We start from the raw sequence: 560,748 nt of genomic DNA, 5'->3' as shown, positions 1-560,748 counted from the left end.
TGAAGACTTTCACATTGCCTCTTTCAATCTCCTCCCTAATGAAGTGCAACCTCACGTCTATGTGCTTACTCCTCTCGTGATATACTTGATGCTTAGCCAAGCTCAATGCACTGTTGTTGTCACAACCAATGCTCACACTACATTGCTTTACACCAAAATCCTCCAAAATCCCCTTTAGCCACTTGCTTTCTTTCACAGCAGATGTCATAGCCATGAACTCAGCCTCTGTGGTTGATAATGCAACCACTCCCTGCAAGCTGCTTTTCCAGCTGATAACGGATCCATACAAAGTAAATAGGAACCCAGACTGAGATCTCCTGGTGTCTAAGTTACCAGCAAAATCAGAGTCACACCAGCCAACCAAAGCATCCCCTTCATGGTCTTCTCCTCCCTTGAACAGAATACCAACATCCGATGCTCCTTTCAAGTATCTCATCAACCACTTCAGTGCAGCCCAATGCTCCTTACCATGGTTGGACATATATCTACTTGTTACTGAAATAGCTTGTGCCACATCCGGCCTTGTGCTAATCATAGCATACATGATGCTACCAATGATGCTAGCATAAGGGATCTGTCTCATCTCATCTTCCTCAGCCTTACATTTTGGCTTCTGGTCTGCAGACAATTTATATTGTTGGCTCATAGGAACTGAGACTTCCTTGATGTTACTCATCTGGAACCTCTTGAGTATTCTCTGCACATAATCAGTTTGAGACAACACAATCTCTCTCTTCTTTCTATCTCTGAAAATAGACATACCCAGAATTCGTTTTGCAGAGCCTAAATCCTTCATCTCAAAAGCATTACTGAGATCAGCCTTAACTTTCTGAATTTCTTTCAAACTTGCTCCAGCCAAGAGCATATCATCCACATATAAGAGTAAGTATGCCACAGCAGCTCCACCTACACTCTTAATGTAGACACACTCATCATAGCTTGATTTCAGAAAACCACTCTTAACCATGTGATCATCAAACTTCTTATGCCACTGCCTACTTGCTTGTTTCAGACCATATATGCTCCTTTTCAACAAGCACACCTTTCCCTCATCACCTGGCCTCTCAAAGCCTTTTGGTTGTGCCATATAGATGGTTTCTTTCAAGTCTCCATGCAAGAAGGCTGTCTTGACATCAAGTTGTTCAAGCTCCCAATCTCTTCTTGCAACAATAGCCAACAAGATTCTGATACTAGTGTGTTTCACAACAGGTGAAAACACTTCATCATAGTCAATACCATGTTCTTGTGTGAAACCCCTAGCAACCAACCTTGCTTTAAATCTGACACTTTTACCATCAGCTCCTTCCAGCTTCTGTTTGAAAATCCATTTGCAACTCACTACCCTTCTACCATTGGGCCTTTCCACCAGCACCCAAGTCCCATTTCTAAGCAGTGAATCAATCTCCTCAATCATGGCTTGCATCCATTTTTCTGCATCTTTACTGTCCATAGCCTCTTCATAAGTGCTTGGCTCTGAGAACTCTATTTCCTCAGCTACTAGTAATGCATAAAACAGGAACTCAGCATCAGAGTATCTCTCTGGTGGCTTTCTGATCCTTTTACCTCGGTCTCTAACCAGCTTATAGCTTCCTGGCTCATTTGGTGTTGCTGCCGTCTGAGTTGGTTGTCCAAGATCAGAGGCATCAGGAAACTCAGATTCTCTTTCATCTTCATCCTGCTGCTCCTGTTGAACTCCCCCAATCTCCACCTCAAATCCAGAACTATCTACTGCAGTCTCTGAATTTTTCTTAAAAGGCAGCTCACCTTCCCAGAAAGTTACATCCCTACTTATCACAACTCTTTCATTTCCTGGCTCCACACACCACAACCGATAGCCCTTCACACCCGATTGGTATCCAATCATAACACATTTTAGGGCCCTTGCTTCCAATTTACCTTGCTTCACATGAGCAAAAGCTTTACAACCGAAAGTCCTCAAGCCATCATAGCCACTATGCTTCCCATACCATCTGAAATCTGGTGTGTCCCCTCCAATGCTGGAAGAAGGACATTTATTGATCAGTTTAACAGCTGTGGATGCAGCCTCTGCCCAGAACCGCTTCTTCATCCCAGCAGCCAAGATCATGCATCTAACTCTCTCAAGGATAGTGCGGTTTACCCTCTCGGCCACTCCATTTTGTTGCGGATTTAATGGAACTGTTTTGTGTCTTTTGATGCCTTTTGATTTGCAAAACTCATCAAACTCTTTGGACAGAAACTCCAACCCGTTATCTGTCCTCAAGCATTTCAAACTCAGCCTTTTCTCTGCCTCAACCTCACTGCACCATGTTTTGAAACAGCTGAAAGCCTCTGACTTCTGCTTCAATATGTAAATCCAGACCTTTCTACTGAAATCATCTATGATGCTCATGTAGTATCTGCCACCTCCAATTGAATTCTCCTGTGCAGGCCCCCAAAGATCACTATGGGCATAATCTAGAGGCATTGTTGAAGAATGTGTGCTGTTGGGATATGGCAACTTCTTGGCTTTCCCTAACACACACTCCTCACATTGAGTTGTATCAGTCTGATCTGAGCATTGCAATACACCCTTCTTGACCAGTTCCTTTATACTACCAATTGCTGGGTGCCCCAATCTGGTATGCCACAGACTCAAAGAATCACCAACCACATTGTGTGCATGCCCTGAGTCTCTTCTCTGAACAGCAGCCATCATGTAATATAGACTGCCTTTTCTAGTTGCCTTCAAGATAGATCTTCCTGCCTTACTAACAACCATCTGCCCACCTTCAGAGACAAATCTGCATCCCTTTCTTTCAAGAGAGCCTAAGGATATTAGATTCCTTTTAACATCAGGAATATACCTAACATCACTCAGAGTCACCATACACCCATTCTCCATCTTCAACTTGATGGTACCTATGCCTTTTATCAAGCACACTTGGTTGTTGCCTAGAATGACAGTTCCTGTTGACTCTTTAATGTCTTCGAACCAGTCCAGATTCGGGCTCATGTGGAAGCTACACCCTGAATCCATTATCCAAGATTCCTTTCCCTTTTCCTCCATCACATTCAAAGCAACAGAAACTTCATCCTCTTCGCAATATTCTGCTGTGTTGACAGCTTTTCCTCCCTCAGCCGCTTGCTTTTTCTTCCACACGAAGCAGTCCTTTTTGAGGTGCCCTGGTTTCTTGCACCAGTGGCAGGACCGAGTTTCTCTCCCCTCCGAGCTTGAAGGCTTAAACTCATTATATTGGTTTTTCTTGAAACTCTTATTCTTGAATTTCTTGACATTGAGACTCTCAGCCTGTGTCTCCAATGCCTTCCCACCTGTCAATCGCAGCATCTCTTTCGCCATCAACGCAGCATGAACCTCGGCATATGTGATTGGCTTATCTCTGCCGTAGATTATTGCATCGCTTAGCTGATCATACGAACTTGGCAACGCATTCAAGACCAGTATAGCCTTGTCTTCATCCGTGATCTTCACATCCACGGACCCAAGATCATCAATGATCTTATTAAAATCTTCCAATTGTTCGACGATCGATTTTTCGGCTACAAAATTGTACGAATACAGTCTCTTCTTCATATAGAGCCTATTGGCCAGGGATTTTGCCAAATAGACCTCATCTAACTTCGCTAGCACCTCAACCGCCGTGGTCGCTTCTTGAACCTCCCTCAGAACTTTATCACTGAGACAAAGAATAACCGCACTGTGAGCTCGCTGTATCATTTCATCGAACTTCGCCTGTGCTTTCTCATCAAGAACTGGCGCATTCTCCTTATCTACCGGAGCCAAAACCGCCGCCAAACCACGATCGATCAGAATCGCTTTCATTTTCATCTTCCACAGACCGTAATCATTCTTGCCTGTGAATTTCTCAGCCTCAAGCCTTGTCGCCATCGAGATCGTTTGAATCGTCCGCAAACCAACCTCCTTTCACCTCTTTCCCACAGACGGCGCCAATTGTTAATCCTAGCTACAGATTATCGAATGTTGGGAGAGGAAAAAATCAAGACTTGGAAATCGAAAGAGAATTTTTATTCACCAGAAACGGAAGATGAAAAATTACTGAATAAAGCAGAATAACAAACTATTAAAAGGTCAAAACTAACTGACGGCTATTTTCCATCTAACGGTCAGGATTAAACATGACTAACTAAGTACATCCAACGGCTGTTGAAACGAGTTGTTATAACAGCCGAACTCTTCTTCATGTTTTGATCGTTCTCTCCAGACCACGGAGCTGCCGAGCTACCGAACTTGGTGCCGAACTACCGAACTCTAACACCGAACTCGATTAAGCTCGTAACACCGAGCTCTGACACCGAACACCATCACCGAGCTCAAAAACCGAACTCAACAGCCTAGCTCAAAACCGAAGCTATCACAATCTACCAACACTGCCAAAAACATTACCTTACATATATTTTTCTATTTATTTAATTTATTTCTTATAATTGTAGTATAAAAAATTACTATAAAATTTTGAGTAATAATATATTTATTGACCAAAACATTTTTATTAAAATCACTGCACACATCATCATAGAAATATGATGAACCGCCTAAAGGTACAAATGAAACTTCACTGTACGTACCTCAATCAAAGAATGGGATTTAATGTCAAATATTCATGTTTTCATAATTGAAATCTTGATTTGCTCTTTGAATTATTAATTCTAACACACCAGTAGTAATATACTTGCAGTTATATACCAGTGATCGTTTTTATGATAAATAATTTAATAGTCAATTAGTAAAATTTGAGTTAAGATGTTATTATGCACTAGTATGACTGTATGGTACAGGACCGATAATAATTAATACTAATGATATTATTAGTAATAGTGTAACAATGATTTCAAGTTTCAGTTGTGATAAAAATAAAAGAAATTGAAAATCAAACATATAAAAAACCAAATTTTAAGCAAAGACTTATCTACACGTCATTAGATATTTTTTTATTATATATATTCTGACTTGGAGACAAACCACGATTCACAAATTCATATTATAATTTGTTCGAAAATGGCATAGTAAAACAAATTAATACGGTGATGAATAAAGTTTCACTGCAATAGTTACATTTTGAATTCATAATTAATAAAATTTATAGAGTATATACTACTAGTACTTAATAAAAATAATATTTTATTTTTTAAAGTATAGGTAATGTACATTTTAATATCCCTAAATCCTAAAGTATTTAATTTTCCTCAACAAGGAAGAAACGTCATGATTTATGACTTCAGATAGTATTTCATTTAAAGGGTTTATAGTTTAGTATTTAGGATTTAAGGTTATTAGAGCATCCGTATCGCGTCTCAATGCGGGCTCTATCTCGTCTCGGAGAGACGAGACTGCATCGAGAGACAGCGATGCGGGCTCCGTCTCGTCCCCAACCCGTCCCTTGTCTCGCCGCGGAGAGGCAGCGCGCGAGACAGCTCGCCACGCGCGTTGGCCACGTGGTGAGCGTTGGTTCGTCCGTGACGCTCACTCGTCGGCCCGCGAGTGGGTGTCTTTAATTTCCGTTGAAAATGTTTTTTTTTATTTTTTAAAAAAATTCAGGAAAAATTCAAAAAAAATCCCAAAAATATGCTAGCCGTTTATAGCCGTTTTTTACAATTTTTTTTATTTTTTTTATTTTTATGCCCCCAATCACTTCTATAAATATCAAATCATTCCCACAAATTAATTCCACCATAAAAAAAAACTTTCTATTCTCACTCAAACAATCTACATTCTTCATCTCAAAATATTATTCTTCTCCCAAATTTAATCCATTCATGGATCCATTTGAGCAAATGCGTCGAATAATGAAAGAATCGCTAGAAGAAGATCGACGTAGGGAGGAAGAGGAAGCCGCGGCGCCTCAAAGGCGATCCCGGATTTACATCCATCGTAACCGGGAGGAAGCCGCCGCAAGGTTGGTACGCGATTACTTTTGTGAGAACCTGGTATGGGGAGAGACCTACTTCTGTCCCCGTTTCCGCATGCGGAAACCGCTATTTATGCATATCGCAAATACATTGGCAGCCCGGGAAGAGGCCTTCACCGACGAATTTCTCCGGAAGCCAAGCACCGCAGATTGTCAGTTTCTGCTCCGACTTCACGAACAAGTGCACAGATTCCCCGGGATGCTTGGCAGCGTTGAGTGCATGCATTGGCAATGGAAGAATTGCCCTGTGGCGTGGAGGGGGTCATACACGAGCGGCCACAAAGGCACCCACCCCACCGTTATACTCGAGGTCGTTGCCGACTACCGGCTATTGATTTGACATGCGTATTTTGGGGTCCCCAGATCGAACAACGACGTCAACGTGCTCAACCAATCCGACCTCTTCAGCGAAGTTTTGAATAGGGTTGGAACGGTACGACATACCGCGCCGAAATGGCCATACTACATACAGTACCGTACCGTGCGGTATTACCAAAAACCATACATTTACCGTACCGCTTTTGTCGGTATACCAAAATTTAGATATCGTTAGCGTACCGCTTTTGTCGGTATACCGTACCGTGATTTCGGCATACCGCAATATGCGGTATACCGCGGTATACCGTGATTTCCGGTATATACCTTAAATTTGCGGTATATACCGCAATTGCGGTATGATGAGCTATAACGCGGTATACCGCGGTATATACAAAATGCATACCTTTACCGTACCGAAAAGTATGGTATACCAAAAATTCGGTATTTTTGATATTTTTTCGGTACAGTAAGTGCGGTATTTCGGTATATTTTCTCAGCCCTAGTTTTAAATGGTAAAGCGTCGGCCATCAACTTCATCCCTAACAACCGGCAGTATAAAATGGGGTACTATCTTGCCGACGACATCTATCCGAAGTGGTCAACCTTCGTGAAGACGTTCAACAGGCCGATGAACGAAAAACAGGTTCTTTTTGCGCAGAAGCAAGAGGCTGCTCACAAGGATGTGGAGATAGCGTTCGGGGTTCTCCAAGCTCGATTCAATATTATCAAAGTCCTGGTTCGTACGTGGTTTATGTAGAATATGGTCAACATCATGTATATGTGCATAATCTTACACAATATGATTGTCGTTGACGAAGGACCTGAGGCGGGAAATTGGTTCGACCCTGAAACCCCGAGAAGCTCTACCGCAAGTAGTCCGCCTCGCAGTGGAGTGCATCCGTCTTTGTAAGAGCGGTTGTCTGTTCGGGCAAGGACACGTGATTCTACCACCCACGCCCAACTCCAGGAGGATCTAATGGAGCACATTTGGGCAAAATTTGGCAACCAGTAGACGCACATGATCGTCATTAGATAACTCTTTCTTCTGCTTCTTTGAGTTTTGAGATTTTGAATTTAGAGAGAGTGAGTAGAAGATTTTAAATTATGTATTTTTAATTTTTTTAGGAATTTAATTATGTGTTTTTTTTAGAATTTTAAGTTGTAATTTTATTTTATTTAATTAAATATGTTTTTATTAATTGAATTTGTTGGAAATAAAAATAAAAAATGAAATTGAATGAATAGTTAAGGGATGAGATGGTTAAGAGATGGAGGGATGTATGTGCTGTCTCTTAGTTAAGAGATGGGGTGAAAAGTACATTGGGGCTCATGAATAGTGAAAAGATGAGACGGATAAGAGATATGGATGCAGATGGGCTTAGATGTTTGATGTGGATTAATCTGGTCCCTTGCTTTTTAAATTTAAATTATGTGAGTAGCATTATACTCCCCCCGTCCCGGATAATTCGTCTCATTTTGACTTAGCACGAGTTTTAAGAAATGTAATGAAAAGTGAGTTGAAAAAGTTAGTGGAATATGAGTCATACTTTTATATATTAGTTTTATAGTAAAATGTGGAAATGCGTTAGTGGAATATGAGGTCCACTACCAACATGGTAAAAGTGAAATGAGACAAATTATGTGAGACGAATCGAAATAGAAAAATGAGACAAATTGAGACGGGGTACAATGTACTTAGAGTTCCCATATACCTGCGAGGTTCGAAAATTGAGAGTGAACTGTGGATTCGTGTTGTTCATCGTGTTTGATGTTCCTTCATTTAATAATCATGGTTGTCTCCCTACTAAAACTACAAATATTTTATAATTTTAATGCTGCTGGTAAATTTTTCTTAACGATAAAGTTACTCCCACACTAATAGTCATATTTTCTATCCATTTTGGTCCTCCAACTTAAAGAGTTACTTTTCACTCATATTTTATTATAAAATTAATATTAAAAATGGGTCTCATGTTCCATTAACTTTTTTAACTCATTATTTTTTATATTTCTTAAAATTTGTGCTCACACCTAATATGACTCCTATTGTAAGACGTATTGTAAGACGAAAGAAGTTACTTTTTTATGTTCCGTTTCCTAGAGATATTCTCTAAGAAATTAGCAACAAAATGAGTACAAATTCGGATGGCGAGTTTGATATATTTTTATGAGCACCTAAATTGTTATTGCACTATTTTTATTGTTTTGAAGGAAAAATTATGAGTAAAAGTATTATAAACTAAGAATTTATTGTTAGTATTTTTATTGTTAGTAATATTGAATTTATAATACTTAGTCACTAAGTAATACACGTCTTGCAGTCACGTCCAATTCTCTATCCCATATTTTTCGAATCCATTTTTTGTATTTTAGTTTAATTTATTACTAGGAATTATATGAAAACTAAACGCATAAGATAACGAAGTCCTAGAAATAAGATTACAAATATCCGAGTATCTATTTTTATCGATCATAAAAACTAAAAGCATAAAAAAATTATTACCAAGCGTATTTTTTTTCAATAAGTAATACATGTAGGGGTTATTCGATTTACAATATTACATCTCTAGATTAAAATATATGGAGTATTGTGTTTGGTTCATAAGATTAAATCTTACAATTCAATCTATAATCATGTGATAACTAGTTATAATCAATTATTTAATTAAAATAATCTCTTAAGTCAATATTAGACTACCTCTCATTATTATTTTATCTAACAAATCGAATTATGTATACTACTACATGGTTAGCGAAAAATACACTCGAATACGTGTAAATTAATATGCTGAATCATTAAATCGTTATATTGGTGTAAATATAAATTATCTCCTTATTAGAAGTTAAATTGTCAAGTATCGAATAGTTTAAAAGATAATGTTTTAGACCAAAATTATAAAATCTTTAGTAATAATAAAAAAAAAATTACAGAACGATAGATTGAGCGACAAAAGAAAACCTCATTGATTACAAATATTGCAGAAAATTTGATTATCTGAACTTATGAAATTAAACAAACAAGTAAATTTATAGCTTATTGGAAATATTTGGGATTCATCCCACGCCCCATGATCAAAGCAATTTGCTAATCTCACCCGCCCTACCCACACATCGCGTCACAGTAAAACTCTGGGTGCACAGAAATGTATGTGCACAGTAATGTGAAGTTCTTAGAGCACGTCCGTGCTAACAATAAGAGCACGAGCAGCCGACGTGGCATGCTCTGATTGGTCGTTGGTTTATCATTTATTATTGTTATTTTTTAAAAAAAATTCAGATTTAATAAAAAAATATTTTTCATCCTAATAAAATATATCCTTTTTCCACACTTTAATTTATTTTTTCATTATTTTTACCCTAAAATTCATACTTTCATCTATAAATACTCACATTTCAAACATGAAAAAATGACACTATACCAAACAACTCGCTCAATCTCAATTTTTAGGATTTTAATTATGTAATTTTTAATTTTTTAGTAATTTGTAATGGTATCGGATATTTTTAATGCATTTTAATATCGTGGAAATGTTTTTAGTAATTGAAAATTTTAAGTTGAATAATGGAATGGTGGGACCCTTGAGCATGCTCTTGCGGAAGAGCATGAATGCGGGTATTGTACTCTTGCGCAAGAGCAGAGAGTAAAAAATTAATAAATATGGGTCCGAGCCAAAGAGCATGGACGGGGATGCTCTTAAATTCAATGGCGGAGCCACTATACACTCGCATGGTGGAGCCACTATACACTCGCTAACGGGGGCGGACGCAGAAAAAAATACGATGAGGGATGTGATTTCGAATTTTGTTCTAAAGTTATATTTTTAGTGTTTTAGATCATTTATAATGGCTTTTATATAATAATTTACATTAAATTTAAATAAATTTTAAAAATTTATAAAAGAAAATAGTTTAAAAAATATTTTTATTAAGGCTACCCTATTTCTACATGGGTTCGCCCATGTCGCTAAATCTCTGGACAGTGGAAACCCTCTCTCTCTCCTCCTCTCTCACCAATCACCACTAGAGTGAAGCTATGGAAAACTATGCCTACAATTCCTCCTACCCTGAGTCCGGCGGTTCATCGCCGCGATCCAGAGAAATCGAGTTCGAAAATTCCGCGCCGTGGGAGGATCAGCAGTCGCAGAATTACAGCAAGGTCAAGTTTATGTGCAGTTACGGCGGAAAAGTCAACCCGCGGCCGCACGATAACCATCTCTCCTACATAGGCGGCGAGACGAAGATCCTCTCCGTCGATCGGAACATCAAATTCGCCGCCCTGCTCTCCAAGCTGGCCGCGCTCTGCGATTCCGGCGATATCTCGTTTAAGTATCAGTTACCAGGCGAGGAACTGGATGCCTTGATTTCGGTGACGAATGACGATGATTTGGAGCACATGATGCACGAGTACGATCGGTTGTTCAGGGTTTCGCCGAAGCCGGCGAGGCTGCGTGTTTTCGTGTTTTCGAACCAGACTCCGAGCCTGAACTCCTCGGCTCGGAGTTTCGGCTCAGAAGAGGCGAAGACGGAGAAAGAGCGGTTCGTGGAAGCGCTGAATTCCGCGCCGCAGCCTTCGGTGCCCGCGGCCGCCCCGCAGCTGCAGCCGCCGCAGAATAGCGTTGATTTTCTGTTAGGATTTGAGAAGGTGAATGCGAATCAGCCAGTGGCGGGGAGAGTTCATGAGTTTGAGGATCCGGTTATGATCGGGTCGGATCCGATCCAAAAGCACATTCAGGATCTACAGAGGCTGCAAATTGAGGAACAGCAAGGAATGTACAGAAGGAAGAGCGACGACAACGTCTCCGTTGGATCCGGAGGCGTCGAGTACAATAAACATCCGGAGAAGCTACCTCAGGCGCTGATCCCCGGCGGCGTTCCTTATTGGACGGAGAAGCAGGCTCCTACAGGAGTCTATCCTAATCCGGCGAGCAACATTGGTAAAGAGCAACAGCAAGTTTACATGATTACGGCGCCAGCGAACGCATACCCGGCGCAGATGATGAGGCCAGCCACCGCACCCCCAAATCAAGGCTACTACGCGGTTCAGAGGAAGCCGGCAGAGGGATACCGAGAGCAGCAGCAGCCGATGTACAACATGATTCAGCAAGGCGCCGTGCCTCCTCCGGTAATTCAAACCATGCCGCCGCCGCCGCAGCAGCAGAATGTAGGGGGATACTCCGAGGGTTACAGGATGGTGGGGCAGGGGACAACTGGCGGTGTTGGAATGGTGGCGGAAGGAGGATACGCGCCGGTGGCATACGACGGGAGGCAAATGGTCTACTCTGCGCCCGGCGGTGTGATGGCGCAGCCGCCGCAGTATCAAGGTGTGGCGACTAATATGAGAGCGGCGGCGGAAGCAGGGGGCAAAGCTGCTGCCAAGGCTACGCAAGCATCTGTGTGATTGAATTTGAGGGTAAGCGCATCAATAACTTGAGTCTACTAATGCAATTACGTCGTCTTTTCTCGTGATTTAGTTATTGAGTTTATGTCACTTGAACTGAATTACTAGTATTTGTTGAACTGCGAATTTTCGCCTTGTTCTCTTTGTTGATTTTCGCAACGTTTCTGTTTTAGATCTTCTTTTTGTGACCAAGATATTTTGATTTTGGTATATTAGCTCCCAAATTTTTAGTTAAGCACAAAGTGGGAAATATAAATAAAGTTTGTTAAATACTCCCTCCATCCCATAAAAGATTGTTTCCCTTTGATCCGACACGAATTTTAAGAAATGTGATGAAAAGTGAATTGAAAAGTTTAGTAGAATGTGAGTCCTATTTTTATATATTAATTTTATAATAAAATGTGAGTATAAATGAGTTAGTGGAATATGAGATTCACTACTAAAAATGGTCACAAGTGAAATGAGACAAATTTTGTGGGACGAACGGAAATGGAAAAATGAGACAATCTTTATGGGACGGAGGGATTATCAAATAAGGAAACAATTCAAATATTTTAAGACTATTCGAAAATGAATAAAACTCAATTTGATTACAGATTTTATTCGCAAGTTTGTAAATATAATTCACTAATTTACAAGGAGACAATATTATTAGCCGCAATTGCGGTAGAATGCCACTTTCTTTCTCAGTTCTTATAATTTCTCATCAATCGCATTCCAAACATGCAGCCCTCCAATTTCTAAACAGATTAAAAGTGAAAGTAAAATATTATTGCATATTAAAGGGTTTCTTTCTTTTACTCCATTTTTCAAAATCAATAAAACGTTTCTTTCCCTGTACTTGAAATATATTAGTGGCTCTTTGCCAGAAATTTTATAAGAACAAAATTACAAAGTTCACAAATTGTGAGAAAAAATACAAATGGAGTAAAAGTATTTCACTTTGTATATTATTTTTATTTTTTACCATATAAACACTAGAGTTTTGTCAAATTAATAAATACGATACTCACAAAATTGAAGTTAAATTGTTATACAAACAAGGTGTTGGAAATTAGGAGTATATAATATTAGGGAATAGGGAGAGTTTCCTCACAAAAACAAAATACTCCGTATTTAATAGTATATTGTATTTTATTCTATCTCTTTTTTAGTTTCTCTTCAAATTATTCTCAATTTGATAGTAAAAAATATTTTTATTTGAATATCATCTTCAATATATATGGAGAGAGAGGCCATGGGATTGGAAGATATGGCCATTGACGAAGATCCTACCATTAAATTAATCAACCTTCTGGTTCAAGTTTCCTTCTATCTGGACCCACTTTGTGAGACTTGCATATCATACGATGAATTAAAACTCAAGACTTGGGTATCTTTGAAAGAAAAAAACATAAGAATTATGGATGTTTTTCATTGATTACAAATGACTAATTAGAATGGACTTCGTTGGTAGGGTCCTCCTAACATAATAACACTAAAATTAGGATATCATGTACTCTCCATTTGTTGGCAATTGAAACTAAAAATATAACATATAACTGTCCCACATCGGTGTCAAGATAAAACTGAAACTAGTATATAAGTCTCATGGGCCCCTCCTCCTATGACCAATTGGTTTTAGGATGGAACCCATGGATTTCTATCATGGCATCAGAGCAGGCGATTCTGAGAGCTCAGAATCAGAATCATCATCGCTCGTAAACCCTTTCTCGAACCCTCGGCCAAACACAATCATGTCAGATAACGAAGAAGAAATCACTGGCGGCCATAACACATCCGAAGCGGATGAGTTTGCACGCCTCTTCTCAAACTTTATGCGCAACAGTTTTGCGCATAATCAAATAACCGAAACCAAGCCAAAAACAACCACATACAAAACCGATTCTCAACCCTTGACGATAGGGTTCAAGCTCAACGGAGATAATTATCCGGTATGGTCCATCGTTATGTACAATTCAATCAGCGGCCGGGGGATGATTTCTCACATCACTGGAGTCCCATCCCCACCGCCGAGGATAGATCCATCGTTTCCACAGTGGCAGGAAGCCGACCACTGTGTGTTTACATGGCTGGTCCTGAATATCGAAACCAAGCTGGTTAGTCGGGTGGCTCAACAGCCCACCGCAAAGCACATATGGGATAGCTTGGCGGTAACTTATGCGAGCGGCGGAGATAGGTTACAAGTGTACGATCTCCACCGTAGGGCGAGCACATTGAAGCAGGGGAGCAGCACGCTAGAGGAGGAAATTCCATACTCGGCAGATGAAGCCACGAAACACAAACATTGGAGGGAAGCTATGCAAAAAGAGATTGATGCTTTACTCCGAAATCAAACTTGGGAGAAGTGTATGCTACCTGAAGGGAAGAAACCAGTTGGGTGCAGATGGGTATTCACAATCAAAAGGAGACCTGATGGATCGATTGAGCGATATAAAGCCCGACTAGTGGCAAAAGGATATACCCAGACATATGGGGTAGACTACTCAGAGACATTCTCCCCAGTAGCCAAGATGGATACTGTTCGAGTTCTTCTGTCGATTGCAGCCAACCGAGACTGGCCACTATATCAATTCGACGTCACAAATGCCTTCCTTCACGGTGAACTGAAAAAGGAGATTTACATGGAGGCACCGCCTGGTTTTTCAAGTGAGTTTAAGATAGGAGAAGGATGTAGATTGAAGAAGACCTTGTATGGTCTAAAACAGTCTCCAAGAGTCTGGTTTGGAAGGTTTTCCGATGCAATGAAGAGTTATGGATACCAACAGAGTAACTCAGATCATACCTTGTTCTTAAAGAAGCGAGGAGGGAAGATTACTTGTCTTATAGTGTATGTTGACGACATGATTATTACAGGCGATGATGGAGAGGAAATCAAGAACTTGAAGGAGAATCTCTTCAAGGAATTCGAAATGAAGGACTTGGGCAATCTTAAGTATTTTCTGGGTATTGAAGTTCTTCGATCACCACGAGGAATATTTTTGAGGCAGAAAAAGTACATCTTAGACATTCTGGCAGAGACGGGTCTACTTGAGTGCAAACCAGCTGATACACCGATCATGGTGAACCATGGATTGCAAATACGAGAAGGAGCTGAGCCAGCAGACCGTGAACGATATCAACGTCTAGTTGGGAAACTCATCTATCTTTCCCACACGAGACCTGATATTGCCTATGCTGTAGGAGTTGTAAGTCAATTCATGCACCAACCTCAGACTGAGCATTTGGAAGCAGCGCTGCGGATAGTCAGATATCTGAAGGGGACAGTTGGACATGGAGTAGTGTTCAAGAAAAATGGAAACTTAGAGGTACATGGATATACGGATGCTGACTGGGCAGGCAATCCAGTGGATAGAAGGTCCACTTCAGGGTACTTCACATTTGTTGGAGGAAATCTGGTAACATGGAAGAGCAAGAAACAGAAAGTGGTTGCATTGTCAAGTGCAGAAGCAGAGTTCAGAGGAATCAAAAGTGGTTTGACCGAGATTTTGTGGTTGAGAAAACTACTAACGGAGATCAATCTCCCTCCAGGAAGATGCCAACTATACTGTGATAACAAAGCTGCGATAAGTATTTCAGAAAATCCAGTTCAGCATGACAGAACAAAGCATGTGGAGGTAGATAGGCATTTTATCAAGGAGAAGATTGAAACTGGCATTGTTGAGTTGCCGTTTGTACGCTCGGAAGATCAGTTGGCTGATATATTGACAAAGGCAGTTAGCTCACGAAGCTTCGAAGGAGTTCTCGGCAAATTGAGTATCGGCGATCCCATTACTCAATTTGAAGGGGAGTGTTAAAGAAGGAAGAAATCAATTAGTCAAGAAATCAGCAATTCCCTAAATTAGGGATTGTGGCAATATTCTATGTAGAGTGATTTATTCTCATTTATTCCTTACCATGTAAACAATGTAGAAACCCTATTTAAAGGGGACGTATGACAGTAATGAATATCATCAAGCACTACACCAAAAACCTTCTTTACTAGCCATTTAACATGGTATCAGAGCGGGTCGCCGATTGTGGGTCATATTTAACTGATCCAGCAGTATATCTGGGCTGAAACTGAAAAAAATGACTGACCCAGCAGTATAACTGGGCTGAAAATTTGGGCCAAGTGGTCCCAACCGATCGAAAAAAATTGGACCGATTGTCCAATCGATTAGGAAAAAAAAGTCCAACCCCTCCAAGGTGAACCTTGAAGGGTTTGAGGGAGGGTGTTGGCAATTGAAACTAAAAATATAACATATAACTGTCCCACATCGGTGTCAAGATAAAACTGAAACTAGTATATAAGTCTCATGGGCCCCTCCTCCTATGACCAATTGGTTTTAGGATGGAACCCATGGATTTCTATCACCATTAACAAATAATTCTATTTCATTAATAACACTAAAACTAAGCTAAACTTACAGATTTCAAAACTAGAGACAAAAATGAATCAAGCGAACCAACATCACAAAAACAATAGTCTTTTTCATCTAAAATGTAACTTAAATCTTTTTTACAAGAGAAACAAGTCAAATACTCCATATGAGTTTTAACAAGAAAAGCCTCTATACAACTGAGTCAGGCATCAGTCTAAACTTTGCATGGCTAAATACGGGTGTACCCTTTTCTCTGTATTGGTTCGCCTCCCACCCCGGTCCGCCTAATGTAGGACTTATGATTAATGGAAAGGCATCTCCTCAAGGTCCGCGTCCTCTGCCACCCCATGATGTGGCTGTAGATCCCCGGGAAGAGGAAGCAGAGGAGGACCATCAGCAACATCATCACGCATATCACCACCACGTTGTAGAATCCATCCTTCAGCTCGGGGTCATCCTGGCCCGTCCATGGCACCCCGCCCACGTTCATCCCAAACACTAGAAAACAAATCCAATCAACAACACCATATGAATTCGTTCTCAACCAACTTCAGTGGTGGATTAAAATCTATCATACCTCCAGTTATTATTGAGAGAGGCAGGAATATAATGGAGAGGAAGGACAGGTAGTATAGTTTCTTGTTTATCTGCTCTGACTGCCAACTGTCGAGTCCAGCCTGCAACGCTGAGACCCGGTTAGCTATGAACCTCACGTTCTCCTTGAGGCTCCTTATGAGGGCAATAAGCTCCTCCAACGCGATAATGTCCTCATACGTGAACCAGTCCTTTGATGAGCACTTCTCCTTCACCCGAGGGAACACTTGCTCACTATGCGCGATCACCTGCAGCCCCACTCCACGCCATCAGAATTCATTGTTAGAAGACTTACAACATCAACTCATCAAGAAAAGAGTCAAGTTTCCCAAAATGGTTATTACTAAGGCTTATGTAACTAGCCTTGCACTTAACAAGACAATATGCCTTTTCATTACACGATAGCATTCTCCTTTAAACGAAAGACAATACAATGTAGTCTTTCAAGTTTCGCGAAATGGTTATTGCTTAGGCTTGCACTTAATGAGACAATATGCGTTCTCATTACACGATAGATGGCAATTTGCATCCTCCTATAAATGAAAGGCTAAATAATGTTCCTGAATCGATCAAGCCAATACAATGTAGTCTTTCACGTTTCATCGTTCTTTCAATACAATATCCATATTTTCCAACATTTATCACTCAAGCATTGCTTCAAAACACACTTGTTTTTACCTGCAACAGCCTCTGCAGATCAAGATGCATTTTTGGGAACTTCTTGTCATCAATCATCTGTTGCTTCGAGTCGAATCCACCTAAACCAAACCAAACCAAACCAAACCAAATCAAACCAAACAACGAACCTAGCATAACTTATCACAACAACACACACCTACCTCTGTCTAGCTCAAACTCTACAGAGTCAAGCTCGATCTCGAGCTTGGTCACTGTGTCCTGAAGATGATCAACATGCGTGTCGATTATATGCACAACAAGATTAGACACAGATCTAGGAACCGGATTGTCAGCCTCCTCCGAGTGATTCATAGTGAGCAAGAAATCCAGAACATGCTCCCTAATCACCATAGCCCCCTTACTACTAACACCATCACCACCATAATCAGAGCTCTCCACAGCAGGAATCTCATACAGCAGAGACTCATTAGCAGGGGAGAATCCCAATCTAGGCACCCTCCCTAACGAGACCGTGATCACCGAGTGCTCAGTAACCCTAGCTGCGATCCTGAATGTGAAATTGCTCGAAGGGGGGCCGGGGGAGTTGACGCGGAAGACGAGGGCGCCGTCGACGTGGCCGCAGAAGGGGCCGTTGCTGGCGAGGGAGAGGATGTCTTGGAGCTTCAATGGAGGGCAAAGGACGTCAATTAGGTATTGGGCTAATTGGGAGAGCTTTTGCTTGCCTTTGGGGAGCTCGACGTGGTACCAGCAGAATTCCCTGCCTTTGCCCTCTTTGAGGCTCCATTCCTGATTGTAGTAGTTGCCGTCTCCGTCGAAGATGTAGGCCTTGCGCCGCACAGGGTGCTGGGAGGAGTAGAGGTGGTTATCTCGGTAGCTTCGTGGCTGTGAGGATTCGCTGTCGACGTCCTCTGCGGAAGCTGCGCCGGCGTCGTTTTGTTCGATTTCGTTCATCTCCATTTTTGTGTTCCGATCAAATCAACCCCATTTTGTCAATTTCTGTACCGAAATGGTGATGAAATTATTGTAATTTCGTCGCCGCACATTGTCAAAATCAATATCAACGTGATTTTTGTTTACAATATTCTTTCAATCTGTTGAATGCGAAGGGAGAATGCACATGTGACTCACCGTAAAAAATTAGCCGGGAATGAGGAAAAATTCAATCTTGAAAAGTTTTAGCGTCGTCAAATGGCAAAAGGAAGGGAAAAAATGAGGGGAGGTTGAAGATAATCGTTAGACGGTTTTAAAATAATAAAATTGAAATGATGCCATAGTAGAATCATTGTGGAGAATAGTGACATGAGATGCTTGTGAGGAATTTTCTAACAGAATCTTCCTAAAAATCTGCAGAATTAAATCTGTGCTGCAAACAAATTAAATTGTTCCCTTGCATGCACCATGCAGGGATATCAATCTTATTGTAAATTTTATTTTGTCATTTAAAAATGGAGTCATGAGTTTGAGTACTTCCGCATTTGACACAAATTTAATGCTTTAGGTAACATGTAAGTATAAAATTTACGAATTATTTAAATTTAAGTTTTTTCAGAAAATTTTCATTATGAGTTTCATGGAATATCGTTGGATAAAAAAATTAAAATTTTAAGAAAGAAACAAAATAGTACAGTAGTACTAATGAATAATGATTGAAAACTATTGTTATTGTTGAAATAATTACGGACAAAACAGTTGGAAGTATTTGTACTACTCTTATAAAGTGGAGTACTATTATGAGTTATTTTCTGCTTGTTTTAATTAAAAAAATAAATTATCGAAGATCAAGTATGCGTATTTGAGTGATATTTCTATTCTCTCAATCTTAAACTAATTGTGTCATTTTTTTTCATAAAAATAACATTAATATTTAATAAATTAAATAAAGAAAGATTAAAGTAAAAAAAAAGAGTTAATTATAAAATCTCCAAGTGGTTGACTCCGGAGGCTCACAAAAACACCGGAAGCACTGAATCCAAAACCGCTTGTTACAGCTATTTAAATAAAAAAAAAACTCGGTACGTAGTTCATGGGGCTAGATATTTTCTTCTCTCTCTTCATCTTTATATGTCTCCTGCCCACAGCATCAATCATTTCTGCCTAAAAGCTTTCTTCTCGATACTTCTCCTTTTATCTGGAAACCGCGATTGCGCATCGAGATCTCCGTATCGCCATCGCCAACAGCAGGTGATTCTCTTTTCCTTTCTTCTTTCGCAGCTTCAAAGGTCTTTTATTCTCTCTTCGGTTGCCTCTACTTTGCCTTTCGCGATTTTGTGTTGTTCATATGATTCTGGCGATTTGATCGGATGACATACTTGCCTTTGTACTGTTCTGGCTTTCTTCCTTCTGTCTGGCTTATGTTGGACGCACATGCATTACATTATGTTGTTTTCAGCTAGTTTTTGTTGTGAGAAGTTAATCGCACGTTTTCTTCTATTTTTGTGTAGTGGAGTAATATCTATGTGATGTTCTCGTCATAGCAAATGATCCTTTGTTTTTCGTTTTGGTTTCTCTTTAATTAGGTGTTTTTGATTTGTTTGAGTATTGTTTCTGGTGTTAATTTAATCTACTTTGTATTTGATATCCAGCTGATTATGAGGTTTTTGAAGCCAAAGTCTACTGTTCCAGAATCTATCAGGTGAAGAGAGTACAATATTGATTCTCTAGATTCGTAGTTTTAATTGATGGTTGATTTTTTAATTTCAGTTCTGGTATTGTTCCTTCCTTGATACCAAGCTGGATATATAATTATTGAAGCTATGTTGACTGTTTCCACTATACATAAGGTACAATTTACAAAGCATTTTTCTTGTGCTTCGTGTTTTTGTGAATCATAGTTTTGATCATCAAGTTCACAAGAAACGTTTGTTTTCAACTTTTCCACATGTCTTCAGCTTCTCGTGGTTATGCGTAGTTCAATTACTATGAAATTTTTATGTGTCATCTGCATATCTTTGTCTTCTGATCGAACTTTGCTTGTTTTCAGTTTTCACCTAGGATTATGTTGCTGGCACTTGATGATTCTAATAACATAAATGGCTAGTTTAAAGGTGTTAAAACTATTTCTATAATTATTTATGTTAGACTTGCTAATCTTATTCTTTATGTTTGAAGAAGGAAGCCTAGAGTTTTTCTTAGCTTGTTACTTGATAAACCTTATAGATAGATATGGAGTAAGAAAAGTAATATCTGTTAGCATTGATGTTGGCCTCTTTCCTTTGTGTTTGTTGGAGTACTAAATTTATATAATTTGCTTGATGTCCGTTGTTAACTTGTTGTAACAGTATTCGATTCTAACAACCTGTTAAAGTAAGCTCAGAAGTGTGGTATTTGCATCTACATTTCGTAGTTATCTGCATCCTTCAATATGAGGGAGGTCCTGATATTTGTCCATATCATTGTGGTGCTAGTAGACAATGGAGACAAAATTGCCTCGAGGGTGGAATAGAATATTGGTGTCTTGGTGATCCATAATGAAACTCATTCATCGCTTATAAATCCTCTTGTTATTGCTTTGGAATATGCACTTGCCCAAGGTTGATTTTGGATGGTAGCCAAAAAAATTATAATTAAAGTCGTATAGATTTAACCCAAATCATTGAAAAACTAGCTTGAAATGAGTGTTTTGAGTTCAAAGCCATATACATCCGTAACAACTACCAGTGGATCTCCTACTTTGGAGTTAAAAATATTATCCTTGTGTCATTTGTTTCAGTCACAACCTTGTTATATTTATCAATGACTTGCAACATGTCAACTTCTGCTCTTTTTTGCACTTTTATTAGACTAAATTGGTGAACAGATGAACTGGTAATAGATATATAGTATGTAATCACCGGCTTCTGGTTCTTTACCTATAATGAGCTTTATGTGCACTTGCTAAGTGCAAGAGTTTTGATGTTTTACTTTATTGGTTTCCGTAGTAGGTAATGGTCAACTGTCAAGGTCACGAGCAACATAGTGTAGCTTGTCTGTTTACATTTTTTGAAGGTTTGGTGATGAATCTACTATTTGCCTCTGTAGTGAAGTGATATGCTGATTTGGAAATGAGGTTGATACCACCTGACACTCGGTCTTAGTGACACAAGCTAGAAGAAAGGACCTCATATACTTCATGTCATGAAAAGCATCCACACATTGCAGTGTATAAGTAAGAAATGAAATTTCATGGTAAGTTGTTAAGTTTGTGCAGGATCTGTGGTTTTAGTTTGTTGCTTGCCATTAATGGAAAATAAATTACTTCTAGAAACATGGTTTGATGAACTTGTCCTTTTCTTTATCTTCCCCAGCCCCAATAAATGGCGATTTTAATATTCACGTTTACTGAAGTATCAATTTTGGACATTGTCTCCAGTGAGCATTAGTAGGGACTACAGCTGGCGACATCAATTACCACAATATTAGCTTGAGCTAACCTTAAACACTCATTGCTTCTGCCTTCAGCCATCATTACAATAATCATGAGACTATGTACATAAAAATCTCTAGTCTTCACACATTTAACGAACATGATGACCATCCGTTTCAGACGCTTATTGTCAACCACAAAGTTTCTAGTTCATCGGAGCCATTCACTCTAGGGATTGTAGGATAACTTGACATAGAACTGCTAAACACATTTTCTGTGCTACCAACGTGTTATTGCTGCAGTTGAAGCCTGTGAATTTTATGGTCATTTGATAAGATTGACAAGTGCTGAAACCATTCTTAGTGGTTGATATATGCATATGTGGATTAGGGATAAATAGAGCTAACCCCAAATTCATCGCATCTTTTGGTGCACCATCTGTTTGCTTTTGTGGCTGGCTCAGCTCAAGATTTATTATAGGTAAAAAAGAATATCCATCACTGATGCCATGTATATTGTGGGATACCCCGTTTTCTTCACTTGTTCCTCCCGGCCCATGAACCTGTATCAGAATGTGCTTTAATTGTGACTCATTATACTTCTACAGTTGACTGTTGGGTGTAGTTTTTGTTCATCATACAATTTAGAGTCTTAGTCTTAGTTGTTGTCTGCCAAAAATACCTTTTTCCGCAATTCCTCATTCTCCTTGACAACAAGATTCATCTTCTTGTGAAGTTCCATATTCTCTTGATGAATGACATTTCCCTGTAACCAAGATTAATGATGCTATCCCCAATTCTAAACATGAACATATAATAGACACTCTAGCTTGTTAATTATCTAAAAGTGGACCTTCTGATTCAAGTCGTTGATCTGAGTAGTCAGAGTTTGCTCCTGCTTGAGATGAATTTATGAAAACAGAAACTTATTTGAGAATTTGTCCATATAGTTACACTAGACATGATTTTCACTTGCCTTTTTCACACGTACACCTTTCAAGCTCGTTTCTAGTTGATTTTCCAGATTTTGGAGGTCTCTGATGTTCATTCCAGCAAGTTCCTCTCCCAAAAGCTTCCTGCAACCACAACAGAAGAGGCAACTCATTTGAGATGAAAGATGAGAGGTATAACAATTTTTTAGGAGCACATGTGCCTATTTTAGTCCTACTAACTGAATTTCATTGTACATACGCCTCTTCTACGTACTCCCTCTGACCCATGTTACTTGCACTTTTCTATTTCGGCTCGTCCCAGACTACTTACACTATTTATATTTTAAGTAAGAATTTTGGTATTTAATTAATATATTATAGTCAATTGAGTATTCTATTGTTAAGTGATTTCTCATTACACTTAAAATACTAATTTAATTTCACTAAAAAATCAATCTTAAATTAACGACCTAAAATGAATAAGTGTGAGTAATATGGGCCAGGGGGAGTATCTTTTATATCACGGTGCATTTCATGTATACACATTTGTAATGTATTTTCTGTGTCTCAAGTTCCTATAACAATATGTGCATATGCGTATTCATCTTCCACGCGTTTACTGCATTTTCTGTCTTGAGTTTATATAACAGGACGCACTTTGCAGAATTATTACTGCATCATACACGCCATGTACAAGGCAATTGCTAAGAATAAACTGCAGATACTTTAAACCCCTGTGCATGGAGCAGTATATATAATATATGTTCTACAATATCATCTGCCTTTCCGTTACCAATAATTTCTTTTTATTATCTCTTTAGTCTTTTATAGCTCTCCACCAGCAATAACTTAGTTTCAATCAAATTACTATGCTGAACTTTGATTGGCAGAGAATACCAATCAAATTACTACTATGCATAACACATCTAGTGGGAATACCTATGGCTTTCTTGCAAATACTGTAGTTGTTGCCTCAAGTTTTCCGCTTCCCTTTGCCATACCTATCCAAAATTGACAAAGCAAAAAATTAGGCCATACTTACCTCCAAGATATCACGGTCTACCAATCAAAATGCTACAAAAATTCAACTACCCTATCATGAATATCACATTAGTTGGAGCTATCTTGTTCTGTCATCATAATTTGTGCTAGATGCATTTACTGTACTGTTTGGTTGTTAATATAACAGAGATTATCATTGTTTATATTTATCTTGCTTTTCCTATTGAATTCTATAATCTTTACATTGTCACTCCTCTAAGAAAGAGGAGTGCAACCTAGCAGGTTTTGGAATGTGGAACATTGGGAAAAACTTTTTCATCCCCTTACATTTTCCAATTTAAAATCTTTAACACCACTACATGGATTTTGGAAACCTGTGTTTTATGTGGATCGTGGTGAATTGTGATGTCTGCAGCTAGGAATGGTCTTTCAATGGTGCAGGGGGAAGAAGTAGAAGCCTAGACACTCAATATAGTAAAGCTTCTTCTGGAAGGGGGTAGTAACATCTGAAGATGGCCATTCATTAATCATGAGAATGTGCTTCCTAATGCTCGAATAGGGAAATAACTGCAGGTAAATCGTCATATAACCTGAGAGCTAGGATCTGATAACGACTTGGCTTAATAGTAGAGCTTGTCTAGTGAATCCAGGTAGGCAGGTGGGATGAATGCAAGTCTGTAGAAGGAGAAACTGATGACTAGCTTCGGTGATGCAGTCTCAGATTCTCATTATATCTAATTACCACCAGGTTAGGTCAGATTCTCATATTATGTTTTCCCTCCTCAAACTCGAGATCTCAGTGTTCGCTAAAGCATGTTAAACATTTATACTGAAATACGGAGTATAAACTTTAAACATAATGCACCCCTTTGATCTATAGAATTTAGCATATCCCAAATTCTAATCAACAAATTAAGTAGAACTATGTAGTAACTACGTCTGAAGTATTGATCAAAACTTCTCTCATCTAGCCAGTAAAAAGAGTGTGCATAAAGTTGATAAAATATAAACAAAATCACTTATGATAGTTTTTTTGATGGTCAGGGACTCAGGGTCCATATAATATTATCTGAGTCTCTACATCTAGTGGCATATTTGTTGTTTTGGTGGTGTTGCTTGTGTTTGAATTCAAATTGAGACATGGTACAAGACTCCACAGGTTAAAAAAAATATGATAAAACTATATAGTAGCTGGTTGTTTTATATGACGACATATGAAAAATTATATAAATGTGGTTTTCAGTAATGAACTATGCTCCTTTTTGTCTTCTCATTCCAGTGAGTGTTAATGTAAAACATTAGCAAGAAACAATGATTAAAAAAAACAATCTATTGAATCACGAAGAATGTGTCGTTTTTGGTCTTTCTAGTAGTATATTGCAAAATTTAAATGACAAATCATCTAGTTTCAAGAAAACTTGGTTTTTCTAGTATATTGCAAAATTCAAATGACAATTCATTTAGTTTCAAGAAAACTTAATGGCCGTTGGTAGGATGACATGCAAGTTAAAGAGAGATGAATAAGTAGAGTGGAGAGGAATTTATTATTTAGTTTCTTAGGATCAAAACATAATTTGTTTAATCATCATCCACGTTTGACACATTAATGTGTGTGCTACTATTCATTCACAACGTCAACATTTTACATGCATGCGCTAACTCTGCATTGCATTTGTTATTTGAAACTTCATGATTTGTTGTTTAAATGTTGAAAGATATGGGATAGACCATAAGTTCATCTAATTTTGTGATTTTTAAAAATAATTAACTTAAAATATTGCAAAATGGTGTGTTTTTTTAGTTTAGCTTATTATCAGATTTTCAGGATCTAAAAAAATACAGGTAGGCACATATACACAAATGTAAGTACTACTACAGTTTATAATCAAATTCTAAAGATGTTATGTGAGATAAGAAGTACATTGATATATGTAAGTACTGCTACAGTTTATAATCAAATTCTAAAGATGTTATGTGAGATAAGAAGTACATTGATATATGAGTTACTTGCATTAAACTTTACTACTACAATAAATCTAACAAATTTGAGATACAAGTCCCCTATCCCATACAAGCGACTTGACGGAGAACTTTAGGTGGTATTCAGTTTCCTAGATAAATAATATCATGATATAATCTATGAGTAAGTTGTGAAATTATTTTAGTTATAGAGATTAGCTATGACTGATTATTTCATGATTATTCATCTAGGATTGAATTGTGTGATTGAATCTCATGAACCAAACATTAGTTTACTGGTAAGATGTGTTTGTCCATCAGAGTGACGAAGATAAATGGGAATTATTATTATTCCTTTTTTTTAAATGCAAGGATTTTTCTATTTTTCACAAGTTTTGGATTTTTATTATAGCTCACTCATGTATATTCTTTTTCCTAAGAATTCAGTTCTAGTTTGGTTATGAGGATCAGTGCGTGGATAAATATGAATGTATTATGTATGTGTGCTTATATATCATCTAAACAAGGATTACTTTCTGTTTTGTTTCTATTTAATCAACTAAACTTGATTACAAAATTTTGCCTAATAAATTTTGCCTCTAATGTGACTCTAAGTTTGCTTTCTTCGCTTAACTATCTTTGATTTGTCGATCTTCTCTCACTGTTTCCGGGAAACTCATTAAAACTAGATTAAATGATCATTCTAAAGTATTAAATAAATAAGCTATTGAAATTGGATACACATTTTAATACATTTGGCAATAATATTTACACATCCAGAATTTGATAGGGTAATTGTTAAAGATTACCTTTATCTCTGAAGTAGGATTCATCAGATTGTAATTCTCCTCCTTGACTTTGTTGTATCGGCCAATTACAGATTTCATGCTGCTCGAATTTTGAAAATATCTTGATTATCAGTGTCCATTATGTTATCAATGCGTACATATGCATGTATACAAAGATAGAGTTGATCACATTTTAAATCGTACACGATTGACATTTGACTAAAACTGGTTTCAACCATTCATAATGCACAAAGTATCACAAAATTTTTAAAAAACATATCTTGAAGATCAACTTCTGGTGTCCAAAATATGACTCCGTTTGTCGGGTGAGAGTTTGTGGATTTCAATAAGTAATGTTTCATCTCTCTATAAAAATATTTGCTTCAATATCACAAATTTCAAGTGTGATCGTTGTTTTATTCACACAAAACTATTCATTTTACTTTGCATCTATTAATTTTAAAACATTTATTTGTAAATGAGAGGGTATTAAAATTGTGATGGAAACGGAGCAATTTCATAGAGGTGATTCATGCATTTAGTTTTATTATCAACAGTCCTGACTCCTGGTCATGTTTATTCAAATATTATTGATTTAACATATAGAATTCAATTTATTGTTTAAGATGAGAATTCAATGAGTTGCAAAACAATTTCATTATTATCAATTCGACACAAGATGTTTATGAACTTAACTGAGAGAATCATTGCAAACGTTGTGAATAAAGGCTCTATATAGAGCCATGCAATTAGTTTAGGGATAAATTATACAGTGACGACCTAGCATGGGCAAAAACTATCAAGTATTGAATATTAATTAAGAAACAAATCATCTTGTCACTTTTATAGTAGAATTTTCCTTCTAATATTGCACTTATTTCTTAAAAGTGGCTAGATGATTTTTTATGTACATCAAGTTTAATTAGGTTTTTCATCTTTCTCTCACCAACCAAATATGGGGGCACAAGACCGTGGGTTGAATCGACCTGACCGTCTGATTCACCATTGTTTTAATGTATCAGTAATATTATGTGCACGAAACTTTTGCTTCAAAGGAAATGAGATTGTGCGCATAAAGCATAAGTTATGTAGTAGTATTAATTTCATAAATGTCACATTTTTAAAAGAAAATAATGTAAAACTTGATAGTATAGATGAAACCTTTTTTTTATAGAAAAATGACGTTGATAAAGCATGAGTAATATAAGTGATACTCCTTTTGTGCCCCGTTAAGTGTCCACATTTGAATCGGGACGAGTTTTAAAAAATATAAAGAAAAGTGGATTGAAAAAATTAGTGAAATATGAATCTCATTTATATATACTCTGAATTAGTTTTATGGAGTATTAAAATGTTAGTGAATTGAGATAGTGAAATGCGAAGTCTACTTATCATTTATGGTAAAAAGTAAAAGTAGACTCTTGATGGAGAATTAAATGATAGAAATGGCAAAATTAGACACTTAATGGGGATGAAGAGAGTAGTATAAAAAAGGGTGTGTTTCAAAACAAATAAGACTTTTCTTCAAAACAAATGAGACATTTCTTAAAAAGTAAATAAGATTTTGACTAGGTCAAACCAGGCGTGAGTTTGGGGAACGAGTAAGGTCGGGTTTCGAGGTGTGAGCCCCAACTGCCACATATATGTGACTGCCGCACGCAAGTTTTTGCAATCAAATAATATTCTCTAGCTTGATTAAAATTAGGGTTAATAATCGAATTTATTTCCGATCTTCATTAATTTTATGAATTTTATTGTAAACCTTGGAAATTAAGTACTACTGTATTAATTTTATCATCAATCCATAGTGATTTAATCAATTTTATCCCATGTTCTTTAACATACCAACTATATCAAAATATTTTCAATTTGTATCATGTAAAAGTAAATTGTTTTAATAATTCAAAATAGAAATAAAAACAAAATAATAATATTCACATATAAAATAAGTCATCTTGTGACACGTCATGTCACAATCCCACGGTTAGAGTGAGATTTCAATAATAGAAACTGAAACTGATACACTACAAGTTAAAAAGTGTGTGATAAAATTGGCGAGTTGAAAAAATTGGGATAAATTGTTACAATTATTACAGGTTAGAGACAAATTTGATAAATTAAGGTTAGAATTAAATTGATAAAAGCACTAATTGTCAGTATAGATTCAATCCCTAACCTTTAAGTCAGTAGTAAATTTTTTTCTATTATTTTGCATTTTAAACATAAACCTTTAATATCATACACCTATCTCATTCATTAAACCAAACATCCAAAATATAGTACAGACGTCTAATTTGAAGTATATTTGGACACCCTAAGGCATTTACTGGAGTAAGCACTATTATTATCACATTGTTTCTAAACCACTATAAATTGTTACAAAATATATGTACTTGTATGATTAATGATATTTTATATTTTTAACAATATTATATCTAACATGTACATTGATTAACTCTGGCGCATTATTGTATACAGATGTCCATACTTGTTTATGGTCAGATTTTTTGGACCGAGTTTAAAATATTGCATGAACTTCAAAAGCATCAAAAATACAGCAGCAGTTTCGATGTTTGGTAAGAAAAGTTAAAACGAATAAAAAATGCAAAAAAAAATATGACTATCATCTTCTTGTCATTCTCAGCTCCTCATTCCCAAATTTCACCCTCCTCCAAGCCCTAATAATTCTCTAATTGCATCACAGTTTTACGAGCACTCAAATAATTTAGATTATTTTTTTCTGATTCATCAGATCATTCAAAAATAATTGTGCCCTAGTATGTCTTTACGTGGTTATAGTTGCCAAATGTAAGAAAACTCGTTTTTATTATATACTACTACTGTATGATTGTAGAAAATAGTGAGAACAGTATAGTGATATTATACAAAACCAAATTTGAACAAGTAAATGCAATTACTATAGTATTATACAAGTAGGGGTGTATTAGGGTCCTCACAGCTCTTTAGTATCAAACATAGCACAAATCACAGCTCTTAGATTCTTGGATTGGATGGTTGTGATAAGCTACATTATCAGCCTAAGATGGTACATTATTAGTCGAGCTACATTATTATATTGAAATGATACATTATTTTACTAAAATAGTACATTATTAGCTAAGTTACATTATTAGACTAATAATCTATATTACTAGATGACACGTGGCATTAATCTAACCGTTAGATCACAAGATCAAATGGACTGCAAGTGTTTTAATTTTGAACACTATTTAGCTTATGAATCTGAATTCATCCCTATACTAGTATAACTTAAGCAAATAACACCAATTTCGGTATATGTGTTGGATATACAAAAATAAAAGTTTAATATGAGTATGAATTAGAAGACCAAATTATCGAATTATCACAACACACATACACGCACATATATAAGTAGTACTACTATAGTACTATACAACTAAAAGATTTTCTCCTTTTTGAACGTACAAGGTTTTTCTGAAAAATGGAGTAATTAGTTTTACTAGTACTATTTTTTTCTTCTAAAAACTGCCATTAGAGTCATATCATGCAGCATCCGCTATTTTCGAGATTAATATGTTAATTAAGGGGCGTAGCCACATGGGCCTTTGGTGGGGCATTTGCCCCTCCTCAAAAATTTGTACTCCCTCCGTCCCATGTTACTTGTCTTGTTCTATTTCGGCACGTCACAAACTATTTACACTATTTCTAGTTTAAGTTAGAATTAATGTATTTAATTAATATATTAGTTTAAGTTAAGAGCTCATTTATTAAGTGGTGTCTCATTTCACTTAAAATTCTAATTTAATTACACTAAAAAAGCAATTTCAAATTTACAGCCTAAAATGAAAAGTGCTAGTAACATGGGCCAGAGGGAGTATATATACTAATATTTCTTCAAATTTGTATATCTGTTTGAATTCCTTCTTAAATGCCCCTGCTCAATTATTTAATTATTTGCTTATACATAATTTTCCCGCTCTTGATTTTAATTCTTGCCTTCGCCCATGTGTTAATTATGTATTCCAACGCATTATACATTGCAAACACATAGTACTATTTGTATAATGTATATGTGTGTGTGTGTGTCTATTTTATGAATTCCTCAATCGTTGATAAAAAGAATGATTCACAGAAATTCTAAAACATGAAAGATTACTGTAATCTGCAATCTGCATGCATGATATACTGCACCTGATGTCTCAAGAGTACTACTATAGTCTATAAGTTATAAAATCCTTCTTTTCCTCTAATTAATCTATATATTGAAAAGTACTTTAATTTATTTAATCTCACTTTATAGTTCATATGGACACACACACACACACACACACATGTATATATACGCACATCATAATATACATTCCAGATTCAGTTTTGTCATCGAAGAAAACAAGCTCACATAATCGTTTCCACGATCATCTAAAAAATAATGTATCCTGCCTAATGTTTCAGCCACAGAGTTTTGGTAGGTATAATATATAGTAAAAATAAATCGAGACATATATAATTAAAAAGGTGGAAAATATGTTTAAAATATGCAATTAATTAAAGGAGGAAAATAGTAAAACCTGGTGCTTGCAAAATCATGGAGCTTTCCGGTGCTGGAGAAGATAATCAACCCAATCTCCGCATCACAAAGGACCGATAACTCTTTTGCTTTCTTAAGCAATCCGTTCCTTCTCTTCGAGAAAGTCACTTGCCTATTCGTCGAATTATCGATCCTACGAATCACAATCTTCCCTCTCCCCATTTTCTCCTCCTCTCTGCAACCCAGAAAACCAGATACATACGAATCAGAAATTTTCCATCAAATTCGCTAATCTCTACCTTCTCAATCTGAGATTAATCGGCGATCTGAGCCTACAACCAGCCGAGATCGGAACGATCGCGGACAATCGGCCATTGATTTCTCCAACACAACAACATTTTATCAAAAAAAGTAGAGAGGGAAAAGGAAAAGAAGAGCGATAGAGAGAGAGAGAGAGAGAAAGTTGAATATAGTATATGACTTACTAATTGGAGCTTGGAGTGAAGAGGAGTAACGAAACGAAAGTGAGGGTTGTGATTTGGAGGAAGCTGGTATTGTAAGGCGTGAGGAAAGCGGTTTTGCGAAACCAAAACCGGTGTTGGAAAACAAGGAGCTGCTTAATTTAATTCGCCTATAATGTTGGGGTGGTTTTGGATAGAGAAATGAGTAATTATTAGATTAATTATCCCCAATTATGGACCAGCTTATTATAGAAAGCATAAAATTGTAATACTCGCGAAAGTGGAGGCAGTGGTTTCCTCGTACAATGAGTAGTTTTGTGAATGGTTGGGGTTGTTTAGAAATGAGTAGTTATAAATTCATCTGACTGTGTCTAGCCTATAGATCTCCGACAGGTGGCCAACCGAGATTGGGTTTTGGTGCCCCAACTTAGGTTTACTTTACTTCTTCCTATAGATATTTTTAAACGGTTAAATTGTCAAATAAATTACGAAAATAGTAAAATTTTAGTCTATCTAAGTATATTTTAAATTTAAGAGTAAACTACATAAATGATACCTCAATTTCGCACGCAAATGGTACCTGATCTTTATTTTATATCGTTTTTAGTACTCCATGACAAAAATAACCCTAGATACCAAACATGTGATTATTTTGTTATGAAGGATATTTTTGAAAATTTCAATTAAATAGGAGTACCAAACATGTGATTTTTTTTTCTTTCTTTCTTATTTTTTTTCTTCTTTAGTTTCTTCTTCTTTTTTTTCTTCATTTTCTTCTTTCTTTTTAGTATTTTATCTTCATTTCTTCTTTATTTTTTCTCCTTAGTATATGTTTCTCTATTTTTCTTTTATCTTCTTTTTCTTCTTTCTTTTTAGTGTTTTATACATACATCTAATTGTATTAATAATATAAATCAAGAATAAAACACCTAATTAAATTAACTATTTAAAATAATTAAATATATTTTATTAAATTAGTTTATAATCATTTTAGGGTTGAAACACCTAACTAAAAATATTCAACTCTTAATATCATTATGAATACAATTCACAATTTTAAATTTTTATTAAGACTATATTGATTAGTTATTAATTTAATATAAAATAATAATAATAATTTTTATATAATATTGTGTGATTTATAATTTAAATAATTATAATATAATTATTTATTAATTACAACTAGTTTTTAGTATTATAACAATAATATTATTACAGTAATTAAATATAATTATAACTATAATTATAATTAAGTATATTTGAATGATATTAAAAAATAAATTAATTGTTAATTTATAATATCACTTTTGGTACTTAGTTTTGTATATGACTAAAATAACATCAATGACACAAATGGAAAAATGTATATGTTTAGAGGGCATTTTGGGATGAAAATTGCATCAGGTACCAAAAATGATATAAAATAAAGATCAGGTATCATTTATGAGCGAAAGTGAAAGATCATGTACCATTTATGTAGTTCACTCTAAATTTAAAAATAAAATTATGAAAGATGAAAATTTCGCAATTATCATATCCGTCTTATTTTTCTGCAAAATATGTGATAGTGCAGCAACTAATTGATGATTTATCATTATATATTTCGTTAGAAAGGAAACAAAATTTCATAATATCTAATTTTCATCTCTCGTGATTCAATTCTCAGATTTTGAAAACTACGAGACTTAGCAACAATTAACCAACTTTTCGTGATTTGTTTGGATATTTTCCCCTTTTAATTTGAATTCTAACTCATTCAAAATAAAACATTTTTTTCATCACGAGATTATATAAAAATATATTGAAGGGGATGGGGAGTGAGCTGCCTCCAATAACGTACCTTACCTAAATTTTGAAGCTACAATGATCGCTGATATACTATTCCCTTGGTCCGATAAAAATATGCAGTCTTTCTTTTTTAATTTGTCCTATAAGAATGTGCACTTTTCAATTTTAAAATTATTTTTATCAATAAAGAAATGAGATTCATCCCCCACTAACAATACTTTAATTATTTTTTATTTATACCTTTGTCTTATTTTAATTACTTTTTATTTCTAAGACCATCTTCAGTCGTACACTAAAACCTAAAATTAGATAGGTAACTAGCTCCAATATAATGGTACTCCAAAACCAATCTCATTTTTTTTTATTTTTGAGTAAAAAAGCACCTATTTTTAGGTTTACACTAAACCAAAATCATTTTTTTTTTCAAATTTTGTAAGTATAAAAGAGACATAATATAGAAAATATTCTTTTAAGTTTGAATTTTGTGTAAATTGATGGAGTAGATGTGACATTTACACTAAAATAGATTTGACTTTAATGTAAGTGATTGGATATCTTTAACGGTTGACTAATTTAGACTACAGTGGAGTGCACCAAATGACCCTAACTTTTGTACTTGTTACACTGATGACCCCTAACAAAAAAAAACAGCACCAGAGGGGCCTAACGTTAAATATAATCACGAATGGAGTTTTTTAGCCACTTTTCAGACGAAAATGCCCAAATAGCTTGAAGGGCATTTTTGGCAATCCCTAAATTCGCTTACATATGAATTCTGTCACATTTCTGTCAGCAGCTTCTTAAGTGATTTCCTAATAAGTTCTAGTACGTCATACGTGATTAAAGTTTTGTCAGTATCTGTACAAAAAAAAATTCTTATGTCCCTCTAGTTATATCATGTAGAAAATTCATTGAGAAACAAGAATATGGAAAAGTGAAGTTATTTATGCAATAAAATCTGAATCAATAATACACAGAATAAAAAATATTTCACATTTAATTAAATGATAAATAATTATTTTATTGAAAATATTGACATTTAAAATATTATTTTATTATATATCATCGAACTAATTTGTTACTTTAAGCCTAACTTTAAGACGATTTTTATGATTGATATTTTATTGATGTAATTTTAATTTAGCTCAAACTGAAATTTTTAATATCATATGAACATTCAATCTTTAGATATAAATTTGCATAGTTTCTTGCCATTCATGATAAAATTGAAACGTGAGTAATATTTTGAAAAAATTCAAGCATGTGATATTAGCTATTTAATCCTTCAAGATTTATAAATTAATAACAGTATTTGAAATAAGACAATGTAAATTTATAGATTATTATTGCAAAATTATGATATTTTCATAATAAATTAAATTGATCCATAAATCAATGTAAATAAAATAAATTATGGGAAATAAAAACACGGAAAAATACCAGAAAATGAGTTTTATAAGGAAGAAATTGTCTCATTTTATTATGTTCATATTAAGTAATGCAAATAATGATAAATATGTATATTATAAAAAAATTAGAAAGTGTAAATAATGATAAAATTTTAATTACGTATGAAGTACAAAAACTTATTACAAAATTACATAAGAAGTTGCTGACTGAAATGTGGCAAAAATCACATGTCAACAATATAATGGAGTGATAAAAATGCCCTTTTAGGGCCTAAGGGTGTTTTGGTCTGAAAAAACTTCATGCGTGATTATATTTAACGTTAGGCCCCTCTGGTGCTATTTTTTTTGTTAGGGGTCACTGGTGTAACAAGTGCAAAAGTTAGGGTCATTTGGTGCAGTTAACTCTTTAGACTAACCCTTTCTTAATCAGCGTTATCTCCACTTACCAAGCACAAGTTAAAGTAAATGAGAAATAATTAAATTTATGATACTTCCTCTGTTCGTGAATAGGAGCTTCGTTTTTTCATTTTGATCCGTCCGCGGATAGGAGTCCCGATTTATAATTACCACAATGGTAAAAAGGCTACACATTCCACCATCTAATTTCACTCATATATCATGTAAAACTAATATATACAAGTGGAACATGTATTTGACTAACTTTTCTCCATCCATTTTTCTTAATATTTTTTAAAACTCGTGTAAAAAAGAAATGAACGGATGAAGGAAGTAAATGTCATGTGATGAGACCATCTTATATAGACATGTACTCCATATCTTTTCTATATATGCCTAGGGGATCCAAATGTGAATTATTTTATTTTGTTGCAGTTTCTTAATCCAGTAATTACAAGTAGGTACCAAATTAAACAATCCAAATAGAGCCGACGAAGCTGTCTAAATGTTTCTTAAATGGGCTTTTACATATACTGAGCTGTACAGCATTATTTTAAGATGGGAAACTTGTAGTACTTAATTTTTTTTAATTTAATCCCACCATTAAGCTGTCCCTGTAGATATTTAAAAAAATAAATTGTTGTCTCACTGCAAAGAATCTTTCAACATAGTTCTTCATGGATGATAGTGATTTTCCTCTTCGAATTAAAAAACGAAATTACTTAACTGTCATAATAACATAACTATATACTACATATAGTTCATATGAGTACGATTTGTAAACACCATTTTTATTTAAGTCATGTTAGTACTATTTAATTTGAGTTTAATACTTTAAAAAATTATTATTAATGTCGATAGTTTTATAAATTTAAAAAATTATACCAATTTATTTTATAGCCAAAGTGGAAAAATCGAATTCCATTAATAGGCTTCCTTGTAAGGTCGAGGTACGAACTCAAGCAACCATTCTAAGTTTCTAACTATTTAGTGCAGCCCAATATTTAAATAGAAATATATTAGTACTACAAACTCTTAAGTTAATCACAAATATAGATTAAACTCCCTCCCGAGGTGAGAAACCTGTAGATTAGATGCTAGAATTGAAGTCCCTTCTAATCCTAAAACCCCTAACTCCCAAACGAACGATAAGATCAAAGACCTCACTCAAAACCTCAACTCTCCCGAGTTCTACTGTATTAAGGTGTGAATTATTCTTCTTTCAGATTAGTTATTTCATGTCCCGATTAATCTAATTAATCCTACACAATTAAGTGGTGATCAAGCAATTGAAAGGAATAAACCTAAGAATAATCAAATAACTACAAGAGCAAGGTAAGAACACAAATCAATTGGATAAAAACTATGAATTAATGCATCATCACCAAGAATTCTACAAAAAGGGTTTAGCTACTCATGTTCTTCGTAAAAACCATGTTTGAAACAAAAGATTCTACGAAATACATGAAGAAAAGATTAAGATACTCCTGTGAGAATGAATCTACGGAATGACAACTTCAATCTTCCGATTGGAAGTCTTCAATCTTCAATTCTCTCTCTCCAAGTGTTCTTGGAGGTGTGTGTGAGTGTTGGAGGCGGTAGGTGTAGAATGAATTTCGTATCTGCAACCCTAGCCTTTTTCTTTTTCTCAAAAATCGTGTTTTCTGCAAAATAATTCGCCAAAACACAGTACCCAGCCGGGTGTATTGATACACTGTAAATTCATCCGGCCGGGTGGTCATTTTTTACCATTTTCTGACTCTTTCAGCGCAGAATTACCGTACCCGGCCGGGTGAATTTACATGGTAATAATTCACCCGGTCGCGTGAAACATTCTAGACAGCGCAGTGTTCTTATAACGGCCATAACTTCTTCTACGAACTCCGATTGAGGCGTACAAGATACCCACACGAAGCTCTTTCAAAAACTAAGAGATTGATATGCATTAGGGGATGATTGGACTTTAAAATCTCCAGTAAAAATTGTCTCAAATCAAGGCTGCTGCACATCCACATATTTTGTACATTTTTCTACACATTCTTAATAAAATAGTCAACATACCAACATAATAGAGAAGTAGATATAAACACGCCCAATAATAGACAAAATATGATCAAATTCATATAAAACCACCCTCTAAAACCATGTAAAATCCAAGTATGTCAGCTAGCGCAAGCTACTTTGTGTGCTTCCTTATTTTTACTATTGTAGTATTAATCTTAATATAATAAAAACAATATGGAGATTATTTTCATCTTACCTACATAAAAAGGGAACATAGTAATAATTGGAATAAGGTATATTCCAGTTCCAAACTGAAGATTCTCGTATACTGGTGAAAAAGAGGGGTCAGGGATGTCACTACCTCCATGCTGTAGCCTTTCGTTGAGATTATTAGTCATTATTCATAAAGATAAATACAGCCTTAACTTTTATTTGTATTGAATTGCCCTAACTTCTATTTATTCATTAAGAAGTGCAAACCGTAGTTTCGCCCTTAACTATTTTGTAGTATTATTATCATCATTGTTTAGAAATCACAAATGCTTATGCAAGTGCTCATCAAGTCGTAGGAACTTATATATGATGTTGTGTATTTGTGCTTGACGATCAAGTTTTTTAGTGTTTGTGCATCGTCATTTTTGTTCTTGTTACTCTTTCATAACTTTTTTAGAGTCTGATAGCTAGTTCGTATGTTCTTGTTTTTTTTTTTCATGACTATGCTATAGGTAGGCTAAGCTCTGTTGTTTTGGAACTATTTAGAACTTAGATGCATCTTATTAGGAGTATATGTTAGTTTATGCTCTTTATGTTTTGTGTGGATCATGAATTCTTACCCATCGTCCTTGAGTCCGAGCATTTTTATTTAATGAAAAAGATAAAATATAAGTATACAAACAGCAAACTAGACTTATTCTTAATTTCTAATGATAATTCGGTAATTTGATACAAGTATACATATTTTTTTGATTGAATCGTACTACATTTTTAAAACATAAAACCAAATATTTATATTGTTGATATACATTTACTTTTTAAAACATAAAACCAAATATTTATATTGTTGATATACATTTACTTTTTTAACATTACTAATTTGTTAGTTTATTTATATTACTGTTAGTGTGTTATTTGATCATTCTTGGTTTGTTAGGTGTTAGGTTGTCACTTGTCAGTATATTAAAGTTCGAAAGTGAACCATTAAAACCTAATTACCGTTCAAAACATAAATGGGATTTCGGAAGTTTTACACTTTTACTCCTTAACTTGATACCACAATCAATTACATCAGGATTTTCAATTAAATGCAAAATTTCAAGGTGTAAATCTCAAAAAAAGGAAAACTTAATTAACGTTTTTGAGTTTTTTTTTTTACCTTTTTCTATTTTTTAAAGATAAAACATTAAGCTCCCTTCATTGCCGTTGTTACTTGAGCCCGATTTATTGGAGAGAGAATAAGTCTTAACAAGCCGTGACAAATAAATTTGAGACTCTAGTTTAAGGTTTTACTTTTATCATTTTGACAGATCACATGACGGGTCAAGTCACAGTAAATAGACTAAAGGCTTATTTTGGTCCTTAACATATTGCGATTTTTTGATTTTGGTCCAAAATATTATCTTTTGAATTATTCAGTCCCTCACAAATAAAAACGGGTCGCATTTGGTCCATTTTGGATGGTTTCGTCAAAAATTTGACGGAAACCCTAAGGTGGAAACCAAATTCTCAAAATATGTTTGTGGAGAGCAAAGAGGAGTACCTCGTGACGTCCTTCTTCACCGTCCAGATAATGCATGTGGCGGATGGCTCGGCGGTGCAGCAGCAGAGGCCTTCGGCGCCGCTGATCCAGACGCTGAAGATGCGGTCGAATTGCCTGCCCTTGCACGTCGCCGTCCACTCGAGGACGATTTTGGCGGAGCTTGGGGAGGGGCAGTGCGGCGGCGGTGTGTAGGCGGCGAGGACCGGCAGCTGGCCGTAGGTGAAGGAGAAATCGTGCTGGAGAAGGAGGTAGGAGCATGGTGCGGTGGCAGGGAGCTGGATTGGTTTGGTGAGGGAGGAGGAGGACAGAAGGTGATGGTACAGCGGAGCTTGGCAGCGGAGATGCTGGAGGGGGAATTCCGTCAAATTTTTGACGGAACCGTCCAAAATGGACCAAATGTGACCCGTTTTTATTGTGAGGGACCGAATAATTCAAAAGATAATGTTTTGGACCAAAATAAAAAAATCACAATATGTTAAGGACCAAAATGAGCCTTTAGTCTAATAAATATATTCATATGTTATTGGTCTATGAAATTATAATTTTTTATCTAAATTATGTCATTTTTACGAACTAGTATTATAATTTTGGTAGCAAAAATCATGAACTCCTATAGTGCAGTGAATTTCCAACGTTTTGGAATTTCGCCCAAATTTGATAAAGATTTTTTTAGGTAGAAAGAGCGGGCCTAGCATGGAAAAAGAACTAAGCATAATGAACGTCGTTGTGGACCATATAAGCATAATGTGATAAGTAATCAACAATAAAGTTCTCTTCCCTGTGCACATGCCACAACATGACCGAGTTAAAATCTTGAAACATTTTGCTGATTCTCAACACTATGACTCGACAATCAGTAGAGATTTCTAAGTATCCCTAGTCATAGCAACAACCACATAGCTATCCCTCTCTAATTCCAAAACTTGCACCCTCAATCTTCTTAGCCAACTCTAATCCATAAAAAACACACCAAATCCCAGCAAGCAAAATAGAACAAACCTCGATATTAGCCACAAATTCATTCCAATTACGTGCATCATCTCTAATCAATCCTTTGCCATAATAAAACTCAAGTAACACACAAAAAAACGTCGTTTAAACCATTAAAAGTGACATCGTTTTCTTATGTTGACTGCTTTATTCAATTACATAATCCAACACTCCACACCCAATTTAATTTAGGAAAATTTTCAAACTCGTGGAAATTCACTACAAAGCTTGAGCTTACAATATTAGCGACCAACTATCTAATTCACAGAAAAGATTGAATGTCAAGCAAAGTTTATGATTTTAAGCACAATACCTTTTTATTATTAGAGTAAAGTTTCATTAATATAATTTGTTATTCATTTGAAATTAAAAGTCTCGATAAACTTAGTCAGCATACCTTATTCGACGAGAATTTATGACTCTTAAAATGGACTGAATCACATAAAATCTAGGCAACTTAATTATACCCCAATTTGTAATTAACCCTTTACCATAATTAAATTATCAGGTTCAACATTATTTTATTTGCTTTTTTTTACCGTTTATATAATCATTTTGTTATAGACCGTTGCTCTATCTCTATCTCTATCTCTATCTCTATATCTCTCATTCATGTTGTAGTAGACTTCTCTTCTGCAGACCTTTTTTAGAATCCATTCCAATGGATTCTGTAATATGTTTGGATCATCTATCCTCTGTTTATTATCATTTCGGATTCGGATTTTTTGCGTTGTGGAATTTCAAAGAAATATCCGAGATTTTCGCCCTCTTTTTGCTGATTTCCTTCGGCTTCAAAACCTTCTCTTCTCTCTGGTTTCCAATTGATATTTCTAGTGTTGATAGATCAAAAAAGGTCATTGATGCGAAATTGAAGCGAAAATCAGATGGAAAGCATGCCTCTGTATCGGAAAGGAGGCGAAATTGCGATTCGGAGGTGTCGGCATTGAGGAAATTGGTGAAGATGGAGCGGCGGAGAGCGGATGCAGCTCTTGCGGAGGTGGAGAGAGAGAGGGCGGCCTCTGCCACGGCGGCGGAGGAAGCGATGGCGATGATTCAGCGGCTGCAGCGCGAGAAGAACTCGATCGAGATGGCAGCCAATCAGCAGCGCCGATTGTCGGAGGCGAAACACGTCCACGATGAGGAGGTGATTCAGTCGTTGGAGTCGCTGGTGTGGAGTTACGAGGCGGAGCTCGGCTTGCTGCGGCAGCAGCTCGGCGGCGGAGTGAAGGAATCGCTTTTCTGTTTGTCACCTTAGTTTTTTTTAATCATTTGTTTTAGTCTAATTTGATTTTTTTTTGGATTGGATTCCTCTTGTTTTATTTAAACAATGTGTATTGACATTAATTTTTTAGGACAACTAGTAGAAATATAAATGGAGATATCTCGTTATAAATTGTCAGGACATTTTTGACGTCGTCTTCTAGGTGTATTTTCATCTGTTTTATGTTATCTCTAGTATTGATAATATTTCATATAGTTAGCAGAGAAATAAATGGGCAAATAGTAGTACTCCACTATATTGTAAGAGTATATTTTTGTTCATAAGATTTCATCCCTTCATAAAATTTCATCCCTGGATGAATTATTTATCCTACTAAATATGCACTAAGGTGTGTTCAGATGTTGTAATTCACTATCATTTGATGATAAATTATAGTAGAATTATATTAGTTAGAGGGGTAATATGACTAATTATTACACTAACTATCCACACCTAGAATTAAATTGTGGTATTTAATTTAGTGAGTCAACCATGATACATATTCAATTATGAAATGTAATATTATTGACCAATTAGGCTATATACCATTACTCCCCATATGTATTTCCAATTTTATAAAACCAGCGTTAAAAGTGTTGGATCACCACTAACATGGGCTGCAAGCCTGGAAGACCTGAATTCACATGATTTTCAAACTCCATAATTCAATATTTGAATTCATCAAATTCAAATATTGCTGAGATTTAAAACCTCTATTTAGTTGTAAATTCATCTGGTCTACCTTTGAACTATTCCAGTGTAGTGGGTTTATTGTTTCCAAAATCACAATAATTAAATTATCGCAATTCATGAATTACACAACACATCTAGTTTTACGATAATTCAATCACAACACACTTCAATAATTTTGAAAGCTTTATTTGATGTGTCTACAAATTACTTATACTGCAAGAGAATATCTCTATGTGCGACATTGTCTATTTGCTCTGCCTACAAACTCACGTTACAAACATAGCATATACACACAGATTAAATTGACTAAAAATCTCTCATTTGAGTAAGTGATATGATGCTTTCAATTTCACCCCTTAAAAGAGGATTTACTGGCGAAAAAACACGACATCTATTACTTAACCTTCAAGACAACATTTGGCAATTATTTAAAAATTGGGATAACGGCCAATTAAATCTAAGAAATTTTAACCTGTCTCGTGATGTTTGAGAAAGAAATTATAATTACTAAGTTTCAATTTTTCTTAATTTTCCTATTAATATATACCAAATGATGTATTTGATGATGTTAGAAATAACGTTAACAGAATCGAATAAATACTAGTAGTATTTTTTTCTTTTATTTTCCTTTTTTATTCTAATTAAACAATACCATATGTCATTTATACACGAATGAAAAAAAGTCAAAAATATAAAATTTACTGATATTTTTTTTTCCAAATTTTATGTTACTAGTAATAATTTCACTAATTTTTGCAATTTGAATATCTATTATCCATTTCAAATTTTATATTTGGACTCATTAATTGTGAATTGGCTAGAGAGTGGTGTGCCATCACCACCTATACGGCTCCACAGATGTCCGCTTCATTAGCCTGCACCACAGATGGACTCACATTCAATTTCAATTATCCTTTCTCCATTTTTTTTTTCAAAAAACCACAATGATGAAAAATTGTAAACCTTCAAAATCAATACCCCATTAATTAATAAATATATAAAAGTGTTTTGAGATATTTTTTATAATTGTGAATTTGAGATAGCAATCCAAATTTTTAATATCACTATGTTTTTATAAAAATGAAAAGAATCTCACTACATGATTCATACTCTGTTTCCCGTTATGATTACATTCTTATAATAAAATTTTTAAAAAATATTAAAAGTTAATATTTACAGATAAAAAGTTTACACCATATAATTAACAAAAAACTATGCGACCTCTGTATCGCAAGCGGTAGAGAACGTTCGCATATATACACACGATTTCATTTCTGCTATTCTTCTCTCTCTAAACCAAAATTCAAACGCTCTCTCTCTCATCCACCTCCAATCACACACACCACCATGCCTATCTAGGGTTTTCAGCTAATCACTCTCGCGATCTCCCAATTCAGATCTTAATAATCCAGTAATTTTGACAATTCACGCAATTATTAAACTCTGTATTTCACCTTTTCACCACTGAAATCAGCCGACTCCATGGCGGAAGAGCAATCGTCGTCGGCAGCGGCAGCGAGTAACGGTACTGATACGACGGCGCCGCTAGGGCACTCGGTCATACCGATAGTGAATAAGCTGCAAGACATCTTCTCGCAGCTTGGAAGCCAGTCGACCATCGAGCTGCCGCAGGTGGCGGTGGTGGGAAGCCAGAGCAGCGGCAAATCCAGTGTGTTGGAAGCGCTGGTTGGTCGCGATTTCCTTCCGCGCGGAAATGACATCTGCACGCGCCGACCGCTCGTGCTGCAGCTGGTGCAGACCAAAAGCAAGGGAGACGGGACTGAAGACGAGTGGGGGGAGTTTTTGCATCTGAACGGGAAGAAGTTCTTTGATTTCAACGAGATTCGGAGGGAGATTCAGGTAATTTTCTTATATGTTGTGTTTTATCAAGCGCTGCGAAATGCCTTTGCATATATATTGAAAATTGTTAAGCATAGAGTTAATCCTATTATTTTAAGCTACTTTGGTGAAGAAGCCACCTGTATGATTTATGGACGAGATGTGTTTCTGTAAAGTGACAAATTTCTAAGTTATTGAAAATAAAAATAGTTTATTGGTACTTGGCTTAAACTTGAAACTTAAAGCACTTAGATTATTAGGAGACGGGTGCTGGGGGTCTGATCACACTATTTTTCATAAAGTGTGTTGGCAAGTTGATTTGAAATTGAGATACGGAGATCTTGAAAACATTTAGGAACATAATATGGCCCAAACATTCATTCAGTGGAGTGATTGTCATGCACAAATATGTTTGTAAAATTTATACCGGTCAGGACTGAACTCAACTTACAATAACTAGAATACATTTGTGAACACTACTAAAAATTAAGCACATTATGATTGCCATTATACTGATATTTAGGGGTGGTGAGTTGTTTTGTTTATGTACTTTTGAAGGGTTCAGGGGATACAGTTAAACTCATGTGAAAAGATGGAAAATCTGAACAGATTTTAAAACTTACAAAATACTTTTAGTGATATTCCTTTCTCTTTTGAATTGCAAGCACTAATATTAGTTCTTGTGTGTCAGTAATGCATATCTGTAGATACTGCTAGGCATAATGCAATGCTGGTATGTTTTACAAAATTACAAGTTCACTATTTCACTGGGACTTGTTACTATTTGAATTTCTTACATTATTTCATAATTTCACCTAAGTAAGGACAACTTCTGGTAGAAATAGTAACCATGAATATGAAAGATTAGCTTCTGATGGATTCTATTTAGTTAACGATTCCGGTATATTTGTGTCACTGTGTCACGTTGAGGGTAGGGCCTTCACAGCTTTGAATGTGATGCATAGCTTTTTTCCAGTATTTGATCAGCTTAATTATTGTTTAGGCTGAAACTGAGAGAGAAGCTGGGGCAAACAAAGGTGTATCGGACAAACAAATCCGTTTAAAGATTTTCTCCCCCAATGTTCTAGACATTGCACTTGTGGATCTACCAGGCTTAACTAAAGTTCCTGTTGGCGATCAGCCATCAGATATTGAGGCTCGCATTAGAACAATGATAATGTCATATATCAAGCGTCCAAGTTGCTTAATTCTGGCTGTAACACCAGCAAATTCTGATCTAGCAAACTCAGATGCACTTCAAATGGCTGGAATGGCTGACCCCGATGGTACCTTCTTTATTTACTCATCGTTTTTAATGACCTCTATAGAGTCGATATCTTGCTTCTACTCTAGTGTTATTATCTGGATTCTGGATTTCATGTTTTCAAGTTTGTACCTGCAGGGTATAGAACAATTGGTGTAATTACTAAGGTGAGGTTCACCAGCATAATTTGATTTAATGAACCTGGTTATTATGTGCTTTTATTTTTATCTTGGTGGTGCTTTGTTGTTTCAGTTGGACATTATGGACAGGGGTACTGATGCTTGCAACTTTTTGCTTGGAAAAGTTATCCCACTTCGCCTAGGTTATGTAGGTGTTGTTAATCGCAGTCAAGAGGTGATTTTCCTTGTTCTTACTCTTACCCACCAGTTGTTACCTGTTTCTACACAATATGTTCATTTAATTCCTTATGCTAAACCTTCAGAATTTTTTATAGAGTATTGATGATACTTTAATACAATGCAGATGCACTATTTTTTGTTGATGTATTGCTTAGAGTTGGTCTAAGAATATTAACTTTTAGTGTCAAGTCCGAAGATTCCCAATGTATAGTGATTAGAGAACAATTAACAGAACTATATATAGTAGGGGGAGAGAGGAGCAGTGTTGTATGTAACTTGCAAGATGGATTTTGCAAGTGCAGCTTATGCCCTTGATGATTATTAATTATGCAGGATATTATGTCTAGGCGGACCATCAAGGATGCACTTGTAGCAGAAGAGAAATTCTTCCGCAGTCGCCACGTATGACCATGATCTTTTCTTTTAAGAACTGATTTCTGGATCTCTTTCTCATTTTAGATGATTTAAGTATATGTTCTGCAGGTGTACAATGATCTTGCTGATCGTTGTGGAGTGCCTCAGTTGGCCAAGAAGTTGAACCAGGTATATGATGTTAGACTGTGTTCTATTTAAATATTATGTGATTTCTTATAGGTATCCTTGACAGTACATCTATTTTCAACATGTAGTTTCTGGATAACTGCTTATTCTATTCTGGTCTTCATAGTTGGATTTCTTTCTTCATCCTTGCATTGTTTTGTTACATGCTTACATACTTGTCAACTTGCATGCGTGTTACCTGGGTTCCTAACTGATGAGCATAAATGTGCCATTGAAATGACTCAGAGCATTCCCTTCGGTGTGCAATTTAGTTTGCTGGTTGAAACGTGGATGCTCAAATGCTGTCTGTCTTATGTAAAAAGGGAAATTAAGATCTACTAGTACTATACTTTAGAGCATGAGATATTGATGCTTTATGAAAACTAACAGATATTTTTTGAGTTTCGGTTTGCTTGATATTGCCTTTGTTCTTGTTACAGATTCTTGTTCGGCATATTAAGACTGTTCTTCCAGGATTGAAAACCCGCATTAGTGCCGCCCTTGTCACTGTTGCAAAAGAGCATGCTAGCTATGGAGAAATTACTGAATCAAAGGTTTGTTTGTATTCTTAATGAATGTAAAATGATCATATATTCATATGTATGGCTGTTGGTGCTATCCTACCTATTATCTTGATCCTAATATTTGACCTTCTTGCGATGAACAGGCTGGCCAGGGAGCACTGCTGCTGAACATTCTTTCAAAATATTCGGAGGGTAAAGACTTAAATTGTATTAACTTATTAGATAATTAGGTCATTTAAAAGTTAGACCTTTATCACAGTCACTTCTCATCACCAATCATCCCCATCAAGGGATTTTGCACGAGCACTGCTTTAAAACTTCAATGTCCCTGTATACAAGGATGTGAGCTATAGTTATTAAATACTCCCTGCGTTCCGCGGTAGTTGGGTCATTTCATTTTCTGCACTCATTTTAGAAAAATGATAATAAATAGTTAAAGTGGAGATAAAAAAAAGTAAGAGAGAGAATAATGTAGATAAGACTCTTATCTACCTTATTCTGCCACCTATCTGGACATATTACTCTTCTAGACAAGCTTTGTCATTCAACATTTGACAATATCATTTACTCAAATGTTCCTTCTTCTGTCCGAGGTCATGCTAAAATTTTAGATATTTACCTCTACTCGTTACATATTCCATATTCCATAAACACATCAACCACTCATGACAAGTACTGAAGTACATGCATGCTCATTTATCTTGTACTACTGTTTTACTAATGCATAGTAAACTGATTCATATATTCTTTGTATGCACTGTGCTGTTAATAATTAAATTAACTTACTCCATATATCATATAAAAGTCTGACCTATGGTAGCTGTACTGTAAGCATCTAGGGCCACTTTCCCCAATTATCACTTATAGTCATTCTTATGTTTGTCTAAGACTGGAAAAATGTGAAACTGTCCCACCATTGATGATCACATCTGTCCATTTGCTGCATTCCTGATATTCTCCCCTCAAAAAGATTTATGTAAATGCTGCTTACTTGAGGAGTTTATTTTGTTTAAAACAGCATTCTCCTCCATGATAGAAGGGAAAAATGAAGAGATGTCAACTTCTGAGCTGTCTGGTGGAGCAAGAATCCATTACATTTTCCAACATATATTTGTTAAAAGCTTGGAGGTTTGTGATTCCTGTTTGATTGAATTTGTAAATTAGTTGTGTTCGAGTTTGATTTTATCTTGAATTTTGTTTCCGAGATGAAGGAAATATGAATATGATTATTCGTTTGTTTTGTCAACTAGTCAAAACTGGAAGCTAATAATGCTGTGTATTAATTAGTTCAGACAAACAACACAATAAAATGATTAAGCCATGCTCGCTAAAAACGAAACATGTTTAAATGCGTCGTAGTCATGGCTTTATTAATCCCCCATCCACCAATCCATCAAAGATACTAAAAAAATAGTTTGGATTATGTTGCTCCACTGTTGAGATCGATGAACGTATGTATTTTGCTGCAATTTGCTACTACCTTATCTAAGATTCAGTTTTTCTTGAGCTTCATACTTATGGATGTTTTATCTACTCAATTCCTTTGTATCCAGCTTCTATTTGCTTAGTGCAATTGTTTCTCTTTGTGCAGGAAGTAGATCCTTGTGAAGATTTAACTGATGATGACATCCGTACTGCCATTCAAAATGCAACTGGCCCGAGATCTGCATTGTTTGTACCGGATGTAGGTTTTTGCTCCTACTTTCCTTTCTATTTGTGTTTTGTTATACTTCTAGGTCAGGGAAAGCTGCAAGCGCCTTCATTTTGTGTTTTCTCTTTCCATGTAACATTTTCATGCCAAATAATTTCAAACACGTAGGTTCCATTTGAGGTTCTTGTTAGAAGACAAATAGCTCGCTTGTTGGATCCAAGTCTTCAATGTGCCAGATTTATATATGATGAGTTAATGAAGGTATATTTATAGAAATTACCTTTTGAATCGGCCCATTGTTACCTTTTGTCTTTTTAACTGGACATGTTCTCTGGGTGTTGTTTATAGATGAGCCATCGTTGTATGGTTAATGAATTGCAACGGTTTCCGGTCCTACGGAAGCGCATGGATGAGGTTATTGGTAATTTTCTGCGAGAAGGACTTGAGCCGTCAGAGACAATGATTGGTCATATAATTGAAATGGAGGTATTGTGCATATGGACGTATACCTTTTTTTCACACCTTGTCATACTTTTTATTTGGCCTCATAAAAATACTGGTTATTCATCTTTTATCTCACCTAAGGATTTGATACAGAATATACTTTATTGTGCTACTTAACAGTCAACTGACTTTTTTTTGTGATGAACCTGTCTTATGGATTCAGTATAGTTATTCTGTTTTCTACAGTAAACAATCTAATATAGTAGTGGATATTATGAAAGAAATGATTTCCAATGTATTGTGATATTTGAATCTATTTAGTACTATAAGGAGATAGTTAACCTTTTCCAGCCTAAGGTGATTTGGGATATGAATGGACTAAATCTTTTTAATATAAGGGGATAATTAAACTTTTGCCTATTATATAGTCTTTTTCATGAAAAATTTGCTTCATTTACTTCTGGAATTAGCTGAAACTTAACTACTCTATATATAGATGGATTATATAAATACTTCCCATCCAAATTTTATTGGTGGGAGTAAAGCTGTTGAGACAGCAGTGCAACAGACCAAGTTATCCAGGATTGCCACACCTGTTTCAAGGCAGAAGGTCCACAATTTTTGTACTGATGAGTTACAGTCTTCTCCAATTCCGAACAATGTCATGTTAGCTAATAAATGGTTGGCATTTATCAATCAGGATGCTGGAGATTCAGATAAAGTAATAAACTCAGAGAAAAGTCTAAAGTCTCGTGCTATTCTTGGTCGGCAAGTGAATGGAATTGTTCCAGAGCAGGTGAGTTTTGTACTGATGCCCAAAGTTCCTGTGGAGCCAAATACTTTATTTAATTTCAAAGTGATTAATTACTTTCTTTTTTTGCTGCTCTTTCCTTTGCAAAAAGGGTGCTCGGCCTGTTGCAGAATTAGAGAAAAGTTCCTCATCAGGTACATCTGCTATTTTATTTCAGGAACAATTTCTGTGTGAATAAACCCTTAAAATCTGATGACACCATCTCCTTGGAGGAGTAAGAACAATACTGCTGGAATTTTTGTTGCATAGACTGTTATCCCACATCAAGTTAGTAAGAATCCTGCCTTCAATATATGAGTTTGGATAACTCTCTCCCTTTACAAGGCCTTTTGAGGGGATGATAGGCCCAATTCTAATAGACTGCAAACAAAATTTGTTAGAATTTGATTAGTTGCCAAATCCATTGTAAAATGCATATCATGTGCCTTTGCAAATGGTTAGTTGTATGTAACCAATTTTTCCTTCTATTTTTGAAAAAAAGTCCATGAAGTTCATTAGTTGCACTCTGTCTTCCATCACTGAAATGAAAGTACGAGATTGTGGGACTTAAGCACGACTTTCAATTTGAGGAGCTGGGAAATGATGTTGAACTTCTTATCGTAAGAAGTGGTTTTTATGATAAGAACCAAATTATTTTAAAAAGTTTCAAGCTGGAGGCTTGCATTCTGTTTCGAGATCCAAGTTCCACTATCTTGAGAATATTTTACCTGCTTTCTAGATAGAAATTGATCAACCGTTTGCCATGCAATTTTTGTGAATGATTGTCATTATTAGATGTGACATTGTTACATATTCAAACAGGTAACAATGTTGGTTCATCTTGGGGAATATCTTCAATTTTTGGCAGCAATGATAATCGTGCAACCACAAAAGAACATTCAACCAGCAAACAATTCATTGAACCTGTTCAGACCATGGAACAGAGTATCTCAATGATTCATTTGAGAGAGGTATATCCTCTTTGGTAATCAATATATTTAGGGAGATATTTTATTCCATGCCATCTAACCGACTTCTTCATTATTAAGCCCCCTAGTGTATTGAGGCCCTTGGAAACCCACTCAGAACAAGAGGCTGTTGAGATTGTTATAACAAAGCTGTTGCTGAGATCATATTATGATATTGTACGGAAGAACATTGAGGATTCTGTACCAAAGGCTATTATGCATTTTTTGGTATTCTAATTTCTTTTTCTCAAGTTTTTTGTTCAGCTTATACTATTCTAGTATTCTGTTATTTCTGTTACAATTTATCTGTGATTTATTACTAGTGACCTATGTTTCATTCTGAGCATGGCGTGTGTTTGTATCTGAATATTGATTCCTTTTCAGTCACTCAATCTCAGTCTTATGTCCATTTTGACTGAAACCCCGTGTTAATTCCTTGAATATCTGGTCAGGGATGCAGCTGCCGTATATGCACTAAGTCTCATCTGTTCCATTATCCTTTTCTTTTTTAATCACTGCATTACTTATGTAACCTGTTTAATCTATGCATCTTAAGTTGTTCTTCTTTGATCATAACTGTATACACATGAATATTTCTTCTTGCAGGTTCACCATACAAAAAGAGAGCTCCATAATGTTTTCATCAAAAAGCTTTACAGGTATGTTATGTTTCCAAGTTATGGTAATTTTGGATGATGGGGAAGCAAAAGTAGGATGAGAAATATAAGGTGGAAGTATGGCTTATTGGAATCAAGAAATTGTAAATCAGCATGTTTAGAAAATGCCATGCAATGATACAACGCAGGCTAGATTACCTTCCCAATCGAACAATGTTTTATTTTGATTAATACTTTCTTCCACCCTATACAAAAAAAAAACTGAATGAGAAATTCAACGACACTCTAGTACCCTTTCCTTTGGTTGTTTGCCTCTAGCAGCAATTTAGCATGGATGTCCACTGCTATGTAACATTTGAATATAATGGCCGTGTTAGTTGCAATTTCCTACTCTCATTCCCCCATGTTTAAAGTACTTTTGAACTTTCCCGAAGACAAATAGCTGATGCATGTTCTCGGCTGTGTTTGAGCAGAGACAACTTGTTTGAAGAAATGTTACAGGAACCAGACGAGGTGGCTACTAAGAGGAAGCGTACCCGAGAGACACTTCGGGTCCTGCAGCAAGCATTCCGCGTAAGTCTTTGTATTTGTGGTTTAGTCAATACCTTGGGTTAGACACGAGAAAAAGTTTCAGTTACATGTTAGTGACACCATCCTAGCCTTATTCAAATGGATGTTCCTATCTTTATGCATGATCAGCAATTTCTCATTTGACGCTTTTCCATGCTCCCCCACGGCCCCACCCCCAGTCCCCCCACCCACTGATCCCTTTTCACCTTTTCCACTAGCTGACAAAAATTCAAGCTTTGAAGTTGATTAGGCCCTTGAACATAAATTTGGGATGATGCATATCCCTGTTTCTCGAGGCTACATAGTAAAACCTTATGACTCTGGACTTGTAATCAACTTTTTGTAGTTGCCTAGTTAGTTGCACGAGGAAGTAGTGATACATTTGGTGTGACAGATTTTCCTCATTTTTTTCCACGGGCACTGTAATTTCTGAACAAAGGCGTGTTGCTGGTAAATAATACCCGCGTTTTTGTTTTTTGTGTGTTGTAGACATTGGATGAACTGCCACTTGAAGCCGAGACAATTGAGAGGGGCTACAGCTTGAGTAATGATACAACAGGTCTTCCAAAGATCCATGGGCTTCCGACCTCATCTGTATACAACACCAGCAGTGGTTCCACCGATTTATATGGTGCATCACCTAAACACTCCAAGTCACGGAAGTCATCGCATTCTGGTGAGCTGCACTCTCCTTATTATCCAGAAACCAATGGCAGTGGACGCAGTTCAGTGTCTGGTCTTTATCCAACACTCGATTTTTAGGTCCTTGAAGAATGCTGCAAAACCAACATCTGCAATTAAACGACTTCCTACGCAGTGTTCTTTATGTTAAATCAAGATTTTTGCCTTTTACAGAAAGCTTCTAATAATAAAAGGAGCTGCTGCTATAGCGAGTGGGTAACCTTTCTTTCTAGAAATAAGGGTTGGTTGCGAAGTGCATTTTTTCTGACAAGCTTCAAACTACACTCTCTGTATAGTGTGCATTTATACTATTACTGAGTCCCTGTAATTTCATACTATATCGATATTCGTTTTTTTTGTAATTTTTTGATTGGCAGATGAACTCATTTTGTCACTTTTTTCTCTATTATCGGCGTCTGAAGAATCCACGGCAAACCGATCAAACCGATCGGTTTTCGGTTCAGTTTGGTCTGTCACCGAATCAACCATATATTTGTGTATTATAATATAGTCCTCTTCTAATGCTTATAATACCATAATCTAAAATTAGGACTAAATGTACACCCTTAGATTTTAAAATGAGTGGATGAGATTAAAGCTTATAAATTTCAATAAATAGTAGACAAAATATCAACAAAAGAGTAATATCGTTATTATGATATCATATGATTATTTTCGTGGGTTTTTTTTATATCAACATAGTGTATTACAAATATCAATAATACTGCATGTGGATATCAACACAAGTACAAGAAAATATCAACACAGTTTTATTGATATTTTACATACACTATACACTATATTGATATTTCTTTGTGTATTTGTTGATAAAATCTACTTACAATATGTACGAAAATAGAAATATAAATTATCAAATTTCATCACCCGAACATCGTCGGAACATATGCAATTGAGATCTCGTTATAATCCTTATAAAATTATCTTTAATTTGATATATTTTTTGCGAAAAATAATTTAAATCGAGAGAGTTAAGTTAATTTAAAGTTTTGAGATGATTTTGATAAGAGAGAATTGACATTAATACCTTTTAAATTTATTTATTAATTATTTAAATTTAAAATATAATACACTTGTCATTATTTTAACCATTGGATCTCTTAATCTAATGGCTAAGAATTGATTTTATTTTTGGATTGTTAATTAGTTAACAATTGATCATAACCCTTATAATATATATTTAATTATATATATGCTACCGTATTCCGGCTCGACCTGTGATTCGACCGGTCGAACCAGTTGAACCGATAGCAACACCGGTCCGGTTTTTAAAACATTGCTATTTTGTTTTTTTTTTCAGTTATTCTACTCCTAAATCCTTATTATCATCCTCTAAATCAGCCCTCATGGTTGAGAGAAGAGTGCAAGCGGGAGCTTAACCAGATCTGAAAATATAGATTTAAAAAAAATGGAAAAATGGTACAACGGGCCAGCAGTTTCGGGCGCACCGCCCAGTATTGCCGGTCCAGAATGGCTCAATAGCTAGGCGGTTTTAATGAGCAAATCGGACCGGAGAGCTTGCCGGTTCGTGGCCCAACCGATCGGACCGGCCAGTTCGATCCGGTTTTTAAAATACTGGCACAAACCAAAAAAACTTACTTTATAGCAAAAGCATAAAGTAGTAGTAACAAATATCCTTTTCGTTCATTACAACTGACATGTTTATTCGTTGTGATTGATATCATTACATCATAAATTGATACAGTGAAAGCATAAAACAACAACAACCGTCCTTTTCGTTTTCGTCACTTGTGCGATGAATGTATCATAAAGTTACAACAACACTGTTCTGCAAAAGTACAAATAAAGAGGCGTGGGGTACAAATTCCATGCCTCAATAATTGAAAAACCAGCTACTTGTATCATATAGCCGGCCATGGCAATACTTAAATAAAAAATCTTGATTCTTGTGAATATAAAATTCCAAACATCTTGACTATGTTAACTTGAACAACACAAATAAACTGAAGGGTGTCAACATCTCTACATAAGATCTGCAAAGCACAAATTTGCTGAGAAAAATGGAAGCAAAAACTCACCGCATAATGATGTTTCCATGGCTGGCCTTCGGCCACATGATACCCTTCTTCGAGTTATCGAAGCGATTGGCAGCGAAAGGGATGTTTGTTTCATACGTTTCTGTAAAAAAATCATGGATTAAATATGCCCGGTCAATGGATTTTGACCAAATAATAAATGTGACGAGACATTTAATTTTGTGAAATTAAATGACATAGCGTCGATCTACATTTTACGTAGGTAAATGTAGTATATTCACTTTCTCAAATCCGATTTCCGGTGAGTGAGAAATAGTGGATTAAAGTTGGGCATAATTAGCTTTTAATTAAAGCTTGGAGATGGAGCTTAGGGAATAATTAACTAGTGTTAATTATCCCACATTGGAGGATTAACACATCTTTAATGTGTATAAATTAAGTGACTTTATGTTACTTAATAATTATAGTGGACCAAGATGGGTGAAAGAGCCCACACGCGCGCGCCGCCGCCGCCCGCCCGCCCGAGCCCGAGCCCGTGCCCGTGCCCGTGCACGTGCACGTGCACGTGCTCGTGGTCGCGGGCCGCGGGCCTCGGGCCTCGGGCCCGATCTCGATCTCGATCTTGGACTTGGACTTGGACTTGGATCTTGGATCTTGGCAATTGGTCTTTGGGTGGTCTTTGGGCTTGGTGCTTGGCCCAAACTATTCTTTTTGGACCACCGCCGAGTCAGCAATCCAAGTGGCTTGACACGTCGTCAAGCGAGGCACAGTCACGGTTGCCACGTGAGAAATCCACACGCTCCACACACGGATGGCACACTCCTGCCACACGTCTGTAACCGACGTCGGTTACGAATTGCCATGATGACAGCCATCATGGCTGTTGACCCCCTGCAGTGGACTGAGCCTATAAATAGGCCAGCCATTCCATGCATCACTACACAATTTAAAAAAGCATTCTGCATCATAAGCTCTCTCCCTCTCCCTGCATAGTTTTTTCTGTCGAAGCTCTGCCCTCTCCTCCATCCAGTTCGCCGGAGCTCTGTTGATTGCGGTGCTGCATCAATAGAGACGTAGCCGTTTTACCTTTGGGGACGACACGCCAAACCGAAGAGCACTACCGGGGCGTATCTCGTCTTGCGGGAAGAGGCCTCCTCGACTCGGCTAATCACACTGGTTTAGTAGTTTCGATTATACGTTGTATTTTTAAGTTCAGTTCTTCCTTTCCTTTCTTTTGGGTTGTATTACGCCCGGTAGTTATCTTTGTAATCCCAGAAACCAACAATCGCAAGACGAGATAACTTGCCTTTGAAGGAATTTGGACTTCTAAACTGAACTAAAACTTTCGAAATATTAAACACCTTTGCTGGAGATGTCTACCGACTCCAACACCGCCGCTGCCACCACCGCCGCCGCCATTCCCTCCACCATGGCGACCACTGGACCGGTCAACACTTCATCGATTCCCTCGATGATGCCAACTCCTGGCTTCCCAGCCGCTTCATCCACCGTCCCTTGGGTTTGGGACAACCCCTTCGGGGCGTCCACTGGTTCCACCTTTGGTGGTTCGGTTGGTTCCACTTTTAGTGGTTCCTTCGGATCCTTTAATGGATCGAGTGTTGGTGCCTTCGGGCTCAATACTAGTGTTGGATCTTTCGGGATCAACACGAATGCTGGGGCCTTCGGGTCTCATGCGGGTGCTAGTCCCTTCGGGGCTGGTACGACCATGGCGGGCTCTATGCCCAACATGAATGGTGGGGGCTCTATGCCCAACCAAGTTGTTGGCTCCTTCGGGGGCAACGGAATTGGTTCCTTCCAAGGACCAACTGCGGCACCTTTGGCACCAAGAATGATGCCACCTGCCGAGAAACCACCAAAGTTTGGAGGATCTGACTTCAAGCGGTGGTACCAGAAGATGTTGTTCTACTTGACAACATTGGGCGTCGCCAACTTCCTCACGGAGAACGAGCCGCCCGCACCAAGCGACCAAGAGACTAGGCTCGAAGTCATGGCAGATTATGAAGCTTGGAGGAAAGGAGATTATCTTTGTAAAAATTTCATTCTAAGTGCTTTAGATGATAGTTTGTACAATGTATACTCCAATGTAACCACATCTAAACAAATGTGGGAAAACCTAGAAAAGAAGTATAGCATAGATAATGCTGCTGGGACGGAACAAGTTGTAGCATCCAAGTTTATGGACTACAAAATGGTCGACTCTCGACCCGTCATGGAGCAAGTCCAAGAGCTCCAAATGATCATCCACTCATTAGTGGCTGAAGGGATGACCTTGCCCGATAAATTCCTAAGGTGCACGATCATTGACAAGCTCCCTCCAAGTTGGAAGGACTTCAAGAGTTATCTCAAGCACAAGCGAAAGCAGATGACCCTTGAAGACTTGATCGTGAAGTTGCGCATTGAGGCCGACGTGCGCAAAAGTGATCAGAAGGCTAAAGGCTTCACCCCAAATGAAGCCAAAGCCAACCTGTTGGAGCGGGGCGGTCCCTCCAACAAACGCCCTCGCCCAAACCGTCCAAATGACAAAGGGAAGGGAAAGCAGCCTTCAAGGAAGTTTGAAGGCGACTGCTACAAATGTGGCAAATCGGGCCACTTTGCCAAAGACTGCCGCAGCAAGAAGAAGAAGCCGGCAGCCCACGTCGTTGAGAAGGAGTTCAAGGACTGGGATGAGAACGACCTCATTGCAGTGGTCACTGAAGAGGTTAACCTTGTTGATAACAAGGGAGGCTGGTACATCGACACCGGCGCTACTGCTCATGTTTGCTCCGACAGGAGCAAGTTTGCCTCCTACACTGCTGTTGAAGGGAGGAAGATCAACATGGGGAATCAAGCATCGTCAGAAGTCCTCGGCGTTGGCAACGTGATTCTCATGATGACGTCTGGCCTAACTATCACTTTGAAGGATGTGCTGCATGTCCCGGACATCCGCAAGAACCTAGTGTCAGGATCAATACTAGTTAATAAAGGGTTTAAACTTGTATTTGAGTCCGATAGGTTTGTCTTGTATAAGTTTGGAAAATCCATCGGAAAAGGTTATGTAACCGATGGGCTTTTCAAGCTTAGTGTAGCAACTCGAAGTGTTGCGAAGCCATTGGCCAATAAGAATAAAGCATCTACTTCCTCTTATTTGATTGAGTCTTCAAATTTGTGGCATTGTAGATTGGGACATGTAAATTCAAAAGCCATTAAAAGATTAGTAAATTTAGATTTACTAAAGGCTAATGAATTGGATATCCAAGATAAATGTGAAATTTGTCTTGAAGCAAAAATGACTAAGTTGCCGTTTCACTCGGTTGAACGAAGCACAAAACCCCTTGAATTAATTCACACGGATGTATGTGATTTAAAGATGTTGCAAACTAGAGGTGGTAAAAAGTACTTTATCACTTTCATAGATGATTGCACAAGATATTGCTACATTTATCTTTTAAGAAGCAAAGATGAAGCAATAGAGGCGTTCAAAAATTATAAGAACGAAGTTGAGAATCAACTTGGTTGTAAAATCAAAATGATTCGAAGCGATAGAGGAGGCGAATATGTAGCCCCGTTTGAGGAGTTATGCAACGCAAGTGGTATAATTCATCAAACAACTGCTCCATATTCACCACAATCTAATGGTGTTGCAGAACGCAAGAATCGAACTCTAAAAGAGATGATGAATGCACTGCTACTCAGTTCAGGATTACCACATAACATGTGGGGGGAAGCTGTTTTGACAGCAAACTATATCTTGAATAAAATCCCTCTCAAAGGAAAAGATGTTACTCCTTATGAGTTGTGGAAGGGAAGGAAGCCATCCTACAAATACCTCAAAGTGTGGGGGTGTTTGGCAAAGGTGATGGTTCCTCCGCCCAAAGAAGTTACAATCGGACCTAAGACGGTTGATTGCATCTTCATTGGATATGCACTTAACAGTAGTGCATATCGATTTGTTGTTCACAAGTCTGAAATATCGACTATCACAGTAGGAACAACAATTGAGTCGAGGAATGCTGTATTTCTCGAAAATACTTTTCCTTGCAAAGATAAGGAAAAAGTATCAACCAATTCTGAGACAAGAATTGAAGAAGCCACTAGTTCTAAACAAGTGGAAGAAGAAGCCACTAGTTCTAAATCAACAGATGCGGAACCTGAATCGCGCAAGCGTGCAAGGCCCGATCCAAAAGATACAGTACTAAGACGTGGTAATAGAGTCAGAACACCAAAAACTTTTGGTCCTGACTACATTGCTTTCATGTTGGATGAAGAACCAACATCGATAAAAGTAGCCTTTGCTGGCCCAGACGGGCTGCATTGGAGAGAAGCTGTTCAAAGCGAAATTGATTCAATTTTGCTAAACCACACATGGGTGTTGGTTGATTTGCCCGAAGGTGCTAAACCTTTAGGATGCAAATGGGTTCTTAAAAGAAAGTTTAAGGCCGATGGAACAGTTGATAAGTATAAAGCCCGATTAGTAGTAAAGGGTTTTAAACAAAAAGAAGGACATGACTTCTTCGATACCTATTCACCTGTAACAAGGATTACATCTATCCGGGTGCTTCTCGCTATTGCTGCATTGCACAATCTCGAGATTCATCAAATGGATGTAAAGACCGCGTTTCTGAATGGTGAACTAGAAGACGAAATCTACATGGAACAACCCGAAGGGTTTGTAGTACCTGGACAAGAGAAAAAGGTATGCAAGCTCGTGAAATCCCTATATGGATTGAAACAAGCGCCATTGCAATGGCACTTGAAGTTTGATAATGTGATGTTATCAAATGGGTTTAAAATCAACGAGTGCGACAAATGTGTCTACATCAAGAGCACTAATAACGGTCATGTTATAGTGTGTCTCTACGTTGATGATATGTTAATCTTGGGTAGCAACACTCAAGTAATTAACGATACAAAGGCCATGTTAAAGAGAAACTTTGACATGAAAGACATGGGTCTAGCCGATGTAATTCTTGGAATGAAGATTCTAAGAACGAATGATGGAATCATCTTAACACAATCACATTATGTTGAGAAGATATTGAATAAATTCAAAGCCTATGATGGCGCGCCGGTTAAGACTCCAATTGAACTCGACGTTCACTTGAGCAAAAACAAAGGCGAGCCCGTTGCACAAGAAGAGTATGCACGGGTCATCGGGTGCATTATGTACTTGACTAATTGCACTCGACCTGACATTGCTTGTGTCGTGAACAAGTTAAGTCGTTACACGAGCAATCCAAGCAAAGAGCATTGGAGAGCTCTTGTGAGGGTTTTGAGATATTTAAAACACACTCAAAATCTTGGGCTACACTTCTCGAGATACCCCCCGGTGCTTGAAGGGTACTGTGATGCCAATTGGATATCCGATAATAGAGACTCACTTTCAACAAGTGGATATGTCTTTACTATTGGGGGTGGTGCTGTATCGTAGAAATCCACAAAACAGACCTGTATAGCCCGATCAACAATGGAATCGGAGTTCATTGCCTTGGATAAGGCTGGTGAGGAAGCCGAGTGGCTTAAGAACTTCCTTGAAGACATTCCATGTTGGTCTAAGCCAGTGCCACCAGTGCTGATTCACTGCGATAGCCAAGCGGCTATTGGAAGGGCAAACAATGGTTTCTATAACGGTAAGTCTCGACATATACGTCGACGACATAACACCGTGAGACATTTGATCACAACAGGGGTGATTACAATTGACTATGTGAAGTCAATAGATAATCTAGCGGATCCGCTAACCAAAGGGTTAAACCGTGATCAAATGAATAAGTTGCTAGAGGGAATGGGTTTGAAATCCACAAACTAAAGAATTGTCATAGTGGTAACCCAACCATGATGACTGGAGATCCCAAGAACTTGGTTCAAAGGGACAACTAAGCTATGAGAGTTCATGGAAAAACACTCAAACTATATCTATTCCCTAGAGAGCAATAGAGTGTTGGAGAACTTGCCTCGTGGTAAAGGCTAAGTCTATGACTTTTAATGGTTCTTAAGGATCTCAAAGAGATGGAATTCTCAAAGAGACCAAGTATGGCAAGGTACTTGACTAAGAATCACCTACGTAAGTGCGAAGTGTGGTCGCTTCATAAAAAACGCACTTATGAATCCAAAGTGGTGTCCAAGACCGCAATGGACACAAAACGTGAGAACGGATGAGGTTGAGGTGTTTAAGTGTTAACACCATTGTCTCGGTGCACGCCGTGGGGGATTAGTTCAAAGCATCGCGCTACTAAGCCGCCTGTGTATCCGATGGTGTCGACTATGGAGGGTTCAAAGTCAACAACTACCTATCCTTATGCTTATATACCTCGCGAGGGTTGAGCTTGTGTCTGCATGCATATGCATTCGGCTATTTCCACTCATGTGGGGGATTGTAAAAAAATCATGGATTAAATATGCCCGGTCAATGGATTTTGACCAAATAATAAATGTGACGAGACATTTAATTTTGTGAAATTAAATGACATAGCGTCGATCTACATTTTACGTAGGTAAATGTAGTATATTCACTTTCTCAAATCCGATTTCCGGTGAGTGAGAAATAGTGGATTAAAGTTGGGCATAATTAGCTTTTAATTAAAGCTTGGAGATGGAGCTTAGGGAATAATTAACTAGTGTTAATTATCCCACATTGGAGGATTAACACATCTTTAATGTGTATAAATTAAGTGACTTTATGTTACTTAATAATTATAGTGGACCAAGATGGGTGAAAGAGCCCACACGCGCGCACACGCGCGCGCCGCCGCCGCCCGCCCGCCCGAGCCCGAGCCCGTGCCCGTGCACGTGCTCGTGCTCGTGCTCGTGCTCGTGGTCGCGGGCCGCGGGCCTCGGGCCTCGGGCCCGAGCCCGATCCCGAGCCCGATCCCGATCTCGATCTCGATCTTGATCTTGGACTTGGACTTGGACTTGGACTTGGACTTGGATCTTGGCAATTGGTCTTTGGGTGGTCTTTGGGCTTGGTGCTTGGCCCAAACTATTCTTTTTGGACCACCGCCGAGTCAGCAATCCAAGTGGCTTGACACGTCGTCAAGCGAGGCACAGTCACGGTTGCCACGTGAGAAATCCACACGCTCCACACACGGATGGCACACTCCTGCCACACGTCTGTAACCGACGTCGGTTACGAATTGCCATGATGACAGCCATCATGGCTGTTGACCCCCTGCAGTGGACTGAGCCTATAAATAGGCCAGCCATTCCATGCATCACTACACAATTTAAAAAAGCATTCTGCATCATAAGCTCTCTCCCTCTCCCTGCATAGTTTTTTCTGTCGAAGCTCTGCCCTCTCCTCCATCCAGTTCGCCGGAGCTCTGTTGATTGCGGTGCTGCATCAATAGAGACGTAGCCGTTTTACCTTTGGGGACGACACGCCAAACCGAAGAGCACTACCGGGGCGTATCTCGTCTTGCGGGAAGAGGCCTCCTCGACTCGGCTAATCACACTGGTTTAGTAGTTTCGATTATACGTTGTATTTTTAAGTTCAGTTCTTCCTTTCCTTTCTTTTGGGTTGTATTACGCCCGGTAGTTATCTTTGTAATCCCAGAAACCAACAGTTTCCACCCCAAGAAACCTGCAGAGACTACCTCCCATCCCATCATCTATAGCAGCCAAGATGGAGCTTCTCGAGCTCCCAATGCAGCCGGTTGAGGGACTACCGGAGAATTGCGAGGCCACCATGGATATCCAGAAAGCGCAGACGCCGTTCCTCAAGAAAGCGCACGACATGCTAGCCGAGCCATTCGAGCATCTGCTCCAGATGGCAGTGCCAATGCCGGATTTGATAATTGTTGACTTTGCTGCATACCGGATTTCGGAAGTTGCGGCCAAGTATGGCGTGAGCACCGCGTTTTTCAGCGTGTACACGGCTTCCACGCTGGATTACTTGGGGTCAACGGCTGAGCTCAAGGATGGGAAGCAACGCCCAAGTCCTGAACGCCACACCAAGCCACCGGATCGGATGATGCGCAACACGCATGTACCTGATGTATCGGGCGTGTCCAGCGGCCAACGTTTGGCGAAGGTTGTTGAGGAAAGCAGCTTTGTTTTGGTGAGGAGCTGCGAAGAGTTCGAGGGAAATTACTTAAATCTAATACGAGAACTATATCAGAAGCCGGTTTTACCTATTGGATTACTCCCTCCGTTGACAGAAGAGAGCGAACACGTATCCATTGACTCTAGCTGGGCCAGCACCTGCAAATGGCTAGATGGGAAAGAACCCAAGTCAGTATTGTTCGTAGGGTTCGGGAGCGAGTACAAGATGGCCCTCGAGGAAATACACGAACTGGCATTTTCAATTGAGCTTTCAAGGTTACCTTTCCTCTGGATTCTGAGGAAGCCACAAGGTGTGGATAGTTCAGATTTACTGCCTCCTGGTTTTGCCCACCGTACGCAGAGCCAGGGTCTCGTTGTTCTCGGTTGGTCACCTCAACAAAGAATACTCGCCCATCCAGCAATCGGGGGATGTTTCTTCCATTCGGGCTGGGGAACTTGTGTCGAATCTCTTGCTCATGGGCACCCACTAATTCTTCTCCCCTTCGTATCAGACCAAGGACTCACTGCTAAGCTGATAGCAGAAAACCAAGCTGGATACGAGGTCCCCAGGAACGAAGATGGTTCGTTTAGTAGGGACGTGGTTGCTGAATCCATAAGACGAGTTCTTGTTGAAGAAGAAGGCGAGCAGTTGAGGCTGAAGGCTGCAGAGCTGCAAAGTATCTTTGGCAATCATCAGAGTCAAGATAATTATATAAACAAATTCATCGACCATCTGAAAAACACCGTGATAAAGAAGCAAGTGTAAAATCCAGTGAAACACGAAGATCTGCAATCACCGTCAACCAAGAAGAACAGTCAGGTCAAGTGCCAATAGTAGTTATGATGCTATTTATGTCTTTCCTTTATCTTTCTTTTATTTCAGGTTCTGTATCACCAACTACAACATATTAATGTCACACTGGTCTCTCTTGGAATTATCAAGGAATACCGGAAACTAGAAACTAAATCGAACCTGATAATGCATTATGTTAACTTTCTGTCTAGTTTACTGTCATACAAGATAGTTTCGAAAATTAAAAAACAATGTACCTGAAGTCCAAGCTTGCTTCCACCTCTTCATTAGGAGGGTATCGTTCTATGAAAATTCCGAACATATAAACTTGGGCTGCATTTTCGACTGAAACATGTTTAAGAATAGCTAAAAATAATTCAAATTCTACTTATATTACAACAACACGGGATTTCAGAAAATCCATTAGCACGGAGAAGAAAAGTGGGTTTTATACAGAACGTAAGGTTGAGATGATGAGCAAACCAAGTAAACAAAAAGACTCAACAGACGAGACAAAAGTACATTTTCTATACATCATATCCGGGGTTTACTTTTTGTTGCACATCTCCATAACTCTCCAGCTCATCTATATCATCCGGGCTTCCGAAAAACAGAGGAAGTCTCTGGTGTAACTTCACAGGCTGGAGAGACAGTATTCTAACTTTACCATCAGATCCTTTACCTCCTGCTTGCTCGGCTAGGAAACTGAGTGGATTAGCTTCGTATACGAGCCGAAGGTGATCCCTCGGGTTCATCGCAATACCACCATATAAGAGTGTCCGGTGAAAATCAGCAACAAGAGAACATATATATCTCGCTGAATATTTCTTAGGATGCTTGCCCTTGCCTTGTCTTACAGTATCTATATACCGCCTTAAACCTTCTGGCCAGTCAAAATATCGAGCATCATTTACCGAGTATATTTGCCCTGACATTACAAAGAAACATAATGAAATTATTAGATCGAAAATGCAGTGATTCTCTTTCATAAAAGTTGATTACAATATCAGAAATTCCATACCTCGTGGAGGAATTTTAATGTCTGGGTGGGTCAGGATGAAGTCTCCTGTCGAGTGATCCAAGGTGAAGCCATGTGTTCCTGAGCCGAAGCTGGCACACAGAAGCATAGCTGACGAGTAAAGGACATAGCCAGAGGCAATAAGCTTAGTTCCACTCTGGAGAGAATTCAACAACGCCTTCTCTTCTAATGGCAGATGATCGAGTTCCTCCAGTTTCTTATAAATCCCAAATATCGTTCCAGTAGGAATAGATGCATCAATGTTCCGGGAACCATCAAGAGGATCCAACACAACAACAACGGACCATCATCAGCAAGCCAAACAGGAGCCTCATCTTCCTCCGAGGCCATCACTGCAACCTTTCCCGAATTCTTCAAAGACGACAACACAATCTCATTCTGCAATAAAAAAGTGCATGCTTTGATAACTCAACCCCTCACTACTGAATGTCCAACAATGAAAAACTGGAGAAGATGGAACAAGAGCCGAGCTGCGACACAATTGAATGTTATTTCGAAACGAAACAAGAGGCTTTCTCCAACTAAACACAGCCTAATAAGTAATCAATGATATCAACTATCTCAACACCAAACACTATGTCTATATCATAATTTCACAAACCCTTCTTTTAATCTAATCTGCAACAATTCATTATCCACAATTTCGAAGAGATAATCACTTAAAATAGCAAGCTAGTAATCAACATTTCATAGAGACATAAATCTCCTAAGCAACCTCATGATAAGAAACAACAAAAGGGACATTAAACAATCAAAATCAACAAGAAAACGCACCGCCACGATATCCAGCGGCTTCGGCTCATCTCTCTCAGCACTGCCAGCTCCTGCGTCGGAGCTTTTGCCGAGATTTGAGCTGAGAGGTGAAGCCACAAGAGCAGCAATCTTCTTGCAAGCATATGCCAAATGAGTGAACAGCACCACCAGCTCATCGCCGACGTTTGCGCCGCCTTTCCCCATATACTCCGCCAGGGTCTGAGATCCGGCGCCGCTGTGATCGCCAACCGCGCTTATTTTGGAGGCTAATCCACCGAGAAACGCTATTTTTCTTGAGGGTTGAGCTGCAGCGATAAATTGTGGCGGGGAAATTTGAATTTTTTGGGGGAAAAGGTGAGTTCTTGGAGGATAATTTGAGATGGGGGTGACGATTATGGTTGCTGAATGCATTTCTGAGAAGTGGGGAAGCTGGAGTATAGTGTGGGAAGGCTCATTTGAGATGGGCTAAGGTTTGATTTCTTGTTTGAGGATTCTATCTGGGGATTTATGGATGACGTATTTGGGAATTTGGTTGGCCAAGAAAGTGGGAAGTAGTAGAGTGAGAGTTGCAGCAGGTGGTTGAAAACTTGAAATTCAATAAAAAATGAACAATAGTCATCATTAATTTTTTATCAAATTCCATTCAACCCAGTTTTAAAATATAATACTTTTATATTATCAAAATTACAGAATAGTAGTACTACTATTAACTATATTTTAATAATATTTACAATGACAAATTTTCATTTAAATAAGAATTTTGTTTCTCCTCTTTTTCACCTTTTTCTTATTTTAATAAAACAATGTCATTTGAGTATCATTAATATCACTAAAATACGTTGTTTTATTTACAAAGTTGAAACTTTATTTTGTTTTCAGACATAATGAGACCAATATCATAATTTAAATATCTACTATTATTTCAAAGAAATATATCTCTGCCATGTTTTGTCATTTTGAATTGGTTGTATTAAATGGTTGAGTTTTTTTTTTTATCAGAAGCTTCAACTTGTTCATAATTCTTATGCAGATTACAAATTCTCAAAATCATCAAGATTTTGTTTCGTCGCATTCAAGATCTTCGTATAAATGGTGATAAAAAAAATGTTACTTATATCAATTAGTTGCATAAAAAGTTTTCAAACATTAGTTTGAAAGGTTCAAATATAATTGATCATATACGTATGGTACTTGACTGGCATTGAAGCCTTGCTTGGTTAATCTACACTCTAATATCACTAAATAATCACCTTCATCCAAATTAAAAATAAGTGAGGATACAGAGTCAAGTTCTACACAACTTTCTGATGGCTGCTGTTAATACTAATCAGCCTTCAAATGATTAAACACAATTAATTATGAGATTAGCACAAATGTCAGAAATTAGGACCACTAATGTCATTGTAACTAAGCAGTCCTCTAAAAATGGATGGAGATATATCACTGTTGATTTTCTGAAGAAGTCAGTTTTTGTAAAAAAATCCCGCCTCAAAGCATACGACACGTTAGCTGAGCCATTCGAGCATCTGCTTCAGAAGGCAATTCCAGATCTGATAGTTGTTGACTTTGCTGCATACAGAATTTCAGAAGTTGCTGCCAAGTACGGCGTAAGCACTGCGTTTTTCAGCGTGTCTTCAGCTTACATGTTGGCCAGCAGAGCTCAAGGGTGGGAAGCAACTTCCCAGTCCAAAAAGCGACACCAAACCACACACGAAGGAGAATGCAGAGGGAGTGTATAGGAAAGGTTATCGAGGAAAGCAGCTTTATTTTGGTGAGAAGCTGTGAGGAGTTTGAGGGCAACTACTTGAATATAATTCGAGAACTATATAAGAAGCCAGTTTTACCTGTTGGCTTACTTCCTCCGATTACTGAAGAGAGCGAGCATGTATCAACCGACTCAAGCTGGCCTGAAACCTGCAAATGGCTGGATGGGAAAGAACCAAGTCAGTATTATTCGTAGGGTTCGGGAGCGAGTACAAGATGCCGCTAGAGGAAATACACAAATTGGCATTTTCACTTGAGCTTTCGAGATTACCTTTCCTCTGGATTCTGAGGAAGCCACAAGGTGTGGATAGCTCAGATTTACTGCCTCCTGGTTTTGCCAGCCGTACTCAGAGCCAGGGTCTCGTTGTTCTCGGTTGGGCGCCTCAACAAAAAATTCTCGCCCATCCAGCAATTGGAGGATTTTTTTCCACTCAGGCTGGGGAACATGTATTGAATCTCTTGCTCATGGTCACCCACTAATTCTTCTCCCCTTTATATCAGACCAAGGACTCACTGCTAAGCTGATAGTGGAAAACCAAGCTGGATATGAAGTTCCCAGGAACAAAGATAGTTCTTTTAGCCGGGACGTCGTTGCTGAATCCATAAGACGAGTTCTTGTAGAAGATGAAGGTGAGCAGTTGAGGCTGAAGGCTGCAGAGCTGCAAAGTGTCTTTGGCAATCATGAGAGTCAAGATAATTATATAAACAAATTCATCGACCATCTGAAAGACAACATGATAAAGAAGCAAGTGTAAAATCCAGTGAAACACGAAGATCTGCAATCACCATCAACCAGGAAGAACAGTCAGGTCAAGTGCCCATAGTAGTCATGTCCTGTATCGAGTTGAGCATTTAATAAGTTCCAAGTTGGGTTTTCTTTTCGGTTCTTTCCCAACTTGTATTAAGAGTCAAACCGCATAGGTTAGTATTATAAATAGGTCTTTGTCGTTTCTGTATTTCTTTTAAGAGTGAATAAAGTTATATCTTATCTTTCATCTCCTACAAACCCTAATCTCTTGTTCAATAAAAACCTAGTTTTCCATCTCTTGTGGAGAACGTTGTCAATCTTCTCTCGTTCCACACACTATACATAGTTGCAATGCGTCATCCGGTGCTCTTGAGTGTTGTTCTCATGGACCTAACCATGCCTGCTGCTGATGATCCACCAATCCCCGACGCCATTGTTGAATGTCTTGACAGTATCATAGCCGTGATCAACAGCCTATGACATGCCAACTACACCCAACTATAGTGGGACAACTCAAAAAGAAATACAACTCAACTAGAGTGGGACGGAGGGAGTATTATAATAGCAAATGATCAACATAAAACCATAGATTAAGAGACTATAAAATTATCAAATACAGAGTCAAGTTCTACACAACTTTCTGATGGCTGTTGTTAATACTAAGCAGACTTTGAATCACTAAACACAACAAAATTAGCACAAATCTCTGTAATTAGGACCACTAATCCAACCTGGAAAATGTCATTGCAGGTACGCAGTTCTTTAAATCATTGCTGATTTTCTGAAGAGGTCGTTTTTTTGAAAAATTCTGCCATCTTTGCTTGTTCTTTTCCAATGCCGACCTATTTTGAGAGAACTTAGTGAGCCCCTGCCTCAAAGCTCCGAGATCGACACCATCGTCCACCAAAATACTCGTAACACTCATTTTCGATACCTAGAAGCAAAGATCACAGGTTATGTGGTGATTCACAGCCAAAAAGATTGTCATCCACGTGGTTCAGAAAAAGAAGAAGCATGGGATGAGATCTTACTGCCTGTATGTTGCGATCTTCATCATCAAAAAAGAGCATCTCATTGTATGGAACACCAGTCCTCTGCTTCAGTTTCTGAAAATGAACAGTCTTGTGGGTCCAACTTGAGAATATCTCCTGAAACGTTACAAATGTCAGGCAAGTCCCAGTTCCCGAATGTATCTAAAGCATTCGGCAGTAGAATGTCAAGAAGTGCTCAAGTAGAAAATAGCACCTATGTCTTCATACAGAACCCTTTTCCACCACCACCGCGAATGAAAGATGGTCCGGATTGTGCCATACCAAGTACGATAAAATAAACAATTTTTTTGCTACAGATACATAAGCATTTGTATTGCATGGTATGTACAAAAAAGAGGATTGAACAAAAAGCTTTTGTAATAACTATCCAATGTAAATCCACCACAATGGCCAATGCCTCAAAATGTAACAAAAATGAGGTTTCAAGGATTTGTAATTGATTAGGAATCCTTTATTCAAACGAAAAACTAGTAGCTCTTCTAGTCCTAAGCATATATATGAATTCAGATAATTTCACAAAACAACATACTTTCACCTGAGCAACAAAAAATGATTTTATTCCCAACTTCTCAAGAAAAGTGTTGGCTTTATCCGGAGTTGGTGATCTCGAGGCAACAGCGATATCAATACCTTTGTCCTTAAGAGCATGCAGTATGCCTTTGACATGCGGATATAGTGATGGCATTTCACACTTGGAGAGATATTCACTGCAGAAACACACAGCCAGATTCCCCATGAATACAAATAAGCAATCCAATGAACATACCACTGCAATAAGAATAACTCAACAGATAAACTGATTAAAATGGTCAATACACACAAAAATCGTCCAGTTTCTTACCCTGTTATTACGGAACTCATCAATCATCATTGTCTAAGCTATGGTAAAAGTTGGTCATTAAATTACTAACAGATTCTGATAACCATCTTACTAAATCAAGTCAAATCCTCAAAAATATACTCCTATCTACAAAGAGTTTAATCTTCCAGAGGAGCAAATCACCCAGCCACTCGTTCACAATGACTGTATCCTACAAATCGATTAATATTTGCATCCACATGTTTCTGGTTCAAGAAATAATAATGTCAAAATCTAATGAAGATGACCAGAAAAATTGCTACTTCCACATCTAACCCTATGTTGAATAATCTTGCCTTCAACAAATTTTACTACTCAACATCGATAGTTGAATACATATATTCTACAATTTCCATTCCACATCTTAATACCATCCATGTAAATTACTCTAGTCCTGAGTCCTAACATAAACTTCAAAGTCCAAATAAGAAATGATGCCGGACAATTTAACTGGATAGCTATACTATGCTTGCAGCTTAAAATCAAATCAAATTACCAATAGAACACCCGAATTCTCCCAAACCAAGCTTATCTATCAATCTTTCTTCCGCTAATCAAAGATCACTTCTTTTGGGTTCATTTCCATGATCAAGCAAATTGGGAAAATAATAGCAAAAAAACATATAGAAAATATTACCAGTAAAAGGGCCAGAGTGTATAATCAAGGTCAAAGACGACGAGACGAGGCAGCACCTCGAATTCAGCTATGATCTCCATAGCCTCTTTCTTCACCCTCTCGTCGCTCATTTCTCTCTCGATTCTTCGATTCTATGAACTGAATATCCACGCCCTACTGAAAATTTTTTAAAAAAATCCAAAAAATAAAAATAAAAGGGGCATTCCGAGAATCGAACTCGGGACCTCTCGCACCCAAAGCGAGAATCATACCACTAGACCAAATGCCCGCTTATGAGTGGGTCTCAACGGTTAATTAGGATTTACTTCTCGTTTCATAAGTAAATTACTCCATTTCATTGATTGTTTTTTCCTATCAACCTCTGATTACAATTACATGATTAGATCAAGGAGGTTAAACAGTGAAAACAAGTAGTACCATTACACCAAATTGGTTGGATACAAGATAGAGTTCCAATGAAAAGCATTAGCACAAACATAAAAAATTGGTAAGGTTAGTTGCAACCAACATCAATATCCATGGCTATAATGCAGATGGCTTGTCCCATTACACTTGGCAGAAAATTATATCCTTATTTTTAGCTACTAGAAAATGCAAAACCCAAAAAAAAAAACTTGAGTAATCTGGTAAACTTGTATGAAGCTGAGGAGCATGCATGTACTAGTTTCATCTTCTCTGGTGTTGGGATTTGATCCTCTGCTGTGAACTACACAACTCATATAATGAGAGAATACAAGGGTAGAATCTGATGCAGCTCATTGTTCACCAGCACTTGCTGCACTAAGGTCCACTGACAAATCAATAACCTAAACCAAATCATAAACATGTTAGAATTGGTTATACTATTTTGATAAGTTGTACAATATTCTATTCACATTCACCTTTCCAGTTATCTTGTTATACATAGCCAAAACATCTTCCACAGTGGACTCGAAGTGTGTGGACGGGTCATAACTCTGCAATGCAATAACACAAAGTAATGTGAAGATATGATGACAAGCGAAGCAGTGAGAAGAACGCGATGTGTACCATAGAAATATAACAATGGTCAGAATCGCAGTCGTTGGTGGGCTTATATCTGTCATAGGTTTCGTAGAATATCTCATCAACCGGTCCAAGAAGGTCCACCCCGGGCTTCAGCTCTGCCTCCGGGTCATCAGTCTCAGCCTCTGTCAAAACGAAAGCTATGTATTTTCCTTTTGGCGCCACGTTGTGATAGTACGAGCAGCAGAAGAGATACCTAAGTGAAATCAAAGATACACAAGTAAAAGCTCTCCTACATAAGTAAAACAGAAAGGTATGAGTTGGTGAGAACTGAGAAGCATATATACATGTCTGATTTACGGCCAAGCTGCTTCTGTGGGATGATGACTTGAGCTGAGTGCGACTCGTGAGTGTCTGGGATCGGGTGGCTCATTATAATGACAGCACGCGCAACTTTCCCTACCTTCTCAGCCTGAAACCAAAATTGGTCTGAAAACTATCTCCAAACTATATGTGTGCATAAACGCGGGAAAAGTAACCTTATCGGGTAAATATGAGGGGTCGCAGACAACTTTCTTGCATTTAGCCGTTTCTCCTTCGGATGTTACTCCAACCACTACTCCATCCTCATATTCCACCTGTAGATTGAAAAACAATTAACACATCTCTTCACTGAAGGTTTCCACGAACGAAGCTAGGATGTAACAGATTATTATCACCTTACAGTCTGGCTTGTTTAGCATGTAAGTCCCACCATACACTGCGCTCAGACGAGCAAACGCCTGTTGATCAGACGTTATAGCAAGTCAAAACTATGCTATCAGTATATTCGTCTGAAATTATGATACTCAGAAGGGAGCAAACCTGAGGCAACTCTCCAAGTCCATACATAGGATAGATGTAAGGAGATCCGGATTGGAATCGCGCCAAAGATTCTGCATACAGCTGTTTGACAGACGAAAGTTTAGAAAAGCTGTGCTACTTCTTTTTTTCAACTAAACACTATAGATTGCAAGTTAATAGAATCTCTCCACCTTCATTCTCTTAACAAAAGTCAGTGCTGGCTTGTCCAAGTATTCATCGCTGAAATGCAGAGCGAGTGCATGGCCTATAAAATCAATCGTGTGGTCTTCCAATTCATACTTTCTGCATATTAGAGCACACAAGGCTGTCACTCAGAGTTCAACCGCGTTCCATTTACAACATCACTAGAAATTCATAGGCTACGACAACTACACATTGTATAAATTGGCAGTGTAATAGAGTAATGCATAAGTGTGAAAAACTGACGAGATAAGCTGTCTTGCTGTAATCGTGCTCAAGTCCATCCCGTGATGTGTCTTGGGATCACTCTCATTAAAGTCTTGAACAAAGACAAAGAACTTGCGCGCGCGCCTCTTCTCAAAAAGCCCCATTAGTGGGGATTTCAGTGCCTCGACATCAGTTGCTGGGACCTTGTGGATCTGTAGCATGATGTCAAGTCAAGGCTGAGCAAGAAACATAAAAAGGAAAAAAGAGAAAGCTAGCAAAAGTTCATCATCAGTCAGCACACCTTTCCTTTATTGTAGACAAAACTACCATCTACAGCCTTGAAGTTGAGGTACTTGGTGACATTCGCATGAATCAAGACGCGTACTAAAGTTCCATTCGCCATCATGAACTACAACAATCAAATTAACATCTTAGTTCTTACCAATCATAACACAAATGGCTTAGGCATCGCAATTTGTAACACATCAATGTTCACCTATACCTTCGGGATCATATCAACGTTGTACTCTCTGCTTGCGCCTAAATTCTCGGGCGGTTGCTCCTCTCCCCTGAAACGCTTCCAGAGCTAAAGAAAACGAGAGATATCAAATCCAAATCACTTCATTTTGTTACTTTCAACTAGGTAAAATATACATTTGGTCATATAATTGTACAATATATTATACTAGTTAAATGGAATCAGAAATGAAAAATAGTTCTCTAACATTACCTGAATCAAATTGAGAGAGCTGGATTCTCCTCCATAATAGTTATTTTTGTCCATGTGTAGTACCTGTTTGGAAAACAAAAAAAAAATGAAAACAATACGAGAAAGTAACGTAAAACCAACTTTTCCCGCCAAAATACTCGTATTTTTACCCTTCCACGGATACAAACTCAAAAAATTACGAATATAAGAAAGAAATCGATCAGAAGGCCATACCAAATGATTTGTTGATCACTAATCATATTGTCAGTTTTATTTTCTTTTGAATTCTCTCTCGAATTTTCGACACATATATTGAGGAATCTATCTAACTTATCAAACGAATAATCACATTCGCTTGTGGCGTCATTCTACCGCTCTACATTCTTAAATTCATTCAAATCGGATGAACATCCATCCGATCTATCTGATCATCTATCCAGTTCTATCAAGCCTTCCGCAGCGTTTTCACAGCTGATTCGTCGTCGTTCATCAATTAATCGGATCATAATGTAATATTAGTCGTGTAATCGAACAAAAACGACTCTAATTTAGTCAGCAACGGATGATTTTACCAGAGTTAATATTCCTCAAGGCACAAACAGATCAATCAATCCATTTTTTCTCCCCAAAAATGAAACAAAGGAGTGAGATGAACTTACTTTTAAGCCATCGACGGAGAGAAGGCCGCTGAGAATGCATTCTTTCAGACCAGTGCCGAGAACGATGACATCGTACTCTTCATCCATACTTTTTTCAGGCGCGGGAAAGAAAGCAGAAGAGAAGGTGTAAAGGAATTAATGGAAGAATGAATGTAAGAGGAGAAATGTGAATTGTGAGGGAGGAAAGAGTAACATTAACGCGCAAATGAAGATCGAAGAGCGCGGGAGATATAGCAGTGGAGCGAGTCTTCTCCGCAGTTGATGGCGACACTATTCTTCAACCGTTTATATTATTATTACATATACCTTAAATTAGTTTAATCATAAAACAGTTATTATGTTTAAGTGTATTACTAATTGGTTTTGTTAGTATAATATTATTTGTCATTTATGATCTGATCCTCATTACACATAAACAGCATTCACAAATAAGTAGTGGGAATATGTTTGAATCTTTTCGTGGTGTAGTACCAGTCAATATATTTTTCCAAATAATTTACAGGAGTATATGTATTTTAATAGCTAAAATAAATCATGGTCACATTGATCAGAAAATAAAAATAAATTCATTATTATAGTAGTATAAGTTATTTAATTTTTCATTTAACATAAATGTGCAAGAAGATATTTAAATGAGAACTTATATTTAAAATAAAAATGAAAAATATTCGGATCATTCAATGAAGAGGTCTACAATGAATGCATCTTCTTGCTACACGGATGCAATACTTGATTTCGAATTCAAATTTTGCAAGAAATGCTAATTTTAATGTGAATTCATCGACTTTATATATTTAGTGTAATGGTTGTAGTAAGTTTTAATGATCTTCTATCAAGGAAGATGCCGCATGCAATTTTTTCAAATGAAAGAAATATAAATAGTTGTCCTAATAACTAGTAACGGAGTCAAACATTTCACGGATATCCGAGATAACATTTCGATCATAGCTTCCTCGTTGAAATCAAAACAGAACTTAAATTAATAAGCGCAACTAAATTGGTAATTAGGCGCTTTCCCTCCAATTAGTATATTTAGTTTCATATCACCAAGATAGTTAAGGAATTATTATTGATAAAAAGAAATTTAACAAATATCCAATAATATTTACTTATAAATCTCAAAGTATACCAAAAATGGTTTTTACCAACTCATTTTTGTCAAAAGATGACATGAAGTTTTAAGTGTTCAGATTTTGGCAGAAGTTTATATTTCATTGTATCGAAATTTTGTGATTGAGAATTTCTTAACAAAAAGGCACATCGTATACAAATCCAAATTCCTATAATAATTGTATGATCTCAAGGTATCGCGGCGTTGCTTTGTTTTTAGTCCTTAATTTCGCATTTTGGATTCAGAGTTAGTAATACTCAATTTTCAATGTTGTACCTATATATAATTAGGAGCAGCTGAGGCAGTAAAATAAACTTTGTGAAACCAAATTCAATTTCTTTATGATGATAAGAGGGGCTAAAAAGCCTAAAATCATAGTACTACTACAATCCTCGAGGATGCTTCACTTGACCCTACGAAATTAAGATGCAAAATTTGAAAAACTATCATAAGTCTCAAAGAGTAAATGTAAATAGAATCATAGATAGATAGATAGATAGTATACTTCCCATGTGATATGTTATTACATGGCGACAAACCATCCAGAGCTAGAAATCATGCATCCGTTTACATCAAACATTACACAAAATATATCTCATTCATATATAGTTACAAGTTGGATTAGGGCAGCCTGCAATCACAGAGAGGCAATAATAGTTTAATTAAGTTTCATCATATAACATTAATTAAGACTAGGACATTAATAGGGTAATTGGTCGAAAAAACCATGAACTATTGCCGAAATTTGGTATTTTCCACAACCTTTAAAGTTGGGTCAGATAAATCACGAACTTTGATAATTGTGCGAATTTCCCATGGCGATTATTACTTGGAAATTAGAGGCCAAATAATATGGATTGTTACTTGCAAATCATTAAGTCCGCATGAAATTTATTAATGCAAATCTATTTCAGAAATGATAAATATGTTGTCGCCACTAAGATAAAATAATTCACGTTAATTTTAGCCATGACCGAAATTAATCACCATGGAAAATTCACACAATTGTTAAAGTACATGATTTATCTTACCAAGGTTATGAGAAATACTAGTACTAAATTTTGGCAATAATTCATGTTTTTCCAACTAATTATTCATGATTAATTACTATATATTTATAATAATATACTAATCTTACCCTAGCTTGAGGAATGTGTCGGAGCAATTGCTGTCGGAAATAGGCGGAATTCCAAGGTCAAAAGCATTTCTTTTGCTGGATTTCTGCACCTCAAATTCAATTTCATTTAAGTCAAAATATATAAATGTAGTAATAATATATACGAGTATTTGAAATGAGGTATATCAATGCATCTAAATTATTAAAAAAAAAACTAGTAGTAATAAACTAGCTAGCTCGTAAAATGACCTCTATTGGCTGCGTATTCAACCGTGCGTTTTCTTCCATCAATTTAAATTCCTGCATTATCCAATCAATTAAATCATGAAAAATGTGGTCCATCTAAATATATTTGTTAGGTAGAAAAATTTGGGTAGGTAGAAGCACTTGCCCTTGTCTTGAGCTCCCTCATTTCATCCTCTAGCCTCTCATTCTGCCACCAATCAAAATATGTAGACGAAATAGTTCTATATAAATACTATGTGGCTAGTGAAAGTGCAAGGATGGATGCAGAATAAAAGATTGATAGAGGCTATGTTTTCTAAATTTTATTCAAAAATATATTTGTAGGTGACTCGGATCATTAATATAATCGCACATAAAACTTGGTACATGCGCATTTATGTGTATTACATGTGCTTGACCTATAGACTATACGCACATACCTTAGTTTTTCGAATGCGGCTCATTCCTCCCTCGATCAATTTCTCAAGCTTTATGAGACTGGCCAAGCTAAGCCCTTGGAGATGTTCTCCCTCAAGCTGTCTATATATAGAAAAAAAGTTAAACAAGTATATAAATACATATTCATCTCTATGTTAGATATTGTATCATATCATATATAATGGAGTTTGTCATGAATTACTTTAGCTCAATGCTGAGCTCCATAAGATGCCTGCTGAGTTTGCCAAGGCCATCACTTCCCTGAAAAATGGCTCTTTGATTATTTCTAATTTCACAACAATGCATGAGATCATGATAATTTATAGTACTACATCAGTATATATAAAGAAAATGGAATAAGATTGAAAAAATCTAGAAACCTTTTGTATTGGTTTAATAAGGTGAATATATGTGACCATGCATGTATTATCACCATATAAATATGATTTATTGATCACAATATTAATAATGAATTCCCCAGATGCATCCCTACTCAAGCACTAATTGACCAAATCTACTAATTAAGTAAAATATTATCAGTACAAAATTGCACACAACAGCACTGATTTTCATCAGAATTAACTAATTCAATCAAAGCTATAAGAAAATGTAGTGAACATAGAAATGATTGATCATCTAAACATATCCGGATCCTCAAGATTCACTATAAGTCAAGATAAAATCGGTTCAAATTGAAAACTACATGCATCAAATTAAAAGTTTATTTCGATCAAGCCTGGTAAAATAAAATAAAACTTATGAGATTACCTGAATATGGAGGGGAGGTTGCTTAAGTAGTTTGAATTCTGTTTGATGATCATGCCTTTGGATGATTTGCATCATGCTTCAAGAAGCCACAAAACTTAATAAACAAATTATGAAGCTAGTGTATTATAAAATACTTAATAATAATATATAGCTAGAGGTTCAAACAAAAATGTATAATTAAACCAACCATGTATATACATATTTCATCTAATTTTTTGGCTACATATAAAAGTATGCGTTTGAATGATGAAGATGAAAGGAAAGAAACACATCGATTCATATATATGTAAAATTGTAGTAGGAGTGGTAAATAATTTCTCAATCATTAGCTGAAAATGATTCTTGATGCAATTCTCACACTAAAATCAACTAGGGTAAATTCGGATTATATTAATGTAATACCTAAACCTACCTCTTTCAACAGTAAAACATAATCTATATTAATGTGATAGAGAATATTTTGTGTGTGAAAACAATGCTCTCTTTTTGTTTTTATTTTTTTGTGCGATTTTTAGTACTACATTACTGATTCTTTTATGTTAGAGATTTGAACATACTACATTAATGCCACACTCATAAAAAAACAAAGATCAATTTTCTAAATTGTTTTTAATTAGTTTTAATGCGCTAATTTAGAAATCACCTCTTGACAGTATATGTTATAAGCATATACAGTGTGTACAAAATCTTCAATTTGTTTCCACTAATCCTAAATGAATAACCGTCATATAGAGTAATATGTTTTCTAATCATACACGTATAATGGATATTATTGGAATGACATTGGATGAATTCCACCAGACTGCAAGCTTTGGTTGTTAACTTTGTTATTACTTATTTTAGATTCATAATTACATTGCACTGAATCACTTGGATTATAAGTTCATGCCTATTTTAGTACTCAACTTTATTGGTTCTAGCCATTTCCCCCCAATAATCCACCATGAAAAATACAATCTTAGTGTGTCAATATATATATACCTGATTGGTCCTAAATACAAACTTAACTATGTCTATAAATTTGATCATAATATATGGATCTCTAGAGTACTAGCCTCTTGTAAGTAAGTTTAACATAAACATGAATATAAGACTTACAAATCCTCCATTATACACAACATAGTATTATAAATAGATAGATACACACATATACAATCTGACTTGATTAGTTACAAAAGAAGAAGTTATACATGTTATGTAGAAGAAGTTTGCTATATAAGTATGTATGTCTCACTTTCTCTTTTCATCACATGTGTTATGTCTAAAATGCATGAGATTTTTTGTCTATCTCAGTTTAACTGCATCAATTAATTGGTCTTTTTTGTTGCTAGCTCTATGTTTTTGCAACTTGTAAGCTCTAATCTCTTTCTCATATATGTACATGAATCAAATTCAAAAATGATTTTAGAGTACATTAGGAGCTAATATAAGATCATACATATGTTAATAGAAAAACTAAACAGAAAATCAGTTCCTAGCTTTCACATTTTTTTATCACTTTGAAGTACATAATAAAATCACAAAACTAGTTTATTTGACAAAAGATTTAGTTCAACTGTTAAACTGATACCAATAAAAACCCATCTCTCTCTCTGGGTGTGTGTAGCCCCCATATTGTACTTATATTCTTGATGAGTACATTGATAGTAGTAATGAAAAATTATTACCATATACTGTACTGTATTTGGTTATGAGTAAAGCATGTATTGTTTCCATGCCTTTAAAACAAGATCTATGACATATGTAAACTAAATCTTAATTAATTTACACATCATCAAGAACTTCCCTCAATTAGGTCTAAACACACAATTAACCTCCCAAACCACACCAGTCGTACTTCTCTCTGTGTGTGTGTGTGTGTGTGTGAGAGAGAGAGAGAGAGAGAAGGAGAGAGAGAGAGAAAACCTTGAGGAAGAGTAGTCGAAGAGTTTGCCGGAGGCTGAGAAAACAATAAGGGCAATCTCAGCATCGCAGAGAGTGGAGAGCTCTCTAGCTTTCTTGAAAAGCCCTTTTCTCCTCTTGGAGAAGGTCACCTGCCTCGTCGTCAAGTTGTCAATCTTCTTGATCTCAATCTTCTGCCTCACCATTTTTGAACAACCTAAAAACAAACACAAATAGTACTTTATTACATCACACAACTGCGAAAAAGAGGATGTCCGTACACATGAGATGTATATTTAGGCACTAGGTTTTTTATTACATCCTCAGAAACAAACAGTAAAACCCTCACCTCAAATTTTTCTCAAAATATAACTTAATATAGCAATGGATGATAAAGAGAATTTTTTTCTTCTTTTATATTTTTACTTAAAAAAAGAAGAATTTAACATTTAAGGGGTGGGAGAGTAGTACAAGAGATTTGCAGAAAAAGGGGAAATTAACTCATTCAGGGAAGATTTTGACTACCTGGGATGAGAGAGGAAACTGGCTAGAGAGAGAAAGCAAGGCTCTTCGCAAGGGTATCTGTCAATCAACCTTAAAGTTTAATCGGAGTTGCTGCCAAAGCTTCTATGCATAAGAGCATCCACACTGTGGGATAGATGTCCAGACGGACATCCCGACGGACTTCCCAAAAACACCTTCTACCACGTCATAAGGACATCCCACTGCACAATGACGGACATCCCGACGGATATCCTACAATAATAAAAAATCAGAAATTCACCAAATTAAACAATTTACGAAATTTAATAATTTACGGAATTAAAATTTCGACACGAATACGGAGAAAATGCAACTATTTTATTTAAAACAAAAAACATACATAATTATTAAAAAAAATACATAGTTAAAAAAAACAATCTCTAGCTTCGACAAATGCGGCCCCCCGTCTCACTCCTCGTCGTCCCCGCCGCCAGTCCCGTCGTCACAATCGGACAGGGGTGGCATCCCCAAATCGAGCCGCATACTGTCGATGACATCCTTCAGCATCAACTTATATAAAGGGTCAGTCACGACAAGCCACTTCTCCATGGTGATTAAAAGTGAATCGTGCTGCTGTATGCGGGCGAGTGGGGGAGCTCGAAATTGATCTGGGAAGGAGCTGCCAATTGGACCTCGGGTCCGGACCCGCTGGCGCTTCCCCCAGCCATCCGCATCGCGGACTTTTTCCCAACCGGGCGATGGCGGCGGGAATGAGGGGTCGGGAACTCTGCCTCGGCGTCAGGGAGTTCGTGGGAACCGGCACTGCTGTTGTACTCCCCAGAGGCGTTGATCTTCGTCCGCTTCGGCCAGCTAGCTTCAACACCCCAACTAAACTTGGCGGAAGTCTTCACCACAAGATAGACATCCCAATATTTGAATTCCCCGAAACTCAATTCACTGTCGGGGTACTGCTGGTGAGACAGAAGCTTGACATCATCGGCGGGCATGCCGCTGGTTGCCGTGCTAAGGTTGTTTTGGTAGATGCCGACAAATCAGCTGAGCTGCCTCCTCAGCCGCTCCCACTGTTTCCGGCATTGCTATCCAACGTGAGGTTTCCCACCTGGCGGTTTGAATTGGAGGTAGCTTCGGCTAATGCGCCACCACATTCTGTCGATATGCTGATTAGCCCTGACGTAGGGATCCTCGATTACACTGATCCAGGCCTTCGCCAGCGCGACGCACTCCCCTATGCTCCAAATGCTCCTCTTTCTCCGGCCGGCTTCCTCCCCCTCAGCCCCTGCCCCACCCTCGTTCCCCGCACGCGCGGACGAGGTAGTGCCCTTGCCCTTCCCTCTCCCTTGCCTCCGCGTCCTCCCTGCCGCCGATGGCATCTCAGTGGGAGACTCCCTGACCGGATATAGCCCCAACTCCTCAAAAGAGAAAGTCTCGATGTCGGTGAACTGAGTCTCCAGAGGAGTACTCTGGGGGTATCACTTGACAATAAATCCATGTAGGGGCGATAGGCATTGTCCCCAGGTGATTGGGGTCCCCCTGCCTGCTCCCCCCGCAGCGGCAGGCATGCCCTGCATCATCCTGTGCATCAACATCCCGGGCATTTGGGGCATCATCCCGAGCATCGTGGCACTCATTTGGGGCATTTGGGGCATCATCCCGTCATCGCGGCACTCATCCCGGGCATTTGGGGCATCATCCCACACCAAAGGGGTACATATTGTAGTACCCGGACATCATCCCCGCCATTTGGGGTTGGGGCATCATCGGCGCCATTCCGGGCATCATCTCGTACATCGGTGCACTTCCGCCGACATTTCCCCCAACTATAACGGGAAAAGTTGGCGTTTGTGACTCCCTCGTGGCGGGGGAATCACTATCAAAGTGCTTCATTTATCTTCAAAATAAATGAAAGTAGAGAGAGAAACTCGTTAAAACAAGTGGTGTGAATGAAATGAAGTTCAACGAGCTGTATATATAGAGTTTTTTTTTAAAAAATGAAAAATCGGGACGTCCGCCAGGACGTCCGTCGTGTCACCGCAATGGCGGACGTCCGCGGAACTCCAGTGTCCGCAACGTATGTCCGTGTTCGCCTCCCTGCTGCCTAATGGCGACGTCCGCCGGGACGGCCGCCGTTGTGGATGCTCTAAGGGTGGGGTTTGTGGTGGGGTGAGCATATTATAAATATGAAACAAAAAAATTGCTTTCTTGAAATTAACGGTGTGTGGGTATTTATTGGCCATATAAACTTAGCTAAGACACTATTCAATTCCACCAACAAATGTACTTGCAAGGTTAATGTAGATACTACTACCACCATTTATACCAAATAAAGGTGAAGTATGCTAATGCTGTCTAATATTATGGCTTTGATTTAGCATAGTCTTATAGTATTATTCAAGTCCAATTAATTATACTTTCTCCGTTCCGGTAACGATGGTATGTTTATTTTGGGCACGAGTTAGTTAGATAAGTTTGATTTAGCAGTCTTATATTATTCAAGTCTAATTAATTATACTTTCTCCGTTCCGGTAACGATGGTATGTTTATTTTGGGCACGAGTTAGTTAGATAAGTTGGGCGGACGCAGAAAATTATTATAATGGAGGCTATATTATCTAAATTTTATATGGAATAATAATTTTTCTATATTTTCTTGTTTTGATAGGGGTTTTTGCACTTCATTTTACACAAAATACCAATAAAATTATAATGTTATATAACTAAAATAATAATAAAAAAAAATTTGGGAAGGGCTTAATTAAGCCCCTCCTTAAGCACATGTGATGCGTGTCCGGCCATTAATTAGTGAGTGATTGTGACTATATATTTTGTTTGTATTGATTTTCAACACTTTAGAATGCACAATTAGCTTCATAAGTGAATCGTGGTTTATATAAAAAAAGCAAACAAACTAAAAAAAAAAAGAGCGTGAAAAATGCGTTTTAGGCATATGAGCCGCATGCATGTGAGGCTAAAGCTAGTGGCTGAAGTGTAGGGATGTCAATGTAGCCCGTAACTCGTGGGCTGGTTCGAATAGCCCGCCAAATTTATAGGGTTAGGGCTGAAAATTTCTAGCCCGATAAAATTAAAACTCGATTAACCCGCGACCCGTTAGGGCTAGACCCGAAAACCCGATGGGCTGGCCCGAAAACCCGATAAAATTTCTATTATTCTATTTTTTACTCCTAATTCGACACTTCATCGATTAATTTTATAATATAGATAACTAAAAAAAATAGCTTTCAATTTTATATTAAATATACAAATTATATATTGAATTTTTATTAATAGAATAATTGATAAATAAATTAAATACTTCAAATTCACTTAAAAAAATATTTAAATTTCTAAAACATGCATTAAAATTTCACGAAATATCTCAAATATTAGTATTTGATCATGTTTATGATTAAGTTTGACCATATATCTCAAATTTATTATAATTAAATATTTTACATTTTATGAATATAACTAATTTTCATCATTATTTATTGGATTGATCGCATGTTAATCTTATCGGTAACAACCCGATTAACCCGCTGGGCTAGCCCGAACCCCGAGCTTTTAGGGTTAGGGTTGAACTTTTACAACCTGAAAGAATTCACAACCCGATTAGCCCGCAACCCAAGTAGGCCCGGCCCAAAACCCGATGGACCGGCCTGATTGACATCCCTATATAGTGGCACGAGCCGCACAAAAAGCACAATAGCTAAGTGAGAATAGTCGCCGCTACTATTTTCTCTTATTTTTTCTAGAGTCGTGATGGCCCATCTCATTGCACGCCTTACACTGTCTAAGAGGCCTAGTAGCCTCCTTTACAACCTTTTCTCTCTTGGAAATCAGACGACTCGCTGAGCTGCTAGCGTGGCCCTTGGTCTTGACAACATCTGGAGGATGGACCTTAACTACTTCAGGCCTTACCATACCATAAAACTCTTCAATCATTCGCCTATTTTCAGAGGCAGACGTTGTAGGAGTTCCAACTTGAAGAGAATTACCAAGTATAACTACCACCACTGTATAAAATCGCAAAAAAACGGCTCAGCAAACATTTACATTACAGATCATAAATCGTCCATTACTGAAAATAAAAAAATCATTACAGAGTAATATATGTGCATTATGTGTATCAGTAAAAACTACTCCCTAGTCGAGATGATATCTAAACCCTAGGTGAATGACTGAAACTCGTGGACTTTGGCGATGGTTTTGTTACTTAATACATACTACACCCTAGCCCCAAGGATTGCTAAACCCTTGGGGAATACATGAAACGTGCGCCGAACAATCAAACACGGCCAATCTTAAACTAAACTGCTCAGCAAACATTTACATTACAGATCATAAATCGTCCATTACTGAAAATAAAAAAACCATTACAGAGTAATATATGTGCATTATCTGTATCAGTAAAAACTACTCCCTAGTCGAGATGATATCTAAACCCTAGGTGAATGACTGAAACTCGTGGACTTTGGCGATGGTTTTGTTACTGAATACGTACTATACCCTAGCCCCAAGGATTGCTAAACCCTTGGGGAATACATGAAACGTGCACCGAATAATCAAACACGACCAATCTTAAACTACATTGCTCAGCAAAAATTTACATTACATATCATAATTCGTCCATTACTGAAAATAAAAAAATCATTACAGAGTAATATATGTACATTATGTGTATCAGTAAAAACTACTCCCTAGCCGAGATGATATCTAAACCCTAGATGAATGACTGAAACTCGTGGACTTTGCGACGATTTTGTTACTGAATACATAGTACACCCTAGCCCCAAGGATTGCTAAACCCTTGGGGAATACATGAAATGTGCACCGATCAATCAAACATGACCAATCTTAAACTAAACTGCTCAGCAAACATTTACATTACAGATCATAATTCGTCCATTACTGAAAATAAAAAAACCATTACAGAGTAATATATGTACATTATGTGTATCAGTAAAAACTACTCCCTAGCCGAGATGATATCTAAACCCTAAATGAATGACTGAAACTCGTGGACTTTGCGACGGTTTTGTTACTGAATACATACTACACCCTAGCCCCAAGGATTGCTAAACCCTTGGGGAATACATGAAACGTGCGACGAACAATCAAGCACGGTAAATCTTAAACTAAACCATGAAATTGTATAACACATATAAACAAAAAATAATTCGAAAACCTAATTGCAATGAACAATTACTCCACCAATTCGTATTTTAATTGAAGAAATCAGATTAATTATCAACAAAGTAACAAATTAAATTACCTTCTTCCATTGTTGACGAAAACACACACAATCAACGACGGCTCGAACACAAACGATTTTGTAGGACGAAAAACAAAACCAAAATTTTGTAGTGCTTATAACTTCAACGACGTTTGCCTTCAACGACGATTGTCTTCAACGGAGCAGAGAGAATGAAATTCGGAGAGATAAGACAAAATCGTGTAATTGCAGAAGAAAAACCGCTGCAATCTTTTGATGGAGAAAATCAAGCTACTTACCATAACCAACTCAATTGTGTATACCAAAAAGGCCCTTTTCGAATTATTAAATGATTTAAATTAATTACATGTGACATTATTTTCATCCATCAGATCTTGAAATTGAATGACTAAGATTTAGTAGGATAATTGAACAATATATAGAAAAAGGATATGAATACATCCCTACATCTATATCATCAATCTTAGTAAAATATTTTTGCGGATACTTATACTACTACTATTATTTACTTGTGAAGAAAATTTTTATACAAAAAGAAAGGATAATACCCGCAACACCTGAATGGTAACCCTACTATATGCATAAATGCCTTGATATAAATAATAAAGAAACATGATTTACCAGAAATTCGAATTTAGAGATGGACAGATGAACTCGATAGGAGCTAGTGTGGTTTCTATTAAAATACAAGTTTGTATAATTCATTATTTATTGTCCTTTGACGAATGCGATGACACCTCGTGAGCGTCGTGGACTCGTGGGCAACATTTATTTTTATTTTTTCAATACCACATATATATTTATCAATATATATATAAATATAGGTTAGTGATCAAGAAATAACTAATTTTAAGTGTATAACTAGAGAATAAATCTCAGCCACACAAATAAATGAAACAAATATGATTTATTTTAATAATATAAAATAGGCCAAGGGTATTTTTGGAAATTATATTATGAAATTTAAATCAAATTACGCAGCCCAATTCAGCAACGAGCCGGAGAAGTGCGACAAGGCCGCCAGCTCCTCCGCCGACCTCCTCGGCGCCGCCTCCGAGTACGACAAGCTCGACTCCACCCAGGGCGTCGAAAAGTACGTCGACCAAGCCGAGGGCTACCTCCGCCAGACGGCGCCCCGAAATCCACCCCCACCGCTGTCGCTGAAGACAAACCCGCGGCTGAGACAGAAATTCCTTCGGGCGGCGACGTGAAGAAGTCGGAGGAGAGCGGCGAGGTTGGGGACTACGCGAAGAAGGCGGAGGAGCTGCTCGGCGGAACCGGTGAGAAGAGCGGGGCGGAGGTTGGGGACCGAAATTTCAGTGTTGTTGATTTCATTTTTCATGCACTGTGTGTTATTTGCCACAATTTATGGAATTTGATTTTGAGTGTAATGACATTTAATTATAGTTCTATTTTGAGTGAAATGACATTATAGTTCTATTTTGAGTTTGGATGGATGCTATAATTGTGGAGAATTGGATGTGTAGCCATGCATGTTTGTTTTTTGAATAAGCTTAATATTTTGGAAATTTTGAATGATCTTAAATTTGGGATAACTCTATAAAAATATGGATAACTCCAATTTTGTTTATAGTTTTGCTTTAGATTTTACTTCACTATTGTTAATAAAATACATCACTATTAACATGATTTTACTTCACTGTTGTTAACAAAATACATCACCATTAGCATGATTGTACTTCACTGTTGTTAACAAAATATATCACTCTTAGCATTATTTTACTTCACTGTTGTTTACAAAACACATCACTCTTAGCATGATCTTACTTCACTGTTGTTTACAAAACACATCACTCTTAGCATGATCTTACTTCACTGTTGTTTACAAAACACATCATTATTAGCATGATCTTACTTCACTGTTGTTTACAAAATACATCACTCTTAGCATTATTTTACTTCACTGTTGTTTACGAAATACATCGCTCTTAGCATTATGTTACTTCACTGTTGTTTACAAAACACATCACTCTTAGCATTATGTTACTTCACTGTTGTTTACAAAATACATCACTCTTAGCATTATTTTACTTCACTATTGTTAACAAAACACATCACTCTTAGCATGATCTAATTTCACTGTTGTTTACAAAACACATCACTCTTAGCATTATGTTACTTCACTGTTGTTTACAAAATACATCACTCTTAGCATGATTTTACTTCACTGTTGTTTACAAAATACATCACTCTTGGCATGATCTTAATTCACTTTTGTTTACAAAACGCATCACTCTTAGCATTATGTTACTTCACTGTTGTTTACAAAACACATCACTCTTAACATGATCTTACTTCGCTGTTGTTTACAAAACACATCACTCTTAGCATGATCTTACTTCACTGTTGTTTACAAAACACATCACTCTTAGCATTATCTTACTTCACTGTTGTTTACAAAACACATCACTCTTAGCATTATCTTACTTCACTGTTGTTTACAAAACACATCACTCTTAGCATTATGTTACTTCACTGTTGTTTACAAAACACATCACTCTTAGCATTATGTTACTTCACTGTTGTTTACAAAATACACCACTCTTAGCATTATGTTACTACAACAAACAGCATCACACAAGAGACGAAGAAAAAAGCAACAAGGATCACCAAATTTCTCTACATAAATAACTTCAAAGGAGCAATAGCTTATCATCTGCTTAAAATCCAGCTGGTCAATTGATCAAACACCTTCTAGCATCAGCATTTACAAATTTCTCTCTGATCAAATAAATAATTAAGAATGAAAATTTAGCCGAATTAGAAGAGGATGAACTTCAATTACTATTATTACAAGAATTTCTGTAGTTTAATTTCTCCATATTTATAGCTGAAACCGATCGCCGCCTTTGCTCGGGCAAATTCTGCCTTTGATGAACAGAGCTTCGAATTCTTCAATAATTCTTGAACTCCCATACAACATTCAGCAACCTAAGAGTAATTAAACTCAATTTCGAGCAGGAATTCCCATACTGGATGATGATTCCGGCTAGCAGTGACTTGTCGATCACCGTCTCCAGCTTCACATTCTTCGCCCCGGTCAGCTTCTGCACACGCTTCGCGATCTCCGCCAGATGCTGCGGCTCCAGCTCCACCACCGACGCCACTGTCGCCACCTACGTCTCCGACAGCCGGTTTGTGATCAGCTTGAACTCCGCCGCGATCTCCTTAATCAGATCCACTCGCTTCATGTCCGTGAAGTTAACTTTTAAATGAAGTAAAAATTTACATAATATAATTTTTCTGTGCAATGACCATTATACCCCACCTTGTTATTGTGAAGTAAATTTATGATAGAGAGAACTAATTTCTCCTTTAAATTTGAAAATTACATGTATTAATACTAGCCCTTGATTTTCTTGATCTTGTGGCTGTGATTTATTCTCTAGTTAAGTGGTTAATGGGCTCTTGCCCTAGATCACTACTATATATATATATATATATATATATATACTAACTTTTTCCAGTAATAACTAATAACTAAATATCAATTTTGTATGTTAAAAATATCAACACAAAGACATAAATTTATCAATCTTTCTTGTGTTGATAAATTATGTCTTTGTATTGATATTTAAATTTAAATGTTGTATTGATATAATTATGTTTTTGTGTTGATAATTTTAATACACAGAATTGAAAGTTATTAGTTATTACTGTAAATTAGTTAGCACACTAACGCAACCCTTTCTTAATATGCTCATATTACTATGTACATACTGAAAGGATATGGACTAGATTAGATTAATATGGATTAAATAATTGTAGTTGGGCTACAATTATAATTAGTCCATAAGCCCAACAATCATGAAACCCTAATGACTCTTTGTCTATATAATGGTTATTTATTCTCCATTGTGGGGGATGAGAAATATCGTAACATTAGAGAGAAAATACGTAAAGCTTTGTAGAGAGAATTCCTAGCTTTCTTCTACGGAGCAATTGTACCGGGATAGTTCCTGCATCGGATTGGAATACACGTGGACCTCGATAGTAGTGGATTCAACTTGCAGGACACAATCGTAAAAGAAAACACAACAACAAATAAAATTTAGTTTCGTTGTGTTTTACATGCTCAACTTGCAATATGATTATGAATCTAGATCTGTTATTCTTATTTGCAATTTCCGCTGCGCTCATTAGATGAATACAAGAATACATAACACATACATCATACATGTGTGAAGATTGCATATGTATCAAGCAAAAGTAAAATTATAACCGGTATTTTCGTTCAGATGATTTTGTTATTAAGTCAGATAAAATTTGGCAGCTTTCTTTAATTAGAAATACATTTGTACTAGAAGTAAACACTTTGCTAATCGTTTTTAATTATTATATTTATATATACTTGCCTTGTGCAAATTCAAGAGTACCTAATTGTGTGTATTATATAGTTTAATTAAAGGTTTGTAAATATAGTGTGCAGCATTACCTATAGTCGTTATAATTGTGCAAAATGTGCAAAAAATATGTGCATTAACTATTTATTACCAAGAATGGCCTAAATATTTATTTATTAACCTTTATAATTATTTGACTATCTTCCGTTTCTTCTCACCAAAATTTAATTGGCCACTTTATCTCTACCTTGTGTAAATCATATTAAATATGGTTATTTATCATGGCCATGACCATGAATTGTATTCATTGATAAATATGCAAAAAGAATCGAAAACACTTGTATTTTAGATAGGAGGAAAGTATTTATTTTCATATTCACAACCTTTTGAAATATAGTTAATCTTCATCTAAATCATGAATTTTTATCAAAATTTGATCACTCCTATAACATTTGAAATCATAATATCATTAATAAAAAAAATCTTTCTTATCTTTTTTCTATTATTAATTTAATAAAATTGTCGTTTTAATATCACCAAAATATGTCATTTTGTATACTGATGAAATGGTTGAAAAAATTTAAAATTTCGTAATTTAATATTTTATTTTCAAATATTATAGAACTGGCAAGAAGTTGATCAAATTTCATGATCACATTGCATATAATATACGGCATTTAAATCTTCAACCCTAGCTAAATCTATTTAACTTCCACAATTATGTTGATAAATTAACACCACACCTCGATGAGGTACGCTCATTTATTGTGCAACTACTCCTAGGTAAGTGGTCCTGTACCTCCTGGTGCAGTACTAATTAAATACCCAATTAAAAATATATGTAATATATTATACTCCATCGTCCCACAATAATTGTCACTCTTATTATGGACATGAAATTTAAAAAATATAAAGAAAAGTTGGTTGAAAAATTAGTAAATAAAATGTGAGACCCACTTTTTTATATTGATTTTATAATAAAATGTGAGTGAAGTAAGTTAGTGGAATGTGAGACATACTTACTATTTATAGTAAAGAAATAAAGTGTGACAATTATTATGGGACGGATCGAATTGGAAAAGAGTGATAATTATTGTGGGACGGAGGGAGTATTAGTCTAATGATATTTATAGTAGTACTAGTAGAAGCTCACAAATGTAAAAATAATTAATTTAGGAATAAAGCAAGATTGTCCGGCATGCTGTGGATCAATTAAACCTTGTGATGCATATTATTCCCGTACACCATAGCATGGCCATGGAGACATCACCTCTAGTATATGACTCTTTTGCCCTCCCCGATTTCCACCAATATTATTATTCAGTGCCATTTTTTTCATAAGAAAGATATCTCACCAACTTTTATTTGATTTCCGACCTGTTTCAAAAATTTCAGGTAGGTTCTCCTCAGTCAAACTGAACATATGAGATTTTTCTTTTTGGTTTGTCTCAAGCAAAATATTTTACTATTAAAAATAAAAATACTTTTATTTTTATTTTATTCTATCTCGCTTACTTTATTCTCCCCACTCAATACACAATTAATTTACGCAAAATTTTGTACGGTCCAAAGAAGGGTCATTTTCCTTGGGATGGAGGGAGTGGAGTACAAAATATGCAAATTATTTTTGCAAGATTTAGTAAGTCTTAATTAGTTGAAGTTGGACCTACTTAGTATGACTTATATATGAGTTAATTACTAGTACGAAATTTTGTGGTTACTGCTTGTCTTAGTGAAAAATCTTGAAAAACACTTACTCGAGCTTAAACATAGTTGGAATTAAGAAATATTCACCAGATAAGAATGTTTGAAGTTTACGGGAAGACCATGTTGTAAATTGTATGCACATGTTATGTGACAATGGTTCAACAACAAACGAGAGTATTTTTGTTTTTCATTCTGTCTTATAAAAATATCTCATTTTTATTCATTGAAAGTTCTTCCAAACTCATTACCCATATACTGCATCAAATTATTTACAACTTATACCATTAAGGGCCGCCATCAAACAATAATAATAATAATGTTGGTCATACTATTCATTAACACTATTTTAACTTTTCTCATCATCTTTCTTACTTTACCAATTATTATTCATTCTCGTGTCATCCCAAAAGTCCTCATTTTTTGGGGACGAATGGAGTATAATATAAAGAATTCATGTCATGTTGGTTGACGGGAAAGTAAAATTTACAAGGAAAAATATTCCTGAGAATATAATTACTAACAATTTTACTTTCCTATGTTTGGAAAAATATAAAGATTTTAAATTTTGTATTTATTTAAATACTAAACTAAAATATAATAACTAATTTTTACTAATAAAATAATAATATTATTATTTTCAAATTTTCTTAATAAATTATTGATTAAAAATATAATTATAGTTTTTATATTAGTATGGAGTATTTATTATGATGGATGTAAAAATAAATTATCCATCGTAATAATAAATATAATAATATATTTTAACAAAAATTGATATAATAGTAATAAATATAATTATAATTACGGTTAGTTACTAATATTATTATAATTTTAAAATTTAATTATTGATTGATTATTAATTTATAAAATAATAAATATAATAATTATTATTATTATATGATTCATAATTTGAATAATTATATTAATTGTTTTTAATAAATTATTAGTTATTAGTATTATGATGATACTAGCAATTATAAAAAATATAATAATAACACAATTATTAGTATTATATGATTGTAACTATAGTTATTATTTTATTAAAATTAAGTATGATTCATAATTTTATATTATTTAAAAATAATAATTAATTACTAATAATAATAATAATAATAATAATAATAATAATAATTGTTGTATACATAGTACTCCACTCCATTAACTACCTGAAATGTAAGAATCCCAAAAAAAAAATATCTAAGAAAAGTTAGGATTTAGAATACCGAAAAGTTATACTCCCTCCATCCCACAATAAGAGTCTTGTTTTGCCATTTCGATCTGTCCCACAATAAGAGTCGTATTTCACTTTTACCATAAATGTTAAGTAGGCCTCGCATTCAACCAATTTATTCCACTCATATTTTATTCCACTCATATTTTATTATAAAACTTATACATATAAGTGATACCTCTATTCCACTAACTTATTCAATCCACTTTTTTTTACATTTCTTAAAACTCATATCATAATCAAATAGGATTCTTATTGCGGAACGGAGAGAGTACTACCTTCCTTGTTTTCAAGATTTTTATTACTACTTTTCAATTTTATTAAAAATCAATTTAAACACAGAGTTTTAAATTTTAAAAAATAAAATTATTTTTACGGACAGAATTCTGGCAATCAGACCTCAAAATACACTATTTGATCAAGCCTTGTTCCAAGGACTAGGTGTCCAATTACATTTATAAGACAATGACCCAATGCAACATTTTTATTTCAATTTAATTCATCCATCCATCATGTCCAGAGCCTTTGTCCTAGCGGCAAGGAGCTTAAACATTATTGCATGAGGTGCCGAGTTCGAGCCTTCTTGACATCAGTTGTAATTTAATAATCAATTTTATCACAATATGTACAACCACATTTGAAAATGATTATTCACAAGTCCATATATAATTTTATATAAACACGTGCATGAGAGTATCCATCATTTCATAATAAGCAAATAAGCCTTGCTAAGGCCACGTGCAACGGCCCATAATGTTCAAACAAGTAGGCCCAGTATTTCGCCCAATCTATACTCTTCTGATTATTTGCTGCTCCATTTCGTATTTTGTTTACTTCTACGCTTTATTTGATTATTTTTGTGAATCAATAACTATATTGACATTTCAAATGATTGGATATAAAGCTACATTGTTCACTCATATGGTACATTCAAAGAAAAAACAAGTTAAATCTGCAGTAAAATAATTAGAGTTACACATTGCATTTTAGTGGTTTGGATAATGATGTTTGGGAATTCGGTTAATCAAGCACTTTGAGCTTAATTTCTATTAACATCGAAAAAGAGGCTCCATGTATATTAATGAGTGCAATTATTGTGACTATATATTAAAGGAGTTTCATTTATAGAATATTTTTAAATTATTTTTAGTTTAAGATATTATAAATAGAACAATTAAAATGTAATTTTGTGATATTATTATTAGGACAAATGCAAAATTACACGTATTTCCTAAATCGTTTAGGTAATTTTGTCCCATGTGTGTACAAATGAAGTTACCGTTATCTCAAAGAATGATTATAGTATAAGGTATAAATAATTAGGTAGTAGTAGTAGTAAAATATAACACCAATACTTTATACTCCTTCCGTCCCCCAAATATTGTCCCACTTTAACCCGGCACGAGTTTTAAGAAATGTAATGAAAAGTGAGTTGAAAAAGTTAGTGGAACGTGAATCTTACTTTTATATAGTACTTAGTTTTATAATAAATTGTGAGTGAGAATGAGTTGGTGGGATATGAGGTCCACTATCAAATGGTAAAAAGTGAAATGAGACAAATTTTGTAGGTCTGACAAATATAGAAAAATGAGACAAACTTTCAGGGATGAAGTGAATAGATTTTTACAATTTATATGTTAGTTAAGATTAACTGTAAAAAAATCATTAGGTCTAAACTAATTTTAATTTTTAATAGGTTCCACAAAAATTTAAGTAGTGGAGTACCACTATTAATTGTGATGTTACACCTTTTTTTTTAATTTATTCCAAAATTATAGCATTTTTTATTAAAAAATTATCTCTTATATAAAAATATATATTGTCTTTACACTTAATACAAGGAATAGCCTCTTAAAATCTATACTATCATCTATGTGTGACATTTATTATAGGTAGTAAAGAGTAGTTAATTGAACTTCATCCAATATTAAGAGTTCTGATTTTTTTTTATTTTAGTCAATATACCATTAAAAGTTTTGATTCATCACTTTAGTCCTTTGCCATTAGAAATTTCAATTCATTCATTTTACTATAAATAATAGCAGATACACCTCATATTTTATAAATTCATTTCACTCAAAATTTTAACTTTTGTTAATATAAAAATAATACTTTATATAAAAATGATGTGCATATTCTGCAATCAATTAATTTCACTCAAATTTTATTAGTATAAAAATAATACTTTATATAAAAATGATGTGCATATTCTGCAATCGACTAAATTTAGAGAATCCAATCGACTAATTTTAAATTTAACTTTGAGCAAAGGTCTTTTTTGGTCCTAAACATATGACGTTTTTTTTTTTATTTTGCTTCAAAACATTATCTTTTGAATTATTCGTTCCCTCACATTTGAAATCGGATCACATTTAGTCTAAAATGGACGGAACTGTTAAAATTTAACGGTCAACGAAAATCGCGACGACGTAGGCGATCACAATGCCGACAATCGCTCCGGCGGAGAGCTTTTTCTTCTTCGGACTAGCGTTTCCGCCGAATTGAGAGGCTCGCCGCAGAGCGAATTGCCGAGGAAGGAGGATTTAGGGTTTTTTGAAAGGGAATTGAGGATTGAGCCGGTTAGGTTATTGCTGGAAACGTCGAATTGAACAAGGGCAGGCAGATCTAGGGCGGGGATCGGGCCGGAGAAGCGGTTTTTCTGCAAATAGAGAGTTCCTAACCGGGTCAAAATGGCGAAACCCGGCGAAATCGGGCCGGAGAAGTTGTTCTCCGCTAGATTGAGCCGCACCAGCGAGGTGAGGGAGAAGAGGGTTTGGGGAAGCTCGCCGGTGAAGAAATTGTGCTGCAGGTAGAGATTGCGGAGGGAGGTGAAGAGGTCGGGCGGGAGGGGGCCGGAGAGGGCGTTGTAGCGTAGGCTGAGAGTCTGCAGATTGGTCATGTTGGAGAAGGATTTGGGGGGGAGCTCGCCGGAGAGGCCCATTCCGAGGAAGTGGAGCTCGACGACGGAGGAGTTGTCGGGGGAGCAGTTGACGCCGGGCCAGGCGCAGGGGGTGGGGTTGGAGAGGTTCTAGAGGAGGACGCGGCCGCCCACGGCGGCGCGGAGGGCGAGGAGGGCGGCGCGGTCGGAGGCGATGTTAAATTTTAACAGTTCCGTCCATTTCGAACTAAATGTGATCCGATTTCAAATATGAAGGACCGAATAATTTAAAAGATAATGTTTTAAAAAAAAAATCATCATATGTTTAGGAAAAAAAAGGACATTTACTCTAACTTTTATCACTGATGTACACTATATCCAACTGATGACTGACCTTGTGAAACCCCCATTATACCCTCCTCACTACCCACTCAACCTTTGTCCTTTTCCGAAAAGGCCTCATCCTTTCTCGTACTTTCACACAGCACTCTCACTCCTCTAACTCTGATTTCACTCTCATTGTAACAAAAATTCTGCAATTCCCAATCCCTCAATTTTCTGATTCTAACCTAAAAATGGAGCATCCATTTTTCCCGACGACCACCACCCGCGCGGAGGCCCTACGGTGGCTGACAATCGCCGAGAAGCTGCTGTCGGCGCGCGACCTAATGGGAAGCAAGTCGTTCGCCACCCGCGCGCGTGACTCCGACCCCACGCTCACCCCCGCCGACCAAATCCTCGCCGTGGTGGACACCCTCCTCGCCGGAGACCGCCGGATCGGGAACAACCAGCAGGACTGGTACGCGATCCTTCGCCTCACGCCGCAGCAGGGCCGCGAATCGGATGCCGCCGTCGCCTCGCAGTACCGCAACCTCGCCATCGCCCTCAACCCTCAGCAGAACAAATTCCCCTTCGCCGACCAGGCCTTCCGCCTTGTCGTCGATGCCTGGGGCGTGCTCTCCAATCCTACCAGGAGATCCCTCTACGACAAGGAAATCTCCTTCTACTCGCAGCCTCCGCCGCTGCCGCCGCTGCCGATTCAGCAACCCGACCCGTTTACCAATCATCCCCTTCCGTCAATGCACCAGAACTTCATGTTCTTCGGGGGCAGCACCTCGACCGGTCTCGCTCCTCAACAGCACCAAAGCAGCGGCGTTCCTTTTTCACAAGTCCAGGTACATGCAAACCCTCAGCCCGACCCGGTTGTTTCCGTCGGGTTGAACCGAGAGCCGCAGAATTTTATGAATTTTAATTCGGGTACTAATCTCGCATTTGGGGGTGCATCTGGGTCTAAAGTAAGTAGTGCGCAAGAAGGTTTTTCAGCGTTTGCTGGGAATGCTGCTGAACCTGCGCAAAATTACTCTGGTGTTGATGAGAGAGCTAGTCGTAATTTGAATGTAAGTGATAATGTGGGGGAGAAAGCAGATGAGGAGGGTGAGGATGTGGAGGAGGAAGATGAGGTGGAGGAGGTAATGGAGGCGGCCAGAAATGATGATGGATTGCCTTTCTGGACTGCATGCCCTTATTGCTATTATATGTATGAGTATCCTAACTTGTATGCTGATTGCACTCTTCGGTGCCAGAATTGCAAGAAAGCGTTTCAGGCGGTGGCAATTCCGTCCCCTCCACCACTGGTTGATGGACAACAAGGGTACTTTTGCTGTTGGGGCTTTTTGCCCTTGGGTTTTTCTATGGAGAATTGGGAGAAAAACAAGGGTGCTGCCTCAACTTGGACTCCCTTTTCACCTATGTTCACTTGCCCAGGGGATGGGAAGAGTAATACTAGAAAGAAGAACCCGCAACCTAGGATATATATTGATGATGAGGAGGATGAGGATTTTGTTGAGGTTTCGGATTCGAGTGGGTCTGATGATAATTGGAATAGGGGTGCGGGGAAAAGGAGGAAGAAATCAAATATTGTTAAAGGAAAGGGGGCTAGTGTGACGCCCCGTAGAAGTGCTAGAAATGCACAAGTCGATAAAGGTAAGAATCTCCCAGTGCAAGATGATTTGGTACCTCCAAATGGGGTGGAGGCCCCTAATAAAACAGCTGGTGAGTCGAGTAAAAAAGTGCCTGCTACCACTGCTAGAAAACAACCTGCTAGGGTTGTTAAGAATTTCGAGAAGTTGGATTTGAATGTGGAATTCAGCAACGAAGCTGAGGAGCCTGCACCTAGGGTGAACCAAGGGAATGGACCAAGCCGTGGGGAGGATGATAATATTGGGTTTTTTGAGGGTCTTGATGAATTCCTTAGTAGTCTCCCCATTCTTAATGTCGTAGGTGATGACAAGGTTGTCAAGGCCTCGTAATAACGTAAGACCTTTGCTATTGTAATTGTTGGCGATCATGTTTTGTTGTTAGCGCAGCTTAGTGAATCGAGAGCTTATCGTGTTGTAATTTTGATCTGCAGTATGAAATTATGTAGATCAACTTAGAATATCAGTTGCTGCTGTTTTTTGCATCTTCGTTAGTTGTATGTCTTATTTATATCCTTTGAAATAATCTCATAGCTGCCCCTTGATCGTATGGCAGTTGGACTTGGTAGCTTTGTGCAGTGATAATTGTGGTTGTGGATGAGCTCCGGCACTTAACAATGTCAATATTTTCCTGTTTGAGTTATTGTGCTAGTGAAGGTCGTATATAATGTACTTTTGTGTAGTATTCTGCATGGGGACTTGGATAAACATATTGATGCATCAAAATGCTTGAGTTTTCCAGGTGAGTAATTAGTGTTGATGATCACAGGTACGGCATTTCTTCAATTTAAATGATTATCTATGTTGTCTTATGCATGATTGATCTAGGAATAATATGCTATGAAGATCCTCTAATATGTTTGTTGATTGAATTGCTACCAACAATGTGGCATGTTTTATCTATAAAAATATCTCAGTTTTTCTTTGTTTGATTGTCTTGTGTGCTAATCAAATTGGCCTTTCTTTTGCTATTTTTAAAATGATAGTAAAAGCTTTTGTTTTCCTAAACTGTATGTACTTCTGGGTGCTGAGCTGCAACTTTGGAATCTGGTTTTTAAATAACTAGAGTTGTGTCTCTTAAAATTGTGTTGTTTGTGGCTTTTGATTTCATTTTTTATCTTCATTATCAGAGTGAGGTTCTCAAACTATGATGTAAGAAAGGTAAGTGCTTTCTATTTCTTATGATTTCGGAACGTATGATACTTGAGTCCCTCACAAGATGCAGATCATATGCACGTTTCTAACTACCATTATCGATCAGTTTTGGATGAATCTGGAATGTGACTATTCAGAGTATGTTCACTGCATAGAAGAATGGTTTCTTAGTTTTTTTTGCATTTGCTCGTGCTAATCAAACGGTTTGTGTTCTCCTTTTATTTTGAGTAGCTTGTGCTCATGTAGAACTCACTATAGCACTGCTGCTCGTAATCATCAGTCGATAATGTGTTGACTGTGAGATGCGGCAGCTTCTTTCCTCAATAAACTTTAGGTCTATGTCAGGTAAGTATAGTACTTGCTATACAACATTATGATCTGCGTATTGTGAATAAGTCATGTATCAAGATTTCAGTCTGCGTCTTGGGATCTTGCGATCGTTATACAAGATGCTGCAAATGCACCATTAAAATGGAACTGTATGTCCTACCGTGCAGCGGTGCAGGGCCCGTCTAAGGTTGAGGCATTGACATCGATGCATTTATTTTTGAGCTGGGGACGCTGTTTTGGTACTCAAGACACAGATAACATCTCAAGCTTTCCTTCTCTACTTTGGCATCCTTAATTCTTATTTTCCTTCAAATTTTGGACTGGTAAGTTTTTCACAGTAGGATCTTAACCAGGGCTGATTACAATAATGTTTTAAGGATTTGTTTACTTTGGAGTGATCCAATCAACTGAAAGATTTATTGCATATACTCTACAGATGATCTTTATAATTTTAATTTTCAAAAAGATATTCAAAATGATCCTTCAAAGATTAAATAATTTGAGGAAAATCATAAAGACGAATTTCATATTCAAAATGATCATCGAATATTTTTTTATCAACTGGTCAAAAGGGAGATGATCAAAACAAGTATGTATTTAAATCTAGAAATGCAGTCTAAATTTTGATCAATAATTAACCAAAAATATGGAGGGTCATAATTAGACAATTTTAGGTTATATTATAAAATTCGGGTTTAATGTCATGTTAAGATCATTTTATGTCATGCTTTGTTAGAATGGCCTAAAAATAAATTAATAATGACCTAAACATGCCCTACGTATGATATTGTTCTGCGTTTCTGTATTTAAATCTAGTTTTACATAGATCAAAACCCCTGGCCAAAATATTCACTAACGACTAAAAATAAGTAATTATCTGATTAACTTTTATTCCTACTAAAAATTGAAGCAAAGGAAAATCTCAAAATCATATATGTATCCTGTCAGCTATGAACTAATCAAGTAATAAATGAAAGTGAAAATGAAGTGTTTAGACACGATTATGAACCCTAACCAAATATAATGAATTTTTAATTATAAGAATAGATTAAAATACAAACTGAAATTCGAGAAAAAGCGAAAAAAGCTAAACAAGACAGCAGAAAGTGCGCCAAATTATTCCTATTATACAGACCCACAGTCTAAAGCAAGGACACTAATTACAAACACTCCTAAATAATGCAAATGAAAACGAAAATAATATAAACTGGTCCATATAAAAAAATGAATTAGGAGTACTAGTCTCCAACCCATATAAACTCGAGTACATCGATTAAAACTGATTTTTAATAACTATAAAGTAAAGAGCTGAAATGGTAAGTCAATGATCCCAAAATTATGCTAATAAAAAAACTGCAATTTATGTCAATCCTTATTTTACCCTTTCCAAATAGACCCATAATGCTGTTAGATTTTTTTGGGATTGGATACGATCTTATTAATTGAAGCATACATAATAGGAGTATATGCTTGAAGACCAACTCAACCACATGGAAGTTCAGTGCTAAAACCAATCAATATAATTATACACTGTACCTAATTAGCAAATGTGCAATAAATATCTCACCAATAATACATTGATAATTTTGGTCTTGAGCCAATTCTAGGCATTGTAGAATGCAAAAATTGGTTGTAAAGTTCATTATTAAGCACAATCATACACTTTTGTAGCGGAAAGAAGTAAATTCATCACATCAACAACAAACGCCAGCGTTTAAAACCTAATCACCTATGATTAATGATTGACAAACTAGTTGATCAAGAAATCATATTATAAATACTCAAAACGCATTCAACAATTCTCAAATCAAACAAGCATCCATCCAAACATAATTCACTAGTTCAAAATGGCTTATCGTTCCCCCGATGTGCTCGTCCTCGTCCTCGTCCTTTTGTCATTCCCATGCCTGGAAGCGGCCACAGCAGGCGGCAATCGCCGCCTGCTGCAGGGGCCAGGGTCATTTTTTCCTAGATTTCCAGGGATGACAACCCCTTCCCTCCCGATAGTGTTTCCACCTATGTTTCCATCACCGTCGTCGTCGTCTTCGTTCCCGAACATTCCTAGATTCCCGGGAAATCCCTTTTTTCCTAGTACTCCTCAACTCCCCGATAGTCCATCTACACCCAATGCTCCTCAATTCCCCGGAAATAGTCCATTGGTGCCCAATGCTCCTCAGTTCCCCGGAAATAGTCCATTGGTGCCCAATGCTCCTCGGTTCCCCGGGAATCCTTCGTTGCCTAATGCCCCGGCTGCTCCAGCGTTTACTCCTCCGCACGCCCCTTGATGATCGATGGAGGTTAACCAACTCTTGTTCTAGTGATTTATCATCTACTCTAGGAATTTATTTATTTTGTGTGTCTGTGTTTGTGTGTGTTTCATTACTTGTCATTCTAGGTTGTGTTGTTATTGACTTATTGTAATAAAAATGTATTGGTGTTTGTTGGTGTAACCATTATTCGTCAAATATATCTTCCTATTTTATGTGAGGAGTTACATGCATCAATGCATGTTAGTAGCTCAAAATGTTGAACATGTTGGTGTTGTTTGGATAGATTTCATGACTCACTTAAAAAGTCGAGATATAATCGACCATTAAACTTATTAAGGACAAGTGAAGTGAAGTGAAGTGAAGTGAAGTGAAGCGAAGTGTAGAATCGATACACTTCAATAAAAGAAAGTCTTTAAGGACATTTTTTAACAATTAAAGACGCTAATTTGTGTTTCTAAATATACCACAAATGCTTAAAAAACATTTTTATTGTAGGTGTCCCAACTAAAATTAGAGGAAGCAAATAAAAGCATCCTAAAAAAAAGTAAAAGATTAAGTTATTATGTCCCTAATTTATTTAGGAATGCTTTCTATTGCATCCTAAATTATTGTTATTTTTTAAAAAATTTCAACGTAATTAATTACTTCTAAATTTTTTGCCCTTAAAAAGATATTTTTTTTGTAGTGATAGTGAAACGAGATGATTATCATGTCTATTTAAATTAGGGCAAATTGAAATGTACATAAGAGAAAAGTTTAATTAGCTACTTTTATAAATTAGGGGAAAAACAGAAATCAACCAAAAATTATGATTTAAATAACAATTTTTCAAAAAGATATAATGATTTTTGATTAGTTACCACAAAGAGAAAAAGAAAATAATAGTAGAGTTAGTACTATATTTCCAATTTCAACTGCATATGTTCATGGTGAAACTTGTACATATGACTACTAAAATGTAAGGTAAAAACGAGTTGGGCTATAAGTAAATCAATAATAAAAGAAGAAGACTAAATTTTGAAACCCAATTGATAGCTCCATATGGTCGGCGGCCAATGGGGGCGTAGTTTCTCAATCTAACCTAGTTTTACCGTTGTATCCAGTGTTTCTCTTACACTCTCTCTTAAAAAAAAGAAGGCGGCTCAAGTTAGGCATGCCACGATCAGAATAGCAATTGATGCTTCAAATTGCACATTTATTAAATTCCATTGTTTTGATTTCTAAAACTTAAAAACTTGTATTTTTTAAAATGCATTTAAAAAATACATATATATATATATTTATATATACATTTTAAAGTTAAAATATGTTAATATACTTTTGAGGGGATGTATTCATTTCCTTTTTCTATATTTCCTCCTTTTTCCTTCTTAATCTATACCGTCAATTACATCAATCCGATGGATGAAAAAATTCGCAGATCACATTAAATTTTAATCAATTAAATATCTAAAAAGGGCAGATTTGGTATATTATTATGTTGCAGTTACGGAAATTCCATGATTCTCTCCTTGAAGATATTCACGTTCTTTATTCACATCTCACGTTGAAGAAGGAAGGGATTTTACTTAGGCTTTTAGGTTTTTTTAATTCGCAAATTTGCAGCAAGGTTTCAAGAAGAGCAAATTTGAAGAAGGTGAAGCAGTCGATTTCCTCCGGCGGCAAACTCGCCGAATTCCTGAACTCGCTCTTCGCCGGCGGAAACATGAAGAAGAGCAAAATCGGCGGTGACGTGTCGCTGTCGCTGAAATCCACAAACGCATCGACGTGTCGCTGTCGCTGAAATCCATAGGGAAATAATATCTTGGTGGTTATGGAAGTTTCCATGAAATCCTCCCATGAAGATCTTCCGTTTTTTTCATCTTGTTCACGCGTTCCAGACGCTTTTTTTGCAGTTTTCCATCTTTGCAATTCGAAACATAGTATTTGGGTTGTTGCAATTTTCGTCTCTCGCGGCTGCTCGATCCTAGGTTTTTCTATCTTGTTACGCCGGCGTTGTTAGAATCGTTCAAAACAAAGAGGACAATTCAATTTGTTGACTGGTAATTTCATAGATTAAATTTCCAAATGATTATGATTTGTGTTGCACTTAGGGTGATGGGTGATTTTTGCTAAAATGGGTCAAAAAACAACACTCGATGTTTGCAGGTGCCTAACTGGTTTCAAATGCGGCATCAATTACCAGGCACCGACAGTGGTGCCAGGGGGTGATCTTGCACAGCTGAAGCGCGCAGTGTGCATGCTCAGCAACAACACAGCTGTAGCTGAAGTTTTCTCCCAAATCAACCACAGATTCGATCTTATGTATTCCAAGCGAGCATTTGTGCACTGGTATGTAGGTGAAGGTATGGAGGAAGGTGAATTCTCAGAAGCACGAGAGGATCTTGCTGCCCTTGAAAGGGAGTACGAGGAAGTGTAGTGTAAATAATGACCGACCGCGATTATGAAACATTCCTTCAGGGTTTAGCTCTCGGCTTGTCTAGGGCAGTAATTTAAAACGATACGTGTAATGCACAAAATGATGAAGTATAATGGATTTTTTTACTATATAATGCATAATACGTGAGCGGCAATGCATAGGGTATAAGTATTGGGTCGTAGTATTTATGTTTGGCACACGTTTGTTTTGACCCCTAAGGGTTTATTAAGTCTAGAGGCTAGGGTATAGTACGTACACATAATTACAATGTTTAAGAATAGCTTGTATTTGACCTATAAATAAATCACGTAAGCTTCCAATTTACATAGTATACTATTTATAGTTGGTACAAATAATGCACCAAATGAAAATGCGTAATGGATTAAATTGACAGTATAATGCATAATATGTTATTTGCAATGTATACGTATACATAATATGCCTTGTCCCTCTAGGGCTTAAATATCGGTTAGTACTATATAATGATCAAAATCTGAACTGCAATGCATACAAATAAAATTTACCGTGTTTCGTTGTTTGGCACACGGTTCTTGTTTCCCCCAAGGGTTTAATAAGATTAGGGGCTAGGGTATAGTACGTACACATTAATTACAAATTGTAAAACAATTCGAATAATGCACCAAATTGTAGCGAGTAATGCATATTATTAACTGTATAATGCAAATTATGTGAACTGCAATGCATACGAATAAGATTTACCGTGTTTCGTTGTTTGGCACACGGTTCTTGTTTCCCCCAAGGGTTTAATAAGATTAGGGGCTAGGGTATAGTACGTACACATTAATTACAAATTGTAAAACAATTCGAATAATGCACCAAATTGTAGCGAATAATGCATATTATTGACTGTATAATGCAAATTATGTGAACTGCAATGCATACGAATAAGATTTACCGTGTTTCGTTGTTTGGCACACGGTTCTTGTTTCCCCCGAGGGTTTAATAAGATTAGGGGCTAGGGTATAGTACGTACACATTAATTACAAATTGTAAAACAATTCGAATAATGCACCAAATTGTAGCGAGTAATGCATATTATTGACTGTATAATGCAAATTATGTGAACTGCAATGCATACGAATAAGATGTACCGTGATACGATGCTTGGCACACGTTTCTTGTTTCCCCCCAGGGTTTAATAAGATTAGGGGCTAGGGTATAGTACGTACATATAGCAACATCTTGTGTCTTGCACTAGGTCATGTTTTTGTTATTGTTATTCGAACTTTATATCTGTCATAATGCAACGTTTGATTTTTATTTAAACAAGTCAACTTTGTATCAGTTGTGTTCTGATGAATTATTTTGTTTGTTCCCAATTTTTTTTTCTAGGTCATAATGCAACGTTTTAGTAAAATAATGCACTAAAATGTCTATTGCAGAATTGATATCCGATTTTAATATTCCATGGACCCCTGAATTCTGGCAAAACGATTAAATTAGAAAATTCACTTATTGGAATAAATAATGCAGCCCGTTGATACGTCTTATTCAATACAAAATTTTAAATAATGATAATTTCTTGGTAAATAATGCAACGTTTTAATCAAATAATGCACTAATTTATCTAATGTTGAATTTATATCCAGTTGAAATAAACCATGCACCCCTGAACAACGTTTATATCCACTTTAAATTTATCATGCATACTTCTTATAATGCATAATTAACTGTAAATAATGACGATATAATTACACATAATGCTCAGACTTTGCATATACACAATTATTATCGTAACGAACACTACATTGCAAATAATGACAGTCGATAAAGGAGTAATGCACAGATTGTAAAACACAATGCACAATCTATAATGCTGAATACGAACAATTTACCCAAATCTAAATCATTAGCTAATATCCAAACGCACTTATTAAGTTGCGAAAAAGTACAGTTTTAAATTGAAACATCTATCCGAATATCAGTTTACCCATTAACCAAGATCTCCCTATAGCCGAACCAAAACTCACTCCAAACCACAATTCTCGTCAACTGCATCGTCAATGTCTGATCTTAGCCGCTTCTCTGATATGGAACAAACAAAGTAAAACATCAAAACATTATCAATAAATCAGAATAAATAATGCTGCTAGCTTTTTACAGATTAATGCATCTATCATATGAAATAATGCATAATACAACCTCATAATGCATTAAAAATTACTCATAATGCATTGTCTAAACACAAAAATGCACATGTGTTACACAAAAAATGCATTAAACAATATAAATAATACCACTCATATAATGCACACAATACTACAAAAAAATGCACTATTACTGATTCACAATGCAGTACCAACACAACATAATAAAAAAACTTTCATACTAACTGGGCAGCTATTACAACAAACCCAATACCCTTAGTAATGCATAATTTAGTAAACATAATGCATAAATTATGTTCCATAATGCACAGTCTATACTAAAAAATGCATATATGTACTCTTTCCTGAGTTTAGTCACTAAAACACACAACACCCTACATATTGCATAATTTACTGCACATAATGAATACCACTCATCCTGACTGGGTAAATATTAGTACACACCCAATACGCTTAGTAATGCATAATTTAGTAAACATAATGCATACATCATGTTCAATAATGCACAGTACAAACTAAAAAATGCACATATGTACTATTTACTGATTGTAGTCACTAAAACACACAACACCATACATATTGCATACTTTTCTGCACATAATGACGGTTTCAGTATAGACATAATGCACTAATCAAACCATATAATATATAAAAGTAACAAATCATCAATCAGATTCCTCTGTAAAAATCTGAGGCAACAAACCAATACAACCAATGACCAATGTTAAAAGCAACATAATGCATACATAATGATACATAATGCACTGTCGGGCCTAAAAAATGCACACGGAATTCTTCCATAATGCATTCTGCAACACACTACCTACTCTACATAATGCACAATTCAAAACATTCAATGAATATCCAACCATATACATAATGCACTAATCCTAATAAACAATACATGTATATACTCTTGAGCACTGGACATCACAATACCCCTAAAATGCTAGTTGTACAGCACGTAATTAAACTAGACATCTAAATAAGGCTATTCGCATTCATACTACTGAAATGCACAACCAACGAGTGCAATTTACCTGCTTCCTGCGATGCTTGCGCGCGGGGACGACCTCTTTTTGTCATTTTTGATCTGGAATAAACCGAAATAAATAAGATACTTGCACCGAGACGTGGTAAACCCAACACAATGTCGCGGACTCATAATCAGAGAAAACCCTAGACGATTACCTGGGTAAAAACGATATCCTAAAGTCTAGGCATACGCTTAGTTGACTGATTTCATAATGCTTACCTGCTCGATTTGTTGAATATGGCGTGCAAACACGACAACGCCGGTCGATTTTGTGGCAGCGGTAACTGCGGTGGAGTGGAATCGACGCAAATCGATGGCGGAGGCTGTGGAATTCGAAATGTGGCGGATGTAAGTAGGGTTGAGAGAGGGGAAGGAGTGGGAGAGTTGAGGAGTCGGCTGGAGTAAATGGGAGAAAACTGAAGAGTGGAAGATTGCAAATCCCGTGACATCCGCACATCCCAAAACAAAAGGCGGTTCCAATTTAGGGACTTTACTAAATTACCCCCATAATGCACAACGAAAGGAGCTATAATGCAACGCGGAAATAATTAATTAGGATTAACGTGGTCCGTTGATTGGATGGATCTAATGGCTATTATTAAGAAGAGAAAAGGATCTTAGAGTGGAAAAGGAGAATAGTGCAACCCTACTTTTGAGAGTATATTATTTGTAAAAGTAAAAAAAAAGAGAATAAAATTTTTAATGGTTAAGAAATATGACAACACATTCGTTACACTAAACAGTGAAAAGCAAAACCCTAGATAAAGCCAAAAGGGGTCGAAACTGCAGCAATCTTCCTCACCAATCTCAGCTATGGGAATTGACAAGGAATTGATCAGGCAAGGCAATGGCCCCAAGCCCACACCCGGCCAAACCGTCACCGTTCACTGCACCGGTTTTGGCAAAAACCGAGATCTCAACCTAAAGTTCTGGAGGTACCTTTTTTCTTTCTCATGCTTATCGATTAAAGAAGAACCGTGATTGATGTATTTGACCTTACTTTTGCGTGAATTTGGGGGAATAGCACCAAGGATGCAGGGCAGAAGCCTTTCACTTTTCAGATTGGGAAAGGCAATGTTATTAAAGGTATTTTTATTTTTCCTCAACGAATTTTGGTTGAATTTTGGCTTTCATTTTTTTATTTAAGCTGACTGTGTGTGTTTTGGCTGAATTGTGTAATTGATCATGAGATCCAACGGTGAATTAGTTTAGCGCAGTTGAAATCGGCAATGATTGAGTTTGGTGTTTCGGTAATTGAGTTTTGTACTATGTGTGTCGTTGAATAGTCATTTTGCTGTGCCATTATTTTGGTGAAAGTTTTTTTATCATTCATTTGGCTACAGATTTGTTATGGTAGGAAATGTTTACTGTATGCTCATATGAAGAATAAATACTGTACGAGTGGATAAAAGCAAGGAAGAATAGAGTGTTGGAGTTCTTGTACCTGTGAATATCACCAGTTCCTGAAAGATGATGATATGCACAATCTTAATTTATTAGTTACTTGAGTTTGCTTGGGTAATTAGCTGGCAAACATGAGTTGTGGTGAAGTTCCATGTAATCGACACCATGATTTGCTACACGTTCTTCTATATTGTGCTTTTATTCCCATTATTGCCTATGGTTGAAGACTTGTAGCTTCCTTCACCACTATTTTGAATTTTTGATGATCAAAGAACCAAATTTTCACCTTAAGAAATAATCAATCAATATAAACATCTTTTTGATTTGATGAGAGCTACCTGAATATGATTCAGATGGAATATTGAGAAACCTTTGATGTATGATTGCTTATGTCACTTGAATGTGCTGTATCTCATGATTGTGAATGTGTTATGCTGATGTTTTTTTATTGGCTTTTAGTTATTAACGTAACACTTTGCCTCTATTGCAGGATGGGATGAAGGAGTGCTGGGAATGCAGTTGGGAGAAATTGCTAAACTGAAAGTATGGAAACGTTCTATAGTTGTTGTTCTTGCATTATAAGTAGTACTAGTATAATTTTTACTCCATTTAGGTTGTTGTTTAGCCAATCAATTACGTTCAAGAACTGCTGCTTCTGATAGTAATTTCTTGTAGTATTCCAGAAACCAAACTAGAATTATAATTGCTCTTGATGTTTTGTTATCTTTGCTTCAAAGTTAATTATCTTTTTCTCTAGTATTTTGTTAATGATTTTGTGGTTTTAATCCTGCAGTGCTCTCCTGACTACGCGTATGGCAGTGGTGGATTCCCAGCATGGGGCATTCAGCCGAACTCAGTTCTGGTTTTTGAGATCGAAGTTCTCAGCATCGAGTAAATCACACTTCTTAATCTATGTTGTGGAAGAAAACATAGCATATATTAATGCTTATCAAACATGTTCTACTTGGATGCTTTGCTACTTATATTATGCATGAATAAACCTTGAACCATGAGCATTCCTCATCGACATTGGGATTTACAGTTTCACATTTGTCTTATGGCTGGTTTCAGACTTTCACAAAGTGATTCTTGAGTGCGAAAAATATGTCCCATGGTTGCGCTGTGTGTCGATTGTGGTATATGAGTATATGATTATATCTATCTCGGCTATTTCGTAGCCATGATTTTCCCTTCTCTTTCCATCAATTTGTTTAGTTTGAATATATACCAGTAGTAGATTTTTATGACATGACTAACCACTATTTTAAACATTATACTTTTGTTTCCAGATGGATGTTATATCGATACAAGTAATAGCTTTTTTTTTAATGTGCGAGTTTTAGTTATGAGAGTGCCTGCTTTTAAAACTAAAAGTGCTACTCATTTGTCTCACGCGTTTTATGTAATTTCTTTTTCTCAATTATGACGCTTGAGAAACAATTTTTTAAACTATAATGGGCTTCATATAATCCTGTAAGTTCTTTTTACCTTCCCAAGGGAGGTTGGGGTCGATCTATTCCACCTTGGTTTACGAGAGCTGGAGAACTTAATTAAATTTGGTATCTGGAGTTGACGATGATTCTTCTTAGTTTGGGGTTCACTTCCTTTCATCGTACACCATCCATTGTTAGTAACGACTGTCAATTCTGTTCCGTGCACCATCCATTGTTAGTAACGACTGTCAATTCTGTTCCTCAGCCTTTTTCACTGTGTTGGATCTCTTGACTTTCATTTCTTGGATTGACCATTGGTCATGATTAGTTTAATACCTAATTTACTTGGATTAAACATACCAATTAAAAATTGGACAGGTACAAGCAAATGTTTTTGAATATACAAGAATTTTTAATCTAAGTTTTTAATAAACTATATCTCGAATTAAGGTGTAGCCTACTCAAGATTCATGGCTGAAAAATCGCAGAGGTTTTTACATAAGGTGTATGCAATAATATTTATCCGATAATAGAAGTGCACATAAATAAAGACGTTTAAATGAAATACTCCTAGAAAATACAAATATTTCCTTTTCTAATTAGTATTTTGAGCATCAAGACTCCACTGCTGTGAAAAGTGGGCCTAATCCTACGCAATTATGTAGACAAATATTTTGCTTTATGTTTCGTTTTAAACTGACTTAGTGCTAGCATATTAAAAGTTGCACTTGCTTTGCTTCTCACACAACTGAAGTTGTCGAGATTACTTAATTCTTGGGCATTTATTGTATGTGCAATATCAAGATAACTTTATACATTAATATGATACGTCAAATTACCTTGCTACGTGTAACGTGCTAATTGTAAATAGCGTGTCATTATTATCTGTAGCATTAACAATTTTAGTGGTTAATTACGACTAAATAGCCTTAGTTTAGACCTATCTAGTTACTTCAACAAATACGTGTAACTTTATAATTTGGTGGTGTTCTTCACATTTTCTTCCCCAATTCAAATTCTCTCAACTCATGTCGAAAAGTTTCCAAAAAAAAAAAAGTGACTTCCAATTAATTATATTGTGAAGGAATAGCATACTGAGTCAAAACAAGAGAGAGTATTAACCGATTAAAAGGAGAAAACGTTAATCCGACAGTTTTAATTATTAATGCTACTAATTAACATGCTGAGATATAATCCTATATTATAACTAAATTTAATATTTTGTTTAGAGATCATTGAATTTGATTCCTTCAAATGTCCGTGATGACACACACACCGAAAGGGACACTCGGTTTTGGACTTTGGTTAATGGTGACCTCACCTTTTCATTTGATTTGATTAAATTGGTTCTCTCATTATTATGAGATGTTAAGTTACACATCAAGTTAGTCAACTGTATAGGATATTATCTAATTATTATAATTACCTATTAATTTTATTAAAAAATCAATTTGTCATATTGTTTTAACTTTGTTTCCCGAGCCTGTAGTGAGTTGCATACAAAGTTCAAAAATGTCAAATATTCTGTGACTTCATCATTTACGATTGAGTTACAAAAAATTATAAATGGGTATTCTATATATATATATATATATATATCGAATTCTTTTTTTGCTAAAGAATCAATCAATATTCCTTCCAAATTTGATACTAATGGTGCCGATATAGAATGAAATTCTGCTATGATCCATTTCTGACAGGTAATAAAATGCTCACTTAATGACTTAATCCAACCATGAATATTCAGATGATGATGTTTCTCTCGTTTTTTAAGTAATGAACCCACACAATGAGAGGCTCACACGACGAGCTATTAGCTTAGTGATAGAACATATTATGATAATCCCATAAAAACGTTTATGGTTACAGTTAAAAATTTATAACCAATAAAATTTCAACCCAATTAGTCTCTAATCCAAATTGAATTGACCCAAAAATCACCGATTAACGTCCTTATAAATAAGTTATTTCACGCTAATATATACCAAAAAAGCACTTAGTTAATAGTAATAGAAACTTTTTTGTTTGTGTTTGTTTTAAGGAACTTATCATTTTCTTTTTAAAATTTAAGCACGATTAATAAAATAAATTTTAAAAAATCCAACCGTGGCAGGGGCATAACGGTCATTGAACTGTTTATATAATCCAAGCAATCCCTGAATTGGTGGCTACTCTGAGTTTGAGCTGCTATCCAACCACTGTTTACCACTTCCACTTTTCTCTCCCTCTTTCTCACTTCATCACTCTCACTTTCTTGCTCCGGATCTGTAAGTTCTCCCAATTCTCTCCTCCCTCTTTCTACCTCAATTGAGTTTCTTCTGTTTCTGTTTTTATGTTACACTCTTTTTATGTCTTCAAATTCTCCCTCTTTTTTGGCACAGAACAAAATTTGATCCTTTTTTGAGTATTTGGTCCTTTTCTTGCTGAATTATCAACATACTAACTTGGAATTTTATGTTTGAAAATGGTTCTCATCAAGTTAATTATGTTCATACTTATAAAGAGAGCATTTTTATTTGTGGGTTCATTTTTTTGCTGTTGAACAATTAGTATTTGTCACGTTTGTATGAATTTTTTATTCATCAAGCGTGGTGTGAGGGAGGTTTTCAAAAAATGTTTTAGTAATAAGCACGCTCGACAGCCGAATCTTTTGTGATCTGGAGAAGATAAAGAAAAAGATAATCTGTTGGGGGCTTTGGATTCGATCTGATGAGAAAAGTGAAACATGGATTGTTGGACTACAGATTTTCTACTTGCCTTTTCCAGATCCCCTACTTTTCATGATTCTAAAACACACACTAAATTGTGTATTGTTATATTCTGATAGGTCACAGATTTCTTATTCTTTCCAATTTGGATTTTCATTCACTTGTCTTGTCTGAAAAGCTTCGCTCTTGTTTCAGGTGGCAATCTTATTACCTTTGGATATAAGGGGAAAAACCAGTATGCAGTGGTGGATTCACTTTGTTATCTCTTTGAATTTGTATTGCAGGGTTATTCTATAACTTGTTGTTTTGTTCTGAAAACAGTCCTTTTTTACATTCTCATTGTTTGCTTAATCTTATATCCATGATGGGATCAAATCACTTCCCTTTGTCTTCTTGTTTTTTCTACATTCTATAAGATTTGCTTGTGGTTTATTCAATCTTCATAAGCCCCTCATCTTCTTGTTGCTGTTAGATTCTGTTTGAGTTTGGTTTGTTGATCAAGTAGGATTTCTAGTCCAACTTCAGCTTTACTTCCATTTATCTATTGTCCCTCGCTGTTTCTTTGTTTAACCCGTGTGGAATACATTAGCCTACTTTCTTGTCATTAGCTGTTTCGTTGTTTACCCCGATTTGTGAAATACATCAAGAGTCGAGCGTAGTTATGGTGTGCCAAGCAGCGAGCCAGACGAGATTTAGGGCGCTTAAACATGAGAGTGGGATTGCTGGGAGAACAACCATTATAGTTAGAGTAATAGCATGCTTTCAACCTCTACAGAATTGCCAGGTTCGTTATCGAATCCCTGCTTACTTTCGTTGTCTGTGCTGCGAATTCAAGTTTCTTTACTTATAATTGAAGAGCATCTGATTTATGCCCTTAATTGTGTTGTTCAGGCTGAATATTTCCGTCACTTGCTGAAACCTGTCACGTAGACCTGTTCCCGTTTTCCGTTTGTCGAAAATCAATCTAGCAGATATATTTTTGTTTTCATTCTTTTGTTTTGCATTTTGGAAAGTAATCTACTTGCCGGACTAAAGTAGAACTACACTATTCTGGTATGTTTTTCTTTCTTGATTGTTCTTGTGCTTGATTTTCTCGATTTCGTTCGTCTTCTCGTATGTTTATAGGCTTGATGCATTGGCAGGTAGCTCATTTGGCCGGATGGCCGCGGCCAGAGGGTCTCAGCTGCGCCAGCAGTTTGCTGTTCGGAATTCTTCGTATATCGATCATATGGCAACGCCTCATCTCGATAGAAATCTCAGCTTGCCACATTTTCCCTCTTACCAGTGGCCTACTGCCAATGCTGCATTTCCAGGACAGTATGCTCCTGATTTGAATGCATTCGGTGGGTTTCGCCCGCCTCAGTGCAATATTCCGTGTCCAACCGGAGAGCCTTATCCGAAAGGCTCGCAGTGTGCCTTGCCCCGCGGCCTAGGGGTTGTTGATAAGCAGCCGGTTGGTGCTCCTCAGAGGAGATTCCTTATCTTCGACCAGTCCGAGAATCACACCAGACTGTTCTTGGGTCCTTCCTTCTCGCCCCTCGACAAGATGTTCGCCTCCAAGACTCCTGTCCCGCTCGACAAAGCAGCTGCTCATGTCGATCTGCGCATCTTGGCGGATCCCTCGTTCGAAGAAAAATGGGACGAAAACCATTTGTCCGAAGAGGAGGGCGAGACGTATGAAGAAGATAGTGACGACATCGACGCTCTGCTCTACTCCGATACTGACACTGACAGTGACGACGACGATGAAGCGACTAGCACGGAGCACTCTCCGCCACTCAGCCTCGACGAACTAACAGAAGAAATAACGAGCCCCGCGCCGAAAAGACAAAAGCTGCTCGACGGCAAGCACGAGAAATCATCTCTGGAGAGTCACGACAACGACATGGAGTCGAGGTGTGCCAGCAACGACGACAGCGGGAAGAAGGTTAAAATCCGCGAGGTGCTGAAGATGCTCGAGAGCATCATCCCGGGACTAGACGGGAGCAATCCGGTGTCGATAATCGACGGGGCGGTGGCGTACCTGAAGGCTATGAAATCGTCCCTCGGGGGCGCATGATTAATGGTGCGTGTTTGATTATTGAGATGGCTTTTGCTTTTAGGTGGTAATGGTGCAGTCAGCATGAAGATTGTGGGGCAATAAAGAGGGAGGGTTCAGTCGATAAAAGCAGCCATCTTTGCTATAATTGTTGACTTTGAAATGATTAAAAATGTGATTTAAAAGTAAAAAAAAGGGGGGCTATGGCAGATTGAAGAAAGCGTAGTGGTGTGAAACGAGGGCTTCCTTTTTTCTCCGGAATTGTCGAAAAACGCCATGGATGGCGAGCATGCGTGTTTGGTTGGTGTGGGGGGGCACCTCCTTTCTTCGTTTTTATTATGATTATCTTGAAAATCTGTGCGGGGGGGCCAGGGCCCTCAGGGGCTTCCGAGCCATCATCATCAATTTCTTCTTGTTTGTTTCCAGTTGTAATATTTGTGTTTTCTGAGTTTTGAACGACTGTTTGTGAGGTTGTAATAACCATCTGTGGCTGCACTTGTAATGTAATGATGTGTTTGGATTTGATGTTTTTGAGTTTTTGTTTTTAGTGTATATTGATGAGAAATGTGATGTTTAATGTGGTTGTAGAACAAAAAGAGTTTAATTTAATTAAGAATAAAAGTGAATGCTAATTTGTGAATTGGTTTAAGAAAATAAATTATACTACTATCAAATTTGATTGTTGAAATATCTCCGAAGTTGTTTCTGGTTCACAAATGGAACTGGTAAGGTCCGACATAGAGAAAAAGATTGTGGTTGGTGCTGAAAGATGGATGCATTGTGATAATAGATGATAGATGAAAAATGGAAGCGAATTCTTACTAAAAAGGTTGTGGTAAATAGTCTTGCCATTGGATCGGCAGAAGCACTAAATATCGAATTTTAGAAGGATTTTTTCGTATTTATAGACCAACAATGTAGTTGGTCGACCATCCGACTCCACCTGAATTTATCATTGAATAAGAAGGATTTTGAAAGTTGATAAATTCAAGAGACAAAAGCATGGTTCATTAGCAAACACAACAAGGTGGTTTAAATTTGATCGTTTGAGTTGCGACTTGTGAGTGATTCAAGAAACCAAACTTGTGCAATATTGTTTTATTTTAATCGTTCAAATTAAATTACTTAGACAGTGCAATACTAATCGATCAATATTGTTCTCATTTCAAATTTTCTTATAGTAAGGATTTAATTTTAGTTTTACTAAATTAATAAAAGTTAATTTTGGAACGGTCGATAGCCAAACTTGGGAAATTGAAATGTACTGGATAGGTCCACTTTCTAAATAAATTTATTATATATATGGATGTGCGGGTTTCAAGCATAACCAAATTAATGATAAATTTGTCAGATGTTACCTAACTTATTTGTAATAAGATGCCAGCTTTCAGGCAAATGCTGTGGTACAAAAACAAAGCGCATTCTTCTCTTTAAATGTTTAATCATTTATTCTTTTACTTGATTAGACTAAATAAAGTTGATTGTAGATAATGTATTCTTTTCAGTTTTTAATCATTTTTTCTTTTATTTTGTCATGCTTATATAAATCATGTGCTTATACAATAAGAAATGAAATACTATTATTTCCTATTAGTGTATCTAATATGAAATGAAATAAAATTCATTAGGTTAAAAGGTGATAAATGCATATAAACTATTAACTTTTTTAGTATTTTACATAAAAAATGGGATCATGTCATCATGTACATTAATTAATTTAAAATAAATTACTATAATATACTCCACATATTAATCTCTCTGAAATAATTTAGGAAAGTATTAACTTTTCAAATTAAATATTTACATAGTTAAGAAAAGATTAATTATGTAACTGGGTATTGCATAATTATTTCAAATTAAGCCCAAAATCACGTGTGGATTTTTCATAAATCTTTCATATTATCTCTTTTATATTTTTATAAAATAATACTCCAATAAATAATAATAAAATTGATTTATATAAATTAAATCCAAATCAATCCAAATTTTAGGGGCATTATTTACCTACATTTATGTACATCACCTTGCCATATATAGAGATTAAATACTTTTAAATAACCAATAAATTGTCAATCACATACTAGTATATTGAGTTATGGATCGTGTGTGATATATTTAAATCGGATTGGAGCACAAAATCAGGTCAATTTGTGCACAAAGTCTTTGATGATGCAGAGTAGTTCAACAAATGGTCGGATAGTTAAAGAGAATTAATGGTGTTTACTAATAATTACTAAAAGTTCATAAAAAAAATTAGATTGAAAATGACTTCCACATATTATCATATTCATCATACCTTTGATTTATGGAGGTAGTTATTGGCCTAATGAAACAATTCTCAACTCTCAAGGGAAAATTATTTCCCAACCATAACATCACAGCTGATGCCATCATTAAGATTCTGGAATTTAATAATTTAATTACTATTAATTATATCTTGAAGCATGATTGCATTTATTAACTTTAATTAATTCCTTTTTATATAGCATGAGCATAGAAAATTCTTTCTACTTTCCATTGATGAAAAAATGTGGGAGTTGTATAAAATGAAGGGCTTTATTAAGAAAATTGGAGGTTCAATATAAATATCAAAATGAGAGGGACAATTTCTATAAAAAGCTACTTCGAGGATTGTTTTGCACACTTTTACTCTAGTCCATTATTAGTTTTTTTTTTCAAATTTCAGTTTTCTTGCTTCATGGGTTTTTAATTGCTGGTGTAATAGAAAGTTGAGACTTGGAACAACCACTTTCACTATGTTTTCAAGTTCCAACTAACTAAAATTGTGCAGAACATAAATTATCTTATTTGTTGGTCCATCATTTTAACTAGTAGAATGATAAGTATCTAATCATGTCATGATTTAGGTATGAAACTATGAATTATCAATAATTGCTATAACTAATATCACTATAACAGAATTCCACAAAAATCTTACTAATGCAAAATAAAAAATCTTTAAATGTTTTAATTATCAAGCAAACCCAAGATATCATGATTTAGGACTTAGATATATTTTTCCTTTGCCACTTAAACTCGATTTCTTTCTCTATAGGAACTTAACCTCTTCGAGATTTGTGTCTCATAATAATTTTCCAACACAAATAAAGAAAATAGAAAACTATGAATTCAAACTTAGCCAAAAAGTGATTTAATTTATACAGTTATGCTTAGATTTTGAACACTGTTATCTATTCTGACCATTATTTTGTTACTGACACTAACTCATATATAGAGTTATTTTGTCAGACAAAGATCTGTCATATAATCCAAATCAACTGTGTAAGCAATGAAATCTTTTGTGACAATTATTTTCTTACAAACACACATATTGTCAGAAGGTTCCATATAATCCAAATTGCATGTGTTTCTTCCTCAGTTATGCCCTGTTTTCCAAGACAAAATTATCTTCAATGATACCCTCTGACAAATTTAGATAAACATAACATATCACTATTACACTTCCAATAAATAAATATTTAAATATCCCAATAATTACTAAAGGGGTGGTGGCGCAGTTGGCTAGCGCGTAGGTCTCATAGCTAAGTTGAGTTATCCTGAGGTCGAGAGTTCGAGCCTCTCTCACCCCATATTTTTATTTTATATACCTTTTTTTAGTGTAATACCATAAGTATAAATGTCTAAATTTCTCATATAAATATATAATCAATACATAGGATTGTGATCAATACCGAACCACTCTTAAACCTTAAACGCCGAACAACATCATTATATGATAACATGGAGTTCATTATAATGAACTAATAACAAACATATAATAAACTACACATTTCTAAATTATGCATGATGATGTCATTGTTTTTAAATCTCAGAATTCCCTATAATGAACAACAAATAAAGTTATAATGAACTCCGCATTATTATATAATGATGTGTTTGGCGTTTAGTGTTTAAAACTAGTTTGGTATATAATACAACCCGTCAATACATATTTCCTGATTTTTAACTCAATCACATTAATATTCCAGCATATGTTTGTTTATTTTATATACCTTTTTTTAGTGTAATAACATAAGTATAAATGTCTAAATTTCTCGTATAAATATATAGTCAATACATATTTCCTGATTTTTAACTCAATCACATTAATATTACAGCATATTTTTGTTTAATTCAAGAAGACTTCACATTCTTATTACGTAAAATGATTTTGTCACATGATACTATGATAGTATACATTTTTTGCTTGAAGCTACAGATAGTGTACAATGATTGGAAACAAATTAATGCTTTATAGTTTCCACGTATATATTCTCCATCGTTTTAATAATTATGGATGGAAATCTATGATTCGTACTACTACTTTGTAGTATTATTTATATATTTGATTTTTATCTTCCAAGTAATTATTGTACCAATATTTGGATAATCAGTGCAGGCCAAGTGTAAGTGAGTATGTCGGTATTTGTGAATGTTATAAGTAATTCTAATTAAATTATATTCAAGTATAATAGTATATAGTTGTGCTTTGATTTATTATTGTATAATGAAGTATATACATATATGGTATTTGTGAATGTTTCAATTATTTATAATTAACTTTGTGAAAAGTGAGAAACCTATATATGATCTAATTTGTACTTCTATGTTAGTTGATTTCATGTACTACGATTTCTCTTTTTTCTACCCCACACTATATTTTTGTACATCTTAATCTAGAGTCTTCATAGTATTAATTTTTAAGTGAAGTACAATCATTCAAGAACAAAAAAAACGTACGCAATAAAGATAGTATCTTCCGAAATCCAATTAGATTCACACATTGATAAATCCCAAAGTAGCAAAATTTTTCCTAGTGGATTGTATCATGTCAAGTCCACTTTAGGTCTCAAAAAAGCAATGTTGACATGATCACCACGTACGTTTCTAATTTTAATTTACAAAGAATTAGTTAAACACTTACTTTCATCGTCCACAAAAAATAGTCTTAATAGTGAACAAAGATTCATGAGTGCGGTCTCATCACTTTAATCAAATCTAGTAAAAAGTAGCTAGTCAATGTACTCCATCCACGAAAAATAGGGTACTTTGTGAATGACACGGGTTTTAATGTAGAATTGGTAAAGTAAGAGAAAAGGGAAAAAAGTAAGAGAAAAGGGAAAGTTAGTAGAATGTGAGGTTCATATTATTAGTAAGAGAAAAGGGGAAAAAAGTAAGAGAGAAGTTGTTGAAAACTTTTTTTTTTGAATGTATCATATTTTTCGTGGACAACCAAAAATGGCAAATGTGCCATATTTTTCGTGGACGGAGAGAGTATATGATAGACAAACTTGGGATTTGCGATCCCAGTTGAGATCCGTTCTAAATAATGGGATCCTTTTCTATCAGATAGGAAGTGTAGTAGCGCAAAATGTACTTCTAAGTAGAAATCCAAAATTTACGAAGTAAAATGGAAGGGATTACTATAATCGGAAATTATCTACGAGATAGATAGTATAGTAGAAAATTTCTACTCCTTACTTAAGTTCCCAGCGAATCCCAAGCAAGAAGTTATCGATACAACTTAATTATTAATAAATTGAATGTTTTCTTAATCCGTTACTCAATGCCTGAATTTATTTTGGTGTGTGATTAATGTTCAAAATAGCTGTACTAACTTAGTAAATCAATTTGATATTCCTCAACTTGTTACATCGATTAATTGTGCTCCCCACTCTCTGTCACGAGTCTATATTTTTGTGTTTCAAGACATGATTTGAAGTGGGGTGTCTCATCATGCTTGTAATGCCAATTCAACTGAGAAATAATACACCAAAACCACCAAACAAATTATGTAAAATTTTCAACACCTAAATCTTGAATATTCCATAGGATTTGCAATATGTTAAGGAATATTCATATAGTAGATCCCTCATTTGTAGCATGCTATTCTGAGTCTCGTATTGTGATCATGGTTTCAACAATTAGCAATAGGACTACTGATTGTGTGACAATTTCATGTACTAAAAATGTTTTTGAATAACAATGAAAATCATGTCAATATTGCATCTTCCTCCTCTAAACAGAAATCAAATGTAGAAAAACAAAAACAGCACAATTAGTCATATGTTATGCTAAGTGAAGATAAAATTAGAACAAAAATTGCAATTCAGGAAATGGAATTTCTCCACCTTCTAGGAGTCTTTCTAGTTTGATCAGCAGTTGCAACTTGTGATCCATTGTCATTGGCTTCTGTCGTCTTCGTATTAGTAAACTTGCTGAGTTTCTTCCAACCCGAGGTCCACGCCGACGTCTGCTTGGGCTTCGCCAACTTGTTGAGCTCGCGCTGCAATGCCTCCATCTCGTTCTGAAGCTCCGAATACTTAGCCTTGACACTCTCCACCTCGAACTTGAGAGTGTTGATGTCCTTCTTCGCCGTTGTCCATCCTTCTTGGAACGATTGCGGGGTCCCCTCTAGCAGTGTCTTCCGGTTCGGCACCATGGGCTGGTACTGCGACTCCCCGCCTTCCTTTAGCGCGAGCGCGTTGCTTATCTTCATCTGCTCAGAGAATAGGACCTGCACCACCACCCTGAGAGGGAGGCGCTCGTTCTGAGCAGCGTGCATACACGCGTCCATGGATAGCTTCTGGCACTCCATCACGCGGCACAACCTCTTCCTCTCGTGCTCTGTCAGCGTTGGATGCGCCTACAGCATTTCAGTTTATTAGATTTTACGAAGACTAGATACAGTAACGTTTATTAATTAAGAATTAGCTATGTTACCTTAAGATAAGAGTCAACTGCCCTGTATAGTCCATCATCACTGGTTCTTGCTGATTCAGGCAGTGCCTCAGCAAGAACCTGGAATTTGGTCAGGGACATGTTTCTGTCCCTGGCCACTTCCGTCAGATAACCGTCGACCAGTCTGGCAACCCTCATCTTGGCATTCAGATGGCTACCTCTCTGGGAGCCGCCATCATACATCTTCAAGTCCGACGAGGGATGCCTCGTTGGACTCGAACCCTCTGACTGCTCTTGCACTAGAAAATGTTCGAGGAGCCTCTGAACGAGATCGACATCATAGATAGTCTCCTTTGTGTTGAAGCAAGGGATGAGAAGATCCGACAAGGTCGCATGTTCGAACTGCATCCCGACGCGCTTCTCCAGCTCCGTCACAAGAGCCGGAGCCACTTTGAGCATGTTGGCCATCCTCAGAAGCCTCAGCAGGAAACTGCAGGAAACGCAGTCTCTCTGCTGAGGTATAATGCTGATTAGGCTTTCCACGATCATCCTCTGATCCTTAGTCTGGACCGTGGTCGGGAACTCATGGTTCTCGGCCACGATCACGTGTAAGCCGCCGCTGCCGCCACCACCCTTCCAGGCGGCGTTGCTGATGCTGCTTATACTGCAGCCCTCATCAGAGGGGGCAGCCGCGGCCGCCCCCTCTGCCAGACCGGGCAGCCATTTGCTCCCGTAGTGGACTATGGCTGCCCCGATCAACTCGTACCGCATCCCTTTCACTTTGATTGCGGTCACGACGCGGACGAAGTGATCGATACGGAGAATCGAGACGTCCTCGAACCACCAGTCCGGTGGCACGAGGGCGCCTCGGCTAGGACTGGACTCGTTCGAGGACGATCTCGGCTTTCCGGTGTACTGCCACCGGATCCCCTTGGGATTCGCGCACGCTTTCCACGCAATAGACTCACTACACCTCCTCACAATCTGGAGATTCTCCGCCCACGGCGACAGATTCTCGCAGCTTTTTAGAACAACGATGGAATCTCTCCACGAGGATAAGACAACGTAGCTTAAAAAGGCTTCGGTTTTGAATATCAGATTCCCTTCCTCCAAATCCTCCGTCATCTCAAGATACTCCGCCGCGCAACGGAGGCCGGAGATGTTGGTCGCTGTGAGATTGACGGCGACGCCGTAGCAGAACTTCGCCGCCAGCTCGAATGCGTCGGCGCCGCCGGGGAGATCGTCGAGGCATAACTTGTTTATCTCGCCGTCGCGGGATTCGTATATGATTCTGTTCATCTTCGCGCATCGCGAGAGGAGAGGAAACTAGAGAAGTTGTTTCGATTAGTTACGATGCATCAATCGAAAAAGAAGCCATGAATTAACTGATTTAACTACCTTGTGTAAATGGAAGGTGATGTCGCCAATCTGAACCAAGATATCGCTGGGGATATCGGTGGAAACAAACCTATGTATGAATCAAAGATTGCATTTTTAAAACTGGGTTATCAAGAAAAAACCTATGTATGAATCAAAAATTGCATTTTTATAACTGGGTTATCAAAAAAAACAAGAAAAAGATGAAGGAAAAAGGGAGTTATGATATATACCATGAGTGGCCTCTTTGGTGGAAGCCATCGGTGTGAAGGCCGTTTTTGGCGGTTGAGATAGGTGATCCGGTGTCATAATCGCCGGATTCCCACATGTCGGAATTGGACAGAGATGAAAGTAGGGGCAGTGGTGAGTGAGTGAGTGAGTGAGTGAGTGAGTGAGGAATAATCTCACATGGGGAAGATTGGATTTATCTCATAATTGTCGGATTTGGTGTGAGTATGGGGCAGAGTTAAATTAAAACAATGGTTTTGGATGTATTCGCTAATTGTGATAATCAGTTAAAACAGTGGTGCATATTCTTTTCTTTAAAGGGTAACTTTCCTGTACACACACTCTCTCTGTGTCACTTTGAGTGAAGAAGAACATTCAGTTGGGATTGTGTGGATGGAGTTAATCAGTGTGCAAGAACATTCATCTGTAGCAATAAGAGATGGTGATGATGATGAGAGTTAAAGCAGTAGGTGAGTTGTATTAATGCAGGATGATGTTTTTTTAAAGTTTTTTGTATGGCTTTTGAAGTTCAAGAGAGCCCCCCCCCCCCCCCCCCCCCCCCAATAAAAAAAATTGTGCTGTTTTGTTTTTGTTGTTGCCCCCTCTCTTTCTCCAGTCTTAATGAACATGAGCATGTGTTGCGATTTTGGGGAGCAAATGGCCTGTGGAAATATATTTGATGATTTTTACTAGTTTTTGTTTTAGATGAAATGATTCTTGAAAATTTTGATTTGGAGAATTTCTATCACTTGTACTATAGTATGTACAAAATTTAAAATTTTGATCTGTATCCATGGTTTTCTTTTTCTTTTTAACAGATTTGGAATTGTAATGTTTTGGTACTAAATTCCCAAATTATAGAATTCTTAGGGAGAAGTAGTTTCTGTGAAATGGGTTTAGTCCAATTTTTGGAATGGTCTTTTCAACGTGTTCATGAAGAGACTCTTAAGCATTAAATATGATTGGGATTTCTATCTCCTAACAGCTGTATCAATCATCAATTCGAAATTTCATTTTCTTGTTTAATCATTTATTTTATTTTAGAGACACATCGTGGAATTAATAAAATGTTTCATTTAATTCTGATATATCTAATAACGAATTACATAAGATCCAGCAGATGGATAAACTTGAGTGGTATGCACTCATGATCACATTATTTATTTATTGGGTCGATTTATTCTACACAAATATCTTTAGTAATAAATGTTGTAATAACAAGATTAATTATGTATGGACTCTCTCTCACAGTAGCGGCAACAAAGGTAGAGATAAGATGGGCCATAACCCATCTGTGATAGGCCCACTTCTACTTAAGACTCATTTCATAATTACAATTACAAATTTAGAATCTTGTTTTTAATACTAGTACCATTTTGAACAAAGAAAGTATAATCTCTGTACATAAATTGCATTAAAAAAGGAGAGAGGTCTAAGTTCAAATGGCCCACTTATTTATGTTGACAGTGTAATGCCCCAATCTTGCCTGTCTACACTTGATCAATTGTTACCATATTGCCAAAACGTGGCTTGCTTTTTCTATTTACAGTCCAAATATTGTAGCCTAGTCAAATTCAATAATTCTAGGGGCAGTTTGAAATGAAAACTTGTTGGAGTTTTCACACAAAAAATTGTCAATTTAGGCAGAAAAGAAATAGCATGCCCCATGTACCATTTCAAAAAGTAGTAGAATTAAAATATGAGTTTGGAGTGAACCAGTGTAGCCAAATGTGGCCTTAAAAAAAACTCAATATATCAGTAGGTTAAAATGGAGGTAGAATTTACAGGATTCTGGTTACCAGATAATCGATCAGTTCTTGTTATTTGTTGTTATTTATACATGAGAAATTAGGTCACCAGTCTTCAACCATGAGTGATATATCCATCTTGTTAGGGTCAAGCAAGCCACCATAAGTTATTTCCATCCCCGCAATGATCAGAATGCTGTACAGAGGTTACTGGTTTTGATGTTAGAGGAGCATTCCTGTTGGATTGGCCTCGAGGGGCTGCAGATCCGGCTTCGTTTTGGCTCAGATATACGAACGCGTGAAATAGCTACAGCCAGTATATCCACCAGCCCTGTGTCTTCTTCCTCACACGAACTACTAGAGGCTGAAGTAGGTGTAGAGTCATCACTGAGACTGTCTTCGTATACGTTCCTTTTTCTCTCCGACTCTGGCCAATGAGTAATAGTTAGCTGCCTTAATGTCAATCTTACTAACTTCTTCTTTGGATCAAGGGTTCGCGCCTTTAACGACGGTTCAGTGTAGAAAGAAATCCATGGATGTCCTGGAGAAGCAAATATCAAGAATATTAATATCATAGGTTGAACTAAAACTTCCAATCCATTAAGATGCAGCTCTAATATTAACAAGCAACAATGGGTAATTCTAAGAGAAGTTCTGCATACAATGCATGGCCACAACATAAAAAAAATGCAGATTTCAATCTGACTTTCACCAGCTGAAAGGAAGTAAATGTTAACTAAAACGCACTACTGTATGATGTCTTTCCCCAAAACACAAGCAAGAGATACAGGAAAAGAATACTTGTATAGAGTGTACAGTAGGAGTCTAGTGCTCGACAAAACAAATGGTATGTCTGAAATATTGAAATTAAATAACTAAGCAACTTGTTTTGGAGTCTGCTAAAATTGTAGGAAGTTCCATAATAAGATGACTAACTTATTGAAGGCAAAAGATATGTGCATGATAAGGGCAGTGTCCCAACCTCCATCTGATCATATAATTGTAGTCTACCATCCATAAGGTTTGGCCTAAGAAATTGGATTATTTGACCAAACTCTCACTTTGTTGTTCGGAAACAACACTACCCAAAAGATGAGAAAAACAAGTGAGATAAGCCAAACTGGAGAAGAAAAAGACAAAACAGAATAAGCCCAAAAGAAAAAGGGGGAAAAATGAGATGCTTGGGTATCTGTGTGCTAAAAGTATGAGAGTTAAGCCTATTGAGTCAATCTGATGGTACTTAATCAAGGCACTTGTATAGATCACAACTCTCATTATTCAAAATTTCTAAATTAGCTTCAACTATATACTCCACTAGAGAGACAACTGCATTTCCAGTGCTGGCAAAGTCCATACAACTGGCATTTGAAGTACCATGCAGTTACGCTGGACATGCACAAAAGCTAAAGGTGGACAAGGTGCATAAACAGATAACGATGTCATTTTTGGATAACAAAATTATTAAGTTTTAACAAAAACCTCAACATAGAGTATAAAATCAACTCATGGTAAAGCAAAAAACAGCAGAGAACTTACTTAAAACCGCATCAGCTGTAAGCCTTGTTGAGATATTCCTTGTTAGCATCTTTGATAGCAGATCACGAGCAGGCTGTGACACAGATTCCCAAGCACCACCCACAAAATCTAACTTATCTTTCTTGATAGCCTCAAACACGATGTCCAATGAATCGCCTTTAAATGGAAGCACACCAATCAAAAGTGCATGGAGAAGTACACCAGCACTCCAAATATCCACTTTCTCTGAGTAATTACCAACCAAAACCTCAGGAGCAACATAAGCAGGACTTCCAACAATACCAGTCAGGCGCTGACCTGCAGCATAAGGAAACTAGGATATAAGCAACAGAACAATGGTGCATTTGCTCCAATTTTTAAAGTGTTATACCCAACTACCACTTTGTAGTGTTTCTCCTGCTGAGTATCACCCGACTCCAAACACAGGTTAATAGTTTTCAGTTGACTTTTAAGACTTGTAATTGGTTAAAGATTACTATAATGTAAGCGCAAGCAATTCACCATATGATTAAGTTATAATCACAATGTACATTTCAGATTTTCCATGTCAATTGTCAACACACTCATATACTCCTATGACCCTGTTATGAAATAAGAACACCCATAAAACAAGGAAGCAAACAATATACATAAATTGCAGCATGTGATGGTCAGTAGGAGAATGCCCATAGGAAGTAAGAATCAATTTCAAATCTGCTGACTACAATTCTGAGACCATCACAGCCCAGGGGTTAATAAACAAAAAAGTAAATATCAAATCAAAGACACAGGTTACTAAATGGTAAAAGCAGTTTCTTCACAAAAATGAAAACAAGCATGCATATTATATTCCAGAAGGCCATTAAGGTGAGTTTGAGATGTGATGAAAGATTAAATGAGATCATAATCACATGCACATTATGATCTTGAAAGCAGTATTACATAACAGAGGGAAATATATCAGGTTATGTTGTAATACCATCTAAAATCCTCACAGCTAATCCAAAGTCTGCAAGCTTCATCTGTCCAGAGGTTGTGAGCAGGATATTCTCAGGCTTTATATCCCTGTGAACTACACCCATCTCATGACAGTACCGAACAGCTAACATCAATTCCTTAATTATATGAGCTGCCTTCTGCTCGGAGTAGAGGCCTTCTCTAGCCATCTGATCAAGCAACCGCCCCTCAGAGCAAAGTTCCATCACTAGATAAAAAGATTCAGAATCTTCATATACTGCCTTCAGAGTCACGACGCCTGGATGCCCAGACAGATGCTGCATTATCTCCACCTCCCGGTGCACAATCTCCTCCCCTTTCTTCAGAGTCTTGCACGCAAACTCCTCCCCAGTTGCCTTGCTCCGACACAACACCACTGATCCAAACTTCCCTTTCCCTAGAGTTTTATCCAGTTCATACACTTGATCGATCTTCTTCTTTCTGCCCAACCGTGTTGCTGTATCGATACAGCCAATTTTTCTCTTAAGACCTCTGCCTGAGAACTCCACATGAGCAGTTCCGCACGCTGGGGCAGTTGCAACACCATTAACAACTTTTCTCCTCGAATCAAGATTTTTTGGGATTACAACCTCCTTGCACTTCTTTTTCCTTCTCGAATAATCTTCCAGCGACAAATGTGGCCAAAGAACTGTCAATCGAGCCTGATCGTCAAAATCGTTTTCACAGGCCCTCGAAACTCCCTTCCTCTTCTTCCCCAAGCACTCCATTGTTAAACAAACAATCCACAATTATGGTCTTCCCAGAGCTTCAGAAATTATAGGCGACCTAATTAAATCAAATCCTGTTTTTTTAGCAGGTGGGTTCGTATCAAAACGTAGCAATAGTATAACGGACAAATCCCAGAATCAAACGCAAATAGCACAAAAACAATTTCATAGAAAATAAAACTAAAGAAGACCCAGCATTCCGTACCTTCAAACACACAATGCTTCTCGCATTCTCCTACAATAATGCGGAAAAACAAACCCTAGACGGACTTTCAACTCAATTCGGAAAAACACATGATCATCGCAGGGATAAAACCCTAGAAAAATCTGACATAAACCCTAACCCGGAACGGCAGAAACAGAAATAAGATAAAAAGGAGTGACTAATTAAAACATGGAAACCGCGAATATTGCGGCAAATAGGTAGCATTGATTGAGAGATTTAGGGAGAGAAAGCAATGGAAGCGAAGAGACTTGAACGAAGAGGAAAAGGGGGATGTTTGGTCTAACCGAGTCTACTTACTCAGTCATACGCGACGCCCAATAAAACTGCTCTTTTCGCGCGAATCTACTTGATCTGACGGTGGGGACACGTCCTCGCCGTTGATGCCAACGGTGGAGATCTGCTTTTTGCTTCTGGTTAGTTACTTGCTCTTTATGCTTCAGCCTTCAGCAATCAAATTAATATCTTAATTTACTTGGATTTTTATAGAGGTGGTTTGGGAGATATGATTTGTACAGTTGTCCTTTTTTCCTAATTTATAGTAATTTTTTCTGTTTCCAATTTACTTGTACTATGAATATGGAGTATATATTTTCGATATCTAAACCAATATTCTACTGATACATTCCATTCATATTTTATCATAAGAATAATTGGTATCTAAATCATCGTTATATAGTAATTTTTAGTTGACCAACTAATACATTACATTCATATTTTATTATACGAATAATTGGTATTTAAATCATAATTTTTAGTTGACTTGGTCAATAATTTCATAACTTTTGAAATTGAAATGTAATACTAACATAATAAAATTAAATAGGAGTGAATAACAAAATCGTGTATATTAGTATATTTTAATCAACAAAATCAAATCAAATAATATAACAGATAAAAATGGAGTAGTAAATTGGGATAGTTATGGCTTACGGGTAGAGTATATGTTTCCAAGAAGTTGGGTAACATTATATTGCTCGTTTTTTGTTTAATATCGAATGGGACGTGTTTGCATCTAATAAAATAATGAAAATATACTACTCGTAGTGATAGATAATTAAATGTAATAAGATAAAGATATGGATGTCACGCCAAGATAGGTAAATTTCGAATATATTTGTATCATGAATGATACGTTCATGCGTTATTTGTCACCTTTTAATTAGGACTACATGAATATCCACGGTCACGAAATTAATGAGCTAACAGATTAGGAACTCAGATAATTTTAGGCTAAATTCAGATAATCCATTCAAATAATACTTCATTTTTCCAAGGTAGTTGGGTCGTATTACTTTTAGGTTCTCCCAACCTAGTTAAGTCATTTTTTTAGCAAATGAAGTACTTATTTCTCATTCTTACTTTACTTTCTGTATCTATTTTAACCTTTAAGATAATCTTCAAAGGGGAAAGGTAAATTGAAATGTATTTCTCAATTATTTCTCAAAAAATATAACCATACCTTCTTAGAAAATAATGAAATCCAAGAGAATGAAGTAATTGAAAGGTAAACAAAAATAACTAACTTTTTACCTTTTGTATGAAGATGCAAATATATCTTCAAAATTAAAGAATGTATAATACCTTCTCAAATAATCATTCTCTTCCCTTGATAAATGAATTTTTATGAAAAAGAGGTAAATATGAGTTATGTCTCTTTACCTCTCCATGTACCCATTCCCTTAGAGATGCTCTAACACATCAATTTCTTAAATTTCGTGTCCAAAAGAAATGCTCCAACTACTTTGAAAGGAGGAAATTTGTATGTGGAGTATTTTTTATTTATGTTTAGTTTCATGGTATAATTTTGTGTAAATTAGGTTTAATCCAGGTTATTATTGTGTTGTTATCGTGTATGTCAACCCGTATTATATTGTGTTCTTAATTAATGGATTCGAGTCTTGTACGGGTAATGTTCGAATTTAAATGTAACATACCAGATTCGTGTTCATATTGAGAATTTCATTAACGGATCGAATTCGAGTTAAGTCTTATGGATTGGGCTGTTAAGAGATTGGCCCAATAAAAATTCAACATACATGACTTGCCAATCCTACTTTTAATGGTAATAATTAGTCTAAAGAATCTACAAACTTTGACATATTTTTTTTACTTATTACATATATCAGGTTAGAAGTATAAAAATAAAATACTACTCTAATATATTATCTTTAATATAACATTTGAATTAAAAAATTGCGTATGTCAAAATATTTTGGATATTTGTTTTAGGAAGATCAATATGCAGTGAGAAAATCTGAAATTTGGAGAGAGAAGAAATCTGAACCAAATTTCAATCAAATGAATCATTCGAAAACTAGTAAATTGCCCACATTCAACAGAAATACTTGACACAAAAAATTGCAGTTAAAGGGTTATAGTATAGTTAATGAAATGCACATTATTTTTTCAATATGCACACATGCTGCATCAGTAGAAACCATTTAGAGATGCTGTGAAGCATTACAATCTCACCTCAACTTATAAATATATCTTCTTCTATTTCAATATTAGTATAGCCCCAAGAATTTCCACCACACTGCCCCTACACCTCCCCATATCACTAAATTGACAATGGCCATGATGAATCCCAACCTGAATACATCTGGTAGATCCATATATCCAGCTGCATGAATTTTAATGCGAAATTAGTAAGATAAGAGAAAGAAAGAGAAATAGTTAAAGCGTGTTAGTAGACATTGAAATCCACGTCATTAGCAGTAGTTAAGGCGTGTTAGTAGATAGTGAGACTCCGTCATTAGTAGTTGTAATGTGTAGTGTAAAAGTTTCTAAAATAAAGTTGACTAATTCAGATAATATGGACCAAAATGGCAAAGGTGAATTTTTTTTTTTTTAGGGAAGAGTTGTAGTAGAGAAGAAACAAATTACCTCCAAAATAAACAGCAGCCTGGCCGCTGCTGTAATGCGTCAAAGCGCCAAACAAGCTGGTGTTGTAAGCAAGCGCCAACGCCGAGAGGCCCCCTGGCACCCCGGAGGCCAAGTGCATGCCAAGAAATGCGGCGTAGAGTGCCCCGACATGGCCCGTCTGGCTGGCAAACATGTAGTGTATGGAGAAGTAGGCCAGCTGAAGGAGGACGAGCTCGAGTGGCCAGCTCAGTGACAGCGACACCAACGACACGGACACGTAGTTCGACAACCAGGTCACGATGCCGAGCGCACTCAGCTGCTCGGACATCCCCACCACAATTGCGAACCAAGCGAACGTGTCCCAGGCCGACTTCTCGCTCAAGCAGTCGTCCCATTCCAGCACGCCCGTTAGCAGCAGGATTGATAGTCCGAGCATTGCAGCCACCACGTTGGTGATGCCGATGGCGTCCCTGTATATGATGATGATGACTGATCAGTGGCGGATCCAGAACAAATTTTTTGCTCTCTTAAACATAAAGACGAGCAACGGTGGTGTGATTACGACTTACCCGAAAACCCAAAGGGAAACCGCAAGGAGCATCGTGACGATCATGATGAGTTCATTCGTCGTGAGAGGTCCCATGAGGTGTAGTTTTTGCGCAGCGATGGCGGGGGCGTCTGGCGTTTCTTTGATTTCCGGTGGACAAAGGTTGTATAGTATCAACGGTGTCGATAGAAGCGAAACGAACGCAGGTAAACTAGCTGCTTCGAACCAAGACAGCCATGGATTCGAGATTGCAACACCGAGTTCCTCTGCTAGTTTCAGACATAGTAGGTTTTGAGCAGCTGCAGTAAGGAATAGAGCACTCGAGTTACCAGACGCCTGAAACTGCGTGTGGACTAGAAAGGAGCCAAGTTTCTTCATGGAAGGCTCTCCTGGGAAGCTTCCGGCCGAGAGGGATAGAGATTGGATGATAGGTAGGAAGACCCCGCCTGCTCGGGCGGTGGTGCTTGGCATTGCTGGAGCGATCAAGGCCTCGCTCAGAGTCAGTCCGTAGGAGAGGCCGAGGGTGCTCTTACCCAGCCACTTGACGAAGTACATGGCGATGCGGTCGCCTAGGCCTGTCTTCACGAAGGCACGGGCGAAGAAGAAAGAGATGGTGATCAGCCAGATTACCTCGTTTGTGAAGGCGGAGAAGGCCGCGGGAAATGGGAGGGTGTCGGTGAGGACGGCCGTGGTGAGGCCGAGGAAGGCCCACGCGCCGACGGGGAGGGGGCTGAGGACGAGGCCGGTGATGGTGGAGAGGAATATGGAGAGGAGCTGCCATGCCTGGGGGCTGAGTTCAGAGGGCCTTGGGACGAGGAAGTAGAGAATGGCACCTACGGCGAGTGAGATTGTTAATGGGATCGGTTTGGCCCCTTGTTGAGGTTGAGGAGGGGATGGCGGCGGCAGTGGAGGTGGCGGTGGTGGAGCGGGAGGTGCGGTGGAGGACGAGGAGAGGGGGGATATGATGGATTTCTTCCGAGTTTTGTGGAGGAGGTGGGATCTTTTGTGGTTGTGGTGGAAGACATGGATAGGGTATATGTGGAAGCTAGGGGAGGTGGAGCCGGAACAGCGAAGGAAGCGGATGTGAGAGAGGGAGCGGCGGAAGGAGGCCGGCCGGGGAGAGAGAAGAGTGGCCTCCATTGTTTCTGCAAGGAAAGGGAAACTCTACATCAATGGTGCAGTGTGTGGAAACACAGAGGCTCTGATAGTGAAAGCAGAGGAACATGTGGACAATTTTTACATTTGTCTTCTTTTTGTTTGATATTTTTTCACTAAAGAAAACGTGTGTTTGTTATAATGAAACAAAATAGAGAGAAAGTAAAGGCGCCACACGATTATTACTGATATCACTGATTTAAATTTACAAATAAAATTTTTGAAGGTCTTCCATCATAGTTTTCGAATCAATTTACAAAAGGCATTGGGCACGTATCTTAAACAAGCAGAAACATGATGCTGTCGAAAAACTAATTCCGTCTTCGGCCAGTCTTTGTGCGCCTTTTGCCGTTGCCAGATGATGACGGGTTTGGTTCTACAGGCAAAACGGTCCCTCCTTTAAGGCTATCCGAGTCTCCCGTGCTTGCGACCATTTTCTGGGCTTCCAGGAAAACTTTTAGGTCTCTTATCTGCAGCATAACGGCGTAGTTTAGTTAGGCCCGAAAAATACGGATACAGTTGAACAATATGGTACAGTGAAACAGATACCTGTTCTTGCAGATCTACAATATGTTCATCCTTCGACTTGAGGCGTGATTTTTCCCTTCAGAAATTAAATTTTGAGATGAACATGTTAAATGGCGAATGATGAGCACTAATAATGTATGTGGATATCATAGATGGAAATTTGTGCAAGTGAAGACTGAGGTTCAAGGACTAGGAGTCTAGGACACAGTCTTCCCAAAAACGCAACAAGATAACCTCAAGGAGTTCATACTGCTTCAAGATATAAGCAATGAGAAGACATGCAGATGGAGAAACTCAGTTACCTTTCTTCAATTTCCTTATATGTATTCTGTAGCAATACTTGTTTCTTCATAAGCTCTTGATTCCTCTAAGGCAATGACATAAAAGATGCCATCAGACAATTTCCAATTGAACTGAATATAAGATTTAGTATGCAAAGCAGGAATGAAGTTTACAGTTGAAACAGCTCTTTGTTCCTCTGCATATTTTTCCCATTTGTATTCGAGTTCAAGTGTTTTTGAGAATATGGCCTTGTCCACAGCTGTCTTTATTGAGCTCTCTTTTCCACTTTTCGCCTCAGCAAGCAATTTTTCATATTGCTGGTAGACAACATAAGGTAAAAATGGTAAGTAGTATATAAAAAAACATGACTTGATTCGCATCTCTAACTTCTTTTATTATAAAGATTACTAGATACCTGTCTCTGCTCATCCAGCTGCATTGCAAGAAGATGGTTGTACTCGTCCAGAATCTATTGCCAAAGAAACAAAGAAATGATACAAGTCAATCTCTGAAAATTGAGACTCTCTTTTGATATTCTAGTTGACTCTACCTAACTATATCAATATAAGGCAACTACTAACTAGGTCTTATAACTCCTACCAAATAACTAGAAGCTAAGGAAACCCCAACTTTTAAGCTTAGATCATATTCACGTCACAAAAAAAACCATACAACATCATTAAAATGGGTGAAAGTACCCCTTCAATTTTACTGCTAAAGAGGGCACCGGCCAATCCTTCATCTTCACTATATCCACATGTTCCGCATTCTTCAACTGAAGTGCACTGTGAATTTACGGCAACTGATTTCACACCAGCTTTTGAGTGATTCAACCGATGAACATATTTATCCCCAACATAATCCCATATTTGTTGCTTTTCCAAGTCGAGAGAAAAATGGTGGTGCTTATCACTCCAATGCTCACTAGCATGACCTTGTTCGTATCTGTATAAACAAAACTACACAGTGAGCTAATTTGACATCAATACATAAGAGTAAGATCAATGAAACCCACATAATTATAGAGGTTCTGGGCCTTAAAATGTAGTATCTGAATCCCATAATAATTACCTTCCACATCCTAACAAACCACAGATCAAACAGATCCAAAGGTTCTCAAAAGTTCCACATATAGCACAGGCTGGCCTTTCATCTTGTTGTTGACAAAGTCGACATACCTGTGAGAGAAGACACAGAGAACAAGCATATACTGAGCTTTGGGAGAGAAGATATATCAATAATTTGTCCAGTATATCAGTGTTTATGTCAATAGCTTCATGAAGGATTCAGCCTTTTCACTGCATAATGCATCTGGAACTAGTATATCATAAGAGGTGCTATTATCTTTTATTTTCCTATTGTTGATATCGAATGATACATATGACCTAAAGAATTCAAGAAATACAATTATTCAAACAGGTCTAAATCTAATGCTCCTGAAGTGTAATGGCCATCAACTCAGGGCTAGAAACTGCCAGTAGATTGAAAGTACTCTTTCGAGATGCATAGTCGGATATGCGAACCATGTTCTTAATATGACTATATACATCTTACCAGGTGAGCAGAAAAAGGAAAAAAAGGTACAATACTGAAATAGCTAAATAACTGACCGTGCAAGACAAATATGTCCACTTCGAGACGCAAGAACAACGAAAAGAGTGGTCACACAACGTGCTCTGTATTCCACTAGTATCCGGGTCCAATCTCTCTAATATTTTCATTACAAAAGAATACACCATCGTGAGATTATGTCATTCCGACAAAGTCAAATAGTAGCTTAGATGCAAAATCATGTGGCCTTCACAGGACGACACAAGCTATAGCCGAACATATGAAAGCATGCTCGTAGAAAATCTAAAAAACATATTCAATCTTTCAGGTTAGTGAAGTGACTGACCAAGGCAAACAGGACACGAGGGCAGTTCTGTATAATCCGGTGGAGGTATATTAGCAATCTCTGCAGAGTTGGTGTACTCGACAGATTGAGCAAAATATATATGGCAAACCTCAACCTGAAAGTATTAGACCACCCAACAATTAGGAAGTGATGATTACGACAAGTGAACAAGTAAGTATTGTTGTTAATACCTCGGTTGGCTTAAATCTTTTGCCATTATAACTACAATAGAACCCATCAGCTGACAACCGATCTTCTAATTTGATCAAAACACTGTACCTATCCTCCATAGCATCATTTCTAGCAGAAACAAAAATATGATCACACAACAAAACAAATTACCAAATCTATTGATAAACCAGGTAATCAAACAGAATCCCTAAAACCATATAGCACATCAACTAGCAGATATTGGAGGTTGTGCGAGAAATTCCTTACCTTAAAAAGAGGATTTCTTTGAAGTGAGGGACCTCTTTTCCGCAGAAGAGGAGGAAATCATCAACGGACAAATAATTGGGGACGGCAACTACAAATACGAGGGTGGTACGGGCGCTAACATTAGCGATGGTGATGGGCGGGGCGGAGCCGGATGGCAGCTGGCGGAAGAGGTGGGGGACGCCCATCAGTTGGGCAGGCCTCAGATCATCGTTCCGGTGGGCGGCGGAAGTGAAGGTGGCGTGAAGCGGTTGAGGGAAATCGACGGTGTGGATTTTAAGGGTAAACATTTTCTTCCAATTCTCTCTGATTCAGAAATTATAGCGAAAGATTGAATGAGAGATTAGGGTTCAATAAAATCTTGGGGGATTTTCGGGAAGGACTTGGTTCTTTTTTTGGAGATTCCGATGACAATTGACAAATGATCAGTTGCTGGCAAGTTTTGTCAGTTGCAAGTTTGAATAGTAAACACTCTATCTACTACCCTCGGCCCACATAATTATCACTCTTTCCCATTTGGGTCCAACCCATCATTATTGTCACACTTCATTTTTATCAAATGATAAGTAGATCACGCATTCAAATAACTCACTTCACTCATATTTTATTATAAAACCAATATAAAAAAGTGGGTCACACCTTTCACTAACTTTTTCTAACTAATTTTTCTTTACATTTCTTAAAACTCATACTACTAATAAGAGTGACAATTATTTTGGGACGAAGAGAATATAATTGAGTACGTTTCTTTTTTTATCGTGAACGATAATAAATAGTTAGAGTGAAAAGAAAGTTATAGTTATAGTAACTTTCTCTCCATTTTGACTATTTATTATCGTGCACGATAAAAAAACCTCTTAATTATAGTGGATAGAGTGATCCTCCCTAACTATTTATTATACTTCGTTCGTCTCTGAAAATTTGTCTCTTATTTCCATTTTCGTCCGTCTCTAAAAATTTGTCACCTTACACTTTTACCATTTTTTATAGTGAACCCCACATTTCGATAACTCATTCTCACTCACATTTTATTATAAAACTAATATATAAAAGTAGTACCTATATGCCCTCAACCTTTTCAATTTATTTTCTGTTATATTTCTTAAAACTCGTGTCGGGTCAAATAGTGACGAATTATTAGGGACGGAGGGAGTATCATTTTTGTAAAATAACGTCCGAATAGAAACATCGCACTTGTAGTGGGACGGAAAGAGTAATGATTTGAATAATAATAAAAGAGTTATATATATAATCATCAAAGTAGGGACGCATTATATTGACAACTTTTAAGTTGCTAACTTATCAACACCGTATATTAAAAATGTCAATACAATATATTGAAATGTCAACATATAATAGCAATTGATCACACCTCCATCAAAGTATTTATGTCCATTTAGTTATTAAATTTAACCTTATTTCAAATTGAATATTGAATTAGTATATTGCATCATTTTAAAATTTATTTTATTTATTTTTACTAATTTTATCATATTTGGCAAAGTAATATACTCTCATAAGACTTCTTTTAAAGCCTAGTTATGAAATATTTACTGCATTACCAATTATTTTTTAAATGGATAATAGTTGTTTTAATAAAAAATTTGATCAAATTCTAATCAATCCCACAAAATTTGAAATGAAAAATATTAATTGGCCAAATGCAACATAAACTTGAATACGTTTGGACACGCCACTCTAAGAGCATCCGCAATGGCGGACTTCCCGCTGGACGTCGGATCGGCGTGCCGGATGTTCGCGCGGGACGTCTGCCATTAGGTCGGGGAGAGGCGGATGCGGACGTCTGCCGCGGATGTGAGGTATCTGCGGCCTTCTGGCGACGTCCGTCGTGACGTCCGCCATTGCGGTGCCACGACGGACGTCCAGGCAGACGTCCCGATTTTTATTTTTATTTATTTATTTTTAACTATATATATACGGCTCGTTGAACTTCATTTCATTAGTACCACTTGTTTTAACGAGTTTCTCTCTCTCTACTTTCATTTCTTTTGAAGATAAATGGAGTACGACAGTGATTCTCCCGCCACGAGCGAGTCACAAACGCAGACGTTTCCCGTTGGAGGAGGGGGGAATGTCCAAGATGATGGCTGGAATGGCGCCGATGATGCCCCAACCCCAAATGGCGGGGATGATGCCCGGGTACTACAATATGTACCCCTGGGCCGGGATGGGAGGGATGATGCCTCAAATGGCAGGCATGAGTGCGGGGATGGAGCCCGAGATGATGGGAAATGATGCCCGGAATGGCGGCGAGGATGGGGGGAATGATGCACGGGATGATGATACCCGGTATGATGCAGGCCATGCCTGCCGCTGCGGGGGGTAGCAGGCTGGGGTCCCCCAATCACCTGGGGACAATGTCTATCACCCAACATGGATTTATTGTCTAGCGATTCCCAGAGTACTCCTCTGGAGACTCAATTCACCGGCACTGAGACTTTCTCTTTTGAGGATTTAGGGATATCTCCGGTCAGGGAGTCTTCCACTGAGATACCACCGGCGGTAGAGAGGTCGAAGAAGAAGGGCAAAGGGAAGGGGAAGGGCAAGGGCACTACCTCGTCCTCGTGTGGGGGGACGAGGGTGGGGCGGGGGCCGAGGGGGGAGGAGGAGGAGGAGGCCGGCGAGGGAAAGAGGACCATATGGAGCGTGGCGGAGTGCGTCGCACTGGCTCAGGCCTGGGTCGGCATAGTCGAGGATCCCTACATCGGGGCTAACCAACATATCGACAGAATGTGGTGGCGCATTAGCCAACGCTACCTCAAATTCAAACCGCCAGGTGGGAAGCCTCACGATGGAGAGCAATGCCGAAAACAGTGGGAGCGGCTGAGGAGGCAGCTCAGCCGATTTGCCGGCATCTACCAAAACAACCTCCGCACGGCAACCGACGGCATGTCCATGGAGGATGTGAAGAATTTGTCCATGCAGCAGAACCCCGACAAGGAGAAGAAGTTCGGCGTCTTCAAATATTGGGAGGTCTATCTTGTGGTGCAGAATTCCTCCAAGTTTTGTGCAGGTGTTGAAGCTACTTGGCCGAAGCGGACGAAGATCAACGCCTTCGACGAGTACAGCAGCAGTGTCGGTTCCCACGACCTCCCCGACGTTGAGGCAGAGATCCCGACCCCTCAATCGTCTTCCCGCCGCTGTCGCCCGGTTGGGCAAAAGACTGAGATGCTGATGGCTAGGGAAAGCGCCAGCGGGTCCCACGAGGTCCGATTGGCAGCTCCTTCCCAGCTTAATCCCGAGCTTACCAAACTTGCCTGCATGCAGCATTAGCAGAGCCTGCTAGACACCATGGACAAGTTGCATGCAGCGACTGATCCCTTATACAAATTGATGCAGAAGGATGTCATTGACAGTATGAGGCGCGATTTGGGGATGCCACCCCTGCCCGGGAGTGACGCCGAGACTGGCCACATGGACGACGAGGAGTGAGACAGGGGTGCGCGTTTTTCGAAGCTTTGGGTTGTAAATTTTTTTTAACTATGTATTTTTTTAAAGAATTATGTATGTTTTTTACTATTTAAATAAAATTGTTGCATTTTCCTGGTATTCGTGTCGAATTTTAATTCCGTAAATTGCATATTTGTGAATTTGTGAATTTTTATTATTGTGGATGTCCACCGGGATGTCCTTGGGGATGTCCGCTATTGTGCAGTGAAATGTCCTCATGACGTGGCAGTGCAGTTGGATGTCCTTATGACGTGGCAGGAGGTGTTTTTACCCACTGTCCTTATGACGTGACAGGAGGTATTTTGGGAATGTCCGCCGAAACATCCACCCCATTGCGGATGCTCTAAGCATTATTAAGTACGAAAGATACATCAATTGGGCATATGTAACATAAGTATTGAATAAATTTAAATGTTTTTTGGAGATGACACTTTAGTCTAACAAACCTATGCTACTCAGTTGGGCAAATGCAACATAAAATTGAATAAACTTAAAAGCTATTTGGACATGACAGTTTAGTACTCCCTCAGTCCCGTGCTACTTGCACGTTTGCTTTTCGGCTCGTCACAAAGTCCTTACACTATTTATAATTTAAGTTAGAATTAATACACTTAATTAATATGTTAGTTTAAGTTAAGAGCTCTTTTATTAAGTGATGTCTCATTATACCTAAAATTCTTTTTTAATTACACAAAAAAATCAATCCCAAATTTACGGCCTAAAATGAAAAGTGCGAGTAGCATGGGACGGAGGGAGTATAACAAAAGTTGGAAGATATACAAGAATTGGGTAAATGTAACATAAAATGACTCTTTAACCTAACAAACATTATGAAGTTGGATGATACATCGATTTGACTGATAAGGAAAATGAAATGATTTTCTATGTTTATAAAGAAATTCTTTTGTAGAAAATGCCTCGTGGCATTGGCAATGCCACATTTGAATTAGGTGGAATAATTCAATCTCAAGCTTGGTAGTAGGTAGGAATGGACGAGGACCAAGCCATGGAAATGGAAGATTACAGATATTGTGTTTATTTATAATAAGTTGACATTTCTGAAATAATTATATATAAAAAATATAAAGTGCGTGAATCATAAACGTTTCCATTCAATTAGCACAAAAGCATCAAATCTTAGTCTAACATAGAAACTTAGGATCTCCAAATTGTTTTTCTAATTTGATTAAGAATAAATATACTGCAAATGTGGTACTCTACTTTTATTCTCGAAGTCTGCACTAACGGATGATTCAAATTCTGATCTGTTACAGACTTTTTAAATTTAAAAGAAATCATAAAAGATAAAAATTTTATGATTATCTCATTCTTTTAATTTTTGGCGAATTACGAATTGATGTGCAGCCGATTTAAAATTGATAAAACAAACATCTAATTAAGTTCAAAATAATGTTTGATCCACTTATTTTAAACATTACTCCTACTATATGTTAATAAATAACTTACTTAAAAGGGAAAAGTTGATAATTTTAAAAATTTCATTTGTTATGATTTATTTTTATTTAGCAAAATTAGACCATCTTCCTTAATTTATTTGGCAATCGGTAACTTATTTGGCAATTTGTAGATATAAAATCCGACTCCATTGACAATCTCATCCCTTCACTCTCCCTCATCACTTCCATCTAATTTTCCATCTCTCTCTCTCTCTCTCTCTCAGAGAGAAAACATGCAAGCAAAAGCAATGGCTCTGACACACCCCACCTCGACCGCCGCCGCCGCACCGGTGCTGCCGAATTCCTTCCTCCGCCCGAGCCCCAGCCTCAAACACCCATCTCCCACCAAACCCTCCTCTCTCACGGAACCCAGATCAAGAACCATCTCCGCCGTCCTATCCTCCAAGAAGCCGCCGCCCACCGCCGCGCCGCCTTCGAAAAGCTGGAGTCTTGACAGCTGGAAATCCAAGAAGGCCCACCAAATCCCGGAGTATCCCGATAAAACCTCCCTCGAATCAGTCCTCAAGACTCTCGAATCCTTCCCTCCGATCGTTTTCGCCGGAGAGGCCCGCAGCCTCGAGGAGCGGTTGGGGCAGGCGGCGCTCGGAAACGCCTTCCTTTTGCAGGGCGGCGATTGTGCTGAGAGTTTTAAGGAATTTAGTGCTAATAATATTAGGGATACCTTTAGAGTGCTGCTGCAGATGGGTGTTGTGCTTATGTTTGGTGGTCAGATGCCTATTATTAAGGTATTTCAATTTCCCCCTTTTTTTGGGAATTTTTAAGTACTGTTATTTTACAAATTAAATTGAAATTTGTGAATGGATGTTTCGCTCTGTGTTTCTCCAGAACCTTAGTTAAATATGAGTAAACATCATTAGTTTGTGATTCTTGTTGCAATGGGTTCTTTTGAAATTCAGCCAGTGACAACTGATATGGCATTTGTATTAGTATTGATGATAAAAAAGTAATCTTTTAGCTGATGTTTGAATTGGTTTTAGCTGATAAGATGAAAATCATAAGAAACTTAATCACTCATGTTTCCTCAATTGATTACGGATGTGCTTGTGAGTAGCAAAATCAGTGTGTTATCTCCTTCTTCTGAAGTGGTAAGATCAAGTAGAATGTTTACACCCATATGCTCGTTATTCGATAAATATACCAACTTCAGTGTCCTTGGTTGGTTGTTATATAACTACTGTATTATCCTATTTGCTTATCCATGAGTTGGCTCTTTCTGTGATTTGTTTGCCATCATGATATGGAGATTTAGCGAATGAATTTGATATATCGGAATTCCTCTGCAGGTCGGAAGAATGGCAGGGCAATTTGCTAAGCCAAGATCTGATCCATTTGAGGAGAAGGATGGTGTGAAGCTGCCAAGTTACCGTGGTGATAATGTCAACGGTGATGCTTTTACTGAGAAATCAAGAATTCCAGATCCCGAGAGAATGATAAAAGCTTACACCCAATCTGTGGCTACACTCAACCTGCTCAGAGCATTCGCAACTGGAGGGTATGCTGCCATGCAGAGAGTCACCCAGTGGAACCTTGATTTCACCGAACACAGCGAGCAGGGTGATAGGTATTCACTCTACTAGTTTCCTTTATTATGGACTTTTTCACTCTGCTTGTTTGGTCTTGTTCTCTGAGTATGACAGTTTCATTATTGCTATTTTTAAAAGGTATCGTGAGCTGGCTAATCGGGTCGATGAGGCTCTTGGTTTCATGGCATCCTGTGGTCTTACTGCTGACCACGCTCTGATGACCACTACGGAGTTCTGGACATCACACGAGTGCTTGCTTTTACCTTACGAACAAGCACTTACAAGAGAGGACTCGACGTCCGGTCTGTATTACGACTGCTCTGCCCACATGATTTGGGTCGGGGAAAGAACAAGGCAGTTAGATGGTGCCCATGTCGAGTTCTTAAGAGGAGTTTCCAACCCTCTTGGAATCAAGGTGTGCTGTTTTATATTTCACGTGATTCTCTTAGGGAGCGTTTACATTTGGGTGATAGATTGATAAAACTTAAGATTGAGTGGTCGGTAAATAGAGTGGTCAAACAAGCTCAAAATTGATCAATCTATCAAATAAACAATGAATTAGCTTGGATCATTTTTATCAATCCATCCTAACACGCAAAGTAAATGCCGCCTTAGTATTCCTCTGAACTTTTGTTGATCATGATCTCATTTATTTTGGTTTATGGTGCAGGTTAGTGATAAGATGGATCCTAATGAACTAGTGAAACTCATTGATATCCTGAATCCTGACAATAAACCTGGAAGAATCACGGTGATTGCCAGAATGGGGGCTGAGAACATGAGAGTGAAACTCCCGTATCTGATTAGGGCTGTTCGCAGAGCAAGTCAAATTGTCACTTGGGTCAGCGACCCTATGCATGGAAACACAATCAAAGCTCCTTGTGGACTCAAGACCCGCTCCTTTGATGCTATCAGGGTACATTCATTACCTTCTCTTTTTCATCCTTCTTGTATGCCCTTAGGCCTTGAAGTTGCTTCATAGAGTAAGTTTTATAGCACTATTTTTGTAATGCCCTGAGCCTAGGCTATGAAGTAACACAACAGAATGGACTCTGCTAGGAATTAACATCTGTGTTCGCCTTCCATAAACCTAAGTTTCTTGGAGATCCATTGTACGTATATAATATATATAGCCGTTTTGATTGTCTAGTTGCATTTGAACTTGAATTCATATGGTACCCCTTTTCACAAATATCTAGTGGGAAGACAAGGCTTCAATAGCTACTCCAACCAATTACTAGAAACAATATTTTACTTTATTATCGTGTTACTATTTGTATTATTTATTATAAGAAATAGTGTGTCATTGATATCGTGGAACTATGTTCTGAAGTTCTTTACAGTTTTATACTTGATATGTTGATCTGATTGAGAGGGGGGGATTGTTGGCAGGCTGAGGTGAGAGCATTCTTCGACGTACATGATCAAGAGGGAAGCCATCCAGGAGGCGTGCATTTGGAGATGACTGGACAAAATGTTACAGAGTGTGTTGGAGGGTCTCGAACGATCACCTACAATGATTTGAGCTCACGCTATCACACCCACTGTGACCCGAGGCTCAATGCTTCCCAGTCACTCGAGCTTGCCTTCATCATCGCAGAGCGACTTAGAAAGAGACGAATCGGATCTAAGCGCTTTCCATCTCTCAGGGTGTAAGAAGCTTCAGGGTTGTTTGAGTTATGGCATTGCTTGTGTGAAATCTTGAAATCTTAATGTTGCTCAAAAGTTGTGTTACTCTGCAACTTTGGTGTTTTGAGTCATTCCATCATGTTTATCGAGAATTGTTCGTATATGTATATGTTCTCGTATATTTGGCCGCGTTTAAGAGTTTGCTTCTATGCGTTTGTGTAGCAAGAATGTAACAGATATTTCAGACAAACACTCAAGAGGGTGTTCATTGCTGTAGAAATAATCGTCTCTGTTTCTGGTAAAAAGTTGTCTGAATCCATACTTTGTTATATTCATTAGCGGCGTTTATTTAAATCAAATTGTAGTTATACAGAGTAATTATTAGTGGCCCATTAATGTTGGCCCAATACTTCAAGCCCAATCCCCGAAACCCATTAACCCTTGTTGGGCTGATTGTTTCTTTGTCTTCTTTTCTCAGTTTCCTGTGATAATGTGCGAGTGCGAAGCTCTTAGCGGTTCAGCCTTCTTGGCTGTTTGACCACGAATATTAGCGGTTACTACAACTTCGGAAACCGACAAGCTGAAGGAGTTTTATGTGTGAGTGTTGAGATCTGTTATCGTTTGAGAGCATTTATTTGTCAAGTTTATGTGGCGATTCAGTGTTAATCGGTTCATGCCCAAATCTAGGTTTGTGTAACTGTCAGCAAATCTATTTCCTTTTTTTTTTCTTCGGTTCAAATCCAAAATTGCTTCTTACTTATACATAAGGCATAGGTCGTCGATTCCGCATTGGATAAAAGATAGAAAATACCCTTTAATTTAGAATAAGTGGTTCAAATCATTTTATCGAGATGAGTGCTCTATATCGATAAAATATTCATTTTCCGGGCGAATATGAAGCGCATGAATACAAGTTATGCCTTCGAATGAAAGACAATTCCGAATCTGCTTTGTCTAGGAACAAGGAAGCTATAAGTAATGCAACTATGAATCTCATGGAGAGTTCGATCCTGGCTCAGGATGAACGCTGGCGGCATGCTTAACACATGCAAGTCGGACGGGAAGTGGTGTTTCCAGTGGCGGACGGGTGTAACTGGCCGGTTGGTTCATTGAAACCAAAGCCGACAATCAAGGGGTTAAGCTAGTGCTACTCCTTTCCTTTGGTATACCTTACCAATACCCTGAGTAAAAGTTTGCATCATGAAAGATCCGTGGCTGTACGACTTTTAGTCTTCACTTCGTTTACTTTTATCCTATAATCTTTTGTGATAGGTTGTTTTACAAATATTTTTTCTAGTTATCAACTTTGTAGCCTTTTTCCGTCATATTTTGATTTGTCGTGAGGTTTGATCTCCTCACATTTATTTGTTTTAAAAAAATCTACAATATATGATCTTCATTCAATAATGTCTAAGCTGCGGATCTGATCCTTGCAAGCGACAAAATGTCTCAATCGTGATCTACATATATGATATATGACTAAGTCACAAAGATTATTAAATGAAAACACCATTTGGGGTTATAAATTGCGATGATGAATTTATTAGCAATCAACATCCATTGCCAGCCAATTGCATGCATATAAACCAACTTGATTCTTTTGTAGTCGACCTTCGAGTTTTGCTTAGATTCGAAGTACATATAATATATTGTTCTGTTTCGCTGTCTGAATGTGTACGATGATGATGCAATTAGTGGACCCAATTTTTTTTCCTAAATAAAATATAAAACTAATTTATAAACCTGTTGTTGATAAAATTTGAGGACTCAAATTTATAAATGAATAAATATTGAAAAAGTTTATAATTAAAGTCTCAAATTTAACAAGCATGTGGGATTCTCGTGACAAAACAAGTTGCAAGCAGAAAGGATAAGATTGTTACTTTTATCACATATGCCAATGCCATTATGCCACTACAAAACAATCACAAATAACGATCTTAGCTTAATCAAGTGGATTAATTATTGATTCACTTTACATTATTTTTACGATCGAGTGGATTGATTCCCTTCTGCATAGCAATTAGCATTAACAATGAACTACTCTTTACATATATTATATCTTTAACTAATTTAATTTATTCATATGATATTGATTCTATACTTGAAGTGATATTAATCCCAACCACTTTCACCAATTGAATGTGGATTTTTTATTGACGGAATTGAAATATTAGTAATTCTATACATTTACTATAATTTTTCATAAAAACAATGTGAGATTGAAGATTTTAATTGCATGTGAAGTTTGAAAGATTATCACAGAATTTTGAGTATCATCTCATTTATAACTTGAAAAATCACCTTTTATTTGTAATATTGCATCATTTTATCTACAACTTGGGACTATGAGCAACTAGAGAAAATAATACAGTACTAGATTTCTTAAGGCAACATATTTGACTTTCCGAAAAACTAATAGTAATAAATTTTAATTGTGGTGTGATAATGATATAAAAGTAATTATTTTTATTGTAAAAATTTGAAATTAAGATGATGACCATATCTGCGCGATCAAACATTAGGGAATCCTTAATGTAATAAATTGTGAAAGTTAGAGTTTAAATAGGCAATATCACAACAAAAAGAACCGACAACAAAATACACATTTTGCTTCATTTTTTAGCAATACAAACAAAAAAGGGTTATTTTTAGCAAGTTTATCCGGCACTATTACAAATTTCTATAAATGGATATGCATAAATTAGGTTTCAGCCTTGGATCCAAACATGTACTCTTCACAAAGGCAGATAAGTTTACAAATTTTAGATTATCTACTTATGTCAGGATCAATTCTTATTGAGATCGAACTATATTTATACAGTCGCAAAAAGTCTGATGTTTTCATTTTTGTTTGTTCACTAAAATTAATTTATTTATAATAAGATATAATCTACTATATTTTACTACTAATATTTTAATTAATACTTTTATGTATAATTATTTAATTTATTAATTATACATTAAAATAAATATCGTTCGCTATATATAGAATATGTAAATTAATTGAGTAATTAATTTCATTAATAATTTTATAATGCAAATAGTACTTCCTCCATACCTGAAAAATATAAACTATTTCCTTTTTAATCTGCTATCTAAGTTTGGAAATACATTTCTCTCTAACAAGATGAAACTTATCTCTACTAACAATAGTTTAAAAACTTTTTCTTTCTATCTCTCTCTTACTTTTCTAATTATGTATTCAAATTCAAATTTCTAATTATGCATTAAAATTCGAGTAAAGGTCAATTTTGGTCCTAAACATATGGCCGAAATACGAATTTGGTCCAAAACATTTACTTTTTGAAAAACGGTCCATAACAAATGAAATTCGTGTCGATTATGTCCATTTTTACGGTTCCATCAAATTTTAACTGTCAACCGTCGATTAGCTAAATGTTGACCCGATTTGGCTTAATCTCGAATTATTAGTCATCTAATTATTGTAAAATGTTCTAAGCCCTATTTGAGCTTGACTATGAATATCATTGACTACTTTGACGTTTATTAAGTTGTATATTTCTGATTCAGATTCACAATAAAAAATCCATCCATCCATCCATATTCAAAATCAAATTCAGATTCAAAATTCATCCAAAATTCAAAATTCATCATTCAAAATTAGGGTTTTGCATTCAAATCCATCAAATTTCTTGAATATACAAATAATTGTTCCAACAACAACAAACCATAAACAATACGATACAACATTCACCAATTTCTCAATTTTTTGCTTGGTTGGTGACAAACCGAAGCGACGCTACCTTCTTGCAATTGCAAAAAACGTAGCTAAATCGAAGGTCTTGAGCGCCACTGCCATCTCTGGAACCCCTGCTGCACCTCGAGTAGGCCATATCTGATGGGTCGGTCGAATGGTGTATGGTGGTTTTGCAGAGAAAGATGAAAGTAGGGTTCTTGGAGAAGAAAGAAGGATTCTTGGAGAAGAAAGAGAGGGAGAGATGAAAGTTTTAAAGTGAATCCTATATATTTTGCATTTTTATATTAGAAACTTGTTTTTAATTTTGTATTTTTCATTTTGCATTTATAATTGTGCATTTTCAAATTTTGCATTTTTTATTTTTCATTTTCAATTTTTTCAAAAAAATTTATATATATGAGACACGGTAATAAAAATTGCCTAATCGGGTCATCATTTCGCTAATCAACAGTTGACCGTCGAAAATTAACGGAACTGTAAAAAATGAACTTAATCGACACGGATTTAATTTGTTTTGGACTCATTTTTCAAAAAGTGAATATTTTGGATCAAATCCGTATTTCGACCATATGTTTAGGACTAAAATTGACCTTTACTCTTAACATTCATGTCGAACCAAATGTGCATGGTCTTTGAAGACGGAAAGAGTATTTCTTATTCGTTCTTTAACAATCAAACCCAATAATTTTAAGTCGATAAGATCGAATCTCACCTATGCTGCTTTACTTCCCACCCTAGATTGATTTATCGATATTCAATTAAATTAATAAACCACAAAACCACAAAACCACAAAATTACATTCCGCAGAATTATTCCCTTTTTATCCTTTTAAACCAAAAGCAAAAGTGCACTCATCTATATCATCTGACTTAAAACATTACTTTTCAAATTATTATAGTATTTCCCTATTGGAAATTCCCACACATTTATCACATGACACAAAAAAAAAGAGATATACAAACAAGTAAAAAAACCAACCCAACACAACACAAGCGCCGCATATTTACACACACGTACACTTGCCCGCACCGGATCCCACCCCACCAACCCAATAAAATCACACAAGCGTCGCACACTGCGACGTCTTCGGGTCCCACATCGCCGGCAGCAGATACTTCCTCCCGTTCACCCCCTGCGCATTATAGCTCGCACCCGTGCTCTTATCCAATAATACGCTCCCCGGATACCCAGGATACGCGCCCGACCCGAACACTCCCGTGCACGCACTCACCGCCTCGAGAGGCGCCGCAGCCGTTCCCTGAAAATAGCCGTTGTTGAACGGATTCGTCACCGTTCCGGCGAGCACCGTCGCGAGATTGATCACCATGCCGTCGACGCCGACGTCGCCGTTCGGCGCGACCAGCGGCGGCGCCTGTGGGCCGTACGCCGGCTGGTGGAACGGCCACGCGCAGTAGCCCGGGCAGAACGCGGCGGAGTTCCCCACCCACGCGTAGGCGAAGCGCGCCGCGCTGCGCGTGGCGCCGTGGCTGCCGCAGCGGCTGCGGCAGAAACCGTCGACGGAGACGTCCGCCGCGGTCAGCACGACGTTGACCGTGCGCGGCGCGTGGCCGCCCTTCGCGGCGAGGTAGACGAGGTGCGAGTTTTTTAGGGCTTTTCCGAGGGAGTAGGCCTCGTCGAGGAACTGCTTTCCGACGACCAGAGTCGACGCGCCGCTGCTGTATTTCTCCGTCGTCTTCCACCAGGCGGCGACGGAGGGGTTTGCCGGGGCGGCGGAGTTGAGGGATTGGATGAAATCGACGACGATTGAGCGCTGAGCAGGGGTGAATTTGCCGTACCAGATGAGGTTGACGGTGACGGACCCTTTGAGGAGGGAGCCGTTGTGGTATTTGAGAATTAGCGGTTGCTGCTTCACCAGCGCCGCCGTGGATAGGGTCGCAAAGAGGAGGAAGAGTGGAAGAGAGACAGTGGCAAAATGGTAATTTGAGGCCATGTTTTGGTAATTGGACTAAGGTGAAATTTGGTTTGATAATTGGAGTGCGAGTTTTATTGGTATTTATATGAGATGGGAAAGAGGGAGACAGCTGTGAGGGAGGGAGTGTCAATATCAGCTTACGCCACGTGTGGAGATGCAATTGGCGCGGGGGCCACCTTTTGCCAGGCTGTTACATTCCAACGCATGACGTGGATTTTTTTTTAATTTTAATACTAAATGTCCATGTAAATCTGTTAAAAAGTTGGTGATATCTTGAAAACGGAAATTTTACTTGTTAAAATTGAATGACGTTTATTACTCCAATTAACTCTATAATAATACTAATAAATCTTACTCCCTTCGTTCCACATTAGTGGAGTAATTTTCCTTTTTAGTAAAAGTCAACACATTTTTTCTCATTTACTTTACTCTCTCTTATTTTATTCTCTCTTCATCTCTCTAAATTTCTTAATCTCCGTGTCGGAAAGAAGTGCCTACATTACTATGGAACGGAGGAAGTATTCGATAATAGTATATGTAAATCAACTCTTCTTGAAGCCGTGTTTGTTGTTGTTCCATTTTAAAATATTTAATTTTTGCAGAGGAATAGATAATTAAGTGATCCATATCAAAATTAATTCATATCTACATAACTTTAATAACTTCACACGGCTATGCTATATAAATATTTAATTAAATAAGAGGTGTTTGAAAAGAAATAGTGAGGATGGCGATAGTTAAGTAGATGCAGCTTACGTTGACTTGCGACTATGTATATGTTCGCCGGATTTGACCAAAACACGCAATGTTCTACTCTTAATTAATGGACTAATTAATGTCCTTAGTTAAACCTCCAATTATTATTTCTGGAGGTACAAAATAAATAAAAAATAATCATGCCTTCAGAGTTTGGTTCATATTATCATGATCAATCTCCTAAATTATGCCACAAGTCAATTATTTTCAATGACAACTGACAATCCGACATTGTATACAAAAAATTTGAATTTTATTATAATTCTCTTTATTTAACATATTTTTTCACAAACCATATACTTAAATTTTGTGAGAATTTTAATGAATTCTCAATGTTAGCAGAAAAATTTGCATGAGAGTATATAATATGATTGTGTTAATAATTTACCAAAATTAGAATTATAGTGGAGTACATTTTTACCCCTTTAATGCTTTGTCTATGTGTATATAATTTGTTTGCACCATCTATCCATGTATATATAAGGTAGTACATAAATTAGAATTATTCTAGCTACTCCATTCATTTCCTTGATCTAATGTTATCATATTTAGCCTTAATTATTAATTTAAGGCGCTGTAATTTATAAAATAAAATACTAGTACTAGTATTTTGTTGAAGAAGTGAATTTGGTAAGACTTCCCCCCTAAGATTCAAATAATAAATTTTTTAGCTATATCTATTGATTGCAAAACCGCCCCATACTTGTTGTAGTTGTAGATGGATAGACATTAGTGTTGTCAAAATTAGTGCAACAAAATTATGAATTCTTGCTCAAAAGTAACTATCCACACCATTGATATCATATTAGACTATATAGTATACTACTATTATTTTAGTTTAAATTTTAATTGAAAAAATCAAACACAAAATTAGCTTGGACCAATGCTGAGCTGTTCTTCACCTTTCTCCCTATTGTGAGACAATGGTCTATGGGTTGTTGGCTTATGAGATCATGATCTCACATATAGTATTGCTGGTTAAATTACTCCCTCCGTCCCTGAAAATTCCTCCCAGTTTACCATTTCTGTCCGTCCTTGAAAATTTGTCTCACTTCAAACTTACTAAAAATGGACATATCTTTATACTCCTCCATATTCACGATATTTACACTCTGACCCCCTCTCTCTCCTCTCAAACCCACTACCAACAGAAGACCTCTTACCCGCCACCCAATTATCAGTCTCATCAGCCCTAGACGGTGCCAATTCGCGATTCGACTCCCGATTGAAACTCCCCTGACACAGTGGCTGCTCATCCCTCATCCCGCCGCCATAGGATCTGAATCCCCCTCCTAGCTTGTTCCGATCGAGCTCTTCCGTCGTTCGCTCTCGCGGACCCGTCGGGAGAGCCATCAGCTCGTCCGTCGTCAACCCCTTCGCCTGGAAGGCCGCCGGCTTCGCAGCGCTGTAGGTCGAGAATTCCTGGAGCGTGAGGACCTGCTTCTTTTTCTTCTTAGTCTTCGCCAGAGCCAGGGACGGGAAATCCGCTGTCTCGGAGTGGCCGTTTGGCGCCGCCACCGTTTCCTCCTGCTGCTGGAGGAGCTCCGACTCGTTCTCCTCCGCGTCCAGAGCCCACGCGCCTGGCTTCGCCCACGCTGTCTTCACCGTAGCCGCCATGATTGCTGCTTCTCGATTTCTCTCTCTCCGATTTATTTTCTCTCTCCCATTAATTAGTTAATCACATTAATTTCGCATTACTTTTTTAATCACAGATTTTTGTAATCACATTAATTTTTTAATCACACCTCATTTAAACAAGGATAAATTGCTTCAAAAGTCGTCAACTTTGCAAATAGTTTGGTATTTCCTATAAACTTTAAAAGTTGCATGAAAAGTCATGAACTTTACATTTGGGTGTTGATTTCCCGTGTCGGGTATTCCGGCCATCCGAGTGTTGTCGTGTAAATTTTATGCTGAAGTGACGGATGATTAGGATGCTGATTATGCATTAAATGACTTTTTTTTAAAATTTTATTCCAGCCATCCGAGGTGCTGACGTGTAAATTTTGACGGAAATTGAGATTTCTGTCACAGAGAGAAGAGACATAAATGCTAAATTGATATACATTTTAATTTAATTGAAACTAAAAAACGACGTCGTTTTATTGTTCTGCAGGAGATTTTGCTATATCACGCCTCCGGCGAGCCACGTAGGATTAGTTTTTGCCGGAAATGTACCGGGTCGGGTCGTACGGGAAATTTGCAACACCTGGTAAAGTTCATGACTTTTAATGCAACTTTTAAAGTTTACGGGAAATACCAAACTATTTGCAAAGTTGACGACTTTTGAAGCAATTTACCATTTAAACAACAATAAAAGAATAGCATCATGTGGGGCCCAAACTCTACTACACTCCTTCATTTAATATAAAGTCAAACTACTCTTTAAAACCCGTACCCGGTCAAACCGGGACGAATTTTGGGGGACGGAGGGAGTAAATGATTCATTCGTGAAAATCAAAAAAATGCTTTTAAGCAATACCAATAAAAGATGATCATTATTGACAAAAACTAAAACCAGTTCTTATAATTTGATCAAATTTTATAAATATTAAGTTTAAACTTCTTAAAATATTAATCAACCAGATCAATCACCAACTTAATTTCTAATTGGCGGACACTTAGGAAAAGATTCAATGCTACCGACGTGAGTTGGACAATAGTATTAATTATTATTGGCATCTTTATTTATTTAGACAATAATGTATATATACTACCCAACTATATGCTAAAATCAAATAGAAATTGCATTAAAATTATGTTCATATTATTCAATTTGCATTCATGATGCCTGCTTGCCAGATTAAATCTTTCTGATTAGATTAGTATGCAGCCCCTACCTGCACAATTGTACCCTTCTGATTCAAAATTAATATTGCACTGTTCAATAAAGCTAAATAAGGTTTTATTACATTATAATAATATTATGACCACAACCTATAAATAAGAGCTATTTTTAGGTTTCATTTCTTTTAATAGGGGTAGATAGTTAGGTTTCATTTCTTTTAATAGGGGTAGACAATAGAATTGTTCCTTATACTACTCCCTCCGTCCCGGACTACTCGCACATTTCCTTTCCGGCACGGAGATTAAGGAATGAGTGTATAGCAAAGTCAACAATTGCGGCTGTAGGTGCTAATTTTTACTAAAAATGGAAATAGTGCAAATAACTTGGGACGCCCAGAAAGGAAATAAGTGCAAGTAGTCCGGGACGGAGGGAGTACTATACCACATTTGTTTTTTGACATTAGATTTTATATAATACGTATTGTTTTATAAATAAAATAAAATAAAAAAAAATAAAATAAAATACTTGTTTTCATTTTAGAAATAATACGTCATTTTCAGTGGGAAAATTAAAAAAAAATATTAATGGAAAAGAGAGAGAGGGTATTTTGTTTTTTTAAACATAGAACACTATCACACATATATATATTCCGTCAAAACACACACATATATTTGTGTTTTTTACGATTGATATCAAAGGCATCAGCCACAGAATAAGCAAAAATTAACAAAGGTAGAGTCGACAACCCTCACACACTAAACATTAGCCAAATAAAACAAATTCCAAAAACACACACAAAGAAACCTGAATATTCATCCAATTTAAAAGCAAGTAGCTAGAAGTGCATCAAAAGAAGGCAAGGAAGAAAGACCAAATTTAATGTATGTGGGTATTTAGTAAATCCCATTGCTTCAAAACCGACTAATAATAAACAACAATATAAGTTCTTTGTGTATTTTAGTAAAGATATCAATTTCACAATGCACGAAATCTCCAAACAATGCTCACATAACAAACTACACAATCTCCTGAAGCAACGTAATTGAATAATTTGAACTAGAGATGCCCACCGGTTCCGGTTCCGGCGGTTAACCGGCGAACTAGAACCGTGGCGATTTTCTCGAACCGGAACCGGCGCAATTCGGGTCGCGGTCCGGTTCAGGTTCATGATTTTTCGAACCGGAACCGTCACCGAACCGCCGGTTCGGGCCACAAGGCGACATGACGCAGCTTTTGGCAGACGGTTTGTTGACCGAACCGGCGGTTTTGTCCCGGAAACCGGCGGTTTTCTGCCAAAATCGCCGGTTTTCCGAAAATTCAATTTTTTTTTTCAAATTTCAAATTCGAATTCTTCCATTTTACCCCCATTTTTATCTATAAATACCCTCCTCTATCCTCATTTACATTCACCCCACTCTTGTGTTAATAAGAGTTTCTCTCTTCAATCTCCCAATTCTCTCTCTCTTTTCCCCCATTTCATGTTTTTTTTATTTACGTTCCGAGTCCGACGACACTTGTAAATTATATTACATTGTTGTATGTTGTATACTTGTAAGTTGTATATCTATTGTAAATTGTAATGTATCGTTGTCCGTTACAACTCAAATTCAATAAAATTGATATCATTTTCTCCTTATTCGTCTTATTCCTATTTGAATTATACATTGTCTTGTTCCAATTTATTGTATAAATCCAAATTTCAAATTAAAAAAAAAATCGAACCGCGAAACCTCCGGTTTTCAAACCAGAACCGCCTAAACCGTCGGTTTTCGAATCGGAACCGGAACCGTGAAATAGCCTCACGGTCCGGTTCCGGTTCCGCCTTCGACCAAACTGGAACCGGCGGTTTCGAATCGGAACCGCCGGTTTTCGAACCGTGAGCAACACTAATTTGAACTTCTTAATTATAAATTGTTACTGATATGAATTGCACGTTGGTTACTACTAGCAATGTCGTCCATCTTGTCGTTATTACTTCCTTATTCTAAACCTTTTACAATTTCTATATATGTTCAACTTTATATGAGTAGTATTAAATACAAAGTTAGGGCTTATTTGAATATAAACATAAAGAATTTGAAAATTAGACTCTATTAGCATCCACAATGGTGGAGGGATCATCCCTCTCACTCGTCCTGGTCCGCGATCATCCGCCCATTGTAGGTCGGCGGACGAGTCGCGAACGAGCTACACGACCGAAAGTTCGTTCGAGGATGATGTCTAGGACGAGCCCTCGTCCGCCATTTGCAGGCCGACGGCGAGGTCGGATGAGGACGATGCACACATTTTCTCTTTTTTTTTGTTTCTTTTAATTTTTCACACATTATATATATATATATATATATATATATATATATAGGGAGATGATCTAAATAAGTATGTGTTTAAATCCAGAAATGCAGACCAAATCTTGGCCCTAGGATTAGATGATCTAATGGTCAATAATTAACCAAAAATACGAAAGGTCATAATTAAGCAATTTTAGGTCATATTATAATATTTGGGTTTAATGTCATGATAAGATCGTTTTAGGTCATGCTTTGTTAGCATGACCTAAAAATTACCTAATTATGACCTAAAAGTGACCTAATTATGATATTGTTCTGCGTTTCTGTATTTAAATCTAGTTTTGCATAGATCAAAACCCTATATATATATATATATATATATATATATATATATATATATATATATATATATATGGAGATGATCAAAATAAAAATGCATTTAAATTCAGAAATGCAGTCCAAAACTTGGCCCTAGGATTAGATGATCTAATGGTCAATAATTAACCAAAAACACGGAAGGTCATAATTAAGCAATTTTAGGTCATATTATAAGATTTGGGTTTAATGTCATGTTAAGATCATTTTAGGTCATGCTTTGTTAGCATGACCTAAAAATTAACTAACTATGGCCTAAAAGTGCCCTACGTATGATATTGTTCTGCGTTTCTGTATTTAAATCCAATTTTGCATAGATCAAAACCCTATAGTTTTTTTTTAGTAATGTAGTTTTTTTTTAATTAAGTAATGTAGTTTGTTTATTTTTAACTAAGTAATGTTTTTTTAATTAAGTAATGTAGGTGTTTATTTAAATTTGTTGTGTTTAATATAATCTATTTTGGTATTTTAGTAATTGAAAATAAAAATAAAAAACAGTAACATTACAAATTACATGAAAAATGAGTTTTAAATGATAAGGCGGACACTAGTTGAAACCACTGCAGAAGGAAGGGTCGGACTTAAAAATGCTGATATGGTGTGGGCGGGCACTAGTACGACCATTGTGGATGCCATGTTTAACAGCCATTAAATTTTTTTATCACACTTTTAAGTTTTACCCAAAAACCAGCTCCAAGTTTCGGTTACAATGTCGCATTATATCAAGTATAATACGGAGTATATATTTATATATATGGATGTACAGTGCAACTAGTATTCCTAATCTTCCAACCAAACACACTTCCAACAACAATAATATCTATTTGTAATACTGAGTTACAGAAAATACATAGTATTTTTTAGATAAAACACGCAAAATGCATTATTTATTGCATAAATTTACGATAGTAAGGTTCGGAGGAAAGGTTTCGCACATGCATATTCCCTTATTATATACTCCCTCCGTCTCACAATAGAAGTCACATTTAGTGGAATATGTTATCCACTTTTTTATATTGTTTTATAATAAAATGTAAGAGAGTTGGTGGAATGTGTGACCTACTTACCATTTATGGTAAAAGTAAAATATGAATCTTATTATGGGATAGACCAAAATAGCATGTTACTCTTATTATGAGACGGATGGAGTATGTAAATGACGAGTGGACTCAGGGACGTACTGATTGTTAGATCATGAAGTCGGAAAATTTCATTAAATTCAATTTTCGTGGGAACTCTTTCAGGCTGGAGTTAACTCCTATTCTTTATCCATCATCTATTTTCAATGACAACCACACAGCATTTACCTTTGAATATCAGTGACACCTTATTTATTGTAATCGATCACACAAGTTCAATTTTCCAAATTCGTCATTATATAATAAGATGTCTAAATGAATAAAATAGTCTTTACCTTCGAAGATCGATGACACCTTATTTATTGTAATCGATCACACAAATTCAAATTTCTAAATTTATCATTGTATAATAAGATGTCTAAATGGATTAAATGGTCTAAAGAGGGAGAGTACTCAATTGAACTGCCGAGCAAGTGATTAAAGTTTATAAAATTCATGAATTTATATATAATGGATTATGATGGGAAGTTGTAGAATACGGCGGCTTGACTGTATCTGGCTAATTAATTACCACATTAAAGAATTAATAAATAAGGTGCATGTATACATGTATCATGCACCGGTCTTTATTTGTTACAGCAATCACCCAATTAATATGAAAAATATGTCGCACCAACCTACCAAATTTCTTAACTAGGAGTAGTATTAATTAATAATGCTATGATGGAATAGATAAAATTTGTTACAAAGGTTAAAGGTAGCTAATCATCATCAAATTTGTTATAAAATTTAAAATTTAAAGGGACTTTAGCATTTATCATTTTTTTTTCTGTGTCTGCCTCTGTTATTTCAGAGGAGATCGAGTAGCTCTTGCACTAATTTTTATACTATATTTTAGTACAACGTCATAGGTCTACTACGAATATTTGTTCCTCAATAATCATGATGGTTGGTTAAGTGGCTGAGTTCAGTGGACACATAAAATACTTATTTTACATAATTATCAAATATGTAGATAGCTAGGCCATAAATAATAGGACTAAAATTGGCTTGTTCCAAACATAAAATTAAATGAGATTCCCCACATTAAGTCGACCTTTTTGACATTTTAGTACCGCTAAGCAACAAAGCAGTGTGACGGATGTATGGCCGAGAAAGAATGTTATTGAGACCTATTAAATAAAAATATAGTAATTTATTAAATGTGTAAATAATAAATACTAATAGATAAGATGGTGTATGTCATGCATCTTGTGACAATCAACTTGTAAATGACTAATACATTTAATATTTACCAATTTTATTTCGAATAGTATAAATAATTACAACTTAATATTGTGGTGACAATGCAAGTCACGCATGTAAAGCCCCAAGGCTAATAATGCATGTAACATACCCCACTCCTTAAGTCTAATCATTGATTAAATTGTTCAAATTCTAACTAATAAATCCTATTGCAATGTCAACATTAATCAGAAAACAAAACGTGTGACAAAGATCTGTCGGCCGTATAATTGTTTCATTTTCAAAAATTCGGATTCTGTCAAATTTTCTCTTTTCTTGTTTGTCTTCTGTGTTAATTATCAATTAGAGACTTGACTTTAAAAAAAGAAACTAAGTAAACCCTGTAAAGATTTTTAAAAAGCAGATCTTGATTTAAATGTGTTAAACTTTACGCAAACATACTTAATGGGATAGTCCAAATCCGAGTACATTAGGATTTAGGATGATCAAAATATTGTAGCAAAAAAAAAAGCTCGAATAAGCCAAACCAAAAAGTAGATTGAAATCGAATTGATGACTCGAATTACTGAATGGATTGGCTAGAATTTATGATTTATTTCACGTTTGCGTATTGCTCCATGTCTCTTATAATTAATGTTCTTGCTGATAATAATAACATTAAGATGAAGTATATATTCTTTTTTTTAAAGGGTAATAATAATAATAATATTAATAATAGTAATTATTATTATTATAATTATTATATAATGCAGAACACGCCATACACACTACAACGTCATTGATTTGAATGAGTCATATCTAGAAGTTACAATCAAATATTATTGGAGAAATATTTTCATACAAATTCACTGAATTTAGGTATTAATAATGACGGGATTAATGCCATATATATATATATATCACTCAACCCACTCCCTATCTCAATCCACATCTGTCAAACACGGCTTAAAATGAATTCACTAAAGAAATACTAATGGCTATGAATTGAAAATAAAAAACATTATACAATGGTTGTGATTTGAGATATAATAATTGAGCATATTTCACAATATCGGAATTAAATGTACCGGAAATAGACGTCCTACCTTCATTTGTTCGGATAAGTTTATGAAAGGCAAGAACTCAAGATAGTTAGTGGAGGCCAAATGATTGGGGTTTGTTAGTAGTGGAATTTATCTTACAATTATACGAATATTAGGGAGGATAATGGCGTGTCAATTAACTAATTAATTACGTTCGAGATTCTTGTTAGTAGATAGTGGTTGCTTTTGGATTAATTTCATTTTTTAGATTCATAAGATTGATATTTGAGTGTTATATATGCAAGTACAAACTTATCCATGCATAGTCAAAAGTAGACAACCCCACGCTTTAAAGCATGAATGAAATTTATTAATAGTAGTAGTAGTAAATAGTTATGTTTATAGTTTTGATAAATTTGGTTATTAGTTAGGATAAATTGTCGGAAATTATGTCAATTTCCGATTAATCTCGCAACTTTAGAAAATGGTCAAATCATAATTTGAACTTTTTTGTCAATTATCACGAAATCTTAAATCTGAGAAAAAATATGGAGTATGATGTAACATACGAAAAAAATACTATGTGGACATTATATTTGGGTACTTAGCCGAGTGAATTCTGTTAAATAAAAATAGTTGCTATACTTTAAAACTATACAACACAAAATAACAACCACCCTCTTTGGTCATATGTGACTATGCAAATTTTAGAAAAATGCGAAAAAAATTAATTAAATAAAAAATGTTAATGAAATATAAATTTTATAATAAAATATAAGTATAACAGTTTAGTAATGTGCTAAATAGAAAAATGTATAAAAAAAGTTACTATTGAAATAAAAAAATAAGACAATATATCACAAATGGAGAGATCAGTATTACGTTTGTATTTACTCCATATAAAATGTGAGAATAGAGCATATACGTAGTTTATTGAAAATATAATTTGATCGTAACAATATTATCTTTTCTTACATTATTTTGGAAACTAAAGTATAGCAGAGAGTTTGAGTGAGCGGCTCGTTTAATTATAATATAGTATGACGTTTTCTTGGTAATAGTCACGTATCTACTGCACCTGTGTTTGCTCGGTAAAAGTGGTCATTTATTTATTTATAAAATACTCCATCCGTCTCCATCCGTCTCATAGTAGATGACATACTTAGGAATTAATACGAGATTTTAGGTGAAGTTGTTTTGTGTGTTAGGTGGAGAGAGAAGATAGTAAATTTATATTAATGTGAGAGGGACTTTTTTCTAAAAAATGAAACGTGACATCTTTTGTGGGATGCGTGTCATCTATTATGAGACGGATGGAGTACTTTTTATCACTTGATAATTTTGCTATTTAGCACGATAACTTGTGTACGAGTTATCGAGCATTTTTTGTGCTGGCAAGTGCTCCGTAAACTCTTTTATCGAGCATTTTTGCCTATTTAGAGTGTCGATGAATTTGAAAGTTTAAATTGTGCAAGTTGCTAGTTCTCGTTGAAGTCAGTCACATAACTCACATTATTTTCTCTTTTTAAGTGCAACTAGTTTGATAAGTTTATACATAACCCCACTTTAAAAAAAAGGACAATATAGCACAAGATATTATATCTACCAAAAAGAATAAAATGGTCAAATGTTGAAGGCATGCACCGTTGTTAATTAATCCAAGCTGTAAAATATGTTACTCTCTCCATCCCATATTAGGAGTCATATTTGGTGTGAGCACAAGTTTTAAAAAATGTAAAGAATAGTGAGTTGAAAAGGTTAATGTAATATGTGACCCACTTTTTTATATTACTTTTATAATAAAATATGAGTGAAGTAAGTTAGTGTAATTTGAAACTTACTTATCATTTATGGTAAAAGTGAAATGTAATTTTTAATATAGACTATATTTAGGCTGCTATAGGAAATGTTAGTGTAACAGCTGAACAATAAATTAAATTAAATTTGAATGGGACGTAATGCTTGTTTTAATATGGTATCGTTCCAGCTGCAAAATACCCAACATATATTTATATATATAGGTGGAATATGGTGAAGAATAGTTATAAAATTTAATAAGTACTTTCGTATATAGATTTAATAAGCTGTGGGACTATTTGGAGCTAATTAATATTGGGTATTGATGAGCTATGAAGTGTATATATGGAATCCATATCCAAATATTATTCATTTTTTAAAGTTCAATTGGTTGAAATTGCATACTCGAATCTCACTATGATATATAGCCATGAGATTTTTGGATTTTGATTTTGAATAATGATTTACATAAAATTTGGATAAATTTGAACTTTTTAAGAACGTCAGTTTTGCTTGTATTTGGATGAGATTTCAATGTTGGATTTTTTGTTACTAAGGTGTGATATCGGGTTGGTGAGACTTGGGTAGGGTTGTTTTTAGGGTTCTTTGTAGGTGTTTGTGCTTTCTAAGTGATATGTAATGGACAAATTTTTATAGGTTATAAATTGGAATAAAATTTGTACAAGTACCAAAAATTGGCAATGAATTTCTAAAATTTAAAAAAAATTGTGATAAATTCGAATTGTCCATATAGATTCTATTATTATTCCTGTAATTAAGTTCTTAAGTTTAGTAAAATTTTAAGAAATTGTGATAAATTCTCTCAATTCTAACTATCTATATTGAAAACAAAAACTTTGGAACTCCGCAAGTTGATGGCTGACGCAAACAAATGCGAATGGTTGTGAATTTTAATGGAAACTAAAGTCAGACTTTGGCACTAATTATGATTTTATTTGGGAGGCTCTAATCATCCACAGCTGTTAAAACGTGTATAATATAATACATATTGTTTTTATTTAATTGACACTTTGAATTTGGGAGTCTCTTGCTATTCATTTATTTCTCATGTGGACCATAATCCACGATTTGTTTGTACAGCAAAATCCAAAATTGAACTTGATTTCAACTTAAGTAGTTCAGGAAATTTCAAAGTATAGTAACATAAATTTTGAAATAATTCGGATGTAAAATTAAATAAACTTGAATATGGAATCAATACTCAAAATATACATGATTTATTACTTTTAATTTTATAGGATCTCTGAAATCATAGTCATGTCAGTTGAATATGATTCAAGCAAGTTTACTCAAATTGTAAAAATCACAAAAAATTAGAATATCCTATCTTAGGAAAAACTAAATTAATACTAATAAATATATGTATGGCTAATCTTCCATGGTAAAGAATTATAGTAATTGATAAAATCTTAAAACCAAATAAAACGTTGAATACTAGAATGTGAACAGCCAAATAATGAAGGCAGCTTTTCAACTAAAAAAACTTAATGACATTCCTAATTAAGTACTTAGGCCCAAACCACTTATTTCTTTATACGAGCATATTACTATTATTTAATTAAACTTTTATTGACTAAAAATATTACAAAATCAAAAGGTCCATTCCAATCTATAGCCCATCCTCCTGAATAATTAAAATGAAATAAAGGATATGAAAAAAAGACAAAATTAACCTTAAAAGCCCAAAACATGAGATAGTACGGCTGATCAATTAAGCTAGGCCCAGTGAAGTTAACCTGTTGGGCTCGATTAGCGTACTGGTCAGAATGATTGATCCTGAATTTAGGCCCGGCCCAAGTATTCCCCCGTCCCACGATAAGAGTCATGTTTTGCCATTTCGGTTGGTCCCATAATAAGAGTCCTATTTCATTTTTAACATAAATGGTAAGTAGGTCGGACATTCCACCAGCTTATTTAACTCACATTTTGCTATAAAACTAAAATATACTCCCTCTGTCCCATTAGAAATGAAACGTTTTCCTTTTTGGTCTGTCCCATTAAAAATGAAACGTTTCTAAAAATAAAAACAATACTATCTCTACTTTTTCTTCTCTCTTACTTTACTCTCTCTTCATTAACTCACAAAACAACACTACATAAAATCCTGTGCCGAAAAGCAAATGTTGCATATTTAATGGGACGGAGGGAGTATATAAGTGAAACCCATATTCTACTAACTATTCAATCCACTTTTCTTTACATTTCTTAAAATCCGTAATATAACTAAATAAGACTACTATTTCGAGACGGATGGAGTATATGGTAAAAATGGTACTACTATATACCATGAATAGTTTATATTATATATATATATATATATTAAATATATTTATATATTATATACATATTATAATAATAGTATACTGGAATTAAGGTATATTGTATCGAATTTCAGCATGTCGTAGAATTCCAATATATTGAAAATTCAATAAGGTATCGTTACTTAAATTAGTCATACCATAAATTCAGTGTTTCGAATTTCGATATATCAATAGTTTCGATAATATTAAGGTGTAAGGTATATTGTATCGACCCACCTCTACACATCATTAACGTGCGTAGGATTATATGAATCATCGACATGCACTAAATTACCCGTTAATGTGGTTCTTGGCTACTATATATATAAGCTATATATATAACCAACCTATATTTTCACATCTCCTCACCTCAAGTGTGTGTAGAGAGAACCAAGCCATGAGTTCCATTTCCAAAGCCCACGCCGTGTGCGTGCCCTTCCCGGCGCAGGGCCACGTCAGCCCCATGCTCAAGTTAGCAAAGCTCCTCCACCACAACGGCTTCTTCATCACCTTCGTCAACACCGACTACAACCACCGCCGCCTCATCAACTCCCGCGGCCCCGCCGCCGTCGCCGGCCTTCCGGACTTCCGATTCGCGACCATCCCCGACGGGATGCCTCCGTCCGACGCCGACTCCACTCAGGACTTTCCCTCACTCTGCCTCTCCACCTCCACCACTTGCTTGGAGCCCCTCTGCGACCTCATCCAGAGCCTCACGCCTCCGGCGACGGGACGCCGCCGATGAGCTGCATCGTCTCCGACTGCGTGATGAGCTTCGGGCTGCCCGGGGTGCTGCTTTGGACCGCTAGCGCGTGCGGTCTCTTGGCGTATACGCACTATAAAGACTTCGTTGAGAGAGGATATAATCCTCTTCACGGTAATTTCATGGTTTTTTTGACAATTTGTTACATTTTCTTATTCAAATGAAATCTTTATTTAATAGTATTAAGATGGAACATAAATATATTTATCCGTTGTTGATTTTAATTCAATTTAATGATATCAATAGGCAACTAATATGATATCTGTTTTAATGTACATGAAATTTTTCTAGAGCGTACAAGGAGTTGAAAATGTAAAAATTAATGACAATAAATAAAATGAGATCAATAGCTTATTAGGTGTAGTAGTACCATATTCAAGTTTTATAAAGAAAGTAAATGAAATAAGTTATTAGAATATATAATAATTTATTTACTATTTATTTAAAGTGAAATCAAATTTTTATTTGTGGACAGATTGCAATAGAAAAAAGGGGACTTGTTCTGTTTCCACCAAGGTTTTATAATTTGCACGGGACCGGATGGTTTGACCGGTTCGATAGCGAATCAGTGCGTTGTCTAATCCAGTCAAACATAAAAACCACGGCAATATTGAACTGTTATATATCGAAGAAAATCAGTATTTTTGAAGCAGCCGACGATCTAAAATTGATTTTTTTTTTACAATTTATACCTGCAGATATGACGCAAGTGACGAACGGTTATCTAGAAACAAGAATCGATTGGATTCCCGGTATGAACAACATTAGACTTCGCGACATTCCAACTTTCATCAGAACCACAAACCCCCAATACACGATGCTCCAATTCACTATCCAAGAAACCGCCGCCATCCCAAGAGCCAAAGCCTTCATCCTCAACACCTTCGACTCCTTAGAGCCCGACGCCCTCTCCTCCAAGTTTCCCAAAGTCTACACCGTCCCCGTCGGCCCTCTGCAGCTCATGACGAACAACCACGTCGATGACACCAGGCTCGAACCACCCTTCGCCTCCAACCTCGGGAAAGAGGAGACCGGATGCATCGCGTGGCTCGACATCATGGCGCCCGAGTCCGTAGTCTACGTGAACTTCGGCAGCATCACAGTCGTTACTGCAAATCAAATGACTGAGTTCGCATGGGGGCTAGCCAATAGCAAGAAGCCCTACCTGTGGATCATTCGCCCGGATATCGTATCCGGTGAGGCCGCCATGCTGCCTCCTGAGTTCCTGACGGAGACCAAGGACAATGTATAATATTACTGCCTGATTTTAATTTGCTGATATTACTAGCGGATTAAAATTGCTACTAACAAATATTTTTTTGTAGTGCATGATGGTGAGCTGGTGCCCGCAGGAGGAGGTGCTGAGGCACCCTGCGATCGGGGGGTTTCTGACGCACGATGGGTGGAATTCGACTCTGGAGAGCTTTGTGGGCGGGGTGCCTATGATATTCTGGCCGTTTTTTGCGAGCAGCAGACGAATTGTCGGTACGGGTGCGTGGAGTGGGGGATTGGGATGGAGATAGATAATGATGTGAGGAGAGATGAGGTGGAGTTGTTGGTGAGGGAGATGATGGATGGGGAGAAGGGGAAGGGGATGAAGAGGAATGCTAAGGAATGGAAGAGGAAAGCAGAGGAGGCTGCTGCCATATCAGGCTCTTCGTTTGTGAATTTGCAGATATTGATCAAGGAAGACCTCTTACATTAATACATTTGAGGTTTGGGTTTGAGCTGGAATAAAAATTTATTGATCGGACATATTGTCATGTGGTGTATATGTGACAATTGAATTTTTAGATTGAGTCGTTGAATATTACTACATGTGTTGTGAAGGGGAATGTGTTTGATACTAAGAAGACATCTTGTTTTTGTACACCGGGCTGTTCGGTTTGCAAGATTATATCTTGGGATTAAATATGTACATTGTTTGGTTCAAGGGATTGAATATCACAACTCAATCGTCTTAGATAGATAAATCATGTGATAATTAGTTATAGCCACCACCTCCAACTAAAATAATCTCACGACTCAATTTAGACTAAATTACACTAAAATAAGAAGTTTCACTATTGTCAAGATGCTTATAATTTTGTCTCTTGTTTGATATGCATTCTTGAGTTTGTTCTTCACATTCCATCACTTAATACCTATTGGTTTCGTTAGTTAATGATTTCATTTTTGGATTTTTCAAGTTTCTTTCGAAGAAATGTGATTCTTATACACATACTATTTCATGTTAGTTTGTTTTAAATTAGCACTAATAACAAAACTCTTTTACAACAATATCTTGTATCCATTTTTGACATATATTTCATTCATCCATAGTCAAACATTGTTATTTTCATGGTCTGTCCATAAAAATTAGTATCCTTCAATTTTTGATAAACTTTCTTTCTATTACAGTAGACTATATTCTCCACTAATAACATTTCAACTATTTTTTTCCCTCTTAATCTCTTTCTATTTCATCAATTTTACATTAAAACTCCCGTAGCTATTCGTAATAGACGAACGAGGGAGTCTATTAGTATTTAAAAATAAGCACATTATTGTTTGTGGATGAATTATTCCCTATCTTCACATGGACGCTTCTACGAGTAAGTTCAACGGCGTCAGGAACTCATCAATTCACGTGAAATATAAAACGTGGAAGGATAACTTCTCTATTACCAAACAGATATAGCAATCGAACTTTATCCCCTTCACTAAGTCCAATTTTTATTTAAATACCAAATAGTATTACATATATCGACCTATATCAAAGATTTATATAGCCAGTTTACACATCAGTGTGTGTAGTGTGTGAAGAGAAGCAACATGGCATCCATTTCAAAACCCAAACCCCACGCGGTGTGCATACCCTACCCGGCGCAGGGGCACATCAACCCCATGTTCAAGCTAGCCAAGCTCCTCCACCGCAGCGGCTTCCTCGTCACCTTCGTCAACACCGACCACAACCACCGCCGCCTCATCCGCTCCCACGGCGCCGCCTCCGTGTCCGGCCTCCCGGGGTTCCGCTTCGAGGCCATCCCCGACGGCCTCCAGCCCTCCGACGCCGACGCCACGCAGGACCTCGCGGCGCTCTGCGTCTCCATCCCCACCGCCTGCTTAGAGCCCTTCTGCGACCTCATCGAGAAGCTCAACGCCTCCGCGGCCGCGCCGGTGAGCTGCATCGTCTCCGACGGCGTGATGAGCTTCACGCTCAAGGCGGCGGAGCGCTTCGGGCTGCCGGAGGTCATGTTTTGGAGCGCTAGCGCTTGCGGTCTCTTGGGGTATATGCACTATAAGGATCTTATTCACAAGGGATACATTCCTCTTCAAGGTAATTCATTCTTCAATTCCTTTATTTTTTAATATTTCTAACTCTTTATAAATTTAATTTATTCTGTATAAAATATCAATGGTTCATGATTTTTTTTGATGATATATATTTCCAATAGTTGAAGTACGTATTTTATGATGAAGCAAAAATCATTTGAGATTTTAGTCATCACATATTTGGGTATTAACAGCGGAAATTTTTTCAAGCGATATCTTTCTGTCGTCAATCCACTGGTAAAAATCAATGGCGTAAAAAACTTTAATTGCTGCTACTGTTTTAGTTACAAAATTTGCAACGGCGTCAATCCGCTGATAAGTCATTTTACTGATAGGTTTATTTAATAGTGTAAATTTTCATGGTAATTTGCTTTTTTTAGTGTGTAGATTTCGAATAAGAATAATTTAAGGGTGAAATCATATGTAAATAATATAGAGGGGAAAATGTGTATAAACTTTTATTCAAACGGACACTACTTCAATTAATTAATTTCTGTCACAGCATATAATAGTAAGATAAAAAGCATGGAGATCTTCAAGAGGTGCAAACATGTGGGCTGTGCCTGTGGCATTATTTCAATGTATAGAATATGCATATTCTTGGAAGCTAGCCCATTAATTGTTTCATTTGTTAAGTAAAAATATTGTTGTTTAATTATTAAATGCATTAATTTGGAAACTTCATGCGTTGTATATGGGGTATATTTTACTACAATTGCACGTTCATAGAGTTGAAAATCTATTATAATAAATGAACTGAGTACAACGCTAAGGACGTGCTGAATAATAAATGTGTACTTCTAAATGTTTCTATAGATATTGATCTATTTGAAGGATCAAACTTAAAAAAAAAGTTAATAGTCAATAAGTTTGATCGAATTGTATTTTGAATAAGTTTTTAAAATAGAATATTAAGTTACGAAGTTTTGATTTTTTTGATTTTTCTATTTTTTTGATTTTTCTTTCTTTTCTTATTTAATGAAACAACATTGTCTTGAACATTATTGAAAAATGTCCTTTTATATAAGGATGTGAGACATGTGACACTTGAAATATATTGAAACTTATAGTCTGATTTCAAATTTACGTATTGTCTAATTCTACAAGACTTTGTTTTGGTTGATTTACATAGATATGAGCCAAATGACGAACGGATACCTAGAAACAAGAATCGAGTGGATACCAGGAATGAAAAACATAAGACTCGCCGACATCCCAACTTTCATCAGAACCACAAACATCGACGACATATACCTCAATTTCATGATGCAAGAAACCGCCGCCATGCCGAGAGCCAAAGCCTTGATCATCAACACCTTCTCCGCCTTCGAGCGCGACGCCCTCGCCGCTCTCTCCTCCTCCTTCCCCAAAATCTACACCATCGGCCCTCTCCACCTCACGCCAGACGACACCAACGCCCACGACCAACCCTTCACCTCCAGCCTATGGAAAGAGGAGGCCGAATGCATCGCTTGGCTCGACACCATGGCGCCCGCCTCCGTTGTCTACGTGAACTTCGGCAGCATCACAGTCGTTACTGCAAATCAAATGACTGAGTTCGCATGGGGGCTAGCCAATAGCAAGAAGCCCTTCCTGTGGATCATTCGCCCGGATATCGTATCCGGTGAGGCCGCCATGCTGCCTCCTGAGTTCCTGACGGAGACCAAGGACAATGTATAATATTACTGCCTGATTTTAATTTGCTGATATTACTAGCGGATTAAATTTGCTACTAACAAATATTTTTTTGTAGTGCATGATGGTGAGCTGGTGCCCGCAGGAGGAGGTGCTGAAGCACCCTGCGGTAGGGGGGTTTCTGACGCACGGGGGGTGGAACTCGACTCTGGAGAGCGTTGTGGGCGGGGTGCCTGTAATATTCTGGCCGTTTTTTGCGGAGCAGCAGACGAATTGTCGGTATGGGTGCGTGGAGTGGGGGATAGGAATGGAGATAGATAATGATGTGAAGAGAGATGAGGTGGAGTTGTTGGTGAGGGAGATGATGATGGATGGGGAGAAGTGGAAGGAGATGAGGAAGAATGTTGTGGAGTGGAAGAGGAATGCGGAGGAGTCTGTTGCGGTTGATGGCTCTTCGTTTCTGGATTTTAAGAGATTGATTGAGGAGGAGCTCTCGGTTTAGTATCTTTGCTTTGGTTTGGTTTGGTTTGGTTTCATTGTGGTTGTGATTTTCAACTCTCTACGCGATATTTGAAATAAACTATCAACATTTATCATCCAATATATGGATTAGGATATTTGGTTTCATTTGAAAATTAGAGTTGGAATTACATTATTAAAAAAATTGTTTTAGTTTAGCTCAATAATGAAAGTTGTGGTTGGGATGAAATTTGAGTAAGTGACTAAGTGGCGTTTGATTAAATTTAAAGTTATTTAGTTTAATTTTAAAGTTATTTTATGGAGTATATATTGTTAATTACTCATTGTGTTCGAACCTACAACTCCAATTTTATAAATCCGTCATAAATTAAAAATGAGATTAATGTGGTCTTGGCTCCTCAAAGGTATGCATCTCATTTGCTCTCTTTGAAACGTTAACTCATTCTTAGAAAAAAATTTTCTCATTAATGTATTTATTGCAAGTAGTATAGTATTTATATTAGAGGAAGTTGCGAGTTGAATATATTTATTGCAATCCAGACTTTGGCCTAAGCACGAGTTTACTCAATTGACCACTAATATTTCAAAATTGTGACACGTATTTTCCCCAAATTCTACGCCTAAAAGACTAAACCGGTAATAGTAAAACAATAGGCGCGTTTTCAAGAGCTTAAAACCCTAATTTCCGTCCCCGTCGCCGTCTTCGTCCTCCACCGATGGAAACCACGGCGCCGCCGCCGGAGTCCACCACCACCATCCCTATACCCACAGACGGTGATGCGCCTCCTGACCCAGTCGCTTCTCATGCCGATCCCAAATCCAGTTCCGAACCAATGGAAACCAACGATTCCACCACCGGCGCCGAACCAGTGGAAACCAACGATTCCGGAAACAATCCGGGCCCCGAGCCCCCGGCCCAGCCCGAAACCCAACCGCGCAAGAGACGACGTCGTCGCAAGAAGATCTTCACTGACATGATTTCCTCGACGGCTTCGCGCCTGCGCGTTCTCCGCCCCCACACGAAGCCTTCCGCCGCCTCCGCCTCCGCTGCCGACGAAGACGACGATGCCGATGCTCTGACCGGCTACCTCCGCAAGCGGAGGGGTTCTTCCGATCTCTCTAAGGAGGTCGACATCGAAGCCCTAATTGCAATCTCCGTAGGGTTTCCCGTCGATACGCTGACGGAGGAAGAAATTGAGGCGAACGTCGTTCCGCAAATCGGCGGCTCGGAGCAGGCCAACTACATCATCGTGCGCAACCACATTCTCGCCCGCTGGCGCTCGAACGTCGCCGTTTGGCTCACCAGGGACCAGGTGCTGGAGTCCATACGCGTCGAGCACAAAAACCTTGTGAATTCCGCCTACAACTTCCTCCTCCACTACGGATACATCAATTTCGGTATCGCCTCAGCGATCAGGGATGTAAAGAGCAAGTCTTCGGATGAATTGCCGCTGGGAAGCGTGATCGTGATTGGCGCGGGCCTATCCGGTTTGGTCGCCGCTAGGCAGCTGATTTTCCTAGGCTTCAAGGTTGTCGTTCTTGAGGGCAGGGCCCGGCCCGGGGGTAGAGTTCGGACTAAGAGAATGAGCGGAAGTGATGGAAGTGTTGTTGGCGCTGCGGATTTAGGTGGGAGCGTGTTAACCGGAATCAATGGGAATCCGTTGGGTGTTTTGGCGCGCCAGCTTGGATTGCCACTTCATAAGGTGAGGGATATATGCCCCTTGTACTTACCTAATGGAAGAATGGTTAATTCTGATGTTGATTCGAAAGTGGAGAGCTCGTTTAATAAGTTGCTGGATAGGGTTTGTAAGCTTAGGCAGGGGATCATGGAGGAAATTAGGAGCGTGGATATTTCGTTGGGGACGGCATTGGAGGCGTTTAGGCATGTGTATAATGTAGCTGAGGAGCCATTGGAGAGGATGTTATTGGATTGGCATTTGGCGAATCTTGAGTATGCCAATGCCACTCTGTTGTCGAATTTGTCAATGGCTTTCTGGGATCAGGACGATCCCTATGAAATGGGTGGCGATCATTGTTTCATACCTGGGGGGAATGGGAGGCTTGTTAGAGCTTTGGCTGAGGACCTTCCGATCTTTTATGAACGGCCAGTTAGTTCTGTGAGATACGGCAGTGATGGGGTTATGGTATATGCCGGAGGGCAAGAGTATCAAGGTGACATGGTGCTTTGCACAGTCCCGCTAGGAGTGCTTAAGAGAGGGACAATTGATTTTGAGCCGGAGCTTCCTCAACGAAAAATGGATGCAATTGATAGATTAGGTTTTGGGTTGTTGAACAAAGTTGCCATTTTGTTCCCATATGATTTTTGGGGTGGAGAGATTGATACCTTTGGGCATTTGACCGAGGATCCTAGTATGAGAGGCGAATACTTTCTTTTTTATAGTTATTGTGCTGTGGCCGGTGGGCCGCTCCTTATTGCTCTTGTGGCCGGAGAAGCTGCTGTTAAGTTTGAAAAGAGTTCCGCGGTTGAATCTGTGAACAAAGTGTTGGATATATTGAAGGGCATTTTCAGCCCTAAAGGAATTGCAGTTCCAGATCCAATTCAGGCAGTTTGTACTCGTTGGGGTCAGGATCAGTTTTCGTACGGATCGTATTCTTATGTTGCAGTTGGTGCTTCAGGGGATGATTACGATATCCTTGCAGAGAGCGTTGCAGATAGAGTTTTCTTTGCTGGAGAAGCGACTAACAAGCAGTATCCAGCCACAATGCATGGAGCTTTTCTCAGCGGGATGAGGGAGGCCGCACATATAATGAGGGTGACGAGGAGAAGATCAGTCGCTTCTGCCGCAGGAGCTAGAGTGAATACCACGAATCACGAAAGCAACAGTGTTGATCCACTGTTTGAGAGCCCTGACCTTGCATTTGGCTGCTTTGCTGTTGTGTTCGATCCACAGTCAACAGATATGGAATCTGATGCTTTGTTACGAGTTTCAGTGAGGAGTGGTAATTCAGATTCGGATTATATCCATCTGTATGGGCTGCTCCAGAGGAAGCAGGCTGTCGAGCTGAATGGCTTGGAAGACGATGTAAAGAGGGGGGAGACGTTGGCTCACGGATTCAAGACGAGGTTGGTCGGAATAAGCAGCTTGTGCAACGCTGCTGAGTCTCTTATCAGGAGAATAAAGGCAGTGAAATCTACTCCAAATTAGACTGTATAATTGATTCTTGATTTTTAGGAAGTTGTACCATTCTTCAACTCTTTGGGTGTATACTTTTTCTAATTTTAGACGCAACTGTAGTGTTGAAGAAATTGCTCCATGGGAGCTCAAGTTTAACTTTTTTTCTACTGTATAACATCTACAAATTGTGGAATGAAATGATTTGTTTTGTGTATCACGAGAAGTTATGTGACATAAGTAGACTTGGCTCGGATTTTGAAAAATCTAATAAAAAGTGGGTAGAAAAAGCTAATTGAGTGTAAGTGAGATAAGTTAGTAAAATAGTGGAATATAAGGTCAATTGTCAAAAGTATTAAAAAGTAAATGAGACATTCAATTGTGGATAGACGAAAATGAAATTTGAGATCCTTAATCGTGGATGAACGGATGTAATACAACTTAGCAAGCCAACATTTTCCTTAAGGGAATCTGATTCTTCTTTATAAAGCCATAATCTCATCCAACGACAAAGAATCAAGTCCCCATTATCACACATTAAACAATCCAAAAGAAATCTTCTGCTTAACATGATATATTCTTGTCTTGAGCATAACAAAGCAAGGCTTCATTCAGACAAACATCATGGCCGAATCAAAGGGGCTCTTCTTCACTCGCCGCCAGAAAAACTCAGGCGCCGGAGGCCACACCTTGTCGCCTGCCCCGATCACCCTGAGACAGGCGGCGAGGGGGAAGAGGGCTCTTCTTTGCTGCATCAGCTACAAGAAGAAGAAGTTCGAACTCAAGGGAACTATACATGACATGAAGAACATGAGAGATCTTCTAATCCACCAATTCCATTTCCCTCCTGAATCCATCCTCATTCTTGCAGGTCAAAATTTCTTAGTATTTTACTTTTCTATAGTTACGTCGCAAAAATTCTTTTTTTGTTTTATTCCATAAAAGGGAAACATGACAATACTAATGGCATATTTAAAGATATTTGTTTTCCCATTTTTACTTATCTATTGTTACGTTGCCAAATTCGGGTTTTGGATGATTTTAGAAAAAAGAAAAAAAAAGTTTCCTGGACGAGAACATTTTTTTTATTGTATAAAAGGAAAACACGACAATACTAATGGCGAATTTAAAGAGAAATTTAAAATTTGTAGAAAAAGAGGCATACCTTGAGCCAACGAGGAAGAACATAGAGGATAGTTTCGGGTGGCTGATGAGAGGGATTGAAGAGGGAGACTCGTTGGTGTTCTACTTCTCCGGTCATGGACTCCGGCAGCGCGGTATCCACGGCGACGAGATCGACGGCTTCGATGAGACTATATGTCCGTTGGATTTTGAGAGCAACGGCATGATTTTCGATAACTATATTAATGAGACTTTGGTTAATCCGTTGATCAAAGGTGTAACTCTCCACGCCGTTGTTGATTCTTGCCACAGTGGAACGGTTCTAGACTTGCCACTCGTCTACAACATAAACACGTAACAACTTCGATTGATACTTAATATTTATAGATTAAATGAGTTCAATTTCTTGATATGTTTCTTTTATTTGGTTCGTAACAAATAACTTTTTTGTTTGTTTGTTAGGAATAAATGGGATGACAATAGTCCTGAGGAAGGAAGGAATGCATTTAAAGGCACAAGTGGTGGAAAAGCCATATGCTTTAGTGCATGTGAAGATTATCAACAGGCTGCAGATACAACAGTTTGTATTCTCTTTCCGATGATGATCGTAAAACGAAAATACGAGATGTAACATGAAAATGTCAGTCTGCCCGCCCGGCAGCAGGGTCAGAGTATCATAAAATTTATTTATTTTCATTTATTCACTAAATGCCTCTTCTCAAATTCTCAAAATTTCCTGGCTCTGACAGGCTTTCTCGACGGACAAGAACAGGACGGGGGCGATGACATACACCTTCATAAAAGCAGTAAAAGCAGCGGTGACGAGCAACAGGAAGATCAGCTACAGAGAGATACTTCTGCAAATGCACGAATCCCTCAAGAAAGAGGATCACAGCGGAGGATGCGCCCGGGCCCGCCTCCGACGTGTCTTCACTCGCAAAATCTTGCAGGTATAGAAGCAAAGTCATTCTGCAAATAGTTAGCGAAATTCTGATAGAGATATGTTTAACAGGATCCTCTGCTGTCGTCTTCTGAAGAATTCGACGCCAACACAGAGTTCAAGCTCTGATCAGTTTGTCGTCGTCGTCGTTGTCACCATCCTTGTACCCTCACCACGACGTGGATGCTTTTGAAAACTACTGTATAAGAAGTATGTTTAAAAATGCAAGTATTTCTACTCATAATAAAGAATTCCAAAAATCTTACTATCATCAAATTCAGTCACTAGTTTACAACTGGCAAACAAAAAATACAATCAATTTGAAACCTTAAAACAAATGTCTTCATCTTCATCAATAGAGATCAAACCACAGTAGAAATGGCTGCAGCTGTATAAACCTACTTCAATTATTACACCAATATACTGTAGTCTCTTGCAAATTACGCGACAGAAACAGAAAAATTGGAACAAATCTACACAAAAGGAAGAGAAATCAAGCAAATACGTTGATATCACACGGGAGGGGCGTGATGAATTAGGCAGCAGAATCGTCTGAATATGAATCTTTCTGTTGGATAATGGATGGTATCGCACAATGTACAAAAACCACGAGGCTAGAAGCGTACAACGATGCAGGAGATGTCGTCTTTGCTCTCTCTGTGCAGTGCCTCGTTCACTAGCTGCTTCGCTGCCTTCTGGGGGTCTTTGATCTTCTTCACGATGTCGACTGCCTCTTGATTGGAGATCACCTGCAAGGAGGAAATTTGTGGGCGTTAGTGAGCCCGTCGGTGAGGAGTGGAGGTAAGCAGATGATGGCATAGAGGTGAGGCAGAGAAAAAATCGAACCTTCCATATACCGTCACTAGCAAGAATGAGAAAATCAGTTTCAGCGTCTATCTCAGCATTCGTGATGTCAGGGTCGGATCGCAAGTGTGTCTTCAAGTTCTTGTCTCCAAAAGCACGAGATACGGCCAACTGACCATCTACTCGGGCAACGTCTCCTGTTTACGCGCGTAATAACGTCATCATTTCAAGATTTAGTTTTTAACACGTGGTCGGATATAAAAGCAGCATCAGAAAATGAAATTGGCAAAACAAACACCAAACAAGTGATATTTGCCAATTTGAGACACGTGTACGAATTCTCACCTGGCATATTCGAGACAAATCCGCCTCTGTTTTCAATGCTTCCTCGCTCGGTGTTGGGCTCGTGATCAACGGTCATTTGTATAGCCTGGCCCCTCCTGGAAAGCACGCCTCGTGAATCTCCAACATTAGCCACCCACAAGTGTCTGCCATCGATCAAAATTGCAGTCACGGCAGTGGACCCACCCCTACCAAGGTCAGGGTTGTGAGACAGAATGGCTTCATCTGTTCTCTCATAAGCTTTAGCAATAGACCTCAGAGGATCCCTCCAAAAGTCCTCCTGATAACATTCGTCGAATTGATTAAATTCTGATAACAAACGAAAAGAGCTAAAGGAGAAAGTTTTGGCGACAAAAAAATAAATCCTATATTGTCATAGATAAGTATACGGTGCGTTTTAATACTGCAAGTTTAAGGAGAATTTTCCCACAACCATCTAGCTAGATTACTATAAATGTCAACTTTTGTATTTGAAGTAGTTTTATGTTGCACTCTACGCAAAAGAAAAGGAATTGGTTTAGCATACGAGCAAACTGTAGTTCATAGATGAGTCAGTCGATTTTAACTGGAGAGCACAACCAATCAACTGGTTGGACTTCTCAAATTTTTTGGTTGTGTGACTTCAAAGAAGAAAGGTTTTGCACTTTTGCTAAGGGTGTCATGGATTACGATTCAGTAAATTCGATTAACAGAAAAAAGATATGAATCATCTGATGCACTAATAATATCGCATCGAAAGATTCCATAACTCTACTTCAAGGCCAAATCACAAAAGTCCTACAGTGAATATCCAATACCTATATAGATCGAGAGTAGCAAATGTAAACACGAGAACATTTATGTCATGCAGCGACACGACTAACCTCCTTAATTATATTTGAAAATAAATGCTTTTGTAAGTAAGCGGGCACGCTATCTCCCATATGTCCGTCAAAGATACCAAACAGTCCGAGTTCATGACCTTGGGACTGTTCAAATTTAGCAACATGGAAATCTTCCATGGGATGATTTGCTTTACCCTTTTCCAAACTGAATCCGAACTTGACATGGCTCCGGCTGCCACTTCCCTTGCCGGAGCCACCTGTTGAACTCCCTCCTGAGTGCTATAGAAAAAGAAGTAGTCAGCTACAGAAAACACCAATGGTTTTTAAATTAATCAACATACATTGATCACACCCCCGTGATTATAAAGGGCAGTCGAGAACAACCATACAATACACGACGAGATTAATTATGTGAATCATCAGAAAAAGCGTACGACTCTGAAAATGTTACGGATTGCTGAGAATAAAACATATAAAACAGCATATTCGATACACATTCATGTCGGATAACACATCAAGGCTCGATTTTTGTGTGCTTTAACATATAAACACCACAAGCCATAGCTCCTAAAACTCCTATTAAAAGCAAATGCACAAGCAAAACCATGAGGCAAGTTAAGACATAAGCTCCCCACACAAATATAAATTATAAACTATAAACACATGAATTGTTGATTCAACATCAAGAATTCAAAACCCATTAAATCTCAAACAAGGTAATAATAGCAACAACTGTATAAACTCACCTGTTTAAAACAGCAGAGACTATCCATTTCTCAAACTAGCATGCACCCTTTCAAATCAATAGTGAGAATCCACAGCCTGCATCATTGCAAAACAGATAAAGATAAGTAAAATCATGATCAGAAACAATCAAACAACAAAATCCATCAAGATTCAAACTTTTCTCTTCATCCCACCACATCGCAAAATGGGCATCATCAAGATTTCAACTTACCGATCTACAGCTCCCAAATTCAAGAAGTCGAGACGCAGACAATGAAACGGAAACTTGGGCTTCTGATTTCTTGAGGAAAAACGGGGCCAGGGATTCGCTGGAGTGCAGGCAAGAATGGCTGCCAACACGCTTTAGCCCTCTTCCCCCCTTTGTTGACTTTGATGTATTGATTTTCTTTTTTTCCCCTTTTCGGTTCGATTTTTATAGTAACAAGCGAGTGAAAAAAGGTTATTGGATTTTCCACGGTTACTGAAATCAGGTTTATGAAATTAATTTAACTTTGGTCAACGTCTCCTTCAAATTCACTAATTCGTTTTTGTTTTGACTCTACTTTGTTTCTTACTCCTCAAACATGACTATTTATTACCATCATTAATTAATTTTCATATGAAGTCCTGTCCGAAAATTTCCTAACAAGAAAAAAAAACATTTCTTGGTAATCATTATTCCATTTTGTTTTCAATCATGAGAGTTTCAGGTTAATAATGCAAATTGATATGATGCGAAAGATGTTAATACAGTATTGAAAGCTTTTAGGTTCAATCTCATTTGCATATTGAGGAAAAGTTACTAAAAAAGAAATGGATTATTTTTATATAACGTACCAATGTTAATCTCAGGTTAATGTATATTTCTCTTAGTAATATAATGATTCTATATTTATAATAATGTAATGATTTAATTAATATTGCATATGCATTGTATACTTTTGAAAAAAATATTTGGCGCATATCATTATCGATGGTACTAATAAATAAATATTTAGTGCACATCAAAATTTAATGAATTATGAAACCTAGCTGACTTGTCTAAATATTAGTAGTACTAATAAATGGTGCATTCATTGCAAACCAATTATGAGAGTTGAATAGATTTGGTTATTAGTAATAATGATAAATGGCATTTAATCACATTTTTTGTTGACTTTTTTATTAGATTTATATTACCTTCGTCCCTGTCAAATGGTCATATTTTTTTCATTTATATCATCCATCAAAATTATTCTATATCTTATCATGGTAAGTTTTTCTCCCAAGTTTCATTTTCTAATAACAATACTTCAACCATTTTTCTCTATATATCTTTCTCACTTACCAATTTTACATTAAAACTCATATAGTCTACTATTATGATCATTTTTTGTGACGGAATTAGTAATTTTTAAATTGGAATATTGTTATAGGACTAATCTAACAAAAAGTTAGAAAGGTGAATTTAAAAAAGTTTTCAAACGCAATTTATTCCTAAGATGAAAACTCGTACATTGTTAATAAAAAAAATGTATATTCGTTAAAAAAAATGTAGAAATTGTATCTGAGCTTTTGAGAAGGTAAAAAAGAAATATTATAACTGCAAATCTATGAGATTATCAAAATTAAAGATGCTTAGATTTTTTTATTTTTTTTGGAAAATACACAAAATTTAGTATTTTGGTTAAGAATTGTAAATGTACCAATTAATTTTAGTTGAATTAATTAGAATTAATTTAAGACCCGGATTATAGTTGGCCAGCAAGTAAAGAAAACAATATTCCCTCGTCTCACTTAAAAAGTTAAAAGTGATATATTTTTCTTTTAGTGATATTCCCTTCAGAGGAGTAACACATTTTATAATGGAAACACCACTCTCGTCTTTATGGAATATCCCATTGACCATATGAGTAGTTTGTATGTGATAAATTGGTTGAAGTAATACAAAAATATTAAGAGCATCGGCAATCGGTGGAAGGCAGTTTGCGTTGCTGGTTAGGTCGCCGCGTGGGCAGACGAGAGAGGGGTGGACTTGATCTGTAACACCCCTTACTCGTTTTACGAAAACGAATAATTGGTGTCACATTTTTTATACGCTCAACTTTAACTTTCTATCTGTATGTTTTTGTTTGTTTTTTTTCACATAACCAGACACACACTAATACATACTTAGCAACATGCTACAACAAAAATAATCTATCCAACTATATATATTTATAAAACCTCAACTAAGCATGCCACTTATACCACTTCAACTTTATCGACAAAAGAGATAGTAACTTGACACGCGCAGCTACCCTACTAGCGAGATCTCTCGCTACTATACTCTGCAAAGGGAGAAGAAAGGGGAGTGTGCTTAAGCTCGTAGTGTAACTGCATTCCAAAATATAATGCCTAAGATTTCAACTTATAACGCTATCACAAAACAATCACTTTATTACCTGGAATGTTGTATACATGTATTCATATTTACCTCTCAATCTGATATCAATCAATATTACCAATTTTTATAATAAAAATTTCATCAAATCATGTAACAAACATAATCATAATCGTCTTTCATATCGAGCCATTGAAGCATCAAACTATACTTTCGATAATAATATATTACCTGTCGGATTCATCATCATATAACATATCATCCTCCAGTCAACTTTATCACTTTCTTTCATCAATCAATAAGGCATTTACCTTGAGTCATTCATAACATATTGATAATTTCTTTAGCACATATCATTCTCAAATAAACAACCCCTTAGCCCCCAAAGAATACCCTCAAATCAAACAACTAATACTCCCTCCGTCCCATGTTACTTGCACTATTGCTTTTCGGCTCGTCACAAACTCCTTACACTATTTATAGTTTAAGTTAGAATTAATACATTTAATTAATATGTTAGTTTAAGTTAAGAGCTCCTTTATTAAGTGATGTCTCATTACACTTAAAATTCTAATTTAATTACACTAAAAAATCAACATATTATCTCCAAATATGATATCTTTATATAACTATTATACTTGTAAATTATAGCATAACTCCAATTGCATAATTTCATAATCAATTTACACAAATTCATTACAAATACAAAATTCTCAATTTTTAAGAACCCTAAATTTCAGTTCCTAGATAATCCACACTCAAAATCTGTTTTCATATATTAATCAAGCTATAATTACGTTCTATATTCTTGTTCTATCACCAAATCTCAAAGAATATTCAAAATTCATGCCACAAGTATAAAGGTGTGGTTCTATTATCACTCCATCAATAACCTAGAATGAGGTCTTATCAATTCTTCACAATTACTAGTTCTAGGAGAGAAAACAACAAGATATAACGTAATTCTAACCTCAATTACTCAACAATTTCGAATTACCTCAATTACTAGTTCTTCATTCTTACCTTTCCTCATTTTCATTTCATTTCCATTCTTTTTTTACTTCCATTTACTAAACGAACACCCAACTTGTGTTCTCCTAATTTTAATTAAAGCAACAACATGTTTCTATATATAAATATATATGAACTATTACCTAAAGGAAAATGATCAATACAAAACTTGATCTCAATACAAAATCCAGACCAAATCCTGACCATGAGATTTGATAATCCGATGGTCAATAATTAAACAAAAACACGGAGGGTCATTGTAAAGCAGTTTTAGGTCATATTATAAACTTTGGGTTTGAGGTCATGTTAAGATCATTTCATGTCATCCTTACTATAATGACGTAAAAATAAGCTTACAATGACCTAAAAATGACTTTTGTATGCTTGGTTCTGCATTTTTGTATTAAGAATGCGTTTGCATAGATCAAAACTCATTACCTAAAACTATAACTTTAATCTCTAATTCTAACTTCTAATTCTTAGGAGAGAGTTAGCGTGGAGAGAGAGATGAGAGTTGAGGAGAGAGAGATAACTTAATCCTCTTTCTAATTTAACTTTGGGATATTACAAATACGTTTGGTCTTCATATTGTGCAATTTCCCGTCAATTTGTCGAATAATTTCCATATCGAATTAGTTGAAAAGAAATCCTGATTCTTTGATTTTCTAATAAAAAATCAATTTTCATCTAGGGTCATTTTTGAGATGTTACATGATCCTTCTTTGGAAACTTGATGATTTTGTTTATTCTTTTGTTTTAATTTGCCCATGGAATTGACTCCCATGATTTAGCCTCATGAATTAGCTGAATTTTAGCTCTATTAAGTTGTGAAATGGTAGTCTAGTTTATAGATTATTTTGATCCTAATTTATAATTTGTGTAATATTAAACAAAACTTGGATGGAATTAAAGTTGGAGCTTGAATGGATACTGTAGGAATCGTAAGTTTAAAATTGTATAAGTTGGGTAATTTTGTCTAATTTGATTGTGTATGCCCAAGTTGAACTTGTTTATGTATAAATTGTGAGTTAGGATATTATGTTTGAACTTTGAACCAAGAAAGAGAAAAAAATATATATATCTAATCCTATGCTATACATTGCTGAGATTTTGGAATCATTGTTTTGTTTCTTCAGTTAATTACCTAAGTTGACATTGTATTTAAACTAATTTAGGTACTATGGTTTAATAATTTGATAGAATAATAGTTAGTAAATTCCTTACTGATGAATTTTGGTATTAAGTTCCAAAATTTAAATCTTGTTGGTACTTGATAATTTAATTTTAGGCTATAATTGTTACTTAGTGATTTTAGAATACTGGAATAAAATGGTTGAATTAAAACCTTTTATTATAAAGAACAAGAACAATTAAGGGTTAAAAAAAGGAAAATGATGTCTACCAATATACATATTTATTGGAAGAGATAAGAATAGTTCAATTAGATTTATTAAGAGAACATAAAGTATATCAAAAGGTTATATATGTAAATTGGTTTGAACATTAACTCACTGTGTGACCAGCCATAATATGACCAAAGAGCTTTATCGAAAATGATTATAGACATTCTACGACATAGAGATGTGTGCATATTATATATACAAACTCAAGAACTACACATACTAATACACTGATGTCTTTCTGTAGTTAGAGGGACTACAATGTATGCACTTACTCGAAGGCAAGAGACATGAAAGTGTCGTCGTCCAATAGACTGGAAATGTCGAGCAGATCCTCGTCCGCGCTCATCATTTCTGGGAACATCGATGACATATCCGAACCATCCTGCTCAACACAAACACTCAGTATTTCAGCAAGATCATTAGCAGCCATAGAAAATGAGGTTTTCTTAATTTCGACCAAATCACCACTGATAACAATCAACAATTTTTTCAACCTAAATAGTTGAGTCAATAAGCATTTCACATTGTACTTATATGCTTTTCTCACTCATCAATCAAGTTCAAGTTATAACCACCTGATTTTCACGGAACCCTTCAGCAGCAGTTAGAAGCCTACGATACTGAGCTCGCCCTTCTGGATTTTGAGCCATGGATTGGACCCTTGCTAGTGCTTTTTGCATCCTTTCTTCAGTTTGTTTTCTTCCTTCCTTTAGAACGTCATAATCATCTTCTGGCACTGGCACTGGCAAAGGCAAGCTGCACTGGGCATCCGGTTCTTTCTGGACTGCATCTGATCGAAATCCACGCAATCCACTTCTTTTGCGTCTCCACCGCAAAATCACCTTCTCCAATATTCCAACTGACCAGATAATGGGTTTATATTTCTTCCTCACCTGATGGCCCCTGACATGAGCCTTCAGCCGAAACCAAAGAAGCGTCAGTTCTAATGAGGATTGTTGGTACTTTTAGATTAAAATACAGCAATCTATTACGATGAGTACGTTTGTGCTTAGACCTATAATAGATACAGCAACGGTGAGTTGGTGACAGACCACTACTTCAGCATTATTTTGGAAGATTAAAGTAGCATTGTGTCATATTATTTGAAGTGACAGATATTAGCCAATGGAAAGACTAATAAGTATATTCTAAGACTATAAAAGAGACAAAACTAAGCACAGCTTGATATAAGAGAAGAAAAGCACCTGTATTTTGACAATTTTTTGACGAATTAGTAAAAATTCTTTTCTTTTCTTCCAACCACGGTACTTTTTCTGAATCTGTAAAGCAGCAGTATTGGCCATACCATCAGAATGACCAAGCCTGGATGTTTTAGCAGCTACAAGAGAAATAGCATCTGGAGTCAGCAACTCATCATCAGACTCCTGATCAATAAGCTTTTTCCTCTGAAAAGACTGAATTCGGAAAATTTGGTGTATGCGAGCTGCTGCTTGTGTGGCATTGCATACTGCAGCAAGTGAATCCTTTAGTGAAAGTGTATCTGGAACATCTGCTCCGGTTCTTGGAACTGCTAAGCGTTCTGAAACTGTCTGTATTGGTTCAAATGCAGAAACTTCTGCAGTTCCACCATCATTTACTCTAAGAGTTGAGAGGTGTGACGTCAAGGACGTCTCAGCAAGGAAGCCAGATATTCCCTTGTGGCCACTAGAAGAAGCCAGGTCTGCAGGAGTTCTACCCAGTGGGTATTCAGCTGATGGATCCGTCAGTGGTCCAGGAGATGCACCAAGAGAAACAAGGACAGCAACTACATCCTCCCTGTAAGCAAGAAGAGAAAGTGAGAAAAGTAGTCAAAACTTTAGCCTCTCCGTTTGCCAAATGTTTCTCATTTCTTTCTTCTTCTACGACACCCAACGTAATCCATAAGCACAGGATGGATGCTAGTTTTTTAACACCAAGCTATGGTTCTGAAGATCATCCACGACATATTTCAGAATTCTTATATCAAAATCAAGTTAAACATTAATTTAAGTCAAACTTCCATACATGTGTTTTACCAATAAAAAATAACCAATCATTGCAAACGAATGAAGAGTCAGAGGAGCAGTATGATATTAATAAACAATAGAAGGACAATTATCATCAGTAAAGCAAAAGAGAATATTCTGCTCAAAAAAACATAACCTCTTCTCCAGGAGAAAAGGGAATTAAATTGGAGCTGGCCATTCAGGTGAATTTTATGAGAAGTTAGGTTTCCATAAAAAAATAATTTGAGTTTTACCTGCCATAAGCTGCGGCCCAATGAAGTGCTGTAAAACCATTAACATCACGGAAATCTATGCTAACTCCTGAGACTATTATTGGCTGGATGGCCCAATCAAAACCAAGAGCAGCAGCCAGGTGCAACACATTTTGACCTCTCTCGTCAATCATTGTAAGCCCCTTACCATCATCAGCGGCACGGCTTAGAAGCCAGGAGTAAAATTTCTCTTTTAGATGCTTTTTAAGGAGCATCTCCCCAATCACCTTCAGATGTGCCCCATCATTTTCTGAAAGTTCTGCCTCCAGGTCATTCTCCTCCATCATTGAAATTATTTTATTCGTTACACTCAGTCTTTCAAATTCATTTCCACCAGAATGTATAGGACTTCCAACAGGTTCACGGTGCAATATCATCTCAAATCTCTGATAGAGATGCATCATAATAGCATTATCTCCACTTAAATTGATAGAACCAATAATTTGGTCTGGTCCAGACCTATATTCAAATTCACGCAACTCGCTGCAAGCCAACCTGTTTGAACAAGTTACATAGAAAGGGACAAGTCCCGGATTCTGTAAGGGAGCACAGCAACAAAGAATACCATCTGCTAAAAAGTCTGCCTGAACCTCCATTTCTCCAAACATAATGGACCATCTGTATCTAGAAAACTCTTCACTGCTTGTAAGAAATTTTCCAGTAATGAGGACCTGGTTGATGTCACGAAAAGATACTGTTAGCAAAGCTTGAGGGGGTACTTGGATGATGATTATAGAGATGAGGGAACAGGAACAAAATTTAAAATGGTGCTATGTTCGTAACAAGGATTGGGTATGTGAATAGTGATTGGATAACCTATTCCTCAGGAACTGGTCTCACTTCAATGTTGGGGAAGAATAAAATTAATGCCCCTCAACCATTGTAACTATCTCCATTTTTCTATTTTCCCATTTTAACCAACCACACCCTACTATGGTTTCACCTTTCAACTACCATATTGACCTAGCACAGAAATACACAATGAGAGGCAGTATTGTGTATTTCCTACTATTTAGTTTGTATTTCATATTCAAATTCACGCAACCCGCTGCAAGCCATATTAGTAGAGCAACAATATTGATATGTTGACTACACTCATAGATATGAAAGGCAAGAGCAATTTTGTGTCTTTTCATCCTAGGTATGCTTTGTTTCCTTCTATTTATTTTGTATTTCATACTTAATTTCCTTTGAAGTCCATGCATAGGTCCAACTTGTGCCATTAATAACATGACCATACTTCTGTGGAAGCTTGATAACAGAAAGAAGTACCTTTGTATCCAAAGTTGAGTAAGCCCAGCTAGGTGAAAAGTCAATAATAGTAAAAAGCTGGTCCTGCGAAACTGAAGGATTCAGTGTATGTGTATCCACTTGCAGCTGAGCTGACATAATAGGGTCATACTCGCTTCCCATACTACTCCAAGAAAGTCCATTACTTGACTGCATATCTAGATCACCTCCTTCTCCAATTTCTTTTGCAATCCACCGGGAAAAGCTGTCAACTTTCTTCAAGCTGTCCTCTGTTTGCAACCCATTAATCAGAGGCTTTCTCAAGTGGAAAGAGTAGCTTTCGCTTCCTGTTAGTGTCATTCCATCCTCCATATTTGAATTTGTTGCATTTCCAGTATCTGTATCTGAGAGGAACATTTGAATGTTTCTTTGCCCAGATTGCTCTCCTTGATCTGAAGGAAGAGATTTCTGATCAAGCAATGCATTAAGCACCTGCCAATTGTCCTGGGCAGGAAGAAAACACTGTGATTCTTGTCCATAAGCAGTCTCTCCTGTTCAAGGGCAGCATGTTAGGCAAGTCCAGTAAAAAAACATGCAATTGTTTGAATGGGTAATTGGGTATGAATCGTGTTATATACACCAATACCAGCAGCACGGTCTGGCAAAAATTCCTTCCATGTTGGAAAACCTTCTGTGATTTGAGCCCCACTTATAAAACTGCCTCCGTCATTTTTTTTAACCCCTAAAAGTGATGACTAATTCAGAGCAGAAACATTTTGATTTCCTTTACAAAAATAATCAATAAATAGAAATGAAAGCACTTTCTACTTCACCACTTTCACATAAACAGGGATGGAAATAAAACAGAAAATAAGGAGGAGAAACATGAAATAGACACCTGAATTAAAAAGTTGATTATAAGAGCTTGATTGGGCAGTATCATCAATCGATGGAGATTCCAAATATGAATGAAGTGTGTTACTTGCTTGGTGATTGCTCTCTGAAGTTCCACATAGAAAACAAGATATTAATTAAATCATCTTAATACCAAAACCGACATTCAAAGAGAGAGGGAGAGGTACCAGATTCAGCATCTTCATATGCTGAAGACAAGGTGCTGGTTGGGCTTGTTCCACGGAAAATGGAAGTTAGTGAGCTCTCATTTTCAGAATTCGGTACTACTCTGTCACTATTTCTAGCATAGCTGTTGTTTGTCTTATTACCCTGGAGAGGGTAAAAAAGAAATTTTTAGCAAAAAACTTAAAAGCTACACCTTTCGCTTTCCTAATATCTGAATTCCATTACATCAAGTTTAATATGGAAAAGAAGCCACACAGCAAAACCATGTTGAATATTTATTCTTAAATAAAACATCTGACCTTGACTTCCAAATAGTGGACAAACACTATGTGCATGAGATCCCTGCACGATTAGAAATTTTGATAAGAACTGATTGATTGCTGCAATTGGTTTAAGATATGGAAGAGTGGAGTTGATGAATGGATCAAATAACAACACCTCCCGAGTAAAGCACTAAGAAGTCAGAAGTTTTGCTAGATTTATAAAAGATACATCAAAATATGATAAATAAAATGGTGTACATATGATAACTGTGAGTTAGCAAGACTTAAGAATATGCATCAAGCCAAATAAAAACATACAAGTCCAAACAGAGCTGAGGCAAGAGGCAACAGACAACAGTTCAAGTGGCAGGGTAATAGTTCAAGATTTCAGCAAGTTTCAGTATGAAGTAGTCTCGAACAAAATGAGCTAGAGAGCCAATTCATCATCTGTGGTATACGTCATTATTAGTTAATCTAAGCTCCAGTACACCTTAAGACCATAGCTCTAGAAATCAGGTTTGATTCCATTCTTATACAGTTATACGCATACCACGATAATCATGGATCAGGTAAAAACTAGATAATTACCACCAATAGTTAGTGGTTGCTGGTTAAAACATTCACATGGCATTAGTGCTTATACATACTGTAACCTTATAGCAAGTGAATTGAGATCAAGTTCAACCTAATATGAGATTGTAAAGGCAACCAACTCCTGAAAACAGAACAATGTTGTCAAATAGCGGCTATAGCGGGGATATTGCGCTATAGCATATCAGTTTTTAATGAAAACGCTATCGCCACACCGATACGTAGCATTTTTCTGTGGCGGCCGCCATACCCGTGGCGGTCGTGGCGCCATAGCGCTACCATATCCCGCAATAGCGGTATTTTAGCCCAATTTTGACTTTTTGGTGCTAATTTTGACTTTTATTGGGCTTTTTATTTTTAATTTAATTTTGCATAGGCCCAATCAGCCCACCCCAATAATTCTAAACCCTAATTCCACAACCCCAATCTGGCGTTTTTCATCTCTACTCCTTCAGTCCTTCCACAATCTGCCACCCACCGTCGCGCCGCCGCTTGTTGCAGCCTAGCCAGCACCCTCCAGCCCCACTCAGTGACTCAGCCACCGCCCAGCCATACAGCCCCTCCTATTCACAATCTGCACCCTACAGCCCCTCCTATTCACAATCTGCACCCTACAGCCCCTCCTATTCACAATCATCCCCACTCAGTGACTCAGCCACCGCCCAGCCACTTGACGCCGCCACCCCCGCCACCAAAAATTGCATGATAGGAACAAGCTTAGTGCAACCGATGAATTTGATCCTATTATTCTCGATGATATTGATGAGTGCAATGAGTGGCTAGTTGGGGAGTTGGATGATGATGATGATGATATTGATGGTGGTAATTATTTGGTTCATGATGACGATGATACACTTGATTGGAACATGGTGTATAAGGCTTCGGGTGTTGGAGAGCCTAGGACATATACTAGGTCAAAGAAGAAGAAAGAATCTTCTACATCTAGTTCAAGTTGTCTTAGAGTTTCTAAGAAAAAAGAACCTATCATACCTAGAAAAGGGAAAGGGAAAAGGAAAAGGCTTGCGCTTGTAGATGAAGAATCGGAAGAGGAAGAATTTGAGGATAGTGTAAGTGGAGATCAAGAGGATGAAGATGAAATGGATGCCGATGATAGTGATGATGATGAGCTAGAAGACTATGTTGTGCTTGATGATTGATGTCTATTGAGCTTATCATGGTTTTATGTTTTGTTGAACACTTGAACTAAAGACTTTAATTGCTAGACTTTTATATAATTGTTTTCTATTTTATGCTTTATTACATGTTTTTAGAGTTTTTAATGTTATATTTTTATTATTTTCTAATTTTTTAAATTATATATGAATATATAAATATTATTTTATATATTTAATTAATGACCGCTATATCCCGCCATACCGATACGCTATATCCCTGTGGCATTTTTCGGGCGAACCGCCATGAACCGCTATACTGCTTTGACAACATTGAAACAGAAGAATGTTACTCCCTCCATTCCATGGTAGTTGGGTCATTTTTCCATTTTGGGACGTTTCATGATAGTTGAGTCATTTCCTCTTTTAGCAAAAAGTAACACATTTTCGGAGTCTTTATTCTCTCTACTTTTCCCTCTCTCCTACTTTATTATCTATTTATTTAAAACACTACACATCTCTTTCTTAATCTCCGTGCTGAAAAGAAATGACTCTACTACCGCGGAACGGAGGGAGTATATCATAAGTTCCGAGATTCTGATGCAATTTGTTACCATGAAACAGATATTAAACAGCATGCACTTACGTCTCAAGCAACCAGTAGCTGCGCCTCTGAAAGTTTTCATCATCCTCTCCATGTGCATAATAACAATTCAACATATCAACACTTCCGACCTAAACTTAAATGAAAATCAGCAATTAACCTGTGAACATAGATGCAATCATGCAATAAAAATATCTAGAAGCGTGTCAGCAGAACCAATTTGCAAGACAAAATGGTTAAGAAAGATTAACCCATATATGTGGTTAGTACTTGAGTACCCTATCTGCCATGCAGGGATGAGCCAGTATCAACGAAAAAATTCTTACAAAAATGACCGTCCTACATTTATCGGTCAGAGTGCAGTCCTATCTTATGGCTTACCTTCAGTTTCTCATGTGCTTCCTTGACAGTTTTCCCATCCTTTTTCTTCCTCCAGTTATGAGCATCCTTACGGAAGTATCTTAAGATCTTACGATTGAAAAGAAAAACAGAACCACCTGAAAATAACGTTCCATCTTTAGAAAATTGCTTTCTAGCTAATGTACTACTACATGATACAAGAATAAAAGACTGTCACTGAAACAAATTTTTAAGACAGACCAGAATTATTAACAAGAAAATAAAGTTCTATAACTTGCTTAGATCCAGGGACGGATCTAGCACTAAGCTAGAAGGGGCAAATGCCCCTGCTCATGTTTTACTACGAATATACATGTATAACTCACTATAGAATTTTTTAGATTAATTTTCCAGTAATTGCCCCTTTTTCAATTTTTAACATTTCTCCATGTATTTTTTTGCCCCTTCTACTATGAATTCCTGGCTCCTCCCTGCTTAGATCCTAACTTATAACATGATTCCATAAGTCAATAAGAATGCCAGATCAAAGAGAAATATAGAATAAAACTAGATAAATCAACTTCTTCGTAATCAACTTACTAAATTAACCATAAACAAAAATTATAGTATGAAGCAAACATAATACTGAGTAGATGAAGAAGACATACTAACTGGTTTGTTCGGAGCCTCAGGAGAAATATGAAACTTTTCATGGTTTCTAAGAATTTCACAAATTTCAGCAGGTCTCAGCCACCGATTTTGAGCTTCCGATAGTATCTGCTTAATATCTGGAATTTAAACATAATAAATTAGGTCTTCTACCAAACAATCAAACATATTACAGACAAAAAATTCCTTATACAGCCAGGTTGCAGTAACATACATATTTTAAAATAGAGAAAGCTGATTTGTACTCAAACATTCCAAAGTGTGCATATCAATGAAACTGGATTAAACTAAAGGATTGATTACACTACCTAAAATTTGAAATTCTCATAAATAAACTAAAGTCACGAGAATCTAGTTTTACATATGGTATAACCAGCTAGTAACAAGCAAATTCAACTTTTTCAGAAATTAAACATTAATAGCAAGTAGTAGATCCTAAAACACTTATCGATTGCTGCATCATAGTACATCATAGGTTGGGCGATACAAATCAAAGACCCAACCAAAAATGGTGAAAAATGATGCACTAACTGCGGAAGAGCTACACAGAACCAATCAAAATCTATAATATTTGCACTGGAGATCGATCAAACAGAATTAAATCCGCTAGATTAACACATAATTGACATAAAAGTATAAAACAGAAGAAATGCCCATCGCAGCCTAATTGGTACTTCCCCTCCATAAGTACTCTATCGCAACATCATAAATTCAAGCTTCAAACCAAATCTAATTTTTGTACCACTAACTAACATTAATTCAGCAAATTCGGGAACTGAAAAGGGGGAACTAGATAAATTAGAAGCGTACCCAAAAGGAACCCTAGATTATACGATCCGCTCTCAGCCATCAATCCCTAGATCGCAGAGGACAACAACTCTCGAGTCAGCTCATAATCTATGGATGGATAATCTAATATAAAATCTCCACAATATCTGTGCTGTATTATTGAGAGAGAATGAATGAATCAGACTACAATGGAATCGTTTACTCTACGAAGGTAAGCTAAAGAAAAGTCAACAACACTTGTGGTAGCCTATGGCCTCCCGACACGTGTCTAAATACAGATATTTATTGTCTTAATAGTTTTTTCTTGTGAAATAAAATTGACAAAATCTCATTAAAAATTTTCAATGGAAGGCCTTTGATTATGTATAAACTAATAAACCTGTCTTGATAATATCAAAACACAAGATAGGTCCGGCCTATCCTCCGCCCCATTGCGGGGTAAGAAGGATAGGTCCGGACGATGCACACATTTTTATTTTTTTTTTTATATTTTCTTCTATATATATCACAAATTTTTTTACTTCATTTCACACATTTCACTCTACTCTCTTCTCCATCTCAATTTCTCTCTAAATTCAATAATGAATTTCGGCAATTTTTCATATTTGCAAGCATAAAATATAAAAAATAAAAAATAAATATTGACAATAGGATTTGCCTTTAATTTGTGGTGTTTTATATTTATTCTTGCTAATTGATATATTTGCAAACATGAAAAATAAAAAGCAAATACAAAATATGAGTTAAAATTATAGGGCGGGCTATATGGCATCCCACTGCAGGTGAATTAGATGGATGATAAAATGCTGATGTGGCGGAGGATATAGCGCCCCATTGTGGATGCTCTAATGGCGGACGTCCCGCGCAGACATCTGACGTCCGCGGGGACATCCGCCATTGTGGATGCTCTGATAATAAAAGATTATATAGAAATGGCTATTAAAAGTTTAATCAAGATCATTCCGGTGGAGGCAATTGGCATATTGTTAGGTGAGAGGAATATAAAATCAGAAATATAGAAAGGATCCAAAGCAATTGTTTGAGTATATGTTTTGGAATCTCTCTTTTACTAATTACAAACAATATCGTATTTGAATTCGTATTTTTGGCCACGGGACATACCTATCCAATCAATACCTCCCTCAGTTCCTTGTTAAGTAAAGTTTTGTATTCCTGTTTTGAAATGTCCAAAATAAAACTTTTTTTTTACAAAAGTCAACACTTTCATCTCCTACTGTATATTTCCTCTCATTTTATTTTTTTTGCACTTAACTAATTAAACACCATTTTTAGAAAAAGATGAAGGTACTATATCTAGTTTCTTAGCCATGTTAGTGCGTGATTATAAATAACAATATGATGTAATGTTGACATGTGAGTCAAATATTCATTAAGTTGTAAGAAGACAACATTATCAATATGTGGACAAAAGAGACTCTAGAAAATAATTTCAATTTTGCATACAGTTTGACTGTGTCAAACCAATTGATGAAGACTGGGTCTTATAATAGTATGTTGTTGGGAAACAGTACATACTTTGCTTGATGAAATATTTTTAGGCTCCATTTATTCGTATTTATAGAATAGTAGTTGATTTTGAGAACAAGTATTAACACTCGATCTATCCACGGGACATAAGAGTTTCAAATAATGAATAAAAAATATAATAAATATATAAAAAATAAGAATTGAAAGCAATATGAAGATTTAAAAAAACAGAAATGTACTTATCTTGTCTCACTCAAAATGGAGAATTTATTACTCCTCTGTGAATGAAACATTTATGCAATTTTAATTTATAATCTAAGTGGGGTAAAAATAATAAAATTAATGACAAAAATAAGATGTGTGACTAATGATCAAATAGTATGAAGTAATTAGAATAAGATATGGAGTACAAATAAAGAAAATATGTGTGAGGTAAGATGTTTATTGACAGTGCTATGCAAGTCATTAATCCAAATAAAAGGTAAATTAATATATAAATTTAATAGCTTAATTTATAAAAAATTAAATTGAAAAAAATATATGGAATATTATCCAATTAAATAAATGAATAATTTAAATCATAAAAATTTAAAACTTCTTTGAGAGGTCAAGTTAGAAAATTTGTATTATCCAATAATCACATTTTAGTTGACTATTTATTTCTTTCTTTTAATTAAAGACCATAGCATAACTTGATATATATTGCCAAAGATTAAATGAATTTTTTATATTGGAAAGAATCAATTTCTTACTTCCCGCCACATATACGTATAAAAATTAAATTACTACTATCACTTAAAATAACGATAATATTTTATGCATCTTGTTTGTTTTGAATAATGTGACAATTTACACTACTCTTTATATTAAGAAGTTATACAAACTTTATAAGTTAGATTTAATTTTAAATATCCATAATTTCATCTTATTCCTTAGTTGAATCTATAAGCTTAGTAGTATTTTTTAATTAGAGACGAATTAAAATATAAGAACTAAAAACTTTAATTGAGTAAATATAGGATGAAAATTGTAAGCATTACATATATGTGTTGTCGTTTAGCTTGTGAATTAATTTGGAGAAAAAGTATTGCAATAAATGATTAAATCTCAATTTTAACCTAAATAAATGGAAGGCAAACTAAACTCTCTAGCACAATTCCAATTTAACTCAAATATAAGACTAATTAATATATAAATTTAATAACTTAATTATAAAAAAAATTAATGGTAGTGCACTATTTAAATGTGTTTTAAAATTTCTTCGAGAAGTTAGCATTTTATTGGGCTATTATTTGTCCAATTGTTTTTGCCTTTAAAAATTATTTTTGGATAGAAGACACCTCATCTTTTTATTTTTTCTCTAAAAAGAGTATTAAGGTCTTTTCACCAAACTTGCGCTTTATATTAGAATAGATAGATAGATACGTGGTGAATAAATAATGATGTTTGCTAATTCACTAGTCGCTGACTAGTAAACCCCATTTATGTATGGCAATTTGTAGTAATTCTTCATATAGGAGTATTACTTTTGATGTTCTTTGTGTTCTTATTGTTCTACAACTTTGTAATATCTATTGATTGGCTGTGAACACCGTGTTATAGCACTAATAGTATACATCAATGTCCAGACACATATATCCAATAATGTTTCTTATTTTAGTCTGCAACTCGGAAAACAATAAAATCAAAAGGTCTACCTTAATCGAACTTAAAATCCTGATATATTTTCAAACATAGTAATCATATTATCATAAATTATGTAAATCTCAAGAATCATAATCTGAAAAATTATAATCTCATAAATCATTTAATTTGACCAAACAAACAGAGCCTTAACTCTAACTATTATCTTTGCAATTAGGTTATGTATGGAATTTAAATATGTCAAATGAGATTGTATATGATTATTCAAATAATAAAATTAACAAAACTATTAATTTCTTTAAATAACTATTAAATTATCAAAACAAGAATATTGTGCAAGGATATATAGCATTAAACTAAAAAGTAAAAGTATAGGTAATTTAACGATATGTAGAAGTTAGTACATCGATCCAAAATGCTATAAAAATTGACTTCTTAGGTCTTATACACATTCAACTATTAGCACTAGGGGAGGTCAACTGCTACATTTGCTATTGCATCCACTACTACATACACAAATATGATAATGATAAGTGATGGTTGGATTCATCACTCATATTTGTGTGTAGTATGAGACCTAGTAGTAGGAGATGTTGTAGGTCATCCTCATTATCAACAATGATCAAAAATGAAAATACAAACGGTTAAATAAAATGTTCATGTAAAATTGCACAAAATATTAAAAATAGGATTATTTTGATGTGTTCATGTAAATATGTACTATAAACTGGGAATATCAATAATAAATTTGATGAAAGTATTAGGGCTCAATAATAAGAGCATCCACAATGGATGCCCTAGTCGGAGCTCTAGTGGTTGCCACATCAGCATGCCCCTTCTTTCTGTAATGGTCTGGCCCTAGTGGGTGCTCTATCAATTAAACTCAATTTACTTTTAATTTTTAATATTATTATTTTTTATTTTTAATTACTAAAATACCAAAATATATTATATTAAACGCCACAAATTTTTAAAAACAACTACATTACTTAATTAAAAAAACTACATTCCCATTAAATATGCAACATTTATTTTTCAGCACATGATTTTATGTAGTGTTGTTTTGTGTTAATGAAGAAAGAAGGAAAAGTAGAGAGAGTATTGTTTCCATTTTTAGAAACGTTTCATTTTTAATAGGACAAACTAAAAAGGAAAACGTTTCATTTCTAATGGGACAGAGGGAGTACTTAGCTAAAAAAACTACATTACTAAACTAAATTACTAAATTAAAAAAAAACCTAACTAGTCATCTAAATTTAACACCTGGCTCAAATTATTGATCATTTTCTCAGTCCTCCGTCGGTTATCCGGATCGTTTTCCTGATGAAGGTTGTTTTGTGCGTCAAGTATAAACCTATACTCGCATACCTTGTGAAACCACCGAACTCCTCGATCGCTGAGTCCATGAGTTGAGCAGACGAAGGAGACGCAGCCTGCAGGGGAGCCGATCCAGACGCGGCCGCCTTCGCCTTCCTTTTGGCCTGGGCTTTGGTAGCCTTGATACCAATGGGACGTCTAAAAGTAGACGTAGGCGTGCCAGAACTCCCTTCCGGCTCAGCGTTCAGATCCACAGGAGATGGGCCGTTGCTCGTGTAACTGCCAGTGGCGGTGTTCTTCGTCCGCTTCGCAGCTGAGGATCCAAACGGTATCCCTCTGTTAAACTTCGCCTTGTCCTTTAAGATCAGTCAAACATTGTACAACTTGAACTGCTTGTACTCCGAATGGTACTCGACCATCGGCTTCTGGAGGACATCCTCCATGCTCTCACCGCTGCCCCTTCCGTCCCTGTTCCTGTTGTAGATATAGCTGAAGTTATTGACGTGGACCTTGATCCGATCCCAACACTTGCGCAGCTGAACCTTGGTCCGCTTGTACGCCCAACTCGGTTTCGCCTCGTTGTATATGGCCTCAATGCGATCCCACATCCTTGCCGAAGTCTAGTTGTTGGAGCTTATCGAATCCTCCAATATATAAACCCAACACTGAGCCACCTTCACGTACTCCTCCAACTCGTAGTCAGTACGCCCTATTGCGTACTCTTCGTTGGGCTCATTGGATGGGAGTGGGACTGGGACGGATGGCGCCTTTTCCTTCCGCGCCATCTTCTTCTTCCTCCTCGGCGGCTCAGTGGGCAGGAGGTTGCCCATAACTGGGCTCCATGTCCTCAACCCGATACGCGTCGGTGTTGAAGAACGGATCAAACTCAGAGTTAGAAACGAAAGTGGACCCTACAGATCCAGGCGTCTCGACCCGGTAATCTTCGTGGCCCGGCCAACGGGCGCCGCCGTCAACACTATGGGGTTTGGGAATTGACTCGGATCCATTCTTGAAAGTGTGAAAATGAGAAAAAAGAAGAGAAATAGCGTAGAGTAGAGAGTGTTGGTGTGTGAAAAGTGAATGATGGTTGTATTTACAGTGGTTTAATAAAGAATAAAAAAATAAAAATAAATAAATAATTGCAAAAACCGTCGCAATCGGGCTCGGCGTTGCAATCGACGCCCGATCAGACGGGCACCCGATCATTCGGTCGTCTCTCTTGGGCGCCCGATCCATCGGGCGCCTGCAATGAATGCTTGAGGACGCCCGATCTCGGGCGATCGGGCACGAGATCAGGCATCCATTGTTGATGCTCTAAGGTGGTGTTCGGTTTCCAAGATAAAATAATATCAAGATACGATCTAGGATTGAATTGTGAGATTATTTTAGTCATAAGGGTTAGCTATGACTAATTATGCCACCTCTATGACTAATTATCCCATGATTATTCATCTACGATTGAGTTGTGGGTTGAATCTTATAAACCAAACACATTATAAATTTAATCACAGATACAATCTTGCAAACCGAACACACTCTAATAGTACGAATAAGTATAGTACTCCCTCCGTCCCGGGCTACTCGCTCATTTCCTTTTCGGCTCGGAGATTAAGGAATGAGTGTATAGGAAAGTAAAAAATGACGGCTGTATGTGAAATTTTTTACTAAAAATGGAAAGAGTGCAAGTAACTTGGGACGCCCAAAAAGGAAATAAGTGCGAGTAGTGCGGGACGGAGGGAGTAGTACTCTAGTATTAATGGCTGCCATGTTTGACTAGACAACAGGTTTTCATGGTGCGTCATCCCCTGCAACCGCTCACACCATTTACTTCTTCCACTATTCTTGGAGAAGAAGAAATACTAAAGAAATACTAGTAGCTTCCCAAATTCTCGGATCACTGCAATGTTTACCCATCTTTGAATAATCCCATACGTCTAGACCACATACACCACCCACTAAGCTCACGCCACGTAATCACAGTGGTGGCGGCGATCACCTACTTCACCGAATCACGTTATTCTGTTTTTCCCTATAAAATCTATAATATACAAACCCGCCACTATCCCCCACCATTGCATTATTGCTTAGGCAAACATTAATTAATCTTCAAAACTAATCATTTGATTTCAGAGACACTGCTTGTGTGTATCACCGGCGACTAAATGAACCACTTGATCGCCAGATCAGCGATGCGGCGCGCTGTCGCCGGCGCTAGCCCCCGCTGCTACGAGGCGACGGCGTTGAGGACGCGTATGTTGTCGCCGGCGCCCGGCGTCCAGGTTGAAGGTTTGAGCGCGGCTTTGCAACGGATGATGAGTTCGGGGGCGGAGCCGACGTCGTCACCACCGCCATCAGCGGCGAAGGCTGCGAATAGCAGCGAGTTGCCGCCGGAGAAAAGTGGTGCGGTGGTTTCGAGCTATTGGGGAATTTCGAGACCTAAAATTACGAGGGAGGATGGCACGGAGTGGCCGTGGAACTGCTTCATGGTAATTAATACGATCGCATTTCAGTATTTCGGTTGAATTGTGTTTTAGGTTGTGATTTATTCGGCGGAGGAATTTTGATGATCGTAATTGTTGAACCTCTTTACTTGTTTTACCGTCTCGATTTTGGTGAAATTATAGTGATTGTTGTTTGGAGCTATAACCTGAGGGTTTATCGATGGGGTTGGAGCTACAGGGTTTATGATTATCCATGAATTAGTTTAAATCATCGTAATTGATGTTCTGTTACATGTTTTCGGAGAATTGCAATGTTCATAGTCTTTTGTTTGGGGAAAAGGAAAATATCTCACCTATGATTCAAATTGCTGGTAGAATCAGGGAAAATATCTCACCTATGATTCAAATTGCTGGAAAATATGTCATCTATGATTCAAATTGCTGGTAGAATCAGGGAAAATGTCTCACCTATAGTCTCAAATTGCTGATAAAACAATACTCCGTATCTGTAATCTCACATTTTGAATCACTATGATCCGAGTTGATGGTGCATCATCTGGACTTTTTGAAGATAGATATCTCTGTAATCTCAGAACTTCAAGCAATCACAATAGCTTAGTGGTTCAATAATTCGACATATTGTAGTGTTTTAGATATTATTGCGGATTGCACAGTGTTGTTTGGGTTTCTGAAATCGTTCCAATTATGCAGCCATGGGAAACTTATGCGGCAGATGTATCAATTGATCTCCACAAGCACCACGCCCCAAAGACATTCATCGACAAATTAGCACTTAGGACTGTGAAACTTCTCAGAATCCCTACGGATTTGTTTTTCAAGGTTTGTTGTCTTCTTTATGCATCCTCTTGCTCTACCCACACATGTGGATGTTCTCCTCCGAATGCTCTGCTTTCTGAAATGTGTTTGCGTTATAATATTTGTGCTTGTGTTTGGCTTAGGAGATGAAGGCAGCAAGAAAAGTTAAGACAGTCTAGAAAATGTTCTGTTTATTGAATCATAATGTCCACTTTGAACTATAGGAAATGTTCTGTTTATTGAATTGACTTAGCAGAGTTCTTAATATTGTTTCAGTATAGTGATATGCCAATTTGATTAGTCCATGAAGTGAAACTGTTATGTATGCTTTATGCTTTATTATATTGGAGGAAGGCTGTGCGTTTACTCCAAGCATATGCTTGCTTTTATGCTTCTATTCTATCAATCTTCTAAACTTGTGTCAAGAAACCTTAAGTAAGATTTGGAGAAATCCTAGTCAGTCTGATTTGGTGTTACTATTAACTACATGTTTGATTTGGGTTCTAGAATTTGATGGGAAGCACAAATTTACATGTTCATTGATTCATGCTAGTATTGGACACATTTCTCTGCTGGTACGGATATATGAAGTTTGAATGTTTGCTCCTTTTCCCACTTGAGTTAATATAGTCTATGAAATAATTTTGAAGATGTATGAAGCCGGAATCAGGCTCATATTTGGTTTAGCTGATACATGGCATGGCGTTTGCAGAGACGGTATGGGTGCCGTGCAATGATGCTGGAAACCGTGGCTGCTGTTCCTGGTATGGTGGGAGGAATGCTGCTGCATCTGAGGTCGCTTCGCAAGTTCCAGCAGAGTGGGGGATGGATCAAAGCATTGCTTGAAGAAGCTGAGAATGAGAGGATGCACCTGATGACGATGGTGGAGCTTGTGAAGCCCAAGTGGTACGAGCGGCTGCTGGTCCTCACTGTTCAGGGCGTCTTCTTCAACGGATTCTTCGTAATCTACGTGCTGTCCCCGAAAATGGCTCACAGGGTTGTGGGCTATCTAGAGGAAGAAGCCGTACATTCATACACCGAATACTTGAAGGACATTGACAGTGGTGCAATAGAAAACATTGCAGCTCCTGCCATTGCAATCGATTACTGGAGGCTTCCCAAAACCGCAACTCTCAAGGATGTTATCACTGTCATCCGCGCTGATGAAGCTCACCACCGTGATGTCAACCATTTTGCTTCCGTGAGTTTACACAACGATATCTATCTTTGTCATTACATGCACGAAACCATGGGGGTAATGTAATGAAATCTGTTTTTTTTTTTGCGCAGGATATTCATTATCAGGGAAAGGAGTTGAGGGAAGCACCAGCTCCTGTGGGATATCACTAGATGTTCTTCTTCTCTTATGCTGATGAGTTCAAAAATAATGTTGGATGACTTACTGTTATTGGTTAATACAGTGTCTCTGTCATTTTACTTGTGTTTGGCATCTGGCTTTTCATAAGAAGCAAATCGAAATTATTGGATGAGTATTAATTTTGCTCATCGAATATAACTATGATGGCATGTTTCATTATAGTTTGCTATACAATTTCTACGTTATTCTTAAAAAAATGACTCCATGTAGCTATTATTGGTATGAGCGAGCATGATCTGGTCCTATTTGAGGCGATGTCGCCGTCACTCCAAACTCTAGGAAAATAAACTAAAATTTTCTTACACTTAAGGATTTATTTTCTTCGGATTCCTTATCTATAGTATTTCTTAAACTATAAAGATTAACCTTTGGGTTTTGAATTAAGTTATTTTCTAAAAGAAAGTTGTATTTAAATCCTCGACATACAATCTTTTTAATCTTGAAGCTTTGTTTTCTTTCAAATAAAGAGAGTATGTTTTTCATTTACTTCATAATGACTCAAAATCTTCGACCTATTGGATGAAATAGATATAAGCATTTTGCTGATTGAGTTATGTTTCATCTCTCATTTAAAATTTGAAGGTTAATTTAAGTTTTAATGCTTCCCCCAAAAAAGACTGAAAAATAATCCAAATCATATTTGTACAAGTCATGTATAGAGAGCCAACAATGAACTTGCATATAAGTGTGTGTGTGTGTGTGTGTGTTTTGTTGCTTCTTCCAAATTTCAGCAAATATAAATCATCTCATTGCCTCAATCCATATACTGATATACATGTGATCTGTCTAAGATATAGAAATGTCATAAAGTAGAACACCCGAATGAAAAAGGATCACTTCATTTGGTCCGTGCCTACTAAAATTTACGCGTACTAACTGGAATAACCTAACAGATTTCACCTCTACCAATGCCGAAGCAAAAGAATGAAGAAGACAAATTGCGCGGCAGCAGAAATATTTGCAAAGTTATAAGCAGGACACAATTCTCTATCTGGTATCATCATGATATGAATTATGAACGTAGAACTTAATACTCAACTTCACTAGAGACTGTAAGCCCACCTACTACAAGAGTAAACCAGGCATTGAGCTCTTGCGAACGAACAACAGCTAAAAGGTTGAAAATTTACGATAATTCACTGCAGTTATTCAATGTAAGACTTTACAGAGATAATACATTGGGATTCACATGTACATAATTGGCCATCTTACTTCAGTATGACAAGAGCAAACTTACGTGATGGAATTTAGCGGCCAGTATTAAGTGATTCTCTACCACCAAGGGTCTTTATTATAGCCTCAAGAAGTTTTATCTCTTTATCCCGCTTTGAAATCTCTTGCTGTTTTGCACACAGTTCTTCCATATGCAGTTCAAATACTTCTGAAATAGATAGGAAACAACCTTTAATAAGATCTACACAACTGTTTGTGAAGCATGTGGGAACACAATAGGGAAGCAAAAATAATATGGCCTTTAGTTGTAGGACAATTTTTTTTACTGGTATCTAGGCAACTCGGTAGAAAAGAAGCTTCTTTTCAAAGCCGCACAAACTTTTGAATCTGTAACACTTCTGGTGACAATGTACTAAGGAAGAATAGTATTAATGTTGAGTATCTAAAGACATTAAGACAGTGAAACTTGTGAATTTTGCACTTGAGTACATTCAAAGCTAACTGCTGAAGCTCAATCTTAAGTGAAATACGGTTAAACATCTTCAACAAACCTTCAGTGACACATAAAGCTTTTTTTTGCTTGTTAGTAACTTAAATGACAATGCCATTTTGTGTACACATGCATGATGCATGCATGTAATCTCGTTCAAAATTAATCAGGGAATGAATTCTTAGAGCAAGTAAGAATTGGTGCAGTACATGATGTCAGCCTATAAAAATTGAGGGATCGTCACATAATGATGTTTGATAGTAGGAGATGTAGCAATACTTTAAACCCGATTTTCCCTGTGTATCTTATAAGAAAGGAACCAAAGAAACATACTCGAGGTGTTCTCGAGTTCTTTTGTGATTTCTATACTACGCAATTCAGCAGCTTTCTGTGCTGACTCAGCCTGCCGTTTTTCATTTCTTGCACGTGCTGCTGCTGAAATGGAAGCATCAAGTTCTTTCTCTAAAGTCTCAACTCTTTGCTCAAGAACCTGTAGTCAAAAGTTTGTAAAATTGAAAACCTGTCAACAAACGAGTAACTCATTGCTTCAAGCAATCAAGAAGAAGATTAACATCATATACAGATATACATTGTACAACCAAAATTAAGGTGGCATGCCATCTAGTAAACTGTACAGTAAGCCAACTAGAGCCAAAAGTGTTTCAGACTAGTCTCTATCATTGGATTAACATTCTATCACAAGCCAAACGAGTCTAATAAACAATAAAAATTGATTCAGCAAAACAAACCAACCAGTTTAAATTCCTCCCAGTAAATTTGAAGTAGAACTAAGAAGACAAACTCTAAAAACGAATCAAATATAGAGAAGCAATCAATGACATTTATTTATATTCTACAGTAAATTGGCAGATTATGATTCAAATTCAATAATACCACGCTTCAACTCTTTCCCAATAAACATTCCCCAAAATTTCAGGGTAAATATCCATAAACCAAAATAACAATTCTGAAAGTGACGGAAAACAATAAAAGTCAACAAGTATGAGCAGCTAGAACCCTCGATCCCTAAAATCCGATAACAATTTACAGCAAAACCAATCAAATATAGCAAACCGTGAGCAGCTAAAGAAAACAGTACAGAACCTCTAACTATGATCATTCTAATTCGGCAAGTCATTTAAAATCAGAAAAACATTATAATCAAACACCACTTAGAAAACTCCAAATCCAGATTTAAAATAACAAATACTGTATTAAGCTTCAAATCAATTCTTCAAAAAAATGACAGCAGTTCTCAGACCGCATCGACGAATGGAAAGCTGAGTTAGCAGAATTTCGACCTTGATCGAGCGAGCTTGCTCGGAGCTGAGTGAGGCCTTGGAAAATGTTTCATCGTCGACGTAAACAGCTTTCTTGATGAGTAATTTCTGCAGAGAATCTAAATTCGACGCCATCTCCGTCAGATTGCCGATGGCCGTCGTCCATCGCTCCGCCCCTTTCACTTTCTCTCTCTCTTCCATTTTTTTAATCTCGTTTTCTCACTCCATATTCCTTCGTGTAGTTTATATTTTGGGGTCAGAATCGTATATTCAAAATTTCAAAGGGGCTAAAATTAATTAGTGGTAAAAATATCACAACAAATTCTCCATTTTTTCCATTCTCACAAATATCAAAATTACATTTGTTAAAGTAAATATCAATAAAAATACTTTTATTCTAATAGAACAAAACTAATACAGTATAATATTAACATTCAATCATAACACGAATTTTATGGCTGTGGAAATAGTATTAATAACATTATACTAATATTAAAATCAAATTTAATATTAATAACATTCAATTCTTTATTTTTATACTATTAATAACGAAACACTATACGAGATTACAACATTGCAGAAAAAAGTACGGACAGGTATACAAAAATAGTGTGTACATATTTGTGTTTGTAGAGTTATAGGTAAAAAAACTTGAGAATTATGATGCTATAATTTATTTGGTAAAAAAAACTTGAGAATTATGATGCTATAATTTATTTCAAACAAATACAAGTAGGTATACAGTTAACCAACATTCCTACTCACATTTTATTATAAAACTAATATATAAAACTATGACTCATGTTCCACTAACTTTTTCAACTTACTCTTCATTACATTTTTTAAAACTCGTGTTTGGTCAAAGTGAGACAATCTTTGTGGGACGGAGGGAGTATGACGTATGGTGGGCTCTCTCGATCTAAGAACGTAAGCACGTACATTCTGTATGCGCCATATTGTAAGAGAAGAAACACGAGATGGTCACAAATAACAAGGTGTAAAAGCACTCAAAAGTTGCACATATCAGACAAAGTCGTACTCCTAGTTTTTTGAAAAGAAATTACCCGATGAAGATCACATTTTGTTGTTTCTCTTCTTCTTTAGTGACGATAGCCAATCTTGTTTCGTGTTTCAATTCATTTAATTTATTTATAATATCTCAATTTTTTTCAATTTTTTATTAACAAATTAATACTCCCTCCGTCCCATGCTACTCGCACTTTTCATTTTAGGCCGTAAATTTGGGATTGATTTTTTTGTGTAATTAAAAAAGAATTTTAGGTGTAATGAGACATCACTTAATAAAAGAGCTCTTAACTTAAACTAACATATTAATTAAATGCATTAATTCTAACTTAAATTATAAATAGTGTAAGGACTTTGTGACGAGCCGAAAAGCAAACGTGCGAGTAGCACGGGACGGAGGGAGTATAAATTTAAGACTATGATGAATTCAAACTCATGGCTTTTGACCATGAACATTAATCACCCTATCATATGACCAACACTCGCAAAAAAAAATTGAGAATTAACAAGAAATAGAATTTAACCCCAGCTATAAGTTCACTTAAGTCTCTCAATTTTCCCACTTAATTCACACCATATGTTCACCTAGTCTCTTATTTTTTAATAGATTTCTATTATTTCTTTTATGAATTATAAAATATTTTTTTAATGATTTTAACTAATTTCACTATGTCAAATTCAAATTTAACTAGCACATTTCTCGATCAAACTTAGGACCCGTTCAGTCTGGCAGATATAGTGTGTTAACAGCCCAAATCCAAATATTTCGTACTGTTCAGTGGACATGTTTTTAAACATGTCAGCCCTCTATTAACAACATGGCTCGTCACTGTTCACCAGCATTTGACTGGATGTAAATCTTCCACAGAAGGTGTTATTAATTTCTGACTCCTTCAGATTATTTCAGCATTTGACTACTTTACCCCACCAAACTTGATTTCCCCCAAATTTGAATTCCCCCAAATTATCATCGTCACCCCCTCAATCCATCCCTAACTCTCTCTCTCTCTCGCACGCCTCTCTGCGATCGACGCCGGAGGAGTGGCCGCCATGACCGGGCGCGAAAATTACCTGTTACATACATCACTCCATTGCTTAACCAAATCATACACATCTTTTCAAAATAAAAAATCCCAATCGACTCACAGCTCATAGCATCTGCTCTGTTAATTTTGGTTGTTGTTTCAACAGCTCGCCGCTCAATGAGGTTTTGTAAAAGTAAAGACTGTGGTTCATTTTTTATTACATCCAGCCTTTTTGCCCAAAATAATTGGGTGGGAGTGGACTCAAATTTGAGATTTCGTTTCTCGCTGCTAAGTTTTTCGGAAGTGTTGAGCAGGGAATTTTGAAGATATGGTGGGGGCTATTTGGTCAGATTACATGTTGGAAGAGACAACGGTTTTTAAACTAGTCACCATTTCATGTTCACTGAACATGCAAACTAAATTCTGTTCAGGTGGGGCCCACCACCTAATTCAGCCACATATTTATCTCACGGCCATTAAAAAAACCACGAGAGTGAACAAGCAAGCCACTTAAATCAATTAGTGACCTCAACCCTAAGTTGGCCGGGAAGTTTATTAGTATTAATAAATTTAAGATACATTTTCTAAAATTACACACGCATATTAAATTTGTCTCATTTTTTACTTTAGAAGCCATAAGAAAAACTATTTCCACAAGAAACCACATTTCTAGAAATGAGAAATAACCAAAAGTAAATTTGCCATTTTTATAATGTGGCCGTCTCATAAACGATCAATTATTAGATTTGGGTACGCACAAGTCTTACTTACGAAACAAAATCATCTAAAATCATATCTAAACGCTACATTATTGAATAAATAAGAAAAGTAGATTAATTGCTAACTCATCATTTAATTACTAACTACAACTAATTTAAAACTATATGATTTTAGAAATCTTGTGGTCTACATTTTGTCATGTGTAATTTTATTTTTCATTTTTTAATATTAAAAAGATAATAGCAACTATCAAATTTAGGGTTTAGAAAAACAATGTCAATACAGTGTATGAAATACAACAACACAAAGACATGACAATGCCAATAAAATTTCATATTGATATTGTACAAGTATTGTATTGACGTAGTATGTGTTGTGTATTGATATAAAGTTGTTAACGAAATTTATAAAAAAATTTGATTTTTTTTCCAATTTTGACATTGGAACCTATGCAAGTGAGATCTCGTTAGAATCCTTATTAAATTATCTTTAATTTGATATATGTTGTGCGAAAAAATAATTTAAATCAATAAAGTTATATGCATTTTAAAGTTATGAGATATTTTTCAAAAGTTAGTTACAACTATTTTTTTTTAAATTGACCTTAATACACTATAATAAAAATACACGATAATAAATACTAATATTGCTTTCCACAATAATAAAAATAACATGTTACACAATTAAAAACTTTCCACCTAGATCAATATTGCTTTTTACTAATCAAATATTGCATTTGGATATTTAGAAAAAACATAGAAACATTCCATAGAAATCTTACAATTATTAGTCATGCAATTGGTTTATTAAAAGAGAAATTTATCATTCAAGATAACATCTTATTCCTTTCTCATATCCTATTCTTTTCACACTATCACTATCAGTTCCTACATTCTTTTTTGACCATCCACACCTCATAATTTACAATCGAGCCACACTTCCATATAAAAATAGAAATTTAAATAGACATATATCAGCACAATTCATAAATGGGAAATTACAAAATAGCTATATCTAAATGTAATTTATGTACTGAAGCAAAGCTCCCTAACATGAAGCCATTTTTGGATTCTGGCAAAATAATAATGGATTGTGACATAATGATTAATGCGGTCCACAATCTCTATTATTTAACATATCTAAACTTCTAAATAACTCATGGAATTGGGATCAATGAATACAAACCAGCTCAAAATTTTGAAATAGATTAAATTCTTTTGATTTTGATTATCAACTAGCTTAAGTACATTCAATTATCACGTTCGGTTACAATTGCACAATTATTATGCAATAAATTGGGTATAATTGAGATCATTTGTACACCTTTTTACTAAATCAACTGCTCACTACTTTACTTTAGAATTTATAGGTTAGCTCGAACATTTGTCCGTACGCGTGCCCGTGTAAAGATGCACTAGTTGCGTACAATCGAAGCTCACTAGAGATTAAATCGACGATATAATATATCTTAAAAAAGCAAAATCAATTTTTTTCGTCTATTCAATTCGCGTACAATGGAAGCTCACTATTAAATCGACGATATAATCTATTCTTAAAAAAGCAAAATCAATTTTTCTCATGAGGAAAATCGATTCAATCTTCAAACCTTTTAAAAAGGAGAGAAATAGGAGATGCAGTTAAAGATCTGTTCAACAGTAAAAATAGGTTAGTTAGTTTCCTCTGTTTTTTTTTTTTACAATTTTTCAGTGTAAAAATACAAATTTCACTGTACTTTTCGTTTTGCTGATTTTTCTCGTAAAACCGTTTGATGAAAAAGCGGTATACGTGTCCAGCCAGCTCAATTTTTATACGATTTGAATCGAGAAAAATTCTCACAAATTGATTATATATATATATATATGGAAATGGCGTGTATACATATATAACTGTAGGCAGAGGAAGAATTAGAGAGAGAGATGGAGCTCCTTTTCTTCTTCTTTAATGGCGTGTTAGAATATTAGCAGAGTGTGTACAACTATGTAAAAACTCCATCTTTGCATGCTTCACCTACTGTCGTCTCCACAGGAAAAAAGAAAACCCAAAACCCATTACAAAAATGGCGGAAAACCATCATAAAATCTTTAATTTAATTTCCCTTTTTTTCAATCTCACTAGGCCCTAGATCTAAAACGCGTTGATTCTCTCAATGATCGGGTATTTCGATTCTTAAATTTCTGTTGTTGTTGTTTCTCGGTGCTCTGTTTTGTATTCTGGCTATTGTTGTTTTGTTGTGTTTGTGGGGAGAGAGAGAAACATGAAGAGTGATGACGAGATAGATGTGTTATTAGGCGAGATCCCTCACGCAACATCATCACTCAATCTTCAGGAAATGCTCATCAATGCCACCACTCAATATCATCACGGTTTTGCTCATGCATCGTGTGTGACTCAGAAAATGAGTGCTGATGAAGCCTCGAAGCGTAAGACTGCGTTTGCTTCATCGAACTCCCCTTTGAGCGGCTTCTCCCTGCAATCCGGCTCGGCCACGAGCTTGTTCTCAGGCGATATATCCCCGCCCCAATTCGACGAATTCAACGTTTCTGGGGGCGGATTGTGTTTGGATTTGAAGAGGGGGAATGAGGGTGGCTTAGTTGATTCTTATGATTTTCACAAGAGCTTTAGTAGTATGCGTATTAAGGATGAGTGCGGTGTTCAGTCGCGCAATGGGAGTAGCCGGAGTTTTAATCCGAGGAAGGGAGCTGGTTTCGAGGGGGAGGAAATGGGGAACTTGTTGGCATCGCGGTATTCTTCCTCTAGTCACTCTGATAGGAGGCTTGGTTGGTCTGATTTTGGAAGGCAAAATGGTTTGGCTAACAATAGTTTCCCAATGGGATTCGTGTTGCCAAACTCGACGCCTTCTTTGGATAGTCTGTTAGTTGGGAATAGTTCTCCCTTCTATCCTCCGCAGAGCAGGAAGAGCCTGATTGAATCTAGTGATTCTTTTTATTCTCTGTCGCCTCGTTATAGTGAGGACAGCTTGATTCGTTTTAACGAAAGAAACAAGGTGGTGCCTCTGCGTATGAGGGTGCCTAGAGGGAGCGTTGATCCCTTTGGCAGGGAGGATAGTTTGATCATCCAGGGGGAAGGTCTCAATCACGCGATTGCAAGGCATAGCACGAAGGGTTTCCATCATGAGAATGGCGTGTGGAAGGCTCACGAGAGGAGGTCGCAGCTGGATGACCATCTCCACACTGCTGAGAGTCCGAAGATGCACTGCCCTTTCAACCGGCCGATGAAGTTCAGTTCCCTTGCTGAAGCACAAGGATACATCTATCACATAGCCAAGGATCAGCAAGGCTGTCGGTTCTTGCAGAGGATGTTTGATGATGGAAATTCTCTGGATGTGCAGATCATATTCAACGAGATAATCGATCACACAGTTGAGCTGATGATGAACCCTTTCGGAAACTATCTCATGCAAAAGCTGTTGGAAGTGTGCAATGAAGAGCAGAGAATGCACATACTGCTTAGGGTGACTGAGGAGCCCGGGAAGCTAGTTAGGATCTCTTTGAATACACACGGGTATACATCATTTGAAGCTTGCTTCACTCTCTTTTTTCTGAATTAGCTAACCTGTTGTTTTTGTATATCAGCACTCGTGTGGTGCAGAAGCTGATTGAAACTCTCAAGACAAAGCAGCAAATTGCCCTAGTTATCTCAGCCCTCGAATCGGGATTTCTAGCTCTGATCAAAGATTTAAATGGGAATCACGTTATTCAGAGGTGCTTGCAATCCTTCCCGGCTGAAGATAGTAAGGTAATTACTATTTTTGTTGAACATTTCCTATAGGTTGATAAGATTTTTGTTCATGTAGATTTGCTTCAGCTGTCACTTTGTGTTTTCCTTTGAATGGGGAATAATTTTTTGTGGTTCGCAACTCTATTTCATCACATAGTATTTCAGATCTACTTCAGTTTGTATGTAGAGAATGCCTCTTGTTTGCAGCATTGCTCAAATTCTTGGGCAAGATTAGACTATATGAACATGAAAATCTAATCCGGTCCAAATTTATAGTAGTTCAATAGGAAGAACTTTAAAGTTAAACAAATTACATATTTTCAGTGAAAGTCTTACTTGGAAAAAGAAAGGAGAGCTATTGCTAAAACGATGACTTTGAGGTTTCCATACAGTTCTTGATCATTTTTTCTGATAATATAATAGGACATTACTCAACAATCACAAGTTTTTAGTGTTGGCAAAATTGAAGTTTTGTATCAAGCTATCCTTGTCTGATTTAAGCTCGTACCATTCTGTTTTCAGTTCATTTTTGTCGCGGCTGCAAAGTACTGTGTTGACATTGCAACACATCAGCATGGATGCTGTGTTCTACAACGCTGCATCAGCCATTCGACTGGGGAGCATCGTGAAAATTTAGTTGCAGAGATTTCAGAGAATGGACTTCTGCTCTCAGAAGATGCATTTGGGTAACTTATTTTGTGTATTAACAATGTTTATGCTTTAGTCAGATGTTTAGGTGCTGGTAAAATCAACGAAATCGAACTTCTTTCCATGAGACCGGCCTTGTGTGGTTCAAACCTACACGGCTCAACTTAAAACATGTGAAAATTTATCATTTGAGTATCTAAAGAGTTGATTAAACATCAGATTATCAAATTCTATACTTTCCCTTTTACCTGTGTGTTTCTTTATTCTTGTTCTGTTACATTAGTATTACATTTCCTGAAAAACTTAATTTGAAATTTGGATGCAGAAATTATGTGGTTCAGTTCATCTTGGAGCTAAAGATCCCATCTGCCACATCCAAATTGACATCTCAGTTTGAGGGAAACTATGTGCACCTTTCTTCACAAAAGTTCAGCAGCCACGTCGTTGAAAAGTGTCTTTTGGTATGTGAGGAAGTTCGGACAAACGTCATCCATGAACTGCTCTCTTCTTCCTGCTTCGATCGTTTGCTTCAGGACCCACATGCAAACTATGTTATCCAAACAGCTCTCCGAGTTTCTGAGGTACTTCCAACACTTGATTTTTCTTCGATTCACACAATAGTTTCTGAGAAATGGACCTACCTCATCACTGCTTTGATACCAGGGAAACCTCCACAATTCCTTGGTAGACGCTATTGAAACTCACAAGTCAATCTCACGTAACAGCCCCTACTCGAAGAGGATTTTCTCGCAAAAGCTTTTGAAGAGGTGAAGCGACGATGTACAATCATTGTTTCCGGTAAGCATGCATCTGTTGTTGTTCTTGGCTAGCCAATTCCCATGGCTCTATAAAATGGAAAGTCTTCCTCCCTTTCCTCGGCGGTGTGGCCTTAATACACACCTTTTCTCGTTTGTGGCAATTTTTGCGTAGCGTTCGTTATCTTAGCATCCAGCTCGTAAGAAGAGTTTAGAGATGGGGAACCATATCTCTAGTGGCTCATATAAATTTCTATCTCCTAGCTCTGGCTGCAATGTACTATTTTGTTGTGCATGTAGCTTCACAATAACACTATTATTTTGGGATTTAAATTATTAGATTCTTCACTCTTGCAGGGAAGATGAATATTTTTTTAATATGTACCTTTATTTTTCGCAAATTTTGGTGTCTTGTGAAATCATCGTTCCTTGCAGTATTTGGTAGAGCATTTGTGGGAGAAGAAAAGTGCTAATTTGGAATTTGAATAACACATAAACCTACTAGATGAGATATTATGAGTGATAGAATTGGTACATGTAGGTTCTCAATAAATAGGTTTTGTTTGAACGTAGATATATCCACTTATTAAGCCCACTAAACTTGCTTGGCTATGATTCGACTTATTATTGGGCTTCTTTAAGTTTAATAATAGTAATAATAATAATAATAATAATAATAATAATAATAATAATTACTTAGAGTGTTCTGGTGGAGAAGCCACTTTTTTTGTCTACAACCACCAAAATTTGTCCACGGTCACAAAAATCGCATTATTTTTTCAATTGTTGGCACAAATCACATTCATTTATCACAAATCAGAATATTTTATCACCAAAAAACCGAAAAAAAAAATAAAAAAAAATCCCGACCGCCGGCGCCCCACAATAGGAGCCGCGGCCCTACCCCCGTCGTGTCCACGCCCGTCCACCCCCCCCGGCGCTCCTTGGCCCTCCGTTTCCGCAGCTATAGGGAGTCGGCGGCTGCCGGCGCTCCCTTAGACACTCTTATTCATCATTCCTCTTTTGTGGTTGGTTATTGATCATTTGTGTATTTTGTTAAGCTGTTGTTCCGGTGATTTCGTTGAATGCTTTTGTTTCTTTTGGTTGGCTTCAACACAGACAACACTAGTGATTTATGCCTTTTGTATAATAATAATAATAATAATAATAATAATAATAATAATAATAATAATAATAATAATGATTTGGGATAAGTCAACATGTGCATTGTCATGAATAAATTTGTTGTAAAAATGGAAGTCTGATAGATAAGTTGAAATGTAATGTAATAATGTAAAAATGGACCAAGATACATTGTTATTGGTTGAAAAAACCAACTAGACATGATATAAGAATTAATATGATCGCTAGTCCTAAACAAATATGACAACCGAACAACACACCAAAAACCTAATCAAAATAAACTTAATATTTATTTGAAAAAACAAATCATATAAAAAATCTGATTATATTGACAAATGCCAATAATATAAACCTTCCAATGTTGTAGATGTTGTACTCAATGAGTAGTAGTATACCATATTTAAACCTCCATCCTGAATAATTTTTTTTATTAAAATTTAAAATTTAAAATTTAAAATTTCTGTAACAATTAGGCAGAAACTGACCACAAGACCATATATACATAGAGATTCATCAATATAATAATTCGCATTCATGAATCTCAACCCCATTATGACATTTCCAATATTAGTAATAGTGCCAAACTAAAATCTCACCCAAAATAAGGGGAAATGTATTTATCGGACACCATAAATATTTTGAATTGTTAAAATATGAAGCACGTTAGCAATAGGCTTATATGGATAAGTCTAGAAGATTAGGCATGTGACATGCTAGAAGTATCTATTTTAAAAATTAAAAATTAAAAAATATGAAGAAACGTAGAAGAAAAAAGTTAGTGAATGTTCTATTTTTATATATTAATAATTAGTATATAATTAAATATGAGTGAAGTAACTTAATAGAATGTAAGACTTACTATTAAATAGGGTAAAAATGAAATGAGATATTTAATGACAGACGATGCAAAATCGCAAAATGAGACATTACATGTTGGATGGAGATACTATAAAATTATTGTCCCTTCAAGGACATCCGATAAAATTGGAACGATACAGGGAAGATTAGAATGACCCCTGCCGCAAGGATGACACACATAAATCGAGAAATGATTTATAGCAAATATTTTGTGATATACTAGTATATTAAAAGATTATCATTTAAAAATTATAATTTTTAGTTGACTTTTAATTTTGATTTACTTTTCGTCAATCGCATAACTTTCAAAAGTAGCAAATTACTATTCCATAATTTTTGACATTTCGATTATCTCATGTAATATCCATTAGTCATTTAGTATTATAAAATTGATCAATGATCCAACTTTGTTTCTAAAAAAATACAATAATAAACAATAAACTCAATAAGCTAAAGTCACTTGGCAAATTTTGCTTACATGCTGAAAAAAACACTTATGTATATTGTAAACAATTTAAAAATAAAAGATAAAATTAACACTAGCTCTCTCCAAAAATAACATTGTATGATTGAATCTACCCTTGTATATGTGTGAACGTGTTCAAGCACAAACCAGAGCCATACAATTGACTTGTCCAATCTAAGTTAAACCCTAGCAAAATAAATTTCTTCTAGTGTAGTAAAAAATATGTACTTACCACATATTCTTCAGCCTTTAATGAATAGTTTTATTTGATACTATAAGATTGACTGAAATTTCACAAACTTACACTACTTTTATTATTGACCATGGATATTCGAAATATTAAAATTAGTTACTAATTATTGTACTCTCTCCATATCATCAAAAATGTCTTACTCCTATTTATTTTAGATATGATTATTTGGTAGATAAATTAATTAACTTTTATTAAGTGGTTTCCTTCTACATTGTAGTGTTAAAAATGTACACGCTTAATTCTATCATAAATTAGTCTCATGTAAAAAATCACAATATATTTTTGATATGATATATCGATGACATGCATGCAGGGAAACAGTATTATAATGTAGACAATTGAAGTTTAATTTGCATGTGATTTATAGCCCGTGGGAGACCAATGAATATTTTGTGTCCCAACATGAAACTATAACGTGAGGTTCTAAACAACTCTTTTAACTGAGTATTGACAAATCAATTTTTACTATTTCTTGCACCTAATTAATACTATTGATCAGTCATTTCATAGTCGGCACCGATTGATTTTCACAACTCTTACCGTGTTTAATTACCATTCTAATCAAATCTTTAACTATAGTATAACTTTCAACCCTAAGCTCACTCATAACTATGGAGTGTTACATTTTTTTTGGAAAGAAAAGGTTGTTCACTTTCACCATATTTAGTTAAGGCTGGTTTCAAATTTTTTAATACGAAAGAAAATGCTCAAACCATCAGATGACAAGCAAAACATATCTCAACAAACAAAAGACCGAGCCGGTTTCTCATTTGAGCCCTATCCTTGGGGCACACACATAAGCGGGGGAGACTTGAGGCGCCAGTCGCAACCTTTTCATATATCGAAATTGTTAAAAATCATTTCTAGTCCTTACTAAGATGATGTTACTAAAGACAAATTACTAATATCACAAAAAAAAAAGAATAATAAAGAAACTTGGCTATAAAAGATGAGACTGGAAAAAGAAAAGTAAACAAGTAACCTAATCATATATATGTGTGTGACCGTGTGAAGGTAAGAAAACAAGTTTAATAGAGTCTCTATCAATATTTTTTCGGCGTCCGTCACTACTCCTGTGCATACATGTGTATTTACCTTAGGATAGAGTCATACTAATACACTATAGCTAGGTAGTTAGTAATCAACAACTTACACAGATGATTTGATCTCCTAAACAATGCCAAACTTCACAAATCCCTGTATAAATTTAGGCTTAATTAGGCATCGTCATCACTCAAAATGTCAATATAGTTTAAAAAGTACGTAGTATACTAGTATTTTTTATACTTATATATTTAAAAAAAATAGATATTCCGAGTGTGCATGGACGCAACAAATAGTAGATCAAGAACGTTACACATCAAATCAAGATGATACACAAACACACATATTGCATATAATTACACACACTGACACACATATGATGAAAAAACATGATATGTTTTGCAAGAAAGATGAATTATCCCACGTTGTCAACATTTTCCACCGCAGCATGCCTTACTATACTACAGCTGTGTGCTTCCCCTATTACAAACTTGCATCAATCACTCCAAATTCCAAACACCTATAAATACATATATGCTTCATCATCTTCATATATATTCAGCAACTACACACACACTATCACATACAACAACAACAACAACAACAACAACGTATATAAGAAGATGGGAATTTGCAAGATGCAGACGAGAAGCGAGCTAGGGCAGAAGAAACGAGCCCCCAAAGGGCACATCGTGGTGTATGTGGGAGAAGAAATGTGCAGATTCGTGGTCCCGATTTCTTGCTTGAAAAACCCGCAGTTCCAACGCCTTCTTGATGAAGCTGCCCAAGTCTATGGCTTCCAAAGCAATGGCGGAATCATGCTTCCTTGTAGTCCATCCACTTTCCTCAGAGTAGTTGAGTTAATTTGATATGTGTAATCCATTTCTTCCTTCAAATTAATAATTTTTTTTTGTGAAGGATTTCGTTGTTGAAAGCAATCTATCTAGAAATAGCTTGAATAGTACTTTTGTAAACATAGCAAATAATAAATCTTTCCTTATAGAGGTGTAGAGTAGGTCTATAAGGATCGAATGTAATTCTTTTGAGCAATGCAATACACAATTCAACTAGTTACAATTCCTTTTGGTTTTCGCCATTCAGTCTTACAATAGTTATAAACTTATAACTATTAGGTCAGGAACCGAAATATTAAATCACAAAATTTTAGTTTTTTCCAATTATTTCATCTAAATACAGAAGGGTACCGTCTATTGTTGATGCTCAAAACAACAGTGTTTTATCAAAATAAATATTCATTTTCTTTCTTTTGTTTTTGTTTGTACACTTATTAGACAATTGAAAAAAAATTATAATTTAATATTTCATTTTCAACCTTATGGGACTAAGCATAATTTTTCAAAACTTCATGATTTTTAAAGCTATTAACCCTTGTATACATAGTGAAATGGTGGCAATGTGAAATCATGAATTTAATAACAATCATTTTAAAATTATCAATTAAAAATGTGGGATCATAATATAGAAGAACAAATTTAGTCATAAAAAAATTGTTCTATATTGATAAAAAAAGCAAAACATTTAAGGGTGTAGCTAAAATAAAAGTATAGAACCACCAAATATACAATTTTTACAATTCATAGGCCCAACTAATAAATGTGGGCAATCATGAAATTTTAGTTAATTTATTTAAGAAAATTCATTTTTAAGATTCCAAATTTATTTGAACCTTAACATGCCCGAATGAAGCGGGGGTAAAGTTGCAGTTATGATTAACCGTCACCGGCCAGTTCCAAACCATAACCGGTGGTGACCCGCCGGCCAGGGTCAAACCGAGCACAACTAATACTATAGGGGATTTGTACGATCATATCAAACCTAAACTTTGCACCGTGATTAATGGATAAGTTTCATATTTTCTCTCTTTACATACGCTGGTGATATTGTTAGTCAACTAACTAGAATTAGGTTTTGAGAAGCTGGTTTATTAACCATGTTTTTATCGTGGTTAAATTGGATCCACGCAATAAAGTTTGGCGAGCCTAATTATTAATAACTTAATTGTTCCAATTCTAATGAATTGCAAGCTTGTGAAAATAGAACACGTTTTATACTACATCCGTCTCTTAAAAATAGTAACAAATTTTGAAACAATATGGGTTTTATTACTCAATTAGTAAAGCAGTAGAAGTAATTTTAGTAATTAGGATGATACATCATTTTCTATGCGTACAAATACGATGATAAATCGTTTATAGTTATATAACTATTAATACATGATGATTCTAATTGTCGCACTATATCAAACCAAACTTAAACGGAACTTTTGACATTAAAATATGATTAATCAGTTAACCCACAACAGAAAAGACATTTACTAGTCATAAAAGACATATCCAGATTCGATGAAGCCGCAATTTTGGATCTTTATCCTTTAATTGCTGCGTCATAATAAAAGTGGTCGATAATATCGAATTAATTAGAGAGGGAGTAGAAAATAGTAAGGAATTCAGTAGCTTTCAAAAATGTGCAAGTCCTTTTCGGTTAATTTATTTAATTATTTATTCATATTTGTGGGTGGTTTGGGGCGTGGCATAGTGGATAATTAAATGGATGGACAATATGCAGATCTCAATAGGTCCGAATATTCGCGCCAGCTGTCAAGATCTCGTGCATTCGAATTCCAAGGTAATGTCGTATCGCTGAGATTCTGTAATAATAGGAGTGTCCACTACGGTATAATCATGCCGCCCCGGCGGGGGCGAAGGCGGGACAGTCTATAGTGGGCGGGACGTCCGCCCCGAAGCGGACAAAAGAAGGGGCGGAAGGCCTTCCACCGAGAAATGTGCGAGGACGCACCGACCTATAGTGGGGGCGGTTTGCGGCGGGGCGGGCGTTTTTTTATTTTTTATTTTTTTTAAATTCAGTTTAATTTATCTATAAATACACCCCATTTCACTCATTATTTTTACACCATTCTAATTCTTCACTCATACTTTCTCTCACTAAAATTTGTGGATTTTATTGGTATTTAAAATGGACGATTTGTGGAACGAGGTGTGGAATTCTCTGATTCAAGAGGTGCAGAACGACGCCGACGCGGAGGATGCGGCGCGCGGCGGATATCGCGGAGGCCGCGATCCCTCGTGCGATTACTCGTCGTCGGACCATCCAACGAGACCATAGCGGAGCGCACCAGGGTCTAATGGAGGACTACTTTGTGGATAACCCCCGTTATCCACCCGATATTTTTCGTCGGCCATTCAGAATGTCGCAACGGCTCTTCAACCATATAGCGACGAATTTGGCGGAGCGGTACCGGTGCTTCACCCTCCGAAGTGATTGCACTGGCTGGATCGGGCTGTCTACTCTTCAGAAGTGCACCGCTGCAATCCAGCAGCTTGCCTACGCCAGACCGGTTGATATGTCCGACGAATACCACACTCCAGGCCGATTTGATTGAAGAAGTTTGGGCATGTAGGGGAGGTGGCGGCGCAGTGTGAACACCATCGTGATGTTCAATAGATTAATATTTCGTTGTATAATTTTTCCAGTACTTTAATACGACAAAAATGTAGTGTTTAATTTTAATTTCTTCACTTATAGCCGTTTTTTTCTAATTACGTATAGTCCGATAATTTTAATTATAATTGAATTAAAATAAATGAAAAAAAATTGGGGCTATTGGAATTGTCCGCCTATAGTGACAGAAACATTTTTTTTGGGCTATTGGAAGTGTCCGCTTTACAGTGGACACTCTATTAATCAAATATTTTTCTAACAATATGAAGATGTAAAATCGTATCAATCTTAATCTCAATGAAATAATAGGAATAACGACTTGTACTATTCATGCAAGAGATGAAAATACTTTTGTGGGATCCTTGTTTTGCCATCGCAGCAAATATATGCTGATGAAACTTTTGGCATATGCGTTTGGATTCGTGGTGAGTGGAGTAGGGGTGAGCAAAATTTGGTATCAGCTTTGTTGGTTTTATTTTTTATTGAATCAACATTTTGCACCTCTACTATTAATTTGTTCTAATTTATACTCAATATATCAATTTGTTAAGATTTTAGAACATATGAAAAACTTTGACATAATTTGATGATCTATCTACCACGTGACAGTGTAGAATAATTTTGTTTATTAAGAAAGAATGAGATGGAAGGAAGAAAATGAGAACAAGGATATAACAAATGAAATTATGTGTTAGATTGCGGTCTACAATGTGATGGGATTTTGGTTAACGCTGGATAGTGTCAAGTGAGAATGCTATCAAGCCATGTCAGTACTGGAATTTTGATTGTTTGCAATTTAGTAATCTACGTGCGGATTTTAAAATTGATATGCAAAACTATAATTTGGAAAAATATACGGCATTCCCAATTAGTTTTAATCAGTACTCCCTCCATCCCAATTAAGTTGAGTCGAAATTTTTGGATATGAAGATTAATAAATTGTGTTAAAAGATAAGAATAAAGTAGGAAAGATAAAGAGAGAGTAAAATAGGTGATGAAATAAAATAAAAATGATTAAATGTTTTATTAAAAAAATAGAAAATGACTTAACTTAGTTCTGACATCTAAAAAAGGAATACGACTCAACTGTGTTGTGAGGGAGTGAGTATTTCATTCCACAAATATATAACAAAATTCAATAGGCATTTCCGAATCCAAAAATAATCAAGTCTCTCATTGGTATAGAAAAAGTAATTGTAACACCCGTAAAAAAAAAATCAAAAAAATCTAATTAAATCTTTTCCTAGTTGACTTGGTCAAATATATTTCTCTAAACCATATCACCAAACGATTTCCCCATATCTATACTCCCTAAAATCTCTCCAACCACCAAATCCACCAATATCTATCAGTTTTGCCTATATATATCCAATCAATCCCACGATCTTTCTAACATAAATTCAATACCAAGAAAAACCAGGAACTAAAATTTAGAGAAAGAACCGAGTTGGAGAAGAGAGTTTTCTGCCGCCTAAGAAGGTAATCACCGATCAATTCCCAGCCTTGATTTCCTTGCATTCATTTAGGATAACTCGAATTTTGGAGCATGAAATCTGTAGTATTCGGACAGTAGGTTCCGACGCATGTTTGACCGACCAAACTAACTCCTTTTTATACGATTCTTTTTTCTGAGTAAACCTTAAGGTGTCTTTTGTGTGGTGTGTGAATTTCAACCTATTTGGACGAAAGATGTATTTTGGGTGAATTTTTGAAGTTGACTGCGCAGTTCTGCCAGAAATTGTTTTTATCGACCAGGGAGTTACGTTTTCGATTTGACCGACCTAAAAAGATTATTTTGATGTGAAATTTTAATTAAATGATATTTTATGTGTCTACTGTATTGTGGAAAAGTTTCAGCCCCAACGGAGACCGGATGAATTTTAAATGATTTTTACAAACCAACCGCGCAATTCTGCCAGTTTTGTTGTTAGGTGAAAATATCACTTGTTGCTAAGTTTTAATGAATTATATGATGCATGTATGATTTAAGAAGGTATCCTATGGCATGATTATGTGTAACACGTTGAGAAGTATTATGGCATGTTTTTCCTTATGTTGATGAACGTTCGGGAATGGACAATCTAAGAAAACGATGAAAGGAACGCTAGGACATGCATGATAATTGTAATAATGGAAAACCTGATTGTGTGGTGATATTGACAAGGGTTGTTGCACGTACGAGGGTACCAAGAGTAAAAGGTTGCGTAAAGTCATGATTGTGTGGTATAAGCAAGCGAGGTGGGCTTTCTTTTTAAATATGGGCAATGCCCCAAGTATATTTTTATGTGAAAATGATACGAATATTTATCATGCCGTGTTTTGTTTTATTCTATGGAACCTATCTGATGTGGCTTTTGCCATCAATGGATAATCGAATTCGGGTCTGTCTAGGGAGTGAGTCCCTATTCAGGCTAGTGTACACCAATGGGGATCGTGAGCCGTCTTTTGGGTCGGCCGGTCTAGTGACTTGGAATGTGGCCACATTCTTTGTCATCAATGGATCAGATATGGTAGACATCTATGGGAAAATGACTGATCAGTCGAGTTTTACGATGGAAATTATTTTAGTGTCTTGGGCGATTTCTAAAGTTAAAACCCCAAGGTCACTCAATGGTGGCATGATAAATACTTTTTATAAAATGTTTTCGGCATGAGTCCACTGAGTGCATCAAGTACTCAGCCCTGCTTTTCTTTTAAAAATTGCAGGTTGAGCGTGACGGGTGCGGTGGGTGTTGAGCAAGACCGTTGAAGAAAGTTAAGTGTGTAGAATGTGTCACGTCTTCACACGTGGCATATTCCTTCTCTCAAATGCTTCCGCTAAGTAGTTTTCATTCTTTTGAGCTCTTGTATCGCTAAATATTGTTTCTTTTGAGTTGTTGATCGTTGAGACACTCTGATTTTATTCGAGCTATTCCCATTTGTTTCGGGCTATGGTCGATTTGTGTTGTTTTCCCGTTTCTTCCCCGCTCCTTTAATCCTCCCCTAATCGCGATCAACCGTGTTTTCTATCCTTAGAAAATGCGGGCGTGACAGTAATGAACTAAATTCTAAATACACTAGAGATGTGAAAGTTTGTTTTTACTCAACATCGAAATTCAATTTCAATCTATATAGAATTAAATTCATAGGCATCGGCATAGATATAACAATCATTAACATGATAATCATATTTTATTGGAAAAGAAAAATAAAAAAGTGGACCAAATGTCACAGTAAAACAAGCAAGCTATGATGGTCCAATCCATATGATATGTCAAGCACGTGGCCCACCCGCAGACTGGCTCCACTGACACGTGCCCTCCGCACAATTCCCCTCGCAGCCATTGGACCAATCAGAACGAAGAAACTGATCGTATCTCTAACACCTCTCTCAACCACGAGTTCCGATACTCCGATTTCCAACCGCCCCTCTTCCGCCACGTGGTGGTTTACTGGCTCTCCATTTTCTTTAATTTAACCCAACTTGCCTAATAACTAACATTTTTCCCCCAATTTTCGATGCGACAAATTTTTCTGCAAACCCCTCTTTTGCTCTCTCTCTCTAGAACTTCCGCGATTAACAACCACGGTTAGGGTTGCTGGACGCCAGGATTTCTTCATAGTTGGGTTTTACAGCTTGATTTTGCGGTGAGTTTATGTACTAGTTAGCTGCAGAGCATGCTTTAATTTGTTTATTTTTGTTGTTGGTGAGTTGGATTGGTGGATCCACTTTGTAAATAGAGCTGCTAAGAAATTGAAATCGAAAAGGAGGTGATCGAAGCTTGGTGATGAGTGTTTGTTTGTTCCAGCTGATTTGTTATTAGCTGCATAGCATGTTTTAATTTGTTGTTCATTTGGATTGGTGGATCCACTTTGTAAATAGAGCCAGGGGCGTAGCCACATGGGCCTTTGGTGGGGCATTTGCCCCTCCTCAAAAATTTGTATATATACTAATATTTCTTCAAAGACTAAAGGCCCATTTTAGTCCTTAACATATTGCGATTTTTTGATTTTGGTAAAAAACATTATCTTTTGAATTATTCGGTCTCTCACAAATAAAAACGGGCCACATTTGGTTCATTTTAGACGGTTCCGTTAAAATTTGACGGAAACCCTAAAATTTGACCTAAACCTCACGAGGAAGCCTTCGGCGCCGCCGATCTCGATGAATATCAGCTCCTCTAACGAGGAATTGCGGGGTGAGGGTGGAGTGTGAGGGTGGAGTTAGGGTTGGGGGGGTGGGGGTGTAGTCGGAGACATATCCGAAGCTGAGCTCGGTGACGTGCGAGGTATGGCGGGGGTGTAGAAGAAGTCGCAGAGGACGCCGTGGGGGGCGAAGGAGCAGAGGTCGTCGGGGAAGAAGCGGCGCCAGGGGGTGCCTGGGCTGACGGAGTCGAGGATGCGGTCGAATTGCCTGCCCTTGCACGTCGTCGTCCACTCGAGGACGATTTTGGCGGAGCTTGGGGAGGGGTAGTGCGGCGGCGGTGTGTAGGCGGTAAGGACCGGCGGCTGGCCGTAGGTGAAGGAGAAATCGTGTTGGAGAAGGAGGTAGGAGCATAGTGCGGTGGCAGTGAGCTGGATTGGTTTGGTGAGGGAGGAGGAAGACCGAAGGTGATGGTACGGTAGAGCTTGGCAGCGGAGATGTTGGAGGGGGGAATTTCTGTCAAAAATTTGACGGAACCGTCCAAAATTTGACCCGTTTTTATTTGTGAGGGACCGAATAATTCAAAAGATAATGTTTTGGACCAAAATCAAAAAATCAGGACCAAAATGGGACTTTAGTCTTCTTCAAATTTGTATATTTGTTTGAATTCATTTTTAAATGCCCCTGCTCAATTATTTAATTATTTGCTTATACATAATTTCCCCCTCTTGATTTTAATTCTTGACTTCGCCCCTGAATAGAGCTGCTAAGAAATTGAAATTGAAAATGAGGAGATTGAAACTTGGTGACGAGTTTTTGCTTGTTTCAGCTGATTTTTAATTTTTGGATTTACCTATTTAGAAAATTTCAGTCGTATTGACTTCATTTTGTTCTTGTATGTGATTCCCGATGCTAGAAAACGGATGAACTTGTTCTGTTGGAATTCATTTTTCTTGGTTTAATTTGTTGATATTCGTTCCTTTCTTGTTGTTGTGGTAAATCCTTTTATCTGTTTTGGGAATCAGGCACTTAATATGTAATTCATGAAGTGAATTCTAATATTTTAGTTTCATTGTTTTATGCGGGTTCTTTGATGGAGGGAAAGGGAAGATTCGGAACTAAATATGAAGAAAACAACGTACGGTCTGACTGCAGGCTGAGGATTCAAGGAATGTCAGACTTGTTCATGCCCGAGGTAAGTTTTTGTTCTCTATCTTCTGCAATGATCAGTTATTGTACCTTCCACTCATCAAATGGAAGTATTTTCTGCAGTTATTACAGCTAAAATTCTGTAACTGCTGGTACAGTGTGTAGACATCGCTTGGGATGATTTCTTCCTGGATGATGATCGTACAGTGCCCCATCATCGTTCCAAGAGGCCTACTGATCATCTCACTCTAGGAGAAAACAACAAGAGATGCCGCTGTGAAGTAGCTATTGTTTCGAATAAAACTGGAGGATCTGCCACTAATTATGTTGATCATAGAATGGAGAAGAGTGAAATTTCACCTCTGAATAATACTATGTTGGAGAACAATTCATGGTCTCCCAGAGGTCCATTCATTTCTGGATCAGACAATGAACTGCACAAAGAAGCATCAAGTTTAGCTTGTGATAGTACCACGCTGTTGCCTCATGGCTTGAAGAGCAACAATAGTGACTTAAATAGTAGTGAACTGCTTAAGCACGATGTGATTCTCAATGAAAACACCAGTCTAGTTGATAACAGCCCATTCAGTTTTCCGATTGGTGATGTAAATCATACTGGCAATGATCATAGTTTCTTTGAACATGCTCAGAACAAAGATTCTAGTGATCTCCTGTATGGTGGTTGGTCTGAAATAGAGAACTTTGATGATATCGACAGGATATTTAGGTAACCGTGATCCATTTCTTCGCACATATTTCAATGTTTTCATGTTCTTTTCACTTATACACATGACATTTCAGAAGCGATTCAACGTTGGGCCTTGGGGTGTGTAAAGAAGATGAGTTGAGTTGGTTATCATCAGCAGTTTATATAGGTGGGCCCGGGGATGCTCTAAAGTCAGATGCTGAGTTCCCATTTCCTGATCCAAGTAAGGTGAAAACTCTTTCAGAGAATCGTGACTTCTCAAACGGGAACTCCCCAAATAATTTTCCCATGACAGATACACCCATTAGATACAAGGACTGTTCTTGGAACACGGAAAATTCTGATTCTTATACGTCTTTTTTGACTGGGGCTGAAACTGAGGATAGCAAAGATGGGTTCGTCCCCCCGGAGCAGGTATCTATATGCATATATGTTATCTGAACCATGCTTCAGTTCCCTTCTGATTTGCTTAACAGTTATGTAGTGACCTTAAACACATCACTGATGTGATATCTTGCAGGGAAAAGGATCCAATGCTAATACACAGCCCGGAATTTCAACTAGCAGCCATTCCAGAACAGGCAATCATGCAGTGGTAAGTTTCCACTGACTGTTTCCACTCAAATTTTGCACATGATAGTGAAATTGGTATAACATGATAATCCACCTACTTTGGCTGCGGCCTGGAAGAGTACGGGATTATGCATTTTTTTGAGTCATTAACTCTATTTATGAATGTCCTATAGTACACCGGTAACCTTATAATTTTGTGATTTTCTTTTCAGACCAGTGAGCACAAAAAACAGATCAAGCCCCAGAGTCAATCTGAGGGTAAAGAGCATTACCTTGAAAATGGCCTTCCTCAGATCAGTGATCTGCAAAAGGAAATCATGAAGCCCTATTCTGGCTTGACTTCAGACGAGGCTTTGATTCACATGCATCAACAGTCGCATACTCCGGCTTCTGATTCAGGTAGCTGTTTAGAGAATCCAATCTCTAGCATCCATATAAAGGACAGTCATGTGTCTGATCCATCTTCTGTAAATCTGGATCAATCGATGGTCAAATCTGAGACCAGTGATTTGGAATCCATTTCTTCAAGGGAATCCCACCTAGCATCGCGCCAATTGCAATATATGGATGGTTTTCCCGGCCCTCCTTTTAAGGAGCCTGCTTTAGTACAATGTGGACGAAGAGAGAAACTGGAGAGTTGTCGAGGTAATCTTCCTGTGGAACTTGCCAGCCTCAGAAATGGAAGTGTGGCCATGCAGGCCACGATCTCTGATCCTGGCTTAGTAGGGAAATATGAGAATCACTGTGATCTTCAAGGAGCCAGCTCGGTTACTGCAACAGAAATGGGTTCCTCGAATATGCAAGAAAGCTCAACAATTGTTCCAGATTTGGATGATATTTCACTGGAAGCAGCTAGTTTTCGTCAGCTCCAACTTGTTATCAAACAGGTACTTGCTTAGTTCCCCCTTTTCTCTTATTGTCAGAAACAAATGTTTCGAAAGTGATGAATATGAAACATGCATATGTATTGAAACTAAACTCCTATCTCTCTTCTTTAGATGGACTTGAGGACAAAGTTATGCATAAAGGACAGTTTGTACCGTTTGGCTCAGAGTGCTGAACAAAGACGCAGGAATCCGAACCTCAACGATAGCTTTGGAGATGAAAGAGATGCTGGTGGAGCATCTGAGGCTGAAGGAACAAATAGGTAGATGACTCGTTTCCCAGTTTCTTTTGTTACAACTGCTCCTGTTGAGTTTGTACTGACTTATATACCCTGCTTCCTTGTAGGTGCGCCAGTTACATGGATATAGAAACAGATACGAACCCTATAGATCGCTCCGTAGCACACTTACTCTTTCACAGGCCTGCAGATTCATCTACCACTCCTGCCCGCAGCTCATTTAGTTTGAAGTCGTCCAGTATGGTAAGCCTCCTCTGCATGTGAACGTTGTATGATAATTTACGCCAGCTAAGTGTGGTTGTACACGGGTATGCTGTGTGACGTGAGCAGGTTAATGGGTCTACTGCAAGTCTGCCTGTATCGTCCGACAGTTTGGCGAGCAAAGAAAAGGTGTCAGAGGTGTAGAAGGAGCATACGGCGGCTGAGAGAATGTAAATTATCTTGCCTCAAGTGAAGTTAGAAAGTGCCTTAGATTTCCTCATATTTTGTTGTAATACCCCTACCATGATTGTGTGCTTGTATCTGTGTTTTTTTCTTTCTATGAAAAATAATTTGTTGTGCTAACTGTTACCGATAGAGAGACTTCACCGCGCGTTTGTTCTTATTTTTGTCCATTGATGTCGACTGTGAAATTTCTGAAGCTGTCAAACGTCGAGTCATTATTTGATGATTTTATACAATAATCTGTCATAATCACCCGGGTTGGATTCCCGGCAACGGAACTTTTGTTTTCCCATGTAAATTTCTTTTCTTAAATCAATTAGTAACTCCAACATTTAAATACCGAATAATAATTGGACAAACTTAAAACAAAATAATCGGCACATATGTGATATCAATATAAAAGAGAATCCTTCCGTATAACTTTGGGTACAAAATCATGAATCCTCAAATAAGAACACTTGCAATCGTGGTGCGTGACTGCGTGAGTGCATTCGGTGCCGCATACTATTATGTGTCTACACTCTACAGTTTGAAAACTTTCTTTGTGATTCGACAGCTCTTAAAATCAAAATAAGCATGGTTAGAGAATTGGGATGAAGAAATGCATGCAATCTCCAATCACACCGACCTAGTCGCCGACAATGAATCATCCGTCACCGTCAGCGATCGATCGTACCACGAATAAGAGTAATCATCCTCCTCCGATTAGCCGCCGGCCTTGATCTCCTCCTCCACCTCCCCCATCTCCGGCGTCCGATCGCAGCATTTCAGCCCGATCTGCATCAGCTTCAGCATCCCCCTGTTAGCCCCCCTCTGCACCGCCATCTCCTCGTCGAATACCTCCCCCCGTCCACTCCTCCCTCACCGCACGGTGCACCCACCCGCCAGGGCCGTCCCGACAAAATCACAGGTTCTATGCAAAAATCTAAAATGAGGCCTACCACTATAGAAAAAAAGACAATGCATTTTAAAGCTATATGATAATTAAAGAAATATACCATTTCGAACCTCGATTGCATAGTCTTGAACAACATCATTCTTTTGGTGTTCTTTGAAATGAAATCTTCGACGATGTTCTCATATGCAATCTTCTCCAGTACCTCACTCTCGAGTGCGATTATGATTAAATCATTCAGTCTATCTTGTGTCATTGTAGAACGCAAATATGACTTCAAAAAATAGTCACGGTGCTAGAAAAAGGCCTGGGCGTTGCTATACAAGAGAAATAACTTTGTTGGGCTAAAAAAATAGGATTACATGTATATGGGCTGGAATATTTCAGAGGCCCCTGAAAATTAGGGGGCCCTGTGCGGTCGCACAGGCCGCACGGGCCAAGGGACGGGCCTGCCACCCGCACAGGTCCACCCCTCGGCCGCCGAGTGCGCCGGCACTCTCCCCGTAGCGCGATCAGCGACGTGAGGCCGTAGTCCGCCACCAGGATCTCGTCGATCAGAACGTTCGTCGATTTCAGGTTGCCGTGGGGGACGGCGGTGTGAGATCTCGTGTTTCCGTGGAGGTAATTTAGGGCTCGCGCCACCGGAAGGGGATTCGCTCCCTCGTTCCTCTTCCTCCTGTGAAATCGCTCCAATTTGGGTACAATCAATTTTCAATTCGCAGATCTGTGTTGTTCTACCTTTCTAGGCATAATTAAGAGAGATTTTAACTGATTGATTGATTGGTTATTTAGTATTACCGTGGATTCGATTGAACAGATTTCCATTAGCTGCAAATTTATAGACGAAGAGCTTCTCCTCCTGGGAGTAGAAGTAGGCCAAAAGAGGCAACAAATTAGAGTGTTTCTGATCAGCTATGGCTGTGATCTGTCTCGTAAGCTCATCTTTGTTTAACGGTTTCAGATCCCTCAAACGCTTCACCACCACAGCCGGCCCGACCTCCATCATAGCCTTGTAGCAGTTTCCGAAATTGCCCTTCCCCAACCCTTCAGCCGATGCTCTAAACAGATCATCCAGATCAAACGTCGTCGTTCCATGATCACTCTCCACAAACACCAGATTCCCCCCTTCCCCCACCGATATCCTCCTCTCTGTTGCTCTCTCCATAATCGTGCTGTTGAGCTCTTCGTCTTTAACCGGGATAGCCTTCGCCTTCATCTCCTTCCTCAGCTTATTGTATTTCTTTTAGTACGTGAACAAAAGCAAGAGGATGATCACCACCACCAGCACATCAACCACCACCAGAACAGCCACGAAAAGGCCGTTGCCATGGCTTTGTCCCCCTGAACTTTGATCACTACTTGCCTCAGATAAACTCTGCCATTTAACACTGCAGAGTGTTGGAGTTAGATGGCCACACAAGTTTGCATTGCCTTGGTAGGAAGAAAGCCCAACTGCTTGCAGAGTTTTGGTTTGTGGGATTTCCCCAGAAAGCTTATTGTTAGAGACGTTGAATCTTGTTAATCCCGATTGGCTGAATCCTGGGATGGGACCAGTCAAGCTGTTATCTTGAATCTGTAGGGATTCAAGGGAATCGAGGTTTAAGAGAGATGGTGGGATCTCACCATAGAATCTGTTTCTTCATAGGTCTATGCTTCTTAGCTTCTGATTTAGTGTGAACTCCATCATTCTCCGAGTGATGGAGTTGTTCTTGAAGCTAAGCGTTTGTAGTTCGGTGAGATTGGAAAGTGCATCTTGTTGGAAAGAGAGACAACATTGATATGCTGTCCAACATTCATTATGGAGAGTTCCTAAGTGATGCATAGTTCCTAAGCTTTGTAGAGTACCAATTTATATTTATTGATGTACTAGAATATTCTCATTCACCTTATAAATACTAGGGTGATGAACATTTGGAATACACAAGAAAATACAAACTTTTTCCTCTCTACTCTCTACATAAACTATGTCTTATCAATCCTGCTATATCTCTCTCGATTACCATCTTTAAGATGGTATCAGAGCAGGAAATCAACAAAAAGCCTCAAATGGAGGTCAGTCAAATACACACTCTCGAGCTATTGATCGAGTCTATCTCAAATCTAATTGATTTGTACAAAGCCAACACAAATCAAACCAAAAATCCTACCACCCGAAGAACTTCGGCGTAAAGTCCATTCCTACTGCAGGTACACCCGCGAGCCCCTGGCTTCCCAAGAAATCCCAAAATCTAAATCGTGTCCCTACTCCGAAGTAAACCAGCGGCGAATCTGCCACTACTCCGAAGAAGACCAGCAGTGGCGCTGCCTACTGCTCGCGTAACCACCGCAACGGTTCTCCTTCCAATCGACGTCTCGGAGTATTCAGTCAGCAGCCGGCGGCTCCGACGCTAGAACTCTCAAAGGGTAAAGGAGCGTCGGCGGCTTTGCGTTGGAAAAGGAGGAAGAAGCAGAGAAGGCGCGGGGCCAACGCACCGACGGACATCGCCTATCCATCGGATATCTTCGAAAAGAGCATCGACGGCGGCGGCGGCTTTGCGATGGGAAACAGGGAAGAAGTGAAGGAGAATGAAGGGGAGGCGGCTAGGATCAAGGAGTGTCCGATTTGGGGGTTTTCTAAAAACACCCACTCCATTTTGCAAATAAGCCCCTCAAGTTTGAGAAAATCCCAAAATAAACCCCACTCCAAAAATTCATACCAAAATCCCCCCAAGTCAATTCTGATATTACCAAATCCACCCCAATTGACCAAAAAATTGCAGAAAAAACCTCCTTTTGTCCGAATTTCCGAGAATACACCCCGAACTTTCGACAAAAATGAAAATACACCCCGACATCTTGAATTACAGCATTCCATTACTTGTACAAACACATTCCAGGCTTTAGCGTACTCATCTTCCTCAAACATAGGACTAAAGACTACCATTGGATTTTTGACTGTGTGGCAACCGATACCATGTCCTTTGATGCATCGGACTTCCTTGATATTTCTCAATCCACAAAAAATTTTGTCCAAACAGCTAGTGGGGAGTTAGCATAAGTAGAGGGGGCGGGAACTTTCACTATCTCACCAACCCTTCGCCACTCGAACTGTCTTTATGTTCCTTCACTGTCCCACAAACTTTTGTCTGTTAGTCATGTAACAAGAGATCTCAACTGCAAATTGCTAATGCAGCCTCATTTTTGTATGTTACAGGATATCAAGACGGGGACGATAGTTGAGCATGGCACTGAGCGACATGGATTTTACTACGTGGATGAGATAGCCCAACAGAGTACTGCGATGCTACCTCACGGACTAACTGACAGACAGATTTGGCTCTTGCATCGCCGGTTAGGGCACCCATCCATAAGTTATCTTCGCCTACTCTTTCCTGAGTTAGTTTCTTCTATGCATGTTTTGAATTGTGAAATTTGTATTTTAGCAAAAAGTCACAGACATTCCTTCAAATTAAACAACATTAGAGAAAAATCACCTTTTGCTTTGGTTCACTCTGATGTGTTGGGCCCTGCTCCGGTTACTGGAGGACAAGGTTTTCGATATTTTTTGTTGTTTATTGATGATTTTTCGCGTATGACTTGGATTTATTTTTTGAAAACAAAATCAGAAGTTTTTGAGAAATTTACTTAGTTCTATCGTCTTGTCCAAACCCAATATAACTCTAGAATTCAAATCCTTAGATCTGATAATGGGAGGGAATACGTGAACTCTAAGATGACATCTTTCTTCACTGAAAATGGCCTTGTCCACCAAACTTCATGTGCCTATACGCCAGAACAAAATGGGGTAGCCGAGCGGAAAAATCAATATATCCTAGAAATCACCCGTGCCCTCCTCATTGAATCAAACATCCCAAAATCCTTCTGGCCAGAAGCCATCGCAACTTCCATCTATCTCTTAAATCGTCTTCCCACAGGGATCCTTAACTTCAAAACTCCTCTAGAGGTCTTCTCTTCCCAAAACTCGGTACCATCATCCCTCCATCTCGACCCCAAAATTTTTGGTTGTACCGTGTTTGTCCACATCCCCAAACATGACCGTGACAAATTCTCACCTTGTGCAGTCAAATGTGTCTTCTTGGATTATGGAAAAAATCAAAAAGGGTATCGATGCTATGACCCTTCGACAGATCGTATGTTCACAACTATGAACTGCGACTTTGTTGAAAGCGAATATTTCTATAGCCAATCTAGCGGTCATGGGGAAAGTAAGTTAGAAAACTCGAGTAGTGACGCACTAAATTGGCTACCTCTTTGGGGAGAAACCATTCAGGGGGAGGGAGAGAACAACCAAACAAATGAGTCAGACCAAAATCCTGTCACAGAAGTTGGTCCAACGGAGGAAGTGAGCAGTACCATCGGGCAGTCAAATCCCTAAGAACATAATGTGTCGCTTCAGGATCACACCGAGCTATCTGACCAGTCTTTGAATCCTGAGCTAAACACTTCGGATCCCAATATTGGTACCCTACCTGAAACCACTAACAATGACAGGGAAAACCAAAGTGATATAGAAGAGCCACCGACAGAACAAGAGACTAGGCAAGATAGATTTCCTTACAGAAGTACAAGGGGAATCCCTCCTCGAAGATATTCACCAGACTGGAAAGGGCGAAAATCTAGATACTCCGTCGCAAATCTCACCCAAGGGCACCTCACTGAAATGGCTAGGGCATTCGAAGCTGCACTTTATGAAGAAGAAGAGATTCCACAATCCTTCGAGATGACAATGAAACATAAGCATTGGAGGGAGGCCATGAAGAAGGAGATTGATGCCTTGATAAAAAATGAAACATGGGAAAAATGCACTCTTCACCATAAAAAGACGTGCAGATGATTCAATCAAGAGATACAAGGCAAGATTGGTTGCTAAGGGATACACTCAGGTGTATGGAGTAGACTATGAAGAAACTTTCTCTCATGTAGCAAAACTAGAGACAGTGAGAGCTCTGCTTTCAGTAGCTTCATGTAAAGAATGGTCATTATACCAGTTCGATGTTACAAATGTCTTTCTTCATGGTGAACTGGAGAAGAATAAGGAAGTTTACATGGAGGTACCACCAGGGTTTTATGAAAAATTCGGGAATGGTCAAGTATGCAGACTGAAGAAGACCTTGTATGGATTAAAGCAATCCCCTAGAGTTTGGTTTGGAAGATTTTTCCTGGTAATGTTCAAACATGGCTTCAAACAAAGCCATTTAGATCACACGCTATTCCTAAAGAAAAGGGATAGAAAAATGACATGTTTGATTATCTATGTTGACGACATGATCATAACTGGAGATGATGCAAAAGAGATCAAAAATCTAAAGAAAAATCTTTTCAAGGAATTTGAGATGAAAGACTTGGTAGCTTTGAAGTACTTCCTAGGAATTGAAGTGTTGATATCCAAGCACGGAATATTTCTAAGGCAAAAGAAGTATGTACTTGACCTGCTTGCCGAAATTGGCCTACTAGACTGCAAGCCTGCTGAAACTCCGATGATATCCAACCATGGGTTGAAGATTGTAGATGGAGCTAAGCCTGCAAATCGTGAAAGATATCAACGATTAGTAGGAAAACTTATCTATCTATCTCACACCAGACCCGATATCATTTATGCAGTTGGGGTTGTAAGTCAATTCATGCATCAACCTCAAGAAGATCATATGGACGTTGCCATGAGGATTGTAAGATACTTAAAGGGGACACCCGGTTTTGGAGTATTCTTAGAAAAAAAAGGAAGACTTGGAGATTGATGGATACACTGATGCTGATTGGGCAAGCAATCCGGTGGATAGAAAATCTACCGGATGATATTTTACCTTTGTTGGGGGCAACCTTATCACTTGCAGAAGCAAGAAGCAAAAAGTTGTAGCTCTATCAAGTGCAGAAGCCGAATTTCGAGGAATCAGAAGTGGCATAATGGAGATACTTTGGCATAGGAGATTGTTAACAGAAATTGGCTTTCCACCCACTCGGAAGAGTCAGCTTTTCTGTGACAATAAAGCTGCAATTAACATTTCAGAAAATCCCGTACAGCATGACAGGACCAAACATGTTGAGGTCGATCGTCACTTTATCAAAGAGAAACTTGAAAGCGGGATTATCGAGTTCCCATTTGTCCGATCTGAGGAACAACTGACAGACATTCTCACTAAGGCACTGAGCCCTACAAAATTCAAAGAATTCCTTGGCAAGTTAAGTATCGGGGATACCGTTACTCAACTTGAGGGGGAGTGTTGGAAAGAGAGACAACATTAATATGCCGCCCAACATTCATTATGGAGAGTTCCTAAGTGATGCATAGTACCTAAGCTTTGTAGAGTACCAATTTACATTTATTGATGTACTAGAATATTCTCATTCACCCTATAAATACTAGGGTGATGAACATTTGGAATACACAAGAAAATACAATTTTTTTCCTCTCTACTCTCTACATAAACTATGTCTTACCAATCCTGCTATACCTCTCTCGACTACCATCTTTAAGATTATCTTGACATCTCCAGTTAGGCCAATGCTTTCCAAAATTAGGCCGGTGACTCGACCTTTATGGCATTGGACGCCATACCAGTAGGAGGCGTTGTCCATGTAGCACATGATGCCTGTACAATTTCTGTTGAGAAACAGGCTGTTGAGCCCCGACTTGAGGTGCAAGAGGGCGTCCCTCTCGTATCCGTGGAAGCCGCTCCCATCATCCACAGCAGCGGCTGGTTTGTGTAGGACAAGAAGAGCTGCAGTGAGTATGAACAAGTTGGTGAAATTAGAGGAGGGCGTTGTGTAGTTTGAATAGGAATGAACTATTGAGGTTTTTGAAAGTGCTTGAAGTGATATAAGTTGTGTTGTATGGGACAGCTATCAGTTGGGCTTGTAATTTGTAGGAGGAAACAAGAAAATTTTGGTAGTGAGCTGAGAACACAATGAAGTGTGTCCATTTGTTGTGTGCAGTTTAGCTAATGTCACCCAGTAGTTTTGTGCTGGAAGGCAGCTGTTGGAAAGCATATGCTATAAAATGATTGTAATAAAATTATGGAGACAGACAACAGATTAATTTGGTCAGTTTAGTTGCCTATAGTATTGCAAATAGTGTGGTGACCTAGGATGATTACAATACATCAATTGGGGGTTATGCTCATTACATTAGTTTCAATCAATTACAGATTCAGATGGAATGAAAGGATCGATTGATTTCACCTTTGGCCCATAAAGGTAGGAAAATTCTATTAAATTTTTCCTTCGAAGCTATTGTCTGACCTCATATTTCACATAGTTTAATTAGGTTAGTTTAGGGACAGATAGCTTAATAGAGTGGTGACATACATTAGGCTTAATTGTGGATTTCTATTAACAATATGCCATACAGTCATACCATGTTTAATCAAATAAGCCATCTTACACTAGACTCTATTCTTATCAACTACCCTAACCTATTTCCATTATCTTGTTTTTCAATATAATCAAGAAATACTTTTCGACACGGAGTTTAAGAAATGGATGTTGAGTGTGTTGAATAAATAGATAAAATAAGTAAGAGAGAGAGAAAGGTGGAGAGAATAAAGTAGAAAGTGAATAAAGTAGAGAGTAAAATAAGCAAGAGAAAATAATTACTATATATGGAAATGATTCAACTATGAAGAAACTTCCCGAAATAGAAAAATGACTCACTCAACTATGAAGAAACAGATGGAGTAATTTATTTATAGTACTACTTTAAATACTTTTAAAGGGATGCAGTATGGTCTTAGACTTAGACCATTAGAGGGTTCCAAAATAAGTGAACTTTTAATCATCCATACAAATATTAGTCCCTACTCTTTAAATTATACATTATGCTTTAGGCCATCAATTTCATACATGTATAATAAGTAGAAAAGCAGAAATAAAAGCAAAAAAATTGATAAAAAATGAAGGATCGAATGCAAATACCCACATCAGGTGTGGCTACCTGTATCAATAGCCATGTCTCTGAGTGTTAAGATACGTAATAGATGTCAAAAAGATATAATATGAGTATTAAAATGCGTAATTAATGTTCAAAGAGATGACGTCAGATGTTCTTAGGAGCAATACCTCAAAAGCAATTTTCTACCTATTTTCTAAACTTTTTTTAAAATCTAAATAGACATTTTTTGAATTTCTTGTGACGTTGAACAACCTAAGATGAACAATCATTTAATTTGGTGATACTTGTGTAATTTTTTTTATATTAATATATATTCAGCTATTTATTTGTTTTAATTTTCTTCATCCTTTTAGATAAAAAAATATTTCTATTTTAATCTCTCAAAAAATCAAGTTTTTTTTTTAATCTCAAAAAATCAAGTTTGTTATCGATTTATGAAAATTTTACAAACATGTCGTAGCGTAGTTGGTAGCGCGGAGCTGTGGCGACCTTGAGATCACGGGTTCAAACCGAGATTTTCGGTCGAGCATGATTAGTCGGATTCCACCAAAAGCGTTGGTTGTTATACCTATCAATTAATTCCATTTATACATATATTTATTAACAACTTTTATACATTAGTGGAGTAGTAGTACTATACTACATAGTACTTCAGTCTACAATCTCACATTGTTTTCATCACTCTCTGATGATAGTATTCCCCCAAAATCCTACCTGCAAATCGCCAGAAAACAAAAACGCAAACAGAGCAATTCAACTACCCACTCTCCCCTCCCTTCCGCCTCAGTTTTCTCGCCACCAATCCATTGAAAAACACCCTTTTATTTCACAACTCACAATCTCAATCCCTCAGCAATGGCGTCCACTGTTTTCTCTCAATCTCTCTTCTCCCTTCAGACCTCTTCCACCTCTCCCATTTCTAGCAACACCATTTGCGGGGCCACGCTTCCATTCAAGCAGCCCTTCCTTCACCTTAAATCCGACATTACGAAGATCCGCCGCAGTTCTGTAGTCAGCTGCACTTCCACCCCCGATTCATCGGATACCCCAATCGAGCTCAGTAAGAAATCTCTATTGCTTGGATACTCATTTAATTAATTGTTTATTTACATCTCACTCGCCTCTCTTTCACTCAACAGAGTACCCTTCATATCCGACGGTGATGGATATCAATCAGATTCGTGAAATTCTGCCTCACCGGTTCGTGAATTCGTGTTCAATTTTGAAAACATTTTACTCAATCGATCTGTTTTGCAATGCTTGTTGCTGTTTTGTTTTTGTAGATTTCCATTTTTGCTTGTGGATAGAGTGATTGAATACAGTCCTGGGGTGTCGGCTGTGGCCATCAAGAACGTGACGATAAATGACAATTTCTTTCCTGGCCATTTTCCTGAGAGGCCAATTATGCCTGGTGTGCTCATGGTTGAGGTGTGTCATTGGTTTTTGTTATTGCATTCGCTGCTAGTTTTTTTGTGGTTTAATCGAAGCTTAATCGTCTTGCTCGAATTTCCATTTTATTGGTTTTATGGCATGTTTTGAATTTCTGCAAGGTTATGATTTGATGATGCTAACAGCAAAATTTCATGACATAGGAGTCATGCTAATTATAGGGTGTTTTATATGATAATAGTGGTAGGTGGTTGGTTGTTGACTAGAATATTGATTTGCTGTTAATGCTGAGGAGCTTGGAGAATTAATGATGCGAGCCAGTCATGCTATATTGAATCACTTGATTTCAACTTTTGAGATGTGCATAATAGTAGCTTTTTTCACCAATTCCAGTTTAATGAATATCCTGATGCAATTGAAGCTGCTAGTACTGATACATTTGTCACAATTGATATATGGCATCGTATTTGTCATGTTACAGGAAAAACTTTCTGTAGTAATAGATCATTGCTATTCTGTACAATGTATTTAGGAATCTTGAAAGTTACCAGATGGAAAACTAAAAGCTGCATGTTGTTTAAAGTTTTTTACTTTTTAGTGGTTTGAGAAGAATGGTCGAAGTTCAGTTGTAGTGGCTCTAAAATGGTCAGCATGATACTTGCCCCTGCAAGGGTAATCTGACTAGTCTAACTGCTAAGAAGAAATGTGGGTTACGTCTCTCCCTCTCTGTCTGCAATCTGTAGTTACTACTACTAGATAAATGACTACTAGATAAATGACTTCAGACTAGGCGATTAATTGGTCAATTTCACTCTGTGTCCAGTAGCAATTCTATATAATTGTTATTGACGAGCTTCAGTTTATGATTTAGGTAGTTCACATCAGACTTCTTGTGAGTTCATCAAAGATTCTCTGAGTTGTTAATAAGATCTTTAAGTTCTATGATCCATTTCTGTATGTTCATATATTATTGAGAAATGCATGTCTTGTTAGCCTCTGTGGCATCTTTAGACTTGTGCTGCAGCTATTTCACAAATATATGCTTTGTGTTGTGAGGTCCCATTGTATCACGGAGGTGGAGCACATACCTCTTATTGGGATAGTATAACCTGAAGTGTGGGCGTCAAGTAATTTGTCTCTTCAACATACTGTAATACTGTTACAAACCTCAAGTTTTACATGAGGGTGTAGCATGTCTTGCCTTGTTCTTTCTCCCTTGGCAATGGTCTTGATTAATGGTGAAGATATAGGAAGCAAGTAACGACAAAAGAACGAACCATGATTTTTATTGACTATCCTCTCCTCTTAGTTTCTCTGTTGACCAATCTTCTCTTATTTTCTGTATCACTTCTCTATTGACCATTCTTATTGCTGACAATCAAGAGGTTTTTTTTATCAAATTTGTCTCTAGGAATGAGTTTCAACGCCTGATTGTCTTGAGTAGTTTCTGTGTAGACTTATTGGTTATCATCTTGTCAATAGGGGCACCCCATCCTTATCCACTTTTCCCAAAAGTTTAAAAGATACATCTTCCCGCTCACGTTTTACTATATGTTTTTAATAAATCTTTATGAGTTTAGTTCCTCCAAGACTAATTACACCAAGGGTCTCTGTACATAATTATCCTCCAAGACTATCTCCCTGGTTATCAACAACCTAAACTAGGGGTGGGTAGGTACGGTATACCTTACCGAAACCACCATACCGTATACCTTACCGTAAATTCGGTATGCGAAAAAATCATACCTTTATCTTACCAAAATTTTCGGTATACCGAACTTCGGTATACCTTATTTTCAGTATGGAGAATTTTCATACTGATATCGTACCTCATTTTCGGTATGCCGTACCAAAGTTCGGTATACCATACTTTTGCGGTATACCTTACTTTCAATATCAATGAAAATTGAATATTTGAGTTTTTACAATACTATTTATATTTTATAGTAATTTAAATAATATACGGGGTATTAAATACTAGTATATTTTATTCATATTATATTATATTTCACAATAAATTTTATAATTTAAAAATATATAAAATACTTTATATATTATTATATTCATATTTTACGGTATATGCCTTAAATTACGGTATATATCGAATTTCGGTATGCCGCGGTATATAAAAATTCATACCTTTACCTTACCGAAATATTTCAGTAAGGTATCATACCGTACCGAAAACCACGGTATACCGAAAATTCGGTATTTTTTCGGTACGATAAGGCCGGTATTTCGGCATTTCGGTATTTTTCCCCAGCCCTAACCAAAACTGCTACTTGCACCGTCAACTGCACATAATTATCCTCCAAGTTACATGAGCTTCCCACTTTCTGCTTAGGGCGTATTTGGTAATGTTGTGTTATCTTGTAAGAACTAGAGTGGGGGAAAGACTAGTGCACATGTTTGTGTTCTGTGCTATCAGAGTTAAACTATAATAGAAATTGGGTATTTGTCGTGTTGTATTCTAATTATAATGTATTTACCTGAACATAGTGAGTTTTATGAACAAATTTTAGTCAAAAATTGTGATCGACTCTGAAAAAAGCTTGATCTTTTACAACTGAAATCAATCCAGTCAAGCCGTAGAAAGTTTAGTACTCCTTCCGTCCCATAGTAGATGTCACACTTTTCTTTTTAGTTTTTCCCACAAAGGATGTCATATTTCCTCTTTTAGAAAAAGTTCTCTCTCACATCAGTTATAAAATTATATTTTCTCTCACCCCTTAACACACAAAATAACATCTCCTAAAATCCCGTGTCATCTCCCAAGTGTGACATCTACTATGGTACGGAGGGAGTACTATTAAATTTGAAATGAAGTTAAGATTGAGATTAACATTTTCCTCTCCTTCAAATACCAATTTAATTTAGAACTAAAGTTATGAAAGATTGATGAACACCATGCAACTAAATGACAAAAAAGTTCCATTTTCTTTGGTCAGTGTTGGCAAAAATGTACCTTTAAGTGGTTGTCCAAACACAACTTTTTTTTCTGCCAGTATAAAGGCAAATGATAGTTTCTGCAGTTCCAGTCCAAAAACTCCTTTGTTCTTGTCCACTGTTTATTATAGATAATGGTTTCTTTCTTGAGACTAACTAAAATGTTGGCTGTAGCAAGTAGATTCAGTTTCCATTCAATGCTTATTTTCTGTACAAGACATGACGGGTATATGTTAACTGGTGGATTCAGGCAATGGCTCAGGTAGGTGGGCTAGTGATGCTACAACCAGAAGTGGGAGGGTCACGCGACAAATTCTTCTTTGCTGGAGTCGACAAAGTAAGATTCAGGAAGCCGGTGATTGCAGGAGACACGCTAGTCATGAGAATGAACCTCGTGAAGCTGCAGAAGCGATTTGGGATAGCAAAGATGGAAGGGAAAGCGTACGTTGGTGGCGAAGTGGTCTGCGAGGGCGAGTTCTTGATGGCTATGGGGAGCGACTAATCAATGTCCCACAACAGTAAATGCTGTGTTCTCGTCTCTTTACAACTTTATTATTTCTTAATTTTCTAGCCAACCATGGAACTTCTTCTCCATTTTTATGAGGTTTAGATTGGATTCAAGTTTAATTTTTTTTTTATCTTCTAATAACATTAATGTTCATGTTAATCTGAACTTGAATGTTTACTTACGTTGGTGATTGAATAAAACTAGATAGGTGCATACTTTTTTAATTTAATTTTTTGAGATGTAAAATACATATCATGAATTTGAGTAGTAGTAGAGATTACAATTTATTCCAACCACATAATGAATTTATTCCAATTGTATTTAAAGTTTCAACTAGTAGTGTATTTCTTTAATAAGTTGACCAAATGGGAAAAAAGTGTGTTGCCGCCGAAAGTTGAGTGGCAAAGCGTGGTTTGGAGGGCCCTTGACCAAACTCACGCTTTTAAGCTTAGTTGATTAAATCCCACTTTCTCAAATCATTAACACCACCCTTTGTCGAATCTTTACACACATTATACATTAGCTTTACAAAAAAAGGGGCTTTGCTAGGCTACTTATATGCATGTTGTAATCATATTCTTTTTAAAAAAATATATTTACTCAATCGATGGTTACTTGGTTAACCGAACAACACTTTGGTTTGGTTTGGTTTCGGTTATCACTTTAGGGTTGTTTTGGGTTCAATTAATTGATCAATTCGGTTCGATTAATTGAATTGTAGAATAGCCATCCCTGATTTTTTGAGGGTTGTTTTCGGTTCAATTAATTGATCAATTCGATTCGATTAATTGAATTGTAGAATAGCCATCCCTGATTTTTTGAGTATTTGATGGTACAATTGCCAAGATATCGAGTCAACTCGAGTACAAGCATAATTATCAAATATTTTCCGCTTTGAATACAACGGTTTGGAGTGGCGTAATTATCATCGTGAATTATTATTTATAGATAGAACTTTTAACAAATTTTATTTTACTATAAACTTAATTTCAATTGATATTTTACATGTTGATTTTGACAAACTGTGTGATTATCGTTACAATCACACAAAAAATGTGGTAATCGTTAGTTTTTTTTACACAAGAATTAGATTATAAACGATAATCATCTCCCCAAAACTAAAGCATAAGCAAAAAAGGAAATTTCCAACGATAAGTGACCTATCATCATCGAACAATTGGTGTGATTTGAACCACATTTGAAAGTTGGCATTCTTGCACTAGTTTTCACTATACTTAATCACAAATTTATACGCTTTGAATGATTTTGGGGCTATAATTAGATATTGTCAAAATTCAAGTAATATAAAAATAAAATAAATTAAAGTTAATATTATAAACTAAAATACGTTTCGTATTCGGACAAAAAACTATATTTAACGATAATCGAACACGAACTTATTTCCGAAATGCTCCTAATTGTATTATTGTATACTGTTTTGGTGAAGGATAAGAAAGTGATTATTGTGATTTGTGTTAATACGGTTCCATTTCTTGAATCATATTGTATCTAAAAATAGTACTCCTATAAAAAAAGATAAGAAAATGGTTTTCTTGTGATTCTTTTATTGGTGCATTAATTACCTACCTGAATTGCATTAATTTGAAAGAAGAAAGAACTGCATTAATTTGAACGATTGGTTTATTTACTTCTATAAGAGAATGAAAACCAGCACACTCATATGCTGTGAAATTTAAAAATTAAAATTAACCGATTTGTAGGAATCTATACAAAATAAAAATAAAATAATAGTACTCCACTTCATTATTTATTAAAGTAGTTTTTTTTATAGTAGACCAGAAATCATTTTTATTTTTTATTTTAACAATTATTTTCACTTTCTAGCCCTTTTTATACCCCGCATTTAATATCATTTTAAAGCGGGTAATAAACGTAACCGGTATATATGGGGAAAAAACTTCTTTAACAATAGCAATACATATTAATTATCCTCTTTTAATTTTGTGAATCATAGTACCTATTTTTAAATATAAGTAGCTTAAAACAATATGGATGGCGTAGTTCGATATGTATAAAAGATTTAGAAAATCTAAAGAAATTTTGATATAACTTGCAATTAGTATATCTTATATTTGCAATTTGAATCAATAGATATTGGATATAAATTGTTGAAATAATCATGATTGAAAATCTAAAGAAATCTTGACTTGATGTTAATGTCATCTTATATTTGGAATATAAATCAATACCTATTGGTGGAAATCGTTGAATAATCATCCAACTCAAAAGGAGATTTTCTTTTTTTGAAAAAAAGGGCGGAATATTTATTTTTAAAGGGAAAAAAATCATTACTAGCACTAATATCTGTATTAATTATTTCAACCTGAATCCATCCTAAATTAATTGAGATGTTTATTTTCTACCCAATTATAAAAAGAGAATCTAGTATATCAATGGAGAATGAATAAAATAAAAAACATAATAAAACAGATAATAAAAAAATATAGTAAAAAATTGAAAAAAAAACTCATACTATAATTTAGGAGTTAGAATTATACGAATCAATTGACTTCGGATCAGGGAATAATAGCACGATTCATAGTATTCAAATGGATGGTGCAAATAGCATGAGTCTAAAGTGGTAAAATACAAGAGAAAATATTAAGAAAAATTATGCATTTGGTTTATTTATGATATAAAGAAAATATATCACATGAATCAACCTGAAATCGAATAATAGTAATGATTAGTCCTAATCTCTCTATCATATTTCAAAATTTTAAAACCAACGTCTCTTTATAAAACACCGAAATCATATCTGTAACAATCCACCACGTGTCCCACCCCTCCATCACCCCCCACCCACCCCCTTGCTATATAAACCCTCTCCCGCAGAATTAATTCACACTCACACACTCTCTCTCAGTCTCTCTCTCTCTCTCTCTCTCTCTCTCTCAGTCTCTCTCTCTCTCTCTAACCACAATCAACACAGCAAATCAGCGAAATCACGCAAACAAAATGGCAGCGATGAGGTCGACATTGGCAGCAACCTTCACCGTCTTCGTCCTCCTAGCGGCGGCATGCTCCGCGGGGAAATCGGCGCCGGCGCCGGCGGTGGACTGCTCGAGCCTGGTGCTGAACATGGCGGACTGCCTGACGTTCGTGACGGCGGGGAGCACCGCGAAGAAGCCGGAGGGAACGTGCTGCTCGGGGCTGAAAACGGTGCTGAAAACCGACGCCGAATGCCTCTGCGAGGCCTTCCGCAACAGCGCGCAGTTGGGGGTTACGCTCAACATCTCCAAAGCCTTGACCCTCCCCGCCGCCTGCCACGTCTCCGCCCCCTCCGTCTCCAACTGCGGCCGTAAGTTTCCGATCTCTTCCTATTTTCCGTTGATTTTTTTCGAATCCGCCAGATTTTATTCGATCTTAAAATCGAATCGGTTCTAGGTTTATTTGATATGTGTAGATCTTTTGAAATCCGATGAAATCGGAGATATGGTGAATGATTTAAGATTTGATTTGGGGAATCACATCCATATCCTGCTAAAATTTTACTTTCAACTAAAAAAACTCTTAATTCTCTTTTCCACTAGTATTTTTTTGTTGAATATTTGCAGTTTCTTACTTCAATTGCTGATTTTTTTTAATACTAATCGGTTTCTCTTTCCCTCTCTTATTTTGCAGTAAGCACCGGTTCCGCACCAGGTAACTTCGCTCTTCACTAATTTATTTCACTTGTAAATTAGGTCATATTAAATCTGACATAATTTAATGCTGAACCCCCACCAACAAAATATAATTAATTATCAATTCTTGGTAAAATAAAGCTTTACAAATATTTTATTGTAACATGCTCCTTAATTTTAGGTAATTTCGTGCAGTTTTTTTTTGTCTTTTATCATGCCACTCCCTAAATTAGGCCATTGTTTATTGATTCACCAGTTTGTGAGTTTGATGTTTTATTGTCATTTAATCTAACACATGTATGCATAATGTTGTGGTGCAGCTCTGTCTCCATCGGCCGCTCCTCCGAGCAATGTGGCCGAGACCCCTGGCGGCAGCATTGGTTCTAGTGAAGTCTCTCCTGCCCCGGCACCAGCCTCTACTCACTCGGCCGCTTCCCCCCTCGCGGCCTCTGTCTCCCTGCTCGTCTTAGCTGCTGCGTCGCTCGCTCTCTTCTAAGAGCAAGGCCGGATTAAGGGAACTTTTTGTGCTGAGAAGGATGGTGTTAGTTCTTTAGATTTCGGTATATAGGTTTATTTATTTCATCCCTACCGAATTTCTTACTACTAGTATTCATGACATTGAGATTGAATTCTTGTTCCATTTTGCATTATGCTATGATGATTTATTCATCCATTTGCTTATTGAATCTGTTGATTATTTAATTTACTACTACTACATTGTTTCATGTTATACTTTTTCTTTAATCATCACATAATTTTAATAATTACTTTTTCATGTCTTCGCAAAATATGATGAGCCCGTGAATTTGCCGTGGGCAGTGGAATCATCCAAAATGATGAAAGTTGAGAACATTATTGATGGTGAAATTAAATACTCCTATTTGATGTGCCAACAAAAAATGAGAATGTATGCATTGTAAAAATTTTATCTTTTTATTCAAATAGCCCAATATTATAATATTGTGGGGCTCACAATGTATAAAAGCGTGTCGCATTTCAGAATTCAGACGTACGGTGCATCTTCTACACCTAAATTGGGTATGATTAACTACCAATTGATTAAGATCATTGCAAATTGATGTTAAATTTAAGTATTTTATTTAGCAACATTAAATGAAAATTTCCCCTTCTGTAACATTACAGGCATCAGGCAGCAGAAATGTAGCTTACCATTTCCCCTTCCTTAATTACTATAGGGTATTCACTATTCACTATCCATCTATTTCAATATCCCAAAATTAGTGTAGACTGCCACATTGTTCCTTTGTATATTGTCTGTGTTTTTTTTTATGTTTTCAATGTACTATGCGTTATGCGTTTTTAATGTACAATTGATTTACAAAAATACTCCCTCTGTCTCAATAAATATTAAATATTTGGTTTTCAGCACAAAATTTTATGCAGTGTTGTTTTGTGAGTTAATGAAGGAGAGTAAAGTAATTTAGAGAAAAAAAGTAGAGATAGTGCTTTTTCTATTTTAGAAAACATTTCATTTTTAATGGACAGACCAAAAAGGAAAATGTTTCATTTCTAATGGAATAGAGAGAGTATTATCTAAACAAACGCTTTTTTGCTCGTTGAAATATTGGGTCTAGGCATGTACTACAAGACTTAGTTGAGGGAAAACAAATCTAAAGTGATGTGAAGAGTTATTGAGTTCTTTGCCAATGTGTTTTTTATGACAAAAAAAAAAGATGAAATCGTTATAATTTTTTATACTATGATTTAATACCAGTACAAGTTTAAAGTTATGCAATGAATCCAAGTAACCTTTTGTTAATGGTACGAACACTATAGTTACAAACTCACAATCATAAAGCAGAACAAAGTTGGGTATACACATTAACTTCATGTTTGAGAAATTTAAGGTAAGAATTTAGTTGTATCTGTCTCTAGCATCTGGTAATGTCGAAATTAATGGTTAAATTGAAGGAATTCCTCACCTTGGTGAATAAATGGAAAGTACCAATATATTTCTCATCTTGAACATTGTTGAATTTATTTTATTTCGCTTAATGCTTGGCTAGATAAAAAATTTGGGATGAGATCCCCCACAGTGGAAGAAAAACACAGCAAATGGTATTGTGGTTGAAACGCATAATCTTGCGAATGAAACGCATATATATGCAGTTTTCTTTTCCTTTTTCTTTTGTTTAATTAAGTTTTTAGTTATTGGTATAATAGGAGTATATTTTATATATAAAAATTCAAAATACTTTAAATTTGGTTTGATTTATAAAGTACAAGGCTTACCAATTGTAATTATCATATCATATTATATATTTTATGTTGTTTAATATTTTTATTTTTTACATAAATATAATATTTAATGTGAAAATTTTAAATAAAAAAATAAACATAATATACAAGAATACGCCAGATAACAAAACATGTTAAACTATGCTAATAGAAAGAGATTAAAAATTAGGATTGATTAAAGGTTTGATAACTGATGGAGTACGGACTAAACAAGCCCAACAGCAGTGACGGCCCATCAGCCCAAAACCCAAGGAAGAGTATCAGATCGGCATTACCAAAGAGTTCGGCCCCAGCCTACAGCTCGGTAAAAGCCAACCAATCAGTTCGGCATTACCAAAGAGTTCGGCCCCAGCCTACAGCTCGGTAAAAGCCGACCAATCAAGCTCTACTCTCAGACCGGCAAAAGCTGCTCGGCAATAGTTCAGCAGTTCGGTCTCAGTATTTGACCGAACTGGGAGATAGTCAACTCATGTCAGAACCTCCACGATCTCCACTACACCCACGATCTATTTAGTGGTGTCAAGCAGTCATTAACTCATGCAGGATAGTGGGCCCATGCAGGATCGCATGACCTCCACGACATCCACAACCATCATTAGTGGTGATGCAAGCCACGATCTTAGTTCAATGTATAAATAGAACTTAGATCAGATAGATTAGGGGGACTCTCTCTCTCGCTCTCTAGAGATAAAATATCAAATAGCAAGTTTGTATTTGTAAGCTGTAGAAAACAGATCAAGCAATACAACTCTGCCCTCTTTTCTTCCCGTGGACGTAGATTTACTTCAGTAAATCGAACCACGTAAATTCTTTGTGTCGTGATCTGTATTTTCCTGCATTCACTAACATCAGAAATTCGCGGACCCATCACTGGCGCCGTCTGTGGGAAACAGAGAACCAAATTTGTGATAAAGCGAGTTTTTGATCCTCTTCTACCAAAAAAATGCATACCAGATCACATAACACCCGTGCCTCCGTCCGTGATAACCATGAGGAAGCTAATCCAGCAGCCCATAGGCCTGGAAAGCAGCCTCGTGAAAAATCTACTTCCAGTTCTCACGGAGAAGGAACAAGCCGCTCAAAAGGTCCACACACCGAGTCTTCCCAGCAGCCTGATTTGAATGAGGCTGTCAAGCTGTTCTTGGCTGAGAAGCAGGATGAGTTCTTAGCCTTCCTGCAAAAGAGCCAAGAGCCGAAGACGAAAAGGGTGGATTCTCCTTCCTCCTCCAGACATGAAAGTCACTACCGCAGTAGTGCCGTGTCTTCCGGAAAGAAGAATCCTCAACCCCGACATGTTCCTGTTCCTCCTCGGTACCGGAACCACAGGAGAACCCCATCTCCTCCGTACCGAAGAGATGTCAGTTCGTCTGAAACGAGCTGCAACAAGCCAACGATTGTGAGTCAAAGCTTCTAAAGAGGATACAAGACCACAATTCAGCTTAAACAAGCAGTTCGTCTGAAACGAGCTGCAATAAGCCAACGATTGTGAAGTCAAAGCTTCTAAAGAAGATACAAGGCCACAATTCAGCTTAAACAAGCAGTTCGTCTGAAACGAACTGCAATAAGCCAACGATTGTGAAGTCCAAGCTTCTAAAGAGGATACAAGACCGCAATTCAGCTTAAGAATCAAGCACTTCGTCTGAAACGAACTGCAACGAAAGTCCGATTCTCGCGATAAAACTTGCCTGAATTAGGACAAGGGAAAGTCCGATCCACGCGATAAAACTCGCCGAATTAGGACAAGGGAAAGTCCGATCCCCAAATTAGGACAACGGAAAGTCCGATCCGAGCGATAAAACTCGCCAAATTAGGACACAAGACGAGTCCGGTCAAAGATGTTTATTTCATCAGACCAAAGACGAGTCCGGTCAAAGATGTTTATTTCATCAGACCCAAGACGAGTCCGGTCAAAGATGTTTATTTCATCAGACCAAAGACGAGTCCGGTCAAAGATGTTTATTTCATCAGACCAAAGACGAGTCCGGTCAAAGATGTTTATTTCATCAGACCAAAGACGAGTCCGGTCAAAGATGTTTATTTCATCAGACCCAAGACGAGTCCGGTCAAAGATGTTTATTTCATCAGACCAAAGACGAGTCCGGTCAAAGATGTTTATTTCATCAGACCAAAGACGAGTCCGGTCAAAGATGTTTATTTCATCAGACCAAAGACGAGTCCGGTCAAAGATGTTTATTTCATCAGACCAAAGACGAGTCCGGTCAAAGATGTTTATTTCATCAGACCAAAGACGAGTCCGGTCAAAGATGTTTATTTCATCAGACCAAAGACGAGTCCGGTCAAAGATGTTTATTTCATCAGACCAAAGACGAGTCCGGTCAAAGATGTTTATTTCATCAGACCAAAGACGAGTCCGGTCAAAGATGTTTATTTCATCAGACCAAAGACGAGTCCGGTCAAAGATGTTTATTTCATCAGACCAAAGACGAGTCCGGTCAAAGATGTTTATTTCATCAGACCAAAGACAAACATCAACTTACCCCGTACCTTTATCCAGAATGCCGAAGTGACTCGCTTCGCCGAAGTAATTCACTTCGCTTTTCGGGGGGGGGGTAGTGATGGAGTACGGACTAAACAAGCCCAACAGCAGTGACGGCCCATCAGCCCAAAACCCAAGGAAGAGTATCAGATCGGCATTACCAAAGAGTTCGGCCCCAGCCTACAGCTCGGTAAAAGCCAACCAATCAGTTCGGCATTACCAAAGAGTTCGGCCCCAGCCTACAGCTCGGTAAAAGCCGACCAATCAAGCTCTACTCTCAGACCGGCAAAAGCTGCTCGGCAATAGTTCAGCAGTTCGGTCTCAGTATTTGACCGAACTGGGAGATAGTCAACTCATGTCAGAACCTCCACGATCTCCACTACACCCACGATCTATTTAGTGGTGTCAAGCAGTCATTAACTCATGCAGGATAGTGGGCCCATGCAGGATCGCATGACCTCCACGACATCCACAACCATCATTAGTGGTGATGCAAGCCACGATCTTAGTTCAATGTATAAATAGAACTTAGATCAGATAGATTAGGGGGACTCTCTCTCTCGCTCTCTAGAGATAAAATATCAAATAGCAAGTTTGTATTTGTAAGCTGTAGAAAACAGATCAAGCAATACAACTCTGCCCTCTTTTCTTCCCGTGGACGTAGATTTACTTCAGTAAATCGAACTACGTAAATTCTTTGTGTCGTGATCTGTATTTTCCTGCATTCACTAACATCAGAAATTCGCGGACCCATCAATAACCAAAAAGTTAAAGAAGGGAAAAAAAAGAGAACGAAAATGTTGAAAAGAAAAATGGAGATAAAAAAACAAACCTGCGTTTAATGCCAAGAGTTGTGCGTTTTAAGCACAATTTGGTGTGCTGTGTTAAATAGAACAGCAGAGGATCCAAGAACCAAAAATTTCGAGTGATAAATTAAAAATAGAAACTTTGAATGACTATATTTATTGACCAATAGATTTCAATTTTTAAGTGCAAACATAATGAATACATACGTTTTAGCTACATCCCCCAACATTTTAGATTCTGTAATACCATTTGATTTTTACATGTGTGTGTTTTAGTTAACTGAACAATGTGAACAAATAGAGATAACAAGTGGAGTACATTTTTGTAAATGGTAATATCACGGAACCAACAATGTTAGAACAAATAAATGAAACAAAAATGCTTTTGTTACAAACTCACAATCATAATGAAACACAACAAAGATGTGTACACACACACCTCAAATGTGATCTCTCACAAGGCTGCATTTTGGGAACCAAAGTGGAGATTGCATCCGCCACTGTGAGGAAGATCCTCTCGTCTCCGACTGCCTCAGCAAAGTCGGAGGCATGCAGCTTGTCCAGCACTGCCTGCCCCGGATTCGCTAACACAAGCTGCAACAACCAAACATATAGTACTATTAAATTAGTAACTCATCTTTATTAGGCTGTGGCATGTCACAATTACCTCAATCTCTCTCTTTTTCAGAGCCTTGTGAAGATCTTCCATGGAATGAATCCCACTCGTGTCTATATCTGTCACAGCTGAAAACAACAACCAAAAATATCTCGTAACTAAGGTACATTAATTTGGAGTTATTGTATGATATTAATATGATTCTTACGTGACATATCAATGATCAAGTGATGGATCTTTTGCTTTTCCATTTCCTCCTCATCCTCAAGAATCCTCAATATCCTATAAAATAATCACATCTTCTGTCACCATCTCTACTAATAAAGTATACAACGAATTGTCTGTGTGAGTTGGTCTAGCGATAGATTAGTAATTTCTGATCTAGTTACCTTTCCCGAAAGTAGATGGCAGAGTCGACACGGACAATAACAAGACCAGACATCTTAGTGGCCTCCGGATACTGCTGGATGTTCTGGTAAACAGAGGTTCTTGGCACTCTCCCTAGAAGAGCAATCCTCGGGCGGGTGACTTGGAGAAGGATTTTAGCCAAGGAAATGGCGACCGCGATGAGAAGGCCCATCTCCTCACATGACATCACTATGTTCGACATGGCGGTCTTGCATCCAGCCATGTAGTTCACAGCTGACCGCGAGAACGAACCTGTCGCCACATAGTAAGATGTCATTGATCCAACGATGTTCATCGTTCCTAACGCCACCATTTCCTTGTTCCCGTCCAAGTGGTAGTCCTTCATGGCCGCGAATGTTCTCCCGATCGCCACAGCGTCCTATTTGCATTAACCAAATTCGATTAGCTTGTGACGGTAGTGATGAGATTGAGATTTATGTTTGCTTACAGTTAGTGCGACAAGGCCGGTGATGGCGCCAATCTTGAAGCCTTTGGCAAGGTAGGTCCCGGAGAAGAATATTCAATCGAGGGAAGGAGGGTTGATGCCCTTCTCGATGTGTCGTACGATTTCGACTCCTCTGTCTTCCGCGTGAGTAATGAATACGAAGAACGTGGAGAGGACGACCGAGATCAGAGGAGCTATCGCCGGAACCCAAAAGAGATTCTTCTTCTTCCCCTGACAATATATACCAACAATTGATCATTAGACTTGAATAAAATGAAACTACGTACTTAAATAGGAGTAGTAGCTGTAGCTGGTTCTTACAATAAACTTGGCAGTGAATAGAAAGCCAAGAATGAAACTCCTATCACAATGGTCTGCCAGTTCCACTGGAATCAAGCAAACACACATTATATTCATAAGTAATTAGTCTGTGAATCAAAGATATATAATACTTGCATACGTAGAGATGTAACCAAATAAAAACTAGTAGTACTACCCATATCTTTCCTACAAACTAAAACTGGACCATTGGATCAACAAAAAATGCAATGGTCCAGATTTTAGTTTGTAGTTTGCAGCATAGTGGACTTATATATGGAGTATATGATTACCCCATGACTTGCGTTGGTCCAAACGGAACGCATGACAGAAACAATATCGGTTTCCTGGGTGAAGCGGGCAGTCTTTATACCGAGAAAACCCCTGAGCTGTTGTAGGCCGATAGTGATGGTCGCTCCCCCCATGAACCCCACTATTGCGGCATGCGAATCCCAACCTACATTCAAACAAACAAACTCTATCGTCGTCATCATATGTTTTTATCAAAATATTAATTAAAAAAGGAACGATGCAGTTACCTGAAGAAGCCAAGTACAAACTGAGTGACACCAGCGAAGAAGGTGGCGGTGAAGGTTAGGCGCTCGTAGTCAGCCTTATGCAACTTGGGGTCAATCTCCGCTCGAAGCATACTCCCAAGCAGGAGAGACACCACCGCCACCGGCCAAATGACAATGTCCCTCGAGCTCCCCATCATCGCGTAAATCAATGGAGGAACAAAGCTGCTGTCTGCATATATATGTTATCAAAACCAATCAACAACACTTGCATATTCATATTCATGTTCACATTGACTTACACAATCCATACTGAGGATCAAGACTGGCCAGCTTGGCATATAATCCGATATCCTGAGGGATGCAGAGGCTGGCAATAGTAAGGCCGGCGATGATATCTCCTTTCAACATTCGAGAATGGGGAAAGCAGGTTGGAGTCCGAGCAAGAGCTTCTTGGACTTGCTCTGGTCCTTGAATGGCCGAAAAGGGTCGTCGTGGAAGAATGTCTCCTTCAAGGTGTGCCTTATCTCATCCACCAACCGCTGCTTCTGCGGCCTCCCCACCTTGTGCACGTAACTCACCAGATTCATCTCCAATGCGACTCATCCTGCACTCACTAATTTGAGAAAAAAAAAAGAAAAACATATCTATAATATATATACTCAGTATATACAACCGACCAATCCATAATCTGAGAGGAGAGGTGTTAGAAAATACAATGCATAAAATAAAAGACTATGGCAGAAAGTGGGTAGAATTATAGAAATCATAGAATCAAGAGTAGTAATAAATTAGTGTACGTGAGTTGGCTAAGCGGTAGAGAGATTAATAATGCCTTAAGCCAAAAATCTCAGGTTCAAGTTATAGTCCTCCGTGACGCGACCTTTAAATTTATTTTCATTTAACCATTAAAAAAGAATTAAAAAAAAGAAGAGTAGTGATAAATTAATAATAGAAACTTTGAAGGTCGACTAAATCTATTGCCCCGAAAGACTGATAAATAAAATTTTGGGGACTTCCTATCCTTGTTAAATTGATTAGTTGAAATTACTTATGTTATTGTATTTGAATGAGATATGAATTTAGGTCAAACTTGATTATGAATTTCCCTAACTTTCATTTCTAACAATAATTGAAAACTATTTGGATTAATTACAAGATTTTGATTAATTTGTGCTTTGGATTGAGTTGGAACTGTATATATTGCGCATAATATCTGAATTTAATAGGGATTGGAAATTGAATTTGTTTGTATTCCGTATTGCGAAGAAGAAGACTTATTGAGAGGGGAACAGTAACGAGTGATGTGAAGATTTAGTTACTAATTACGATAATCTAATCCTTTAATAATGTTTGAACGGTGTATTCAGTGTGTGAATTATGTGTATGAATTTGTGGGTGTGAAAATGTGGGTACATTATAGTGGTATTCGATTTTCAAGATAAAATAGTACCAAGATATAATTTAGGATTGAGTTGTGAGATTATTTTAGTCATAGGGAGGTAAGCTATGACTAATTATCCTATGATTATTCATCTAGGATCAGTTGTGAGATTGAATCTATTGAACCAAACACACTACAAATTTAATCCCGGATACAATCTTGCAAACCGAACACCCCCGGGATTATTGTGCATCTTCCATCATAATTGAGTTTTTGTTAATGGTATAATATCACGGAACAATCAATATGAACAAATAGAGAAAAAAAAATACTTTTGTTACAAACTCAGAATCATCATGAAACACGACAAAGATGTGTACACATACACTTTTCAAATTAACACAAACACACACACCTCAAATATGATCTCTCAAGGCTGCAATTTGGGAACCAAAGTTGAGACAGCATCCTTCACGCTGAGGAAGATCCTCTCGTCTCCGACTGCCTCAGCAAAGTCGGAGGCGTGCAGCTTGTCCAGCACTGCCTGCCCCGGATTCGCTAACACAAGCTGCAACAACCAAACATATAGTAGTATTAAATTAGTAACTCATCTTTATTAGGCTGTGGCATGTCTCAATTACCTCAATCTCTCTCTTTTTCAGAGCCTTGTGAAGATCTTCCATGGAATGAATTCCACTTGTGTCTATATCTGTCACAGCTGAAAACAACAACAAGAATCTCTTAACTAAGATACATTAATTTGGAGTTATTGTAGTATGATATTTATATGATTCTTACGTGACATATCAATGATCAAGTGATGTATCTTCTGCTTTTCAATTTCCACCTCATCCTGCAGAATCCTCAATATCCTATAAAATAATCACACTTCTGTCACCATCTGTGGCTATGCTAACAAAGTATACATGGTATTGTGTGAGTGTGTGAGTTGGCCTAGCAATAGAGTGGTAATTTCTGAGGCCAAAGGTCGTCCACTGTAGCATGACCTTTAAATATATAATCATTTGCGCACCTAAAAAAAAGTATACTATACAGAGTATTGCTACAACTGAGCTAGTTACCTTTCTCTAACGTAATTGGAGTTGGAGAAGTAGATGGCGGAGTCGACACGGACAACAACAAGACCAGAAATCTTAGTAGCCTCCGGATACTGCTGGATGTTCCGGTAAACTGAAGTTCTGGGGACATTCCCAAGAAGAGCAATACGCGGCCGAGTGACTTGAAGCAGGATTTTAGCCAAGGAAAGGGAGACCGCAATGAGAAGGCCCACCTCAACGCCGATGAAGACTACCCCAAAGAAAGCTCCCATGCAGGCAACGAAGTCGAACTTATCGATCTTCCATATGAGGATCATGGCCTCGTAGTCCAAGAGGCCAACCACGGCCGATATAATGATGGAGGCCAAGATGGCATTGGGGGTGTACTTGAACAGAGGAGTGATCAAGAACAGAGTCAGCAGCACCACACAAGACATCACTATGTTTGACATGGCGGTCTTGCACCCGGCCATGTAGTTCACAGCCGACCGCGAGAACGACCCTGTCGCCACATAGCAAGACGTCATCGATCCAATGATGTTCATCGATCCTAACGCCACCATTTCCTTGTTCCCGTCCAAGTGGTAGTCCTTCATGGCTGCAAATGTCCTCCCGATCGCCACAGCTTCCTGTTTGCATTAATCAAATCAGATTAGCTAGGCATGATAGAAATCCATAGGGTTCAATCCTAAAGCCAATTTGTGATAGGAGAGGCCCACGAGACTTATATAGTTGTTTCAGTTTTCTCTTATTCTCTTTACACTGATACGGGATAGTTATAGTATATTTTTATTTTTAGTTTCAATTGCTTACAAGGTCTAGCCGTGGTGGTGTGAGATTTATGTTTGCTTACAGTAAGTGCAACAAGTCCTGCGACTGCGCCAATCTTGAATCCTTTAGCAAGGTAGTGTCCGGAGAAGAAGATTCGGTGGAGGGAGCTAGGGTTGATGCCTTTCTCGATGTGTCGTACAATTTCGACTCCATCATCTTCTGCATGAGTGATGAATACGAAGAAGGTGGAGAGGATGACTGAGATCAAGGGAGCTATCGCTGGAACCCAGAAGAGTTTCCTCTTCTTCTTCCCCTGATAAACAAAACGAATAGTTCATTATAGCGATGACGATGATGACAACAATGACAAAGAGAGTGAAAGAAGTGGTTGGTTCTTACAATAAACTTGGCTGTGAGTAGAAAGGCCAAGAATGAAACCCCTATCACAATGGTCTGCCAGTTCCACTGGAATCAAACACAAATTACATTCATTAGTAATTAGGAGAAGATATAAACATGCATACACACACAACATATCATGTTTCATGCTTCCAACTGATATACTATTTTAAGTAGTTCTCAATTGAACCACTCGCTACACACACACATATATATGATTACCCCATGATTTGCATTAGTCCAGACGGAGCGCATGACAGATACAATGTCGGTTTTCTTGGTGAAGTGGGCGGACTTTATACCAAGCAAGCCCTTGAGCTGTTGAAGGCTGATGGTGATGGCCGCACCACCCATAAACCCCACTATCGCAGCATGCGATAGAAAGTCGATCAAGAATCCCAGCCTTCATTCAAACAAAATGTATGTTTTTATCATATTTTTCATTATCTCATCTTTCTTATCAAACGACTCAGTTACCTGAAGAAACCAAGAGCAAACTGCGTAATTCCAGCAAAAAAGGTAGCGGTGAAGGCAAGGCGCTCGTAGTCAGCCTTATGCAACTTGGGGTCGATCTCCGCTCGAAGCATACTCCCGAGCAGGAGAGACACCACCGCCACCGGGCCAATCGCTATATCCCTGGAGCTCCCCATCATGGCGTAAATCAACGGCGGAACAAAGCTGCTGTCTGCATATATTATAACAAAACCAATCAAACACTTGCATATGTATATATATATATATATATATATATTCACATTCAAAACCAATCAACACTTACACAATCCATACTGAGGATCCAAATTAGCCAGCTTGGCGTATCCGATATCCTGAGGGATGCAGAGACTGGCGATAGTGAGGCCGGCGATGATGTCGCCTTTAAGCATGTGGAGCTTGTAGCGACGGCCCCATTCGAGAATAGGGAAAACGGCCTGGGCCCCGAGCAAGAGCTTCTTGGACTTGGGCTGGTCCTTGAAAGGGCGGAGAGGGTCGTCGTGGAAGAATGTCTCTTTGAAGGTGTGGCTTATCTCATCGACCAACCGCTGCTTCGGCGGCTTCCCCACCTTGTGCACGTAATGCTCGTGGCGGCGGGAGGAGGCGGCGCTCGCAATGTCGGCTGATTCATCTCCGATGCGACTCATCCTTCCTTAACTGAGAAAAATGATACCAGGAAACTTGCTTTATATGCTATTCACCAATCGGCTTATAACCTAATTTTTTTAATCCGCAATGATTCAAGTTATTCAAGAACTAGATAAGCTGAGGATTTTTTTTATCTAAATAATTCAGTTGACTTTGGAAGATGACGCTGCCTTGCTAATTAATTTATTTGGTGAATCTTACTCTAAAAATGGTCTCTATTCAAGTGAATGAAAATCGTCATAAGAGAGTTTCACACGCTTTTCCGCGCACAGCTTATCGAAGAGGGATTTTGGTTCTTCATATTCCTCAATAATCAACCCTGTCTTTTTTTATTTTCTTTTAAGTAAAAAGGAATATCTTACAGAATTAGTCAACTATTTTATATGATAAGATCATAGGAGTAGTTCTAAAAGGAAAAAAAGAACAGTAAGGAAAAAAGGCAATAAGGGAAATATACTTTCTTTTTTATAGGTAAATAATCAATATACACAGATTTAAAGAACTTATTATTGTCTACTCGAATTCGAGACATTTGATTTTGAACATTAACCATTTTATGACTACGCCAACTCTCTCTCTCTCTCTGTTACATACACACAACATACTAACTTTTAATTCACCCAATATAAAGAGGAAAATTAACAAGCTAAAATTCTATTACTATTACTACCTCCGTCCCTCAAATTTTGTCCCACTTTGACCCGGTACAGGTTTTAAGAAATATAATGGAAAGTGAGTTGAAAAAGTTAGTGGATTGTGGGTCCTACTTTTATATATTAGTTTTATAATAAAATGAGTTAGTGGAATATGAGGTCCACTACAAAAAATGTTAAAAAGTGAAATATGACAAACTTTGGAGGACGGACGGAAATGAAAAAATGAGACAAAATTTCAGGGACGGAGATAGTAGTTTATTTCTAAAATAGTTCTGACGTAAGCAAGAGCTGATGATATATACAGTAAATGATTGTACCGTTACATTAGAGTTTATAGTTTCATGTACTATAACATTAGCTTATGTATTAGTAGTAATAATTAAGAAAATTATATAGCTCATTTTGTAGTACTCCATGTTCAGTCCAAATAGTTATATTCAACTCAAAAATGGAGATTAAACTCATGGAATTATTGAACTCTAATTGATAAAATATAAAACTAAATTACATCACAAATTGAAAAATAAAACAATAATTGTGGAGTCACCGAAATTACGTTATGACACATTGGTCAACAATATACAAAAATATCACAATATCTATCAGACAAATACAGTAATTTTTATGGAAGCATGTATGAAAAATTCAAAACATAAATCTGACCTTAAATTTAGAGTTGATGTGACTTAAGGCAGCAGTTGTCAAATTGCATTACAATTTACAACACATCCTCGTCACGTCTTCAAAAGACTAAAACAAGTTGAGAAATATAGAAAAAAATTATAAGTACAGATAATACAGAGTTACAGACACACACACACACACACTTGTATATTGAATAACCGACCAAAGCAGAGAGAGAGAGAGAGAGGGAGAAAACCTGAGAGGAGAGTCAGAATTCCGTCCAGATTCAATGAACGGGAAAGCGTTGAAAACAATCACAGATATAATAATATATAAATAATTATTTAATCCGGAAATTGAGTTATGAAGGTCAACTTGTAGAGTGTGGAGAAGGTCAACTTGATGGTGGAGATGAAGCAAATTGATTGATGAAGATAACAAAACACATCAGTTTTCGAATGTAGACGCACAGTGTGGGGATGTTCTCACTTCTCAGAGAGAAAGGGGGAGATGAGTTGTGGAGAGAGAGAGAGAGCAGGAGGGTGTATATATATATATATATATATATATATATATAAGGGCTTCATTTTCTTCGCTGCATTTAATGCTATATGTATTTTTTTTAAAAAATATTTTCTATAGTATTGTTGAAAATAATGTTTTGGAGTCATATTTTTGTCTCTGGCGAATTTTGCCGCATCCCTTTTAAAATTTTTTGTTACTAAGAATAATTATTCTAGTACAATAGAAGACAAAACACTAGAGGTGATTAGGGTTCAAATCACATCATTTTTATCCACATACAAATCAACAAAATGAAGATTAATAACAATAGGAATAGGAATAGTACTAGAGTAATAAATAGAGGATGCATCATGTATCAAATGACGCACCTGTTTATGGAGTATTTCGACATGAGTATTAAATGTCGCAATAAATGTAGTACAGTACCTATTTTGAAGTGTCACAATAAAGAAATGCTTATTAAGATACTTAAGAATGTAACAATAGATGTACCTATTGTGACATTTTTAAATGGACACAATAAATGTACTACAGTAATAATGGACTGGTAAAATTTTTAACACTTAGTCCTAAACGTTCTGATTTTGGACTAACCCAATGAATCAATAGGAGCTAAAAACTATTAATTGAAATTATCTTATATATTTTTCAATATTATAGATTCAGTTTTTATAATAAATACATATAAACATGTCTACATCGTGAATAAAATTGACTTCATATATATTTAGCAAAATAATAAAAATTAAAAATGGAAAGAATATAAGAAAAAAACATCATACTCGCAATAAGAAAATAAGAAAATGTAAAACAAGTAAAAACATCTCATTTTTGCAGCCCAACGGACCACCCTGTTGGACTGACCCGCTTAACCCGCCAATCTAGGAATCAAGTTATATTTTTTTCAGTCATAGTTCTATAAACTTAACATGTTAATCGGGCTAGCCAATCGAGTTCAAATTGAGCTAACATTCTTATAAGTAGCCACATATATACATTCGTCTCATTTATAATAATTCAACATTTATTTTATGATTTCCTTTCATAATGGCCTATATAAAAACTGTATGAAAAAAGTATCTTGAAATAGGGTCCCTTTAAGTTATGGCCACGTTACGTACTATGTTAGTAATATATTTTGGCCATCTCCATAATGCCATTATTATATTATTTACATGATTATCCATTTCACCACACTCAAGCTTGTTAATTAGTACTACACTTAATTGAAATATAATTGAAAATTTCTTAGTTCATCAAATATAAGAATCTGAGACGATATATACCTAGTTTAGTAACAGAGTGAAAACACTTCCAAAAATCGGCATCAAATCATACAATCAAATTTATAATGCTTGAAATTTCCGAATAATCCAAGCTATCATGCAGCTGTATTAATTGGACCAGAACTATATAAAAAGCACTTTAGAAATTTCAACTTGAATAGATTTGACTTGTTTGCCCAAATTATTAACCAAGTCTTTTTTATTATTCTTCCAAAACCTACCCCAGAAATAAGTCACAATACCCTACTTAATATCCTTTTATTTTCAATGTTGAAAATTATTTTTTGTGATTCCATTGGGTCCAGATGTATACATATGTGATGTGAAGTCCACACAACTTTATTTATCAACGACTTCATATAAATGTGGTCAACTTTTCAATAAATCATGACAATTTATGAAATACACACAAAACAAAATACATAAGCTAGTGTAGTTGACAAAAGTAAAAAGTGCTCTCTCTTGAAAGGGGAAAGTTCCAACTTTTTGAAAATTAAATCATCAAGCCTATTTAAGCCCATAACCGTATTTGTTGAAAAATTGTGTGTGATTAGAATATATAGATTGGACTACAAATTTATGATAAAAATGTACTCCCTCCGTCCCCGAATAAGAGTCGCTAATTTCCATTTTGGGCCGTCCCCCATTAAGAGTCACTCTTCATTTTTACCATAAATGGTAGTAGGTCCCACGTTCCACTAACTCACTTCACTCACATTTTATTATAAAACCAATATAAAAAAATGGGTCCCACATTCCACTAATTTTTTCAACCAACTTTACTTTACATTTCTTAAAACTCGTGTCCGGTCAAACAACGACTCCTATTAGGGGACGGAGGGAGTATTTCACATCAAGTTGACAAAATTAAAGTGAATGGGTTGGGCAGAAAATCAAAAGAAAATAAGCATTTTAGGATAGTTTCAGCCTTAATTAGAATCACGTGAACTCAAGATGATAGCTACAAGAATTGTTTTATTCGCAATTATTGTAAATGATTATATTATCTATGGGGAGAGAACATAGAACTATAATAGTTTGTGATGAGATCCTTACGATGGAAGAAAAACACAGCAAATGGTGTTGTGGTTGAAACGCATAATATTGTGAATGAAACACATCTGCAATTTTCTTTTTCTTTTTCTTATTAGTATAATATTTTTTATATATAAAAATTTAAAATACTTTAAATTTAGTTTGATTTATAAAGTAAAAGGCTTACCAATTTTAATTATCATATCATATTATATATTTTATGTTTTTGTTTAATATTTTTATTTTTTACATAAATATAATATCTAATGTGATAAAATTTTAAATAAAAATATAAAATGTGTATAAAATAAAAAATAAACATATTATACAAGAATACGTCAGATAATAAAAACATGTTAAACTATGCTAATAGAAAGAGATTAAAAAATTAGGATTGATTAAAGGTTTGAAAATTAAAGAAGGTAAAAAAAAGTTGCCAAGACTTCTGCGTTTTAAGAACAATACGGTGTGTTGTATTAAATAGAGCTGCAGAGGATCCAAGTCCTTCGTAAATACATTAATATTAACTGGGGTCAGAAAACATATCTGTTCGTGACTCAATATCAGTTCACCGATCCATAAATATTAATAATTGACTCAATATCAGTTCCTTACTATATATCAGAAATTATTACTCCATATTTTATGATATCTATTAATATTAATATTAATAATAATATTAGAGAACTGGTATGATTTTCAGTTTTCAAAATTATCACTTTAAAAAAGTTTTCACTTGAACAACTCCAATGTTATCTTGTGATGAATGCCTAAATTCATGTATTTAGAATCAAAGTGGTTTTGAGTGAGAATCTTGACTACTAACATTGGTGTGATAAAGGAAAGTTGAAACGATGCAAATTGGGAAGCTATCTATAATTGATTCCAAATTTATATTCGTAAATTGATAATTATATTCCAACAAAATACTAGTACAAAATCTAAAATGTTAATGGGCTTCTTCATTTGTATGCATGATTTAAAGAGTTTCATTGTTGCTTGTTATGTTTTAATTGTTACAACGAATTTTGGGCCCAAATGTGTTGAAAAGCCCTGTACTATGCATAGCTCTAGCTATGTCGACCCAATATTTTAACTGAATAAATTAATTATTTTCTCAATATCTAACTATATTATCTAATAAAATAATTTAACTAAATCAAACACATACTTTAATAATTCAAATACAAAATATTATGTAATAATCTCCTTGAATTTCTAACTAATTTAATCTCAATAATTCTTGAATTTTTATAATTTCTCGGTATTTTAAATATTCAATTTTCACCATTGAGGCGTGCTAATTTGATGAACCTATATTGGAGAGCAGGCCATCTTTGTTGTATTTTATTATACAATTAACGAAGGTTACTTTAGGGTTCGTTGCATAACTTCAGACTTATTTGTCATAAAAATAAACACAAAATACTTTAGATTTCAATAAGGGTTCATATATACTAGTCCATTATCATTCTTTATTTGTATATTAATTGTACATTAAAAACACTGACCAAGAAAAAAGAGACACATCTACACTAATTTTGGGGTATTCTCAAACGGTGAATACTTGTTCAATAATCTTACAAAGCGGAAATTCCCATTAATTGTTGTTAAACAAAATACTCCGTATTTAATTTTGCCGTCAATGTGCATTCTCAAATTTCAAAAATCTTAATCAGTTATTAATCTTTTACCTAATTGAGGTAAAAAAAACGCAAATGTAACCACCTTTTCCATTTATTAAAAGTTTCCCTTAAAATGGACAAATGTATGACTTTACAGTTTAAAACCCTTACTACTACTATTTTCAAATAAAAATTGAGAAAATGAAAAAAAGTTCTGAAAATTCATATTCCATTAATGCAGCTATATATACTCTGTTTCTGTCTGTCTTCCCTTAAAATTTTCCCTTAAAAGGACAAATGTATGACTTTAAAGTTTAACCATTACTATTTTCAAATAAAATTGAGAAAATTAAAATAAGTTTTAAAAATTCATATCGCATTAATGTAGCTACTATACATACTCTGTTTCTGTCTGTCAATTAAGTTGACTTAGTTGACCTTTTCTTGACTCGACCTACAACCGTGAACACAGGCCATCTTCATAACTCAAACTTTCCCTCATTTGTTCAACGCTTTACCGTTCATTGAATCCGGACGGAAACCTGTCTCTTGTTGGAATAAGGAAATCAATTAATTGGATGGCTCCTCGACAAGAGTCAAAACTGTCTGAATTAGCTCCTCAACAAGAGTCAAAACTGTCTAAGATGGCTCCTAGATATGAGCAAAAATTGTCTAAGATAGCTCCTGGATAAGAGCTAAAACTATCTAAGATAGCTCCTAAATATGAGTAAAAACTGTTTAGACAAGCTCCCGAACATGTGTTAAAACTGTCTAGATTGGCTCCTTGACACGAGTAAAACCGTCAACAAAAAATTGAAGAACTCCATGAAATGAGTCTAAACTTTCAATGATGAATGAAGAGCTCCTTGATAAGAGCCTAAACTTTCAATGAAGAAAAATAAAGAAGCTCCTTGATAAGAGCCTAAACTTTCAATGAAGAAAAATGAAGAAGCTCATTGAAACGAGTCTAAACTTTCAATGAAGAAAAAATAACTCCATGATATAAGTATAAACTATTATTGATGAATAGAAGAAGCTCTATGATACGAGCATTAACTGTCAATGGAAATTGAAGAACTCTTAAATATGAGTATAAACTATTTATCAAACTAAAGATCGTACAAGTTAAGTGTCGAAAAACTCGATATTTAACTTGAGGGGGGCGTTGGAATAAGTAAATCAATTAATTGGAGAACAAGAAGGTAATGGATGAAGCTATGGCAAGAATAAAGAAGGAAAGCAATTAAAGATTATGGAAAATCAAATACAAAGGATATTAGTATAATTAGAATATATTTTTCATGTATAGCTAGAATTAGAGCCTATAAAAGGTTGTGTAACCATTGAGATAATCAATTCAAGTCATTCACAATGTAGTCTTTGAAGTTCTCCCCGTCTTTTACTTTCTGCAATAGTCTTTTATTTTACGCATTGTATTTTCTAACACCTCTCCTCTCAGATTATGGATAGGTCGGTTGTATATACTGAGTACATATATTATAGATATTTTTTTCTTTTTTTTCCCAAATTTGTGAGTGCAGGATGAGACGCGTTGGAGATGAATCTGGTGAGTTTGCGAGAGGCGCGTCTTCCCGTTACGTGCACAAGGTGGGGAGGCCGCAGAAGCAGCGGTTGGTGGATGAGATAAGGCACACCTTGAAGGAGACATTCTTCCACGACGACCCTTTTCGGCCATTCAAGGACCACAGCAAGTCCAAGAAGCTCTTGCTCGGAGTCCAACCTGCTTTCCCCATTCTCGAATGTTGAAAGGAGATATCATCGCCGGTCTTACTATTGCCAGTCTCTGCATCCCTCATGATATCGGATTATATGCCAAGCTGGCCAGTCTTGATCCTCAGTATGGATTGTGTAAGTCATTGTGAACATGAATATGAATATGCAAGTGTTGTTGATTGGTTTTGATAACATATATATGCAGACAACAGCTTTGTTCCTCCATTGATTTACGCGATGATGGGGAGCTCGAGGGACATTGCCATTGGGCCGGTGGCGGTGGTGTCTCTCCTGCTTGGGAGTATGCTTCGGGCGGAGATCGGCCCCAAGTTTCATAAGGCTGACTACGAGCGCCTTTGTCACGACCGCAGTTAGCTAAGGATAGCATAACCCGGGAAACCGTGACTAAGGATGGATTATAAGAAGCGGGGATAGAATTTAGGGGAAATTAAAGCCAAAGCAGAGCGAGAAACACAAAAATGAAGTCAAGCAGGGAAATTACTTATAGCAAAATACACTCGATTATACAGAATCGAGTGATTGTTCATACAACTCCTGTTTATCAGAGTCAAAAGTAAAATAGGCATTTTTTTTATTTGGCATAGCGGAAACAAAAGAACACGGTCCATGTGTGGAGACATGAACCTCCGAGAGTCAAAATCTGACTGAATTAAATGTCTTGTCTCAATAGCACTTCCTCCACCACTACGCTGCTCAACCTGCACATTTAGAAATATATGCAGGGCTGAGTACAAAAGTACTCAGTGAACACATTGCCGAAAATTACACATATACATTTGAAAATATTGTCAAGCCATCATCACAGTAACACTCGGGGATTTATTGAAAAGGCCCGAGCTTACTAAAAATATTCACATTGGACTGCAGTCCCTTTTTCCTGTACTTAGCCATATCTGATCACATTGTGCCGTTGAGATGGTGTTCTCACACGGTCACCTTACATACATGTGCCGGGAAGGTGGCCACCTTCCTCGGTCACCTTCTCTGCCCAACATGTCAGAGGTATCCTTGTGCCGGGAAGGTGGCCACCTTCCACGGTCACCTGCTCTGCCCAACATGACAGAGGTAGCTTGTGTACACTAGTCCGAGCGGGGACACCACCCTCACTGGGACCCGAATTCGACTTATATCATCATTCATAATTCACTTGGCCGTAGCCAACAGATAGGCATCATACACAAAATATTTATGGCATGACAACATCACTTGAAACCGCAACGAACATAGGTTCGAGTTTTCATAACATATCACCTCAAAATAATTTGCATTTTTATCCACATTAGTATGTAGGATAAGAAAGTTCACCTTGATCGTTTAGTTTCTTTATCTTGAATTTTCCTGACTCCGCCCTTAACTCGCGGAGATAGCCTTTTGAAAACAAACAACGTACTAATAAGACTCGAGAAATTCACATACTTATAGGAATGCATGCCCTTACTTTATTATTTTTTTTTTCATTTGTTCATCGTTATAAAATTTTAGAAACTTGCGTATTAATTAAATTGGGAAAATTAAGTAATAGCACTTCTTTATTAAACTTAATTATTTATGTGACTTGAGAACGTCGTCTCCCTCTTTCTTTCCATTTCCTTAGTGGCCGCCCGAGGCGTCGCGGGGCGATGTCGGTCGGCCGCTTACGCCCATAATTCCTCCGGTAGCTCCTCGTATTTTCCATCATAATATCGAGCAAAAATCCCAAAATTTATTTAAGCGCATAACCGAATTATCACAAGTATTTCCCCTCGCAATTATATTTATTTTGAAACTTGGGGTAAATTATTCATACTTCAAAATTATTTCGGAATTTAATTAAATAATTTCGTCACGATTAATTATCGGCCCAAAGATTTATTTAAAAAGCCCCAAAACTTAATTATTTCCCTACCTTATATCCCCAATTTAATTAAGAAGCCCCAACAAAATAAAAAGAGCCCAAACAAAACATTTAATTAATAAGGCCCAATTCTTTTAAAACAAAAGGCCCAAATTCTTTTTAAAACAAATGGCCCAAATTTCTTAAAAATTAACAAGCCCCATTTTTAACTCCCACATCCCCCCCACGTATCACTCTTCATCTCTCTCTCAATCATTATTCATCTTCTTCCCCCAAATTGCACAAAATAGAAAAAAACCCCTTCTCTAAATTTAGAGTTTCAGCTCCCTCACCCAGCTTCACACCTCGCTGCCGTCGATCAGCCATCCCTCTGGCGTCGCCGTCGCTCCGTCGCCGTCGCTCCACCGCCGGCGTGTTCCTTCCATCACCTATTTTCTCTCCCCATCCTTTCTCTCCCTCGGCTCCCCCTCTCCTCTCCTACTCTCGGCTATGTTCACGCCGCCGCCGATTCGTCGTCATCGTCCAGCCACTGCAGCCGCTGCTGTCGCCACCGGAAGCCGCGACGCCGCTGCTGTCGCCGTCCGTCGTTGCCGCGCAGTCACCTCGCTGGGAAGACGCTGCTCGCCGGTGGTCGTGCAGCCCCGAACATCATCGCAACTAACCCGAACAACCCCGAAACAGCCCCCCCTCGTATTCGGTTCGCTTCGATTTAAACGACTAAAAGATTGATTCCAGATCGTAGTTACTGTTTTGGATTGTGCGATTTGGTTGAGTATAAAAAAAACATGCTATGCATTTCATGGATTGAAGGTTTAGATCGGGAAATGAGGTTTACCTCGATGACACGATATTGGTTGTGAAATTGTAGGACCGGAAGGAGTAGCCCGCTAGATTTTGTAGACTCAGTTTCTTGGATTGAAGTTGAGAGAATGAAGCTTGTTGTTTTTTTTTTTTTTGTTGATTGCAGGGAACGATAAGAGAGAAGAAGGAATAACTGATTTGAAGATTAATATAGAGGGGGCTGGTTTGGAGGAAAAAAAATCTTAGAATTTTTAAATATATTAATTTACTAACTTGGTGACCAAGTTAGATTTTTTTTTTTTTAATTTCTTTTTTTTTCCGGTTGTTACAATCTACCCCTCTTAAAAGAAATTTCGTCCCGAAATTTAGGAGTTATCTAGGCAAAATCTCGAGATATTTTTCCTCCGTTTTCTCTTCTAGCTCCCATGTTGCTTATGCCTGTCCGTGGTTTGTCCACAAAACTCTTACTGTAGTAATCGATTTATTCCAAAGTTGCTGCACTTTTCGATCTAGTATTTCCACCGGCTTTTCTTCGTAACTCAGGTTAGTCTCTAGGGCGATTTTTTTTTTGTAGTGAATCACATGTTTTGAGTCGAACACGTATCTTCGAAGTTGGGAGGCGTGGAATACGTTGTGTACGTTCCCAAAGTTGGGTGGTAATGCCAAGCGCTATGCTACTGTGCCCACTTCCTCTAGAATTTCATAGGGTCTCACGCGAGGAAATATAGAGTTGATCTAACTGTTTTAACTTTGATCGGAACTGAATTTGGGATTCCAAGAGAAATATTCGAATCGTTCTTGCTTTGTGTAGGCTCCAAGGTAGCCATGAAAATAAAACGATTATAATTATTTCAATTACATGAGTGTTTGGTTCACCACAAACTTTCACCAGTAGCTTGCAACAAAGGTTTTCATGAAGTGCAAAGACTAGGCCCAATTGGGCTCATTATGCTCACTCCCAGAAAAGAAAAAAATACAACGTCAAAGAGCTTGAGCTATACCCATAGAGCTTGGGAATTTATTGTGGGAAAACTTACCAGATGGAATAAATTGCGAAACTGAGGGTATGACGAATAAAAATGCAGATGTCAATAATAGGTTGCCAATAATATAATCAAAATGAACAGTGAAGTAGAAAAGTTTCAAGTATCCCCGGATGATAACATGAAGACCTGAGATGGTTGGTTACAAATGGATTTGAAAAGAATAGGAAAAATAAACAATTGCAATTTGCTCAACAACACTGTGATAGAAGATCAAATCAATGAAATTTTTAGAGTTTGTAAGCAGTTCAGGGAAACTGACTAATAAAGAGGGCAACAAGAGGAAACTAGCCAAGGGAGAAGCAATGTGCCCGCTTTAACATGGAGCTTGCAGAAAAGCTCAAATCAAGAGACAACAATCATATTTGAATTCAGAATATGAGAATATTCATGTAAAACAAATAGCTTGTCAATAAGTATGTCTGAAATCACAAAGGGTCAAATTAAATGGTTTAAGGTCTCACCAGATGGCTACTCCAATATAGTAAGACTGAAAATGATTGGGCTCAAGTGGATTTGAGAAAGAAGAATAACAAGGAACTACCCTTTTTGGTCAACAACATCGTGATACTATATCACGTTAACGAATTTACAAAGTTTATAACCAAGTCACGGAAATTAATTAGTAGAGAAGACAACCAGAGCAAACTAGTTCGGGAAGAGAGCAAATTACTTTAGACTTGGAGTTGCTAAAGAGCTCAAAGCATGATGGAATAATTATAGTGGGATTAAGAAGAAGTGACTATTCTTTATAAATTAATGAGTGTCAGCAAGCACATTTGAAAACACTAAAGATCTACTAATGATCTTTGAAGAATATATTATCATTGAAGAGACAATAGTTTAGGGAAACATGTTCATTATGAAGGCTATAAAGCAGCTCCTAGTATAGAAGTTTGGTGGCAAGAATTCAGAGAGTCAAAGTATTGCTTTTATACAGAACGAGTAAAGAAGGACCGTAGTCACTGGTGGTTATCAGAAAACATGAGGGAGCAAGCTCAAAACTGAAAGTGATTCACAACCTTGACATAGAAGAGGGAAAATAATAGCACACCTTGCAAAAGAAGGCATTTAATATCTTAATTCAACAAAAAGTATTTTGATCAAGGGGGTGCGAGAAAATGAAATTCATGGGAATCCAAGTAAGCGTTGCTGATGAATCATCTTGGTTAACTACAATGGTGATACTCCCTTGTTTAATTCCTTATAGAGGATGGTAAATGAGTTATGGGAAACTTTCGTCACAAGCTACTTTCACCTTACGATCACGTCAGATGACCATATGTGGAGATTATGACTCCTTGGTACTCTCGGTTCGTCAGAACTATCATCCTCGTAACACGCCGTTTCTGTTTACTTATTATTGTAAAGCTAGATTCTTTGTTTACATTGTAATCATATTCTCTTGCCATGTATGTGTTCATCGCTTAGTTGGATCAAAGGTATAATCCTTTGGAGTGATTGGATTGTCAAGAAAGACAATGGCTAACCCAGATTATTCATGTCATTGGGACGTAAAAACATCGTTTTGTTCTATGTTGGATTACTTTTCTCGTGACGAAACTTTTTTCTTATCGTGTCGCTCAAGAAAGCGAGAAATGTTCATACTGTACTTCTAAGTTCGAGTTCATATTGTGTTCTAGAAGGAACGCATAACTAAGTATTCTAAGTTCTTGGAAATTTTGATTTCCACATTCTAGCAACATGATTCAATTACTAACTCAAAAAGAGATATCATTTCACCAACTCAAAAAGAGATATCATTTCAACAATTGGTACCATACACATATACTTTATACTTTCATATTCCAGTACCTTTTTCCATTTAGGAAAGTTACTTCTTTTATTCATGCATTCACAGTCTTTAGCCAAGAAAAGACATACTAACTCTTTCTTTAAGCACGCTACCAAATCAAGAAACACCAACTCTTTCTTTAAACTCAGTATTTTCATCTGTTCACTCAAATTAACTGCATGCGTTATTTCTCAATTTCACACTTTTAAATATCTTGACTTTCTTTTGAAAAAAAAACAAGTTACCTTTTTCCTCGTTGAGCGCAATGGGAGGGAAGTGCTAAGAGCATTTTCATCGATTAGACAGTCTACTGGAACAAGTCTAGACCAAAGATTTTCGAAGAAGACTCTCGGGTTCAGAGCGAGAAAGAATGCTCTGATACCACTCTGTCACGACCGCAGTTAACTAAGGATAGCATAACCCGGGAAACCGTGACTAAGGATGGATTATAAGAAGCGGGGATAGAATTTAGGGGAAATTAAAGCCAAAGCAGAGCGAGAAACACAAAAATGAAGTCAAGCAGGGAAATTACTTATAGCAAAATACACTCGATTATACAGAATCGAGTGATTGTTCATACAACTCCTGTTTATCAGAGTCAAAAGTAAAATAGGCATTTTTTTTATTTGGCATAGCGGAAACAAAAGAACACGGTCCATGTGTGGAGACATGAACCTCCGAGAGTCAAAATCTGACTGAATTAAATGTCTTGTCTCAATAGCACTTCCTCCACCACTTCGCTGCTCAACCTGCACATTTAGAAATATATGCAGGGCTGAGTACAAAAGTACTCAGTGAACACATTGCCGAAAATTACACATATACATTTGAAAATATTGTCAAGCCATCATCACAGTAACACTCGGGGATTTATTGAAAAGGCCCGAGCTTACTAAAAATATTCACATTGGACTGCAGTCCCTTTTTCCTGTACTTAGCCATATCTGATCACATTGTGCCGTTGAGATGGTGTTCTCACACGGTCACCTTACATACATGTGCCGGGAAGGTGGCCACCTTCCTCGGTCACCTTCTCTGCCCAACATGTCAGAGGTATCCTTGTGCCGGGAAGGTGGCCACCTTCCACGGTCACCTGCTCTGCCCAACATGACAGAGGTAGCTTGTGTACACTAGTCCGAGCGGGGACACCACCCTCACTGGGACCCGAATTCGACTTATATCATCATTCATAATTCACTTGGCCGTAGCCAACAGATAGGCATCATACACAAAATATTTATGGCATGACAACATCACTTGAAACCGCAACGAACATAGGTTCGAGTTTTCATAACATATCACCTCAAAATAATTTGCATTTTTATCCACATTAGTATGTAGGATAAGAAAGTTCACCTTGATCGTTTAGTTTCTTTATCTTGAATTTTCCTGACTCCGCCCTTAACTCGCGGAGATAGCCTTTTGAAAACAAACAACGTACTAATAAGACTCGAGAAATTCACATACTTATAGGAATGCATGCCCTTACTTTATTATTTTTTTTTTCATTTGTTCATCGTTATAAAATTTTAGAAACTTGCGTATTAATTAAATTGGGAAAATTAAGTAATAGCACTTCTTTATTAAACTTAATTATTTATGTGACTTGAGAACGTCGTCTCCCTCTTTCTTTCCATTTCCTTAGTGGCCGCCCGAGGCGTCGCGGGGCGATGTCGGTCGGCCGCTTACGCCCATAATTCCTCCGGTAGCTCCTCGTATTTTCCATCATAATATCGAGCAAAAATCCCAAAATTTATTTAAGCGCATAACCGAATTATCACAAGTATTTCCCCTCGCAATTATATTTATTTTGAAACTTGGGGTAAATTATTCATACTTCAAAATTATTTCGGAATTTAATTAAATAATTTCGTCACGATTAATTATCGGCCCAAAGATTTATTTAAAAAGCCCCAAAACTTAATTATTTCCCTACCTTATATCCCCAATTTAATTAAGAAGCCCCAACAAAATAAAAAGAGCCCAAACAAAACATTTAATTAATAAGGCCCAATTCTTTTAAAACAAAAGGCCCAAATTCTTTTTAAAACAAATGGCCCAAATTTCTTAAAAATTAACAAGCCCCATTTTTAACTCCCACATCCCCCCCACGTATCACTCTTCATCTCTCTCTCAATCATTATTCATCTTCTTCCCCCAAATTGCACAAAATAGAAAAAAACCCCTTCTCTAAATTTAGAGTTTCAGCTCCCTCACCCAGCTTCACACCTCGCTGCCGTCGATCAGCCATCCCTCTGGCGTCGCCGTCGCTCCGTCGCCGTCGCTCCACCGCCGGCGTGTTCCTTCCATCACCTATTTTCTCTCCCCATCCTTTCTCTCCCTCGGCTCCCCCTCTCATCTCCTACTCTCGGCTATGTTCACGCCGCCGCCGATTCGTCGTCATCGTCCAGCCACTGCAGCCGCTGCTGTCGCCACCGGAAGCCGCGACGCCGCTGCTGTCGCCGTCCGTCGTTGCCGCGCAGTCACCTCGCTGGGAAGACGCTGCTCGCCGGTGGTCGTGCAGCCCCGAACATCATCGCAACTAACCCGAACAACCCCGAAACAGCCCCCCCTCGTATTCGGTTCGCTTCGATTTAAACGACTAAAAGATTGATTCCAGATCGTAGTTACTGTTTTGGATTGTGCGATTTGGTTGAGTATAAAAAAAACATGCTATGCATTTCATGGATTGAAGGTTTAGATCGGGAAATGAGGTTTACCTCGATGACACGATATTGGTTGTGAAATTGTAGGACCGGAAGGAGTAGCCCGCTAGATTTTGTAGACTCAGTTTCTTGGATTGAAGTTGAGAGAATGAAGCTTGTTGTTTTTTTTTTTTTTGTTGATTGCAGGGAACGATAAGAGAGAAGAAGGAATAACTGATTTGAAGATTAATATAGAGGGGCTGGTTTGGAGGAAAAAAAATCTTAGAATTTTTAAATATATTAATTTACTAACTTGGTGACCAAGTTAGATTTTTTTTTTTTTTTAATTTCTTTTTTTTTTCCGGTTGTTACAGCCTTGCCTTCACTGCCACCTTCTTCGCTGGAGTCACTCAGTTTGTACTTGGCTTCTTCAGGTAACTGTATCGTTCCTTTTATAATTAATATTTTGATAAAAACATATGATGACGACGATAGAGTTTGTTTGTTTGAATGTAGGTTGGGATTCGCATGCCACAATAGTGGGGTTCATGGGGGAGCGGCCATCACTATCGGCCTACAATAGCTCAAGGGTTTTCTCGGTATAAAGACAGCCCGCTTCATCCAAGATACCGATATTGTTTCTGTCATGCGCTCTGTCTTGACCAACGCAAGTCATGGGGTAATCATATACTCCATATATATGTCCACTATGCTGCAAGTTACAAACTGAAACCTGGACCATTGGATTTTCTGTTGATCCAATGGTCCAGTTTTAGTTTGTAGGAAAGATGTAGTACTACTAGTTTTTATTTGGTTATATCTCTATGTATGCAAGTACTATATATCTTTGATTCATACACAAATTACTTATGAATATAATGTGTGTTTGCTTGATTCCGGTGGAACTGGCAGACCATTGTGATAGGAGTTTCATTCTTGGGCTTTCTATTCACTGACAAGTTTATTGTAAGAACCAGCAACAGCTACTACTCCTATTTAATTAGTAGTTTCATTTTATTCAAGTCTAATGATCAATTGTTGGTATATATTGTCAGGGGAAGAAGAAGAAGAAGAAGAAGAAGAAGAAGTCGGTCGTCCTCTCCACCTTCTTCGTATTCATTACTCACGCGGAAGACAGAGGAGTCGAAATCGTACGACACATCGAAAAGGGCATCAACCCTCCTTCTCTCGATAGAATATTCTTCTCCGGGACCTACCTTGCCAAAGGCTTCAAGATTGGCGCCGTCACCGGCCTTGTCGCACTAACCGTAAGCAAACATAAATCTCAATCTCATCACCACCGTCACAAGCTAATCGAATTTGGTTAATGCAAATAGGAAGTTGTGGCGATCGGGAGAACACATTCAACATCCCTTTCTTAAACTCCATGCCGAAAAGGTTTGCCTCAACTATGAAAAAACGGAGGGGTAGCTATTAAGGCTAAACTTGTCTTGCATATTTCAATTGATCACACCGAAGCCTTTCGGTCTCAACTGTTCGCAATATGGAGCCTTGAGAGAGAGATCATATAGGAATGTAAAAGAGACGATGCAATTTGTCAGGAGATTTTTATTATTGTTCCATTTTCTATTATAGTTGAGTCATTTATTTTGGCACGAAATTTTTAGTAATGCATAGATTGTTCGTCATATGAGTCAGCCCTAGTCAACTATTACGAATTTGTTCACCAAAATTGAGATGAAAGATTTGGGACTCACTTATACTTAATTGTGATTAAAAGTCCTCACATCGTCCTAATTGATTTTCAATTACCAATATTCAAACTCCCAAAGTGCTTACATCATCATTATCAAAGTCCCAACACACAGATCTAAGCCAACTGGAATAGCAAACTTAAAACTTCAATGAATTTTGGGCCCAAATGTGTTGAAACTGGTAGTTCAATTGAATCTTAATAAATGCAGCCCATATATCTAAATTGACTTAGGATTACTTAAATTACGATACTTTTATTATGCTTAGCTTCTTTTTTTAATTAATAAACATAAATTTAAATTTAAAAACCACATTACAGTAGAATTAAATATAAGATTTTTCACCTTAGGCATTAACAACTCTACCACTAGGCAAGCATACATGCACTTGAATAGCCCATCTTGTTTGAAAATTAATTAGAATTATTAACTTATTATATTATTTTGTATGAATATTACCAAAATAATAGACATTATTACCGTAACACAAGTACTCATATATAATACAAATAGTGCTTGAGACGAACAACAAATCCGTTGTCGTCCAGCGGTTAGGATATCTGGCTTTCACCCAGGAGACCCGGGTTCGATTCCCGGCAACGGAACTCTTTTTTCATTGGTAGTTTTCAACCAATTTTGCTCGACCCTATTATTCTTTAAAAAAATTATATTTCATAACAAATTATTATTAAATTAAATATAATAAGATAACAATGAGGGCCGAGCCGTCTACCCAATAATCTAATTAGATACCCTCTCCATCCCAACTAAGTTGAGTCGGAGTATTTTTTAATAAAAAAACAAAACATTCGATCACTCTTACTTTATTCAATCACTTATTTTACTATCTATTTATCTTTCCTACTTGATTCATCTCTCCTACTTTTCAACACAATATCTTAATCTCCGTGTCTAAAAATTGTGACTCAACTTAGTTGGGACGGAGGGAGTACTATTTCCTCCATTCTAACTTAAAAGTTTGAGTATATTCGTGGCTTTGCCCCTACGCATGCATCTTTCCAATATAATTATATGCATATGTGGAGAGATAAATGAGATCAAGGAAGCTATTGTCGGAACCCATAAGAGTTTCCTCTTCTTCCCCGAATACACAAACAACACAATTCATTAGAGCACGGTGGTGATAGTTGCTCCCACAGTGAGAAACATGATACAAGGATACAAGGTTCTTATGCAATTTGGTTGAAGCATACTCCCTCCGTCCGCGAATAGGAGTCTTGTTTTTTTATTTTAGTCCATCTGCGAATAGGAGTCCCGGTTCACTTTTACCATAAATGGTAATAGAGTCTCACCTTCCACTAACTCATTCCACTCACATTTCATTTAAAACTATATATACAAGTGGGACACTTATTCCACTAACTTTTTTCCACCTACTTTTCTTAACATTTCTTAAAACCTGCGCCGCTAAAAAATGGGACTCCTAATGGTGGACGGAGGGAGTCAATTTAAATAACAATGAAAACTATCATATGAACATTTTTTTAAAAACTAGTATCTATACTATCTCAAGTCAATTAAGGTATGAGACATCACTTTGAAAATAATAAGAGCATCTCCAATGGTCGGCGTCACCACCGGAGCGCCGATTTTTCGCCCACGCCGGTTTGACGCCGAACCATTGGAACCGGCGTGGGCGAAATCGGCGTCAAAATCGGCGTCGCCATGCCGATTCCCGCGCTGACGCCGGTTCCCACGCCGATCCTCACGGGCGCCATTGTGGCTCCCGGATCGGCGCCAAACCGGCGTCGGATTTAAATATTTTTTTTTTTTTTTTCGCAAAACACAATATATACGCGCGTTGAACCTCATTTTCATTCGCACCACTTGTTTTAACGAGTACTCTCTCTCTACCTTACTTTCTGTACAAGATCAATAACGAGCAATGGAGAACAACTACGAAGGTACTCCAGTTAATCCCGGGGGATTAATAGCGGCAGCAGCGGTGGTTCGTCAGACCTCCCCGAGACGGCCCAGGAGGTCCCGACTCCTCGGTCGTTCGGTCGCCGACCTCGCCCGGTTGGGCAAAGGCGGGCGCAGCAGGTTGCGAGGGGGGGCACACCGAGTTCCCAGGATGTCCATTCGGCATCCCCCCTCGGCAGGTCTACCGAGGAGCTCAAATTCTTCGCGCGCCAACAAACGCGCGCTCAAATGGTGAAGACCTTAGCCGACTTCCAATCGGCGGTGGACCCCGAGGTGAAGGATTTTCTTCGCGTATTGCTCCAGAGCCAGCGTGAAGAACTGGAGGCGATGAGGAGGGACACCGGCGGGAATAGCCGCGGCGTAGGTGGCGACGGAGGCGGCGGCGACGGCAGTGAAGAAGCGTTGGGCGACGACGGAGACGAGGACGGCGGCGATGAGTGATTTTGTTTTACTTTTTTAAATTAATGTACTTTTTACTTTTTGTAATTTTTTTAAATTGTTGTACTTTTTTTTAAAAGTAATGTACTTTTTAAATTTTAATATTATTATTCGAATTTTCCGTATTTGTCTCGTAAATTAAATTATGTATGTTGATACAATTGTAAATTAAATTATATAATTGTTATTAGTGATGTGGATAGGTAGTGTGAAGGCTATTTGATGGCTATTTGATGTCCAGTTGATGTGGCAAGCTGATGTGGCAGGAGAATTGTAGTGCTGATGATGTGGCAGTGTGAAGGCTATTTGACGGCTATTTGACGTCCGCCAGCATTGGAGATGCTCTAAAACTTGGTCTACGAGGTTGAATATAACTCAACGGTGTCTATAGACTATATAGTTTAATTTCCTTTCAATCATCAATGCTTCGACTTTAAGGTGAAAGATTATTGTATTTTTTTAAGAAACGATTATCTCAAGAGTTAGTTATATCGATTTAGAAAGTATTTACTATCTAAATAAATTATTTAAACACTCTAGAAGCCAACATATTTGTAACTACCCAAAAATTGGCCAATGCCCAAAATCAGAATGAGTGGACGCCTTTTCACATTTGTTTCATTTGTTTATTTTATTTTATTTTCCTTGATTTAGTCACGTAGGCCATATTTATTCGAGTGACACAAGAAAAATAAATATAAATGACCTAGTATATGATAATAATATGTTAATAAATACTCTCATCGAAGATGATATTAATTGCCACTGGCTAACAAACTATTCAGTTTCAGCCGTCTTGATGACTTTTACATGTATATCCATCTTTCTTTTAAGTATTTTTTAAAGACTAATCAATGAATTTCATGCATGGCATACAGATACAAGTATGAGTTGGTCCAAGTCACGATTAATTTATTGTTTTATTATTTGATTAGAAATTAATTAATCTCAAATAAAAGTTGATAAATTCTAATTACCTACCTAACACGTGTTTTTGTCAACAATATACACTAATTTTGCATTTGCAACAGAAACTAGTAGTAGCATTTCAACAGTTTGTATTCATACAGTACATTTCAGTTTGTAAAGTACTAATTAAGATGAGTTTATCTGATAGATATTTTACACCTAAACTTGATTAAACACTATAATTCAAAATAAAGGAGAGAGAAAAAGTAGAAACTTTACTTTAGTTTCAATTGTTCATTTTTTAGAATATTATTTTCATCCAATTTAGATTCACTTCCCAGAACTTAAATGAATGCAAGTTTTGTATTTTTCTCATATTAGTTTTTCACGAATTTATATAAGTGATAAACTAAGGAATTAAAATGTTAATTATTATAAATAGTAGGAGTAGTACAATAATATACCAATTTAAGCCCCACATGATTTATTTCATACCTGTTCTAGTCATATTTTTTAAAATAAGTATATATTTAGAAACTGGACACGTTACTTACTAATAACAAAAGATTCTTCCTTTCTGATTGGGGCAAAATGTATATTTTTCTCTCTTTAAAATGAAGAATACCAATTTCTCATTTATAATATTAAAAGGGCAATAAATAAGTCGATAATCATTTAGTATATTTTTAAAAAAAAGTGCAAAAGTCACAACAAGCAGTGGAAATTGAGGATCCTTCGCTAAATTCCCAATTCCTCTGATAATCGCAGAGCCACGTTTTAATGCGCTCCAGATTCTTCAATTGCATAATCCTTACACCGGTAATTGTTCCTGTTAGCTAGATCGCTTTTGTTTATTATTATTTTTATCAAGTTTTCTGTTGTTTGTGGTTGCAATTTGATTCATTTTTTTGTTTTCTCGCCTGCGTGATTCCGTTTTCAGTTCGTGAGCAGTCTTAAATCGAAAAATACTGTGTGAATTCTGCTTGATTTCTCAGAATTTAGGGCCAAAAGAATTGTACAATCTACCTGAGAGAGCATATGCTAGATTTTTGGAACAGTGCTACATAAATTAAAGTGATATAATGATATCACTGTTAGTAGGGTTGTGATTTATCTCTTTCCTGATGAGGAAAATTTCAGGTGAAATCTGAATGTTTATTTCTTTGGCAATTTAAAATAGTTTGACTGCTAAGCATGAAATAGTGAGTGTGTTGGTGCGTGTGATGATTTTTTTGGATTTTGATCTTTTGTTGGGTTTACTTAGTGTTTTAGGTTTAGCTTATCTTTTTCATTCAAAGTTGGATTTTGAATTCTGAAGTCTATGATATCTGGTTGACTGAATCTATGTTTATCCAGAAATGCTGATTCACATCAGTTACAGTGGGATAAAATTGAAACAAGCAACATGGATTTATTTTTTCATTCATCTTTCTATTGGTTCTAGTATCTCACTGGCATTAGCCAGATTCGCGAATTATGATCATGGTTTATATTGTGAGTGTTCTTTACTTCTTTATATTGATATCTGACTTTATCCGATAGTATGATGTAAATGTTGGAAATCTTGCCAGAATTTTGAGTCCCACATGATCAAAACACATTTAGGGTTGATCGAGTGTTACTGTTTTGTTTCTGCTGTTATTCTTCCCATTTTACTCCATCTATCTTCTAACTATTGTTTTCTGGTGGTTGTGTTGAGTTATCAAGAAAATGGATTATCGGCAGAAAAGATAGCAGTGTAAGTAGATTGAAGCTGAAGCAACACTTTTTTTAAGCCAGAGGTGAAGGAGTTCTATGGGAGCTAGATTGAGTTCAAATGGTCATAAACTGGCGCACAGCGAGAGTATTGAGGGGTTGCAGAGTGAGGCATGTAAGAGACAAAGGAGTTCCTCGTTCTTATGGGACGACAATCCCCGACTAATTCCCAGCCTTCCGGATGAGATATCGATTCAGATTCTTGCTAGACTCCCTAGAATTTCTCATTTCAATGCAAAGCTTGTTTCAAGAAGCTGGAAAGATGCTGTAACAAGTGGGGAAATTTATAAATTGAGAAAAGAACTCGGCACAACGGAGGAGTGGCTCTATGTTTTGACCAAGACTGATGGAAATAAGCTTATCTGGCATGCCCTAGATCCGGTGTCCCAGATATGGCAAAGGCTGCCCCTGATGCCAAACGTCGTTGCTGATGAAGGAATGAGATGGGGTCTTTCTGGCTTCCGGCTGTGGAACATGGTTGGTTCGAGTGTTATTGCAGATTCTATTAGAGGCTTGCTTGGCAGGAAACGCTCATTGGACCAAATTCCGTTTTGTGGATGTGCCATAGGAGCTGTTGATGACTGCCTCTACGTCTTGGGTGGATTCTCCCGAGCTTTGGTCATGAACAATGTCTGGCGTTACAATCCCATTATAAATGCTTGGAGCGAAGTGACTCCCATGTCCATTGGTAGAGCTTACTGCAAGACGGGTGTTTTGAACAACAAGCTTTATGTTGTTGGAGGTGTGACTCGTGGTCGTGTTGCACTATCTCCCCTTCAATCTGCTGAGGTATTTGATCCTTGTTCAGGGACATGGTCCGAGATACCTAGCATGCCATTTTCAAAGGCCCAGGTGCTACCAACAGCCTTCCTCGCTGATCTGCTCAAGCCCATTGCGACTGGAATGACACCATACAGAGGGAAAATATATGTTCCTCAAAGCTTATACTGCTGGCCGTTCTTTGTTGATGTCGGAGGTGAGGTATACGACCCAGAGACAAATTCATGGACTGAGATGCCCATGGGCATGGGAGAGGGCTGGCCTGCGAGGCAGGCAGGAACCAAATTGAGCGTCATTGTTGACGAGGAATTATACGCGTTGGATCCATCGAGCTCTCGGGATAGTGCTAGGATCAAAGTTTATGATCAACAAGATGATGCCTGGAAAGTAATTGAAGGCGATATACCGATTCACGACCTCACTGATTCCGAATCTCCGTATCTGCTTGCTGGTTTTCTGGGAAAGCTGCATGTGATCACCAAAGATACAAGCAATAACATCTTAGTTATGCAAGCTGATAGGCGAAATATATTTCCTTCTGCACCTGCGCCTCCATTGTCATCAGCTTCTTTAGGTGAGTCCTTACGAGCATTTTCTGAGACGGTGTCGGCCTCATCGGAGAATCTCTGGCGAGTGATCGCCTCGAGGAATGCCGGAACTACAGAGCTGGTTAGCTGCCAGATCCTTGATGTCTAGCTAAGCTCTACTAGTGTTTGATGGTGAATCTGTTTTCATAATCTGCTATAAAGAGTTACTTACGTAACTATACTATTTTGTACTACTTGAATACAAATCTCCTTAGCATAGTGAAAGCCTATATCCTTTTGAGTTGTGTCCAACGTTATTAAAATATCTTTTGTATTGATTGATGTTGATAAGTTCAATCTTGAACTTAGATGTAATATTCCAAGAACATCAAGATTCCATTTTTATTGAGATAACTGTTATACATTGCATCCTTATTTCCAGTCCCTTATTCCAAGATTGTGTTACATAGTGAATGCAAAAGATAACAAACACAAAAGCAGTGCTTTATTGATGTTCTATTTTGGGCGTGTGCACTAGAGAAGAAGGCTCCTCAGCCTGTCTGCAGCTTCGAGAATGTTCTCTCTGTGACCAAAAGCAGTGACCCTGATATACTCCTTCCCTGCTGGGCCAAATCCACTCCCAGGAACTGTTATAATGTGTGTTTTCTCAAGAATTTCGTTGAACACATCCCATGAATTTGAGCCAGGGAAGTGCACCCAAAGATACGGCGCATTTACGCCTCCATACGCCTTGAGTCCGAGCGATTCGAACGTCTCCAGCAGTATCTCTGCATTTGACTTGTAGTAGTCCACCAGCGACATAACAGCCTGAGAGGAGATATGAGTGTTTAGGAGTCGTTCCGACAAAATGACTCTTGGTGGTCGGAAACTCACCTTGAATCCTTCACTGGATAAGCTAGCTAGGCCACCAGCCTGAGCTATCCTCGAAGCTCCGTTGAAGCATGTGCAGATAATACGATTGAAGTCGTTGATGACAGGGAAACCATTGGAATATAGCAGCTCCTTAGGCACGACGGTCCAGCCAAGACGAACACCTGTGAATCCGGCTATCTTGGAGAATGATGAAACTTCTATGGCAACCTAGTCACATAAGCATTCGGGCTTTAATCAGACTTAAAATTATGTTGGGAATGAGTGTTTTGAGCAAAACTGATTTACCTTTTTGGCTCCAGGAATTTCGTAGATTGAACGAGGACTGCCGTCTGTGATATACACAGCATAAGCTGAATCGTATACAATGATCGATCCATTCTCTTGAGCTAATTTAACGAGCTGTTCTAGCTGCTCCCACGATGCTGCGTGGCCTGTGGGGTTGTTTGGGGAGCAGAAGAAGATGATGTCCGTTCGCGCAGTTTTTGAGAGATTGGGGAAGAAATTGTTGTGGGGATCACATCTCATGTACTCAATATTCTGATACCTTCCTGATCCTTGCTCAACATCGCCCGTCTGCCCAATTATGACGCTTGAATCTATATATGCCTGCATCCACTCATGTTATAAGAAAACACATTTGTTGCAAAATAAGGTTGGGTTCAAATAAAAAATTTATCCGTGTTGACTTAATGATACAGAATTCGGAAAAACAAACTCAACCAAGAATCAAAAAATTATGAATCAGGGTATAACCGGAAAAATTGGATCTTGAACGGCAATGGACATGTTTGATCCAAAGAGCATCTGTGAGCGAACATAAGAAAGGGGGTGACATTTTAGCCAAGACTTGAGACCAATAAGGGTCGAATTCACAAGAACAGAATAATATATGCATTCGGCTGGTACCTGCAGGCGAGAAATATCACATTGTGCACCATCGGATACAAATACTTCAGCACCTTGTATACCCATGTCTTTGTAAAATGTCTCTGCAATGGCTTCTCTTAGATCCTGCAATTTACTAGAATTTGAGTTCTCTTGGAGAAAATGAACTTCATATGACTTGTATGAAGATAACAGCTTTCAATAATAAGCAGTTTATAAACATAAAAAGATGCATAGATCTGGTGAGGTATCATAAATATTACCAAAGGAAATGCAAGTACTAATTAGCAAGAGAAAAAAATATCACCTTGCTCCCTTGCTCAGCTCCATATCCTCTGTAACCTGTACGTGTTGAAAGGCTGTATGCATACTAAAAACATAAAAATGTTTAGGAATAAATAGACTGACTACAGATGATATAAATGAAACTTCATTATAATTTGTTGACGAAGGAAAACTTTGGTGTACAGATCCAAAAGAAACTGCTTAAATTGACTGACTTGATTAGTGTTAAGGAGAGCAAACATGATGAAAATTAAACATATACTTACAAAATCAGACAACACCTAACTTGAAGAAACTTCAAAAAGAGAAAATTGCAGTTCACCAGTTTCAGAAATATTTGCATTATTTGATATGAAATGCAACATAATTTCTTAATTCAGAGCATTTCGAATTAGAAAGGTTCATCAGATTCGACTTAGTGCAGCACAAACAGGCGATCTTTGAGTGTTAAGAATTTATTTAACTTACATTAGCCATGCTCGAAGCTACAACATCTGGTAATGGCTCAGTAGTGTCACCAATCCCAAGGCTGATGATCTTTGCATTAGGATACTTCTTAGCATGTTGAGCTTCCCTCTCAGATATCTGCAATGCAGGGTGGCATTAGTTTCACAATCGCCAAACAGTTGCTGAAAGATTTAAGGTTGATCATGGCAGAAAGTTGATTGTGCAATACAACATGATCAGCTGGCAAAATTTAAGAACTATAGGATGACTTTTCTGTTAATTCCCTGAAATAGTATGCTTTGTTCATATCTAAAGATGGTTAAGCTAATTATCACCATTAGAAAGACAGAAAAGAGTAAAGCTGGTGTGCACCGAAAGATTCAAACTACCAACCTCAGGGAATAGATAGTTATACTGAAGCTTCTCCAATGTTGGATTACGAGAAACTTTTGTACGATAATCTTTAGCTGCATGGATAACATTAAATTCTCAGCAACTACACTCTTGAATATGTTGTGTTTATCTAACAAAGATGCAATCACATACCATTTTTATTATCTTGTGTTGTGATGCTGCAATAAAAACAGAAGGGACAATTCATTATTATGGAAGCAATCATGAGACTCAATCATTTATGGTAAATAAGCTCAATCAAATACATTACCTAGCTCTAGGAGATAAAATGGTTTTGTAAGGCATGAAACTAAAAGCAAAACTCGTATACATGTTTTAGATTATATCCGCACTCTGGGATGTAATGCCAAAGTACAGTCAGAAAAGTATAAATAAGCACATTGAGCTAGAGGCGCACGGGATATTTATACCCATACAAATAACAATAGAGAGCTTGTTTGAGTCGCTGTCAACTTGCATCCAGCATGATGTCAAAGCAGGTTTGTCCATAAACAACTCCTGTTATTTATTGCTTATTCGGTATGTACATGTGTGAAAACTAATGTTGACACCATATGTCAAAATCCACGGTATTTAGATGCACACTTGTGTGAATCCAAGGGCTCACACAACCCTCATAGTCGATGGTCTCTTTTCTTCATAGTAGTTGTTGGATTGTTGCATCCATGTAATTTACAAAAGGTAGACTAAGACAGATGTAACCTTTTTTAAAGCCTCTAGTATTCTTGCCAAAGTTCATTGTTTCGTAGACTAGAAACAGACATGGAAAGTGAAGATACACTTAATGTTGCATTGTACCTTTGATGCTTCAACAATTCTCCATTTTTCCTTGTTCTTTGTCTCCACAAGGAGAAACTTCCTGACCAGATACTCAACCGAGAAGGTCTTTTATTATTTTCAAGACCATCTAGATAACTGCAAAGCTCAACTTAACATGGATATGAGAGTGTTTCTTGCCTTTGTAGATAGATATATGAAACAATGAGGGTCCACAATGTTAAGAGAGATATTAAATCAGCAATTCTCACCCCAAATAAATCACTGGTTACAAAGTTCAATATATGTCAGGTTGATCAATGTAGTGAGATAAACAAGATGTCCCAAGCCCCGACCCATCTCTAGACTTCATATCCTAAATAGAGCCCTTGTTTGAAAGTTTCTCTCCAGAGGGATCCTTTTAGGCAGGAAAGCCAAATATTGCCACTAATCTATATCCATTTGCCACAAAAGCAAAGGAAAAAATTGTCTTCATTTAGAAAGATCAAGAAACTTTTCCACGTCTAATTCACACAGCAAGGGAATACAACCAGACCTACTCTTATTACTCCCAATGCATTGAAGAGAAAAGTAGACAGCAATCTCAATAATTATTCCGATTCCTTTTTGGCGGCTTAGAGTTTCATCACTAGCAGGTTGGGCACAGTTAATGATTGGTCTGAATCAGCATATAGTCGAGAGTGACTTTTTTTCATCCAATTACAGAAATCATCCATACTTAGTTTTTCACTAATAAACTATTATGTGCTACAACTGCACAAACTGTCTACTAGCATGCATTACTAATTATTTTTATTCTCAGGAATTTCACATCAAACTTCATATAAGTTTCGTCCGTGTTCACCACCAGCTCTACGCTTACTAAGACCGTATGACCAGCAGCTTAGACAAGGTCACAATGCAATACAAAGCCTAACATTTTCTACTCTTGACAAGGAGACCTCTTCAAAATTTATAATCTAAGAACTAATACATCTACTTTCTTGAATATTGACTAAGACGGGTAGAATCGAGAATGTCTTATTCGAGAAGCCCTAAAAAGTGACAACTAATCAAATGTAGATGAATCATTTTGGCAAAACCCACAAAGAAAAGTAGTAGCAAGGCTGCTAGCAAGACTCATTTTACACATCTGCAATCCCATGACATGACAACTACAGCAACTTATGCCTTCTAAGGTGGAATTGACATTTTGGAAAATAATAATTTTATTCTTTGTAGACCAAAACGTATTGGCAGTGTGCAAAGCATAGACTTTTCTTTTTCCAGTTCTATTTATTCAACTAATTCTCCACACGAAATAAACAAAGGCTTAGCGTTGAAGTTCATGAACAAATGGGTTCACATTGCTACTTAATTACACATGCCCATATAAAATTCTCAGAATTGGACTTTCAGTCTTGACCAAACAATTAAATTCATACAAAAAGACTGAGTTTGCCGTTCAATCTGCGCTAAAAATCATCAAAAAGGACAAAATGCTTGCATTTACAACAGTTGAAAATGTATTCAAAGGCGACGATGATTTCACCTCTTACCTTTGAAATTGACTGCGGAAGAATGCCCTAATTCAGTTATGTAAATTCTGGTTAAAAAATGTAGAAATTTTGAAAATTTAGGCAAATCTGCAGATTTTCCCTGATTTGGAAATAATCAAGTAAACAGAGACTGATTTAATTTAACCGAGAGAGTGAGAGTCTACAGTTGATAATTTTATACAGTAGTAATTTTTTATACACATTAGTATTAATTTTCATGTGCAATTTCATCAAGTGCAATGAGGTATGCTTTGAATTTTTATATGTATGTTAAAGAAGTTGGCTGAATGTGCAGAAATTGAAATTATTTAGTAATAGATAGTAGTATTAAGCTTGTTTAGTATCTCCATTATAGATAAATTGAACATGTTGCAAAAAGCAATGTTTTAAAGAATTTCAATGGTGAAAAAGTACTATCCTTCTACAACATCAACAATGCCAATATTTGTTGTGTTGCACATTACATCACCAGTTGTAAAAAAATACTACAACAAAGTGCTTCACCATGAGAGTTAATACTAGCATTTTAGATAGCCATTGATCATATGTCAATAATTTATGTTGGAAAATGAAATGATGATATTAGTATACATATTTAATTATTTTTAAAATAATTGATTTTAAGTGGACAAAAACTATGTAGTAGCATGTATGATATTAGAAGATTAATTGGTAATATTATCCCTAATTTTATTAGGTATTTTTCCAACTACTATATAACAGTACTACTACTTCATTGAATTTGAAAATAAGTTTCAAATGGAATATTCGAGACTCACAATCTATTTCCGAGAAATAGGTTTAAGTATAGGTGGAGATGGAATTATAAGAATAAAACAAATCTATCACGCTTCTGATTTTTCTCACATAAATATTAACAATAGCTCAAACTATTTTTTGAGTTTTGGAAACTCCTTTCTCGAAAAATAAAATGGATCAGTGACCATTCAATAAATATAGCAAGAGAATGCTTGCACGTATTAGAAAATAAGTTAGAAGTTCTAATAATACACTATTGTCTATTAATTACGTGATATACTTCTAACTATTTATTTTAGGAGTGTGTCTAATCATTTTCCATTCAAGAATTATGTCACAACTGATTACAAACCAAACCAAACCATCAACCCCATATTATTATGATTATAATCCTTGACTTTCATGCATGCATTTATATTTAATTACAAATAAAAACTTGTTTTTATTGTGAGAACGGAAAATTATTTTCAGTTATTCGATTATGAAGACTACGTTGAATTTATCTCTTTATTAGATGAGCATTCGACTCCCATGAAAGACAAATTTGCATTTAGGAGCTTTAATTTTGTATAATTTATTTCATCATTTTCATTGTATAATAGTAATAGACAAGTGGAGTATTCGTTTTGGGATTATGCCATAATAGTTTATTCTACACTTGTTTCATTTTCCTTTAACTTAATTTCACTTCCATGCAGTAGCAATTTTAAATCTTTTAGAATATCATGTCGAAGAATTATCTTTGCATGCTGTTTCTTGGAAGCACAAGGTGTTAACAAGTCAATACTACTAAATTAAAGGAGTACTAAAACAAATAGAGAAATAGGCTGAAGATTCTAAGCAATACATTTTATTATCAAAACTATCAAATTTTCACGATTTCGAATATAACATATGCATTGAACTAAAATGAAATTTTGAATGATAAAATTAATTCATGACAAAGACTTTTTTTTGCATAATTGATGAGGAAAAATCTCACACAACACATTTTCCCAAAAAATAATGCGAATCTAACTTCCAAGAAAATGGCATGTGACATGACATCCACGAAATTTCCAAGCACACGTGGTTGAAGCATTGGATTATCTAAGGCCATCCGCATCCTCATCTCTTAACCGTCTCATCTCTTCACTGTTCATAGGCCCCACTGTACTTTTCACCACATCTCTTAACTAAGAGACATTACCTGCATCTCTTAACCGTCTCTTAACCATCTCATCCCTTAACTATTCATTCAATTTCATTTTTTTTATTTCCAACAAATTCAATTAATAAAAAACACTTCATTAAATAAAATAAAATTACAACTTAAAATTCTAAAAAAATAAAAAACCACATTAATAAAATCCTAAAAAAGATAAAAAATACATAATTTAAAACTCAAGGAAGCAGAAGAAAGAGTTGTCTAATGACGATCATGTGCGTCTACTGGTTGCCAAATTTTGCCCAAATGCGCTCCATTAGATCCTCCTGGAGTTGGGCGTGAGCGGTAGAATCTCGTGTCCTTACCTGAATAGACAACCGCTCTTGCAAAGACAGATGCACTCCACTGCGAGGCGGACTACTTGCGGTAGAGCTTCCCGGGGTTTCAGGGTGGAACCAATTTCCCGCCTCAGATCCTTCATCAGCGACAATCATGTTGTGCAAGATTATGCACGTATACATGATGTCGACCATATTCTCCATAAACCACGTACGAGCCGGGGCTTTGATATTGTTGAATCGAGCTTAGAGAACCCCGAACGCTCTCTCCACATCCATGCGAGTAGCCTCTTGCTTCTGCGCAAAAAGAGCATGTTTTTCGTTTATCGGCCTGTTGAACGTCTTCACGAAGGTTGGCCAACTCGGATAGATGTTGTCGGCAAGACAGTACCCCATTTTATACTGGCGGTTGTTAGCGATGAAGTTGATGGCCGACGATTTACCATTCAAAACTTCGCTGAAGAGGTCAGATTGGTTGAGCACATTGACGTCGTTGTTCGATCCGGGGACCTCAAAATACGCATGCCAAATCTATAGCCGGTAGTCGGCAACGGCCTCGAGTATAACGTTGGGGTGGGTGCCTTGTGGCCGCTCGTGTATGACCCCCTCCACGCCACAGGAAAATTCTTCCATTGCCAATGCATGCAACCGACGCTGCCAAGCATCCCGGGGAATCCGTGCACTTCTTCGTGAAGTCGGAGCAGAAACTGACAATCTGCGGTGCTTGGCTTCCGGAGAAATTCATCGGTGAAGGCTGCCCGGACGCCTTTGCAGAAGTTCATCAAACACAGTCTCCCAGTGTTTTCCCCAATGTACAGGTATTCGTCGAACACATCCGCCGTTTGTCCAGTAGCAAGCTGACGGATTGCTGCAGTACATTTCTGGAGCGTCGTGTGACTGGGACGGCCAACGGCGTCGAACCCTTCTTGGAAGTACTCTTCCCGGGCTGCCAATGTATTTGCGATATGCAGAAATAGTTGTTTCCGCATGTGGAAACGGCGACGGAAGTAGGTCTCTTCCCATACGGGGTTCTCACAGAAGTAATCGCGTACCAACCTTGCGGCGGCTTCCTTCCGGTTAAGATGGATGTACATCCGGGATCGTCTTTGAGGCGGTGCGGCTTCCTCCTCCTCCCTACGTCGATCTTCTTCTAGCGATTTTTCCATTATTCGACGCATTTGCTCAAATGGATCCATGAATGGATTAAATTTGGGAGAAGAATAATGTTTTGAGATAAATAATGTAGAGTGTTTGAGTGAGAATAGATAGTTTTTTTATGGTGGATTAATTTGTGGGAATGATTTGATATTTATAGAAGTGATTGAGGGCTTAAAAAAATACAAAAAAATAAAAAAAATTGTAAAAAACTACTATAAACGGCTAGTATATTTTTGGAATTTTTTTATTTTTCGAATTTTTTCTGAATTTAAAAAAAATAAAAATAAAAACATTTTCAACGAAAATAAATGACGCTCACTCGCGGCCGGCGAGTGTGCGTCACAGATGAACCAGAGCTCGCCACGTGGCCAACGCGCGTGGCGAGCTGTCTCGCGCGCTGCCTCTCCGCGGCGAGACGCCCGCCGAGACAAGACTGAGATGGATGGTTGCATCGCCGTCTCGTTGCCGTCTCGTCTCTCCGAGACGAGATAGAGACAGCATCGAGACTCGATGCGGATGCTCTAAGAGCCAGAGTTTATTGTAATATAGAAAAAAAATTAATTTTAGTTTTTATAATAAATTAAAAAAAGAATATAAAGAAACGAGTAAACATAAAAAAAAGTGTTTATTAATTGAGAATGGGAAGGGAAATTTTTCAGAGAGTTGTTTTGAAAGTTTGGGTGATGGATTGGGAAAATACACAAGACATTTAGATTTTCTATTTATATTTTATTATCTAAAATTATTTTGTCATTTTGGCTATATCCATTCTTGTAATAGACATAATTATTTGAGTTGGACAGTCACCTGCTTTTAATAGTGCCACTGCCAACTTGTAAATATAACATGGATATCAGTTATATGTACTTATAATAAAGTGTAATTTATAAACTCCATGATCAGCTACGTACATGTGCGAGAACAATTAATTGAAAATTTAATTATGTTTGAAATTTTGGATTATGAAATTCAATTGTATGTGTATATGGATTAAATTTTTGATTTGATCATAATTATCTCTTGCATTTATTTATCTTAAATATATATTGATTCATTTGTGTATTTAAAATGTTCTTCAAAAGCTATTTATTATGCTACATATGTTATGCAAGCCGTGAATACTGTTTTTCCGTTTAGTCCATGTTGAGTGCTATTTATTTTATTTTATACACATTTTATTTTAAAATTACAGCTTTGAAAGTTATTTTTAACATTATTAATTTTTAATTATGTAAAAAATGTTTTATTTTGTTATTTTATTCATTTATTTAAAGTTATAAACTTATAGAGAAAATAACAAATCTAGCTTTTATTTTTTTGAGAAACAAATAGTAACAATTTTAAGATTTTAAAATAAAAATAAATGTATGAATTAAAATAAATAATATTAAAGTGAACTAAATGAGAATGATATTCATAAATGATGGTCAACGTTTCGCAATTATTTTATTTATCACCAATGACTTTCTCATTCATTGTTCACAAAAGAAAAATAAAAAAAGACGTGTAATGTGTGATAGCAAATCACTCGCAATCTATTAAAATGGGATATTTACTTTGAGTGGTAGAATGTAATAATACAAATAACTGAGAGCACTCCATCATTTGCTTCAATCAATTGAATCATTTTACATTTATTTGACCATCTTATTCTTCAAACTATTAGTTCTATATTTTATCATTTTTTATGTGAAGTCAATATGTTATCACAATAATCACCCACATTATATAGTTCAGCATTCGTACGGAAAACTCATAATTTGTTACTCCTTATAATATGTGATTGAGATTCGTTTCATATTAAATAATTAATTACAATTAATTGTTTCATTATCTATATTGACAATTTTGTTTGTTTGTCTGTTTTCGTCTTCTTCTTTCTGTGTATTTTGGAATGTTGTGAAAAACTATGAAACGGAGAAATGCGGCAGTTGGCTTTTAATCATACAATAAATTTTTATATATTTTTTTGTTAGGCCAATGTTGGATAAGAGTTGTTACAAATTACAAAACATAATTAAAATGGGGATAGTATGTATCTACTCATTTTGTAAAATTTAAACGCCCACTCACAAAACAAGTACATTAAAAGGCCCGGAAACACATTCCGCCCGGCCCAACACCTAGTAGTGTCAAACATCGATACGGCCCATTGGGCCTTAGTCAATAATTATTTAAGGCCCAAATTTTTATTTTAAAAAAAGCAAAATCCTACTCCACTTACTATAATAATTTTATATTGATTTTTATTAACCTAAATTAATATCTTGCCTTTTTTAGAATTTCGCAATTTTGGGCATTCACAAGTCACAGCTTTGTTTTTAAGCTACCACGTCGGCCAGTCCTAATTAAGCCTCAATCTCTACTAAAATCTTGATAATTATAAATTCATAATAAAAGGACTAAATTTTTTTATAATTAACACTCTCAAATTACGTAACCCAGATTCATAAATTGCATAACTCTAACCTACCCAATTAACTAAGCAAAATATCTAAATTACACAATTTAATTTCCTAAATACAAAATAAAATAAAAATCATGCCAATAGCAAAAAAGATGACATTAAAATTAACAATGAAGTAAATAAAAAAAGAAAAACAACAAAATCAATCTTTGGTATCCGGCCCCGTCCGGACTGTCACGCAACAAGGCACCGACTCAGTCCCCATCCGAGCCGCACCATCATAGACGCGGTTGTGAACGCTCTTAATAATATATTCATTTCAGTGATAATAATTTTAATTATGCAGTAAATATATTTTTATAATTTTAATAAAATCAATATTATTAATTAAGTTAGTTATTAACAAAAACAAAAAATAATTAAAACAAATGCTAAGGGCTAAAACAGTGGAAGAGAGAGAGAAAAATGTTGCATGGTTTCAAATTTTCTGGTTAGCTTAATGACGACGCCGTTCCCCGCGCTATATATATGTCATTGTCACCTCTCTCATGCATAACCGCCTCTTTCTCTCTCTCCATTCTCTCTTCCAATTCGCTCAAAACTTGATTGAGTTCTTCTTCAATTTCTGCATAATACACTCTCGTTGTTAACGGAGGTTTCGATCATGTCTGTAAATGGCGCGGCGTCGACCATCGCAAACCCCAACCGTTCCACTGAGGTAGTATTTCTCACGAATTCGTGAAATTTGTTTAGGTTTTCAGTTTTTACCTATCGCCAATATCCTGCATTGTTTGAATTTTTGTTTAAATTGATTGTTTTTGAGAAGGTGGTTAAACCTCCTAGTGATTCGGTTTCCAGCCTAAGTTTCAGCCCCAAAGCAAACGTTTTCGTGGCTACGTCGTGGGATAATCAGGTGTAGTTTTGCTTTTCCACATTAGTAGACAGGGGGAGTTGGTTTTGTTCAAGCTAATTTCGTGTTTCTCCTATGAAAACTCGATTTAGGTTGGATGTTGGGAGGTGCAGAAATCTGGTAACGAACTCAGCACTGTTCATATGGGATCAATGTCACACGACAAGCCGGTAATTTGTAGTTTGTATGAGCCTATGATGTGATTCTTCTGTTTGCCCCTTTGTTGATTTAAGTTTAATCTTGGTAGGTGTTGTGCTCTGCTTGGAAAGAAGATGGGACAACTGTGTTTTCTGGAGGGTGTGACAAGCAAGTTAAGATGTGGCCGTTAGCATCGGGTGGGCAGCCTGTTACAGTGGCTGTGCATGATGCTCCGGTTAAAGAAGTTTCTTGGATCCAGGAGATGAACCTCTTAGTCACCGGAAGCTGGGACAAGACTCTGAGGTTAATTTAATTCTTTGGTGCCTTTAATAGAGTAACTCATTGTTGAATTATGAAATTGTTCTTTTAGTAATGGTACTAAGAGGGTGCTAGGTTTGAATTCTTCAATGACAAAGATATTGCGTATGATTGAGGAGAGGAATGCTGCTGCCTTATTTTCATTGTTGGCCTTCTTTTTTCAAGAAGTTTCCATGGGAATGAATCGTTCTTGAACTCTCTGTTAATGTGATCTTGTGTCTCTGCAGTCTAATTTAATCTCTGATGTCTTGTCTTACTTTTCTATAAATGTAGCCACTTATAATTTAGTCTCTGTTGCCTTCTTGTCTTCAGGTATTGGGATCTGAGACAGCAATCTCCAACTTGGGTACAACAACTTCCAGATCGCTGCTATGCACTGGCAGTTCAACATCCTCTTATGGTTGTTGGGACTGCTGACAGAAATATAATCGTCTTTGATTTGCAGAAACCTCAGGTTGTTAGGCATTCTTTGTCCTGCTCTTGGCTTTAATCTTATTTTTTGTTGTTGAGAGCTAATAAAGTGTACCATGGTTTGTAGAAAAAAGTAAACTCCACTTTAGATTTTACTGATATGCATCTCTTTAGGTATCTTCTCCAGGATTCTTGCATCTATTTGGCATACATTACATCGAGAGCTATAATCTAATATAACTTGGGATAGGGCTGCATGCTAAGTCTTGATTTCCATGCTTATTTCAAAAGTAGAAGAACATCCCATTTTTCAGTTTACCAAAATTTGTAGATCACTTCATTGCTTTACTGTGTCTTCACTTATGGCAATCTCATGTTTAGTTCACCATTTCTTATATTCTTTTATTTTCATGTCTGTGGCTATGACAGCCATCTTTATGGTGTCCTGAATGATACCCCCTCGGAGATCCCATCTTTGTTGTGGTTATGAGACACCTTTTTTAAAATGTCCTCTCCCTGGCCCCCACCTTTAAAATGTCATCTAAATCATTCTTATAAGATGCTGCCTTGTTATAACAGATCCATCTTCATAGTTATGTCTAGAATGCTTGCTGTGTATTTTTATGTCAGAAGCGAAATATTGTCTTTTTATGCGTATTTTTAGTGTCATCTATTGTCTGTAGCAAATCATACTAACTGCATATGAGAATCATGAGGTGATATACTTTGTTTGAATATGGCAGACTGAGTATAAGAGAATTGTCTCACCTCTCCAGCACCAGACTAGGTGTTTGGCTGCTTTTCCTGATAAGCAAGGTTTCTTGGTAAGATTCTCCACTCATGTCTAAACTTTAAAATCACCAACTGTTTAATACTGAACGGTCATTATATCTACGCTGAACATGGCATTGTGTTATTCTAGGTTGGTTCAATCGGAGGAAGAGTTGGTGTGCATCATTTTGATAAGCCGCAGACAGATAAAACTTTTACTTTCAAGTGTCACAGGCAAGGCAGTGTGGTTTACTCTGTCAACTCGCTAAACTTTCACCCTGTAAGAAAATATATTCAAGCCCTCGTTAAACCGAATACAATTTTGTTGCTATCATTCTACATTTCCTTCTTTCTTTTTTCCTTTTCTCATGTCTAAAGGTGTCTTCATTCTGTGCTGAATAATTTACTGTCTTGGCTTCTCAGACACATCACACATTTGCTACCACTGGATCTGATGGAAGCTTCAGTTTTTGGGACAAGGATAATAAGACGAGGCTCAAGGTATATAAGCGAACAACGATCTAACAATACAAAGTGTTTGATGCGCTTCCCCTTACCCTCCATCTCACTGAACTTCTTTTTCAGGAAATGGCACGATGCAATCAGCCAGTAACTTGCAGCAGTTTTAACCACGATGGTTCTATCTTTGGATATTCGGTATGCTTTATCATCTGAAATATATATCTTTTTGGCATTCAGAAAGTTTGTTGTCTCATCGACAACTGATTTCAGTGTGTTGGGTCCCTTTTCTGTTCAAGGTTTGTTATGACTGGAGCAAGGGGGCCGAAAAATATGATCCGGCGACAGCAAAGACCAACATATACCTCCACCAGCCTCTGGTACTTTTCTTGAATCATAGTGAATGATACATCGGAGCTAAATTTTTTCATCTCCTCACGTCGTGTATATATCTCCCTTTGGGTATCTGCAGGAAGTGGATGTTAAACCCAGACTTCCTTTAGCAAGAGGAAGAAGGTGATGTTTCAGACAAGAAGAATTTCACTTTGTACACAACACTTTTGTTCTAAAGAGTAGTACTCCATACATAGGCTAGCAGCAGCAGAGTTAGTTCGAGAATTGTTTATCAAAATGTGAATGTGGTTAACTACAATGTTTTGGATGTTGTTCGAACCTTCTACTACTATAAATTCAACCAATTCTTTGCCTACCTATGTGTGTGATTTTAGTCCCAACAACACAAACACCAAACTTAGGCTATTATTCATTGTAAAATGAGTTCAATGCATGAATTGAAAATTATTTTGATTAACGCATGTGATTCTAAAAAAGTGTAATTTCTCAACTTAATTGATCAGTTAAGTGAATGTGCCAGAACAATTTAAAATTTTATGTTTGAAATTTTGGATTATGAAATTCATTTGTCGTCTATATGACTAAATTTTTTTATTTGCCTCATAAGTCATAATTATCTCCTGCATTTGTTTTTCTTAAATATATTGATTCATCTTATGGAATACTACGCTAAGTTATTTTAGAAAAAATATTGTTTTGGATACATTATGTGAGCACATCGGTGGAGTATCACTAACTTTTCGTTTAGTTTTAACGCTATTTGTTTTATTTAATATATTTAAGATTCAAATATTTTTAAAGTTATTATTAATTTTATGAATAACATAAATTTTAAAGTCCAATTTTATTATTTTATTCATTTATTTGAAATTATAAAAATTAATATTGATGTTAATAATAATTTTTAGTATAAATTAAAATAAATATATAAATCAAATTAAGTAGAGCTAATATGAATTAAACAAGGATAATATTCGTGAATGTTACTTACGGAGTATATTTCTAAGCTATTTTGTTCAAAATATGTAGTAGTACTACTACTACTACTTACTTTGTTTATCGTAGATGACTTTATCATTCCAAATGCTTTACTATTAGGCATTATTTTACTCTCAATTAATAATATACTCCTTATTAAGAACATCCTAATTTAATTTTTAAAATGTTTATTATATGCTTATTATTATTTAATATAATTTTATCAATTAAAACTTTAAAATAAAAAATCTTATTTCAATTATTACGTCAATTAATTAATTAAATTAAATTGATTAACATACAATACTACTCCATAAATAAATAAATAAGAGATGAGAAGAGAATGTAATAAATGTTGTGCATGATTAGCTTTATGCAGACGCTATGGATATAGCTATATATGTCATGCAAACCCTCTCTCTTCCCTTTCTCTGTTGTTCTTCAAAACTTGCTCGAATTCTTACTTCTCTTTTTCATTTGAAAATTGGAGGTTTTGCTAAATGCCTAAATCCAATCCCAACCGTTCCACTGAGGTACTACCTAAATCATAATGCATTGTTATTTTTCATAGTTTGAATTTATGCTTCTCTAATAAAATATGTTGAATAATTTGTTTTGGAGAAGGTGGTTCAACCTCCTACTGATTCCATATCTAGCCTCAGTTTCAGTCCCAAAACAAATCTCTTTGTGGCTACTTCATGGGATAATCAGGCAAACTTTTTTCATTATTTGGGAGTTAAGTAAAAGGGGTAGTTTGGTTTTGTTTAAGAGCTAACTTGGTCAAAAATCGATTCAGGTTCGATGCTGGGAGGTGAAGAAATCCGGGACTGAACTCAGCACTGTGCATAAGACATTAGTATCACACGACAAGCCGGTAAATTATATGATTCCCAACACTTGGAACTCTGTTTTGCCCCTTTGTTATCTTAAGTTTCATCTTGAGCAGGTATTGTGCTCTGCCTGAAAAGATGACGGGACGGCCTTCTTTTCCGGAGGCTGTGACAACCAAGTTAAGATGTGGGCATTAGCGTCCGAGGGGCGGCCTGTTACAGTGGCCGTGCATGATGCTCCTGTTAAAGAAGTTTCTTGGATCCCAGAGACGAACCTCTTAGTCACCGGAAGCTGGGACAGCACGTTAAAGTCAATTCTTTCTTTAACATATTAACAAGATGGAATTTCTTATATGCATAACTTGTTCAGTCATGATGTGATTTTGTTTCTAACTAAGGTAAAGTTGATTTTTGTCTTAAGGTGTTGGGATCTGAGACAGCAAAATCCAACGTCGGTACAACGACTTCCAGATTGTTGCTATGCACTTGCAGTTCAGCATCCTCTCGTGGTTGTTGGAACCGCTGACCGAAATATAATCGTCTTCAATCTGCAGAGCCCTCAGGTTTTTAATAGTAGTAGTAATTTTTCGCGTTATTAGTTTTATGTTATAAGGTGATATGCTATGTCTGAATATGGCAGGCTGAGTATAACAGATTTTTGTCACCTCTCCAGCACCAGACAAGGTGTTTGGCTGCTTTTCCTGATAAGCAAGGCTTCTTGGTAAGATTACTGTTAAAAACTGATTTTAACATTGAACTTGGTCATTGTATCTTTTCTGAACATGGCATTTTGTATTCTAGGTTGGTTCGATCGAAGGAAAAGTTAGCGTGCATCATCTTGATGAGTCGCAATCGAATAAAAATTATTTATTCGAATGTCACAGGCATGGATGGCAATGAGATTTACTCTGTCAACTCGCTGAAATTTCACCCGGTAAGAACATTTGTTCAAGTTGTCACTCTTATTCTTTCGTTTTTCTTCTTCGCTTGTCTTGTGGTTTCTTCGTTCCGTGCTGAATACTGCCACTCTCTTCACATCTCAGAGACATCACACATTTGCTAGTGCTGGATCTGATGGAGTGTTCAACTTTTGGGACAAAGATGCGAAGCGGAAGCTCACGGTATATGCATCAACGACTATCTAAAACGCAAAGCTTTTAATGCACGTCGTCTCAGTGATCTTCTGTTTTTTCCCTAATTTTTTCAGAATATGTTAAGATGCAATCAACCAATAAGTTGCAGCAGTTTTAACTGCGATGGTTCTATATATGCATATGCGGTAACCTTTATTGCCCGTTTCAGAAAGTTTGTTGTCTCGTCAACAACTGATTCTAGCCAAGAAAGGATATGTTCAGTGTGTTGGATTCTTTTCTCTTCCAGGTTTGTTATGACTGGAGCAAGCAAGGGGGGCGCAAAATTATAATCCCGCAACAGCAACGACCAAGATATACCTCCATCAGCCCCGGGTACTTTTCTTGAACCTGGTTATAGTCCTAATTTCTGTGAACTTACATCAGAGCTAAACTTTTTCATCGTCGTGTCTATATCTGCAGGAAGACGATGTCACACCCCGTGTTTCAGCAGGTGGTAGAAAGTAGTGATGCTAGTTAGAGAATGGTCTTCTAAATGTATATGTGCTCAACTATAATGTATTGGATTTAGTTTGAACCTTCAATTGTGAACCTTCAATTGTAAATGGAACTGATTCTTTACCTGTGTGTGTGTGTGTGTGTGTGTGTGTGTGATTTTAATCCCAGCAACAAACAAACTTGGGCAATTCAGTGTAAAATGAGTTCAATGTCTGAAATAATTACATTGGTGTTTTTCTCTGCAATAGCTGCAGTGAATCCTGAGTTTGTTTCGACACATAAAATTACAACTTGCCACCTATGAGGTATATAAACATTCCCTGCATCAACAAAATTCTGGGGAAACCAAACAGAAGATCTATAAGAATACAATGGGAAAAGGAAGATAACCATATACAAAAATGTAAAAGCTTGAACCACACTCAGACAGAGGTGGGGTGATCATCTCGGCCCGGACAGTTCGTCGGGACGGACGTTCGACATCGAGTCCATGATGATCCATTCAGTTCCCAAATTCGTGTGGTGGTTGACCTCCTGACGGAACATCTCTTCCTTCTGCCACTCCTCCCACCTCTCGGCCAACCCATCGCCTTCCAACATCCTCACTACTTCCGACATTTTGGGGCGTTCCATCGGAGAACCCTGCGTGCAAAGCAGAGCCACTTGGATAAGCTGCTCCACCTCTTCTTTAATGTATTTCCCTTCGAGGTCTTGGTCGACCAATGGTTCCAATCTACTGTCCTTGAGAAGTCCTTTCACCTGAAACAATTACAGCAAGTACCATGAATAAATACCATTTGAAATTCAGACGATAAAAGTCATAATCAAGAGAAACTCACCCAATCCAGTAGCATGACGTCGTCATCATTAGCAAGTCGAGCAAGATCGAAAGCTCTTTGCCCAGTGATGAGTTCAAGAAGCATGACCCCGTAACCAAATACATCAGTTTTCTCAGATGATTTTCCAGTAGACAGGTATTCAGGAGCTATATGACCGATTGTTCCACGCACAGCTGTAGTTACATGAGTATCCTTGTAGTCCATGAGTTTGGCCAGCCCAAAGTCACCAACAACTGCTTCAAAGTCCTCATCCAACAATATATTGGCAGCTTTGACATCACGATGAATGATTTTTGGGTCGCAGTGATCATGCAAATAAGCGAGTCCTCTAGCAGAACCCAGTGCTATGTGTTTCCTTGTTAGCCAATCAAGAGGAGGTTGTGACTCTTTTCGCTCTGAAAAAGAAAAATAAAAATTTTGTTACGCCAAAAGACATTACCCACAGAAAAAAAAAACAGAATAAAAAGATGAGATTGCAACCTCGTAAGCATGATGCAACACTTCCATTAGACATGTAAGGGTAAACAAGAAGCCTTTCAGTAGGCGTCATACAAAATCCACGTAAACGGAGTAAATTCCTGTGTACAGCCATGCTGATCATCTCTACTTCTGTTTGAAATTGTAGCTCTCCACCTTGAGTACGCTCTTCTTTTAGTCTTTTGACGGCCACTAGGGTACCATCTGTCAATCGGCCCTTGTAAACCTTACCAAATCCACCTCTCCCAAGAATACTATGGTTACTGAAATTATCTGTAGCAACTTGGAGTTCGCGTAGGGGAAATCTTTTGAGCTGACCCAGGTGAACTTCAGGATCCTCCTCAGCTGCAATTAGTTGAAGAATTGAGTGGATTTGGAAACTGATGGTGTATGGAAGGTGATAAGATATTATGTTAATCAACTTACCAGGAACGTCAAAGAAATGATCTTGTGGCTTCCGTCTTCGGTACCAAGCAAGTGCGATCGCAGGAACAGCAAATAGAAAGGCAGCTGCTGCAGCAACTCCTCCTGCAATTGCTCCAGTAGCACTGTTGCCAACTGCAATGGTAAAAGAATAGTTGTTGATATACAACATACTCCTTTTGCAAAATGAAGCTAGTGTACTTATGATGTACAGAATTCCACTTTCCCAGTCATTGAGAATCAGTTATAACTTTCAAACTTAGTCCACATGTTGTTGAATACAACATCTTTCGCCTAGTATACATCTACTCCTTTAGCAAAATGAAGCTAATGAACTTATGATACCTTTGATGGAGCTAACGAGTTTCTTATTAAATAGTAAGAGAAACTACCGAAGTTCAGATGATAAATCTAAATAGATTAGGTCGTTACATAAACATATAAAACCTAAGAATTCCTTGAACCTGAAATTAATTGGTGAACCACACATAACCTTGAATGAATACCAAGACATATAAGGAAGAAAACTATTCAGGTGAATACACTGCACAGAAGTTCTAAGGCTGCTGAATAACAAAATGCCCAGCACACACGAAGGGGCCCTTAACTTAAAACGTAGTTAGAGATGGAGAAGAAGAGAACTCGTAAATGTAATAAACATAAAGATTGGGTTTACAGACCTCCAGAACCAGATGGGGTTGCCGGTGGAACTGTAGGTGGTGGTGGAGGAAGAGCATCCAATTGATTACCTTGAAAACTGAAAGGCAAAAAGACATTAATCAGCAGTTACACCATGATGCATCTCTGGTGCTATAAACATTAAGGAACTCATTAAACCTGATAGGAGTGAAAAGTTGGAAAGATCCATTAGTTGGAATTGGTCCTGTGAGATTGTTATTTGACAGATCACTGCATGAAATAAACATGAAAATGAACATCAGCAACGAAAGACTAAAAGAGAAGTAAGATCATCTGACAAAAGAAGATTTGTTGGCTTGTTCCCACGTACAGGACTTGAAGTGTATTGATGGTAGTCAGAGAATAGGGTATATGTTCTGTCAGACTGTTGTTGTTGAGCCTCCTATTTGCAAGGATAAATAGATATAAATTAGTTTTGAAGAAAATTAGCTACACAAAATGAATTGATGTTGTCATCACAGGTAGCACACTCTACTATATAAACATGAAAAACACGGACAATGTCAGTCTGTCAGATTAAGAAAGCAGTGCCCCTTCTTGAATCAAGATTCGACTATTGGAAAAGAGAAAGAAAAAGCACATGAGAAAGATCTTCAAAGAAATCTACTCCACTTTTGTGTAAGTAGAACAATCTAAATCTCATACACCACCTAGTTTTGAATCGTAAACATCCTAGCGATGGAGTAAGGAAAACATCTTCAAAAGAAATGAACGAAACAAGACATAATGTAGACACAGGAGCGTGGACAGAGAAATCCATACAAGAAACGTAGTCTCTGAAGATTGTACAGTGTGTCTGGGATTGGACCAGTTAGTCTATTCAGATAAAGATCCAAGCTAACCAAGTCGGTCAAGTTTCCAAGCTCAGGTGGAACCCTTCCACTAATATTATTGCTGTAAAGCTCCCTGCCAAGATGAGAGGAAGAAAGAACAGAGATGGAAAGTGAAATTCTTTGTACTCTAAGATCAGGTTTTAAGAAAGACTGAATACCATGCTCACAAAAACAAATGCATGAAAATTAAAAAGAATAATGTGAATTCGGATAAGTAAAGAATGGCTTACAAGTACTGTAAAGAAAGGAGCTGACCAAGCTGTGGAACCAGTTGGCCAGACAAATTTGCATTTCCAAGATCACTGTGTAAGAAAACAACCAACATATTTAACATTCCAATTACATTCGAAAAATGCAAATGAAAAATCTTGATTCGAGAGTGATAGAGCCACACTTACACACGTGTAACAAAATTTTCACTATTGCATGTGACATGAAACCAAGTACAAGGATTGACAAGGGTCGGATCCCAACTCTGAAGAACATTATTAGGATCGGCCAAATTAGTCTTCAGCGCATTCAAAGCATCCCCTGCCACACACAAAAATTTCTTTTACATCTCACAGTCCACTTCTCAGAATGCTGATAAGCTACAAGTAAAAAACTACAGCACCATCACCATGCTAACAGTTCCAGTGATTTCTAAGTTGCTAGTGAAGCTTGACTTAATTAGAAAAAACAAAAACAAAATGCTTTTCCAACTTCTAGCAAAAACAGAAGTGGCATTCACAACCATGAATATTTTCTTAGAAAACTGAGAATCATTATAAATGTGCTTCATTTGTGATCATCAACGCGTCTGTTTACGATTCCTTTGAATGTCGAAATCACTGCAAAAGTCCCCCATTTGTAATAACTCATTCATAAAATAGACCAGCACATTTGCTTAGAAGTTTTTCAACCTTAATTTGGCTTAGAAATGCACGACTTCCATACATACAATACTAATTCAACAACAAAATTACCAATCAATTCACTCATTTCAAGTCAACGAGCAATTGACTAAATCAAACTCACAAAGCCAAGAAATCGATACATACAATCAACCAAAATACGATAAATAAACGAAAAAAAAAAAAAAAACTGACCTTCAACGTTTGCAGAAACCTGCAAAAATCCAGCAAACACCAGAACCAAGCACAAATAAGCCACCCGCAAGATCATGCCCATTGACCACCGATCCATAGAATTTCTTCCTCCAAATTCACCAACTAAGAACCTAATTAATTCCTCATAAAAAATAAATAAAACCCTACACCAATCTCCAACTCCCCACAATACGAATTATAAGTAAATAATTAAATTAAGCAAATTCTCAATTATAAATCTGGCAGAGATGAATCTAGGTGAAGGAAGCAAGAACTGAAATCAAGAGCGACACGGAAACCGAAGAAAATTAAAAAAGTCGATTGAGTTGTTTTTGGGGAATGCGAGCCTAGTCTTCTCCTCTTTTCTACTGTTTCCTCAAATTGTGAGGTGTGTTTTGATTTTTTTGGCAGTGAAATTTGGGGGTGGATTCTTCAATTCAACGGTGGATGAGTTGAAGTCGCTGCAGTGAGAGAGAGAGAGAGAGAGAGAGAGAGACAAATGTTAAGTTTTTATTTATATATTTAATCGGAAATAAGGTATAATGTGTGATGAATTTTGAGGTTAAGATGAAGAGATAATTATGATGACAAATTCAAATAGATGACAGCTAATTTCAGTCAAAATATTACACTAATTATGGTCAAACAAAAGGTGCTACTTCCAATTGAGTTGTGTTACGAATTTAATTAGTTTTAATTTTTGGTGAGAGGGGAAATGGGATGACGCTGACTGCGAAAGCTGTTCGTTGCCCCTGCAATTTTTGGCATTCCATAATCTGTTTTGTAATGATTAATTATTGGTTATTATGGATCACACGTTCCATAGTGCTAGCGTATTATTAGTGATTATAAAATGTTGTAGTCGATTTCTCTTTTTGTCTGTTTGAGTGTGTGTAAAACTTATTTTATTTCCTTTTCACCGAGATGGATGGGATGGGATGATAATGATTCCTGATTTAATTTTAATTTTCGGGGTCTTAGTTGATCATAACGTAGCGCGTATGGGTGAGCATTTGAAGTTTATATCTCATTCAGAAATTTGAACTTTTATGAATAGGATCAGATCTAATATGAATTCTCCGAAAATCTAAATCTAAAAATTCGAATTATGAAATTCGATCCGGCTAAAAAAAATATGAGATTGCATAAAAATTCAAAAATTTAATACCAAAAATCCAAACCAAAATAAAAAAAAATCTAATCCTCGATAGAATAAGAAATTTTCAAAACAAGTATTTTATATTCATTATTTTTATAATAATAATAATATGTTTATTATATAAAATATATGTAAATATACTTTTAGGTTATTTTCTTAAGAAATTCTTAAGAAAGTTGATCCAGTCAGAACCAGAAAATCCGAACTAATTTAATCACCGGTTTGGTCACATTCAATTTTCGGATTTTGGATATTTTGTCAATCCCTATTTCCTAATAGCATGTAAGTCGTTTAGGATATAAGAGCATCCACAATGGTAATAGACCAACCATATGTTAACCACAAACTCCTCCTGTCACATCATCAGCACTAAAAACTCATCCTGCCACATCATCAAGACAAGCAATAGGCTAGCCACAATAAACAAATTATAAAAAACAAATAATTAACAATCACACAAAATACAGAATTAAATTTACGACACAGATACGGGAAAATTCAATAATAATAGTAAAATTAAAAAAAGTACATTAATCAAAAAAAATTTACATTAATTTAAAAAAAACCCTCTTCCACACACGAGCCCCCGCCTCCGCCTCACTCCTCGTGGCCGTCGTCGTCGCCACTATCCGGGACCCCCAAATCTGCGGCATCTGAGCCAGCGTTTGAGCCCCCCAACTGTACCGAGACGGCATCCAAATCGACATGCATACGCTCGAGTATTGAGTGAAGAAACCGCTTCTCCACGGGGTCAGTTGCCGTCCTCCATTCAGCTGAAATCTTGTGCATCTGAGCCCGTGTTTGTTGACGCGCGAAGAAGGCGAGCTCAGTTGGCGACTTGCCAATAGGGGGGATGCCGACTGGACCTCTTAGGACCCCTGGGCGACCCCCCTCGCTACCCGTTGCGCCCGTCTTTGACCAATCGGGCGAGTGCGGCGAGTAAATGATGGAGGGGACGAGAACTCCTGAACATCCTCGGGGAGGTCGTGGGAACCGCCGCTGTAATCACAGGTATAGTTCAGTCGTTGCTTCTTCAGCCAGCCAGCATCGACACCTGCCCGAAACTTCTCGGAGTCCATCAGCACCTCATAGCAGTTCCAGTAGGTGAACTCCTTATAAAGCCCGGGCACGGGGAAGGCTTTCTCCGCTATCCTCATGCAGTCCTCGTCAGTTTGGCAACTGGTCTGCATGTGGAGGGCATTGGTGTACAAGCCTAAAAATCGGGAGGCCGCAGCCCTGATTCGGTCCCACCCCTTCCGACACTCCTCCCCGTTGTGTGACCTCCCCTCCGGGCAAAATGTCTTGTAGGCTGCTGATATTTTAGCCCACAAGTTGACGATCCTCTGATTGTTCGAATGGAGGGGATCATCGCAAACACTCACCCAAGCCTTGGACAGCGTGACGTTCTCCGCATCCGTCCACTTCCTCCGTGTCGGGCTGTCGTCATCAGCCGGCTGCGACGACTCGCCGACCACCTTTTGCCATTCCCATTGCCCTTCTTCTTCTTTGGTGCGCCCCGACCCCGCCCTACTCCCCCGTTTGAATGGGAGTGTCCGCATCTTCGAGATCTATCCCCAACTCCTCTAAGGAGAAAGTCTCACACCCAGTGAACTACGTCTCCGATGGGGTCAATGTGTGCGAACAAGCAGTCAAAAAATCAAGACTGGGGCGATAGACATTGTCCCCCCGGCATCCCCTGCACCCCGGCATCATCTGCATCCCGGCTGCCCACCCCGGCATCATCTGCATCCCGAGTTGCATCCCCGGTAGCCCCTGCCCGCCCTGCATCCTCTACCATCCCGGCATACTACCCTCGGCTGCCATCTCGGGCATCATCTACTGCAAATGGTACATGTTGTAGTACCCGGCCATCGGACCCCATCCACCTCCTACGGATACCGTGGGAGTTTGAGACTCGCTCGTCACTGGAGTAGACTCGTTGTTGTTCTCCATTTTGCTTTATTGCTCTTATACAAAAATTAAGTGAGAGAGAAAACTCGTTAAAACAAGCGGTGCGAATGAAAATGACGTGCAAATCGCGTATATATAGTGTTTCGAAAAAAAAAGTGTTGGCCGATCGCTCGCCGATCGCCCGCCTACAATGGCGGCCAGCCGATCGGCGAGCGCATCGGCCAGCGCTCAAAAACCGGCGTGTGCTCACCGAAATTCTCGTTGTTTTTCCGCTCGCCGCCTACAATGGTTCGGCTAGCACACCGGCCAGCGCCAAGAATCGGCTAGCCGGTCCGCTAGCCTCCATTGGAGATGCTCTAAAGGACACAATATTTGACGACATGAGCTGATGACAACATACATTTTGTTGACTTACATATAACTTAGATACGATTAAGTTTTATCCAAAGGCTTGAGTAACTATGAAAGCAATAAATTATTCAGCCTTGATTATGATAAAAAATAATAATAATAAATTACTATTTGCTAATGAATTTGGGGAATTTATTTGTCAAAGTACATATTATTATTTGATGAGTTTCATCAATTATAATTATAGAAATATTTTTGGCTTCCTTTTACCTTTTTATATAATTGTAAATTTGTAATTAGCTATGTACAGGATAATGTGCTCGGACCACCGTGACGAAACTTAATTATCCATGTGATGTCCATGACTTATAAAATAATTTAGGTTTCTCAATTCAAAAGCACAATCATAGCTATCGGTAGGTCGTTATGGTTTTGTCAAAGACAAAAAAAAAGAGTGTATAATATTGTTTTATTGGAAAATCAAAATTTCTTTTGAGGTATGAAAATCCAATTATCAATTTTCACTAATCACTATTATCCCCCTGACTATATATATACAGTTACTTAAGTTGAAAGAACTCATTATATAATAGATATGAGAATTTATTAACAGTGATTGTCCCTTATTATTATTATACCATTTGTTGACTACGTTGATACAAGTCAGAGTTATTAATAATCAAATACAAACAAATTTGATAATCATTGTTTACATAAATGGTCAGCTAATCACATGTATATTGGTATTAGTTTTATACATTGTCGAACCGAATCAATTAATTAAATGAACAAATGTAATATACTATATGCTAATTTACATTAATTTAAAATTTTAAAATCGCAAGTAAAATCCATTTTGGATCCAATTAACTAATACTACAGTATTACTCTTGAATTTCATCAACCTTCATAGCAAATTAATTATTAGAAAACATTTATGGGTAGAGTGAAAATCATTTGACAGCCTGTGTTTATTATATATGTGTGGTTCGGTTATGCCCCATTTTCTTAGTGAAGTTAGGCTCATATCATACACATAAAGTGATAAATAAAGCTATATATTTTAAATATTATCTAATAGTAGTATTATATATGAAACATATACTCTCCTAGAACCCCATGTTGATGAACACATTACTTGTAAATTTATTTATATACTAGCTATTTGAATTTGCACTCTATATAATAAGCACTCGAAAAAGTAAATATATATTCCGTTATTAAACATTTGCAACCTCATAGCAAATCATTTTTAGATAAAAACATATACCTAACCATACTCTACATAATAAATTCGAATCCACAATAACTAAGCTAAAAAATACAAATCTTGTCACCATTGCTCTAACACGAGAAAATGACACTTATTTATAGTATTAATAAATTATAAATTGTTTTTACACAAGAAATGCAATTTTTCCGTAGTGCATTCTTAATTTCTAATCGATAAAGGATCAAGTAATCAATACTGTAACTTTACTTACCAAACAAACAATACACAAAAATAAGTATCATATCCATAGCTCAAAGGATCGGTCACAGACCGTTATTACATGATGGCAATGGCGACTACGACGGCGAAGGCGAAGGCGAAGGCGGGAAGGTTGGAAGAGGATCCAACGAGTTATTAGCAAAGCTGAAAATAGATAAAATGATGAATTAGTTAGTGATAATTAGTGATCAACAAGCAGGCTTGGATGTAGCAAAAAAGGAGTGGCATTAGACCTGATAGGAGTAAACAGACTGAAGGATCCATTCACTGGAATTGGGCCTGTCAGTTTGTTATTTGAGAGATCACTGCACATAATTAATTAAACATGAATAGAATAAAATAAAATAATACTCCCTCCGTCCCGGACTACTTGCACATTTCCTTTTCGGCACGGAGATTAAGGAATGAGTGTATAGCAAAGTCAATAATTGCGGCTGTAGGTGATAATTTTTACTAAAAATGGAAAGAGTGCAAATAACTTGGGACGCCCAGAAAGGAAATAAGTGCAAGTAGTCCGGGACGGAAGGAGTAGTAGTAATAAAATGGAATTAAGAAAGAGATAAGGAAGAAGATCGTACAGGACTTGAAGAGTGGTGATGGTGGTGAGGGACATGGGAATGTGTCCACTTAAATAGTTATAATTGAGCCTCCTGCATATTAGTAAGTAAGTAAACTTATTAATTCGACCCACTTATCAATTATGCTTGGGCTAGGCTGAGATGCGCCCGGGTTTATGAGAAGTCCGATCCATTTCAACCATAAGCCTGAGCCTGAGCCTGAGCCGACCCAAGTTAAGCTAGCCTCATTGGACCAGCCCAACTCATTCAAGAACTCTAATTAACTCAAAGCTAGCATATAAATTCATAAATACAAAAGAAGAAAATGAATTCTTCCACCTTTAACTTAAAACCAGTTGGGCTATCCGAACTTAAAACCAGTCGCTCGTGAGGATGGACCAGTTGGGCTATCCGAACTTCAGATTCAAATATCGAGATGGATGACTACTTCACATGGTTCGTGGTTTTGATTTATGGTTTTTTTTGTTTTCCTTTGGATTTGGCCAACATTTGGCCATCATCCTTGTTATTATTTCGATGTATAGCTTTGTTATGTTAGTTTTCTCGATTGTTAGATGGTTAGTACCCGGTCTGTGGGGATACCATAGTAGCTTTGTTAGCTCTTGTGATTTGTATCTCTTGTGCGGACCGAGTCACTTTTGGGCTTGGTTGATGTATGTTCTTTTGATGATTTTTTATATATACAGGTTGGGGGTCAGCCTTAACCCCTGCCGTGATGGTGTTTGAGAAAAAAAAAACTTAAAACTACAAGATTATTGGGTGAATTAATTAAGATAAGAGACACATACAAGAAACGCAGTCTTTGAAGGTTGCCCAGCTTGTCCGGGATGGAACCAGAAAGCCTGTTGCGATATAAATCCAAACTCACCAACTCTTTCAGCTTTCCAATCTCCCTCGGGATTGCTCCACTTATCCTGTTGTTGAATAGTTCCCTGCATCCCAATTAAGAGCGATACAATGAGATACTTATCTACCCTACCAAACATGCCTATAATGCTTACAAGTACTGCAAACTCCGCAGCTGGCCAAGCTGCGGAACTAGTCGACCGGACAAACTCGCATCGCCGAGATCACTGCACATTACACAACCAAATTAATTATGCATCAATTCATCATCAAATAATGAAATTAAATTGCAACTTAATTCATCTTTGATGAGAACTTACATTCTTACGACTCGATTTTTAGCATTGCAAGTAACGTGAAACCAGGTGCAAGGATTAACAAGGGTGACATCCCAACTCTCAAGAACATTGTATGGATCCACCAAATTAGCCTTGAACACTTTCAACACTTCCACTGCAACAATCAATATATATCAAGATTTTTTCGAAATCATATCAATACAACATTAATTTTGTAGTAACTGACCTTCACCGTTGGCCGACGCCTGAGAAAGTGTTGCAAGTGCAAGAAATAAGCAGAGAAGAGATGTGGCCATTGAATCAAGAATCCTGTACAAGAAATGACTTCAAAGTAGGGGTATTTATGCTGGGATTTAATTTTTTTTAGATTTCGAAGAGGAAAGAGTTTTGAACCATCGTGATGATTGACCAAAGTCTACCAGTAGTTTTGGAAATCTTTAAAAAAATATCAAGTTGTCGGTGTTAATAGTTACAGCTAGTGTTGAACGTTGACTATTCTTCATCACTTTGATCACGTCAAAGATCAACTTTTTTTATAATTTTTTTTTAATTTTGAGGCTATAAACAAGAAGGAATTTTGGTTTGTAAAGATATGAAAGTTGTGAAAGCTGTGTGTTGGAAATTATTGTTAGAAGAAACTAAATGCATAGAAGAAAAGGTTGCGAATTATTTTTATTTGATTTTATTATTTTTTTATTTATTGACTTAGTAAATTAGTTTTTGTTCAACGTTCGGGGATTAAAATTAGCAGCCTACTATTATAGCATAAAATTAATGATTAGTCAAAGTAAAATAACCATTAGGAAAGTTGATTTTATTCAAATTTTCTTATAGAAAGTAAGAGAAGGAAGGTGGCGGCAGAGTTTACCAAATTTTATCCAATGCTGAGACTAAGGGAGTTTCAAAATAAAATACTACTAATCCTAGAAGTGAAGGCTTAGTAACAATTAAATAATCGCATCCCACAAAAACAATTTAACCAGTTTGATGCAAGTCATATAAAAATTAAATTTAGGTCGAGAGGAATACTTGTTTATTCTGTATGATTTGTGCACACCGGATACATGGCCGCTTCCTTGATGAACAAACATTGTCGAAAACTTAGTGATTAAACTATAACATAATCAAAATTAAAGAATATTTATTCAATTAATCATACAAATATTTACTTTTTAAAATAATAAAAAGAATTAATTTTTATCATAAGTATTAGAAATTCGTATTCTTATATTCTTATTATCATTATAGAAATAAGAAAAAGGTAAAAAAAAACTATAGAGAATAAGAAAAGTAAAGAGAAACTATAAGCATCAATAATGGCAGCTGCTATTCAATAGATATAGTATGTGCTCTATAGTGATTCAGTTTCCAATGTTTTATCTATTTATGCATGCAATTATTGATATTGTTTCAGGTTTTTTTGTGAGAAGGAAACTGCAGAGAGGTTCCACCAATTCCTCCATCAGAATCTGCAGATGAGGTATTCTTTTGCCTTCAATCTAAACTAGTTGATACTTTAAAATGAAATAATTAGTGGTTGTGATTTTGATTTTGATTTTTGAGAGAGGATGGAAACAACTATGAGACACTAAGTGTGACACCGTTGTAACTTTATGCATAACTTTGACTGCCCTTATGTTGTTAAGTTTGTGTGAGTTGTACAGCTCTTTTTTTGTTATGTTGACATGATAATAATTAGTTTTATTCTGAGCCTGATTCTCTATATTTTTGTCTATTCTGGTGTTAGGAGTCAATACAATTGCTGCTGAAGAAACTTTGAAATGGAACCACGCTCTGATTCGTGCACTGGTCAGAATGTGGAGTCACTATGGAACTTTGGTGCTCGTCGGTCAGGGTTCAGGTGTCCTTGAACTTATGGTGGTACGAGAAGTGGTAAAATCGTCGGATAGATCTTTCGTGCGCTCAACCATGATATTGAGATGTGGGCTTATGGAGATTGGCAGCCCGCCACAAATCTTTAGATCAAGTGAACCTTTTCAAGTCGAAACCCTCAACAAAGGACTGCCAGGCTAACTGCATAGAAGCTTGTGAAGTAAAATCCATCGACCATAGCAGAAGCAACAGAGTTTCAAAGGTGTGTCTGCACGAAGAAGCTGAGAGTGGGAGAGTAAACTGGCGCGTATATGCAGCCTTGTGACAGCTGCATATAAAGGATCTATTGTTCCAATCACCCTACTGGATCGCGAGGGCATCAGAAAAGGAAGAAATCGTGACAAAAAAGCAGTTGATTGGTATGTTTGCTTTACTCTCTGGTGCAAGCTCCTTGTTTGTTTTGGGAAGGGCATTTCTCTTGTCAACTCTTGCTATGGTGACTTCCAAGTGTAATTTCGTTGGAATGATGAAATCTGTATTTCATGCACCTTTGTCGTTCTTCGACTCCACCCCTTCAAGCAGGATCCTGAATCGACTAAGTTGATTCACAATGACGATAGAACATTGCAACATCAATAAGTCAAGAATTCTTTCATTTAAATGTTGGCAAAGGAAACTTGTGTGGCTTCTTATCTCCCGTATCTCGTGGTCAGTGTGCTCTTCCAGTGGATCAAGATTCATCCTCAATGTCCCTTGAAACAAAGTCGGCTCTTGTGGAATTATACTCAATCTTGATCTCAGATCTTGTAGGCCTAACTTTGAAATGTCAACTCCATCTATCTGGATACGTCCCTGTGAAGGTTCGACCACTCTGAAGTGTGCTTGGACGAGAGTTGACTTTCCACTTCCGGTTCTTCCCACAACACCAATTTTCTTTTCACCGGGGAAGGTGCAGCTGATTCCCTTGAGAACTTTGGGAAGAATGGGGTTGTATTTCACATGGAGATTCTCAATGTTAATCTCTCCATTGTGAGGCCAATCCATCTCAGGCCTATGATCTTCGATGACCAAAGGAGCTTCGCTTTGGAGCATGTGTAGATTCAAACCATATGTAGCTGTTAGTCTAGCCAAGCCTGCAATCGAGCAACACTAGATCACTCAGATTTTCAAGAATGTTTTTGCTATTTGGATAAAAGAAACCGGTGTTACTGCTTGATTGCCAATACACAAAAACACAGAGGATGTACCAAGTTGTTGGACTGGTCTGGTCTTCCATACCGGTTAGCTGGATTGGTCTTCGCGATTATCCAGATATTAAGCATTGTTGTCCTCATCTGCCCCGTTGCATGGCAGATCTTCTTCCTCTTCCTCGAGGCCTTTGGCATCTCCATATGGTACCAGGCAAGCACTATTCCTATTTTTAAGTGCAATACTTCAAACTACATACATATCTATAGATGAAATGAGTTAATTAGCAACAATGTGTATCAAATACTAATACTAATGGCTTTTTTGGTGCAGGCATATTATATCAGCAACGCGAGAGAGCTAGTCAGAATGGCTCCGATTCTTCATCACTGTTCTGAATCAATAGCTAGAGCAAGCTCCAGTAATTCAGAGCTTTAATAAGGAAAGTCGATTTTGGAATACAAATGTGGATCATATTGACAACTACTCTCGAATTGCATTTTGCAACGCTGGTACAATGGGATGGCTCTGCCTCTGGATCAACTTTTTCTTAAACCCAAGTAAGCACTTCACATCCTGTGTTTTTGTATCATGACAATAAAGTAGTAACAACCAGTTCTTTTATCTAAATAGCAATTATACTACTTGAAAATCTGAGTGATCTAGTGTTGCTCGATTGCAGGCTTGGCTGGACTAGTAGCTACATATCGTTTCTAAACGTGCTTCAAGCACGGGAGATATGGAACCTCTGTAATGTGGAAAATAAAATGATATGTGTGGAGAGGATCCTTCAGTTTGCTGGCATACAAAGCGAAGCTCCTTTGGTCATCGAAGATCACAGGCCAGGGATGGATTGGCCTCGTAGTGGAGAGATCAACGTTGAGAATCTCCTTGTGCAATACAACCTCATTCTTCCCGAAGTTCTCAAGGGAATCAGCTGCACCTTCCCGGGTAAAGAGAAAATTGGTGTTGTGGGAAGAACTGGAAGTGGCAAGTCAGCTCTCATCCAAGCACACTTCAAAGTGGTCGAACCTTCACAGGGACGTATTCTGATAGATGGAGTTGAGATTTCAAAGTTAGGCCTACAGGATCTGAGATCAAGATTGATTATAATTCCACAAGAGTTTCAAGGGACGTTGAGGATGAATTTTGATCCTTTGGAAGAGCACACTGACCACGCGATACGGGAGATAAGAAGCCACCCAAATTTCCTTTGCCAACATTTAAATGAGAGAATTCTTGACTTATAGATGTTGCAATGTCCTATCGTCATTGTGAATCAACTTACTCGATTCAGGATCCGGCTTGAAGGGGTGGAGTCGAAGAACGACAAAGGTGCATGAAATACAGATTTCATCATTCCAACGAAATTACACTTGGAAGTCACCATAGCAAGAGTTGACAAGAGAAATGCCCTTCCCAAAACAAACAAGGAGCTTGCACCAGAGAGTAAAGCAAACATACCAATCAACTGCTTTTTCGTCACGATTTCTTCCTTTTCTGATGCCCACGCGATCCAGTAGTTGCTACCCATCTGCAACAACTAGAATAATACATGGAATAGCAGGGTGATTGGAACAAGAGCTCCTTTATATGCAGCTGTCACAAAGGCTGCATGCATATGCGCGTCATTTTACTCTCCCACTCTCAGCTTCTTTGTGCATACACACCTTTGAAACTCTGTTGCTTCTGGTATGGTCGATGGATTTTACTTCACAAGCTTCTATGCAGTTAGCATGGCGATGCTTCGTTGAGGGGTTTTGACTTGAAAGAGGTCAGTTGATCTAAAGATTTGTGGGGGGCTGCCAATCAATCTCCATAAGCCCACATCTCAATATCATGGTTCAGAGCATATGCTTCCACCACATTTTCGTAGAAAGATCTATCCGTATCCTTATCAAGCAGTACGTTGTCTCGAACTGTGCCAGTTTGTATCCACGCACTTTGAAACACGAAAGCCTGTGTAAGAATCAGACTGGTGCAATGCTTCATAAAATGTTCTGTTCAATAAAATGGAAGTTTCATCAAGTGTTTTGTTGAATCCAGTTTTTTCACTGTTATTAATTCCCTCACAAATATACTAACTAAAATTTCATTTCATCTTTGATAGGTTAACATTACAATGTTTCTGTGTGAACGATTGTGTTCTAATGTATTTTAGATGAAACTTACCGAAACTATGTTTATGACATGTGATCAAGATTTGTATCCAACCATGCATGGCTTTTATGTATAATAAAAAAAATGAGAAAGTAAATAATAAATTATACTGTATTTAATTGTACATTACTTTAAAACATAAATAATACTAGTAATTGATTATATTTTCAATCATCTGTAACAAAACTAAAACAAAGAACTATAAATAATAGTATATGATTATATTCATTTACAAAAATAAAACTAAGTAACAAAGTAGTATTACAAAATACAAGAAAGAATAACAAAAAACGCTTTTTACATAATTCGAATTGGGTATTACTTACTCTCTTCGTTCCACAATAGGAGTCACATTTAGTCTGGGCACGAATTTTAAAAAATATAAAGAATGGTGGGTTAGTGGAATTTGGGGTCCACTTTTTTATATTGATTTTATAATAAAATGTGAGTGAAGTGAATTAGTGGAATGTGAGACCTACTTACCATATATATGTGATTCTTATTGTGGCACCATTCGAAATGGCAAAATGTGATTCTTATTGTGAGGCAAGGAAGTACATAATAATAATAAGTGAGCATTTTACCACTAGGCTATTCATACTTCTGGGGGCAAAGTCGTACCGTTCCCCTTGTTCTTAATTCCGTCCCCCAATGCTACCAAGTCTCTAATGAATGGGGTTTGTATATGCATGATACATTATGAAAATTAATGTTCTCTCCGTCCCATTGAAGATGACTCGCTTACCTTTTTGGTTTTTGTCCCAACTAAGATGACTCATTACTAAATATGGAAACACATTTCTCTCTCTTTTACTTTACTCTCTCTCATTCAGACACAAAATAAAATGGGTAAAGCTATGTGGCCATAATGTTGCTGGTCATAAATGGCATTTCAGTAAATATAGGTATATTTGGATATTAATAATTTAATTATCTCATTTAATGCTTAATTCAGTTGACAATACTACCCTTAGTCTTTAATTGTAATTTCTTTTTAATTTATTTATTCCATTCTTTTTTTAGAGTAATTTGTTACTCAACTTTTTTACTACTTTGTTTTATTTTTATTATGGTATAGCACATTTAGGAATAAAGAGGGAGAAATTAGTGAGTAGGTTGTGATGACTATGTGGAATTACGTTTTCTTATTAGTGAGTAGTCTATGATATAGTAACACCAAGGTTAAATGTATATGTATTATATTTAAAATTAATTATAAATTTTAAAATATAGTAAATAATTATATTTGAATTATTTTGACAAATTATTATTATTATTATTATTGTTATTATTATTATAGTATCAATATCACTATAAATTAACAGTAAATTAATATATAGTATAACTATTTGAATTGCTTTTATATCAATACACTGTTGTATTTACATGTAGTACTAGTTTTACCACCCGTGCTATGCACGGGACAGAAGATTTTTAAATAATAAAGATATATTAATAGCTAAATATATTAAAATAAAGTATATTAGGTAATTAATCACTAATAAAGTATATAGAGTAAATATTCCAGTTGCCATATACAGTAAATAATATATAGTATAATTAAATTATTTTGTTAAATAAGTGAATTTAAACATAAATACTCACTAATAATAGAATTGAAATATCAGGAATATATTTATTATGATTCAAATTTAATTATTCAGTACATACTATTAAATAATCTGAATAATTTTTATTACCTCGTTTTGAATAATCAAAATATGTACGTGTTTGATTACAAATAAGTGCATGTTGATTACTAAATAATTTTATAATAATTAAAGATTGGAATAGTTAAAATTGATAAAAATAATTAAATTACATAACTAAAGTGTATTGTTAAATACTCCATATTCTACTACTACATAAGTAAATACTTCATATTCTACTACATAAAGTATTTAATATTTGAGGATAGATTAGTCTTTAAAAAATTGTTACTCTCTAGATGCATCAATTTCAACTATTAAGCATTAATTGCACAAAAGTTTAAGAATATTTTAAGATTATGGCTGGCCATAATATGACCATTTAGCATCACTCAAATAAAATTGCACAAATTCCCATGCCGTCCAAGGAAGAGGGCATCTTCCTTGGGACGGAGGGTGTACTATAATTAGAGATAATTCTCATAAAATAGTTTGATGCAGAAGCTATTTATAAGTGCTTAGTAAATCTAGAGAAAAAAAAAACAAATATAAAATTAAAAATAAAATATAGACAAATACTCCCTCCGTCCCAAAAAAATTGAGTCGTATTTCTTTTTAGTCCGTCCCAACAAAGTTGAGTCATTTCATTTTTTTAACAAAAGACAAAACATCTAATCACTCTTACTTTATTCCATCATTTACTTTACTCTCTCTTATCTTTCCTACTTTTTTCATATATCCTGTTTATTTAATATAAATTCTTAATCTCAGTGCCCAAAAATTTTGTCTCAACTTTCTTAGGAGGAGGGAGTAATAAATTAGGTACACGATACAAATATACTAGTAGTATATATTTATTTATTTCATATCTAAAATAAGCTTACAGTGTACATGTTATTTATTTTATTATTACTTCATTTGTCCTATTAAAAATGAAACGTTTTTCTTTTTGGATTGTCCCATTAAAAATAAAATGTTTCATAAAATGGAAACAACATCATTTCTGCTTTTTTTCATTTTTTTCCTTTATTTTCTTCTTATTAACTCACAAAACAATAGGTACTGCATAAAATCTTGTGCCGAAAAGCAAATATTTCATTTTTAATGAAACGGTATTTCCATGACTTCTGCTTTCTTGATCCGTACTGTATGCTTTGATTCTTTCGTTGAAATGCATTTTTTATTTATCATTTCTTAACTTGTTCTTTTAGAATTTTAATGGAAATACTGTATAGAACTAAATGAGTAGTCTTTAAACTAATTTTATCATAAAATATAGTACTTTTTCGGTCTATGAAAAATATTCTTACATGTAAATATTATTAATTTTAATGTGGAATTGATAAAATATGTGATTGAGATAGAAATGCAGAATAAAATAGGATAGAAAAGGAGAAATTGGTGAAATTTTTTTCATAACTAGTAACGACAATTAATTTTGGTAGATAGATCAATTTTTTTTTAAAAAAATATGAGCATAAGGAGTATAATTGATATCGAAATATAAATCGAAAGTGGTTCACTTACATGAGTGGAATCAGTTAATCTGGGCTTCTGTTCTTAAACCTTTGGAAATTTGGGCCAGGCTTAAGCCAGCTTTATGGTTATGTTAGGGCGTTTATTTTTCCTGTTCAAAAAAATGAATAATTGAATAAATTTGTTTTTTTAATACTACGATTTCACCAATTTTATTTTTTAAATTTCAATAGGATAATAATTAAACCAAACTCAAATGATAGTAGTATTATGGGTCTTGGGATACACCAGTTTAAACAATGAACAACAGTTAAAACAAAATTTATTTTGGAAAAAGGAATTAATTATCAATGCATACCAAATATGATTGGATAACAATAATTGGAGATGATATCAAGAATTTGAATTACTACTATTTTGTTTCTTTTCTGCTTCTCTTTTTAACGAAATGGGAAATTTAAAATGGCTATACTCTGGGTACTAGTACTATTTTACAAATCATAGAATACCAATCGATTTGAGATTCAAATTTTACATCCCCTCTATGTATATTAATGACGTTTCTAGTTTAAAAAAAATAAAATATACTATAGAAAACAAGAAATATGGTAGCTATTTTATATTTAAAAACAAATAATATCGGTTATGAAATAATTTCAAACCCAAAATTATAGAAAATTGAAAGTCCAATAAATCAACTTGGCCATCATAATAAGATTCCAGCATTAACGTAACACACAATAATTGTAGGGTGATGTCATTTATAAGATGATATATAATAGATCCCACACAATATTGCAAAATCATGGCTCTTCAATTACAAGACGCCACATCATACTCTGACATGAATGATTATTAATCTTTGGTGTAAAAGTTCAAATCCTCCTAATTAAAATCATGGAAACGATATTGTTTCTAATTTATATTAACATATTGTCAACATCATTTTCAAGAATAAGCGTTTTGTTCATTGAAAAATCTGGCTTCCATGCCACCACCAATTTTACGCAAAAATTAGTTATGTGAGATAGTTGCGAATTGTAGTATTTGTTGTTTAACTCGCATAGTTTGAAAATTATAAGATTAACCAAAAATCAACTAAAATCATATGCAATTTATATGACAATTTTCTTAATGATAATAGACAAATCCTACTTGAGATTCATATTTAAGATTTTTTGCATAAGCAATCCAACTTCACTCCAATCATTCTTCCTCTGGCTGGCATCGTGAGGTGGCTTAGTTGAAATCACAATTTAAAAATAATATTTATAAACCATATGGAATATGCTAATATATCTAGTTTTAAACAAACGATAATATTCATGTTTTTTTTATTAATAGACAAACGGTTGATGACATAATTTTAAACCAAAATTAATCAAACTGGTCATTATTATAAGATTCCACCTTTTGCACAAATTCTATTGGCCGTACATATACATGATTAAAATAATTGCATAGTGTGATGTCACACATATGATAATATATAGATCCTACATCATATTAAAATAATAAATCATGGTTCAAAATAAGATACAGTACTCATTCAATTACAAGACGCCACAACAGTGTTTGACATGAAATATAATTCATAGCCTTTGGTATAATCTAAGTGACACCAAACTTGATTCTTGGAGAAACCTTAATTCCACTTCGGTTATCTCTAAGCGACGTGTGTTTTCTTTATAATCGTGATAACGAAGTAATGTTTCCTTAAATTTCTTATTTATTTAATTTTAAAATTTCTGTATCTAATTATTTTTTAATTAATTCTTTCTTATTATTCAAGATTTGCGACTGTAAATATTTATTTATATATCATACTTGAATTGATATGCGAGCAATTTAAAAATAAGAATTTCACCGAAATGAAAATTTCTTTTTTTTTTAATTATTTTTATTCAACCTAACGATGTCATCAACAAAATAAGTGAATTTGCATTCATATAAGTCCAGCCAAATATCATATAAGTGGATCTATTTGATAAAAAAAAATTAATTGTAGCTGGCATTGTTATAATAAGCCAAAAAGTAAGTACTACTACTAATTAATAAATTTCTGATTAATTGGAGTTGGGCAGCCAGATTCCACACTCACATAGTCGTCTCCATAGATTTCACGTAGGTACAACTTCTTGGAAAATTAATTTATATATTAAGTATATTTAATACCAAATCCCATATTTTTGTATCGTGGAATTTTGGTTATAGATGAATCAGCGTTGAATATTCGCGATTTGTCACCTTCTAGCAATTATATATATGCTAATAATATTTAAAAAATATTATTGGCTCATAAAAAAACAATATCATTTAATTGAAAAATATAAACAATATACCCGAAATTTTCAACATTGATTAAGCCAAGTTGTAAATGAATCGTAATCTCCGTTGTCGTTGTTGATGCGTTAACTCACACATACACACTACTACGCCAAACATCTTTGTTTTATCCCACCACTCATTTCCTGACACGTGTTTATGCATAGATGTTTGCGCCATCTCTTTTATCGTTTTTCACTTTTCACGACAAATGCAACGTGATGCACTATATACTAGCTAAGCATCTCCAACCATTTACAATAAATTTTAACTTATTTTTTTCAATTTTATTAAATTAAACAGTAATTCTACTTCAACCATTTACACCAAACTCAAACTCAAAATAATATTCCATATTTACCTACTTCTTTTTACTTTTTCAATCTTACCTACATATTTATTTAAATTACACATTAACCCCATAATAATTTATATAAATTAAATATCATATTCTTTAATTTATTTCTTATAGTATTAAATTTAAATATAATACTATATATAATATCACAAATTATACAAAATAAATCATTAATACTAATAATTTATATAAAATAAAATTAATGTTGTTTGACTTTTTAACTAAATAATAGATGAAAGAATAATTAAACTTAAACTAAATACTACAAATACTTAACCTTGAATAAATACTCAAATATAAATTTAAAATTCAAATATATTTAAACAAATCCTAATTATATAAACTCAAAACTCTAAATTCGTGTAGTGTTAAAATAGTTAATTAGTACTACTAAACATAACCAAATATCAATATTAGCAATCAACTATCTTAATCTTTTACTAATTATTTAGATGATCATAATTAAATTGAGGCCCACAACTGTCAAGCTCATATAGATACACCTTAATAAAATAATTTAATAGTCTCCATCGTCTTCTTCATACGAAGAAATACAGAACCCGTCGTCTATCTCTCTACGGTTATTGTTTCCGCCATTTCCTCTTCAGCAGGCCACAGGCATGTTTCTTCCCCCAATAAATACATAAATAAGAAGGGGTGTTTTGCAATTTTTCACAAATTATGCAGTAGCTACAGTGCTATCGCATATTTGGGTACCTACTGTTCAAAAAACGCAAAAATGGGGGATTTGAGATGCGTTTTGGTGTATGGTTGGGGCTTTTTTTTTATTGGAAAATGGGTTTTCCAGTATGGTCAGAGTTGCCCTAAATATTCATACCGTTCCATGTGATATAGGAAATTTTTTTTAGGCATAAAAGATTAAAAAATAGATATTTAACACTATATAAAATGAATTGAGAATAAAATAAGAGAGATGGAGAGAGAAATAAAGTATAGAGTGTATTGTTTTTGTCAAAATAAAGAAATGACTCTGTTGGAACGTCCCAAAAAAATGACTTTATTAGCATGGAACGAAGAGAGTAATATTATTTTTTTCTACTGTAAAATTTTAAAACAAAACTAAAGAAAGAATATTTCACTTTTCAGCAATCATTTGATCAATGATTATTAGTAAAATATTTACAAAGAAATGGCTGAAATAATTACTCCCTCCGCCCCATTCAAGATGGTCACCTTTCATTTTTTATTTGTCACAATCAAGATGGTCACTTTCCAATTTTAAAAATAACCTCTTCTCTCCTCATTAAAATATTCAAATAATTTTTTTCTCTCTAGTTTATTACACCTAACAACACTTTCTAAAATCTCGTGCCACTCAAGAATGTGGCCATCTTGAGTGGGACGGAGGGAGTATAATACTACCAATTAAATTATGAAATACTAGTGTAACGCCCCAACCCATATAGTGTCTGCCAGGGTTTGTAATCCTACGACGACATAAGATGCACTCCTAGCAACTATTAATAGGAGTATCTGTTAGTCCATGCGTTCAAAATTATTCAAGTTGTATGTGCCAAGTTATTTGTATCATTTCCATTTATGGAAGAATAAAACACAACAACTATAGTCGCTTAATTAATTTTATTTCATATCTTACTTAACCTTTTCTTCTCTTTCATCTTTTATTTTTATTTTTTATTTTATTTTATTTTATCTTCATTTGATACAATAAATACAATTTTCTCAAATATCATATAAAAAACACGTCAGGCAATATGGGACTAAGGAAGTTTTATATTATCACAAAATGGTTAGAGTTTCTAACAACTATAACTCATATTACTAAGTTATAGACATAGCACTAAAATACAAGATGCTCCAATAATAATGACTTGATATTTGTTTTCACACTTAAAAGGATTAATAAATTGAGATAAAGTATTAGTAATACAAGTTGGATGTAGCGATCTTGATGACGAGCAATTTTGACTCAATAATACTAAAAGCGGTATAGGGAAGCGCAATTATTCCTAATATCAATTTAAACCTCGGCTAATGTATTTATTTTGTCTAATAAAAAAAGTCTTATTAGTGGGATATAAAGTAAAATGTTACTTAATTATAAAGTAGGAGAAAAAAAGGATATTTTTATAAAATAGAAGAGATAAATAAAAAATGGTAGTAAAATGTTTCTTAAAATAAAAATGAGAATAATTGGTTCACATATTAAAACAAAAAAAGAAGACTATTTTTAGTGAGATATTTTTTCTGTACAAACTAGTATCAGTAACGATGGTCCATTTACTCCATAGTATTTGTGACTCCTAACTTCTAAATTTCTAATCTATATTAATTGGAGGAAAATTGTTTTCACTAATTGAACAATGGCAACTGGCAAGTATATTTCAGTTTTTGAATATATACTACAATTTAGTGATTTACAATCGCCATTTATACATCACTATCTCAGTTCTATTGGACACGTATTATGACTATTAAGTAATAGTAAAACAAATCATACCAAATTAGGTTACTAGATAGAGGCCACCAAATAGTGCAAAACCAAGTCAATTATCAGTAGCAGATTTTTCTTCACCGAACAAAATTAGGCTATCTTAGAATCCATTTTACTAATAAAATACAGCAATGTTATTTTACATTCTATTACAATAGTATATTTTAGGAGTCGTCCCATTTCAAAATTATTTCAGGGCAATAATATCTCTTCTGTGTCATTTCCATCGTTGGTCGATTTTGTCACATTGACACTTTGGAGCGTACACATCAATTTACTAAAGTCTCAAAATGGTCCTTAACATATTGCATTTTTTTTTATTTTGGTCCAAAACATTATCTTTTGAATTATTCGGTCCCTCACATTTGAAATCGGATCACATTTGGTCCATTTTGGACGGTTCCGTCAAATTTTTGACGGTTTTAATTACCAGTTCACAAATCCGTCGCTAATCCGTCACTAGTTGGGAGAAACTGATCCGTCACAAAATCCTTCACTAATCCTCGCGGAAGGCGGCCACGAGACCATCATCCGCACCTCCTACCTCGGACAGCACATCACCGCCGGCACCGATCCCGGCGAGCGCTTCTTCTCCGGCACCGCCATCTCCCTCGCCGGAAACGACAACGTCGGCTCCGACGTAGTCATCTTCTCCGCGCAGACTGGAATCCCCCTCTCCGGCCAGGCGAATTTGATCTCCGGCGTCCACTGCTACAACAAGGCCACCGGATTCGGCGGCGTCAGGATCTACGTCCAGTTCCCCGGCCTCTCGCAGACGCGGATCGTCGATTCGTATTTGGATTACACCGGAATCGTCACCGAGGATCCGGTGCAGCTCACCGTCACCAACACGTTCTTCCTCGGCGATGCGTTTATTCTGCTCAAATCGGTGAAAGGAGTGATGAGCGGCGTCACCGTCGTCGACAACACAGCAGCGATAAGGGGATCGAGATCGTGCAGATGGAGGGGAAATTCGATCAATTGGATCAGGTCGCGATCGAGCGGAACACCGTCAAAGGAATGGCGGTGAAGACGACGGTGGCGAGAGCGAACGTGGACGGCGGGGGGCCATCGGCGGCGCTGCTTTTCCCCAATTTGATCAAGCAGGTGCAGTACGTGTTCGTGACCGATGCAGCGTCGTATCCGAGTCATTTTTTGCGGAATATTTCCGATAACAAGGTTGTGATTCAGGCCGACGCGGCGGTGCCGACGAGGGTTTACATCATGGCGGATCAAGGCTGATCGTATTTGTGAATTGAGTCAGTTTTTTTTCGTTTTTAAGCCTTTTTCCTAATTGGTTGGGGCTTCGATTTTGAAACGCATATTTGTTTTCAATCCTAAGTTTCGATCGGGAAATAATGTATTTATAATTTTTCAAAATAGAATCTAGGTGGTCAATAATATAAATAGAAAAATAAAGGTGGAATTTCACCATGGGGACAGATTAGTGACGGATTTTGTGACGGATTAGTGACAGATTTGTGACGGATCAGTTTCTCCCAACTAGTGACGGATTAGCGACGGATTTGTGACCCGGTAATTAAAACCGTCAAAAATTTGATGGAACCGTCCAAAATGGACCAAATGTGATCCGATTTCAAATATGAGGAACCGAATAATTCAAAAGATAATGTTTTGGACCAAAATAAAAAAAACGCAATATGTTAAGGACCATTTTAGGACTTTAGTCATTTTAATTTAAAGAAATTTTTTTAGAGGAAATCTTAAAAGCTTGCATTCATGTATTTAGACTAATAAGTACACCCCCGTCCCGGATAATTTGTCTCATTTTTCCATTTCGGTCCGTTCCACATAATTTGTTCCATTTCACTTTTACCATCTTTGGTAGTGGACATTATATTCTACCAACTCATTCATACTCACATTTTACTAAAACTAATATATAAAAGTAGGACTCACATTCCACTAACTTTTTCAACTAATTTTTTATTGCAGTTCTTAAAACCCGTGGTCGGTCAAAGTGAGACGAATTATCCGGGACGGAGGGAGTAAAAGTTAAGATGAAAAGCTAGAAATGTCGAATGTTCGATTGTTTGCATAAATTATACTCCCTCCGTCCCACTACAAGTGATGGATTTCTTTTGGACACGGAAATTAAGAAAATGATATATATTGGGTTAAAGTGGAGAGAGTAAAATATGCTTGAGGAAAAAGTAAGAGGTATAAAGAGCAAATAAAGAAAAAAAGAGAGAATAAAGTAAGAGAGATGGAATAAAGTAAGAGATGATTGAAGTTTTGTTTTTAGCTAAAAAAGGAAATTGATCACTTATGGTGGGACAACTCAAAATGGAAAGTTGATCACTTGTGGTGGGACGGAGGGAGTATTCTTCTACAAAAGACATTATTTTATTGATCGGTCGAACACGTGCACTTACAAAAAACAGGTCAGTTTCGATTTAGATAAAAATCAATGTTCAGAAAAAAAATACAAAGTTAATATATAGTACACATTTTAAAAATGAATTCGAAAAGATTTAAAAAAAATGAAATGTTATTGTAAATACATAAAAATAACTTAATAAAAGCAGAATAATAGTAGTATTCTTTATTTTTGTGGTGAACAGCTAAAACGAGATGATTCGGGCACGCCAGCCAAATTCCACCTCCGCCACTAAATTTCCTGACATCAGCGAGGGCATCCATTTCACCAAAGTGTCAGAAAAGTCCTCATCGAATTGAAAAGTCCTCCCTCAAAACGAGGGCAAAAACGGTATTAACAAACGCCCATCGCTTTCACCAAAAAGCATGCAATGTCGAGATAGTGGTTTGGTTTGTTGCTAAAAACCGTCGAAAGCAGAAGACAGTTGTTTTAGGTGCTGCTTAGCAAGGGCAGATTCGTCATTCACCACCACTAATTAAGAATTCTTAAGGTGACCTAATCAAGATTAACACTATTTAACTCTTTCATTCCCCTAATTAACTCTTTCTCTCATTTTTTTTGTAGGATTATTCCACTTCTTGTTGTTGCTCTCAGCTTCCCTTTCTCGTGTTTCTCTCTCTAAATTGGATTGGTAAAGTTAGGGCTTTCTGCAATGGGTTGATACTTGAGAGACTTTCTATATTCGTGGAAAGGTTTTTCTGCAAAGGGTAATTTTTTTTTGCCATGTTTACTCTTTGCTTTGTAGTTTGTTCCATTCGGTTCCATAGCTGCGGTGCTTTTTCCATTCTCTCTCACTCTATCGATGTTTGAAGGCAGATTTTAGATGCTATTCATAGATTTGGGTTTAATTTTTTCTTCTTCATTACAGGAATTACATGAAATGTTTTGTTTTTTGATTGTTGTTTTCCATCGTTTGCTAATTGAATTTTGTTGAAAAATGCTAGTAACTGAGCTGCTCCCTTTTCCAACTAATTTTTTGCCTATGTTTCTCTTATTTATTTAAATTAGTGCTTTTGGGTGAAATTTGGGGAAAATGAAGTGAATTTGTGTTTTTTGGGTGAAATTTTCATACTATTTCAGTGGACTAATTTGTATGATATTGCTGTGAGGAAATTTGGAAGAATGGTTTACTTCAATTTATAATCGTGAATCTGATTAATCTCTAGATCTCATATTTGATTGGTGAATTTCGTGTTGAAGTTGTTGTAGAAAAAAAGTTGAGGTCAATTAATTGGTTAAATATGAAGAAACTGGTTTCAATTGAAGGAAGTCTACTTTGCTGAAGTTACTAGAGTATTTCTTAGCTGTGTGCAGATTAGAAGTTGGAACAAGTATGGGAAAATATATGCAAAGCAGAAACTCGGGGAATTCCTAACTCAACTTTTAAAAAAATCCAATTATGATCGAGTGAATTAAAAATGATCAGATGAATTCCATGAAAGCAAACATGTTATAATCTTGGGGATTAGTTTTGATGCTGGTAATACAATTGCTTAAGCCTTGTCATAAAATGAAATTATGGAGAAGCTTAATAGGGTATGAAAGGGAAACAGTTTTTTGCTTTTGTAGTAATTTCATTATAAATTTTTGAAGTTCTATCTCTGAATCATATTTGTATTGTTTTTGACTCCTTGTTATAACTTCTCTTATTTTAGTTTTGAGTGGAAATGCATCTCATAATTTTCCTATGTTTATCGAGTATAAGGAGAGGTTCTGTATTGTCAAATCTCTTCTCCAGTGATCAGAAAGTGTTCGAATATGTGAACTTGATTTCATTACATATGTAAATTTATAATTAGCTTCCACAAAGCTAAAATACTTGTATCTGGTGATGAATATATGATTAAAATGATAATTCACTGTGCTCTTTGTGTTCACACTATCAATCATTTCCAACTACTTTAAAAAAAGATGTTGAAAAAGTTGGTCTATTTCTTCGTGCTAAAATTCGTTAACCTTTTTGACTCTCCCAATCTTGATAATTGTAGTTAGATGCTAGTATTTCCATTGGTGCTGACTTTGCTCTTTTGTGCAAATATCCCGATGCTTTATCAAAGGTTTTGTTTTATTCTCTGCAGTACTCTTTAAGTTTGATCACCAGAACCAATTTGTTGACGCGTTTGAACTCTAACTTTCATGCATCATTCTCTTAACTAGTTATTCCGTGGCATTCGAGAGTGAATTTTCTATATAGTAATCTGTTTTTTTCTTTTCTACCAGGTTCCTGAATGTTGAGGAGGATCCTTTGTTTACAGTGGAAATCAATGGCTAGCAGATTTAGTTTACCTCATTTTCCGATATAATACTCACATCTCACTTCTGAGAGGCAGGAAAAGAATGGATAGATCGGATACATCAGGTTTTGTAAGCGGTGGAGGTAGTTTGTACGGGTTCGTTTCCCCTGTTTTCTTCATTTTACTGTATGGATTTTAGAAATTTATTCGATAGCATTATTTGGCTAGTAGCCATTCATCTCTTACAAGAATTTAGCATAGGAATTTGAGTGAGAGCTAGAAAAGAGAATTAAATAAAAATGTATCCCTCTGTCTCAAGAGACTTTACAAGGGTTGGTAATGCTGGAGATACTACTTTAAGGTTGGACGGGTTTGGATACGGGGCACGTGAGACTGTCACGATAGGTAATAGTCAAACCAGCAATGGTGTTCACGTTGCTGCGCCAGATGATGGATGCAAGTTAGTTCTAGGCTTGGGCCCAACACCAAGTGCTTATTCTGATGAGTATTCGCCCACCGGAGGTAACAAATCTGGTGAAATGCTTAGCCAGAGCCTCTCCTTTCAACGCGATCTGATGTTGAAACTAGGTCTGTGCAGTGGTTCGGATGCAGTTAAGAATATACTTGAGTTCTCGGCTTCCAACCACAGCCCTCGTGATACAATGCATCATATACCTTCAGACAGCAACAGGTTTGCGGTTCCAATTGTTGATGAGGGCTCTACTTCAGCCAAGAAATCCGGGGGGTACATGACCCAACTTATTTTGGCACCAAGAGTTGATAATACCGAGATTTTGCAGTCAACGAGTAAGTCGTTGGAGCACGGTGCTCAATCTCACCACCAAACTTCTCAGATGACATCGGAGCCTTCGGGTATTTCAAGTTACTCCTTGAGTGCAATATCCGAGCCAGGGAATGCTGCTGTGTCGTCAAATAGCAGAGGCGGTAATATGAAGAGATGCAAGTTTAGTGGATGTACGAAAGGCGCAAGAGGAGCAACAGGGTTGTGCATAGGGCACGGGGGCGGGCAGAGATGCCAGAAGCCCGGGTGTAACAAAGGCGCAGAGAGCAGGACGGCCTACTGCAAAGCCCATGGTGGTGGGAGAAGGTGTGAGCATTTCGGCTGCACTAAAAGCGCGGAGGGAAACACAGATCACTGCATTGCACACGGTGGAGGGAGACGCTGCTCGCATCCAGGAGGGTGCACAAAGGCAGCTCGAGGGAAGTCTGGTCTCTGCATCCGACACGGTGGGGGAAAGAGGTGTAAGATCGAAGGCTGTGCGCGTAGCGCTGAGGGTAAGGTCGGTCTGTGCATCTCTCACGGTGGAGGGCGACGCTGTCATTTCCTCGGCTGTGGAAAGGGTGCTCAGGGAAGTACCGCGTTCTGTAAAGCGCACGGTGGTGGGAAGCGGTGCGTGTTTGCAGGCTGCAACAAGGGCGCGGAGGGGAACACCCCCCTCTGCAAAGGGCACGGAGGTGGGAAGCGCTGTATGTTCGATGGTGGTGCGATATGCCCTAAGAGCGTGCACGGGGGCACGAATTTCTGCGTGGCGCACGGTGGAGGGAAGAGGTGCGCTGTCGCAGGGTGCACCAAGAGCGCCCGTGGCAGGACGGATTGTTGTGTGAAGCACGGCGGCGGGAAGCGGTGCAAGTTCGAAAACTGTGACAAGAGTGCTCAGGGCAGTACTGACTTCTGCAAGGCCCACGGCGGCGGGAAGCGCTGCAGCTGGGGGGACGGGAAGTGCGAGAAGTTCGCGAGGGGGAGGAGCGGCCTCTGTGCTGCGCACACGAGCCTGAGCATGAGCATGCTCGAGACGAACAGCGGAGGGATGCTCGGCCCGGGGCTGTTCCATGGCTTGGTGCATGCGAGCGGGAGCAAGTTCGATAAGTCGTGCTCGTCGTCTGGCATGAGCGTCCTCTCGGACTCGCTTGAGAAGCCAGAGAAGCGGCAGCCGCGGATCCCGCCACAGGTGTTGGTTCCTTTGTCGATGAAGGCGAAGCCAGCGGAGCAGCCGGAGAGGAGCAGCGGCGGCGGGAGGAGCGTAGATTTGATTGGGCCGGAGGGGAGAGTTCACGGCGGTGGACTACTATCCTTGCTAGGAGGAAATCTGAGTAATGCAATCTAGTTGTAAATTGTTGTGTAAATTCTTCAGCAACATTAACTTGATCATGGGAGTTATTGTGTTGTAATATAGTATTAAATGTTTAATAAAGTTGTAATTATATATGCTTAATAGATTTGTATGCATAGGCAAATGTGTGACCAAATGTTTGATTTATTGTATCCTATTTTACTAAATTAAGTAGACTTTACCAAAATGATTTTTGCTATGTAAGAGCATCCACAGACCACAATAGTTCGTGAACAGGCAATAGTCCAGTCATAACTCAGCCATAAACTCCTCTGCCACATCAACAGCACTAAATTCCTCCTGCTACATCAGCAGGACAAGCAACTGGACAAGTAATAGCCCAACCATAGCCCAGCAACATCATCAGCACTAAAACAAAAATTAAACAATCACACAAAATACAGAATTAAATTTACGACACATATACGGGAAAATTCAATAATAATATTAAAAATTTAAAAAGTACATTAATTAAAAAAAAGTTAAATAAAAAAAATTACATTACTTAAAAAAACTCCTAATCCACGCACGAGCCCCCTGCCTCCGCCGCCGCCTCACTCCTCGCCGTCGTCGCCGCTATCCGGGACCCCCAAATCTGCGGCATCTGAGCCCGCGTCAGAGCCCCCCACCTGTGACGCGCCGGGATTCAAATCCTCTCGCATACTCATGAGCACGGCGTGAAAAAAACTCTTCTCCTCGGGGTCAGTTGCATTCTTCCATTGATCTATGATCTTGATCATCTGAGCCTGCGCTTGTTGACGGGCCAAGAAGACGAGGTCGGCTGTCGAGCTGCCAACAGAGGGAGATGCCGACTGGACCTCCTGGGACCTATGGCGCTCGCGTTGCGCCCGCCTTTGACCAACCGGGCGAGTGCGGCGAGTAAACGCGGGAGGGGACGGGGTCTCCTGAGCATCTTCGGGGAGGTCGTGGGAACCGCCGCTGCTACCGCTGGCGTAATCACCTGAATAGTTCACGCGCTGCTTCTTCGGCCTGCCCGCATCGACACCTGCCCGAAACTTCTCGGAATCCATTAGCACCTCGTAGTAGTTCCAGTAGGTGAAGTCCTTGTAAAGCCCGGGCACGGGGAACTCTTTCTCTGCCAGCCTCCTGCGGTCCTCGTCAGTTTGGCCGCTGGACTTCATTCGGAGGGCGTTGGTGTACAAGCCCGAAAATTGGGAGACCCCAGCACGGATTCGGTCCCACACCTTCCGGCACTCCTCCCCGCTGCGTGTCCTCCCCTCCGGGCAAAATGGCTTGTAGGCTGCTGCTATTTTAGCCCACAAGTTGAGGATCCTCTGATTGTTCGAGGCGAGGGGGTCATCGCAAACACTCACCCACGCCTTGGACAGCGCGACGTTCTCCGTGTCCGTCCACTTCCTCCGTGGCTGGCTGTCGTCACCAGCCGGCTGCGACAACTCGCCGACCACCCCCTTCCCCTTCTTCTTCTTGGTCACGCCCCGACCCCGCCCTACTCCTCCCGTTTGAACGGGAGTGTCCGCATCCCCGAGATCTATCCCCAACTCCTCTAAGGAGAAAGTATCACACCCAGTGAACTGCGTCTCCGCTGGGCTTTATGTGTGCGAAGCAGCAGTAGCAAAATCAAGACTGGGGCGATAGACGTTGTCCCCCCTCTCCCCCGGCGCCTCCCGCCATCCCCGGCGTCCCCGCCATCCCCGGCGTCCCCTGCATCCCGGGTGCCCACCCCGGCATCATCGGCATCATCGGTCCCCCCTGACCCCCCGGCATCCCCTGCCATCCCGGCATACCACCACCAGATGCCATCCCGGGCATCATCTGCTACCAAGGGTACATGTTGTTGTAGTACTCGGGCATCTGATTCCATCCACCTCCCACGGGGACCGCGGGAGTTTGAGACCCGCTCGACCCTGAAGTTGGCTCATTGTTGAGATCTATTTCGCGTTGTTGATCTTGTACAGAAATTAAGATAGAAAGAGTATTCGTTAAAACAAGTGGTACGAATGAAAATGTCGTGCAAATCGCGTATATATAATGTTTTGAAAATTAAAAAAAAAAAATTCGCTCGCCGGTTCCTTGCTGATCGGGAGGCTGCAATAGTGGCGAGCCGATCGGCGAGAGAATCGGCGTACCCTCGCCGAAATTCTCGCCGATTTGGCGCTTGCCGGCTGCAATAGTTCGGCGAGCGCCAAAAATTGGCTAGCCGCTCGCTTGCCGACCACTGGAGATGCTCTAATGGGAGGGTTAATATTTTCCTTATAAATGAATTATTTTGACTTATAAAGGATTTGGCCTCAAGAATTAAGAGGTTTTGTTTCCATATCTTTCTTAAAATTAAAATAAATATTACGTACTATCTTTCTTAAAATTAAAATAAATATTACGTACACTACATACTAAAGAAATTGTATATATGCTTATGCATGATGAATATCAGAATTTGTGTGTAATATATTTTACGTTAAAATATAAACTTGAATCTTTTAAAATTCGTCAAAGTGGACAATGCTGTTTAAGCTTTTTTGATAAATTAAATTGAATTCCATGTTAATTAGTTATTATAAATAATAATAACCCGTTTAGCTTTATATGTATTTAGCAAATATATATAAATCACATCCGATCATCACAAATCCTATTTTTCCAATTTAATTAGGCTACATAACAAAGCTTCAAATCGAATTTATTGGCACCACCACAAAAATACAAAAAGAATAGAAAAAGCCACTCAAGAAAAGAAAAGAAAAGGAAAAAAAGAAGCAATATCATCATCGATCGCCTAAACATTATATTTGTAACCCATCATTTGTATAAAGTTAAATGTAAGGCTCTCAAATTCCATTATTGGAGATTGCTCAAGACACAATAATAATAAAGCATTATTGATGAAATGAAAAGGCATTAAGCTAGAGTTAGGCAAAAAGGATAAAGATGATGAATTGTTTTGCCACTATCTATATAAAGTGGATTTTCACTTAGAGAAGTGACACTACCATATGTATATATGATATACCACTCTCTCACATCACATTCATTTTATGTCATTTCAATTCTAATACGCCTCTTGAGAGATTGAGATATTGATAACAACTCCTCTCCAATTTCGTAATATTCACATTTGTTTATTTTAATTGTTATAATTAAATATTTTAGGCACAAAAATGTACAATGGTCGAATGCCCACATGCACCCTTTCACTTTCAAATAATTACATTGTTATAAATATGTATAGCTATATTTAATTTGTAATATTATGTTAGTGGATTATTTGTGGGGTTGTACCTTTCGTTGGGAGGGTTGTTAGTGCCCATGAGATTACGTTGGAAAGTCATGATGCTATTCATCACTACACTCTTTCAATTACAACCTTTTTTTTTTATCTAGCTTAGATATTGACGTTAATGTCCTGCAAGAATGATCGAACTAAGAGAGAATTCAAAGAAATCCTAGCCCTTAAAAAACAGTTTCCTCACTACTTAATTATACGAGCTCCAGAAACCCTAAACAACTGAAATGGAAAAATAGAATATACGGAAAACGAAATAGAATCCGAAAAATAGTAAAATGACACCTGATGCCTAAAATCCAGTGATGAGTTCGATTCATCCGTCTATTTTGCTAGTCCAGTGCGAATTTTAAGTTATTCCGAGACTGTAACTTTTTCAGCTTCATTGACTAGAACTGCATCAGATATATGTGTAGTTCATGTCCTCCATATAACTAACTATAAGCAATGATACTATCTTGAGAAATAAATCTAAGCAATGTTTATTAATAAGCAATGTCATAAGAATACATACTTTTATTATAGTGACAATATTGAAAGAGTGTAAGGTTTACGTAATGTGAAGATAAAATATTGTCGTTTATATTTTATCGTTTGCATGTGGTCATACATTAATTTGTTTTAATTATTTAATGAATTTATAAGAAGATTAATTAGTACTAAAATAAGTGAATTTAGAAGAATCCCATTAGGAATCATGTGTGTTGGGTTGGGATTAAGACACATGAATTTGTCTAACTTGGTAGGTGCGGTTTCACTTCAATCTTCTCTAATCATAACTCTGTTTGTTTTCGGTTTAGAAACATTTCTATCACAAGTTTCTATGTTTGGAAACTAATTACTTTGATCTCGAAATTTTCTTGCAATAATAAACCACAACCACAAGCCGACAATACTTCTTTGTTGCCAATAATCCAAAATTGGGTTAGGACAAGATGCAATACTCAAGTGTAATAAGGTGAGCCATGTGAAGTGGAGAGTTGTCTTAATTCTGTACTTTGTGAAAATTTGTGAGGTTTGGCTAAAAGATTAAACAATCATGTGGATGTTAAACCACTACCTAGGGTCTATATAAGTCAATCTAATATGTCTAAGTTAATAGTAATTTCTTTTCTGAACATTTCAAGTTAAACGAGTGATTTTCTCTTCTTACATAAATCAACCATTTGAATCTCTCATACTTTATTAATCTCTATTTATTTATATACTTTATTTTCTAATCATTGAACTCGGTATATACTATTTTCTTAAGTCTGGTGCCAAAGAGAATTGTCTCGATTAACTTAAGAAAGAGAGTATATTGATATAATTACAAATACTTAAATTGTAAATAAAGTTGTATTCACACAAGATGCAACCCAAGGCATAAAATTTCATCAAAAACAATTTCCTTTCTTCACATGATAGTAATTTTTCATCATGTTGCATTGTGGATTGTTAACATATTTCTAGTTTTTTGATGATACTCATCTTTTTGTGGAGTAAGAGATGCAATTATAGAGGCCACCATTTGAAGGATATGGCAATGGAGAATCTGGTACACAAAAATTGATGTTGTACATATATGGACAATAACAAAATAATAATGGTGCACTATCAATATATTGTGGAATGCAATGTAACATGTGCAATTGTTTGTAGTGAAACATGATTTCTACTAGCTATAAACAATTAATTAATGCGCAAATATTATGGGTAGATAATACTTCTTCCGTCCCATAATAGATGCCACACTTTCCTTTTTAGTTTGTCACACAAAAGATGTCACATTTCCTTATTTGGAAAAAGTTTCTCTCACATTAATATAAATATATTATTTTCTCTTTCTACTTAACACACAAAACAGTACATCCTAAAATCCCGTGTCAATCCCCAAGTGTGACATCTACTATGAGACGGAGGGAGTATATGATAGGGACTACTTCACGTGTATTATGCAACGGTAAATTTGATCTATCTTTATTATTTTGGGTTTGATGTGATGCTTTTTTTATTTTTTTTTTGAAATCTCTATACATAAAAAAATAGAAATAAAAGGATTCGTGCGCACCAAAAAGTAATATCCTAGTAAACGCTCTATGGAGTACTACATATTTGTTTATAAAAATGATAAAATTCTATGTCAGCTCTCCATCAGAAAATTTTATGTCAGCTCTCCATCATCACGAGTTTTCGTCTACTAGCACCAACAAAAAGTTATTATTCGTATATAAAAATTATTCATTTCACAATTAAAATGTGGAGTAGTATTTTATAATTACAAATAATTGGTATTATAAATAAATTAAATATAATTGTTTTTTATGAATAAAAGTGAAGGGCCTTGACTTATAATTTAGTTGGGATGAACTTATATGAGCTTTTAAGAGATATAATTTGGATAACATTGTATTTAAGAGATAGTATTATAACGAAAAAATGATTGAATATATTACTATTATAACGAAAAAAAGGTAATTGAACTAATAGTGAAGAAAGGAAAAAAGTAATTAAATGTATAATTAATGATTATTTACTTGTAAAAAATTAAAATGTAACATATTTTATGAAATAAATGAAAATATTACATGTTTACATCTTTTACGGGGCATAGACAGTAAAATAAAATAAAAAATCATTGGTTCACACAAAGCAACTATCACAATTCACTAGCAAATTGGCTTTGGAAGTTGCTTTCTTTCCTCGTGATACTTAATTTTTTCAATTTGATTTGTTCACACTTTCTTATTTTACTTTTATGTAATTTGTTCAAACACCCTACTCATTGAGTTCATGGAATGCAAATCAACTTCTCCTCCAATTAAATTTCTAAAAATAGAAATCTTGAAGCACATTCACCTTAATTAACCACCATTAATTGGTTTTTAGCTAGATAAGCACTAGCTTGGAATTATCCAGTTCGATCTCACTGTTAGTGGTAATTAATTAATTTAATTAGACCCACGAAACATCTATATTCCCTTATCATTATCCCAACCAATTGGGTTAAAAATAATACTACTAGTAATAAACTTTTCAGTAAACCAAAACTAACCTCACACAAAGAGATTACATCAAAGTCTTAATATATGTTGTCCATCTCCAAAAGTGGACATAAACCGAACCAACAAACATTGGCAAAACCCAACCAATTAAACCAAGAAGAAACAATAGTTCGAACACCTAAGTAATTATTTGTAATAATTGGCCATGGTCACTTCCCTTGAGATGTGGGCCTTCTAACATTAGTTCATTGAGCCCCAAAACCAAATCCATTGCCACAATGCCACGTGTGATTTTGGCATGAGGGCTTGATGATATAAGCATGAAGTGTCATGAACCAAATTGTATACACAAGATAATAGGTGTGTTGGATTCATTAGACAAGATAGTAATCAAATACAATATGAGATCAATTAAAATGGAGTGAAGGTGAGATTTCATGCGTCAAGATACATTGTCATAGATTAATCTTTAAAAGAGAGGAAATCGAACTGGAGATAAAAATAAGTATGATCTATAATCGTAAGTAAACCTGACCTGACAATCGAACGAACCTATAGAGTATAGATAAATGTATTAAAACAAGGTTCCCTTGAATGACAACATATCTCTATACTTGAAAAGCAATCAAAGGTGTGCACCATCCGCCGTCTTAGAGTGGGAATTCATTTAACTAAAAACAATGCCCTATTGGATATTTGATGATCCCATCACAACACACACTACTCCCACACACTTCTTCCATCTCAAGTCATCCCCCTCTCTCTCTATAAATACCCCAATATCTTGACCATCAATACACCACCTTCATCAAGTCCAAGCATTGCATTTGCACATACATAATCAAGATGGGAGATAGCAGCTTCAACTTGCCGCCCGGGTTTCGGTTCTACCCGACCGATGAAGAACTCTTGGTCCATTTCCTCCACCGTAAGGCGACGCTTCTGCCTTACCACCCAGACGTCATCCCAGATCTTGATCTTTACCCCTATGATCCTTGGGACTTGGATGGTATTTTCTCTCTCTCGATATAAATAGAAAAGCTACTGTCTCAGAATGACTTGAAATTCTCGAGATGAGGAATCGAACTCATAACTCTATTGGAGGAGTGATGATGCATGTTGGGTTATATCTACTGAGATTGTTTAAGGGGCAAAAACGTCATTTTACTATTTTTTGGATTTTATTTTAATTCCGTGATTTCCTTTTCAGTTGCAAATAGTGATGTTTATTGTTTTTGCAGGCAGAGTTTGATTTTGATAATAAACGCCATTCTGACAAAACTAGGGTTTCTTAGATTCTATCGTTTCGGTCATTCTTCTTCTCGTTTGCACGTGCATGTAGGTAAAGCAATGTCGGAAGGAAAAAAGTGGTATTTTTACAGCAGGAGAACATCAAATAGGGTTACTGAGAGTGGATATTGGCAATCAATGGGAGTTGAAGATGCTATTTACTCGAGTGGTGGCAAAAAAATTGGTGTTAAAAAATACTCTACTTTTTACATTGGTGAGCCTTCGGAGGGAGTCAAGACTAATTGGATCATGCATGAATACAAGGTTTCAAGCTCAAGAAAAAAGACTTCAAATTCCATGATTGTAAGTAGTGTTTATGTCATTATTTAGAATATTTAGATGGTTTTAAACCAATTAATTTTATTGCAGGATCATAGTAAATGGGTTGTTTGTCGTGTGTACGAGGAGGAGGAAGATGGTGGTGGGACTGAGCTCTCATGTTTGGATGAAGTTTTCCTCTCACTAGATGATCTTGATGAAATTAGCTTCCCCAATTCTTGAAATAGAATACCCAAAAAAAATGAAAATATTATAGGTAGCTTTGGTTATTGTAGAAAATCACAAAATGTGTTGGGGTTATTAGAAATGTGGAGGTTGAATTAATGTTTGATCAATGTATTAATTAGAAGATGGGAATTTGTGTATTTGGATAAAACTAATGCCAACAAGGTGGCTTAGAATGTTGATGTGCGAGCCTTGATATTATGACACGTGCAATAGAATCTTGATATCCCTGGATTATTCAGAAATTTTGAAAATGTATATTTCCATTTGAAGAGTTGAAGGAATTCTATTTGAATCTTTCATCCTTATAGTAATATATTTTAGATCAAATCAAGTAATTTAAATGCCCACAAGGGGGCATAGTGGGGTCATTGGAAGTTTGTTCAGCTTCCTCTTGGATGATTATGATTTCATTCACTTTTCAAATTATTTTACGAATGCTTTTATGTATTATGATTGGTATTTGGTTCTAGTCTTGTACCACAAACTTAAGGTGTACAAATTCTTTTTTTAATTATATATTTTATTCGGTGGCTGCTTAGGGAAGCATTCTGTCATTTCTGATGCGATCACACTCACTTTTATAACATTCCAAAAAAAATCAAATGGAAAAAATCAAACAGGGAAAATGTCTCATTTTACTACTATTTAAGCCGTTAATAAGAGTGAAGCATATTCCCACGAAATCGGAACTCTATTCAATTAAACAACAATTTATTTCTATTAAAGAGTGTTCTTTAACAAAAGTTAGTTTACCCATTATATTCCTAATATTTGTAACCTGATATAAAACATTAGTAAGAACTAAAGAGCCATACACATTTAAATTAAACCACTTTCCAAAAATAATAAGTTGCTTTCACAACAATCTAATACACCTCACTGCAATTGGAAAACATATAGGGTATAAATATCACTATCTTATTATATACTAAGTATACAAAAGTTGAAGCCCAAGTCTTAAATTGATGTTCACTACTATAAACAAATATTTCATGCTTAGGATGTCAATATATTCATCTTAGGATGAGAGAGAAACTTGTGAAAAAAGAAACATAATACAAGTTCATGTATGTATCATTTCTAAGTTAGCTTAGTAATCATCTCCCCCACATTAGACTTCATATGGTAGAAACAAAATGCACATGCATCTCAGAGAGAGAGAGAGATAGCAATTAATCGTGTACAAAGGCAAGTCCCAATGTACAAGCTTCATGGTTAGAACTTTGCTTGAAAAGGACCAAATGAAATTAAAAGCAATAATATATGATTGCACAAGACATGCCCAAACTCAACTTGATCACAAAGTTTTTGAGTTTTATTGACAAAGACACCAAAAGGGGAAAGACAACAAGCCCTTGACATCAACCACAAACCAAACCTCTCATGTTTAACCAAGTAGGTGTGATGATTCCAAGGCCATGAAAACAATCAAACAGACAAACATCAAGCACATACAAAACTCCACATAGTATAGAATCATTGCTCTATACGAAAGCTATTCATCGGCTTTAAACATCTGAGGTCAAACTAGGAGGCTTAAACTGAGTCAAACAGAAACTACTTCAGATTAAAAGTACAAATGAATATCTGAGGTCAAACTAGGAGGCTTAAACTGAGTCAAACAGAAACTACTTCAGATTAAAAGTACAAATGAATGGTGTTAAAAGGAGAAGAAGGCATTCATGAGATGCAAAGTGGAGGTGCCACTAATAGCACAAACTTGGAAAAAACTCAAGTGATGTAATGGGTCCATTTCTGTAACCATCAAACATTTCCAAAACTTGAATGGATACATATTCCCCACAACTTTTCTAGTTTATCGATTATGCCCGGTTGTTTACCAGCGTAATTAATGAATATGCTGACTAATAATTACATATGCTACGACTAAATACATCTTCAATGTAAGCATGTAGACTAGATGGGATTATACAGCATATACAAGGAGCCCTCAACTTAAATATAAGCAGAGTTCACTAGTAACTTGGATTGTTGTCACATGTAATGGGACAAAAGCAATAAAGATAAGATTGTATCCAGTGAAAAGGATGTATGAACCTGACGTTACGAAGGGGTATAAACTCTGTAGCAGCCTTGTTATTCCAAGGGAGATAAGCTCTGTGTCTGGTTGCACTAAGAAGCATTCAAGGAATTTCTTCTTTTGTATGTTAACCCAAGTCCTAATTTTCAATAAACGGTTTTTAAGTTGAATCTTGCAAATAAAGGACTCTTTAACTAGACACCAGGTGATTGATAGCGAAATAGTAGCTTCCAACGATGACAGATGATGCGAGTCCAGAACGGGCCATCCGTAGTCCTATGCCATTCAGCAGTAAATTTCTGTCAGCAGGGTGGATTCCAGTGAGCCTCTCAACTCTATTCCCTGACTTACGCCACTTCAAAAATTTCCTCTCCAAGGATAAGTACTGCCAACGGAAATTTTGAAATTATAAACTCACACAAGGGAAAAAATCGAGAAAAAATTAGATCCAGCATTTTCAGAAAGGTCTTCTTATTACAGAGTTAGTAGCTACAGAAACATCTTTTGGATTTTTATATAGAAATGCATTTCTTGATAACAGATACCGATACAATAGGGAAATATATTCTTATAACATATCAATTTTAGTTCAAATATATTAGGAAGGGTGCTTAAATATACCCCCTCACCAAACCAACGAGGCTGGGGAATAGAATACTTCTGAGCTGAGAACAAGGTGTTGGATACTAAATCAACAGTGCTATAGAAAATAGTGGTTCAAAATGCTGGAGGCTTATTTGTAAGGTTTGGCTGGCATATTTTTTACAGCTCAGCTAATTCAGTCTACAAATTTGACACGTGCGCACATGGCCCACATATTAACATTCAGTGATATCAAAACACCAACCAGGTATGCAATGTGAAATGCTAACACAGATCCAAATAGAAATATTGAAAATATGAAGTGGAATTCATTTCTGAAATCGATATTAGACTAAACCTCTCTTCGGGCCGATAAACACTATACCTTATGTAAAATAGTGCACTTGTGATCGACTTCTTGTGGTGTCAAAACCATGTGAAACAGCTGCAGCAAAGGCACCGAAAACTCCAGCTGAAAGACTAACAGCTACTGGAGACAATGGACCAACTTCACTGTCATACCTGAAAAATGTTTTGTAAATCAAGGAAAAAGAGAATAAACAGATCACTTAGGCATAATTCTAGTTATATCCTACAAAATTTACAATTTACCACTATAGTCTATAACAGGAGCTAAGTTCTTGCTTAAGGAAAATTCACAAAGAGACAGATCATTAAATCAGAAGCTTTTTAAATGCTGAGTATTAACAGAAAAAATGGGAAGACTTTTAAGTTTCATATCTCTTAAGAATATGACTACAGTGTTCATATTTTCCTCGGAATTGCTGATGAAGTGATAGAATAATTCTTTATTTGCGTAATATGCAGACTCAAAGAGGACATGTATAATGGGAAACCAGAAAAAGGATGAATATAAACCTTGGCATAGGATCCATATTCACAGCTTTCCAGTTGATCATGACTTGGTGTAAAAATTGCCAGCTCCCTAAAAATAAGCCACCAAAAATGGAATCTCTCACTATACCAGATCTATAACCTCTCCAGAGAGCCATCCATCCTTCCAGAGAAACAATTTCTGATAGAGTTCGAGCGAACATTGCTAACGGGAGGTGGTTTCCCAGATCCTGTCATCATCCATGGGTATTCTTTCAAGGAATGCAATATGTTTCCATTTCTATTGGTCAAGGTGGACAAAAGGCCTATGGATTTGCTCATCACATTCATATCCAGGGAATATCTGGGAAGCAATCTCGAAACTAGAGGAGGAACAGCACTCTTTTCAACAATGGGTGGCGGGGGCATATTGCCAGAAGCAGAAGCAACCTGAGCACGAACTTTGATCATTTCAAATGGAGAGCTTATCAGTGATTCGACTGTTCCAGAAGCAAATCCTGCCAGTAGAGCCTCAGAGAGAAGTAAATGATCATCCTCACGACCATCTGGTGAGGAAAGATTGGGGTGATCAAAATATCATCTCTAATATGGAAGAATGAATAAACACCAAAAGAGATGCAGAAATTTTGAAGTTACCTTTGTAGAATGCGGTCAAAATCTCATAAACACCAAAGCGAACACCGAGACCTAGCGTTCTTCCCAAAGACAGCCACCCAACGCCACTGTACCAACCTAAAATAAACATGAAAGAAAAAGGTATGATGGCGCAGAACTGAATTGCATACATGTGAAAGCTATGTATAAACCACAGTTGAGGAGAAAAGATGCAATGAACCAGAAAACAACACTACAGGATCGAACGAGAAAAGATAATTAATAGGACCAGTTAAAAAATATAAACATGGAAGGTGCTTGATCATTAATCATATCAAGTTCACCTCAAATAGATAGTCATGCATGTTCTTGACAATCCATAAATATCTGAAGCTGATAATTCCCACATTTCCTAAATCCTAATGTTACCAAGTGGAGTAGTTAAATTCTCTACAAATTTTGCTCTCTTTGTACAATTAAACTCCTCGAAATTGCTCCATTCACAAACTGAATATTTGAAGAGTAAAGAATTGACCTGAATATCCCGGTAAAACTCGCACTCTGTGATAAACATCAGGTGCAGCTAACGGCCTCTTACCGGTGGAGCCAACCTGTGTTCAATTCATCACACAAATACCTAGAATAAATAATGACGAAGTTCGATCGATCGTCCATGGATATCAATGAGAGATCAAATTTACATATTTGAAACCTGGACCAAGACTTTGAGAGTATCCAGCGGGCATGTCACGGCCGTGCCTAGGGACACGGACGCCGCCGCTGCGGCGGCGTGCAGCGCGAATGTCTTGTTGTTTAACAATTCTTCCATCTTCACAAGCTGAAGCTGACGAATTCACTCCAAATTTCGACGCCGGCGGTTTTACACATTAACTTTTTAAGAAATAAAAACTCCGACGAAACAGAAATCGTGAGGTGCAGAGAAGAAAACAGCAGCAATCGATAGCTAATAGTTAGCGGCTGAGGCGGCAACGCTTCTCGTTTTTACTCTTCAGCTGAAATTTCCCGCTGCATACCTCTCCTTGTATTCTTTCCTATTTCCCCTTCTCCAAATGATGATGGGCTTTGCTCTTGCTAGAAGTCAGTGGGCCTGTTTCATTAAATTCACTCTTTCTAGCGAAAAAAGTGAAATCACTTTGAAAAATTATGATAGAATTTCCTAGATGTAGATTTGATTCACGACGCGTTGATGCCAAAGAAATCCTGTCAATCCAATTCTCTTGCTCCGAAAAAAATTTCAGCTCGTTCCTATAAGCTAACAATTAATAGCGTGCAACCTGTTTGATGAAAGTCCTCACAGAGATGTTTTGAAGTTATGTGATGAATTTCGAGATGCCATGGCTGCGGTTATGTAAAGCTATGATTTCCGATCAACACCGCTACCTCTCTTCTTAAGCCCTAAGGTCTGGTTCAATTTTCTGCAATAGCAACGCTTCTCGATTGATACTCAATAGTTGTAGGAAGTATTGGTATATGATCATGCTTGCATAATTAGGTTTAGTGTTTGCAGCTGATTTACTTGTTACTCAAATTGACAAAACGTGAGAAAAAGTTATGCAAAAGAAGCTAAAATTGAAAACTAGAAACCATCAAAACACAATCTTGTTTCCCTTTATAGGAAAAGAAACAAGTTAATATCTTCCAACAGTGTCTTGAACTTGAAGCAGTTTTGTGCTGGTGGTGATTCTTATCTAACTTGTATTAGATACTCGCAAAAAACATCACTTGTTGCAGATTTTCTCTTCATAATCTCAAAGGCTGTCCCTTCACTTCATCTCTCTCTCGCAAAACAATCTCAGTGCGCTGCTGCGTACGCGTTTGGAATGTATTGATACGGACTCTGTTGTTGCAAATTCGCTAATCCCATTTGTCCGTGCATCCCGTCTCTTGTATACTGCTGCCACAACAGCTGCTCTTGTACTAATAGCATCTGCTTCTGCTCCATCTCCAACATTTGTACGTAGGCAGGTGGTGCAATGGCAAGAGAAGCTGCGAAGGGGTCGTTGTTCAGTGAGAAAGCATTAGGTCCATAGTTAGCAGGTGAATGTGGTGCCGGCAATGCCAGTGTGGCTGGTCTCCCAGCCAAGCTGCTAGCACTTCCGTTGGCATAGAAACCCGAGGAAGCTTGCATTCCCCCATATTGGTACATGCCATTAAAAATCAATGGATCGAAGCCTTGAGGGAGAGACGGCTTCTGGTTTGACAAATGGCTAGCGGACTGAACTAAGGCCATCTCCCAATCCCCTGATTCTGGTTCGTTGAAGGCTTCCCATGGCGAACTTGTGCTTGTGGAAGGAGTTGTGTCCGGATAGCCATCAAACAGAGCTAAAGCCAGTTGATCCCCGAGATCCTGTGCAGTTGGTGTGTTGTCGTACAGGTTCAGCAGATCACCTTCTTCTCGAGTTTTCTTATGTAGCTGCGGTGCAGGAGTCATCTTTAAATCATCTGCTGTTTCTTCCTTGATTGGTGACAGCAACTTCTGAGGCTCCTCTATCCAGGCTTCTTCAGCGAGAGCGAGCGCTGCTTGCTGTGGCTCGATGGCCTTCCTGCTGTGCAGCGTGGATGACTTGTGGTGGATGAAGTCGTCCATTATGTCGAGTTTTGGCTGGGAGATTTTCCCCACGTTGGGATACTCATGGAAACGCATGATCCCGACGTTCTTGCACCAGCTGTAGAAGCCATCAAGCTCGTCGTACTGCTTGGAGACGTGCGAGAAGATGTCGTGGACTTGCATCATGTCGGGTACGTCCAGCTGCATAAAACGCTCTATCAAGGTCGCTAGTATTTCGGTTATGCAATGGTAGATTTGGAAGCTTTCTTTCAGAATGGGGTAGAGTGCCACCACCACAATTCTGTTATGCTTAGCAGCACCTACAACACCAAATTTTGAGCATTAACTCAAGAATGATTGCTAAATCACATATTTATCTGTAGGATAAATTACCAAATAAAATTACTAAAGCTGTTCAAACTTCAAATTCTGACCCCATCATTCCCTTTTCCAGCTATTACGTGCTGATGTGGCAACCGGTTTAAAACCAAACGACAACGTCTAATTAAGTTTGAAACGACGTTTTGTCCACGTGTTTTAAACCGACAGGCACATCAGCGCGCAATTTGCTGAGAAAATGGAAGGATTGGATAATTGCAAAATTTTGGTCTTTCGTTATTACTTTTCAGATTTTGAAAAGTGTGGGACAGACTAAAATTTGATCATCTTTCGTGATTTATTTGCCCTTATATACATATAGTATATTACCTATTGGCCTGCATGCTAAAAACCTCTGAAGAAGCTGCATGAGATGATCAGCTCGGGCGAAAACGGCCTCGGTGTCCATCTCAGACACGGGAGTAGCCCTCACGACGACGGCACCGCTATCCTCCTCCTCCTTACGATCTCTGCCCCTCTCGGCGTGGCCCTGCATCCTGAACTCGAGGAGCTCGTCCAAGTACAAGGCGTACGTCCGGACAAACGCAGAGTAGTCCCACGCCTTCCTCGACGAATCCCTGAAATCGCAGAGGTTGAGGAAGCGCGTCCCGCGCCTGGTGGTGAAAAAGATGTCCTGCTCGAAGGCAGTGCCTCCCTGAGACAGGAGGCGCTGGACGAGCAGGAGGGCCTTCAGGGCCACCACCCAGTTCTTGGTCCGGTTGAGGCGCCGGGCAATGATGGCGATGCAGGAGTTGACCATGGAGCGCGAGTAGCAGGTGAGGCTGAGGATCTCGGCCACGTAGCACTGGTTGGGGGGGTTCTGGCCATGGCGGGTGGCTTTGACAATGGCGACTTCGAGGTCGGAGAGGGAGCTGCTGGCGGTGGAGACCTTGGCCAGGCTGATGCTGGTGTGATCCTTGAATGCTCCTATAACTTGTTTGATCTTGCTCTGGGCCATGCGTTTTTATCTTCCTTTTCGCTCGTCAATCCTTTATTTATGTATTCGAGTTTGATCCGACGTTTTCGAGTTGTTGAGGATGAAAGAGGGGCGGAGAGATAGAGATAGAGATAGAGATGGAGAAGGAGAAACAGGATTGAGGAAACTACCTACCTATTTGGATTCAAGAATCTAAACAGGTTGAACTCCTGTTTATTTTCTCCTTCTCTATCTCTCTTCCTTCTTCATCTCATGTTTGTTTTGTGGAGTTGAAAAGATTGGCCTCAAATTTGGCATGAAATCAGGACACCCAGTGAAGTCAATGGGGTTAACATGGACATTATTGTATGTTTCTAACTGTTTGTTTAATGATCCTTTGTGGGAAGATAATATAGGAGTATTGATATAATTGATTTGTGTAGTCTCTTTTTCAATGATTTTGGTAATTCAATTGGCCACGCAGTGGAGATTTTACTTGTTACCTACTTATATTGTATTTTGATCACTATTTTAGAATTAAACAAGGACTATACAGTTTGAATGTTCCTTTTGTTTAGTGTCTATGTCAATAATTTTCACCTATTCTGACGCAAGGATCGAATCAAACTCATCCATATAGAATAATAGTAATAACTTTTTTAAAAGACAAATCTACGATAAAGTTTAATACTAAGATTAGGTCGATTTCGTTTTCTAACAGGTTATTACAGGTAAATCCACAAATACAACTTCTTCATTTTATTTATTTTTCAATGCAATTGCATGTACAGTGACAAAATGTGATAGTAGTATATTTATTTGAACATATATTCATGCAACATATACTAGCTGACGAAATTCACTGATCCACAATTTGTGTCAGATTTCATATCATACTAAAACGAAACCTTTTTCATACCGTATAGTAAAAATGAAATAAGACACCAATTAGAAACTAGACAAATTCATCGATCAATCGAAAGAGGCACAACTCCGCCTGATGGTGCCTTGCAGCCCAGTGAGGACTCCGATCCTTCCCATCCTCACCATCGAGTCGGCAAAATCCGCCTCGAACGACGGCCTGAACGAGTCCTCGAAATACGAGTCGACGACGGCCTTAGTCGACTCGTCTTGATAGAGGGCCGCATCGGACTGCAGCACGGCAAAGCCTTTCCTAATATTTTGCAATATTTGGCTGTCAAATAATTGCTCACTTCTCCTGTCGATCGGCAGCCTTACGTTGATGTCTCCGTTTTTCGGACACGTGGACATTAGCACCGGCAGGAAGTCCGGGTTTATCGACGGATCGGAGCCGCTATCGGCCGGAAAATTGTAGAGTCTGTCGTTCATGAAGAAACATGCTGTTGTGCCAATTGAATGCGCAGCTGAAATAACACATTAATTCTTTTCATCAATTCAGAAAAACTATAAATTTGTATTTTAATATTTTGTTTTCATATGTTACAAACCCGATTAAAAGTTGATCAATTTTACTACTTTTAATTTAAATGACTATTATCTCTATATATTCACATAGTACAATAATAATACTATACATTTCGTAATTGACATCAATTAAACTAACCACTAATATATGTCTCTAGAGGCTGATAGTGACTCATCATGACCTATATCAATCGATCCCACATTATTTACTTAATATAGATAAATTTGAATCGACATTATATAGTTTCTCTTCTCATGAAAACCAAATAAACTTATTCAAAAACATATTAAATGTAAATGACAACGATTTCATATATTGCGTGTGTGATCATTAATCAAGCAATGTAACAACTTGCATCTTTATTTAATTATCACATGCCATTATCTATCAATCCTTGTTTACATTAAGATATTTCCTTTCATGGTCCATCATTATAATTATGATCACATGATGCATGAACTGGAGAACTCGTTATCATGATATCATCCATAATTTTTTGTACTAATTATTAAATCCGGAGTGCCAATTAATCTTGGCATATTTTAAATCATATTTGATGAAATAGATCATCAATAATCTAGGACCACCGACAAAACCTTAAAAAATAAACAATAGTTAAAAGAAAATTAACATATTAATACTTGAGCTTATATAGCACCTTTCACGTTGTATCATGCACTATAATCCAGACGCCTACGTGCAATATATTATTGATATTTTTAACAAACAATGTCATTTATTCGTGGATAGACGATATCATTCAACTCATCAATGCGACATCCACGTATGATTTCACGGCATATACAATTTCACCTGAAAACTCTGCTACGGATAATCCATGGTTTTTACGACTGGTTTCTAAAGTTGCGGGCAAACCGAAATATGACTGAACTTTAACATGAACATATGTTGCCTAGGAACCAAAAACTAGTCATTTATTCAAGACTTCCTACCGAATTCAACACCCACAAAAGTTGCATGCTTCTTTGTTCATGAGAGAGAGAAAAAGAGATTACCAGTAAGAAGAACAAGATCCTTGTGAGTGAGGCCTTTCTGCAAAAATTTGGTTTTGAGAGTGTCAACAGAGTCACTAACATCAGGCATATTATCTGCTGAATCCACATTCGAAACCACACCATCTCTCCTCCCCATTTCCACCTCATACGAACTCCCTTTCGCCTAAACACAAATTTCAAACCAAATCAAACAAAAAAAGTCACAAAACTATGATACCAAACGATGATAAAATTATACCAAAAGTAGTGCTTCTCTCGCAGCCAAGGCAACAATGTCGGCGCAAGAAACCGTTCTCGGGCACAAGGCCTCGAGCTCGGCCTTTGCCCTCTCCACAATATCAAACCCTCTCACCCCTTGGTGCCCGAACGCATTCTTCTCGTCCCTCTCCGCCCCATTATCGATCAGGATCGACCCATCGCAACCCTAATTCATCACATTTAATTATAATTTATAATCACCTTGAGTGTGTGTGAAAATGCATGCAAGAATGTAATCAAAATTAATTGATCGACCTCAACGAAGCAGTCGTGGAAGTGGAGCCTGAGTAACACGGCGGCGGTGTTCTGGTCGGAGGCGGCGGCCTCACGAACCACGCCTCCGACTATGGCCTCCACGTTGGGGCAGCTCTTCGCGTAGAACCCGACTTGAAGCTGCCCCTGTGAAGTTCCTATGTTGAACAAAAGGAGTAGAAGAAATGGCAGCATTTTATGTGATATGTATATGTATCTCTGAAAATGAATTGAAATGAGATATTAATGTGCATTAATAGATGTGGGAGAGAGAACATATATATAAATAGATTAATTAGACATGTATATATGTATGTATAGGCAAGGAAGTTCTGGAAAATGATGGCAGTGCTCTGGTAATTAATTCAAATATGGAAATGGAACTGTTGCATTTGGTATTTATACGAATTAAATGCATGAAATCATTTTTTTAAGTGGATATTATCTGTAAATTTTAGAGCATCTCCAATAGCGGCGAGCGCACCGGCTAGCCGATTCTTGGCGCTCGCCGGTCCGCTCGCCGAACCATTGCAGCCGGCGAGCGCCAAATCGGCGAGAAAAACGGCGAGCGCACGCCGATTCCCGAGCGCTCGGCGATGCGCTCGCCGATCTCCTGGCCGCCATAGCAGGCGCCAGATCTGCGAGCGATCGGCGAGCGGGATATATTTTTATTTTATTTAATTTTCGAAACACTATATATACGCGATTTGCACGTCTTTTTCATTTGCACCACTTGTTTTAACGAGTTTTCTCTCTATCTTAATTTCTGTACAAGATCAACAACGCGAAATGAGTAACGCGGGTGGTAGTAGTGGTGGTAGTGGTGGGGATGTTGAGGAGTTCGAACGGCATTTGAACGAACAGTTGGAGGCCTATACGTCCCGAGAGATCGACCGGCTGATACAACGGGCCTTGCAGCCGGCGGTACCTCGACCTCGACCCGTTGTCCACTGCCGAGCAGTGATTGATCGGGATCACGTAGCTGCACATCAGCGGCTATTTGACGACTACTTCGCACCGAAGCCGCGGTTTAACGGCATTTTCAGACGGTGTTTTAGGATGAGCAGGGCCCTGTTTATGCGTATTGTTGACGCTTAGGAGCGTCGATATCTGTGTTTCCGCTTCAGGCACGATGCGACTGGCAGACCCGGCCACAGACCTATTCAAAAGTGCACTGCGGCAATTAGGCAGTTGGCCTACGGAGGCGCGGCAGGCATGTGGGACGAGTACCTCCACATCGGCAAGTCGACTGCCCTTGAATGTATGAAGTATTTCTGTCAGGGCGTGGTTGAAATATTCCGTGATCAGTACTTTCGAAGCCCTACCCCCGAAGACTGCTAGGAGCTGATGCAGATGCACGGGGCGAAGCATGGGTTCCCGGGTATGTTAGGCAGCATAGATTGTATGCATTGGGAGTGGAAGAACTGCCCCGCTGCCTGGAAAGGGTTCTACACGACCGGCTACAAGGGAAAGAATCCCACGATTATCCTCGAGACCGTAGCTGATTACCGGCTGTGGATTTGACATGCATATTTTTGGGTAGCCGGGTCGAACAACGGCCTCAACTTCCTCAACTCGTCGCCCCTTTTCAACGAGCAGTGCTAGGGCGTCGGTCCGGCCATCAGTTTTGTCGCCAACGGGAACCAGCATGATATGGACTACTACTTGGCAGATGGGATATATCCTAGGTGGCCTGTCTTTGTGAAGACGATCAGATGCGCATCAGATGAGAGGAAGGCCTACTTTGCGGAACGGCAGGAGTCTGCGCGCAAGGACGTGGAGCGTGCATTTGGTGTGCTCCAGTCTCGATGGACGGCAATTAGGGGTCCAACACGTTTGTGGCATGTCGACTGCATTGCTGATATAATGCACGCATGTATTATCATGCACAACATGGTTGTCGAAGATGAATGTGTACAACTGACTAGTTGGGCCAACGACGATAATGAAGCCAGGCCAAGCCACGTCGTGGCCACCCCCAGCGTACGAAGTGGGGTACCTCACGATGAAGCCGGCCGCCTCCAAGCACATGCCTACATGCGCCAAGTGGAAGCTCATATTCGACTCCAAAATGATTTAATTGAAGAGTTGTGGGTGCGGAGGACTGCACAACGTTAGTTTTTTTTTGTAATTTTGTAATTTTTTTAATGTACCTTTTTTTTAATTTAAATGAAATTATTGCATTTTCTCGTACTTGTGTCGTAAGTTGAATTCCGTATTTTGTGTGATTGTTATTTTTATAATTTTGTTTATTATGGCTGAGCTATTGCTTGTCCAGTTGCTTGTCCTGATGATGTGGCAGAAGGAGTTTGTGGCTGGGCTATAGCTGGGCTATTGCTATCGGTGATGCTCTTATGTGTTCTATGCACGTTCAATGAACTAGTAAAACGATACATGCTGCACAAATACTTCATATGGAGTATACTACAAAGTCCATAAAATATAATTAAATTCCTTAAAAATTAAAATAAGAGATTCATTCGAAAACTAAATTTCATTAGTGTCAGTTTATGTTTTGGAATCACAGTTCATTTGCTTGAAGGTTTATCCTTTCAAGCAAATTACCTCTTTCTGCACGAGAACATTTACCATCTTTTATGTTATAAATATGTCTTTTGCAAACACCTTAAACAAAAATAAAAGATATTACAAGAAAAATTAGTACAAAAAGTTGTAGGCACAACTATACTCCATCCGTTAAAAAAAATAGACTTATTAATTGACAACACAAGTTTTGATTCGCATTTGCTTAAGTAGGAAGAAGAAATATAAAAATAAGTAAAATATGAAAGATAAAGAAAAAAGTGGATTACATAAATAGAAGAAAAAAAATCATAATGAATAAATGAACCTATTTTCGGGAACGGATAAAGTAAATAATTTTAGTTCAATATATTTGTGCTCGATCGCATCTCAATTATTCGTTTTATTGAATTTAAATTATCTTGAATTCCTAAAAAATTCTGGAGCGATTTTAAATCACATTTCTCATACCGCTAATTAACAGCAAGTAATTTAGTAAAACAAGCGGTAACAGCCATAGCCATCCAGCCTCCCACCAGCACCCTAACACAGGAAGAGACCAGCCGGCTCCGTCCCAGCACCGCCCCAAGGCTGCCAATTGCCGTCAGTGCCACGGTGGTGGAAGCCACAATGACCACAGCTAACCTAACAGTATATTCGGTTATATAAGCAGCCACAAGAATTGGGGCGAAAGCCCCCAGTGCAAAGGCGAGGGTTGCTTCAAGAGCAGGTCGAAAGGGATAGCCTGAGCCTTCTCTCCTCATCTGGGTTATCACTGCTTCCACAGCAGGCCGAGAAGGATTAGCCGAGCCTTCTCTCTTCATATGAGCTATCACTACCTCTAGCTGAGAAGACGCATTGGACAAGCTCCCCTATCACCATACTGCAAGCACTAGCAAAGAGTCCTGCCAAGAAAGTGAGGATCAAAACCCTAACTCTGCCTTTGACAGCTCCGGCCCCCATCATCAGTGAGGCAACAGATACAAATCCGTCGTTGGCTCCAACACAGCTGCTTGCAGCAATTGTGCACTAAGTGATAAGTCAAATGCTTCTATTTCAGGAACAATCCTAATGTTGTCATGGTTTAGCCCTGTATTATCTCTTGGGATTGTAATCTCTATATGGTTTGGGAAAGCCATCACTAAGTGGGGGGAGAGAGAGGGATATAAGATGGCTGCTTGAGAAGGCCGAGTATGAAAAGAGGTGTATTTATAGATGGCTCTGAGAATTTTCAAGTATATAATACATATATATGAATTTAATCCAAGGCCGTGTGCTTTTCGTCCACCTAAAGATATTAAATCCAAAGAAACATATAAAAATGAAGAGAAATTTATGAAGATGGATGGATGCATCAGAAAGCACTTGCAAGAATGGAGAGTCTTGGAAAAACACCAAAGGGTAGCATATTTAATATGAAAAAGTGTGCTATGCACACACTAAGTGGGATGATAAGCCAATTAGAATATATCAGGGAGTGTGCATCCCACACAAAATCCACAAGCCTCACTAACATATTCATATAGTGCATTCATATAAAGACCATGAAGCTTATTCATATAAAAACCGACAACATGAATCGTCTTGTCAGACGAGCTTAAACTGCTAGAGAGAAATGGATGAAAGATCTAATGGAGCATAACTTTTCAAGTTGTGGTGTAAAGTACGAAAGCTATAACCTTCTCTTACACCACAATTAGTCTTACACACCAAGCTTAATGAAGAGGCTCTTGTTCTAACGTATTGGTGTAACAGCACTCGAACACAATATCAGCTTCCAGCCTAAAATATGATTGTGGAAGCAAATCTTATATCCACATAACAATGTACACTAATGACTAACTTCTATCGCCTTATTCTATAAGGGCAAGTAGAGCGAGGGCAGCATGTCACTTTAAATGGATCCATAGTTACAACTATGAATTAGATATATGCATATATATAATATGTATATGCATGTCTGTATAAATTAGGAAATGCCAGTGCTTTCACTAATACCATTGTTAGACAGATAAAGATGAAATATAGGCGAAAGCAACTTTCTCATTTTTTTCTGTTCTTCCAAGGCTGTTGTCATATTAGAAAAGGAAGGAGTTTTTGATCCAAGATAAAAGGCTATATACATCAAATCTACTCATCATCAGATAGCCACAGGCCACAGGCCACAGGCCACAGCATTAAACTAATACAGACTTCAGATGATGCATGCTATCATGAAGAAGCAAGAGGCTGATATTGGCAGCTTAATCGTCAAATACTACAGAGATTTATCAAAGCAGCAATGTGCACGGGCATCAGACAATAATGGAACAACAGGAAAGAGTACCCTTCTTACTCTAAGCCATATTTACCATTTCCGCCAATCCACTGAAAGAATGCCACCAATATTGGAGTCATTAAATCTTCCTGCAAAACAGTGAACAAAACTATGACTATTCGTACTCCGAACTTTACAATGAATCCAATCACAAATTTATTGAACTTTACGAGATCACACTGCAGAAATATCACCAAAAATATGTTGATATCATGCCTTTTCACAACGTACAGTTCGATTTTAACAAGTATAGTGGAAAAGTTTACCACACATTATGCTTTTTTATTATGTAAAATCATATTTGGTGCATAATAAATTATTAAGAGGTGAATAAGTTGTTCTAGATCCATAACAAGTCAAAGCCTGAGAGGTCAAGCAATTATAAAGTGGACATGACATAAAGATGTCACCAATGACATCACAAAACCATGTATAACGAAATCAAACTTATAATGTGAAACTTGAACACCCATGTTTTAAAAAATTAACCAAATCTAAGTGATACTCCACTTCTTATTGTGGAAAAGAATAGTGTGAGAAGAACCTTATGCCCCACAAAGAAATAAATGAAGGGTTACATAATCTGGTATCATGTTTGCTTATAGTGCTGCAAAGAAAAATTGTTTTAAGGGTATCTACACACTTTGCATGATAATATATACACACAGGGCCACATAAGTCATAGCACTTCTTGTGAAATTACTGTGCAATATTACACCTAAAGAGAAGTGGCGTACAGAAACCGAAGCACTAAGGTCAAATTAGAACAAAGAAGCAATAACTAGCATGACTTTTCCTAGTCCTAGTAACTTATTTTGGCCTGAAGCTTTTGTGGTGACAAAGGAAGGGTGAATTGATGCTTAAATGTCAGGCTGTGGTCTTTATCCAATATATCCCATAAATATTACTAGTACATAAATACCACTCACGACTTCAAGAATACAAATTCTATAAAACTCAACTTTTTTTACCAAACAATGCACTTCCCAGAAATAAAGGAAATCATACATGAGTGGTCCCTGAGACTAAAAACTATTCTAATTACACATATTGTCCATTATGATAGTATATAGATTATAGACAGATGTTATTGTCAGCAACACAAACAAAATCCAACCGACCATAGAGTCCATTTAACAAAGCAAGAGCAGCTTCGTAGATTAGTACTATGCCTTATGATGGATGAATGGTAAAAATAAAAGAAAGTAAGCAACATGAAGAGCAATAACTACTAATGCAACAATCATTGTATCCATCAGTTAAGGGGTTGAATAAAGAAACTAAATTCATTACCTGCTCATTGAGGAAGATCAACGGTAAAGGAGATCAGACAGAGCCCTAGATTCCGCAGAGCAGTTGGAAGTTAATCTTGTAGCAGAGATGCCAATTTTATCCAGAAAAGCATTAGAGTGTGGTTTAGCTTCAGAATTTGAGCTGTAGTTGGAACTCTTCACCCTCTTAGCATATTTAAACAGATAGCGGTCTATGCCATAACGCAGGAAACTCAAGTCAAGTTTGGTGCCAGGAATTCTTTTCACATATTTCAGATTATAGCGATCCTGCGCTGTATCAGAAGAACCACTCGGCAAAATCTCCTCAGTTTTACTCTTGATAGTATTAAGGTTTGCAGAATCATATTGGCAACATGCAGCCTCGAAGGGCGATCCACAGTTACCACAAGGGATGCTATCACCATTAACATCAATCAGGCCATTCATTTGGAATACCTTCTTCCCGAACCTAGTGCGCATGTAAGTTACAAGATCTTTTCCAATTCTACCATCATCTGCACGAGAACTAGTCCATCCAATATTATCACAACTTGGATCCTCTGATGTATCAGCACCACTCGTAAGCGAACACCCAACCCCAGCTTCATCTGAAGACTCAATCCCAGCATCATCCAAACAGGCAACCCCGGCCTCATCTGAACGCAAGTTCTTCAATGCTGGCTGCTGGCTGGATATTGATGCATAGATTTCAGTATTCTCATTTTCTGTTGACCAGATTCTCCGCTTCTTGTCCCGCCTATAAGGTATTAGTCCTTGGCTTAATCCAGTTAGACCAGCATTTGAATCATTCACAGCACTATCAGCACAGCTATTAAGCTTCTGATCTCGACTGCAGCGTTTTCCTAAACCAGACCTCTTATAAGATAAACCTTTCCAATTCCTAGTGTTCGAAGCATCCACATCATTGGAGCTTCCCAATGGTATACCCCTCAAAATTCTCGGTGAACTATTCATAACTCTATGCAGTTGAATTGCTAATTCAGTATCATCAGCTTCACTTTCACCACTACAATTCGAACTCCCAGCCTTCAAACTATCCCTATGGTTCTTACCAAGCAAATTAGATGCACCATACACCAAACCATCCTCATCAATCGTCCCAGTTCCCCTCCTCAGCACTTGGTCCTTCCCCTTCACCACCTTTTTAATCTCCTCCACCTCACACTTTCCATTCTGCTCCGAATTCTCCAACACATCTTTACCCTCATCCTTTTCTTTCAACCCACCCATGTTCTCACTCCCCAAAACCAGAATCGAATTTTTGAGCAATCCAGGCACCCAACAATCCACACAAACCCTAAAACCCTCAAACCCCGCCCCCAAATAACACCAAGGCGTGCATTTACCATAATCCCTAACACAATCATTATGAATTTTGCGTTGACAAGCTCTGCATGTACAAAGATCGCCTGAATTCCCCGTTGCCAGGAAGCAGTAAGGGCACGTTTGGCCCGAAGAAACACTCCTGCAGCATTTCCTGCAGAGGAGCACTATCCGCCAAACACTGTCGATCGGCTGGAGGCGGTCCTTAGGGTTTGATTGGTTAATCCGGCGACCACAGCAATGGCAATCGGACATATTGGGCTGGTCGCGGGTCCTCTTCTCCGGCACCGGAGGCGTGCTGGTGGCGGAGAAAGAGGAGGCGGAACTGGGGACAGATTTGGGCTTCAGATCTGTGATAAGAAGCTTCTTGGAGGGGGAAGAAGTGGACGAGGGTTCCATATGGAATTCAAGAGCAAATTGGCAGTTCTTGACCTTGAACTTTGGGAAAATCGAGAATATGTTTGCAATTTGAGGAGAGAAAACTGATGGTAAAGAAAAAGAGGTAAAATCTTAGGGTTATTTTGTGATTTGAGGAAATTGTTAATTTCAAAAACAAGGTTTTAACATAGTTCAAATAAGTTTTCACAAAAGGGTTTACTTAATAGGAGAAATAGTATCAACAAATTCTTGAATATAACGATTATGACTTCAGCTCGAGTTTTCATTCTTTATCAGAGTCAGATCTCTTATCTTGATAAGCGCCATGCATAATTTACCAGACATATCGTATGATCGTTAGTTTTTCCTCATGTTCAGTGAGTTATCATGAAATGTCGATGCAAGATATTCTCAAGTAATATTGTCACGACTCACAGGGTGAATGAAGTATAAAATAATTAAAACTTGAGAAACAATCAAATATGAATGAGCTTCACAAAATTAATAGTCCTAAAAAATGTTAACCTCGAGAGAGATCTTAAAAATGATTTAAAACAATAATCTTAAAGATATCATCCACACACTCCATTCCAGCGAAGCTATACATTGAAAAAGTGATTTTTTCAGTTCTTTCGGTTTACTTACTACTAACAATGTTTAACAAATTATTTGCAAAACATTCCAATTGTTCATCAAATAAAAGTTCATAAGATGTTCTTAATCCAATTAAAACATGTTGACACACAAACAAAATTATTCCAAATATATTGTTACAGCCTTACTTTAAGTATAGTTCATGCAAATCATAGCTACTGTAGAAAATTAGCTGAATTATTTGATCAAACAAGCAACTGCAACCACAAATTCAACTTGCAAAAGCATATTTGTCCCAATTCCGAAATTCTTATTTCTCTGAAACTCAAAACTCCATGTGGCCAAGGACTTGCCTTGGAGAGAATATCATATGTTCACAACAAAAACACAATAAAATTGAAGTGCCAGGTCATTTTGAGACAAAAGAGGATAATCTGGATGAATGCCAATGTGGGTGTTCTTCTGTTATTTAAGATGTGTAAATAGCTTAGTCGCAACCTGTAATAAGGAATTCCGGAAGTGAATCAGAATACAGCTTGTTAAAAGTTGTGAAGGAGAAGCAGAGTAATTAGAAGGTTTAACAGGAAATGCAGCTTACACATTTGTCAACACAGCGCCAATAGTCAAAGTATTGTCCCGTGCAGTGCTTATGCCCCGATTCATCACCTTGAATTCTTTTAGCACATGCCTATTAACCAACAGCGTATTAGCTTTCCAAAACATCAACTTCCGTAAGCAAAACCACAGAGGCATGTGGAGTTGGGACAAAAGTTTGAAAGTGAGAAAAAATAATAACAAATCATCACAGAAACACATGCTCACTGAAACAGCTGGAAAATATTTTCTCAGTTTGAAAGCTGTTAAGATTCCAAGACTAGACCACTGTACTAATAAAGGGGATTTCACTGCTGTAACAACCTTATGTAAGAGCAACCGATACAAAAAGCAGATAAATTCCACACATGTTCAGATTGAGTTCATTGTTCCACCCAAAAGTGATTTCTAAAACTTGTCTGCTGATTATACATTGCTTTGCAGAATCACATGGAACAACAAATTCAGTATCACTTTTTCCTTGGGATAATTCTAAAGTATCAAATTTACTAAATTCACCTCATACAAGTATATCATGAAGTCTTGCACATATAGATCCATGAAAAGTCAAATTTAACTATTAAAATGCAGGTCTATGTAGGGAAATCTGTAGACAGTAGCAATGTATCATCATGTACACAGGTGAATTAGAAGAATTCTTAATAAGGCATGCAGAATACTCATATTAGTTAAACAAGAGATTATCTATGCATATAAAATTTGATTATGACTTCCTTGTCAACATTGAAGACATCAACTAGATAGCACCACTTGCTTCATGTACTATTTCACTAAGTTTTGTTGTTTTTGCATCTTTATGCAACCCCCTCCCACAATCAAACGGAGACCAGAAGGATCTCCTCGTATACAGGCTATACAGCAGTCATAAGCATTCAATTATAACCAACAATAAATTCGCACACAGAAAATGACAAGGCAAACTATAAGAGATTAACACTAGAACAACGATACAAGCACAAAGAGTAATGAGTCTTATGAGTACTACAATCTGGCCTTTTTCTTGTAGTTCATACAATGGAATGCATACAAACAGCCTAATTGACACACAGCACAAAGAATTACTATTGCTATATTTAAAATAAATATGATGTCAATTCAAATATTATTTGTACACATACACACAAACTCCCTGCTATTATCACTTCAGGTTTAAAATGAATCATAGCCAAGGCATAATGAGCAATAAACTAATGAATGAAAAATGAGCTACATGAACTAGCTGGAAGAGATCTGCAGAAAACAACAACAACTGCATTGAAAAATAGACATTGAACATTTAACAATCGCAGTCAATTTGCCAACTAAACACACCTGATATTCTTTTAGTGGCCGTGTGCATGGAGCCTTGCACTGATCTTCGAGTTCCTTTTTAGGATCTACAGGCTCATCGTCAGCCCTAAAGAAGAAAATCAAAAGCGTTCAATTAACCAGTTAGCAAATGAATGCTATCAAACATAAATTTCAAAAATATCAACTGGAAAAAAGTTGAAACAATCTAGTAGAAATCGAGAAAATCAGCGCAAAAAAAACACAATCGTAAAGACGGCAATAGAAATTGAATGAGAACTCACATCGTTAACAAAAGGTGAACAGCTAAGCCAATCAACCTGAAAAGGAAAATAACAAAAAAATAATCCAAGCAAATCCACTCAAACAAAATACGAAAAATCAAAGAAAAATTCGTCCATCATTGTAATACAACCAAAACCTAATTAAGAAATTGAACATTAAATTAATGAAATATTGGACACCAAGGACAGAAAAATAAAAACTCACCGAGCAACGATAGGCGGCGGAGATAGAGCGGAGGAAGAGGGAAGACTGATCAGATGGAGATGGATCTGGCTGCGTCAAATTAACGTGTCCGCCATACGCCCTGGATTGTTCATTTCCAAAGTGCGAAATTACGATTAAGGGCTGCTGTGTTTAATTAGGGCTGCTGTGTTTAATTAGGGCTGCTGTGTTTTATTTATTTTTAAAATCTAATAAGCTGATTACGCATTTCATAATGTAATTTAGTTATGCATTTTATTTAGCAAATTTCATTTCCATGTATATAATTGTATTATAAAATCGCATTATTATACAATCCATATTTTAAAAAAATTGAATTATTATGATTGTGGCAGTGGCGAGTTAAGCCCCGTTCGGTTAGCCCAATTACGGACCTAGTGAATAACACACGCGTCTCAGCCCCTCACCGTTTAGAGACCGCAGGCCTATGGGCTCTACTTGTTAGTAACAACGCATCTCTGCGGTATGTGGGCCCGGGACTTTCCTGGGTTCGCCCATTTTAAAATGGGCCAAAGCCCATGAATACATATAGCGCTTTGAATACATATAGCGCTTTGAAACATCCCATGACTTTTCAATGTTGCTATTAACCTATTGAATACATATAGCGCTTTGAAAACTCTTACTAACGCGATGTGGGATTAATTGCTAATGCTTTTGTCTCCAAAGTAATTAATTATAATTAATCAAATACGATCTGATATTTACATATATTAAATGGAATCCTAATTTGATGGAGTACGTACTAAACAAGGTACTAAACAAGCCCAACAGCAGTAAAGCCCATCAGCCTAAAGCCCAAGAAAGAGTATCAGTTCGGCATGACTAAAGAGTATCAGAGTTCAGTTCGGCACAACCAAAGAGTTCGGCCCCAGCCTACAGCTCGGTAAAAGCCAACCAATCAAACTCTGCTCTCAGGTCGGCATCAAGCTCTACTCTCAGATCGGCAAAAGCTGCTCGGCCATAATTCAGCAGTTCGGTCTCAGTATTTGACCAAACTAGGAGATAGTGGACTCATGCAGGATTTCCACCTCCACTACACCCACGATCTATTTAGTGGTGTCAAGCAGTCATTAACTCATGCAGGATAGTGGACCCATGCAAGATCGCCACGATCTCCACGACATCCACTACCTAGTAAATAGCTGCATGCCACGATCTTGGTCCTTTGTATAAATAGAACCTAGATCAGATAGATAGGGTTAGCTTCTAAACATTCTCTCGATCTCTAGAGATAAAATACAAAATAGCAAGTCTGTATTGTAAGCTGTAGAAAACAGATCAAGCAATACAACTCTGCCCTCTTTTCTTCCCGTGGACGTAGATTTACCTCAGTAAATCGAACCACGTAAATTCTCTGTGTCGTGATCTGCATTTTCCTGCATTCATCACAAACATCAAAAATTCGCCGATTCATCACTGGCGCCGTCTGTGGGAAACAGAGAACCAAATTTGTGATAAAGCGAATTTTTGACCCTTTTTCCACCCCAAAAAAAAAAAAAAAAAAATGCATACCAGATCACACACTACCCGTAATACCGTTCGTGATAACCGTGAGGAAGCTAGTCCAGCTCGCAGGTCTGAAAAACGGCCTTGGGAGACATCTACCTCCGGTTCTCACGAAGAAGGAACAAGCCCCTCCAGGAGTCATCGCACCGAGTCTTCCCAGCAGCCCGATTTAAATGAAGCTGTCAAGCTGTTCTTGGCCGAGAAGCAGGAGGAGTTTTTAACCTTCCTGCAGAAGAGCCAACAGCCGGAGAAGACAACGACGGATTCTCCCTCCTCATCTAGGCATGAAAGTCACTACCGCAGTAGTGACGTGTCTTCCAGGAGAAAGAATCCTCAACCCCGACATGTTCCTGTTCCTCCTCGGTACCGGAACCACAGGAGAACTCCATCTCCTCCGTACCGAAGAGATGTCGGGTTCGCCATGTACGGAGCATTAAAGACTCCGTTCTCGGACGATATCACCCGAACTCCTTTGCCGCGGAACTACCGAACTCCGTCGATAACCTATGACGGACTCGTGGATCCTCATGATTTCTTGGGACGCTATCAATATAACATGGCGAACCAGGGTCTCAACGAGGTCCACATGTGCAAGCTGTTCCCCGAGCTGCTCATCGGGAACGCCAGAAGGTGGTTCGATAGCCTTCCTCAAGGCAGCATTAGATCCTACCGAGATCTAATGGATGCTTTCCACAGGAGGTTCTTTCAGAAAGCGGAAGCCCGGATCACTTCGGCTCAGCTGCTTTCTATTCGTCAAGGTCGCGACGAAAAAATCAGCGACTTTATGACAAGATTCCACAAGGAATGCCTGCAAGTAGACGATCTCAACGATCTGCTTGTCATCTCGGCATTCCAAAATGGAATCCTGCCTGGAGCTCTCTACAGGAAGCTCGTTGAGTGCGGTCCGCAGACAGCTCAGGAAATGTGGGACATTGCGGACCAATTTTCCCGTGCGGATGAGGCAGACCGTCGAAAACGGTCTTTAGACAGCTCATCCCGAGGAGACGAAAAGAAGCCCGATCATAGCGATCAGAGGCTTCCTCGCCGGACTCCATTTGAAAGAATTCAAAGGGCTCCGGTGCAAGGCAGATTGGGACCACGTCTCAATCCTGAGAAGCCGCCCGCTCAGTTCGTACCCTTAAACAAGTCAAGAGCGGAAATTTTCGAACTACATTCCGATATGTTCGAAAAACCAAGGCGGATGACGAAATCGGCCGCGCGGCGACCTCAGGATCAATATTGCTCCTTCCATCAAGCCCATGGACACGATACCGAGGAGTGCCGAGATTTGGCTGCAGGTATTGATGTTCTTGTGAAAACAGGAACGTTAAAAAAATACCAAAGCAAGCAGCCGAAAAAGAACAAAAGACAGAGAGGTGCGAACTGCAATCCTCAGGATCCGAAAAGGCATGAGGATTCCGAAGACGACGACGAGCCGCAATATGATGGAGTAATCCTGACTATTGATGCTCTCCCTGCCGGGAAGACTAAGTCGTCCCTAAAAGCAGAACGCAGAGGTTCCAATCAAGAGGAGCCAACACATAAAAGGCTGAAGAAAGACGAAGTGATTACATTTTCAGATGCCGATCCCGTCCCAGCCATCTCTCCTCACCAAGACGCTATTGTCATTTACGCCGGAGTGGCAAACAAACTGATCCACAGAGTATTTGTGGATACAGGAGCGTCAGTCAGCATTCTTTTTAAAGAATGTTTCGATAAAATGGAAGTGGATCCAGCTCGGCTCAGTCCGGCTCCACTTCCTCTGAAAAGTTTCGCCCAGGAGGACACCCGCCCTGAAGGTATTATCAGCCTTCCGATCACGGTGGGAAAAGCGCCTACAAGTTCCAATACGATGATCGAGTTCTTTGTGGTGAAAGCTCGGTCCCCGTACAACATCATCCTGGGGAGAGACTGGCTCAACACAGTTCGGGCCGTTTGCTCTACTTATCACCTCACCATCAAGATCCCCACTAAAGGTGGGATAGCGGTCATCCGAGGTGATCAAAAGAGAGCAAAAGAATGTCTGCAGATTGCGCTTAAAAGTGCCGAGCAATCAGTTCGGCACCATCAAGCATAGCAATCACAGCAACCGGAGTCAAAGGCAAGCGAGATGACCGAAGTCACTTCAGAGCCGAACTCAATGACCGTTCAGTTATACGAAGATGATCCATCCAGAACGGTCAAGATCGGCTTCGCAGGAACGCCTCTACTCCGGGAAAAGACCATTCAGCTCCTCAAGGAGTACAAAGATGTCTTTGCATGGTCTCCGTTGGACATGACCGGAGTGCCCCCCGAGGTAATCACTCATCGGTTAAATATTGATCATTCAATCCGGCCAGTAAAACAGAAGCAAAGACTCTTTGCGGCAGAAAGAAGCCAAGTTATCCATGACGAAGTCCGCCAATTACTAAAAGCGGATGTACTATTCGAGGTGAAATATCCTTCCTGGGTGGCCAATCCTGTGATGATCAAGAAAAAAGAAGGAGGATGGCGGATGTGCATAGATTTTACCGATCTAAACAAGCACTGTCCTAAAGATTGCTATCCCCTTCCAAATATAGATAAAAAAGTAGAAGCTTTGATCGGCTTCGAAATTTTCTGTTTTCTTGATTTATACAAAGGATATCACCAAGTATTGATGGATGAGAGTGACGCTCCGAAAACAGCTTTCATTACCGATTTCGGCATTTTCGCTTATAAAAAGATGCCATTCGGTTTAAAGAATGCCGGAGCCACTTATCAAAGGATGGTAGACAAGCTTTTTCGGCACCTAATCGGAAAACAGGTTGAAGTGTATGTCGACGACATAGTTGTCAAAAGCAAAAGCACTTCGGAGTACGAAGACAACCTCAAATCTACTCTCAACGTGCTCCGAAAAGCCAACCTCAAACTCAACCCCCAAAAATGTACCTTTTTGGTAGATTCGGGAAAGTTTCTGGGTTGTTGGGTTTCAAAGGACGGACTCAAGGCAAACCCTTCAAAAGTTCAAGTCGTTCAGAGCATGGCAATGCCGAAGTCCATACATGACGTGCAAAGGCTAACCGGATGTCTAGCCGCACTGAATCGATTCTTTTCCCAAGCAGCCGAAAAGCAACTGCCGTTCTTCAAGGTGTTGAAAAAGGCACCAAAGTTCGAGTGGGGAGCCGAGCAGAAAAAGGCCTTTGACGAGCTCAAAAGTTATCTAGCCGAGCTTCCTATTCTCTCTGCTCCAACCGAAGCCGAAGTAATATTCTTATACTTAGCGGCATCAGATCAAACCATCAGCGCGGTGCTTGTACGAGAAGAAGGCCTAAAGCAGTTTCCCATCTACTTTACAAGCCGAGCATTAAGAGGTCCAGAAACAAGGTATCAACCTCTGGAAAAAATTGCTCTGGCGTTAGTAAATGCAGCAAGGAGACTGCGGCCATACTTCTATGCTCACAAGGTATGCGTCTTAACCGATCTACCTCTTCGGCAAGTTTTGACCAAGCCAGAAGCATCAGGCAGAATCGCCAAATGGGCCATAGAGCTGGGAGAACACTCAATCGAGTACCTACCTCGGAAAGCCATCAAGGGACAAGCCTTGGCAGATTTTCTTACAGAGGCCAAGTTCGATCAAGCAATCCCTGTCATTGCCGAACAGAAAAATTCTGCCAATGCCGAACTAGCACAGCCCTTGGAATCCGAAGTAGAGCCGCCAGACTGCTGGAGCGGATTCGTAGATGGAGCTTCAAACAAGATGGGAAGTGGAGCTGGTATTTTACTCGTCGCTCCCGACGGACACGAGGTAACCTACTCACTTCGGTTCCTATTCCCCACTACTAATAATGAAGCCGAGTACGAAGCCCTCCTTGCCGGACTCCAGTTAGCGCAAAGTCTGCTCGTCAAATCTCTCAAAGTCCATTGTGATTCACAAGTCATAGTAAATCACATGTTGGGTACAAGTGAAGCCCGTGACGAGAGAATGAAGAAGTATTTGGACAAAGCGCAAAGCATCAGCCGAAGTTTCTCCTATTTTCGGATAATCCGCGTTCCCAGAGCGGAAAATAGCCGAGCAGATACCTTAAGTAAGTTGGCCTCAGATCCGAGCTCAAAGGCGGAAGAATTAATGCATCGAAGCATTGATGAAGCCGAGGTACATTCAGTATCCAGCTCGCCGAACTGGATGACGCCGATCTTGCAGTATCTGGATCAAGGACAATTGCCCGAAGATAAGAGAGAAGCTCGGAAGATCACGTGCAGAGCACTTCGGTACAAACTTCATGAAGGAGTCCTCTTTAGAAAGTCTTACCTTCAGCCGTTATTGCGATGCGTAGGACCAGAAGAGACGGACTACATCCTCAGAGAAGTTCATGAAGGATCGTGCGGCAGCCACATCGGAGCTAGAGCTTTAGCTAAAAAAGTTCTAAGATGGGGATATTATTGGCCAACCTTGGTACAAGAAGCAGTGCAGCTCGTCAAGACATGCCCGAAGTGCCAAATCCATGCAAATATCCCAAGGATGCCGCAGACCGATCTATCCACTATGCAAAGCCCTTGGCCTTTCATGCAATGGGGCATAGACATAGTGGGACCACTTCCTCAAGCTCCTCGGCAAATGAAATTCCTTATCGTTGCCGTGGACTACTTCACGAAGTGGGTAGAAGCTGAACCATTAGCTACGATAACGAGCTCGAAGGCATTGGATTTCGTCTGGAAGAACATAGTGTGCCGATTTGGCATACCCCACATCCTCATCTCGGATAACGGGACTCAGTTCACCGACAAGACGTTCAAAAATTGGTGCCAAGAGCTGAATATTCAACAGCGGTTCACTTCGGTCTCTCATCCACAAGCAAACGGACAGACGGAGGTAACAAATCGTATCCTGGTAAAAGGGTTAAAAGCTCGGTTAGAACAAGCCAAAGGACAATGGGTAGAAAATCTCCCTCAAGTCCTATGGTCCTACCGAACTACACCCACAACCTCCAACGGTGAAACTCCGTACAGTCTGGTGTACGGCACTGAAGCCGTAATTCCGGTGGAGATCGGCGTACCCAGTCCCCGAACTCTAAATTTCTCCTCAGAAATGAACGACGACGGACTGAGAGCCGAGCTAGATCTTGCCGAAGAAAGAAGAGAATTGGCATGCATAAAAGCAGCCAAGTACAAGGAGCAAGTAGCCCGGTATTACAACCAAAGGGTGAAGAAGCTGCAATTTCAAGTGGGAGATCTCGTCCTGAGAAACAACGAAGTAAGCCGAGCAGAAAAGCTGGGCAAGCTCGAACCCACATGGGAAGGTCCGTATCGGGTGTCAGAAGTCCTCGGCAAAGGGTCTTACAAATTGGCTCACATGTCAGGAGAACAGGTACCCCGAACATGGCACATTTCCAACCTCAAAAAGTTCCATTTGTAAGAGACAGTCCGGTCAGTCAGTCTTGAGTCCTGTTTGCTCAATGTGCTTTATTTGGTTTACTTGGTCTTTATTTGTCTCTGTGCGTTTTGTTTGTGTGTTTTGTCTGTCTCTGTGCGTGTCGTCTCTTACAAATGTTACTGAGGTATCTTGTTCTTCGAAGGCTGATCCCCTTCTTAGAACATATACAAGCTAAACGATTGAGAGTCAAAGCTTCTACAGAAGATACAAGACCTCAATTCAGCTTAAACAAGCAGTTCGTCTGAAACGAGCTGCAACAAGCCAACGATTGTGAGTCAAAGCTTCTACAGAAGATACAAGACCACAATTCAGCTTAAACAAGCAGTTCGTCTGAAACGAGCTGCAACAAGCCAACGATTGTAAGTCAAAGCTTCTACAGAAGATACAAGACCACAATTCAGCTTAAACAAGCAGTTCGTCTGAAACGAGCTGCAATAAGCCAACGATTGTGAAGTCCAAGCTTCTAAAGAGGATACAAGACCACAATTAGGCTTAAAAATCAAGCACTTCGTCTGAAACGAACTGCAACGAAAGTCCGATTCTCGCGATAAAACTTGCCTGAATTAGGACAAGGGAAAGTCCGATCCACGCGATAAAACTCGCCGAATTAGGACAAGGGAAAGTCCGATCCCCAAATTAGGACAACGGAAAGTTCGATCCGAGCGATAAAACTCGCCAAATTAGGACACAAACCAAGTCCGGTCAAAGAAGAGTTCACTTCATCAGACCGAGGACAAACATCAACTCACCCCGTACCTTTATCCAGAATACCGAAGTGATTCACTTCACTTTCCGGGGGGGGTAGTGATGGAGTACGTACTAAACAAGGTACTAAACAAGCCCAACAGCAGTAAAGCCCATCAGCCTAAAGCCCAAGAAAGAGTATCAGTTCGGCATGACTAAAGAGTATCAGAGTTCAGTTCGGCACAACCAAAGAGTTCGGCCCCAGCCTACAGCTCGGTAAAAGCCAACCAATCAAACTCTGCTCTCAGGTCGGCATCAAGCTCTACTCTCAGATCGGCAAAAGCTGCTCGGCCATAATTCAGCAGTTCGGTCTCAGTATTTGACCAAACTAGGAGATAGTGGACTCATGCAGGATTTCCACCTCCACTACACCCACGATCTATTTAGTGGTGTCAAGCAGTCATTAACTCATGCAGGATAGTGGACCCATGCAAGATCGCCACGATCTCCACGACATCCACTACCTAGTAAATAGCTGCATGCCACGATCTTGGTCCTTTGTATAAATAGAACCTAGATCAGATAGATAGGGTTAGCTTCTAAACATTCTCTCGATCTCTAGAGATAAAATACAAAATAGCAAGTCTGTATTGTAAGCTGTAGAAAACAGATCAAGCAATACAACTCTGCCCTCTTTTCTTCCCGTGGACGTAGATTTACCTCAGTAAATCGAACCACGTAAATTCTCTGTGTCGTGATCTGCATTTTCCTGCATTCATCACAAACATCAAAAATTCGCCGATTCATCATAATTCAAATTAATGTTTTATTCATAATTCAATAAATGGAGATGCTTTACAAGTTTCACAATCTAAAAAGAATAGTACTACTACTGTACTAAATTTAATGCAATCCAAGGTAAACTATAAGTCTTAATTTACAAAAAATAAGAAACATCGTATTGATTTTTATAGATCGATCACAGGTGAATATTAAATTTAAATTCAACTTTATCTGAAAAACTAAATACCAACTAAAAACGAAAGAGTAAATTGGGCGAAAATTCAAAACTTTAGTCATAATTCAAAACTAAAAAGAAAAATTATGAATATATGTTGTTAAGAAACGAAACTAGATTATAATCAAAATGTATAAAAGTAATATTTCTCATTTGATATATTCATAATTTTTCTTTTCAGTTCTACTGACATAAGTATATATTACATAGTACATTAAATATTTTCGGTGATATATTAATTTCCATGTACTGATAGTCATTTTGTCATCATGATATGAGGCTAAATAATTGAATTGTAAAAGTGCTTTAAAAATGAATTTCTATAATAAAGGCCATATTTAAGATGCTAGATGTTTATGTGCTTTAAAAAGATTGATCAATAATATTTTATAATATTTATAGAATTTTGCTTGGTTATTTTTTGATTGATAAGTTTGTTCAAATGATTTTTTTCCAAGAAAAAAGAAAATCCTAGATGTTTATGTGCTTAGAAAGTGGATAGTTAAAAAAGAAAATGCTAGATGTTTATGTACTTAGCAAGTCACTACAAAAATTAATTTTTAGGGACACAAAAATTGAGACTCAATTGCTAGAGTTTAGAAATTTTAAAAAATAACCATAATTTAAGATGCAAAAAAAAACACCCCTAGGTTGAAGGCAAATTATATTAATCTTTTATTTTTTTTAGAAAGCTTTTATTTGTATGCTAACAATAAGGACATTTATGAAGTTTTGGTAGTATAATTAGACACACAAATTAGTGCCTTTAATAATATTAAAAAATGTTCTTATTATTATTTTTTGTTACAGTGAGTGGTGGATAGTTAAAACTTAAAATTAGTACTATTATGTGATATTTCCATTAAACTTTGAATATTATTTCAAATAAATTAAAATATCAACATGAGTTCACACGACAAACAGAAGATGAATTCAACAATTTTAATTAAAATGTAGACAAAATGGACTATGTTATGCATAATGCATTGTTTAATATCAACAATATTAATAAAATACTTATTCTTCTTTATTAAGATTTACACAAATTCAATCACTAAGTTTCTAAGTATACATTTTATTAGAATAACTGATCGATAATATATTTGAGAATTCTGTTTATAAAAATTTAATTGCCAAAAAATAAAAGTTCCGTTGCCGGGAATCGAACCCAGGTCTCCTGGGTGAAAGCCAGATATCCTAACCGCTGGACGACAACGGATTATTTGTTAGTTAATAGTATCTACAATCACATATATTAACAAGTCCAAACACTTACATATTTTCCCTTTCTCTCCAATTCTTTTCCCTTAATTCTTCCCATCAAAATTCGGAGGCAAATATTCTTCCTATTAAAAATTATTTCCCTTATTCTTCCCATTAAATTAGCAGTGTTTATTTTTTCTAGTTTAACAATTTATTAATAGTTTATAATTTAATTTTATAAAATTAACATTTGAATAAAATAATTAATATGTTTATATTTTTCAGTAATATTTTTTTTTTCATTTTTAGAGATGTGTGAGCTCACTTTTGAGTGATACAATGCAAGAAGCCAAGAACATGTACTCAGTACTCCCACCATCTCCCTATGGTTGAAGATGATGTTTGAAAAAACTGTGCTGTGAGATAAAGTGGAAAAAAAATTAAGGAGATAATAAAGTAGAAAGATAAAATAAAGTAATACTATAATGAATTAAATGTGTTGCTTTTTTTAAAAAAAAAAGGTGAATTATCGAAAAAATTATAAAGTTTGTCAAATTCTGGTTCATCCGGCAGCTTTAAAAGTCAACTAATAAAATCATAAAGTTTTGATTTGTTTTCAATTATTCTATGATGAATTGTTTTGATCGCCTACGTCAAATGTGCATATTTTCTATCAGACGATTTGCAAATGACAATATTGTTTAAAATTCGTAGTGACTTCCACACAAAAATATCATTACGTGACAAGTAAGAACAAATTTCAAACTTCATAATTAATCTGGCTGATATTCAAAGTTGCGTGACGGACTATTATTTAACCAAGTTTCATGAGTTTTTCGACAATATACACAAAACAAATGACTCAACAATAATGGAATAATATAAAAAAATACTACTCAACTCTAAGACATAGAAAGGGAATATATTCTAAGAACTCATTAACTATACATCTCACGAATATTTTGCAAAAATATGCATTTAGCCTATTTAGCCAAATGCAAAAGACATTGTTCCTCTTCGCAAAAGCGAAATCTTTTTATGATATCATGAGTAGTAATCTATCAAAACTTTTGAAGGCGCATATTACCCTATAAATGAAAAAATATGAACCACCTTAGATTTAGGAACGAAAAATAAAATTTGTCACAAATGTAATAAATGCGAATGTTTTCGGGAAGCGTTACACTTACAAGTCATGAAAAAAAGCTGCATTCACAATTTAAGAAAAAGTAAACTATTAAAAACAAATGCATTTAATTCATTTGCATGAAATTAATGGAACTCAACGTACGCCATGACGTGCACTTGTAAAAAACATAAATTTTTCTAATAATTTCAAGCTGGCAATATATAAACGGATTATTTAGACAACTAGCCAGCTAATTTGCTTCATATATACATCACTAATTACATTAATTCTATGCATATATATAGAAATTATTATTACAATTGTATGATGTAGATTGTAGAAACTAGAAAATCAAATCAAAATTGAATTTGAAAGGGAGTAATAAAATAAGATTTTAAAAATAGGTGAGTGCATGCAGATTGGTGACGTGTCTATTAAGCCACCGCTACATTAAAATTAGGAGTTAGGACCACAAAACAAGCAAATTTCTGTTACATTTTGCTTTCTTCTTTCATTTTTCGGAAAGTAGCAATTAAACCTAGTTTTCATCCCATTCATTAAATATTTTTTTTCTCTCTCTCTCTCCAAAAAAATCTAATATTATTGTGAAAATATTCCACTCAACGCACAAATTTTTAAAAGTGTGTACATATATAAGTTATTTAAATTGCCATTTTATATGCATACATATTTTGTATATGGTGAATAAAAATGTTATTTTACTATTTTATATATGCATGTCGTGTAATTAATAGCTCATACTCAAAACTGTAGAAGAAATTCGACTTGGCCTTTTCTTTATAATTTCGTAAATTTAATGCAGATTGGTCGATTAAATCTTCACATCCAAAATTTGTCTGGATTCGAGGAATGTTGTCTGTGGTCAAACCGTCAAAGTCTTTTCTCTTTTCCTTTTAATCGTCTAATCTCAAAAGTAAATATCTATATAATCCTCTTTTTCGAACATAATTTTATTACATGCACGTATAATTAAAAAGGCAAAAAGCACAAATATATATTTATATATCTATAGATGTACTACTAGTATATTATGTCTACATGTGATTTTTCAAATACTACATCTCCTTTTTTTTTTGAGTTGTTTACAAAATTTAGTTATCTTTTTTTTTCTGAAAATTTTCTCTCACCGATGAGTTAGATCTCAAATATTGGCAACAATCCTTGCAAAACTTTTTTTTCTATCTCTCTCTCTGTATATTAATATTGCATTAAAATTTATGTTGTTTATCAATATTGTAATTCCTAGCTAGTAGTGTAGTGTGTGTAATTTTGAGAGTGGAGTTGACATGAACTATATTGTAGAGTAGTATAGTAGTTTAGTCATCAAGAAAAAAGCCAAAAGTCAATTGCGATTTTGTTTTACATGGCCGAAAGTGCATAAAATTTATCTTGATATCACCCTGTCTTCTCCTATATAAGTATCACTATCCCAACTCCCCTTTTACCAATACTTCAAGTCTCTTTTCACTTGCAATAATTCTACACATTTATAGTGTCCAAAGTATTTATTTCCCTTTCCCAGTTCCCACTTTCAAGAAACCTAGTTAACGTGGTCCCTTTGACTTGGTCTCACACACAAACACTTAGAACACGCACTAAACTCAAAAATGGAGAAGCTATACAAAATCTTAGATGGATTGAAGCCGCTGATGATGATGGTGACGGTGCAGATCGCTCTTGCCGGAGTTAATATCCTCTACAAGTTGGTGGCGAACACCGGCATGAGCTTGCCCATTTTGATCGCCTACCGCTTCCTCTTTGCTGCTGCCACCATCGTCCCTCTTGCCCTCGTCCTCGAAAGGTTGTCCCATATGAGCAAATTGTCTACAAACTAAAAACCATGAAGTCTGGTCAAATTCAGAAAATCACTAATTAAAATCCAAATTTACTCAGAAAATCACTAATTAAAATCCAAATTTACTTGAGTATTCAAATTGAACACGTAATTTTAATTAAAAAGTAGGAAAAATTAAATGGTTGGAATTAAACTACACCAATTTCTTATGTTTGCAGGAAAACCAGACCGAAATTGACATGGAAGATTCTCGGACAAGCATTTGCTTGTGGTTTGTTTGGGTAAGTTCAGTAAATTAAGATGCATGTGTATCAATCAATAAATACATTAATGTTAGGAAAATTTTCATGCATGTAGCCATTTTACCTAAGTCCAAATTTGTTGTGTAGCATTTATACACACCTACATATGTAGCCATTGATGTGTAATTTCAAATATACTATTTGGATGTGTAATCGGCTATTATTCTCAATGCTTAAGCAGGGGAACCTTGACCCAAAATTTATACGCTGCGAGCTTAGTGAAGACCTCCCCCACATTTATCGCAGCTATAACCAATCTTATTCCTGGATTTACCCTTATCCTTGCAGTGATTTTTCGGTATAAAAAGACTCATTTTTCTTCTTAATTATGTTTTATTTAAATAATATTTTGGTGTAAACGATTCTATGAAACAAACTAGGATGGAGGCATTGGTATTAAAGACATGGCCCGGTAAAGCTAAGGTGGTGGGGACATTATTGAGCATAGGAGGTGCAATGCTTTTGACATTTTATAAGGGGGTTGAATTCGATTTCTTGTCAACGAAGATTGACTTCCTCCACCGGGGTGGACACGTGGTAGCAACCGAACAAAAGTCCGGGAACAATGTCATGGGCCTTGTGTTGGGGCTTGCTTGCTGCTTATCTTCGTCGATCGGATTGATTTTTCAGGCAATTTATTAAATCGTACAAATAATTTTTATATGATTATTTTCTTTTTACAATGACAAATATTTCGTGTTTTTTTAATGGCAAACAGACTCAGATGTCACAGTCATATCCATGTCACTATTCTAGCACTGCATTGATCTCAATCATGGGATCTGTTCAAGCTATTGTTTATGCTCTTTGTATTGAAAGAGATATGAGAATGTGGAAACTGGGATGGAACATTACACTTCTAACAGCAGCTTATATGGTAAGTTTACAAATATAAAGAAAAATTATTAACACATTTCATTATTAACACATTTCTTTTTTTTTTGTTTGGACATTTAGGGTGTTTTTGCATCAGGGATAATGTGGGTGTTCATCATGTTGTGTGTGAGGATGAGAGGGCCACTTTACGTGTCAGTTTTCAATCCTTTGCTTCTCGTACTAGTCGCCATTGCAGGATGCTTGTTTCTACAAGAAAAGTTGCATTTGGGAAGGTAAAAAAGTTGTATTTGCCTTTTTACCAAAATTGAAACATATATTGACTGTAATTCGGTGACAGTGTGCTAGGGGCGGTGGTAATAATAATTGGATTGTACTTAGTGTTGTGGGGCAAAGGCAAAGAACTGAAAAAAGCGAACCGTTTGATGGGATCAAAAAGATCCACAAATCCGGCCATCGGAGAAAGTGGAAGAGAAAGCTTCGGAGGATTAAGTAATCGGAGCAATGTTATCATTGTTGCTCCAACATTTGTCCCAGAATTGGGGAGTTCAGACGTCTTTGTCTTTGATGATGGTGAAGAAGAAGTAGAAGAAGAAGATTTAGAGGCTAAAGTTTCTAGCACCAACATTAAGACTTGAAAAACATATGGAAAATTTAAGCCGACAATATATAAAAGGAAAATTTACTCAATTAGCCAGCTCATTAGCTTCATCTCTCATTAACAGACATCACCAATTACATTAATTCTACGCATCTATATGGAAAATATTACTTCTACAATTGTATTTTACACATGATGTAGAAACTAGGAAAATCAAAATTGAATTAGAAAGGGAGTACTAAACTTATGTGTAAGATTTTAAAAATTGTGACCTTAAAACAAGCAAATTTCTGTTACACTTGGTTTTCCTCTTTCATTTTTCGGAAAGTAGCAATTAAACTAAGTTTTCTTCCCATTCATTAAGTATTTTATCTTATTGTAAAATTTTCCACAATGTATTCATTAATGAAATATTCCCTTTTTCTCACGGTTTCTCTTTTTCTTTGATTGATAGTTACAGAGCATTTTTTTCTTCCATCATGAATTTTTCTGTTGTTTCTTCTCCAAATTTAACACTCCACATTATATATAAATATCTAGGAAAATATTTTATTCGAATTATAAATGAAGAAATGAAAGAATTATTTTCTCATTTTCTGTGACGTAAAAACGCCTAGCACCTCAACAAGGGATTTTCCTTCTTGTACAATCTTTTCTCTTGCTCTATTCAAATAATTTCTATTACAAGACCATTATTAATAATACCCATTAACTAGTGCTTTTATTGATTTACTCTTCCTCCGTCTTCAATCAGGGAATCGATTCCTACTAGGGTTGGAACGGTACGGTATACCGCGCCGAAATGGCCATACCGCATACCGTACCGTACCGTGCGGTATGACCAAAAACCATACCTTTACCGTACCGCTTTTGTCGGTATACCGCAATTGCGATATACCGAAAAGTCGATTTATGCGTCGGTATACCAAAATTTAGATATCGTTACCGTACCGCTTTTGTCGGTATACTGTACCGTGATTTCGGTATACCGCAGTATACCGTGATTTCCAGTATATACCGTATTTGCGGTATACCGTGTTATTTGCGGTATATACCGCAATTGCGGTATAACGCGGTATACCGCGGTATATACAAAATGCATACCTTTACCGTACCTAAAACTGTCGGTACGGTATGATACCGTACCGAAAAGTACGGTATACCGAAAATTCGGTATTTTCGGTATTTTTTGGGTACGGTAAGTGCGGTATTTCGGTATATTTTCCCAGCCCTAATTCCTACATCTTCTACGCCCACCATCACTATAAAGGATCTGATGACTATCATGAAGGAACTCGCAGTGACAATGGGCTCACAAACTTCAATACTCAAGTCCATGCTCTGTCGGTCTGTGTCCGTGCGTCGTCAGATGGCTGAGTTTACCGATAATTTAACCAAGCTTGCCAGTCATACATACCCCACATTCTCGTACAATTAAATTGTTGTCGGATTTGTGGATTCAAGTGTGGAATAATATGTTCCCTCTTTGTTCTATCACTGCCCCCGCCGCTACCAAGGTTAATACAACACTTGATATAACCAAGGCGGACAATATGATCAACACAGAGCCGACGACGAAGATGAACGAAAACAATATAGTGGAGAAAAAGGTGGCCGTTCCCATCAACGTTGTTGTTTCCATTGATGGCGATACTCTTGATGTTCCTAATTGGAGAAACGCTTGTTGTTTGTGTCGATTTCTCCATACAATACAAATCATTCGTTTGGACTAGTGCTCACAAGTAGAGTTGTCAAGTGAGTTGGGCCCGCCAAGGCCCACCTATATTGAGGCCCAACCCGGCCCGGGCCCATGTCCGAGGCAGGCTGGGCTGGGCCGGGCCTTTTTTTAATTTTGCTAAGCCCAGACCCACTTGCCATGTGGGTCCAGGCCGGGCTGGACTTTGTTTAAATTTTTTATTTTTGTATTTTTAAAGATATCCTAAAGGAATTATATGCAAAAATAAAACATATAACTTGTATTTATATTTTATTAACTAAATTTAAATTTAAATAATGTGTTTAAGTCCATTTATTTATTTTGTATTAATAATATTTTTCATGTTTTTTTTTCTATTTAAAAGTAAAGTGTATAACTAAAGGAGTAACCAATATTGTTAGTTTTGTTAGTAGATGATGACATATGGGTTGATGTTGTATTTTTAAAACTACAAGTATATGAACTAACTAACAAATTTAAAGAATTCTATAATTATTAATCAAATATTAAGGTTTGGATACGTAATATTCTTAAAGTTAAACTTCAGAACCATCTTTTTTACATCCTGGATAAAAAAAATATAAGAAAAAAATTAGATGTAGTCAAGATTGAATGTTGCATTCATGATTTAGTTCGAAACTTATTTTGATATTAAACTATTACTATTTGAGTCCATTCGGAGACATCCAAAAAATTTGAATGATATAGACAAAATTAACATGTCTCGTGCACAAGATGACATGCAGAAATAGAGGAATATACTATTATTAGTGATTAATCACCTAATTATATTAAAAAAAAACTAATTATAGAAGGTGGGTCTCTGATGGGCCCGGCCGGACCTAGGCTTCAGATGGTCCTAGGCCTGAGCCGGGCCTGGGTTTACAAAATCGCCCAATTAGAGCCCATCTCAACTAATGAGCCCAGCCCATGCCCGCTTCGTTTCACTGGTGGGCCGGCCCATACCGGACCTGTGCCGAGCAATTGACAACTCTACTCACAAGCAAAGATCTGGGTAGATGAATGAGGATGAATTGGACAAACATTTCGTATATATCCAATTCAATTCAGGAGGATTTTCAAATTTTGATTTCCATGGTGTATTCCAAGAGTGGGAGTTGACGGCGACTTGGTGGACTTTTACCGTATTCCGTAAGTGAACTGATAATCTCCACTATATATGTATAACAATCAATCATAAACTAAGTTAAATAATACTCCCCCTGTCCTTGTCCTTGAAAGTTTGTATCGTTTTTCTATTTCCGTCCGTCCCACAAAATTTGTCTCATTTCACTTTTTTACCATTTTTGGTAGTGGACCTCATATTCCACTAACTCATTCATACTTACATTTTATTATAAAACTAATATATAAAAGTAGGGATCACATTTCACTAACTTTTTCAACTCACTTTTAATTACATTTCTTAAAACTCGTGCCGGGTCAAAGTGAGACAATATTTGAGGGTCAGAGGGAGTAGTAATATGTGTAGAGATTATCAGTTCACTTACGGAATAAAGTATATAGTAATATACTAATAGGAATGTAATCAAATGCAAACACTAAATATTGTACAAACTTCAAACTATGATCTGGACCGTTAGAAATGTCAACAGATGACAAAATAGTAGCAACAGAAAATGTCAACACAGTGTCAACGGTTGATGCTATGTATATTGTTTTGACATTGTGTTGACATTTTCTGTTGCTACTATTTTATCATCTGTTGATATTTTTTAACGGTCCAGATCATAGATTGAAGTTTGTAAAATATATGAGTGTGCATTTTATCACTACCCTATACTAATATGTGGTACGTGGAGAATATTTGATAAGAATTAAGAATGAAGAAATGAAATACTCCCTTCGTCCCAGATAATTTGTCTCACTTTCTTTTTCGCACTCGTTTTGTAAAAATAATAATAAATAAGTAAGGTTGAGAGAAAGTAAAATAAGAGAAAGAATAATGTAGGCAAGACTATTCTCTACATTATTCTCTGTTTTACTTTACTTTCTCCACACTTTAACTATTTATTATTATTTTTACAAAACGAGTGCGAAAAAGGAAGTGGGACAAATTATCTGGGACGGAGGGAGTAATTATTTTCTCATTCTCTCTAGCATAAAAATGCCTCCTAGCACTTCAACCAGGGATTTTCTTTCTTGTTCACGCTTTACTCTTGCTCTCTTCAAAACAATTTATTCTGATAGGTATTAATCCATAATCTATACTCCGTCCGTCCCAAGATACTTGCTCCACATTCCTTTTTGGTTGTCCCGAGCTATTTCCTTCATTTCCTTTTTTTTGATAAATATTTCATTTTCTCTCTCTTTCGCTCTCTAACTTTTCTTCTTTTTTAATTTATTCTATGTTCACTTAGTATTTAAATATCAATTTTTTAAATTCTGTACCCAGAAATCCATCAATTAACTTAGAACAGGGAGAGAGTACCTATTTTAATTGGGGAGAGAGTACCTATTTTAATTGTCATTTTATATACACTAATTAAACAACCCTAAACCCAACTTTAATCGCCATTTTATATACACGCATTATGCATATAGTGAATAATAATGTTATTTTGCTAATTTATACTCCCTCCAGTCCATCTATAACTGAGTCGTATTCTTTTCCGAGTTGTCCAATTATAGTTAAAGTCATTTTTTTTGGCAAAAACACATCTCATCTCTCTTACTTAATTCTCTCTTCATCTTTTTATTTTATTCTATTTTCTCTTAATCCATTTAATACAATTTTCTTAAGTTACATACCCAAAAGAAATGCATATAATATATAGGGGACGGAAAGAGTATATATATGCGATAAAATGCAAACTCTATATATTGTACAAACTTCAAACTTTTCAACATAAAATTTCAATATTTTGATGTCAATGCAATGTTAGAACAAAGTCAACACAATGTCAACACGGTGTCAACTGTTGACATTGTGTTGATATTTCTGTTGATGTTAGAGCATCCACAATAGAAATAGCCCAGCCATAGCCTAGCCACAAACTCCTCCTGCCACATCAACAGCACTAAAAACTCATCCTGTCACATCATCAGGACAAGCAACTGGACAAGCAATAGCTCAGTCATAGCCTAGCCACAATAGATAAAATTATAAAAACAAATAATTAACAATCTCACACAATACGGAATTTAATGTACGACACAGATACGGGAAAACTCAATAATAATATTAAAATTTTAATATGATCATAATGAGACATCAAATAAGTTGGAAGTGCGGAGTGCACACTTGTTTGAATTTGTTATGATTGGACGGGGTTCAGGGGCGAGAGCGGGGTCCAAGGGGCAGAGCCCCTGGCTGGGGTCGAGCTTGGAAATTTTTTATTTCCATTAAAGTTGCTATACAAAAATCTTCATCCGGAAATGTAATTTTCGATAATTGAAGGACCAAATTACAATATTTAAAACCCGCCAAAACTAAATAAAACCCGCCAATATTTTGTCATCTGTTGACATTTTCTAACGGTCCATATTATAGCTTGAAGTTTGTACAATATATAGAGTTTGCATTTGATTATATCCTTATACATCTATCGTATAAATTATAATAGTTCAGACTAAAATTGTAGAAGAAAATTCGACATACGATAGTAAGGAGTACGACTATATATTAGTGATAGCTCATGAGCTATATTTCATCGATTTAATCTTCATATCTAAAATTTGTCAGGATTCGCAGAATGTTGTCTGGGTTCAAATCGTCATAGTCTTTTCTCTTTTTTCTTTTAATTTAATTCTGTCAAATCGCTCATTAATCACTATATAATCCTCTTCTTCCCCATAATTCTATTACATGCACGTATTATTTAAAAAGGTAAAAAGCACAAATATATGCTGTATATATATACTCTACCGACGTTTGTAAAATTGACTATTTACATTTGATTTTTCAAATATCACCTCTGCCTATTGTTTTTTTATATATAAAAAAGGCTCCGGCCAAAATCAGCGAGCAAGTAAACCCAAAGTAAAAAAAACAAAAAACCCAAACAAAAGAGAAACAACAAATAAGTTTTTTTAATAAATTATGTTTCAATCTCCAGTATTAAGACCAATAATCATTTTTTTTCTATACCTCTTTCAATGTTCTCTAGTTATATCAATATTGTATTAAAATTAGTGTCGTTTTTACATACGGAGGTAGTATAATCAATTTACCTAGCTAGTAGAGTTTAATTTAGATAGTGGAGTTGACATGCACAAGATTTTGGTATTTTCTAAATTTAGAAACAAGCCTAAAGTCAATTTAGGATTTTGTTACCATCTCACACTACCATCTCCCCTCTTATCAATACTCCAAGTCTCTTTTCACTCACAATTTCGAAAACCTAGCTTTCACACACAAACACCTAGAACACGCACTACACTCACCAAAGGGGAAAGCTGTACCAAATCATAGATGGATTGAAGCCGCTGATGATGATGGTGACGGTGCAGATCGCTCTCGCCGGAGTTAATATCATCTACAAGTTGGTGGCGAACACCGGCATGAGCTTGCCCATTTTGATCGCCTATCGCTTCCTCTTTGCTAGTGCCGCGATTGTCCCTCTCGCCCTCATCTTCGAAAGGTCGTTCCTGCTTGAGTAATCTTATCATATAAATCGAGCGTCTGAAAAATCATGAATTTTAGTCAAATTCGAAAAATCAGTTGAAAAAAATATGAATTTGCTCGATCTATTTAGTTAAGTACTCAAATTGAACACATAATACTAATTAATGTAAATAGGAAACATTAAATTTGGTGGTTGGATTAGAGTCTTCAATATATACAATTTTGAGATGATAGATCTTTATGGTTATATCTGATATGGATATCATGTATCTGCGTAAACTCAATTTTAGACCTTTTAATGATAATCCATTATTCTTTAATCTTTATGCTTAATGCAGTGGAACCTTGAACCAAAATTTATATGCTGCGAGCTTAGTGGTGAAACTATAGATAAATTTAACAGAATTGTTGGATAAAGTATGTTAGTTGTAACATACTACATGCTCTCTTTAATCCATTAAAAATTACATTCCCTCCGTACCATGGTAAAATTCACAATTTCTTTTTTTAGTTTGTCCCATAATATCACTTTTCTTCCATTTTTTTGGAGGAAAAATCCTCTCTCGTTAAAATATGAAAATATATTTTCTCACTTCACTTAACACATAAACATTTCTTTAAATTTCATGCAATGATCCAAGTGTGGTATCTACCTTATAACTCTCCACTTAATACACAAAATTAATATCTTTTTAAATCCCGTGCCATTATCCAAGTGTGACATTTACCTAGAGCGAAGATTGAGGGAGTACAAAATTACAAATTGAATTCTTGATTTACACTGCTCCACCAAATATCAATTAATATGTGTAACTAACTCAAAAAGTCAACCAGCAGCTAATGAAGAAAAAGTTAAATAAAATTTATTTTGATGGTTGCTAAAATATTCTCTATGCACTATTCTTAATTTACCTAAACCAGAAATTTTATAATATCAAATTAACATTAAATAAAAATAAAAATGAACTGATGAAAAGATAAGATCTCTACTTAGTTCCTTAAGACTTTTTTGTTTATTAATAGGTTATTAAACTTTTAGTCGTTTCCATATGGTTATTATAAACAATTTTTGTATAAAGTTTAATTTGATTGAATTTGCAGCATATGGTGTAAACTAGTGGAGTACTACAATTCAATTAAATTTGAGAAGGAAATGTCATAAATTAAGAGATCAATAGAAAACAATAAGTAAAAAATTTCCATAAATGAAAATGAGACTAATTTTGGGAGTATGAAAAAATAAAACTATTTTTTCTTGAATATAATTTTCAAAAAAAAAAAAGGTAGTATATATCTTATTCAATTACACAGCACAATATGAAATATCATCATTAATCCAAAACTCAATAAAGTCACGAAATCTCACCTGTGTCTCTCACACCTCACCAAACACACCCAACAATTTAAGAGCATCCACAACCGTGCTCTTGCCAGCGGCACGGTTGTGGGCCCGGGCGGTACTATTCATGCCTGCTCTCTGGCAAGAGCACAATACCCACAACTGTGCTCTTCCGCAAGGACGAGCACAATTAATATAAAATTCAATTAAACAAAAACATTTCCATAATATTAAAATTCATTTAAAAACCACAATAAATATTACAAATTACAAATAAAATTAAAAATTACATAATTAAAATCCTAAAAATAAAAAATTACATAATTAAAATCCTAAAAATTAAAAATTACATAATTAAACTCCTAAAAATTAAAAATTACATAATTAAACTCATAAAAATTGAGATTTAGAGAGTTGTTTAGTATAGTGTCATTTTTTGTGTTTGAAATGAGAGTATTTATAGATGAAAGTATGAATTTTGGGGTAAAAATAATGAAAAAAAATAAATTAAAAGTGTGGAAAAAATGGATATATTTTATTAGGAAGTGAGAAAATATTTTTTTTATTAATTTTGAATTTTTCAGATTTTTTCGATTTTATTAAAAAAATAATAATAATAAATGATAAATCAACAGGCCAATCAGAAGCTGCCACGTCGCCACCTCGTGCTCTTGCCGCTGGCACGGACGTGCTCTTAGCTAAGAGCACCACCCTGCCAGCGGCAGGGCGCATCAACGGACGAGCTTCGTCCTTGCCAGCGGCAAGGACGGCGGTGAGCATGCTGCTCACCGCTGCGGATGCTCTAATAACTTCATTTTCGTAAATTTTCATCATTTATAAGAGCATCTCCCGTAAGAATAGCCCAACCATAGCACAGTCACAAACTCCTCCTGCCACATCATCAGCACTAGAACTCTTCCTGCCACATGATCAGGACAAGCAATAGCCCAGCCATAGCCCAGCCACAATAAACAAAATTATTAAAAACAAATAATTAACAATCACACAAAATACGGAATTAAATTTACGACACATATACGAGAAAATTCAATAATAATATTAAAATTTTAAAAAGTACATTAATTTTAAAAAAAGTACATTAACAAAAAAAAATTACATTAATTTAAAAAAACTCCTACTCCACGCACGTGCCCCCCCGGCTCCGCCTCACGTCTCGCCGTCGTCGTCGCCATTGTCGCCGCTATCCGGGACCCCCAAATCTGCGGCATCTGAGCCCGCGTCTGAGCCCCCCACATGTGCCGCGGCGACAGTCAAATCGGCTCGCATACTCACAAGCAGTGCGTGAAAAAAACTTTTCTCCTCGGGGTCAATGGCATTCTTCCAGTCAGATATTACCTTGTACATCTGAGCCCGCGTTTGTTGACGCGCCAAGAAGACAAGGTCGGCTGTCGGGCTGCCAACAGTAGGGGATGGTGACTGGACCTCCTCGGACCTCTGGCGAGCCCGTTGCGCCCGCCTTTGACCAACCGGGCGAGTGCGACGAGTAAACGCGGGAGGGGACGGGGTCTCCTGAGCATCTTCGGGGAGGTCGTGGGAACCGCCGCTGCTGCCGCCAGCGTAATCACCGGTATAGTTCAGGCGCTGCTTCTTCGGCCAGCAAGCATCGACTACTGCCCGAAACTTCTCGGAGTCCATTAGCACCAGGTAGCAGTTCCAGTAGGTGAACTCATTGTAAAGCCCGGGCACGGGGAACTCTTTCTCCGCTATCCTTCTGCAGTCCTCGTCAGTTTGGCCACTGGACTGCATTCGGAGGGCGTTGGTGTACAAGCCCGAAAATCGGGAGACCCCATGCCGGATTCGGTCCCACCCCTTCCGGCACTCCTCCCCGATGTGTGGCCTCCCCTCCGGGCAAAATGCCTTGTAGGCTGCTGATATCTTAGTCCATAAGTTGACGATCCTCTGATTGTTCGAGGCGAGGGGATCATCACAAACACTCACCCATGCCTTGGACAGCGCGACGTTCTCTGCGTCCGTCCACTTCCTCCGTGCGGAGCTGTCGTCACCAACTGGCTGTGACGACTCGCCGACCACCCTCTTCCCCTTCTTCTTCTTGGGCGCGCCCCGACCCCGCCCTATTCCCCCCGTTTGAACGGGAGTGTCTGCATCCCCGAGATCTATCCCCAACTCCTCTAGGGAGAAAGTCTCAATCCCAGTGAACTGTGTCTCCGCTGGCGTCGATGTGTGCGAAGAAGCAGTAACAAAATCAAAACTGGGGCGATAGATGTTGTCCCCCATGGCGTCCCCTGCATCCCCGGGTACCTTGGCGTCATCTGCATCCCGAGTGTCCACCCCGGCATCATCGGCATAGAGGGTTGCATCCCCGGTCCCCCCTACCTGCCCGGACCCCCCCGGCATCCGCTGCCATCCCGGCATACCACCCCCGGATGCCACTCCGGGCATCATCTGCTGCCAAGGGTAGTAGTACCCGGGCATCGGACCCCATCCACCTCCCGTGGGTACCGTCGGAGTTTGAGACTCGCTCGTCCCTGGAGTAGGCTCGTTGTTGTGCTCCATTTTGCGTTGTTGATCTTGTACAGAAATTAAGATAGAGAGAAAACTCGTTAAAATAAGTGGTGCAAATGAAAATGACGTGCAGATCGCGTATATATAGTGTTTCGAAAATTAAAAAAAAAATCCCGCTCGCCGATCGCTCGCCTATCTGCGCCTGCAATGGCGGCCAGGAGATCGGCGAGCGCATCGCCGAGCGCTCGGGAATCGGCTAGCCGGTCCGCTCGCCGCTATTGGAGATGCTCTAAGCCTCTCTTTTTCTTGATCTGCACTTTAAATAATTGTCTCAAAATTTCTGGGTTTGGAGTTTTACACACTTGCTGTGGAGCTGGGGTTGTCAAGAATATGTGTAATTTTTCAAAAGGGTACTAAATTTATGATCCCATTTCCTTCATCTTTTACTTTTCATGGTAAAGGTTGAAGCTTTAGATTTTTAAGTCAATGCCCTCGTTTAACCCTGTTTGAATTTAATGCTTCTTTGCAGATTTCTGATGGAAAATATGAAAGTTGTGTGTTTCTTGAAGTTCTTTTAGCAGGTTTACTTCTTTATCTCTCTCTCTCTCTCTCTTCATTTACTTTACAAGTTACAATCTTTTATCTGATTTTGTGGTTTAGTATGATTGTGTCTGATTAGGTTAGCTTGAAATCTAGTTGCTTGCTATATTTGACTTAAGGGACTAGTGTTCTAAATTCTTTGAAAGGCACTAACCTAATCGAATTGTTGAATAGGCATATTATGATTGAGATAAATCTTGCTATTTTTTGGTGTTTATGGGAGATGTCTTTGTCTTTTGTAGCATTTGTGCTTATTAATTGTATGTTTAAGTGGATGATTCAAGGTTATTTGTCGAATTCATGTGTTTGTTTAAACTGCCTTTTTTCTTTACTTTCACTCTGCAATTAGAAATATGAGAATCAGTGTCTAATTATGTTATGATTCACTCTACCTTTTGAGTCCATGTAAAAGTGAAACTATCCTTTTTCAACCCCTTTAATTATATTTTCCTTTTCATTGGTTTATTTCATTTGATTCTTCCTATGAATGCTTTTCTCCTTTGTATTTCTTAAAGATGGTAATCGAGAGAGGCGATAAGTAGAAGAAGATTCATGGTGGCTAGAGATAAAAGAGAAGACAAGTGTTTTGTAATTTTCTGTTGTGTTTTATTTGATGTAGAACATTCTCTTATATAGAGATATTACAACTCTTAGGGACTCCCCCTAATTTATTATTTGTCTAGGTAAATCCTCCCTATTAAATGTAATAACAAATACCAAGTAGTTGGTACTTGCAATACGGCTAACTAGCCGTTATGTCTCTTCATTTGACACTCCCCCTCAAGTTGAGCGACGGTATCTCCGATGTTCAACTTGGACAGAATTTCTCTAAAACTCTTTGGATTGACTGCCTTAGTTAGAATATCAGCCAATTGTTCTTCTGATGGAATAAAAGGGAACTCTATAATTCCTCCTTCCAGTTTTTCTTTTATGAAGTGGCGATCAACCTCGACATGCTTGGTTCTGTCATGTTGTACTGGATTTTCTGATATGCTGATTGCTGCTTTATTGTCACAGAATAGCCTACTCTTACGGTTTGGGGAAAAACCGATCTCAGTAAGCAACCTTCTTAGCCACATAATCTCCATGAGCCCACTTTTAATTCCTCGGAACTCTGCTTCAGCACTTGATAAAGCAACGACTTTTTGCTTCTTACTTCTCCATGTGACCAGGTTGCCTCCAATAAATGTGAAGTATCCGCCAGTTGATTTTCTGTCGACTGGATTACTTGCCCAATCGGCATCTGTATAGCCATCCACTTCGAGATCCTTCCCTCTTTTTAAGAATATTCCAAAGTTTGATGTTCCCTTGAGATACCTGACAATTCGCAAGGCTGCATTCATATGTTCTTCTTGTGGTCGGTGCATGAACTGACTAATAACTCCAACTGCATAAGCAATGTCTGGTCTGGTATGTGAGAGATAAAGCAATTTTCCAACCAACCGTTGATATTTCTCTCGATCTGCAGGCTCAGCTCCTTCAACAATTTTAAGCCCATGGTTTGGTACCATTGGTGTGTCGGCTGGCTTGCAGTCTAAAAGGCCTGTTTCTGCCAATAGATTGAGAACATATTTTCTCTGTCTTAGAAATATTCCATGCCTTGATCTCAATACTTCTATTCCCAAGAAGTACTTCAGGGGGCCAAGATCTTTCATGTCAAATTCCTTGAAAAGATTGGTCTTGAGGTTATTGATTTCTTCTGTATCATCTCCTGTGATAATCATATCGTCAACATAGATGATAAGGCATGTAACCCTATCCCCTCTCCTTTTCGTGAAGAGTGTATGATCAGAAAGGCTTTGTTTAAATCCATGTTTGATCATGGCTTGGCAAAACCTTCCAAACCATATCCTCGGGGATTGTTTTAGGCCGTATAAGGTTTTCTTCAGTCTGCACACCTGTCCAGGACCAAACTCGCCATCAAATCCTGGTGGAACTGTCATATATACTTCCTTGTCCTTTTCCAATTCTCCATGGAGAAAAGCATTAGTTACATCCAACTGATGTAGTGACCAATCCTTACAAGCTGCAACTGACAATAATGCCCGGATGGTGTCAAGCTTGGCAACTGGGGAGAAAGTTTCATCGTAGTCAATCCCATAAACTTGAGTGTATCCTTTAGCCACCAATCGCGCCTTGTATCTCTCGATTGATCCATCTGCACGTCTTTTGATGGTGAAAACCCACCTACATCCGACTGGTTTTTTTTCCTTCTGGAAGACTACACTTTTCCCATGTTCCGTTCTTGATTAGAGCATCAACCTCCTTCTTCATAGCTTCCCTCCAATGTTTGTGTTTGACTGCTTCTTGGAACGACTGAGGAATTTCTTCTTCTTCATATAGGGCTACCTCGAATGCACGGGCCATTTCTGTGAGGTGTCCTTGAGAGATGTTTGCCACAGAATATCTTGTTTTTCTCCCTTTCCAGTCTGGAGAATATCTCTTGGGAGGAATTCCTCTTGTACTTCTGAAAGGTAGTTCATACTGCTTGTTATTGTCGTTTCCACTCCCGGTGTCTTCTTCCCGACTTATCCTGTCAATGTTAGTGATTTCCAATGGAACTGTGTTGGCTTCAGAATCGTTTACCTTAGGATTTTCAGACGAGGTTGATGGTTGGGCGGTCTCCTCGACATCCATGGATTGACTAGTGGACTGTGATAGTTCGTTGGTATGATTCTCTTCAACAATTTCTTCTGTGACAGGTTTGGGTCCTTCCCTTGACTCGTCTCCCCCTTGGGTAGATTCGGGTTGCTGGGTGGTTGATTCTGTTGGGATATACAGCCAACTTAGTGGGTCACTATCTGGACTATGTGTTTGATTCTCCCCCTGACCGCTAGGTTGGCTGTAGTAGTATTCGGTTTCCACAAAGTCACAGTTCATGGTTGTGTACATGTGTTTAGTCACGGGGTCATAACATCGGTACCCTTTCTGATTAACCCCATATCCTAGGAAGACACATTTAACGGCACAAGGAGAGAATTTGGTACGGTCATGTTTGGGAATGTGGACGAAAACCGTACAACCAAAGACTTTTGGTTCAAGAGTGAGATGGGTTGGTTTTTGTATGGCTTCATGGTTGATAAAAGTATCTATGGGAGTTTTGAAATTGAGGATACCTGTTGGGAGCCGGTTCATGAGATAAACCGATGTGGCTATAGCTTCCGGCCAAAAATGTGTGGGTATTTTAGATTCGATGAGGAGAGCTCTGGTGATTTCTAGGATGTACCTATTTTTCCGTTCTGCTACCCCATTCTGTTCAGGCGTATAGGCACAAGAAGTTTGGTGAATAAGGCCTTTGTCAACAAAGAAAGCTTTCATGTTTGCATTTATGTATTCCCCCCCATTATCAGACCTTAGGACCTGGATATTTTGTTTATACTGAGTCTGGACCATACTGTAAAACTGGGTGAATTTGTCGAATACCTCCGATTTATTTCTTAAGAAATATACCCAAGTCATACGAGAAAAATCATCAATAAACAAGAGAAAATATCGGAAGCCCTGTCCCCCATGGATTGGGGCAGGACCCCACACATCCGAGTGAACTAAAGAAAAAGGGGTAGACACACGAGTATTATTAAGCTTAAAAGAATGACGATGGCTTTTAGCAAGATGACAAGTTTCACAATCAAGAGAGTGCATGCTAGAAGCAATCTTAGGAAACAACATTTTCATGTACCCTATAGAAGGATGTCCTAACCGACGATGTAAAAGCCAAGTCTTCCTTGTAGTTAATCCATGAGTCAGTAATGCCGTACTTTGTTGAGCTATCTCGTCCACATAGTACAGTCCACTTCGTTCAGTGCCACGCCCAACTATCGTCCCCGTCTTGGTATCCTGTAATATACAAAAACGAGGTTGCATCAGTAACTTGCAATTTAGTTCCTTTGTCACATGACTGACGGATAAAAGCTTATTTGAGAAAGTCGGAACGAGGAGGCAGTTAGAGAGCCGGAGAGTTGGAGAAATATCAATGGTACCCGCCCCCTCTACTCGAGCTAAATCCCCTCCTGCAGTTTGGACATAGGCTTTGGTAGGCTTAGATATGTGGATGAAATCTGTTGGATCAAAAGAGATTGTATCGGTAGCACCACAATCAAAGATCCATTGGCTATCTTTCTTTGCAACAGTGGTGGATGAAGTAAAGGCTAAGGCTTTAAAAGAGTTTTGGCACGGTATAGTAGGCTGAAAACGAAGATCGTGTGATTTGTTTGGGGTAATTTCGGAGTTTTGAAAAATGTTAGGGCTGATTTGCAGTTGTTTAGAAATATTGGGCTGATTTTGGTATTTTATGGAAGTTCGGTGGTATTTTCTAGAGATAGTGAAAGTTTTGGGGTAGTTTTGGATGGGGTTCTGGAAATGGGGTTGAAAACGGGATTTAGAGGAGTGAGGGGGGGAGGGTCCAGATATAGGAAAAAAATGGGGGGGGGGGTTTTGAATTTAGGAAAGTTGGAATTAAAACACCCCCCCCATCGTGCTAAAATTCGCCGCCTCCTTATGAACCCTAGCTGCTGGTTTCATTCTTCCTCCATCCTTACGATTTTTCGGTTCCATTTCCGATTTGTCTCTGATCGGTGATGAGATGGGGCCGTCGGGGATTTGATTACCTTCTGACCATGTCCGGGCGACCGCGACGGATGCAGTAGCCTTGCTCTCGTTGTCTCCGTCGCTGGTTGACGGACCGCGACCGTTCCCTGGTTGAGTTGGCTTGCCTATGCTGCCCGCCGTGTTGCCGGTGTTGGTAGCTCGGTCGCCAACTGCTGCGGCCGCCGTCGCTCTATTTCCACCGACGCGATTACGATTTTGTCGAGACTTCTTCATGTCTTCCCACCAATCGGGAAATCCGTGGAGATGGAAGCATGTTTCAGCGGTATGTTTCTTCCCTCCACAGTGGTTGCATGTTAATCTGCTCTTGTCTGTGTTTTGGTGGAATTTGGGCGGCGGCGGTGGTCTGCTCCGGTCGACTGCTGCTAATCCGGCACCGATTCCTGTTTCTTGTGAGTCGCCTGTGGGTTTGAGAACCCGTTCATTGGCTGATTCACGCCTAACCATTGCATATGCGTTTCTTACTGTGGGTACCGGCTCTTTGTTTAAGATCTCCCTCTTTATGGTATCGTATCTGTCGTCTAGGGCCCATAGAAATTGATATAGCCTATGTCTCTGTATGATTTTGTTATATTTCTCTATTGTTGATGGGGTATCCATAGGATTCGGATCCCTTTCATCGATAGAGATCCAGAGGCTTTGAAACTTGTTCCACAGGCATTCGAGACTCATGTTTCCTTGCTTCATGTTGTATGCCTGTCTGTGTAGGTCTGAAACTTGAAATGGATCGGCTCCGCTTGCGTACGTGATAGCCAGACCCTCCCATAGGTCTCGGGCCGTCGCGTATTGTGAAACTTCATTGATGAGACTTGCTTCGACGTTGTTGATAATCCAGTTATAGCAGCAGTAATCTCTCTGTTGCCATTTGGGGTAACTGGGATGATTGGCTGGAGGGGGGTCGGTTACTCCATTTATGTGAGACAACAGACCCTTGCCTCCTATGGCTCGCTCCATCAGGTTTTTCCATAGGGGATAATTATCCCCATTGAGCTTACTTTGGACATGAACCTCTCCCAATGATTCTGGTTGGTTTGAGGGAGGAGGTGGTGGTTGTTCCTGAGGTTTTGGTGGTATATTGATCTGTTTGAGGAACTCAGCCAATTGGGCAGCAAATTCCCCTGGAAAACTCACCAACGGTTGGTTGGTGTTTGTAGTTTCTGGGTCAGATTCTGACATGGCTATTTTCTGGTTTTTGCAGGTTTTAAAAAAGGCCGGGAAAGGTATATCCGGGACGGTGATGAGAATTTTCTGAGTCCCACACCACTTTAACCTGCTTTGATACCATCTTAAAGATGGTAATCGAGAGAGGCGATAAGTAGAAGAAGATTCATGGTGGCTAGAGATAAAAGAGAAGACAAGTGTTTTGTAATTTTCTGTTGTGTTTTATTTGATGTAGAACATTCTCTTATATAGAGATATTACAACTCTTAGGGACTCCCCCTAATTTATTATTTGTCTAGGTAAATCCTCCCTATTAAATGTAATAACAAATACCAAGTAGTTGGTACTTGCAATACGGCTAACTAGCCGTTATGTCTCTTCATTTGACAGTATTTTCAGCTTTTCTTCCATTGAATCCGCTTTTGTTTATTGACATCCAGGGTGATCACATTTCGAGTTATCTATAAATGATCGAAAAAAGCCGTTGTATTAGTACTTGACTCTGCCATTCCTCCCTACTTACCACTTGGGAAATTCAATGTCTTTCCGGAGTATAGCTCGGGATTTGAGGGAGAGTTTTGGCAGCCTATCGCGGCGGAGTTTTGATGTGAGGTTGCCTGGACATTATAGGGGGAAATCTCATGGTTCGTTTAATGACTTGAGTGACCAGCCTTTGGTGATCCAGAACAGTAGGTGGGCTAAGCCTGAGCTACTTTACGATGTGATTAGGAGGTTGGAGGAGAGCGAGAGCACATGGCCAACCCGGAAACATGTCGTTGCGTGTGCAGCTGTTTGCCGGTCCTGGAGGAGCATGTGCAAGGAAATAGTTAAAAATCCGGAACTCTGTGGGAAGCTTACTTTCCGGGCTTCTCTTAAGCAGGTATTCACTGCACGTTTTTCTGTTGTCGTGTACACAAGTGTACTAAACTTCCTTTTGTCTCAACCGCTTCTGCTATCACTTAATGATTTACTAGCGCAATGCAGTACTGACCTTAGAAACAGAGCTTCCGGTATCGTTACAATAAGTTGATATGGAATCTGCTTTTCGTATGCAGCCTGGCTCTCGTGACGGAATCTGTTTTAAATTGATGACATGCTATTACTTGCTCCGAAAACATGAATTAGTACATTAAGAGAATGTTTTGAGAATGTAAGCATCATTTTCGAATTCGCAGCTTTACTAGTTGAAAATGGGAAGTTTCTTCTCTCTGCTAAAAGAACTCGAAGAACAACTTGTACAGAATACGTCATCTCTATGGATGCAGATAACATCTCCAGATCAAGTAGCACATACATCTGCAAACTAAGGTAGGCTTTGCTGTCCATCTTACACCCTATTGCGTGACCTTCGGCTCTTCTAAAGACTACGTTTATTGCATTTACTGCTTACAGAAGCTTCTCGACTGCATCATTTTTCGCCTGATGCATAATTCCAGAAATTCAAGTCTTATTTCGGAAATTTAGTTCATATATAGCATGAAAACTTCTGTATTGGCACGAAGATAAGCTATGCAAACAGTTTTTCGCAATGCTGTATATTAATAGGTTGTGCGAGATTTCTTTCGTAGGGTGGAGAATGACGAGATCATTTTCATGACTAAATTCTTTGGCTTCTATACAAGAGGGCCATCGAGGAGCTACTCGTTTTTTCGTTGCAAAATTAGTTTGCTAACTCCATAAGGCATAAATGATTATCTTGTGTAGTATCAAGTATGAGTGGTTTTTAACTAAATTATTGTGTATAGTTGAAAATATCTACCATTTATTGTTCATTTCTGTTTATAGAATGTTACTTAACTATTGATACTAAATCGCAGATCGAATTTTCTCAGTACGAGGTTTTTGATATACGACACACAGCCATGTTCACATGTCCCGGCACCGGGGAGGTCAAGCCGCCGGTTCTACTCCAAGAAAGTATCTCCGAAAGTACCGACGGGAAGTTACAAATCACATACGAGCTGAATGTGCTCGGGACGCGCGGTCCGAGAAAAATGAAGTGCATTATGCACTCAATCCCCATCGCGTCCCTCGAACCCGGCGGTGTAGTTCCCGGGCAGCCGGAACTCATCCCGAGATCCCTAGAAGATTCGTTCCGGAGCTTCTCGTTCTCGAAGTCTCAGGACCACTCCACCGAGTTCAGCAGCTCGAGATTCTCCGAAACGGCCCCGGGGTCGAACGAGGACGACGACAGCAGCAAAACGCGGCCTTTGGTTGTGACAGAGAGAGGGAAACAAGTTAGAGGGAGGGGACACTCAAATTAAAGTGAGGGATCAGGAGAAAGGTGAGAAGATGAAAAAGAAGAGGAAGTAGAGAGAGATGTACTGCACCGGTGGCGGCTACCAGGGAGTGCAAACCCACCAAATCCTCCGCTAAACCTTCAATTTCCTCCATCAAGTCCCTCATCCCTATCATGGCATCTCTAACCGCCACTTCAAAGATCCCATCTTTACCCGCGGCATATGCGTGAAACGAAAGGCAGGGCTGACGATGGGGCGGCGGGCGTGGGCGAGTAAGGAAGGAGGCAGAGCAGCAACGCGGGTGAGGAAGGCGCGGCGGCGAGGAAGAAGGTGCGGTGCTCTGGCCGGGAGCTGATTTCCGCTGCCTATTAGGAAGGAATGAGAGAGAGAGACTTGAGAGAGCCATATGTTAGCTTTAGGGTTTGAGGAATATTAATTCAATGTATATTGTTTGGACTTTAGTTTAATGTTTAATGGGCTTTTAGTGTGTTGGGTTTTGGAGTATAATTTAGATTTTAAATAATGGTATAAAATTATGCACTCAATTTTTCGTTTTATACATCTTTTTTAGTTAAATCGAATTTTAATTTCAGTGTTTTCTCTATTATTATATTTTAAGCTAAGTTTTAATTTGGATTTCTAATTTATTGGATTTTATATAATATATATTTTTAAATTAAAATTTCTTTCATCAATTAACTAAATTTATAGTATATAGTTAGAATTTAGTTGACTTTGATTAACTCATATTTCTATTTTTTAGACTTCACAAAATTTTGAACTGTGTATAAATTGAACTTAAATTTAGCTAAATCAAATAATAATTTAAAACACCAATAAAAAATGATAAAGTGAAATTAAACTAATGTCATTATTAAATAAGAACAATATTGCATCACATTAAAATTTTTATTAATACGAACACATATTATGTGTTATTTTCTTGGTATTATTAGATTGTACATTTGGTATTACTTTAACTCAAGAGGGAAAATAAATTTTCGAAGTCTTTTTTACTAAGTAATTAAATTCATGATATACAGTGTAAATTGGGTTTACTTTGATTTACAATTACTCATATTTCTCTTTTTAGAATCCATAAAGTTCTACTTCCTCCGTTCCATAGTAGTAGAATCATTTTTCATTTTGAAACATATTTTCTCACTCTTACTTTTCTTTCTTTCTCTCTCACTTTTTTCACAAATCTTTTTCTCAATCTCCATGTTGGAAAAAAATGTCTCCACTACTATCGAGCCGAAGGAGTAGTAATTAAGAATATAAAAGTATCGATGATAATAATATTTCATATTTTGAACTATTGTGAATTTTTTTAATTAAGAATATAAAATTCTATCGATGATAATAAAACTTAACGAATTGAAATTGAACACATCATGTAAATATTTTTGAATAAATCAGTGTTTAGTCATGGAGAAACTGTATGTTGTTATATCTAGAGTCATGAGTAGTGAAGGTTTGAAGATTTTAGTTTGTGGAGATGAAATTATAGTAGAAGTGATTCTACTATTAATGTTGTTTACAAAGAAGTTTTTCAAAATTTATAAACTACTGGTAGGTTGTTTTTATAAGTTTTTTTTGTTTGCACTTATGAATGCATATGTTTTGTTGCGAAATTAAGATCTATTTATCTGTTCAAATTATTTGTTTTTTTATCTTTTAGATTTAGTGATACATTTTTCTTTATTTGTATATATTATTTTATTTCATCCACACATCTCCTATTTTGTTCTTATTTCATTTATTTAATATTACTACACTCATACTATTAGATATTAAAAGTTCAAATTTATTTTTATTGTTGTTTATAATATTTTAATTGTTTATAATGTTATGAATACTTTTGTAAATAGTTTATATTTTTATCTGTAAATATATTTTTATATTATTTACTCTATCTTCTTTATTTTAATATATATATTTATCTATTAATATATTTTTATTATTTAAAAATCTTTTGTCCCCTACATAGCACGGGTGATAACACTAATTCTGTTAAAAATGTCTCTATTAAAATAAAATTAGGTGACAATTATTGAAAGAAGCATAACATGCAAGAATGTGGGCTAGTTAAGAGGTTGATTGTCCATCCATATTTATGTTGCCAACCTATTATTGGCAAGTGCCAGAAACATTAAGAAGAAATTAAATGCTATGCAATGATTTTACATTTTAAATTATTGTTATCCACCAAATCATGAACATGGCAAAATTATACTACATGATAATTTTTGATGCGACACGAATACATACAAAGTTAATTGGTCAATATCAAGTCTTATCATGTTTGTATTCTTCCTGAGTTAATCTGATAAAGACACAATAATCTTGATTTGGATTCGTGTAACTCGTTAATAGCTATTATTATTATTATTATTATCTTATTTCAGTATTTTACTACTATTTTTACTAGAGTTAAAATTAGATTATCAATTTCTCACTTTTCAATGTGGTTTCCACTCCATTGCCTTCACTGGCACGACATCCACTATCACGATGTCGTAGTGCCATATCTTATTCGCTACACACTGGAATCATTTCATATCATTATCATGTGGTTATTGTGTCGGGTTCATATTATTATCGTGTTTCGTCGGATTGTGCCACCACAAATCAAGTTTTGATTGCTAGTAGTATATTTCTCATTAAAGTTCATATCCAACCTTGGACCGTCCTCCTAATTTTATTTGTTGTTGTTTTTATTGTTAGTATCTTTCTCATTAAACATCACAATTCATATTATAATGAATATTTTCTATTATGATATGGAAATTTGTGGAGTAGTACTTTTGAATTTTTTGAACAATTTAATTTCATGATATCATGTGTAACCCAATGGTTAAATTAGTAGTATAGAGTTTACTAATAACACAAGATTTGTCACTTGCAAGCTTTCTTAGTTAAAAAAAAGAAGAAAACAGAACGGATAAAACTTAATAGCCTGGAGTTTTTCTCAACATAGATGATGTTTCAGAAAATAATATTTATATATGAGGTCTAGTTTTTTAAAAGACACGACTTCATATATGTGGGACAAGTAATAAAGAATAATAGATTGCATAGTTAGATCTATCATATATGGATCGAAATGAAAAGAGGAAGTTAAGCATCACATTGATTATACAAATGGATAATGTCTTGTCGATCGCATTCAATTTAGAAATGCATTATTGAAAGGTATTATTTAATTTTCAAATTATTCAATTGATATAAAAGTAAGTTTTGGGATTATAAAGTATTAATATGATTTTATTGGGTACTTTGCAATGGAAGTCATGGGACATGCGAATTAAATTACGTGACATAAATATAATAAATTCTGAAATAAGTGTGATAGAAACAATTGTGTCATTTTTTCCCTTTGTTTAATGCTCTTTATGTCAATACTACTAGTTTTTTTTTAATTGTATGCTGTACACGTTCAAAGACTTGAATTATTTGTATCGAATATTCTAACTCAATTTTTTTTTAAATAGTGGAAGAATGCAACTTGGTCGTATTATATTCCTTTTATATTCACAATTTACTAATTTGCACAGTATGTAGATTTTATTGAGCAACACAAGAGATTTAGTTAAATCGAAACCGCGGTTTAGCCAGATCCGGTTTTCGAGGATTTTGGTTAGTAATATCTTTTGAATCAAAATAGGAAAATATTTTAAAATTTGAAAAATTTGTAAAAAAATGCCTAAAATTTGAAATATATGGAGCATTTGGAAAATCGCACTGGCTACGGTTCTAGCTCTTAGAACCGTGACCATCGATTTGAATCGACGGCATTATTAAGCTCCAACTTGAATTTTTTATTAGGTCTCATCGATATCGCAAATTGCGACTAAGTTATTACTACATAAATCGATAACAGTTCCTCATTTACGCCAATGGTTTGAAACCCCATCTTAAAAATCAAAGAATAAGCAAACTTGTTAGTTATATGGAAGCATCTTAACAATTAAACTGCGTTTCATTTCATGATCCTAACTCTTATAATAGATTGTATTTAATACAATTACCAAATACTCCATATATTTCGTCCGCAAAAAAATGTCTCATTTTCTCCATTTCAATAAGTTCGCGATCTAAAATTTTCATTTTAGTAAATGGTTTATATACCCCACTAAATCATAAAATTTATATTTGATTATAAATTTAATTATATAAAAAATGAGATTACTATCTAGTTTTGTTCACACAAACACACAATTGTGCGTGTTTCGACAGGCACCAGCAGTTATACAGTTGTCTATCATGTACAGTAGTTTCATTTATTCTACTATTTTTCTGCTTAATTTTTCTTTGCGTCAAATATTTTCCACTGTACTTCCCTTCCAATTCAGTCATAAGCTCTCTCTCACGCCATTAACTAGGGTTTGATTTCCCCTTGCTTCAAACATTTCCTCTAGTTTTCGCATGCAGTCATCACATAGCCGTGTAACAATCGAGGTGCGTTAAATTACTTTTCTCTTATTATTTCTTCTCTGATTTCTACTGGATTGATTTTCGCCTTTTGTTTTTGTTGAAGATCTGTTTTTGTTGATTTCTACAGGTTGCGTTAGTTTGACCAGAACTATACTGAATCTCTTTAAATCAATTGTGTTTATGAATTGATGTTCATAGAGACTAAACTTGGTTGATTTTTTCTGGTGAAAATTTTTCAGTTGTTACTGATCAAGGTTTGCGATTCTTAATTGCTTAGCAATTGTAATCTGTGTGATTGAAATCTGAAGTGGTTTGTTATGCTCTGTCATTTGATAACATTTTTGCTCTCTGATTTGGGGTTTAATTAGGGCTCACTTAATGAATTCATTAAACTGGAGTTGTTTTTAGGAGTTTGAGGAGATCTGTTACAATTTGAAGAAATGCCTCCTCCAAATAATCATGGATCCCATATCCCTTTTGCATCTTTTCGTCGCTCTATATTGACTGTAAGAAGTGATCAGGTTCATTCAGAAATGAGCCATGCTTCGAATATCAGGTACCTGGAGTTGTTCCAACGACAAGTGTTCACCCGTTTCCATGATCTCTCAGTGGTTAGCGCGGACGAGCTCCTCTCCGTTTCTTGGATACACAAACTGTTGGACGCTTTCACTATGTGCCAGGAGGATTTCAGCACCTTACTATCCAATAACAAAGCATTGCTCTCGAAGCCACCAGCAGACAGGCTTGCCACTGAGTATTTCGAGAGAACCATCAAGGCAATGGATATCTTCAATGCAACCCGTGATGCTGTTGAGACTGTTCGTGTCTGGCAGAAGCATTTGGAGATTGTGGTGTGTGCTCTTGACGCGAAGCAGAGAATGGTTGGTGAGAGCCAGTTTCGTCGTGCAAGAAAAGCCTTGATGGATTTGGCATTATTGATGTTGGACGACAAAGATACTGGCTCTGTATTTTCACACAGGAACCGCTCTTTTGGGCGTAAGGGCAAGGAACACCACCGCAGGAGCTCATCAGGGCACTCACGGTCACTTTCTTGGAGCGTATCACATTCTTGGTCCGCCTCTAAGCAGCTCCAGTCCATTGCCAACAACTTGGTTCCTCCAAAAACGAACGAAATAGCAGCGACTAATGGCTTGGCGATGCTCATCTTTGCAATGAGCTTTATTCTGATGTTTGTGTTATGGATTCTCGTTGCTGCAATCCCTTGTCAGGACCGAGGCGTGCAGATCCACTTTACAATCCCTCGTCAGCTCTCGTGGACCACGCCTCTGTTCTTGCTCCACAGCCGAATCATGGACGAGTCCAAGAAGAGAGAGCGACGCAACACCTGTGGATTGTTGAAGGAGATATATCAAATCGAGAAGAGTGTGCATCAGCTGACAGACTTGGTGGATGGCGCTCAGTTCCCACTGTCGGATGAGCTGAAGGAAGAAGTTAAAGAGAACGTCAACGAGCTGTCTTTAGCATGTGAGGCTTGTAAGACGGGGCTTGAGCCACTGCAGCTCAAGTTACGTGAGACGTTCAGGAAAGTCATGGCTTGCCGCGCAGAGGGCCTCGACTTCCTTGGCAAGGCTACAGAGCCCTAATGAAGGAGCTGTTGGAAAGGAAGAGCAATTGCAAATACTCTTGTCATGCTATAGTTTTTACCATGAAAAAGAACCTGTTACTTATTGTTGCCCACAGTAATAAAAATTAATCAGGTTTGTGCTTAGTTATTATACATACTTTCTTGTAAAATATTGCCTTCAATTTTTTTTCTTGATTGATTCTTTATTCTTGTTAAATATGTATGTCTGGGAAAGATATTCCCTTTTTAACTAGTTATTTCAAGAACAATTTCTGTCTCTTTGTGATTCTATTTGGCAATAATATGTTTTGTTGCTCATAAATTGTTTAATATTCTTCTCAAAGATCTGACTGATCTGGTCTTCTATCATATGTAACTAAGTATTTAAATGATTAGATTTTGTCTACCCTGTATTTTGGAACTTGTGATCCAATGTTCACACATTGGTCGACATGGATGTACAGAATATATTTGGTCTGAGGCAGTTTTAAATCAAAGAATTGACATAACTTTCTGCAAATCTGTAAAACCTCAATAGTATATTCAACCATTTTCCTAAAGAAATATTTTTGCATCCAAAAATACATAAAATACTGAAAGAAAAACCCACAACGAAACATAGATTTACACTACTGGCAAATTTAATTAATATGAATCCAGTAATTAGAGAAACTGTTCTGTTTTAAAATTTTGAAGTGTGCTGCTTTTGATTTACATGTCTGTAGCTACCACATCTGTAGCTAACTATCCTCTAGCTCATGCCAGAACGACCTCTCGCGACTTTGCTGGAGCTCCGCCATGGCAGGCCAAGACCTACTGCCCTATAAACTTTGTCATCGCAACCACACACCCACCATTATATGGAGCGTGTGCTCCTCAGAACTCTTGGAGGTCTTCGCTTCTCTACCACCGGAATTAAGTTCTCCATGAGCTGCATTACACCATTATGGATGCTCGGTGATTCAGACTAACACACTCAAACTGTTCAAGGACATAGATTCAAATATGCATGAACAGGAAGTCAACAGATTTAGAGATATGTTGTTGACAATCACTCCGGAAAAATATCACTGAGGACATTTTTTCAGTTAGTGGAGATGTGTATTTGCGTTACATAATGACTGAGGAGCTTAGCAATCATCATATTAACTTGTTACAACACCATATCCACCGAAGTAACAGACACCTTTAGACTACTTATCTTGCCTTTATTGTAAGAATTATGGTTCAACTTCTCAAGGATGCTGGGTATTCAAATCTAGCTCGGTGAGTTGTACAGTTTACGAACATATATTACAAGCGAAGTATAAGTTCTAGTTTATCACAAAGCGAACCAACATTGCAGAGGAATTAGAAGGATGTGTTAAAGCATGACAGTCCATTATCCTGAAAATTTCTCAAGGCACTAATGGAATTCATGCAGTAAACAAGAAGAAGGAAATCAGCATTATTTATGATATTGTTTGCGGTATTAGATGATAGTATGGTTGAAAGTTTCCATAAAACTAAGTAGGATCAATTGATCATATTCATGCTAGGTAGTAGGTATTTAGTATTTACATGAGACAGATTTGTCATGGAGAAGGCTAGGTACCTTGCACTATAGAATTTCAGGAAACATAAAATCAGATCCGTATATAATTAAACTAAGACATCTCTGCATCTTAAACAGTTACAAAGCCCTTCCAAGCTTACTCCACTAAGGAAAACCGAATCATTCCCTTTCACATGAAGATTAAAAACAAAATGATAAAATTACCATAAGCCCAAAAGTATAGTTCTAAATTTTATGTTCAACAGACCTGGTGTGCTTGTCAAGCTTCTGTAGTTAAGGCACCCTTTGTAATATTAATCATAATGATGTTTCAAAGACCTAAACATTTTCAATTATATATCATGTCTCTATCAACATATCAACCTTACTTACAAGTTTCCAGATACAGTTTGATACCCTTGAAAATTTAATTTTGATCACATAACATGCATACATCTTGAGATCACATTTGTATTAGATCAATTAACTAACTACATCAGTCTGTTAGAACAAATAGATTCACGAATGTCAGTTCTCCCACTCTTATCTCAGAGACTCAGACCATTCGAACTTGATGAAGATTTCATCAAACACAAGCAAATGTCCTTCCAGATAAAGTATGAGCAAGTTATAGTCAATGGCAGCTGATTACATTCCCTGTTACCAGGTTTAACCCAAATTTCCCATCATCAACAGCAACAACCAAAACATTCACAACATATGCACATGGTTTTACCTTGACAAGCTAGTGTTACTTTTGATTTAGATTTACCTTGACTACCTTTGAAACTAAAGACACTCAAAATACATGTGTTACTTCATATGCAAATGGTCTAGAGAATACATTTGCTTTAGCCTGAAATTCATGGCAAAAGAACCAATTGCTTAAAAAAAGTGAAAAAAGTATAAAAGGTGCATACATCTGAAAACGCATATAAGCACTTTTCATGTCAAAATTGTGTAAAATGAGCTTAAATGTCAAAAAATTTTCAGAAATACATACCTGCTGGTATCTCTTCCTGTTCATTTCAGCCTGCAAATTAGGGTTTTATGAGAGCCTTCCTCCACATCAGAAAAGCAATTAGAAAAGGAAAAAAGGTTCAGAATATGCGATGAGAAAGAGGCACCTCTTGTGTCAAGAGCATTTCATGTTCCTCCTCTAGGCTTGTCACCTGAGCCTCCATCTCCACGGTATAAGCCTTGAATTAAGCAACAACGAAGCTTTATACATTAAAAAATGAAAAGTAGTGATAGAATTACTTAGGTTAAAAATTGGGGAAAAGCAAAAAACAATAAAAAAAATGATGAGATAGAGAGAGAGAATGCTAAACCTGCTTCCGCTCTCTGGACCTAGCGGCAGACTCCCTATTTTTAATCATCCGTCTCTGTTTTTGCTGAGTCGCCTTATCCAGAGGCACTTCCTCCGCCGCCGCCCTCCTCTTCCCCCTCCCGCTCCCAAACTCCACACCGATCACACTCTGCACGCACCCCGCCGCCGCAAACTGAGCCGCCGGAATCCCCGGCGCAGGATTCATCATCACCGGCGGCGGCATCGCCGGAACCCCAACGTCCTCCTCGTTCACTGCCCCCGCCTTCGTCAGGAAAGCCTCCAGCGTCATCGGAGCGTCGCCTCCGCCGGTGACGATGTCCCTCCACACCTCCTCCACCGTCTTGCCATTCATCACTCCTCCGTCGCTGGCGCTGTCGAAGGAGGTGGAATCGGGGTAGATGTTGCGGAAGATTTCATCCATATTCATGGAGCCGAAACCCCTAGCTGCTTGATCAAAGTGGATATTTATGGAGGAGGTTGGGGAGTCACGCGGAAGATCCGAATTGGGCGGTGACCTGGACGCGATCACCTTCGACGACGCCATCAACATGAAATTCAAACCGCCCGCCGCTTTTCACGTAATTGAATCTATTTTGTCCCCGATTGAAAATTCAAACTCCTAATCCTACAGTAAATTTCAAATTGCGTCTTCGTAGATATACAGATGACCGAAGCGTAGAGAGAAGAGATGAAGATGGAAGATGAAGATGGAAGAAATGGGCGACTACAGTTCCTTTTGCGAGAGTAAGCAATTTGTCGTACTCGCTATTATTATTAGGGAATAGGGATAACTTTGAAAGTCACCGACTTTCACCAAATTCCGGTTTTTCCCACGATCTATGAAATTGGCGTGTAAAGTCACAAACTTTGCCGGGTTGCTGGTATCTCCCATTTTGACCTGACCCTTATTTTCCGGTAAATAAGTGTCCTATGTGGCATGCCTGAAATTTGACATGGATGTCATCGGAAAATCGTAAAACGATGTCGTTTTTAACACCTAAAACGACTTCGTTTCATCCCTAAGTATGCAATTAGGTTTAAATTCCCAAAATCAAACATAGGCATTGAACGATTCATCCACCCACTTCAATCTTGATTTTTCTTCCCTCTGTGGCGAACGATTCACCCGTAATCACGTGGGCAATATCAATTCGTTACCATTTGTTAACAAGGTAAGATCACGGCTTCAATTTTAGGGCTTGAAATCCCGATTTGAAATCCTAAATTTTGAATATGCGATTTATGGTTCTGTTGGTTTTAGGGTTCAATTTATCGTTTCTGGATTGAATAAACTTGTTTAGGGCTTGAAATCCTGATTTTGAGACATCACATTTGAAATCCCGAATTTTGAATATGCGATTTAGGGTTCTGATGGTTTTAGGGTTCAATTTCGTTTCTGGATTGAATAAACTTATTCCTGGATTGAATAAACTTGTTTCCCGATTTGTGGTTCCTGATTTTTGGTTGGATTGAATAAACTTGTAAATGGATTGAATAAACTTGTTTCTGGATTGAATACCACTTGTTTCTGGATTGAATAAACTTGTTTCCCGATTTGTGGTTCCCGATTTGTGGTTGGATTGGGCGATTTCGATTGTGCAATTGGCAATTGGTATAATAGTTCAGGACTGTGGTTTTGAATGTGCAATTGGTTTAATAGTTCAAGATTGTGGTTTTGGTGTAGGATGTCAACGTCTTCAATGTCTTCGAGCAGAATGACTTGGCCGAGGTTTGAGGCAGTGGTCTGTGATCACGGTCTTGAAGCTGATGTGGTGACATCAAATACGGATGCCAATCCCGGACGATAATTCTATCGTTGCCAAGTCTGGAAGGAGGACGATTACAAATTCTTTCGTTGGATTGATCCATCGTTGTCACTGAATCAAGAGTACTTTTAAAAAAATTGAAGATGGATAGGGACAACGTGTAAAGAGCATTGAGAGACAGAGTTGCTAAGCAGGATGCACTTGACGAGAACGTCCGTTCCAAAATCGATGAAGTTGAAGCACTCCAAGGTGTTGTCGCAGATTTGCATCGTCAAAATCGGAACTTAAAGATTGTCATTTGCATTTTATGTATCGTCATTTGGATACTGGCGTAGCTTGTCTAATAGAACCAACGATTGTAGTAGACTATGCAAGTTGAAATCCAATGTAGTGAATTTTCCCCTATGAATGCATTGAGTTATGAGTTTAAATATAACTTATTGTTACTCTGTCCCTTTGTTACAACATTGAGTAATTATTCTTCCCTATGAATGTATTGAGTTAGGAGTTCAAATATAACCAAGAAGCTATGGTGCATTAGGAGTTCCTGTCCAACAAAGAAGAAGAAGAAAAATAATAGCAAGGGGAAGCTATGGTAAAGCTTTTGATGAAAAATATGGAATTGACTTCAGTTTAGTACCCAAAACACCTTGTTTACTCATAATAGTTTGCTACCACAAAACACACGGTTTACACATAATTTAGTACCTAACCACATATAGTTTGGTGCTCACAAAACACATTGTTAAGACATAATTTGGTACTCGCAAAAAAAATATTGTTTTCTTCCAAATACACATTCAACATCTTCAATCATTGTTGTTGTTTTGCTGTGTTGGGATTGAGCCATCACCTCTTCTAGAACGTCCTCTAGCACGGCCTCCTCCACGGCTTCCCCTTCTTCCAACTCTCCCCGTAATAGCGGTGGTACCACTTTCGGCATTAGATAGTGTCTTGCGAGGCCTTCACATCTTGGCCTATAAGTTGAGTAATTGCAATGTTAGTAATAACTAGTAATAAAATAGAGCGTAAGTTGATTAAAACTAGAGTTTATTACCTTTGGCTTAGGTTGCACTTCAATTGGATCGTTTTTGCAAATACTGGAGTTGTGGCATTCTTGGAAACACTTCTGGCATGTCATCACACATATCTTCCTCATTCTATTGGGTATGGCTGGATCCTTCTCGAATGTATCCCTCCTTATCACCTTCTTGGGCCTACCGGGCATCTTCTTCACAGGTGGAGGTACAACCAGGTACCCCTCAGCAGGAGGCCAGGGCTTCTCCCCATTTAATGCTGGTAACCCATATCCATAAGCTAACTTGTACTTGTTCAATGAGAAGTATTCATGGACATAATCATCAACATTATGCTTGAGGAAGTGAATAACAGCGCATGCATGAAGACAATGGATGCCAGTCAAATCCCATTTCCTACACCCACATTGCCTTAAGGAATGAGTCACTACAAATCTATCCTCAAAGTGACTAACTTCAAATTTCCCCTACTGTAGGAATGGTGGTACAATTTCTTCTCTCATATACCATAGCTTAATTTTTTTTCCTCACTTTTGGACACACAGTTGAATTGATCCCAACACTCTCCATTTCTACACTCTTTCTATAAAGTCTCTCCATGAGCGTGATTCTCATTTCATCTAGCATGTCTATCACATGTTTAGTCCTTGCCTCCAGAATATAGGCATTGAAACATTCACAAACATTGTTAAGAATGGCATCAGAGCATTGTACATGTGTTAGAAAAGCCTTACAGAATCTGCTTGTGTTCTTGTCCATTAAATCTGCATATGCCTGTCCATCTTCCTTCTCTAGCTCTCTGCATGCAATCTCATATTCTTCCATATAAGTACTTCTAACTTGCTTTCAGAAAAGCTGCTTCAAAAGTGGACATTTGTGAGTTTTTTTCTAGTTTGCATTGATATGTCTTGCACAGTTTCTATGCTCAGCCAATGGAAGTAGACTCTGTACTTCATTTTCAAGTTCCTATCAAGCAACATTGTAAGTGACAACATAACAAATTAAACAACAATTGCAAATAATACATACATATAACTGACATAAATAATAAGTTAGCATAGTATATACCTTTTGCTGATCACTGATAATGGTAATTCCTACTCCTTCACCCAATGTCAACTCTTCAACAAGAATTTTAATGAACCAAGTCCAGCAAACCTCATTCTCAGCTTCAACCACTGCCCAAGCAATGGGATACATTTGATTGTTTCCATCAGTTCATACAACAGTTAACAATATCCCACCAAGATATGTCTTAAGGAAAGCACCATCCAGACCAATCACCTGTCTACATCCCTCCTTGAAACCCTTTCTTAGACCACTGAAACCAATGTACACAGCCTTAAATACAGTGCCTATATCTATATGTAGTTCAAACCGCCTTTCTCTATCAGACCTACCCAACTCCAGCATATAACTCCTCAGCTTTGCATAATGAGCTTCCACTGTTCCCCTCAACATATCAATTGCCTTTCTCTTGGAATGGTATAACCTCCACTTGGTTGCATCAAAGGCAAACCGCTGCATCAAGTCCTTACCCAATTCCTTACAACTGAACTCTGGTCTAAGTCTAAACACATGCAAGTATTTTCTGACAATCCAATTAGATGTCACAATCTTGTTTCTCATATCCCTAGGACATGTGTGCTCCGATTCAAATTTCTTTATTACTACAGAACCATTTATCTTCACAAGACTCCCATAACAGAACTATTTGCAAGGACTTTTGCAACCTGCCTCAAATGCCTTCATACTTGCTCTTTTGAAGTGAATCTCCCAACCATTCTCAACTGCATTATCTGTCAGAGCATCTCTGGCTTGAAAACCATCAATAACTCCCATTCCAATAAATAATTTCAAATGCTTATGATCACACCTTGGATCATACATCACTTTAGCATGCCTTTCCAGCTTTCTTCTCCTTTCATCCTAAGAATCAATTGAGCTAGAGTAGATATCACCTTCTTCTGAATTCTCATACTCAGACATAGTCACTTTTCTGCCCTCCACTGACTAGGCCATAGAACATGTCATCAGTAACAACAAACTCTTTCTCCTTATTTTCTTTTGCTTTCTTCCTTCCCTCTGTGTATTCCTCATCCTCAGACACTAACTCCTCAGCCTCCATGCCATCATCAGTTTCCTCATCTTCAGAAGATGGTATATAACTCCCATCATCCTCACTATCATATCCCATACCCACTCCCATACTTTGATCAGACTTATCTCCCACACTCTCATCAGGTCTAGCTCTCATTCTCACAGATACACTTGGAGCTCCATCAGGTTTCCTACCTCCCACATCCTCACCCAAATCCTCAGCATCAGAATTCCTACATCCCACACTCTTACCCATATCCTTAGCTGCAGAATTCCTAGCTCCCACCCTCTTACCCACATCCTTAGCTGTAGAATTCCTAGCTCTCACACTCTTACCCACACTTTCAACCACTGACTTATGGGAAGACTGGAACAAACTCTTCTTTACACTGCTTTCAACTAGGGATGTCAATCGGGCCAGCCCACCGGGTTTCGGGCCAACCCTATTCGGGTTGCGGGTCAATCGGGTGCGGGCTAATCGGGCTGTTATTTTTCCGGGTTATAAAAGTTCAACCCTAACCCTAAAAGCTCGGGTTTCGGGCTAGCCCATCAGGTTAATCGGGTTGCTATCGATAAAATTAACATACGATCAATCCAATAAATAATGGTGAAAATTAGTTATATTTATCAAATGTAAAATATTTAATTATTATAAATTTGAGATATATGCTTAAACTCAAACATAAACATGATCAAATACTAATATTTGAGATTTATGCAAAATAAAACATAAACATCAAGAAATTTTAAAGCATGTTTAGAAATTTAAATATATTTTTAGTGAATTTGAAGTTTCTAATTCATTTATCTATTATTATATTAATAAAAACTTAATATGTAATTTATATATTTAATATATAAAATGGAAAGTTATTTTTTCAGTAATCTATATTATAAAATAATCAATGAAGTGTCGAATTAGAGTAAAACAAATAGAACAATATAAATTTTATCGGGTTTTCGGGTCTGGCCCTAACGGGTTGCGGGTTAATCGGGTGCAGGCTAATCGGGCTGTAATTTTATCGGGCTAGAAATTTTCAGCCCTAACCCTATAAATTTGGCGGGCTATTCGGGCCAGCCCACGGGTTGCGGGCTAAATTGACATCCCTACTTTCAACACTCTTTTCCACAGTATTTTGGGTAGAAACTGATTTTAACTTGCCAACCTTTGAAGTTGTTTCCTTTCTACTCTTTGTGATACACTTACTCTTATTCACAGACTCAACATTAGTCTTTGTCACTGACTCAAACTCAACCCTCGATGCTTGACAGCTTCATCACCCACAGTGTCTCCCCCACCCTTCTTCCCACCAATAACATACACATCCCATACTTGATCTTTAACTGTGGTTAGAAACTTCAGTGTTAACATCACCTCTGCATCACCTTTTATATCAATTTGCTGCACTCCCTATTTTCTCTTGAAGCTAAGTCTATCCCAACTATATAAACCTAGTTTGTTCAGTTCCTCAACTAGGTCAAAGTAACCAAATCTATCTGGATCAAACCCACTGTCTTTCCACATTTCCCCACCTATGTATTTCTCGCAAATCTTCTCATCTGGAATGAAATGCCCCCCATGGAAAATCCGAAGCACAAAAGGCTTACTGAAAAATGAATGGAAAAAAATATTCAAAAAACAGAACCAAATGGGGACCAACGAATTTAAACAATGCAAAGTGGGGACGAAGAATTTTAAACAAAATTGATGCAAACTGGGGACCAACTCTAAACACCTGCTACTCTAAACCAACGCTTTTGCAGTAAAAATGGCAAAGATACACTTACGAGTTCGGATTCGGCTTGTCCGGGAAGAAACCCGGCCACATCTCCATGTCGAAGAAACCTTTCTCTCTGCAGCTGTCGTACTCTGGTTGTTGCTCGTCGGCGTCGTCGGCGGAGATCAAACTGGAGAGTGAATTTGGGGGTGAAAGCGTTTGGGAGTGAAGGTGTTTGGGGGTGAAATTCGGGCATGTAATTTCGGGGTGTATTTTTTTAAGTGTAAATTGAGTGTCATTGCCCCGTTAGCTATTTTTGGCCAAATCACCCGCAATGTTAATTAAAAGCGACACATCAGCTTACTCATTGACCAGAAAAACCATCGTGGGAAATCGGTGACAAAAGGCAAAGTTTGTGACTTTACACGCCAATTTTATAGGTTGTGGGAAAAACCGAAATTTGGTGACTTTTAAGGCAGTTATCCCTTATTATTATAAGTAGTACTCCCTCCGTCCCATTTAAAATGAAACATCTAGGAATCCGCACGAGATTTCATGTAGTATTGTTTTGTGAGTTAATGAAGAGAGAGTAAAAGTAAGAGAGATGGAAAAGTAGAGATAGAGTTATTTCCATTTTAAGAAACGTTTCATTTTTAATAGGACAATCAAAAAAGGAAAACGTTTCATTTTTAATGAGACAGAATGAGTAATTTTATTTCTTTTTAAAACAAATATTGCATTCATTTTATTTTCTACATATCAGACATAAATTTAAATACAGGAGTACCATGTTTCTGAATTATATTTATACTATATAAAAAAAATAGGTCTGCCACAATTGAAATTTGATGTTGACCTAACTTCTTTACTAAAAAGATTTAAATTTTGAAAAAATAAGTATGAGTAGCACAAGAATTAATAGGCATTGAGATTTAAGGTTTGAAGCTTTTGGATATAATAACTAGACATTAGAACCTTGATGATAAATTCGTGTAAATTTGGTGTGTAGTTAATTTTTGTTGTTGTTGGTGTTGGTGTTGGTGTTTTGTAATTATTCGACGTAATATATTGTGAACGAAACATATACTCCGTATAAACTTTTCAGGGAGTAATATCCAATGTACCTTTCCATATAAAACAAATCCAGTTTCGTATTTCAAAGTTTTATTTTTATATAGTCAACTAACAACTACTGCGTTCAATTAAATTTGTTTCTTTATTTGTCACTCTATTTGTCCATACATTAGGTGAAATTACACTGTTTGGTTACAAAAGAAAAATGAAAAAAAAAAGAACTCAATTATAATGCGTAATACTATATGTCAGAGTAGTATTCCCTTCACAAAATCCAGAATTATTTGAATTACTTTCTTTATGGAACTAATGTATTTTAAATTTACTAGTAAAACATTTATGGCGTTTTAATGATGAGGCTACAATAGAGGAGGCGATAGAGAAGTCTTATGGGCCGATATGGGAAGGCCCACGTTTAATAAATTAAATAGCCCAGAAACTAAGTCTAAACCAAAGTCTAACATAACATTGCTTAGTATTGAAAAATCATTATTCATAAGCAATGTTTACTATTCCATAATTTACACACCACACGCCCTACATCCACGTGAGATTTTCTTTTATTGTAAATTTTACAACTCACACATTAGCAAATACACACATGAGGTGATTCGAATTATCCATGCATTAAAAGGAAATTGTTATACTTACTAAACTACACTTGGACGTCAATATGAAAATTATTAAAGCTGCAATTACAATTTACAAATTACATAAATATGAATTAGAGAAGATGGATGATAAATATGAATTAGAGAAGATGGATGATGTATAAGAGCATCCGCAATGGCAGATTTCCTGGGCGACGTCCGATCGGCGTGCCGGATGTCCACCATTAGGCATGGGAGGGACGGATGCGGACACCTCACATCCACGGCTTTCTGGCGACGTCCGTCGGGACATCCGCCATTGCGGTGCCACGACCGACGTCCAAGTGGACGTCCCGAATTTTGATTTATTTTTTTATTATTTATTTTTAATTTTTTTTTCAAAAAACTCTATATATACGACTCGTTGAACATCATTTCACTCGCACCACTTGTTTTAACGAGTTTCTCTCTCTCTAGTTTCATTTCTTTTTAACATAAATGGAGCACGATAGTGATTCTCTTGCCACGAAGCGAGTCACAAACGCCGACGTTTCCCGTTAGAGGTGGGGGAAACGCCGGCGGAACTACATGGATGTCTAAGATGATGCCCGGGATTATGCCCGGAATGGCGCCGATGATGCCCCAACCCCAAATGGCGGGGATGATGCCCGAGTACTACAATATGTACCCTTGGTGTGCTGGGATGGGTGGGATGATGCCCCAAATGCCCGGGGTGAGTGGAGGGATGACGGGGATGGCGCCCGGGATGATGGGGGGAATGATGCCCGGAATGAAAGCGGGGGTTGGGGGGAATGATGCCCGGTATGATGCAGGGCGCGCCTTCCGCTGCGGGGGGTAGCAGGCTGGGGCCCCCCAATCACCTGGGGACAATGTCTATCGCCCCTACATGGATTTATTGTCTAGCGATTCCCCCAGAGTACTCCTCTGGAGACTCAGTTCACCGGCATTGAGACTTTCTCTTTTGAGGAGTTGGGGCTATCTCCGGTCAAGGAGTCTCCCACTGAGATGCCACCGGCAGGAGGGAGGTTGAAGAAGAAGGGCAAAGGGAAGGGCAAGGGCACTACCTCGTCCTCGCATACGGGGGACGAGGGTGGGGCGGGAGCCGAGGGGAGAGGAGGCCGGCGAGGGAAAGAGGACCATCTGGAGCGTGCCGGAGTGCGTCGCGCTAGCTCAGGCATGGGTTGGTGTAGTCGAGGATCCCTACATCGGGGCTAACCAGGATATCGACAAAATGTGGTGGCGCATTAGCCAAAGCTACCTCCAATTCAAACCGCCAGGTGGGAAGCCTCACGATGGAGAGCAATGCCGGAAACAGTGGGAGCGGCTGAGGAGGCAGCTTAGCCGATTTGCCGGCATCTACCAAAACAACCTCCGCATGGCAACCAGCGGCATGTCCGCCGAGGATGTAAAGAATCTGTCCATGCACCAGTACCCCGACAGGTCTTTGAAGTTCGGCGAATTCAAATATTGGGAGGTCTATCTTGTGGTGCAGACTTCCGTCAAGTTTAGTGCGGGTGTTGAAGCTGGCTGGCCGAAGCGAACGAAGATCAACGCCTCCGGCAAGTACAGTAGCAGTGCTGGTTCCCACGACCTCCCCGACGCCGAGGCAGAGTTCCCGACCCCTCAATCGTCTTCCCGCCGCCGTCACCCGGTTGGGCAAAAGACCGCGATGCGGATGGCTAGGGGAAGCGCCAGCGGGTCCCATGAGGTCCAATCGGAAGCTCCTTCCCAGCTCAATCCCGAGCTCTCCCATCTCGCTCGCATGCAGCAAACGCAGAGCCTGCTAGACACCATGGACAAGTGGCATGCAACGACTGATCCCGTATACAAGATGATGTTGAAGGATGTCATTGACAGTCTGAGGCGCGATTTGGGGATGCCACCCCTGCTCGGGAGTGACGCCGGGATTGGCACCGGGGACGACGAGGAGTGAGACGGGGGTCGTCGTTTGTCAAAACTTAGGGGTGTAAATTTTTTTTAACTATGTATTTTTTTAAATAATTATGTATGTTTTTACTATTTAAATAAATCGTTGCATTTTTCCCATATTTGTGTCGAAATTTTAATTCCGTAAATTGTTGAATTTGGTGAATTTGTGATTTTTTTTATTGTGGATGTCCGTCGGGATGTCCTTGGGGATGTCCGCCATTGTGCAGTGGGATGACCTTATGACGTAGCAAGAGGTATTTTTGGGAAGTCCGTCGGGACATCCGCACCGTTGCGAATGCTCTAAGGAAAATGATAATTCTAAATCTGAAAGCATGCCAATTATAAGAACATCTGCAATGGCGGATTTCCTGGCGGACGTCCGACCGGCGTACCGGATGTCCGCCCGGGACGTTTGTCATTAGGCGTGGGAGGGACGGATGCGGACGTCCGCTGCGGACACCGCAAATCCACGACTTTCCGGCGACGTCCGCCGTGTCGTCCGCCATTGCGGTGCCACGACGGACGTCCCGATTTTGTAATTAAAAAAACTCTATATATACGGCTCATTGAACTTCATATCATTCGCACCACTTGTTTTAACGAGTTTCTCTCTCTACGTTTCTATTAGTATATCCAAAATGGCTAGTGGTGGTGGTAGTTGTAGTGGTGCGGGTGGTAGTGGTGGGGGTGCTGATGACTTACGCTGGCGAATTAACAAAGAGGTGCTGGTCGTTACATCCAGGGAGATAATGTAAGCCATATCTCAACTTTAATGATTTCGATAATGAAATCTAATTCGAGACTTGAATTAATTTAACCACAACATTTAGACTATAAAGTGGAGATAAATCACCAACATCCATCCATGCTTTTCTTGTATTGAAGAAGAAGTTGAATCCTTCTTTGATGATTATCCTCTCCTTCACCTCAAACCTTTTATTTGATTCCTGATGATTCCGCGAATTATTGATGATGATAAATGCTCGTAAAAATAAATCACGACACAGAGAATTTAACGTGGTTCGATTTACTGAAGTAAATCTACGTCCACGGGAAAAAGGGAGGGCAAGATTGTATTGCTTGATCTGTTTTCTACAGCTTACAAATACAAACTTGCTATTTGCTATATGGTGTTTTATCTCTAGAGAGATTCTAACCTCTTCTATCAGATCTAAGTTCTATTTATATAATGAACTCAGATCATGGCTTGCGTCACCACCCTAAGTCGTGGATGTCGTGTAGGTTATGGCCTAAGATCGTGGGTGAAGCGTAGGTCATGGCCTACGATCGTGGCCTGAACTGACATCACGTGGTAGTGGGTGTGTTGGACATCCGGTATGGGTCCACTAACTCCTTGTTCGGTCGAATACCGAGACCGAACTGCTTTGGTTGCCGATCTGAGAGTAGAGCTTGATGCCGACCTGAGAGCAGAGCTTGATTGGTTGGCTTTTACCGAGCTGTAGGCTGAGGCCGAACTCTTTGGTAATGCCGAACTGAACTCTTGGGCTTTGGGCTGGCCGAGCTGTCACTGCTATTGGGCTTGTTTAGTACGTACCCCATCAATTCCTTTAATAGATAAATAATCAACAGCACTTTTATATAAATATATGTGTGTTTGTAAATGGCGAGCGCTTGTTGGTGTGTTCAAATCATGCATAGGCCATCTCTTTATATAGGCTAATACGTGAATCTTTGTAAAGACAATCAAACGTGACTTTTCATTTTTAAACACTACTGCTTTATTAAGCAATAGACACGCTGATTCGGGAAGTAGTTAATCAGTTTCCAATTAAACTGTTTTGTAACCTTAATGCTTCATGTCACACACATGCACGTCCACATACATTTAAACTTATATACATTACACTTAATATATAATTAACTGCCATAATAATTGTCACTTTAGTATATGCACGGTTACACACATATATATAATCAATTCCCACATATATATACATATATTTGAACTTTTCGTATAATATAATATAATATATATATTATTATATTATAATATTATAATTAGAGGTAAGAGATGAGGGTTATCAATACACCCGATTCTAATTCTTTAATCGAAACTGATCCATCACTGTGCCGTCTTAATATTAGAACCCATTTTAACTTTTAATATTATGAACTTGATCTTTAATTTAAACCAATAGATACATAGGTCATATAAGAATATAAATATTCTTACAGATAAATCGCCTGATACAAGCGGCCTTGCAGTAGCCGGCGGAACCTCGACCCATCCATCGTCGAGCTATAGTACCACGGGACCACGCCGCTGCACACCGTCGGTTGTAAGAGGACTACTTCGCTCCAGAGCCGCGGTTTGTCTTATAGCATTTCATTCATAAGGCTTTTTCTTCCATTACTGATAGGGTGTCAGTTGAAGTATGATTTCTAGTTTTCTACACACCTAGTGAAGTATGATTTGTTGAGGTGCAATGAAGAAAAGAGAGTCCCATATATCAGACTTGCAATAAATCCCTAAATTCCTTTGTCATTCAGCTGATGAGTTAGATGCCACAGAGTTTTTTTTAAAAAAAGTTGATGACATCAAAAAATTTAGGATGGAATGTATTAAAATGAAATGCTAATGAAATAATTTGTATGATTTACGCAAAGTTGTACCAACATGAAACTAGTTCAGGTTCATCCATCTCTCTCGTTCATTCAACGTTTTGTTCATTAGTTTTGCCACTTGTCAATGAGTTACGATCTCATGATTTTCTCTATATGATTCTCATTATCCTCATACAACTCTTTGAACTCGAGAGTTCTCACTTTCTTTCTTTATTGGATTATAAACACTTTGACTTAAAGCTCTTTCAATTTCTATGAGACTTTCGACTTCGTGAAAACATCTAATGCATCGTATTTATTCTTTAGTAAATAAATCCATAACATTCAAATGGAATCCTCAATGAAAATCATGTAGTAGTACGGAATATTCTCATAACTAAACATATACTCTTAGTAAGTTAAATTAGTAGTACTCCTTTCGTCCATAAAAAATCGTCTCATTCGTGGACGACACGGATTTTAATGAGAAATTGGTAAAGTAAGAGATATATGAAGAAAAAAATAGGTAGAATATGAGAGAGAGATGAGATAAAGTGGGTAAAGTACGAGAGATAAACTTTCTGTTTTTAAAAACAAGACTATTTTTTGTGGATAATAAAAAATGGCAAAATGAGAATATTTTTGGTGGACGGTGGGAGTATAAGATATCCGACGACAGTGAGTAGGTCATCGTCAACTTACATCGCTATATATTCATTAATTAGGGAAACACAAATGATGAGATATTATCATTGAAAACACGTCCATATAGCATTAAATAACTAAATATATTCAAATATATCACCTCAAAACATATCTTCCCTAAGCTTTGTAGTAGTATAATAATTACTAGAATTTGGAATTATGGTGCGATCTTTTATATATTAGCATTAAACTGAAAAGTAGAAGAATATATAGTAACTGAAATGCTCATACTTATCCGTAGAGAAAAAATGGTGTTTATATCTTTTTTTAGGTTATTCACTTATTCGAAATAAGAATGTACGGAGTAATTACTAAAATTAATCCAACATTTGCCAAACGCACCGCAAGATATATGAAATTATTTAATGAAATATAGTACATTTATTTGGCCAACGGGTGAACGGGTCCCACAATTTATCTTATTAATCTAAATTATTTATTTTTCTATAATATTTTAAGTCGGCGAATAACGATATTAAGCCTTAACTCATACGCTGATTATATGAAATAAATTCCAACAAATAATGTCACAAATACTTTACGCTACGCTGTACTATTACCTTATTGCCCCTCGCAGTACTATATCTTATTCCTTTCATTAGATAATGTAATTTAATGTTTCCCACAAATGTCATGTACTAGTATTTAATTAATTACTATAATTTATAATTATTTTAATGTGAGAAAGTTATGATTATTCATTATAAGATAGTTATTAGAGAAAATCGACAATACAATATTGATTTTGTGTATGGTAATGGCATATATTGTTATAAAAGGATGGATATATTGATATTTTTATTACCTTTTGAAAATATATAAATATGATACTACAAATTAAATATCATCAAAGTTAATTTGAATATATGCAATTATGATATCAATAGATTTCTCATATAACTACTTTTACTTTGATTTTTTTAATTAAAAATCAATTTAAACTGAGATAGTTTATGTGAAATTTAATATTTTGTGGTATTTTCAGAATAGATAAAGTGATTATCTTAATATCCTTCACTCAAAACAATATAAATGTAACTAACAATTGAAATCTAGAAGAACATATCTAGATCATCCATTTTCCAATACAATAATCCCCATTAATTCTATGTTCTTATCATAAAGGAGATCGCAACCGTATCTCCATATCCTATTATCCTTAAACTTGACCATCAAATTCTTCTTTTAGAAGGGCTATTATAACTATTTTTTTCCAGAAAAATAGTACTAGTATTGCTATTTGTGAATAAATTATTAAAGTAAAAGAGAGAAATAAAAAAAAGTGTAAATAGATTATGAAAAAAAATAATAATAAACCATGAAAAATAGATTAATTTAAAGGGTAAAAATAAAAGTCCAAAAAAGGAAAAAAAAAGTTATCCAAATAAGAATTCAATACAAGGGCAATTTCGTCCTTTCAAAAACCATGAACAAGAAGGAATGACTTTCGGTTTCGTATCCCATTGGTCAGCAATTTCTGTATATTTGAGAGCATCCCATCCCACTTCTCTTTCTCTTTCTCTTTCTCTTTCTCTCTCTACATATATACCCGTTAAATAAAGCCGAACAAAAATCCAAAGAAGAGGAAGAGAGATGGAAGAATCGAGCCTCACACAGCTAGAGATGGACGCAGTGTTGCAGCTAATCCAACTCAGCAGCGGCGATTCTGAATCCGCCGCCGATTTCCACCTTCTCTGGCTGGATTTCCCCAAGGAAATCAAGCAGCGAGTAGCGGAGGAGGAGATTGGAGAAGAAAGCGTGGGGGAGACGACGACGACGACTGATTCTTCATCGAGCGTGATCAATCCGGAGAAGCTTCTAGAAGAAGCGTTGCCGCGGAGGAGAAAGCGCGTTTTGCCCCTCGCCGATATCTACCGGAAGACCGCGCCGATTATCAGCAATAGCGCTCTCAAAAGGTGCAAAAATTGAGGGCTTTTTTGCGGTTTTTCCTTTCCGATCTCTCCGTGAATTGTGAATATTTGGCCTTCCATGTTTGGTTACCTTTACTCGGTCTAGACAGAGACTGTTTTAGCCATCCGTGTATGTATATATATGGTTATATAATGACTTCCGGTTTCACGTGATATACATAATCATCTTTGACTTGTTGATTTTATGTGAAATTATTTGGTTTAGTTGTGTTTTTAGCTCCATTATTTCAAGTTTTGGTCATATATTTTCGCATAGATTAGATGTTTAATCACTGCTAAATTAACATGCAGCAGAAGCAGATATCAGTTTAGTTTGTATATACATCTATAGTACATACATGATACATACATGATACATACATACATACATATGTGTATCTGTGAGAGAACATAGCTTCAGTTTGATCGCTCGATTTACAGTTCTTGTGATTTGGTTAACGTTAGAGGAATAATATTTTTATTTATCATATTTCACTTTAACATTTAATTGATCATTTTTCACTTTCACATTTAAATTGTTTGATTTGTAATCGTTAATGTATTGTAAATGTGGGAAAGGCAGCTTCTTGATTTTCGAAGAAATTGTACAGGAGGTGAACTTCATTTTCCTCTTTGTAGTCTTGATTTTTTTTATGTACATAAAGTTAAAGTGACTAAATTTTTATTGGCATTATTGATGGACTTAATTAGAAATTACATACTAAAAAGGTGGAAATATGGGGTGACTTTTTTCACACACACAGCTGTGAATTATTTTTAAGCTAATTTGATTAAGATGAATCAATTGATGTATTTATCGTAATTCTAATAAAAACTAGCAATTGTGAGATGTCAAATGTGAAACCGGAAATGATAATTTGTAATGGACGCGATTGAGTGATGATATAAGGGACCAAACGAAAACTATTCTACATGTGTTAACAATAGATTAATCGAAAACTATTGATAAAAAAGTATTAATATTAAAATGAAAATAGGCGTTAATATTTTTCTAAGTTCTTGATCAAATTGATGAGACATAAAATCATCAAATTCTTAACGGGGGTTGGTTTCCACTTGTTAAAATGCATTATATTTGATGGGCTATATATTTCATTTATTTAGTTATATTGAGATTTGATTACATGATAATGATATAGAAATATTGAATATATGAGTAAATTATATGTGATCAATGTTGAGATTTAAAAAACCCTATTCCTCTCATATGAGTTAATTAGCAGCAATCATGATATTGCAATCTAAATAAGATTTTAGAAACATCTATATTATTTTACAAAAGTGGGGCAAGCAAGACTTTCTTTATGACTATACGATTTAATTTAGGAAATTTGCAACATTGTACAATATCTTATTTTAGTAATTGTAATTACAAATTTTATTTATTATCGCTAGCTGACATAAGTTATGTTCCAAATAAAAACTATATATAGTCTTGTAGGGGTGTTATCCGTTGCTAACTTTTCTTAAATTGCTAATTTGTTAACTCATCAACGCAATGTATTAAAAATATCAACACGATGATACTGCAATGTAAACATAAAGTTAAGTTGATATTTTAATACTGTATTGACATTGATATTTAAATGTCAACACAGTTTATTGAAATGTCAACACAACTATGTGTTGACATTTTAATATGATCGCGTTGACATTTTTAATACACTACGTTGATGAGTTAATAATTTAAGAAAAGTTAGCATTTTAACGCACCCTTGTCTTGTAAAAGCCATATAGATAAGAATTTCTTTATTGCTTCAAATTAATTAGCCAATTAATTAGTCGCCAAACACGCCTTACAGTTATAAAATAAAATAATTTATTTCATCAACTTCAAGTTCACCTATAAAATAAATTAAATTAAATCGGTGGAATGAAATATAAATATAGGAGTATGGATTTTTGTTACGTTTAAATGGCAATATTCTCCCTTGAAATTCTTCGTACACGGCTAAAAGATGATAACGAATATTAAAAGGTACACACAAGCTTTTATTGGAGAATTAAATAATTGAGGCGTTTCATTTATGATCATTTACTAGAAACTTCCATTTATAATTTTATATCTTATAGGTGATTTTGTTTTGGATAAACTATATTTTAAGCATGAGAAGATTTTGGATCGAGTAATCGAATAAATCCAACCTTACATTTTGTCTATGATTGAATATCTTACTAGATTTAGTATTTGTTGTGAAATTCCACTAGTCAAATCCCATAATACGTTATATCAAATTCCATTAAAGTATGATTATGATTTAGTAATTTTTGGTTTTGTACTTGCACCGATGGAATAGCATATCTAACCATTATATCAAATTCCATTATAGAATATATTGGTGATTAAGATTTAATTTAGGCAAGGTTTGACAATTCATTGTGGGACTATTAAGTTTAGTTATTTCTAAACTCCACCTTTGTCTTAAAAACGATTTCAGAATAAACTTATAATAGTATCACATTTGAATTGAAACATTGATTAACACATGATATGTTGGGTTTAGCCTACAAAAATATTGTGAGAAAACCTCATGGGATATATTGATTAGGTATGGGTTAAAACACGCATCTTAGTTGTGAGACTATGACAAGTATTCGAGTAGACAACTATCGTGTAATTTCGCAAGCATTACGTCGGCGTGCAATACATTGAAGACCGTGAAAACCAGTGACATGTACAAGAAATAGAATTTGTAGGGTCGGAATTTCACTTCTCATATTGTTTCGTAGCTCTAACTTAAATTAAATGTGACCATTATAGATTTTTGACATTCAATTAATCACCTGATCTCATATTATTCGGCAATTCTAACTTAACATTAATATGACCATCATAGTTTCTTTAAAAAATTAAAATTCAATCAAAATACACAAGGATGGGGTAGGAGACATAGCTACCGTAGGATCGGTGGTGACTACCCTGAATTGTTGAATTGATTAATGGAGTTTGACAATGTTACTCATGGTTGACAGTGGGTCATTCAATCCTTACATAATGTTAGGATTGTCGCCAGCAACGTTAGTTTAATATTGTCCGTTTTGGATCAAGTCTGCACGTATTTGTTTTTTGATCACTCCCAAAAGGCCTCAACCTAGTTGGGGTTGAACAGGAATTATATACACCTTTCAACTTCCCTCACTCATCCAATGTGGGATAAGTTTGTAACCCAACAAATCCATCCCACATCCGTGCGGGCTTGACCAAAAGCGGACAATATCAAACTAATGTTGCAGTCGACAATCCTAACAAGTGGTATCAGAGCCCACGTGGCTATGGGACGGGCCTGGATGAGCCCCGGTAGGGTCGGACACTGAAAGACTCGGGTTAGAGTCGGGCACTGGATGACCCAGGGGCCAGGGCTGGAACGACCCATGTTCGTGTCGACTATGTTCCCGATGTGGTCTCGGTTTGAGGGGAGGTTTGTTGGGTTACAAACCCATCCTACATCGGATGAGTGAGGGAAGTTGGAAGGTGTATATAATTTCTGTCCAACCCCAATTAGTTTGAGGCCTTTTGGAAGTGACCAAAAAATAAATCCATGCGGGCTTGACCCAAAGCGGACAATATCAAACTAATGTTGCAGTCGACAATCCTAACAAGTGATATCATAGCCCAGGTGGCTTTGGGTCGGGCCTGGATGAGCCTCGGTTAGGGTCGGGCCCTGAAAGACTCGGGTTAGAGTCGGGCCCTGGATGACCCAGGGGCGAGGGCTGGAATGACCCATGTTCGTGTCGACTGCATTCCCGATGTGGTCTCGGTTTGAGGAGAGGTTTGTTGGGTTACAAACCCATCCCACATCGGATGAGTGATGGAAGTTGGAAGGTGTATATAATTCTTGTCCAACCTCAATTAGTTTGAGGCCTTTTGGGAATGACCCAAAAACAAATCCATGCGGGCTTGACCCAAAATGGATAATATCAAACTAATGTTACAGTCGACAATCCTAACGCATAACGCAATTAATTTAAATATATTATTCATTTGATATATGGTTGGTTCAAATATAAATGTTGTATTTTTATTTATTGTTGTTTTATGGTCCCCTTCTGAATAATTTTCTAAAAACGTAAATTTTTAAATTGTGTATCGCATGACAACAGTCCAATGTATACAACTTCATTGTCGCATGTGCCATTTATTTGTGTGTGAAAACTACAAATGTTTCATGCTTATAGCTAATGCATGTATATATTTGTGTGTGAAAATTACAAATATTTCATACATATAGTCAATGCAATTGGAAATCGGATAGATCTTGGTCAATTAATCCTTAGTTACCAGCACATTTATTTGTATGGTGACTCTTGATTAATTATTTTGTACTCAGATGTGCATCAAATCATCTAAGTAAATCCGACTTTGTAATTTCTTACTCCCTCGTGTCCCCATTAAATATTCAATATTTAACTGTTGTAAATTTTTAAAAATTGTTTAACTTTGTTAAGAAAAGTAGGTCGAAAAAGTTAATGGAATGTAGACTCCATTTTTATATATTACTCCCTTCGTCCTACACTCCCACTCTAAGTGGATCATTTTCTTTTTTTCAGATGTCTCATTCTAAATGACACATTTTTAAAAATAGAACATCACTCTATCTACTATTTTCCTCTCTCTTATTTTATTCTATCCACTTAACTCACAAACAACGCTACATAAAATTTGGCGCCGGAATAGAAATGTTTCACTTAGAGTGGGACGGGTGGAGAATTAATTTTATAATAATCATAAGTAGATTGAGTTAATGTAATGTGAGATCCATTTAATAGTAAAAATGAAATGAAATATTTATTGAAATCATCCAAATAAGAAACTATTAGACATTTAATGGAGATCAGATGGACTAATTCTCAAAACCCTAATAAGTCGAATTACCTTCATTCCTCTAGACCTAGAAATCTAGAATTATTATTCCAACTTCGTTATTTGTTTAAATGACCATTATGTCCCCCAAAAATATCCATTGTCAATAATGATTATTTATAAAAAAAAATGTAGTATTCTTTATAATTAAACGACTTAGGATTAGGGCAATAATGAAATGAGTCAACAAATTAAATGACTAATGGGTTATCATTTCAAAATGAATGAGTAGGAATAAAAATCAAATTGTAGTGTATAGATTTCTAGTATACAATTGTTATATTTGAACTATCTATTCATAAAGAGATTAGTAGTGTAGTACTCAATTCGCTCACTTGCATTTGAACAAGATCATGTTACAGTATAAATATCTGTCACAAATCATTATTCAATTGAAAAAGAAACATACTACGCTATAAATGTATAGATAGGCACAAGAGTTTATCATTGGAGCTTCTAATTGTGTTTAAACCTACGATGAGAGTACTATCATCTAGTGGAAGTAGATTGACGGATAACATCTTAACATGTGTTGCTCGTTTACTTCTATTTTTTCTAATATTTACATTCTGAGGTGCTTCTGTATTTCTAGCTCACCATCGTCTGTTCAGCTTAAGCATTTTATATATATATATATATATATATATATATATATATATATATATAGGGTTGCGTTAAAGATAGAACCATTCTTAAGTGTAGAACCTAGAACTCTACATATTTTATTCATTGGATGAGGAAAAAATGACGGTCAAGATTAAAAATCATACATATTAGACTATGTTTTCACGACATTCCGGACTCAACATGTGAAAAAACTCACATGTTGATGGAAGAATGAATGAAACGAAGAAGAGTCCATGCATGCTTTATTTTTTCACTTATCTGCATTCACCCATTAATAATAGTTTTGGTTGTAATGGGAAGTTGTTGTGCAAATCAACACCATTGGATTAAAAGATCTAACGACCTCCGTTTGGCATTTGTTCTACGTTTAAGAATGGTTCTACGTTTAAGAATGGTTCTGAGGTGCTTCTGTATTTCTAGCTCACCATCGTCTGTTCAGCTTAAGCATTTTGTATATATATATATATATATATATATATATATATATATATATATATATATATTAATCGTGAATGTGATTTATTTCTAAATTAATTTGCCCATGTAGCAATGAAGATTAAATCCAATAATAAAATGCAAAAAAAGTAAAGAGAAGAATGGTACTCGAATAGACGTATTCATCAAATTTTTGTGGTTGATGCAAAAAGAATAAGATTTTGTGTGTCTCTTCATATGTCTCCATTGTCATCCCTCATTCTGGATAAGGTTTGTACCATACAATTATTTCCATAACCAAAATGTTGAATTACACTAGAGAACATTTCATCTAGTACACATGTGTTTTCTTCGATATGAGAAAAAAAAAACATAACCCACTGGGAGACTCTCAGCCTTAATCCGCAAATTCGGTTGAGCAGGATTAATCTGATTTCGCCAAAAGCAGACTCAGAACACTTGTGGTCAAAATAATAAAAAAAACAAAAACAAAATACATGGAGTACACAAACTTTCCTTTGTTGCAAAAAATAAAAATTGTAGGAGTAATTCAAAATTGTAACTAAATTGGTAGCCTGGCTCCGTTTTATCATCTTGTTCATTTTTGTTTTGTTATAATTTAATTTTATGGGTTTGGCGTAAAAGTTGTTACTTGATCAATCAAATGGTTGATTATAAGAAACGATGATCAAATTAATAAATAGTCTTTGTTCCCCACGTTTATAGTATGTGTTGGGTGAGTTTTTTGGTCCCATATAAAATTCACGTTGATCACGTTCTTCATCTCGTTTGCACTTTTTAATTAAGCCCACTTATTTAATTTTTGTATGGTACATTTCTACTACAAGAAAATGAAACAACAAATTCTACTCATGATTCCTTATTGCCAAACAAGATTCTTTTTATAAAATCACTAATGAACTAGTGATATTGTAGACATAAGTGTTATAAATATAAAGTTGGATTATAGTTAAAATACGCATTCTAGATTATAATTACAACTAATTCGACCACTAGTGTATTATATTGGACATATATAATTACACTTGAAAAGATTATTAGGACTAATTTGCGACCTTATCTAAAAATTGGCAATACTCATAGATCAATGGAAGAGATTCTAAAACATCTATGTCTATAAAAAGAAAGACATATGAAAGCTCAAGCTCCATCGATGCGAATAACCAAATGAATATGCATCTGACTCGGTGCATCAGTGCTCGAGGTGAAAGACATACTCAGTCAGCCGCTGTAATTTACTATGATCCAGTTTCTGTTCGTTCACAACGGTCTGCTTCTTCACTGTGAGCATCCGGGATGCGGGGTCCACAGTCCAGCCGTGTTGCACTACATCTGCAAAGAGAGAGCAATCACCCACTATTAACGAAAGAACACTTTGTGAACAGCAAGTTAGACATGTGATTGCCTGAGCGAGGAATGGAGCTTACAATTTTTTGCGTCGTCCTCATTCATTCCAAGGAAACGAGCAGTATCTTGAATGCTTATTGTTGAATAAGCTGATTGTAGCAGTTCAAACATCCTTTTGGTGTACATTTCTGCAATAATTTCAACATAAGCATTGATAAAAAGGTATGTTCCGGTGATCATAGTTGCTGCAGCATCAAAACCATACAAAAATGTGCTTCGCGTTTCTAAAACCTCCCCTACACTATTACTAGACTCTTGGTGCAAGATTGAAGTCTCTGTTTAAACACAAGGAAAAGTCCCCTTGCATTGTGTGTTCTGTATATACAAATTGATCATTGACAAACAGAACAATGGCGATCAAAACCGCAAGTAGTTTACCATATAGTGTCATCTAACGAGGTATATTAATTCATTATCCTGCTTGCTAGGTTGTCGTTATTTAAGGCCAGCCAATGGCTAATCATATTGGTCTTAGCAACCCATTTCCTTGAAAAGTTTGAGAGCCATACTCATTTTACCATTATCCAACACAAAAAAGAAACACTAGAAAGCAATCAAGTTGACGATTATCCAATTCACATAAGTTTCTGATAAATCTATATCAGTGCTACTCAATGTACCACAGTGAGTAAATGGAATCACCAACAGGTCCAACACAATGCACTTAATTCTTCTCACTAAGACACGTAGCCGAGAACATGAATAGTAATGTAGTTAACTGATACAAATGGAAGTTAACGCACACAGACTCACCTGAGAAAGTTGCCATCATTCCCTGACACTGTGGACTCCAGATAAACTCACGAATAGCCTCATGAACACTGGCGTAATCCTTGATCCACAACCTCTGCCCAATTTTCCACGCGGCTGGTACTTCTGGCTGGCTCTCTTTCACTGCCAACGGTATCTTCTTCCACAAGAACCTTGCGCTATTACTGTAATAGTTCAAATAGCACAATCGCAGTCACAATCGCCACCGCCGCCACCACCATACCACGCAACCAAATTAACATAATCAAACAGAAACAATATAGTTACAATAAATTCCTCTGCAAATTCTATAAAATTTAACCAGGGAACAAAAATTACATGTCATTGATGTAGATGTGGCCGATGAGATGAATGGCATAAGGCCAGTCTTCCTGAAAAGAGACGCCCTCAGATGCAGCCTGCAATCGATAAAAAGAAGAAAAACAGTAATGCGAGAAAGTTAAGGTTTTAGCAGGGAATAGGAGGGTAGAATAGGCATGCTTGTACACTACCTGGAACATGAGACTGTCACATATATCTGCGACCTTGTCATAGGACTTGAAAGCCAGTGCTTCATTCAGAGTGGAGAAATCCATTAATGGCGGCAGCACTGCAGCAGGTGGTGGTGAAGCTCTCTTACTCTCTTTCTCTCACTCCGGTGCAATGGTGATGCCTGTTGTTACATGCTATGTTTGTTTAAAGAAATTTAATTTGATAGGATGATATGATATATACGATTGTCTTCCTAGAATTGACATTTTAAATTTCATAGTAGAGTTTTGAAGGAGACATTCATTGAATTGCAAGGAAATCGCATCTCAATCAAAACGCAACCAGTTAGAATGCAGAGAACATTGTATGATGAAATTTCTAAATGAGAGTCGGGTTGTCATCCCTATATCAAAACAAGACTCTTATTTCAACTGCTAGAAGCTCAAAGTACCCATACTCATCATGCATGCTTACTGTCACATACTCCACTAAAAAATCTCATTTTGCTACAACCCTAACAAATCAACTACTCTCAACACACATTCAGATCGATTTAAGCAATTAAATCAGTTTCAAAGTTATAGGACTCTTCTAAATTTCCGGTCCCCATATATTCAACATAAAGCTTTAATCCCATTCACTAAAACTCAATCCCAATTAACGGCATTAGCTTCAAATTAAACGTCAAAGAAGTCAATATGGACAGATTCAAGCATACGAACAAAATCCCAACTTAAATCTCACTCCAAAGTTTGATCTTATTTCCTATTCATACATAATTCATCTATTGGGAGTAATTCTTACTTCAATTTAGAAGAATTCCACAACTAATCAAGTATCAAGTATTTTTAAAAGGGTAGGTTTCGACCCCCCTTCCCTCCTTCCCCAGACTCTGAAATTTCATTCAATTCTCCTTAATACTAAGCATATGAGGTGAGTTTGCACAAAGAAGAACAGAGTTCTTACCTCTGATTGCAAAAATCGAAGGTTAGAAGAGCTTGATTCTCAAAATTGAATCTTCAAATAAAATTGGAGGAAGGAGTAGCAGATGAAGAAAGCCTTCTTTCTTTTCTTTTATTTTTCTATTTGGTAAAAAACAATTAGAATTGTTTAACAAAAATTAAACTACTGGGCTTACAATTAAATGAGACCAATTTATATCTGGCCCATTAACAAACAGTCCAAGCCCAACCTTTACTGTGCTGAAAAACAATTAACCTGCCTATAAATAGAGAGATACCATCGAATTAGGGTTTTAGCTTAGGGCTGAGCCTCACACTCCATCGCAGCAGCAGCAGCAGCAGCAGCATTCAGGTACTATTCACATGCTTCCATTCTCTCTCAAGGATTTGCATCTCGTCTTTACATTTTCATGATGATTTTGACGCAGATTTCTGATATGCAGTTTACACTTCTAGTGAAAATTGAAAGTAACGTTTTTTTAATAATTTGATAAGCGATGCAAACTATCCATTTGCTCAATTAGTTTTATGTTCTGTTTTTTTAAGAGGTTTGGATTGAATCACGATGCTTAATTCTCGAAATAAAACACGATTTTTTTATTTAATTAAAGAAGTTATAAATTGAGCAGATATGGTTGTAAATGCTGTGTCTTTATAAGAACTGGATGAATGATAGCTGAAATGTTTTTTGAATCTGAATGATTTGTCCCTTTTTCAGGTAAAAGAAGTGAAAAATGTCGCACAGGAAGTTTGAGCACCCAAGGCACGGTTCCCTCGGTTTCCTGCCGAGGAAGAGGGCTGCTCGCCATAAGGGAAAGGGTATGTCATTTCTTATGGTTATCGTTCATTCGTAAAGCATTTCGTTTAAAATGTTTGATTACATTAGATACGATTTGTGAATTGGTATTTCGCTGGTATTAAAAAATGTCTCACCTCACCCTTATCCATTTTCTGATTTACCAAATGTGTGTTGTATATGGATTTCATAGTAATATATAACGTTTTCTGTGAATGTCTTTATCTAGTGTGTCTTTTGTCCAATATCTGATTTTCATTGAATTTTCTTTGAAATTGCAGTGAAGGCTTTCCCCAAGGATGACCCAACCAAGCCGTGCAGGCTAACTGCCTTCTTGGGATACAAGGCTGGAATGACCCACATTGTCCGAGATGTGGAGAAACCTGGATCAAGTATATACATCTTGCATTTGGATTTCCTTTATTTCATATTTTTCTTTGTATGGACTGTTAATCGGCTAAATCCATTGATTTACATGATGTGAACTGCACAATCTGTATCAATCACTTGTCAATTGCTTTCATTTTTTTCACGAGTGTTTAAAAAATCCAATTTCTTGACTAATTTGAAAATGATTATGCAGAGCTCCACAAGAAGGAGACATGTGAGGCTGTTACCATCATTGAAACACCTCCCATGGTTATTGTTGGAGTTGTTGGGTATGTCAAGACTCCACGCGGTCTTCGCTGCCTGAACACAGTCTGGGCCCAGCATCTCAGTGAGGAGATCAGGAGGAGGTTCTACAAGAACTGGTGCAAGTCCAAGAAGAAGGCCTTCTCCAAGTACTCTAAGAAATTGGAGACTGATGAGGGTAAGAAGGACATCCAGGCACAGCTGGAGAAACTGAAGAAATACTCTTGTGTCATCCGTGTTTTGGCTCACACTCAGGTCTGTCTCTAGCTCCCTCAACTTACGAAATTCAATAGTATGATCTTTTTATTCACTTAATCTTGTACTTACATGATGTTTGCACTCTGCAGATTAGAAAGATGAAGGGGCTGAAACAAAAGAAGGCACACTTGATGGAGATTCAGGTTAATGGTGGGACCATTGCCCAGAAGGTAGACTTTGCTTATGGCTTCTTCGAGAAGCAGGTCCCTGTGGATGCTGTTTTCCAGAAGGATGAGATGCTCGACATCATTGGTGTGACCAAGGGTAAAGGATACGAAGGTGTTGTCACTCGTTGGGGTGTCACCCGTCTTCCCCGCAAAACCCATAGGGGTCTGCGCAAGGTTGCTTGTATTGGTGCTTGGCATCCTGCTAGAGTTTCTTTCACTGTTGCTAGGGCTGGTCAGAATGGGTACCATCACCGTACTGAATTGAACAAGAAGGTCTACAAGCTCGGTAAGGCAGGAACTGAAGAGCACACTGCCAGTACTGAGTATGACAGGTAAATTGATATTAATATTCTTTAAAATGAGAGAATTTGATTTGAATATAAATTATTTGGAGCTAATCCTTTTTCGAAACTGGATTTATGCAGGACTGAGAAGGATGTGACTCCAATGGGTGGCTTCCCTCACTATGGTGTGGTGAAGGATGATTACCTGATGATCAAGGGTGGAGTTGTTGGACCCAAGAAGAGGGTTGTTACCCTTCGTCAATCCCTCCTGAAACAGACTTCTCGTGTTGCACTGGAAGACATCAAGCTCAAGTTTATCGACACCTCGTCCAAGTTTGGACATGGACGGTTCCAGACAACCTCAGAGAAGCAGAAGTATTACAACCGGGTCAAGGCCTAAGAAGTATCTTGGAGGAATCCGAGTTCTTAGTTTTTCTTTTACTGAGACAGTTTGCTTCTTGTCTACATTTGCAACAACTTGTGTCGTCCTAAAAATTTCTGTCTTGCGACTTTGTTTTGATCTCAAAATCTTTTCAAGTTATGTTTTGTTTTCGGTTATGTTACTGTATTACTTTAGCCATGCTTGATATCCTATATATATTTCTAGAAATTTATATATCTAGTTTTACAACTAATATATGGTAAACTCTGTAATCTGTATTCTACCATATATTGAGGTAGAGCTTGCATATTTACTTTGGCTCAATGGCAAATCAATCGATCAAACTTAGTTCTGACTGTATCTTAGTAAAAATGTTTGCACTTAATATATGGAAACATATAGTAGTATCATATTTTATCTTGATAAAATAAGTTAAAATATTTACATGGTACATGTTTCGGGGTCTTTAAATTCAATACTATTATTATTTGAATTTATTGAAATAATAAAACTCAAAGTACTTTGTTTCATGGTACTAATTTTATTTAATTAATAAATTGAATTCGTATGATCCTCTTTAAATATTAATTGGGCTGACCAAACGATACATGCTAGATTGGGCTACGAAATTTCAGGCCCAAATCAAGTATCTAGATTATTAGTATTAACAGTGTGTTTAATTTAGTTCATAAAATCCATGAAAACCGCTGTGATTTGTGAAACTGAGGAAGTATCAAATAGTAAGAGCATCCGCAGCGGTGGCGAAAGTCGCCACCGCCGTCCGCGCCGTTGGCAAGGCGAAGGACCGCCGCCGCTGCAGCCGCGCCGCTGGCACGGCGTTGAGTTTAAAAAAATTTTATTTTTTTTTAAAAATCAGTTTTTTAATTAAAAAACCGATAAAAAATAAAAAAAAAAATTCACTTCCCCAAAAAAATATATCCGTTTATAACCGTTTTTTACACCTTTTTAATTTTTTTTTCATTTTTTTTACCCCAAAAATACACACTTTTACGACCGCAAGGAAGGAAGAAGGCGGCGGCCGAACGCCGTCGCGCCGCGACTCCATCTGCCCCCGCTCCCGAACCCGCACCCTATGTTCCACCTCCACCCCCGAACAACTCGTTGTGAACCCTTTTGGCCCAACTCAATATGGCCGATAGGTCAACTATGACCCCCACGCAACTTCAAACGCACGAGTCCATGATATTGGGTCTCCAAAAACAATTGGGGTTGGTGCCGCCGGATGCGTAGTCTTCCTCGGGTAATATTAGCCAATAATTATGTAATTTTTAATTTTTAGGAGTTTAATTATGTAATTTTTAATTTTTAGTATTTTAATTATGTAATTTTTAATTTTTAGGATTTTAATTATGTCTTTTTATTTTATTTGTAATTTGTAATTTTTATTGTGGTTTTTTTAATGAATTTTAGTATTATGAAAATGTTTTTGTGTAATTGAATTTTATATTAATTGTGCTCGTCCTTGCGGAAGAGCACATTTGTAGGTGTTGTGCTCTTGCCAGAGAGCAGGCATGAATAGTACCGCCCGGGCCCACAACCGTGCCGCTGGCAAGAGCACGGTTGTGAGTGCTCTAACAGTTATAACCATCAAAATAATACTAATAATTACAATCTTGTTACAGAATGAGTATTTTCGAAATCGCTATATCTTGATAGGGGTCTGATCAGTTTACAGATTATCGAGCTTAAACAAAATTTAAATATTGCAAAGTTTTTATTACAATGCTTTAACCTGAAGAACTCTAAATTTTAATTAATTTTTTCATTTTAATAGTATCAAATTACTTAATTTTTTTAATTCTTGAATTTATGGAGGTGTCATGATCGATGTGTTTGTAATAAGCTTTAAAATATTTTTATTGATTGTTTTAAACAGCTTACTGAATTGCTAAAACGCGCTCTAAGTCCACTAGCTAGTATACTAATTGTATCTTAACACTATTAAACCTTTATTAACACGTCGATGATTAATTACATGTTACTGCTAATTTATCAAAGGACGTCGCATTAATTAGCCAATTGAGCAGCGCATATATAGGCTAATTACTTTCCTTTGAAATTGCCCACATAATATTTTAGAAAAATATATAGCTCTTAAAATTATAAATCAACATCGTAATTAATTATTTACTATTATATGGAGTATATTTCATGTATAATTCTAGAAAACAAAAATAAGAAAGGATCAAAAGCAAGATGGGAAATTGCGAAATTAAAAATGATGCATGTGCAAGATAATTCATCCCTACTCATGTTCCAAGTAAAGTGACATTAAAAGTATCAGAAATTAAAATTAGGATCAGATCCAAATTTCTAGGAAAATTAACAAGAAAAATATGGACCAAGTTCTTAAACAATTTCTTGATTTTTACAACAGTCAAGGCCTCACATGGAACCTCCAGCTCACAGAAATATTATAAATCCCAGAAAAACATAACAGAATTTAATGTTCAGTATATATATATATATATATATAATGTAATCAAATCCTCTAGATTGAGATAAAACCAATTACTACAAAAATATAGATAAAACCTGTCATCTAAATTTACATTAATTAATTCTCCAGGAATTAATACATTAATGTATTTAATTTAATATATATAAATTATTCAGTTGGTGATTGATGGATAGGGTTACTGCTTGATTCAAGAATCCAACTCTTATCTCCACCGCTCTCCCCATCTTTAGGGACTGTTTGGCTCTCTTTATTTATGAGTGAGGCAATTGCAGCTGCAACAGCAACCCTAAACTTAGGATCAGAAGTTATTGCACTCACATTTTCAGACAACGACATCGTTTGGTCCAAATCCCCTCGATCTTGGTCTTGTAACAACCCATTGGGGCGAGGGAAAAGGTGGTTAGCAAGTGTTTCTCCATTGAAGTTTGGTGGTTTAGGGATCAAAGAATACCCTAATTGGGCCATGGAGTTTGAAGAGCAAGGGTTGTTGTTGGTGAGGTCCAAAACAATGCCCTTCATAGTAATTAGGGTTTAGGGGTCTTAGGTTTGGTATGAATGGTGAAGGAGGATTTATGACTAGAGGGCTATTGATGTTGTTGTAATAAAGGGAATGTTGTTGGTTTGAGGTTGGATGGAGTAGTTCGGAGTTGTGGAAGGGATTGTTTGCGTCGAACATCATGTATGGCGACGCTGCTGATGTTGTTGATGCCATCGCGGTTGCACCTACAGGAAGGGGATGGTTGTGTGTGCCTTCGTACGTTGTGATCAGTATCGACTTATCCTCTAAACATCTTTGGACCTGCTCGTAAGATAGTTTAATGTATTAATTACACATAGTTACAATCAATGTGCTATAGTAATATAAACAATTACCTCAATTGAACACAATTAGTGTATGTAATTATAGCTCATAAGTTTGATCATATTACAAGTGATCACAAATAGTTATAAATCAAACCATCTCATCGAAGTTGTAAAACCAACAACAATATTATCATTCTTATAATTTTTAATTATGAATAGAATAATTAATTAATGAAGCCTCGACAAAGTTTGTCTAAGGCATAGATGTTCATTCATGTTAATTCATACTAAGAGCTTAACCACAATGAAAATAATAATGATATTAATATCATTTCATCAAATTGATATAATGGTGCATGCCATTATACTAATGAAATGCGATACTAATGTAGAATTTACTTATTAAATATAATAAAAAATGAAATAGAAAATGTAATAACACACATTCCGAAATTTTTACAAAATGAGATATTTAATGGCGAAAATTATACTACCTGTTTTCTCACGGGGCACCCCGGAGCCACAGTGCAACGATAGTAGGCTCGAGGGCAAGGGTTTCCTTTAGCAATCTTCTGGCCATATTTTCTCCATTGACATCCGTCACTCATCTGATCAATTCATATGAAATCAATTTCAACTAGTTAATATGAAATTAATATTCGATTAATCATAAGGAAAAAAAAAGTGAACTAACAGTAGCTGAATCACATCTTGCCCTGACAGAAACCCTAGCTCGTTTATTTGGTGGAGAATTGATATGATTCATAATTCCAGTCATGTTATTGCTATGCATCTGATTTTGAGCTGGCTTGAACGCCGTCATAGCCTCCTCCCTTTTCTCCGCTGCCTCGCCGCCCTCACTGCAACTGCTCGCCACCCGCAGTGACAGCCGCAGTCCGTCGTTTCCCGCGCCCTCCTCCTCCGACGGCGATCTCCGGACGTCGTCGTTTTTGTGATTCTCGTTCATCGAGTAAATCATATCGGGATCCTAAATCAATTTGAAAAAAATTAAGAGAGCTATTTTCGAGAAAAAAAATGGTAAACAACATGAATTGATTTCTCGCTACAAATCGTGTTTCAATTCACCTTGTTTCCGATATTTGGCTGAATCATAGAGAATTTCGTCTGCAGATCAGTGTAATCCTTCATATTCTTCTCCACTGCGTTTCGCAACTGTTTGTTCTCCTCTTTCACGCGATTCATCTTCATCTGCAGAACTGTAAGCTGGATCGAATTCCACACTGTTAAATTAGCTCATATATCGACATGATTTCATCTCTCTATCTCTCTCTCTCTCTCTCTCGATCGATCGATCGAACGAATTTGCGATTATACCTCTTGCGTGTTGGATCCATGATCGGAATTTTGATCTGGAGCGCGATCACCAGGTGTTTGAGTATTTGACGATGGAGATTCGTCGAGTTTGTTTTGCTGTTGTTGTTGCTCCTGTGCATCGAGCTTGAGCGAGAGATCAGGTTCCATTGCTGCGGCGCTGATCTCTTCTTCTCCTTCTTCTCTTGACATGGAGATGATGAGGAAGGATTTATGGAGTTTCTCTGTCTAGATAATGGTGCTGCATTTGAGGCGCAGAAGTCAATTATCTCGTCGTTAAGTAGTAGTGATGAATAGAAGAATAATTAGAAAATGCAATTAACACGCATCTAATTTTTGACTTTAATCTTTTTTTTCTTGTTAATTACTCCTATAGTAATCAATAAAATGTCCCCATATTTAGGTGAAGCCAAATTATAAGTGTCCAATTTTTTAGAAAGGGAAAATTATCATAATTTCAGTTAGGCTTCTGGTCAATTCAATAACGATCCAATTCAAATCATGCAAATTAAACTATACTTGTATCGAAAATTTGGAAGTTGGATTTTTTTCGACGCACAACTGTGGTTTGTAACTCTCGTTGGCGTGGAAGCGGGATTGAGGCTATGTTTCAGCGCCACGTATGTATCATTTCGTTAAACAAGTGTTAAATAATCATAGGAATGTTACAGTAGCATAGTCAATTTATGATTTAATTTGCAAGAGAAAGTCGGGGAATTTTTTTTTTTACCACAGGTGTACCAAACCCGCCTTTGGCGGAATCCGACTAATCCTGCTCGACCGGGTTTGCGGATTAAGGCCGAAAGTCTCCCAGCGGGTGGCGGGGTTTGAACCCGAGACCTCAAGGTCACCACACCTCCGCGCTGCCAACTGCGCTGCAACCCGTTGGTTAATATAGATCCTTTTGTTGCCCTCTTGAAAATATTGTTATACTCTTTCGTTCTGTTTTAACTTTTAATAAAGTTATACATTTTTTTAGGACATTTCATCTCATATTTATTTTCTCTTGATTTCTCTTCTATTTTATTCTCTTTATTTAATGTAATACTTATTGAACATTCACTACCAAAAGGAAACATCTCTATTAATAATAAAACGGAGGAAAATGAGATTTGGGTATTATGTACATATAAAAATTGTGTATGACACATTAATATAAGACGAGTACGAAATACTATATATATTTAGTATAAACAGAATAATTAGGATCAGATCTGGAAATAGTCAACTGGAAGACCCTCCAACCTCTTTCCAATTTCCACTCTTTCTTGTTGAAATTCTCAATGTCCCAAATATATTTTACACATATTATATTCATCAACTCTCCATTACTTCTGAATGATTTCAACTTGATTAAATAATTAAATTCGATTAGCTTCTCACATTCACACAATTTAAATTTAATTTATTGCATGCTTCTTTCTTCACGCTAGAGTTATAAATGCATATGTAGATCTTGAAATTAGTCTATGAGTAATCACAATTGAGACTTAATTTACTAATATTGTTTATTTTAATCAATGAATAATACTGTACAAAGAACTTCTATTATTGAAAACTTGTAACCAAATTTCATAGGAAATCGTTAGGAGCATTATATAAATTTTTTTTATAGAAAAAGAGTGATTATCATTATCGATTTAATTTCATAATGTTTGTTATGACTTATGACTATGCAATATATTAATCTATCCAGTATTGATGGAAAGTGACGACGACAAAATCATTAAAAGTGTTAAATGGAATTGATTTTCCACTTCTAATGTTATTTTTAATTATTTTATTTTAGTTGCATCAATAAATATAAACAAATATAAATTAGTAGTAGTATTTCTTTCATTAAAAAAATGAAAAACAAAAAAAAATCAATTAGAAATTTAGTAAATACCATAGACACGTGGCTAGATCTGATTAGTTGAGTTACGGATTGACTTAAAAGTGCAGCGTTGACTTGTGTAAAGCAAGTGTCGCTTCCACTAATTCTTTCAACTTGATTTTCCAATTATTTAAAATTTAAATAACCGTCTAACTATATATAAAAATAGCACATAGTTTTTTGGGGAAGCTGCATTATTATTTAATAATATTTGAGTGATTTAGGGATCGTTGCATTAAATTGAACTTTAAACATCGATTCATTAACTATTTGATTATAATATGTAGAAATTAGTTTCGATTCGATCTGTTTGACCGAGGTTCCAATTTTTAATATGGGATCTCGTCTTCTTTATAATTCACATCTCGATTTTATTAAATCTTGAAAGTGTATAGTTTCAAATAATAGTGATCCCATCCCAATCCAATTGGACCCAAAACACCTAGTTCTCGAATTAATTAAAGAATCAATAATCATATTCAAAATTATGTATGAACTTACCCGAATTTGAGTAGTGATTTAGTATAGTATGAAAAATAAATATTAATTAATCATGCAGGGCCAGTTTAAATGTCGAAGTGTTTTGATAGTTAAATAAGAATTTAAGACCTATATTATTACTTATCTAAATCTTGCTTAATTAATTGGGTTTACTTACAACTCATTAAGTTGGCATGAACTAACACGCCCTACTAGGGCTCTACTACTTGATTGAAATCATACTTTTTTCAAAAGCAATAATGAATTTGCAGCCACGAAATCAAATGTATATAGACGTTCTATTTGTAAGGTTTGGGATGATAACAATGAAAGAATAAGAAAAGATTATTAGACCAAAGAGTTGAATTAGACTTTAATTTCCTCATACTTGACCTCCTAACCTACCCTCTAGCATGTATATCGTGGTAGGTTGGTGGACTCTAATGAGGCCTTCTAATTGCAGATTTATATCTTCGATTTATCACAAGCAAACTAAAGTTAAATAAAGAGAAATAATTACTATGTACATACCAAAGACATCATTTTTGGTAGGGGTGGAAAACGGATGATTAGGTATCGGGTATACCCGCACATCGGCACATGACCCGATATGTTTCGGATATTGGGTACCCGATACCCGCATTACAGGTTCGGGCGCAAGATTTGGTACTATCCAAATATCCGGTTTACCTGGTTTTAAATATTAGTAGACTTTTTGGGACGAGTAAGGACCATTTCAAACATGTCCTAAATAGTAATTTTTGAACCGAGACACAAACGACTGTAACCATGAAAAGGGGTGGATATAGCATCTTAAATAATTTAATTCAAATATTTCAATAATCTCTGGTTATTTCTCCCATAAAAATATTACTCCATACAATTTTTATAGTTGATTCGTTAAACTACTTTTGCTTTGATCAAATCTTAAAATGTTTATGGAAAATTTAACTTAATAAAAATATAAAAAAAATCGTCAAAACAAAAGTTGATATAAAATCAAAAAATATTTCCAAATTTCTGGTTTTCAGTTACTTGATTGATCGGGTCCGGCTATCCACATCGAATAATTGGGATACCCGTTTTCTCGTCACAAAATTATGTGGATTTTACTTGGGATTTTTCTCTTTATAGTGATTAGTTAATTAATTTATTTCAATTTAATGAAATGATTTATCCTGGTTTATACAAATATGATAGATGGTCAACGAAAATATCTAACTGAATAGCCATACGTGTAGTATTTATAATTTTATATAAACTTCTTAAACAATGTTAGAAAGATTGAGTAGTCAAAACAATTTGATCAATTGAATGATGGCATCTAGATTTATTTTCTCTAAATAAGAATGAGACAAAAAAAATTCCAACTTCTATTGGACTATTGGAGTAGTAACATACTACCAATCAACGGTTGACCCATTCCATTAATCCCATAGGTCTAATCCAGCTATAGTCTATAATATTATTTAATGAATATACATTTAAATATATATTTCCATTATAAAATATTGTGAATATCAATATATATGTAACAAACAATAATCAGTAGTAGTACAAGAAAAATACAAAGAATACTAGTATATAGAACTACTCTATACCGATCTTAGAGTATTCAAAAATTTCTATAGTAATAATGACACTAGGGTTCGAATTTTTCTTCTTAGTAATAGAAGCTCGAAGATTTTGAGTTTTTTTGGTTGAATTTTGTCAACAGGAAGTGACGTTAATTATTCCACAAAAATTAAATCAACATGACATAAAATCTACACATCACTGTATAATTGATATTTTTGGGGTTTATTTGTAATTATACGTTGAAACAGATTGAGAACTGTGATTAGTCCTTGATTAAATGGTTAACAACAGTATTAATTAAATCTAAGATCATCATAAATTTCAATATGAGCCTATTGTGAGAGAGGTCCATAATGCTAAGTTGAAAATTGCGGTAAAGCCTTTTGTTGTTAGCTTTGGCCAAAGACCTAACTTACCTCTACCACCTAACTAAGTCACCTTAGTTCTATGAAATAATATGCAGCTACATTTATTTAGATATATAATCTATGTGGGCATTTTAATATGATTCACCACCGATCCGGAATCATCTAGGTTGGTGTTCGATTTGATGGATTCGATCATAAGATTACGTTACGAAAGTTGTTCTTAGATAGAGTCTGATACTGAATCTTGGGACAATATAACGTAAGAGCATCCACATCCATGCTCTTTTATTAATTTTTTTTTTCTCCCTACTCTTCCCCAAGAGCACAAAACCCACATCCATGCTCTTCCGCAAGGACATACTCAAGGATCCCACCATTCTATTATTTAATTTAAATACTTCCATTACTAAAAGCATTTCTACAATATAAAAATACATTAAAAATACTCGAACTACTATTATAAATTTAAAAAATATAAAAATTACATAATTAAATCTTAAAAAATAAAAATTACAAACTTAAAATCTTAAAAAATAAAAATTACATAATTAAAATCCTAAAAAATAAAAAATACATAATTAAAATCCTACAAATTAAAAATTACATAATTAAAGGCTAAAAAATACCCCCGTGGAAGACTAGTTCTCCGGCCCAATCCCCAATGTTTGTCGGAGACCTCGTATCATTGCCCGATGCGCTTCAAGTTGCTCGGGAGACATGTGAGACGTCTCGGCCATATTGAGTTGAGCCAAGAGGGTCCACAACGAGTTGGTGGGGGGTTGAGGTGGCACAAAGCGAGCGGGAGCGGCGCGACGGCGGTTGGCCGTCGCATGTTTCCTTCTTTGCGGCCGGCGTTGGGAACTACTCGGGCCAGCGTCGGGGCTACCCAAGTTAGCTCCGGCAAGCTGGCTAGCCACCTCATCCTCGCCGGCGTCGGATAGGGATACTGACCTCGGCCGTTTGCTGGAAGAGGTGGAGGATGATGATATGCCTTCCTTATACTTCAGATGCACATGCGCACCTCCTGCCAAGCGTTGAGGTACTTGAATGGTTTGTAATATTGGGATTGGTAGGTCGCCAAGGCGGCACTGATGATGTCGAGCTCGCTTCTGCCGCTCCCCGCCGACCGCTCTTCCTGAAGGTAATACCCATTGAACTTTTGGATTTCTTCGTTGGCTCTAAAGATGACACTACTCACCATACTCTCATTGCATTGTACCGGCGAGAGACGCGCCACCAAACCTATCCCTGTTTTGGTTCGTGTCAACCTCCGGATCTTCAGAGATTATCAAATAGGCTTTGAATAATTGATCCATCTCCCCCAGAGTGTACGGGGTGCGGACGTGAGTGTCACCGCCATGACCCTAAACACGAACACCACGAGGAGTATGAGTAGGAGTAGGAGTAGGAATAGGAGGAGTTTGAGTGTCGCCGCTCCCTCCCGATCCGGGTTCGGGTGCCCACCCGTATCGCCCATCGGGGGCATCTTGGTCGTCCACCGGGTAAGGCCGGTAGCCACCCGGAATTTGAGAACCTTGGGTTTGAGGAGGGGCCGAGAATTGCGTTTCCGGACTAGAGAATGGTTGTGAGCCGAACCATTCGTGGTTCCAACTGCGGGAGTCGGAGGGGTGATCGCCGGAGCCGGACATTTTTTTTGTAAGAGTGAAATATCAAGAATTGATGAGAGAATTTAGATGAGAATTGTGTAGTGTGGTGGGAATTTTTTGTGTGGAAATGAGAGTATTTATAGATGAAAATGTGAATTTTGGAGAAAAAAATTGAAAAATAAATTAAAAGTGAGGAGAAAACGGATATAATTTATTGGGAAGTGGGAAAATATTTTTTTAAATTTAAAAATGATTTTTTAAATTAAATTCATATTTTTAAAAAAAATTGAAAATGCCAACGGCTATGCCGTTGGCCAATCCCGTCGCGCCACACCAGCCTACTCAGCGGCACGGACGTGCTCGATGCATCGGGCAGCAGCGGACAGCGCGTTGCCGCGCCAGCGGCACGGACGCCGTCCGTCCCAGCGATCACCAATGCGGATGCTCTAAGATTAGTCTCTTATGAGTGTATGCAATAAAAAAATATAAGGTACTTAAGCTCTTGCGATTTTTTTTCTATTTAGAAATTTGGGACAAGGTTTTCTCTCATTTTAATGTTCTATTTAACAATTAAAAAACATGATATATGGTTCTGGTCTAATTAACAAATTATATACATGTGTTATAACTTACAAATTGTATGACTAATGAGTATATCAAACTTTGTGGTCGGCCCAAAGTCTTGAAATGAGAAGTTTATCAATATTATAGGAGTATGATTGCATTACAATTATTCTATGCTACTGTTTGTGTAAAAGATTATCATAGTATAATCAATATCTCACAGAAAAAATTATACTACATAAACCGTGGAAATGGGCTAAATAATTTCTGAGCGGTCACATATTTTTAAACAATCATTTCAATTAGAAACTCCATGCCTTAAGCAGAGAAGCAGCTGCTGACTGTTGATGAGGTTATAAACAAAATTAAAAAATATATAATCAAATCATGAGAAAATCAAGAAAAATGTATAAACCGGGAGAAGATTCATTTTTCCCCCAAACAAAAGAAATAATATATCAATTGTTCAAAATATTACCCTATTTTGCATAAGGCAAACACTGTTAAGACCAATGCAAGTATTTCTATTCTCTTCACTAAAATCTTTTTTTGACCTTATGAAAAACTCTAATCCCCACCAAAAGAGCAACGGTCACTAGAATCAATAATCATCAGTAGATTATTCCTATCCGACTTCCACGAAACACCAAAACTACAAACGCACTCTACATTGTGTCGCCAGCACCGTACTTTTTCCACAATCGAAGCAAGAAAGAAAAAGGGCCTCCACAAAACAAAGATCTAAGTAGAAACCAGCACCTCAAGATTCCAGCTTAGTGTCGGAAGAACTCAATCCAGCAGAAATGCCCCCAATATGCGAGTTAAACAGAAAGGTTTTTGGCAGTGCTACTTTCAAGATTTTGTAGGATGGATTTGAACTGATGTGCTGTTCAACATAGAAGTAACAATTATTTCAGTAACAGATACAAGTAATAAAAAAAATATTCGATATGAATAGAGGACGAAAATAAGTTCACTTCAGAGGCATTGCATACCTTGGTAATATCCTTAATGAAAGCACTGATTTCTTCTTCAGTAAGACCACCCTCATCATCCTCGGCATTTTCCTCCCATCCCAAAGAACGTAAGAGTGCAGTCTCTTTCTCCACTGGGAATATAAGGTCCAAGCTAGGGTGCACATGACAAGCATCATCCTTTTCCTCTCTGTCACCTGTGATCTCCGACAAGTTCTCCGCACCTAAGCTTTCATCTAAGGAAGTTTCACCAGCCTGAGAAGCATTAGCACACACAACATCCTTATCAGAAGAGGATGGTGAAATTGCATTACTAATCTCCTGCATGGATGAGGAGTTTGCTGTTGGCGAATCAGCAGTAGAAGAAGAATCCTCCACAGATTTCTTCCTCATTGAGTTGAAAAATGCCTTTCGGCTCTGAGTTTGGGAAGTGGGTTTCTTCTCCAGCACAGTAAATAAAGGCTTGCGGGCGTTGACTGGGTTGTTTGTTGAACCCCTAGTTACTGTGGATCCAGAAACAGCAGGAGCAGCAAGTGTAGAACTCACAAGTTTGCTACTTCTTGTTGGGCCCAAGGCATCCTTCATAGCAGGAGCAGTGCCATTCTTTTCATGCACTGACTTGAGAATGTGGAGCTTCCCCGCATTTGATGCTTTTAAAACATCACCTTTCACAGGCCCAACAACCTTATGTTTCTGTTTATCTGAAGAACTCCAGGCCTGTGCATATAACAGCTTAGTTACAATTGACAATTTGACATCAATAACCGGAAGTAATCTTTTTCACACAACTCATTTTCAATGAAGTAAAAATTGTAGTAACAAACTTTTGCAATTCGGCTCAAATCATGGAATAATCAACAAGTATGGTGGCAAATGATACAAATGGTAATCAACAAGTATGGTGGCAAATGATACAAATGGTAATCAACAAGTATGGTGACAAATGATACAAATGACGGACACTGTCCAATTCATCCCTACCACAAATATCAGTCTGCAAATCAAGGGCCCAAACAGTTAAACAATTGGTACAAACATTCTCACCAGTCCCCAACACACGTTATTAGAGAAGTGGAAGAAAAATATTGGACATTCCCTCTTTTAGAATATGCAATATCAACTGTCGCAGCATTAGCCACTCAACTAAATAATTTGATAAAATAAGATTCAACACTAAATAATACAAAGTGGTCATGAAGACATGAAACCATTCTATGCATTCAAAAATCATCATTAATTCCATAAAACAGGATCTATTTATTATTCTATCACTCTTGAACTTTATAATATCTCAACTATCAGCCTCTCCACAGATTATACCTTGATCTTCAGTAAAATACAAATTTAGCCATTGGACAAAACCAAAAGAGAGAGAGTACTAGCCTCATACTCAAAAAAAAGAGCACCACATATATGCATCCACAAGATAATACTTTACATATGATATATTGAATAGTTAAATCATGCAGGTAGGAGCCTCTATTTTTTATGAAGATCTGACTTTGATTCTGGCCTCTGGACAATCCTCAACAAGAATTTTATTATATTATTCTATTGATTTTACACAACTTTAAAAAAGACACCAGTTATATCGAACTAATAAACAGTAGCACTCTTCCAAATTGATCTAGCAATTCTTCAAAGCACATTAATGATAAAAGGCAGATCATCTCTTAAATGTCTCACCAAAGATTTAGGCGTTGACGGCATCACAGGAATTAATTGCCTAGCTTGTTTGATAGCGAGTTCTTCAAGTCTCTGAGTTTCCACAGATAACTGCACAAAATAACATTTGGGTATCATCCTATGAGCAAATATACACAAAAACTTAATATAAAGACAATAAACCCACCGATGGAGTAGTTTGACCACGATTAGGAGCCTGAGCTACTGCTTCTGCCATATTGAGACTGGTGCTTGAGCCCAAAGCCACAAATGTAGAACTTGGTGTAGCTTCCTGCCACATGGGAGAGATGCCATTACTATTACTTCCAACTAGAACAGGAACTTCAGCCAAAGCCGAAGTCCATTTCTCACCACTGACAACAGTTGAGGAGGAGCCTAAAGGTAAGCCCTGAATTGCAGAACTCAAACTAGGTGATGGGACTCTTCCAACCTCAGGCATAACTGTTCTTTCTTCAGCCTTAGTTCCAAAACTAGTGCTTGAATCAGTTATAGCCTTCCTGTGCCATGTATCTACATTGTTTCTAGAAACCATTGAATGAGAACGCCTGAACCCATCCCTCTCATATGTACTTAACAAGGTGGCTCCTGATCTATCTGATGAGTCCCGCCGCCACCGGTCTCCCATGAGTGAGTTTTTCCTATCACGAAAATGATATGTACTCCTCGCCCAATCCCTATTATGTTGCTTGCCAAAACCACTATGCGACCCCAGATGACCAGAACCATTACTACTAGAACTTCGGCGAAAATATGAAGAGGTAGTTCTGTCAGAACTAAAAGATCGTCCAAAATCACGACCATTACTATTCACAAATGACTTATTTCTTGCAAGCTTCAATGAGGTTTGATCATCTAAACGACAAAACAATCATCAGAAACTCAAAAAAAAGGCAGGACTTGAAATGTTCGATAAAATAGATCACCTCAAAAACAAAGATATTACCTGAATTTGATACCGAGCTGGCACCATTTGGACTTGCATTTTTCAACCATTCTGGTACAAAAGTGGGTTCACTTTTTTCCATAACTAGCACTAAACATTACTTCCGTAATGACTACGCATCCAATTTCGATCCCACTGCCAGTTATTACCAGGCTACAACTCCCGGACAAAAATCAAACGGCCATTGTCAAAAAAGTTAGGACTAATCTCTATGCTAATAAATTCCCTTCACCTTAAATCCCTTTTGATTAATCTCCACCTAACTACCTAATTGCCTTCTCTGGTACTCATCAGCAAGAATGCCAACAAGGAATTCAAAAAATCATGAATTTAATCCGAAAGGACACATGTACTCAATTAAATCTGACACACACAATCCGGGGAACTCGGCCTTTTCTCTATCCAATATACTAGTCAATCAAGAGCTGTTCCACTCAATCAGTCAGAAAAAAAAAACAAACTTATACACCTCTCAACTGCAGAAAAAAGGCTCGAGTAACAGCTTATATAGGCCTTGAAACTGAAAAATATTCAAGCCAACAACACCCAAGCATCTCAGCAGCAAGTAAATTAACAAACCGCACTAAATTTAACCCCAATCCCTCAGAAAGAATGCGATATAAGCATAGATGATCAAACCTGTACCCTAAATTCCATCCAGCAATTGAACACAAAATAATCCCTAGGGTTTGAGCAATCCAGCAACACGCAAAATACCCAAAAAATCAGAAACAGTCCTTGTATATATATGTATATCAATGACTAAAAATATAGTGAGGCGGACTTTTCTGGATTGTAATTGAGAAACTGGAAATCTATACCCTCAAAATTGTTGGATTTTAGATTGATGAAAACCCTACACTCGCCGCCGCCGAAGTCATTGTATGTCGTTTCAGAGTCTGTAAAAAAATATGTTAAACCGATTAATTGAATTTCCTAGAGAAACAAAACAAGTAACGCCTAATTTATCGCTCTTATTCTAACTGCGCATCAATGTGTGATGGATTCGAAGAGATTAAATCTGTGGAAATTTGACGAAAGAGATTTTTGTATGTTTATATGCGTTGGTATTTTGAGGAAGTCGAGTGTTTCTTGCTAATTGTTATGATTATCAGTTTATACCCCCTATTTTTACTCTTGTTTTCTACATAATTTTATAATCCGTATATTGATAAAATATTTATAATATTTACTTTATTGATTTTGAAGGTGATGGGATTTGTATCTATCATCTTATTCAACCAAGTCAGAATTTTATTAATTTAAAATTACATTTTATTGATTTTTTAATATGAATTTCGTGTTATAATATCGGAGATCTTCAATATTATCCACTCACCATATTTAGAGATATTGTGACATCTCGAGAATAAAAAATACGTTATGTTTATGAAAACTTGGAAGAAATGAATTTAATCTTCCAGTGTTTTTATCAAATTTCATGAACTTCTTAATTAATAAAGATAATATCACATAGTATATCATTGTATGGAAATAAGTACTGTAGTAGTGGATTTATTATGTTAAGAAAAAAATGTAGAGTATTGGACAACTATACTGGTCCAAATTTCTATCTAAAGCCAACCTGTATATAAATATAATCACATTTGGATAATTTAGTGGCATTTTTTAATATCATGGCATTGAAAACACCAACAACACACCAATGGCGACTTTGAAATGGTTGGATTCATCACAACGACACAATTGGTGGATCATGTTGAAAATGAATTTATGATTATATTGGTTAGTGAAATTTTATTTGTTTAGTAATATCAGATAAATTATTAGACTATACACATCTTAAATTACAGACGAACATATTGTTCAAGATCGTCATGGGCATGACAAAACTTTGACTACTAAGTTTATTTTTTAAAATAGTTTCTACAATAAATCTTCAAATAATAGAAAGTAAAAGAAAAGGGAAGGAATCCCATCTCGTGCCATTAAAAATTCTTAATTAAGAGATGTTGAATGTGTTAAATAAAAAAATAAAAAAGTAAGAGAGAGAAAAAAGTAGAGAGAATAAAGTAGAAAGTGAATAAAGTAAGAAAGAGTAAAGTATAAAAGAGAAAAAAATTACTATATAGAGAAAAACTTTTGAGAAAACTTTCTAAAATGGAAAAATGACTCAACTATGGAAAAACGGAGAGAGTACTATTTATGATCCTCGTACCACTTTTTCATTATTTTTTACTTAAGAAACAACACCCACACGACCACACCTCCGTGATTCGTTCACTTAAATATTCATATCATCCATTTTTATCTACCATTTCTATTATGCAATCCAATTTAATAGAGTACATAATTATATTTTATTCAGTGCGTAAAATTACTTAATTGAAATATATTTTGCACGTACATTTAAAAATAATTATTATTCATCTAACTTTTATTTTTTTTAAAATAACTTCATATCGGGCCAACCTTCGGGTTAATAGTCTCATTTTGTCATCTTGGGATGTCCAAAAATATAGCCTCATTTCTAAAAGTGGAAAATTTCTTTTTCATACTTTACTTACATTTTTCATACCTCTCTCACTTTACCAATTTATCATTAAAACTCGTGTCGTTTATAAATGAGACTATTTTTTGTGGACGGAAAGAGTACTAGAATTAATAAGAGGGCCGAACAATTTACTCTTTAAAATTGAAAATGCTATCGCCTTTCAGAATAGCCCAAAATAGGGCCCAACCAAAACCAAAATAGCCCAAAAAAGAGTTGAGAAATCCAATTCCCTCCAATTCTCCCCCAAAACCATCCGCACCCGGGTAAAATTCAAACCAGAATTCCTCCGATAACTGCAGTAGAGCACGAAGTGAATCACAAATCCGCGCAATTCGCCGTAGTCCGCGAAGAAATTTGAAGTGAAAATGGAGAAAGACGACGACGAGATGAGGGGGGAGATAGAGGAGCGGCTGGTGAACGAGGAGTACAAGATTTGGAAGAAGAACACACCGTTCCTCTACGATTTGGTCGTCACTCACGCACTCGAGTGGCCGTCGCTGACCGTGGAATGGCTGCCCGACCTGGAGGAGCCGCCGGGCAAGGACTACTCCGCCCAGAAGATGATTCTCGGTACCCACACCTCCGAGGATGAGCCCAATTACCTCATGCTCGCCAGGATCCAGCTGCCTCTCGAGGACTCGGAGAACGATGCCCGCCATTACGAGGACGAACGGTCTGAATTCGGTGGATTTGGTTGCGCCAGTGGCAAGGTGCCTCTTTTAATTTCTCTATTTTCGTTTATTGAATTGGGGGAAATGCTGTTGTACTTTGTGCTCTGATGATTGGACTTCCATTTGATGGGGTTTGGGGAATTAATTGTGGATTTTGTTTTTCTGGATCTTAATTTTTTTTGGTTGGAATTGAGGAAGCTAAGATGAGATTCGAGAATGTAAGAGTCCTTAAAAACTCGATCATTTAAGAGCCTTGATTTCTTGCTGTTGTAGACTGTGCATCTCTTTTTTGTGTGTTTGTGTAACTCTTTTAATTGTTCAGTAAAATATAAATAACAATCTTAATTTGGTGTGCTAATATCTCCAGGTAGTGATTTAGGTCGTAGTTAAAGTTTAATTTAAATGCAGCAATTTTTACATGCAACTTACTATGATTTAAGTCTGTACTTGTTTTAATCCTTTTTGCAGGTTCAAATTATCCAGCAAATAAATCACGACGGGGAGGTCAATCGGGCCCGTTACATGCCCCAAAATCCATTTATTATTGCTACCAAGACTGTTGGTGCGGAAGTTTATGTTTTCGACTATAGCAAACATCCATCCAAGCCTCCCCTAGACGGTACGTGTAACCCTGATTTGAGGCTAAGGGGCCACAACTCTGAAGGGTATGGTTTATCGTGGAGTCAGTTCAAGGATGGTCATCTTTTGAGTGGTTCGGATGATGCCCAAATATGTTTGTGGGATATAAATGCAACTCCGAAGAATAACGCTCTAGATGCTATGCAAATATTTAAGGTATTCAAACAGAATCGAAGCTTAAGTTTTATGTTCTTGGCCATAATCAGCACCACTAACTTTTATTTGGAATCTTTAATTTGATCGTTCATAAGCAGATTCATGAAGGTGTTGTTGAAGATGTGGCATGGCACCTCAGGCACGAATATCTGTTTGGTTCGGTTGGAGATGACCAGCATCTGCATATATGGGATCTCCGTTCTCCCTCAGTCAACAAGCCAATACAATCTGTACTTGCCCATCAAGGCGAGGTTGGTTTCGTGATTAGCATACTGATTAAACTAAAGAACAAACTAGAGTTTTGAATTACTATTTTTATGATCCAAGTTATTACTGTACATGGAACATGTTTAGAGTATTAGGGTATTCAAATTCTCCACCTCTTACCACAAACTACTTATCGATGTGATGTGATCCTATTTTTGGACAAACGTATACTTTAATTTACATAGTTCAGCTGATCAATTCAGCTGCTTTTGATCTGGTAATTGTAGTCTTCAACTGTGTATTTTCAACGGCGTTTTTATAGGTAAACTGTTTGGCTTTCAATCCTTTTAACGAGTGGGTTCTGGCGACCGGTTCTACTGATAAGACCGTTAAGTTATTTGACATGCGAAGGATTTCTACTGCACTACATACATTTGATTCTCACAAGTAAGCAGCTCTTATGCCTATGGTTTTACAATCAAAAGAGATATAATTACTGTATATCCATGTTCGAAAAAAAAATTGCCTTGATAGAAGTGTGGCCAAAGTATGTTGTTTGCTTAAACCTGCTGCAATCGCTCTGCAGGGAGGAGGTTTTTCAGGTCGGATGGAACCCAAAGAACGAAACCATCTTAGCTTCGTGTTGTCTTGGTAGGAGACTGATGGTCTGGGATCTCAGCAGGTATATTTCTCGTTAACAGTTCCATGCTTCTCCCTCGATCGAGCAAAAGATGGTTTCATCATGATGATGCATGCTGATGTGGTTACTCATGCCTTGACAGGATTAATGAAGAGCAGTCATCGGAGGATGCTGAGGACGGACCACCAGAGCTCGTATTCATTCATGGCGGGCACACGAGTAAAGTATCCGATTTCTCATGGAACCCTTGTGAAGACTGGGTTGTTGCTAGCGTGGCGGAGGATAACATACTTCAAATATGGCAGATGTCGGAGAACATCTACCATGATGAAGATGATCTGCCAGGCAACGACTCCATGAAAGGCTCCTAGTTTCAGTTTATTTCGACTCAATGTAGCCTGTTTAGCACTTCAAAATATTCTGTGTGTCTTCCTTTGTCTGTGTTGCACCATTTAACTATCGCTTTTAACTTATGAGAACAATTTCTAGTTTTTTTTTACATATTTGAACCTTTTTGTAATACAATATGAAAAGGGAATTGTCTATTTCTCTATATTTAAGCAGTGAATCCCTTTCTCCTAATTCGCAAAAGGTAGAGTGCAATTTCTGTAAAAACTAAAATTGTGATTATTGAGAGCACAGCAATACATGTCAAGGAACTAAAATGGTTAAGCCTACTGAAAGCAAATAACATCATTGCATAACCATGAAATACATACAAAAAAAAATAGAATTGTTTTAGAAGATTATCAAAAGAATTACAATTGCCCCGAGATTGCATCATATAGGTTCTTTAAGTTGATGAATAATTTGATTAGTACAATTGTTATACCCCATTTTTTCTATAAAACAGCCTTGATAGAATGCTAGCCTGCTAGATAATAATGTATTGAATCCCGGAAAAGGTCACGGGTTCGACTCTTTAAAATTTATGTTTATTTGCCAATAAAAAAATGCATTGAATGGGACCTTAAATTAATGTAAATTATTAGTATAATAAATAAATAAAACTAGGAAAAAGGATGATAAAATACTTAATTTGTAGCCAACAAAAACTGGGCTGGGCCCAAAACAAAAACAATAAAAGCGCACCAAACACTCCGTCGTCTCAACGAAGACTTTAACTAGGGTTTTAGCATTCTCCTCTGAGAAAACAGCTCTGAGAAAACATGCCTAAATCAAAGCGCAATCGCCCAGGTTTGCTTTTTATATTCGTACTTGCCAATTTCTACTATGTTTGCATTTTTATGCTTTTCATGTTTTATCTGAATTGTTGATTGATTTTGCAGTGACTCTGTCAAAGACAAAGAAGAAGGGAAAGGAGCATAAAGAGAACGTGTTGAATACCATACGCGATTCCGTTGACAAGTACGAGTCCGCCTATGTTATCGCTTTCGAAAACATGAGGAATCTCAAGTTTAAGGGCTTCAAAGAGAAGTTGAAGTCTTCCAGCAGGTAACCGAGCTCTCCCCATTGTTGGATTTTGGTTTATAATAAGAATTTGAGTATTTCTGCTGGCGATATAAATGAAATTCTCTTCAATTTTTGTTTCCAGATTTTTTCTTGGCTCAAACAAAGTTATGCAAGTTGCATTAGGTAGGTCTGCTTCTGATGAGATTAGGCCTGGACTGCACAAGATTTCAAAGGTGGGGAATTTTCAAATTTCTTCCTTTTTTTGGGTGTGGGGATGTTCCTGTGCTGTACACATACTAGTATGTCTTTATATTGTTCTTTTCTAATTCATTAGCTCTTTATTTTGTACAGCTTCTTCGTGGGGATACTGGGCTATTCTTAACTAATTTGCCAAAAGAAGAAGTGAAGAGGTATGTCTGAGCTGAAGAATAAGTTTTCACATCACATGAATTCAATCTCAAGAAGATGTCTTTTTTTCTGTAAATGGTAGCTTAATAAGAATCATTTTAGTATGAACAGTCAAAAGCTCTTACTATGCTCTTGAGGATGGATGTTCTGTATATACCTGTCTATTTTTACTTGTGAAGAAACAAGATGAGTTGAGCAACTTAATCATCACATTCATGTTCCTAACCCATTGGCTTGTTGCAGAATATTTGATGAATATGAAGATTATGACTTTGCTAGAACTGGAACTGTTGCCATAGAAAAGGTATAGGCATTCAACTTAATTGGCATATACTTAGATGAATACCGACTATTATGTAGATCCTGTCCAACGTACATCTCATTTTTTAATATATGGATTTTGATGGGAGCTCATTTCTCAAATCATATTTTCTTTTTTTTGCTCATGAGAACATCAGATTACCCATCCTGAAGTTTATGTCATTATCTTATTTGAGTTATCTAAATTGCAGATCTGTAGGAATTTATATTATTTTACTTTGTGTTTGCAGGTGGAGCTCAATGAAGGTCCTCTTGATCAGTTCACACATGAAATGGAGCCTTTCTTGCGCAAGCAGGGGATGCCTGTTCGATTGAATAAAGGTTTGCATTTTCTTCCATGTTGGTCTATGTTAATATTACTCCCACCTACATGTACATGCTTTGCTAATTTCAACTCTGTGGTTTCAGGAGTAGTAGAGCTTGTTTCAGACTTTGTTGTGTGCGAAGAAGGAAAACAATTATCACCTGAGTCAGCTAGGATACTGGTTAGTTTATATCCTACACACGAGTCATGAAACGTGCTGCTACAGATTGTGGATTCTGTATAGATTCAGACACTAACTGTTCTGTTTGTTCAATTGTCTACAGCGCCTCTTGGGAATTAAGATGGCCACTTTTAAACTCCACTTAATATGTCGGTGGAGTTCAGATGATTTTGAGATTTATAGAGAAGGTTTAGACGATTCAGACATTGAATCCTCGTAGAATCATGGGACAACATTGTTTGGGATGATTTTGATTCTGCTGCTGTAACCTTGAGGCTCTGTTCCAAATTTCAAGTCGAAGATGTGGAGATCTGCAAACCAACTTTGATTTTTTGTTTTTTATCTTTTAGAGATTTATGTATTATTAACAGGCTGAAAAATCTTTCAATTTTGTTCAAGTGCTGGAACAATGAGTGTATCCTATTTGAAAATATGTCTTTTGCTTATTAATATATACTCCCTTTGTTTCTGCTTAATTGTCACATTTTCATTTTGACACAAGAATTTAGGTAGTGGTGTTTGATTAATGAAATTATTAATAGTAAAGAATGAGAGAATAAAGTAAGGGTGAGAATAAAGTAAAAAAGAAGAAAAAAGGAATAAAGTAGGAGAGACTAGAATAAAGTAAAAGAGATAAGAGGACAAAGTAGGAGAGAAGAGTGAGTTAATTATTGTCAATAGAATGAGTTATCTTTTTATTTTTTGTTTGTCTTTCAAAAATTTTCCTATACTAAAATTGGAAAGTTACTCTCAATATATTACTCACTTTTTATTTTTATCTTCTACAGAATATTTTATTTACATTTTTTCTTTCTTTTTCCTACTTCACTCTCTTTTATCTCTTATACTAATCAATTTCTTCTTTCTTTCTCCTACTTTATTCATTTTTTATTTCTTTATTTCTGGTACCTTACTAATTTTGTATGAAAACTTGTATTGTCTACAATTGAGACTATTTTTGATGGACTGATGGAGTACTAATTTATCAATGTGTGACAGGAATATCCATTTTGGATTTTAATTATATACAGTTATTGCAATCAGACGACATCAAAGCGTGTTGCTGTTGAAAGAAATTTATGATTTTTCACAATTTAAATTTGAGAAAACAAACTGTTATTTACAATGCAGAAAGAAATTAACACATAACTATAACTTGATTAAATTTTGACAAAATACCGGAAGAAAGAAATGTTCATCTGAAACAAATAACTAAAATCAGAATCCTCACTGAAAATGAAAAAGCCAGTTTCACTCTCACTCTAACAAATATGATACCAGCTACATCTGCAGAGTTCAATTCCTCTCTCTCTCTCTCTCTCTCTCTCTGATACAATCGCATCACAACATAAATTAGCTAGTTTGGCACAATCACATCACGAAATCGGATGCTCATAGTTGGGATTTCTCATCTTCTAAGAGCTTCAATTCGTTCTGCCAACCTTCTAACTTGGCTAACTTCTCCAACTGTTCCTGTGTCATGTCTGCCTCCTGCGTTTTTTGCTGCTGGGCTTCAGTCAGCCGAATCTGAAAAGATAGAAGAAAAGTATCTCATGACTCCGCATTCTGTGTTGGAACTAGTAGCATGTAAAATTTACCTTCTTTTTTAGAGCTCGAATCTTCTTATCAATATCTTGAACTTGATCTTCTGAATTCGAAGACTGGGTTGAGCCTGTAGATGGTGCAACTGACGAGGCACTTTCAGAAAGGGAGAGCGAGCTCATCTTTGATGAAGTTGACTCTAAATCTTCTGGCAAATCCTTGGAATTATCAGCAGACAGAACTTCATCTTGATCTGAATCCTTGTTAAGAGCAGCCTGTTACCAATCATGTTACCACAAGTTAGAGATATATAAGTCGAAGAATCATTGTTCTCACCAAATCAACATAAACTAATGTTACACATGCCAGCACGATAGTGGAGTGTCATTCTTTTTAAACCATAAATTTTGCAAGAGCTGCCTACGTATGAATTAGCTGTAAGGCTCATTCCTGCCATTCCACCCTTGACAATGTATCTATCACTCCCAGTAAGCATCGGCAGTTTCAACAAGCAATTAATACATTTGGTTCATTATAAAGATAGAATTGATATCAATGTCCCAAGAGACTTAAGAAAACAAAACTTCACGTCTTCTTAAATACACCTCACCTAACAATGTGTTGATTGTTTCTGAAAAGGCACCAAATTGATCTATGAGGCAATGGAGAGTGAGCAGTCTTTTTAAATGATGAGGGTATAAGGATATTTTGTTGAGAAATTACCCCCAAATGAAAGAAACATCAATGAGTCCTACATTCCTACCTGAGGTGCATCTTCATATTCAGCTTGATGAAACAAGAAACGTGCTTTAATGAACTAGTGCTGACAACATAAATGTACTAGAGACAAATAGCAGCAGCAACTTGACTGCACAAATTGTGGTAGGGCAACTTATGTTTGGTTCGTCCTGGTCATGGCAGCTAGCTTACTCACGAGTTTGACAACTAGTAGCACTATATCCTTTTTTTCTAAACTAGCAACTGACAGCATTATGTGATCATTCTGAGATTTGGTGAAATCAAATGCATATTGATGTTTACATAGACATAAATTCATACTACTAATCTGGTCAAGCAAGTAAAATGCATTCTTGAATATTGCAAGTTCCGCATTCAGTAAATTGCAATAATTGTTTTTTGTGTGCTTGGAATTCAACTTAAGATGATCTCTCCATTGCCTAGCTCTATGCCATAAGAACTTGAATTTCACCAGCACGACAGACTTAACAAACAACAACTCTGAAATACTGTAATTATTAGTTTTCGTTTTATCCTTACGAGTTACGAGTTCATAAGGGAAACATCAAGAAAATAGCTCAGGATAGGTGCCCATCCACATCTGATCATTCGTTTACTCAAGAGTCAAGACTCCCTAAAAAATTTAGACACTCGGTAAATAGACCGATAAGAAATGTCCAGAATATCTTTTCCTTCCCACCTTGATTCATTGTTTTTGCAACAAACCACAGCTTTAGTTGTTCGCACCCGTTGATTAGAAACAAAAGCATTCAGTCCAAAGAGATGTTTTGAATCGTCATCAACCTAATGGAATGACCTACGAAAGATCCCATCCCCACAATAGCATCAAACAAATCCCTCTTCTGATATTCATGCAGCTTTCTGTACCCAATCTATCCGTGACAAACCACAGCTCCCAGACACGAAACATCAGCAATATGTGGCAGATCACAGTGTAATTTACACAGTGTTATTAATAGCGTATGGCGGCTTATGGCGGTCGGTCAAAAAACCGCCATAGGGATATGGCGGTCGGCATGGAGGTATTATGGCGTGAATGGCGGTCGATAAATTAACAAATAAATAAAATATAATACATAACATAAGATGCAAAAAAATTAGAATAGTTATAGGAAAATTAGAAAATTAAATGGTGGAAGACAATAATTATGGAGACGCTTTCATCGAGTAGAATAGTTATAGGGAGAGAGAATTATACAGTGGAATTAATCCATGCATCGAGTAGAACAGTTATAAGAAAAGAGAGAGAATTAAATAGTGGAATTAATACAAACTGAGCATCCACAATAGTGGATTAGTGCCCGCCCTAGCCACAGGCTAGCGGCGGCTAGCAGCTAGGGCGGACGTCTAGTCCACTATTGCAATCGGCTAACGGTAAGGACGAGCACGGAGCGGAAGAGAGGTTGGGCATGGACTAACCAGCTAGCCGATCGCTGGCCGCCTATTTTGCGGCGAGTAATAGGCTACCAGATTTATTTATTTATTTTTATTTTTTTATTTATACTCTATATTTACAACTCATTCCACTTCATTTTTTTAATATTTGATAAACACCAATAATTAAAATGAATTAAATCGTATTTGTCAATTTATTTGTTGGGCTAGGGCATTGGCTAGGCAATTGTTAGCCTATTGCTAGGCTGTTACTTGGCTAGGACAGTGGCTAGGCTGTAGGAAGGGCATGATGATGTGGCAGGAAGAGTTTTTGGCTAGACTATGCTAGTCTGATGCTATTGTGGATGGTCCAAGTAGTAGTACATAAAAATTTTCAGTTATCTTGAATCGTGAATGAAAATCTAGAATCTGGAGCCTTGTGCGTGTGGAGACTGGAGAGACGAGAACTTGGATTGACAGCAGCGGTTATGGTTTTGAAGCCAGAAACTCCCATAAACCCTATAAATAGACTATTTATAATGGCCAATGGGCTAGGTTACATGTCACGTGGGCCGGTTAGTGGGGTAAGTGGGGTCGTTTTACAAGGCAAAAAGGCATCTCGACTGCCATGAAAGCCATATCCTGCCACGGCGCTTCGCGAATGGCGGCCGCCATTCAAAAAAGGGAGTAAGCTGCCATATCACATGGTGGCGGTGGCGTTGAGCCTAGAAACTGCCACCGCCATCCGCCACGGCGCCGCCATCTCCGCTTTTTAATAACACTGAATTTACAAAGTAATCATATCAAAATACACCACTCGCAGCAGAAAGGGAGAAAAGGATAAATGTTTAACCATTCAAGAACCCCAAAACCATGTCAATTACCTTCACTACAGAAGCCTAGAGTACACTTCACTTAAAACTTTTAGTACTTCCAAAGTAAACTTCTTTCTGAACAAATTATCAACCTCATTAACCAAGATAGAGTCTTTTTCAAGTGATCCCCTAAACTGATTAAATCCCACATTCAGTCGCCAAACGTTATACTAACAATTACTAGCAAATAATATTAGTCACTTATTACCTGCTGACGCTTCTCTTTCTTCCTCTCATTCCTCTTAGCTGATTTCGACTTAGGTTTCGCTTCCGCCACCGGCTCATATCCCGGCGGCACCTCCTGCATCGTCGACATCTCCTCCTTCCACTGCCGTCACAGTCAATTTCAACATTCCGGATTAAAAAAAACAATCGAAATCCCTAGCTGCGAAATATACCATTGAGCCTTTGGATTTGTAGATAGGAACTTCATCCTGGGGCGTATGGCCCGCGCGTATGCGAATAGGCTTGCGTAGGGTTCCGTCGGGGCGGCGCGTGGGCGCCAAAATCCTCTCCCCTTCTTTTAGGGTTTGCTTGTGCAGCTCCGCCGCCGCATCGCCCGCGCCTCCACCGTTCATAGCTAATTAACTCGATTGAAAATTCAATTGATCTCGCCACTGCCGCTTCTGCGATTACGTATGCTTAACTCTGTTTATGAATTTTTTCCCTCAATTTTGATCCAAATATTTTAGAGGGAAATTGTATTTATTTTCAAATGAAAAAGCTCAATTTATCCCTACTAGGATTCCAACTATATAATCTACTCCAATTTAAAGAAAAAATATTTTATATACTCAATAATTATTGGGTAACGAAGATGTGTCTTAAGTTTAACAATGAAAACACTTATTAAAGGGATAAAATTTTAATAATCAATATGCAAGAAAAAATGTGAATGAAAAATTAACAAAATTATAGCTAACAGTTTTTCAGTACTATTGTTAATAAATCTAAAATAGTTACAAATTGACATAGGGAGATCTAAATTAATAACTGAGCTAATAAACGTAAGGAAGTTGCTTGAATTAATTAAAAACAGTAAAGTGAGAATAATTATTAAGTACTAGTACTAGTACAACTAGTAAAGTACTTTGTAAATTATGTGATCTACAATCAACTATAGTCTCTACAGCAATAAAATGAGTTGGGGATTAACAATTATCTCATACGTGCAAAGTGATTTATTTTTTCTTCCTCAAATATTGTGACAATAAGATCTACTTATTGTAAGGAGACAGATAACATGGATTTTACAAAGGCCATATTTTTACCAATGGCTGTGATTAAAATTCATGATTTTGAGTCAACCTTCGTCTTCATATTTAACATTCATCAACTCAAAAAAAAAGCAAAAAAAATCACTACACATTCATAAATAAAGGTACAGCGGTAGAAAAATTGCATGGGTTGTTACTGTTAGTGTCATTTTACTACACAGTAACACAACAATACTACAAAACCTGACCTGACTAGCAATTGTCTTAATCCCATAAACAATATCGTTACAATCACACTCATAGAAACACATGAATTTCTGCAACGGATCAATGCTTCATTTTTGGCCTATACACTTTGATAAAAAAAATATTGAATATGTTTTAGCGTGTCGAAGGTAGGTCTTACATGAACACCCAAATCAGTTTGTTCTCTCTTAGTATTGCAGCCATTTTCCATCATTCACACAGCAACTATTCTTTTTTACCTTCTTCGGCCTCTTCTTGATCAGAAGTTTCATCATCCTTGCTGTTTTGCTTCACTAGACCGATACTGCATTTAGGTGTTTCTTTACATAACGATTCTGTTTCTTCTTCGTCTGTGTCTCCTTCGTTATTCTCCATGTATGCATACCTGACACAGAGTTATGGAAAGTAAGCTGAAGAAAGCCTAACAAAGATTATGCTCAAATTCATATAAAGATAATTGTGCTCATTCAGCTAGAACTGTAACACGTACCTTTGGCAACTCTGCGAGGGAGCCCAAAGATAGCAGATTACGCAGAGCAAGGCAAATGCAAGAATATCCCAGAAAGCTGTGACAATCCAAGCATTCTGCCACCTTTCATTGAAGGGATCTGTTGCTTTGAAATAAACCTGCAGGGATTATCAGATTGTTGATATGTCAGAGCGTTCTTATATACTATGATGTGTTTAAAACATAACTAATCACAAAGCCTCAGATAGTAAAGATACTGGGCAAACAAGAGTAAGCTGGTTGTATAAGATATGTCTCGTAAAGAAATATTCGTAGTCTTAGAGATGAGCAAAACATCCAACGGTTAAACTGTGTCGTAACTCATAACATAATTTTAGGGGCGTCCATTCTAAAACTCATTCATTTTGCTCTTCTCACAGAGAAGAAAAGAATGGCAAGATCCAAAGGTACAGAAGGTGTTTACCTCATATCCTATCCACACAACTGAAGCAATAACAGTAACTGCTAAAGCGTTTGAGAATTTTCTGTATATCTCCAGTTTGATAGAGCTTCTTTTAGCCTGACAAAGGAAAACATAGCCATAGTTAGCACATGGATAAACTCGAGGAAAAGACGCAACATAATCACCGAGTGAGAGTACGAAAAACTATCAATCAATGGGGATACTGGATATACATATACCTGTAATTGCTCTAATGTTTTTGAAAGAGATGTGAAAATCCATGAAATCAAAAATGCATCCAAAAATGCAACTGGGAGGACAAAAAACACTCGAACTCGCCCTGCAATGTCATTTATGCTTCCTACGTACTCAGCAATGTTAAGCATTTCTGTTGCCAAGAAGTAGGTGACTCCAACAAGAAGCACCTTTGTTGTTAGACCACCAAGGGTTGGACGCACAACACCGTAGCCCATAGAAACAGAAAGAATAAGGATGCGTGAAATAGTTCTTCTTATTGCTCCAATCGTAACGACCCAGGTTGTGATTCCAGCCGGCCTTGTACCAGAGCTATTGAAGTACGCATAGTCAAAGTACCAGAATGTCATCTCCAACAACCCAAGAGCTATAACAGAAGTGATGCAGTGTTGCAGCAGCAAAACATCGTTCCAGTGTCTCACATACTGGAAAACCCATATGCCACAAAGTATTGCATAAGCAATAGACATAAATACATAGAACTTCATCAGAGGGGCCATCCTACCAGGTAAAAAGCCAGTAGGGTTTCTCCACACTGTCCTTCCCGTTAGCTTCAGTCCCTTGAGCTTTGGATCACAAGTAATGAAGAATAAGTTGTACATCCCGGTTTTCTTTATGTTTACTTCTTTATTCTTTTTCAAATGCGCGGATAACATGTTTCCTCTAAACTGCACATTTATAACAACCGGCCAAATCTTATCAGTTGCTGACGGTGTTCGTATCACTTCTCCTTGCTTGCACCCTTCCAGTTTGGCAAGATCAGGGGTACAACAGATCGATCTCTGCCCACCATACGGAGATCCACCAATATTATCGCGATCAGCCGCTTCAAAAATAACAGCCTGAACCAACCCACCATTGTACGCCAGACTTGGATGATGCTCAGCAGCTTCTTTACTCCTCCAGAATGTTATGTTCTCGAATCTAAGTCAATTCAAATTTGAATTAGAACAGAGTAACAATGTGTTTAAGTGGAAAAGCCCTAAATTGTGCGAATCAAAAGATGCTAAACGAATGAACTATCACTTGAGTGCATACGATCAACATAAGCACATGGAGACATACAATTGACAATTTGTTGATGAATCTACTTCTCGAACACCTAATACACCGAAATTCAATCCAGCTTAGAGAAAATCAAGCCATTTCCCAACCGATTTCAGCTCAACTACAGAACTAAACTCTCACACGCACACATTACTCCAATGCATCACGTGTCACAAACAGTATCAGTGACGTCGATCTAACAAATCCAATTCCGTTTCCCTTCTTCAACTCAAAAACTCGATTGCCGACAAAATGTGATAGATCTGATTAGTAGAAATTACCTGATGTAAGAGCGGGCGTGCTGCGCGGCGGCGACGCCTTCGCTGCCGCCTGAGAGGAGATAAGCGGTGCCGACTTCTCGGAACGGATCTCGTTCGTAGATGTGAATCGAGGCTTCAGTGAATGATATTAGCACGAAGAAAACGAAGGATTTGAGAATGGCAGCGCGGCATTGGCCGCTGGCGAGGGCCATGGGCGGCGAGATTGAGGGCAGGAATAGCGGGGATTGTAGAGAGAGAAAGAGGAGAGAGAGATCGGCGGGGAGAATTTGGTGGCGAGGTAGAGTGGTGATACAGCAACTAAGATTTCAGCATCAAACAATCATGTGCCACGCGCGTGATGATCTTGGCGTCGGTTACTGAAATATATTTAACACCTAATAAAATTGTTAGTATAGTTTAAGTTTATAATATGTCTATTAACGAAAAATTAAATACGCGATATTGATAATGATAGTGGTTGACTAATGAAGTTTGTGAGTAAGACGATAATAGTTATCGCAATCCTTTCTCTTTGTATATTAGTCAAACATGGTAATAAGTTGGCATCCAATTTTTCATTTTTAGTTTATTCAAACATATAGGATTATTTTACAATTTTGATACTTATTATACTACATGATATTTAAAGTGATTGACTAATAACTTAAACATTACTATTAATTTAATATTTTAACACTAGACTAAAGTTTATTTTTTATAGTAAAAAATGTGAAATATTTTAACATTTTTTTTTTCTCAAATATGTTGACATTGTGATAATAGTCCATAAGTGGTAGCTTCGGATTCTATGAATATTTCATATTTGTTTATATTTTGCCAAAAATTTAGAGATTCACTAGAGTGTACGTATTTTAATGATGTTAGGGTTTCATATGGGATGTGTATCAGGATGATTGCAATCTAAATTTTAGCACATATCGACTGTGAATGACAACGATACATTAGGGGTTTTAAATTGCATCATTCGGTCTTCAAAATTCTTTATGGAGTATGACCACAAAATCATACAATAATTTCGGATCCATTTTCCACTAACACATTTTTCTTTCTATCTCTCTCTTACTTTCCAAATTTTGCATTATTACCCGTGCTGTTTCAAAAGTTCGTATTTTTAGGGGTCAGAGGAAGTATGAGTTCCTTGTAAATACAAAAATACATAAATAGTTAATAGTAATGTTTGAGGCTTTATTAAGTGCCATAATTTTTTTTAAAAAAAGTGACATATTGTATGTGAATCTAGAAGCTACATTTGCCTTCAAAGTGCGTCGTCGATGTATGGTTTCATGGTCGGGCATCATAAGGATTTTGAAGACTATGTTATGGACTTTATAATTCCTAAAGAGATAAATATTTATAAAGATACTAGGGGTTATTTCATCATTTATCTATAAATATACGAACTTTTAATATATGTTGCATTTTCCTCAAATTTTTATTTTAATTCTGATACACCAAATTTTGTCTTTTTCTGAACAACGATCATTCAAACGACACCGTTTTTTATAAAATAAAGTAATTTACTATTAATACATGAACTTTTGGACTATTTTGGTTTTTTCCTCGAACTTTAAAGATTTCTGAATTTTCTCATATCATAGATTTTCTTTGAAAAAATTAGTGTTCAAGACTTTGTTTGAAACTTGCTTGGGTATGCGATAATACAAGCGCATGTGCTTACAACACGAACATAATAAACACATACTCCCTCCATCCCGGACTACTTGCACTTATTTCCTTTCTGGGTGTCCCAAGTTATTTGCACTCTTTCGATTTTTAGTAAAAATTATCACCTACAGCCGCAATTGTTGACTTTGCTATACACTCATTCCTTAATCTCCGTGTCGAAAAGGAAATGTGCGAGTAGTCCGGGACGGAGGGAGTATGTCTTAGTAGAGATATGTTTTTGGATTGAGATGTTTTTAAATGTTGTGAAAAGCCTCATGTGAGTCCATGTATAAGTAATTACAAATCTCAGTTCATATAAAATGAATAGTAAAAACACCAAATTAAATGAATTATGAAAGACAAAATCCATATCTCAATGCACAATATATCATAAATTTTGTCATTTATTCAAGACACGTAGTCTAATGTAATTCACATAAGAGTTGCTATCTAAAAAGAAGTTAAAGCAATTCACAAAATAATTTTAATTTGATCAAAATTCTTCTTCGGGAGAAGAGGTGCTATTAGAAAATTCTAAAGTTTATATATTTAAATTTGAAAAAAACGACACTTCAAGTAAAATTTAGAAAATATTAAAAGTTTGAATTATTATCTATTAACTAGAGAAAAGGGTAGGAAAAGCTGAATCCCTTTACATTCTTGCTAATACTATCATCATTTTTTGTAGGCTTAATTTGACCAGCACAAAAATAACATTAATCTTTATGAGATTTGTACCGAAAAAGAAGAATCAATTTATTCCTACATATACCCAAAAAGACAGAAACTTGAAGAAAAATACACAAACTTCTCAAGTCACCAAAGATTTGCTTCTTCAACACACACACACACACATATATAGAGAGAGAATTTGTGACTGAGATCTTGAGGAGTTCTCAAAGAGAGACTTACAGGGCTAATTTGACAAGCTGGCCGCCTCCAGTGGCATGGCATCCTCACAAATCTAACCTCAATTTCTTTCGTCTCTGTATCATCAATGCACGCCACGTGTATTAAACGATTACAGTACACATCGGCCGCATATGAAATACCAAGACCACTCATGGAGGTGGACAGAATGCCAAATTAGCTCTGCGAATTACCCTTGAGAAACCCTCTAGATAGATAAAGAGAGAGAGGTGAAGATTATAATTTATAAAGATGGAATGATAATACGATATATACACATATAATATATGGTGTGTGAAAGAGATAATTAATTAAAGAGCCACCAAAGCCGACACACCATTATTTGGCATAATAATGTTTCCAAAGACGAAATAATATGCTGAATAATACAAAATGAGTCGTGTTACTCAATTGCACTATATATGTGACATAAATATTTCATATATATATATATAAATTCCATATGACTGAACTTCAAAGTGAGTGTTTATGCAGTAGTGTCATATCACTGTTTTGTATATATATATGTGTGTGGAAAGATGGAGAAAGTCAGATAAAGAAGAGGGAGTGTTTTTCTTTTTATGAGAAGAGTTTGTTGATTGTGGGATGAGAAAAGATGTTTAGTGGTGCTGACTTTTTTGGGTAACAGTAGATATATAGAGACAGTGACGAAGCCACACTGGGGCCTGGGGGGCCACTGGGCCCCCCAGCTATTGAAATTATTAGTATATATTGTATATTCATCCAAACAAGTACAAGTATGGTTGGTAGCCGAGTTGGTCTTGTGTTCCGCCTTTCCTACCCCGAAGTCAGCTGTTCGATTCTTGGTAACAGCATATTTCTTCTCTTCTTTTATTTATTTTATTTCCTCAATAGAACTTATTTCAATTATTCTCGAATATACATACCAATTGTATAGACTTTTGAAAGCTTTATCACTTATACTTTATTTAGTATAGTAGTAGTTATTATTCTGCCTACTTTTTTTTAATACTTTAATTATGGTAATTATTTATTATTCTAGTTTATTTTTAAATTTATTTTTAATGATAAATATGTAATTATTTTAAAACATAAATACATTGCTAGTCTATTTTTTAAATCACAAATCTTTGATTATTTTGAAACATAAATTGATAAAAAAAAATACGGAGAGCTTTCGAAAAATGAATATGAGTGAAAATGATATTATATGCTTTATTTAATGTCACGATCGTTAAAGTGAAATGTTATTAATAGTAGTATTTAAGATGCATATACGGTCATTTTCACGACATTGTGCAATTTTGATGTCGGGATTGATTTTTACTAAAGTTGTTGTATATATATATAAATCTAGTTTCTAACACTTCTATTTATCTCGTTACCATCTCTATCTCTCACTATTCCTCCCGCTCATGTTGCAGATATTTACGGGATACTGATGCCGATGTAAAAAAATAACTCACAATTATAAACAGTTTTTGGACCCCCCAGGCAAAAATTCCTGGCTTCGTCACTGTATAGAGAGTTAGTGGGCTTCTTTTCAATGCATGAGCGTGCATGGTGTTTGTACTATCTGTGGGGGCAAACTGCCCTTTCTTTTCCTTGTTTGAATCATTTTTTCCCTTCTTACCAACTTACCCTAAAGGCTTTTCAATTTTAGCTCCTGCTTTCGATGATTGTACCGTTTCCACAAAGGTACAATCGAGATAGACGATGTTTCTCGCATATACGAGAATGAGATGTCGTATTATACGTTGAGGAACCCGTAAAGGGTACTCATATAGAGTCGTCAGATTATCGGTCTTTTGTGTGAATAGTCGCCGAATGTCGTATTCTCACACAAAAGAACTAGCAAGTAGTATTCTTAAAGCATGTTTGGTAGGGTAGATAACTCATCTAGGTTTCTATCCCTAGATGAGTTATCTATCTTATCAAACATGCACTTATAACATATGAATGTTGTGTTTGGTAAATTGGATATAAGAAAAGAGCACTTATAACATATGAATGTTGTGTTTGGTAAATTGGATGTAAGAAAAGAGAATAGTAATTAGGGGTTGTGAAGCTTAGTTTGACCAAGGATGCTGAAGTGCTTTATTGACTTGCTGCAAAAGCAGAGCGCAATATGGAATGCTATTGTCTCCCACTTAATTACTAGGTTTCAATGTCAACTTATTAAACTTAATTAAACTGTTGCTAATTTTATTACACTACCCTTGCGTCATCCTAGTTTATATATGTTGTATTTTAATTTCATCCTATGCGCTTTGCGGTATTTTTATGGAAGGCTTATTTTTTTTATAAAATTGAATTATTCGACAAAAAATCAGGTTGGAAAAATATGAATTTATGAAACCATCTGTGTTGACCTAAGAGTTTGAGACGTGAAATTTTATCAACTTTTAGAGAGGTATAAACATTTTATAACATGCAGTACATTGTGTTTTTTGAATCGCTTTCTTCCTTTTTAAATTTTTTTATATTGATTTGTTTATTTTTTTGTTATTCTTATATTGGAATGATACGTCATAATAGTAGTCTTAAAAAGTTTATATATATATATATATATTAATTGATCTCAAACATAATTATTTTAAAATGAATTATACTACATATATAATTACCAAGTCCTATACATAAATCCGTTGTCGTCCAGCGGTTAGGATATCTGGCTTTCACCCAGGAGACCCGGGTTCGATTCCCGGCAACGGAATTTTTTTTGCAGCAAAATGATTTTTACAGTATTTATTTAATTATAAGTCGAAATTATGGCAAATATTTTGCACTTGGATTTGTTCAAACGTACCTGGTTTCTTGATCTTCAATTGTTTATACTTAATACAAAAAGATAGGCTATAAAGAATTAACGAAATTTGTTTTGAAACATTATTTGTTGAATGTGTATATTAGCGTAGGGTCTCTTCTAATGCTTATAACTCTATAATCCAAAACTAAATCTACACTTTTGGATTTTGAAATGAGTGGATGAGATTAAAATTCACAAATTTCAATAAATAGTAGAGAAAAAAATCAACAAAAGGGTAATATTGTCATTATGCTATCATATGATAATTTTCGTGGGTGTTTTTTATATCAACAATATGACAAGAGAATATCAACACAAGTATAAGAAAATATCAACACAGTTTTATTGATATTTTACCTTACACTATATTGAGATTTTTTTTTTATTTGTTGATAAAATCTGTTTATCAACATGTACGAAAATTGAAATATAATTTATCAAATTTCATCACCCAAACATCATCGGAACATATGCAATTGAAATCTCGTTGTAATCCTTACAAAATTATCTTTAATTTGATATATTTTTTGCAAAAAAATAATTTAAATCGAGAGAGTTACGTAAATTTAAAGTTTATTTAATACAATTTATTTAATATTTTTTTAATTTAAAATATAATCCATGTTACATTATTTCAACCACTAGATCTCATAATCTAATAGCTAAGATTTGGTCTTAATTTGTAATTGCTAATTAATTAGCAATTGATCACTCCCGTTAGCATATCTATACATAAAGTGGTCATATTCTGTATTTCATGATTGTGATTAGAAGTGTTGAATTTAATTTTACAATTGTAAAGGACAAAATGTCTTTGTTTTCTCATAAGAAAAACCAGTACTAACAAAATTTGAATCCTTAAAAATCGAGGCCAAAAAGAAAAACCATAACTTTTTCTAGATGAAAATTGAAAAATAAAAATCAAAATATTTTTTAAACTATTATTGTGATTAACATACGTACCAGATTAGAAATACTTAAATAAAATATTAATTTGATAGTAGTAATATTTAATCTTTATCTCATGTGCGTTGAAAATAATTCGAAACTTTGGATTTATTCGATAACAAAGAATAAAAAAATTCTGAATTCTGATGAAACAAAACTCGATCATGTTCAAATATTGAAAACAATCAAATTTAATATTTTGGTTTAATTAGTTCGATTCAATTATCTGGATTATGGATAGGATACACCATTTCTGTTGACCAACAGATAAAAAATACGACCACCGTTTGTTTTTCTTCTTTCTCTCCTCAGACAAAAAGATCTGTCGGTTATTATGGTTAAAAAGATTCCAGCCTCTCAGATTCCCAAACAAACTAAAACATGGAGTACTAATTTCAGAAAGATTTTCAACCCGAAATTACATACTGAAAGCGAAAGAGAAGAGAAAAAACAAAAGAAAGATCCTTGCAACATCTACCGAATGAAGAGAAAGGCCCTAATTCCGATGTTTCTGAGGCCACCATTTTCAATCATGGCCCGGGCCCCGTTTCGCGCCGTCTCTTTCTCCACCAAAGCCACGCTGCCGCCGGACGAGGGGACCGCGGCCGTGGTGGAGGACCCGGTTAGGCCTGGCACGGTGTGGGAGCAAGGGAAGAAAGACGTGGAGGCGGAGCAGAGGCGGAAGGCGGTCACCAGCCCCGGGTTTAGCTTCTCTGCCGCGGGGCACTTGCTCCCTTACCATCTCGGGGCGGCTCGGTTCCTCATTGAGAAAGGCTATATCAAGGTTGCTAGGATTCAATCCATTTTCTTCTATGTTAATTTGATAGATGATGAAGTTTGTGATTGATTAATGCCTAATAAAAAAGATTGGTTTTTAACATCAAATTTATGTCAATTGTTTAAAAATTTGGTTGTTGTTTTCTATTGAATCACCACCTGCTGAGGATTTGATGATTCATGATTTGCTGATTTTGGATTCTTGCTGTCAAATTTAACATTGATCATGCTTTTCTGGTTTTGGATTCCTGCTGTCTGATTCTGTCTGTCAATTTGCTAGGATTTTTTCTTCATGGTTTGCTGAAGTTTGTGGGGGATGAAGATGAACTATGTCCTAATTGAGGCCATTATCAATTTATCATCACTAGTCTTGCCTATTTTTTTCATGATTTTGATCTTCTTTTGGGGGAGACAGGAAACAACACCATTGGCTGGTTCGTCTGCCGGTTCTATTGTGTGTGCCGCGATTGTCTCAGGAGAAAGCATGGAGGAGGCACTGAAGGCTACCAAGATAGTGGCTCAAGATTGCAGGCTTCGAGGGACTGCATTCCGTGTTGGGGTATATACACGCCTACCCTTATGTCGAAAAATTTAATATACGGAGTACTACATTAGACTTGTCATGAATCTAAACTTGGACAGCCATAGCAATTAGCAAACATAGCTGTTAGAATTAAGAACATGACCTTATGACTCAATTGAGATGTTTTTGTTTGTTTGGCTCAGGCTCTTCTTAGAGATTTTCTGGACCGGTTTCTGCCAGACGATGCTCATATCAGGTCGAATGGAAGAATTCGCGGTGGGTACAGTTATTTTAGTATCCCACACTGCTACTTGTGTGAGAAAATGACTATGTTAAATTCTAGGAGAAGAAGAATTATTTTTTTGATAGAATTTTGTTGTGGTGGTTTAATGGCAGTGGCTGTGACGGAGATTCTGTGGAGGCCGAGGGGCGTGCTTGTGGACTACTTTGATTCGAAAGAAGATCTCATCAACGCAGTCTTCACCTCCTCTTTCATTCCCGGGTAAGAGATTCTAATTCACCTCATTGAATGGAACAGTTCTTTCTACTGACAAAAGTGATCTTGATGCAGATATCTTGCTCCAAGGCCAGCAACGATGTTCCGTGATCGTTTATGTATAGACGGGGGTTTGACACTGTTCATGCCACCTACCTCTGCTTCTCAGACGGTATAATATGTCCGTCTTCAATGAAAAGATCATGATCCTTTATGTTTGCTTGAACCGAGCTCTGCCTTGACAGGTGCGCGTTTGTGCGTTTCCTGCTGGTCGTTTGGGGCTGAAGGGAATCGGGATTAGCCCCGACTGCAACCCAGAGAACAGGGCTGGTGCGCGAGAGGTAACATTTGGATGCAACTTCTGAGGTTCCCAGTTTTCCATGGTGACAAGAAATAACATGTGTGTGTGTTTGTTTTAGCTTTTGAATTTGGCATTCCAGCCGGCTACAGACGACGTTCTAGATAGGTATTTCGAGCTTGGTTATGTGGATGCAGCTGCGTGGGCCGAGAAGAATCCAGTCGATGAAATAGTTCGACAAGACAAAGATGATCGTCCGACGAACAAGTAACTGGAAAAATTCAGCCATCTGACACTTGTTTGAGTTATTTTTCAATACAAAGAAAGCAAATTGTGTAAAGAATAGGGATAGGGATGTGTATCTTAATTGTTCCTAAATATGTAGTACTACTACTTTTTTGAATCTGTAGAGTTATTTAAACTACAAATTGCCATTCATTTTTGTTCTTGCCTTTTTCCAGTTCATGTAAAATAAGAAAACTTATTATCCCACATCAGATAGGAGAATGAAGTTATCTTCAAAAACTAATTATAAAAGAGGAGGTGTGTAGATATAGAAGCTCATACCTTTCTCGGCCTTTTGGCTAAGATCAAGTGTAGTATCTGTTCTTATCAGTTTAATATCTGATATGTGGGCCATTGGCTCATATGATATTAAATTTATTTTTTGAGGGGGAAAGCCCGTTAAAGTAGCTTGCTGCTTGGGCCTTCAAGTGTTGTCTATGCGTTGCACTGGCTTGGCGCACCCCACTAATTCAAATCTAATGTTTTTGTATTATATGCAACTTTAATGTGTTGAACTCATGAAAATTCTGAAGATGAAACTGTTAAACTATATAATTTCAATCACAGTTAATAAACACTTGGTAAATAAATTTGTGCAATACTTTTTCTTTTTACACAAGGACTTGAGTAGAAGGTTATATATTACATAGAGCAAAATATGTAAAGTTTCTTATGATGTATGTGAAAAAAGGAAAAGAAGTGTAGCACAAATATATGAAGAAGCCAAAATCCTTGCTTGTTCATTTAGAAGGAATTCTATACGAAGGATCGATCATTTTGAGAACGAACAGATTGCCTTTGTCACCTCTCGAAACTCTGCCATAACCAAACACACAAATAATTAAAGGGTAGAACTAGAAGCCAACTAAGCTGAGACATTAAGCTGGGATTTGTGTTTTTACTACCTCAACTCTTGATCCAAGTAGGTGATCTCGAGCTCGCCTACAGCAGTCTCGGGAGCCTTAACAGGTATCTGCATTATCACAATGCTACTACTAAGCATATCATATATTGGTGATGATCATCATCACAATAATTTCTTGACTTACCAAACCTCCAATCTTGAAATAGTCGAACTTGACAGCGACTTTCTTGGGATTCAGAGGTGTCAAATCTGCAGTAACCTGCACAACATCATTACATATATGTAGGTAAGACACAGTTAAGAAGTTTGGTAAGAATTTGCACAAGACTGAACTATGACCTGATTGAAGAAGGGGGCGGATTCCATGTTTTGAGCGCGAAGGATATCTGCGTTGATTGCTTGAAAGTTCCTTCTGCTTCTCAACAACTTAGGCCTCTGCAAATCCAAACATTTCAACTATATATACTCCATGTAAAAGTAGATATATATGATTGAGAAATGATCATACATTGGTCTGCAAAATGGACTGTGAAGTGGTGTAGATAAGCTCCCACTTGCCGTTGAGCAGATCAGACTTGAGTGGCTCTTTTGTTGGATTTGCTGCTTCTAGTTTCCGAGCTATCTACGTTCAATCAAATCAAATCCGAACAAAACAATCCAGTTTAAGTCCAATCACAACTCTCATTAACTTATGTTTGTCAGTGGAGTACTATATATATACTTCCTTTCCTCCTTTGTCCGTAGTGATTCATATTCTTTTTTTTTTAACGTCACATTTTATTTTCTTTTTAACAAAAATCAACAATTAGTAGATTTTAAGAGCAAAAAAATTATGCCATGGTAATGAGCAAGAAATTCAAGAAACTGGAAAAGTAATTGAACCTGATCGATGAATTGCTGATCTTCAGGGGTGGCTTCGGCGCCGCGGTCGAGGGGCTCGATAGCTTCTAGAAGCTCTTGCTTGATGGGTTCTGGGTTCTTGGTTTTGTTGTTGTTGAGGAAACCAGTGAAGAAGGATACATTTGCTCTCCATTTCAGCAAAACTGGTGGAGTAGGAGAGGTTGACAGAGAGGTGGTGTGGTTGCTGGCCGGAAAAGGAGCGGCGGCGGAGGGGTGGTGGAGCTTGGGGAGCAAGGAGGAGGAGGAGTGAGTGGTGAAGGGTGGAGAGAGAGTGGATAAGGCCATGGGAGATGTGGTTTCGCTTCAGTCTATGTTACTGATACTCATCAATTGTTGTTGTTGGTGTTTTTTCTTTTTTCTTTTTTATTATTTTGGACGCAATAAAATAATTTATCAACCACTTTTTTTGGATTTCAAATACTAAAAATTATCTGGATTTGAAAGAAAAAAAAAAACTTCTGATTTATGAGTATTGATTTTTTTGTCATTCACGTGATAAATTGATGTATTGGAAATCCCATTTGATTTTATTCAATTTTGATTTTGCACAAATAAATCAAATGTTACAAGTCAATTAACTTTGGTTTACTACGTTTAATTGAACAGTTTTAGCCTTGTAGATATTTCCACACATGTTTTTCTTCTTCCTCACCTATTTGCTCTCTTTTTTCTTATTAGGACGAATAAATAAATAATTCAGCACGTGGTAATGAAAGAAAAATATTACTCCACTCCATACCCCAATAATTTTTGGAGTAGGTGAGAGAGGATTTCTTGGTGATTAATAATTTCATAATCCTTCCTTAACTCTATAATCAGCATTAAAATTAAAAAAAAAACACAAGGTCTATCATCGTCATAGTTTTTAAGTATTACAAAAAAAATCTGAACTTTTTCATGGTAACTTATTTTTTAGCCGTACAAAATGACCCAACTTTTTCTCAGCTCAGCGTTTACTTCTCGAAGTAGCCCTTGGCTGCTGCTTCCTTATTGATGTCTTTAATCATCTCTTCCTGCTAATTCGTCGTTTTCAGCAATGTTTATCTCTTTGCCCATAATCTTAAATCAAGAATTTAAAGAACGCATCTTTAAAGCTGAGACAACAAATCATTCCTCTCTGGCAAACCTGGGATCATGAAATCTTGATTATTGGGGAGAGAATCTTAGTCTGAAACATGCTCTCTCGGTTCCCACCCGAATCACCTCACACAATAAGCCTAACCCCTAAATCTTCTTCTGTAACTTCACATCATAAGCACAAGAATCAGCTCTTCAAGATTGCTTGCTGTGTAAAGAATGGTTCCTCTGATTCTCCAAATTCCTCGGATAATAACAGATTTGGATTCAATCTGGTGGGGCAGTCTCTCGGCGCTATGAATTGGAAGCTCAATGATATTGATGCAAGTGAGTTTCAGTTTCTTGATTTTGTGTGTGTGTGTGTGTGTGTGTGTGTGTGTTTGATTTTGCTGCTTATGGCCTTTCGAGCAGTTGAAACTAGTTTATTCATTATGGTACGAGGTTTGCTTGTTTTTCTGATTGTTTGCCAGCAATAAGTTTCTAAAATATGCTACAAAAAGTTCTATATTCTGTTGTAGGCTATAGAAAAAAACCATTTGAAACTTGTGTAGTTGAGGAAGGTGTTTGTAGAATCAAGAATATGAAGTAGTTCAAAAGGAAAGTTGCATCCTTTATATCTCTTTCATGCTGACTGACCATTTAATTCTTGATGATGGATCGAAAAGGAATTGAATATCCGTCTTGCCGCATAATCATGGTACTAGGAGAGTAAGTAAAACTGTAAAAGTTACTAGTTAGACCTATTCCAATGATCAACAAAAGAGGGGTGTAAGAGAGTAAACAATGTATGGGAAGGAAACATAGGAAGTGTTTAGCGTTTCCGAGGCCTAAAAACTACTATCTAGATATATATACTTAAGATAGTGTCTATGAAGATGACATTTTACTAGAATATGTACTTTCTTCAGATGTATTTCCTTCTTGCCAAACAGTTGTCTTTTTCTGGTCGGGTTGTTTTTTACTTATCATGTGATAATTCCAGAAAACTGTATATGTTGCGCCTATGTTACAACTAAAGTCTTTTGGTTGACAGATTCAATGCAACAGTCAGTTAACCAATTGCTATCAAAGACTCAAAACTTTTTGAATGAAGTGGCTTCTCCACTCGTAAAGTCTGTTCATGAGCGAAAGCCTAGCCCTCAGAATGACACTGAAGATACAGATGATATATTTATGATTGAACAGACTGTTGATTCAAGAACTTCTGGAGGGGAGCTTTCTGAAGCTGCCATCGTTTCCATTGAACAATTTAGCCGGTAAAGTTACTGTTTTTCAGTTTTTTCATCCTTCATACTTACGTTATGCGTTTTCCTTTCCACATTATGTGTATAGACAAGGTTAAAAATTGAAGCAATACATCTTGCTGGTATGGAGGAATTAATTTTTGACTTTTCCCACGTCTAAGATATGCAGGATGAATGGATTGACAGGACAGAAAGTGCAAAGAATATTTAAAGCACTTGTTCCAAAATCAGTTTATAACGATCCACGTTATTTGGTGGAGTATTGCTTCTTCAGGTTTTTGTCAAGGAATAATGTTGAAGTTCATCCGAGCCTCAAGGTTAGTGTGTTGCTGCATTGTTTCCCACAAAGTTCATCCCATAATATTGCATTTTCCCCTTCTTATGTTCGCTGTCATACCACATGCCACTCTGCTCACACTCCATTATTCCTTCAAACGTTCAGACTCGACCACTAACTCAATGTTCTCCGATTTCTCATTTCAGTACACCCATTTCTCTTGTGTTAGCTGGAGTGTCTAAGTTATTGGCATTTACTTATAATTGGTCTTTTTTGCTTCTGATACCAGGAACCTGCATTTCAGAGGCTAGTTTTTATAACTATGCTTGCATGGGAGAATCCACTACGACAAGGGAAGGGTAACCGACTCAAATCATTCAAATGGAGTCATTTTCAGGTATTGCCTATCTGTTCGGTTTTCCTTATATAGTCATTATCCGATTACTTGCATATTGCCATCTTATTGTTACCTTTGTTAAATTAACTTCTCAAAGTGGATCCCATATATTATCATCTACCAACATTCTTGTGTATTGCCTTAAGTATCATATTTTCGAGAAATGCTACCCAATTTTTATCATGCATTATTGGAGGCCTATGAGGAAATCTGCCTTGTTCAACTGAAATTCTAGAAATACAGAAAAATTAGGGTTCAAACTATTCTCATAGAACTGGTGAAATGTGACAATTAGTCTCTTTTACAAGACATATACAGACATTGAGATGTGTGACCAAAGATCTGTTTTCGAACTTGTAGAAGAAGCTCGTGGGAGAAGAGGCTTTTATTCGTATTGCTCCTGCAGTTTCTGGTGTAGCTGATTGTCCCACTGCACATAATCTTTTTAAAGCTTTAGCTGGTGATGAAAGGGGCATCTCATTTAGCATATGGTCAACATATATTACCGAACTTGTCAAGTGAGCATTTTTATCTCGAATTTGGTACTGATGCCTTATGTTTCATGACCGCGATTGATTTCTATCCACAAATTCCTTCCCAATTTATAGAGTGCATGAAGGCCGAAAATCACATCAATTCCAGGAGACCTTACAATTTCCTAAGGAACAAATCCTTTGTCTTGGTTCCAGTCGAAAGCAGCCTGTTCTAAAATGGGAAAAGGAAATGGCATGGCCAGGAAAGGTCACGTTGACCGACCATGCACTTTACTTTGAGGTATTGTCTTCGAGTGAATAGAGTATTTTGATGCTAAATTTTCTTAGAACCTTTTTTGAGTAATGGTTTTTTATTCAGGCAGCTAGCTTGGTCGGATCGAAAAAATCTGTAAGGCTAGATCTTACTCATCCTGATTCAAGAGTCGAAAAGGCAAGAGTGGGACCCTTGGGATCAAATGTTTTCGACTCTGCAATCTCCATCACATCTGGTCCGGAGTGAGTAAGCTTCTCTGACCTTATTTCCAGATAAATTATGTATTGGAGTTTGCTTGAAATCTTCCTATTTCAGTCAAAAATAGCCAGACTCGAAGTTGAAGTTTTGTATAAGCTTTAAAAATTTACTTGCAGGTCTGTGTCGTTGGTTCTTGAATTTGTCGATTTAGGTGGTGAGGTGAGGAGGGATGTATGGTATGCATTCATAAGTGAAATTATCGGATTATACAAATTCATACGCGAATATGGACCTATGGATAACGATGAGTCGGTGTATGACATATACGGTGCTCACAAAGGGAAGGATAGAGCCGTTGCTCATGCCATAAACGCCATTGCTAGGCTTCAAGCTCTCCAGTTTATGAAGAGGACATTCGACGAACCATTTAAGCTGACTCAGTTTTCATATTTACGCAATGCGCCATACGGGGAGGTCGTCCTTCAAACCCTCGCCGTAAATTTCTGGGGCGGGACGGTAATCAAGAAACTACCGGAATTCGACACTGAGCCAGAGGAGGCGCTTGTGAGACCCAACGGCGAGGCTTCTGAGAGAAGCAGCCATGTTTTTGACATAGACGGAAGTGTCTACTTGCGGAAATGGAGGCGGTCAGCATCGTGGGGAACTAGTGCTTCGTTAGCCTTTTGGAAGAATGCTTCGATCAGACACGGAGTTGTGCTTAGCAAGAACCTCGTTGTGGCTGACTTGAGTTTAGTTGAGAAGGCGTCGATGACTTGCAGAGACAAGTGCAAGGTAGTCGAGAAAACGCAAGCGACCATCGATGCTGCCATGATCGAAGGGATTCCCAGTAATATCGACCTTTTTAAGGTTAGTTCAATCAACTGTCTTCAATAAAAATCGAATCTTGAAAATGTGATTGTGTTTTCCTTGGCAGGAACTTGTGCTTCCTCTAACTCTCACTGCTAAAAACTTCGAACGGCTTAGGCGCTGGGACGATCCCCTCGTTACAGCGTCTTTTCTCGGACTTGTATATACACTTATCTTTAGGTAATCTTCAATCTCTCCCTTTTACAAAATCTTCAATCTCATTGACTAACTCTCATGTGGCTTGATTTCAGAAACCTAATGTCTTACATATTCCCGGTGACGTTGATGATCTTCGCGGCAGGGATGTTAGTACTGAAGGGGCTCAAGGAGCAAGGCCGACTCGGGAGATTCTTCGGGAAAGTTACTATATACGACCAGCCTCCATCGAACACGATCCAGAAGATTATTGCTCTGAAGGAAGCCATGCGCGAGGTGGAGAAGTCGCTCCAGAATGTGAACGTCGCACTGCTCAAGATTCGCTCCATCATTCTCGCAGGGCACCCTCAGGTGACGATGGAGATCGCGCTTGCGCTGCTGGTTGGCTCGACCGTTCTTCTGCTGGTGCCGTTCAAGTATGTGCTCGCGTGCTTGATTTTTGATGTCTTCACGAGGGAGCTCGAGTTCAGGAGGGCGATGGTGGAGGCGTTCGACAACTTCTTGAAGGAGCGGTGGGACGGGGTGCCCGCAGCTCCCGTTGTTGTGCTGCCAGTGGAGGAGAAGGAAGAGGAGGAGAAGAAGCAAGTGGAGAAGTTGAAACCAGAAAGAAGTTAGTTTTAGCATGGATTTTCTGGTTATGTTTTTTTTTGTTCAATTTTTTGGGTGATTTCTGTTTTTGAATAGATATGAATTCTGATCATAACATTTCTTGAGCTGCCAAAATGCTCTGTTTATATGTTACAATCATAGTTACAATTTGAACTTTTTGTGTGAGCCAAAATATATACTATATGTATTTCTTGAAATACATTTTTTCAGTGAAAGGATCCTTCCAACATTATGTATTTCAATTTGCTATAAACTTGTTAGTAAATAGTCATGCATGACTAAGGAAAAAAGATTCATTTGGGCACCTTAATTATTTTGATTACTTTTTGTAACATATTCCAACTCCCACATATTGAAAGCAGGGATGACAAATCATTTGGGTAGAGTTATTATTTGGTTAATTCGATAATGGCTCAATCTAATAAGACTCACCTCGAACCTAATTTGTTAAAGAAATTCTTTAACTGAAACACAAACTCAACCTACTGCTTTATATTCAAACACGGTCCGCACACGATACGATATAATGTGTGTTAATATGATAAGATCACAATAACGGCTTGAACCTGATTTATATAATAAAATCTGATGTATACAATAAAAAGCTGTTTTACAAAATTTGAATCTAATTTACACAACCCTATAGAATAAACCTATATTTTTATGAATTTCCCTAATGTTATTATTTCTAAGTATAACTATTTAAAAAATAAAAATAATAATAGTATTTTTTTTTGTTTATGAATTTCCCTAATCCAACCCAAAATTATTGTGTTCCTATCAAATCAGTTCAATAAAAAAATGATCCAAGTACGGTTTGACCAAACCCATTTACTGGTACCTGATTGTGTCAACTTTTCATATCGTATAAAATTTGCAGCTCCAATTTGAAATAATCATTCGATTTGCCTTCGATAATACCCCGAATGCGAAAAAAATCGTATTTCATTTTTGTTCAACCATAAAAAATTATCTCTATCTATTTATGATAAATTTATATTTTAAAAAAATTGAGTCACATTTTTCACCAAAAATACTCTAACCACTATTTCTCTCTATCCCCCTCTTACTTTACAATTTTTTCCAATATAAACCTATATCGTGCATTGTTAAGATTATATTTCACGGATGATTGTATTACAAAAAAAAAATTCCTCTTCTTTGATGTATTTCCTAAAATTAAACAAGTTTGAAATTTGAAATTTAGTGCAAACTTGCTAAAAGGTCGAATTTTTTTAAACCAAAAGAGTTAAAAAAACAAGGCGGGTTTGAATATTTCACTGACACCCAATATTTGAAAATAAAAATAAAGGAAAAATAAAAGTGTGTGCGTTTCAAAATTTGAAAAATCCCCCCTTTGAGCTTCCATATACCCGCGGCGCCTTGCATTTCCTTTTTCACACATGTATGTATATATGTGTACTCATACATCTACCTCACCCTTCTTTCTACTACAAAATTGGGAATGAAATATAGTAAAAATTGAAGCTTGAATAAATCTCACCATTCTTTCTAGACTCAGCTTCGCGAAGTTCATCTTTCTTGTAAGCCAGCTCGTTTTTTTAATCTTTAATTCACTTCAGTTTTGAATTTGAGGAACTCTTTCTTACCTGTTTATATGTGACGTGAACTGGATTTTCATCTCTTCTTTTTTTTATTTGTTGTGTTGTTAGATTATGTAACTGTGAATTCAGTGATTCATTCATGTTGAATGCTTGTTTGATATGAATTGATTTGATTCTAATTTGTTTATTGAGATGGGTTTTAGACTTTATTGGTATTGAAGGCTAGATTCAGCTAAATCTGTATTTTTTTTGGTTTAGATTTGAGCTTCACACATATGCATAATTTGATTAATCTGGAGAATGTCAATTGTGGATTTTTATGATGACGTTTTGTAAATAGCATTTGAGAGATTTTGTAACATATTGCAGTTTTTGAGATTTAGCTAAGTCTTTGTTTTGTTTGCATCTGAGCTTCACACAGATGCGTTATTCTTTTTGATTCAATTGAGCATTTCTCAGTAGATTATTGATTTTTGGAAGTAGCGTATGAGAGAATTTGATTATGCATGCTAACTGTTTGATTTTATTCCTCAGAGAAATGGAGTCACTCCCTGATGCCCTCGTCCAGTCCATTTTGTCCCTGATTAGTAATTCTAAGGATGTGGCGTCGTGCAGTTGCGTTTCGAAGAGATGGAAGGATTCGATGCCTTACTTGAGGAGCCTGTTCTTCTCTCGGAACATTTTTGACAACCTAACCAATGGAGACACTCCTGATGATGCCGTGTTGCGACTTGTGTCTTCAGTTGTTAAGCTCGAGGAACTTGTGGTTTACTGCCCGTTTTCAGGCTCTGGACTTGCATCCTGGCTGTCCATGGCAGGTGCTTCGTTGAAGAGCCTCGAGCTGAGGTTGGATAACATAACTGAGCACGACACCTACACTGAGATTCCCTCAAAGTTGGATTGCATTAGCGCCGCCTGGAACTTGGAGTCGCTTAAGCTTTGGGGTGTGCTGATGGTTTATTCGCCCAAATGGGATGTTTTCCATCGGCTGAAGAATCTTGAGATAGTCGGTGCGAGGTTGGAGGAGCACGCACTTTATGATGCTCTTCATGCTTGTCCGAATCTGACCCACTTGTTACTTCTCGGGTGTGAAGGATTGAGGTCTGTCTCGATACAAAATCCTTATCTCGAGCACTGCAAGCTCGATTTTTTTGGGGTGGGAAACTGCTCGCTTACTGTTGATTCGTCGAAGCTTCAATCACTTGAAGTGCAAGGTTGTAGCTTGATTAGAGTTTGTGAAACTCAATGCTTGAAAAATCTTTCCATCTCCAACAATGCAGGTATATATGCATATGATTTGATATGGTTTCTGATATCCATAAACCTTTGCATTTGCTGATCATTTTGTTGGCTTATAGGGAGAGTTTATATGGTCGATTTTGGGAAACTCGTGGCATTGGAAACGTTGTCAATCCGAGGAGTGCAATGGTGTTGGGATGCTATTAGCAAATTGCTTCAGATGGCAAGTGAAGTGAAGCATCTCTACATGAAGGTGGAATTCACCGGGGACTCTGACACACTTTTGCCCTTTCCGGAGATTGATTTTGTCGACTTCTTCAACAGCCACCCGAAGATGCAAACCTTTGACATTCACGGTGCAATGTTTGCTGCTATCTGTCAAAAGAACAGCCTCAGAAATGTGAGTCCACAAAATTAGGAATTGAGTCGTGTCGTTTGCTTCTTGTTGTGAGGATATAACCATTTTCTCGCATTGCAGGTGGACTCGAGGTTTCAAATTCCGTGTCTTGAGAAGGTTGTAGTCACAGTAAGATCTCCGTTGAACGCAGAACAGAAGATGAGCACCTTGGATTCGTTGATAAAGTACGCGAAGAATTTGAGGAAGATGACGATAAAGATTCTTCAGATGAAGAGCAGCCACAGCAGTGCTGATGATTTCTTTGAAGACATTTGCAGGTTTAGCTACATGAATCGCAAGATTGTCTCAATAGAATAAACCATTTTGTATCAAGCTAATTTCCTTTTTTTCTTCCCCTTTCACATTGGAATAATTTTGTTGACTATGGTTTTTTGACACTCTCTCATTTTTAATGTCGCAGTTGACATATTGTGTTGTTCTATTTGTATTTTCACAAAAATATTGTAATCCCAAAAGATTGAGCTAATGTAATAAAATGAAGCATCATTATGATATTCTGCTATGCAAAAACAAAGAATGATAATGATTTTAATCTAAAACAAAATTGTGATGATACATAATCAACTGCAAAATGAAAAGGAAAAAACACACCTCAATGAGCTATTAGTCTACTATTTCATCTAAATCAACTTTTTCTTTTGGAAATATCTCTTCAAGTATAATATTTGGAGTGTTGAAACCACAATGCATATGGTGAGTGACATGAGGCTGAACAGAGCAACCCGAGAATTAGTGGCTTCATTCGTTGTCCTCATCTCTGCCTCTCTGCAACGACAAACACACACACAGTCAAAGGATGATAAGAATCAGCTCAACAACCACTGAGTTTGGTTCAGAAACAAAAAACAACCTGGTCTTAAGGTAGAGAAGATTTTCATGGACCGTCTCCACTGCTTCTTCGAGTTTTCTAAGTTCAAGCTCGACACCCTACTAGAGATACAAACTGAGTAAAGATCGTTTCAAGATTACAAACAGTCTCAGTGACAACACAAAAGTGATCCAAAATTAAGGTGAAAATAAGAGCATAGCAGCATTTGATTGTAAACCTGGCCTCACCTCGATTTTTTCTTTTCTTGCAACTGATTCCCAATCCTTTGCTGCAATACCAGTTTTCCACTCCATGTTGATGCTTAGCCCCCCTGTGCCCGAATAGTTGCCATCGACCCAGAAACAAGCTAAATAGCTTCCAGCCTCAGTAGTCGTGAATGCAAATTGACCATGCGTAATGTTTTCCTGCCGATACAAAGTGTTGCCATACGGAGAAGTCACCTACACAAAAACGACACGCAATCACTGGAGTGCATGCTCGAGCTGATTTCAGGCCAGAAAAATCCACATGGACTATGTTACAACAGTTAATAAGCCTTCAACATTTCCCATATTAGTTTATGAATGTGCAAACAGATTTGTTGCCAATCTTCCTCTTTTGTGCTTTTCTTTGCCTATGTTAACTGGCAAAATGCACCTGCATTGTGCTTTTCTCTGATTCCTAAGATTTTTTTCACAAATTTGATGATACAGCTAATAAGAATGCACCTCTACACATTAATTTGTCAAATATAGTAGTAAAACTAAACCAATTTACACTAAGCAATCAATACATTCAACTAGAAGCCCTATCCCTCTTTCCAAAACCATACATCGATCGCATCATTCATTTCGAATTATCACTTAACAAACACACATTTATACAAATGGATGATCAATAGCATCTACAACATTTAAACATCGAAATCAGGTAGAATTTTGTCATATCTCAAGCTGAGAAACTCAGTGATTCCTAACATTTCTGTTGATACAACTCAGAAGCAAGCAAGTTTAGCAGTAAAACTAAACTAGTAATTCACACAATCCCTTCAACAAGAAGCCTAGCCATCTTTGCAAATTGCAATCTATGGAATCCAATTCCAAAACTGTACATCAATCACATGATTCTCTTCCAATAATTATTCAATTAACACACATTTACACAACATTCAACACGAAATCAGGTATATATCCATCGAATTCCAAAATTAAGAAAATATTGCGATCAAAATAACCTTAGCGGAAATGGTGGGGGTAGGGTGGACATGATCGTCGGATATGACGACGTAGTCGGCCAAAACGACGACGTTGTTGTGAATCTCGTCGGAGACGCACTTGGTGCCGGTCGCCGGCAGATTCAACCATATGGCACCGCTCCTCCGCGATGCGCACACAAACAACAGTAACACCACCCACCACCAGCGCACGTTAGCACCCTCTCGCCTCACCATGTTACTTCCTCTGATCTGATACGTGCCGTCGCTTCAATCTATGTCGATCGTTGCCGGATTGGAGAAAAAGCTCGTCGATTTGTTTTCATGCAAGCTCACACATTCACATCTACAATAATTAGATATTTCCCCAAAATAAGTAATCAAACTCTAAATTTTGGAGTTAATTTACTGAACTATGATACTTATATATTGTTCATAATTACTGAAATTTATGGACTAATCATTTACAATTTTAACTAAACTTTCTTAATAAACTTATTCCATATGGTAATTATAAAGCCTTATGGAGTAATCACTAAAGTATGATATTGATGTTATTCTTTTATTTGTCTTATTTTGAATAGGTAATTACGTGGAAAATATTTTTATAACTTAAATGAGAAAGTTTATGGTTTTAATTATCATATAAAATAAAAATATCAAAAAATTAAACTACAAATTTAAGTGATGTATAAACTTCCAAATAAATGTATTAATTTTTTTATATAAAGGAAGAGAGAGATTAAATATATTACTCTCTCTATCCCATAATAAGAGTCGCACTTTGCCATTTTGATATGTCCCACAGTAAGAGTCACACTTCATTTTTACCATAAATGATATGTAGGTCTCACATTCGACTAACTAACTTCACTTACATTTTATTATAAAACCAATATAAAAAAATGGTATCCTATTCCACTAACTTTTCAACCCACTTATTCTTTACATTTCTTAAAATCCGTGCCCACAATAAGAGTGACTCATATTGTGGGACGAAGGGAGTAATTTTTTATACTCTATAAAAGGAAAATTTTCAAATAAATCATGAAAAATGGTCAAATAAAAATTCTTGCATGTCTCATATTTTAAAAAATGGATTATGAAGTTTGCAATGATCTCATTTGTCTCCTCTTCGACTAAATATACGATGGTACGTCCACCATATAAACACATACCATCACTTTACGGAAGAAAATTAACATTTCTAACATAACTATAATATTTTTAAGTGTTTAAAATTGACAATCATATCATCATCATGTATTTTATCAAAAAAGAGATGAACGAAACATTTACAAAAATAGCAAATTTAATTTAGTACTAGTATAATTCAATTTGTGAAAAATATAAGATAAATTAGAATTTGACAAATTTTAATTATGATTTATGGCAACTGGGGTTTTAATAAGAAAGAAATTCCATTATTAGGAGCCCAAACCCAAATTAGGTATCAATTAAATCTGCGCCATTCAATTATGGTGGCGGTGAGGATTAAGCTGGCCCACTGTCAAACCTCAACTCACCTCTCTCCTCTATACTTCCCCCAAATCACCAAAATCTCAGCTTTCTCTCTTCTCTCTAAATCTCCGTCTCTCTCCTCGGGATTCATCTGCCTCTAATCATGTCCGAGGTACTGTTACCGAATCATCGCTCAATTTGATTCAATTTCGCAATTTTTTCAACCGATGATTCATTTCACTACTATTTTGACCTTTTATTGCATTTTCTTATATGATTGACTGGATTTGTTTATGTGATTCTGCAATTCGGTTGATTACATCTTTGCTGCTGATGTACTGATCTTAATTATTGATATATTTTTGGCGGTCTGTGCAGGCTGCAAAAACCCCTACGGTCGCTAAAGAAGGTAAGCGTGATTTGTTATCAAAAGACTTGTTGAACTGTTGAAGTGGACTAATTCAATTAGTCGTGTGATAATTTGGTTCCGTTGCTTCGACAGATTAGTCTAGAACTTTGAATTATTCAGCTATCAGTTTGTGTATTTCATAGAATCCAGTTGATGAAAATTTTGGATTCTCGTAGTGTCTGTTCTGTATGTGAGCTTTTTTAGTTTGTGATGATTCATGGGTGAGGGAGTAAGTTAAAAATTTTAGTCAATGTTCATGGGTAATAGCTTCATCATATCTTTAAATAGAATGTTTAATTCTATAGCGATTCAGTCAAGAATTAAATTTTTCTGAAATTGCTAGTTCTTGGTATGTGAAATCTTAGAATTTTTGTGCTTTCACCTGCTAATTAGTTTAACCGATGTTGGCATCTTACTCTCTTCCCTCAGAAGAGAAATCTGACGCAGCTGCGAGCAAAGCACCTGCTGAGTCAGCTTCTTCGGAACCATCATCTGGACAGAGAAGGACAACCCCTGCAACCCCTCATCCAGTTCCTGGAATGCCAGATTCATTTGACTTCTCAGCTATGTCAGGACTGCTAAATGTATGTAAATTTAACCTCTTCTCCGAGGATAGCCTCACCTATATTGTCGATGATGTTGTTTTTCCAATGAAATAGGGGTTAATGCATGTAGATCAAGTTAGTCTTGTTATATGTTTTGGTTCCATCCTGGGACCTTTTTCATTGGCACATCTTATTCTTTCTTCGAGTACACATTCACATTTTGTATCCAGGCTTCTCTCTAAAATCGAATATTTGTGTCTGTAGGACCCAAGCATTAAGGAATTAGCGGAACAAATAGCAAAAGATCCTTCATTTAATCAGATGGCTGAACAACTTCAGAAAACCCTTCAAGGTGCTCCTGCAGTTGAAGAGAGTGGGCCCAACTTTGATCCACAACAATATTATTCGACAATGCAGCAAGTGATGCAAAATCCTCAATTCATGACTATGGCTGAAAAACTAGGTAGCGCATTGATGCAGGTATTTGTTGGTCTGTCACTACTATACCTTTTAATAAAATATAGCAGTATTTTCATATGCAGTTTTGTCTAATTGTTGTGCTGAATCATTTCTACAGGACCCAGCCATGTCTGGCATGCTTGAGAGTTTAACTAACCCAACAAATAAAGAACAGCTTGAAGAGCGAATGGCTAAAATCAAAGATGATCCATCATTGAAGCCTATTTTGGATGAGATCGAGAATGGCGGTCCTGCTGCTATGATGAGGTTTTGTTTTCTCCATAAGATTTTTTTGTTCAAATCGATATAATTACCGGCTCTCATATTTTATAAGATAATTTGGTGTGTGAGATTCTAGCTGACAACCCAAATAACCCTGAATTCGAATAGTGTTGCACGGTTAGCATAGAAAAGTTTGAATTTTTTTAGTATGCAAATGAAATCAATTTAGATGCATTCTTCTCTAGAGATGGCAAGAAATTTTGAACTTACAAAAGGTCTGTTTAATTAAATATTACTTGAATTAGAAGAATCCATCCATAGTTCGATCATATTTGATGAATTTTGCATAAGTTTCTAGCTTGTGCCATAGATGTTTGAAAACTTTTTGGTGAATTTCTTCTAGCTGTGTCATGGTCTCAAGTCATAACTTTAACTTGCTGTGAATAATTTTGGTGAAGCAACTATGCATAGTTCTATCATTTGATTGAATCTGCAAAAGTTTCTTGCTGTTTCCAAATTCCATATATGACAGAAATCTTCTTAGTGAGTTCCTTCTACTCGTGTCATGGTCTCAAGTCTCAGAAAGTGAAAACCCCCTATAGCTGTAAAAAACTTTAGAAGTTAATGAACCCGGGGAAAAAAATCTATAAATCAGGATACATAACCATGCTACAGTTAAAAAGCTTTCAATAGGATCCTTGCTAGATTAATTCTATGCGTCATGTTGAATAATCATGCTTGATCCTTATTCCTTACTAGTAGTTCATGTTCGCCCATATGTGTTTACAAAAAAATCTTAAATACTTTTAGCAGCGAATCACCCATTCCTCTGATCAGGTACTGGAACGACAAAGATGTTCTCCAGAAGTTGGGTGAAGCCATGGGATTTGCTGTTGGTGGTGAAGGTGGTGCATCTGGCGTTGATGCTGCTGTTGAAGAAGACGAAGAGGAAGGAAATGATGAGGAATCTATTGTTCACCACACTGCTAGCGTTGGCGATGTGGAGGTACATGTCACCATATGATCTATGATGCATTGCAAACATGTTGTGGGGTTCATATGTTTTTCCTTTTGTAGTAGTAGTTGAGAAGTTTATAGTAGTTATTGAACAGCTCAGCTTCTCTACTTATCATGAACTCATATACTTGGAACTGCTTATATGAAATAATCAGGGCCTGAAGAAAGCTCTGGCTGATGGTGCTAATAAGGACGAAGAAGATTCCGAGGGAAGGACAGCATTGCATTTTGCATGTGGTTATGGCGAGGTATTGCAGACCTAAAGATTGAACTCCATAACCTTCTTATTCTTCTATGTCGGATTTGAGAACATTTGAGGTCCTCAGCCTCTTTATGGCCACTATCCGATGAAGGATAGGCGTTCCCTGTTTATTTTAGCTCCTTATCTGAAAGTTGACTGCATATCTTGGTTCAATTTCAGGTTAAGTGCGCCCAACTTCTTCTAGAGGCTTATGCGAAGGTGGACGCCTTGGATAAGAATAAGAACACTCCTCTTCATTATGCTGCCGGCTATGGCAGAAAGGAGTGCGTGGAGCTTCTGTTGAAGAATGGCGCTGCTGTGTAATCCCACTTTTCCCCTCTTCTTTTTATGTTGTTGCTTTTATCTACATTTTCATCATTTAATTTTTTGTCTTCCATACACACAGCACGCTCCAAAACTTGGATGGTAAGACGCCCATTGAGGTTGCTAAATTAAACAACCAGAACGAGGTGCTGGCCTTGCTCGAGAAAGATGCATTTCTATAAGCTAAGATGCTCGGAAGCAGTTGTGCACGCTCTCGTGCATCATGGTGAGTCTAAAAGCGCCAGTGTGCTACTCTCCGTTCGTATTTGATGATGTTTGTTCGTCGATGTATCCAGCATCTTTTATTTGTTTGCGTGAAACTGTCTCCCAGAGTTGATACTCACTGCGCCATTTGAAGCAGTGAATTTAGAAGCTTGCCATGTTTTCTATTGAAAAAGTTGGATCTTGGTGTTTGTAAGCTTTTAATTTAATATATCATCCAAAATTTTCATATTTTGACTTGCTTCGGAATTTGTATAATTGTCTAATGGAGGAAGGTGAATAAAGTCTAATGCATTTTTTTGAAATAGATAAATATTAGTATTACTTTAAATCCTACATAATGCTCACTTTATACAAATATTCGAAATTATAAGAAATATCTAATTAAATCCTAAACCAGAAATGTCATTTTTTCCCAAGTTTTAGTGCACGTAAAATGTCATTTTTTGCCTGGAAAATAAATACTGAATATTTTTTATACATACAAAGCCAATAGTATATGGGTTCAATTAATTATTTTTTATAATGAAAATATTAATAGTAATATAGAAATTAATAGTACATTTTATAATAAGAATATCTATAGTATAGGATTTAATTCAATATTATTTTATAATGAAGATATTTTTTATATAAAATCAATGTTTAAGGGTCGAAGTGATATTTATTCATTGAGTATATTTTTGGTATCTTGAGTGGCATTAAATTAAAAGAAAAATGCAAATATAACTAATCCAATTTTCATAGCATGAAATGAATGCTAACTTAACGTAATAATTCCAGAATAAAGTGTTATTATTTGGAAATAATTTTCTTTGGAATAAATAGAATTTTTTAAACTTTTCATTTTGCTTTTATTTTTAGTCAGGATCTTTAAATTTTGAAAATGGACTCCAAATTATTGACATATCATTTGGTTCTACTGCTTTGTCAGAACGTCTATCCATCTTAAATTAAATAGGCTGTTGATGGTTGGACGAATTTTTGATAGTAATAAATGCGTGTAAAAAAAATATAGATCACGACACAAGGAATTACGTGGTTCGATTTACTGAGGTAAATCTACGTCCACGAGAAGAAAGGAGGGCAAGATTGTATTGCTTGATCTGGTTTACAGCTTACAAATACAGACTTGCTATATGATATTTGATGTCTAGAGAGCTTTTCTTCTTCCTTTAGTCTATCTGATCTAAGTTCTATTTATACATTGAATTAAGATCGTGGCTTGCATCACCACTAACTAGGTCGTGGATGTCGTGGAGGTCATGAGATCCTGCATGGGTCCACTATCTCTTTGTTTGGTCCGCTATCCTGCATGAGATCCTGCATGAGTTGACACCACTAAATAGATCGTGTAGTGGAGGTCGTGGAGGTTCTGCATGAGTCCACTATCTCCCAGTTCGGTCGAATACTGAGACCGAACTGCTGAACTATTGCCGAGCAGCTTTTGCCGATCTGAGAGTAGAGCTTGATTGGTCGGCTTTTACCGAGCTGTAGGCTGGGGCCGAACTCTTTGGTAATGCCGAACTGATACTCTTCCTTGGGCTTTGGGCTGATGGGCCGTCACTGCTATTGGGCTTGTTTAGTACGTACCCCATCACTACCCCCCGAAAAGCGAAGTGAATCACTTCGGCGAAGCGAGTCACTTCGGCATTCTGGATAAAGGTACGGGGGAGGCTGACGTCAGGGGACGTGCCTTGCGCGTGACTGCATTAAATGCGACAGTAAAATCCGGCCGTTGAATCCTGAAAAGGTGGGATTCGAAACGGTGCGATGATTTTGAAATCTTCTCCGAATCTGATAAATACGTCCTTTCTTCATCATTTGAACACTTTTGCTATTGCTTCTTCTGCATTCTCTCTCTTTTGCGTAAAAATTTCCTTCCGCTTTCAAGAATTTCTTCAGAATTTCTTCAGACTTTCAAAGGGTAAGAACCATGTCTTCTTCTTCTTCTTCTGAGTCAGGTAGCGGTAGGAAAGGGGGTAAGGGGTCTTCTAGCCGGAAAGAATCCGGGGAGAAGACCGTAGAGTATTTTCACAGCATCTTGAGTAAGGATACTGTGATATCCCTACACGAAAAATATTTTTTTCCTGGGGGGAAGGTTGCGATTCCCGACGACCTTCATAAGGCTGACTCGCCGCCGGAGGGTTACGCCACCATTTATGAAGCCGGCTTGGAATGCGGGCTTCGTTTCCCTCTTCCCCCTGCCTTTGTAGAGCTGCTTGATTTTTTTCAACTCCCTTTAGGTCAGGTGACTCCGAACTCTTGGAGGCACTTATCGGCCTTTGCTACCGAACTGCGTAGGCTAGATAAAGATCTGTCTCTGAGGGCAATCCTTAATTTTTTCCAGTTTAAGAGAAAAGGATCTTGGTTTTACTTGATCCCTTTACAGCCTTTTAGGGCCTTCTGCAAAACCAAGTGGCCAAAGTGGCAACATCGCTTCTTTTTTTATAATAGGACAGCGGCTCCAGGCTTTCCCTGGAGAGGGCCGAAGTCCGTGATTCCTCATCCTCGGTTAGAACCGTTGGACGAGCTCGAGGGCGAGCTCAATAAGATTCCTATGATTAGGAAGCAGTACCTGGAGTCTGAGCTCGTCAAGGGCGACCTCGTGTTCGACTCCTCGTCTTCGGACGAAGAGACTGAGGGTGAGGACTTCTTTTTTGTGCCTTACTGCTTTTGTGGCGAAAACTAACCTTGCTTTCTTGCTTTTTGGCAGTGAACTTGCTAAATAAGATTAGCCGCAAATCCTCCGAGCTTAAGGAGCCGGAGAAACAGAAGGCTACCAGCTCGGCGCCTGATGCCGAGAAGAATCCGAAGAGGCAGAAGACCTCTTCTTCGGATCCAAAAAAGCCGGAGTCCACTTCGGCAAAGGGGAAGGGTAAGACCCAGAAGCCCCCAAGAGCGCCGGAGAGAGACATCGTCTTGGCGCCCCCTTCGGAGCATGTCTGTGAGCCTTTTGCATGGCCAACGGACTTTGCCGAGGTAACTTCTCTTCTTGATTCTTTGGCTTTGCTTCTTTCCTATGTTTTTTTTGGTGGCCCCTCTGTTGACTCTTTCCTTTTTCCATTTTCAGAGGAATAGCATGCTCAGCAAGCTCGTCGCAGTCGAACTCTCTAAAGCGTCCAGCGACTATGCTGAGATGCAGAGGAAGTTGGCGGCTGCTCGTCACCAGGCCGAACAGGCTAAGGCAGACTTTGAGAAGGCCAGAGCTGCTAGGATCTCGGCCCAGGATGAAGCCCAGTTTGCCAAAAACCTTTGTCGGTGATCTGCTGAAACTGATGACCGATAATGCCGAGCAGGGGCCCGAAGTCGTCCTGCCGCTGTACGGCCGAGAGATAGCAGCTCGTCTCCAGAGTCTGCCGCTCCTTGAGGAGCTTGCTTCGTCCTCGGTCCTGCTTTCTGCTGACCGAGTTCGTAGTTGCCGAGCTGACCGGGACGAGAATATGGAGGCTATCTTTGCCTCCTTAGGGCCAGTTTCACCCGCTCCAATTTTCCACGGAGAGGGTGAGACCGAGCAGCTTGATCAGCAGACCGGAGACGGGCAGGCCGAGCAAGAGGTGCTGCAGATCGGTGATGGGGGCACCGAGCAGGCTGGGGGGAGCAGGGAGGCCGAGGCTGAAGCTGAGGCAGACAAGGAGAAGGAAGCTGAACCTCACCGAGGAGCCGGAGACGAAGCTGGCGGAGTATGATTTCGTCTCCCTTCTCTTAGTTTAGTTTCTTCCTTGTTGTAAAATGGCCTTGAAGCCCTCCTTGTGTAAAAAATTTTTTTTCTTATGAATGAAAAAATTCTTCTTTCTACACTTGTGTCTTCGTATAGCTTTTCGTACTCTCTTTTACTCCTGTTGTGGTTTACTACCTGCTCAGTAAACTGAAATGCCGAACTGACATAGCTGCTTTGTATTCTTAACTCTTAAGGAGCTGGAGGTACTTCACTGGAAACGGCTGTACTCTTCCGCTTTAGACGAAGCTGAGAAAAAAGCCATAGCTGACCAGATGAAGAATGACGAACTCTTGGCTTGTTTAGTGAAGCTGGAGGCCGACAATAAGGACTTAGAGTCCGAAAAGAAAGATCTGGAGGCCGAGCTGAATACTGCCGTCGCTGAGAGGACTGCGTATGAGGATTTCATCTGCAGGCGCGGGGGAATGACCATCTCTGAAGTTCAGGAACGAGTTGACGAACTGTGGGAGGAATATCATGTACTCCGGAGGAACAATGCGCTGGAGAGCTCGGCTTGCCAACAAGTCGTGAAATCATTGCGGCGCTGGGCTTCTCGATACGACATCATTCTTTCCCGGCGTCCCTCAATCGAGAGATTCCTTAGGCATTTCCCGCCAACAGATGCTCGCACTCCAGCTCAAACCTCTGATTCACTTGCTCAAAACCCTACTCCAAGTCAGCAACGAACTCAGGAACAACCGGAGACGTCAAGACGAGGACGGATTGAAGTTCGCAGAGGAGCGGTGACTATGAGTGAGCAAGATCGGCAAATGATTCGTGAAGAGGCTCTTCGCCGCCGAGGTGCTAGAGCTTCCCGGGCTCAGGGAAGAGGCGGTAGGTCGATTAGAGCATCTCGTCGACCTGCTTATTCTTCAGCTGCCCGGAATGGCCGAACTCGGTTTCACGAGGATTTTGTGAATAGATGGCTCAACTTTAGCAACCATGGACAGTAGAATAGTCCTTTGTAATGGCGTAACGCCTTCTCGTAGGGCAGCAGAATTATATGCCGAACAAGTTTTAATAAATGAAATCTTCATTTCGCTTCTATCACTGCGTATTTACAGCTCAGCGAAAAAATTTCATCGTGCTCGTCCTCGGTCTTATGAAGTAAACTTCTTTGACCGGACTCGTCCTCGGTCTTATGAAGTAAGCTTCTTTGACCGGACTCGTCTTTGGTCTTATGAAGTAAACTTCTTTGACCGGACTTGGTCCTCGGTCTTATGAAATAAACTTTTTTGACCGGACTCGTCTTTGGTCTTATGAAGTAAACTTCTTTGACCGGACTCGTCTTTGGTCTTATGAAGTAAATTTCTTTGACCAGACTAAGCTTGTGTCCTAATTTGGCGAGTTTTATCGCTCGGATCGGACTTTCCCTTGTCCTAACTTGGGGATCGGACTTTCCCTTGTCCTAATTCGGCGAGTTTTATCGCGTGGATCGGACTTTCCCTTTGTTGCAGTTCGTTTCAGACGAACTGCTTGTTTCTTAAGCTGAATTGTGGTCTTGTATCCTCCTTAGAAGCTTGGACTCACAATCGTTGGCTTATATATGTTCTAAAAAGGGGATCAGCCTTCGAAGAACAAGATACCTCAGTAACATTTGTAAGAGACGACACGCACATAGACAGACAAAACGCACATAGACAAATAAAGAGGACGAACAAGATTTTAAACTTTTATAAAACAAGCACAAAGAACAAGTAAAAAACAAAGAAAGCACATACCTCTAGGACCGAACTAGACACAAGACTGACTGACCGGACTGTCTCTTACAAATGGAACTTCTTGAGGTTGGAAATGTGCCATGTTCGGGGTACTTGTTCTCCTGACACGTGAGTCAATTTGTAAGACCCTTTGCCGAGGACTTCTGACACCCGATATGGACCGTCCCATGTGGGTTCGAGTTTGCCCAGCTTTTCTGCTCGGCTTACTTCGTTGTTTCTCAAGACGAGATCTCCCACTTGAAATTGCAGCTTTTTCACCCTTTGGTTATAATACCGGGCTACTTGCTCCTTGTACTTGGCTGCTTTTATGCAGGCCAATTCTCTTCTTTCTTCGGCCAGATCTAGTTCGGCTCTCAGTCCGTCATCATTCATTTCTGAGGAGAAATTTAGAGTTCGGGGACTGGGTACGCCGATCTCAACCGGAATCACGGCTTCAGTGCCGTACACCAGACTGTACGGAGTTTCACCGTTGGAGGTTTTGGGTGTAGTTCGGTAGGACCATAGGACTTGAGGGAGATTTTCTACCCATTGTCCTTTGGCTTGTTCTAACCGAGCTTTTAACCCTTTCACCAAGATACGGTTTGTTACCTCCGTTTGTCCGTTTGCTTGTGGGTGGGAGACCGAAGTGAACCGCTGTTGAATATTCAGCTCTTGGCACCAATTCTTGAATGTCTTGTCGGTGAACTGAGTCCCATTATCCGAAATGAGGATGTGGGGTATGCCAAATCGGCACACTATGTTCTTCCAGACGAAATCCAATGCCTTCGAGCTCGTTATCGTAGCTAATGGTTCAGCCTCTACCCACTTTGTAAAGTAATCCACGGCAACGATAAGGAAATTCATTTGTCGAGGAGCTTGTGGTAGTGGTCCTACTATGTCTATGCCCCATTGCATAAAAGGCCAAGGGCTTTGCATAGCATATAGATCGGTCTGCGGCATCCTTGGGATATTTGCATGGATTTGGCACTTCGTGCATGTCTTGACGAGCTGCACTGCTTCTTGTACCAAAGTTGGCCAATAATACCCCCATCTCAGAACTTTTTTAGCTAAAGCTCTAGCTCCGATGTGGCTACCGCAAGATCCTTCATGAACTTCTCTAAGGATGTAGTCCGTCTCTTCTGGCCATACACATCGCAATAACGGCTGAAGGTAGGACTTTCTGTATAGGACTCCTCCATGAAGTTCGTACCGAAGTGCTCGGCATGTGATTTTCCGAGCTTCTCTCTTATCCTCGGGCAGTTGTCCTTGATCTAGATACTGTAAGATCGGCGTCATCCAGTTCGGCGAGCTGGCTACTGAATGTACCTCAGCTTCATCAATGCTTCGGTGCATCAATTCCTCCACCTTTGAGCTTGGATATGAGGCTAACTTACTTAAAGTATCTGCTCGGCTGTTTTCCGCTCTGGGAATGCGGATTATCCGAAAATAAGAGAAACTTCGGCTAATGCTTTGCGCTTTGTCCAAGTATTTCCTCATCCTCTCATCACGGGCTTCACTTGTACCCAACAGGTGATTCACTATGACTTGTGAATCACAATGGATTTTGAGAGACTTGATAAATAGACTTTGCGCTAGCTGGAGTCCGGCAAGGAGAGCTTCGTATTCGGCTTCGTTATTAGTGGTTGGGAACAAGAACCGAAGTGAATAAGTTACCTCGTGTCCGTCAGGAGCGATAAGTAGAATACCAGCTCCACTTCCCGTTTTATTCGAAGCTCCATCTACGAATCCGCTCCAGCAATCCGGCGGCTCTACTTCGGATTCCAGGGGCTGTGCTAGTTCGGTATTGGCAGAATTTTTCTGTTCGGCAATGACAGGGATTACTTGATCGAACTTTGCCTCTGTAAGAAAATCTGCCAAGGCTTGTCCCTTGATGGCTTTCCGAGGTAGGTATTCGATTGAGTGTTCTCCCAACTCTATGGCCCATTTGGCGATTCTGCCTGATGCTTCTGGCTTGGTCAAAACTTGCCGAAGTGGCAGATCGGTTAAGACGCATACCTTGTGAGCATAGAAGTATGGCCGCAGTCTCCTTGCTGCATTTACTAACGCCAGAGCAATTTTTTCCAGAGGTTGATACCTTGTTTCTGGACCTCTTAATGCTCGGCTTGTAAAGTAGATGGGAAGCTGCTTTAGGCCTTCTTCTCGTACAAGCACCGCGCTAATGGTTTGATCTGATGCCGCTAAGTATAAGAATATCACTTCGGCATCTGTTGGAGCAGAGAGAATTGGAAGCTTGGCTAAATAACTTTTGAGCTCGTCAAAAGCCTTTTTCTGCTCGGCTCCCCACTCAAACTTTGGTGCCTTTTTCAACACTTTGAAGAACGGCAGTTGCTTTTCGGCTGCTTGGGAAAGGAATCTATTCAGTGCGGCTAGACATCCAGTTAGCCTTTGCACATCATGTATGGACTTCGGCATCGCCATGTTCTGAACAACTTGAACTTTTGAGGGATTTGCCTTGAGTCCGTCCTTTGAAACCCAACAACCCAGAAACTTTCCCGAATCTACCAAAAATGTACATTTTTGGGGATTGAGTTTGAGGTTGGCTTTTTTGAGCACGTCGAGGGTGGATTTGAGGTTGTCTTCGTACTCCGAAGTGCTTCTGCTTTTGACGACTATGTCGTCAACATACACTTCAACCTCTTTTCCGATCAAATGCCGAAAAAGCTTATCTACCATCCTTTGATATGTGGCTCCGGCATTCTTTAAACCGAATGGCATCTTTTTATAAGCAAAGATGCCGAAGTCAGTAATGAAAGCCGTTTTTGAAGCATCATTCTCATCCATTAAAACTTGGTGGTAGCCTTTGTATAAATCAAGAAAACAGAAAATTTCGAAGCCGATCAAAGCTTCTACTTTTTTATCTATGTTCGGAAGGGGATAGCAATCTTTAGGACAGTGCTTGTTTAGATCGGTAAAATCTATGCACATCCGCCATCCTCCTTTTTTCTTGATCATCACAGGATTGGCCACCCAAGAAGGATATTTCACCTCGAATAATACATCCGCTTTCAGTAATTGGCGGACTTCGTCATGGATGACTTGATTTCTTTCTGCCGCAAAGAGTCTTTGCTTCTGTTTTATAGGCCGGACTGAAGGATCAATATTTAACCGATGAGTGATTACCTCAGGGGGCACTCCGGTCATGTCCAACGGAGACCATGCAAAGACATCTTTGTACTCCTTGAGGAGCTGGATGGTCTTTTCCCGGAGTAGAGGCGTTCCCGCGAAACCGATCGTGACCGTTCTGGATGGATCATCTTCGTATAACTGAACGGTCATTGAGTTCGACTCTGGTGTGACTTCGGTCATTTCGCTTGCCTCTGACTCCGGCTGCTGTGATTGCTATGCTTGATGATGCCGATCTGATTGCTCGGCACTTTTAAGCGCAATCTGCAGACACTCTTTTGCTCTCTTTTGATCACCTCGGATGACCGCTATCCCACCTTTAGTGGGGATCTTGATGGTGAGGTGATAAGTAGAGCAAACGGCCCGAACTGCGTTGAGCCAGTCTCTTCCCAAGATGATGTTGTATGGGGACCGGGCTTTTACCACAAAGAACTCGATCATCGTACTGGAGCTTGTAGGCGCTTTTCCCACCGTGATCGGAAGGCTGATAATACCTTCAGGGCGGGTGTCCTCCTGGGCGAAACTTTTCAGAGGAAGTGGAGCCGGACTGAGCCGAGCTGGATCCACTTCTAGTTTATCGAAACATTCTTTAAAAAGAATGCTGACTGACGCTCCGGTATCCACAAACACTCTGTGGATCAGTTTGTTTGCCACTCCGGCTTGGATGACAATAGCGTCTTGATGAGGAGAGATGGCCGGGACGGGATCTGCATCTGAAAATGTAATCACTTTGTCCTGCTTCAGCCTTTTATGCGTTGGCTCCTCTCGATTGAAGCCTCTGCGCTCTGACTTCAGGGACGATTTAGTCTTCCCGGCAGGGAGAGCATCAATAGTCAGGATTACTCCATCATATTGCAGCTCGTCATCGTCTTCGGGGTCCTGTTGCTTTTTCGGGTCCTGAGGAGCGCAGTTCGCACCTCTCTGCTTTTTGTTCTTTTTCGGCTGCTTGCTTTGGTATTTTTTTAACGTCCCTGCTTTCACAAGAGCATCAATACCTGCAGCCAAATGTCGGCACTCCTCGGTATCGTGACCGTGGTCTTGATGGAAGGAGCAATATTGATCCTGAGGTCGACGCGCCGCCGATTTCGTCATCCGCTTTGGTTTTTCGAACATATCGGAATGCAGTTCGAAAATTTCCGCTCTCGACTTGTTCAATGGTACGAACTGAGCGGGCGGCTTCTCAGGATTGAGACGTGGCCCCAATCGGTCTTGCACCGGAGTCCTTTGAATCCTTTCAAAAGGAGTTCGGCGAGGATGTCCCTGATCGCCAAAAGGAGTTCGGCGAGGATGTCCCTGATCGCTATGATCGGGCTTCCTCCTGTCTCCTCGGGATGAGCTGTCTAAAGACCGTTTGCGACGGTCTGCCTCATCGGCACGGGAGAACTGGTCCGCAATGTCCCACATCTCTTGAGCTGTTTGCGGACTGCATTCCACGAGCTTTCTGTAGAGAGCTCCGGGCAGGATTCCATTTTGGAATGCCGAAATGACAAGTAGATCATTGAGATCATCTACTTGTAGGCATTCCTTGTGGAATCTCGTCATAAAGTCGCTGATCTTTTCGTCGCGACCTTGACGTATAGAAAGCAGCTGAGCCGAAGTGATTCGGGATTCCGCTTTCTGAAAGAACCTCCTGTGGAAAGCATCCATTAGATCTCGGTAAGATCTAATGCTGCCTTGGGGGAGGCTATCGAACCACCTTCTTGCGTTCCCGATAAGCAGCTCGGGAAACAGCTTGCACATATGGACCTCATTGAGACCCTGGTTCGCCATGTTATACTGATAGCGTCCCAGGAAGTCATGAGGATTCACTAACCCGTCATAAGTCATCGACGGAGTTCGGTAGTTCTGTGGCAAGGGAGTTCGGGTGATATCGTCCGAGAACGGAGTCTTCAATGCTCCGTACATGGCGAACCCGACATCTCTTCGGTATGGAGGAGATGGAGTTCTCCTGTGATTCCGGTACCGAGGAGGAACAGGAACATGTCGGGGTTGAGGATTCTTCTTCCTGGAAGACACGGCACTACTGCGGTAGTGACTTTCATGTCTGGATGAGGAGGGAGAATCCACCGTTTTCGTCTCCGGCTTTTGGCCCTTTTGCAGGAAAATTAAGAACTCTTCCTGCTTCTCGGCCAAAAACAACTTGACAGCCTCGTTCAAATCGGGGCTGCTGGGAAGACTCGGTGCGATGAGTCTTTGAGCGGCTTGTTCCTTCTCCGTGAGAACTGGAAGTAGATTTCTCCCGAGGCTGTTTTCCAGACCTGCGGGCTGGACTAGCTTCCTCATGGTTATCACGAACGGTATTATGGGTGTTACGTGATCTGGTATGCATTTTTTTTTTTTTTTTTTTTTTGGGGTGGAAAAAGGGTCAAAAATTCGCTTTATCACAAATTTGGTTCTCTGTTTCCCACAGACGGCGCCAGGGATGGTTGGACGAATTTTTGATAGTAATAAATGCGGGTAAAAAAAATATAGATCACGACACAAGGAATTACGTGGTTCGATTTACTGAGGTAAATCTACGTCCACGAGAAGAAAGGAGGGCAAGATTGTATTGCTTGATCTGGTTTACAGCTTACAAATACAGACTTGCTATATGATATTTGATGTCTAGAGAGCTTTTCTTCTTCCTTTAGTCTATCTGATCTAAGTTCTATTTATACATTGAATTAAGATCGTGGCTTGCATCACCACTAACTAGGTCGTGGATGTCGTGGAGGTCATGAGATCCTGCATGGGTCCACTATCTCTTTGTTTGGTCCGCTATCCTGCATGAGATCCTGCATGAGTTGACACCACTAAATAGATCGTGTAGTGGAGGTCGTGGAGGTTCTGCATGAGTCCACTATCTCCCAGTTCGGTCGAATACTGAGACCGAACTGCTGAACTATTGCCGAGCAGCTTTTGCCGATCTGAGAGTAGAGCTTGATTGGTCGGCTTTTACCGAGCTGTAGGCTGGGGCCGAACTCTTTGGTAATGCCGAACTGATACTCTTCCTTGGGCTTTGGGCTGATGGGCCGTCACTGCTATTGGGCTTGTTTAGTACGTACCCCATCAGCTGTCAAAGCCATTGTGCCCCCAGCTAAATATTCGACAATTCTCATTATTTTATTTAATCCTACTTGAAAAATAATTTTATTGATTCAAATTAAACTTTATATCTTAATTAATGACGTCTTTCTAATTTTGAGCATTGAAGTGACGAGCCAAAAGTCTGGCAGTTCAATCTCAAATATGTTATATTGAATGAATTCAACATCAAGTTATAAATGCGGCGACAGAAAGAAGAGAACACACGGATTATTGGATATCCAAGTCCCCTAACTCAAGTGGTTGAGGAGGGTGGCAAGGATACCGCGCCATCCTGAAGGTCTCGAGTTCGACTCCTGGATGGCACAACTTGGGATTAATTTCCCCTGTGGGCCTAAACAAGGCTAGTTGTCTTGGGGCTTTGCAAGCTTACGGGTCTGGACCCGTCTGGGGGAGGCTAATTCGTGCGACCACGAGGGGCTGGGCGAGGCTAGTTCGCTTGCCAATGTATATCTCGAACTGGAAAAAAAAACACACGGATTATTGGATTCCTCTCTATGCACCTATGCTCTATTAATTCATGACGAGTGACTGATTCAAGAAACGTAACTTGTGGGTCGAAGGTACCATGTGGTTGATGGAGTACTCTCTGTCCCATTAAAATTGAATCGTATCCATTTCTGAGCCATCACATATTTTCTTTCATGACAAAATTCAACACAAATAATCTTCTTTTAATTTATTTCCTCTCTTCAATTATTTATTTAATTATCTCTCATACTTTATTCGTTTTATTTCAATTGCAATAGGATGAAGGAAACATAATTTTCCTGTGTTTATGGACCAACGGGCTGGTGGGGTCGGCCGACCCGTGCAACCCACCTCCATCTTGCTCAAATATCATGTTGGAACTTCATTTATATAATAATTTTTGCTTGTTTACTCTAGGTAATTTGTACATTTAACTTTTATCATCAATTAACTCGAGTTATTTTCGTTGAAATGCTAGAAGCTTAGGATTTATAGTGTGATTTGCCAACAGATCAAAGTGTTGAGTCGATTCGGATGCAAGTGCACCATGATTTCAACAAAACAACTCAAACAAGTCATTTGACTAATGGAAATATGCAAAAATGTACTAGTGGTATATGTAATAAATAGATGGAATCAAATTTACATGCACAGTCTACCACCTTTCAAAGCAATGAATCATAATTCTCTCTCTCTCTATCGAGAGAGAGAGAGAGGAGAGAAGCGAGAGAGAGCAGAGAGAAGAGAAGAGAGAGAGAGAGAGAGAGAGAAGAGCGAGCTAGAGAGAGGAGAGAGGAGGAGAGAGAGAGGAGAGAGGGAGAGAGGCGAGAGAGAGAGAGGAGAAAGAGAGAGAGAGAGAGAAGAGAAGAGAGAGAGAGAGAGAGAGGAGAGAGAGAGAGCGAGAGAGAGCAGAGAGAGAGAGCGAGAGAGAGAGAAGAGAGAGCTCAGAGCTAGAGAGATCTCGAGAGAGGGAGAGCTCGAGCTGAGCATCGAGAGCCTCTATCTCTTCGCTAGATCTCTCTCTAGCTCGATCTTCTCTCTCTCTCTCTCTCTCTCTCTCTCTCTCTCTCTCTCTCTCTCTCTCTCTCTCTCTCGATCTCTCTCTCTCTCTCTCTCTCTCTCTCTCTCTCTCTCTCTCTCTCTCTCTCTCTCTCTCTCTCTCTCTCTCTCTCTCTCTCTCTCTCTCTCACACACACACACACACACACACACACACACACGAGATCAATAATACGAACGTAGATTTAAATACATTGAACAAATTACTTTCTTCATTAAAACTAGTCTCATTACACGAAGTCGTTGTCGAAAATAATAAATTTGCATCTGAATTTAAATTCGTTATTTTATTGAAATCAACCCTAAACCTCGTCATAGCTATAGCCTATTTATTTTTTTAATGTGTCAAAGTCATCATCTCAAAAACTCAAAACATATTCTAACAACAAAATATAACAAACACGATTGTTCCTACTATGTAAAAAATAATAAGATTTTGGCAAAGTGATTTTGAATTGTTGAAAAAAAAACGGTTTGAATATTTACAACGGTCCAAAACTCAGGATGTAAAATAGAGAATTGTTTTTATCATAGAAACTAATGCTGAATTGGTGATTTTTGTTTAAATTGTGATTGTCGTAAAAAATTACCCCTATCATAATATGAAGTTCATATTTAAAAATATTATTATGTACACAACGAAATAGTATTATTCTAGCTAAAATGCTATCAAAGAAAAAAGAAGATATGGCCTCCCATCCCCCCCAAATCAATATTTTATATTGCATATTTGCATTATATTTTTTGATAACTATATTTTCCGTAAGGGCACCCACAGTGGGGCGGACGATAGGCCGCCCGATGCCTCGGGTGCGCCATTGTCCGCCACTGTGGGTACGCGGACGATGGACGATGCGTCGTCCTCGACCGACAGATAGTCCGCAGAGGAAGCGCGGACGATAGGGCATCGTCCGCCCACTGTGGGCGACGCGGACGATGGCGCGGACGATTGCAACGCGTTTTTATTTTTTTATTTTTAAAATTCAAAAATTCATTTATATAAATACCCCTTGCCCCACCTTCATTTGTAACATTTTCATTCGCATTGTCACTCTCAATTTACACTAGAAAAAGGATTTTGGTGATTACTCAAGTCCCAATAGCAAGATGTTTGGAGGTGGTGCACGTTGCCCGGGTACACAACCTGACGAATATCGGTCGTTCGACCCCGATACGTAGTACGATCCCAAATTTAGTACGAATTCGTATGATCTGTCTGACATGGAGCCATCTCCCCTCCACCGCTACCGCCCCCGCCAGAAAGAAGCGGATCAAGTACCAGGCGTACAAGTTGCCACCTCCGGCAACGAATGAAGAGTATGCCCCCGGGAGGACGAACTACCAACCGGATGAAACCCTCGTATTAGCGAGGTGTTGGGTGGATATATCGGAGGACTCGGTATTCGCGAACAACCAAAAGCAACTTGCGTGCTGGGAGCGCATCGCGGAGCGCTACAATGAGGCGAAGCCGCCGAGCGCGTACAAGCGCCATAGGGAGCAGCTCCACAAGCACTGGGATCAGGTTAAGAAGCAAGTCAACCTGTTCTCGGCGGAGTACGAGAAGTTCTCGAGGGAACAGGGAAGCGGCGAGAGCTTGAGAGATGCGCGCTGTTGTCGTACCAGTCCATGTACGGCGACTTCAAGCATTTCAATGTCTGGGCGCTCTTGAAGGACAAACAGAAGTTCCAATGCGGGATTCTGCACACCGGTGCGACAAAGAGGACGAAGACCACCGACACTGGTGGTTACACGAGCGGCGAAAGCGGCGCATATCCGGTGGACCTCAACCGGACGTACACGGGGGATGAGAGTTCCGGCACACCGATATCCTCCCGGCGTCCCGTAGGCGTCAAGGCTGAGAAGAACAAGGGGAAGGCGAAGGCGACATCTTCCTCGCAAGCCGCCCCCCCCATCGCCGATCCCGACCCCGACGGTACTTGCCTACGCGGAGTTGGCAACGGCTCGATGGCCCGGACGTTGTTGGACACGCATAACGCCCTCATGAAGTGTACGGACCAGGCCAGAGCCGAATACCTCCAGGGGTTGATCGATGAGCTGTGCCGGAAGTTGGTACTTTTGTAGAGTAGTCAACTTTTTTTCATTTCTAACTCGTGTAACTTTTTTTTAATCAATGTAGTATTTGTCGTTTTTTAGTTAATCATTGTGTTTTTTAATTAGTTTGCATTTATATATTTGAAAACATTTAAACTAATTAACAAAACAATAGTAAAACCTATAGGGCGCCCCACTGCAGGTGGAAGAATAGGAGGATAAAATGCTGACGTGGCGGTGCATAGGGCGGGCTTTAGAGTGTCCACTATAGGGGCGGCCACCCGGAAGCGGCTAAGCCGCGCCTGTCTATAGTGGGCGGGGCGTCCGCCCCGAAGTGGACAAAAAATCGGGGGCGGAAGGGCGTTCAGCGCCAAGTCGCCGAGGACACGGCTGAGGAAGAAGGGGTGGGGCGAGGGCCGCGGCGCCCTATTGCATGGAAACGGGGCGGACGCGGGCGGACGCGGCTATGAAACGGCTGTGCGAGAAGGGGGGCGGCGGTGGGAGGCGGTTGTCCGCCTATAGTGGACACCCTTACGGCGCCCCACTGCTGATGCCCTAATAACATAAAAATACTATACTGCACCTGCTTCGAAATTAATTACTAAAAATTAGAATATTTCTCATTCATCATAACATTTAAAAATATTTTCTGTCTTCACAATGATTAAAAGTTCAAATTTGAAATATTTCGTATTTATTATACCCTACAATATATTTGTACAGTTGAAATAACAAAAAAATAGGTGACAAAGAATGTGACACACCCACTCCTCCTATCATTAAGACATGATTACAATATGCGGGGCCCACGCATCAGTGTCTTGTCTGATTCGCCTTACGAAGAGCGGGACCCACCTGGCAGGTGAGTTTGTTGGTGTGTACAAATATCGCATTTACTCATCCCCTCATATCCGCCGTCCGATGCGCCTCGACCATTCTGATGCGTTGATTTCATCAGCCTCACCACCAATCCCAGTTGGCTTTGACCACTTTCTTCGCTGACATGTAGTAATTGTTGGTCCTGTCCCTCTCTTCCCACGCGCTGAGCAGCATGTGTCTGGTACCTCCCGGTCTCTCATGCTCTGCAATTTGAAGTGTCTGGTAACGACGCGCGGGGAAGAGCGTGAGAAATGGAAATAATGTGGGGGCGGTGAATCTCTGCATGTTCTCGTTATTCGGGTTAAATGGATTGTTTCCCGGATCCTCCGTTGCCGCGGGTCTTACCGAATTAGTAATAAAAATTATTTTATTTAAATATACGTGAAATACTATAAATATCACTAAAATGTACACTGTTTATATAGATTTGAATCTGCAATAAGGTGTTGAAAATATATACAGCCATGTTTGAAATAGAGACAAAAATTGAAATAAATGGTTGAAAAGTCACATATAGTACTTATAGTTATTGAAGATGAAATATGCAATAATTTTAAAGATTCAAAAATAAATCTATAGTATTTGAAATTTTTATGCTCTATATGTTTATATAAAGAGAAGCTTGACTAAAAATAACTAAAGAGCAACTAGAGCATAAAATATTTGATTTTAACTTTTATTATTCATAAATCTCAACGATAAGAAATTAATAGTGAAAATTAGTATCATGACTCCCGACATGATTACAGATTGTCACATAGCCAGAAAGTACACGTGGGTATTGATTAAATTTATGAGATTTCAAATGTCTGGGCTCTTAATTAGATCTATAAGAGTTACAGGTATTTTGGTCTCATAATTAAGTGTGAACATTTTTTTAAGAGGAATCTTGCAAGTTGAAACTATAAAAGTTGTTTAGTTTTTTTATATAATATAGATATAGTACATGATTCCACATTCACAATTGACTATTAATTAGAAATTACATTGGGAATTAACAAAAAGATGTCCTGTTAGTTTGTTTCAAGAAAATTTCAGTAATTTTTTTGGTTTGTTTGACCATATTGATGACATGAAAGTTGCTAAACATTTGACCATGCTTAAGCTCATTATATCATTTCAAATTTCAAGATAATTTAAACAAACAAAACCAAAGTAGTACTATGTGTTTAGCATTTGCTCTCACTTGAGTATACTGGACATTACCCTTTAAATCATTTTTTTATTATTAAAATTTGCACCTCGCACTATATTTAGCTAATATCTACTTACTAGTTAAAAAAATACTACTATGAACATTGATCTGTCCTGCAACTTTAATAATCAACTGAAAAACTATAAAAGTTAGATTTAGTCATAATCATACCATAACAAAAATTATGGTGAAATTGTATCTGATTTAGTTGCTGAATAATTATATGAGTTGTCAACACCGACGAGTTGAACAATGTCATTTATGCATTACGAAAAACGTCACCGTTTAATTGAAAAGATCAATAATCTATTGCACGTAGGAGTAATCAAAATTATAACCAAACTTCTTGAATTTTCTAACAAGTTGCCCTAATTCGCCCAACATATACTACATGTCGAATTAGATTTTTCTCAACAATTTTATATTTAAAGTAGTTGTAAATTAGATAAGAAAAATGATATCATCCCAAGAAATAAAAAAAAATGGAAAAAGTCAATGGATGGTTGTTGCCCCCCTCACCAAAACCAGTTCCCCTCCTATAAATTAGCTACTTCTGCCCTAGGTTTTGCACTACACATAGAATGTATAGCATTTGATGCCCTCCTCCTTCTCCTCCTCATGAATCCACTATTCTTCCAGTGAGAAAATAGAGAGGTGAGATGTATGGAGCGTTTGTGGGGGATGTTGGCTGGCTCGACGCAGTCACAACACTACTTACACTACATATATATGAATATGTGTGTGTGTGTAGTGAAGGCTTCGGACCAGGCTTCATTCCTCCCAAACCACTCTACATCACTCATCACCATTACTATATCAATAGGTTTCTTGGTTTCTTTTATTCTAATTTTTGTTAAGTTTATTCTATTTCAGATATTGTAGTACTACTTTGAATATGTTTTTTAATTAAATGGTTTTCTTGGGCTTAATTATCTATTATTTTAGTTCCACCTCCAAGATCAAAGCACCCAATATTCTTTCATATTCAAACCCTAATTATATATGTACAACGTTGAAAATGGTTTTCACTGTTGAAATGAACTGTTTTGTTTTGGTTTTGTCTCTCTCTTTCTCTCTCTCGTCTTTTTTTGTAACAGGAAGATGAATTTTTCTGGCTGCTACTACCATTAACCCATATAATACATGGAAGGTTAATTTATGTTTGCAGGCAAGTTTAATGGAAAACTAACCAAAATATCAGTTGAAGAAATAGAATATAGTATCACATATAGTGTCATGAAAAACCTAATCAAGACTCACAATTGTGATGATTTTGTTAATTTAATTTGAATTGCTTCTTCAAAACTGTCACGCTGGACGATTGTTACTCATAAAAATAAATAAAAACAAAGACAGAGTTAGACTCTAGTTTGCCTATGTGTTTGGTTTGAAACGAATTTCTTAATTATGAATCAATCATTAGTTAGTTGCAGAATCCATCAAAAGTTTTAATGGAGAAGATTCAAATTCGTTTTATATAATACTAAGTGCTAATAATTTAATTTGAGTGGTGGGATAAAAGTTTATAGGACTAATGAATACTCCCTTCGTCCCATTAAAGATGACTCATTTTTCTTTTTAGTTTGTTCCAATCAAGATGACTCATTATTAAAAACGGAAACACATTTTATCTCTACTTTATCCCATCTCTCTTACTTTACTCTCTCAACTTAACACACAAAATAAAGCTGCATAAAATCTCGTGCCGCCCAAGGAAGGGTTCATCGGAGGGAGTAGTTTTTTAGTAACTGGTAAAGTACTTACATAGGAGTATAATAATTTTTCAATTTATATTTTACTCACTTTGCTTAAATTAACTTCTCCGTATAAACGCACATAATTCTAAATAAAAGATAAAATGTACATATATTTAAATATGTGTGTGGGTGTGTGTGTGTCTATATGAGGATGCATATGTATCTGAGAACAAATTCACAGACACATAATTAATTAACAGCAGGCATGCATGCAGACCCCAAATACTGTATATCAGTTCAGCCTCTTAAATGAGTGCCAACAAAATCAAATTGTATAAATTATACAGTATTATTGTTATTCATCATAGAGTAATAAACTATGCTCTAAGAGCATACACAGTAAGGCCCCGTCGGGGGATGAGTCGGGCCTTACTGCAGGACAGCCCGGATAGCAGGCGGACTCGATTTCAGCGAGCTATTCGGCTGTTTTGCTGCACTACTGTGAGCGCTGCGGTGGCCGGGATGAATTTTGTTTTAACTTACGTTATTGTTAATTTCAATGTAATTTTTTTGCTACTGGTCTTATTTTTATTAATTAATAATTTAGAAATTTTGATTATGTAATTTAGTTAGTTAAAGATTGGGCTTAACCTTCCTTTTTATTTTCCAACATCAACTATTTCCCACGATTATTTGTCTGACTATTCAATAGCTACAATTTTAAAAAACAAACTCTCCCATAATACAAGAACAATTTAACACACACTAATTTTACTATATATCATTTCAAGATAAATCTTTATTATAACATCTTTTGAAAAATTCACGCAAATATCCTATTTAAGAGATAAAAATGGTCACTTTTTCATAAATCATGGACGAATTTATTTTCTTGTTTTAAATTTTGTGACGCAAAACTTTTAAAAATGAACTAGTTCTAGAAAGCATGGTCCACACACAAATTGTGGACCTTACTGTGGTTTTTTTTTACTACTCCTATTAATTAATTAATCACATAGTAAATGATCGCTTATTGTATGAAAAGCATGTCATTAGGGCATTAGTAATGGGGAGCCTATGGGACGCCCTATGCACCACCACATCATCATTTTATCCTCCTACCCTTTCATCTGTACTGGGGCGCCCTATAAGCCGCCCTAAGCATTTTTTTATTCGAATATTTAAATAACTACAAAAATTGGAAAAAACCTTCATTTCATTTAAAATTGGAAAAAAAATAAAAACGCATTGCATCGTCTGAGTCGCCCACAGTGGGCGGACGATGCCCTATCGTCCGCGGACGATCTATAGGGCGCGGACGATGCATCGGGCATCGTCCGCACACCCACAGTGGATGCTCTTATGGTAAAAGTGAAATGTGACTCTTATTGTGGGACGAATCGAAATGACAAAATGTGACACTTAATGTGGGACGAAGGTAATATGTTTTATAGATAAAAACTAGTCTAGAACACACGATTTTTATGTGAAATTTCACAATTTTTGGCACGACCCGAACCCGCACGAAATTAATGGGTATGTGTCAAAGCTGATTGGGTTCGTGTCCTTATCGTGTCGACACGATAACGTCACGAACATTTTGTATCGTGTTCGTGTTACACGTTAAGAAATAATATTATAATATTATTATTAGTTTATTTATTTTAGATTTTAAATTAGGTTTACTCTAATGGAGCACTTAGTATTATTATAGTGTTGTGTCCGTGTTACACGTCAAGAAATAATATTAATATAGTGTCGTTATTGTGTCGTGTCAATTGTCATATACGTGTTGTTATCGTGTCGTATTTACCCGAAGTAGTTCGTGTCGTGTTCGTGTCTGAAGGTAGCCGGTCGTGTCCGTGTTCGTGTTTAGAGTTTTCTTAACATCTCATGTTTGTATTTGTTGTTATCATGTCGTGTCGACACGATAACGACACAACACGCACGATTTGTCAGCCCTACGTGGAATGTTAATATCTCACCCAAATTAGAGCATCCACTACGCTGTCCCCCCACCGTCCCTTAAACTACTATTTGAGGGCTCCACTGTACTTTTTTACTCCATCCCTTAACTAAGGGACGGAACGAACCTGCAACACTCCGTCCCTTAACCGTCCCTTAAATTACTATTCATTCAATTTCATTTTTATTTCCAACCCAATTCAATTAAAACAAACACACTTCATTAAAATTAAAATAACATTACAACATAAAATAAAAATACAACTTAAAATCCAAAAAAAAAAGACATAATTAAAATCCTTAAAAATAAAAATAACATAATTTAAAATACAATTTATAGAGACATCCTTGAATGTTTTATGTCTCACTTTCGATGTGGGACAAAATCATTCAAGGATGTCTCTATAAAAGAGAAACAACCAAGAATGAGTTTGTCTCACATCGAAAGTGAGACATAAAACATTTAAGGATGTCTCTATAAAAGAGAAACAACCAAGAATGATTTTGTCCTCTATAAAAGAGAAACAACCAATAATGATTTTGTCCCACATTGAAAGTGAAACATAAAACATTAAAGGATGTCTCTATAAACGAGAAACAACCAAGAATGAGTTTGTCCCACATCCAAAGTGAGACATAAAACATTCAAGGATGTCTCTATAAAAGAAAAACAACCAAGAATGATTTCGTCCCACATCGAAAGTGAAACATAAAACATTCAAGGTTTTCTCTATAAAAGAGAAACAACCAAGAATGAGTTTGTCCCACATCGAAAGTGAAACATAAAACATTCAAGGATGTCTCTATAAAAGAGAGACAACCAAGAATGATTTTGTCCCACATCGAAAGTGAAACATAAAACATTTAAGGATGTCTCTATAAAAGAGAAACAACAAAAAATGATTTCATAAATTCGCAAGCCCATCAAATATAAATGGGCTATTACGAATTTCTTGTATTCATTTATTTGTAAAAATTATTTTTAAATATAAAAACAATTTGTATAAATAAAATTTTTTTTTTTAAATTCGATTTTTTTAAAAAAAAATTGATTTATTGCGTCAGCGTGAAGACGCCCACTCGTGGGCCGGCGAGTGGGCGTCACGCATGGGGCAGGGTCGCGCCACATCGCCACGGCGCGTGGCGTGACAGCCCGTCCCGTGTCTCGCATGCACGGATCGCGGGACGGGACAATGTGCCGCAATGCGTTGCGCAAGCGTTCCGTCGCAGAGGGACGGAACGCGGGACGGTGGCGTGCCGCGTTGCGGGTGCCCTTACAAGTACTCTAGAAATTTGTCAAAAGAAATGAATCGGAAATTTAGAATTTGCATACGTCAGAGTGACGTCACTCACATGTGGGTCAAAACCAGCAAACCCAATTTGACATTGCAGAGCTGCAACTCCAATCTTCATCCTCCACAGCCGTCGCAGAGATCCCATCACAATTACTACTTTACAATCCAATGCCCTTTGACTAAAATTCCCCCAATTTCTTTACTCTTCTTCCTTGCCACCTCCCCTTCAAACCTAAACCGCCTTGATGGGGTGCGTACTAAACAAGCCCAACAGCAATGACGGCCCATCAGCCCAAAGCCCAAGGAAGAGTATGAGTTCGGCATTACCAAAGAGTTCGGCCTCAGCCTACAGCTCGGTAAAAGCCAACCTATCAAGCTCTGCTCTCAGGTCGGCATCAAGCTCTACTCTCAGATCGGCAACCAAAGCAGGAGTATGAGTTCGGCATTACCAAAGAGTTCGGCCTCAGCCTACAGCTCGGTAAAAGCCAACCAATCAAGCTCTGCTCTCAGGTCGGCATCAAGCTCTACTCTCAGATCGGCAACCAAAGCAGTTCGGTCTCAGTATTCGACCGAACAAGGAGTTAGTGGACCCATACAGGATGTCCAACACACCCACTACCACGTGGTGTCAACTCAGGCCACGATCGTAGGCCATGACCTACGCTACATCCACGATCTTAGGCCATGACCTACACGACATCCACGACTTAGGGTGGTGATGCAAGCCACGATCTTAGTCCAAGATATAAATGGAACTTAGATCTGATATGAGGAGGTTAAGCTCTCTAGAGATAAAACACCATATAGCAAATAGCAAGTTTGTATTTGTAAGCTGTAGAAAACAGATCAAGCAATACAATCTTGCCCTCCCTTTTTCCCGTGGACGTAGATTTACTTCAGTAAATCGAACCACGTAAATTCTTTGTGTCTGTATTTTCATTCTCTACCAGCATTTGCTAACATCAAAAATTCGCGGATCCATCACTGGCGCCGTCTGTGGGAAGCAGAGAACAAAATTTGTGATAAAGCGAATTTTTGATCCATTTTTTTCCACCCAAAAAATGCATACCAGATCGCAGAGTACCCGTATTCCTGCCCGTGAGAACCAGGAGGAAGCCAATCCATCCCATAGGTCTGGAAAACAGCCTAGGGATAAATCCACCACCAGTTCTCATGGCGAAGGAACAGGCCGCTCCAAAAATCGTCCCACTGAGTCTTCCCAGCAGCCTGATTTGAATGAGGCTGTCAAGCTGTTCTTGGCTGAGAAGCAGGATGAGTTCTTAGCCTTCCTGCAAAAGAGCCAAGAGCCGAAGACGAAAGCGGAGGATTCTCCTTCCTCATCCAGACATGAAAGTCACTACCGCAGTAGTGCCGTGTCTTCCAGGAAGAAGAATCCTCAACCCCGACATATTCCTGCTCTTCCTCGGTACCGGAATCACAGGAGAACTCAATCTCCTCCATACCGACGAGATATCGGATTCGCCGTGTACGGAGCACTGAAGACTCCGTTCTCGGACGACATCACCCGAACTCCCCTACCGCAGAACTACCGAACTCCGTCGATGACTTACGACGGGCTCGTGGACCCTCACGATTTCTTGGGGCGCTATCAGTATAACATGGCGAACCAGGGTCTCAACGAGGTCCACATGTGCAAGCTGTTTCCCGAGCTGCTCATCGGGAACGCGAGAAGGTGGTTCGATAGCCTCCCCCAGGGCAGCATCAGATCTTACCGAGATCTAATGGATGCCTTCCACAGGAGGTTCTTTCAGAAAGCGGAAGCCCGAATCACTTCGGCTCAGCTGCTTTCCATTCGTCAAGGTCGCGACGAAAAAATCAGCGACTTTATGACAAGATTCCACAAGGAATGCCTGCAAGTAGACGATCTCAACGATCTGCTTGTCATCTCGGCATTCCAAAATGGAATCCTGCCCGGAGCTCTCTACAGGAAGCTCGTTGAGTGCGGTCCGCAGACAGCTCAGGAAATGTGGGACATTGCGGACCAGTACTCCCGGGCCGATGAGGCAGACCGTCGCAAACGGTCGTTAGACAGCTCATCGTCCCGAGGAGACAGGAGGAAGCCCGATCATAGCGATCAGGGACATCCTCGCCGAACTCCTTTTGGCGATCAGGGACATCCTCGCCGAACTCCTTTTGAAAGGATTCAAAGGACTCCGGTGCAAGACAGATTGGGACCCCGTCTCAATCCCGAGAAGCCGCCCGCTCAGTTCGTACCGCTGAACAAGCCGAGAGCGGAAATTTTCGAACTACACTCCGACCTGTTCGAAAAGCCAAAACGGATGACGAAATCTGCCGCGCGCCGACCCCAGGATAACTACTGCTCCTACCATCAAGACCACGGTCACGATACCGAGGAGTGCAGAAACTTGGCTGCAGGTATCGATGTTCTTGTGAGGGCAGGGACATTGAAAAAATACCAAAGCAAGCAGTCAAAGAAGAATAAGAAGCAGAGAGGTGCGAACTGCGCTCCTCAGGATCCGAAAAGGCAGCCGGATCCCGAAGACGATGACGAGCCGCAATATGATGGAGTAATCCTGACTATTGACGCTCTCCCTGCCGGGAAGACCAAGTCGTCCCTGAAGTCAGAGCGCAGGGGCTCCAATCGAGAGGAGCCAACGCATAAAAGGCTGAAGCAGGACGAAGTGATTACGTTCTCGGATGCTGATCCCGTCCCGGCCATCTCTCCTCACCAAGACGCCATTGTCATCCAAGCCGGAGTGGCAAACAAACTGATCCACAGGGTGTTTGTGGATACAGGAGCGTCAGTCAGCATTCTTTTTAAAGAGTGCTTCGACAAACTAGAAGTGGACCCAGCTCGGCTCAGCCCGGCTCCGCTTCCCCTGAAGAGCTTCGCCCAGGAGGACACCCGCCCTGAAGGTATTATCAGCCTTCCGATCACGGTGGGGAAAGCGCCTACTAGCTCCAGTACGATGATTGAGTTTTTCGTGGTAAAAGCTCGGTCCCCGTACAACGTCATCCTGGGAAGAGACTGGCTCAACACAGTTCGGGCCGTTTGCTCCACCTATCACCTCACCATCAAGATCCCTACTAAAGGAGGGATAGCGGTCATCCGAGGTGACCAAAAAAGAGCAAAGGAATGCCTGCAAATTGCGCTTAGAAGTGCCGAGCAGTCAGATCGGCACCACCAAGCATAGCAATCACAGCAGCCGGAGTCAGAGGCGATGACCGAAGTCATACCGGAGCCGAACTCGATGACAGTTCAGCTGTACGAAGACGATCCATCCAGAACGGTTAAGATCGGCTTCGCGGGAACGCCTCTACTTCGGGAAAAAAACCATCCAGCTCCTCAAGGAGTACAAAGACGTCTTTGCATGGTCTCCGTTGGACATGACCGGAGTGCCCCCCGAGGTAATCACTCATCGTTTAAATATTGATCCTTCGGTCCGGCCGATAAAACAGAAGCAAAGACTCTTTGCGGCAGAACGAAGTCAAGTCATCCATGACGAAGTCCGTCAATTATTGAAGGCGGATGTGTTATTCGAAGTGAAGTATCCTTCGTGGGTGGCCAATCCTGTCATGATCAAGAAAAAGGAAGGAGGATGGCGGATGTGCATAGATTTCACCGATCTAAATAAGCACTGTCCCAAAGATTGCTATCCCCTTCCGAACATAGATAAAAAAGTAGAAGCTCTGATAGGCTTTGAAATTTTTTGTTTTCTTGATCTATACAAAGGATACCATCAGGTTTTAATGGATGAGATTGACGCTTCAAAAACGGCCTTCATTACTGATTTCGGCATTTTCGCTTATAAAAAGATGCCATTCGGTTTAAAGAATGCCGGAGCCACTTATCAAAGGATGGTAGACAAGCTTTTTCGGCACCTGATTGGAAAGGAAGTCGAAGTATATGTTGACGATATAGTCGTCAAGAGCAAAAGCACCTCGGAGTACGAGCACAACCTCAAGTCCACTCTCAACGTGCTCAAGAAAGCCAACCTCAAACTTAATCCCCAAAAGTGTACCTTTTTGGTAGATTCGGGAAAGTTTCTGGGTTGTTGGGTTTCAAAAGACGGACTCAAGGCAAACCCCTCAAAAGTTCAAGTCGTTCAGAACATGGCAATGCCGAAGTCCATACATGACGTGCAAAGGCTAACCGGATGTCTAGCCGCACTGAGTCGATTCCTTTCCCAAGCAGCCGAAAAGCAACTGCCGTTCTTCAAGGTGTTGAAAAAGGCACCAAAGTTCGAGTGGGGAGCCGAGCAGAAAAAGGCCTTTGACGAGCTCAAAAGTTATCTAGCCGAGCTTCCTATTCTCTCTGCTCCAGCCGAAGCCGAAGTACTATTCTTATACTTAGCGGCATCGGATCAAACCATCAGCGCGGTGCTTGTACGAGAAGAAGGCCTAAAGCAGTTTCCCATCTACTTTACAAGCCGAGCATTAAGAGGTCCAGAAACAAGGTATCAACCTCTGGAAAAAATTGCTCTGGCGTTAGTAAATGCAGCAAGGAGACTGCGGCCATACTTCTATGCTCACAAGGTATGCGTCTTAACCGATCTACCTCTTCGGCAAGTTTTGACCAAGCCAGAAGCATCGGGCAGAATCGCCAAGTGGGCTATAGAGTTGGGAGAGCACACAATTGAATATCTACCTCGGAAAGCCATCAAGGGACAAGCCTTGGCAGATTTTCTTGCAGAAGCGAAGTTCGATCAAGCAATTCCTATTATTGCCGAACAGAAGAATTCTGCCAATGCCGAACTAGCACAGCCCTTGGAATCCGAAGTAGAGCCGCCGGACTGCTGGAGCGGATTCGTAGATGGAGCTTCAAACAAGATGGGAAGTGGAGCTGGTATTTTACTTGTCGCTCCCGACAGACACGAGGTAACCTACTCACTTCGTTTCCTATTCCCCACTACTAATAATGAAGCCGAGTACGAAGCCCTCCTGGCCGGACTCCAGTTAGCGCAAAGTCTACTCGTCAAATCTCTCAAAGTCCATTGTGATTCACAAGTCATAGTAAATCACATGTTGGGTACAAGTGAAGCCCGTGACGAGAGAATGAAGAAGTATTTGGACAAAGCGCAAAGCATCAGCCGAAGTTTCTCCTATTTTCGGATAATCCGCATTCCCAGAGCGGAAAATAGCCGAGCAGATACCTTAAGTAAGTTGGCCTCAGATCCGAGCTCAAAGGCGGAAGAATTAATGCATCGAAGCATTGATGAAGCCGAGGTACATTCTGTATCCAGCTCGCCGAACTGGATGACGCCGATCTTGCAGTATCTGGATCAAGGACAATTGCCCGAGGATAAGAGAGAAGCTCGGAAGATCACGTGCCGAGCTCTTCGGTACGAACTTCATGAAGGAGTCCTCTTTAGAAAGTCTTACCTCCAGCCGTTATTGCGGTGCGTAGGACCAGAAGAGACGGACTACATCCTCAGAGAAGTTCATGAAGGATCGTGCGGTAGCCACATCGGAGCCAGAGCTTTAGCTAAAAAAGTTCTGAGATGGGGATATTATTGGCCAACCATGGTACAAGAGGCAGTGCAGCTCGTCAAGAAGTGTACGAAGTGCCAAATTCATGCAAATGTCCCAAGGATGCCGCAGACCGATCTATACACTATGCAAAGCCCTTGGCCTTTCATGCAATGGGGCATAGACATAGTGGGACCACTTCCTCAAGCTCCTCGGCAAATGAAATTCCTTATCGTTGCCGTGGACTACTTCACGAAGTGGGTGGAGGCTGAACCATTAGCTACGATAACGAGCTCAAAGGCATTGGACTTCGTCTGGAAGAACATAGTGTGCCGATTTGGCATACCCCACATCCTCATCTCGGATAATGGGACTCAGTTCACCGACAAGACGTTCAAGAATTGGTGCCAAGAGCTGAACATTCAACAGCGGTTCACTTCGGTCTCCCATCCCCAAGCAAACGGACAAACGGAAGTAACGAACCGGATTCTGGTGAAAGGGTTAAAAGCTCGGTTAGAACAAGCCAAAGGACAATGGGTAGAAAATCTCCCTCAAGTCCTATGGTCCTACCGAACTACACCCAAAACCTCCAACGGTGAAACTCCGTATAGCCTGGTGTACGGCACTGAAGCCGTAATTCCGGTGGAGATCGGCGTACCCAGTCCCCGAACCCTAAATTTCTCCTCAGAAATGAATGACGACGGACTGAGAGCAGAACTAGATCTCGCCGAAGAAAGAAGAGAATTGGCGTGCATAAAAGCAGCCAAGTATAAGGAGCAAGTAGCCCGGTATTATAACCAAAGGGTGAAAAAGCTTCAATTTCAAGTGGGAGATCTCGTCTTGAGAAACAACGAAGTAAGCCGAGCAGAAAAGCTGGGCAAACTCGAACCCACATGGGAGGGTCCATATCGGGTGTCCGAAGTCCTCGGCAAAGGGTCTTATAAATTGACTCACATGTCAGGAGAACAAGTACCCCGAACATGGCACGTCTCCAACCTCAAGAAGTTCCACTTGTAAGAGACAAAGTCCGGTCAGTCCGTCTCGTGTCTAGTTCGGTCATAGGGGTATGTGTTTTTATTTGTTTGTTTTTTACTTGTACCTTTTACTTGTCGTTTTAAAAAAAAAGGTTTAAAGTTTTTTTCCTTCGTCTTTTTCATTTTTTCCCTATGTGTTTTGTCTCTATGTGCTTGTCGTCTCTTACAAATGGTACCAAGGTATATCGTTCTTTAAAGACTGATCCCCTTTTTAGATCGATTATTAAAGACTATTGTGAGTCCAAGCTTCTAAGGAGGATATAAGACCACAATTCAGCTTAACAAGCAGTCCGTCTGAAACGAACTGCAATAAGCCAACGATTGTGAGTCCAAGCTTCCAAGGAGGATACAAGACCGCAATTCAGCTTAATAAGCACTTCGTCTGAAACGAACTGCAATTAGGGAAAGTCCGATCCACGCGATAAACCTCGCCGAATTAGGACGACCAAGTTCGGTCAAAGAAGTTTACCTCATAAGACCGGGGACGACCATGTCTAGTCAAAGAGGTTTACTGCATAAGACCACTTCGGTTAACTGGGAAAGTCCGATCCACGCGATAAAACTCGCCGAATTAGGACAAGGGAAAGTTCGATCCCGGCGACAAAAATCGCCAAATTAGAACACAAACCAAGTCCGGTCAAAGATGTTTATTTCATCAGACCAAAGACGAGTCCGGTCGAAGATGTTTATTTCATCAGACCAAAGACGAGTCCGGTCAAAGATGTTTATTTCATCAGACCAAGGACCAAGTCCGGTCAAAGAAATTTACTTCATAAGACCGAGGACAAGTACGATGAAATTTTTTCGCTAAGCTGTAAATACAGTGTTAGAAGCGAAAACAAAATTTCATTTATCAAATCTTGTTCAGCATACAACTCCGCTACCCTACAAAATGGCGTTACGCTATTACAAAGGACTATTCTACTGTCCAGGGTTGCTGAAGTTAAGCCACCTATCTGCAAAATCCTCTGGAAGCCGAGTTCGGTTGTTCCGAGCAGATGAAGAATAAGCAGGTCGACGAGATGCTATCCTCGACCCAACGCCTCTTCCCCGAGCCCGAGAAGTCCTAACACCTCGGCGATGAAGAGTCTCTGCAATAAGCATCTGCTGATCTTGCTCGCTCATAGTCACAACTCCTCGGCGAATTTCAGTCCGTCCCCGTCTTGACGATTCCGGTTGCTCCTGAGCCCGTTCTCGTCTTGACGTTTCCGGCTGTTCCGGAGTTCGTTGTTGGCTGGGAGTAGGATTTTGAACAAGGGAACCAGAGGTTTGATCTGGAGTGCGAGCATCTGTTGGCGCGATATGCCGGAGGAATCTCTCAATTGAGGGACGCCGGGCAAGAACAATGTCGTACCGAGAAGCCCAGCGCCGCAATGATTTCACGACTTGTTGGCAAGCCGAGCTCTCCAGCGCATTGTTCCTCCGGAGTACATTATACTCCTCCCACAGTTCGTCAACTCGTTCCTGAACTTCTGATATGGTCATTCCCCCGCGCACACGGATGTAATCCTCATACGCAGTCCTCTCAGCAATGGCCGTATTCAGCTCGGCCTCCAGATCTTTCTTATCGGACTCTAAGTCCTTGATATCGGCCTCCAGCTTCACTAAACGAGCCAGAAGCTCGTCATTCTTCGTCTGATCGGCTATAGCTCTTCTCTCAGCTTCGTCCAAAGCCGAAGAGTACAGCCGTTTCCAGTGAAGTATCTCCATCTCCTTGGGTACAAAGCAGCTATATTAGTTCGGCAGCTATACCGAGCAGATAGTAAAATACAACAGGAATAAAGGCGAATACGAAAAGCTATACGAAGACAAATGTAGAGAATTTTTCATTCACAAGGAAAATTTTTTACACTAGGGCTTCAAGGCCATTTTACAAGGAAGAAACTAGACTAAGAGAAGGGAGACGAAATCATACTCCGCCTGCTTCGTCTCCGGCTCCTCGGTCTGGTACAGCTTCCTTCTCCTGGGCTACCTCAGCCTCGGCCTCGCCTCCTGCCGGCCTCGCCTCCGCCTCCTGATCGGCCTCCTTCTCCGGATGCCCGGCCTGATCGACTTCGGCCTCCCGCTCCAGCGGCTCGGCCTCACCCTCTCCGTTGTAAGTCGAAGCGGGTGAAACGGGTCCCACGGAGGCAAAGATAGCCTCCAGGTTCTCGTCCCGATCAGCTCGACAACTCCGGACTCGGTCTGCAGAAAGCAGGACCGAAGATGAAGCGAGCTCCTCAAGGAGCGGCAGATTCTGAAGCCGAGCTGCTATCTCTCGGCTGTACAGAGGCAGCACGACGTCGGCCCCCTGCTCGCCCTTATCGGCAATTAGCCTTACCAGGCTACCGACAAAGGCCGAGAACTGGCTGCTCAAAAAGAGTTTCTCCGTGTAAACACGGAGAGCCTCCCCTTGGGCAACCACGGCAGCGGCATCGCTCCGCTTCGCCTGCTCTCGCTGGATGACGAGCTGGTTTTTGGCAAACTGAGCTTCATCCTGGGCCGAAATCCTAGCAGCTCTGGCCTTCTCAAAGTTAGCCTCAGCCTGTTCGGCCCGATGACAAGCAGCTGCCAACTTCCTCTGCATCTCGGCATAGTCATTGGACGCTTTGGAGAGTTCGACGGCGACGAGCTTGGAGAGCATATCGTTCCTCTGAAAATGAATAAAGAAAAAAGTCAACAAAGGGACCACAAAAAATACAGAAAAAAAAAGCAAGGCCAGAAAATCAAGAAGAGAATTCACCTCGGCAAAGTCCGTGGGCCATAAAAACGGCTCACAGATATGTTCCGAAGGAGGCGCCAAGACCACGTCTTTCTCTGGCGCTCTCGGGGGCTTCTGGGCCTTCCCCCTCCCCTTTGCCGAAGTTGACTCCGGCTTCTTCGGATCCGAAGAGGTTTTTTGCCTTTTCGGAGTCCTCTCGGCATCAGACGCCGAGCTGGCGGTTTTCGGCCTCTCCGGCTCCTTGGACTCCGAAGATTTTCGGGTAGCCTTGTTCAGCATGTACACTGCCAAAAAGCAAGAAAGCAAGGTTAGTTTTCTTCGTTAAAGCAGTAGAACATAAAGGTAAAGAGAAATCCTCACCCTCGGCCTCTTCGTCCGAAGACGAGATGTCGAACACGACGTCGCCCTTGACGAGCTCAGACTCCGTGTATTGTTTCCTAACTATGGGAATCTTGTTGAGCTCGTCATCGAGCTCGGCCAATGGTTCTAACCGAGGGTGAGGAATCACGGACTTCGGCCCTCTCCAGGGGAAGCCCGGAGCCGCTGTCCTATTATAAAAAAAGAAGCGGTTTTGCCATTTCGGCCACTTGGTTTTGCAGAATGCCCTAAAAGGCTGTAAGGGGATCAAGTAAAACCAAGATCCCTTCCTTTTAAATTGGAAAAAATTAAGGATTGCCCGCAGAGACAGATCCTTATCTAACCTACGGAGTTCGGCAGCAAAAGCCGACAAGTGCCTCCAAGAATTCGGAGTCACCTGACCTAAAGGGAGTTGAAAAAAATCAAGAAACTCTACAAAATGTGGGGGAAGAGGGAAACGAAGCCCGCATTCTAAGCAGGCTTCGTAAACGGTGGCATAACCCTCCGGCGGATCGTTAGCCCTATGATCATCGTCGGGAACCACCGCCTTCCCCCCAGGAAAAGAGTATTTTTCGTAAAGGGATATCACAGTATCCTTACTCAAGATACTGTGAAAATACTCTACGGTCTTCTCCCCGGATTCTTTCCGGCTAGAAGACCCCTTACCCCCTTTTCTACCGCTACCAGACTCAGACGAAGAAGAAGCAGACATGGTTCTTACTCTTTGAAAGTTTGAAGAAATCCTGAAGAAATTTTTGAAAGCGGAAGGAAATTTTTCACGCAAAAGATAGAGAGTGCAGAAGAAGCCAATAGCAAAGGTGTTCAAATGATGAAGAAAGGCGGTATTTATCAGATTTGGAAAAGATTTCAAATCATCGCACCGTTTCATATCCCACCTTTTCAGGATTCGACGGCCAGATTTTACTGTCGCATTTAATGCCGCATTTAATGCAGTCACGCGCAGGGCACGTCCCCCGACTTCAGCCTCCCCCCGTATTCCAGAATGCCGAAGTGACTCGCTTCGCCGAAGTGATTCACTTCGCTTTTCGGGGGGGGGTAGTGATGGGGTGCGTACTAAACAAGCCCAACAGCAATGACGGCCCATCAGCCCAAAGCCCAAGGAAGAGTATGAGTTCGGCATTACCAAAGAGTTCGGCCTCAGCCTACAGCTCGGTAAAAGCCAACCTATCAAGCTCTGCTCTCAGGTCGGCATCAAGCTCTACTCTCAGATCGGCAACCAAAGCAGGAGTATGAGTTCGGCATTACCAAAGAGTTCGGCCTCAGCCTACAGCTCGGTAAAAGCCAACCAATCAAGCTCTGCTCTCAGGTCGGCATCAAGCTCTACTCTCAGATCGGCAACCAAAGCAGTTCGGTCTCAGTATTCGACCGAACAAGGAGTTAGTGGACCCATACAGGATGTCCAACACACCCACTACCACGTGGTGTCAACTCAGGCCACGATCGTAGGCCATGACCTACGCTACATCCACGATCTTAGGCCATGACCTACACGACATCCACGACTTAGGGTGGTGATGCAAGCCACGATCTTAGTCCAAGATATAAATGGAACTTAGATCTGATATGAGGAGGTTAAGCTCTCTAGAGATAAAACACCATATAGCAAATAGCAAGTTTGTATTTGTAAGCTGTAGAAAACAGATCAAGCAATACAATCTTGCCCTCCCTTTTTCCCGTGGACGTAGATTTACTTCAGTAAATCGAACCACGTAAATTCTTTGTGTCTGTATTTTCATTCTCTACCAGCATTTGCTAACATCAAAAATTCGCGGATCCATCACGCCTCACATTTCCTCGAATTTTCCTCACATTCATGCATATCGCTACACAGAGAAACACAAGCTCCCTTTTTCCTACTCCTTTCCTAGACCCCAATCCCTGATTCCCTTATCCCTAATGATTATCACCACACCTCAATTCCCACACCAAACTAACTTATTCCAGCTTTGGGTGATTTCAATATGAAGCTGATTTTAATTTTCTCGATCATCACTCTGTTTCTATCTCTTCTTTCCGTCTCCGCTCAAAATCCCACAAACACAACCGCAAAATGCCCCATGAATTTGGATTATGTGAGCTCAGTTCCATGGGATGTATCCGAGTGCAAAGAGCATCTCTCTCCCAACAGCACACGGTGCTGCCAAGCCCTCCTCTCTCTCTACGGCGTCGCATTCGCGGAGAATCTAAAAAAGACATCTTTGTTCCATCTCCCTGATTTGCCGACCTCGATTTCGTGCCTTGAAGATTTTCAGGCGAAATTGAGCTCTCTCTCTCTGCCGTCGAATTTGACTTCGGTGTGTTTTGATCCTCCGCAATTCGTGACATCTCCGAACATCTGTGCTTCGATTCAATCGACTTCTGATTGGGTGAGGAAGCTTGGGAATTCAACGGTGTTGGACTCTGCTTGCAAGCCAGACCTCACTGATCTCACCGCTTGTGATGCTTGTGTTGCTGCGGGATTTAGGGTTCAATCGACTTTGACTGCAATTGATGGTAATATGTCTCATTCCACTGATTGTTTTTACTTTGCTGTGTTGTATGCTGCTGGGATTGTGAATCAGTTTGGACCTAAAAGCATTGGTGCTGTTTCTTGTATTTTCGGTTTATCGGTTGTTTCTCACAAGAGCTCATCGGGTAGGAGGCGGTCGGGTTTGATTTACGGCGTTGCTGGAGCCGGTGTGGCTCTTGTTTTAGTGTCTTGTTTGTTGGGGTTGTACATTTGGTGGGCTAGGAGGTTTAGAGAGAGGGGTGATGAGGGAGAGGAGGAGTTGGGGTCTAGGCCGAGGAGGCCGGCCGTTGTGTCAATATGGTTTAAGATTCAAGAACTCGAGAAGGCAACGGATGGGTTTTCGCCTAAGAACTTTCTCGGGAGAGGGGGTTTTGGGATGGTGTATCGAGGGACGTTGAGAGATGGAACGGTTGTTGCAGTGAAAAAGATAATAGAGTCGGATATTGAAGGGAATGCAGAATTTTGTAATGAAGTTGAGATCATTAGTAACTTGAAGCATAGGAATCTGTTGCCTCTTAGAGGGTGTTGTGTGGTTGATGAAAATGGTGGTCCGCACGAGAGTGAGCGTTATCTTGTGTATGACTACATGCGGAATGGAAATCTTGATGACCATCTGTTTCCGGTGAGTGGCAGTGGGGTTTCCCCGTTGTCGTGGCCTATGAGGAAGAGTGTGATCATGGATGTGGCGAAAGGACTGGCTTATCTGCATTATGGCGTTAAGCCGGCTATCTTTCATCGGGATATCAAGGGGACTAATATATTACTGGATGGTGAGATGAGGGCGAGGGTGGCAGATTTTGGGCTGGCAAAGCAGAGCAGGGAAGGGCAGTCTCATCTCACGACTCGTGTGGCTGGGACGCACGGGTATTTAGCACCTGAGTACGCGTTGTACGGGCAGTTGACTGAGAAGAGCGACGTGTACAGCTTTGGAGTTGTTGTTTTGGAGATCATGTGTGGGAGGAGGGCTCTTGATCTGTCCGCGGGGTCGCCTCTGATCACGGACTGGGCTTGGGAGCTTGTGAAAGGCGGGAAGCTCGAGAAGGTGTTGGATCCTTGCCTGGTCAACACTGGGGATTCACAGAGTACGAATCCAAGAGGGGTGATGGAGAGATTCGTCCTCGTTGGCATTCTGTGTGCTCATGTCATGGTCGCCCTAAGGCCGACCATTGTAGAGGCGTTGAAGATGTTGGAAGGTGATATCGAGGTTCCCATGATTCCGGATAGGCCGACCCCTCTCGGCCACCCCTCGTTCCAAAGGAACTTCAGCATTTCCCCGGCTTTGAGCGCGTTGCAGCTCAATCCCGGGGACATGCTTAGGTGAAGAACCCTAATCAAGATGTACAGAGCTTATACATATATTTATAAGCTATTTTCAAGTAAATAGATATATTAATTTTATCTACTTTTTTGAATCTAATCTTTTTTGCTAGAGTGGTAAACCATTGGTTGTGGGATTATGATACTAACGTTTCCTACTAGCTTCGCCACCAACAGGCGACCAATCGTGGAAATCAACGGTTCTTCTCGTACAATGTCGCATTGTACCGAGATTGGTAATGGTAATGGTGGCCATTGAAGTATCACTTTGGTTGGTTTAGAATGTGATGTTGTGTGGTGTCCAATCTCTCCTATGTTGTCAACTACTAGAATTTGTATGTCCCTTTACTTTTGGGAGTCTTGATATGAAATAACACCATGATTTTATTTGGTGCTACCTTATTTGTTTCTTTTGTCAACATGGGATCCAAACTACTAGCTTTTGATAGCACCAACAATAATTACTTTGTCTAGTAATATGAGTCTCTTTTTTGGCATTTTATTTATACGCACATCAATATTAGTCTCATTTCATATTTACTATAAATACTACTGTACAAAGTAAAACTCACATTCACCAACTCATTCCACTGACATTTCACTACAAAACTAAGATATAAAAGTTAGATTGACATTTCACTAACTTTTTCAACTTATATCTCTTCAATTTATTTCTCATTCTGAAATTGAACAGAATATTTTCTGAAGAAGTGGAGAGCTCTATATAAGGGGAAACACACCAATTATCCTTTCACAAGTAAAGAAATTCAGTTTTGAATGGCAACTTCTTGAAAAAGAAATGTATAAGAAAATAAGCAGAAAAATGGTATGAGAATCTTTTCTACTCAGCAAGAAAAAAAAAGGATACCTGAATTTGAGATCAGAAAATCTGTTGGGATCCCATGTTTAAGTATTTATACTCATCTCCTTTATCTTTTTCTTTATAAAGGATTGACATTCTTTAATTAAAAAGAAAAATATATATTTATGTATAAAGAGAGAAAGCAAAATTGATGAAACAGTGTTGATGCAGAGAACCTCACCATTCCCTTTCCATAAATAACCAGACTGAAATAAAGGATTACACACCAAAAAAGGGTGGAAGAAGATAAGCAAGATTGGCATCTTATTTAAAGTGATCCAACTTTTCCAACCAATACTTAGCTTCCATGAATAAAAATTATCTTCAAGATTATGCATAAATTGTGATCATAGAAAGCCCACTAATGAAAAATCGCACTAATAACGTGAAGGAGAAATATGTGAGCAAAACTGTCAACGAGAATTGTGGTGTTGAACTGCATCAGTTCACGATTTGAAGTTCTATTTTAACCTAGTTCAGATTTTAATAAATGTGAAGAAAAAGATGGAAAAACTTAATGGAGTTAGATTCTAATATTTATATTGTAGTACTAATTTTAAAACGAAATGTTAGTGTGATGATATACTTATTAATTAAAGTAGAAAACAGTAAATGAGACTTCAATTGCGGATAGATAGAATAATACTCCAGTATATTCTTTTGTCTTAGTTGTTACTAGGTGTTTCATTGCTAAAGATTGAATTATCTGAAAATTATGATATTTTTTTTTAATTACTCGAAATTAATATTGTTACGATACAAATGTCAAAACCCATCATAAGTTAAGGTTAATTGTATGTTATACTCCATATTAGGTTGTCGCAACTGTCGGTAACGGTTGCAGGCCAAACAACAAATTTGACGGTTTCGATTTTAACTAGCAGTTCAAGTTTTGGTTAAAAATCTGATAACTTTTTTTAACATTTCTTACCCGATTTTTCGCGATTGTTTTTTTACCAAAACCAATAGTCAATCACCAGTTCTTGGTTCATTGGTAGAATTGATAATACGGTTTCAATTCGAAAATCGTAATCACCGCTTTTAATTCAATTACATTTAATCAAGCATCTCATCATGTCTACTCATCAAACTACTTTCATAAGACAAAATCTTGTACAATCCATCAAACCGAACACCACTTAAAAAAGAAAAAAAAATGTTAGATTCTCAATCATCCCTTCACTTCACTCCACTGTTGCACAATTGCTCCCAACAAACAAATTCTCATAAAAAAAACTCTCACTATAAATAAAGAAAGAATATCATCCATCTATTCTTCTCCACCTCCCCTCTCCCTTCTTCATCAAACTTACCTTCACACAATCTCTCTCTCTCATGATGAGCCATTCCCGCTCTCCCTCCACCTCCGTTGCCGGATTCCTCAGCTTCTTGTCGGAGCAACTCGACAATCTCGACCACCTCTTTCTCTCCCACAACTTCATGTCCGCCGCCTTCCTCCACCACGTCCTCTCCACGCTCCGATCCTTCCACTCCCACCTCACCTCATTGCTCCACAAGCTCCACCTCCCCCTCGGCGACAAATGGCTCGACGAATACATGGACGAAACCTCCCGCCTCTGGGACGCCTGCCACCTCATCAAATCCGCTGTCTCCGCCTTGGAAAACTACTATTCCCCCGCCTCCACCTTGTTCCGCGGCCCTCACCCCCCCACTCCCCACCTCTGCACCCAGGTTTTTTTTTTAAATTAAATTAATATGAGACTTATATAGTGATTTCAGTTCAAACATTCATACAGTTACTTAACATTTACTTAACATTAGTGGACAATAAATAAATTATTATTATTATTTAGGTCATTAGGGCAATCAGAGGATGTGAGAGGGAGTTGACCGCACTACAGCACGAGAACAGAAGCATGGCGGAGATCAAAATCCACACATTATCGTTAAAATTCAAGGACAACGTTGCGTCCAAACGATACAACGGCTTCAGAGAGGCGTTACACGCAATGAGGCAAGTGAGCACGTTGCTTCTGCTAATTCTCGTGAGCGGTTTAGTCTACTGCTGGCCGGAGACGAGCTTTTATCCAGGCGAGCCCGACGAATCCTCTGCTCTCGCGGCCTCGGCTGCCAACCTGCATCAGAGGGTGGCGAGCGCGGTGGGGCGCCACCACCACGAGCCCGGGATCATGCTCTACGAGCTGAGGAGGTCGGCTTTCGCGATGGAAGAGCTCAGGGCGGAGATCGAGGGCGCGGAGGCCGAGGTTGGTGAGAAGGTGGAGAGTTTGAAGAGCTCTGTTGAAGCCTTGCAGTGTGGGGCTGAGGGGATAATTGGACAGCTTGATGATTTCTTTGATGAGATTGTTGAAGGGAGAAAGACACTTTTGAATATGTGTTCACATAGATAGTTAGAGAAAGAGGTTTTTTACTATTTTATGAAAAAAATAAATTTATAAATTAAATCTTTTGATGGAAGCTATGCTTAATAGATCAAAAGGAAAGGAAATCTTGAAGGGAAAGAATGTGATTCTGTGTTTCAATAAGATAAATAAAGCATTGCCAAATTGGGGGAAGTAACAGTATGTGAATTAAGACCAATGCTATCTCTAAAAGATGCTTTCAATATCATATTGTCTCTTCATAAGATCAAAAAGAGAGCATCGGTCTTTTTCGAGAATCGAAAAGGTTGGAAGAAAATTCGTGGAGTATTTTTTTTTCCCATAAAAGTAAAAAAGATTAAATAAAAGATTAACAAGCAGATATCGATCTTTGATTCTGTGTCGGTTTGGTTGAAGACAGGACTTTTTTTTTTTAACTAAAATACCCAAAATAAGTGATGAATTTACCTAAAGTGAGAAGGGAGGAGTAATTAATGTAACACGATTGTAGTGAAAGAGAAAGTACTAGTATTATTGTTAGCTCAACATTGAATATTTAAAAATCATGATACGAAAATACTGTTCAAAATCTTACGTGCATTTTCATGAAAGATTCTCCTAAGTTGTGATAGTAAAATGACTAATCATTCCACTTATGAAACCAAGAATATGAAGTGGAATAACCACTGTTTGGTAGAGAAAGAGGGAGGATTCTTGGGGACTTTTATCAATGAAAAAAGTTTAAATCTCACATATATCTAAATTAAGTCATTTTCTCAATTATAACATGTGAAATTATTCAATTTTGAACTATGAAATTTTCAAACTACGGAAAATTGTGCAAATTTGTACTACTACTTTGAAAAAGTTTCGGCGCCCGAAAAATTAGTGTACGATCTTAACTTGCCTTGACAATGTGATAAAAACAACCTTTTTTGTATAATAGTTTTACATAATCAAAGTCACAAAAAATTATTTTTGCAATCTCAAATTGGTGCTTTGCCCCATCTTTGAAAAGGATGATCATAATGCAACAACATTGATTGATTGAGAAAGAGAATTTTGAAGGTCCCAACAAAATCACCTCTTACAATGGAGTACATAAAATCTTCTGATAATTGCTACAAGCACATACATACAACAAGAAACAAGGTATTTCAATAATCAAGTGAACTCTTTATAGTAGTATTAATATTTATTATAGGCTGTATTTAGCAACTAAATGAGGCTTTACACGAAAATAAACCCTGAGTCACCAGGACAAAACAATAGTAGATGATAAGGTCCCTATCCAGCCTCCACGCAACGATTCTAAACCGACCTACAAAACGTGTCTCGTACTCCACAGGCATGATGTCGCGTATGATGGGCCATCCGTGATGCAGTAAGCGCACGAAATGGTCATAGTAATGAATCAAGTGTCAAAGAATTGTTACCATGCATGGTGGGGGTGGACCAAATCATCAATCAAATCCAGGCATAGCGAATTGAGAAGCAAAACTTTCTGCTCGTGCTCGGAGCTCAGCAATTTCTTTGTTGTTCTCGAGCCCCTTCAGCAGTGATTTTGGCAGTTTTCCGTGATCTCTCTGCACTGAGCTTGCGATATGTACAGCTCTAAGGAGAAAGTCGGCCATGATCTCAAAATCAGACTCAACACAGCCTCTTGATGTCATTGCAGGAGTACCTGTGGGAATATCATGTCAACATTATCAGCCATGAGCACAAAATCACTGCATAAACCAATCCATATATAACTGATATATACACGGACATACCGATTCTTACGCCTCCTGGGATGATATTACCATTGTCATCGAAGATTGTGACTTTATTGAGCGTAATGTGACACAACTCGCAGATTTTCTCTAGAATATAACCTACATATCATCAAGAAAGGCCATCATGCTCATTAGTTATATCACAAGATAGTAATTGAAAAACTCAATTATGCAGGAAGCACCGAATGATTCAACTACGATTCAAATAGTAACATCATCACATAAATGTAGAGACAACCAAGCACCAGACACAATCAAGACCACAAAAACAAGCAAACTGCAGAACCAGGGTATGCACAATTTCACAAAAAGGAAGCCAAACCAATTTATTCCATCTGATAAGTTTCCGCAATAACATGTACAAACAAGCTAAACACCAACTACAAAATGATCACATGAAACAATTACTCATCAACAAGCAGTCTAAATTTTACTTCTCTCAACTCCTACAGTCTACAGTCATCTCTTAAGAAATTAAAAGTATACAGTTTTGCAACATCTAATCCAACAAAAAGCATTCAATAAAGTCAAAAGGGGAATGCGGAAATATACCTGTCACTCCAAAATTCCTTAGATCCCATATCAGCATATGATTATCAGTGCCCCCGGTTACAAGTTTGCAGTGCCTTTTTATCAAAGCTGATGCCAAGGCATGAGCATTTTTCTTCACTTGTTGCATGTATATCTTGTACTCGGGAGTAGCCACTTGTTTCAAAGCTATAGCAAGGGCTGCAATGTGATTGTTGTGAGGCCCACCTTGCATTGCAGGGAAAACAGCAAAATTGATCTTTTCCTCAAAATCATATCTATCACCACCATCTCCTTGATTCAAATGCACCCCTCGCTTTCTAAGTTTTGGGCCCCTTCTGTAGAAAATAATTCCTCCCCTGGGCCCTCGGAGACTTTTGTGAGTGGTAGAGGTAACAATATCACAATATTCAAAAGGACTTGCACATTCCTGCAATAAAATGATTGCATTAAATGCTAAATAATGTAATCAAGACATCCATAAAAGGAAACAAAGCTCTTGCCTTTAAAGACAGTCCGGACAAAATACCGCAAGACCAGTAGTGACAATTTAACTAAAGAATGTGCACATCACATGTAAAAATTAATTTTCAAAGCTGAGAATTGAACCATTGGCTTCTATAAAATGACAGAATCCTATAATAAAATGCATCCAAACCAACCATAGAGCATGTTACAAAAACAATGTATATAGAATATTCCACTGGACAAAATTCAATTTGACCCAAGCCATCATTTTGAGCAAGCCATGCCATGCTAATAATGTGGAGGCTGGATAAGTCCAACTTCTGAGGAAAACAAGAGATTAAAAACTCAAGTACATGTACATATAATCCAAAAGTTTTTATCTAAAAAACTTGGCAATCAATACTTCAGAATATGTAAAACAAAAGTAACTTATTTGACACTACAGACTACAAATTCACAAGAAAGTGCTCCAGAAGCAAAGAAAGACAGAGACGTACAGCACATGAAAAAAAGTTCGAACTTATAATAGAGAATTAAAAAAATCACCTTAGCAGCTATAAGGCCGCTAATTTGAGCCATGTCACACAACAACACCGCACCACATTTATCTGCTATCTTCCTCAACCTTACATACTCCCACTCCCGAGGATACGAACTTCCACCACATATCAATATCTTGGGGCGAAAATCCAGAGCCTTCTCCTCTAGTTTATCGTAGTCTACATAGCCTGTCTGTGGGTTAATCTTATAAGGCAGACTCTCAAAAAAGATCGAGGCCCCGGACATTTTCCGCCCATTGGGCAAATAGCACCCATGACTCGTGTTCCCTCCTGAAGGTGTGTCCAACCCCATTATCCGATCACCCGGTAGCAAAAGCCCAGTATAAACTGCAAAATTTGCAGATGTACATGAATACGGCTGTACATTTACACCCCAATTCTCCGAATCGAGACTGAAAGCAGCCAAGGCACGCTCACAACACAATGTTTCAATCTCGTCAATGTACTGATTCCCGCCGTAATACCTTGCACCAGGCATTCCTTCAGAGTACTTATTGGTAAGGGAGCTTCCCAGTGCCTCCATCACAGCTTTGCACACGAAATTCTCAGAGGCAATCAGTTCAATCCCTTTGAACTGCCTTCCTTTCTCCTTCTCCATTATCTCAAAGATATCCGGGTCAGCATCCCGCAAGCTCTGATTCCCCCATGACCGGACAGCGCTCTTCCTCGATTCCAGGTCGCTGTTCGACGAAACCCTAACCACCTTCGAGGAGGAAGGCGGCGACGCCGATGACCACCCTGATTCGCAGTCGCGCTTCCGCTTCAGAATCAGCGAGTGCCCTAAAATGCGAAACTCCTCCATCTTCCCCTCATAGTCCTCCTCCTCCTCAACATCCCTAATTTCATTCAAATCGTTGACGCCGTGAACATAATTGTGGTGATTCTCCTTCTGCTGGTCCATCAATTGAAGTGGAACAGAAGGCAGCGGGTGCGAAGGGTCCCTGCTCCGCGACTCGATCTGAAATGACAACGAATCTTCGGCGATTTTAGGGCTAGGGATCCGGTTGCTCTTCACCGTATCAGATATGTGCGACAGAAACCCTAGAGAAAGCCCTTGATTTGCCGGCTGTTGAGTGAAATCCATAACCAGAAGCTCAAAAATTAAAATAACCCAATATCAACAATCGATTCAAATCGGAAGCGGAGAGCGAAGAAGAATCAACACAGAAGACAACAGAGACAGTGAAAGGAAAAGCGGCGACAGCAAGAGACGGCGTGAAGTGTGAAGGGGGAAAGTTCCATAGGAAGAAAAATGATAAAATCGAGAAAAAATTGGAGAAATCGAGATGTGAATAGTGAAAAGGTAGGTGATGATGAGAGAAGGGGGAGATTATAGTTTGATTTATGAGGAGAAAAACGTGGATTTCACGACGAGAGGAGAGAGGGGGGGTGAATGTAGACGGTTTTGATGAGAGGATGAGATTCCGATAACTGGTGGTGATTTTAGTAGTCGCGGCGGAGGGCCGGTGGTGCAGAATTCCCTTTGGTGGGCTTTTATTGTGGCCCATTAGCCCATACACCTCGCCATATGATCGCAATCTAAGTAATACTACTACATTTCAAGTGAATATCAATTTAAATAATACTCCTATTATGATGTTAGATTTCTCCATTTTAAAGTTTTTAATGTTCATAAAATGATGCATAATGTTAAATAACTTATTTATAAATATTTTTATTATGTACAAATATGTAATTATTGAATATAAACATGTATGGTTGATTTCTAATGTAGTATACTATTCATCTACTTTGTTTCTTTTATGTGTCAATTTTATTCTCTTTTCTGTAATTTATTGAAGGTGTTGACTTTAAAAAGAGTAGAATACCAAAATATATATACTTTGTTGACAAAAAAGCCCAAAGTCTCGGGGACCAAGCATATTTGTTAGTATTTAATTAAGGAAAAAACGTGGAGTTTTAGCTTTGTGAATTTATCCCGGTTTATTGTCTAAGTTCATTCACTTATTTGTGATTACGATAAAACTACAATTTAGCTTGATTTATCGTCTATATTCATCCACGATTATGAGATCTTTGGGCATGTTATCTTACCAAAGAGTTATTGGGTCAAAAAGAAGAAAAAACACTTTACCTCAAAAGGGGAAAAAATCATAATTGGAAATTTCAAAGAGTATGTTTTATCATACTCTACTTTTTTAAAAAAAAATACAGATTGGGTCAAATAAATCTACTTGAGCCTTGAACAAACACAATATTAATTCCTAATCTTGTTGGAGTGTTCTGTTTTCACACTGCATACATATTACTTGGGCTTCTGCAAAGCCCAAGTATATTATCTGACCCAATAACTATTTCTTTATTTGTTTTTAAATTGAAAATAGTATGATTCTTTCCTTTTTGAGATACTAAATTTGTTTTTTTTCTCACCCTAAAAAGGAATTTAAATTCAATTTGGTATCTCATTGAGCATATATTTCATGACTTGACATATATTATTTGAGTTTTGAAATTGATTAAATGGACTCTTTGGTAAAAAAACATTCCCAAATATCTCATAATCTTTGATGTACATAGACAATAAATCAAACCAAATCGAATATTGTCATCAATGAACTTAGACACTAAATCGTGTCGAATTCACAAAGCTAAAACTCGACGTTTTTTCCCTATTAAATACAACTCCCTTCCCTTATCCCACTTTAGAGTCTCGGTTTTTAATTCGTCCCACTTTAGGAGCCACAATTAGAATATTTTATAATAGTAAGTCTCACGTTTCACCAACTTTATGTCAGTTACATTTTATTACTATTAAACTACTAATATACAACGAAAATATGACTCACATTCCATATTTTTTTCACTAACTTTTCTTTATAATAGGAGTACTATTTATTAAAACTCGTGTCAAATTCAATTGGGACTACTAAAGTGGAACGGAAGGAGAACGATGTTTGGTCCCGAGACTTGGTGCATTTTTGTCAACAAAGTAACAGCATTTTATTTTCTACAATTTGAATCTAAAGATAGAGCTCGAAGGATTAGCTTTTATCTTTTTAAGAGTAATGATTTACATACTCCGCTTCTTGAGTTTGAACTTATTCGGGATATATTATAAATTAATTCAAAAGGTTAAAAGAAAATTCCAGGATAATCTTGAATATGAATAGATGTTTATTCGTGTAAATTCCACTTTCAACACTAATTAATTTCGAAATTCCATCGACACTGATTCGAGAATAATTTTAATTCGAGCCTTGAGTTGTAAAATTTAGTCAAATATTCTCACATTTATTACTTTCTTTGGCAAGAATCCATCTCAAACTTCAAATTAAAGCATATTAAAAAGAAAAAGGTGTAAAAGTTTTGTTTGCGTCAAAAAACACGTTACGCATATGGAGATTGCGTTTTGATTTTTGAACGTCATGTATTATAAATTACGCCAAAATAATTCCCTTTACTAAATTACCTAGCTCTTATATTTTAAAATAAAAAAACATTGAAAAACTTGCTTACGTTTTTCATCTACTCAATCTATATATTATGGAAAATGTAGTTTATTCATGCAAGATTTCAATCGTTTCGAACTTTTACATGTTCATTAAACCCAATTGAATAATACGACTCTTCCAAATTTGATTGTGAGTAATTAAAAAATTTTCACTTTAGGTTAAGTAATAATTCATCAACCAATTTGTAATGTAAAAGGTGGAATTTACATATTTTTTTTATCATTGTCCATTATTGAAATAATTTAAATAGTATAACAACAAAATCAATCCAATTAAAGTGCTAGGTGTGTGACAAAGACCCCCAAATTTTGGCACTAACTTTGGATTCCACCATCATAGTCAATGACAAATTAAATAAATTAAATGATAAGAATAGAGCCGTCTAGAATCATATTCCATTTCCACCACACGTTATATATGCGCAATAAACGTGCAATATATTCATATATTTATATATGGTATGTGTGACATATTCTTGTATACTTCAGCGTTCTTATCACTTGTTTCTCTGCCTACCATCTCATTTTCATATGCAATCAATAGTTTTTGTCATTTAATTTATTATTATGGTCCATACTTATCCTAGTCACAATTGACAGCCTCCAATATTGAGCTAAATCCACTAATATTTTACTTGTAACTTTCTTGGGTATAATATATTGATTAGTACGAAAAAATATATACCTCGACCAATCTCTTAATTTAAAATCAACATTGTTAAATGCTTCTTTATAAAAACGAAGGAAAACAATAATTACGATGCCGAGTCACAACATTCATCTATATAAGAATTATTAAAATTGATCATACTTTATTTTAAAGTTATTGCTTTGTGGCATCACGTAATAAATCAAATCAACACTCTTAACACTCTTACGCAACAAAATTTTCGAGTAAATCAAACAAGAACAGTTTTTGAATCAATATATTAGAGTATGTACTATACCTTTGATTTTATTTTTAGCAAAAAAACCAAATTTTTTTAATCTCTCTTACTTTATTTTCTTTTACTACTCCTATCATTTTCTTAAATCTCGTACCCTAAAGAATATAAAAATATACTTTTTATTCACTTAACACACAAAACAATATCTAATTAAATCTCATGTCATCACCAAAGTATAACATCTATTATGAAATTAATGGAGTATTATTTTAAATATTTCATTATGTAATAATCAATTACTACTCTTTCCGTTCGCGAATAGAAATATCATATTTTCATTTTAGTCTGTCCGTGAATAAGACTCTCGGTTCATTTTACTCTAAATAATAGTAATAGAGTTGCACATTTCATTTAAAACTAATTCACTATAAAAATATGACTCATGTTTTATTAATTTTTCTTAATCCATTTTTCTCAACGTTCTTAAAATCAATGCGGCCAAGAAATGAGACTCCTAAGAAAATTTATGACATGGAGGCCAATGAATGGATGGCCATATCCAATTATCCATTCTCCGTTCACTTTATTTTCAATCACGGGCCTCCGCTGCAGACGAAAATTCCTCTCTTGGTTGAAATCATCTACACGTAGTTATTGGTTTGAAGCGAGTACAATTCAGATTCTCTATTCTCGGCGGTGGGAGTTATTAATGGCGCGTCGCTTCTGTGAGGTTTAGAGTGGGTTTGCAAATTTGAGTTGAATTTACGGATGTGCCCTCTATTTGTGAATTAAAAACTCAATTATGGAGCTTAAGTACTAATTAATGGACAAAAGGGACGTTGTTTTTTTACTTTGTTTACTCTTAATTATTCGTTTTAGACTTTGTTATAGTTATAGCTAAGCCTCCTTTGTTGTCTTCATATGGGATATCCAAGCCCCCTATTTGATTTTTGGGTCATGTCTTATTTGGCCTAAGATGGGAGAAATTTGGATTATTTTCTATTACTAGTTGCCTTGGTCATTATTTTGCCCTTGTTCTATAAAAATGTTATTACTATTACCATATGAATTGCCAATAAAGTCTATTGAAAAAATTGAAAGAATACAAGATTCTTTTTTGTTAGAGATCTTGGATTTAATATCTCTTTCTACTTCACAACCGTTGTCTTATTAAAAGAATTTCTCAAAAATGACATTGGGGAGAAGATGGTAGAATGATATACTAGTATTCATCTCCAAATATTGATTTTGTTTTTTATGCATAAAATTATTTAAGTCATGTTAATATTAACAATTAGTGATATCTCCATGTGTTTTATTGCTATGACTACAAGTTCATATATCTTTATGAGCATTATTATTGGAGTGTGGCCTCTACTTGTTTGTCATTGTAATATAGCTCCCACAAATATATATATATATATATATATATATATATATATAGATATATATGATATCTATTTCGATCATATTTGTATCACTTAAAAGAAATAGGACAACAATATCATGATTTCCCACATGAATATGATGAAACTTCCCCTTTTTTGTCATCATTGTAATTATAGTTATGTCGATCATAAAGATACAATAAACCACTTTCACTAGTAGTGGTGTTGAATATAATTACCAGTCCCCTACTCACAAGTTATTGTGCCATTTATAAATGCAACGTGGGGTAGGTTTTAGGTAAAACTACTCTCACAAATCAAATATAACCACTTCCTCCGGTCCACTGAATATAATTAATTTTCTTTTTATTTGTCTCAATTAAAATAACTTATTATTTAAAATAGAAATATTTTTTTTACCCCAAATATAATATATTATTCAATCAAATCCATTACGACTACATTGCGAATAAAAATTGGAATGCAATTCAACCAATACTTGCTATCAGCTATAGAACCCGATGCCCGAGCAAACATGTGAGCAACCTGATTCGCTGATCGCCTTACAAACCTCATAGAGGATCCAGGTACCTCTTTCAAAAGCTGACGACAATCGTCTACCCTGCCCCAAAGATGGATTCATCCTTCTGTACCCCTGTCACCGCGAGAACTACCGTTTGGGCATCCATCTCAAACACCATCTCCTTCCATCCCCCTCTTTTGACCCAACTCAGCACCTCTCTCAAGCTAAGAAGCTCGGCCATAGAAGGATCAGGTACCCTTCCCACCTGTCTTCACATCGCCGCTACCACCATCCCTTCAGAATCTCGAACAACCGCCTCACAACTTATTTTTCTTTGCCCCGGGAACACAACAACATCTATATTGCATTTTAGTACACCATTCTGCGGCTTCACCCACTTTTCCTCCAAGTGAGGTATCCCACCCCGTTCACCATTTTGAACCTGAGCTTCTCTTCAAGCCGTCAGACAATTACGAGCAGCACCAATAATTCCAGCAACTGACCCGTTCTCATTCCGCCAAATAATTTTGTTTCTGTTAAACCATAGATGCCACAGCACAACAACCACTTCTTCAACTTCCACCTCTAAATCACAACCCACTATTTTTTCCAACCATTCAATAAACCCCCTCTCACCTGGCGAGATTACCGACACTCTAAATCTCTGCCAACAATCACGAGCAAGACCACAAGAAATAAGACAATGGATAATAGTTTCTGTCTCAAAGTTGCACACCGGGCAGATCTCCAAAACCTCCATCTGGCATTGTCGCAATCGGTCCCTCGTTCGAAGGAAATTTCTGCATGCCTTCCATAAAAATATCTTCACTTTAGGTGGCACTTTTAATTTCCAGAGTTTACTCCACACCATCGAGTATGTATCCACTCCAAAGGAGCCTTCGCACAAAAACTTATATGCTGAGCGTACAGAGAAAGATCCCTTTTGCTCCAGGTACTAGAATAATGCACCCTCTTTAGAGCTCCGGGTGAGTGGGATGCTCAGTAGCTGCTCTGCTTCTTCTTCATTAAACACAGCTCTCACCACTGCTTCATTCCACACACGTGCCCCCTCAAAGAGCAACTCTGACACTGTAGCATCACGGAATCGAACATTTCTACGAGAGATTGGATGGAGTTTATCGACACTCGGCCACCAATCTCCCCCCATAAATGGGCGTTTCTCTTCCATCGTCAATGTGTTGCCTAAAGCCATCCTTCAATCGAGCTTTGGGTGCCACTAATCCACTCCAAAACGAACTTTGATTACCCACCTTTCCAGCATCAAGAATCCCATGTCGAGGAAAATATCGAGCTTTAAGGACCCGTCCAAGTAACGAGTCAAGATTCTCAATCAATCTCCACAGCTGCTTTCCCAACATCGAGATATTAAATTCTTTCAGCTTTCGAAAGCCCATACCTCCTTTATATTTTGGCACACAAAGTCTATCCCAACCCGCCCAATGGATTTTTTTCTTATGTTCTGTATCTCCCCACCAGTAACCATTTAGCATTTTCCCAAGGTCATCACAAATTCCGTCTGACAGTAGAAACATATTCATCCAATAGATGGGTTGGGCATGCGCCACACTTTTAATAAGTACTTCTTTCCCTGCCATAGAAAGCAAAGATTTATTCCACCCCGCCACATTTGTCCACACTTTTTCTTTTAGAAATCGAAAGGCAACTTTTTTGTCTCTCCCAACAAACATAGGCATCCCCAAAATAGAATCATCTTTATATCTACTTTATTCGTTCTTTCTTATTTTCCACTCAAAACACCAAATTAATTTGCATAAAATCTCATACCGTCTAAGAAAGGGTCATTTTCTATGGAACGGATGGAGCATACATTTTACAATACCGTTTAAAAAAGGGTCATCTTCTATGGAACGGATGGAGTACACATTTAACAATTTTTTGGGTTAATAAATTAGGTAATTTGCTAAGCGTCGTCATAGTTGAGATGGTAGTTTTCAATCTTCTTAATAATATAAATAATCATAATTAATGGTTATTAACTACAGAGTAAAAATAACACCACACTATTTAATAGGTAAATAAATATAATGGACAAGCATAGCTATTGATACATTCAATTCTTTATAGAGTTGACAATGGACATAGAAAGTTTAATTTTGTTGATGTAGAGGTGATATCATGCTGTATCTAAAGTCTTAGTATGTACTACTAGTATTCAAAGTAACAAAAATTGAGGTTGTTGTAATGCCACTATTATAATACATCAAAATTTATTACTACTAATATTTGTTTATTTCCACCACACCACACTAGTTGATGATGTGTACGTGAATGAGTCAACCTCTTTTTTCTTATCACATTAATTATCATTGAATACTTTCAACATACCGAGCTATCAAATTTAAATAAATTCAGATGCCATGTAATTATCCGAATTTAAGGTAATCACCCTTTTCAAGAAAAATAACAATCGGAAAATCTTGAATTCTTAAATCAAGATTCCATCCTCTTGCACTGGCAATCTTGATCTATAAATGTATAAATTCTATTGGCATGTAGCCTCCAATCCTAATCTACTACTACTAATTAATAAGATGTTATTGAAATATTAACGGTATTAATTAATTGCGTCATGCTTGGCGTATTGGTCCGTGATAATAACATTTTCAATAACTATGTTATTTTTAATTTAATTATTCAACATAAAAATTCACAAAATTTAAGAAGTATCAAATCAAAACATTATATGGTACTATTTTATAGTAAAAATATATCACTTGTATCTTATACTACTACTCCTATTACAATAATCATAAATGATGTTAATTTATAAAATACAATTTTTACATTATCGCTTACAATCAATTAGCAATGAATTAGAGACGCTATCAAAGTGAGCAATAATTTAAGATAATTATAATTATATTGATTATTGTTCACGAAATCATATGAATAAGAAAAAATATACTACCTATATTAACCTTGAAATGATAGATGGAAAAATATATGGATAAATCGGTAATACCGCTGCTTAAAGTCAAATAAAAACATGCCACTTTGATTAAATTCCAATCAATTAAAACTTTAAAACTCCATTTACTAAACAAAAAAAATCAGAAAAAGACAACAGCTTGAATTGCGATGATGACGTGGCGATCATCCATCCAAACAGCGATAGAAATTAGCCTTCACACTACACGCGTTTCTCCGAGAAGCCTAAACACGCTTCTTTACAAATACAACACCCTCTCTTTTTCATTCCACGATTTCAGTACAAAAGCGGAAAGGAAAAGCAATAAAGAAGACATTTCTCATTTCTCAATCGTCGTTGCGTTTCCGAATCCTCTCTCTCTCTGTACACTCACACCTCGCGCCCGATTAATTCGTATTCAATTTGTGCAGTATTGTTGAATTATTGTGTCATCGGTTGGGGCGAGGGATTTCGGAGTGTCAGTGGTTTTTGTTTGTGAATTGCTGTGGTTTAATAGCTATTTTTTGGGGTTTTATTGAATCTTTTATTTTGATCGTCGAGTGATGGAGTCGCCGGAGAGGGGGAGGCCGGTGATCGGAATCGCACTGGAATTTCCGGTGAGCGACGGTGTTTTGTCGTGCTCGCCGCCGACTATTCCGTCGTGGCTCCGTAGGCGCCTTTCGGAGCCGAAGACGCCGACGCCTTCTACAGTTGAGGAAATTGAGGCCAAACTTCGCGATGCTGATCTTAGGCGACAGGTCTTTCTTTTGTTTTCGCTTTCTTTTTTTCTTTTTCTTGATTCTGATCGAGATTATACCGTTTCTTTTCGATATAAAATTATACTATGAATTCTTATATGATAATTGTGGAAAGCAGCAGAGGGCCTTTTATGTTATTCTTTTTGAAATAGTACGTTTTTGCGCTTCAAGCTGACTGTACTTGGATGTAATTTTTTTAATAGTTACCCTTGTATATTTGGGGAAAATTCGGCAGCCTCTATCCTTTTCCTTCCTCGTGAAGGTTGGTTATTTTCATCGTGTTTGGTGAAAGTTGGGTGACGAGTACGTTCAAAATTCAGTTCTTCACCCCTCCATCTTTCGATTTTAAAATAAAAAAATATAATGAAACCACACCCACCTACCAATGAGAAAATATCTAAAGGAAATAAGAAAAGACAGAAAAAGTACGCAGTGTGTTTCTCATACTCCTCGTTTGGTCTAACCATGTGAAGATTGGTGTGTTGATGTTTGGTTTAACTCTGTGTCATTTTCGTAGGTGTAACATGCTCTAAATAAGTTATCAGTGTCTCTCTTTTTTTTACTTGTATATTGTCGGGTGACCTTGATTTGCACATTGATTAATTTAATTCCTGACCTGTTTTGATTGTGCCAATTTTTTTACTTGTTTTGCTTTAGCTTAATAGCCTTATTCAATTATATCTATTGATCTGCAGAAGTTCTACGAAAATTTAGCAAGTAAAGCTAGGCCAAAGGTTCGAAGCCCTTCACGATCTTCATCTACTGAAGATGATCTTGGGCAGCGTCTTGAGGCTAAGCTCTTAGCTGCTGAAGAAAAAAGGTAATATTTTGTTGGCTTGGTGTATATGCCCATCCAATCAAGCCGCACCTTCCTTGGGTTATTGCTGAGCCTCTTAGTTTTAATGCTTTCAATATCTGCATGTTGAATGTTGTACTTTGCATTCATAGGCTGAGCATCCTTGCAAATGCTCAGATGCGCTTAGCAAAACTTGATGAATTGAGGCAAGCTGCTAAAAGTCAGGTCGAAATGCGCTTCAAGAAGGAACGTGCTGAGTTGGGTTCAAAGGTTGAAATGCGTGTTCAACAAGCTGAGGCCAATAGACTGCTTATCCTTCGGGCTAATCGGCAAAGGAGGGCCACTCTGAGGGAGAGGACATCTCAGTCTCTAATGAGGCGAGTATCTCGGGAGAGCAAGTATAAAGAGCGAGTTCGTGCTGCAATGTGCCAAAAGCGTGCAGAGGCTGAGAAAAAGCGTTTGAGTTTACTAGAAGCCGAGAAGAGGCGAGCTCATGCTAGAGGCTTAAAGGTTCAAACGGTGGCTAGTTTTGTTTCTCAGCAGCGAGAGATCGAGAGAAGCGAATTGAAGAATAAGCTGGAAGACAAATTGCAAAAGGTACTACCGTACTACAAATATTATCTTGATGACTGTGTTATACATGTTGTTTACTAAGATATCTGGACTGTCCTTTGAATAGGCAAGGCGATTGAGAGCAGAGTATTTAAAGCAGAGAGGAAGACAGTATAATGCTTATCTCTGTAGTTGGGAAACCATTAATCAGCAGGGTGACATCCTTGCCAAAAAATTACCAAGGTACTTGTGTTATTTTATTTTCATATGAACTTACTTCAACTATTGCTGGTTTCTTTTTGTCAGATTTTCTGCCTAGTCTTATTTTTCTTAATTTAGAGAAACTCTGGCTGTCTTTAATATTCTCTAGATCCCAATCAATTTATCTGGTATTGCCCTGTGGCAGGTACTGGAGGAATTTCAAAAATCTGAGAAAGACGACTGCATATCTTTCAAAAGCTTATGGTGACTTGGATATTAATGAGAGATCAGTGAAGTCTATGCCATTTGAGCAGTTTGCGCTTCTTATTCAGTCACATGACACTCTTCATGCAGCTAAAGCTTTGCTAGACCGTCTTGAGATTCGCCATAGATTATCCCAAGGCTCTGCTAACCGATCTAGTTTCGATGACATTGATCACCTTCTCAAGCGGGTGGCATCCCCTCAGAAGAAACAAGTGTTAAGAAAATTTGGCTCAAGCAGAATGCAAAAGGAGACTGCAAAAAGTACTCATCACATGTCAAGGTACCAAGTGAGAGTTGTTCTCTGTGCCTACATGATTTTAGGGCATCCTGATGCTGTCATTAGTGGTCGAGGAGAGCGTGAGACAGCTTTGGTCAATTCTGCTAAGAAATTTGTGGAGGAGTTTGACTTGCTGATGAAGATACTGCTAAATGGGCCAATGCAGATTTCTGATAAGGAATCTGACCGCACAGCATTGTCTCGCAGGACTTTCAGATTGCAGCTTGCAGCCTTTGATTCTGCATGGTGCTCCTTTCTGAATAGCTTTGTGGTATGGAAGGCCAAGGATGCCAGATCTCTAGAGGAGGATTTAGTGAGGGCTGCTTGTCGTCTTGAAGTTTCTATGATCCAGACTTGCAAGATGACCCCTCAAGGGGGTAGTGCTCCTCTCTCTCATGACATGAGAGCTATTCAGAAACAGGTATTGTTCCTGTTTATCACTGTTTTCAATGATCCGAAAAGCTGTCAGTTCGTTGTTCCTTAGCCTATGAGTGGTGGATATTTAGACATAAAACTAATTCTCAGAACTTCTCCATTTTCTATACAGGTATCTGAAGATCAGAAACTATTGAGAGAGAAAGTGCAACACCTGAGTGGAGATGCTGGTATTGAACGCATGGAAACTGCAATTTCTGATACCCGAACCAAGTTTTTTGAAGCAAGGGAGAACCAGAGCCCAATTTCTCCACCAACTCCAATTATGTTATCCCCAGGTCCAGCTTCCTCTTCTTCTCGTGACAAAGCCGGTAATTTTGTTGTGGCCCCATGTAAGGAAAGCTCTGTGGTGCGGTCATTGTTCAAGGATGATGTTGATGCCGTGGAGGCCGGTTCCTCTTTGTTAAAACATAGAACTTCATCAAGTTCTAGAGGGAGCTTAGACATGGAGAATGCTAGGATTGTCAATGAATATGTTCATGGGGCACATCTTGCTTTCACTGATAACTTCAGTGATGCTGGTGAAGATCATATTGCGGTTTGTGAATTGCCTTGTGTGATATTTACTTATTACCAATTTTCTGAATTGTTTCTGATACAAGTCATAATGATCAGTCAAATATAAAAGAGACAATGGAGAAGGCCTTCTGGGATGGCATCATGGAATCAGTGAGACAGGATGAACCTAACTATAGCCGCATAGTGGAATTGATGGGAGAGGTGAGGGATGAGATTTGTGCAATGGCCCCTCATACCTGGAGGCAAGAAATAATCGAGGTTATTGACCTGGAAATTCTTACTCAGGCAAGTACTCAATTGATAAATTTTGGAGTTTGTTTTTCTCTTCTTAGTATCGATGATGTCGATTTTTATGCAATAAATTTTCAATGTAACTAACTGTATCTTGGTTAATTTAATTTTCAGGTGCTGAATTCAGGAAAATTAGACATCAGTTATTTTGGGAAGATCCTGGACTATGCTCTGATCACTCTGCGAAAGCTATCTGCTCCAGCTTATGAAGATGAACTGAATAAAAAACACCAGAAGTTTATGAAAGATTTGGCAGACACTTTCTGGGCTGGAAAGAACTCAGAGAACTCGCATATCATGGCCTTAATTAAGGGCTTACGATTTGCCCTGGAACAGATAAAGGTCTTGATTCCGCGGGAGTTAGCTCTTCATTCTTGATCACAATGCTCTTATGATGAGATAATAAAATACTATGTTCTGCCTCAGGATCTCAAGCATGAAATCAGCAAAGCACACATTCAACTGCTGGAGCCAGTCTTGAAGGGACCTGAAGCTTTATATTATATTGGAAGAACTTTCACCAATCGTTATGGTCAGCCTACCAATGCCCGGTCTGCTTTGCCCTTGACTGCTAGATGGCTTTCATCTATAAGACAAGGTAAAGATGAGGAATGGGATGAGCATGAGAGTCTGGTCTCAGAGTTAAGAAGGCGACATGGGATTTTGCCAAGTTATCTTCCTTCAACCACTCTTCGAACAGGTGGCAGTGCTTTAATCAAAGCAGGAGGAGAACAGACTGATAAATCTTCAACCTCAAAAACTACCGGTTTTATAGGTTAGTGTTGACATTAGAACCACCATTCTTCAACTTGTCCTATCGCAGTTCAACATTTTAACATATGTTGCTCCTGCTCCAGAGACCATTGATCCCCATTTAGAATGCAAAGGAGAGGATATTGATTTGACGGTGAGGCTAGGCTTGCTGAAACTGGTAAGCAGGATTACTGGTTTGGCCGAAGGAGAGCTACCAGAAACTATGTCCCTTAACTTCTCCAGATTGAGAAGTGTGCAGTCCCAAATTCAAAAAATCATTGTGATGTCTACGAGGTTGGTTTTTCCACGCCTTGTTCATAACCTCGAGTGCTTAGTCAAGACTTGATTTTACCAAATTTTGAATATCGTGCCTTATTTGATTTCCATCTCATGTACTTTTGCAGCCTTCTTGTCCTGCGACAGACTCTTTTGGCTCAGCAAATAGTCAGCAGCCAGACACACATGGACACCCTACTCTCGGGCTGTGTTAAACGCCTCTCTCAATGCCTGGACGTCGCAGACGCTGGTATCCAAGAAATAGTTGAAATACTCGGCTCTGCTGTGGAGGAAGACACCAAATCTGCTGACATGAAGCAGATAATGGCAAGGATGTTGAGCAAGAGCCTGCAAGAGGGCGATGCTATCTTCACCAAGGTTTCTCGAGCTGTATATTTAGCTGCAAGAGGAGTCGTCCTTGGCGGAACTGGGAAACCGGGAGCAGAACTAGCAGAAATGGCACTGCAGAAAGTGGGGGCATCCTTGCTTGTGGACGACGTCGTGCAAGCCGCTTCTGTGCTACTGGTGGCAGCTAAGGTGTCTGTTATTGTTCATGGCCCTTATTATGCGAATTTGGCACAAGAATGAACCCTCTACATGTGTGTTGTGTATATTAGTATTGTATCTCTTGATGGTTTAGTTGCTTGTACAGGTTAGTGCTATTTGTAGAAAAATTTATGGTGGATTGGAGACAGTTGAAAATGTGTATAGTATTTGTATAGTATGTTGGTTGATCATGAATGAATAACAAATACTCTATTTGATGTAATTTTCAGTATATGGCATTGAAGAAATAGTTGATCTATTTTATGTCGTTCAATATGAAATGTTGCAATAATCAACCCAAAATAGCAAAAAAGGTAAACACAACACAATACAAGAAAATATACAAAAGTTACCATCAATAAAATAGCCAAACCAAAATGCAGAATGTTTTGTGCAAACTGAAACAAACTGAAACACACCGACTGTTTCCCTTCAATCTACAATACCCACAGTAATGGTAAAACGCATATAACTCCCCAAAGTGCACAAATACTAAACATATACAGACTTATTGAGTACCAACATCTCAGGCAGCTGAAGCATTTACAACCACGAAAGAAGCCTCGACTAAATATACTGCTGTCTAAGTGAGACGCACTTCTCCACTTGCATGAGCTGCCTTAACTTGTTTATCATATTCATCTTCGTCCTCCTCTTCTACTTCCTCGTCCAAATCTTCCACCTTCTCCTCATCCTCGTCACCTCCTCCCCAGCCAAAGCCTCCAATCGAACGGGATGCTGGAGGAGGGGTTTTAGCCTCTTCCACAATCTTCATAATGTCCTCCACAGACTGAGGAGAGTAGGTAGGGTTCTCTTTGCGGTAATACACTGTTTGTGCAGCATCTGTTAATTCCCTCGGCAGATTCTTCAGGAACCACGGGTGTGACTTGATATCTTTGATTGTGATTCTCTGCACCAGATATAATGAGTGTTTGATCAAACACATTCGAGCTGAGTTTTCATTACTGTTGTAGAACTATATGAATCTATCATGTCCTGGAGGTATTATGCTTCACCAAACGAATAACTCGATTTACCAAGTAAGCTTCACCACATAAACAAAAGCACTTACCCTAGATGAGTTGGCAACAAAAATACGAGACAGGAGATGCCTACAATCTTGAGATACATGGACGTAGTCAGGGATCTTGTACTGAACAGCCATTATCCTCTGGACACGGGTATTGATATATTAGAATAATGTAAACGATGTATATAGTTGCAGGGAAATATAAGAAAAAGAGGCCACGAAAAACCCAAAGTGAACGTACTTGAATGGTTTTCCTGAAGTTTTTCGGATCTTCTTGGTCTTCAAATGGGTATGCTCCAACCAGCATAACATAAAGTGTCACACCACATGACCACACATCAGCCAACTGCAATGAAAACGAACAATGTCAATTGTCAACCAAAAACGCAAATTAAGAGCAAAATTTGTATTCTTGGTGTGTGTACATGAGGGCTGAGAGAGATGAACACTGCAATGCAAAGACATGTTACAAAAGGTGGCACAGGCATAAACCAGAGCCAGTTGGCCTATTTTCACATAAATGAGTAAGCCACCATTGTACGATAACATGACCATGATACAATGAAGCAAGATAATTTAAATAGTAGATAGTTCTCCAGGCAAGTTATCAAACCAAAGTAGCCAGAAACCAACACGTGAAATCAGACAATGATGACCACCAGAATTAGTAACAACTGGATAATACAGATAAATGAGAGACATGCCTAACCTTCCCATCATATTCTCTTCTAGATAGAACTTCTGGAGCTATGTAGGCAGGAGTTCCAACAGTTGATTTGGGCCTTGAATGAAGCAGAGATGACTATCAACACAAAAAACAGCACAGTCAGCTGCATCAAATAAAGCTTGACGGCGTACAAATCTTGCAACACAAAGTATACCTAAGGTCCTAAGGTAACTCAAATGTTATCACTACCTTTGAGTAACCAAAATCACAGATTTTTAGCCTTGGAGCAGGGCTTCCATCAAGGAGGGTGTTCTCCAACTTCAAATCCCGATGGCAAATTTGCTAGAATCAAAGAGTGAATCACCTTAGCATAATTAACAAATGCCAAAGAGCTATATATTGTACTATCACAAAAAAATATACTCCTATTAGAGAACTCGTATGCCCTTTGTCTTACCATGGCATGACAGTAGTTGACTCCAGAGATGAGCTGCTGAAAGAAGTACCTGGCCTAAAATACAACAACAAGATCAATATGTTCAAGATGTAGAAAACAATCATCATCTGCTCACGGAAACAAAGCCCCATCTAATAAAGGATCACGAGAGGGATAGACAAAACCAAAAGAAGCTGTGGAAAACTGAAGCTAAAATACCTCGTCTTCACTGAACCGACCAGCATTGCAGATTCTCTCAAAGAGCTCTCCACCCGCAGCATACTCCATGAGAATGGCCAGATGAGTGGGAGTCAAAACCACCTGTCCACACAAAATTGGAATTGAGCTACATAAAGCTTCATTATAAAACAAACTTAAACTCCACAAAACAATAGTTCCCTCACCTCCTTAAATCTGATGATGTTAGGGTGCCGAAGTGATCTATGATTTATAATCTCACGCGCCACATTCTCATCAATCTACAGCCAAAATCAGAGATGAACACAAAATCATTATGCATACAATCATCAATAAACAAATAACAGAGAAAAGCCCAGAAAACAAAGATCGGTTTGAAGATCAGGCCACACCAATCAAATTAAAAGAACGAATTTAAACAATGGCATTAAACAGAAAGTACTAATGATAAGCATAACAAAATGTAGAATGCAAACCTTATGTCCCCTTTCAATGTATTTCATCGCCACGAGCTCTTTCGTCTCCTTGTTTCTCATAAGCCTCGCCACACCAAAATTTCCAGACCCTAAATCCTTCACAAGCTCGTATTTCTCCATTTTTGATTCTCTTCTCTCCCCGCTAAATTATGCACAAATTTCCCAAATCAGCCACCACAATCACGAAAAAATCAACCTTGCTCCACACTCACAGAAATCGAAGCTCCAGAAACCCAAAGCTAAATTGAGAAAGTTGAGATTCAATTGCTGGAAATTGAGGGCGACAACAGGAAAAATTGTCGGTAGAAATCCACAATCCTAAAGCTAGACAACGCTAATTAAGCTTGATATCACTAATCCCAGAAACCGAAAAGGAAAAGGGAATCGATCAATCACGCAATTAAAAAGGCCCAATTGGAAGAGATAAAGGATTCAATGTTTTGGGATTCAAAAGGGGGCAGACATTCCTGATTGATTAGGGTTTCTGATCCTTAAAGATTGAGAAATTGAAACGGAATTTGGGTGGGAAACGCGCAAAAAAGAATCGAATTTGTTGCTGGGATTTGAAGAAAAAGCTAGAAATATGTAGTGCAGAGTGAGTTGTGTATATCAATCACAGCATTCTCTCTAGATATGAAAATATATATTTATTCTATACATACAGATATATATTAGGAAAAGAGCTTTTATTTAAAGAAAAGGCATATTCTGTCGTATTTATCTTAATATATAATTGTATTATTATATGAGTAGCTTATATTATTCGTATGTATATTTAAAATTGAGATTTAAATTTTAATAATGGTTTTTTGTGTCGACAATTGAGTTTTTAATATTTTGAATTCCGAACAGATTAGACTTATGAATTTTTGCTATTTTCTTGTATTTTGTGAAAGAAAAAATTAATGCTATGTTAAATCCAGTTTAAATAAATTATGAAGTCTCTTCAAAAGAAAGGTTGGAAATATACCTTATGTCTTTATTGACATTAGTCAACATTATCAATCTATTGAATGATTAAAACATTGAAGAAAAAATTGACAATACTATCACTAGCCCACTTGGCAGGCAATGTGATAAATAAGGAAAATGGACAAAGTTCGAAGACGTAATTTCTAGAAATCTGAATATGAGTATTTCAAATAAAGCTATGTTCTGAATATTAGTATTTCAATTAAAACTATATCACCTAGGTCGATAATTTTTGCCACGATAATTTTGATCCAAAAGTTTTATAAGATTTATATTTTATCGAGTTAGAACCGTTTCACAATTCGATAATTTCAAATTGGGTTGGGCTTGAGTAACCCATTAAAAACTACTAGTATAAATATTTTTATTATTATTTTTTTTATAAAAAAACTCAAGTTTAATTCTCTAGGTTATGTAATTCATGTGTAAATCAAGTTTTTATTGTATAAATTAGGTTTAATCTTATAATTGTATTAAATTAAATTTTATCAGATAATATCAAGCTATAATCGTTAAAATCAAGTTTATATTATGTCTCGTGTCATATACAACTCGTGTTTGGATTTGAAGGAGCATATCGGATTCCAGTCAGACCTTATTAGGTTGGTTTGTTATTATGTTACCCAATAACAGACCTAACCCGCATAATTTGCCACAACTGATGTCTTCATATTGAGGTGGAGTACATCATTATATTTTCGTAATTAATATTAAAATATTGTTCTATTTAAAAAAATATATTTTTTAAAATTATCAACAGTATAAAATTTTATTTTATAAATTTGAAATAAAAAACCAAAAAGTATTGTGTGATGGAATCAAAATACAAAAGTGAGAATACTTAATTGAAAGAAATTATGAAAGTGACATTTATCCATGAGGTTGCCTCCATAATTAATAAATAACTCAGCCCCACTAAAGCCAAATTTGGGGAGGTTTAGATAGTTACATTTCATAAAATTAGTTGCACTAACGACTTTTGTCTTTTTAATTCATTTTTTTATCGAGGTCATTGTATGTAATTAACCAAATCATCCGCCAAAAACTAAAGAAAGAATAAAACCTCGAGATTTAGTAGAACTTGGCTTATTTTAATCATGATAATGGGCTTGTTTGATTCAAGTGTCAATTTTATTGTTGTCATGTTTGTTGGGCCTACATTATTATTGTAAAAGTATCCATAATCAAAATTAAATTTTGGGTAATGCTATTCATATTCTTGATCATCTTACACATTATAACCTCTTGTTGAAAAAAATAACCAACGTTACTTATTAATTTCCAATTTTATAACCCTATATATAATATTAGTATAATAAGGAGTAATAAAGATGAGTTAAAATTTGAGTGGAATTAGTAAGGCAAATATGATCACATTCATACTTAGTTGGCCGTATCAACTAGAGAAATCAAGGGGTTGTTAGAAAAGAAAGCCTCAATATTCATTGTCACAATTTGGAAAGCATCAAAGAATGCTTCCTTTGTGAAGGCACCTCGATGCGGCGACAACACGAGATTATCCAGTCCGAAGAGCTCCGTGGGAACGCGCGGCTCGTTCTCGAACACATCCAATGCAGCACCCGCTATTGTACGTGCCACCAAATGTTCCACCATGGCTTTCTCATCAATGATCGCTCCCCTCGCAATGTTAACGATGACGCCCTTCTTACCGAGGGCGGCCATCACCTCGGTGTTGATCATGTGACGCGTGTCCTCAGTCAGAGGGCAACAAATGAGTAGGATGTCGGAGTGAGAGGCGAGTTCATAGGGAAGTGATGATTTGACGGATCTTGAGGTGTATGAGATGAGATGTTGCAACAAGCCTCTTTGCTACCTTCGATCCGATATTGCCCAGCCCCACTATTCCAACTCTTTTTCCTCCTACCTAAAATCAATATCAAAGAATCACATAATTACTTTATCGTTGCATTGCATGCTTAAATCCGAATAAAAACCACTTTATGTTTTGTGTTTCTGATTTAACTCATATTTTTTCATCATTCAACTCAATATTTACTAAAAATTCACCACCCAATACTTATCAATATTCTTTATTGGATATATCTATATTCATAATATATTTCCTAATGAGTTAATCACGTACTATAAAATCACAAAATTTGGGAGTATGTTTTTGTACCCCGTTAAAACTCTTAAATCTTGTCCTACATCGATTTGGTGATGATCATAACTCATCTATATAAGTATGTATAATCCTTTCCCTTATAAAGCCTCTTAAGGGGTGAGTTATCAATTTCTAATATTTAAAATTTAAATAGCAAATCATAAGTTTCAAACATATTTAATTGCCTCATATCAATTTGTTTTGCTTAGTGGCGTGTATACGTTTAAAATGAAAAAATGATTGAACGGTAACGGAACGGAACGAAGCATTTACCTTGAAACCAAGAGGATACTCTGCAGTAAGGGGCCAAAGACCCCGCCGCACGAAGCCATCGGCAGCGGTGATCTTCCTCATCACATCAATCAACAGCCCCACCGCGTAGTCGGCCGTGTTAGTCACGACAATCCCCCGCTGCCGGCACGCCGCGAGATCTATATGGTTGACCCCGGTTCCGGAGGTCGCGACCAGCCCCAGCGACGGCAGTTGGCGGAGCAGATCGGCTGTGATCGGACTTCCGGCGAAGCAGAGGACGGCCGCCGCCGACTGAGCTTGCTCTTGCAGAAACGTTTCGGTTGGGAGCGGAGATTCGTAGGCTTTGAGGAGGCTGAATTTGGCCGAGAATCCGTCCTCGTGCGCTATGAAAAGGGCCGAAGGCCGTATGATTAGGAGCTGGTGATGGGGAGGTTCTTCGCCGGAGATTGGTGGCTCGTCGCGGCGGCGGAGGTGTTTTTGTTCCATTGGCCGAGTGATCATGAAACTATCCACCGCTCAATCACTTTACTATTTTTGGGATGGGTTGTGTTTTAAATTTTAAATCACGTGACTGTGATTTGTTAATATCTTTCTCAGCTTGGAAAAAATAAATAAAATAAAAAATGCTTGGATAATGCTTCTTTTTTGGTTTCAATACGAGCGTGCCACAAATATTTGAGTAAAATATAGTAAAGTAAAAAAATTGACTCAATCTTCTTGGGAGAGGGAGTATTATATATAATTAAAAAAATTTAGGTATTTTAATTAAAATCCACTTGATGAATATTAATTAATTTAAAATGAATCAACTACCTATATATTCATCTATAATTAATTACAAAAAAAATAAAACTTTTAAAATTAAGTACGTGTAGATTTTTAGATAAAATTAACTTTTTTCATTGGATATCTATATAATCATCTTTGACTTCAATTGAGGATAATGGAGTGTAGCAGGAGTACAATTTATGTCTGGTTATCTTATTATACTATCGTGTTCGGTTTCCTAGATAAAATAATACTAATATATAATCTAGGATTGAGTTGTGAGATTATTTTAATCATAGGGGATTAGCTATGACTAATTATCACATGATTATTCATCTAGAATTGAGTTGGATGACTAAATCTCATTAACCAAACACACTACTAATTTAATCCTGGATACAATCTTGCAAATCGAACATTCATTGGGTTGTTGGGCTTGTATAAAAGATTGACAATGATGATGCTTGGTTAATCCTATCAATACATTAGCAGTACTGTTTCAGTTTAACCCTCGTCAAAACAACCGACAATTAAAGAAAATTAATACTATTCCTAATAAAACAGGTTGAAACACCGTGTGTAGCGCGGAGCTGTGGTGATATTAAGGTATGTAAGACTGTGACATCCGTAACCCGAAAGATGCATTAATTGTGACATCCCTAACCTGAAACATGCATCATTTTGCATATTGGCAAATTTTTTTTATTATTGTATATTTATTATTTGTTGTATAATAAATATTATATATGTATATATATTACATAAGTATTAAAAAGGTATAAGTGTGTGTATATAAGTATGCGTATGTGTGTTAGTTTAAATTTAAGAGTAGTTATATGTAGCGATCTTCTATAATATTAATATAGGTTTCTTCTTCTTTTATTATTATATGGGGTACGCCCAATTTAGGAAACTAATTTAACAAAACCTTAGCCGCCATATTATTATAATAAAAATATATGTGATAATACGTGGAAGTTAATGGAGAAACAATGCATGTATTTTGATTAGGTGGACAAATATAGACCCAATGACTAAGCTTTTTTTGGAACACCTTCATATTTGAGAAAGTATGATTGAGAAAATAAGGAAAAGAAGAGGAACGTCATATTTGAGAAAGTATGATTGAGAAAATAAGGAAAAGAAGAGGAACGAGAGGGAGTGGAGACAGTATAGAATCTGGAAAAAAAATAAAAATAATTACATGGTTTTGAGCTTAGGTATGTGTATTATATTTTGATCACAATTACATATTCATCACGTACATATGTATATCTATATATTTTATCAATCAAAATTTTGCTATTTATATGAATAGGACCGAGGGTTGTGAATTAGGAGACAGAATAAGCGGTTCTATTAGAGCATCCACAACGATGGTAACACGCCGTCCGTCCGTCCTTGCCGCTGGTAAGGACACTCTTGTCCGCCGCTGGCACAGGCGTGCTCTTAGCTAAGAGCACGTCCGTGCCAGCGAGCAGGGCGACGTGGCGCGTTTTTATTGGCCGTTGACATTTTCTTTTTATCCTTTTTTAAAAAAATTGAAAATAATACCAAAAAAAACGAATTCCCAAAAATATACCGATTTTATTACAATTTTTTTAAAAAAAAAATTGAACTTTTTTTAAAAAAATTAATCCCAAAATCATTTATAAATACACACATTCATCATCCATTTTGGCGAAATTCGGCCACGAGTAGTGATTTTTTTAATTTTATGAATTTAATTATGTAATTTTTAATTTTTAGGATTTAAATTATGTAATTTTAAATTTTTAAGACTTTAATTATGTAATTTTTAATTTATAGGATTTTAATTATGTAATTTTTATTTTTTTTTATAATTTGTAATATTATTTCGGTTATTTTTAATGAATTTTAATTTTGTGGAAATGTTTTTATTTAAATTGAATAACGGAATGGTGGGGCCCTTGTGCTAGTCCTTGTGGAAGAGCACGGCTGTGGGTGTTGTGCTCTTGCCTAAGAGCAGACAAAAAAAGTGGGGCTGGGCCAACAACCGTGCTCGTTGGCAAGAGCACGGTTGTGGATGCTCTTAAACTCTTGTCATAAATAGGTGTGTATAAATCACACTTTTAATTTTACATATTTTATGTGACTGATTGCTATATGTTAAATTGAAGTTAATATTTGGATTATATGATGTGAGCCTGAAATGGTTATGTGTTATTTGATATTGATTGTGTAATATAATGTGGATATGTGATTTGTGTAATGAATATGTTTATCTATAGTATTGGAGTTAATTGAAGAACATATGGATATGTAATTGGTGCAATGGATATGTTTGACATATGACATTGAAATTATTTGCATCATGAGATTAAAGAGGATATGTGACGGTCTTGCTCTGGATCTAATATACAATGACAGTGGACATACGGGTCATATACAATGGCAATAGACCTACGGGTCATATACAATCATAATAGACCTACATATCAAAGCAAAAGAGCAAAGAGAGACCTTCATGGAAATGTCAATACAAAGAGCAAAGAGGGGCCTTCGTAGAAAGGTCAATACAAAGAGGGGTCTTCGTAGAAAGGTCAAATAAATATAAGGGACCTATTGATATGTGCACTTGAAATGACACGAAAATTAATGCATAATTAATAAAGTAATAGAGACGAGGAGAAAGGTAGTTCAAGTAGTGGTAGTGGAGTGGAACCCATATTATTATTATTGTTTAAATGAGTCGTAATGGTGTGCTATAATGATATTAGTTGTATGAGTTGAGATAACTTTTCATAAATGAAATGCGATACTTTTATGAGACAAACGAAAACGAAAATAGCATATACTTTTATGAGAATTATGAAATACTCCCTTTGTTTCCTCATAGTTGAGGCGCAACTTTTTGTCATGGAGTTTATGAAAAAGATGTTGAATGTGTTAAATAAATAGATAAAAAAAGTAAAAGAGAAAAAAATAGAAAGAATAAAGTAAAAAAATGAATAAAGTAGAGAGAATAAAGTAAGAGAAAGTAAAATAAGAAAGAGAAAAAAGTTGCTCCCTATATATAGAAATGACTTAATTAAAAGAAAACTTTTCAAAATAAAAAAAATGACTCAATTATGAAAGAACAGAGACAGAATAGATAATTTAATCGTAGTTTGTACGAACATTAAATCCTTAAGAATAAATAAAAAACGTTCCATCGAGGCAGCAAGGGATCAAATCAAAAATAAAAATGAAAATAAAACAACCAAAGATGTGGCATCACGCGCATTCACCTTCAGCAGCCACACACTCCACCTATTACCTTTAAACACGTGCCTCCAACTAACCCCGATTTCAATCTCCTATTTTCATAACTCAACTTGCATGTCTAATTAAATGTTGCTAGCTCCGGTTGGAATCTTGATTTTAAGATATCCGGTCAATAAAGTTTGACTAATAATAAATGTGACGAGATATTTAATTTTTGAAAAATAAATGATATATCGTCTATCTATGTTCCGCGTAAATGACAGTAATATATTCACTTTATCAAATTTGATTCCCGGTGAGTGAGAAATAGTGGATAAAAGTTGGTCACATTGAGCGATGGCCTTGATCAGCAGCCTGATCAACTCGCATGCTGCGCCTTGAGCGATGGCTTAATCAGTGTCTTGATCAAGTCGCTTCACGAAGTCCACATGTGACGGTTGAATTAAGGCGTGTACAACGTCTAGATTCAACGTCGACCACTCCAGCTTTCAAACTCATAACGGTCGGCGGTTACAGGCCCGCCATGATGACAGCCATCAAGGCTGAGTTGACCCCCGCAGTGGACCAAGCCTATAAATAGGCTAGTAATTTCTTGCATTAATATACAGAACAATTAGAACGCAATCATCATACTCTATGCATAGTCTTTTTTCCCGAAGCTCTGCCCTCTCCTCTTCCAGTTCGTCGGAGCTCTGTTGATTGCGGTGCTGCTTCACCAGAGACGTAGTCGTTTTATCTTTGGGGACGACACGCCAAACCGACAGCACTACCGGGGCGTATCTCGTCTTGCGGAAAGAGGCCTCCTCGACTCGGCTAAGTTTTATTTCCAGTTTACAGTTTCGATTTCATTGTAATTTTCAGTTTTTAGTTCTTTCCTTCTTAGGTTGTATTACACCCGGTATTGTTTATCTCTTGTAATTCCAGTTTTCCCCAACAGCTCTTCTCCTCTATTACTCTATAACTGATTACCATATTTAAATGGAAGATTTTAAGCTATAAAAAATCAAATGGGAGAATCAAATCTTATACTCCACCTCTTATAAATTATTTTACATAAGTAAATAGAGAAGAATGATATAGTCAATTACACTCTTAAAAATTTAAAATGCGACAATCATTAAGAACAAATAAAGCTAAATATGATAGCTATTTAAAAATGGAGGGATCATCTATCAATTTGTAGGTCAAACTTGTGAATAGAGCTTGTCCATTTTAATTAAAACGAAATGACATCGATAAAAAAAATTTAATTTCATGCAAAAACTAAGGACATCTCGTCAATTACAATATTCATTACACTTTCTTTCCAAATCCAATAAAACTCCCACCACAATTATTTTCCCAAAACCTACACGAACACCATGTGTTACCTTGTTGAATTAATATTTCTTGATAGCCAAAAATTAAATACAAGCTTCATAATTTTTTTAAAAAAAACGAATCATTCATTAGTACTCACGGGAGTGAGCAAAGGGCTATTCGAGAAAAATGCGTCTAAATTTCCCATCACAATCTTCAATGCGTCCCCGAAGGCTTCCTCGGTGAAGGTGCCTCGATGAGGCGACAATACTACGTTGAATTAACTCATGTTGAATTAAATCATGTTGAATGCTATCTTTTTTGGCAAACATGTTAAGAAAGACTTCTTAACATGGGTCCCAGTTCCCAAAATTACATACTTCTTCCGTTCGCGAACATGAGTCCCATATTTTTGGCAAGGATTTCAAGATATATTAAGAAAGTAGGTGAAAAAATATTTGTAGAATAAAAGTCTCACTTATATATATTAATATTAAATGAAATGTGAGTAGAATGCGTTAGTGGAATGTGAGGCCAAAACGATACTCCTATTCGCGGACAGATGGAGTATTGTTTATTACTTCGCCAATAAAAGGATTTGTGATCAAATTCTTAATTTTTTTGTTTGCTTGTTAATTCATATTATATCTTATTATTGTGGTATTCAAAACAAATTTATAAAATACTTTATGAAATCTAAAGTTTTAATATTTTATTTATACAAATTTTGTATTTTACTTAATAATTTAAACCATTTTCTTTAAATTTATAAGTATATTTTATTTATCTTGAAAACACTAGTTATTTACACTACTAATTATATTTATATGGTATGAAATTTATTTATATTTTTCAACAATATCTTAATAATTGCATTCTTATTAAATTAATTAGTAAAAAAATTGAAAGTTTGACAAATATGAACTATATAGTACTACTACATATAATATCTTAAAAAAATAATCATAAGAGACTTATTGTCAAATTTGATTTCCATAAACTACTCACTTATAAATATTGTGTGTATATATCTAAAGACTAAAATGCTTGAGAGTTCAATTATTCCAATGGATCGATCGAAGACTCTACGGCCATCGTCTTGATCTGCTGAATTCTTTTTTTTAATAGTTAATGATGTCAAACAACGCCATTTTGAGATATTTTAAAACTTAATTTGCGAATTACTTGTTAATTTTGTTCCCTCCTTCCACCTTTATTCCAAGAGGTTTTTGCATAAGTTGAATATAAGTTGGACATCACGTATTAAGATTTATTTTTTATATTGCTTCCATATATCTAATTTTGTTTAGAAAAAAACAAAAACAAAAACAAATACTCCATATTACCGATTCCTACATTAACTCCCATATCTTTTTATGAAGGGTAAATTGCTTCAAAAGTCGTCAACTTTGCAAATAGTTTGGTATTTCCCGTAAACTTTAAAAGTTGTATGAAAAGTCATGAACTTTACCAAGTGTTGCAAATTTCCCGTACGACCCGACCCGGTACATTTTCGGCAAAAACTAATCCTACGTGGCTCGCCGGAGGCGTGACATGGCAAAATCTCCGGCAGAACAATAAAACGACGTCGTTTTTTAGTTTCAATTAAATTAAAATGTATATCAATTTAGGGTTTATGTCTCTTCTCTATGTGACAGAAATCTCAATTCCCGTCGAGATTTCAACTCTTTCTTCTCCATTGCGACATGTAACTGGTCGCGATTCGTCAATCTACAATCTCATCGTGTTTCCTCCATAGGTAGGGTGGCGATTCCTCCACCTTACAATTCCCGGATGGCCGGAATACCCGACAAGGGAAATCGGCACCCAAATGTAAAGTTCATGACTTTTCATGTAACTTTTAAAGTTTACGGGAAATACCAAACTATTTGCAAAGTTGACGACTGTTAAAGCAATTTACCATTTTATGAAAGAAAACTTGTGCAAAACCGGTGATATTGATAATGACATTTGAGGGATTTTATCAAAAAGAAGGAGCCAAAAGTGAATATCAGTAAATAGAGGGACCGATCTGGAAAACAAATTAGGGGACAGAAGGGGTATAAATATAATTACTTTTACTACTCTGCATTCAACTGTAGCGAGCTTTCCACAATTTTCTTCACGCCAACGTAATTAATCCTCTATTAAGAAACTACTTCTGCAAGAATTAAATCCGATCGATCCATCAATCCATTCGAATTCCTACTCACTGCGCCATTTCAGAGGTTATGATTCCATACTCAATTGATTATTCTATTGGAGTTTTGATCACATCGATAGGCCCATTGTTTCCGTTGACGAGATGTGCGAATTTGTTCATGTTTCTTTCTTAATTTTGTCTAATTTAGTGCCTGCTTGCTCGATTAGGTGGTAGTGCCATCTAATTTTGTCGAATATAATGTATTGTTGTCACTTAGCGTGTTAGGTTTTTTTTTAATTTAATCTTCTGATCTGGTGTAGCATGATTGGATAATCTTCATTCAGTACAGTTTTCAATTAAACTTTGTTCGTTTATGATTTATTCGCATTGATTGGTTATTGCTGGATTAATCATTTCTGTTTGCGAGAGCTGATTTACTTCTTGAACAATGCAACCTTTGTAAGTATGTCGGATTTTGGGTGTTGGGGAGTTTGGATTTGTTTGAGTTTCTAATTGTTTCAGTTGGACATTTTTAGGTTGATAGCGGGCGTTTCGTTGTGGACCTCTTAGCGATTCTATAATGGTTCCGAAGGGTTTGATTTACAGCTTCGTTGCCAAAGGGACTGTCGTGCTAGCAGAGCACACTCCATACTCTGGAAACTTCAGCACAATCGCCGTTCAGTGCTTGCAAAAGCTTCCTTCTAATAGCAGCAAGTACACGTACTCATGTGATGGCCACACTTTCAATTTCCTGCTCGATAGTGGATTTGGTATGTGTGTTTTTGTTTGTATGCTTATCTATCCTATGAACGTTACTGCTCTAATTACATTCCGCTATGTTTTGCTTGCCATGCAGTGTTCCTAGTTGTTGCAGATGAATCAATGGGAAGAAGCATACCTTTTGTATTTTTGGAGAGAGTGAAGGATGATTTCAAGCAGCGCTATGGTGCTAGCTTCAAGAGTGATGATCCACACCCTTTAGAGGATGATGAAGATGAAGATGACCTGTTGTTTGAAGATCGGTTTAGCATTGCATACAATCTTGATCGAGAATTTGGGTGTGTATATGTCTTTTGTTGTATTTTGGGGAGATATAATGTATGACAATTTGAACACTTCAATGTTCTATTTTCCTACCATAATTCTGGTACTTGTTTCCTTGCCAGACCAAAGCTCAAGGAACACATGCAGTATTGTATGAATCATCCAGAGGAAATGAACAAGCTGTCCAAAGTGAAGGCTCAAATAACAGAGGTCAAAGGGATAATGATGGACAACATTGAGAAGGTACATTTTTAGTCTGTTCTACTCATGAGTAAAATTTGAAATTCTGATTTTACAGCTTGAGCAACAAATATGCTAATGTTCTAAAGTTATGTTCATTGCAATTGAATCTGTTTAGAGGAAGTTACTGAGATGTGTATGATTCAGGTAGTGGATGCTTTTGTTCATTGAGTTGTAGTCATTCTATATCTGCATCTTCTCGTGGTTCATTGAAATCCATATTACAAATTTTGTGTATATGCCCATTGCCTAAAAGGCATTGCTTTTATTCCCCCTCCCCCCCGATACACACATGGAGACACCTTAATAAATAGAAAACACGCATATGAGAAATTCACTGTCCTGGGGCATTTAATCTCAGTCAGAATATGATGATATCATGATACTTAGTAATTTAATTTAGATTAAATATTACTATTTGTCTAGGAGAAATAGTCGGGCTTCGTTATACTTTCTTCCTGATAAGTAGAAGCCTAGATCTGCTAAGCCATCCTTAGTAAAGGTCCTACATCCTCTCTTCGGCAGGAAATACATGCTTGAGTGCATGTGGTTACTCAGAATTTATGGGAATTAGTTTACTGTTTTGTCACCTAGTCACTCTTCATATTCTCTGCCTTATTACTATGATTTGGGTCCATTGATGGTAGTATAGACTGTAACCATCTTTCCAAAATCTTTTGGTATTTTGTCGGGATTCTTTTCTTGTGAGTGCATTTCCGGCTTGGTGAGAACATTTCATAAGTAATCATCATACAGTCTAAATGTGGTGATAGTGCTACTAGGAGAAATTTATGACCTGACGGGCCTGACCTGGGCTTTTATATAGTATTTAGCAACATGACTTGCGATGTAAATTCTGAATCATGCCAACTATTTCCGTGATGGGTAAAGAGCCTAATGGTAGGAGAATCTAGTGGTTTGGAAGGACAATGTGAGAATTGTATTTGTAGCCTGAAGCTTTGGGAAGTCATGAAGAGATAAGCAATGCGGCCGGTTTCAACCTATTATCGGGCACCTCTGATCTTATCAAAAGTGTTAAATGTGCTTAATAAGTTCTTATTTGAAAATTTGCTGGCAGCTAACATCTCCGAGTGTATTGTTTTCATTGCTGGTCAGAGACTTTTAGTTTAGAAAAAAGGGTTTATTAATGTTTTGATTGTATGTGGAATGGAAGATGTTAAGACTGTTTCCTTCAACATATTTCTCCTATTTTCCTATCATATGCTGTAGATTATTTCTCTACACACTCTGCTTGAAAACTTTAAAACCAATTGAGACCTCACCAACGTACGCACCTTTTGTTTTCACTCAGGTTTTGGATCGTGGTGAGAAAATTGAATTACTGGTGGACAAGACTGATAACCTCCAGTTCCAGGTGAAAACTCTCTCTAATCCCTTCGTGTAGAAAATTATGGTTCGTGTGTGCTTACTGAAATCTTATTCAGGCTGACAGCTTCCAAAGGCAAGGCAGGCAGTTGCGTCGGCAAATGTGGATGCAAAATCTCCGCATGAAGCTGATGATTGCAGGGGTGGTTCTCGTTCTTCTCTGCCTTCTCTGGCTTATGTTTCGTTGAGATTTGATAAGCTTGGTACTGAAACACGTCTCGTTTGTTTCTGTGTTTTTCTCATCTTAATGTACAAAAAACCATCAGTTTATCACTATGTATATCTCTGTTTGCTATGCTCACACACTCCCGTTTGGTCAATTGTAATTTACGGTGGAGTCTTTTATCATTGTTATTTTGGCAAATTTCTGTTAAAAATGAAGCTTACATTTATACATTTTCCGTTTTTACTAGTATATATGTGAACAACTAACCCAAGAAAAAAGATATATCGGATTGGAAGGAGTGGAGCTAGAGAGTATAGCCACAAGGGACAAATATTCCTCAAATTTTCACAAATTTTGGGTTGTGAAATATGCTGAAATAGTTTCTAGTGTCGAGCTGTTGAACCAACATGAGGTTTATTTTAAAATCGTTTTGGTCCGTATAAAATGACCTAAATAATGAACTCTGTGTAATCTACAATGTTCTAAAACGAACTAAAAATAAAAGGTTTAATGGTTCGTCGCTAGAATTGATCGTAACACATTTCACAGACATATTTGTATATATGCATAACTTATTCATTTTAGTATACTCCTCAATTATCTAATCATCCCGTCTAATTTACGGTACAAAAATCCAATGGTAGTATTAGACTAGGGCTGACAAATCATGCGGATTGGGTCATTCTCGGGTCAAGCTGATAACGACCCAACCCAATAAGGCCTAATCCGAACCCGACCTGTTAAGGAAACCATAAATCCGAACACGAACCCGAACTGCTACCTTCAAATCCGAACACGACCCGCACCTGACACGAACCTGTTATCAACACGATATAATATGGGTTGACACGACACGATAACGACCCGAACATGATATTACACGATTAAACCTTAATTTTTAACCTAATTTAAACAATTAAAATTCGTTTTATAAATATTTAAACCTAATTTATAAGAAATTTAAAAATTAAAGTAATATATATTTTTAAAATAATAATATTATTTCTTAATGGGTTACCTGTATCCGACCCGAACCCAACCCGAAATTATCAGGTTCTTAATGGGTCAACCTGATAAGGACACGGACCCAATAAGACTTGACCCCCACCCAATAATTTCGTGCAGATTCGTGTTGAATCATCGTATCGTGTCGAAAATTGCAAGCCCTAGTATTAGGCACTATGTATCTATAAAATGTAAGTACTACTGTATATAAGTGTAGAGTAATAAAAAGTTGAAACATACGTATATAAAGATGCCAAGTGGAGTAACATGGCCTAACCACGAAATCATTTGATGTCCATGGCCTAACACCTAATTAATTAATTACCACCAAAACTACAGTGCTAGCTAGTGTACGTAAAATCAAACCAACGTTCATGATTCATTGCTTAGGATGATGGCAAGTAGCAACCAAACATCTCATTAAATTCGTGGTACAACTCACTAATTAAACAGATGAGTTCATTTATAAAGTACGACTCAAACATTAATTTTCTCAATTCTAGACATATATATCCAATTCCTATTGTATACATGTAATTATTTGTCGCATCGTCAATATAGCTCGGACATACTTAAAATACGTCGATTCAAAATTTCTCTTTTCATTGGCATTTATACTCTCAACATGGCAGCTCAACAACAACACGAGTATGTTAGTCTCGAAGACGTGTTGAGAGATGATTCAATCCCAAAACTAGAATCAACAGAGCCAAATGTTGTCGAATCTCAGATGGAAGCTCTTCTTTCCAAGAATTCAAGAAACTCAAAATTCCCTTCTTCACCATCGTGCTTCCTTCTTGATGCTTGCAGTGAGGCTATGAAGGAGAAGAAGGGTTTGGGAGATAGACTTTCTTGCTTGAAACATTCTAGGAGTGATGATCTATTGATCTACGCAGAGCGCCGCGAAGAAGATGATGATGAAGATGAGTTGGAAATACTCTCTCAAGAAATGAAGAACTTTTCTTGGAAGGAACGGATTATTAAGTCAGCATTATTTTCTGAATCAGAAGAAGATAAGTGATAATCAAAGTAGATTTTTGTTTTTTTGTGTAGTTTTTGGGGTAATGTGATACTCTCTCTGTCCGTGAATAGGAGTCCCGTTTTTCCATTTTAGTCTGTCCCCGAATAAGAGTCCCGGTTCATTTTTATCATAAATAGTGATAGGGTCCCACCTTCCAGTAACTCATTCAAATCACGTTTCATTTAAAACTAATATATACAAGTGGGACTCATATTACACCCACTTTTTTTCACCTATTGTTCTTAACATTTCTTAAAACTCGTGCCGCTCATAAATGAGACTCTTAATGGCAGATGAGGGAGTATTACCGAATTTTGGTACATGCATAGTACTCCCTCCGTCCCATAGAAATAGGCCATTTGAGGTTGACACGAGTTTTAATGTGTAATTGGTAAAGTAAGAGAGAATGAGAAAAAATAGTTGAAATTGTGTAATGGATGGTAGGGCCCATAAATGATAAAAGAAAAAAGGAGAAAAAGGCTTCCATAAATGGATATGAACTATTTCTATAGGACACACGAAAAAGGAAATATGACCTATTTCTAGGAGACAGAGAGAGTACTAAAAACGGGCACAGTCTCAGTATCGTCTAAGTATCAACACTAGATAATTTACCGAAAATTCCAACAATGTAAATATATGCCTTTTAATCATATCAAACTTTTAGTACGGTATATAATACTAGTATGATAGTTTTGTACACTGATCCACTAATAAATCTTGTTTAAATTTGTCATCAAACTTTTATTAACCATGACTAAACGTGTACTAGAACAAATCATACTTCATCTGCTTCAACATATATTTCCTATTTTAATTTGTCGAATATGGCCCATAATTTTGGTCATAGTTCTCAAAGAGTGTTCTTTTTCTTTTTTCCCCTTTATAATTATGAGGAAAAAAATGTCCACTTATTCGGCGTTTGATAATATGCAAATGAAAATTTCAAAGTGGGTCACATTTTGTGAACGGTAACATATTTATATTTGTATTATACGATCGACAGACCACCTATTTAACACATGACACTGTCACACAAAAAAAAATTGACATTTCATGATAATGTGACATGATCAATTGGTATTGATAGATGCAAAATGATGGATTATAGTAAAATAAATTTAAAATTCCACAGTCTTATATTCATATTAGTAAGTGCATGATGATCTGAAGTGGTTTGAGCTGGTTTTATTTTTTAAAAATGAAATCATTTTGTGTACAAGCGAGTTTGTT

General features: G+C 37.5%; 67 protein-coding genes, 3 long non-coding RNA genes, 7 other non-coding genes and 11 pseudogenes across 109 annotated transcripts; 48 read left to right on the top strand and 40 right to left on the bottom strand.

Annotated features, from left to right (window-relative positions):
* The first annotated feature begins 10,192 nt into the window (after positions 1-10,192).
* LOC121811081 lies at positions 10,193-11,814 on the top strand. The gene has a single exon (XM_042211865.1). The coding sequence runs from the start codon at positions 10,258-10,260 to the stop codon at positions 11,620-11,622; it is 1,365 nt and encodes a 454-aa protein (XP_042067799.1). The 5' UTR covers positions 10,193-10,257; the 3' UTR covers positions 11,623-11,814.
* A 4,369-nt stretch (positions 11,815-16,183) lies between these two features.
* LOC121741028 lies at positions 16,184-18,421 on the bottom strand. The gene is made up of 5 exons (XM_042133709.1): positions 18,348-18,421; positions 17,420-18,215; positions 17,259-17,338; positions 16,564-16,828; positions 16,184-16,484 (listed from the first exon to the last, which is right to left on the bottom strand). Exons 2-5 carry the CDS (start codon positions 18,174-18,176, stop codon positions 16,216-16,218), a joined length of 1,371 nt encoding a protein of 456 aa, XP_041989643.1. The 5' UTR covers positions 18,177-18,215; positions 18,348-18,421; the 3' UTR covers positions 16,184-16,215.
* An 839-nt stretch (positions 18,422-19,260) lies between these two features.
* On the top strand, positions 19,261-26,003 carry LOC121741412. 4 transcript variants are annotated; one of them, XR_006037859.1, is made up of 7 exons: positions 19,261-19,400; positions 19,802-19,851; positions 19,920-19,999; positions 21,237-21,383; positions 22,585-22,684; positions 23,936-24,067; positions 24,136-26,003. It is a non-coding gene; the product is annotated as an uncharacterized LOC121741412 (long non-coding RNA). The 4 variants fall into 4 exon arrangements; XR_006037858.1 differs by having other exon boundaries at positions 23,910-24,067; positions 24,145-26,003; XR_006037857.1 differs by having other exon boundaries at positions 23,910-24,067.
* On the bottom strand, positions 21,513-31,506 carry LOC121741411 (MADS-box transcription factor 23-like). Its single transcript, XM_042134145.1, has 8 exons — positions 31,237-31,506; positions 30,792-30,986; positions 26,263-26,341; positions 23,432-23,493; positions 22,537-22,636; positions 22,414-22,455; positions 22,243-22,326; positions 21,513-22,123 (listed from the first exon to the last, which is right to left on the bottom strand). The coding sequence occupies exons 2-8, from the start codon at positions 30,971-30,973 to the stop codon at positions 21,785-21,787; spliced, it is 888 nt and encodes a 295-aa protein (XP_041990079.1). The 5' UTR covers positions 30,974-30,986; positions 31,237-31,506; the 3' UTR covers positions 21,513-21,784.
* An 8,710-nt stretch (positions 31,507-40,216) lies between these two features.
* LOC121741685 (protein FLOURY 1-like) lies at positions 40,217-40,810 on the top strand. The gene has a single exon (XM_042134564.1). It carries the CDS (start codon positions 40,217-40,219, stop codon positions 40,808-40,810), a length of 594 nt encoding a protein of 197 aa, XP_041990498.1.
* A 1,976-nt stretch (positions 40,811-42,786) lies between these two features.
* LOC121741562 (dynamin-related protein 3A-like) lies at positions 42,787-52,138 on the top strand. 3 transcript variants are annotated; one of them, XM_042134391.1, is made up of 20 exons: positions 42,787-43,369; positions 44,352-44,634; positions 44,751-44,779; positions 44,865-44,966; positions 45,305-45,373; positions 45,455-45,514; positions 45,952-46,065; positions 46,179-46,227; positions 47,054-47,163; positions 47,627-47,719; positions 47,855-47,947; positions 48,035-48,172; positions 48,627-48,740; positions 48,831-48,926; positions 49,033-49,075; positions 49,743-49,891; positions 49,970-50,116; positions 50,495-50,547; positions 50,979-51,078; positions 51,565-52,138. In XM_042134391.1, exons 1-20 carry the CDS (start codon positions 42,992-42,994, stop codon positions 51,835-51,837), a joined length of 2,493 nt encoding a protein of 830 aa, XP_041990325.1. In that variant the 5' UTR covers positions 42,787-42,991; the 3' UTR covers positions 51,838-52,138. The 3 variants fall into 3 exon arrangements, with proteins under 3 accessions (XP_041990325.1, XP_041990326.1, XP_041990327.1); XM_042134392.1 differs by lacking the exon at positions 48,627-48,740; XM_042134393.1 differs by lacking the exon at positions 49,970-50,116.
* A 9,251-nt stretch (positions 52,139-61,389) lies between these two features.
* LOC121741684 (putative UDP-rhamnose:rhamnosyltransferase 1) lies at positions 61,390-62,574 on the top strand. The gene has a single exon (XM_042134563.1). The coding sequence runs from the start codon at positions 61,390-61,392 to the stop codon at positions 62,572-62,574; it is 1,185 nt and encodes a 394-aa protein (XP_041990497.1).
* Positions 62,575-62,994: 420 nt separating this feature from the next.
* LOC121810888 lies at positions 62,995-64,952 on the bottom strand (annotated as a pseudogene).
* Positions 64,953-65,628: 676 nt separating this feature from the next.
* LOC121742435 (magnesium-dependent phosphatase 1-like) lies at positions 65,629-69,677 on the bottom strand. 2 transcript variants are annotated; one of them, XM_042135570.1, is made up of 6 exons: positions 69,454-69,677; positions 68,493-68,664; positions 67,937-68,053; positions 67,637-67,839; positions 66,429-66,827; positions 65,629-66,317 (listed from the first exon to the last, which is right to left on the bottom strand). In XM_042135570.1, the coding sequence occupies exons 1-5, from the start codon at positions 69,561-69,563 to the stop codon at positions 66,734-66,736; spliced, it is 696 nt and encodes a 231-aa protein (XP_041991504.1). In that variant the 5' UTR covers positions 69,564-69,677; the 3' UTR covers positions 65,629-66,317; positions 66,429-66,733. The 2 variants fall into 2 exon arrangements, with proteins under 2 accessions (XP_041991504.1, XP_041991502.1); XM_042135568.1 differs by having other exon boundaries at positions 66,429-66,816.
* On the bottom strand, positions 69,650-69,721 carry TRNAP-UGG. Its single transcript has one exon. It is a non-coding gene; the product is annotated as a tRNA-Pro (tRNA).
* A 183-nt stretch (positions 69,722-69,904) lies between these two features.
* Positions 69,905-73,174, bottom strand: LOC121811638 (guanosine nucleotide diphosphate dissociation inhibitor At5g09550-like). Its single transcript, XM_042212522.1, has 13 exons — positions 73,057-73,174; positions 72,419-72,481; positions 72,191-72,274; positions 71,990-72,097; positions 71,728-71,900; positions 71,472-71,583; positions 71,302-71,382; positions 71,157-71,219; positions 70,977-71,075; positions 70,785-70,909; positions 70,483-70,693; positions 70,335-70,409; positions 69,905-70,259 (listed from the first exon to the last, which is right to left on the bottom strand). Exons 1-13 carry the CDS (start codon positions 73,141-73,143, stop codon positions 70,209-70,211), a joined length of 1,332 nt encoding a protein of 443 aa, XP_042068456.1. The 5' UTR covers positions 73,144-73,174; the 3' UTR covers positions 69,905-70,208.
* Positions 73,175-74,630: 1,456 nt separating this feature from the next.
* Positions 74,631-79,213, bottom strand: LOC121811639 (MADS-box protein JOINTLESS-like). Of its 2 annotated transcripts, none has more exons than XM_042212524.1 (9): positions 79,122-79,213; positions 78,621-78,813; positions 76,716-76,791; positions 76,150-76,208; positions 75,950-76,049; positions 75,676-75,717; positions 75,534-75,584; positions 75,306-75,388; positions 74,631-74,798 (listed from the first exon to the last, which is right to left on the bottom strand). In XM_042212524.1, the coding sequence occupies exons 2-9, from the start codon at positions 78,800-78,802 to the stop codon at positions 74,789-74,791; spliced, it is 603 nt and encodes a 200-aa protein (XP_042068458.1). In that variant the 5' UTR covers positions 78,803-78,813; positions 79,122-79,213; the 3' UTR covers positions 74,631-74,788. The 2 variants fall into 2 exon arrangements, with proteins under 2 accessions (XP_042068458.1, XP_042068457.1); XM_042212523.1 differs by lacking the exon at positions 79,122-79,213 and adding an exon at positions 78,946-79,093.
* Positions 79,214-95,004: 15,791 nt separating this feature from the next.
* Positions 95,005-96,970, top strand: LOC121810965. The gene has a single exon (XM_042211712.1). It carries the CDS (start codon positions 95,085-95,087, stop codon positions 96,816-96,818), a length of 1,734 nt encoding a protein of 577 aa, XP_042067646.1. The 5' UTR covers positions 95,005-95,084; the 3' UTR covers positions 96,819-96,970.
* Positions 96,971-104,451: 7,481 nt separating this feature from the next.
* Positions 104,452-106,400, bottom strand: LOC121741128. The gene is made up of 3 exons (XM_042133827.1): positions 106,044-106,400; positions 105,829-105,881; positions 104,452-104,705 (listed from the first exon to the last, which is right to left on the bottom strand). The coding sequence occupies exons 1-3, from the start codon at positions 106,271-106,273 to the stop codon at positions 104,647-104,649; spliced, it is 342 nt and encodes a 113-aa protein (XP_041989761.1). The 5' UTR covers positions 106,274-106,400; the 3' UTR covers positions 104,452-104,646.
* Positions 106,401-106,547: 147 nt separating this feature from the next.
* LOC121741129 (peptidyl-prolyl cis-trans isomerase FKBP12-like) lies at positions 106,548-108,286 on the top strand. The gene is made up of 4 exons (XM_042133828.1): positions 106,548-106,759; positions 106,849-106,910; positions 107,719-107,771; positions 108,022-108,286. The coding sequence occupies exons 1-4, from the start codon at positions 106,638-106,640 to the stop codon at positions 108,121-108,123; spliced, it is 339 nt and encodes a 112-aa protein (XP_041989762.1). The 5' UTR covers positions 106,548-106,637; the 3' UTR covers positions 108,124-108,286.
* Positions 108,287-110,834: 2,548 nt separating this feature from the next.
* Positions 110,835-113,932, top strand: LOC121742164 (transcription factor bHLH143-like). Its single transcript, XM_042135218.1, has 4 exons — positions 110,835-110,928; positions 111,565-112,153; positions 112,261-112,422; positions 112,512-113,932. The coding sequence occupies exon 4, from the start codon at positions 112,529-112,531 to the stop codon at positions 113,426-113,428; it is 900 nt and encodes a 299-aa protein (XP_041991152.1). The 5' UTR covers positions 110,835-110,928; positions 111,565-112,153; positions 112,261-112,422; positions 112,512-112,528; the 3' UTR covers positions 113,429-113,932.
* A 2,978-nt stretch (positions 113,933-116,910) lies between these two features.
* On the top strand, positions 116,911-116,997 carry TRNAM-CAU. Its single transcript is given in 2 exon segments — positions 116,911-116,948; positions 116,962-116,997. It is a non-coding gene; the product is annotated as a tRNA-Met (tRNA).
* A 2,353-nt stretch (positions 116,998-119,350) lies between these two features.
* LOC121742056 (root phototropism protein 3-like) lies at positions 119,351-122,209 on the bottom strand. Its single transcript, XM_042135084.1, has 4 exons — positions 121,699-122,209; positions 121,487-121,556; positions 120,131-121,414; positions 119,351-120,053 (listed from the first exon to the last, which is right to left on the bottom strand). Exons 1-4 carry the CDS (start codon positions 121,791-121,793, stop codon positions 119,517-119,519), a joined length of 1,986 nt encoding a protein of 661 aa, XP_041991018.1. The 5' UTR covers positions 121,794-122,209; the 3' UTR covers positions 119,351-119,516.
* Positions 122,210-123,362: 1,153 nt separating this feature from the next.
* Positions 123,363-127,340, bottom strand: LOC121742199 (serine/threonine-protein kinase PEPKR2-like). Of its 3 annotated transcripts, none has more exons than XM_042135277.1 (4): positions 127,204-127,340; positions 125,936-126,738; positions 124,978-125,274; positions 123,363-123,982 (listed from the first exon to the last, which is right to left on the bottom strand). In XM_042135277.1, exons 2-4 carry the CDS (start codon positions 126,678-126,680, stop codon positions 123,630-123,632), a joined length of 1,395 nt encoding a protein of 464 aa, XP_041991211.1. In that variant the 5' UTR covers positions 126,681-126,738; positions 127,204-127,340; the 3' UTR covers positions 123,363-123,629. The 3 variants fall into 3 exon arrangements, with proteins under 3 accessions (XP_041991211.1, XP_041991210.1, XP_041991209.1); XM_042135276.1 differs by lacking the exon at positions 127,204-127,340 and adding an exon at positions 126,886-127,188 and having other exon boundaries at positions 125,936-126,754; XM_042135275.1 differs by lacking the exon at positions 127,204-127,340 and adding an exon at positions 126,886-127,188.
* A 1,924-nt stretch (positions 127,341-129,264) lies between these two features.
* LOC121741594 (dicarboxylate transporter 2.1, chloroplastic-like) lies at positions 129,265-131,481 on the bottom strand. Its single transcript, XM_042134433.1, has 3 exons — positions 130,341-131,481; positions 129,793-130,241; positions 129,265-129,529 (listed from the first exon to the last, which is right to left on the bottom strand). Exons 1-3 carry the CDS (start codon positions 131,456-131,458, stop codon positions 129,414-129,416), a joined length of 1,683 nt encoding a protein of 560 aa, XP_041990367.1. The 5' UTR covers positions 131,459-131,481; the 3' UTR covers positions 129,265-129,413.
* Positions 131,482-131,631: 150 nt separating this feature from the next.
* LOC121741595 (BRAP2 RING ZnF UBP domain-containing protein 1-like) lies at positions 131,632-135,061 on the bottom strand. The gene is made up of 11 exons (XM_042134434.1): positions 134,619-135,061; positions 134,372-134,480; positions 134,181-134,295; positions 133,894-133,991; positions 133,355-133,461; positions 132,982-133,228; positions 132,699-132,752; positions 132,457-132,600; positions 132,304-132,368; positions 132,023-132,077; positions 131,632-131,943 (listed from the first exon to the last, which is right to left on the bottom strand). The coding sequence occupies exons 1-11, from the start codon at positions 134,903-134,905 to the stop codon at positions 131,785-131,787; spliced, it is 1,440 nt and encodes a 479-aa protein (XP_041990368.1). The 5' UTR covers positions 134,906-135,061; the 3' UTR covers positions 131,632-131,784.
* Positions 135,062-139,686: 4,625 nt separating this feature from the next.
* LOC121742166 (phospho-2-dehydro-3-deoxyheptonate aldolase 2, chloroplastic-like) lies at positions 139,687-143,021 on the top strand. Its single transcript, XM_042135219.1, has 5 exons — positions 139,687-140,289; positions 140,848-141,125; positions 141,226-141,502; positions 141,758-142,003; positions 142,480-143,021. Exons 1-5 carry the CDS (start codon positions 139,777-139,779, stop codon positions 142,741-142,743), a joined length of 1,578 nt encoding a protein of 525 aa, XP_041991153.1. The 5' UTR covers positions 139,687-139,776; the 3' UTR covers positions 142,744-143,021.
* A 4,211-nt stretch (positions 143,022-147,232) lies between these two features.
* On the bottom strand, positions 147,233-148,434 carry LOC121742070 (protein EXORDIUM-like 2). Its single transcript, XM_042135097.1, has one exon. It carries the CDS (start codon positions 148,387-148,389, stop codon positions 147,496-147,498), a length of 894 nt encoding a protein of 297 aa, XP_041991031.1. The 5' UTR covers positions 148,390-148,434; the 3' UTR covers positions 147,233-147,495.
* A 1,773-nt stretch (positions 148,435-150,207) lies between these two features.
* On the bottom strand, positions 150,208-150,744 carry LOC121741679 (eukaryotic translation initiation factor 4B3-like). The gene has a single exon (XM_042134555.1). It carries the CDS (start codon positions 150,742-150,744, stop codon positions 150,208-150,210), a length of 537 nt encoding a protein of 178 aa, XP_041990489.1.
* Positions 150,745-162,439: 11,695 nt separating this feature from the next.
* On the top strand, positions 162,440-164,510 carry LOC121741678 (annotated as a pseudogene).
* Positions 164,511-165,619: 1,109 nt separating this feature from the next.
* LOC121741677 (UDP-glycosyltransferase 85A8-like) lies at positions 165,620-168,257 on the top strand. Its single transcript, XM_042134554.1, has 3 exons — positions 165,620-166,124; positions 167,253-167,794; positions 167,874-168,257. Exons 1-3 carry the CDS (start codon positions 165,620-165,622, stop codon positions 168,255-168,257), a joined length of 1,431 nt encoding a protein of 476 aa, XP_041990488.1.
* Positions 168,258-168,851: 594 nt separating this feature from the next.
* LOC121742247 (lysine-specific histone demethylase 1 homolog 1-like) lies at positions 168,852-171,586 on the top strand. Its single transcript, XM_042135335.1, has one exon. It carries the CDS (start codon positions 168,952-168,954, stop codon positions 171,400-171,402), a length of 2,451 nt encoding a protein of 816 aa, XP_041991269.1. The 5' UTR covers positions 168,852-168,951; the 3' UTR covers positions 171,403-171,586.
* Positions 171,587-171,878: 292 nt separating this feature from the next.
* LOC121742208 (metacaspase-1-like) lies at positions 171,879-173,707 on the top strand. Its single transcript, XM_042135288.1, has 5 exons — positions 171,879-172,240; positions 172,521-172,845; positions 172,954-173,071; positions 173,241-173,441; positions 173,504-173,707. The coding sequence occupies exons 1-5, from the start codon at positions 171,994-171,996 to the stop codon at positions 173,558-173,560; spliced, it is 948 nt and encodes a 315-aa protein (XP_041991222.1). The 5' UTR covers positions 171,879-171,993; the 3' UTR covers positions 173,561-173,707.
* Positions 173,667-176,533, bottom strand: LOC121742209 (probable protein phosphatase 2C 9). Its single transcript, XM_042135289.1, has 6 exons — positions 176,360-176,533; positions 176,148-176,223; positions 175,441-175,680; positions 174,581-174,857; positions 174,278-174,432; positions 173,667-174,180 (listed from the first exon to the last, which is right to left on the bottom strand). Exons 2-6 carry the CDS (start codon positions 176,172-176,174, stop codon positions 174,046-174,048), a joined length of 834 nt encoding a protein of 277 aa, XP_041991223.1. The 5' UTR covers positions 176,175-176,223; positions 176,360-176,533; the 3' UTR covers positions 173,667-174,045.
* Positions 176,534-180,933: 4,400 nt separating this feature from the next.
* On the bottom strand, positions 180,934-190,024 carry LOC121741362 (calmodulin-binding transcription activator 2-like). 2 transcript variants are annotated; one of them, XM_042134087.1, is made up of 13 exons: positions 189,859-190,023; positions 189,048-189,167; positions 188,422-188,537; positions 188,083-188,171; positions 185,770-185,812; positions 185,473-185,614; positions 185,289-185,390; positions 185,037-185,132; positions 184,433-184,941; positions 183,143-183,831; positions 182,109-182,679; positions 181,479-181,817; positions 180,934-181,285 (listed from the first exon to the last, which is right to left on the bottom strand). In XM_042134087.1, exons 1-13 carry the CDS (start codon positions 189,896-189,898, stop codon positions 181,172-181,174), a joined length of 2,970 nt encoding a protein of 989 aa, XP_041990021.1. In that variant the 5' UTR covers positions 189,899-190,023; the 3' UTR covers positions 180,934-181,171. The 2 variants fall into 2 exon arrangements, with proteins under 2 accessions (XP_041990021.1, XP_041990022.1); XM_042134088.1 differs by lacking the exon at positions 185,037-185,132 and having other exon boundaries at positions 189,859-190,024.
* Positions 190,025-196,343: 6,319 nt separating this feature from the next.
* LOC121742223 (ubiquinol oxidase, mitochondrial-like) lies at positions 196,344-199,080 on the top strand. The gene is made up of 4 exons (XM_042135306.1): positions 196,344-196,772; positions 197,439-197,567; positions 198,256-198,744; positions 198,834-199,080. Exons 1-4 carry the CDS (start codon positions 196,449-196,451, stop codon positions 198,891-198,893), a joined length of 1,002 nt encoding a protein of 333 aa, XP_041991240.1. The 5' UTR covers positions 196,344-196,448; the 3' UTR covers positions 198,894-199,080.
* A 952-nt stretch (positions 199,081-200,032) lies between these two features.
* LOC121811089 lies at positions 200,033-202,100 on the bottom strand. Its single transcript, XM_042211881.1, has 3 exons — positions 201,886-202,100; positions 200,918-201,074; positions 200,033-200,302 (listed from the first exon to the last, which is right to left on the bottom strand). Exons 1-3 carry the CDS (start codon positions 202,063-202,065, stop codon positions 200,169-200,171), a joined length of 471 nt encoding a protein of 156 aa, XP_042067815.1. The 5' UTR covers positions 202,066-202,100; the 3' UTR covers positions 200,033-200,168.
* Positions 202,101-206,539: 4,439 nt separating this feature from the next.
* Positions 206,540-210,177, top strand: LOC121811153 (putative pumilio homolog 8, chloroplastic). Its single transcript, XM_042211954.1, has 5 exons — positions 206,540-208,157; positions 208,229-208,391; positions 208,896-209,059; positions 209,347-209,602; positions 209,685-210,177. Exons 1-5 carry the CDS (start codon positions 206,890-206,892, stop codon positions 209,790-209,792), a joined length of 1,959 nt encoding a protein of 652 aa, XP_042067888.1. The 5' UTR covers positions 206,540-206,889; the 3' UTR covers positions 209,793-210,177.
* Positions 210,178-211,878: 1,701 nt separating this feature from the next.
* Positions 211,879-211,987, top strand: LOC121742788 (annotated as a pseudogene).
* Positions 211,988-220,497: 8,510 nt separating this feature from the next.
* Positions 220,498-225,258, top strand: LOC121741532 (protein LNK1-like). 7 transcript variants are annotated; one of them, XM_042134328.1, is made up of 9 exons: positions 220,498-220,647; positions 222,249-222,338; positions 222,451-223,019; positions 223,094-223,412; positions 223,519-223,593; positions 223,784-224,458; positions 224,570-224,718; positions 224,802-224,937; positions 225,025-225,258. In XM_042134328.1, the coding sequence occupies exons 2-9, from the start codon at positions 222,315-222,317 to the stop codon at positions 225,097-225,099; spliced, it is 2,022 nt and encodes a 673-aa protein (XP_041990262.1). In that variant the 5' UTR covers positions 220,498-220,647; positions 222,249-222,314; the 3' UTR covers positions 225,100-225,258. The 7 variants fall into 7 exon arrangements, with proteins under 7 accessions (XP_041990262.1, XP_041990261.1, XP_041990259.1 ...); XM_042134327.1 differs by having other exon boundaries at positions 220,500-220,647; positions 222,243-222,338; XM_042134325.1 differs by having other exon boundaries at positions 220,502-220,647; positions 222,229-222,338.
* Positions 225,259-226,263: 1,005 nt separating this feature from the next.
* On the bottom strand, positions 226,264-228,691 carry LOC121742738 (annotated as a pseudogene).
* LOC121742740 lies at positions 226,609-229,605 on the top strand. The gene is made up of 2 exons (XR_006038096.1): positions 226,609-226,731; positions 229,227-229,605. It is a non-coding gene; the product is annotated as an uncharacterized LOC121742740 (long non-coding RNA).
* Positions 229,606-234,564: 4,959 nt separating this feature from the next.
* Positions 234,565-238,990, top strand: LOC121742739 (3-hydroxyacyl-[acyl-carrier-protein] dehydratase FabZ-like). The gene is made up of 4 exons (XM_042135982.1): positions 234,565-234,978; positions 235,058-235,118; positions 235,202-235,346; positions 238,504-238,990. Exons 1-4 carry the CDS (start codon positions 234,774-234,776, stop codon positions 238,753-238,755), a joined length of 663 nt encoding a protein of 220 aa, XP_041991916.1. The 5' UTR covers positions 234,565-234,773; the 3' UTR covers positions 238,756-238,990.
* Positions 238,991-241,636: 2,646 nt separating this feature from the next.
* On the top strand, positions 241,637-243,089 carry LOC121811060 (non-specific lipid transfer protein GPI-anchored 11-like). The gene is made up of 3 exons (XM_042211830.1): positions 241,637-242,083; positions 242,407-242,427; positions 242,729-243,089. The coding sequence occupies exons 1-3, from the start codon at positions 241,741-241,743 to the stop codon at positions 242,902-242,904; spliced, it is 540 nt and encodes a 179-aa protein (XP_042067764.1). The 5' UTR covers positions 241,637-241,740; the 3' UTR covers positions 242,905-243,089.
* Positions 243,090-248,246: 5,157 nt separating this feature from the next.
* Positions 248,247-250,862, bottom strand: LOC121741674 (annotated as a pseudogene).
* A 1,101-nt stretch (positions 250,863-251,963) lies between these two features.
* Positions 251,964-256,831, bottom strand: LOC121742615 (sulfate transporter 1.3-like). Its single transcript, XM_042135811.1, has 11 exons — positions 256,561-256,831; positions 256,344-256,430; positions 254,663-255,033; positions 254,362-254,569; positions 254,107-254,287; positions 253,885-253,950; positions 253,568-253,798; positions 252,739-253,343; positions 252,455-252,528; positions 252,298-252,374; positions 251,964-252,224 (listed from the first exon to the last, which is right to left on the bottom strand). Exons 3-11 carry the CDS (start codon positions 255,021-255,023, stop codon positions 252,087-252,089), a joined length of 1,941 nt encoding a protein of 646 aa, XP_041991745.1. The 5' UTR covers positions 255,024-255,033; positions 256,344-256,430; positions 256,561-256,831; the 3' UTR covers positions 251,964-252,086.
* Positions 256,832-262,317: 5,486 nt separating this feature from the next.
* LOC121741673 lies at positions 262,318-272,197 on the top strand (annotated as a pseudogene).
* Positions 272,198-272,896: 699 nt separating this feature from the next.
* Positions 272,897-272,968, top strand: TRNAE-UUC. The gene has a single exon. It is a non-coding gene; the product is annotated as a tRNA-Glu (tRNA).
* A 3,325-nt stretch (positions 272,969-276,293) lies between these two features.
* LOC121811618 (F-box/kelch-repeat protein At1g22040-like) lies at positions 276,294-279,151 on the top strand. Of its 4 annotated transcripts, none has more exons than XM_042212492.1 (2): positions 276,294-276,473; positions 277,362-279,151. In XM_042212492.1, the coding sequence occupies exon 2, from the start codon at positions 277,449-277,451 to the stop codon at positions 278,883-278,885; it is 1,437 nt and encodes a 478-aa protein (XP_042068426.1). In that variant the 5' UTR covers positions 276,294-276,473; positions 277,362-277,448; the 3' UTR covers positions 278,886-279,151. The 4 variants fall into 4 exon arrangements, with proteins under 4 accessions (XP_042068426.1, XP_042068428.1, XP_042068427.1 ...); XM_042212494.1 differs by having other exon boundaries at positions 277,354-279,151; XM_042212493.1 differs by having other exon boundaries at positions 277,011-279,151.
* LOC121811621 (aminotransferase ALD1, chloroplastic-like) lies at positions 279,094-282,433 on the bottom strand. The gene is made up of 10 exons (XM_042212496.1): positions 281,892-282,433; positions 281,774-281,799; positions 281,621-281,694; positions 281,249-281,365; positions 280,803-280,865; positions 280,517-280,621; positions 280,364-280,414; positions 279,896-280,216; positions 279,611-279,817; positions 279,094-279,544 (listed from the first exon to the last, which is right to left on the bottom strand). The coding sequence occupies exons 1-10, from the start codon at positions 281,951-281,953 to the stop codon at positions 279,251-279,253; spliced, it is 1,320 nt and encodes a 439-aa protein (XP_042068430.1). The 5' UTR covers positions 281,954-282,433; the 3' UTR covers positions 279,094-279,250.
* Positions 282,434-290,338: 7,905 nt separating this feature from the next.
* On the top strand, positions 290,339-293,481 carry LOC121811473 (protein RAE1-like). Of its 2 annotated transcripts, none has more exons than XM_042212338.1 (11): positions 290,339-290,483; positions 290,592-290,678; positions 290,768-290,845; positions 290,923-291,116; positions 291,444-291,585; positions 292,286-292,366; positions 292,465-292,593; positions 292,737-292,814; positions 292,899-292,970; positions 293,072-293,152; positions 293,245-293,481. In XM_042212338.1, the coding sequence occupies exons 1-11, from the start codon at positions 290,430-290,432 to the stop codon at positions 293,290-293,292; spliced, it is 1,044 nt and encodes a 347-aa protein (XP_042068272.1). In that variant the 5' UTR covers positions 290,339-290,429; the 3' UTR covers positions 293,293-293,481. The 2 variants fall into 2 exon arrangements, with proteins under 2 accessions (XP_042068272.1, XP_042068273.1); XM_042212339.1 differs by having other exon boundaries at positions 290,342-290,483; positions 290,624-290,678.
* Positions 293,482-294,557: 1,076 nt separating this feature from the next.
* LOC121741082 lies at positions 294,558-296,573 on the top strand (annotated as a pseudogene).
* Positions 296,574-296,711: 138 nt separating this feature from the next.
* Positions 296,712-301,407, bottom strand: LOC121741009 (BRASSINOSTEROID INSENSITIVE 1-associated receptor kinase 1-like). The gene is made up of 11 exons (XM_042133693.1): positions 300,883-301,407; positions 300,193-300,325; positions 300,025-300,096; positions 299,724-299,867; positions 299,272-299,343; positions 299,100-299,171; positions 298,943-299,019; positions 298,266-298,397; positions 297,843-298,184; positions 297,363-297,757; positions 296,712-297,282 (listed from the first exon to the last, which is right to left on the bottom strand). The coding sequence occupies exons 1-11, from the start codon at positions 300,977-300,979 to the stop codon at positions 296,965-296,967; spliced, it is 1,854 nt and encodes a 617-aa protein (XP_041989627.1). The 5' UTR covers positions 300,980-301,407; the 3' UTR covers positions 296,712-296,964.
* Positions 301,408-305,648: 4,241 nt separating this feature from the next.
* LOC121741011 (BRASSINOSTEROID INSENSITIVE 1-associated receptor kinase 1-like) lies at positions 305,649-307,937 on the bottom strand. Its single transcript, XM_042133694.1, has 7 exons — positions 307,745-307,937; positions 307,540-307,672; positions 307,375-307,446; positions 307,162-307,305; positions 306,374-306,445; positions 306,029-306,100; positions 305,649-305,939 (listed from the first exon to the last, which is right to left on the bottom strand). Exons 1-7 carry the CDS (start codon positions 307,812-307,814, stop codon positions 305,873-305,875), a joined length of 630 nt encoding a protein of 209 aa, XP_041989628.1. The 5' UTR covers positions 307,815-307,937; the 3' UTR covers positions 305,649-305,872.
* A 2,958-nt stretch (positions 307,938-310,895) lies between these two features.
* LOC121741201 (putative ABC transporter C family member 15) lies at positions 310,896-312,508 on the top strand. The gene is made up of 2 exons (XM_042133899.1): positions 310,896-311,099; positions 311,222-312,508. Exons 1-2 carry the CDS (start codon positions 311,062-311,064, stop codon positions 311,787-311,789), a joined length of 606 nt encoding a protein of 201 aa, XP_041989833.1. The 5' UTR covers positions 310,896-311,061; the 3' UTR covers positions 311,790-312,508.
* An 8,344-nt stretch (positions 312,509-320,852) lies between these two features.
* LOC121741671 lies at positions 320,853-322,225 on the top strand (annotated as a pseudogene).
* Positions 322,226-323,911: 1,686 nt separating this feature from the next.
* Positions 323,912-327,852, top strand: LOC121741916 (loricrin-like). Its single transcript, XM_042134868.1, has 2 exons — positions 323,912-324,091; positions 325,605-327,852. Exon 2 carries the CDS (start codon positions 325,918-325,920, stop codon positions 327,742-327,744), a length of 1,827 nt encoding a protein of 608 aa, XP_041990802.1. The 5' UTR covers positions 323,912-324,091; positions 325,605-325,917; the 3' UTR covers positions 327,745-327,852.
* Positions 327,853-334,600: 6,748 nt separating this feature from the next.
* On the top strand, positions 334,601-336,087 carry LOC121742368 (NAC domain-containing protein 104-like). Its single transcript, XM_042135487.1, has 3 exons — positions 334,601-335,005; positions 335,339-335,589; positions 335,656-336,087. Exons 1-3 carry the CDS (start codon positions 334,843-334,845, stop codon positions 335,785-335,787), a joined length of 546 nt encoding a protein of 181 aa, XP_041991421.1. The 5' UTR covers positions 334,601-334,842; the 3' UTR covers positions 335,788-336,087.
* An 873-nt stretch (positions 336,088-336,960) lies between these two features.
* On the bottom strand, positions 336,961-341,342 carry LOC121742382. The gene is made up of 6 exons (XM_042135504.1): positions 340,578-341,342; positions 340,401-340,476; positions 339,908-340,003; positions 339,296-339,816; positions 338,802-338,938; positions 336,961-338,219 (listed from the first exon to the last, which is right to left on the bottom strand). The coding sequence occupies exons 1-4, from the start codon at positions 340,692-340,694 to the stop codon at positions 339,407-339,409; spliced, it is 699 nt and encodes a 232-aa protein (XP_041991438.1). The 5' UTR covers positions 340,695-341,342; the 3' UTR covers positions 336,961-338,219; positions 338,802-338,938; positions 339,296-339,406.
* A 93-nt stretch (positions 341,343-341,435) lies between these two features.
* LOC121742381 (putative clathrin assembly protein At1g03050) lies at positions 341,436-344,213 on the bottom strand. The gene is made up of 2 exons (XM_042135503.1): positions 343,143-344,213; positions 341,436-342,754 (listed from the first exon to the last, which is right to left on the bottom strand). Exons 1-2 carry the CDS (start codon positions 343,768-343,770, stop codon positions 341,679-341,681), a joined length of 1,704 nt encoding a protein of 567 aa, XP_041991437.1. The 5' UTR covers positions 343,771-344,213; the 3' UTR covers positions 341,436-341,678.
* Positions 344,214-344,460: 247 nt separating this feature from the next.
* On the bottom strand, positions 344,461-347,033 carry LOC121811233 (peroxidase 43-like). Its single transcript, XM_042212047.1, has 4 exons — positions 346,705-347,033; positions 346,430-346,615; positions 346,192-346,354; positions 344,461-345,113 (listed from the first exon to the last, which is right to left on the bottom strand). Exons 1-4 carry the CDS (start codon positions 346,894-346,896, stop codon positions 344,701-344,703), a joined length of 954 nt encoding a protein of 317 aa, XP_042067981.1. The 5' UTR covers positions 346,897-347,033; the 3' UTR covers positions 344,461-344,700.
* Positions 347,034-349,697: 2,664 nt separating this feature from the next.
* On the bottom strand, positions 349,698-350,363 carry LOC121741670 (vacuolar iron transporter homolog 4-like). Its single transcript, XM_042134524.1, has 2 exons — positions 350,232-350,363; positions 349,698-350,096 (listed from the first exon to the last, which is right to left on the bottom strand). The coding sequence occupies exons 1-2, from the start codon at positions 350,361-350,363 to the stop codon at positions 349,698-349,700; spliced, it is 531 nt and encodes a 176-aa protein (XP_041990458.1).
* Positions 350,364-351,249: 886 nt separating this feature from the next.
* On the bottom strand, positions 351,250-354,947 carry LOC121742159. Its single transcript, XM_042135212.1, has 2 exons — positions 352,835-354,947; positions 351,250-351,630 (listed from the first exon to the last, which is right to left on the bottom strand). The coding sequence occupies exon 1, from the start codon at positions 354,553-354,555 to the stop codon at positions 352,852-352,854; it is 1,704 nt and encodes a 567-aa protein (XP_041991146.1). The 5' UTR covers positions 354,556-354,947; the 3' UTR covers positions 351,250-351,630; positions 352,835-352,851.
* Positions 354,948-367,287: 12,340 nt separating this feature from the next.
* Positions 367,288-367,359, bottom strand: TRNAE-UUC. Its single transcript has one exon. It is a non-coding gene; the product is annotated as a tRNA-Glu (tRNA).
* A 2,591-nt stretch (positions 367,360-369,950) lies between these two features.
* Positions 369,951-372,321, top strand: LOC121741105 (WAT1-related protein At1g25270-like). Its single transcript, XM_042133798.1, has 7 exons — positions 369,951-370,294; positions 370,507-370,569; positions 370,772-370,888; positions 370,971-371,220; positions 371,309-371,467; positions 371,548-371,699; positions 371,765-372,321. Exons 1-7 carry the CDS (start codon positions 370,101-370,103, stop codon positions 372,060-372,062), a joined length of 1,233 nt encoding a protein of 410 aa, XP_041989732.1. The 5' UTR covers positions 369,951-370,100; the 3' UTR covers positions 372,063-372,321.
* Positions 372,322-374,412: 2,091 nt separating this feature from the next.
* On the top strand, positions 374,413-374,511 carry LOC121742793. Its single transcript, XR_006038129.1, has one exon. It is a non-coding gene; the product is annotated as a U6 spliceosomal RNA (small nuclear RNA).
* Positions 374,512-389,057: 14,546 nt separating this feature from the next.
* On the top strand, positions 389,058-390,783 carry LOC121741668 (annotated as a pseudogene).
* A 4,259-nt stretch (positions 390,784-395,042) lies between these two features.
* On the top strand, positions 395,043-396,934 carry LOC121741774 (protein ROH1-like). Of its 7 annotated transcripts, XM_042134668.1 has the most exons (3): positions 395,043-395,220; positions 395,324-395,450; positions 395,565-396,934. In XM_042134668.1, exon 3 carries the CDS (start codon positions 395,637-395,639, stop codon positions 396,798-396,800), a length of 1,164 nt encoding a protein of 387 aa, XP_041990602.1. In that variant the 5' UTR covers positions 395,043-395,220; positions 395,324-395,450; positions 395,565-395,636; the 3' UTR covers positions 396,801-396,934. The 7 variants fall into 7 exon arrangements, with proteins under 7 accessions (XP_041990602.1, XP_041990604.1, XP_041990600.1 ...); XM_042134670.1 differs by lacking the exon at positions 395,324-395,450 and having other exon boundaries at positions 395,718-396,934; XM_042134666.1 differs by lacking the exon at positions 395,324-395,450 and having other exon boundaries at positions 395,605-396,934.
* A 438-nt stretch (positions 396,935-397,372) lies between these two features.
* Positions 397,373-400,386, bottom strand: LOC121742735 (G-box-binding factor 4-like). Of its 2 annotated transcripts, none has more exons than XM_042135979.1 (4): positions 399,647-400,386; positions 399,443-399,514; positions 399,319-399,348; positions 397,373-399,171 (listed from the first exon to the last, which is right to left on the bottom strand). In XM_042135979.1, exons 1-4 carry the CDS (start codon positions 400,193-400,195, stop codon positions 399,115-399,117), a joined length of 708 nt encoding a protein of 235 aa, XP_041991913.1. In that variant the 5' UTR covers positions 400,196-400,386; the 3' UTR covers positions 397,373-399,114. The 2 variants fall into 2 exon arrangements, with proteins under 2 accessions (XP_041991913.1, XP_041991912.1); XM_042135978.1 differs by having other exon boundaries at positions 397,373-397,712; positions 399,647-400,382.
* LOC121742736 lies at positions 400,276-401,844 on the top strand. Its single transcript, XR_006038095.1, has 2 exons — positions 400,276-400,389; positions 401,330-401,844. It is a non-coding gene; the product is annotated as an uncharacterized LOC121742736 (long non-coding RNA).
* Positions 401,845-421,903: 20,059 nt separating this feature from the next.
* Positions 421,904-424,746, bottom strand: LOC121811530 (COP9 signalosome complex subunit 8-like). The gene is made up of 6 exons (XM_042212411.1): positions 424,641-424,746; positions 423,695-423,855; positions 423,522-423,601; positions 423,186-423,367; positions 422,453-422,560; positions 421,904-422,357 (listed from the first exon to the last, which is right to left on the bottom strand). The coding sequence occupies exons 2-6, from the start codon at positions 423,776-423,778 to the stop codon at positions 422,218-422,220; spliced, it is 594 nt and encodes a 197-aa protein (XP_042068345.1). The 5' UTR covers positions 423,779-423,855; positions 424,641-424,746; the 3' UTR covers positions 421,904-422,217.
* Positions 424,747-424,919: 173 nt separating this feature from the next.
* LOC121811198 (60S ribosomal protein L3-1) lies at positions 424,920-427,332 on the top strand. The gene is made up of 6 exons (XM_042212003.1): positions 424,920-424,988; positions 425,355-425,455; positions 425,714-425,824; positions 426,016-426,320; positions 426,413-426,822; positions 426,916-427,332. Exons 2-6 carry the CDS (start codon positions 425,371-425,373, stop codon positions 427,172-427,174), a joined length of 1,170 nt encoding a protein of 389 aa, XP_042067937.1. The 5' UTR covers positions 424,920-424,988; positions 425,355-425,370; the 3' UTR covers positions 427,175-427,332.
* Positions 427,333-429,611: 2,279 nt separating this feature from the next.
* LOC121811623 lies at positions 429,612-432,005 on the bottom strand (annotated as a pseudogene).
* A 6,652-nt stretch (positions 432,006-438,657) lies between these two features.
* On the bottom strand, positions 438,658-442,957 carry LOC121742161. Its single transcript, XM_042135214.1, has 5 exons — positions 441,851-442,957; positions 441,074-441,759; positions 440,908-440,997; positions 439,243-439,938; positions 438,658-439,133 (listed from the first exon to the last, which is right to left on the bottom strand). Exons 1-5 carry the CDS (start codon positions 441,930-441,932, stop codon positions 439,008-439,010), a joined length of 1,680 nt encoding a protein of 559 aa, XP_041991148.1. The 5' UTR covers positions 441,933-442,957; the 3' UTR covers positions 438,658-439,007.
* A 1,639-nt stretch (positions 442,958-444,596) lies between these two features.
* LOC121742638 (WD-40 repeat-containing protein MSI1-like) lies at positions 444,597-447,260 on the top strand. Its single transcript, XM_042135837.1, has 6 exons — positions 444,597-445,075; positions 445,505-445,831; positions 445,930-446,082; positions 446,361-446,485; positions 446,625-446,720; positions 446,821-447,260. The coding sequence occupies exons 1-6, from the start codon at positions 444,731-444,733 to the stop codon at positions 447,047-447,049; spliced, it is 1,275 nt and encodes a 424-aa protein (XP_041991771.1). The 5' UTR covers positions 444,597-444,730; the 3' UTR covers positions 447,050-447,260.
* Positions 447,261-447,731: 471 nt separating this feature from the next.
* LOC121742639 (mRNA turnover protein 4 homolog) lies at positions 447,732-449,781 on the top strand. Its single transcript, XM_042135838.1, has 8 exons — positions 447,732-447,875; positions 447,968-448,133; positions 448,234-448,324; positions 448,443-448,501; positions 448,743-448,803; positions 449,051-449,141; positions 449,229-449,305; positions 449,409-449,781. The coding sequence occupies exons 1-8, from the start codon at positions 447,848-447,850 to the stop codon at positions 449,523-449,525; spliced, it is 690 nt and encodes a 229-aa protein (XP_041991772.1). The 5' UTR covers positions 447,732-447,847; the 3' UTR covers positions 449,526-449,781.
* A 662-nt stretch (positions 449,782-450,443) lies between these two features.
* Positions 450,444-454,591, bottom strand: LOC121741236 (partner of Y14 and mago-like). Its single transcript, XM_042133947.1, has 4 exons — positions 454,254-454,591; positions 454,064-454,183; positions 450,904-451,122; positions 450,444-450,832 (listed from the first exon to the last, which is right to left on the bottom strand). The coding sequence occupies exons 1-4, from the start codon at positions 454,431-454,433 to the stop codon at positions 450,698-450,700; spliced, it is 654 nt and encodes a 217-aa protein (XP_041989881.1). The 5' UTR covers positions 454,434-454,591; the 3' UTR covers positions 450,444-450,697.
* A 609-nt stretch (positions 454,592-455,200) lies between these two features.
* On the bottom strand, positions 455,201-460,604 carry LOC121742189 (transmembrane protein 87B-like). The gene is made up of 6 exons (XM_042135256.1): positions 460,390-460,604; positions 457,813-458,168; positions 456,469-457,408; positions 456,251-456,346; positions 455,809-455,945; positions 455,201-455,703 (listed from the first exon to the last, which is right to left on the bottom strand). Exons 2-6 carry the CDS (start codon positions 458,001-458,003, stop codon positions 455,544-455,546), a joined length of 1,524 nt encoding a protein of 507 aa, XP_041991190.1. The 5' UTR covers positions 458,004-458,168; positions 460,390-460,604; the 3' UTR covers positions 455,201-455,543.
* A 2,408-nt stretch (positions 460,605-463,012) lies between these two features.
* Positions 463,013-463,084, top strand: TRNAE-UUC. The gene has a single exon. It is a non-coding gene; the product is annotated as a tRNA-Glu (tRNA).
* Positions 463,085-464,426: 1,342 nt separating this feature from the next.
* On the top strand, positions 464,427-466,657 carry LOC121742190 (patatin-like phospholipase domain-containing protein 4). The gene is made up of 7 exons (XM_042135257.1): positions 464,427-464,909; positions 465,318-465,461; positions 465,629-465,701; positions 465,822-465,927; positions 465,997-466,093; positions 466,167-466,262; positions 466,341-466,657. The coding sequence occupies exons 1-7, from the start codon at positions 464,460-464,462 to the stop codon at positions 466,488-466,490; spliced, it is 1,116 nt and encodes a 371-aa protein (XP_041991191.1). The 5' UTR covers positions 464,427-464,459; the 3' UTR covers positions 466,491-466,657.
* Positions 466,658-466,782: 125 nt separating this feature from the next.
* LOC121742820 lies at positions 466,783-466,975 on the top strand. Its single transcript, XR_006038156.1, has one exon. It is a non-coding gene; the product is annotated as a U2 spliceosomal RNA (small nuclear RNA).
* Positions 466,976-467,071: 96 nt separating this feature from the next.
* On the bottom strand, positions 467,072-468,613 carry LOC121810955 (probable plastid-lipid-associated protein 4, chloroplastic). 2 transcript variants are annotated; one of them, XM_042211702.1, is made up of 6 exons: positions 468,252-468,613; positions 467,878-467,991; positions 467,709-467,804; positions 467,554-467,628; positions 467,410-467,477; positions 467,072-467,329 (listed from the first exon to the last, which is right to left on the bottom strand). In XM_042211702.1, exons 1-6 carry the CDS (start codon positions 468,552-468,554, stop codon positions 467,245-467,247), a joined length of 741 nt encoding a protein of 246 aa, XP_042067636.1. In that variant the 5' UTR covers positions 468,555-468,613; the 3' UTR covers positions 467,072-467,244. The 2 variants fall into 2 exon arrangements, with proteins under 2 accessions (XP_042067636.1, XP_042067637.1); XM_042211703.1 differs by having other exon boundaries at positions 467,072-467,320; positions 468,252-468,609.
* Positions 468,614-469,151: 538 nt separating this feature from the next.
* LOC121741840 lies at positions 469,152-474,056 on the top strand. Of its 3 annotated transcripts, none has more exons than XM_042134768.1 (10): positions 469,152-469,673; positions 470,380-470,602; positions 470,760-470,907; positions 471,157-471,264; positions 471,625-471,782; positions 471,873-472,038; positions 472,117-472,253; positions 472,386-473,076; positions 473,144-473,256; positions 473,378-473,816. In XM_042134768.1, exons 1-10 carry the CDS (start codon positions 469,445-469,447, stop codon positions 473,673-473,675), a joined length of 2,271 nt encoding a protein of 756 aa, XP_041990702.1. In that variant the 5' UTR covers positions 469,152-469,444; the 3' UTR covers positions 473,676-473,816. The 3 variants fall into 3 exon arrangements, with proteins under 3 accessions (XP_041990702.1, XP_041990701.1, XP_041990703.1); XM_042134767.1 differs by having other exon boundaries at positions 469,154-469,673; positions 473,328-474,056; XM_042134769.1 differs by lacking the exon at positions 469,152-469,673 and having other exon boundaries at positions 470,462-470,602; positions 470,752-470,907; positions 473,328-474,056.
* A 1,156-nt stretch (positions 474,057-475,212) lies between these two features.
* Positions 475,213-477,557, top strand: LOC121741841 (F-box protein At1g10780-like). Of its 2 annotated transcripts, XM_042134771.1 has the most exons (4): positions 475,213-475,385; positions 475,941-476,686; positions 476,765-477,045; positions 477,124-477,557. In XM_042134771.1, the coding sequence occupies exons 2-4, from the start codon at positions 475,945-475,947 to the stop codon at positions 477,358-477,360; spliced, it is 1,260 nt and encodes a 419-aa protein (XP_041990705.1). In that variant the 5' UTR covers positions 475,213-475,385; positions 475,941-475,944; the 3' UTR covers positions 477,361-477,557. The 2 variants fall into 2 exon arrangements, with proteins under 2 accessions (XP_041990705.1, XP_041990704.1); XM_042134770.1 differs by lacking the exon at positions 475,213-475,385 and having other exon boundaries at positions 475,707-476,686.
* Positions 477,558-477,584: 27 nt separating this feature from the next.
* On the bottom strand, positions 477,585-479,533 carry LOC121741125 (transmembrane emp24 domain-containing protein p24delta3-like). The gene is made up of 4 exons (XM_042133826.1): positions 479,106-479,533; positions 478,120-478,332; positions 477,914-477,990; positions 477,585-477,828 (listed from the first exon to the last, which is right to left on the bottom strand). The coding sequence occupies exons 1-4, from the start codon at positions 479,319-479,321 to the stop codon at positions 477,684-477,686; spliced, it is 651 nt and encodes a 216-aa protein (XP_041989760.1). The 5' UTR covers positions 479,322-479,533; the 3' UTR covers positions 477,585-477,683.
* Positions 479,534-480,573: 1,040 nt separating this feature from the next.
* Positions 480,574-484,215, top strand: LOC121811308 (ankyrin repeat domain-containing protein 2B-like). Its single transcript, XM_042212144.1, has 9 exons — positions 480,574-480,717; positions 480,924-480,954; positions 481,384-481,538; positions 481,764-481,979; positions 482,077-482,225; positions 483,018-483,186; positions 483,353-483,445; positions 483,619-483,758; positions 483,845-484,215. Exons 1-9 carry the CDS (start codon positions 480,709-480,711, stop codon positions 483,942-483,944), a joined length of 1,062 nt encoding a protein of 353 aa, XP_042068078.1. The 5' UTR covers positions 480,574-480,708; the 3' UTR covers positions 483,945-484,215.
* A 33,419-nt stretch (positions 484,216-517,634) lies between these two features.
* LOC121741786 (probable receptor-like protein kinase At1g11050) lies at positions 517,635-519,723 on the top strand. Its single transcript, XM_042134694.1, has one exon. It carries the CDS (start codon positions 517,772-517,774, stop codon positions 519,638-519,640), a length of 1,869 nt encoding a protein of 622 aa, XP_041990628.1. The 5' UTR covers positions 517,635-517,771; the 3' UTR covers positions 519,641-519,723.
* A 1,918-nt stretch (positions 519,724-521,641) lies between these two features.
* Positions 521,642-522,926, top strand: LOC121740798. Its single transcript, XM_042133426.1, has 2 exons — positions 521,642-522,190; positions 522,313-522,926. Exons 1-2 carry the CDS (start codon positions 521,834-521,836, stop codon positions 522,865-522,867), a joined length of 912 nt encoding a protein of 303 aa, XP_041989360.1. The 5' UTR covers positions 521,642-521,833; the 3' UTR covers positions 522,868-522,926.
* A 1,066-nt stretch (positions 522,927-523,992) lies between these two features.
* Positions 523,993-527,665, bottom strand: LOC121742066 (serine hydroxymethyltransferase 6-like). The gene is made up of 4 exons (XM_042135093.1): positions 526,158-527,665; positions 525,168-525,573; positions 524,613-524,714; positions 523,993-524,521 (listed from the first exon to the last, which is right to left on the bottom strand). The coding sequence occupies exons 1-4, from the start codon at positions 527,253-527,255 to the stop codon at positions 524,301-524,303; spliced, it is 1,827 nt and encodes a 608-aa protein (XP_041991027.1). The 5' UTR covers positions 527,256-527,665; the 3' UTR covers positions 523,993-524,300.
* Positions 527,666-535,678: 8,013 nt separating this feature from the next.
* LOC121741982 lies at positions 535,679-541,282 on the top strand. Of its 2 annotated transcripts, XM_042134977.1 has the most exons (11): positions 535,679-536,149; positions 536,845-536,969; positions 537,098-537,542; positions 537,625-537,740; positions 537,904-538,660; positions 538,787-539,212; positions 539,290-539,478; positions 539,599-539,826; positions 539,911-540,259; positions 540,342-540,531; positions 540,642-541,282. In XM_042134977.1, the coding sequence occupies exons 1-11, from the start codon at positions 535,955-535,957 to the stop codon at positions 541,099-541,101; spliced, it is 3,480 nt and encodes a 1,159-aa protein (XP_041990911.1). In that variant the 5' UTR covers positions 535,679-535,954; the 3' UTR covers positions 541,102-541,282. The 2 variants fall into 2 exon arrangements, with proteins under 2 accessions (XP_041990911.1, XP_041990912.1); XM_042134978.1 differs by lacking the exon at positions 535,679-536,149 and having other exon boundaries at positions 537,123-537,542.
* A 116-nt stretch (positions 541,283-541,398) lies between these two features.
* LOC121741983 (serine/threonine-protein kinase SRK2A-like) lies at positions 541,399-544,502 on the bottom strand. The gene is made up of 9 exons (XM_042134979.1): positions 543,867-544,502; positions 543,597-543,671; positions 543,412-543,513; positions 543,214-543,267; positions 543,006-543,098; positions 542,799-542,891; positions 542,331-542,435; positions 542,132-542,230; positions 541,399-541,969 (listed from the first exon to the last, which is right to left on the bottom strand). Exons 1-9 carry the CDS (start codon positions 543,984-543,986, stop codon positions 541,643-541,645), a joined length of 1,068 nt encoding a protein of 355 aa, XP_041990913.1. The 5' UTR covers positions 543,987-544,502; the 3' UTR covers positions 541,399-541,642.
* A 1,692-nt stretch (positions 544,503-546,194) lies between these two features.
* On the bottom strand, positions 546,195-547,745 carry LOC121741018 (annotated as a pseudogene).
* Positions 547,746-554,607: 6,862 nt separating this feature from the next.
* Positions 554,608-557,719, top strand: LOC121740904 (vesicle-associated membrane protein 727-like). The gene is made up of 6 exons (XM_042133557.1): positions 554,608-554,738; positions 555,190-555,423; positions 555,510-555,711; positions 555,820-555,940; positions 557,250-557,312; positions 557,383-557,719. Exons 2-6 carry the CDS (start codon positions 555,234-555,236, stop codon positions 557,509-557,511), a joined length of 705 nt encoding a protein of 234 aa, XP_041989491.1. The 5' UTR covers positions 554,608-554,738; positions 555,190-555,233; the 3' UTR covers positions 557,512-557,719.
* Positions 557,720-560,748: the final 3,029 nt, after the last annotated feature.

This window comes from Salvia splendens, chromosome 7 (genome assembly GCF_004379255.2).
Source record: "Salvia splendens isolate huo1 chromosome 7, SspV2, whole genome shotgun sequence".
NCBI lineage: Eukaryota > Viridiplantae > Streptophyta > Magnoliopsida > Lamiales > Lamiaceae > Salvia > Salvia splendens.
Note: the sequence above shows the minus strand (reverse complement) of the source record. Positions and strands in the feature narration are given on the sequence as shown.

Coding starts and splice junctions, on each gene's coding strand:
- LOC121811081 (XM_042211865.1), top strand. CDS start 10,258: ATGGAAAACTATGCCTACAATTCCTCCTACCCTGAGTCCGGCGGTTCA.
- LOC121741028 (XM_042133709.1), bottom strand. CDS start 18,176: ATGGAGATGAACGAAATCGAACAAAACGACGCCGGCGCAGCTTCCGCA. Junction 17,339..17,419: donor AGAGTTTGAGCTAGACAGAG/GTAGGTGTGTGT, acceptor GGTTTGGTTTAG/GTGGATTCGACTCGAAGCAA. Junction 16,829..17,258: donor ATCTGCAGAGGCTGTTGCAG/GTAAAAACAAGT, acceptor GTGGGGCTGCAG/GTGATCGCGCATAGTGAGCA.
- LOC121741411 (XM_042134145.1), bottom strand. CDS start 30,973: ATGGGGAGAGGGAAGATTGTGATTCGTAGGATCGATAATTCGACGAAT. Junction 26,342..30,791: donor CATGATTTTGCAAGCACCAG/GTTTTACTATTT, acceptor AAATTCGAGCAG/CATGAAATCTGTAATTGGCC. Junction 22,456..22,536: donor AAGGTGTACGTGTGAAAAAG/GCAAGTGAAAAT, acceptor CATCTCAAGCAG/GAGCAAACTCTGACTACTCA.
- LOC121741685 (XM_042134564.1), top strand. CDS start 40,217: ATGGATTCTGTAATATGTTTGGATCATCTATCCTCTGTTTATTATCAT.
- LOC121741562 (XM_042134391.1), top strand. CDS start 42,992: ATGGCGGAAGAGCAATCGTCGTCGGCAGCGGCAGCGAGTAACGGTACT. Junction 46,228..47,053: donor TCTTTCAAAATATTCGGAGG/GTAAAGACTTAA, acceptor TGTTTAAAACAG/CATTCTCCTCCATGATAGAA. Junction 48,173..48,626: donor GTCATATAATTGAAATGGAG/GTATTGTGCATA, acceptor CTCTATATATAG/ATGGATTATATAAATACTTC.
- LOC121741684 (XM_042134563.1), top strand. CDS start 61,390: ATGGAGCTTCTCGAGCTCCCAATGCAGCCGGTTGAGGGACTACCGGAG.
- LOC121742435 (XM_042135568.1), bottom strand. CDS start 69,563: ATGAGCGACGAGAGGGTGAAGAAAGAGGCTATGGAGATCATAGCTGAA. Junction 68,054..68,492: donor AATCATTTTTTGTTGCTCAG/GTGAAAGTATGT, acceptor GTAACGTTTCAG/GAGATATTCTCAAGTTGGAC. Junction 67,840..67,936: donor AAGATCGCAACATACAGGCA/GTAAGATCTCAT, acceptor CTTTGCTTCTAG/GTATCGAAAATGAGTGTTAC.
- LOC121811638 (XM_042212522.1), bottom strand. CDS start 73,143: ATGGATGAAGAGTACGATGTCATCGTTCTCGGCACTGGTCTGAAAGAA. Junction 72,098..72,190: donor ACGTTGATATGATCCCGAAG/GTATAGGTGAAC, acceptor TGATTGTTGTAG/TTCATGATGGCGAATGGAAC. Junction 71,383..71,471: donor CTTTTGTTAAGAGAATGAAG/GTGGAGAGATTC, acceptor TCTGTCAAACAG/CTGTATGCAGAATCTTTGGC.
- LOC121811639 (XM_042212524.1), bottom strand. CDS start 78,802: ATGGTGAGGCAGAAGATTGAGATCAAGAAGATTGACAACTTGACGACG. Junction 76,209..76,715: donor AACCTCCCCTCCATATTCAG/GTAATCTCATAA, acceptor GCCATTTTTCAG/GGAAGTGATGGCCTTGGCAA. Junction 75,389..75,533: donor TGAATACGCAGCCAATAGAG/GTCATTTTACGA, acceptor TTTGAGGTGCAG/AAATCCAGCAAAAGAAATGC.
- LOC121810965 (XM_042211712.1), top strand. CDS start 95,085: ATGGAGCATCCATTTTTCCCGACGACCACCACCCGCGCGGAGGCCCTA.
- LOC121741128 (XM_042133827.1), bottom strand. CDS start 106,273: ATGTCACGGGATTTGCAATCTTCCACTCTTCAGTTTTCTCCCATTTAC. Junction 105,882..106,043: donor ATATTCAACAAATCGAGCAG/GTAAGCATTATG, acceptor GGTTTATTCCAG/ATCAAAAATGACAAAAAGAG. Junction 104,706..105,828: donor GCAAGCATCGCAGGAAGCAG/GTAAATTGCACT, acceptor GTTCCATATCAG/AGAAGCGGCTAAGATCAGAC.
- LOC121741129 (XM_042133828.1), top strand. CDS start 106,638: ATGGGAATTGACAAGGAATTGATCAGGCAAGGCAATGGCCCCAAGCCC. Junction 106,760..106,848: donor CTCAACCTAAAGTTCTGGAG/GTACCTTTTTTC, acceptor TTGGGGGAATAG/CACCAAGGATGCAGGGCAGA. Junction 107,772..108,021: donor GAGAAATTGCTAAACTGAAA/GTATGGAAACGT, acceptor TTAATCCTGCAG/TGCTCTCCTGACTACGCGTA.
- LOC121742164 (XM_042135218.1), top strand. CDS start 112,529: ATGGCCGCGGCCAGAGGGTCTCAGCTGCGCCAGCAGTTTGCTGTTCGG.
- LOC121742056 (XM_042135084.1), bottom strand. CDS start 121,793: ATGTGGGAATCCGGCGATTATGACACCGGATCACCTATCTCAACCGCC. Junction 121,557..121,698: donor CACCAAAGAGGCCACTCATG/GTATATATCATA, acceptor ATTCATACATAG/GTTTGTTTCCACCGATATCC. Junction 120,054..120,130: donor CAGTTGACTCTTATCTTAAG/GTAACATAGCTA, acceptor GAAATGCTGTAG/GCGCATCCAACGCTGACAGA.
- LOC121742199 (XM_042135277.1), bottom strand. CDS start 126,680: ATGGAGTGCTTGGGGAAGAAGAGGAAGGGAGTTTCGAGGGCCTGTGAA. Junction 125,275..125,935: donor AGCTGTGAGGATTTTAGATG/GTATTACAACAT, acceptor CTTATGCTGCAG/GTCAGCGCCTGACTGGTATT. Junction 123,983..124,977: donor TACAGCTGATGCGGTTTTAA/GTAAGTTCTCTG, acceptor TTGCTTCTCCAG/GACATCCATGGATTTCTTTC.
- LOC121741594 (XM_042134433.1), bottom strand. CDS start 131,458: ATGGAGGCCACTCTTCTCTCTCCCCGGCCGGCCTCCTTCCGCCGCTCC. Junction 130,242..130,340: donor GTTTCCCTTTGGGTTTTCGG/GTAAGTCGTAAT, acceptor CATCATATACAG/GGACGCCATCGGCATCACCA. Junction 129,530..129,792: donor GGCTGCTGTTTATTTTGGAG/GTAATTTGTTTC, acceptor AAATTCATGCAG/CTGGATATATGGATCTACCA.
- LOC121741595 (XM_042134434.1), bottom strand. CDS start 134,905: ATGTTTACCCTTAAAATCCACACCGTCGATTTCCCTCAACCGCTTCAC. Junction 132,753..132,981: donor TTAGCAGTAAAATTGAAGGG/GTACTTTCACCC, acceptor CTTTGGCAATAG/ATTCTGGACGAGTACAACCA. Junction 132,078..132,303: donor TATAAGGAAATTGAAGAAAG/GTAACTGAGTTT, acceptor TAATTTCTGAAG/GGAAAAATCACGCCTCAAGT.
- LOC121742166 (XM_042135219.1), top strand. CDS start 139,777: ATGCAAGCAAAAGCAATGGCTCTGACACACCCCACCTCGACCGCCGCC. Junction 141,126..141,225: donor CACAGCGAGCAGGGTGATAG/GTATTCACTCTA, acceptor TATTTTTAAAAG/GTATCGTGAGCTGGCTAATC. Junction 141,503..141,757: donor CCAACCCTCTTGGAATCAAG/GTGTGCTGTTTT, acceptor TTTATGGTGCAG/GTTAGTGATAAGATGGATCC.
- LOC121742070 (XM_042135097.1), bottom strand. CDS start 148,389: ATGGCCTCAAATTACCATTTTGCCACTGTCTCTCTTCCACTCTTCCTC.
- LOC121741679 (XM_042134555.1), bottom strand. CDS start 150,744: ATGGCGGCTACGGTGAAGACAGCGTGGGCGAAGCCAGGCGCGTGGGCT.
- LOC121741677 (XM_042134554.1), top strand. CDS start 165,620: ATGGCATCCATTTCAAAACCCAAACCCCACGCGGTGTGCATACCCTAC. Junction 166,125..167,252: donor GGGATACATTCCTCTTCAAG/GTAATTCATTCT, acceptor TGATTTACATAG/ATATGAGCCAAATGACGAAC. Junction 167,795..167,873: donor TGACGGAGACCAAGGACAAT/GTATAATATTAC, acceptor ATTTTTTTGTAG/TGCATGATGGTGAGCTGGTG.
- LOC121742247 (XM_042135335.1), top strand. CDS start 168,952: ATGGAAACCACGGCGCCGCCGCCGGAGTCCACCACCACCATCCCTATA.
- LOC121742208 (XM_042135288.1), top strand. CDS start 171,994: ATGGCCGAATCAAAGGGGCTCTTCTTCACTCGCCGCCAGAAAAACTCA. Junction 173,072..173,240: donor AACAGGCTGCAGATACAACA/GTTTGTATTCTC, acceptor TGGCTCTGACAG/GCTTTCTCGACGGACAAGAA. Junction 173,442..173,503: donor TCACTCGCAAAATCTTGCAG/GTATAGAAGCAA, acceptor TATGTTTAACAG/GATCCTCTGCTGTCGTCTTC.
- LOC121742209 (XM_042135289.1), bottom strand. CDS start 176,174: ATGGATAGTCTCTGCTGTTTTAAACAG. Junction 175,681..176,147: donor GTCTCTGCTGTTTTAAACAG/GTGAGTTTATAC, acceptor CTTTTTCTATAG/CACTCAGGAGGGAGTTCAAC. Junction 174,433..174,580: donor ATTTGTCTCGAATATGCCAG/GTGAGAATTCGT, acceptor GCGCGTAAACAG/GAGACGTTGCCCGAGTAGAT.
- LOC121741362 (XM_042134087.1), bottom strand. CDS start 189,898: ATGGCTGAGAGCGGATCGTATAATCTAGGGTTCCTTTTGG. Junction 188,172..188,421: donor AAGCACATGAGAAACTGAAG/GTAAGCCATAAG, acceptor ATTTAAGTTTAG/GTCGGAAGTGTTGATATGTT. Junction 182,680..183,142: donor TGGGCCGCAGCTTATGGCAG/GTAAAACTCAAA, acceptor TCTTGCTTACAG/GGAGGATGTAGTTGCTGTCC.
- LOC121742223 (XM_042135306.1), top strand. CDS start 196,449: ATGAACCACTTGATCGCCAGATCAGCGATGCGGCGCGCTGTCGCCGGC. Junction 196,773..197,438: donor GGCCGTGGAACTGCTTCATG/GTAATTAATACG, acceptor CCAATTATGCAG/CCATGGGAAACTTATGCGGC. Junction 197,568..198,255: donor CTACGGATTTGTTTTTCAAG/GTTTGTTGTCTT, acceptor TGGCGTTTGCAG/AGACGGTATGGGTGCCGTGC.
- LOC121811089 (XM_042211881.1), bottom strand. CDS start 202,065: ATGGAAGAGAGAGAGAAAGTGAAAGGGGCGGAGCGATGGACGACGGCC. Junction 201,075..201,885: donor AGCAAGCTCGCTCGATCAAG/GTCGAAATTCTG, acceptor TTTTGACTACAG/GTTCTTGAGCAAAGAGTTGA. Junction 200,303..200,917: donor AGAACTCGAGAACACCTCGA/GTATGTTTCTTT, acceptor TATCTATTTCAG/AAGTATTTGAACTGCATATG.
- LOC121811153 (XM_042211954.1), top strand. CDS start 206,890: ATGAAGAGTGATGACGAGATAGATGTGTTATTAGGCGAGATCCCTCAC. Junction 208,392..208,895: donor TCCCGGCTGAAGATAGTAAG/GTAATTACTATT, acceptor TTCTGTTTTCAG/TTCATTTTTGTCGCGGCTGC. Junction 209,603..209,684: donor CAGCTCTCCGAGTTTCTGAG/GTACTTCCAACA, acceptor CTTTGATACCAG/GGAAACCTCCACAATTCCTT.
- LOC121741532 (XM_042134325.1), top strand. CDS start 222,237: ATGGAGGGAAAGGGAAGATTCGGAACTAAATATGAAGAAAACAACGTA. Junction 222,339..222,450: donor CAGACTTGTTCATGCCCGAG/GTAAGTTTTTGT, acceptor CTGCTGGTACAG/TGTGTAGACATCGCTTGGGA. Junction 223,594..223,783: donor GAACAGGCAATCATGCAGTG/GTAAGTTTCCAC, acceptor TTTTCTTTTCAG/ACCAGTGAGCACAAAAAACA.
- LOC121742739 (XM_042135982.1), top strand. CDS start 234,774: ATGGCGTCCACTGTTTTCTCTCAATCTCTCTTCTCCCTTCAGACCTCT. Junction 234,979..235,057: donor GGATACCCCAATCGAGCTCA/GTAAGAAATCTC, acceptor TTCACTCAACAG/AGTACCCTTCATATCCGACG. Junction 235,119..235,201: donor CGTGAAATTCTGCCTCACCG/GTTCGTGAATTC, acceptor TTGTTTTTGTAG/ATTTCCATTTTTGCTTGTGG.
- LOC121811060 (XM_042211830.1), top strand. CDS start 241,741: ATGGCAGCGATGAGGTCGACATTGGCAGCAACCTTCACCGTCTTCGTC. Junction 242,084..242,406: donor CTCCGTCTCCAACTGCGGCC/GTAAGTTTCCGA, acceptor CTTATTTTGCAG/TAAGCACCGGTTCCGCACCA. Junction 242,428..242,728: donor AAGCACCGGTTCCGCACCAG/GTAACTTCGCTC, acceptor GTTGTGGTGCAG/CTCTGTCTCCATCGGCCGCT.
- LOC121742615 (XM_042135811.1), bottom strand. CDS start 255,023: ATGAGTCGCATCGGAGATGAATCAGCCGACATTGCGAGCGCCGCCTCC. Junction 254,570..254,662: donor GGATCCTCAGTATGGATTGT/GTAAGTGTTGAT, acceptor TAATATATGCAG/ACAGCAGCTTTGTTCCGCCG. Junction 252,225..252,297: donor TGAAAAAGAGAGAGATTGAG/GTAATTGAGACA, acceptor TGGTTGTTGCAG/CTTGTGTTAGCGAATCCGGG.
- LOC121811618 (XM_042212492.1), top strand. CDS start 277,449: ATGGGAGCTAGATTGAGTTCAAATGGTCATAAACTGGCGCACAGCGAG.
- LOC121811621 (XM_042212496.1), bottom strand. CDS start 281,953: ATGTATACGAGTTTTGCTTTTAGTTTCATGCCTTACAAAACCATTTTA. Junction 280,866..281,248: donor TAGCTTCGAGCATGGCTAAT/GTAAGTTAAATA, acceptor TTATGTTTTTAG/TATGCATACAGCCTTTCAAC. Junction 279,545..279,610: donor TATCCAGTGAAGGATTCAAG/GTGAGTTTCCGA, acceptor ATCTCCTCTCAG/GCTGTTATGTCGCTGGTGGA.
- LOC121811473 (XM_042212338.1), top strand. CDS start 290,430: ATGTCTGTAAATGGCGCGGCGTCGACCATCGCAAACCCCAACCGTTCC. Junction 291,586..292,285: donor TTGATTTGCAGAAACCTCAG/GTTGTTAGGCAT, acceptor TGAATATGGCAG/ACTGAGTATAAGAGAATTGT. Junction 292,815..292,898: donor ATAATAAGACGAGGCTCAAG/GTATATAAGCGA, acceptor CTTCTTTTTCAG/GAAATGGCACGATGCAATCA.
- LOC121741009 (XM_042133693.1), bottom strand. CDS start 300,979: ATGGATCGGTGGTCAATGGGCATGATCTTGCGGGTGGCTTATTTGTGC. Junction 299,344..299,723: donor CTTCAGAGACTACGTTTCTT/GTATGGATTTCT, acceptor CCTTGCAAATAG/GAGGCTCAACAACAACAGTC. Junction 299,020..299,099: donor CAACTTTTCACTCCTATCAG/GTTTAATGAGTT, acceptor TTTGCCTTTCAG/TTTTCAAGGTAATCAATTGG.
- LOC121741011 (XM_042133694.1), bottom strand. CDS start 307,814: ATGGCCACATCTCTTCTCTGCTTATTTCTTGCACTTGCAACACTTTCT. Junction 307,447..307,539: donor AAAAATCGAGTCGTAAGAAT/GTAAGTTCTCAT, acceptor TGTAATGTGCAG/TGATCTCGGCGATGCGAGTT. Junction 307,306..307,374: donor CTGCGGAGTTTGCAGTACTT/GTAAGCATTATA, acceptor ATTGGGATGCAG/GGAACTATTCAACAACAGGA.
- LOC121741201 (XM_042133899.1), top strand. CDS start 311,062: ATGGCTCTGCCTCTGGATCAACTTTTTCTTAAACCCAA. Junction 311,100..311,221: donor CAACTTTTTCTTAAACCCAA/GTAAGCACTTCA, acceptor GCTCGATTGCAG/GCTTGGCTGGACTAGTAGCT.
- LOC121741916 (XM_042134868.1), top strand. CDS start 325,918: ATGTATCCCTCTGTCTCAAGAGACTTTACAAGGGTTGGTAATGCTGGA.
- LOC121742368 (XM_042135487.1), top strand. CDS start 334,843: ATGGGAGATAGCAGCTTCAACTTGCCGCCCGGGTTTCGGTTCTACCCG. Junction 335,006..335,338: donor TGATCCTTGGGACTTGGATG/GTATTTTCTCTC, acceptor ACGTGCATGTAG/GTAAAGCAATGTCGGAAGGA. Junction 335,590..335,655: donor AGACTTCAAATTCCATGATT/GTAAGTAGTGTT, acceptor ATTTTATTGCAG/GATCATAGTAAATGGGTTGT.
- LOC121742382 (XM_042135504.1), bottom strand. CDS start 340,694: ATGGAAGAATTGTTAAACAACAAGACATTCGCGCTGCACGCCGCCGCA. Junction 340,477..340,577: donor CTCTCAAAGTCTTGGTCCAG/GTTTCAAATATG, acceptor AATTGAACACAG/GTTGGCTCCACCGGTAAGAG. Junction 340,004..340,400: donor AGTTTTACCGGGATATTCAG/GTCAATTCTTTA, acceptor TGTTTATTTTAG/GTTGGTACAGTGGCGTTGGG.
- LOC121742381 (XM_042135503.1), bottom strand. CDS start 343,770: ATGGCCCAGAGCAAGATCAAACAAGTTATAGGAGCATTCAAGGATCAC. Junction 342,755..343,142: donor TTTAGCATGCAGGCCAATAG/GTAATATACTAT, acceptor TTGGTGTTGTAG/GTGCTGCTAAGCATAACAGA.
- LOC121811233 (XM_042212047.1), bottom strand. CDS start 346,896: ATGCTGCCATTTCTTCTACTCCTTTTGTTCAACATAGGAACTTCACAG. Junction 346,616..346,704: donor TCCACGACTGCTTCGTTGAG/GTCGATCAATTA, acceptor GTGATGAATTAG/GGTTGCGATGGGTCGATCCT. Junction 346,355..346,429: donor CGAGAGAAGCACTACTTTTG/GTATAATTTTAT, acceptor ATTTGTGTTTAG/GCGAAAGGGAGTTCGTATGA.
- LOC121741670 (XM_042134524.1), bottom strand. CDS start 350,363: ATGGCTTTCCCAAACCATATAGAGATTACAATCCCAAGAGATAATACA. Junction 350,097..350,231: donor CACAATTGCTGCAAGCAGCT/GTGTTGGAGCCA, acceptor GTATGGTGATAG/GGGAGCTTGTCCAATGCGTC.
- LOC121742159 (XM_042135212.1), bottom strand. CDS start 354,555: ATGGAACCCTCGTCCACTTCTTCCCCCTCCAAGAAGCTTCTTATCACA.
- LOC121741105 (XM_042133798.1), top strand. CDS start 370,101: ATGGAGAAGCTATACAAAATCTTAGATGGATTGAAGCCGCTGATGATG. Junction 370,889..370,970: donor ATCCTTGCAGTGATTTTTCG/GTATAAAAAGAC, acceptor GAAACAAACTAG/GATGGAGGCATTGGTATTAA. Junction 371,468..371,547: donor TTCTAACAGCAGCTTATATG/GTAAGTTTACAA, acceptor TTGGACATTTAG/GGTGTTTTTGCATCAGGGAT.
- LOC121741774 (XM_042134666.1), top strand. CDS start 395,637: ATGCCTCCTCCAAATAATCATGGATCCCATATCCCTTTTGCATCTTTT.
- LOC121742735 (XM_042135978.1), bottom strand. CDS start 400,195: ATGTTGATGGCGTCGTCGAAGGTGATCGCGTCCAGGTCACCGCCCAAT. Junction 399,515..399,646: donor GGTCCAGAGAGCGGAAGCAG/GTTTAGCATTCT, acceptor GCTTAATTCAAG/GCTTATACCGTGGAGATGGA. Junction 397,713..399,318: donor ACAGGAAGAGATACCAGCAG/GTATGTATTTCT, acceptor GGTGTAATGCAG/CTCATGGAGAACTTAATTCC.
- LOC121811530 (XM_042212411.1), bottom strand. CDS start 423,778: ATGGATTTCTCCACTCTGAATGAAGCACTGGCTTTCAAGTCCTATGAC. Junction 423,368..423,521: donor CACATCTACATCAATGACAT/GTAATTTTTGTT, acceptor GAACTATTACAG/TAATAGCGCAAGGTTCTTGT. Junction 422,358..422,452: donor TGAGGACGACGCAAAAAATT/GTAAGCTCCATT, acceptor CTCTCTTTGCAG/ATGTAGTGCAACACGGCTGG.
- LOC121811198 (XM_042212003.1), top strand. CDS start 425,371: ATGTCGCACAGGAAGTTTGAGCACCCAAGGCACGGTTCCCTCGGTTTC. Junction 425,456..425,713: donor TGCTCGCCATAAGGGAAAGG/GTATGTCATTTC, acceptor TTGAAATTGCAG/TGAAGGCTTTCCCCAAGGAT. Junction 426,823..426,915: donor GCCAGTACTGAGTATGACAG/GTAAATTGATAT, acceptor GGATTTATGCAG/GACTGAGAAGGATGTGACTC.
- LOC121742161 (XM_042135214.1), bottom strand. CDS start 441,932: ATGGAAAAAAGTGAACCCACTTTTGTACCAGAATGGTTGAAAAATGCA. Junction 439,939..440,907: donor CGTCAACGCCTAAATCTTTG/GTGAGACATTTA, acceptor TTATATGCACAG/GCCTGGAGTTCTTCAGATAA. Junction 439,134..439,242: donor TCATTAAGGATATTACCAAG/GTATGCAATGCC, acceptor TATGTTGAACAG/CACATCAGTTCAAATCCATC.
- LOC121742638 (XM_042135837.1), top strand. CDS start 444,731: ATGGAGAAAGACGACGACGAGATGAGGGGGGAGATAGAGGAGCGGCTG. Junction 445,076..445,504: donor TTGGTTGCGCCAGTGGCAAG/GTGCCTCTTTTA, acceptor TCCTTTTTGCAG/GTTCAAATTATCCAGCAAAT. Junction 446,083..446,360: donor TACTTGCCCATCAAGGCGAG/GTTGGTTTCGTG, acceptor GCGTTTTTATAG/GTAAACTGTTTGGCTTTCAA.
- LOC121742639 (XM_042135838.1), top strand. CDS start 447,848: ATGCCTAAATCAAAGCGCAATCGCCCAG. Junction 448,325..448,442: donor GACTGCACAAGATTTCAAAG/GTGGGGAATTTT, acceptor TATTTTGTACAG/CTTCTTCGTGGGGATACTGG. Junction 449,306..449,408: donor CTGAGTCAGCTAGGATACTG/GTTAGTTTATAT, acceptor AATTGTCTACAG/CGCCTCTTGGGAATTAAGAT.
- LOC121741236 (XM_042133947.1), bottom strand. CDS start 454,433: ATGAACGGTGGAGGCGCGGGCGATGCGGCGGCGGAGCTGCACAAGCAA. Junction 451,123..454,063: donor AGAAAGAGAAGCGTCAGCAG/GTAATAAGTGAC, acceptor GATTGGTAACAG/GCTGCTCTTAACAAGGATTC. Junction 450,833..450,903: donor TTCGAGCTCTAAAAAAGAAG/GTAAATTTTACA, acceptor CTATCTTTTCAG/ATTCGGCTGACTGAAGCCCA.
- LOC121742189 (XM_042135256.1), bottom strand. CDS start 458,003: ATGGCCCTCGCCAGCGGCCAATGCCGCGCTGCCATTCTCAAATCCTTC. Junction 455,946..456,250: donor TTGTGTGGATAGGATATGAG/GTAAACACCTTC, acceptor TAATCCCTGCAG/GTTTATTTCAAAGCAACAGA. Junction 455,704..455,808: donor CCCTCGCAGAGTTGCCAAAG/GTACGTGTTACA, acceptor ACTCTGTGTCAG/GTATGCATACATGGAGAATA.
- LOC121742190 (XM_042135257.1), top strand. CDS start 464,460: ATGGTTAAAAAGATTCCAGCCTCTCAGATTCCCAAACAAACTAAAACA. Junction 465,928..465,996: donor ACCTCCTCTTTCATTCCCGG/GTAAGAGATTCT, acceptor ATCTTGATGCAG/ATATCTTGCTCCAAGGCCAG. Junction 466,094..466,166: donor CTACCTCTGCTTCTCAGACG/GTATAATATGTC, acceptor CTGCCTTGACAG/GTGCGCGTTTGTGCGTTTCC.
- LOC121810955 (XM_042211702.1), bottom strand. CDS start 468,554: ATGGCCTTATCCACTCTCTCTCCACCCTTCACCACTCACTCCTCCTCC. Junction 467,992..468,251: donor ATCAGCAATTCATCGATCAG/GTTCAATTACTT, acceptor GATTGAACGTAG/ATAGCTCGGAAACTAGAAGC. Junction 467,805..467,877: donor AGTCCATTTTGCAGACCAAT/GTATGATCATTT, acceptor TTGGATTTGCAG/AGGCCTAAGTTGTTGAGAAG.
- LOC121741840 (XM_042134767.1), top strand. CDS start 469,445: ATGCTCTCTCGGTTCCCACCCGAATCACCTCACACAATAAGCCTAACC. Junction 471,783..471,872: donor TATATTACCGAACTTGTCAA/GTGAGCATTTTT, acceptor CCCAATTTATAG/AGTGCATGAAGGCCGAAAAT. Junction 472,039..472,116: donor ACCATGCACTTTACTTTGAG/GTATTGTCTTCG, acceptor TTTTTTATTCAG/GCAGCTAGCTTGGTCGGATC.
- LOC121741841 (XM_042134770.1), top strand. CDS start 475,909: ATGCATGCTAACTGTTTGATTTTATTCCTCAGAGAAATGGAGTCACTC. Junction 476,687..476,764: donor TTCCATCTCCAACAATGCAG/GTATATATGCAT, acceptor GTTGGCTTATAG/GGAGAGTTTATATGGTCGAT. Junction 477,046..477,123: donor AAAAGAACAGCCTCAGAAAT/GTGAGTCCACAA, acceptor CTCGCATTGCAG/GTGGACTCGAGGTTTCAAAT.
- LOC121741125 (XM_042133826.1), bottom strand. CDS start 479,321: ATGGTGAGGCGAGAGGGTGCTAACGTGCGCTGGTGGTGGGTGGTGTTA. Junction 478,333..479,105: donor CCCCCACCATTTCCGCTAAG/GTTATTTTGATC, acceptor GTTTTTGTGTAG/GTGACTTCTCCGTATGGCAA. Junction 477,829..477,913: donor CTTCTCTACCTTAAGACCAG/GTTGTTTTTTGT, acceptor TTGTCGTTGCAG/AGAGGCAGAGATGAGGACAA.
- LOC121811308 (XM_042212144.1), top strand. Junction 480,955..481,383: donor CCCTACGGTCGCTAAAGAAG/GTAAGCGTGATT, acceptor CTCTTCCCTCAG/AAGAGAAATCTGACGCAGCT. Junction 483,187..483,352: donor CTAGCGTTGGCGATGTGGAG/GTACATGTCACC, acceptor TGAAATAATCAG/GGCCTGAAGAAAGCTCTGGC.
- LOC121741786 (XM_042134694.1), top strand. CDS start 517,772: ATGAAGCTGATTTTAATTTTCTCGATCATCACTCTGTTTCTATCTCTT.
- LOC121740798 (XM_042133426.1), top strand. CDS start 521,834: ATGATGAGCCATTCCCGCTCTCCCTCCACCTCCGTTGCCGGATTCCTC. Junction 522,191..522,312: donor CTCCCCACCTCTGCACCCAG/GTTTTTTTTTTA, acceptor ATTATTATTTAG/GTCATTAGGGCAATCAGAGG.
- LOC121742066 (XM_042135093.1), bottom strand. CDS start 527,255: ATGGATTTCACTCAACAGCCGGCAAATCAAGGGCTTTCTCTAGGGTTT. Junction 524,715..525,167: donor AAGGAATTTTGGAGTGACAG/GTATATTTCCGC, acceptor GATGATATGTAG/GTTATATTCTAGAGAAAATC. Junction 524,522..524,612: donor CCCAGGAGGCGTAAGAATCG/GTATGTCCGTGT, acceptor ATATTCCCACAG/GTACTCCTGCAATGACATCA.
- LOC121741982 (XM_042134977.1), top strand. CDS start 535,955: ATGGAGTCGCCGGAGAGGGGGAGGCCGGTGATCGGAATCGCACTGGAA. Junction 536,150..536,844: donor ATGCTGATCTTAGGCGACAG/GTCTTTCTTTTG, acceptor ATTGATCTGCAG/AAGTTCTACGAAAATTTAGC. Junction 539,827..539,910: donor TTGCCCTGGAACAGATAAAG/GTCTTGATTCCG, acceptor GTTCTGCCTCAG/GATCTCAAGCATGAAATCAG.
- LOC121741983 (XM_042134979.1), bottom strand. CDS start 543,986: ATGGAGAAATACGAGCTTGTGAAGGATTTAGGGTCTGGAAATTTTGGT. Junction 543,672..543,866: donor ACATTGAAAGGGGACATAAG/GTTTGCATTCTA, acceptor TTTTGGCTGTAG/ATTGATGAGAATGTGGCGCG. Junction 543,514..543,596: donor ACATCATCAGATTTAAGGAG/GTGAGGGAACTA, acceptor TTGTGTGGACAG/GTGGTTTTGACTCCCACTCA.
- LOC121740904 (XM_042133557.1), top strand. CDS start 555,234: ATGGTTCCGAAGGGTTTGATTTACAGCTTCGTTGCCAAAGGGACTGTC. Junction 555,424..555,509: donor CCTGCTCGATAGTGGATTTG/GTATGTGTGTTT, acceptor CTTGCCATGCAG/TGTTCCTAGTTGTTGCAGAT. Junction 555,941..557,249: donor TGATGGACAACATTGAGAAG/GTACATTTTTAG, acceptor GTTTTCACTCAG/GTTTTGGATCGTGGTGAGAA.